General features: G+C 41.8%; 1 protein-coding gene across 3 annotated transcripts; it reads left to right on the forward strand.

Annotated features, from left to right (window-relative positions):
• The first annotated feature begins 97,377 nt into the window (after positions 1 to 97,377).
• On the forward strand, positions 97,378 to 385,313 carry VWA8 (von Willebrand factor A domain containing 8). 3 transcript variants are annotated; one of them, XM_048851261.2, is made up of 45 exons: positions 97,387 to 97,711; positions 109,540 to 109,617; positions 130,235 to 130,365; positions 133,617 to 133,727; positions 153,867 to 154,034; positions 157,926 to 158,090; positions 158,726 to 158,775; positions 159,917 to 160,025; positions 168,237 to 168,341; positions 173,869 to 174,000; positions 176,252 to 176,386; positions 176,482 to 176,559; positions 189,685 to 189,845; positions 193,435 to 193,548; positions 203,111 to 203,279; positions 203,670 to 203,747; positions 212,188 to 212,303; positions 213,350 to 213,456; positions 215,579 to 215,685; positions 220,342 to 220,413; positions 231,670 to 231,746; positions 256,629 to 256,704; positions 260,754 to 260,889; positions 263,323 to 263,442; positions 265,500 to 265,705; positions 271,984 to 272,135; positions 280,896 to 281,004; positions 282,108 to 282,246; positions 284,146 to 284,348; positions 293,113 to 293,229; positions 294,258 to 294,322; positions 294,423 to 294,548; positions 295,296 to 295,405; positions 297,627 to 297,781; positions 305,329 to 305,530; positions 309,612 to 309,693; positions 313,342 to 313,546; positions 345,902 to 346,010; positions 346,983 to 347,139; positions 357,252 to 357,360; positions 361,973 to 362,098; positions 363,690 to 363,848; positions 375,990 to 376,088; positions 377,760 to 377,998; positions 380,356 to 385,313. In XM_048851261.2, the coding sequence occupies exons 1-45, from the start codon at positions 97,564 to 97,566 to the stop codon at positions 380,462 to 380,464; spliced, it is 5,721 nt and encodes a 1,906-aa protein (XP_048707218.2). In that variant the 5' UTR covers positions 97,387 to 97,563; the 3' UTR covers positions 380,465 to 385,313. The 3 variants fall into 3 exon arrangements, 2 of the variants coding, with proteins under 2 accessions (XP_048707218.2, XP_048707226.2); XM_048851269.2 differs by having other exon boundaries at positions 284,149 to 284,348; XR_007356839.2 differs by lacking the exons at positions 346,983 to 347,139; positions 357,252 to 357,360; positions 361,973 to 362,098; ... (2 more) ...; positions 377,760 to 377,998; positions 380,356 to 385,313 and adding an exon at positions 325,183 to 325,428 and having other exon boundaries at positions 97,378 to 97,711; positions 345,902 to 345,971.
• Positions 385,314 to 446,935: the final 61,622 nt, after the last annotated feature.

A 446,935-nucleotide genomic window follows, 5' to 3' on the forward strand; every position in this document is an offset into this window, starting at 1 on the left:
GCCTGGCGCTTGGTTTGTATCGCCCCGCCCTTCTCTTTTGCGCCCAGCAGGTGTCAATTATCCAGCTCATCCCCCAGTAACACGGTCCGGTTAATCTGCTGTCTCCCGCCCCGCACTCCCGCTGGCTGCCACACGCGCAGCAGGGCACTAAATTATCACATGCACCAGGGAGTACACGCAATCGCATTTGACATAAACCGGTTTAAAAAAATCGTATGTGGGCTGTATCCATTCTTCAGTGTGGGTACTGTCCAGCCGCCTGCTCCTGCCCGCTTATTTCTTTCTCGAGGGTGCTGAAAGGATCGCCCACTCCGTGTCGACAGACTAGAGCGCTCCGGAATCATGTTGTAATTTTTAATCCCCGAAGCGTGTTGGTCTCCTTCTCCCCCGCCTCCAGAGCGCTGTCTGATTGACCTAACGATGGAGCATGTTTCCGGAGCGGAGTCAGAACCGCAATAGGATCAGTGTGTACACACCCAGGCGGCCAGGCCTGCTTTAACAGGAGCAAGTCAGATTGGTTGCTACCTGTCGAGAAAGGTAACTGTGGAGGAAAGAGCATGACAAGAACTTCCAAATGCTTACATCACGCAGCTCCTGTCTCAAGTTCTTTACCGCAGGGTCTTTGCTAAATCGGGAACCTCTGGATTTCTCGCTTCACAGTGAAGAACTCCAGGTGATGGATGCAGTCAAGATCCTGAGCGGGGGAGACTTTGTCTTTAGGTCTCTAACCTCCGTCTCCGATGGTCTGGGTGCACTGCCAAAGATCCATCTTTAGTGGCTCTCGGCACACGCTGACTATCTCCACCGGTCTCCTGCAGGACGAAGTGTGCCTGGGTTGATTTCAAAAGAGTCCCATGGAGGGTGAGTGTGCAGGGGCACGCCACTGTGTGCTTTTCATTTCCTAGGGCCAACCTTCCTTGTGGCGACTGGTAGGATTTCTTTGCTCTCCATGCCATCAAGCCTTTTATTAATACACGCTGTGTATACTTTAGACTTCTCAGTTTACTAGTTACCGGAACACCCTTGAACCACAGCCAGTGTATTAAAACTGCTTCAAGTGGATGTTGTGCCTCTTTATGAGCTGCAACACGTGTACTCTTTTGTTTCTGCCAGTTGCTGTAGAATTGGCAAATAGTGTCTACAAGACAGATGGAAAGGCTTGGCACATTCGAAAGGCTGCATGTACAGAAAGACAGATTAAACAAATGAAACTCGAAGAATTGTTGATGACAGCTAAAAACAATACTTACACGATCTTACACTAACCCGGTGGTTCCCAAACTTTAACAACCTGTGAACCTCTTTCAATAAAATGTCAAGTCTCGTGAACCCCCTCCTAAAAATGAATATTTCCAGGGATTTTCTCCTTTACCTGAGTATAAATTATAAAAGCAGTGATCTTGGAAATATAAAATTAGTTTTTATGACATGCTTATTACACACTATTATTATTATTTATCATTACAGTATTTTTATTACATTATGAAAATGGCAATGCTCTTCCAAGATCTCACTTTCGTAGCTTGGATTACTTTGAATAAGCCTGTTACAAAACAAGGCTCCTACGTTTCATCAAGGAGTATCAGATGTGAAACAGCAAGAAGATATTTAAGAAGTCAACTCAAAGAGTTCCTCCTACACAAGCATTCAGGTCTTGAGCAGTCCAGGAAAACAACGCACGTTACAACAAAGCTTAAACTTGTTCTTCCTAATAATTTTAAAAACAATACTAGCTGTCTATTTAATTTTCAAAACAGCAAAAACTATCCCCCCCTTTCCATTTCTTATAAGGAGTCTTGACATTTAAATCTCCTCAGTGGGATAGATATGCTTGCTTTGATCTGCTTAGCTCTTGGAAGTCCAGGGGCTGCTGGCCCCATGCTGCCTGGGGTCCCTAGGGACAGCTCTGTCTGCCATTAGGGAATTTTTCCCCCCAGAACCCCCTGTAACATTTCATGAATCCCCAGGGGTTCACGAACCCTAGTTTGGGAACCACTGACTAACCTATCCCTTCTGTATTCCTTTTCATTCCAGCGTGCCAGAACATGCCCTTTTCAATCTGAAGCAATCAAATCAGACTTTTAAAAGTAATGTCAATATCACCTATTCAAAAAACATTAATAATCAGAAGAGGACTTACTATTTCTAAACTATAGTTGCAGTTCAAAAGAAACAGGAAGGGAATTTGTCTTTACGATGATACTCTGAAAGATAGTTTTTGTAAAAACGACTATCTTAATGTTTAAAAACTTTCCTTTGGTACTAACATTTTGGGAAACTACTATCTGATCTCTAGTTTTCCCATTTTGTAAAATGTATTGAGAGTTTACAGAGACCCTACCCCAAGTAGAGCCTTCTATAACCAGGAAGAAAACTGAGAGGACTAGTCTACATGTGCGTTTTTGGATTTTAGTTAAATTGATGCAGTCTCATAACTTGGACCAGGTCTGTTTGCACAATGGCATTTATAGGAGTATAGCTTGTTTTGGTAACTGGTACAACTGCATCCACTCTAGGAGGTTGCACCAATTTAATGAAATTGGTTTTTCTAATGATTTATTAAATCAACGCAAAAACTGTATGTGGACAAACCCAGAGACCCCATGAAGTCCATCCACCATGAACTCTGCTATTGCCAATCTATTTTAGGTGGAAGGTACTCAGTTACTATACAGATGGGTGGCAGTATAAAATCCTGAGATGGTGATAGATCAGGTCTTGCAGGTGTAGGATTCAACCTTTTTTACCATCTTTTATTATGGTTTCAGTCTGTTTCATGGCAGAGAGATAGATCTGCTCAAAGTAATGGATGGTCTTCTAGAAATGGATGAAGGGAGCTATTCTTCTTGATAGTAGTAGATCTATCAGCAATCTGTTGATAGACAGGTGGTGGTGGTAAGACTGGATCCCTGGTGGAAGTAGACAAATTGCTCTTCAGTGGTTCACTTTGTTATTGGAGGGGAGGTCTCAAAATGTAATGATGGGTGATTGCTCATCATTGCCTAAGAGTTTTGTGTGTGAGGGCCAACGAGCTTCTCTCTTGTCACTCCTATTGCTCATGTAGATAAGGTGCTGTTCGGAGATGTGATCGTATGAAGGGTGTCTTTACTAAGATACTATCTTTACTATCTTTGATGTTACTCAGCTCACTTCTTTTACTGGTGATCTACAGTAGGTTCTGACATGATTGTTGTTTGCACTCTTTGTCATCTGGTCTTCTTTGGCCTTGTCTACACTAGGCTTTTATGACAAAAATGTCACACCACTGACACCAGCTAGTAGTAGCAACAGTAGGCATGCTAGTGCAGAAAAACTGCCAGCTGCCACTGGCATTTTAGGCACCATGTTTGTAGACCTGTTTTGAGCAGAGCTGACTGATGTTGTGGTCCCTCTGGAGACTTGTGTACTCGAGCACTCACTGTTGCTACAACCAGTAGTAGAAAGAGTGGGAAAATTTGGGCAAAAACTCTTTGTTGATGTAACTCATGCTAGCACAGTGTTTGACTTTGTTGCCCTCTAGTGACAGATTGACAGAGTAGCATAAAATTCTACTACAACTAATAGCTAAGGAAATTGTTCTTTTAGCTCAAGTGGTAGAGACTCATACTTTTACCACTGAAGTACCAGGTTCAACCTCTGCTGACTTCATTAATGACTAAGATAGTGGAGTGGAGAGTATACTTGTAAAATTTGCAGATGACACCAAGCTAGTAGGAGTTGCAAGCACTTTGGAGGGCAGAATTAGAATTCAAAATGACCTTGATAAATTGGGGAACTGTTCTGAAATCAACAAAATGAAATTCCATAAAGACATGCAAAATACAGCTCTGTCACTGAGTGGATATGGGCAGTCATGCCTAGTGGTTGGAGCAGAAGTCAGGCCCAGTGGTCTGAGCCGGAGTCAGAGGCCAGATATCACAGAACCAAGAGTCAGAGCTAAAGTCAGAGGTCAGGAATTGGAGCCGAGGGTCAGAACCAGATTACATAGAGCAATGCAAGGCAAGAACAGGGCTGGGCTGGGCTGGAAACAGTAGGCACAAGAGCTATTGCAGCCCTGGGCAGATGCTTTGGGCAGCCACTAAATTGCTGCTGCTGCTGGGCTTAAAAGCTGGTCTGCTGACCTTGCCAACCAATCAGGCAGTGTAGCCAATCAGGCAGCCTACTACAGGCCAGGTCATGTTGCCCGAGACTGGCTCTGCTGCAAGCCCTGCTTCCTGACAGTACTGTCCACTCAAGGGCACCTTATAGGGGGTCTCGGGGCCTGATTTCTTGGGTACTTCTGATGGAACTTTTCCACAATGTCTGGGGCATTCTCTACTGGTTCCCAAGACCACTTGTCTAGACTGTATCCTTCCCTTTCCACCAGGTACTAGAGCCTTACTCTAACTCACAGAGAATAAAGGATTTGGTGGACCAAGTACTCTTCCTGTCCACAGACTGTTATGGGAGGTGGTGGAGGAGTTTGGGCATAGGTTCTCAGTGTAGGGCTTTAAAAGTGAGATGTGAAAGACGGGGTGGATCTTCAAGGAATTGGGCAGCTGTAACCTGAAGGCCAGTAGATTCACCCATTTTATAATCTTGAAGGGGCCCAGGTATTGGCAGTATAGTTTGGTAGATGAGTGGCTTGATTTAAAGTTCTGGGACAGAGAGTCACACCTTGTCCCCCGTGGACAGATTGGGGGCAGCCTGATCATCTTGGTCTGCAGGTGTTTATAGGCCTTTTTGGCACAATGCAAGTGTTTCTTGAGCTTCTAGTGCACCTGGTGTAGATGGGAGGCTGTGTCCATGGTAGCCAGTACCAGAGAACTCACAGGCAAGTCTGTGAGTAAGGTGAATGACCTCTTCAGCTGATCAAAGGATGACTGAGTTGACATTACCCAGGTGAACCAGGCCCCCTTTAGCATCCAGGCTTGGAAAATCCTTTAATAAATTGCCTGTAGAAATTAGTAAACTCCAAGATTTGCTGAACCCCATGTACGTCCTTGGGTGTAGCCCAGTCAGAGATTGCTTCCACCTTCTGTGGGTCCATGGCGAGTCCCTCGGGGAAGATGGTATATCCCAAGAATTCCACTCTGTCCTTATCAAACTCACATTTTTCAGCTTCATAGACTCAGACTCATAGGCTTTAAGGTCAGAAGGGACCATTGTGATTGTATAGTCTGATCTTTTGCACATTGCAGGCCACAGAACCTCACCCACTCCTGAAATAGACCACTAACCCCTGGCCGAGGAAATGAAGTCCTCAAATTATGGTTTAAAGACTTCAAGTTACAGAGAATTCACCATTTACACTAGTTTAAACCTGCCAGTGACCCATACCCTATGCTGCAGAGGAAGGTGAAACCCCCACAAGGTCTCTGCCAATCTGACTGGGGGAAAATTCCTTCCTGACCCCAAATATGGTGATCATGTGGGCAAGACCCACCAGGCAGATACCTGGGAAAGAATTCTCTGTAATAACTCAGAGCACTCCCCATCTAGTGTTCCATCTCTAACAGTTGGGGATTTTTGCTACTGCCAGTTGCCGATGGGCCACACGCCATTGTAGGCAGTCTCATCATACCATCTTCTCAATAGACTTATCAAGCTCAGTCTTGAAGCCAGTTAAGTTTTTTGTCCCCATGCTCTCCTTGGAAGACTGTTTCAGACCCTCACACCTCTGATGGTTAGAAATCTTTGCCTAATTTCAAGCCTGAATTTGTTGATGGCTAGTTTATATCCATTTATTCTTGTGTCCACGCTGGTGCTTAACTTAAATAACGCCCGTGTACAGTGTGCATATGATGATTGTGGAGGTCTTAATTTTGGAGAAAATTAGGGTGTTAGCCAGGTAAATGATGACAAGTTGGACCAGCATGTCCCTAAAGATGTGAAGATTATGAAACGCTGGAAGATTGCCGGGGCATTGAACATCCCAAACAGCATGGCCAAATACTCAAAATGGGCCTACCTGGTATGGAAGGCAGTCTCCATTTGTCTACTTCCTGGATCCTCAGCAGGTGATTATCTCCACAGAAGTCCAATTTTGTGAAGACCTGGTAAAGCAAAGTCTTTCAAACAGCTCATTAATAAGTTGTAAGGGATACTAGTTGTGACAGGTTCGGTCACAGAAACTCCCTCAGACTGTCACTAGATGCGTGGGATACCACTGAGAACAAACCCCCCTGCCAGAGAAGGTTTCCCTCCACTCCTGTCTTGCTGAGCTGGACACACCAGTTGACTACAGCACAGACCAAGAGGTTGGGCCACACACCCCTGCAGTTCACAGAACCTAAGATTCACTTAGCTCAGGGGCTTCTCAGTTAACAGGGACTTTCCCAGCACCTAGTATTCAGTCTTTTTGGGAGCTTAAACCACAAATGAATCCGTTTTACTCTGTATAAAGCTTTATACAGGGTAAACTCACAAATTGTCCGCCTTCTATAACACTGATAGAGAGATATGCACAGCTCCCCCAGGTATTAATTACTTACTCTGGGTTAATTAATAAGCAAAAGTGATTTTATTAAGTATAAAAAGTAGGATTTAAGTGGTTCCATGTAATAACAGACAGAACAAAATAAGTTACCAAGCAAAATAAAACAAAACACGCAAGTCTAAGCCTAATAAAGTAGGAAACTGAATACAGGTAAATCTCACCCTCAATGATGTCCCAATAAGCTTTTTTCCCAGACCAGACTCCTTCCTAGTCTGGGCCCAATCCTTTTCAGACCAATGTTTTGGCTTATGGCCTGGGTCTAGCAACCACTCACACCCCTGTAGTTACAGTCCTTTGTTCCAGTTTCTTTTAGGCATCAGTTTGGGGTGGAGAGGCCATCTCTTGAGCCAGCTGAAGACAAAATAGAGAGGCTTCCAGGGCCTTTTATATTCTCTCTCTTGTGGGTGGAAACCCCTTTGTTCTTCTGTGCAAAATCACAGCAACAAGATGGAGTTTGTAGCCACCTGGGCAAGTCACATGTCCATGAATGATTCAGCTTTTTGCAGGCTGGCGCCCTTGTTTACATGTTAGTTCAAAAATTCCCAGGAAAGCTCAGATATGGATTTGTGGCTTCCAAAGTCCATTGTCAGTTAAGTGTTTCTTGATTGGGCACTTACTCAGAATAGTCCTTTCTTAAGAGGCTGACGAAATGCTTCACTGATGCTACTTAGCATCAAACACATTGAGATTCAAGTACATAGCCAATATTCATAACTTCAAATACAAAAATGATACACACATACAGACAGCATAATCATAACTAGCAAATTACAACCTTTCCATAGACACCTTACTTGACCTCCTTTGTATAAGATTTGCTGCAACTATAGGATCTTGGTTGCAACAATGATATATACAGTCACAGTTCATGTCAATAACATCACACCAGTTTCAGATTGTGATCTTGTTCTGAGCTGGGTAGACGAGACAATGAAAGAAGGAGCCATCTTTCTTTACCACAAAGCAGATTGGGTCCCTCACTACGGATGAGGAGGGGCAAATGAACCCTTCTGCAGGTTTTCCTCAAGATAACTCTGGAGTTCCTGTAGTTTGGGTTTGGAGAGGGAGTAAATGGGAATCTCTGTCCCCGGCTGGAGGTTGATGGGGCAGTCAGCTGCAGTGAGGTGGTAGGGTGTTGGCTTTCTTTTTGTCAAACACATCAACATAGTGTTGATATTTAACAGGAATGGTGAGGTCCTGGGGATTGCCACGGTCACCTCTGAATCCTCTCTTTATGCCTCTGAATTCTTTAGAGTAAGCCACAAAGGGTTGCTGGTCCTGGGTTGGCTCTTGGGAAACAGGATTGTCTGTGAGACGGGGAGTCAAAGCGTACTGTGCCTGACCGCCAGTGGATGTGCGGATCATGGGTGACAAGCCAGGGAATGCCAAGGACAACTGATGAATGCAACTCACAAATTAGCTCAAACTGGGGGACTTCTCAGTACCTCAAAGGGTAATTATCTCTAAGGGAGCTGTCTGGTAGCTGACTAGTCCTGACAAAAGGAATGACCCATCTATGGAATCCACTAAGTCAGGGGAGAGGCACCAACTCAGCCTGGACCACCCCCAATTGGGGGTGGAGCTTGGTGTTTCCTGACCAGAGCACAACTTGGTGGGGCAGCTTGGTGCAAAGTGTCCTGATTCTCTGCAGTACAAGCACAGGTCTGATGCCTGACATCAATTCTTCTCCATGTCAGAGAGCTGGGTTGGACCTGATTGACTTGCATGGCTTTGGGTAATGGAGGAGGGACTGGTAATGGGGGACCCAGGATCGGCAGGGCTGGAGGGAGCAGGGATTACCATCTTTTTATTTGATAGCATTTGTTCAGGCCATCGTTGATCTTGATGCATATGTCAACTAAGGCGACCAGGCTGGAAAGCGATTCCACCTGTGCCAATTCATCTTTAATACAGTCATTGAGGCCAAGCCGGAAATGACACTGCTAGACAGCCTCATTCCACTCGGTGTCTACTACCAAGCGTCAGAATTACACCGCATTTTGAGCAACTGGCCACCATCCCTGTCGTGATATCTGAAGGGCAGCTTCAGCTGTATGTTCATTACTTGTGTCACTGAAGATCACCACTTAGCTTCAATGAAGTCCTCAAATTGTCTCAGAAACAGGTTTGAGTTTTCCAGGAGCAGAGACTCCCAAGCCAGTGTCTCTCCAGTAAGCAGGCTAATAATCAATCCCACTGGTCAGTATGACCATGGGCACAGAAGAAATAGGAATTGACACTGATTTAGAAACCCTCAACATGTGTCATGATCACCAATGAACTTGTCAGGCAGAGGGAACTTGCACTTGTGGACTGTGGGGGTCAGAGCTGAAGGCAGTGCAGCTTGAGCTCGCAGAACGGCGTTCTGTGTCTGCAGTGGGACAACCCACAGCTCTACGGCAACTCTATGTCTCCCACTATCTCTTTCAGAGAGATATTGGCCTTTGTAGGATCAATATGTGCTATATCATCTCTAGTCCCCTTATTGTTTGTGTTGGGGCTGCTCAAACCTTGTTGGAGAAGAAGTCAGGCCTTTTGGTCAGAACAGGAGTTGGTAGCCAGGAATCAGAGCTCAGGGTCAGAACTGCAGTCAGTGGCCAGATGCTAGAGCCAAGAGTCAGAACCAAAGTCAGAGGTCAGGAATTGGAGCCGAGTGTCAGAACTGCGTTACCTGGAGTAAGGCAAGGCAGCAGCAAGGCTGGAGTCCAAGCAAGAGCAGGGCTGGGTCCAAGGTAGAAGCAGGGCTGGAACAAAGCAGGAACAGGACTGGGAACAAGCAGGTGTAGGAGCTATCACAGCTGTAGATGAATGCTTTGAGACGTCACCAAACTACTGCTGCTGTTGGGCTTAATAGCTGGTCTGCTGACCCTTCCAACCAATCAGGCAGTGTAGCCAATCAGGCAACAAACTGTGTTTGTTAGGTTGTCCAGAGACTGCTCTGCTGCAGGCCATGATTCCTGGCACACATTTTATGAAGAAAAAAAAATCCCTTTTCCTAGGGGTTGGGTCACCGGGTCAGTCTTTTCGAGGCTTGCTGGTCCAATGCTCACTCCATATCCTCTCCATCCTCCCATACGCAGTCTAGACACCATTTTCTTGCCCATCCTCTTGTTCTCTGCTCACAAGAAAAATCAAAGGAACAAATACAAAATGGAGAATAAGTGGCTAGGGGGTCTATTGGATCACAAATTTAATGTGAGTCAACAATGTGATGCAATTGCAAAAAAGGATAATATCCTAGGTTTTATGAACTGGAGTGTCCTATGTAAGACACCTGAGGTAACTGTTCCACTCTGCTTGGCACTGGTGAGGCCTCAGCTGGAGTACTGTGTCCAGCTTTGAGCATCCTAGTTTAGGAATGATGTGGACAAACTGGAGAGAATCCAGAGGGAAGCAACAAAAATGATACAAGGTTTAGAAAACCTGACCTAAGAGGAAAGGTTAAACAAACTGGGCATGTTTAGTCTTGAAAAAAGAAGACTGAGGGAAGACCTAAGAGCAGTCTTCAAATGTGTGAAGGGCTACTTCAAATATGTGAAGGCCTCTATAAAGAGGATGGTGATCAATTGTTCTCCATAGCCACTAAAGGTAGAACAAGATGAAATTGTCTTAATCTGTAGTAAGGGACATTTGGGTATGTCTACACTGGCAGAGTTACAGCGCTGGGAGTTACAGCGCTGCTCAGAAAGCACTGAAGGGAAACTGCCATTGTGTGCTCACACTGTCAGCTGCCTGTGCAATAGCGTGTTCACACTTAAGGCACTTGCAGCGGTATTTGGATCAGTGCACTCTGGGCACCTATCGCACAGAGCATCTCTTCCTCTTCTGCCACTAAGAGTTGTGGGAAGGCAGAGGGGGTCATGGGACATCCTGGGTCCTGTCCCAATGCTCCGTGATGCATTGCTTCGCATCCCAGCAATCCCTGTGCTTCCGTCCATATTTGGCGCCATCTTTCAACGGTTAGTACTCTGCGTGCTCTGCTCTTCCTCTTCAGTCTGCAGCAATGGATCCTGCACTGTTGACCAATATGCTGCTCGCTCTCACTAACACGTCACACGTGGCAGTGGAGTTATTCCTAAAACCAAAAGGGCAAGAGCAGTTCGACATTGATCTCACCACGCAAAGTAGCTACAACACGATATTGCTTGTGGCATTCACGGAGGTGCTGACCACAGTGGACCACTTTTGGGCTTGGGAAACAAGCACTGAGTGGTGGGATCACACTGTCATGCACATCTGGGATGACGAGCAGTGGCTGCAGAACTTTCGGATGAGGAAAGCCACATTCATGGGACTGTGTGATAAATTCACCCCAGCCCTGCAGCGCAAGGACATGAGAATGAGACTGTCCTGACGTTGCAGAAGCGTGTGGCAATTCCACTGTGGAAGCTGGCTACTCCAGACTGCTACCGATCAGTCACTAACCAGTTTGGAGTGGGAAAGTCGACTGCTGGACTTGTGTTGATGGATGTGTGCAGGGTCATTAATCGTATCCTGCTCCGAAAGACTGTGACTCTGGCCAACGTGCGTGACATTGTGGATGACTTTGCACAAATGGGCTTCCCTAACTGTGGAGGGGTGATAGATGACACACACATTCCAATTCTGGCACCAGACGACCTAGTCACAGGAATTAATCATTAATCATTAAACATTAATCACAAGGGGTATTTCTCAATGGTTCTCCAGGTGCTTGTGGATCACCATGGGCATTTCATGGACATTAACACAGGCTGGTCCGAAAAGGTGCATGACGCATGCATCTTTCGGAACGCTGGCCTGTTCAGGAAGCTGCAAGCAGGGACTTTCTTCCCGGACCAGAAGATCACGGTAGGGAAAATCGAAATGCCTACTGTGATCCCGGGAGACCCTGCCTACCCCTTAATGCCATGGCTTATGAAGCCATACACAGGGCACCTTGACAGCAGCAAGAAGCAGTTCAACAACAGGCTGAACAAGTGCAGAATGACTACTGAGTGTTCTTTTGGCTGTTTAAAGGCCCACTGGTGCTGCCTATATGGGAAGCTGCACCTGGCCAATGATGATATTCCTATACTTATAGCCGTGTGCCATACGTTCCATATTTGTGAAGGGAAGGGTGAAAGGTTAATTCAAGACTGGGCTGCTGAGGCTTAATGCCTGGACGCTGAATTTGAACAGCCAGAGATCAGGGCTATTAGAGGGGCCATAAGGATCAGGGATGCCTTGAGGCATCAGTTTGAAGCTGAAAGCCACTAATATTTATTGCTGTGTTTGGGAGTGCAGTGCTTGTAATGCTAGGAGGTGATTGTGATTGGTGCAGACGATGCACTATGAAGGTTTAAGAAAATTGCCTGTTGTTTTGCAGGGCTCTGTTTGTTTTCAAGTAATGGAATAAAGAGTGCTTTCAAACCAAAACAATTCTTTTATTAAAAAACAACAACTGGAGGAGATAGACAAACAAAAAAACACATCAGCACTGAGGGGGATGGGGGAAGGGAGGATCCCAAAAGGAGGTGGGGTCCTGGGATGGTTTAAGATTTGTGTATGTCCAGGTATCATATCCAACCTTCTCCTTTGGAGTACAGTACAGCAGGTACTGTACTTCAGCAGGGCTAAACTGCAGAGGGACGGGCATTGAGTGCAGTGGGTACCGGGAGTCTGCAGTGCTGGACTGTGATGGGGGAGGAGTGGAATGCAGCGGGTACAGACTGGAGCCAGAAGGTTGATAAGAGTGTGTTGGCGGTCTCGAGGGTGTATGGGAAAGAGTTTTGCAACAGTGGCTGCAGGGGAAAGAGGATGGGTGCGGAGTTGCTCAGTCTGCCGTGCTAGTAGCGCCTGGAATAACGTGTGAAAGCCACCCCATGGCCTCATTCTGGCGCACCGCGTTCTCCTTTCGGTCCCTCTTCTCACTGTCCCGCCACTCCGTCAATTCTTGTTTTTCAGCCACAGAGTGCGTCATGACATCACACAGAAAGTCCTCTTTAGTTTTTCATGGCTGCTTTCTAATTCTGCGCAGCCGTTCAGCCGGTGATAACAAAGAGGGAGGCTGGGTTCCCAAGGTCATATCTGTGAAGCCAAAATGCAACTTTTTACCTAAGCAACACACAGACCACTGATTCAGTGATTTAAAACACAGCCAATATTCACATACCTATCACTAACTGACTGACCCCAGGCAAGCACAAATGAGCCACAAGACCCCCAAAATGGTGAGTAACTGCAGGGGCAGGGGAAATCAGTGTTCCAGGACCGTACTGCACACTGGACACGTGGCACTTTGGGAAAGCCAGCACCGGGGGACGGGGGGTGACTTATAATCATTACTGTCCCCACATTTTCCACAGGCTGTGTTCATTATGGAAGATATTTCACTGCTGAGGGTGAGCAGGGAATCAAGGGAGGGTCTTCTCCAAGACTGCGGCTTCTGCCCTGGCCCTTATGCGGCTTGCCTGTGTACAGCAATGGTCCCCTCCCCAGTGATGGCAGAGTGGCATGGGAAAGTTTCCCTTAATGGGGAAAGAAACAAAGCAGCTCTGCCAAAGAACCTGTGGCAGCGGATTGCACAGTATCTCCATGGGAGTTTCGGGGAGATCTCTGAGGCAGATCCCATGAAGTGAGGGAGTCAATCAACACCGTGTTCTGCCACTCAGACTAGACACATGGTGGTACGCGTATCATAGAGACACAAGCCTGCTTTCTGCAACCCTCCTGCCCCCAACAACTCGCTTCAGCAATTCCCAAAATCAAAGCCACTTACCAGGGGCCTCCTCTTCTGCTTGTGCTTCACCCAGCTCTGACAGCTGTGACTGGCTAGCCTCCTCCAGGGTAGAGAAGAGCTCCTGGCTGCATGCATCTCTGACCTCCGAGTCATCCTCTGCCTTTGGGTCCCCCTCCCTCTCCACATCCTCGTCCAAGATTTCCTCCTCCTGGCTCAGACCACTCTGAGCTGGCACACGAGCCACCAAAGTATCCACAGTGGCCTTCACAGTGGAGGTGGGGTCACCACCAAGTATTGCGTCCAGCTCTTTGTAGAACCAGCAGCTGATGGGTGCAGCACTGGAGTGGTGGTTAGCTTCCTGCAACTTGTGGTAAGCGTTCCGCAGTTCCTTCACTTTGACCCTGCACGGCAGTGTGTCCCAGTCATGGCCCCTTTCTACCGTGCATCGTGAAATCTGTCTGTAGGTATCATATTTCCTACGGCTGGAGCACAGCTGTGACTGCACAGCCTCCTCTCCCCAAATGCTGCTGAGGTCCAGCAGCTCGGCATTGCTCCAAGCGGGGGATCGCCTGGTGCGTGGAGCAGGCATGGCCACCTGGAAAGATGCGCTGAGACCACTGCACACGTCACGGAGCAAACAGGAAGGGGACTTTCAAATTCCCAAGGAATTTGGGGGGGGGGGAGGGGCTCATGATTGGTCACCTGAGGGCAGGGCAGTAGAATTCAAACCGGTGACCAGAGAGGTGAGGACAGGCATTGTGGGAAAATGTCCTGGAGGCCAAATGCAGCACTGTAATCAACCAGGGTGTCTACACTGGCGCTGGGACGCTGTAGCCCCAGTACAGAAAGCTCTATGCCTCTTGTCAGGGTGGTTTTTTTTTACAGCGCTCCAACTGCGCTGTTTCTGCGCACTAAGTGGCTTGGTAGTGTGTGCACCTCGGGAGTTACAGCACAGAAGGCTGCTTTACTGCGCAAAAACTTGCCAGTGTAGACAAAGCCTCAGATTAGATATGAGCAATAACTTTCTAACCATAAGGCTAGTTATGCACTGGAATAGGCTTCCGAGGGCGGGGGGGGGGGCGTGTTTAAGAACAGGTTAGACAAAATCCTGTCGGGGATAATACTAGGTATACGACACAGAGGGCTTGACTTGATGACCATCTAAGGTCCTTTCAAGTCCTACATTTCTATGATTTTATGATTTTGCCCCTAATGTGCAAATGACCACCCCTGCACTACATATTCAAAGAACATAGGTCAAAGAACATATTCAGTTTTTTATACTGGTTTATGTTTCTTCCTGTTACAAACATCTATGCCACTTCGAGTATATTATAGCATTGGTGTACTAATTTTCCTCAGTCTATGCGAACCTGTTTCTTCCTTCTTCTTGGTATCTGGCACACAGTAACATATGCCCATTTCAAACAAATTCTTTAAAGACAGATATCTCTTCAGGGAGGTGTTACTGTCCATCCCTCATTTTGTATATGTGCCAGTTGGCTTTTCTTTTGTGTTAATAATTCTACATAACATTTTGAAATAGTGCTTAATCAACATGTTAATTGGGTTGTTCCTGCCAGACAGATTTGTAGTTGCAGCTTGCATTAGATCATTAAAATGAGACAGATATTAAAAACAGAGTAAGCTGGTTATATTTGTCAGTCTGGCAAACATTCTGAGAAGACTGAAGTAACACCTGTGGACTAGGGAAAGCATTTTAAAGAACTTGCAATCGTTGTATGCTGTCCCATTATACACTGCACATAATGCTGGCAGCTTCCTCAAACCCCTCAAGTCATTACTTCTGAAGCAGCACTTTGACAAATTATTTGTAGCAAACAGCTTGTGACAAATTCTGCATTTATCTAGTTCACAGACAGAATGGATTTTATGGATTTGTTTGCTATTTGTTATAGTTCAACAAATGGTTCATGTGAACAAATATTAGCCTATAGTTTTTGCTCACAAACTGCCTTCACTTTGTATATTTGCTATTTGTTACTACCCCTGGGTGACTATGATGGCCAGTCCCGTGGTATTATTTCCTGGATGAATGAGTACCTATAAAAGAGAGGAAAGGTTTACTCATTTCACTGGAAGTTTGAGTTCTGCAGTGAGAAGCACTTTATGAAATAAGGAGGAGCTTTAGGTTATTTTAGGACATTTTAAGCCTTTTTCTTAATGTAGCACTTGAGTGAGGCCAGGCCTGAGAAAATCACTGCTGGAAAAAAACATGGGGAGAGTGAGGCCCTAGTTTAGTATGGTAAGCATGTACATTACTTTGTACATTACTTTAAACACGGGTGGTCCCACTGAAGTCAGTGGGATCGCTTGTGTACTTGAACTTGGGATGTTATATTCAAGATCAGTTTTAAATTTTATTTTGACAGAGGTGAAGTTTCTGGGGATTCTCAAGTATTCAAGAGCAAAGTCACTGACAGGGGCCAGTTACCATGAAAGTGTTGTCTCTCCCGTGAACACAAGGCTCATTCCTGAGACTGACAATTCCACTGGAAAGAAGATGTTGCAGGAGGTCATGATCGCTGAGAAAGAAACCGTCCTTCTGGTAGCTCACAACAATCTGGTGAAGGACTCTGAAAAATGAATTTTGAAGCACTGCACTTTGTTGTCAATAGAGATCAAGTGCAGAAAGCTAAAACTGAGTCTCTCTAGAATTATGGCTGTGTTTCACCATCAATATGATTGAGAAGGCTCTTCGGCAAAGGCAAAATGCTATTTTATTTCAGAAACAAAAAATATATGAATGTACATAAACAAAACAAATAAGGAATTAATCTCCAGTTATCATTCACAGCAGCCATGGGGCAGTGCAGAGAACGGACAGCACCAGGAAGCCCAGTGCTGGGGTACCTTATCTCTACTTTTGCAGCATAATGCACACTGATGACACTATATGAATAATGACAGGTTTCAGAGGAACAGCCGTGTTAGTCTGTATTCGCAAAAAGAAAAGGAGTACTTGTGGCACCTTAGAGACTAACCAATTTATTTGAGCATGAGCTTTCGTGAGCTACAGCTCACTTCATCAGATGTATAATGAATAATGATGGAGAGTGTCCATTAAAACAAGATAGTGGCAGGTTGTCAAGTTGTTTTAAAGATGTGCTGGGTCAGTCACTGCTCAATGATGGAATTCCATTCACTTTTAATAAATTCTAGAGCTTCTCTGAAATATATTTCTACTGTCATTGTTCCATTTGGTAAGGATGTTTTTAATGGAAGTGTGTCAAGGTTCCTCCCCCACTCTGAACTCTAGGGTACAGATGTGGGGACCTGCATGAAAAACCTCCTAAGCTTATCTTTACCAGCTTAGGTCAAAACTTCCCCAAGGTACAAAATATTCCACCCGTTGTCCTTGGACTGGCCGCTACCACCAAACTAATACTGGTTACTGGGGAAGAGCTGTTTGGACGCGTCCTTCCCCACAAAATACTTCCCAAAACCTTGCACCCCACTTCCTGGACAAGGTTTGGTAAAAAGCCTCACCAATTTGCCTAGGTGACTACAGACCTAGACCCTTGGATCTTAAAAACAATGAACAATCCTCCCAACACTTGCACCCCCCCTTTCCTGCGAAATGTTGGATAAAAAGCCTCACCAATTTGCATAGGTGACCACAGACCCAAACCCTTGGATCTGAGAACAATGAAAAAGCATTCAGTTTTTTACAAGAAGACTTTTAATAAAAATAGAAGTAAATAGAAATGAAGAAATCCCCCCTGTAAAATCAGGATGGTAGATATCTTACAGGGTAATTAGATTCAAAAACACAGAGAATCCCTCTAGGCAAAACCTTAAGTTACCAAAAAGATACACAGACAGAAATAGTTATTCTATTCAGCACAATTCTTTTCTCAGCCATTTAAAGAAATCATAATCTAACACATACCTAGCTAGATTACTTACTAAAAGTTCTAAGACTCCATTCCTGGTCTATCCCCGACAAAGACAGACTATAGACAGACACACAGACCCTTTGTTTCTCTCCCTCCTCCCAGCTTTTGAAAGTATCTTGTCTCCTCATTGGTCATTTTGGTCAGGTGCCAGCGAGGTTACCTTTAGCTTCTTAACCCTTTACAGGTGAGAGGAGCTTTCCCCTGGCCAGGAAGGACTTCAAAGGGGTTTACCCTTCCCTTTATATTTATGACACGCCCCCCAAATCTCAGCTAGGGTGAAACACTGGCTGGGATTTCTTCCTGGAGCTCTAGGAAAAACAGAGTTAATAAGACACATGCATCTCTAAATATACTACCAAGTACATAAAGACTAACAATATTTTCCACATCTCAAGGACGATTTTAACCAGTTGATCTGGGAAACTTTCACGGGAGAGTGCATCAGCCACTTTGTTAGAAGCTCCTGAGATGTGTTGGATGTCGAAATCAAAACCTTGGAGAGCTAAACTCCACCGAAGAAGTTTTTTGTTAGTTTCCTTGACGGTGTGAAGCCACTTCAGTGCAGCATGGTCGGTTTGCAGGTGGAAACGCCGTCCCCAAACATATGGGCGTAGCTTTTCCAGAGCGTAGACAATGGCATAACATTCTTTTTCAGTGACTGACCAGTTGCTTTCCCTCTCAGACAGTTTTTTGCTGAGAAACACTACAGGGTGGAATTCTTGATCAGGTCCTTTCTGCATTAAAACTGCTCCCACACCACGCTCGGACGCATCTGTGGTTACTAGGAATGGTTTGTCAAAGTCTGGGGCCCTTAGTACAGGGTCAGACATGAGTGTCGATTTAAGCTTGTTAAAGGCCTTCTGACACTTTCCGGTCCACTGAACAGCATTTGGCTGTTTCTTTTTGGTTAGGTCTGTCAGTGGGGCAGCGATTTGGCTGTAGTGCGGTACAAATCGTCTGTAATAACCAGCCAAGCCTAAGAAGGATTGAACCTGTTTCTTTGACTTTGGGACAGGCCACTTTTGGATAGCATCCACTTTGGCCTGTAGGGGGCTGATAGTTCCTTGACCCACCTGGTGTCCAAGGTAAGTCACTCTGTTTAGGCCTATTTGACACTTCTTAGCCTTAACAGTTAGTCCTGCCTCCCTTATGCGCTCAAGGACTTTGTGTAGATGTTCCAGGTGGTCTGCCCAGGAATCCGAAAATATGGCCACATCGTCAAGGTAGGCGACTGCATATTCTCCTAATCCCGCTAGGAGACCATCTACAAGTCTTTGGAAAGTGGCGGGTGCATTTCGCAGCCCGAAAGGGAGTACATTAAATTCATACAGCCCGAGATGTGTGATGAAGGCTGACCTTTCCTTGGCAGATTCATCTAGCGGTACCTGCCAGTACCCCTTGGTTAAGTCCAAGGTATGGATGAACTGGGCCCGTCCCAGTTTCTCTAATAGTTCATCTGTGCGTGGCACTGGATAGTTGTCTGGGCGAGTTACAGCATTTAGCTTACGGTAGTCCACGCAAAAATGTATTTCCCCATCTGGTTTGGGATCTAGAACCACTGGAGATGCCCATGCACTTTCAGAGGGGCAGATTACACCCATCTGTAACATATCCTGGATCTCCCGTTCTATAGCAGTTTTAGCTTGAGGAGACACCCGGTAAGGTTGGGCCCTAATTGGGTGAGCATTACCTGTGTCAATGGAGTGGTATGCCCGTTCAGTCAGGCCTGGGGTGGCTGAGAACGTTGGCGCATAGCTAGTGCACAGCTCCTGGATCTGCTGTCGCTGCATACGCCCAAGGGTCATGGAGAGGCTCACCTCTTCCACACCACCAGCACTTTTCCCTTCGTAGTAGACACCTTCAGGCCACTCAGCGTCATCTCCTCCCTGGGCTGTAAACTGACAAACCTTTAATTCTCTGGAATAAAAGGGCTTTAGAGAATTAATATGGTACACCTTAGGCTTTCCGTTGGAGGTGGGGAATGCTATGAGATAATTAACAGCTCCCAGGCGCTCCTGGACCGTGAATGGCCCTTCCCACGATGCTTCCATTTTATGGGCCTGGAGCGCCCGTAAGACCATGACCTGGTCTCCTACTTTGAAGGAACGCTCTCTGGCATGTTTATCATACCAGGCTTTTTGCTCGTTTTGAGCATCCTGTAAGTTTTCTCTAGCAAGGGCTAAAGAGGTTCGGAGGGTGTTTTGTAGGTTGGTTACAAAGTCCAGAATGTTAGTTCCTGGAGAAGGTGTAAATCCCTCCCATTGCTGCTTCACCAACTGCAATAGCCCCTTAACCTCACGGCCATATACAAGTTCAAATGGGGAAAACCCTAAACTGGGATGTGGTACAGCTCTGTAGGCAAAGAGCAACTGCTGCAACACTAGGTCCCAATCATTGGAGTGCTCATTTACAAATTTACGTATCATGGCCCCCAAAGTTCCATTAAACTTCTCCACCATGCCATTTGTTTGATGGTAGTAAGGAGTGGCAACCAAGTGATTTACCCCATGAGCTTCCCAAAGGTTTTTCATAGTTCCTGCCAGGAAATTAGTCCCTGCATCTGTGAGGATGTCGGAGGGCCAACCTACCCTGGCAAAAATGTCTGCTAGTGCCTGGCATACACTTTTAGCCCTGGTGTTGCTTAGAGCTACTGCTTCCGGCCATCGGGTGGCAAAATCCATGAAAGTCAGTATGTACTGCTTTCCTCTGGCTGTCTTTTTCGGAAAAGGACCCAGAATATCCACAGCTACTCGCTGAAATGGAACTTCAATGATGGGGAGTGGCTGGAGAGGGGCTTTGACCTGGTCTTGGGGTTTTCCCACTCTTTGGCACACCTCACAAGACTGGACATAGGTAGAAACATCCTTGCCCATTCCCTCCCAGTGGAATGACCCCCCCAAACGGTCTTTGGTCCTGTTCACCCCAGTATGGCCACTAGGATGATCATGGGCTAAGCTCAAGAGCTTGGCCCGGTATTTAGTTGGAACTACCAACTGTCTCTGAGGATGCCAGTCTTCCTGGTGTCCCCCAGAAAGAGTTTCCTTGTATAAAGGTCCTCTTTCTACAACAAACCTGGATCGATTAGAAGAGCTGAGAGGCGGTGGGTTGCTCCGTGCCGCCGTCCAAGCTCTCTGGAGGCTTTCATCTGCTTCCTGTTCGGTCTGGAACTGTTCCCTTGATGCTGGAGACATCAGTTCCTCATGGGATTGTGGACCTAGGCTTGGTCCCTCTGGAAGCGATATAGGGGATGGAGCTGTTTCTGTTGACTGTGAACCGCTCTCCGCTGGTGCACTATGTTGGGATTCAGGCTCCGGCTGAGCCTCTTGGGACGGGTTATCGGCTGCTGCCAGTTCAGGGTCGGTGGGGCCCTCTGGTGTTGAGGTTGCAAGTATTGGATTCAGTGCTGATACTGGGTCTGGTGTTGGTTGTTCGGCTGGTTCCGGTTCTGGGACTGGTTCCGTCTGGGTCTCTGGAACTGGATCCACTACTGCTGTTGCAGACATTGGCCTGGGGTCCGGGTCCATCACCTCTGACCGGGTCCTGATAGAAGTTTCCGGAACAGAGCTAGGCCTCACGGCTTGTTTAGCCTGGCTGCGGGTGACCGTTCCCACCCTCTTGGCCTGCTTCACATGATTGGCCAAGTCTTCCCCCAACAGCATGGGGATGGGATAATCATCATAGACTGCAAAAGTCCACATTCCTGACCAGCCCTTGTACTGGACAGGCAACTTGGCTGTAGGCAAATTGAAAGAGTTGGACTTGAAGGGTTGAATCGTCACTTGGATCTCTGGGTTGATTAAATTGGGGTCCACTAAGGAAGCATGGATAGCTGACACTTGTGCTCCGGTGTCCCTCCATGCGGTGACCTTCTTCCCACCCACACTCACAGTTTCCCTCCGCTCCAAGGGTATCTGGGAGGTATCTGGGCCTGTGGACCTCTGGTGTGATTCCGGTGCAATGAACTGTAATCTGTTGGGGTTCTTGGGGCAGTTGGCCTTTACATGCCCCAGCTCGTTACATTTAAAACATCGTCCAGCTGACGGGTCACTGGGGCGAGGAGGGTTGCTGGAGAACGGGGTGGCGGGACGATAAGGGGTCTGGAGGGTTCTTTGGGAGGTAGGTGGGGCTTTGGGCGGCCCCCGGTAATAGGGTGTGGTCTGGGGTGGTCCCTTCTGGTCTCCGCTCCAACTGCGACCAGTTTTCTTCTTCTCTGCCACCTCCACCCATCTGGCTCCAATCTCTCCTGCCTCGATTACAGTTTTGGGTTTCCCATCTAGGATGTATCTTTCTATTTCCTCAGGAACACCCTCTAAGAATTGTTCCATTTGCATTAGGAAGGACAAATTTACTGGAGATTCAACACTTGCTCCTGATATCCAGGCATCCCAATGTTTCACAATGTGGTAGGCATGTCGGGTAAATGACATGTCTGGTTTCCACCTTAGGGCTCTGAACCTCCGACGAGACTGCTCGGGTGTTATCCCCATTCTGACTCTCGCCTTGGATTTAAACAGTTCATACTTGTTCATGTGTTCTTTAGGCATTTCAGCTGCCACCTCAGCTAAGGGTCCACTGAGCTGCGGCCTCAGCTCTACCATGTATTGGTCAGTAGAGATGTTGTACCCAAGGCAGGCCCTTTTGAAGTTTTCTAGGAAGGCCTCAGTATCATCGCCTGCCTTGTAGGTGGGGAACTTTCTGGGATGGGAAGTGGTACTTGGAGAAGGATTACTAGGGTTTGTTGGGATATTCTGCTGAGCCTTTATCTTCTCTATCTCCTCCACATACTTCCTCTCTTTTTCCTTCTCCTCCAGTTCTTTGTCCCTTGCTTCCATAGCTCTCCTGTGAGCAGCCGCTTGGTGTTGTTCTGCTTCTCTCGCTGCCTCCCTTTCTTGTTCCTTCTTCAGCCGCATGAGTTCTATCTGTCTTTCATGTTCCCTTTGTCTTTCCTCAGCCTGAAATTTGGCTAATTCGAGCTGTAGTCGAGCCGCGGATTTTGTCATTCTAACCTCTCTGTTTTTAACTAACTTTACACCCGAGGTTTAGAAATAAACAAACAAAACTTGGCTGTAAAATTTTGCTGTGCTGGAATAGAATACCTATTCTCTGATAGTGATTGTCAGCCTACAGAAAAAGACAATTCCCTTGTCTCTGCTCTGGGCCCAAATTAAAGCAAAAAACCTCCAACTACTTGGAAACCTGCTTACCCAGCCCAAAGAAAAAGCAAATGGGTAGAACACACACCCCCATTTACTTTTAGGAAGAAAAAAAAAAACCTCTGGGTTGGAAAACTGTGAATTTCCCTGCAGGAGTTAAGTACCCTGCCTCCAGGCAAAGAAAACCTGCAATTCACAAAGATAATCCCCTTTTGTCTCTGCTTGGCCACAAAGCAGAGAAAAAACAAGCTGCTTTCAGTTTCAGCTGCTTTCTGGACTTCCTTTCCAAAGGAAAAAAAAATTTCCTTTTAAAAATCTGTATTTCTAGTTCAAAAAATCTCAACTGGATCTCAAAATGATTTCAGGTTAATCCCACCACTATGCCACCATGTCAAGGTTCCTCCCCCACTCTGAACTCTAGGGTACAGATGTGGGGACCTGCATGAAAAACCTCCTAAGCTTATCTTTACCAGCTTAGGTCAAAACTTCCCCAAGGTACAAAATATTCCACCCGTTGTCCTTGGACTGGCCGCTACCACCACCAAACTAATACTGGTTACTGGGGAAGAGCTGTTTGGACGCATCCTTCCCCACAAAATACTTCCCAAAACCTTGCACCCCACTTCCTGGACAAGGTTTGGTAAAAAGCCTCACCAATTTGCCTAGGTGACTACAGACCCAGACCCTTGGATCTTAAGAACAATGAACAATCCTCCCAACACTTGCACCCCCCCTTTCCTGCGAAATGTTGGATAAAAAGCCTCACCAATTTGCATAGGTGACCACAGACCCAAACCCTTGGATCTGAGAACAATGAAAAAGCATTCAGTTTTCTTACAAGAAGACTTTTAATAAAAATAGAAGTAAATAGAAATAAAGAAATCCCCCCTGTAAAATCAGGATGGTAGATATCTTACAGGGTAATTAGATTCAAAAACATAGAGAACCCCTCTAGGCAAAACCTTAAGTTACCAAAAAGATACACAGACAGAAATAGTTATTCTATTCAGCACAATTCTTTTCTCAGCCATTTAAAGAAATCATAATCTAACACATACCTAGCTAGATTACTTACTAAAAGTTCTAAGACTCCATTCCTGGTCTATCCCCGACAAAGACAGACTATAGACAGACACACAGACCCTTTGTTTCTCTCCCTCCTCCCAGCTTTTGAAAGTATCTTGTCTCCTCATTGGTCATTTTGGTCAGGTGCCAGCGAGGTTACCTTTAGCTTCTTAACCCTTTACAGGTGAGAGGAGCTTTCCCCTGGCCAGGAAGGATTTCAAAGGGGTTTACCCTTCCCTTTATATTTATGACAAAGTGGAATGCATGCCAAAGTGAAATAGTTGGATTTTCCATTCAGGGCAGCTGTGGATCTGTCAGGCAAGTGAGAGGCTAAGCAGAATTAGGACCAGAGCAGTGACCCCCAGGAGTAGTCTCACATGGCCTAATCCCCAACTGCAACTCTCAGTACTGCCAAACCCATTCTGGTACCACTGTGTCCTGAAAACTGCAGGAAACCTTCAGGAACATGGCGTATGGTAGGGATGGTTGTTACTGCATTTCTTGTTTGTCAGTCAAGATATGTCTTCAGATTTGGCCATGTCATCCCCACAAGTAATCCCTCCCCCCCATTCAAGTCCTTCAAGTCCTCTAATTTTGGGGAGGGGCTGGTGTGTGACTCTAGGCAAACCAGTGTTAAGGACCAGGAGGTAGGCAGTCTAGTGGTCAGAGCAGGCATCCAGGTCACGGAACAGAGTCAAGGGCCAGCACCAGGTCAACTGCTGATTACCAGAGCCCCGGGGTAAGCCAGAATCTGAGCCAGGAATTGAAGCTAAGAGTCAGAGCCAAGGTCAGATACCACTGCCAGAGCCAAGCATCAAGCCAGAGTCAGAACTGGGGGTTAGAGCCAGGACTGGTAACCGATGGACAGAAGCAAGGCATAAGGGCAGGAACTGGAGGAGAGGAAAGGATCAGACACAGAGCAGGATCACTGTGGGAAGTAGGAGCAAAGGCCAGGGACAAGGCAGGAATCAGAAACTGGCTTGGGTGCAGCATACAGGGTCTAATACAGCAGCAGAGGGATCACCTAGTTGCTCAGACAACTTGCTATGCCTCCTTCTGGCTTATATAGTATGGTTGGACCAATCAGTGGAGCTGGGCGATCCTCCAATCAGAGGCCCATGGGTGGTGCCTTGGCTGAGGCTGTAGTCCTGTTAGTTGCTCAGCCTTCCAGCTTTCACTAGATATTGGGTGGTGGCCAAGGTGTTTGAGCATTCAGCAGCTTGGGTTTGAGACCTGGGATGTCATAACCAGCTCATTGTAAACCACAACAGTAGGCTGTAAAAATGATTGATCTGCAAGAATGAAGAGCATCCTCAGTCAACTAGTTGTATAATTTTAGAAACCATAGGGGTCAACTGGTTGGTGGTTGGATCACACAGATTATATCATTTTCACAGAGTTGAAGGAGGCATTATACCAAACCCTTCTAAATTATAAGGGGAAAGAAAATTCCATCAAAGCACCAATATGTATACTGGCACATCCTTTGACTGTAGCAATAAAGGAAGGGAAAACCAGTCCTGGGTGACTGAGGAGATGCTTTGGAGATACTTTTCAGAGTAGCAGCCGTGTTAGTCTGTATTCGCAAAAAGAAAAGGAGTACTTGTGGCACCTTAGAGACTAACCAATTTATTTGAGCATAAGCTTTCGTGAGCTGCATCCGATGAAGTGAGCTGTAGCTCACGAAAGCTTATGCTCAAATAAATTGGTTAGTCTCTAAGGTGCCACAAGTCCTTCTTTTCTTTTTGGAGATACTGAGACTTAACTCACTCAGAAATTAACAGTGCAAATTAAGATGTAGGTAGTGTAGGGATTTAAAGCCATTAGGCTAGATATTGTTTTCAGTATCAGTGGTGAAACTCTGGATTCACACCACTGACTTTCATGGATTTACTCCAGCCTCACACTAGTGCAAGTGAGATCAGGATCCAACTTGTTGTTTTACATTTTAAAATTGCAGAGTGATTTTGAAAAGAGTCTTCAGGGCATGGAACAGGTAAGCCATTTTTGTATAAAGGAGTGTTACTTTCTGATCTTCCAGATCTTACAAGGCTTAATACAGCATGTCTCACAAAGTCCTAAACCTTTATAAAGGGCCATTGTCTGATATAGGAAGCTCTTAGTGCCAACTGGCAAGGGGCACAGAGAGGGTGCATAGGGGTTACAGGCATAGGCGCCGACTCCATGGGTGCTCCAGGGCTGGAGCACCCACGGAAAAAAAATTCTGGGTGCTTAGCACCCACCAGCAGCCAGCTCCCCTTGCCCCTCACCAGCACCTTCTGCCCACTGTGATCAGCTGGTCCAGATCAGGAGGCGCTGGGGTGGGGGGCAGGGGAGCAATGGGGATAGGGTGTGCTCGGAGGAGGGGGCGGAACATGAAGGGGGGGTGGGGGCGGAGCAGGGGCAGAAAGAGGTGGGGCAGGGGCGGAGCAGGGGTGGGAGGAGGCAGGGCAGGGGTGGGAGCTTGGGGATAAGAGTGGGGTGGGGACAGGGCCTGGAGTGGAGTGGGAGGTTGAGCACCCCTGGGGTTGAGCACCCCCAGGGTCTGGAGGAAGCCGGAACCTGTGGTTACAGGAATCTCCTGACTCTGCTCACCAAAAGAGTGTCACGTGAGGTCTTGAATAAAAGCCTGTGTCACTCTCATCATCAAGATAATTGTGAAATGTATGTACAGATACTATGTAAGAAGTTATATAAATATACTGAAAATATGTTTTTAATGTCTGTGTCCGGGGGGGTTGGTCACCAGCAAAGGTGAAAAACAGGCTCTGTCAGAGAAGAGGTGTTTGTCCTTCCATCTGTTTACAAGTAAATTGGGTATTGAATCATTCACAGTAGGTCTCCTGTCACCAATATGAATGCAAATGAAAGGTTGTAAGAACTTCAGAAAGAAAGTAAGGGCTTATCTACACTGGCAATTAACAGCGCTGCAACTTTCTCGCTCGGGGTGTGAAAAAACACACCCCTGAGCTCAGCAAGTTGCAGCGCTGTAAAGTGCCAGCATAAACAGTGCCCCAGCGCTGGGAGCTAAACCCCTTGTTGAGGTGGTTTTTTTAGAGTGCTGGGAGTATCTTGCCCACATGCTCAGAGTCACTGTTTGGGGTTGGGAAGGAATTTTCCTCTGGGTCAGATTCACAGAGACCCTGGGGGTTTCTTGCCTTCCTCGGGGGCATGGGTCACTTGGAGGTTTAAACTAGTGTAAATGGTGAATTCTCTGTAACTTTAAGTCTTTAAGCCATGATTTGAGGACGTCAGTAATTTAGCCAAAGGTTGGGAGTCTATTTCAGGAGTGGTTGAGGTTCTGTGGCCTGCAATGTGAAGGAGGTCAGACTAGATGATCACAATGGCCCCTTCTGTTCTGACTTTAAAGTCTATGAGTTAAATCGGTAGAAAGAACATTGTAGTGTAGACCAGGGGCAGGCAAACTTTTTGACCTGAGGGTCGCATTGGGTTTCTGAAATTGTATGGAGGGCCGGTTAGGGGAAGCTGTGCCCCTACCCCCTATCAATCCCCCCACTTCTCGCTCCCTGACGGCCCCCCGGGACTCCTGCCCCATCCAAGCCCCCTGCTCTCAGTCCCCTCACTGCCCCCCGGACCCGCCCTGCCCCTAAGTGCCCCCCACTGCCCCATCCAACCCCCCCTCCTTCCTGAGTGCCCCCCCAGGACCCCTGCCCCATCCAACCACCCCTTTTCCCTGACTGCCCCTGGACCCCTCACCCCTAACTGCCCCCCCAACCCCATTCAACCCCCCCTCCTTCCTGACTGCCCCCCCAGGACCCCTGCCCCATTCACCCCCCCGCTCCCTGTCCCCTGACCACCCCCCACCGCCCCATCCAACTCCTCCTCTCCTTCCTGACTGCCCCCCCCCCGGGGCCCCTGCCTCATTCAACCCCTCTGTTCCCTGCCCTCTGACCACCCTGACCCCTATCCACCCCCCGAACTCCCCTCCCCCCCGCTCCCTGCCCCCTTACCACGCTGCCTGGAGCACCGGTGGCTGGCAGCGTGGCTGCACCAGGAGAGGCAGCCGCGCCCCACAGAGCACCGGGTCAGGCCGGGCTCTGCAGCCCCACCGCCCAGACCATTGCGCCACACTGTACAATTCCCTGTGCAGCGCAAGACAATATAATTTTGGGTTTATACTCCAGAGGGGGTGCATGCCTAGAAACTGGGAGGTACCCTAGCTGGAGCCTTCCCATGCAGGGGCTGGTCAGAGCATCTGCATGTAACTGCAGCTGGGTGTGTCTCTACCTGTATATATGCAGGTGAAGGTGCAGGCTTGAGCCTAGAGAGGGCTTGTCACAGCAGTACAGTGTAAAAGGGAGCCCAGGCTGATGGCTCAGGGGGGGCTCAGTAGTACCCCAGTTCCAGGTGGTACCTTGGGGGGAAACAATCACATGGGGGCTATGACCCTCTTGGCCCTCCCAGTTTCTGCACCCCTGACCACAATGCCATCCTTTTGCTTCCTGAAATCTCCTGCCTCGTTCACTACACACCAGGAGCGATGGAAGCTATCTAAAAGTGTGGGGGAGGGCATAGGTGCCCATACCAATCCCTGCCGCCCCACACTGCTCTTTCCCCTTCAGGCCCCGCCTCTATGTCACCCCTTCTCTCCCACTCTCACGCTGTCCCTTCCCACGAGACCCGGGTCCTGCACCGCCTCTTCTCCCCAAGACCCCAGCCCCCGCTTGCTCCTCTCTGCCCCTCCCCCCTGTTGCTCGCCCTGAAAAGTGATGGGGCCACGGCCCCCTGTCCACCCCTGTTCCGGCACCCCGCTACACACCTTCCAACTTCTGTAGTCAACAGGTCTGACAGGCAACAACTTCATTCACTACAGACACCTGATTTATTTCCTATTTGTGCATGTTGATGCAGCCCAAGCTTAACAACCCTTTTTGCACTTGCTCCAGTGGCTCTGGCAGGTTCCAGTTGTTCCTGGTACGTGAACTGGAGACTTTAGAATGCTTCAGAGATTTTGTCAGACACCAAATGTTTCCTGAGGAACACAAGTGAGAGAAAGGAAGTAGTGATTGTTAACACTTTGCAACTCAGCTAAGGGCTTGTCCACATGGAAAGTTATGCCACTATAAAGGTAGAGTATGAATTTAAACTGCTCTAATTACATCAGTATGACTCCCTGTGTAGACACTTATTCCAGAGTGCCTTTTTCTGCTTTACCTTATTTGGAAGTGGTTTAAACTAAGAGGAAAAAAATCCACTCTTATTCTGGAGTAAGAGTATTCTCATGGGGAGTTACATAGATATAACTATAGTGGTGTAATTAAATGTTATAACTGGAAAAAATGTCTGTATAGATGAGCCCTGTATCTGAACAGAATTTCATGGGACAAAGAAGAGTTGCTTCTGTAACTTGAGAAGACTCTCCCTGCTGAGTATCAAAGGCCTGCTGAAAACAATAGATGTGTTCATGCTTCTCAAACAAAAGGTCACAAGAATCCTTAATAATTAAATGTGTTCGAGGACCTAAATCTAGGGGTCACTGTTCTCTTCTGCAGACTAAATAACCCCAGTTCCCTCAGCCTCTCCTTGTAAGTCATGTGCTCCAGACCCCTAATAATCCTTGTTGCCCTCCGCTGGACTCTCCAATTTGTCCACATCCCTTATGTAGTGGGGGGACCAAAACTGGACACAATACTCCAGGTATGCTCACCAGTGCCAAATACAGGAGAATAACCACTTCCCTCAATCTGCTGGCAATGCTCCTACGAATACAGTCCAATATGCCGTTGGCCTTCTTGGCAACAAGGGTACACTGCTGACTCATATCCAGCTTCTCATCCACTGTAATCCCCAGGTTTTTTTCTGCAGAACTGCTGCTTAGCCAGTCGGTCCCCAGCCTGTAGCAGTGCATGGGATTCTTCCTTCCTAAGTGCAGGACTCTGCACTTGTCCTTGTTGAACCTCATCAGATTTATTTTGGCCCAATCCTCCAATTTGTCTAGGTCACTCTGGATCCTATCCCTATCCTCCAGGGTGTCTACCTCTCCCCCCAGTTTAGTGTCATCTGCGAACTTGCTGAGGGTGCAATTAATCCCATCATTCAGATCATTAATAAAGATGTTGAATTCATGGTTGCTGTATGTTGAAAACCTTGATTCTGACTTCAGCAGTATCAACATACATGCCTGTTGGATGTCCAGGCAGCAGTGGATTATTTCCCCAAGGGAAGTATGTGGCTTCACTTCCTTGTGTGCCTAAACTCCTTGATTAAACCCTTGTCCCACTGTCCATGCCCCACTTAATTACTCAATAGTGAACTCCAGTGTATTGACCATAGGGAGAGGCAGTTCTTCCCCCAAATCCCATTTCTGTGATTTTTCCATTATTTAAATTGGCTCCTCTCTGTGCCAAGTTGCAGTGGGATTCATATAATTCCAAATCCTTGCAAAATAGAAAAACCTCTGTTTCATGAATCCACAAAATCAAAAGTTTAAAAAAGTCAGAAGAACTACTGCTAAAATTAAGATACAGAATCATTAATCATTGTGTCTTAAGATACTGAGAAAGTTTTCCATTTTCCCAGCAAGAGAAATACAAAGAACTTCTAACTCACCCATGGGATTCCTCTTATTCCGAAGAGCCACCGATGTGGTCTGTTTTGTATAGATTACAAAATGTTCAGGAATAAACATGTTAAGGACATGCAGTACTTCCTCTTTAAATATATATATTTTTCTTTAGAAAGACAAAAACTGACAGACTCACTTAAGAAACCAAGCTCCATGCCTTACAGCAGCCCTTAGGCGTTCTGTAGCAGTTATAGAAATCCTTCTGACTCACCTGTTTGGACTTTGCAAGAGTTCAGAAACGCTTACTAATATCTTCCAGTGTGGAGAGAAGGAGACAAGTCCAAGCAGGCTTTCCTAAATCCAATGCTTTAGAAGGAGCATAGGTTCCTCAGAGCACACGGGAAGTTTTGCCTACCTTGGCTTGAATCACACAGGGTATTCATTTTACCTAATGTTACAAACTCTCCAAACATGGCTTTACCTAAGTCCATCTCAAGTGCTTGGCAGCCATACTAATTAAAAAAAAGCCATTTTCAGAAGCAAATTGTTTGCCATGGTGTGACACTACGCTCCATATTCTTTATGAAAATATGCTAATAATATGTATATGACATAACCGAGATATGCTTTATGCAAGATGGCTCTTGTGAGGTATCATTGGAAAGGTTATGATTTACTGAATGTGATTTCCAATTTGTATGCATGTATCATTTCTGTATCTAAGTTACGAATATGGACTATGTAACTATTACAACTGGGTGAGTATTGGGAAGATACCCACCAGACAACAGGCCATCAGATTTGATGAGCCATCAGGAAGGGGCAACAAAACCAAGAAGATACTAACTAATCTTTCTCCCTCCTGGGAGGCATCCGGGGATGTAACTCTGACACTACTAGGTTATCATCTGATACTAAACATTACCTGGGACTTCTTGCAACTTTACACTGAGAGGGGAAGGGGGAGTCAAGTTTGGGAAACAAAAGGATTCCCTCCTTATGTAAATCCTATTTAAGGGTGGGGAGGAAGGCAAACGGGACTCCTCCTCTCCATGGTCTGTCTGCCTAAGAAGAAAGACTGCAAAAGACACATGAAGGGAAAGCAAGGGGGGAGTCCAGACTGAGACAGGGGTCCAGTCTGAAAAGAAATATAACTGGAACTCTTAACCACAGAAACTTTGAAACCTGCCTAAAATAACATTTAGGGTAAGAAATCACATTTTGTAACCTGTTTCTTAAGTATATTGAGCTTAGCTTGTGTAGTTTGTTTTACTTGCTCAGTAAACTTCTTTGTTCTGTCTATCTCTTATATTCACCTAAAGTTCACCTTTTGTAGTTGTTAAACTTATTTCTTGTTTATAATATAACCCCAGTTGTACAACTCACCATTGGGGTGGGAAGGTAAGAGGCTGTGCATATCTTCCTCCACATTGAGGGGAGAGGCAGATTTCATAATATATCTTTGGGTCTGCACCCCAAGGGAGGTGGATGCTTGAGTGCTGGAGGCAAATCCCTTAAGCTGAGCCTTCACAGAACTGATCTCAGTGTCTGTTTCGTTCTGCAGTTTGGTGTGGCCCTGCCTGTGTGTGTGCTGGAGGAGACTTAATAAAATAGCTTGGCTCAGCAAGACAGGTAAAAAGGGTATCCAGACTGGCATAATAGACAGGCTCAGTGGTATCTTAAGTACATCAGGTGGCAACCTAAGCAGGGCAACTCGTCACACCTGGGACCCAACATTTCTGCTTACTTGAATCTGATTTAGAAGAATATGTCAGTGAAATTGTCTAAGGTAAGAAGATTATCCAAGTATGTCTGTAGTCTGCACTTTTCTGAGGAGAAACTTCTTCAATATGGGGCCTGAATAATCATGAATGACAGGGATGACATTGGCTACTTGCTTGATCATTTAGCCCTTAGCACGCTCATACAGCTCCGATTCAAATCAACACGACTATTACAGGAGGATTAGAGGTTCAGGAATCTAACTGGAGGAGGGACTGCAACTTTTCTACATTAAAAGGACCCATACCAACTCAGAAAAGTGTTATTCAATAAACTAAGGATGGACCTATAGTGAGTAGTTTATCTGACACTTCATTACACCCCATGCTCCCTTTCTCACAGCAGAATCTTCAGAGGCTTGGATACCTCATCAGCCAAGACACCCTTAGGAGTGCAGCTACCCCCTCTACACCTGGCCAGCTCTTCTAGCTGATGTAGAAGGAAGAAAAGGGCCACCGACTCATCTCCTCCTGTGATACAGTGTAGACCCCATACAAGGCAAAGCAGGTTGCTAGGATAATTAATTTGATAGCCCGCACCTAGGGCCAGCCAGGGACTGAAAGCCTAATTGATGACGAAACCTATAGCTGACCCTGTATAAAGTCAGCAAGCTGAGACCAGAAGAGGGCTGTATGGGAAGTAGTCTGCAATCATGCCCTGGGACAAGGGAGGCATGTTTGGGGCTACTTGTCTGGCAAAAACCCAAAGAAAGGAGTAGTTTACAGTTACTCCCTAGGAAGCAAGAGTTTGGGCTGGTAAACGCAGATGAGGGGGCCAGATAATAGAGAAGGGAAGTAGGAAGAAGTCCAGAGAAACAACAACAGGGTCTGGGAGCAAGCAGACCATAGTTGCTAGACATAGGGCCTCGGGGCTGGAATCAGGAATAGTGGGTGAACCCAGTTTTCCCCTGCCAGTCAGTGGGGAAGTAGCATAGGACCTGGCCTTGGAGCAGAAGACTGTCTGGAACAACAGGTGGACAGCTGACCCAGTGGGACTTCGATAGCACAGAAGAGGAGGAGTATATAGTGACCTGGCTGGAGGGCTGAGTCACAAAAAGGGAGCGCTGCGAATTCTGTAGAGTGAATCAGAAGCGGGGAGTGCCAGATCTGAATGGAGCTAACCTAGACACAGTCACATGAAGGTGCCCAGTGGTGAGTGAATCCTGTGACAACCATTTTATGCCCTGAGAGGTACATGTAGAGGAGGGTCCCAGCACTCAGGGAAATACATGGTTTGTCTATAGTGCAATTAAACACCTACAGCTGGCCCGTGTCAGCAGACTCATGCTGCGAGACTATAAAATGGCAGCGTAGACATTCAGGCTCAAGCTGGAACCTGGGCTTTGGGACCTCCCCCACCCCCCATAAGGACATCTACACTCCCATTTTACAGCCGTGTAGCCCAAGTCTGCTGACATGGGCCAGCCATGGCTGCTTAACTGCAGTGAAGACATACCCACAGGGACTACCCAGCTGCTGTGCATAGCAGGGGAGGAAGGCTTCTTGCACACTTTTCACCCCTCCTGTGCATCTGCCCAATAGTCAGGCACTAGCTGGCCCTTTGTGTGTTTCTTTTTCTTCCATGTAGCCTGTCATTTTAGATTCACAAGAGCAATGGAGTCTGTGTCTGAGTAGCTGAGAGAATGCCTGGTTGGTGCATGAAATTCTTGAACTGGATTTATCTGTTACTTAGTGATTGCGAAGTGGCAGCAATGAGAAGTTATGGAGTGGTGAGACTGAATAACAGAAAAGAGATGACATTTTACAGCAGTAAATCAGGATTTATGAGACTAGTTATAGTGAAGGGAAGATGGGAAGCTGAACTAATGAGAGAATGGAAAGGGTGAGTAACATCCATCATTCTGCCTACTCATATTGTGGTAGGTGCTACTTTTTACATTCCTTTACTTAACTCTTTCAAAGCGAAAGAACAGCAAAGAAAACACTGTTTTTTTCTTCAGTACAGTTCCTCTATATATTTGGCTCAGCTGCAAGATTTATACATTTACACGCCAAATATATAAATCAATACAAAGTAGAAAAAAATAAGTAAGTAAAAATGGAAGACATTAGTGCTCTTACAATCACTAGGTTAAACGTACCACTGGTGTAACTCCATTTAGGTCAACTGAGTTGAAATTATCCCTTTATACACTGATTAATAAACTATGGTATTGTACTATGCTTTTTGGGGAGCTTTAAAAGGAAAGTTAACTAGATCAGGGACAACGATTAGATTTATTTTTCAAATGTTAAAAAAACTAAACAAAAATTTAAGTGAAATTTAAAACTCACTGAAAAGAAGAAAAGAGATGCAGCATGTTGGACATAGAAGCAAAAAGCATAAACATTTGGAGAAAGCTGGGAAGATAGCTGAGAAAAATGCAACAGAAACTGAAGGTGAATGAACCTGCAAGTCACAATGTAAACAAGCCAAGTTACTACGAATGCTTCATTTTTGTAAGCCTGGAGGAGACTAAAGAGTTACAAAGAACAGTATAGGCATCCTTGTCTGATGGGTAAATAATGGGAAAATCCTTCCTTATGAAGTAATCACCAAACCTATCACCTCTTCTGCTCCTTCAGGCTTTGCCTCATGTTCACCCTGACCACACCTGGAATCCACATGGCAGCTTTTGGGGTAGTTCCCACACCTTTGAATGAAAGACTAGAATAGATACAATTCTTATTTTCTCTTCCCTTGAGAACATTTTACTGCTGGGGCACAGTTAACCTGGGTCTGCAGGGCACCCACTAATGCCACCCCGCCCCGCCCCACTCCTAATGCCCCACCTCTAATGCCACCCCACCCCACCCACAAGCCACACTACCCCTGGCCCTAGGCCATCGAGAACTAAGATTTCTTTGTAGGACAAGTTTGACCATGACTGTCAAAAGTTCCATGGGGTTTTTTAAACCAGCATCATCTCCTATTCTTGTTGCACCCATAGAGGTATCCCACAGACTGGTCCAGGGTGGGACTTATCAGTCTGCTAACTGGAGAGGCATTGGCCTGGGCCTCTCCACTTTTGGAGAAATCTAGTTCCCGGACTTTGTCTAAGCCACAGCAGTGATTTTTGATGACCTGAGTCATACATGTATGGCAGAAGCTGCATGCCAAGCACGGAACAGCGATGCCAGCTGGTTGCTAATTATGCCACAGAATTTCAGTGCTTGGTGGCAGACATTGACTGGAATGAGGCCATGAAGTGCTAACACTTCCCACTTGGTTTAAACAATGAGATCAAAGATGAGCTGGCATGGGTGGAACCCCTGACCGGGCTGGACGCCTTAATCAACCCAGGTATCAAGATTGACAATTGCCTTTCAGAACACAGTCAAGAAAGGAGGATGGTTTCCTGACCCATGTCTATGTTGATGGAATCTGCCAGACAACCCCCTTTGTCCAGCCAACAATCTGAACCAATGTAGCTTGGCATGGCCCCACCTCTTCAATGAAGAGAAGAACCGATGTTGGGTGTCTAGTCTATATCTGTATTGCAGGGAACCTGGACATTTTGCCTTGAGCTCTCCTGCCAAGGCTTGATCCACATCTTGGTCAGGAAACACCAGGCCCTAGCCCAGATAGGGGAGTCTGAGCTGGCCCGGAATTTCTTTCCTTCCTCTCACCTGCAGCACCCTCATTTTACCACTGGTAGTCTGGCAGCATCTAACCAGCACCTGACACACATTCAGATTCTGCTTGGCTGTGGTACTCTTCCATGTCAGAGTCAACTGGAGGCACTAGTGAACTCTGGTACTTCCAGTAATTTTATGGACTTGGAATTCACTTGAGTGAATAAGATCGCAACACATTGCAAGGCTTTCTCTGATTTGAAAGAGCCCACTAATGAATCCCTTTTTTCATCAGGCCCAATCATGCAAGAGACTGTGCCCTTGGAGTTCAGTTCAGTTAGGTCTGCATTCCGCATTTCCCAGTTATTCTTGGCATCGCCTGGCTCACCACTCATGATCCACGCATCCTATGAGGTGCATGCATGGTACATTTTAGTTCTCCCTACTATCAGTCTTGTCTCCCTGAACACAGTTCCATGTTGGAGGTTCTTTGTAGTTCAACCTTGCATAAGCCCTGTGTGCCCAGGGATTCAGAGGGGGAGGAGGCCAGTGCAAGCGCACTCTTATTAGCTACCACAGCCCTCCTAGCAGCCTTGGTGATCCCAATGAAGGACCAAGACTGAGCAAATGTTCTCAGTAAGAAGGCTAGGATCTTGCCACCTCATCGTCACTGTGACTGTCCCATTGACCTCCAGTCTGGTGCCAAGTTTCCCTTGAGGAGTATCTACTTCCATCCTCTCAGTGTCCTGACCAGAGCTTGGGTGAGCAGAGCAGTGATGGTTAGAGTGAGGAATTAGGAGTCAGAGCCAAGGGGCAGGAATCCAAGAGCAAGCTGAGAGGCAGGTCCATCATTACAACTGGCGAGGGTGTCCACTTTGTTGCACAGACACTTCCTTGAACTCCTCCTGAGCTTAAACACAGTTCCTGAACCAGGCAGGAGCCACAAGGGAAGCTGTCAGTTCAGCCTCTGAGGTGGTAATTCCTCTGGCATTTACCTCAATGGGATCTAGGGGTAATGCATACAACCCTATGATGGCTGCCAGGTAGTGGCAGTGGAGGTGTTGGCAACCCCACAGACCTTGGTTCCAGGCCCGTCCGCACAGAACCTTGGATTTGGAAAGGGGTTCGTTTGTTCCTCCACAACCTCAGTGCGGGTCCTGATTTTCTTTGTGGCTAAGACAGACAGCTCCCTGCATTGTTGTGTGGATTACAAGGTAACTATCTGGAATAGGTACTCCCATCAATGAGCTCTTCTAGAGACTTTGCTCCACCAGAGTCTTCACTAAGCTCAACCTCCATGGGGCCTATAACTTGGTCTGGATTTAGGAAGCTGAGCCCGGCACTTGTTTGTTTGCACCATGCTATGAACATTGCAATGACTGCTGTGTGAGCCAGACTATAACAATGCGCATGCGCCTATTACTATTGTCTTGAATGTTAGCAGCAGCCACTGTGTGATGGAGAATAATAAAGATAAATTCAGTTTCCATAAGTATATTTTTATTGCACAACCATGCAGACATACCTATGTAATGCTGAAGTAAACTTCATACATGCAGGGGAAAGTATCTTTAAAGGGGAGGTAACAGGGAATTCACAAGCACATACATCAACGAGGTTCTCACAGCTGGGTGTGTATGTGTCTGTCATTGTGTTTCATCTCCCACAGGGTGGAGTGCCTTGGGTACTGCTGCAGTATCTGCTACTACTACTGTGGTGTCTGTTTTTACTTCTCCAGGGAAAGTTTTAATTTTGTTTCTTTTCATTCTTCCTTAAAACCATACTCTCTTTTCCCAGAGCCGGAGGCTAAGTATCCCGACCCTCTCCCTGACTGCTCCCCCGCCATATACCATCATCCTGACCCCAGCCCCTTCCTTGTAGAAGTGGGATGTCTGCAGCCCCACACCATAGCGAGAGTTTTCCTCCCTATCACAGCCCTTCTCCTCCATGCCCCGAGCAAGTTCCTGCGGCTGTAGCGGAGCTGTGCCTGCACACCCTCCTCACCCCACAGACCAAGGAGATCCACCACCTCCCTGTGTAGTCCAGGCAGGAGCACGTTTGCTGCGTGGAGCTGGCATGCTCACCTGGGCAGCTGCTATGAGAGCTCTCCATGCCAAGCAAACAGGAAGAGCAATTTCAAAACTTCCTGGGGCTTTAAAAGGGGAGGGGCACATGCCTGTACACCTGGCTGCAGAGCAGCAGAATTCAAACTGCTGAGCAGAGCAGTCATGATGGGCATTGTGGGACATGTTCTGGAGGGCACTTAGGGTGACATAAGCAATGCAGTGTTTAGACTGACACTGTGTCACTCTAACTATGTCACCCTAAGCTTTATGCTTCTTGTCAAGGTGGTTTTATTACATTGACGTAACAGGAGAATTAAATTGGCAGGAGGTGCATTGTATACCTCCATAGTTAGGTTGATGTAAGCTGCCTTATGTTGACTTAAATTTGTAGTGTAGACATGGCCTAAGTTTCCCAGACCTGAAAAAGAGCTCTGCATAAGCTCAAACTCTTGTCTCTCTCACCAACAGAAATTGCTCTAATAAAAGATATTACCTCACCTCCCTTGTCTCTCTAATATCCAGGGACCAAAATGGCTACAACAACACGGTATTGTCCGTGTTATCATTTGAAACATGTGGGACAGTATGCCATTCCCTCTAAAGTAATTAAATCCTGTGTTACAACGTACCAAAACAGAGTGCCACAAACTATTTTGTATTATCTAGTGCTTTGTCCGAGCAAGTCTTCCTTTTTGAAAAGTTTCAGAGTAGCAGCCATGTTAGTCTGTATCCGTAAAAAGAAAAGGAGTCTCTAAGGTGCCACAAGTACTCCTTTTCTTTTTGAAAAGAACTCCTAAGTCATTAATTAACCTCCTCCCTGAAGAGAGTCTGAGCAAAGTTTCTGCATGGAGCAAATTTTAACATTAAGTACTTTCTCATTCCTTATCTTATTTTTTGAGATTCAAACATTTGTACTATTTATAAAAATTGACCTCTCAGTTATAAAGCAAACACAAAATTCTAATCAGCTAGCAAATCAGACTGTCCCACCTTGGCAATGATGAAAAATAGACAGAATCTGAGGACTTCCACATTGCTCTCTCAAATTCTCTGACTTTTTTTTATATCTATTCACATGGCCTTAGGAAAACCAAATGCTGCTTTCAATTTTTGGTTTGATAAAAATAGCTTCATTGCTAAAGTTCCCATGATGTTCACAAAGCTGCACTCCTAATTTTGCTGACCTTTCGAACTATGTTCAATTTTCTTGGTATATCAAATAGTTCAGTACATCCCTAATAATTACTTTAAAAGAAAATACTTTAAAAGGTGAAAACCCTTTTGAAGAGAACATTTTTCAAGAGATAAGATGCTTTACCCAATTGGAAGAATAAAAGAACAACCTAATGACTGCAGCATTTTCTCTTTGTTCACATCTTTTCTGCTAGATTTGACATATCTATAATAAGACTGTGGGTCTGTTTTTTCTGCAACCTATTATGCATCAATGTAATACAAAAATATCTTTTGAATGTTAAGATTTAATTTAGGTGGTACAATCTATGTCTCATTTTGCATTGCTACTTTTCATTTCATCAAGAATTTCAAAAGCAGCATTGCTACTGGTGAAATACACAAATGTAAAACAATCTGCCTCCATGATGTTTTTCATTTCACTTCAAAGAGAGGTGTTAAAATTAAAGTCAATAACCATATATGTATAACTGTCCCAAATATTAGATCAGGTCTGTGACCCTAAGTGGCCCTGAATGCCTACTAACCAAGGGTTCACTGTCACATTGCAACAACTCCTATCAGGCCTGACCAGACCTGCCAATGGGGGGGCCAAAGGGGGCAATTGCCCGGGCCCCCCAGCCACCGCCGCCGCCAGCAGCGCAGTGGGGCTAAGGCAGGCTTCCTGCCCGCCGTCACTCTATGCGTCTCCCGGAAGTGGCTGGCACATCCCTGGGGCGGGAGTCTTGGCGTGCTGCCCCCGCCCTGAGCACCAACTCTGCAGCTCCCATTGGCTGGGAACTGCGGCCAATGGGAGCTGAGGGGGCAGTGCCTGCGGGTAGCGGTGCCCCTGGGGCCCCCCACCGAGGAGCCGCTGCCAAAGGGTTGTGTCGGTCACGTTTGGGAGCCGCCCAAGGTAACACTGACCACCTGACCCCCTCCTGCACCCCAACCCCTTGCCCTAGCCTAGAGCCCGCATCCCGCACTCAAACTCCCTCCCAGAGCCCACACCCCGCACCCCCTCCTACACCTCAACCCTATGCCCCAGCCTGGTGAAAGTGAGTGAGGGTGGGGGACAGCGAGCGACAGAAGGAGCAGGGATGGGGCCTTGGAGAAAGGGCAGGACAGGGGCATGGTCTCAGGGAAGGGGTGGGGCAAGGGGCAGGGCAAGGGTGTTTGGGCTTGTGCAATTAGACAGTTGGCAACCCTACCAAGAGGGCATGTGGAAGCCCTGGCCATGCCAGAAAAGCATGTCCAGCCGCGTAGCCAGCAGCTCACTGGGCATCAGCAGTGCAGCCAGCAGCTCGCTGGGCACCAGCCAACGCAGGCACAGCAGTGCCCACATGTCAGGCGGATCGTATCCGCATGGGCGCAGCTTGTGCATGCATAGGGGCCCACTGACTGTGTGACGTTGCACCCCATAATACTTTATAGAAATATGCTTATGAATGTAAATATGACATAACTTGAATATGTTTTATGCTAGATACGCCATGTAACATATCTTTGCAAAGGTTATGATCTACTGAATATATTCATCCTATTCGTATGCATGTATCATTGTTATATCTGAAGTTAAGAGTGTTGGATCTATGCTTGTATATAAAGTTTTTGCTGTAGGAAGCACATAAGACAGATTTGGTCAAGATAGTGTGAAGGGGTTATTCAAGTAATTGGGAGTACTTAACTAACAATGGACTTTGGGAGACGCCAGTCCACATCTGAGCTTTCCTGGGAACATTCAAACTAACATGTAAACAATGGCATCGGCCTGCAAAAAGCTGAATCATTCATAGGCATGTGACTTGCCAAAGTGTCTAGAGATCCCATCTTGTGGCTGTGATGTTGCACAAGAAAGAGAATATAAGAGGCCCTGGAAACCCCTCCATTTTGTCGTCAGCTGGCTCAGAGGATAGCCTCTCCACCCCAAAGAGATGCCTGAAAGAAACTAGAACAAAGGATAGTAACTACTGGGGTGTGAGTGATTGCTGGACCCAGACTAGGAGGAAGTCTAGTCTGTAAAAGAAGCTTATTGGAACATCTCTGAGGGTGAGATTTCCCTGCATTTAGTTTCCTACTGCATTAGGCTGAGACTTGCGTGTTTTATTTTATTTTACTTGGTAACTTACTTTGTTCTGTCTGTTATTACTTGGAACCACTTAAATCCTACTTTTGATATTTAATAAAATCACTTTTTACTTATTAACCCAGAGCAAGAAATTAATTCCTGGGGGAGCAAACAGCTGTGCATCTCTCTCTATCAGTGTTATAGAGGGTAAACAATTTATGAGTTTAACCTGTATACCTTTTATACAGAGTAAAACAGATTTATTTGAAGTTTGGACCCCATTGGGAACTTGGTATCTGGTGTTGGAGACAGGAACACTTAAGCTGTTTTCAGTTAAGCCTGCAGCTTTTGGGGGACATGGCTCAGACCTGAGCCTGGGTTTGCAGCAGGCTAGCGTGTCTGGCTCAACAAGGCAGGGTACTGAAGTCCCAAGCTGCCAGGGAAAATGGGCTCAGAGGTAATCCCAGCACATCAGGTGGCAATCCCAAGGGGGTCTCTGACTCAACCCGTCACAGACTGTTCTGCCCTGGGGTCTGTAATTGCTGTCAGTGGGCCTGGGCCTGACAAACTCCCTATACCTAACACATTGTTGTCATGTCATGTAAGTTATCACATAAAAACATCACACTAATATCATTAAAGCATTAATGTCATTGAGAAATGTATGTATTAACACTATGCGGGGAGGGATAGCTCAGTGGTTTGAGCATTGGCTTGCTAAACCCATTTGGGATCTGGGGCAAAAATTGGGGATTGGTCCTGCTTTGAGCAGGGGGTTGGACTAGATGACCTTCTGAGGTCCCTTCCAACCCTGATATTCTATGATTCTATATCAAGAATTATGGTGTAGACAAGTCCTTAGTAATTTTCTGTGAGTGTCCAGTGACAGGGGCTGTAGACTGCAGGGCAAAGCTTTTCAAGAGGGTTCAGAAATGAATATGTAGCAAGTGTTACCCACAAGACCAAGCAAGGGCTGGCAGAGTTCTGAGGCATTTGTTGGGCTAGCTAACAGATACACAATTTAGCAGCTGAGCCAGGGGAGTAAGAAGTTGACTTACAGTTCTGGACACCCAGAGAATAAGTTAACACACTTCAATAAAACTTAATATACATATAATAGAATGTGGTTTAAAATTCTACTTTACAGTACTCTCATTCTTTTGTTACCCAAAAGAATAAATGTGCTTTAAAAACGAAGCAGTGCAGAGAACTGGCAGATAAATGTTTAATATAGAGCTGGATTCTGAAGTAGAAGTCAGGTTATTAAAGGGTAAATGTATCACAGTGATGATTGGTTCACAATCTACTTAGGACAGCGATTTACAGCCAAATAGTTTATATGAAACACTGACCTCAGATGAGCTATGTAGTAACATTGGCTTTGGTTACTTTAGGCAACTGACCAACAACTTCATTCCATCTACTACGATGCGGGAAGGAGGTTCAGAAAGGTAAAATGAGACATAGGAAAAAAAGAGGTTGCTTAAAGTTGGATTCATAAGCTGAGAAATATTGTTCGTATTAAGAGATCATTAAGTAGTATTTATTAATGAAGGTACCGAGGAATAGAGTATCAGTTCTAGAATGCTTATATTGTTAGTTTTGAGCCTTGTCAGCCACATCAGTATAAAACTAAATGGGATTTAGAGAAGTGACAGGAATAGATTAGATGGGATTAAGGAATTTAACAGCCTTTTCTAACTGAACCTTAAAGAAGATGCCAGGTACTTGTTAAACTCTGGGGATAAAGTATTAAGGAAATATTTCAAAAATCACCCCCCCACTCCTGGCAGTGGGTGAAACCTTGAAATTAAAGGCACCTGTATAATTTAGCTGGGCTCTAGTCCTGCAAACAATTGTGTATATGATTAACTTTAATACCATGAGTAGTCCTATTGAAATCCTCTTCTATTTTCAGTTGGACATAATATTCTTCTTCATTTCCTGTTCTAAACCTACTGGACAGTGTTGCACTGTTGAACAGCCTCTCTGTTCCACTCCAGAAAGAGCAACATTTCATTACTGATTGAAATTATTTCAACACGTTGGATGAATATATATTAAACACTAAACTTGAGTACCTGTCAAGATAGATAATTATACCTTCATGTGTACACTACACTATCTCCTTGTCTTCCTTTCAGTCAGTAGGGACTGGATTTTCTTTGTTTGGGTTTTGTATTGCTCTTTAATGACCTGAATCAATCAGGACCTTGATTTTACATCTCATCTGACAGAGTTTACTTCAGCAGCACTGAACACCATGTGGTAGCACTGGGTTAGTATGCACTCTTAAGGAAGAATGCCTCCTACTGAAATACGTATACCAGCTCCCATAGACTCTGGGTTTTTCTTAACTGTCTTCCACCCAAGTGCTGATGAGGTCCAATTCTGCTTAGCCTATGAGAGCAGACAAGGCAGAAGTCGCATGGGATGCAGTTTTTAAAATAAAAAGTATATATATGTCAAAATATTTTGTATAAATAGGGAATGACACCTTAATTGAATATGAAGTTGGGAAGTATGCTAGAATTATTAAAACTTAGATCTCATCCATGCTCTGAATGTCCCTAGTCTCTGTCTGCCAGAAGCTGGGAGTGGATGACAGGCAACCATCAAGTGATCCATCATCCCCTGTTCTGTTCATTCCCTCTGAAGCACCTGTCATTGGCCACTGTTAGAAGACAGGAGGATACTGGGCTAGATGGACCATTGGTCTGACCCAGTACAGCTGTTCTTATGTCCTTCTGCATCTAAAGTATTTATAAGAGATGAGTTGATATGCTTCTTCAAGTGTTCCTGGCAGCTTGTACAAGATGGTGTAACTAGTTACCAATACCACTGAAATTACTGGCAAAAGTATTTATTCTTAAAAATTGCATTGATTTCACCCCTATATATCTGGTATATCAGAATACTTCACTCTGTAACCCCTTTAATTTGAAATCTCCAGTTTTTCTTAATTTACCCACATTCTTCCAATAAAACTATTTTCATTATTTTATAATTAAAAAAAGCAAAAACATACACAAATACCCTTTGAATAGAAAAATTCCTCAGAGCTCTACAAATATCCAGTAAGTTTTTGGAATGTATTGGTAACAACTTTGTTTCAGAAGGAGGAGGAAGTAACCAGGGAGGACTTCATTGTGACTAACAGGGAGGAATTGGTTGTGAATCTGAAGGTTGAAGGCTGTTTGGATGAGAATGGTCCTGAGAGGACAGATTTCATGATTCTAAAGAAAGGAAGAAATGAAAGGAGCAGAGTAAGGACAACTGACTTCAAAAAAGCAGACTAACAAATTCAGAGAACTGGTAGGTGAGGTCCCATGGGAAGAAAAGAAACAAGAAGTTCAGGAGAACTAACAGTTTCTCAAAGAGATAATATAAAATGTAAAACAGCAAGGTATCCCAAGGTGAAGGAAAGATAGGAAGAACAGTGAGAGGCCGATATGGCTCCATCAAGAGATCTTTAGTGACCTGGAAAAAAAAATCAAAGAGTGGGAATATAGATAAACTGTTTAAGATGAGAACAAAAGAACAGAATAAACTTGTAGGGACAAAATCAAAAAGGTTTAGGTGCAAAATGAATTACACCTAACAGGGGACATAAAAGGCAATAAGAAAAGGTTCTATTAGGACTAAGAGAAAGACAAAAGAAAGCATAGGTCCTCTGCTTAGCAAGGAAGGAAAGCTAAGAATAGAGGACATCAAGAAGGCTGAGGTGTTTAATGCCTATTTTGCTTTGGTCTTCACTAAAAAGGTTAATTGTGACCACATACTTAACTCAAACAATATTAACAACAATTGGGAAGGAACACAAGCCAAAATAGGAAAAGAACAAGTTAGAGTATTTAGATAAATTAGATGTATGCATGTCAGCAGGGTCTGATGATATTTACCATAGAGTACCCAAATATTGGAATTGTTAATTATGTTTGAGAACTCATGGAGGACAGGTATGGTCTCAGAGGACTGGAGAAAGGCAAACACGGTACTTATCGTTAAAAGGGGAAAAAGAGGAGCTGGGGAATTATAGGCCAGTTACCCTCACTTTGATACCTGGAAAGATACTGGAACAAATTATTAAGCAATCAATCTGTAAGCAGCTAGAGAACAGAATTATAAGTAATAGCCAACATGGATTTGTCAAGAATAAATCATGCCAAACCAACCTAATTTCATTTTTTGACAGACTTACTCGTGAGGTGGATGGGGAGATATTTTGATTTCAGGAAGGCTTTTGAGAGAGTCCAACAAGACATTATCATAAGCAAACCAGGAAAATGTGAATTTTCTAGAATTTCTAGAGAAAATTACTATACAGTGGGTGCAAAACTGGTTGAAAGACCATACTCAGAATAGTTATAAATAGTTTCCTGTCAAACTAGGGAAACATATCTAGTGGGGTCCTGCAAGGAACTGTCCTGAGCCCAGTACCTGTCAATATTTTTATTAATGACTTGAATAATGGAGTGGATGTCACCAAACTGGGAGCACTTTAGAGGACAGAATTAGAATTCAGAGCAGCCTTGACCAGTTGGAGAATTGGTCTGAAAACATCAGGATGAAATTCAATAAAGATAAGTACTACATTTAGGAAGAAAAAAATCAAATGTAAAACTAAAAATGGGGAATAACTGGCGAGACAGTTATAGTGCTGAAAAGCATCTGTGGGTTGTAGTGAATCACAGGGGGCCATGGATTAGTGTTCGCATTCCATTCTCCGCCAGTACCTGGCCCAAGATGGGGGAGCTAATGATCCAACCACTGGACCAAATTCGGTGATGAATCCTGGTTACATGCCACCTGAGGCACGTTGTGCATATACTAAGAAGAAGTGGATCACAAACTGAATATGAATCAACAACGTGATGCAGTTGCAAAAAAAGCTAATATTCCTGGGCTGTATTAAGAGGAATGTTGTATGTAAGTCACAGAAGGTAACTATCTCACTCTACTTAGTACTGGTGAGGTCTCACCTGGTGTATTGTGTTCAGTTTCAGGCACCACATTTTAAGAAAGATGTGGACAAACTGGAGAGGGTCCAGAGGACACCAACAAAAGTGACAATGGGTTTAGAAAACTTGACCTATGAGGAAAAGTGAAAAAAACAGGACATGTTTAGTCTTGAGAAAAGACTAATGAAGGACCCAATAACAGTCTTCAAATATGTTAAGGGCTGTTATAAAGAGGACAGAGATCTATTATTCTCCATTTCCACTAAGGGTAGGACAAGAAGTAATTGTCTTAACATGCAGCAAGGGAGATTTAGATTAGTTATTAGGAAAAACTAACTATAAGGATAGTTAAGCCTGGAATAGGCTTCCAGGGAAGGTTGAGGAATCCCTATCGTGGAGGTTTTTATGAACCAGTTAGACAAACACCTGTCAAGGATGGTCTTAGTATACTTGGTTCTGCTTCAGCACAGGGGGCTTGACTCAATAACCTCTCCAAGTTCCTTGCAGCCACTGTTCCCTCTAAGCTGTGCGCACGCACACAGATCTTAAACCCCGTGCACACGGCGAAACACCGCACGCACTCCAGCTTCGGCTTTTTTTTTTTTTGCTTTGGCGGCGGCACAAAAGAAATTTTTTGTACACATGGCCTGTTAAAAATTAGAGGGAACATTGCTTGCAGCCCTACATTTCCATGAATTAGTTGATTGGTTAATTAACTGAGTTAATTTGAATATTTAGCTGCCTTTCCTTAACTGCTCATTTCCATATTTATAAGTACATAGGTCTTTATTTAAAAAAACTAACCCTAATATTTCATTATGTATGTATTGTGACAGGGTTGGGCCAGATGGCTATAGGAGAGTAATAGAAGGCAGATATATTAGCCCCAGGCTAAGTAGGTCCCTTTTCAGGAACCTTCTGGAGATAATTAAGACAGGCTGATTAGAACACCTGCAGCCAATCAAGAAGCTACTAGAATCAATTAGGGCAGGCTAGTCAGGGCACCTGGGTTTTAAGAAGGAGCTCACTTCAATTTGTGGTGTACATGTGAGGAGCTGGAAGCAAGAAGCACTAGGAGCTGAGAGTGAGAACGCAGACAGTTGGAGGACTGAGGTGTACAAGCATTATCAGACACCAAAGGAAGGTCCTATGGTGAGGATAAAGATGATGTTGGGAGGAGGCCATGGGGAAGTAGCCCAGGGAGTTGTAGCTATCGCACAGCTGTTCCAGGAGGCACTCTAGACAGCTGCATTCCACAGGGCCCTGGGCTGGAACCTGGAGTAGAGGGCGTGCCCGGGTTCCCCCCAAATCCTCCCAACTCCTCGTCAGACACAGGAGGAGTCGACCTGGACTGTGGGTTCAGAAAAACGGCCAAGCTGAGGGCTGCCATGAAGCTCCAAGGCGAGCAAATCCGCCAATAAGCGCAAGACCCACCAAGGTAGAGCAGGAACTTTGTCACAGTACATAGCAGTAAACTTAAAGTCAATGGAAGTTTTGTCATTGACTACGATCAGGCCAGGATTACACCTCGTATTGTTTTTGAGTGCTACTTTCTTACTTATTATATTGATCGACTTGTCCTGTACCCATAGCTTTCAGCAATATTCTACAGGGTCTTCAAAGGCACTACTCATCAGGGTGGACTGGTTTAAATTAAATGATGATCAAGATGGTCCTTTCTGACCTTAAAGTCTATGAGTCTAATCACCAATTTCAGTCCCGATTTAAATTAGCAAGCAGGAAACTTTGATTTTAGTAACTGATTCTAGTCTCCTTTTGCATTTGTATCTTTTACTTATTTTCCTAAAGAACTCTTTGATTCTTATTGGTTGGTAAACATTAAAACATGTTGATTTGCAACTAGATATAGCCTTTACACTGAATTTGGGCTTCTTTTTGCTAACCAGAAGATACACATTTATATAGCAATTATACAGCTTAACTGACATTTATTCAGATTCTTAATATTTACCCTTTTATTACACTAGTGGTGAATAATTAGTTTCTCCCTTAATAGATGATTATTAATTTTTGCTTGTGATTTGTTTCAAGCTCTACTTGGATGGAAATTAATATTCAATTAATGCACATGTAACATTTTTTTTAGTTAAATAAAAGTACTTCAAGTGTGCTGGCTACATAAGAGAAGAGCTTATTAAAATATGTTTTATATTTAAAACTAACTGATTTATTAAACAAAGTATTAGTTGTAGTTAATGAATGGACTGATTGGTTTTGGTCACCACTGTCCTTCAGGATTTTAGAACTAGCAGCTCTCTTCTCAAACCTAGTTTTTATTAATAGATTCTAAGAGAAAAATAAGCTTCCCTGCTTTTTCAACTCCCAGTTGATTTCTTAACTTTGAATGAATTGTCATTGAACTCAACCAGTCAAATGAACTGAAGTGAAGAAAATTTTCTCTGTGCACCTGCAGAAGAGGCTACTATTGACAAAAACTGGCCTAGCATTTCAACAAACTACTTCAAAGTGCTTAGCCAGTGACTTCCATCAGTTCTGTGGTTTGACTTTTAAAAAAATTTCGTCAGTAAACATGCTAATTAATATTTTAAAAATTTTAATTTAAACAACTTTAAGAGATTACAGTAAGTTTGTTGCAACATATGTTGTCAAATCTATTTAAAATAAACTTTCAAGTTACTTTTTAAAATAAACCTGTATTTAAATAAAAAATTCCTGTTAAAAAAGAATCAATGATTTTTATCCATCCTGTTACTCACAGTAGTAAAGCTAGGCAAGTGAGTACATGCATGCTGGATCAGGGCCTTATTTTTAAATCTTCATTTTTTTTACCTCAAAATTCTCTAATTGCCAGTTATTTTCCATTTTTTCTTAGACCTGAACCACTAGAACCACTGTCAGTGCTTAATACAGTACCATAAACCTACCAATACTGAATGTCTTGTTTTTCATAGCTTAACCAAAATATAAAACACGATAGGGGAAATCTATTCAGTATTGTATAACTCATTTGATTTGTGCTATCTTCTTCAATAAGCTTGTATTCCTATAGGGCCCAGACTTCCATTGACTTCAAAGGCAGCTGAGAGCATTCAACACCTGCCAGAGGCACAGAGACTATCTAGCAGGATAATGCCCTTTAGTTCTGCCAGCAGCAACTTACTCCATGAGCAATACCACTTTAATTGCTTAATTGGTTTAATTGGAACTATTCACAGAGTAAGTATTACTCAAGGTGAGTAATAGTGGAAGAATTGGGCACTTAGAAAACAAAATGAATTGGGTCTAGTAAAAATCTGTACACAAATTACAATTAAACAGTTATAAAAATTCCTGAGCAAATTAAATTACAAAATCAAATATTTTACAAATATCCTCAGCAGTATCCAGAGTTGTGTACCAGCTGCAGAGATTATAACGCTGGTTTGAAAAGTTCACGATATTGTATTTAAAACTGCTCCAAACTTCGCTTCTAAACAAAATGTATTTTTACATTGTTACCATTTGCTTTTTGCACTACTTTTCAAGATACTAAATTCAGTCAGAACGTGTCCCTCTTTTCAACCAAGCATTTGCAACTGTGTTCTGCAGCTTTGAGATGAGACTAACACTTGGTTTTACAGAGTCATAGTTTAAATCAATATCAATAATAAAATAATCATGTCTTTATAACACCTCCACAAATAATCAGAATAATGACATTTTAGCTAAAAAGATTAGGGTACCTGTAGATTCAGAGGAGACATAGCTTACTATGGAACTGCTACAGGTAGCTCAAACCCGCTTCTGCAAAGTATTTCAAACCAAGTATTTAGGCACTTACAGATGCCAATAAGTGACTAGTGGGATTTTCAAAAGCACCTGGACACCTAACTCCCATTGATTTCACTAGGTATTAGGTGCCTAGTGGGATTTACAAAGGCACCTAGGTGCCTATCTGCATCTTTAAGTATCTAAATAGCTATAAAAAAAATCTGGTACTCTGGCTTACCAGAGCTGTTCTGACCTTGGAGCAATCTCTCCTGATTTAAGGAGGCAGAGGGACGGAAATACAGAGCACTGATTTTACCTAGCTTTGTGTACAGCACATACTTTCAAGAAAATCAAAAAAGTCTACAATGAAAAAATATTAGAATCTGCACTTGCTTTGATTGCATCAAAAGCATACATCAACAATTGCTGCTACTCGTACACAAGCCAATTCCATGACTTTTGCAACAAGTGATGAACTTTCCCTGTTAGTGCCCATCCACAGCTGGCTTTTACATTTGTTGGATTCTAATTTGAAGTTGAAACTATCTAAGAAGATAATTTTTCAGAGTGAAGCTTGACTGTGGTTATTACTATCATCAAGGAGTAGCTTGCTCATTTTGACGTTTACATTATTGTCGGCATGTGTGGACTTCCAGATCTAGCTGAACATGGTACAAAGATTCAGACACCAACCCTTCAGAAAGGAGAACAAATTAAGACCTTCTGAGATACATGTTTTCACTTAAGTAATCTCAGTATCCCTGCATTTTTACATAATGGACCAAATTTTGCTCTCAGATGCATGAAAACCCAGAGAAGTCTATATGAGCAGAATTAAGCATATTGTAAAATTGTTTGCTATCTAAGGGACTCACTTTTTTCCCTTTTTTATTTCATGGAGATTAGGGCCACAAAGGACCAAAAGATCATCTATTAGACCCCCGTATATCACAGGCCATTAAATTTCACCCAGATAGTCCTATATCGAGCCCAATTACTTTAGCTGGGCTAAACTGTAGTATACCGCATGCAGAGAACAGAAGATACCAAGGCCAATGCCCAAGGCCCCTGCAATGGCAGGGAATTATTAGGTGAGAATCATCATTCCAGGTGACCTGGCATCCGCCCCTTGCAGGCAGGCATGGTGTTGCAGTTGAGACCTTACTTGACTTTTCCATCACCCAAGGTGTCAACAAGTCCAAACAGACCGATTAGATGCTAAAGAGCATCTCCTTGTAGAGGGTCTCATTCTCATTTATTAACATTTTTTAACAGAACATAAACAAAACTTTCACCCCAGTATCTTAGCTGGGTGACCAGGTCATTCTTAGTCCATCTGTGCCCCACATGATTCCAGGGCTTGCCTCTACTCAAGCTCTTCCCCAGGGGTTCTCTTGCTCCAGCCTCTGGCCCCTATCAGGGTAAGATCCCTCTCTGGAATCAGGAGTCCTTGGAGACCTGTCTACTGCAACTCTTCTTCAGGAACAGTGGATGATCCTTGCCAGGCTGGGCTTCTGGCCAGTGTCTGGAAGGCCCCTGGCTGAGACCAGGCCCTCTTGAATGCCTGGTAATGGCAGTCCTCTACCTAAGACACTCCGCTATCTAGGAGCACCTTTTAGAGGCTCCCCATTCTACTGGGTTCCCTGGAAAGCTAACCCTCTAGGCTCCCAACTCAGGCCTTTCCTGGGAGCTTCTCTCTACCTCCTTTTAGAGTTCCCCTCTAACTGAACTTTATTAGGTCCAGGTACTTGTTTACTATTCAGCCATCTGGAGTAGTCAATTACCCACAGGTGGGGCCTTCATAAGGCTGTCACAGACTAACTCCCCGCAAAGATATGCCCATATGATTCTAGAAGGGAAACCATATCCCATACTTCAGAGGAAGGTGACCCGCCCCAGGTCACTATCGATCTGATTTTGGGGGAAATTCCTTCCTAGACCCAAATCTGGTGATCAGCTAGACCCTGAGCATGTGAGTAAGGCACATTACTCAGGCTTCTAAGAAAGAAGATTCTCAGTAGCACTTCAAAGCAGTGGTCCACCCTCGCCGGTGTCCTGTCTTCAGCTGTGGCCAATCTTTGATGCTTCAGAGGAAGGTGAAAAAACCAATCAGAATAAATCTGCTCAATTGTGCATCAGGAAGAAATATTCCCTCCTGACCCCTGCAGGCACCTTGCTGAAGCCTTGAAGCATGAGTTTAGATTATATTCATTGTCTCAATGCAGAACTACAAGTGTTGTGAGTGTCCTGAGGGCAATCCTGTTCTCCCCCAAACCAGAAAGGAGGGAATGAACAAGAGAATTCATTTTAGAGAACTATTATTTAATCTATGTCTTACACATAAATCCAGGGTTTAACAGGATACAAGACCCAAAGCTCAACTACTGAATATTTCTGTATGCAAAGTCAACATAGCTGAGAATCTTAAGTCTGAATGTTGTGTACCATTAACTCAGTATATGACACAGCAAGACAGATAATTAGAGAATGGAAATCTGTAGCATCATTTAAATATAGCTTTTTTGCCTCAAACACAAGAAAGCCCTGTTGTAATAACTGGATCTACAAATGTACCCTGATTGTGAGCTCAACTGTAAAAAGTGTGTAAAAGCTTATAAAATGTCATAATAACCTATAGTAACAAACGTTGACGGGAAAAGTATGAAAGAGACAAAAATTGGTATTAGTCTAAACAAAAAGGGGCTACTTATATGGTTCAAGGACTATGTTAAAATCATGCTTGGTAACAACAGAATATGTGGAACCCACTAAAATTAACAAAGCATAGTTGCTGTGTTAGATATTAGGCCTAATTGGTGGACTAAGGGATGGGCTATTCCATTCACCATTCTCTTTTCAGGTCCTTAAAGAAACAAACTTGGTGGGAAAATATGAGAAAAACAAAATGAGGCTAGTGGAGCAAGCCTCACCATCATGGCTGCCACCCCCACCATTTTCTGGGATCCTGGACCTACTTTGTCCTAATTCTCTGGGATGTGCTGCCTAGATTGGGTGAGAGAGAGGGATCCAGATGACTCAAATGAATCTTTGCACAAATCAGGGAATTCTGGTTGATCATCTGTGTAGACATTAAACAGCAAGGGTGATACTGCTGAACCATGGGGCAATCCATTACACTGAGTACGCCTTTGACTTTTCTGACCATCCATCTCAACAAAGAAACAAAATAAATTTAAACATCTGTGCAAGTGCTTGCAAGATCAAGGCTAACGCCCAATTCTGCAGACTTGTGCAGGTGTTTAAACTTTATGCCCCATAGGTGCAGTTCAGCTGCTCACAGTGAGTAAAGTTAAGTGCACGTGTAAATCTTTCCTGGATCAAGACCCAAGCCTCTATACTGACTTTCTGTTCTACCCATGGTGCAGTTTCAATACTGACCCTAATTTTTAAAGCCTTGAATGGTATGATACCCAGACTTATCTCTTCATTGAAGATCAGTTGGGAGTATTTTGCTGTCACTTTTTGTGGTTAAACACTTCAGAGCTGATGGCAGAAGTTGCTCACTGGAGGAGGTCTCTCTGTGGAATTTGCTTCCCTGAGTGGTCAGTTAGATTTGAAGTTTAGCAAGCCTTAGAGGATGGATATAAAATATTTTCAATTTTTTAGGTGTAGTTTTTGTCCTCATTTTTATTTTGCTCAATTTTATTCCTTAAGTAAGAATAGCAATATCTATTCTAGGTGATTTTTTCATAATTTATTTACAGCAGTGAGGTTGCATAGGGTGTAAAAAAAGAGTAGAATTTCAACCTCTGTTTAATATTTGTCTCGTAAATAAGTGTCTCACTGCTAAAGCTGATGCCCTTAAAAATCAATAAAAGAAAAAAAAACCTTTTTTCTTCTGTAGGAAATCTTTTTTATACCACTGATTCTCAAACATTCTTAAAAGCAGTAATATGAAAATACAGCTTTCAGACAAATCTGACACCTTTATAGTAACAGTAAGTGTTAGCATAAGGGGGACACTTCTCTCTTTAGTGCCTCCTTGTGTTTGGGTGTAGTACTGCAGTCCTTTTCCTGCTCTGAGTACCCCTGTAGGTTGTAAACCACACTGGGCAGGTCCATAGTGGCTTGGCCTCTGACCACATCACACAGTCAAAATGAGCCTCTTCCAGGGTAGCAAACAGTCAAAAAAATAAGACAGTCTATCTGTCCCCACCTGGGTCTTCAGCCCCAGCTCTGGGCCCTTCGTTTGGGCTTCCAAACAAGCTCTGTCCCCTTCTTGGGGTTTAGGTGAGGCATGCCCCCTCTGCTCTTGGGTATACACCACTTTGCCAGTTGGGGAACCCAGGCCCTCCCACCCACTACTCCAGGCTCCAACCCAGAGACCATATTACAAGCAGCAACATACTGCTCAATTTAATTCAGTGCTAGTACTTCTCTGGGCTTCTTTCCATCTGACCTCTTTATCTTAACCCTTAGCTCAGGGCCAAAGTTCTCAGATCCCTCTCTCCCTGCAAACCCAGCTATGCAAGTGTAGCCAGAGATAAACCCTCACTAATCCTCAGACTCCTGTAAATAGATCTTTCTTTCTCCCTCCCTGCTCTGGTCCCAGCCACTGACTGACCTGCTGGGCTCTAATTGGCTGTCTCTAGCCCTTCTAGTTCTTGGAGGACCAGCTTTCTGTAGTTTCCAAGATAGCTGCTCAAGAGAAGCCTCTCTGGGCATGCCTGGAGGACCTACCTTTGCTACTGCTTTACTCCCACTTTGCTGCTGCATAGTGGGTAGTAGGACCATGGTACCTCCTGTAGGGAGCTGCAAAGGCCAGGTACACCCCATCACAGTTACCCAATACATGAAGCGTTTGTTTAAATTCAAAAGCAAAAAGCTGAACTAACTCCTATGTTAGGCTTCCTTTTAATGTAAATAATATGATGTAGTCATTTGATGAAATATTTCTTATTTTACAAAATGCTGAAAGTATCATTTTCTATATAACAAATGTGTGTCTTCTGTTGTGTATTATTGGAAATCTGTGTCAAAATATCTGTTGTACATATTACTCAAGAAGTTCAACATAATTTAAGAGCAGAAGAAAATATATTACACTAGTAAGGATGCTTAAACTGGTCATTTTGATGAGCTACCCTGTTTCTCTCTCACCAGCAGGCTTGTTACTGTTCAGGGATATCCCTGGACAAACAACCTTGAGTCTTAAGACACCCAATGAAATACATATTAAAAACAAAAGAAAAACACCAAAATGTGTTCACTATCGCTAAGCTAAATCAATTTTGTACTTGTAACTCTCATTATCCCTTCTTCTTTCTTTTATTTTGTCCTGTTGTGTCTCTGCTTAGATTGTAACAGCTTTCAGCACAGGGACTGAAAACTGGATTCTATGTAACAGCCAGGCTCTGGTTGGTACATGAATGGGGGATGATAATGGCATTAAGCCACCTTTATGCTGCTCCTATTTTCCACTCTCCATTCCATTGCCAGTACCCAGCACACCCTCTACACTGGGGACTGTGAGGAGGACCAGTATAGAGCAATTACACTATCTTTCCTCCATCCAGTGAGCCTGTCCATTTTTTGGTCCCCTTACACCACTGTGGTGTTCAGACACCCACCATAAAATGTTTCACATCCTTGCTCCTCATATTTTTTGTTCTTTAATAGTAAATTTCCAAACATTATTTCCTGCTCACATTTTTCTCTCTAGTTTTGCTTCTCTCTCTTCCCATTTATTTCATATATTTTGACACAATCCAAGAAAACAACAGATGGCATCTTCATTCAAGTGGGTGTTATCCACAAGGGACTGAATCGAGCTCTTGTTTTCCAATAACATCCTGTCTTTCATGCTAAATGTTTCAGAGGCACCAATTATGATTCTCTTGTTTGTCTCCCAGTAAAAGGACCCGCTCCAAAGCCCACTGAAGTCAATTAAAAGATAAGTCCGTAACTGAACAAAATTTGGGGAAAAAGAGAAAAATACACCTCAAAATCAAACTCAAGCTTAGAAAATTTGGCTCTAGTGATTCTTATGCACAATGCATTCTAGGGTGTAATTATAAGAGACAATTTCTAGATACATTGAAAATACAATCCATAAAACCAGCAAAACAAACCGAAAACGCTGAGAGAAAAGTGGAGGAGTGGGAAGTTAGGCTCTCTCCTACAAAATGTGGTTGGCAGAATAAAAGAGCTGGCAAAAGTTGTTCTAGAATGCAGGAAAGAGTAGTTAGCTACACCAGCAATCTTGCTGAGTCCTGCCACTTACTTGTACTTGTTCCATTATATAGGAGCATCAGCTGCCAATAAGGCCTAGAAGCTAGGGGATAGGTGCTGTAGAAATGCTTATAAATAGACAGGTTGGTCTCACTCCACCTAGCAGGGCAGGAGGCCACCCACCCATCCTCTGAATATATTATCTGGGCAGGAAAAAGAGGAAAAAACTGCCTGTCCATCACTACAAAAGACCATCTCACCATGATGGAAGAGTGGCTACATATACCTTGGGGTAAATGCGGTAACAGGCCATGGAACTGTTAAGGAGGAGTATGATCATCAAAGTGCAAAAGTTTATCTCAGGAGATGGATGAAGGTTTTAGCTTTTTTTTATTTGCTTGAACTGTTTAGCCTATGTCTGACTCTGCTGCATAAAACACTACATTTAATCTGATTAATACCTGCTGGTTAGCTAAGGAGCACACCCCACTACAAATCATGCAAAACACAGAAGAACATTGATTGGTTGGGTCTGCAAGTTGATGGGCTTATCGCAAAAGCATGGGGGGAAGCACAGTCCTGTGGTGAAGGCACTGGGCTAGAACTCAGATCTGTGCTGAAGCTACCATGTGTCAAAAGATATGTGCAGCTAAGTATCATCAATAAAAAAGTGGTAGTTAAGATGAGAAGTACAGTAAGATGACTAAGAAAGTACCCCCTCACAGAATAAAGCACTTGAAACAAAATCTCTACATTATCTATATTTAGACAACCTAGAAACTGGTCTTTGAAAAACCATGGCCTGGTCAATCTTGTATGAAGTGAAATAAAAGATTGCTAAACAGCTGTTTGGAATTCCATATAGGCATAAAACAATCTGCAGTTCTTCTATAAATAAAATGTTTTGCACTACACTTTTCTAGATAGTAAACTACTTACTACACTGAGAGCTGAAATGATGGCTCTTTCCCATGAACTTCTTAACAATCATAAACTATTCCGGGACTGAGGAACAATTTTTTTGAAATATTTTTTAAAATATAAGCTAAAGTATTTCTGCCTGAACTAATATATTTAGCAAGAAACTTGATATAATGAAATGTATATCTCTTTTCTAATAGCGACAAGCAGGTAAGATGATAAGCAAACTATAGTAGTAAATAAAACAGTATTTTTGATGTTAAGGTTTGCTCTAGCTAGAAACTGATCTCCATGCACCTTTCTGTGACTTTTTTCCTCATTCTTTGTGATCCTGATGTAAGCAGGATCTGCTGAATTCTTCCCTGACAACTAGCTGGGAGAGGGAGAGACTTCAAGAGCAAACTGTATTTACATGAACACACCTACTCTGCTCAGATATCCAGCAGACAGAGTAGTGTGTTGCTCAAAGTGATCAACTTTGTCTGGTGTTGGGTTACAAATCACCTTAGTACTGAATACAGGGGTAGTGAAATGCTGTTACCAATGTTAGCATTATTGCGAATAAAGGGGAGCAGAACTGTGCTTAACCTGTCCCAAATAAGGGGGTCACCCTCAGCTGAAAGGACCTTGTTAAGCCAGGGGCTTGAATGCCAGAGCCCTGTGGAAGTAAGAAGGGTGATGACAAGTATTTCAGGCAGGAGTGTGTAGCTCCTCCCCAAGGGTCCTCTCTGGTTTAACATGTTCCTTCCTCACTGTTCAAAAAGAGTTAAACAGGCTCTATTAGGAGCCTCTTCGTTATTTTAAAATGTTCAATCAGAGCTGAAATCACTTGAGATAGGGCCGTGTTTCTCTCCTGCTTGCTAAGAGCTGAGACTGATGTGCAGAGGTCACAACAGAGAGGCAGGTGGCAGCAGAAGGTGATTGATAGTCGGCTGGTAAACGAGTAGCTGGCAAGGTGGTGAGTAGAGTGAGTGGCTGGTGAGGAACTGCAGAGAGGAACTGCAGCTGGCAGGATGGCCAGTGGAGAGGAACAGCAGTTGGCGGGGCGGCCAGCCAAAGTAAGTGCTCAAATGCCAGAACAAGCAAGGTGTCTTCTTTCCCGGGTGGGAGGTGCCTCTGTACCCTGGGGTCCTCTCTGACCAAGGACAACCACTGTGAGTGGGGTATGGAGAGGGGCAAAGAAAAGGAACTGTTGGTTGTAGGACTCAAGAACACGAGGCGGAAGGCACTGCCCCACGCACTCTGGGATGGGTGTCCTGCTCACAGTTCGATGATTATTAATCCTGCTTGTGACATTTTCCCTAATTTATGTGGGGTGACTTCCATCCTTTCATTAAAAGTTTCTTTTCTACACTCGGACTCTGTGCTTGTGAATGGGGAAGTATTGCCTCTCAGAGGTGCCCAGGGGTGGTGTGTAATTTTTCCAGGTTACTGGGTGGAGGCTTGAGCCAGTTCTGTGTTGTGTCGATGAAAAGGAACCCCTAGATATTGAACCCGGCCCTGGTTGCTGCTGGCTCCACCTGGCAGAAGGGTTACACAAATGCAGCCATTTACACTCTGGCAGTCTCCTTCTTAGATTGTCTGTGACAGAGTGAACCCCCGCTGGAGGCCTTGCCATCCTATTACACCTTGCCCTGGGAGAGGAGCAGTGAATGTGGGTCCACCAGGCCTGCCTAGAAAGGCTGCATAAAAGCAGCCAATCAGAGCCCCCAGTAGGCTTACATAAAATGAGCTGCAGGCCTGTAGCTGCTCATTTCCTGGCTGGAAATAAGAGGGGTGAAGATGGATGTACCTCGCTGTCCAAATGTGCTCTATGCACTGTGTGTACTGGACTTGGGAGAGAGGACCTAAGACTTTGAACCCTAAGTGTAAGGGGACTGTTGGCCCCTTACTAAAACTTAGTGGGGGGACTTTTGGTTTGCTAGCTCCCAGTACCAAAAGAAAGGGGAAGGGGTGGTGGGAAATCAGGACCCTGAGACTGACAGTTCCCAGGGACAATGGGGAGAGGCTAATGCTTCAGGTCAGCCTGATTGACAGGGTGGGCAGGCTAATGCGGGAGTTAGGAGGTCAGGGGGTTCCATCCTCCGTATGAGCTGGAACTTCCTGGGCTAGAGTCAGGGTGAGCTAAAGAGAGAGCAGGAGCCTGAGCTAAGCTGGGGAGCAGAGCTGTGCCAGCCACAGAAAAATCCCAGGGAGCAGGTCAGTGCTGGGAGCAGAGCCACAGAAGCAGCCTAGAGAGCACACCTGTGCTGGGAGGAGAGCTGCAGCAACCAGAGCCAGAGGGGCCAGAAAAGCAGCCCAGGGATCTGGAGGCAGAGCAGCAGCAGTGTTGGGGCTGGGGTGGAGCAGTATGGAGCCACGTGCGTGAGCAGCTGGGGAGAGCTGGGGGGGGGCCCTGGGCAGTGGGCCTACCTCAGGGAGATGCCCCCAGCCAAGAGGCCTGGCAGGCCAGACTTGGAGGGTGATCATAATCCTGACGGGGCAGGGGTACTGATGCTGGGAAGAAGAGTCCTGCCACATAGAGCCTGAAAGCGTGTGGCCGCCGCCAGAGCAAGTATCCGACCCACAGCATCCCTGCAGCACAGCCAGGGCCTGGCAGGAGGCCTGGGAATGTGAGGAACGGACTATGCACTTCCCTTACATCCCAGAGACTGCTGTTTACAATGTCCCTGTGCCACAGAGCGGGGTTATATGTTTTCCTTTAACCTTTCCCATTTTTCCTTATTTATTTTAAATTGATTGCTGCTTAATAAATTGTATTTGCTTGAACTATATGTAATGACCAGTGTGTCAGGGAAGTGTCCAGAGCAGAGAGAACACCCTGGAGTGGGGACACCCTAGTTTCTGTTCTAAGTGACCACAACAAGGTTGGGGATCGAGCCTCCCACGAATCCTGGGCCCAGCCTTGTTGAGGTTATGAGGACTTTGCCACACAGGAGAATGGAAGGGGATCCCTTGAGATCAGGCAGGCCTCTGGGAAAAGGAAGTGGGAGCGAGGACTCAGATCCTTTTGTTAGTCCATTTCACAGGGGTAATTTATAAGCCAGGAACGTTCCCCACAATAGCGGGACCATTCCCCCACTTCCATAAGGTAACAGGTGAGAAGAGGCCCAGCGAACACAGCAGCAACTAACTGAAGGGAGCAGTATGTGACTGCTGTTTATATACTCCCTGGATTAGAACCCAGAGTGAGGTGGGTGGGCCTGGGTTCCCCCATGGGCTGCTAGTAAACTGGCCTAAACCCTAAGAAGAGAACAAGGCTCCTTTAGAAGCCCAAGCAAAGGGCTGGATTAAAAAGGCCTAGAGATGGGGCTGATGACCCTAGTGAGGGCAAACAGTCTGATGAACTCTTTGCTACCCCACAAGGGGTTCAATTTTGACTGTCTGACTTGGCGGGAGGGCTGAGGCACTGAAGACCGACCTAGTGAGATTGGCAACCTTTGGGGGAGGGTGCCAGGAATGGAAAAAATTGTAATACCACACTCAACTGCAGCACCCCTGTGACACTGCTGCTATAGCTATACGGGCATAAAACACTGGCTAAGTGTGTTTTGTCTCCCACTTGGTTGGACAGAAGATAAGAGTGTATTTCTCCTAATAGCTGATACAATTATTCTATTAGCTCAAGTGTTACAGCCTTGTCCTCTGCTACTGAAGGTCCTAGGTTCAATTGTCACTTGATGACTTGTATAAGGAGTCATTAAACACTCATCTCTGATTCACTGCTAAACAAACCTGTGGCTTTGACGGTTTATTTCAGTTACCCAAATGACTATGTTTTAGACATGTAAGAGGAGTATACCCAGGCATGGCTCTGTCCTTATATTTCCCATGTTAATTTACACTTCACATTTGTCTCCACTGTCTGTAATAATTGCAAGATCACTTACCCTGAACTTTCCTACCCATGCTTCAAGTTCACCTCTAATGAAAACTCATTCATGGTTACATTTTATTTTATTGCCTCTGTGACAGTGTCAAGGGCTAGCACTCTGGCCACTATTAATACTGAGTAGGTTTCCCTCGAGAAGCCCTAATTGGACAGGTGAACCTGATTACCTGGACAGACGGAGGCTATAAGCCAATCAGCCCATTAATAAGGAAGCTGTATAAAAATGCACAGGAAGGGGTGTTTGGGAGGGGGGAATCTAATCCCACCACTCTCTCTTGTCTGAGTAGAGACACCTTACCCCCTTCCTTTTAGTGAAGGGGTTGAAATACTAATGTGCATTAGGGGAGGGATTAAAACACTGTAAATAAACTAGATGGCAGTGTTCACAGGCAAAGCCTCAGAGCACTCTGTCTGTGGAAGAAGTTGGGGTGTGGTATGATGCCCCACCACAGCCCCAAGTTTCAACTGTCCAGAATTCAGTGTGTGCAAAATGTTCCTGATGCTCCTTTTCACGCTACCTCATTCCCAAACATCTCTTCTGTCTCCCTGTTCAGTGCAGAAACTGGGTCAAAATGGATGACTCTGTGCCAGTTCCACAAAGCAGACATCAAGATGACCCAGGAAAGAGTTAGAAACTCTGGTGGAACAAAGCAGACTTTAAGTTGTCCCTAGGGTAGTGGTTCGCAAACTTTAACAACCTGTGAACCCCTTTCACTAAAATGTCAAGTCTCACGAACCCCCTCCTAAAAATGAATATTTCCAGGGATTTTCTCCTTTACTTGAGTATAAATTACAAAAGCAGTGATCTTGTAAATATAAAATTTGTTTTTATGACATGCTTATTACACACTATTTATTATTAATTATTTATCAATACAGTATTTTTATTACATTATGAAAACGGCAACACGCTTCCAAGATTTCACTTTCGTAGCTTGTATCCCTTTGAATAAACCTGTTATGAGACAAGGCTCCTACATTTCATCAAGGAGTATCAGATGTGAAACAGCATGAAGGTATTTAAGAAGCCAACTCAAACAGTTCCTCCTACACAAACATTCAGGTCTTGAGCGTCCAGGCAAACAAACAAAGCTTAAACTTGTTCTTCATAATAATTTTAAAAACAATACTAGCTGTCTATTTAATTTTAAAAACAGCAAAAAATATCTACCTCCCTTTCCATTTCTTATAAGGTCTTGAAGTTTAAATCTCCTCAGTGTGATAGATATGCTTGCTTTGGTCTGCTTAGCTCTTGGAAGTCCAGAGGCTCCGGGCTGCCAGCCCTGTGCTGCCCAGGGTCCCTAGGGACAGCTCTGTCCGCCATTAGGGAATTTTTTCCTGAGAACCCCCTGTAACATTTTGCGAACCCCAGTTTGGGAACTGAGTAGCTGAGCTGGCAGAGAGCTTATGCACTCCTGTGAGAGTGGGATTTTGGGGGCCTATGCGTATCTGAGTACCTGAAGGAAAAGAGACAACACAGTTCACTCTTGTTTTCATGTTCCAATCTGTAATTTGGAGGATGATATGAATTTGATGATTAAAGGCTTGGGAATTCTTTCCAGCACACTTACTATTTGTATTATTGTTGTGCTTAAGGGCCACAGTCATGGTTCAGGGCCCCACTGTACTAGGCATTGTACAAACCATAACAAAAATCAGCTCACAATTTAAGGGCACGTCTACACTCGCAAACTTACAGTGCTGGCAGTTACAGCGCCACTCAGAGAGCACAGAAGGAAAACCGCTGTTGTGTGTTCACACTGTCAGCTGCCTGTGCAATTATGTGTTCACACTTGCGGCGCTATTCAGAGCGGGGCACAAAGGCAAGAGGAATACGACATTGATCTTGCCATGTGTAGTAGCTACAAGATGAGATTTCTTGTGGCATTCACAGAGGTGCCCCAAGGAGGAGTGCCCCAAGGAGGTGCCCCAAGGTGGAGTGCCCCAAGGGTCGGTCCTGGGGCCGGTTTTGTTCAATATCTTCATAAATGATCTGGAGGATGGTGTGGATTGCACCCTCAGCAAGATTGCAGATGACACTAAACTGGGAGGAGAGGTAGATACACTGGAGGGTACGGATAGGATACAGAGGGACCTAGACAAATTGGAGGATTGGGCCAAAAGAAATCTGATGAGGTTCAACAGGGACAAGTGCAGAGTCCTGCACTTAGGACGGAAGAATCCAATGCACCGCTACAGACTAGGGACCGAATGGCTAGGCAGCAGTTCTGCAGAAAAGGACCTAGGGGTTACAGTGGACGAGAAGCTGGATACGAGTCAACAGTGTGCCCTTGTTGCCAAGAAGGCCAATGGCATTTTGGGATGTATACGTAGGGACACTGCCAGCAGATCAAGGGACGTGATCTTTCCCCTCTATTCGACACTGGTGAGGCCTCATCTGGAGTACTGTGTCCAGTTTTGGGCCCCACACTACAAGAAGGATGTGGAAAAAATTGGAAAGAGACCAGCGGAGAGCAACAAAAATGATTAGGGGACTGGAACACATGACTTATGAGGAGAGGCTGAGGGAACTGGGGATCTTTAGTCTATGGAAGAGAAGAATGAGGGGGGATTTGATAGCTGCTTTCAAGTATCTGAAAGGGGGTTCCAAAGAAGATGGCTCTAGACTGTTCTCAGTGGTAGCAGATGACAGAACAAGGAGTAATGGTCTCAAGTTGCAGTGGGGGAGATTTAAGTTGGATATTAGGAAAAACTTTTTCACTTGGAGGGTGGTGAAACACTGGAATGCGTTACCTAGTGAGGTGGTGGAATCTCCTTCCTTAGAAGTTTTTAAGGTCAGACTTGACAAAGCCCTGGCTGGGATGATTTAATTGGGGATCGGTCCTCCTTTGAGCACGGGGTTGGACTAGATGACCTCCTAAGGTCCCTTCCAACCCTGATATTCTTTGAACAACAGGCTGAGCAAGTGCAGAATGATTGTTGAGTGTTCTTTTGGCTTTTTAAAGGCCCACTGGTGCTGCCTATATGGGAAGCTGGACCTGGCCAATGACGATATTCCTATGCTTATAGCAGCGTGCCGTACGCTCCATAATATTTGTGAAGGGAAGGGTGTAAGGTTCATTCAGGGCTGGGCCGCTGAGGCTCAGTGCCTGGATGCTGAATTTGAACAGCCAGAGATCAGGGCTATTAGAGGGGCACAGCGTGGGGCCATAATGATCAGGGATGCTTTGAGGCATCCATTTGAAGCTGAAAGCCACTAACATTTGTTGCTATGCTCGGGATTGCAGTGCTTGTAATGCTAGGAGGTGACTGGTACACTTGATGCAAGAAGGGGCCTTAACATAGCTGTATGTATGTTGCTTTCCAGTGCTCTTTTTGCTTTCACTTAATAGAATAAAGATTGCTTTCAAACAAACACAATTCTTTTATTGATAGACAACAACCAGAGGAGAGAGTCAAATGAAAAAATTAATCCGCAGGGAGGGGTGGGGGGGCAGAATGGAAGGAATGGAAGGTCTCAAGAGGAGGAAGGGTCCCGAGACGGCTACAGATTTGTGTATGTCCAGGGATCATACCCAACCTTCTCCTTTGGAGTACGATGCAGCGGGTGCTGTACTTCAGCAGGGCCAAACTGCAGATGGATGGGTGTTGAGTGTAGTGGGTATTGGGAGTAGAATGCTATGGAGGTTGATAAGAGTGTGTTGGCAGTGTGTGGAGGCGCATGGGAAAGAGTTTTGCGACAGCGGCTGCAGGGGAGGGTGGGCGCGGAGCTGCTTGGTTTGAAGAGCTAATATCTCCTGGAGTGTGTCCGCTTGGTGCTCCATAACTGTTAAGAGCTGCTCCATGGCTTCTTTCTGGTGTGCCGCGTTCTCCTTTCGATCCCTCTTCTCGCTGTCCCGCCACTCCTTCAATTTTTTTTTTCTCGGCAGCGGACTGCATCATAACCCCATGCATAAAGTCCTCCTTAGTCCTTCTTGGCAACTTTCAAATTCTTTGCAACCATTCTGCCGCCGATAAGGGAAGCTGGCCTCCCAAGGTCATTTCTGTGAAGTTTAAATGCAACATTTTACAGAAGCAGTATTGTTTGCAACACAGACAACACTGTTTCAGTGCTTTAAAAGACAGCCAGTACTCTCACACCTGACACTAACTGGCTGACCCCAGGCAAGCACACATAAGCCACAAGACCCCCAATATGGTGATTAGCTGCAGGGGCAGGGTAAATCACTGTTGCCGGATACTGCTATACACTGGGAACGTGGCTCTTGGGCATGTGGGGAGAGCCAGCACTGTAGGGTGGGCCTGATAATCATTCCTGTCCCAACACTTTCCGCAGGAGGTGATCATTTTGGAAGATATCTCACTGCTGAGGGTGATCAGGGAATCAAGGGAGGGTCTTCTCCAAGTCTGCAGCTTCCACCCTGGCCCCAATGCAGCTAGCCTGTGTGCCGCTATGGTCCCCCCACCCCCCGATGGCACAGTGGTGCGGGAAAGTTACCGTTAATGGGGCAAGAAACAAAGCAGCTCTGGTGAGGAACCTGCGGGAGCAGATTGCCCAGTACCCCCACAAGAGTTTCCTGGAGATCTCTGAGGGAGATTCCCGTGAAGTGAGGGAGCGTATCAACAGCCTGTTCCGCCGCTCAAACTAGGCATGATGTAGGAGACAAGCCTGCTTCCTGCAACCCTCCTGCCCCCAACAACTCGCTTCAGCAATTCCCAAAATCAGATCCACTTACCAGGGGCCTCCTCTCCTGTTTGCGCTTCGCCAATATCTGCCTGTTATGACTGGCTAGGCTCCTTCAGGGTAGAAAAGAGCTCCTGACTGCATGCATCTCTGGCCTCCGAGTCATCCTCTGCGTCTGGTTCCCCCTACCCCTCTTCATCCAAGATTGCCTCTTCCTGGCTCGGTCCACTCTCGATTGGCATCAAAGCCAATGAAGTATCCACAGGAGACTTCATAGTGGAGGTGGGGTCATCACCAAGTATCGCGTCCAGCTCTTTGTAGAACCAGCAGCTCGTGGGCACAGCGGTTTGCCTCCTGCGCCTTGTGGTAGGCATTCTGCAGATCCTTCACTTTGACCCTGCACTGCAATGTGTCCTGGTCATGGCCCTTTTCTATCATGCTTCTAGAAATCTGTCTATAGGTATCAAAATTCCAACGGCTGGAGCACAGCTGTGACTGCCCAGCCTCCTCTCCCCAAATGCCGATGAGGTCCAGCAGCTCGGCATTGCTCCAAGTGGGGGATCGCCTGGTGTGTGGAGCAGGCATGGCCACCTGGAAAGATGCGCTGAGACCACTGCACACGTCACGGAGCAAACAGGAAGGAGACTTTCAAATTTGCAAAGGAATGTACGGGGTGGGGCTGACGGCTGGTCACCTGAAGGCAGGGCAGTAGAGTTCAAACCGATGGCTAGATAGGTGAGAATAGGCATTGTGGGACACCTCCTGGAGGCCAATTGCAGCACTGTAATCACGACAGTGTCTACACTGGCACCGCAGCGCTGTAGCCCTGGCACAGAAAGCTCTACGCCTCTCGTTGAGGTGGGTTTTTTAGAGCACTGCAACTGCGCAGTTTCTGCGCGCTAAGTGGCTTGGCAGCGTGTACACGTCGGGAGTTACTGCGCTCAAAGCTGCTTTACTGTGAACAAACTTGCCAGTGTAAAGAAGCCCTAAGTTCAGAACACACAACAGGTGAATAGAACAAACAGGGAGGACAAGGAAACAATGAGACAATACTAGGCAGCCTGATAAGTCACAGAATACCAGCTGCCTAACTATGATTACATTTTTTGGTTGTTTTTTTTTTTGGTAGTCATCATGGCAGAGGAGAGTTTAAAGGTATTCAAAGTGGATTTGAAGGAGGACAATGAGATGGCCATTGTTTATCGGTATCTCTTGCCATGTATAAGAGGCACACCTCCTATTTCTGTGAATGCATTCAAATTCCCCCCTATTTCTCTTTCCTTTACTGCTAATGCTGGATGGATACCACTATCCTATTTGGTCACTAAATAGATTTTGTGATGGTTAAATAATTAGGTGTACAACTAAACTGGGAATCAGATCTATGTGGCTGAGCATACATTTGCCAGTGCAGTGACACCAGGGCCACTTGTTCCCTGTTCAGCTAGCCACCACCCTCTCCTCATTTCAAAAGCTTCCTAAAAGCTCTTTTCTTCCACACTGCTGAAAGCGAGTTAACATTAAATAAATAATGTATTTGAACTAAGAGATGCACACATCACTAAGAGAATGAATATATGTATTTGAACTAAGAGATGCACACATCAAAACTAAGTAACTGATCTTATCACTGTAATTCTTGTCCTCCCTGACACTTCCTCTGTGTGTTACACATTCATTGTGTCACATGGCTCAAGCCCACTAATGTACACAAGAGTAACTTCACTCATGTGAGTACTCCTGTGGATATCAAAGGATCAGTGAGTAGTGCGTGAACATGCACAGTCAAGCTCTTAGACTAAACTTTTGAGGGCAAACACCTGTGTTGTTTGCTTTGTAATGCTTAGTACATTTTAAGTGCTATATAAATAACAGTCAGATCTTTAATTCTACCATCACCCAAAGCCAATGTAAGAGATGGAGAAAGGAACTGTAAAGGGAAAGAATAACATCCCAGGTGTAGCTGAAAGCCTAAGTGGGATTATACAGCTATTTTAAGGAACATTAATCCATTTTACGTATTAAGACAGTGAAAGCAATCCCCTTGGTCAGGATAGTGAGAGAAAGTCTAAGACAGTGTGCTGGGTCACTCCCTGTAGGAAGAACAAAAACAAAAATATCTTTTTCAATTTTACAAATATATTCAGATCAATTTGTGGGGGTGTGACGGGGTATACCAGACCCTTTGAGGTGCTCTGGAAGACCCTGCAGTCCTGCCACACTCTGTCCCAAACAGGAGCAGAAGAGAAGTCCTCCAAGCAGCCTAGAATGGTTGTGGGGAAGCAGCCAATGAGGGAGGTCACAGGAAATAGCCAATCTGGAGCCAGCAGGTTCACATACAAGGAGCTGCAGGGCCAGAGTCACTCAGTTCCTTGCTGGAGCTAGAGGGGTGTGCCTGGCTGGCTGAGGGAACTACAGTAGCTTGGACAGAGCAGTGCTGGCAGAGACCAGGGTGGGGGTATTGGCATGAGAAGGATCTCCATGCTGACTGCTGGGACTCAACCAGAACAAGGCCCTGAGATAAGGGTGAAGAATGTGTTGAGGTTGTGGGGAAGTAGCCCAGGGAAGTGTAGAAGCGATGCAGTTTAGTTAAAGGGATGTGGCAGATAGCTACTATTTACAAGGTCCCTGGGCTGGGACCTGGAGTAGTAGATAGGCCTGGGTCTCCCTCCCCTTCTCCCTGTTAGCCACTGGGGAGGGGTGCTCACAAGGTGTGAGTGCCAACCTGTTATAGGATGGAATCTTGATTTGAGAAATCCATAAATTTCATGGATATTCAAAGCCAATTCTGGTTTAAATGTTCTAAAACAGAACAAAACAAGCAATCCAATCCTGAAAGCAAGACATAATCTGTGTTAACCATGCTGTGTGCTGCCTTAATCAAACTTTCTTTGCAATGAAAATTTGCACATTCTTTCCCTTGTCATAAGATTGACTCTTCCTTGATGGATTATCTGATTAAAATTATACAGTGAGCTACAGTACATTGAAGAAAGATGGTGAAAGGAACCTGCACGTTCAAAGATCCTGAAATTCAGACTAAAACAAAAAAGTGGTTTGTCTGATTGTTTTTTGTTTGTTTTTAACATTCCATGCACCTTCTTTTAGAAGCCGCTCTCAATTAGTTATGGTAATATTACTAACTTTCAGTTTATATTGTTTCACCTGAACATTACTAAGAAGCAGAAGAAATAAGTACAGAAATAATCCAAATGAGTGTGGTTGTCTTTGCTTAGTTAGTGAAAGAGAGTGCTGTATTAATCAAAATACTGAGAGAATTTTAATCAACTCAGTTTCCCTTGAGGTTCTGTGTTAAATACTCTTTATTCAGAAAGAGTTCAGATTGTACTTGGGTCCAGAGATGGACTTTACAAGAGTTGAATTTCAAATATGTTCAAGATCTTTCTTTAGAAGCAAATCCTGGCATGTCCTCATAGGTGATTTTTTTTTTCATTTTTCAAAGATAATTAATTTATAGTCCATTTTGTAAATGTAGGTTTAATTAATTTTCAGTTTAAATTCCTGGAAAAAATACACACACATACACACACTTCAAATGGCCCTACTCACGTTAATTTATATTCAGTGCAATAGAATTCATTAATACAACATTGTTTGGAATTTCAAACACGAGGAAATTCAGAGAAAATTTAACTCTACTCTTTTGTGTATGCCCAATATAAGGTTTTACATTCCAAGTTCACATAGATATGTCATATAGGCTGTAATGGCTCTTCCTGCAGGTGACAGAGCAAAAGGCACAAGTTTGTTTCTTTTATTTTATTTGGAGTGACAGGGTTGAGGGGTTAGGCAGCGGAGTATGAACTCTCTGCTGCTTTGTAATACAGCCCAAGAACACATGCCAAAGGGGTTCTCATCAGCTACTCCCTAAAGCAAGGACTTAGGATATTATATTGCCTAAATGGAAGTTGGGTGTTGACCTAACCCTCCATTCTGGGCTAAATTTTTGTACCATGTGTCACCAGCAGCACTACGCTGTGCCTAGCTAGGAGGGCTGACAATTTTTAATTAAATTAATGCCTGTAGAGAGGCAAGTCTTCAAGGGTTCAGGAATAATACAATAAATATGCTCTTCCTCTGGGTTTGAGTAGCCTCCATATTGCTCTGAGGCCCTGCCGGCCAATGTTGCAAATTCTAAGGCTAAACCAAAACTAAGTTTTGTACATTGCTCTTCTATATTAGCTCCTCCACCACCTTTTTAAATGTTAAACTATCTTTGTGACACATGTAGTTAGTATGCACTGCATGTGGGACTTCATCCTGTATCAGTGGGATCAGGATTAAGCCCATATTCAAAAACACCATATTCACTGAATTCATTTTATTGAAGCAGCTTTCCAATCTGCGTCTGTTCTCAGTGACTGACAGAATAAAAGCCACAAGAAAAGCTATCTTAAGCAACTTTCACATTATGAAAGAAGTTAAATCCCTTTCCTCACCTGCCACGAGTACAGTAGTTTAATCTTTTGTTAACTGCTGCACAGCTGTTACACTAACAGCTTTACAGGCACCTTTGTGGCTGCCTTTTCACCAGTTACACTTGTTATCCACTTAACTGGGCAAAGAACCCAACTATTAGCATCACACAAACGTTGCGGCAAGAAGCTTAAAAGAACAAGACTGCAGCTAAACCATATCTGGGGGCTCAGAGCTCAGTAGCAGAATTTAAGATGGTATTCAACGAGCATAATGATGGAATCAAATGTGTGTAGTATATTAAAGTAACTAGACTCATTTCTAAAAATGTCCAAAAAAATGAAGAAAGTAAAGAAGCCAAAGGAATTATATCATTCATCTGTAAAGTAATTCTATTCAAGAAATGTGTATTGAAGAATCACAAAACGCCCACTTAAACAAATGCTTAAACTTTAAAATAAGCAAATAAAAGATTTCCAAGGACTGTGATCCAGCTCCCACTGAAGTTAATGGAAATTTTATCACTTTGCCACTGAAATCAGTGGGAGCAGGACTAGGCCTCAGAGCCACTAAGATTTGGTAGCAAACTTCAAGACATCTCACTTAATCTGCTAAGAAGCATTTCTCTAGCTGTTGTTCTGTACAGCTGCACCCAGACTAAATTTATATACAAAAAACTACATTAAAATAGCATTAAGGTTGCAAAGTCAAGCATTCAAAAGTTAGTAAATGCCACAATTAAGGTTGTCAATTCAACCCCTTGTGCCTAGGCATTATAATGATCTTTCATTACATGATCATATACTCTTCTCTCCCCTCCCACAGTTCCTAACTCTGATTTAAGGGACAGAATGGGTGGCACTCACTTCAATGCATAGCCATATGCCTTATTTACTGCACACTATTCAAACCCTACTGCAAATATAGAATTGTTAGCTGCCTCAGCGACTTTTCTATGGTGCTCAACACGACAGAATCCGAGCGCTTCAGAAACATTAATTTATCTTCACAGCAACCCTGTGAGAGAAAGCAGTAAAATTATTCCCATTTTACAGCTGGAGAACTGACAAAAATTAATGTCAGATATAACCTAATTTTAGATGCCCAATTTTAAATGCTGAGGACTTGATTTTTTTCAGAGTACTTACCATTTTATAGCACTCTGTGGTCAAAGCACAGCTCTCGTTGCCTTCAGTTGCAGAAGTAGTGAGCACGCCCTGCTGCAACTCAAACCCTATGGTGTCAAGTCAGGCACCTAGAAAATGAGGAACACTCAATTAGTGGCCACCTGGAAAAAGGTCTATGTAAATGATTTGCCCAGCATCCCACAGGAACCCTATGGCAGAGGCAGTGATAGATGTCACCCAGTAAAACTGGATTCTGACTGCCTAAAGCACAAGTCCCTCCTTTCTCTCCCTGAAATCAGCAGCCATCCCTTTCAAAAAATGAGGCAGGGGTCCTACAGACTGCAGCCTCATTAATTACAAAGCCCTGATTCATTCATTGAGCATGGTCCATCCTATGCACTGAATGAGGCATGGCTCCTCTGAAAAAGTAGTGTGTAATTGTGTAATTAAACTGTCATAACAGATATGTCCAAGGGTGCCAAATTAAGAATACACAGGCAAACTTAATTCTGGTATTTCCTGGATTTTGCAACCTTAACATTTTAATCTACAATTTTATATGTAGTTTCTGAAATTTAAAACAAACAGAGGAAAAAACCAAATTCCATTATGCTGAATCATGTTGACTCCCACCTGGTTCATCACTGGAGTTAGAATCTTTAGCTCAACATCACAGTCCTCCGCCACTTGAGCTAACAGAGTAAGTGATAGCAGTAGTAGGTTGTCATCCTCTGTGTAGACCAGTCACTAGAGTGAGCTGAGGCACACACTTTGCCAGTACATTTCACAGCTATTTGCTGACAGCAGAGGAATGTTGAGACAGAGGAAACCTTAGCTCTCTTCTAGGTTCTGAGGGGAGTGTATTCTAGTGGTTTCAGACCCTCCTGCTTCTGCCCCCCCACACCTGTCCTTGTCCCAGTTGTTTCCTTAATCCCCCATGCCTCTACATCCCAGGCCCCCACTATCTTGGATCCACATCCTTGTTTCTAACCCCATTCCTCCTTGGACCTTTGTCCCAGTATCTCACCCAAGTCAATTCCTCACCCCTCTGCATTCCACGCAGCCTGCTTGCTTCCTCCTCCTCACTGCCTGAGAGCCAGCAGAGGGAACAGTGAGAGCACACAAGAGACAGTCTTCTTCTCTGTTGCTGTGCCAGCCACCACAGTGGCCCCTGGCGGCTAGGAGGAGCTATTGCATGGAAAATCCTGCTCAGTCCCTGCAGTTCTGGACTGGCATATGCTAAGGCTTGGAAGGATTAGATTTTTAACGGTAATTGTCGGTAAACATCTATTTCACCATATACACAAACAGATAAAATGTATTTCCATAGAAAATTATCTAAATTTACAGGTAGGCAAAACAAGATGAATGCAGCTTAAGACCTTTAGTTTAGGCATATTTACTTTGTATTTTGACATGTGATGTTGACAAATTGTTTGTTAGAAAACTTTAACTCTTTGAATCTCCTGTCATTAAATAACTGTCTGACTGCACAACAATTTCACGCAACTGAAAATTTAAATCAATGAAAATAAAATGCTTAAACCCCATAATTTTGCTGTACAAATTTAAATTGATAAATGTTTATTTTAAGTGATAAAAATAAAAAATTCTGCCAAACCTAAGTATGCGCAACTTTTAATGGAAAAAAATAGCACATTAACACAGAGTTATGGTTGCTTGGTGGTATGTCGTCCCTTTGCAGAACGCTGAGTTGAGCAAAACTCAAGTTTCTGAAAACCATGAAATGAGCAATTAAGGTTGCCCATGTAATCTTAACTCTGCCCTCTTTCAGCAATGCCCCACAAGGTAAGTCCCATCTACCCACATACCTTTTCTCTGCTATACCCACAGTTGCTGAAATGTACAAGCTCTTTACTTCCTACAGACCGTTCCCACTCATCCACAGGATTCCATCTAACACTACAATTGTACATTTCTTAATTAGCAGTCTCAATTTGGGTCTCCCAATTTGGGTCTCCCAATGTTGGGTAAAACTTGCCAGAGTGAGACCATTTTGACCTGTTTCACATCAATCGTTTAAGCTTTAGCTCTGAGCAAAAAACAAAACCCCAGTCAATCAAAGCTAGAAACTTTTTCAAAATGGTTATCTTTTCAGGGCTTTTATCTCTACAACCCCTATACCAAATGTCCCCAAATATGGGTCACTAACCCTATGCTGTTTCTGCCTGAAGCACACCAAATTTCAAAGGAATATAACTAAGCATGTTGACTTTAGAGGTTGACCTTTAAGTCCTCTAAACAGAAGTTGTGATGCAACCTTAATTACAGTGATACTGCTATGCTACTGTGATACAGACAATTGTCAGAGAACTTGACTACCAAACTGTAACAAATCTCTATGGACCACATGAAAACTATGATTTTCAGAGGCTCATAATTTGGTCAAATTTAAGCAGATTTTCCCAAGGATAGCAAAAAACACTCCCACCATCAAGATGAATTCCCTGCCAAATTTCAAATCCTTGCTCAAAAGCATTGAGGCACTAGAACTTATTAATGTTCAGTGATCTCTAATGGTCCCATGTATTGGTGATGTAACTTGGCTACAGGCTGGGGAGGGACCAGAGATTTTTTAATTGACCTCCAGTAGCTAGTTTAGGTGTGGCTTGATGGCCCTTATCTGCATACTTCTTGTAGAGCTTTTTAGCTGCTTATAGGTGTTCTGTGAGCTCTTGTACATAATTCAGATGGGTGACCAGGTCCAGTGCTGGAGTGACCAAGGAGCTCATAGGCTGCCCTGTGTGGAAGGGAGGGTGGAAACATTGGCATAAAACAGGCTCTGCTGAGTGGAGGCCTGGATCATGTTGTTATAAGCAAATTTGGCATATGGGAGCAAGGAGACCCAGTCATCCCGGTGGCATGAAGCACTACAGGTACTGTTGGAGAATCTGGTTCACCTGCTCTGACTGTCTGTTGGTCTGTGGATGATATACAGAGGAAATAAGGCATTCTATACCCAAGAGTTTAAACAGTTTTTGCCAGAAGAAGGAGATAAACTATGAGCCTCGGTCTGACAATGCCCCACAGTAGTCCATGGAGCCAGAACACAGGTTCAAGAAAGAGACCAGTGGCTTCCAGGGTGGCGGGAACCATGACAGAGGGGAATAAAGTGTGCTATCTTGGTCAAGAGACCAACAGTGACCAATACAACTAAACATCCACAGGAGCAGAGTATTTCTATTATGAAATACTGGGACATACAGACCGTTCCCACTCATCCACAGGATTCCATCTAACACTACAATTGTACATTTCTTAATTAGCAGTCTCAATTTGGGTCTCCCAATTTGGGTCTCCCAATGTTGGGTAAAACTTGCCAGAGTGAGACCATTTTGACCTGTTTCACATCAATCGTTTAAGCTTTAGCTCTGAGCAAAAAACAAAACCCCAGTCAATCAAAGCTAGAAACTTTTTCAAAATGGTTATCTTTTCAGGGCTTTTATCTCTACAACCCCTATACCAAATGTCCCCAAATATGGGTCACTAACCCTATGCTGTTTCTGCCTGAAGCACACCAAATTTCAAAGGAATATAACTAAGCATGTTGACTTTAGAGGTTGACCTTTAAGTCCTCTAAACAGAAGTTGTGATGCAACCTTAATTACAGTGATACTGCTATGCTACTGTGATACAGACAATTGTCAGAGAACTTGACTACCAAACTGTAACAAATCTCTATGGACCACATGAAAACTATGATTTTCAGAGGCTCATAATTTGGTCAAATTTAAGCAGATTTTCCCAAGGATAGCAAAAAACACTCCCACCATCAAGATGAATTCCCTGCCAAATTTCAAATCCTTGCTCAAAAGCATTGAGGCACTAGAACTTATTAATGTTCAGTGATCTCTAATGGTCCCATGTATTGGTGATGTAACTTGGCTACAGGCTGGGGAGGGACCAGAGATTTTTTAATTGACCTCCAGTAGCTAGTTTAGGTGTGGCTTGATGGCCCTTATCTGCATACTTCTTGTAGAGCTTTTTAGCTGCTTATAGGTGTTCTGTGAGCTCTTGTACATAATTCAGATGGGTGACCAGGTCCAGTGCTGGAGTGACCAAGGAGCTCATAGGCTGCCCTGTGTGGAAGGGAGGGTGGAAACATTGGCATAAAACAGGCTCTGCTGAGTGGAGGCCTGGATCATGTTGTTATAAGCAAATTTGGCATATGGGAGCAAGGAGACCCAGTCATCCCGGTGGCATGAAGCACTACAGGTACTGTTGGAGAATCTGGTTCACCTGCTCTGACTGTCTGTTGGTCTGTGGATGATATACAGAGGAAATAAGGCATTCTATACTCAAGAGTTTAAACAGTTTTTGCCAGAAGAAGGAGATAAACTATGAGCCTCGGTCTGACAATGCCCCACAGTAGTCCATGGAGCCAGAACACAGGTTCAAGAAAGAGACCAGTGGCTTCCAGGGTGGCGGGAACCATGACAGAGGGGAATAAAGTGTGCTATCTTGGTCAAGAGACCAACAGTGACCAATACAACTAAACATCCACAGGAGCAGAGTATTTCTATTATGAAATACTGGGACATAGTAGATCAGGGCTGAGACAGGATGGGTAGGGGCTGAAGAAGACCAAATGCCCTTTCACAAGAGTTCTTGGTCTTGGAATACAGATCATAGGAGTCAATGTATTTCCTGACATAGGAGTGTAAATCTGGCCACCAGAAGTTTTGCAAAACCAAGTTCCTGGTTTTAGTTTGACCAAAATGGCAGTGACCTGGGAGTCAGGACATAATCCAAGAGCCTTGCACCTCAGAGGGCCAAATGGAACATAAATGCAGTCTCCATGGTAGAGAATTCCATCCTACAACCAAAACTCTGAACTAATCTGAGTGCCTACATCACTTGAGGTCTTGCAGGTCTGATGGTGAAGTGCTCATGAGGCAGTGGGAATTGAATGAGTGACATTAGGTCCCTGTCTATTGTTCCAAGAGTGAAGTTGGATGGCTAAGGATGGCTGAATGAGGTGTGCATGACTCAGCAAGTTCATCCCTGCAAAACAGGCATCTGCCTTCCCGTTACTTGCACCTGGGCAGTATGTAACAATTAAATCAAATTGGGTGAAGAAAACAGACCAACGGATCTGGCACTGATTTTGATTTTGGGCTGTACAAAGGCATGCCAGGTTTTTGTGGTCTGTAAGGATCTGAACTGGGAATTGGGCTCCTTTAAGGAGATGATGCCATTCCTCAAAACCTGCCTTAATTGGGAGCAGCTCCTTGTCTCAGATGTCATAGTTCCACTCACCCAGGCTTAGTGTTCTGCAGTAGAAGGCACAACGGTGGACTTGGTTACAGGGTCCCACTTATAGACAATTCCTGTAGTGAAATTCAATACATCGGCCTCCATGATGAAAACCTTGGTAGGGTCAGGATGGGCAAGGAGGGGAGCAGTAGTAAAAGCCTTCTTCAGCTGGTTAAAGGCAGATTAGGCCTCTGGAACAGATAAATTGGCTCCACTTTCAAAGGAGTGCTGTAATGAAAGCTACCAGGTGGGAAAGCCTCTTGATGAAATGCCAATAGAAGTTGGCAAAACTGAGGTATGATTGTACCCCATGCATGTCACTTGGAGCAGACCACTCAGAAATGGCAGACACTTTGTGGGGTTCCATAGTTAACCCACTTGGGGATAATATACACCCAGGGAACTTGAACATGCTATGATCAAATTTGCATTTCTCTAATTTACAATAGAGGTAGCTCTGGTGAAGCCTCTCCAGAACACAGTGTACATGTTGATTACGAAGGGCCTTGTTCTCAGAAAACATAAGGATGTCATCTAGATAGATCAGTAGAAACTGGTCCAACATGTCCCTAAATGTGTTATTGATAAAGTGCTGAAAGATTGTGGGAGCATTATATAGGCCAAGGGCATCAATAGGTATCTGAAAAGCTTGTCGTGGATGTGGAATGCCATCTTCTATTTATCGTCTGCCAAGATATGGAATAGGTTGTAGGTCCCACAAAGGTCCAGCTTGGTGAAAATCCTTGTGGAATGAAGTCTCTCAAAGCTCATTAATGAGGCAAAGGGTATCTTGCTTGCTAGTCCCTGCAAGAGCACAGGGAGCCATCCTTCTTAGACACTAAGAAAACTGGGGTTCCTGCTGGGAAGCTGGATAGGCAGATTGGATTAATCTCTTTTTCAGGTTCTATCCAACACAGGATCCAAGAGGGAGTAAATACGGCCAAATGAAATCTCAGCACCTGGCTGGAGGTCTATGTGCCAGTCATAGCAATGATGGGGTGGCAGGGAGAGGAGAGGGGGAAGTATGTCTGACTTCCTCTTGCCATAAACATCTGCAAGGTCCTGGTGTTTTACCGATCTTGTGTGGGTAGCCGATATCTGTGGTTTCACAGTCCATCACTGCTGTTCTTGTGGCCCCAGAGGGGCAGTGTGTCCTTGGGGTTGAATTGCGCATTGCTTCTAATTTGAACCCAGGTTTGAGGAAGCAGGACTATTTGTTGCAGAATGATGAGCAGAATGGAACTTTGCCAGAACTTCCAAAGGATCTATAGGTCACGGGTAGAAAGCCAGGTGATCCTGAGGATGACCAGAGAATGTGGGGAATGTACCAGATTGAACTGAAGGGTTTCATGGTGTCCCTGAAGAGCTGGTTTGGAAGCTTGACAGGACTCCAAGAGAGAAGTGATCTGTCAATGGATTCAACCAGGTGAGAGAGAGAGCCTTGAAGTGTATCTGAATTCCGCGACCTCGAGCAAAATCTGAGTCCATAAAACAGCTGGAAGCACCAGAGTCTATTAGTGCTGTCAAGCTGACCTCTGACATGGCAGAATCTCTCAAAGTAGAAGGTTGGTTAACTGCTGCTAGGATACTGGTGGACAAGTGCAGAGGTCATTTGCGGTCTTGAGGGGAAGATGCCCAGCCCTCTCTATTTCCCGCCTGAGATGCAGACCACCTCTTCCTGTTCAGCAGTAGACTAGAAGTGCACCGATCCCACAGTAAAAATGTTGGCCTGGTGTCCGGCATCAGAGAGATAAGGCCATGTCTATGTCAGCTTGCATGGGTTTGGTATGTGTGCATGTGGAGAAGGTTACTGGAGGTCAGCAGACCAGGGTTGGTGGAGCAGGTATGGGTTGAGTGGTTCTTTCTTTCAAGGTGGTCTGATAGCCAGTCATCAATCTTAATACATGGGTTAATAAATGCATCCAGGCTGATTGGGGGTTCTACTTGTGATAGCTTGTCCATGTTGTCATCATTCAAGCTGAGCTGGAAGTGGTAGCACTGAGCAGATTCATCCATTTGATGTCCACCACAAAGGTGGTGAAAACCTGCAGCATAGCTGGCTACCAGCCAGGGTCCAGAGTTTGGTCTCAGTTATGCATGTATGGTACAGGTCATCAAAAGATTACTGATATGGCATGGACAAACTCCTTAAACTGACCCAGGAGAGGATGAGACTAGGAAGGCTAGGAGCAGGACAGGCATAGGAGAGATCACAGCTGCAGGTACGTATGTTGAGCAGCCAGGGACCATTGGTTGCTGTTTGACCACTCTGGCTGATAAGACAAAGAAGCTTATCAGGCAGCCCTAATGTGGCTCAGCTGTGCTCACAGGCAGTCTGAGCCCAGGCAGGTGCAACTGCAAGTCCTCATTCCTGACAGGCAGCTCCCCATCTAGCATACTGGCTTTTTGTGGATTGCATTCTTAGGTGCCTGTCTCTTCCAAAACACCGTATAGCCGGCTGCCTATGTGTCGAACCCAGGCTTTGTTGATAACAATGTTGTTCCTGTGATTTTTCTAGGTGTCTAAAAGTTAGGCATTGCTATACTGAGCCTCATAGCACATAAATCCCTGTGTATCCAGACCATATTGATTAGTGTCCTAATGATCAGCTTACATTGTCAAGACTATATGTGTAATGAAAAGGGCTAGGACCTGATCCTTCAATAGCATGCACATAGAGTCCTGAATCTACATGGAACCCCACAGAAGCTAATGGGAGCCTGCTGGCATGAAAGCTGTTGCAACTAATCCTAGACCCTTATTTAAAAAAAAAAAAATTGGCTTGACATTTCTAGGTCTCCCAAACCGTGACAGACATACCAGAACAATGGGGTTAGTAGTCCCCACAGGCTGGCTGTAGCCATGGCCCTGATCATGTGGAATAAGCATGGCTTCTGTGGGGACCAAGTAGAGAGAAAGCACGCAGTGGAACTCTTTCTATTCCCTACACACTTATACAAGCTTTTGGTGCCATCCATATACTTATGGAAAGTGGAACATTGAAACCAGGGCCGGCCCACAACATTTTGGCACCTGAGGCAGGGAGCTCAAATGACGCCCCATACCCTTTCGCTTGGGCCAAAACTTTGAAAGGTCTCAATTCTGCCTTCTTCCTGTTCTACTCCTCTCATGGTACTGCTCTGCTACCTACCCCAATAAAGGAGAACTAACAACTTAAAATGCCTTGTTCAAAAATTTTAAGTAACACTTAACTTTCGAATGCCTGAACAGCAAATGTCACTTTTCTTGTCTGCATAGTAAACACGGGCATTTTTATCTGTTTGAATAATCAAAGTGGTGCTTTCTGTGCCGCCTTGGCTGCAAAGATCTGAACTGATTCCTGAAGGTCCACAGTCTGGGCCAGCTCATGCTCTATTGAGATGGTTGCAAGGCTGACCGGCCTCTCCTGTGTCATTGTGGAGCGTAGATGTGTTTTTATTAACTTCAGCTTGGAGAAGCTGCATTCTCCACTGGCAACTGTTACAGGAAGTGTTAGAAGTATGCGCAGAGCAACAAAAGCATTTGGAAAGAGGGTGGTCATTGTATTTGTGCACATATATTCCAGAACAGCCTTTGGAGTTGATCCTGCTGAAATGTATGTTGAAAGGGCTTTCAGTTCATCACCTAAATCACTCACATCAATATCATGCATGTCATCATGTGCCAACACTGTCTCTAGTGCCCTGCATTGCTGGTGTAGGTCTTCCTCAGGTATAGTGCGGAGTTTTGGAATATCATACAACACCCCAAATATACTGCTGTGTTCCTCAAGCTGCATGAAACATTCTTCAACTGACTGTATTGAACAATCTAACACCTGGTTAAAGAATTCAACTTTGAATTGTTGTTTGGGGCCTCTTATGGGATTATCCCATGCCTCATAATCAAAATGTCTTCTTCTTCAGCGATTCTTGTATTCTTGAATTGGTGGGAAAATAGCTTCAGTGTGAAGTTCCTCTGCCAACTTCTGTGCACTCTTCAGAACGTTTTGAAATCCCTCGTCTGACCGGTAAGACTGTAGGGATGACTTTGCTTTGTCCAGTTGTTCCATTGCTCCAGATATATCAAGATCAACACCTTGGAGTCTCTTGCTTACAACATTTATTTCAAACAGTATGTCATGCCACAACACTAAGCTACACAGAAATTTGAAGGTATGTATGTTTCTGGTGATTCCATTTCCCTCTGCCACTGTTCTCCCAAGAACAATTCCTGTCATAGCATTATCCTCCATAATGGCAACTATGGCATCATCTATCTTCCGAATTTGGTGTTTGATAGGCTTTATCGCCTCCACTCAACTTTCCCATCGTGTGGCTCAGTGGTTTCAGTGTCAGAGAGGATGTTCCCAGATGTTGCTTCAAAATTTGCCATTGATGAGTTGATGCAGAGAAAAATACATAGATGCTTTGAAGTACATTAAAAAATTCAGCAGCCTCACTAGAAGCTGATGCTGCATCACGGACCACCAAGTTCAATGAATGAGAACTGCATGGGACGAAAAAAGCTCGACGGTTTAACTCTTGGATCCGTGTCTGCACTCCTTTGTTCTTTCCTCTCATGTTGGCATCATTATCGTAGCCCTGACCTCTCATGTCAGCTATCGCAATTCCTGTATCTTCCAGCTTTTTAAGAAGCACATTTGTCATTCCAGCTCCTGTAGTATCATCAATGTCAATACATTCTAGAAAATGCTCTCTGACAGTCACTATTGCAGGGACATTTTCACTAGGTTCTGTTGTTACAAAACGCGGCATTAAAGTAATTTGTTCCATATGGCTGATGTCAGGTCTAGAATAACAGAGTAATATCTTTCTGATTTCAGATCTGCCACAATCTTCTGTTTGACTTTTGTTGCCAGTAACTGTATGATCTCATTTTGAATTGTTTTTCCAAGGTAGTGGTGTGTGTACATTTCTTGGGTGGTGACGAGTCTTAGATGCTCCTGGAGTACAGCATCAAACTCAGATATCAGCACCACAATTTTAAGGAAGTTTCCATTTTTTGGCACATACAACTGATCTGAAGTGCCATGCAGTGCTAGGTTTTGGGTAGCAAGCATTCTCACAATGGCAATGAGCCCTTTCAGAACATTTTGCCAGTAGAGACTCTGACGCAATCTTCTCTTGATGCTGATCATCTATGGTAGCCTTTAACCTTAGTCTCATATCAAGCTCTTTCCACCTATGGAATGATCTCTGGTGATTTGCTGCCTTCTCATGGCATGCCAGATTTCTAGACAGCTTTTCCAGTCCTTTGTTCCTGTAGAACCCAATGTGGCTGGAACATTAGACTGGAAGAGTTTGTAACAAAAACAGTATGCAGCATTCTGGGTTTTCAGTATATAAGCCATGGCCTCTCCACTTTGTCACCACTGGGGATTTCACACCAGTAATGTGTTGAATGGAAACTTCTGTTTTCATTGTCTTTGGGGAACATGAAGTTTTTCACTTGCTGTGGCCCATGCAATACAAGGAGGTCCCTCAGGCAACTGCTCAAGTGGGTCCACAGTCCTGGATCATCTAGACTTAAGGAACTAAACTCAGCAGCAGCTGTTTCTTGTGCCTCTACCACACTCTTCTCTGATCTACACTTTTCTTCAGGAATGTGCATGATTACATACATTTGAGATGGAGATATGGATGCTGCAACAGCTACCAGGTCACCTGCACTCTGACTAACTGGAAGATCAGGCATCTCCTCACCACTCACATCCTCACAGGGGCCAGAAGGCTCACCGTGAACATTTGTGTCTATACATCTCAGGAGAGCGCCTTCCTGCTCAGATAGAAAAGCTTCCTTTGCTTTCTTTCTTTTTCTGAATGCTGCCCAAGAGGGGCGTTTTCTTCTTTCACTCATGACTGCTGTTCTCTGCCAGCTAGATTGGCTCTCAACACTCAATTGAAGGGAACAAATAAGCAGCTGGTAGCAGGGCCTGAGTGAGGGAAGATATCAGCGTCTTAAGGGCCTAACTGGCTCCTACTACTTCAGTTGACTGCCTGTCAGAGGTGAAAGTAAGTCAGTACGCCCTGGTACGGCGTACCAACAAGAGCCGGTGCGCCGTACCGGGGTGGATCGGCTTCCCCAGGCGCAATTTAAAGGACCTGCGGCTCCCAGCAGCGGCTGGAGCCCCCAGTCCTTTAAATTGCTGCCAGAGCCCCGCTGCCGGAGCCCTGGGGTAGTGGCAGCGGGGCTAGGACAGCAATTTAAAGGGCCCTGGGTGGTAGTGGTGGCTGAGCCCTGGGCCCTTTAAATCATCCCTGGAGACCCGCCGCTGCTTCCCCCAGGGCTCCGGCAGGCTCCAGGGACGATTTAAAGGGCCCGGGGTGGTAGTGGCGGCCGGAGCCCCGTCCCCGGAGCCCTGCTGCCGGAGCCCTGGGGAAGCAGCGGTGGGGCTCCGGGGACAATTTAAAGGGTCCAGGGCTCGGCCGCCACTACCACCCAGGGCCCTTTAAACTGCTGCCAGAGCCCCCAGCTGCCACTGTTACCCCGGGAAGGGGGAAGGAGGCACTTGGTACAGGGTGGGCCGGGGCTGGCTAGGACCTCCCCCAGCCCCACCCCTTCCGCCCGAGGCCCTGCCCCTTCTGGGGGCCAGAGCCGGCCCCAGCCCAGCCCCGGCCCCAGCCCAGCCCCATACCAGTAAGTCACTAGACTTACTTTCACCCCTGCCGTCTGTTCTCCTCAAGTGGGTTCAGGGAAGCAGCAGGAAACAGGAAGCTCCCTGAGAAGCTGGTGTTAATCAGTCCAGACTCCTGGAGGTGCTAGAGAGGTACATAAGAGGCTCCTCCTCAGGGGTGAAAGTAAGTTAGAGGACTTACTGGTATGCCGGAGTCCTGAGCAGGGGGCGTGGCCTCAACCAGAAGAGGCGTGGCCTTAACCAGAAGAGGCAGGGCCTTAAATCCCCAGGGCCTTTAAATCTTGATTTAAAGGGTCAGGGCTCCAGCTGCGGTAATGGCAGCTGGAGCCCAGGGCCCTTTAAATCACCCCCAAGCTACTAGCTGCAGAGGTGGCTGAGAACTCCGAGGCTCAGGGGCGATTTAATGGGGCCCAAGGCTCTAGCTGCCACTACCGCAGGGGAGCCCCCGGGCCCTTTAAATCACTGAGGAGCCCTGGGGGCTCCTGGCTACCACCACTACCCTGGGGCTCTGAGCTCTGGCAGAGCTTTAAAGGGCCTGGGGCTCCACTGTGGTAGTGGCTGCCGGTAACCTGAGCCCTTTAAATCCTCGCCTGAGCCCTGCTGCCCGAGCCCTGGAGTAGCGGTGGCCGGGCTTCATCAGGAATTTAAAGGGCCCCGGGGCTCCAGCCGCCGCTACCGCCCCAGCCCTTTAAATCCACTCCGGAGCCCCACTGCCGCTACCCCAGGGCTTCGGCAGCAGGGCTCCGGTGGGGATTTAAAGGCCCTCGGTGGTGGTGGCAGCTGGAGCTCCGGGGTCCTTTAAATCCCTGCCAGAGCCCTGCTGCCGCTACCCCAGGGCTCGAGCAGCAGGGCTCAGGTGGAGATTTAAAGGGCCGGGGCAGTAGCAGTGGCTAGAGCTCCGGGGCCCTTTAAATACCCCGCCGCCGCCGCTGCTACCCCAGGGCTTTAAATTGCCTTCTGGGAAAGCCGGTCCCAGTACGGCGCATCGGCTCTTACCTGTATGCCGTACCGGGGCCTGCTGGCTTACTTTCACCTCTGCTCCTCCTCCTCCTTTCTCTCCCTGCAGCTCCTGCTGCTTTCTATTATTCCCTCTCACCTTTTCTCCTGCCTGCCTGTTATGTCTCTTGTGCCCTCCTTCCTCCAGAACAGCACTCCACCATCTCTGTGCATCTAGAGCAGAGAGAATACACATGCACCAGCAGCAGACACAATTTTCTACACTCTGGGTCCTAGTGGTGCTCCCCACTTTCTCCTCCTCCCCCCCACAATCTGGTACCTGAGGCAGCCGCCTCAGTTCTCCTCATGGTAAAGCCAGCCCTGACTGGAACTAAAATGTTCCGAAAGAAGTTTTGTGTTTACAATGACTTCCATTAACTATCTTTAGCTGCTAGAAAACAACCAGCGTAGTAAATTAAAAGGCATAATTCTGCAATCGCCAGAATGGGCAAAGGAAAAAAACAAAATAGCTTATTATTACCTTGTGTACTTAAAAAAAAATAATCACAGCATTTATGCCTGCAATACAATTATCTTCAAAGCAGGCATTTCCAAGCAATCAGATACTGGCTAGGTAAACCTCAACTCTTCCAGTCAGCCATCAATTGCCAAGAAGCTCCTGACCTAGATGTCATTATTGCTTAAAATTTGATAATGTTCTTTGTTAATTAACTGTTCAATTTAGAAAAAGGGAATAAAAAAAAAACTAAAAAATTCTGAAAAAAACAGGGCTTTGGAGCTTTGCTCTGGCTCTGCTCCAGCTCCAGGCAAAAACCTGCAGCTCCACTATTCTGGAGCTGCTCTGCATTCCAGCTCCAAGGTCTGCTCCAAAGCCCTGGAAAAAACACCAAGAAACAATTTTACGTAGTGAATGTTTGCTTCTTGAGTAAAGTACTAGTACAAAGAGTTAAACAAACCATCAACTAATTAGGAGACAATTACATGCTATTCTGAGGAGAAATAATATGTTAAAATACTTTTTGTGGTAGAATAAATAGCTTGATTTTTAACCCTAGATCAGGGATTGGCAACCTTTGGCATGTGGCCCACCAGGGAAATCTGCTGGCAGGCCGGGACAGTTTGTTTATCTGCAGCGTCCACAGGTTCGGCCAATCGGACCCCCCACTTTCTACGGTTCGCCATGCCAGGCCAATGGTGGCTGCAGGAAGCGGTGCGGGCCAAGGGATGTGCTGGCCGCTGCTTCCTGCAGCCCCCATTGGCCTGGCACGGTGGACCGTGGCCAGTGAGAGCTGCAATCGGCTGAATCTGCGGACGCTGCCGGTAAACAAACCATCCCGGCCTGTCAGCAGATTTCCCTGGCAGGCCATGTGCCAAAAGTTGCCAATCTCTGCCCTAGATTAAAGCATGAAATAAAAAAAAATCTTCAATGTAAGGCCATGTAACACCATATAGGATTTAAGAAAAGAGGAACACTGGAAATGGTTACTTGTATCTAAGGGTTTTTCTAAACAGAGCAGTAAAGACTGGGGGAGGTGTAATTTCTAAAGCACACTAAGGTGTTGCACATTAATTGGTCCATGTAGATCCTTCTGGTATGCACTACAGTAGAACCTCAGAGTTACGAACTGACCAGTGAACCACACACCTCATTTGGAACTGGACGTATGCAACCAGGAAGCAGCAGAGAAGGGGGAAAAAGGTGAACATACAGTATTGTATTAAATGTAAACTACTAAAAAAAAAAAAAGGAAAGCAGCATTTTTCTTCTGCATAATAAAGTTTCAAAGTTGTATTAAGTTAATATTCAGTTGTAAACTTTTGAAAGAACAACCATAATGTTTTGTTTAGAGTTACAAACATTTTAGAGTTACGAGCAACCTGCATTCCTGAGGTGTTCATAACTCTGAGGACATTCAACTGTAAATGTTTCCTAGTGTGCTTTAATGTAGTGCTTTTTGAAACAGCACTAAAGTACACTAGGGAACATTCCAAAAATATTACTCATTGCAGTATATACTGTAAAGAGAGAACCCCTGATTTTTGGACATCTACATAAAACTCGAATTTAAAAAAAATCAGAATGAAATTAATAAACTCAAAAAAAAAAGCACCCTAGTTATTACTAGCACTATCGGATGATGGAATAAAAAATACTGAATTCCCTAAAGAACATAACAAAAGGGGTTTCCTTTTCCATCTTCTGGATATGGCTCTGGATGATCCTCTATACAAAAGATTACGAGTAAGTAAAGGGTTATTTATCTTTGCATATATTGCAGATGGGTCAATCAGAACATGAGGCATTAAATCCTGGCTTCATTGAGTCAATTAAAGTTTTGCCATTGACTTCAGTGCAGCCAGGATTTTTCATCGCAGGTGTCTGCTCTCTTTATTGGGTGCTAGAATTGACTGGGAACAGGTCAAAGATGATATATTGTTCTTTACAGCTTGCACCTGTATCTAATTAATTTAGTCTGGATATACAGCTGTGCAGCAAAGCAGCTGACAGCTACTAGAGAGAACAGTCTGGAAGCTGTCAGAGAGCTGCTGTTTGATCTCTCACTCTTTGAAATATCTTTTCTCTGTTTAAAAAAAGTAAAGCATTTTGTTAAGAATCTTCAAGTTCCAAACAGGAATGTATTAGTCTGTTAAGTCTAGGAAATGAAAGTATGAAATATGTTTGTTCCTGGTGTTAAATCACCTATGGAAAACCACCCTGAGCATTTGCTCAATCTTTCCACTCCATCACAGGAGAGAACTACATAAGGAGTCATTCTTCTAACAGAAGAGGAATGATTGAGTGCAATGTGAAGGAGGACTTGTGGCACCTTAGAGACTAACCAATTTATTTGAGCATGAGCTTTCGTGAGCTACAGCTCACTTCATCAGAAGTGAGCTGTAGCTCACGAAAGCTCATGCTCAAATAAATTGGTTAGTCTCTAAGGTGCCACAAGTCCTCCTTTTCTTTTTGCGAATACAGACTAACACGGCTGTTCCTCTGAAACCTGAGTGCAATGTATAGAAAGTAATACAGGTGTAGAGCTAAGTCAGTTGTGATTAGCCAGGAAACAGAAGGAATACTAAAGCATTAAAAGAAATAAAGATTTATAACTACACACAGAACCACTGTCGGCATGAATGTAAAGAAATCTCCTGCTCAAAGGCCATTGGATAATAGTGTGTTGTCATAGTATTCATAGTAGTTGCATTCAGCTTTCTATTATATACATTTTTCTTTGAAACTTTCCATGTTTCTTCTTAACCCAAAGATGGCTTTTTCAATTTGAGCAGTTTTGAAGATACAAAAATGGAAAAATATATACTTTGGAACGTAAAAAAGACTTTTTTAATATACACAACTCAAATGACTGAACTTTAAACTTTGAACTTTACAGGTGTTAAACTACATACACAATTAACAATGGGTCTTGTACATGCACAGTATGAAACAGTTGCCATTCTTTACTGCACTGGTATAGCACAGTTCTATAGTTGTGCATTTTAATTGTTTCCCGCTCTACAGAGTGGTTTATCATCTGTATTAGTTATGCCCAGAGCCCTCTTATCAAGATGAGGTCCTTGTTGGGGTAGATGTTGTACAATTACAGGTGGCAGAGACCACCTCTTAACAAAGCTGATAATCTCAGGTTTTTACATGTGCTTAACTTTATAAACATGAGTAGTCCCATTGTTACCTCTCTTCCTTGGCCTTTTAGTATACTCTCCCAAGCCTTCCACTCACCTCCATATAATTATTAACACTCATGGCCCTTGTTGTGTGTCCTGGGCTCTGGAGCTGTCCTCTTATAGGTGGTTGTGCCCCTGCCTATCCCACTCCCCAATTGAACTGTGTGTGTATAATGGCACATTCTACTTCAGGAATAATTCTTGTCTTATTAGCTTCCCCAGGATCTGATGATCGTTTCAGAGGTTCATAAATTTCTCTAAAATTAACTCTTAAATCTTCCAAATATATTTAAAATGGGGTGGGGATGGGGATAGGCAACCCAGATGTGCCTATATTTAAGATGCAATACAGGTGCAGTACAGTATTTGCGCTTTTTTTATTTTTTGTCTCTGCTGCTGATTGTTTACTCCTGGTTTCACATGGTAAATGACCATTCAGTCTGTAACTCTGGTATTTGTATCTTTGAGATTCTACTGTATGTGCAAAAGATCTCAGCTGAGTAATCTAAAATTTTGGGTAAATTCTTCTTTGGCTATAGAAAGAGAAGGAATTTCAGCATTAAAACTTCTTTTAAAAAAGTTGGGGTTTGGGGCAAGAGATCACGTCAAATCACACTTACAAGGGCAAACTAGTTAAAACCAGTGGTGAGCTGGAGCCGGTTCGCGTGAACTGGTTGTTAAATTTTGAAGCCGGTTTAGAACCGGTTGCTAAAGGGGTGAGCAAACTCTGGATCGCGGGCCACATGTGGCCTGCGGGACCATCCTGTCCGTCCCGCCTGAGCTCTCGGCTGGGGATGCTCCCCTGTGAATTTTTACTTACCCAGTGGCATTTCGAGCCTTTGGCAGCACTTCAGCGGCAGGTCCTTCACTCGCTCTGGGCCTTCGGTGGCACTTTGGTGGCGGGTCCTTCAGTGCCGCCAAAGACCTGGAGCGACTGAAGGACGTGCCGCCAAAGTGCTGCCGAAGACCCGGAGCGACTGAAGGAACCAGTTCTTCAGCTTCTGGCAGCTCATCACTGGTTAAAACTACCTATGGAGTCATGGCTTCATAATATACAGATACACAACATAAATGACTGCTTCTTGAAATCCACAAGGGGCGAGACAATTCTTGATTTAGTCCTAAGTAGAGCACAGAATCTGGTCCAAGAGGTGAATGTAGCTGAACTGCTCAGTAGTAGCAATCATCATATAATTTAACATTCTTGTTGAGCAAAAAATACCCAAGAAACCCATCACAGTAGCATTTATCTTCAAAAAAGGCGAATTACACAAAAATGAGGACGCTAGTTAAACAGAAATTAAAAGGAAAGGTCATGTAGGTGAAATGCCTGCAAATTGCATGGAGACTATTAAAAAACTCTATAATAGGGGTTCAAACTAAATGTATATCCCAAATAAAAAAAAAGGACTAAAAAAATGCCACCGTAGCTAAACAGCAGAATAAAATAGGTGCTTAGAGGCCAAAAGGCATCCTTGAAAAAATGGAAGTCAAATCCTACTGAGGAAAATAGAAGGGAGCATAAACTGTGGCAAGTCAAGCGAAAAAGTATAAGAAGACAGGCCAAGAAAGAATTTGAAGAGCAATGAGCTAAGGACACACAAATTAAATGGCAACTTTTTTTTTTAAGTACATCAGAAGCAGGAAGCCTGCCAACCAGGCTCTGGGGCCAGTGGATGAGTGAAGTGGAGTATAGCCAATGTAATGCCTATTTTTACAAAAGGCTCCAGAGGGAATCCTGGCAATTACAGGCTAGTAAGCCTAACTTCAATACCAGGCAAATTGGTTGAAAATATAGTGAAAAACAGAATGACCAGACACAGAGATGAACATGATACATTGGGGAAGAGTGAGCATGGCTTTTGTAAAGGGAAATCATGCCTCACCTATTAGAATTAGAATTCTTTGAGGGGGGTCAATAAGCATGTGGACAAGCGTGATCCACTAGATATAATGTAGTTGGACTTGCAAAAAGCCTTTGACAAGGTCTCTACCAAAGGCTCGTAAGTGAAGTAGGCAGTAATTGGATAAGAGGGAAGGTCCTCTCATGGATCAATAACTGGTTCAAAGATAGGAAATAAAGAGTAGGAATAAATGGGTAGTTTTTGCAATGGAATGGGTAAATAGTGGGGTCCCCCAGACCTAGAGTGGGAGCTGTGCTGTTCATCATATTCATAAGTGATCTGGAAAAGAAGTTAAAGAGTGAGGTGGCAAGTTTGCAGACCATACAAAATTACTCATGATAAGGCTAAAGCTGACTATAAAGAGTTACAAAAGGATCTGTACAAAGCTGGGTGACTGGATGACAAAATGGCAGGTGAAATTCAATGTTGATAAATGCAAAGTAATGCACACTGGAAAACAAAATCGCAACTATACTTACAAAATGATGGGGTCTAAATTAGCTGTTGCCACTCAAGAAAGAGACATCCTGGATAGTTCTCTGAAATCAGCCACTCCAGGTGCAGTGGCAGACAAAAAAAGTTAAGAATGGCGACAGCCATTAGGAAAGTGATAAATAACAAAACAAAATATTGTAATGCCACTATATCAATATATCAGTGTTCCCTCACCTTGAATACTGTGTGCAGTTTCAGTCACCCCATCTCAAAAGATATATTAGAATTGGAAAGGGTATAGAGAAGGGCAACAAAAATGATTAAGGGGAAGGAACAGATTCCGTACAAGAGATTAAAAAGACTGGCACTGTTCATCTTAGAAAAGAGATGACGAAGGGCAATACGATAGAGGTCTATGAAATAATGAATGGTATGGAGAAAGTGAATAGAGAAGTGTTATTTACCCCCTCACGTAACTCAAGAACAAGGGGTCAGTCAATGAAATTAATAGGCAGCAGGTTTAAATAAAAAAAGGAAGTATTTCTTCACAGAACCCATAGTCAACCTGGGAAGCTCATTGCCATAGGATGCTGTGAAGGCCAAAAGTATAACGTTTCAAAAAAGAATTAAGATAAGTTCATGAATGATAGATCCATCATGTTAACCAAGATGGTCAGGGATACAACCCCATGCTCTGGGTGACCCTACAACTGCAACTGCCAGCATGGGAGTGGACAACAGGGGAAGGATCACTCAAAATTTCCCTATTCTGCTTATTCCCTCTTAAGTATCTGTCAGAGACAGTATACCGGGCTAGATGGACCACTGATCTGTCCCAGTATAACTTTTCTTATGTCCAGTGAGTTCATGTTGTTTTGAGATCTTGAGCTTTTGCATTTCCTGACTTTTATGTCTTTAAATTTGCAAACTTAACATTATCTGTACATAGTGTTTTGCATGTAATATCTAAAAATTGTCTGTACATGAAGTGCATGAGGAATCGTAACTATATTTATCCACAAACACTGCATTCTAAGTGAATAAATGGCAAAGGCTAGCCAAACAGAATTAGGTTTATTTTTAAATAAAAAAATCATCCAGTACAAAAGGGGAGGTGGTTCCAGGTTTGCCTCTTTGCTCCCAAGACCAGAGGCTTGAACTTCAGATTAGGAACATAACTAGATAGACTATCCTCGCAAACTAAAGAAAGGAATAATACCTAGACACAGGAAGGCAGAAAAGTGAGACATGCATGTTAAATTACAAGAAGCCAGAAAAGAAAAAATAATCCAATGACTAGAAGCTCTTGTTCATAAAAGAAATTAGGTCACTGAGGGCTTTTATCTAGGGGAAGAGAATAGAGTGGAAGGGGGACGGGGGGCCAGGTTACAGACGGATAAAATGAGGCTAACGTCCCTGAGCCTGAAGCAACAGTGGAGCTACAGTTTTTTTAGTCTTTGCAGGAAAGATAATTTAATCTATATAACACTCTTCCTTCAGGTTTCAGAGGAACAGCCGTGTTAGTCTGTATTCGCAAAAAGAAAAGGAGTACTTGTTGATCACTTTAGATAAGCTATTACCAGCAGGACAGTGGGGTGGGAGGAGGTATTGTTTCATATTCTCTGTGTGTATATAAAGTCTGCTGCAGTTTCCACGGTATACATCTGATGAAGTGAGCTGTAGCTCACGAAAGCTCATGCTCAAATAAATTGGTTAGTCTCTAAGGTGCCACAAGTACTCCTTTTCTTTTTACTCTTCCTTCAGAAGAATCTCATGGAATTACAGAAATTAAAAATGGAAAAAATCTCTTTAGGCATCATCTCACTGCACTGAGTGTTCCCTGTAGTTTAATTTCTAGTATGTTTTAAATATCTCCAATGATGGGCTGTCTCAGGTTCACTTGTACTAGAAAACAAGCCCACCTTAATTTTACAACAACATATTGATATTTAACTCAAGATAGCCATTGGGGTTTTAAACACTGAAAAACAATTCTTCACTGACTCAACCAAAAAGGTATTGTCAGAGTGAGGCCCACGATGAGGCCAGGCATCTTGGGTTAAGACACGGGACATGCTTCCTCCTGTATCCCAGCCCCACCCAGAACTGGACCCTAGAAGAAGCAGCCAGCCCTTTTGATCTTACCTGCTGGGCTGTAATTGACTTCTGCCCACTCCTGGCCCTTCTAACAGCTAGGAACCAATTCTTGTTGTTTCTGCCAGCAGCTGATCCCAAATTGCCTCTCTAGGCAGTTCTTGGAGGTATGAACTAGCTGTTTTCCCCTGATATGGGCACCTTTTTAGATGGGGTGCTGCAGGGCCTCCAGGAGAAGATACAAATGTTTGCTACACCCTACCACATGGGGATTCAACCATTTCCTTTTGAAGATTATTCCACTCTCTCAGTTCACACACTCAGGTTTCCGTGCAATTTGTTAAACTATAATCTGCTGTTTTTAAAATGTCAACCCATTACTTCTAGTTAAACCTTCTGCCATACTAACAAATTCCTGTCTTAATTGTAAAAAGAAAAGGAGTACTTGTGGCACCTTAGAGACTAACCAATTTATTTGAGCATGAGCTTTCGTGAGCTACAGCTCACTTCATCGGATGCATACCGTGGATGCATCCGATGAAGTGAGCTGTAGCTCACGAAAGCTCATGCTCAAATAAATTGGTTAGTCTCTAAGGTGCCACAAGTACTCCTTTTCTTTTTGCGAATACAGACTAACACGGCTGTTACTCTGAAACCTGTCTTAATTGTTTATACCCTTCAAATATTTAGCTATCACTTAGTCAAGTTAAGATACTATGGAAACGGGGGCATTATAAGAACCAAGGTAGATATTATTCATATTTAATTATTTTATCTCTTTCCTCATAAATTAGTCATTCCTGGCCTTATTCATTTGGGCTCCAATCCTGCATTTTGCAGAGCCTGTGTGGAGCCTGATTGCCTGGACACAGTAAATTGCAGGATTAAGGCTTTAGATGATCTTCTCCGAATTCCCACCAGAGTTTTTCTTCTCTGGTGATGCGATACATGCAAATGGATGCAACGTCACACAAACTGTATGCCTCTATGCTCTGTCATGCCTCTGCAACCGAAAATTACATTGACCTTTCTTGGTGTCACATATAATTGCAAAAATCACCTCTAATTTGCTATCCACAATCATCCCAAAGCCTGTTTTGGCATCACCGATTTTCAGGATTCTGGTCTCATCAAAAACGTTTCTGATTATTTTTCTCAAGGGATATTAGTTTGTATATGCCCCAGTTGTATCTCATTTTATTGTTTTCTGTCCATATTTTTAACCTCTCTTGGACCCTTTGTCCTTTGATCCTTCTGCTGGTCTCCTGTCACTCTTGAGACCTTTTCTACTCCTGAGGGAATACTGCACCACTGCATGGGCGCAGAATTCACGTCCCCTGCAGATTTCTTTGCTTCCCCTCATAAAAATGACTTTCTGATGGGGAAGCAAAGGGAAGCCACAAGAGTGGTCATACACCCCTCTCCATCAGCATGGGTGCATTGTTTCAGGCTTTTGGAATAGCTGGTGGAGAGGTAAATCACTGTGTGGGGAAGGGGCTGGTGACGCCTTGGCCGGTGGCTTCTACCCTGAGTCAGGCTCAGCTGCTAGTCCCAGCTAGGCTGAAGAGGACAGGACTTGCTCTTCTGCTGCATCTCCCCCCATGCCCCCGCTTCTTGTCCCCATTGCTTCTCAGCTGTGGAGGGAGGACTCATTGTACGGGGAGCTGCCCCTTGGCTGCCCAACCCGTGTGGATGGACCCCCCATACCCAGCCTCCCTCCACTGAGACACCCACAACCAAGCCCCACCCTGCTGAGCCCAACTCCCTGCACCCGGAGCATCACTGCTGAGCCCCACCCCCCCTACATCCACACCCCCACCCCTGTACCCAGACCACCACCCACTGAACCCCCTACACTCAAACTCCCACCCCGATGAGCCCCATGCCCACTGAACCTCGATGACCCCCCACACGTAGACCCATCCCCCCACACCAACACCCCCTGAGTCAAACCACCTTCACCTGAACCCCCCTTGCAGTCACATTGCCCCAGCACCTGGAACCCCCCAATGAGCCCCTTTGTGTCCAGATCCTCCCCACACCCAGACCCCATCCCCACTGAGCCCCATCCAGCTGCACCCTGACACCTACCCCAGCAATCACCACTCCCGCAACACCCGGATCCCTGCCCACGGTGCCCCCCATACCCAGTCCCCCTGTTAACCTCAACCACCTTCACCTGGATCCCCTGCAGAGTCCCATTCCCACTGCACCCAGAACCCCCAACGAACTCCCGTGCATCCAGATTCCCCCCGCACCCAGACCCCCCACCCCACTGAGCTGCCCAGATTGCCCCACACCAAACCCTCTCCCCCCACAACTGCAACCCCCACACTAAGCCCCTCCACATTTGGATCCTGCCAGACTGAGCCTGCCTGCCCACACCTGGTGTACCTGGTGTGGTGGGGCAGGGCCCAACCCCAGGGGTATTTTTGGGGCAAGCCTGGCCCTTGCCCTGTGTCAGGGTCAGGTGCAGCCTCACCGCTGAGTTTGTGCCCCTGCCCCTGGAATCCCCCAATGAGCCTCTGTATGAGGGGGGCTGCAGGATGATCTCCCACCTCCATGCAGCCAGTGCCCTGTGCTCCCCACTGCCATGCTGGAGCCTCCACATTTATTTATTGACAAATAAGATTTGCAGAATTTTAAAATATGCAGAAATTTTATTTTTTGGGCGTAGAATTCCCGCAGGAGTATTTTTCTTCTCAGTTTCCCTTCTTTGACACGTTGTCCCCTCATACATTTTACTCTGGTTCCCATGAATCTTACCTCACTTCCTGATCCCTGTATCTATTAGCTCATTAGAGACATGCATTGCTGTCACTATGCCTTCTCCCGAACTTCCCCTTTCACCCTAGCTGTCATCCGATCCCAATACTGTACTGCATCCCTCTTTCTGCTAATGGAACATCACTCAAAACCTTTTGTAGTGATAATCAAGGTGGGCCATTGCCAGCAGTTAACAGGAACGTCTGAGGAACAGTGGGGGGATTAAGAGGGAGAATAAACATGGGGAAATAGTTTTACTTTGTGTAATGACACATCCACTCCCAGTCTCTATTCAAGCCTAAGTTAATTGTATCCAGTTTGCAAATTAATTCCAATTCAGCAGTCTCTCGTTGGAGTCTGTTTTTGAAGTCTTTTTGTTATAATATTGCGACCTTTATGTCTGTAATCGAGTGACCAGAGAGACTGAAGTGTTCTCCAACTGGTTTATGAATGTTGGCGAGTATTTGCTTCAGGTTGGGGGGCTGTCTATAGGCAAGGACTTATACAACCTATCCTGAAGGACGACCCATCACTCTCACAAATCTTGGGAGACAGGCCAGCCCTTGCATACAGACAGCCCCCCAACCTGAAGCAAATACTCACCAGAAACCACATACCACTTAGCAGAACCACTAACCCAGGAACCTATCCTTGCAACAAAGCCTGTTGCCAACTGTGCCCACATATCTATTCAGGGGACACCATCATAGGGCCTAATCACATCAGCCACACTATCAGAGGCTCGTTCTACCAATGTGATATATGCCATCATGTGCCAGCAATGCCCCTCTGCCATGTACATTGGGCAAACTGGACAGTCTCTACGTAAAAGAATAAATGGACACAGATCAGATGTCAAGAATTATAACATTCATAAACCAGTCAGAGAACACTTCAATCTCTCTGGTCACTTGATTACAGACCAAAAGGTCGCACTATTACAACAAAAATACTTCAAAAACAGATTCCAAGGAGAGACTGCTGAATTGGAATTAATTTGCAAACTGGATACAATTAACTTAGGCTTGAATAGAGATTGGGAGTGGATGTATCATTACACAAAGTAAAACTATTTCCCCTTGTTTTTTCCCCTCCCCCCCACTGTTACTCAGACGTTCCTGACAATGGCCACATAAACACCACCCTATACCGGAAACCTACTGACCGCTATTCCTACCTGCATGCCTCCAGCTTTCACCCTGACCACACCACACGATCCATCGTCTACAGCCAAGCTCTGCGATACAACCGCATTTGCTCCAACCCCTCAGACAGAGACAAACACCTACAAGATCTCTGTCAAGCTTTCTTACAACTACAATACCCACCTGCTGAAGTAAAGAAACAGATTGATAGAGCCAGAAGAGTTCCCAGAAGTTACCTACTACAGGACAGGCCTAACAAAGAAAATAACAGAACGCCACTAGCGGTCACCTTCAGCCCCCAACTAAAACCCCTCCAACGCATTATTAAGGATCTACAACCTATCCTAAAGGATGACCCAACACTCTCACAAGTCTTGGGAGACAGGCCAGTCCTTGCCTACAGACAGCCCCGCAACCTGAAGCAAATACTCACCAACAACCACATACCACACAACAGAACCACTAACCCAGGAACTTATCCTTGCAACAAAGCCCGTTGCCAATTGTGCCCACATATCTATTCAGGGGACACCATCACAGGGCCTAATAACATCAGCCACACTATCAGAGGCTCGTTCACCTGCACATCCACCAATGTGATATATGCCATCATGTGCCAGCAATGCCCCTTTGCCATGTACATTGGTCAAACTAGACAGTCTCTACGTAAAAGAATAAATGGACACAAATCAGATGTCAAGAATTATAACATTCATAAACCAGTCGGAGAACACTTCAATCTCTCTGGTCACGCAATCACAGACATGAAGGTCGCTATCTTAAAACAAAAAAACTTCAAATCCAGACTCCAGCGAGAAACTGCTGAATTGGAATTCATTTGCAAATTGGATACTATTAATTTAGGCTTAAATAGAGACTGGGAGTGGCTAAGTCATTATGCAAGGTAGCCTGTTTCCTCTTGTTTTTTCCTACCCCCCCCCCCCCAGATATTCTGGTTTAACTTGGATTTAAACTTGGAGAGTGGTCAGTTTAGATGAGCTATTACCAGCAGGAGAGTGAGTTTGTGTGTGTATGGGGGTGGGGGGGATGTGAGAAAACCTGGATTTATGCAGGAAATAGCCCGACTTGATTATGTAAAGAGTTGTCACTTTGGATGGGCTAGCACCAGCAGGAGAGTGAATTTGTGTGGGGGGGGTGGAGGGTGAGAAAACCTGGATTTGTGCTGGAAATGGCCCACCTGATGATCACTTTAGATAAGCTATTACCAGCAGGACAGTGGGGTGGGAGGAGGTATTGTTTCATATTCTCTGTGTATATATAAAGTCTGCTGCAGTTTCCACGGCATGCATCCGATGAAGTGAGCTGTAGCTCACGAAAGCTCATGCTCAAATAAATTGGTTAGTCTCTAAGGTGCCACAAGTACTCCTTTTCTTCAGACGTTCCTGTTAACTGCTGGAAATGGCCCACCTTGATTATCACTACAAAAGGTTTTCTCCCCCCTCCTCTCCTGCTGGTAATAGCTCCTTACCTGATCACTCTCATTACAATGTGTATGATAAATACATGATAATACATGATAAACACCCATTTTTTCATGGTCTGTGTGTATATAAATCTCCTCACTTTCCACTTTATGCATCCGATGAAGTGAGCTGTAGCTCACAAAAGCTTATGCTCAAATAAATTGGTTGGTCTCTAAGGTGCCACTAGTCCTCCTTTTCTTTTTTCCTCAAGGCTACAGTGCAACTGAACAGGGCAGGTCACTCACTGATGGATGGTTGAAGGCTGATCCCAGTGCTGACACACCCACAGAGCAACCCCCACCCCCTCTGTCAACAGAAAGAGGCAGAGCCGGTGGCGTCCGCAGAGCAAAATCCCCCTGTGCCCATCCCCACGAAAGGGGGGGGGGGTGAGAGACTATGGCACAGCACCCCAGCAACGTCTCCCCCACCCCTGAGCTGGGGAGAGACGGACCCACTCGGGGCAGGTTCACTCAGTCCCTGCCTCTCGGGGCCCAGGCCTGCTCCCATGAAAGCGGATGGCAAAGCGCTGGGATTGGCCTTCCAACCCTGATATTCTATGATTTGGCTCCCAGGCCCCAGCATCGGCCCCGGGGCAAACGCCGTCACAACCAGCCGCCGGGGCGCCTCCCTCCCCGGGCAGCCCGAGTCCGGCCGGCACCAGTTTCCGGTGGGACTTTGTGCCTCGGCGTTTCCCTTCCCCCCCCCGGCCTGCCGCTTCCCCGGTCCCCGCCCGCCCGGTGCGCGTCTCCGGCCCGGCCTTCCCCATGCAGTCCCGGCTTCTGTGCTTCAGCGGCGGCCCCGCAGCGCGGAGAGTCCGGCTCCTTTTGCAGCAGGTGGTGCGGGGCCGCCTGGCTGGGGAGAGGCAGCTGCAGCCGGAGGTCAGGGCGCTGCACGGCCCGGGAGCCGCCGCAGGTAACTCCCCTCCCTGCTCCCGGGTTAATGGGGTGTGACTGCGCCCCCAAACTCCAGCCACTTTTACACCCCTGTGAGCCTCCACGGCCCCCCATCAGCTCTCTAGCCACCATCAACCCTCATTGCCCCAGATCCAATCACCATCAGCCCCACCGGCCCCAAACTCCAGCCCCTTCCACACCCCGCCATCAGTCCCCACTGCCCCCAAACTCCAGCCCCTTCCATCCCCTATCAGCTCCCACTGATACCAAATCCCGCCACCATCAGCCCCCACTGGCCCTGAACTCCAGCCCCCTCCACCCCCAAACTCCATTACTCCACATCCCACCATCAGCCCCCACTGCCCCCAAATCCAATCACCATCAGCTTTCACTGTCCCCAAACTCCAGTCCCCTCTGTGTCCCATCCACTCCCACTGACCCTAAATCCTCCCACCATCAGCCCCCAGTGCCCCAAAAATCCCAGCTCCCAGATTCAGCCATAAACCCAAATTCTAGTCCCCCCCATTCACCATTAGCCCCTCACTACCCCATATCCAACCACCATCAGCCTCTAATGCCTCCTCCACACCTCACCATCAATCCCCATTACCCCCAAATCCCAGCCCCCAAATCTAATCCACATCAGCCCCTACTGCTCCCAAATCCCAGTCTCACCTGTCCAGATCCAGTTCTAATTCCCTCCTTCCCTTATCCCCAAACTCACTGGCTACATGTTTTTAATCTCCTCTAGTCTTAATCTCCTCTCCTCCTCACACACTAGTGGTATCTTCCATCTCATGCCATCTTCAACACACTGGGTGTGTTGGGGTTTTTTTGGTGGATTTTACTTTAAATTTTTTCTCAGGGTCTTGTATCCCTTTTACTTGTCTGGAAAGTCAAAACAAAAGTAACTGGGGTATAGGAGCAGGACAGTTCCCAGCTCCTCTCTATCTAAACTCCACTGGATGTATAGGTTTTGTAGTGAAATTGGGGGATGTTGCCTCATTTTAGGGCAACAATTCACCAATTTTTCTATTCTGAGAAGCACCTCATGAGAGAGAGAGCCTCCAAAACACTTGCCTTATCTGTCCATTACTTTTGTTTCAAAATGCTTCATTTTGTGGATCATCAGGAAGAGCTCTGCAGCCTATAGTTTGAGAACCACTCCCCTGGGACAGACTAGTGATACTTGTATCATTACATTGCATAGGGTTGCCACCTTATGAAGGCAGAACCCCACTAAATTCAGGGGTCCAATGGTGCTGATCTATTTGCAGGATTGGACTTGCCTGTAGAATATACTCCTCTTACCTTGAGGCAATTTTACAGGTTTAAAACGTGGTCTTAGGACCTGTATATGTTCCCTTAAGAAGGACTGTTAGAACATGTAATTGACCGTTGTCCTGCATATATTGGGATGAGTGGGACCCTGTTCCTTGAACAATCCCAGAGTATCTTATAATGACGTTCAAGAAATGTGACAGCCTCACACAAATTAGTACCGGGTCTTAAAACAATAACATACGCCAACAGTAGGTGACGTTTTTCTGGGTGTGTGACAAAGGCATCACAATTCCTAAATATAGAATGAATAATGACCAATTATGAATTATTGAGCTAGAATCCTTTTGAGGGGTCCTGATGGTCTCTTAAATTTATGTAATTGTTTTAATTCTTACTTACAGCATTATTACTCAGATTTGCTGCCAGATAATGAGACAATCAGTCAAATATTTGAACAGATTTGAGTTAATCAAGGAAGGAGCTAGTTTGAGGAAAGAATATAATGAGCTAGTATAATATTCAGAGGACGTTGGAATAGGAAAAAAATTATAAAAAGTGAGATTGAAAAGATTGGGATTTTTTACCTTAGAAAGGAGATACATTTGAGGGGGGGTGATAAAAGTTATGTAAGTAATAGTATAGCACAGGTAGATCAGGAGCTTTAGTTCTCACATCTCATAACTCAAGAACAAGAAGGCGTTCAATTAAATTAGAAGGTGGAAAATTCAAAACTAATAAAAGGAGGTACTTTTTCACCCATGCATAATTAGACTGTGAAACTTTTTAACACAATGCATAATTAGATTACAAAACTCTGTGCCACAGGATGACATTGAGGCCAAGAACTGAGAGAGATTCAAAAGAAGATGGAGTATGTCTATGGATAACTCTGTTGTTGTTATCAAAATTAATGATGATAATTTTGGAAGGAATAGTAAGCCTTGTGCCTCAGGGTTTGCACGTCCTCTGAAGCCACTGTCAGAGACCAGCTACTGGACTAGATGGATTTTGGATCTCACTCAGTAAGGCAATTCCTATGTTCCTATGAATTGTGAGGTCTTGATATTAGGAATTCTGTTTATTGCCCATTCTCCTCCAGTGGACTCATTCTCCTTAGGTCCTCCCTGCATCCTCTTGCAGGACCCAGGACTCCTATACCTTTGATAACTTTGGGTGTGCAGTCGGGTAACCTGCTCCTCCTCTTTTGCAACAATGGGTACTTTCATTACCTTCTCCATGGGCTTTCAGGGGGCTGCCCCCACTAGCAGGCTTCTTGATATAGTGTCTCCTCTCTTCCCCTATGCAAAATGAGATTTTTGGGAAGGGCTGGAAGCTGCAGCCAGCTAGGTAAGCAACAGTCAGTCTGGTGCCCTGATTGTCTGAAGCTGAGACACATCCCAGATACTGGTGTGGCAGTAGCTCCTCAGTATTGGGACAGAATGGTTGCCTGTCACAGTTTTATAAAATGTGAAGGGGTGGCACCCAGCTCCCCCTAACTTTCTTTGCAATAGAGAGTAGTGGCCTCCTGGCACCCTATGAAGAGCTGTGGAAGAACAGATGCAGGCAGCCAGTGTCAGAGAGTTATGAAGAGGGGGGTGGGGAAGTCATAGAATTATGGGAAGAGAAAAGGGATTACTAAAGCTTCATGGAAATACTTGTGAGAGATTTGCACTTGTGCAGCTCAAATGGGAGATCCTAGTTTGTTCTGATTATTACTTGATTTCTTGAATAAAGGGCAAGAGTTGGTCCATTTGAGAATTTTTATATTCAGGTTGCATGTTCCAAGCCAGTGGAGTATAACCGTCTGTTACTTTTCTTCAGTGAAGTGGTGGTGATGAAAAATTTTTAAAAAATGTATTTACTTTGTTGGCTGAGCTTATGAGCAATGAAGTGTGCAACCTTTTAATTGGCTGAGCGAAGTGAGGCCTACACTCCTGATGGCAATTCTCTGCTTGTGTGTCTGGGCATAATTCTTGAACACCACAGGCGATCAATTCCAAAATTGCAGGATATGTTATACACAAAAATGGGAAGAATCCTATTGATTTTTGGTGGAAATCAGAAACGGGTGGGAGGGAGGCAGCTCTTGGCATTTGGTTAGCACACCCTCAGCTTTAACCACATCTGTTGTTGTCTAGAGAGTCTAAAAAAAAATGGCTGCCATCAACTTTTTCTTTTAACACCTTCCAGCATAACAACATACCCCATCTCAGCTCTGCCTATCGTTCCAAAAGCGTTTAAAATGTTGACAGCCTGAATGACTTATATTCCAGACAGAGAGAAAAGAAATAATTTGCAAATTCCAAATTAGGGGGGAAATGGAGGGCAGCAAGGACCCCCTTGTGTGTGAAAGGAGGTTGGCAACCCTCTAGATGTAAGCAGGCTAAGATGAGCAGTTACAAGGGAAATGGGGAAGACTGAGAGTTCTTGGCATATGGTGAAAGGGAGAATTTTTGAGGGGGCATACAGAGCCTCTGGCATGAAGATGGGAGTAGGGGAATTGCAGGGAGTGATTTTATTTAGTCAGCAAGAGACCTCTCCTGCCGACAAAGAGCAGCTACATTGTATACCTTAAAGGACACAGCTGTGCTACTGTAAGGTGTGCAGTGTAGACATAGCCATGCACAGCTCAACAGGCTATTAACACTTAATAAACATGATTTCTTGGTCATTCTCTTTGAGTAAAATTCAGTATATAGGCTGTGAAATTCAAAATCTGGCAATTGTTTTAACTTCTGATATTTAGTAAATATTTATTTAATTATAGCCACAGTTGTTTGTTGGTTTGTTTTGCAAATATTTTTTGGGTTAATACATAAACCTTGTTGTCCTGAAGTTGAACTTGTTTAGCCGATTCAAGCACTCGACAAGGACTCTTATTAATAGTCACATAGGAATTGCCAGGGTGAATTTTGAAGGGTGTTTCATCTAGTTTTCAATAAAAGGAAGTTCTTTTTAATAAGTCTCTTTGATTTTCAGACATAGTTTCTTTTCTTGTGTCACTGAAAATATTCTAATGATCAATTATGCTTGATGTTTAAGCTAATTTAAGAATAGGTTGACAGCTTGGATACTCCACTTTGAACAAACTGTACTTTGCAAACCTTATTTTAGTATTGAAACACTAAGTTAATTTTCATATTGCAGTACTGACAAGCCTGGACAGCTTAGCACTGATAAAGCACAGTAGTGGGAAGTGCCAACTGCCTAATTGGTGAACAGGACAATTCTCAACTGTTCAGCCCAGGATATCATTCTCTTTGAGCCAGAGAATTTTTGGCCGTTAAATTCATGTTTTTACTGGAAAAATAAAGCAGCTGGCATATACCCCCTCCATGTCACTAAGGTTCAGAGAATGCCGTCTCAACTGCGGGCCTCAGAGAACACAACCAATGTCTTTATTGACATTGTAGACCAGGGATCGGCAGCCTTTGGCACGTGGCCCATCAGGGAAATCCCCTGGCAGGTCGGGATGGTTTGTTTACCTACAGCGTCCGCAGGTCAGCTATCGCAGCTCCCACTGGCCGTGGTTCACTGTTCCAGGCCAGTGGGGGCTGCGGGAAGCGACATGGCCCGAGGGATGTGCTGGCTGCCACTTCCCGCAGCCCCCATTGGCCTGGAACGGCGAATCGCGACCAGTAGAAGCTGCGATCAGCTGAACCAGTGGACGATGCAGGTAAACAAACCGTCCCGGCCCGCCAGTGGATTTCCCTGACGGGCCGCGTGCCAAAGGTTGCCGATCCCTGTTGTAGTGAACTAGTGAAGAAAATCATTAGTTCATAGTAGGGCTATTAGCACAGAAGAAAATCAAGTCTCAGCCAAAAAACATCAGAACTTCTCTGGTTCTAACACAGCTAATGTTGATTAGAAATGACATTATGTATTACGAAAACATTAGATGCTGAAAGTCAGCACTGTGTTTCCTTAGAGGGAAATGTGGCACCACATATTTTGTCCAGAAGAGTATCGGTTCTCGCTTGAAGAAATTTTGCTAACTAAGGCAAAAGACTTTTTTGGAATGTTAGTAGAATTTCAACGTAGGTACCTTTATTTGCTAACAAGTAACCCCCAACTCTGCAATGTCTGCAGACTGTTTAATGCAGTGGATATAGAGCTAACTTCGTCAGTTAACCCAAAAAAAGGAAGCAGTGGAACAAATTTTTGTTTGTGATACTGTTTTCCTGGAACACTTAAATAAAAAAACGAAACAAAACTCCCCTAGTATTCCAAAGACCACAGTTATCCTTCAGGTGTGTATAGAATAGGTCTGCGAGCACGAATAAATTTATGACTAAAGACTACAATGCACAAGCCAAAATGCAGGCACAGAACTATTTAAATAAGTGTAAAATCTTGCATTCAACTCCAAATACATGCTTACTGTACTTTGTAATAATTTATTCAAAAAGGCTGCAGAAAAGGAAAAACCAAATTCTTAATAACAATGCCATTACCCTTTTCAAGCTTAAATTGGATCTCTAAGGATGAGTTGCCATTCTCTTTGCTATATGTCCTTTTGTAAAGGTGTTTTATAAATGATATCAGTTGGAAGCATTTATTTTCCTTTCCTTCACTTTATCATAAAATGAAGATTTAAAAATATATATACAGATGTAATTTAGCTGTTGAACTTTTCTCAAACAGATGTGGTATAATCACACAGAAATTGGTGTTAGCAGTGCATAACACCACAGTTTAAATGTGTTTGTGCTATTAGTTGCAGGGAGAAGATGAATATTTTATATAAAACTGAATTATAGATATTTTGAGATCACTTTTTCAGTATGGTAATCATATAATTTCAGACCTAAAGAGGGCAAAAGAGAGAACCCTCAATCACCCAGTAAGAATGCATTTCAAACCTCCCCGTGTCTCATTAGGGTCCTAATCCTGCAAGGACTGACATATGTGCTTGGAATTATTTATATGCATAATGTTACTGACCTCAGTGGGACTGCTCACAGTGAGTAAAGTTAAATACATGCCTATGTCCTTTCAGATAGGAGTCTAAAATTATAGAGGAGATTCTTTGTTTTAAAATGGCCATTTTAAATTTATTGTATTTCTTTTGCTTTTCATGATGTGTTATTTCACCATAAAAAGTAGCTAAAAGAAAAATGTAGGAAAAACTATTTTCTGCTACTTTTTTTTTAAATTGAGGTGAAGATATAATCTATTTATCTGTCTTTATATATGACTCATACACAGTAGTGGTGTATGTCTACACTATGGAGACCATACTGGCATAGTTATGTTGCTGTAGCTATGCAAGCATAACCCCACAGTGTAGACGTAGCCTATTCCAGTGTAAGGGTTTTTTCTGTCAGTTTAGGAACTCCACCTCCCTGAATGATGATAGTAAAGTCAACGGAAGCATTATCCTGTTGGCATAGCTGCATGTACACCAGGGTTAGGTTGGGATAGCTGTTGGTCAGGGTTGTGGATTTTCCACACCCCTGAGCAAAGTAGCTATGTGAATCTAAATTTTAAGTGTAGATCAGGCCTTTGTATCTCACAGTTTTTAAAAATAGATCTAACAATAGCTCTTTATTCACCACTTGTAGGAAAAATAATTTGATGGGGTGGAAAAAATATCAAAGTAATATATGAGTTTTTAAATGAGATGTAAACCTAGGTCTCCAATCCTGCGATTGTGATCCATGTGTGTGGACAGCTGTCTGCATGAAATTATGTGGGATTAGGCATGGTCTTGATAGTCTGAATGATAGACCTAATTCTTGACCACTACCTGCCATGTAGACACAGTTAGGTCCACAGAAGAATGCTATTTACTATCACTTAGGGAGGTGCAGTTCCTACAGCAATGGAAAACCCCCTTCTGAAACTGTAGTCTGTGTCTACACTATGGGGCTATGCTATAGCTGCTGTGGCAACCATAGTGTAGACATGGATTTTTTTCACTTCTTGTAGGAATAGGGGTATATTAAATGTGTTATCCAGTCTAAATTGCAGTTCTAGAAAAACAGAGGGTGTTAGTTTCCCTGGGTTGTCACATTTTTATTAGCTAAATTAACTCAAGATAAGCAAATATCTTTATTTAGAAGCTCACTTTCCAACATTTTTGCTGTATTTGAGTGAAAGTTAAAAATTGCACAGCTTCAGGAAAGTGCTGTTGAGCTACTGTGTTAAGGTTCACTTTTAAACTGGCACTTTTTCCCCCAAAGCTATCTGTTAAGCTGTGGTTTTCAGGACTTCATCAGTGCTCATTCTAGGGCCTGGTCTACGCTAGGAATTTACATTGGTATAGGTATGTCTCTCAGGCGTGTGAAAAATGTAGGTGAGAGACGTAGCTATAATGACCTAACCCCTGGTGTAGATAGTGCTAGGTCAACAGCACAATTCTCATCAACCTAGCTGCCGCCTCTCGGGGAGGCTGATTACTGATAGCGATGGGAGAATCCCTCCCACTGGCCTAGGTAGTGTCTACACTGAAGTGCTACAGTGACACAACTGTGTCATTGTAGTATTTTAACTCCATTTTGATGGAGGTAGTACAAGAAAAGGGAACATTTGGAATGCTCATAATATATGTTTGTAATTTTTAAAAAAACAGTGTGTCAATAGAGGGAACCCAAATAATATACTTGACTATGCTGATGTTAGAAGGACAGGCGAGGTCCCTTTATATATGAACCATAGAGATAAGCATGAATAAGAACCTAGACTAGAGTTGCACACTGTGGTGTTTCTGTAGGCTGAGTTCATTGCACACACCTGGAGCTCCTTGCATTCCTCCATTTCACCACAATTTGTAATTTGTAAAATTATTTATTTTCTTTCTGTCTGGGAGATAAGTCATTCAGGGCATCATCATTTTAAATTCCATTGCCATCATGAGCAGAGCTGAGTTGGGGAGGAGGATGTAACCTGGACAGTGTTAATGGATGTCATCAACTGGTCTTTTTATAGAGCTGGTTAAATCTGATGTGTTTGCTAACCAGATGTCAGGAGCTCTGTATGTGCCCTATTTCCACCTTCCTGTTTTCCCATTTTCACCAAATGGGCACTATATGGGCCTGATTTTAATGGAATTTCAGGCTTTTCTGGTTTTCTGATTTTCATCAAAATCAATAGGCTCTGCTCTTTGATACCTAGAACAGTGCATGAAACTTTGGAATTGACAGGATGTGGTTTTCAGAATATATCATGTTACAGGAAGACAGACAAACAGAGAAATGCCATCAAGTTGAGTGTAAGGCCTTGCTTTGCTTGGCGAATAAAATAGTCTAAAAACTGCTGTAGTTTCTATTGTATGCAGTGTAGTTGTAGCTGTGTCAGTCCCAGGATATTAGAGAAACAAGGTGGGCGAAGTAATATCTTTTATTGGACCAACTTATGTTGGTGAGAAGTTGGTCAAATAAAAGTAGTTTCTATTATGATCCTAAAGCTTATAGTGTCTTATTTTTGTATACAAGAAACATCAAAAATAGAAGGGAAATTGTTTTGGTTTTTATTTTCTTCTTCTTTTTTATTTTTTACTGGCCCACTCCTTGTCTGGTGTCACACACCTTGTTCTTTCAGCCCCTGTCTCATTCCTGCTGTATTTGAAAGAATCATGTGTATATGGGAGAGAGACAGTATGTTTACAGCTTGAATGTAAATGATTTAAGCTAGAAGCTAATTAGTCATATACACTTGTTTTGTCGCTCGTTGGGTGGGGGAAGGCAAGAAAACAAACTGACACTAAATTCCTGAGGCAGACAATCAGACAGATCTGTTTTAAGAGGAATTTTAGCTTTCAAGAAGATGACCTGAAGAAGGAGGTTGTGGGGCTTCAGGCAAGCAGTGGACCCCTTGGGACAGTTGCCGAAATTTCAGGTGTCTTCCACCTACTTGGATCCAGCTTGCTTCATTATCACCCTAGTGAGCAAGAGAAGTTAGAGCTGCAGACACATAAGGAGAGTGGGAGGGGATGCTTTGGTTGTAGTTTTCAGCCCTGAAGTGCTGGCTTACTACATTCTTTATAACAAATGGAAAGAGTAAGTTTTAAAGGGATCCTGAGCTTAAAGGAACAGTGACCATCAACTAGCCACAGGGAAAGACTGACCTATTATATTGATGTAAGTGGAGTTACTGTAGGAAACACTGCATACGTTGTTTGTCGATACAGTGCTTCTTGTAGACTGTTAAAGGGTATTAAATAATGAATGTTAGATTTGTTCAAGCATTTCTTAGGAACCAGGATTCAGGAAACAGCAAGAGGAATATGGTATTAAAATAGAGTAGCATGAAAGGAGGCTAAAAATATCATAATTTTTTTTTATAATTATCATAACTGTATAAGTAGGGGCATAGCGAGCAGATCGAGGGACGTGATCGTTCCCCTCTATTCGACATTGGTGAGGCCTCATCTGGAGTACTGTGTCCAGTTTTGGGCCCCACACTTCAAGAAGGATGTGGATAAATTGGAGAGAGTCCAGCGAAGGGCAACAAAAATGATTAGGGGTCTGGAACACATGAGTTATGAGGAGAGGCTGAGGGAGCTGGGATTGTTTAGCCTGCAGAAGAGAAGAATGAGGGGGGATTTGATAGCTGCTTTCAACTACCTGAAAGGGGGTTCCAAAGAGGATGGCTCTAGACTGTTCTCAATGGTAGCAGATGACAGAACGAGGAGTAATGGTCTCAAGTTGCAGTGGGGGAGGTTTAGATTGGATATTAGGAAAAACTTTTTCACTAGGAGGATGGTGAAACACTGGAATGCGTTACCTAGGGAGGTGGTAGAATCTCCTTCCTTAGAGGTTTTTAAGGTCAGGCTTGACAAAGCCCTGGCTGGGATGATTTAACTGGGAATTGGTCCTGCTTCGAGCAGGGGGTTGGACTAGATGACCTTCTGGGGTCCCTTCCAACCCTGATATTCTATGATTCTATGATAATTCAGACACATTACATTACTGTTGATTCAAAAATGAAGAGTGTAAGGAAAAGGAGCTAATGTGTTTTTTTTTTTTTTTTTTTTTTGAGGGATTGGCCAAGGACTGGAAGTTGAAAATAAAATACAAATCTGTACTGGAAATGTAAAATTGAAAAGTGCAACTTAACGCAAGAATACAGCCAATTAAGGGATGCTGGGAAAAGATAAAGGTAGCAAAGCTGGAGAATGAGCTAATGCTAGTTGAGAGAGTCAAGGGAATAATTAGGGTTTTAGAATTTATCAGGGAAAACTTGTAAGACCTGAGAGAAAGTCCATCAGTAAGGACTAGCTTATGGGTTTCCACAGACTGTGAATGGCAGTACAACTAGGTGTTGCCCAAGGAGAACCTTAGGGTGTCACAAAACGATCCCTAATTCCTCTCTTGCTCCAAGGAGGAAGTAATCTGTGCCAGCTCTGTGCCTGGCCCAGATACTTTCCCCTCTATGCCAGCTCAGCTGTGTTGGCTGGTGAATTTGTGGGGGTATAAGAGGTGTAGTGAAGGCTTCACCCACTTCCCTTCCCACCCAACTATGCAAGAATGGGAGAAGTGGCTCTGTGGAGTCTGCTCTCATTCCTCCATGCTGTGATATTTTTATGTTCCCTAATTCCGCTGCATACTCTGGTCTCTAATGGTGCTTAAAATGAAGAGGGATGTGTCTGTATCTAGTGAACTTTTAAAAATGTTTTTTTAAAAAAAACCCTCCTAGAAGAACTGTTTGAACTAGAGAAAGGTTGGTGGGAAAAATTAACTACTTAAAAAAGGAGGTGAAAGACCCTCTAAAATAACCATAGATAAGGGATACTTGGAAACTTTGAATATATACAATCAACATCAGACATTTTGCATACATGTTAAAATGATGAGCGAACACATTTATTGTCCCCTGTGGCCTCTTTTGAGCTGCTGCAAACAGGGAGCTGTGGCCAGGATCCTTTTGAAGCACATGGGCTGACCTGGGGGTTCATGAGAGGGTTCTGGGTGCTAGCTCTGACTTATATTTGCCACCCCAATCTCTCAGAAAAATATAACCGTAAACTAAGCTACCAATTCTAAAACTTCACAAGAGCTGAAAGGACTTAGTGTTTTGTGACATCTTAGGAAGATACCAGATTCTGCAGGTTCAACAACCATTGAGTTGATGGGGCACTGATTGAGATGAGTGGGTCAGTTTGCACAGCTCAGAGGTATTGTTTCAGGCTGTCTGCATACTCTGGAAAATCACCACTCCATTAAGTTATGCTCATTTCACATTTTCAAGGTTCTGCAGTCTTGAGGGCTAGAAGATTAATTTTTAAAAGATGTGAAAGCTCAGATTCTGGAGCACAGCTCTGCGGCGAAGAGTGAATTCCATAGCTGTGGAATACAGAGGGCTCTGGCTATAACAACAGCAAAAGTACTGTCTATGGAAGTGTTCAGTTATTATTTAAACCAAAAATATCCTGGTGCTTGAACCATTGGAAAGTGTTAGATGCTAGTACAGTAATAGTTCTGAAACTCAGCAGAGGCTGTTCCCTGAATGTGCAGTCATACCCTTCTTCACTTTTAGGGCTACAGTATCAGCATTATTGAAAGCACATGTATGTTTTTAAAAAAGCGTACAATATATTTTAATATTTCTTCTTTTTTTTAGGTGATACTGTTACTATTGGAGATGTGTCATTTAAACTCAAAGTGCCAAAGAGCCCTGAACTTGTGCCACTGAACTACAGTAAGAAACCTCTTTCCTTTGGCTAGTGAATGTATAATGTGTCTAGAATATTGGAGCCCAGTCCTACAAACCCTTACTCTCATGCAAACAATATGTCTCAACTTATCCCTTGGTATTTTAAAGAAGAAACTGAGAAGAATATATTTTTTAGAGGGAAGCTGATTAAAATTGTAATGGGCATTCACCCTACCCTGCCATCCCCCTTGAGAGAGAAGCTGTGGGAATGAGAATGGAAATGCTTTTTGTGGTGGGCCTGTTGCTGGCGCTAGGCGAGGCAGGCACTGTTGTGGTAGGACTGTGGTTGCATTAAAGTTGTTTGGATTTTTAGATAATATGGTCTTACTTCATTCCTTCAGATACTCTTGATGTTACAGTACTTTTAGTATAAATTACTTATGTTAATTACTGTTAATACCTTAGATTAGTGTTTCTCAATCTTCTCAGGTTGGCAACCCCTTATTTGAAGTAAAACATTTTCACAACACTTGTACTCATTTACTATAAAAGTCAGAGTACAAAATGTATTGGTAACAATAAACCTATATAATCTAACTGTGTATGTGTATGGAGAGGTTGATAGAGCGTATTTGACCTTGAAGAGTAAGGGTGTGCAGGGAGCGGGGAAGTGAGATTTCTTTGCTTTAGCTTGTAATAATTCTCTCAATGCCTTGTGACTCCTCTGGGGGCTGTGACACACCAGCTGAGAAATACTGCTTTACATCATTTAAAATTCCTAAACATCTGTGCTAAAAAAACAACAAGGAGTCTGGTGAAAAGAAAAGGAGTACTTGTGGCACCTTAGAGACTAACCAATTTATTTGAGCATAAGCTTTCGTGAGCTACAGCTCACTTCATCAGATGCATACTGTAGAAAGTGCAGAAGATCTTTTTATATACACACAAAGCATGAAAAAATACCTCCTCCCACCCCACTCTCCTGCTGGTAATAGCTTATCTAAAGTGATCACTCTCCTTACAATGTGTATGATAATCAAGTTGGGCCATTTCCAGCACAAATCCAGGTTTTCTCAACCCCCCCCCCCCGCCCCAAACACACACACAAACCCACTCTCCTGCTGGTAATAGCTTATCTAAAGTGACCATTCTCCTTACATTGACAGGTTTCAGAGTAACAGCCGTGTTAGTCTGTATTCGCAAAAAGAAAAGGAGTACTTGTGGCACCTTAGAGACTAACCAATTTATTTGAGCATGAGCTTTCGTGAGCTACAGCTCACTTCATCGGATGCATACCGTGGAAACTGCAGCAGACTTTATATACACACAGAGAATATGAAACAATACCTCCTCCCACCCCACTGTCCTGCTGGTAATAGCTTATCTAAAGTGATCATCAAGTTGGGCCATTTCCAGCACAAATCCAGGTTTTCTCACCCTCCACCCCCCCACACAAATTCACTCTCCTGCTGGTGATAGCCCATCCAAAGTGACAACTCTCTACACAATGTGCATGATAATCAAGTTGGGCCATTTCCTGCACAAATCCAGGTTCTCTCACCCCCTGACCCCCCTCCCAAAAACCACACACACAAACTCACTATCCTGCTGGTAATAGCTCATCCAAAGTGACCACTCTCCCTACAATGTGCATGATAATCAAGGTGGGCCATTTCCAGCACAAATCCAGGTTTTCTCACCCCCCCACCCCCATACACACACAAACTCACTCTCCTGCTGGTAATAGCTCATCCAAACTGACCACTCTCCAAGTTTAAATCCAAGTTAAACCAGAACATCGGGGGTGGGGGGGTAGGAAAAAACAAGGGGAAATAGGCTACCTTGCATAATGACTTAGCCACTCCCAGTCTCTATTTAAGCCTAAATTAATAGTATCCAATTTGCAAATGAATTCCAATTCAGCAGTTTCTCGCTGAATTCAGCGGTTTCCAGCTTTCACCCTGACCACACCACACGATCCATCGTCTACAGCCAAGCTCTGCGATACAACTGCATTTGCTCCAACCCCTCAGACAGAGACAAACACCTACAAGATCTCTGTCAAGCTTTCTTACAACTACAATACCCACCTGCGGAAGTAAAGAAACAAATTGATAGAGCCAGAAGAGTTCCCAGAAGTTACCTACTACAGGACAGGCCTAACAAAGAAAATAACAGAACGCCACTAGTCGTCACCTTCAGCCCCCAACTAAAACCCCTCCAACGCATTATTAAGGATCTACAACCTATCCTAAAGGATGACCCAACACTCTCACAAATCTTGGGAGACAGGCCAGTCCTTGCCGGGAGACAGCCCCCCAACCTGAAGCAAATAGTCACCAGCAACCACATACCACACAACAGAACCACTAACCCAGGAACCTATCCTTGCAACAAAGCCCGTTGCCAACTGTGCCCACATATCTATTCAGGGGACACCATCACAAGGCCTAATAACATCAGCCACACTATCAGAGGCTCATTCACCTGCACATCCACCAATGTGATATATGCCATCATGTGCCAGCAATGCCCCTTTGCCATGTACATTGGTCAAACTGGACAGTCTCTACGTAAAAGAATAAATGGACACAAATCAGATGTCAAGAATTATAACATTCATAAACCAGTTGGAGAACACTTCAATCTCTCTGGTCACGTGATTACAGACATGAAAGTTGCTATATTACAACAAAAAAAACTTCAAATCCAGACTCCCGCGAGAAACTGTTGAATTGGAATTCATTTGCAAATTGGATACAATTAACTTAGGCTTGAATAGAGACTGGGAGTGGCTAAGTCATTATGCAAGGTAACCTATTTCCCCTTGTTTTTTCCTATCCCCCCCAGACGTTCTTGTTAAACCCTGGATTTGTGCTGGAAATGGCCCACCTTGATTATCATACACATTGTAAGGAGAGTGATCACTTTAGATAAGCTATTACCAGCAGGAGAGTGGGGTGGGAGGAGGTATTTTTTCATGCTTTGTGTGTATATAAAAAGATCTTCTACACTTTCCACAGTATGCATCCGATGAAGTGAGCTGTAGCTCATGAAAGCTTATGCTCAAATAAAATGGGTTAGTCTCTAAGGTGCCACAAGTACTCCTTTTCTTTTTGCGAATACAGACTAACACAGCTGTTACTCTGAAAGGAGTCTGGTGGCACCTTAAAGACTGACAGATTTATTTGAGCATAAGCTTTCATGGGTAAAAAACCCACTTTTTCAGATGCATGGAGTGAAAATCACAGATGCAGGCATACCCCTGATACTTGACACCATTTGTGCTGTACATTTACTTTTGCATTTCACCCAATTTTAACAGTGAATATGCACTAGTCCATTTCACTTCTGTTTAGTCAGTTTCCAGTTCTCTTACACTAATACAAATACTTTAATTTCAATAACAACAAATTACAACATTTTAATTCTGTTAGGTTGGTAAATCTATATGGGTATGTATTTATTTTCTGTGATCTAAATCTGAGGCCTGAATTATTGGATAGTGTCTCTTAGTTTTTTGGCATAGAATCATAGAACTGGAAGGGACCTCGAAAGGTCATCTAGTCCAGTCGCCTGCACTCAAGGCAGGACTAAGTATTATCTCTAGACCATCCCTGACAGGTGTTTGTCCAACCTGCTCTTAAAAATCCCCAATGATGGAGATTCCACAACCCCCCTGGGCAATTTATTCTAGTGCTTAACCACTCTGACAGGAAGTTTTTTCTAATGTCCAACCTAAACCGCCCTTGGTGCAATTTTAGCCCATTGCTTGTCGTCCTATCCTCAGAGGTTAAGAAAAGCAATTTTTCTCTCGCCTCCTTGTAACAATCTTTTATGTACTTGAAAACTGTTATCCTGTCTCCTCTCAGTCTTCTCTTCTCCAGACTAAACAAACCTAATTTTTAAAATCTTCCCTCATAGGTCATGTTTTCTAGACCTTTAATCTTTTTTGTTGCTCTTCTCTGGACTTTCTCCAATTTGTCCCCATCTTTTCTGAAATGTGGCGCCCAGAACTGGACACAATACTCCAGTTGAGGCCCAATCAATGCAGAGTAGAGCAGAAGAATTACTTCTCGTGTCTTGCTTACAGTACTCCTGCTAATACATCCCAGAACAATATTTGCTTTTTTTGCAACAATGTTATATTGTTGCCTCGTATTTACCTTGTGATCCACTATGACCCCCCAGATCCCTTTCCGCAGTAATCCTTCCTAGGCAGTCATTTCCCATTTTGTAAGTGTGCAACTGATTGTTCCTTCCTAAGTGGAGTACTTTGCATTTGTCGTTATTGAATTTCATCCTATTTACTTCAGACCATTTCTCCAGTTTGTCCAGATCATTTTGAATTTTAATCCTATCCTCCAAATCACTTGCAACCCCTCCCAGCTTGGTATTGTCCACAAACTTTGTAAGTGTACTCTCTATGCCATTTTCTAAATCACTGATGAAGGTATTGAACAGAACCGGACCCAGAACCGATCCCTGCGGGACCCCATTCGTTATGCCCTTCCAGCATGACCGTGAACCACTGATAATTACTCTCTGGAAATGACTTTCCAACCAGTTATGCACCCATTTTATAGTAGCTCCATCTAGGTTGTATTTCTCTAGTTTGTTTATGAGAAGGTCATGCCAGACAGTATCAAAAGCCTTGCTAAAGTCAAGATATACCACATCTACCACTTCGCCCACATCTACAAGGCTTGTTTCCCTGTCAGAAAGCGCTCAGGTTGGTTTGACACAATTTGTTCTTGACAAATCCATGCTGACTGTTACTTATCACCTCATTATCTTCTAGATGTTTGCAAATTGATTGCTTAATTATTTGCTCCATTATCTTTCAGGGTACAGAAGTTAAGGTGACTGGTCTATAATTCCCCAGGTTGTCCTTATTTCCCTTTTTATAGATGGGCACTATATTTGCCCTTTTCTAGTGTTCTGGAATGTCTCCCGTCTTCCATGACTTTTCAAAGATAATTGCTAATGGCTCAGATATCTTCTCAGTCATCTCCTTGAGTATTCTAGGATGCATCAGGCCCTGGTGATTTGAAGACATCTAATTTGTCAAAGTAATTTTTGACTTGTTCTTTCCCTATTTTAGCCTGTGATCCTACCTCATTTTCACTGGCATTCACTATGTTAGACGTCAATCGCCACCAACCTTCTTGGTGAAAACCGAAACAAAGAAGTCATTAAGCACCTCTGCCATTTCCACATTTTCTGTTGTCTTCCTCCCTCATTGAGTAATGGGCCAATTCTGTTCTGGGTCTTCCTCTTGCTTTTAATGTATTTGTAAAATGTTTTTTTTGTTACCCTTTATGTCCCTACCTAGCTTGATCTCATTTTGTGCCTTGGCCTTTCTGATTTTGTCTCTACATACTTGTGTTATTTGTTTATATTCATCCTTTGTAATTTGACCAAGTTTCCACGTTTTGTAGGCCTCTTTTTTGAGTTTTAGATCACTGAAGATCTCCTTGTTAAGCCAGGGTTGTTTCTTACCATACTTCCTGTCTTTCCTACGCAGTGAGATAGTTTACTCTTGTGCCCTTAATAATGTCTCTTTGAAAAACTGCCAGCTGTCTTCAATTGTTTTTCCCCTTAGACTTGCTTCCCATGGGATTTTACCTACCAACTCCCTGAGTTTGCTAAAGTCTGCCTTCTTGAAATCCATTGTCTTTATTGTGCTGTTCTCCTTCCTACCATTCCTTAGAGTCATGAACTCTACCATTTCATGATCACTTTCTCCCAAGTTGCCTTCCACTTTCAAATTCTCAGCCAGTTCCTCCTTATTTGTCAAAATCAAATCTAGAACAGCCTTCCCCCTCGTAGCTTTCTCCACATTCTGAAATAAAAAATGGTCTCCAATACATTCCAAGACTTGTTGGATAATCTGTGCCCTGCTGTGTTATTTTCTCAACAGGTGTCTGGGTAGTTGAAGTCTCCCATCATCACCAAGTCTTGTGCTTTGGATGATTTTGTTAGTTGTTTTAAAAAAAAGCCTCATCCATTTGGACATGTGGTTAAGTTACAAGATTTGCTAAACATGTGAGCAAGACATACCAGCCAGATAACTAAGAAAGAGGATTCTCTGTACTACCTCAGAGCACTAGTCCACCCTGTCTGGTATCCCTGATGCTTCAGGGATAACACCACCCTCAAATACTTTTGGCATATGGTCCGTCGGAAAAAAAATTCCTGCGTGATGCTAGGCAAATCAAATAAAACTAAAATTTCACAGAGGTCACTGAGTTCTTCATTTTCTGGGTGCCCAACTTAAGACACTGGGGGATTTGATTTGCAGAAGTGCTGAGCACTCAGTTGCAGCTGAGGTTAATGGGAGCTGTGCATTGAACATATGAAGTGTTATAAAATGTAAGTACTCTGAATATTCGGGCCTTAAGCTTTTGAAGTTAAGCACCCAAAATTAGCTGACACTTTTGAAAATGTGTGTCTTAATTTCTCTGCATTAATTCTCCATGTGTAAAATAAGGACAATAATATCACCTTACCTCAGACAGGGTTTGAAGATAAATTAATTTATGTTTGTAAAGAACTAAAGCCTGAAAATGAAAACACCATAGAAAAGTCCCTAGACAAGAATAATGCTGTATACAGGATGTAAGGGTTGCATGGTGTGAGTAAATAGTGCATGGGGGGACACACTGAAGGGTGAGGACAAAAATAAATATTGAATGGCTACTTATTCAGTGAGTAGCATCCATCCTGATTGCACATGGATAAAATAGTACGTCACCGTGTAATTAATGACTGCTTTATATGCATATGCACTGGCAATCCTCATTTTGGTATTTCCTAATTTGTATGTGGTTGACTTTGCAACCTTAACATTCTTTTAATGTAATTTTCTTGGACGCAGTATATACTGTAAAATCAGATTACCCGAAAAAGACTTTCCACATATTGGATTTTAAATTATTATAATGTAATATTCGTAAATACAACCTTAAGTCTGTCCAGTGGATGAGCATCTTGTGGGTGAATAGCATACAGAGACCATGAGTTGAACTTTCTGTAGAAGTATTCTACTAATAAATTAAAGTATTCTTATATGGTCCCCTCTATTTACTTCACAATATAGTATAATTAAAGCGGTAATTCCTACTGATGTTGACTGTAAAACAGAGCCATCTTGTAGCATTGATCTTTAAACAGAATTCCCTATTGAAGCTAATTAGCAATTCTGCTTAAAAAGTCAGTGACATTACTAGGACCATAAATGATTAATACGTTTGTGTTAATAGCAGGATTTACAGCAATAACTGCACTTAAGGTAAGATAAGCTGTGTTTCTCAGGTAGTCATACATTTCTGAAACTTTCAGCTTGCAGGCTGAAATTGTCAAGGCTTTTTCCTGCTTAGGGTTGGTTGGTTTGTTTGTTTGAGGAAAAAATTGTTCAGCCACTAGTGTTTAGGAGGAGAGTGAGGCAGAGTTATATTTCCTCCTTTAAATAGGCTCTCCAGAATCACAAGGAAGTTGCAAAAAAATGTTGACCAGTTTTAGAAAGAAATGGTTGGATTAGAAATATAAGAAAGCAGATATTGAGGTGTCAGAAGAAGAGGTGGTAGAACAAACTGATAATTTAAAAAAACATGAAATCCATAACAATGATTTACATCTAAGAGTTCTGACGGAGCTTAAGTATGAAATGGCTAATGTGCCTACAAAACTATCCAATCTCTCATTTAAAAACAGCCACTGTTCTTTTTCGAGCAGTTGCTCCACTTGTGGTTGCTCCACTTCAGGAGTGCATGTGCCCTTTGCCTTTGGTCAGAGATTTTTAGTAGCAGTGTATGTTTGGCCCGTGTGTGCACCCTTCACATCCTCTTCATGTCTCATGTCAAGGCTGTATAGGTGTGTGCATGTTAAACACCCATAGTTCCTTCTCAACCGCCTTCGTCCAGTGACAGAATTTAGTGTGTGGCTGTTTTTCTTTTTAGCATTAGAATATAGTACATAGTGTTAGTTCTTCAGTTAGTTTATAGGATACTTAGCTGTATATAGTTGTTAGAATTGTTATTCTCGTGTTCTTTTTTCCTTCTAAAAAATAAAAATACTGTTTTTTCCCCTATTCAGGGGTCAAATTTTTTTTCTTGTATCTGGGATGCTGGGTTCCCTGGGTTTTAAAAGGTGCCTCTTTTGCTGAGTCAGGCGTTGCTTGGGAGACTTGCATATCCCCTGCAAGTGTAAGATTTACACTTCTCTTAAGGGAAGATCCCATAAAAACAGGAAAATTAAGTAGAGGCTATTAGTGATGAAGCAAACCTTAAGACCGGCTTCAGGCCCGGGTACGGAGAACCCTCCTGTACAGGAACCCTCTAGTTCTGTTAGTGCCCTGTGTACTTTAAGATCATGGTCACGAGAGCTTCCAGCGTGAAGGCAGCATCGAGATCCCAGTCTTCAAAACTCTCTGTGACTGAGGTTACCTATAACTGGTCCGTCAGTTCTGAACTTTCCACTCAAAGACGAAGGAAGGGGATAAAAGGAGCAGGACTAAGAGTTCCTCCTCAAAGAAGATCCAGTCCCTGGAGACTTCAGTCTCCGAAAGGAGTGCTGTTGAGGCACCGACTACTTCAGGTATGGTAAAGCACTCTAAGATTTCATCTCAGATCTGTCTCTTGGCAGGAAAAGAATGGGACCAAATATGACTACTACTACCATCAGAGCCCACAATAGCAAGAAAAACAGCCTCCTTAGAGTCTGTGGTGCCATCAGTATTTTCATCAGTGCTTCCGACAGCAACATCGGGAACAACCTCGAAGCCTATGTCAAGTTCTATCGTGTTCCTGGTATCTCAGGAGTTCCGGTGCCCTAAAGATCTCATGGTACCGAACGAGCCTCCTTGCGACTTCCAGACACCTCTTAGTACCAAGATCTGCTGGGTCTCCAAGTGCACATTTTTTATTGAAACTTACTGCTTCCTAAACTTCTACCATTCAGGGAGAAGGTTTGTCACTCCTTTTACAATATATGGAGGAGCATTCGGACTCAGACTCAGCTTTCTGTTCAAGGGTCTCCAGTTTATTCGATAAGATGTTATTCCCCTCTGCAGAGGAAAGAGAGGCAGCATAGAAGACCTCTGCCTGTTAGTTCTTGGGAAGACCAGTGATGGCTACCTTGCTCCATGCCTCATGGTCCTCCTCATTGGCCTTATTGAAGCCCATAGGTAATGTACTGCAAGTAGTTTTGAGGTGCCCAGATTCAGTCTTATAAGGAATATGGACCTTGTTCTCTGATACTTTCCATCTCCGGCTGAGGGTGCGGGCTCTGGGGTTGGGCTAGGAATGAGGAATTTGGAGGAGCAGGAGGGTGCTCTGGGCTGGGATCGAGGGGTTTGGAGGGCAGGAGGGGGAACAGGGCTGGGGCAGGGGTGCAGGGAGAGGTTCAGAAATGCAAGCTCCAGGCGGTGCTTACCTCAAGTGGCTCCCAGAAGCAGCAGCATGTCCCCCTTCCGGCTCCTACGTGGAGTCGCGGCTGGGCAGTTCTGCGCACTGCCCTGTCTGCGGGCACCGCCCCCACAGTTCCCATTGGCTGTGGTTCCCGGCCAATAGGAGCTGCAGTGGTGGCGCTTGGGGCAGGGGCAATGTGCAGAGCGGAGCCCCCTGGCTGTCCCTATGCGTAGGAGCTGGAGGGGAAATATGCCGCTGCTTCTGGGAGCCACATGGACCCTGCTCCCTGGCTGGAGCGCCGGAGCACCGAAGTGGGGCACGCCTCAGACCCTGCTACCCAGTGGGAGCTCGAGGGCCGGATTAAAATGGCTGGCGGGCTGGATCCTGCCCCCAGGCCGTAGTTTGCCCACGCTTGCTCTAGTTCAACTTCAGTACAAAGGAAAAGGTATTCTATTCAAGGTACTTTCTGATACCCAAGAAAAAATGGTTTTGGGGACCAATACTAGATCTCAGCCATTTGAACAAGGATGTCAGACATCTGAAATTCAGGGTGGTGTTCCGAGTAGTTATTATTCCCTCCTTGGAGTTCGTGGACTTGTTTGCGACTTTCAACCTCTACTTCCATGTAACAATTCATCCCTCTTGCAAAAGATTTATTCATTTCATAGTTGATCACGGTCACTACCAGTATCGGGTCCTACCCTGCAGCCTGATTTTTGCCCCAGGGGGTTTCTCAAAAAACATCATGGCTGTAGCTGCCCGCCTCTGTTGTAAGACTGTAACAGACAGCATAGTTTGTATATATCATATCAATCATCATAGAGGAGGACTTTCCCCCTCGCTCTGCACCAAAACAATAAAGCTTTTGAGCAGGCGCAGAGCCAACCAGATAGTCATTTGAGCTTCTTACCTCCCGGGTATACAAAACACCATGGCAGACGGTCTCAGTAGACATTTGCCCCTAAATTATGAATGGGATCTGGCCTCTCAAGTCCTCGACAAAATATTCCTAACCTTTGCGGTTTCCAGAGGATGATCTTTTGGCCCTGCAGCCAACATGAAGTGCATGAAATTCTGTTTAGGAGGTGCTTTTCTCATTTTATGGACAAGTAGTTCGTTTTATGTGTATCCACCAACTCCATTGCTTTTAGAGGTTCTCAACAAAATCAATCAGGACCAAGCCAGAGTCATTCTGATTGCACCAACTTGGCCAGGGCAAGTTGGTGTCTTTATCTCATCAGACTCGCCTCTTGTCCTCCATGGTGGCTCCTGATCAATTCTCAACTATTGTCTCAAAATGCGGATTGAACACTTCATTCCAGTATGAATGTTCTGCAACTCCAGGCATGGTTCCTGTCTGGACTAGAGGCATCCTGTTCATTGGAAGTGCAATGGGTGCTTTTAAATAGCAGGAAGGAATCTACAAGACACATTTACCTCCAGAAATGGAGAAGATATCATCTTTGGTGTAATTGCCATTATCTTTTACCTGTCCCATCATCTCTTTCCACAATCTTGGATTATCTGTTGGAATTGAAGACATCAGGACAGTCTGAATTCCATCAAGGCTCACTTAGCATCAGTAACAGCTTTCCACTCACCTGTAAAAGGTTTCTTAATTTTCACACAGTTGACTACAATGACGTTCCTGAAAGGTCTTATAAATTTTTCCCGCAGAGTTGAGATCCTACTCTGCTTTGGGATCTCAACCTTGTTCCTAATCATCTCATGAAACAGCATTTTGAGCCACTGACTATGTGCTCTATGTTACATTTGTGTATGAAGATGGCCTTTTTGGTGGCCATCAGTTCTGCTCCAAAGGTTGGGCTGATTGAGGTTTTAATGGCAGGCCCTCCATTTACTTCGTTCTTCAGGGAGAAGGTGTCATTACAACCCCTGCAAAAATTTTATCAAAAGTTTCTTCTGAGTTTCACATTAATCAGACTATTCACCTTCCAGTTTTCTTTTGTAAGCTATGTCAGACAGTAAAGGAAGTTATGTTCCATACACTAGATGTCAAGAGAGCACTGGGCTTTTACTTGAACAGAACCAAACCTTTCAGGAAGTCCTCTGGACATTTTGTGTCTTTTGCGGATAGGTCTATGCGATCAACTGTTTCCACACACAGACTCTCTAAATGGATTTCTCTATGTGTTACCTGTTATGGTTTCACTGATGTTCAACCTTCCCTATGAATGACTGCACATTCTATTAGATCACATTCTACATCTGTACCCTACTCAAGGACGTTCCAGTTGCTGAAATCTTTGGAGCCGCAATGTGAACCTTGGTACATATTTTTTTCCCAACCATTATGCTTTCATTCATACTGCTAGATTGGATGCTGCAGTAGACAATGTGGTTCTCTCTTCAGTAGTGGAATCTGTTCCAAATCTCCTGCCTCCTTAAGGGGGTTACTGCTAGGGAGTCTCCTGAAGTGGAGCACTCCCAGGGACACTACTTGAAAAAGGAACACTTACTCACCTTGTGCATTCTTTGAGGCATATCTCCCTGTGGATCCACTACCCACCTTCCTTCCCCTCTGCTTTGGGATTTCTCTGTGGACTTTGTGGGAGAGAAAGAACTGAGGGCAGTTTACCCACACAGCCCTATATAGCCTTAGTACAGGGCACAAAGATGTGTAGAGTGCATTTGTGGGCTGATTGGGCACTGCTACCAGAAATATCTGATCAAAGGCACTGGACACATATGCACCTAAAGTTGAGCACCCACAGGGACATGCATCTCGAAGAACTCTAGTTACTCTTCTTCCAGAGCATTGGAGGGTAATAAATGTTACTGTATTTATAATTGGCTCTATGGATGATCCATGGAATTGCAGACCAGTAAATATCTGTACCTGCAAATTGGTTGAAATGGTAATTAAAAACAGAATGACAGAATACCTAGAAGATCATGATATGACAGCGTCTAACCAGAATGGTTTTGCAAAGGAAAATCATTTCTCCCTAATTCTCAGAATTTTTTCAACGTCTCACTAAATTAGTGGATAAAGGAGAACTGGTTGATGTCTATTTAGACTTCCAAAAGGCCTTTGGAAAAAGTATCATGTGAGAGTCTACTAAAGAAACTAATAATTGGGTGAGATGCAAAGTACCGTCATAGATAAAAAATTTGCTATGAGGGAGAAGGCAAATAATAGGATTAAATGGTCTATGTTAATCATGGCACAAGGTAAACAGCAGGGTTCCTTAGGGTTCTATACTAGATTTCATGCTGTTTAATATATTAATGATCTAGAAAAGGGGCTGGTGCATAGTGAGATGAGGAAATTTGCAGATGACATGATGTTATGTAGATTAGTAAAGGCGAGAGAGGATTGTGAGGAGTTTGAGAGACCTAACCAAACTAAGTGAATGGGCAATGCGATGTTATATAAAGTTAAAAGTTGATAAATGCACACAGTTGGTAATACACTTTGGAGGAAAAAACTGAACTACTTCTACACCTTACAAAGTTTTAAATTAACTGTATCAACTCAGGAAAGAGACTTGAGTGTCATGATAGCTGAATAAAGAGCTCTGCTCAGTGTGTAGGTGTGGACACAAGAGCAATCAGATATATAAGGAATAGGTTGGAGAATAATAATGCCATTATGTAAACCAGTGGTGTGGCCTCATCTAGTACTGTCACTCCATCTGAAAAAGAATATTGCACAATTAGAGGGGGTTCAGAGAAGGTGATAAGAATGATCTAGTGGTCCATAGATGCTCTAATGGCTACTTCTGGCTTTAAATTCTATAACTCTATGAATTATTAGGGCTTAGAAAAATTCTCATATGAAGAGATATTGAAAAGATTGGAATTTGTTTACCTTAGAAAGGAGATGAATAAGAGGGAACATCATAAAGGTATTCTAATAGTGAAAAGTACAGAAAATATAGATTGGAAATTTCTGTTCTCCTTGTCTCGTAACACAAGAACATGAGTTCATTCTATTAAATTTTAAAAATGGCAAATAAAAAGCTGATAAAGGGAAATGCTTTTTAGTGTGGCACATAATTTTGTCATGGAACTTATTGTCACAGGAAGTCATCGAGTCCTAGAATTTAGCAAGATTCAGAAGGGGATTGGACATTTATATTGATATCAAGAATACACATAATTAGAATTTAATGATGACAAAAATGTGGGATGGCTATTAAACCTCACGTTCAAGGACTAAGGTAATCAGGAGGACACCTACTGTGGAGGGCAGATAATCCCACATGTGCCAACTGCTTAAACCTTCCTCTGAAACATCTGGTACTGCCTTTGTCAGAGACAGGATCCAGGTTTAGATCCTCTGGTCTGATCCATTTTGGCAATGCCTATATTCCTAAAAAAAACAGAACCAAATTCCAGAAAATTGCAACTTGCTTCTTTACAGCTTTAACACAGAAGTGGCTAGGGTTAGAAATTTGGCAGAGAAATAGACTTGAATAAGTAAAAAAATTATTTTCTGTGCTCCAGTGAAAATTGGTTTGGACTTGATCAAATTGTGAGCCTTTGAAAACTGTACTCATTACATGCAAAGTAAGACTGGTCTACTTGTGGTCTCCTTAGTTTTACACTTTACCATTGTGCATGACTGCTTGTTTAAGCTCAGCCACCCTTCCTTGCCTCCCAATGCCTGGCTATTCAGCTCAGGCTCCCTGCCTCTCCTTTATCCTTTTCATAGACTCAGAAGGCAGTGGGGTGACGGCCCAGTGGGCTGGATTTGCTGCAGGTTTTCCTATATGATTGTCAAGGGCTCCTTGGCACCCAATCATAGCCTGTCCGTGTGTTGGTGACTTCTCTGGCCCTAAGGATATCTTGACTGGGGCAGAAGAAGCAGCCTCCTTCCCCCATATTTAGTGTCTTCTCGGGAAGGAGCCAAAGGGCAATTCAAGGTCTTCTGATATCGCAAGGTTTTCCCTCTGACCCCATCCACACACTGTAGGCAGGGCTCAGGGTAAGCCATCATCCTTTTCTATTGAATGTTCCATTGGTATGTTATCGCTAAATGTATGTTGTTGTTATCCTGACTAACCATTGCATTTTCTTTTCTGTTTTTGCCAAGGCAGTTTGGGTTTCTACGTGATCTAGTATGTTATGTTGCTCCTTTGGGAGTGGATGTTATCTTGTTGGGGGTAAATGTCTTTGCCTGTCTGCATAAAGATGGTAGCTATGAAGGAAAATGAATCTTCCAGAATGATGGGATTCACTCTAGCTGGAACAGAGAGACTTGCCAGGAGAGACTGCCTAGAGTCTTTCAGTGGTGGCTTTCACCCTTTCTGTGGGGCAGAGTTGGTACAAGCTGCAAATCCAAGCATTAGTGGGCTGGATTGTATCTTTGGCTGGGTAACCATTTTGATTTTGACATCTGCCAGTTAGGAAGAACAAGCAGCGACAGCCATCCTGTGCTGCAAAGACTGTATTTTAGGTGTTTTTGAGGATTCTCGGGCTCAGGCTTGACTACCTATTTTATAAGCAATAAATGCACACTTTGTAAGGTGTCCTCCTGCTTCTCAAATAATATAATATAATATCATGCACTTTCTTTCCCCCAGCCTAGATATACAAGCATAGCAACTTGTAATACTGTGTACTATTCTGTGTGTGCCTGATGGTCTTTTAGTGTATAACTTACACAGAATATACTGCAAACTCTTCTTATACAACATCTTACAGACTCAAAATAAAAATATAGTGCCAGATCCTCAGCTGGTGTTAATCAGCTTACCTCCATTGAAGCCAATAGAGCTACACTGAATAATAGTGAACGTTTTGTGGCATATACATGCAATCTAACTTTCAACTAGTTTGCCTCAACCCCTAAATTTCACCTTTAAAAAAAGCTTTACTATTGGCCATAAAGTAAATGTATAGTACTTCTACGATGATGATAGATAAGAGAATATAACCATATAAAAAGTGTAAGTCAATATAGATATACTGGGTATACAATGTACTGGATATACAATGAAAATAGTGTAAGTACACAAAAAATAATGTAAGTTAGATGCACTTGTTCAGTATAAGTTGCTAAAGAAAGTGTCGAAAAAATGTGATCACCTAATTATGGACTGAATTATAATGCATAGGTACAAGGAGGAGAGGCGAGGTTGTATATACAATCATAACTTCATAATTTTCCTGAATTATTGAGTACTTAACTGTGTAATTTAAACATGGTTAATATATAGAGTATATGTATAGAGAGGATCAATGACGTATAGAAGTTAAATTTTAGTATAAAAATAATTTCTGGAAAAACAAGAGAGGTAGTGTCATGAGAGACTATCTAGGAGCATACTTTCCTTGATGACTTTTCAGCATTTATTTGAAACATATTGCCTCTGATTGATTTTAGAAATACTCAATGTATTGACTTTTGTTATTTTACAAAATGTATTTTAATTGATAGAACTTTAATCTGCGTGCTAACAGAATGATTTGGAACGAGTAAGCAAAGAAACATTTCTCCAGCTCCTGGCTACTAAATATGTCAGTAAGGAATTCTGCGTATGGTGTTATTATCCCTAAAAAGGGATATTATGAAATTTTGTAGGAATTTAATAACCAGTATTTCTGGATGTTAAAACTCTAGGGTAAATACTACAACCAGGAGAACATAAGTGCACTGGAGTACATTAAATCCATGGGGGAATGCCCTAGAGACTTTAGAATTTTCTTGTATGCTGTACAACATTTATGTTCTGTTCTACATGTCAGTTTGTTTTGCAGATGTTGCTGTACATTCTTAAATCTTGTTTCTATTTCTGGCACTGCTTTTAAGTCTGACCCAAGTTTTTTCTTGAGGCCATCCTAAAAATAGAACTGGCTACTCATATTATTGTGAAATACACCAGAGGCATTCATAGTCACGCTGCATGACAGCTGACTTTGCCATGTTTTAATGCATGATTAGCGAAATTGAAGAGTTCAGTTTTACAGCAAGATTTCCTACCTACTTAAAACATTATCATATATGGCTGTTGTAACCCTCTTATTAAAGAGTAGTCATGATAAAAAAGCACAAGGGACAAGTTCATAAAACAGGTTAAAGAACGTAGTTAATGCCTTTCAAGGATGGTCTGCATCTTACAATTTTTAGGATAGGTTTATTTATTAAAACAATTTTACATTTGTGGTTATATTTTTTTAAAAGCAAATACTTTTTCAGCAATTATAAATAGCAATCTCTTGATAGTGCAGTTTTTCTGATTTGCTGCATGAGCCGTCTCTTCTTGAACTATGTGTTATAATGAAGCTTTTTTTAATTTCCCAAAGTCTCTCATAGAAAGTTTCACACTGTTAAGAACATAAGAATGGCCATACTGGGTCAGACCAAAGGTCCACCTAGCCCAATATCCTGTCTTCCAACAGTGGCCAATGCCATGTGCTTCAAAGGTAATCATCAAGTGATTCATCCTCTGTCGCCCATTCTCAGCTTCTGGCAAACAGAGGCTAAAGGTGCCATTCCTGCCCATCCTGGCTAATAGCCATTGGTGGACCTATCCTCCATGAATTTATTGAGTTCTTTTTTGAACCCCGTTGTAGTGTTGGTCTTCATAACATCCTCTGACAAAGAATTCCTCAGGTTGACAGTGCGTTGTGTGAAGAAATACTTACTTTTGTTTGTTTTAAACCTGCTGCCTATTAATTTCATTTGGTGACTCCTAGTTCTTGTGTTATGAGAAGGAGTAAATAACACTTCCTTATTTACTTTCTCCATACCAGTCATGATTTTATAGACCTCAATCATATCCCCGCTTAGTGGTCTCTTTTCAAACTGAAAAGTCCCAGTCTTTTTAACCTGTCCTCATATGGAAGCTGTTCCATCTCCCTAATAATTTTTGTTGCCCTTTCCTCTACCTTTTCCAATTCTAATGTATCTTTTTTGAGATGGGGTGACCACATCTGCACACATTATTCAAGATATGGGCGTACCGTGGATTTATTGAGATGCAATATTATATTTTCTGTCTTCTTATCTATTCCTTTCTTAATGATTCCCAACATTCTGTTATTCTCTGTGGTGAATTTATTTTTCATAATCTGTGTGTATGTGTTATCTATGGAATGCATATTGAATTTGAAAAAAATATTTTTCCAGCATAGATGTGTTTATATGGTGACACCAGATGGAATAAATAATAGTTATCATTCATACGTCCATAAATAATCTGTTGTTTAAAAGCACTTACTTGAATTGTCTGTTCCCTTTGGTTGTGTAATACAAATGTGTACTTTGTTTTAAACAGTTCGTGCTTAGGGCCCAGTATTGTTCCCATTGAAATCAATGACGGAAATCTGATTAACTTCAGTGGAAGCAGGCTCAAGCCTTTAGTGGTTTTCCTGGATAGCATGTCAAAATATTCAGCTTAAAATATTGAAGTTTTTTATTCTGCACTGAAAATCTTACTGAACAACATGGAGTAGTTTTGTATGCTGCATTGTAGTGTACCCTGTCCACCCTGATACTTTAAACAGGTGCTTTTCATACAAGAAATGTGATTAACTTTTAAGTTGAATTAAAATGCTTTTAAAGTGAATAGGTACCAAATGCTATTTTTAGGGCAAGAGATGATTAGCTGAATATCTAGGTAAGATGAAATGATAAATAATTTGTATCTATTTTTAATTGATTGCATTTATTTAGATTTATAAAGCAGATGCTCATCTTATTCTCTGGGTGTGCATATAGAATTAATTTTTCATAACAATATAAAAATGGTTGGATCATCCCACAAGCCAGTAAATGCACATAAAATATAATAAATAAAAAATGAAAGTCAGACATAGAAAATCACTTTGTATATTGCTTATCTTTCAAGATCTGGTTTCTTTGTTTCTTCTGCAAGGCTTGGGTACATCACTAGCATCTGAAATTGTCTGAGGTATCCTCTGATGCTTTATGCCCTGATTCTGCAAAGACTTTCACATAGCAATTATCTCAGAGGACAGCAGATAGCTGTAAGATAGCTTACTGGTCTTGCATAGAAAAAAAGTGGTCCTACATATTAGTTCCTGCTTCTTACTGACTGCACAGCCTAGTTTAGTTAATTAGTACCCATTATGCCTCTGGTGTGTCGGGCAGCGATGGAGCTCCTCCACTCATGTACTTTTCTGGCAAGTCTTTCAATGGTTCCCCTGCTGTGCCCCAGATTTTTCAGCTCAGCTTCACCAAGTTGTTTTTGGGTGGCCTCGTTTTCGCTTGCCTTCAGGTGTCCATCTTATTGCTATTCTGTTGATGGAATCACTTTCCATCTGAAAAACATGGCCAATCCATCTCCAACGCCTCCTGGTAATGATGGTGCTCATATCTTCTTGGCGGCACTGTGGGAATAAGTCTTGGTTTGAGATTGTTCTGGGACAAAAGATAGGGAAGGCAGATTGAATGGAATGAAGATAGTGTGTACAGCCTAATATCTTTCTAAGTCAAGGGAGATGTGGTAACCCTTAAATTTTTCCAGCGCTCTTATGATTTACTGCTTCCCGTCCTGGTTTTTTTGAATGTTTGATTCCTTGTTGTCTTTGAGGGCCCACTCTGAATTCATGGTTCAGCTTAACCAGATGGCTCAGACCACACCCTTCCTTAAAAGCTCTGCAGTCTACAAGAATCGTCTGCCTCCATGGATGGAGACAGTGAAACCTATGTGAAAAAAAGTTATGCCAGTTGGATATGTGACAGTCTTTCCACAATTCTGGGAGCTTGTATAAGGACAACATGAAATCTTTGGTTTGTTCAGTGTCAGACTCCCAAGGGCGTAGGGCCCTGGGAGGAATCCTTGCTTCATTGAAGTTAATGGCTGAATTCTCATTGACTTCCTTGGGGCTCAGATTTCACCCACTGCCTTGGAAGGTCCTCTCTGATGAGAAGGAAAAGGTGAAAGAACTTTTTTCATCACTGCCTAATTTCTGTGTTCCTTCATTGCCTCTTCTAAACAGTCTGCCACAGTGGCAAGTCACAGAGGAAACATGTGCTGTACCTAATGGCTAATTATTTTGTATGACTCAGTGCCAGTAGCTTTCCCAACACTTAGGATCCTAGGGCAGTTCTTCAGTGGCATGTCTGAGATAAAGAATAGGCTAACTTTTATATTGCTTTTGCCTTGGAAGCTAATTGGGAGTATGCTGAGGTGAGAATTGGATGTGTTGTGGAAGGCACAAAATCTTCTGTGACAGTTTCTGTCTACGAGAGAGATCGACTGGTATAGTCGGTGGTGGTATAACCATTCATAGAAACCATTTGCCTTTGAATGTATTTTTGTTTTTTGTTTTAAATTTTATCATATGTTTGGGCACATTTTTTGTTTGCAAGTCCATTACTATCTCTAGTAATGTACTGTAAACAGATTTAGGATTGTTTGATAAAAGGCTGCTGCAAAACGTATAGGAAGTATGAAAATAAGACACAGAAGAATCTTGTTAATTTTTATTTTTGATTGGGAAATCTATTCCAAATTACCAAATTTTGCATATCAGAGAGTAAGCAGAAACACACAAATCAAAAACTGTATCAACTGTATCAAGTTATGCTTTGAGCAGTATACTGGAATGTAAATTAACAGGATAAGTAGTATTTTTCTGGTATACTTCCATCCCTGACTTCAGCAACTCTAATGTAGAGCCAGTGGATCTGCTTTGAGTCTGTTAGCTTTCAGTCTGTCTTTGGAGGCTGCATAATATAGAAGACTGAAGTACTAAGATTTGACTAGAATTTTTAACTCTGCATAGCTACTTATCTGTATTATAGTAGATTAAAATGTATAGAAGAACTTGATTAAAAAAAACCCTAGCAAATTAGACCTTATTTATCACTACAACTTAAGCTACTTGATCTGGTGCAAACATTGCTATTTAATAAATATAATTTTATATGAAAGCAATGAGATATAGGCTAGATAAGTACTGTTTCTCTAATAACAGTAGTAATTCATTTATTATTCATGTTACAGTAGTCAAGACTGGGGCCACATTGTGCAACTGTGACATGAATTTAACAAACAAATAAATGGAGTGAGGCAGGGAGAATGAGGGTAGGTAGGGAACATATGTGATTACAGAGACTATGTGCACAATTAGCTGCTTTTGAGTTATTCAACTTTGGATTTATTTATTTATGTATTCAATTTTAAAATCTAAATAAACAAGGAGTACGATGTCAGTAATCCCTACTGGCCACCAACCTCATTTAATAGTATTTGTTTAAAGCTGCATAATTCAGACTAGAGTTAATTTATATATATATATTTTTCTTACAGTGTCAGACAATTTGGCCCAATCTGTAGTCCAGCATCTAAGATGGATAATGCAAAAAGATCTTTTGGGGCAAGATGTCTTTCTTATAGGCCCCCCTGGACCCCTTCGACGCTCTATTGCCATGCAGTACCTGGTACGTTTTAAAACTTTGTTTATATTAATGAGAATGGAAGTAGTTAAGATTATTTAGTTGTTATTGTGTGTGTGGGTGCACGTGTGCATGTGTGTCTATATGTGTGTAGGTGAGTGTATGTATTCTATTACTTGTTGAATTGTAAAAGGTAATATTAGAAAAGCTTATATGACTTGTTACTTAGTTGCCAAAGAACTTATTCCATGCCATGCTTTTCAAAGTTTGGTTTTTATTTTACAATGAATAAAAAGTACAAACATTTAAGTGAATATTTTTTTTGCTTAATCAATTAAATGTTACTAAGAAAAAACAGTTGAAAAAGTAAAGGAGTACTTGTGGCACCTTAGAGACTAACCAATTTATTTGAGCATAAGCTTTCGTGAGCTACAGCTCTGTAGCTCATGAAAGCTTATGCTCAAATAAATTGGTTAGTCTCTAAGGTGCCACAAGTACTCCTTTTCTTTTTGCGAATACAGACTAACACGGCTGTTACTCTGAAACCAGTTGAAAAAGTGTTACCATATGCAATCACAAATGGAAAAATAGCCTATTCTTTGTATTTCATACTTTTCGGAATCAAGATCTCTGCATACTGTAAAAGACAGTGAGCCACATTGCTTCCTCCATGGAAAAACTGAGGGAAGGGGTTGAGGGAAGGAATACTCTGAGGTTTTCCTTGCAGATTTTCCTCATAATGTTTAGGTAGAGATATGCATTTGTTTTTATCCTCTGTTCCCTGGGGAAAGGGGAGGGAGTGTGGCACCCACACCCTGGATCTAAAGTATCTGCTGGAGGTCTTGTGACTGCACCATGTGTGAGGTTTCCTGCCCACCCCACTATGATCCATGGGTGTGTGGCTTCATCCATTAGCTTTGAAATCTACCACAATGTGCCCTTTTCTGCTTCCTCAAGTTGTATAAAGAAAGCATTTTCCTTGCCATATGTTTTTCTTTTGTTTTGTTTTTTTACATTAGAAATACAAATTGCATCTGTCCTGGGAGATAGTATGGACCATGAGAGAACTGGTATCATTATAACTTACTAGATGTCAAGGAAATGAAATGTAATTAAATGGCAGTTATTCATAAGAACGGCCATACTGGGTCAGACCAAAGGTCCATCTAGCCCAATATCCTGTCTTCTGACTGGATAAGATTGCGTAAAAATTTTTTATGTTTGTGTGATGGTTTGCCCCCATTTGAGATGCCACCTGATGTGCTGAGATACCACTGAACTTGCCTGTTCTGCCAGCCAGTGCACCCTTTTTACCTGTCTTGCTGAGCCAGGCTATTAAGCCTCCTCCAGCACACACACAGTCCGGGCCACACCCAACTGCAGAACGACAGAGACACTGAGATCAGCTCTGGGGACCCAGCTTAAAGGACTTGCCCCAGCACTCAGGTGTCCACTTTCCTTGGGGTGCAGATCTAATGGTTATTATGAAATCTGTCTCCTCCCTCAATGTGGAGGAAGGTATGCACAGCCTCTTCTTCCCCCCCCCCCCTTTCCCCCTCAGTTATGAATTACACAAACTGGGTTGTATTATAAACAAGAAATAAGTTTATTAACTATAAAAGGCAGATTTTAAGTGATTAAAGGGGTAGCAAACAGAACAAAGCGGATTACTAAGCAAATAAAACACAACACACAAACTAAGCTTGTTTCACTAAAGAAATTGGTTACAAATAGTAATTTCTCACCCTAGATATTGTTACAGAAAGTCTTGAAAGGCCGCTGCACTGGCCGGCAGCTTGAGACTTCAGGTATTTCCACTCACAGACTGGTCGCCTTCCCAGCCTGGGTTCAGCCCTTCTCCCCTCAGTTCCGTTCTTGCTTCTAGGTGTTTTTCAGTATCTCCTTTGGTGGAGAGGCAAAGGAGAACCATGATGATGTCACTCCCCTGCCTTTTATAGCTCTTGTGTATACAGAAACCTTTTGTCTCCCAGTGGAAGAACACTGGCATTTCCAGGGGTGGGTCCAGTACCAGGTGACTCAGACCAATGTTTCTGCAGGGCTGTGGCAGCCATTACTCGTAGGCTGTCTGGAGTGTCCACAGGAAGACTAAGCTCTTTCACAGCCCATTGTCTTTGCTAATGGGCCATTAGCCCTGTCTGGCTTTTCCATTATTGTACTTGAAGGGCTAGTTGGGAGTGACACCCAAAGTAACACATTTGAAATACAGATACATAGTCAGTATTCCTAACTTCAGATACAGAAGTGATGTTGGCATACAAATTGGATAATCACATTCAGTAAATCATAACCTTTCCAATGATATCGTACAAAAGCCATCTTGCATAAAGTATATCTCAGTTATGTCATATTCATATCATAAACATATTTTCATAAAGAATATGGAGTGAAACATCACAGTTTGTTTTGCTTACAAATGTTCAAATGAACTGTTTGGGAAGAAAGTTCTGGTAAAGATGCAAAACGCTTTCAGCTAAGAGCTGAGAGCATTCTTGGTGTGTATCTCCGAGTCCCCACTGAGGCCTACAGAAGAACAGGAGACCCACCTGATATTCCTGCTATTTCTAAGGTTAAAAAAAGCAAAGTAGGATACAAACATAAGGGGGGAAATTCAAACCTATTCCATAGAACAGCGAAATGGCACAAACCCATTTTTTTGTCTTATAGAGGTAATCTGTTAATTTCCGGATTTAAAACTTTAGTTATTAATATAAATAATAAATACCATAGTACTCAGGAGCCCAGTCATAGACTTGGACCCATTGTGCTGGGCGCTGTATAAACACAAACACAGTCCTTGCTCCAAAAAGCTTACAAAAAATAACAGCATGATTCAGTAGGCAAAAAATGTAGTTCTTCAGCCTACTCACAAGGATGTTTAAACTCAGTGGTTATTTTTCTGAGACCAATATTAACATCACTGAACAGAAGCAGGGTGGGAACTTATAATACTCCTGAACTTAATAGGAAACTTGTGAATTTTTGCTTATGACTCATTGCTTTTCAGTGGCCACTGCTAGAAAGTCATCTTGGAGATAAAGCATTTTACAGGGCTTAGCTATTCGGTTTAGAGAATTTATAGGTGGTTGTTATGATTTTTAGAACAGGTTTGGGGAGTATAAAAATTTTATTGAGCAAAAATTCAAACTGTTATGTGTGAGGAAGAAAACACTGTAAACATGTTAAAACTAAGAGAGATTAAATTTTTGTTCAGAGCTACTTTAAATGACTGTGCTGCAGCCTAGGGTTGTGTAAAAATTTCTCACTACTGCCCACAGGAGCTGACCAAACGAGAGGTTGAGTATATTGCACTATCAAGGGACACCACAGAAACAGATCTGAAACAACGCAGAGAGATCCGAGCTGGGACTGCTTTTTATATTGATCAGGCAAGTTGCTATCACATCCCAAACTTCTTACTGTTTACAGCTAGTCCAAAGGAAATTGCAGTCTGAAAAATCAAAAAGAAATACATTTAAAGCTGTAAATTGGAATTCCAGAAATATTGATTTAAGGTGCTTTTTTCTGTAGACCGAAAGGCTTATGTAGTCCACTTGATTTTGCTGCTTCTGAAAATGCTTCAGCACTGAGGCCTTGTCTACGCTACCGCAGTAAGTTGACCCAAGATATACTACTCCAGTTTTGTGAATAATATAACTGAAGTTGATGTAGCTTGGGTCGATTTACAGCGGTGTCTACACTGTGCTGGGTCAATGAGAGTTGCTCTCCCACTACCTTATGTTACTCTTCTTGGGGAGATGACCGGAGTTGACCGGAGAGCGCTCCGTGATTGATTTAGCGGGTCTTCACTAACTGCACACTGCTGCATTGATTGCCGCAATGCCGATCTACTGGTAAGTGTAGACATGGCTTGAGACCCTAAATTAGCAAAGTACTTAAGCACTGAAGTTAGTGGCACTGCTAATATGCTTAAAAGTTACACACATGCTTAAGGACCACATTTCAGGCCTTAAAGAGAAATGAAATGAACTTATTGGTACGTGGCTACATGCATTTTAAATAGAACTGTGTTCATTAGGAGCATTAATTTAGATACTGATGTTCTACCTACAATAATGAAACTTTCATAACCTAAGCTTTAATTGATGGTAAGTAAATGTATGTGCCGTGTTACTATGTATAAAACCATAACATATCTAATGACCTTTTAGTAATAAAAGGGAATATTATACTCCTCGCACAGGTGCATTAAATCTTAATTTATATTTATAAAGTGCTTTTGAGTTTCTCAGATGTAAGGTGCTATATAAATGCAAAACATTATAGAAGCCAGACACTAGTTTTCTGTAGTTTGTGTGATCCACAGAGTATGGGTTATTTCAAATGAAGTGAGCTGTAGCTCACGAAAGCTCATGCTCAAATAAATTGGTTAGTCTCTAAGGTGCCACAAGTACTCCTTTTCTTTTTGCGAATACAGACTAACACGGCTGTTCCTCTGAAACCTTTCAAAATAGAGGAGGCTCTATGTAGGCTATCTTGAAATATACCCCAAAAGGATGATATAAAATAATGTATACAATAGACTTTGGATTTGAATTACTTCCATTGGCATAGCTGAGCCGGAGTTGAGATGCACCCCGGGGGGTAAGATTATAATAGACTCCATTGGCAATACCAGGAGGGATGAGCTAGAGTGTCGATGAGAAGCACAATCAGGAAAGTAACAAGTACTTCTCTCTAAATAGACAACCAACCTAATTCTCAATTACTGAGGGACAATCTCCACTCATTGATATATTTCACTTTCCACAATCAAATCTATGTACAACTTTTCATGAGTGAGATACCTGAATATCCAGATTCTAATATCTAAACCGTATTGTTAAATATATTCATCTAAATTTGTGTTATTGCTGATTATGTATTCTGTGTATCATATGACGTTTAAAAACTAACACAATGCTCATCTGTGACTGCTCTGGAGATCACTCTCAACTCTGCTGCACCTCAGCCAGGTACACAGGAAACAGCCCGCCCCTGCTAAAGCCCTGGGAAATTTTGATTTCCCATTTCCTGTTTGATCAGCATTGGGAGCATGCCAGCTTGAGCAGAGCTGATCATGGAGATTACATGCCCCAAATGCGCTCCAGCCTGGTCTGCACAGGATGTGGTGGATTTCATTGCTGGGTGGGGAGAAGAGTCTGTGCAGGCAGAACTCTGATGCAGCAGAAGAAATGCTGACATCACTTGTGGAATGGGAGAGAAGGGCTACACGAAGGACACACAGCAGTGCGGTGTGAAAATAAAAAAAACTTCACCAAGCGTACCAGAAGGCAAGGGAGGCAAACAGTTGTTCTGGTGCTGAACCCCACACATGCCCGTTCTACAATGAGCTGCATGCGATTCTCAGGGGTGACCCTACCCGCACTCCCACAAGCAACGTGGATACCTCACGGGTGTGTGAGTCTAGGGACAACAAGGAGGACAATATGGTGGATGAGGAGGAGGAGGAGGAGAATGGGAGACAGGTGAGCGGTGGATCCATTCTCCCCGAGAACCAGGAAATATTTTTAACCCTGGAGTCCTGTGGGTCGCAGGACATCACGGTGGCTGACTGTGATGCTGGGGAAGACACCTCTGGTGAGTATACAGTTACAGTCAAAGTTCAGTTAAACTTTAGCGGACACACCCATTTGGTGGTATGGCATGTTTACTGTGAAGAAAAAGCGAGGTGCTGTGGCTCTCTGCTTACAAGAGGCCGCTCCAGCTATGCAGATGGTGGCCCCCAGAAAAGACTGTGTATGTGGACTGGGATAGCCCGGGAATCCTCAATGGATATCTCTAGGAAACTTTCATGGAGGTACTCTGCAATCCTTTGCAGAAGGTTTCTGGGCAGGGCAGTCTTATTTCTTCCATCATGGTATGACACTTTTCCACGCAACTCCTGAATTAATTCTGCTGGCATCATTGCGGTACACAGCATAGCAGCATAAGGACTGGGTCTATACCCAGACGCTTGCAGCATCTCCTTCCTTTCTGCCTCTGTTACCCTCAGGAGACTGATATCACATAGGGTTGCCCAGGGGAAATGGGGGAAGTTCTCATTAAAAGTGCTCTTACAAGAAAAAAAAAGGGCATGCAGACCCCCCTCCCCCCACACACGTTCAGGATCGCCAAAACACACAGCTGCTAATGTGCCTTTACTGTGCTCGGCATGGATCAGCAAGTAGTTTAAAGTGGCTGATAGGGGACTGGGGCCCCACATGAGAGATTCTGTAATTTGGGAGTGAAAATGTTTTCCCCCCCCACCCCTCCCCTCCACTGTCAGTAAACAGCTTCCCATGGTGCTATGGGGAAATGCTCTTTTTCTTCTAGCTACCTCTGCTTCCGAGATTAGCCTTCCATAAACTTCATAAAAAGTGCGGTCACCCGTGACCCAGGGGGGCCTACTCACTATGGCTGGAGCAGCAAAATGGCACAGTGAACGGCAACGGATTCTGATTATGTTGTGGCTTGCACCTAGTGTAATAAGGATTTGGTTTTTTTATGAGAACAGCCTTGCTATGGAAACTTTTTATTCATGTACAATGGCTCCTTTATTTTTTCCTATGACTGACAGAGGGAAATGTGTCCTTCAGCGTGTCATCAACACCTGAAAACAGACTTTTGATGATTAGAAGGAGGAGAAAGAGAATGTGGGAGGACATGTTCACTGAGCGAATGAACGCCTTTGGGACAGCTGTGACAGAGCTGAGAACATGGAGGATTTCACTTTCCGAGAAGTTAGACATGGACATGGAGAGCAGGAAAACTTCCAGTGAGCAAGAGCGTGCGGCGCAGGATGTGGTGCTTCGGATTATGAGGAACCAAGCAGACATGTTGAGGCATCTGGTTGAACTGCAGGAACAGTAACAAGAGGGCAGAGTCCCTCTGCAGACTCTGGTGGACAGCCAGCATGGCGCAGAAACACCCTCCCCAAAGTGTTCCCTGGGGCGTGGACGAAAAGTCCATTACCCCTTTCACTTAATGCATGGGGAGGGTACAAGGAACAGAAGGTGCCAATTCACAGACCTTTGATGGTCTGGAATGCACTATTATGTTACACAGCTGAAAATGTTTCTTCCGTTTCATGTTTACAACCTCTTTTCCCCAAGGTTACCTTTATTTTCTCTTCTCCCTCTTTACTTATGTTTGTTAAATAAAGTAAATGGTTTTGAGAAATAAAAGTTCTTTATTGAGTAAAAGCAGTGGTCTTGGGTTGGGGGTTGGCTTTATAGGGACAGTGATACAAGGCAGGTGAAGGTTTGGGAAAGCACAGTGCAGACAAGCAGCTCACATTACTGTGACTCATTATCGAAACGGCTTTTCAAAACTTTGCTGTGCTCCTCTTATTGCCTTGGTGTCTGGCTCAAAAATGGCTGCAATCTGTCTCAGCTGTCCCCTAAAAATTTCTTCCCCCTTTTTTTCACAGATATTATGGAGCACACAGCAGGCAGCTATAACCATGGGGATGTTCTCTTCACTAAGGTCCAGCCTTGTTAGTAGACTTCTCCAGTGCCCTTTCAAATGACCAAAGGCACATTCAACCACCATTCTGCACTTGCTGTGCCTATAGTTGAACCGCTCCTTGCTGCTGTCCAGCCAATGTAGGGCTTCATGAGCCATGGGAACAAGGGGTAGGCTGGGTCCCCCAGGATAACTATAGCCATCTCAATGTCATCAGTGTTCATTTTGTGGTCTGGAATAAAGTCCCGGATTGTAGCTTTTTGAACAGACCCAAGTTCCTAAAGATGCGCACGTCATGAACCTTTCCCGACCATCCTATATTGATGTCGGTGAAATGCCTCCTGTGATCCAACAGAGCTTGCAACACCATTAAAAAGTATCCCTTTCAGTTTATGTACTCTTTGTCAAGGTGCTCTGGTGCCAAGATGGGGATATGCTCGCCATCTATTGCCCCACTGCAGTTAGGAAATCCAATCGCGGCAAAACCATCCACTATGTCCTGCACATTTCCCAGACTCACTACGCTTCATAGCAGAAGTCAATTAATGGCCCTGCACACTTGGAGCACAGCAGCTCCCACAGTTGATTTACCTACTCCAAATTGATTCCCCACTGACCGGTAACTGTTTGGCATTGCAAGCTTCCAAATAGCGATCGCCACTCACTTCTCCACTGTCAGAGCAGATCTCATTTTTGTGTTGCTGAACTGCAGGGCAGGGGAAAGCTCTGCACAAAGTTCCTAGAAGGTGGCCGTCTGCATTTGAACGTTCTGCAGCCACTGCTCGTCATCCCATACCTGCAAAACGATGCGTTCTTACCAGTCAATGCTTGTTCATGGGACCAGAAACAGTATTCAGCAGAGTGCAGCTGCTCTGTGACTGCCAGCAGCAACTGTGAATTGTTTTTTTCAATGGCTTGCAGCAGGGCTGCTTGCAAGACATTGCTGTGTTCCATGTGGCAGACCCTACTTCGGGTCTGGAAATACTGCAGGAGAAGGCGCGAGGTGTTTGAGATGCTCACAGCAAGAGTGCACAACTGAGCAGGCTCCATGCTTCTGGGGTTATGGCGTATGCGCAACGGTTTTAAGGTGCAAAAACCACTGGGTTGTTTGCCATTGAGCACAGTGCATCATGAGATGCCGACGCAATGTTCCCATTCTCCCTTGTGACAATGTTTTGGTCCCATGAGGCATTGCACGAACTTCCCAAAACACACTGCGGCAAGTTGCACTTTGGGATAGCTACCCATGGTGAACTGTTTTGTGCATCAATGCAGGTACTGCTAGTGAGGACACACTCCATCGAGACAATGTGCATGGCCACACCATGCTCAATCAACTTAATTCGGAGGCTCAAGGTCGAATTAGATAAAGTCGACTTAATTTTGTAGTGTAGATAAGCCCAGAGTTCTTAACTTAACTGCATATTTTTTATTATGAAGCAATGGGTTGAATCTTTTTGAAAATTATGGTGTCAGTGGGTGCATTTGGGAATGGATCATTTTGATGGGTGAAAAAGTATTTACTTTTGGACAGGTAAATTACTTCAAAAGCTGAGAAAACTAAGCTGTGGTGAAATAATGGAAAACCTCAAATTATATGTTATACTTAGTTTCTGTTTTAAATTGTGTAAAATAAAAATTTTATAATGGGTTAATGACCAGTTACTTGGCCTCTGTCAGGTAATGAGAGTCAAGTATTGTTTTCTTGTCTTTGCCCATAGCCATTAATTTCTCTATCCAGTCATTAAATGACTGTTACAAGCCTCCAGAGATGCTGTTATTGCTGCTATGAAGACAATTAAGTAACCTCTTGACCTTCTGTAATTTATTACATGTGTTAATTATGTTGCATGTGAAGTAATTAGTCTGAATTTTCTTGTATTACTTAAACATTCAAATGGCCTCTTCTTCATATTTGGTTCTCTTTATAGACAGAGGAGCTGGTCTCCAGAGAATTTTTGTATCGCTTAAACTATATCTGTTTAGAACCTGTCAGGGCATACTGCCTTCTGGGTGTCCCCTCATGGTCGGGGTGGCTTTGCAGCATCCTGCCTCAGTTTTTCCCTTCCAGGGGCTCCTTACCTAAATGCCACACACAGGAGTACCATCCAGTACCATCCCTCCTTGGAGGTATGTTTGATTAATAAAACAGTTCAAAATAAAGTTCTCAAATCCATTCATTTACCCTGTTATTAGGTAATGCTCAGGCCTTTTTTGCCTATCTTCTCCCTTGTCTGTAGTCTCATTCCCAAGTTCAGGTTTTTCTGATGGAGCCTACTTGCTCCCAGCAGCCTTTGTACTCCCGTCTCGTCTCCCTTCGCGTTTCCCCCCCCCTCTGAAACTTTCTGCTGCTCTTTATGGGGCTGGGAATCAGCTGATCCCTGCTCAGGTATGTCTCCTTAGTACTAAGGTTGCTAGCCTCTTGCCCTTACAAAAACAATATAGTTAAATCAGTGTAACACCTTAGGCTATGTGTACACTACCGCGGTAAGTCGACCTACGCTACGCAACTCCAGCTATGTGAATAACGTAGCTGGAGTCGATGTACCTTAGGTCGAGTTACTGCGGGGTCTACAACACAGGGGTTGAAGGGGGGAAACTCTCCCATTGACTTACCTTACTTTTCTTGTTGTGGTTAGAATACAGGGGTTGACTGGAGAGTGATCTGCTGTCGATTTGGCAGGTCTTCACTAGACCCGCTAAATCGACCGCCAGTGGATCGATCTCAGAGCGTCACTCCCAACTGTAGCGTAGAGCTGCCCTAAGTGTGCATGCAGTTAAACTGGTATGAAGTTTCTTATACAAGTATAGCTTATTTTTGTAAATTTACGGGATTTAGGTCACATTTTTTTGTGTATGGTTGCACTGTTCCCATTCTTATTTGTCTTTTTACATGTCACATACCAAAGAGCAATATATACATCAACTTAAATTTGCATCCAATGCAAATCATTAACAGCAACCTCGTATGCTTTGGTATCAATTATTGCATCCCAAAGAAACTGTACAGAAAGAATGTTAAAGTCTCATTCACCTCAGTTGAACCTATGAGTGTCATTACTTTTGCAAATGAGAAACTAGGTACCTTACGGAGGGGGCCCAGAAATAAAAGGACTTCACTGTTTTTTTTTTAAATTTGCTATTTAAATTTTGTCCATAGAGCAGGTAATTGTGTATATCATTGTCCATTTTGTGTGTGCAAATACATAGCCATAAAGTCAGTACATGTGCAACATATGGGAGCACAGTATTTTTAATACATGAGTTTTGTATCCCTATGGTGCATCTTTATGAAGCACCTGAATCATAAGCTGAAAAATAAAATATTTGCAGTCTTCTGATTGCCTAGACAGCAGAAAGATTTTCTACGGTAGGTTGCAAGATTTATTGTAATAATCAGTTAAATGTCAAAAATGACAGAAATGACAGCTAAACAATCCTGTCTAGAAAATGAATGTGACAAGAAGTCCCTGAAGATAGCACCACACAGAACTGAGTTTGGTTTCTTTTAATCAGAAGAGATCAGAAAGCTAATTAAGACAATGAAATGAGACATGGAGTTAATTACATGAAAGCGTTGAGATGATTGCATTTGTTTGAGTGCAAATAGCACAAAAGTACTATGTACTGCAATAAAAAGAGTTGGGCAAGAACAACCCAATTTCTTGAAATTCTTGGTTAAGGATGCAAATTTTCTCTCTTCTCTATCTGGCATTTAATTATGAATTAGTTGCTATGTCAGTGCCTGCCAGTAGCTCCTCGCTAAATCTTCATTACTTTAACTAATTTGGGACTCTGACTACATCTGGATGATATTGTGTGATATCTGCCATCACCTAAAAATTGAGTCATAGCAATATTATTTTAAAAAAAAAAGCCTATAACTTTTCAAGATATTTTCCTAGCCCTTTTTTCTTTTGGGGGTCATAATTCACATGTACATTATTTTGATGTTCAAAAAGGGTAAAATTAACCCAGCTGCAAATAGTTCATGCATAACCTTCCACAGACGAGCCTCATGAAGGAGCTGTACTGGGGGTGGCGTAACATATTTGCCTAGGGAACATAAGAACATAAAAATGTCCCTACTGGGTCAGACCAAATGTTCATCTAGCCCAGTATCCTGTCTTCCGACAGTGGCCAGTGCCAGGCGCCCCGGAGGGAATGAACAGAACAGGTAATCATCAAGTGATCCATCACCTGTCACTCATTCCCAGCTTCTGACAAACAGAGGCTAGGGACACCATTCGTGCTCATCCTGGCTAATAGCCATTGATGGACCTATCCTCCATGAATTTATCTAGTTCTTTTTTGAACCCTGTTATAGTCTTGGCCTTGACAACGAGTTCCATAGGTTGACTGTGCATTGTGTGAATAAATTCTTTCTTTGGTTTGTTTTAAACCTGATGCTTATTAATGTCATTTGGTGACCCCTAGTTCTTGTGTTATGAGAAGTAGTAAACAACACTTCCATATCTACTTTCTCTACACCAGTCATGATTTTATAGACCTCAATCATATCCCCCCTTAGCCATCTCTTTTCCAAGCTGAAAAGTCCCAGTCTTCTTAATCTCTCCTTATATGGAAGCCGTTCCATACCCCTAATAACTTTTGTTACCCTTTTGTGAACCTTTTCCAATTCCAATATATATTTTTTGAGATGGGGCGATCACATCTGCACAAGGTATTCAAGATGTGGGTGTACCATGGATTTATATACAGGCAACATGATATTTTCTGTCCTGTTTTCTGTCCCCTTCTTAATTATTCCCAGCATTCTGTTTGCATTTTTGACTGCCGCTGCATGTTGAGTGGATGTTTTCAGAGAACTATCCACAATGATTCCAAGATCTCTTTCCTGAGTGGTAACAGCTAATTTAGACCCCATCATTTTATCTGTATAGTTGGATTATGCTTTCCAATTTGTATTACTTTGCATTTATCAACATTAAATTTCATCTGTCATTTTCTTGCTCAGTCACCCAGGTTTGAGAGATCCTTTTGTAGCCCTTCATTGTCCGCCTGGGACTTAACTATCTTTAGTAATTTTGTATCATCTTCAAATTTTGCCACCTCACTGTTTATCCCTTTTTCCTGATCATTTGTGAATATGTTGAATAGGACTGGTCCCAGAACAGACCTCTGGAGAACACCACTATTTACCTCTCTCCATTCTGAAAACTGACCATTTATACCTACCCTTTGTTTCCTATCTTTTAACCAGTTACTAATCCATGAGAGCATCTTTCCTCTTGTCCTGTGGCAACTTACTTTGTGTAAGAGCCTTTAATGAGGGACTTTGTCAGAGGCTTTTTGAAAATTGAAGTATACTATATCCACTGGATCCCCTTGGTCCACATGCTTGTTGACCCCCTCAAAGAATTTTAGTAGATTGGTGAGGCATGATTTCCCTTTACTAAAACCATGTTGACTCTTCCTCAACAAATTATGTTCATCTGTATGTCTGACAATATTTTTCTTTTATTATAGTTTCAACCAGTTTGCCCGGTTCTGAAGTCAGGCTTACAGGCCTGTAATTGCCGGGATCACCTCTGGAGCCCTTTTTAAAAATTGGCGTCACATTAGCTATCCTCCAGTCATCTGGTACAGAAACTGATTTAAATGATAGTTTATAGACTACAGTTGGTAGTTCTGCAATTTTACATTTGAGTTCCATCAGAACTCTTGGGTGAATACCATCTGGTCCTGGTGACTTATTGTTGTTTAATTTATCAATTTGTTCCAAAACCGTCTCTAATGATACCTCCATTTGGGACAGTGCTTCAGCTCTGTCACCTAAAAAGAATGGCTAAGGTTTGGGAATCTCCCTCACATCCTCAGCCGTGAAGACCAATGAAAAGAATTCATTTAGTTTCTCTGCAATGGCCTTATTGTCCATTTGTCCACTGAGTGCTCCTTTAGCTTCCTGCTTCTGATATACTTGAAAAAAGAATTGCTATTACTTTTTGAGTCTTTGGCAAACTGTTCCTCAAATTCTTTTTTGGCCTTCCTAATTATATTTTTACTTTTCATTTGCCATTGTTTATGCTCCTTTCTATTTTCCTCACTAGGATTTAACTTTTTAAAGGATGCCTTTTTTCCTCTCACTGCTTCTTACAAGAGGGACTATCTTGTAATCCTTTTGGCCTGCCCCTCAAATGAGGGCATTTTCTACCTAAGAGTCTGATCCTACTCTGCTACTTGCAGATGAAAACCCTAAAATTATTGGCATATTTTGTAACAGGGAGAAAGGACTATACCGATTAACACCCTGTTTTCATTTTTCAGTATTCAAATATCGATTTTTTTCCTCATACATGTCTTGCTTTCTATGTTTGATGCAAATTTTCTGAACTATTAATGTCACTTTAGTAACCATTTGGTTTTTGCTGTGATTAGTTGCTTCCCTCCATGGCTAAGCAGTAGGAGTTATAGAGAGCTAATGCTGCTTTTGAGCAGTGGTGATGCTGAAGATGTTTGATTTTCTTCTGGCGATAAATTCTAGCTTTTGGCTATAAATTTTTTCATACATCCCTAACCTCTTCCAACAAGGATAACATCCATCTGGTTGGGTAGAACCTAGAAGGCTATCTTAGAACCATAGAATATCAGGGTTGGAAGGGACCACAGGAGGTCATCTAGTCCAACCCCCTGCTCAAAGCAGGACCAATCCCCAATTTTTGCCCCTGATCCTGAAATGGCCCCCTCAAGGATCGAACTCACATCCCTGGGTTTAGCAGGCCAATGCGCAAACCCCTGAGCTATCCCTCTCCGGGTCTGGGCCTCCCTCTCTTTCTTTTAACAATCAACTAAATGCATGAAAATAAACTCCAACAGCTGTTACGTTAACCCCATGAGATAGGTTTGTTTTAACTTATATTATTTCAGTTCAACTCTATGTCCGTATTAAGAACATTTTATTATAAATATATAATTATATATTCTGCATCTTTAACATTTAGCAAAGGCAGTGTACATAAAACTGTGCACCTTGAATGGTAATATAGTTTGTTTCAGAGTGAGTTTGTGTGTGGGGGGGGAGGAGGGTGAGAAAACCTGGATTTGTGCTGGAAATGGCCCAACTTGATGATCACTTTAAATAAGCTATTACCAGCAGGAGAGTGGGGTGAGAGGAGGTATTGTTTCATGGTCTCTGTGTATATAATGTCTTCTGCAGTTTCCACAGTATGCATCCGATGAAGTGAGCTGTAGCTCACAAAAACTCATGCTCAAATAAATTGGTTAGTCTCTAAGGTGCCACAAGTACTCCTTTTCTTTTTGCGAATATAGTTTGTGGTATATCATTAAAATAAAATTTTAAGATAAGAAATTACCACTTGAATGAGGCATTAGCGTTCACGAAGAACTTGCTTAAATAACTATGAAAATGTTTTTGGTAAACTTTGCTCAGCCATTCTAGATTTTGGAATGTGGATTTTTCTGCTTTCTTACAAAATTATTAGTGTTACAATAAATATTTGGCTGCTTACATGCTATCTTTATCAACGAAAGTATTACAGCATTGTACATTCTACCCAAGAATGTTTGGATTAGCAACAAAAACAAACCAATTTTAAAACTATATACCAATACATTTTTGCCTTTTTTTATGCCTAGCCTATTAGAAGAAGCAAACCAATCTGAGTATTCTCCAGTAATGCTGTTGGCTGGACAAGACTGCAGGTCTTTTTAGAAATTAATAAAAATCTAGATTCACCTGGCTTGTGTTGCATGATTTTAGGGTAGAAATTGTGAGATTCCAGTTTAACTGCAAAAAGACAAAAAAAGGGAATTCAAGTTTACTTTTCATCAACCACATTTCAGCTTGTTTTTTATTCTGGGCTCAATTTATGACATATATAGTTGTGATCAGTCACGTTGGCTAAGTAATGGACAAGTTCTCTGAATCATTTTTCAGTTTTGTCCTTGTGTGTTTCCGGGTTTTTTGGCTTTTTTTTTTCACTAGATCAAAACCAGGTTACTATTAGGCTAATGTAAAAAGGCTAATGTAGTGCCCATCTTTAAAAAAGGGAAGAAGGAGGATCCTGGGAACTACAGGCCAGTCAGCCTCACCTCAGTCCCTGGAAAAATCATGGAGCAGGTCCTCAAGGAATCAGTTCTGAAGCACTTACATGAGAGGAAAGTGATCAGGAACAGTCAGCATGGATTCACCAAGGGCAAGTCATGCCTGACTAATCTAATTGCCTTCTATGAAGAGATAACTGGTTCTGTGGATGAAGGGAAAGCAGTGGACGTGTTGTTCCTTGACTTTAGCATAGCTTTTGACACTGTCTCCCACAGTATTCTTGTCAGCAAGTTAAAGAAGTATGGGCTGGATGAATGGACTATAAGGTGGATAGAAAGTTGGCTAGATTGTCGGGCTCAACGGGTAGTGATCAATGGCTCCATGTCTAGTTGGCAGCCGGTATCAAGTGGAATGCCCCAAGGGTCGGTCCTGGGGCCGGTTTTGTTCAATGTCTTCATAAATGATCTGGAGGATGGTGTGGATTGCACCCTCAGCAAGTTTGCAGATGACACTAAACTGGGAGGAGAGGTAGATACGCTGGAGGGCAGGGATAGGATACAGAGGGACCTAGACAAATTGGAGGATTGGGCCAAAAGAAATCTGATGAGGTTCAACAAGGACAAGTGCAGAGTCCTGCACTTAGGATGGAAGAATCCAATGCACCGCTACAGACTAGGGACTGAATGGCTAGGCAGCAGTTCTGCAGAAAAGGACCTAGGGGTGACAGTGGATGAGAAGCTGGATATGAGTCAACAGTGTGCCCTTGTTGCCAAGAAGGCCAATGGCATTTTAGGCTGTACAAGTAGGGGTGTTGCCAGCAGATCGAGGGACGTGATCGTTCCCCTCTATTCGACACTGGTGAGGCCTCATCTGGAGTACTGTGTCCAGTTTTGGGCCCCTCACTACAAGAAGGATGTGGAAAAATTGGAAAGAGTCCAGCGGAGGGCAACAAAAATGATTAGGGGGCTGGAACACATGACTTATGAGGAGAGGCTGAGGGAACTGGGGATGTTTAGTCTACGGAAGAGAAGAATGAGGGGGGATTTGATAGGTGCTTTCAAGTACCTGAAAGGGGGTTCCAAAGAGGATGGCTCTAGACTTTTCTCAGTGGTAGCAGATGACAGAACAAGGAGTAATGGTCTCAAGTTGCAGTGGGGGAGATTTAGGTTGGATATTAGGAAAAACTTTTTCATTAGGGAGGTGGTGGAATCTCCTTCCTTAGAAGTTTTTAAGGTCAGGCTTGACAAAACCCTGACTGGGATAATTTAATTGGGGATCTGTCCTGCTTTGAGCAGGGGGTTGGACTAGATGACCTCCTGAGGTCCCTTCCAACCCTGATATTCTATGATTCTGTGATATTGCTGAGACTGACAGTAGTCTGATCCTTTAGTAATCTGTCAAATTATTCCAAACCATCCCTCAGTTGCTTTTGTATGTCTAATGCCCGTGTAGAATTCTTGCTATGTTTTGATCAAAGTCCTCCTTGTGTTCAGTGCAAATGTCAATATATTTATTGTTGTTGGATGCAAATATAGAGATACACAGTCTTCCTGAGAATTCCATTAAGCCTGATTGTGGAAAAATGTTGAAGAGGTGGTGAAGGTGTTGAACAGAGTCTTAAATGATCATTCATGCTATATTTCAATGTTGTTGATGTTCTAAAAAAATGTCACTTGCTCCAAAATTCTGCTATTCCTCTTCAATAGACAAAAGTTTCATTCAATGGACAATCTGAAGAAAACTATTTTGTGTCAATTATGGGAAGAGCCAGTCTCTATCTTGCCACTTAATAACTTTGGATAATGTTTACACATTTGACTTTAGAGGAAATATATATTATTATTACTTCAGTTCATTTACTCATTTTTTCCCCACTAAGAATCATCCATTTGCAGTATTGCTCAGCACCTTTCCCATTGTAACTATCGCAAATGTGAAACAATCACCTGGTAAATTCAGTGCTTTTGAAGACTCAAAAATAAGGTGAGTTAGCCAGTTTTATTTAGAATCATTTTATCAGATGCTTTCCTCATCTTTCAGGTATTCATAATTACTAATATAGTCTCATAAACTAAGCAACCCAATAGGACACAGCTCCATATTTTCAACATCCAATGACAGCTGATTTCACTCACGAGCCTTACCTCTCTCTACAATTGCCAGTACATGCGTTTTGTCACAATATAATTTTGCTCCATGGCCACTGTTTACCTCATAGCAGGATTTACAGATTCTTGTAGTTGTCTTACTTTGTATTGGTATTTGGAGGTGCACAAAATTGTGTGATTATAGGAAAGACTATAAAATGTTTTTTCCTGGAATTTTTGAATGTAGGAATTCATGGCTTTAAAGTTAACTTTTTTTAGGTGTGGAATAGACTGTAATAAGCAATATTCATAACATATTTATTCTATAAGCCATTACCAGCCAAATAACATTTTATTAAAGGTTTTTGCTTTTGGACAACAAATCAGCCTATTTTAACCACTGAATTTTTACAGCGTATATCCCCCAGGGCAGGTATCCAGGTAACCATACTGTCATTGCTTCTGGGCACAGGTGGTCGGTTGGAAGGAAAGAGCTTGTTTCTATCTGATGAGCAAAATAGTCCCTAGCTACAGCTACAATAAACCTAGAGAAAAACATTTCACAAATTCCCCTCACCCTTTTAACAAGGACAAATATTCAAAACCAGGATTATCAAGGTGATTTGTTGCATAATTTCAAAACCCGTTGATTGATATTTTGAACATGTTGAACAAACATTACAATGAGCCTTGGTTGGAGGCTGAGAACCACAACAATCTCTGTATTTTTATTATATAACTAAGAAGACAGTTTCATGGAAACATTTTTAAAAGGATCTTCAAAGAAAGATTTCAAACTTTTTCTGTCCCTCTCTTCTTCCCCCTTTATTTTTGTCAGTTTTTTTTTAAACTAAAATATATATCCTGATGCAGATAAAACTGAAATAATGGATGTTTTGCATTGTGTCTGGTTTATTGAAAATCTAGTCTAGTTGTGAGCCATCAGAATGCATAAATATGTTTTTCCAAAGGAAGATTTATAGCTGTTTTGCTTTCAGGAGCAACCTTCATTGGATATAATGTTAATACTACTTTCCGTGAGTTCTCTAGAGGTAGATAAATGCTGTGTGCATATTTCATAGGATTTTGGAGAGTGATTTCTAATACTTCATAGCTGTACTGTAGAAATCCATAGAGAGCATACTTGGATGAATATCATAGCGATAAAATTCATACCTACATATTATGGTGATGGGTGCATTATAAATAATTTTCATGGAAGGTGAAAGAAATTGGCTATAGACAGAAGCATTTAAAAATAAATAAAATAGTAATAAATTATAAGCAAAAGAAGATATAGCAATAATATTTGGAAAGATAACATATACTGAGAAATGTGTTTTTAAGGCAAAATCTTAAATAATTTGTCATGTCCAGGAGAACGGGTTATAAACAGAGTTTTAATTAATTGTTAAAATTTGGTCCTTCAGACTCATTTTCAACTAAAAAAAAAAGTTAATGTAGAAAAATATGTTCCTTATGGATTAAAATTCTGATCATATTATTAATTGGTAGCCTGCTCATTCCTCCAAATTAGTGATTCTGTCATACACCTGCTCATAACATGCAAGAAAAAGCATAGATTTCCTTCATGTTTGAACCCTCACAGTGAATTTGCACTGATATTGGTAGGATATGAATTCTGCAAATCTACATCCATAGTATGTGTGTCTCAACTAAGGCAAAAAGATACTATGGATACGCAAAATATTTTGAAACTATAATGAGCAGTTTGTGTATTTTCCCCTGGCTAGTAAACTCACTCATAAAGTCTTTATAGCTTTATAGTATGCAAATCCTTGTAAACTGGAAAATTAGTAGTTTGTTGAAGTTTATTCTGGGTTTCTCCACACCCCCTATTTACACAAAGTAGGAGTGTTTGCTCATGCAAGCTCTTGGATTGACGACTTTAGAGACTAAAGTTTTCTATTAAGTCAGTTGGAGCGTATTATTGACTTGATCGATGATCTCCCTAAACAAGAATATCAAAGTAGTTTTCCTTTGATACAAGAATTGTATAGTTGGGGATGGAGGGTAGGAGATAGGACATTTTATGCTATGTGTTTGAAATAGTGGTATGACCGGGGTGTTGTTTTAAAAACATACTTTTTGCTCTGAATCAACAGAATAAAACTAATTTAGAAATCTTTTGCTTTTGGAAGCAATTAATTTATGTCCACCCAGTGATTCATTTTAAGGGAAAATAACACGAGGCCTGCTTGTTATTTGCTCATTGCATTCCAGATTCCTCAGATGTTTATTTTGAAGCTAGATATTCAATCAGAAGTTTCTGTAGAATTTATTTGCAGGTGCAAGAGAAGGGGGCTTGATTTGGAGGCAGGTCCAGGATATTCAGTTTGCCTTTCTCTTCTGAGTCGCTGGCTTGAATCCAGTTTATAGAGGATAGTATTCAGGAGTTCTGAGCTTCTGATGATTCTTTAACCTTTGTGAAATGAGCCGGTGGTCTCCGTCCGTTTGCTAGTGGACACATATCACAAAATTACTGTCACAATTGACTCAACTATTTGCAATCTTACCAGAAAAGCCAAGGATTTAAAAAGAAATGATCTTCCACACTGTCTTTAGAAGTGCCTCTGCCAAAACAGGTTTTAGACATGCTGTCAAGGTTCCTTCCCCACTCTGAACTCTAGGGTACAGATGTGGGGACCTGCATGAAAGACCCCCTAAGCTTATTCTTACAATCTTAGGTTAAAAACTTCCCCAAGGTACAAACTTTGCCTTGGCCTTGAACAGTATGCTGCCACCACCAAGCGTTTTAAACAAAGAACAGGGAGGAGACCACTTGGAGATGTCTTCCCCCAAAATATCCTCACCAATTGGTACAGATGAACACAGACCCAAACCCTTGGATCTTAAGAACAATGAAAAATCAATCAGGTTCTTAAAAGAAGAATTTTAATTGAAGAAAAGGTAAAAGAATCACCTCTGTAAAATCAGGATGGTAAATACCTTACAGGGTAATCAGATTCAAAACATAGAGAATCCCTCTAGGCAAAACCTTAAATTACAAAACGGCACAAAAACAGGAATATACATTCCCTCCAGCACAGCTTATTTTATAAGCCATTAAACAAAAGAAAATCTAACACATTTTCTAGCTAGATTACTTTACAGGAGTTGTAAGGCTTACATTCCTGATCTGTTCCCGGCAAAAGCATCACACAGACAGATGAGCCCTTTGTTCCCCCCCCTCCAGATTTGAAAGTATCTTGTCCCCTCATTGGTCATTTTGGGTCAGGTGCCAGCTTAGCTTCTTAACCTTTTACAGGTGAAAGGGTTTTGCCTCTGGCCAGGAGGGATTTTATAGCACTGTATACAGAAAGGTGATTACCCTTCCCTTTATATTTATGACACATGATATCTTACTAGTGATATGAGAAGCTTGCACTGCTGCTGCTTGTGCTGTATCTCTGCTGTCCATAAACAGAACTAAGGTAAGCGGTTCACAGTCTTCTCAGGTTGGAATTCCGTCTGCCTCTTGTGAGGGACCTGCATTTGATTCTCATCATATCCACAGTGCTACACACCGGTGTGTGGTTGCATCTCACTTGGTTTTGGTCCATTCTCTCTCCCTGCCTTATCTTTTTTTGTTCTTTTTTCCTTTTCATCTCAATTATCTGTTTTTCTGAGTTTTGCTTTCCATTTTTCATTCTTATTTTTGTTCTTTGCGCTTCTTCCTCCGAATGCCTTTTTGCTAGTTCTCTTCGTCTGAGTGACCCAGTTCTTGGTCTCCCTCCCTTTCTTCCAGCTGCAAACTCTTCTGATTTTACATTTTCCCTACTTTTCCTCCTAGTTGTTTCCTTATTTCCTCCCTTTTCCTTTCTCCTTCCCTTCATTCTCTTCCCGTTCCTCCCTCTCCCTTTTCTCCCTGTTCACTTTGCCTGCTATCCTCTTCCTCTCACTCCAGCTCCCAGCCCTTGCTTTGCGCTCCCTTTATTTCCCTCTCTTATTTAACAAAGGGCTCGATGCTAGGAGGACATGAGGTGCTCCTGTAGGTGCTTAGAAGAGACATGCTAGGAAGGGACTTTGGTCATTTTTCCTTTGCAGCTATGTCCTTAAGTAAAGGTGCTTTAAGAAAACTTCTGCTAAGTGCCTTAATATAGGTGTTTGAATGGAGTTACATTGGTGTAAAACTCTTTGATGTAGTGCCTTATGAGGCTGCCTATGCCTAAATCAAGCCCTGTTGCTACTTTCTAAACATGTGTGATATGCCACCCCATTGTGTAAATCAGTTATTTGTAAATAGTCTAGTATTAGGATTCAGGAATCTTCTATAGGATGGTAATTGTGAATATTTGGGTATGAAGTACTGTAAGTTTATAGGGACTAAGATGATGGGCAATGAGGAGGTTGCATATAATTACTGGCACTAAGGGTCAGTTTTGACCATTGGCTCAAATTATGTACTATAAATCAACACCCAAAGATAAAAAATCCCCCAAACTAAAATATGATGAAATCTAGATAAGAGAACATCATTTTGAGGCAGCCTTCTGTTTCAGAATGAGCTCCAAAATATCCCCAAATGTTTTGAATATAATTTTGCTCTACATTTAGTAGCAGCCTATTTCAGTTAACTAACAGTTTTTTTTAAAGTAACTTGTCATCGTTTTAAAATAATATTGGGCTTGATTCATCACGGCATTACTTCAGTTTTACCATGGGATAAACAAAGAACCTTTGGTTTTAATGGAGTCACGTTGGTGTAAAACTGGAGCAGCAGAGTAGTGATGTAGTTACACAGTCATAAAACTGGTGATTCAGTTTGTAAACTTTTGTAGGATTATTGTAAACATAATATTGAAGTTTTCTAAATTTTTTTTACTTTTAAATACCTTTGTTCCAGAATTGTTGTGTGTGCTAAAAGTAAATGAAAAATATAGGGGAAAAAAATCAAAAAGCATAAATCAAAAGAAGTAAATATTCATTGGCACGTCTGAATACCTAATATGTAATATTCACTATGTATATTTAAAAAATACATGCCAGCAAAAGGATTTTACATCTTACTACACTGATACAAAGGCACTCAAAATATCTTTAAGCAACTGATTTGGTTGGTCCCTTGTGTAGTTGCTTAAGATATATTTAATTGATGCAACATTTCGCTGCCCAGCTCAGTAGACAGGCCTGCTAGGTGTGGTGCTCTGTCCCACTCTAGGGGCAACTAACCTAGCTAGAGATTAATGAGTCTGTTATAGCCTTAGCTAAGAGCCATGTGGCTTTTAGTTTATGCAGTAGAGGCTCATACTTCAGAGGTCCCAGGTTTGATCCCGCCCGACAACGACCGGGGTCTGTCAGCATTACAGTAAGAGGTGGTTTGAGTCTTGTTGCAGTGTGCTTGATTGCTGCTTATGTGCTTTAAGGGCCTGAACCTACCACCCTTATGCATACAAAGTAGTCACTTACTACACTGATTTCAATGGGACTACTTGCATTCAGTGAGGTACCACCCAATGTGAGTGTCAGAATTGTGTCTTCTCTTCACTTTGATTCAGTAAAGGAATGCTTTGTGACCATGGAACAAGTTGAACATATTTGGAGTTTTTATTGTTTTAACTTTTAATATTTAGTTTTACATTTTGTGCTTGAAATATTATCAGATTTTTAACAAAAAAAATTGCACAAAAAATTTCCAGTGTTTGTTTTGATGCTGTTTTGATGCCTGGATTAAATAGTTTTTTAGATAAACACCTACGGTAACTAATTGTTTCTACAGAAAAATGTGTTCAATTTAATTGTTATGTAAGGGTAAGATCCTCCAAATGCTACTAATGGAAAGAGTACTTACTACCATGCTCAGTCCCATTGACTCAGATTACTTAGGCATCAATGTGTGCAGGATTAAGCCCTTCATTTTCAGTTGGATTTCATGTGCTATATTATGCTGTATATGTCTCTTAATGTTGTTGTTTTTGTTGAAACAGTGTGCAGTCCGTGCAGCTACAGAAGGCAGAATCCTTGTGTTGGAGGGTTTGGAGAAGGCAGAGCGGAATGTCTTGCCTGTGTTAAACAATTTGTTGGAAAACAGAGAAATGCAGCTTGAAGATGGGCGCTTTCTTATGTCTGCAGAACGTTATGACAAACTGCTACAGGTACAGGAAAGCATTATGTTGTTTTGAATTTTTATCTGTTTTTGACAGGGAAGTGACCCTATTAACTATGTCAGAGATGTCCTGAGATAAACAGGGTACATCCCTTGGATGTGTCTTCACCTGTGTGAGGATGTGACTCAAGATGATAGCTGGCTAAGTGAAGGTCATGGGTGAAATCAGCCATTCGGTCATTTAAAAATAATTTTTTAAAAAATGTCTCCTGAATGTTCTTTGTTCTCATAGAGACTGGCTACTAATTTTGAAGTAAATTCTACTTACTTCTAACAAATACATACTATTCTGATTCACAAAGAAAAACATTTGTGAAAAAAAGTTGAGGTTGGAAGTGTTCCAGTGGAGTTGAGCTAACACTTCAAAATAACATTACTCTCTTTAGAAAGCCCTCTAAAAATTGTAGAATGTCTGAAAACGAACGATTAAAGGATGCAATGCATTCCTTGCTGCCATATAATCCTTCACTCAGAGGTGAAAGTAGTACCAGTAAGAAAGTGGTGGCCAATATGGGCCAGTACGCAGCCGATGTTAAAGCACTGCTGCACCAGGGCTTTAAGCGCTGTACTGGCAGGGCTGCTGATGGGGGGGGGGGTGGCACACAAAAGGAGCATCTGCCCCGGGGTCTGGTGATTTAAAAGGGATTGGGACTCTGGCCAGTGTTCCCCGGGCCCTTTAAATTGCTGCTGGAGCCCCAGGCAGCACTGAAGGGATGGCGGGGGAGTCTGGCCCCAGCCCTGCCCCTTCCACCCAAGGCCCCACCCTGCCCCCACCTTGCCCAGGACCCTGGCTGCCCTGCGTACTGGTACGTCCTTTAAGTTACTTTCACCTCTGCCTTCACTCATCCTATAATTTGCAAAAATATGTGCAAAAGGCCAATATAAATTACAGCGAGATATTGGAAATTGATCCCTTGAATAGGAAATGGGATTTTATAATTTCCAACTGATGACTTTGACCTCTGGTACATTTTTTCAAGTTTTATGAGGCAAAATTAAGTTTGAGCAGGGTGTTTGTCAGTCCTCTGTACTCTACTTACATGCTCCATGGTTTCCTGTCCCATACCCTGTCAGTTTCTTACCATCCACCTGACTCGTACCTATCCATATTTCTTCCTATTATGTCTACCCCAATCTGCCAAATGAGCAGTAGCTTGTCAGTTGATAATCATTTTTAAATAATGTTAGACTTTGTTAGACTCTGCAATATTTCTGAAACATCTCTGTGTGAACGTGGCCAGTCTGTAACTTCAGGGGACAGAAAAGCTGACGAAGGGAATGCAAACAAAACATAGTAGCTTCTCAGTTAAAGGCACACTTACCACTGTACGAAGCGTGTTTCCACCAGGCATTAGGTACAGGGAGTTAGAAACTTCTACCAGGTTCAAAAAACCCAGCAAACGAGAAATAGCTTAAGCTTGCTTTAAGCAAAGTGGGGGAAAAATACCATCCTTCATTTCAAGTCTCTTAAGTAGTGTGTATAGTTCATCAGCTTCTCAGTTCTTCATTGCTTCCTGGCCCTATAGCATGGCTGAACTGGGTAAGTATTCTGTTGTTTCTTTTCCCCTCAGCATTTCAATTGTTCCTTTTTCTAATCCTGTCTTAGTGTGGGATATCAATTATTATGAGCTAATACAAGTTAACTTTTCTAACTTCAGATTAATTTGAAAAAGTGACTTTAAATGTCCTTTTTCTAACCTTCACTAAACTTCCCATAAAACTCAGTGCTGGGCTGAGATGGAGCCCCATGTGGCTCAGCCTACACAAGTCATAGGAAGGAAAATTGCAAATAGAGCACTGTGAATAATTGATTTTTCAGTTCTCTGGACAAACCAAAAAGTTGAAACAAATTGTTTCGGATCAATCTGAAACAAAAAATTTTTAGTCCCTTCAGCAAAACAGGAAAAAAAATTGTTTCAGGTCTAGCAAAATTTTCTGTTGGACCAAAATGTTTAATTTGGATTTGGGGTGTTTTTAACGGCTTTTTTAAATAAAAGTAAAGGCAATTTGGAACACTGTTCACAAAACCACCACAGGATGACGAGATGGTGTCCTTTGCCCCTGATACTATATAGTCCTATGGTTAGAGCTCTCACCTGGGATGTGGGAATTCTAGGTTCAAGTCCCCATTCTGTCTGATTCAGAGTAACAACTTTAACTTGGGTCCTTTCACTTTGCAGATGTGTGTCCTAACCACCAGACTATAGGGTATTCCAGGGTGAGTCTCGCCCAGCTTCTTCTGTTGAAGTTGTTTCACTTTGTATTAAATAATTAAATATTCATTAGGCGAGAGAGAGAGAGAATGGTGATTAGGGGACTCACCTGGGAGGGGGAGTTCTGGGTTCAAGTCCCTGCTCCAATGACTATTTATACAAAGTGGAACAGCTTCAATAGGAGAGACTGAGTGAGGCCGATTCCAGAATACCATATATGGTTAGGGTACTCATCAGGGACAGGGGAGATTCTAAAACATGCTTAGCAGGGACTTGAATCCGGTCTCCAGCATTCCAGGTAACTGCTCTAACACCGAGGCAATAAGGCATAAAGAGGCCACCAGCCCAAGCTCCTTCTCTTTCCACTTCATGAAGCTACCTTGAAAATATTTTGTCAGAAACTATTTGGCAGATTTGTGTTGAATTCATGAATAGTTTCAGTAGACCTAAAACTGCATTTTTCAACAAATAAACTTTGTCCAAAATTTTTGTGCCCTACTCCAACTTAAATACACCCATGATCCTACATATTATTGCACAACATTGCCCACTGAGCCATTAAATACTGTAACTCATTTCTGAGACATTATGATTGGTGGTTATGCCTCTTTTTGCTTTTAGAGTATTTCTGATCCATTCCAGTCTGTTTCGGTTAGGAGAGGTAACTTATGAAAATGTAATTAACATACTGAAGTACAAAATGTGGTTTTTTATCATAGCTACATTTAAGGAGGAGACATGAAAACTGACTTTAAATTCAAATAGGAATTGATTGAGATTGTGCAGTACATTTTTTTGTACCATGCTAATGATAAAATGGCTCTAAATTGGTGCCTTAGGTATACTGCTAATGTTATCTGATTTGAATAAATCTCCTATAGTGATACTAAATCTAATATTGTTGTTTTTTTGTTTGGGAATATTGTATTACATAATTTATGGCTCATTTTCTGTTCTTCTATGTGAATCATTATTCTTGCATTGGGTCTGCACGAAGTAGTCATGTATAATTTCAAGCGAGACTTGATTGTAATGTGGGAAGACTGCAGAACTGTCTTCTTTGTCTGCAATGAGTCTTTTCCTGGCAACGTGATTGAAGTTTTCAATATGAAATAGATGTACTCTTCAGAAAAGAGTACAGTGATAAACCTGTATTGTTATTACTTGTGGTACAGCATATTATATACAAACAAAATGTTCTCTTATTCAGAGGAGCATCCCTTCATTATAGTTAAAAAAACCAAACTTGCTAAAGTTAGACTTTTAATTCTGTGGAAAAAAATACATAACACAGTTTCATTGTTTTTTCTCTTCTTTATAAAGAGAAAGATACTTGTAACTCTAATACATAGTTTCCAAACGTTGAGCATCTGTGGAAATCCATCATTAGCTTGCCTGAAGGCTGAACTCAGTGAAGCATATTTCAGCCGCCCTTACCTTAGAAGGCCTCGATGTATGATCTACAAATTGAATACCTTAAATCAAGATAGAACATTTCATCCTGGCCCCTCTGTGTTAAAGACGAGGGAAGCAGAAGACCAAATTTAACTGGAAGACCACTCTTTTGATCCCTCCCCTATAGGTCTTCAGTCTGTAGCTCAGGCATCAGGGCCCTCACTAAAAGATGTCATTGCATTCCAATTATTACCTTATTTTAATTGATCCAGGAACATACTAAAACTGAGTTAGATGCATGGAAGATTGTTCGAGTAAGTGAAGATTTTCGTGTGATAGCTCTGGGCCTGCCGGTACCTAGATATTCTGGTAATCCATTGGACCCTCCTCTTCGTTCTAGATTTCAAGCAAGAGATGTTTATCATCTACCCTTTAAGGTAAGTGCCATTGTAGATCAGTTAAAGCTTGTTTACAGAGCAGGACTAATTGATACTTTAATCTTGTATTTTACCTATTATACATTCAAAAATTAATCCTTGAACATGAATAAAATATTTTGACCCTTTTTTGGGCGCGGGTCATATTGATACCCAGTTAATTACTGAAAAGAAAGAGATAATCTCCAAGAGATAAATTCATGGAGGATAGGTCCATCAGTGGCTATTAGACAGGACTGAAAACCATACTCTGAAGTGTCCCTAGCCTCTGTTTGCCAACAGGGGATGGATCACCTGTTCTGTTCATTCCCTCTGAAGCACCTGGCACTGGCCACTGTCGGAAGACAGGATACTGGGATAGATGGACCATTGGTCTGACCCACTATGGCTGTTCTGATGTTTTTATTTTGTAGCTAAAATTAATTTCAATAAAACAATATAATCCTAAAACAAAGATATGCTAACTTTTTTTTCTTTTAGAAAATTAATTCTGTGTGCCAAGACCAGGCTCTTTGCTTCAAAAGGCTCGGTGTCTAATCAGATGAGAAATAGAAAATATCTCGCACAATATGCACTGTTATCCATGGTATAACCCAGAAATTAATCTGATATGTGATGCTATGTTCTATTTTCAGGACCATCTTAAGCTATTATACTTGGTTGGATCAAATGTTTCTGCACAGAGGTAAATTTTCATAATTACAAAAAAGTAGTGTTGAGAGGCTGAATGTTCTGTCCTGTCAGGATTGTTTGCAATTTGTGTGCTGTATCCCTTGTGGTGGACTCAGACCAGAAGGCTATAAAAGAGTAGTGGAAGGTAAATATATCAGCTTCAGGATTAGCAGGTCCCTGTTTCCTGGATAGCCAAACAAAGGCTACTTCAGGCCAATCAAGACACCCAATGCCATTTAACCTGTCTAAGGATTAGTTAAGGCCGTTAGGCTAATGCAGGCACCTGATTACAATTAACCAGCAAAGGCTCAATTAAGGCCATTCGGCTAATGGAGACAGCTGGAACCAATCAAGGTCCCATTTACACTGCTTAAAAGTTCTCCTTCCAGTGAGTTCCGGGGGAAGGAAATTGGAGGAGAAGAAGCGATAGCTGAAGCCTGAGGAAGGGTCAAGGTAGAGAAAGAGTTGGAGGAGAGGAAGTATTGGGAAGGACAGAGGTAAAGGAGAAAGTAGAAAAGGAGGTTGCGGGGAAGTGGCCCAGGGAGTCGAAGCAGCTCTGGTGGTGAAGGGAAAGCCACCAACAGCTGCTACCATTAGGGTCTCTGTGCTGGAACCCGGAGTAGAGGGTGGGCCCAGGTTCCCCTTCCCCTTGCATGCTCTACAGAGACCTTCTTGAGAGGGGAAGCAGACCTCGATCCAGGCAGGGGGCTGAACAACATCTAAACCCAAAGGAGCAGCAGAGACTGTGGGGTATCCCCCTTCCCACCTCCCATACTGGCCTGTGATGAAAGTAACTCGGTGTAGGCTGTGGTCCTTGCTGCTAGGCTAAGCCAGCTCAGTGAGCTTCTGACGCCACAGAATCTGCCTGGAAGCGCAGGACCTACCAAAACAGACTTGAAGCTTTTCACACCCTAGAGACTGATGAGAACTAAGTGAATTTTTAGTAAGTATGGGAATATTTTTAAACAGTTTTTCATATATAATTACAGTTTTCATATTGTGAGTCCTTAATTCTGTAGAACTTTATTAGATAAAATTTACTTGTATTCAGAAGTTGCTTCAACATCTTATGCTGTGTTGAGCTTCATAGGGCTTAAAGTTTTAAAGTATGTTTTGCATGTATAAAACATTACAATTTCTTGTTTATTTTCCAGAATCTCTCAGCTCTTGTCTTTTGCTACAACTCTCTGCTCCCAGGAATCTTCTACGCTAGGACTTCCAGATTTTCCTTTAGACAGTTTATCAGCTGCAGTTCAGATTCTGGTATGTGCATGTAACTGTGAAGTGAAATTTTAAAAGTGAGGAATTTCCTCAGATATAATTTGAACGGTTCATATCTTATTAGTGTCTTTGGAACTACTAGATTAATAAGAACACTAAAAAAATCTTTCTCTGAATTGGATCTCATTGGACACATCCTTAATTGGATCTCTGTGGGCACCATAAAGACTGCAGAGATCCAGATGTAAGATCAGGAGATAAATTAGTATGAATCATGAAGCAAGAAAGATTTCAGCAGAACTTCTTGGTGTATTGAACAATGATTAGATTCAATTAATTCATTAGGCGTGTGGATTAGCCAGGTGATTTAAAATTGATGTAGGTGTGTTTATTTGGGGGGGAGGAATTTGAAACTATTTCTCTCAGAGAAACTGACTTATTGATACCACATAAAAAACTATGAAGTGATAAGCACAGTGATTAGACTAATTTATAGTGTGCTTTAGGAAAGGAATATATGTGGGATTTTTAAATACATTATATCATTTTATTCTTCTAGCCCTGTGGTGAAAATGACTTTTAAATTAATGTCAGACTGCTTCCAAAATAGTGGAAATAAAATGTCCACTCAGCTATTTATCTGACCTGAGGGGTGAAGGAAGTATTTTATTTTACATTAAAAAATGTAGTGTGTTATCATTGTGTGCCAGTGTCTGATATATCTATAGCTTCCTAAACCAGGTTCTCAACTTTTTCCATGCTGTGGCCCTGTTCCCTTCTGGGACCTTATGTTCCTCCCCTCATCTGGCTCGGACCAGTGACCATTTAGCAATATGGGAAAGGCAAGGTGGTTGCTTGCTCCCTTTCAACACATTTGCAAGCTCCTACAGGGTCATGACTCCCAGACTGAAAATTCCTGTCTGAAACAGAAGGCTTTTTCGAGTGAGAAGGAGGCTAATCTCATCTGTGCCATTGTAATTATGCTCTCTTTGTGGCCTTACAAAAAATGCTTTTTAAATGCAATAATGCTAAGTGAATGTCTGATCACCTGAGCAGCACATTTTACCTAGAATGTGCTCATGTGGATGATTTTTACTACATCCATTTATAATGCTCCAGATTCAAGGAGCATCATTGAATAACAAAATGAGTTGAGTTCGCATTTCACAAAAATATACTTGTGCCAGGATAGTTCATTGCTGTTTTGCCCATATATGTTGGGGATATGTGCAAACAAAAAAACTAGAGAATTTCGAGTGAAAAATCTATTTTGTTTTATTTAGGGCTTGATTATGCAACCATTACTCACCTTGTTGAGCACTTAAACAAGTAGTTCTTCTTCTAGTGCTTGCTCATGCCGATTCCAAGTAGATGTGTGTGCTTAGTGGTACCCGTCGGGTCGGCTGTGGAGCCCCCTGGAGTCGTGCCTTTATGGCAGTGTATGTAGGTCCTTGCCGACCCGCTGCCTCTTAAGTTCCTTCTTACTGCCCATGATGGTCACTGGAGCTGCTGCTTCTCTCTTGATACGGGAAGCGATCCCCTAGTGGTCTTTCTCTTTGTATCTGTAAATAGTTAACTTAGTATTAGTTAGTGTTTCAAGTAGTGTTTATAGTTGGTTAGATAAGTTTCTGTTAGGGTTTCCCCCACTGTGTTCTTCCCCTTCTGGGGACTGCGGCCTGCCTCGGTCTCAAGGGTTCAAACCATGCAGGTCCTGCCAGAAGCCTTTCCCCAGGGGTGACCCCCACGACCCTTGTTAAAGTGCTTAGGGGAGGCTCTCCAGACCTACAGGTGCAAGATCTGCAAAGGCTTCCACCCAAGATCCAAGAAGGAGAGACTTCAGGTTAAAACTACTCCTTGTGGAGTCAGTTCTCCATCCCCAGCCGGGACAGCCTGCATCAGACCCGAAGTCCAGTGCTTCGATGCGGAGTGCACCAGCCTCAGTGAGAGAGATTGCGGCGCGGAAAAAGGACTCTGGGTCCAGAGACCCTTGGCACCGCCACTTCCTGGCACCGAAGACCTCCACTGTGGCTACCCGGCACTGCTCGCACTCGCTGGTGCCACACAAGAAGCAGAAGAGAGCCAAAAGGAGGGGGCGTTCGCTCACAATTAGAGCCGTGGAATGCGAAAGTGCTAGTGGAGTGCATCCCATGCCAGGACACTCAGCCCCTGCTCCGGCTAAACTGGCACCAGCCTTGCAGAGAGATCCGTTGAGTCCAGTACTGGTGGACTCCCCCACGCGGGAGAGTCTGGTAGAGGATCTGGATCTTCTGTCCGCCCCGGACATGTTCGAGGCAGCCAGGGACCTCGTAGCTATGACAGCTCAGGTGGCACCGGCCCTGCAGAAAAGTGTTATGCCTTCTAAGGACAAACCAGCCATAATGCGGCACCGGCCGCCCTCCCCTTGACACTACTTCCTGGCACCACCCCATTGCGCATCCCTGTGGTCACCGAGATCAGAGTCCTTGTCGGACTCAGAGCCAGAGTGGTATGTCTCGAAATGGATTCGGCACTGTAACCCCCACTCAGAGGATAGGGTTAATTGGAGCTCTTCCAGACTTAGGTCAAGCCAAAGCATTCCTTCCGGAATCGCGTTTTCTGACCAGGGGCACCATCATTGAGGGCTTACAACGACAGCTCGCTGCTACGGTGCAAAATTGCCTGAAGCTGCTCAGTTGTATGGCTGCTTATACATATGCGGTTCAGCACACGAGACTGTGGCTCTGACCTCTTCAGGCCTGGCTGGCCTCAGTATACAGGCCAAACCGAGACCGCCTAGACAAGATAGTTACTCTTCCTTCTCCAGTTATTGAGTGCCTCCCGTGCAGGGGCGACGAGTTATATCTCCATGTGGTGCCTTAGCACCAGCAATATTTGGGGCCCAGCTCCACCAATATTTGGGAATGGATGTCCCCCCGACCCCACCTGCCACCCCCCCGCGCCTCCCCTGAGTGTCCCCCGACCCCCTCTTGCTACCCCCGGTCCTCCGCATGCCTCCCCGGGCCCCGGAGCAGAGCATCCCTGCCTCTGCCTCTTCCCCGCAGCTCCATGCTGCCTCCCTGCAGCAACTGCTGCCGCAGGGTCCTAGTGCCCCTCCATCTCCACTGCTACTGCACACTGGCTCTGAGCCTGCCATTCCACCTCAGAGCCTTCCCTTTTCCGTCGGGACGCTCCACCAGCACAGGGGGCCCCTCCGCCCCCATGCAGGGCAAGGAGGCAGCCCCATCCCGCAGCCCCAGTGAGGCTACAGTCAGGGGCAACAGTAGGGGAGGAGGCGGCACCTACCATGGTGGAGGTGAAGGAGATTCCTGGACCTGAGAAGGGCCCTAGGAGTACATGCAGTGACAGTGGTGGGGGTAAGTGTGCTGCTGGGGGGGGGGCAAGAAAGGGGGGCTCCTCCCCCAGAGCTCGCTGTTGCTGGCAGGGAAAGGGCTGGGGGGAGTCCTTCTCTCTGGCCCCTGTCCTGGAGCAGACTGCCTGCACCCCAAACTCATCCCCAGCCCTGCCCCACCCCAGAGCCCACACCCCCAGCCAGAGCTTTCACCTCCCCACTGCACCCTCAACCCTCTACTCTAGCCCTGAGCCCCTCCAACAGCCCAAACACCTTATCCCCCGTCCCAGCCAGAGCCCTCATCTCCCTGCACTCCAACCCTCTGCCCCAGTCCTGAGCCGCCTCCAACACCACAAACCCCTCCTCTCCAGCTGCAGACACAGCCGCCATCCCCCCGCACCGCAACCCTCAGCCTCTCCAACACCACAAACCCCTCATCTCCAGCCCCAGACACAGCCCTCATCCCCCTGCACTCCAACCCTCTGCCCCAGCCCTGAGCCTCTCTAACCCCCCAAGCCCCCCAGCCCCAGACAGAGCCCTCACCCCCGACACTCCTACTCTCACCCTGAGCCCCTCCCACACCCCAAACCCCTTATCTGCAGCCACACCCCACAGCCCTCACCCCAAACCCCCTCCCATCCCCAAACTCCCTTCCAGAGCCTTGGGCAGGTGGGGGGTGGAGTTTGGGCAGGGGCAGGTTCTGGGCAAAATTTCTACAAGCCTGCCACCCCTGCTCCTGTGGTGGCAAGCGGTGTATGCAGAAGTACCCTTCTCCAGGCTCCAGCCCTCACTGTCTCTAGTCACAGATGCTTCGGTGAAGGGATGGGGGACGCACCTTGGAGGACTCAGGAGTCAAGGTCTCTGGTCCCAGGCAGAACTTTCACTGCACATCAATGTCAGGGAGCTAAGAGTGGTTCGCCTTGCTTGCCAGGCATTCCAAACCCATCTGGAGGGCATTGAGCAATATTCTACATAAACAGATAGGGTGGTGCCCTCTCTTCTCCCCTATGCCAGGAAGCCCTCAAACTGTGGGACTTCTGCATTGCGTAATCAATACATCTAGAGGCATCATACCTTCCAGGCTCTCAGAATGACCTGGCCAATCATCTCAGCAGGTCCTTTCACAATCACAAGTGGTTGCTTCAACCTAATGTCGTGATCAGCATCTTCCAACAGTGGGGATTTCCCCAGATGGACTTGTTCACAATGAGGCACAACAGGAAATGTCAGCAGTTCTGTTCCTTCCTGAATCTCAGCCTGGACTTGCTTACAGATGCTTTTCTCCTCCCTTGGAAGGATGGTTGGTTTTTGTCAACACAATGGTTGGCCGCTTCCTCAAAGGACTAGTTAGACTGAACCCTCAAGTAAGACAGCCAATCCCCCCCACGGGATCTCATCCTGGTGCTCTGAAGACTGATGGGTCCTGCCTTTGAGCTCTCTTCTCTACCTTTCCTGGAAAGTAGCGTTCTTGGTGGCTATAACTTCAGCCAGGAGGGTGTCTGAGCTTAAGGCCTTAACTTCTGAGCCCCCATATACAGTCTTGTATAAGGACAAGGTACAGTTGCAGCCACACCGAGCTTTTCTCCCAAAGGTAGTTTCACAATTCCACATAATCCAGGACATATTTCTTCCAGTGTTCTTTGCTAAGCCACACGCTAGCAACCGGGAGCGAATACTGCACTCCCTGGATGTCAGGTGAGCGTTAGACTTTTACATTGAAAGAACAAAGCCTTTTTGGAAATCAGTGCAACCTTTCATTGCGGAGCGGATAAATGGACTTCCAGTATTGTCCCAAAGAATCTCTTCATGGATCATGGCCTGCATCAGGGCATGCTATGACCTGGCAAAGATACCTGCCCGTGCGCTGACAGCACACTCCATAAGAGCGCTTTCATCTTTGGTGGCATTCCTGGTGCAAGTCCCTATTCAAGACATCTGCAGGGCAGCAACGTGGTCATCGGTCCACACTTTTACATTGCGCTACGCCATTATTCAGGAGGCCAGAGATGATGCCACATTTGGCAGAGCGGTGCTGCAGTCTGCGACCTACTGAGCTCCAACCCTTTCTCCTAGGAAATGCTTGGGAGTCACCTACTTGGAATCGACATGAGCAAGCACTCGAAGAAGAAAAAATGGTTACCTACCTCCTTGTAACTGTTGTTCTTTGAGATGTGTTGCTCATGTCCATTCCAAGACCCACCTGCCTGCCGCTCTGTCAGAGTACTCTGGCAAGAAGGAACGGAAGAGGCAGCAGGTCGGCAGGGACCTATATACACCGCCATGAAGGCCCAACTGCAGGTGGCTCTGCAGCCGACCTGACAAGTACCGCTAGGGGAAAAAATTTCTGACGACTGTTAATGCAGCGCACACACCTGCTTGGAATGGACATATCTCAAAGAACAACAGTTACGAGACGGTAGGTAGACTTTTTTTTCATTCATCTGTGTAAGGGTTGCACAATCTAGCACTTAATTATATGGAATTCCAACTGTAGAGCAGGTAAATTGAGCATTGATTGGGATTTTAGTTTTCTGGAGTTTCTTTTTCTCCCATTGAAGGGTATACGTAGCTAATACCTAGTGATCCCCAATGACATTCATAGCTATGCTCAGCTTTTTATTTCTTTTTTACTTTGCTACCATAACTCAGTTATTTATGGGCTTGCTGAGTACAAAAAAAAAAAAAGAAACAGAGAGACATATTAGTTATTACTTACACTTAGTAATCAAATTGTTTTAGACTGCTAATACAATTTATTTTTTCTGCAAATAATTGGAAGTAAAGTGTAGTAATTTTTAGTAGCCTATTTCTACACTAAACAGTATTAACTGAACTATTCAGTAATTTCCAGTAATTGAATTATGAAGTAAAATCTGTACAGTGTAATGGAATCAATATTTAATTATTATAAATTGCTATGAATGACTCAACCATGCTGCAGATTTCTGTAATACAGATATTTATTTATTACTTCTATGAAACTGCCCATTGCATTTCTTTGCTCAGAGATATTTAGAAAATATATGTAAGCATGATTTATTCTATATTATAGTGTGCCATACACAGAATGGTTCAAGTAAGTGCAGCAATCACAGTAAAATAAGGCTTAATTTATAAATGTCTTGTAGGGAGGGCAAAAGAGCCTTTTTAGTTCCAAGTAACCTAATAGCCAGTATTGCCTAAACTTAAATGTCATAGCTGAATTTCCTCATAAAAAATCTTGCTTTACTACAGTTGTGGCTGCTGTTAGTTTCAGTTCCTTTTTGAAAAGTGGTTATAAAGTATACCCTTAAGGACCCCAAAACATTATAATTTAAGAATGTTAACACTTTGTAACCAGTAACTCTTCTTGAGAAGTCCTACCATCACTGTATACAAAGTTAAGTCTCTACACTCAAGAAAAGCAGATTGCAGGTATCAGAAGTGACAGAAATGGGCCTGATCTCTTGACTTGCATATGAAAATGGATTGAAATAGAAAATTGAAGATAAAGGAAAAGTGTGGAGGGGCAAAGTGTCACATTGGTTTCAGCATTAAAATGTTTCTAAACTGCGTTCACTTTTAATAAATCTTAAAAATAGGAAAATTGTAGTCTCCCCTTGCATGTGAGTCTTCTCGGTCCTTTTTATAGTTTCACACTCCGATCTACTTTTATGGGAAAGTGTCTTTCTGCAGTTTAGTGGCATCAATCTCCAGTAATTTTTATTGATCTCTCTATGGTAGTTCTGTTGTTGGCTTGTATTCTAACTGATTATACTCCTGTCGGCCTTCAACATGCTGCAGCCAAAATGTATCTTTCTTTCTTGATGCTTTAATCGTTTCCCACCTTGTTTGAATCGCCCTACTGGCTTCCTGTGTTTCCACATAAAGTTCATACTCCTCCTCGCTGTCAAGACTGCGTTGCATCGCTCGTCTCCATCTTTGACTTTTTTTCCTGTTACACCTTCTTTTATGTTCTAGTCTTTGGCAATCCTTGCCTGTTTTCTCCCACTCATAACTTCACTCCTTTCATGTTACCTCCGATACTTGAAACAGCCTCACTGTCTAGGGGGCCTCACCACATTGCTCTCTTCCTAAAATACCTTTTATCTTCCCTCCCACCATTTATGACTTAAGTAAAAAAACAAACAATCCCCCATTCCCAACCTGGTAAATATTTATATTATATCAATTCTGTTGAAATCCAGTCAAATTCTGTTAAGATCCAATTACAAGATGCATGCCTAACCTCTACAGTGTATATTGATGTAACTGATGCATCTAGACCCTCCTCCTCATGTTGTCTAACCTCGATTATAAAGTCTTGCAATCTGAGATTTGTCTTTTTAGCACCATTCACACCTATAGTGCAGCAGAAACAACAAGGACAGTCTGTGAGCAGATAAGACTTGTTCAAGTGTACTGAATTTCTTGGCTACAGCACTTTTTAAAAAACATACCAGATTCTGACCACTGGCAGTCTGCAGTGGAGGCCAGTATATGCAATAAGCAACTGTAACACTCTTTACTTCTCCCTGATGTCTTCCAAGACCTCAAGGGAGTTAAGTAGCACAGAGCACCAGAAGGAAAGACAGCAGCTGTCATATCTTGAAACTACCCTGCCTCCTCTGTGTGATGTTAGAAATCAACAGCTGGTGGCTCATTCTTCAGTTCATATCTAGATTCTTTAGAATCTTCAGTTTCAACAATTGACCCCTCTCTCCACCATCAGAAAAGAGTATGAGACCTAGTGGGAGTGGAGGTGGGGAGGTAGGTGAGACAGCTATTGGGGAAGCATGGATGAAGTGTCCCTGGTTTTGTCTCAAAAGCTGAATGGTGCCCTTGTTTGTTGTCTCTCTTGCCTCTTTTGCAGTTGTGTCAGTATAAAGTGTTCCAGGTTAATGGATAATTGAATTAATCTTTCCTGTATTTTTATTTCTAATTAGGATTCCTTCCCTATGATGTCAGTCCAGCATATAATCAAATGGCTTTACCCTTATAATGTCCTACTAGGAAGGGAAGGCAGGACTGCAGTAGAAGATGCATTAAAAGTGAGTACTGTGCATTTTATATACAAATCCCAGAGAGCAGTCAGTTACTACAGTAGCCCCATTAAATCATAATAAGACATCAAAGCAATGCTAATTATTTAAATAATATATGTTAATGCTGATGTTAAAAAAAAGATTTTGAACAATACCTTCATAAACCAACAGATTTCATTAGATGAGTGTTTTATATCTTCTACTGAATTTAGGCCACAATTCAGAGGTTCTTAAACACATGCGTAACTTTAACAATGCGATAGTCCCATTGATTTCAGTGTGACTACTCACATGTTTAAATTTAGGCATGTGCTTAAGTGCCTTACTGAATCAGGGCCTTAGCGAGAAGATATTGACAAGATAGGTCTTTGTCACTAAAATGGAAAATAATAATTTTTCTAAAATTCATAAACTTCTTAGAAAATTAATTGTGATTAAATTACTTCACATGAAAAATATTGAGTGTGTCGTGACAATTCTACTAGTTTGTTTATCTTTATGGACATTTGTATCTGTTAAACATTCAGTTAATCTATAGAGCTTCCTGAAATAATGCTGAACAAAAACTAAAAAACTAAAAGAGAAAGACAGAGAAAATGCGTATTTTATGTCTCTTCATTTCCCTGCCCACTTTCTCCTCCTGCCAGCATTTTCCTAGATTCATAGTCTTTTTCAGAGTCACTATTTCCAGATAGAATTTCCCGACTGGTAAGTATGCCCCCCATTCTTTTTTCTTAGATGTATTACTTTACATTTGGCCCTATTGAAAGGCTTATTGTTTGCTTGTACCCAGTTTACTAAGCAATCCAGGATCCGTCCTCTTCATTATTTATCACTCCCCCAATCTTTGTCAACCAACTTGATCAGTAATGATTTTATGTTTTCTTCTGGGTCATTGATAAAAATATTAAAGAGCACAGGCCTGAGAATCAATCCCTGCAGAACCCAGCAAGAAAAAATACATGCTCAGTGATGTTTGTCATATTTGTCATTGACTGTTACATTTTTGAGACCTGTCATCCAGATTTTTATAAATTTGTATGCCATATTGATTTTGTATTGTCCTAGGTTTTAATCAAAATGTTGTGTGGTACCAACACAAATGCCTTACAGAAGTCTAGGTGTATTACATCAGCACTGTTACCTTTATCACTCAAACTTGTAATTTCATCAAAGAGTATCAAGTTTGTTTGACAAGATCTATTTTCCATAAATACATGTGGTTGGCATTAATTATATTACCCTTCTTTAATTCTTTATTAATTGAGTCCTTTATCGGGTGTTCTATTATTTTGCCCAGGTTCAGTGTCAGGCTGACAGACCTATAATTACCTGGGTCATCCCATTTGCCCTTTTTATATACTGGCACAATGTTTTTCCAATCATCTGGAACTTCCCCAGTTTTCCAAGATTTATTTAAATCAATATTAACTGTTCAGAGAGGTCCTTGGGGAGGTCTTTTAAAACGTTTGGATATAAGTAATGTGTACCTGCTGACTTTAAAATGTCTAAATTTAGTAGTGTGTATTTAATATCCTGCTTAGTTAATGCTGGAATGGAAAGTATTTCATCATAGGATATGCATACATCTGGCTTTTTCCCACATATGGAACAGAAATATTTATTGAACACTTTTGCCTTTTCTGCATATTGACCATTTTACCCTTTCCATCTCATAACGAACCTTTACCATAAGAGTCCTTTTGCCATAATACACTAAAAAACATTTCTTGTTTTCCTTAACTCTGTTAGTTGTAGATATTTCCTTGTGTCCTTTTGCTTCCTTTATCAATTTCTACAATTTCTAGCTTTTAATTTGTATTTATTGCTATCAACATTTCCTTTCTTCCACTTCTAAAATTTATTTATTGCTTCTTTCGCTTCCTTAAGCCAGTCTGGTTTTTAACCTGTGTAGTGTTCTTCCTCAGTTGTGATTTTTTGGGAATTCAGTAAAATGTATTTCAACATCTCTCAATAAACAGTTATTTTTTTTTGTTTAAATTCTCCCAGCTGATTTGGCTCATAATTGTTTTCAGCTTTGTGAAACTAGTACTTTTAAAAGCACCCTGTATAAATATTACTGGTTGGAACTTTATTCTGTTTGCACATAACAAATATAATTAAGTCATGATCACTTGCACCAAAGCAACCACTAACTTTTAGTTCTAAGATCATTTCCTCTTTATCTGTCAAGATGAGGTCTAATATAGAATTCTTTTTATGTTAGATGCAATGCTTTGTGAGTTAGGTAATTGTCATTTATACTACATAGAAATTCCAAAGATGTTTTACTATTAGTAGTAGCATGAGACTTCCAGTTGAGCTGGGCAGGAAATGGTTTTTTTCCTGTTTCTAATTCAGACAAAAAATCAATCTTGGAAATTTTTGTGAACTGAAAAATCCAGGAAAAAAATAATTAATTCAAATCAATCAGAATGTTTCAGTTTTGGCCATTTTTATTTTTTAGTATAATTAGCTTAGATTTTGATACAGAACTTTATTTTGAACTGGAAGACTGGAATTTTTCATGTATAAAATGTCAAAACAAAACATTCTGAAACTATTTTCAACATTTTTTCGATTCAAGAAATTCATTGAAACTGACCATTTCCTGTGAAAAGTTTTGGTTTCTATTAACCTATACTCTGATGAAAAGAAATTTCATTGAAAAATTCCCTACCAGCTCTAACCTCCAGCTTTATGTTACTCAGATTGAAGTCACAAACAATAATGCAGTTTTTTCTCTTACACGTTATATAGGTAGATGCTTAAGGAGTTGGTTACTTTATTCTTGTATGTGATTTGGTGGTGTGTAACCATTCTGAGCTTTATCTGTTACATAGTCAGTATTCTCTTTAATTTCAGTTAATTTTTTGAGTAATGATTGAAGGATTCAGAGTAACAGCTGTGTTAGTCTGTATTCGCAAAAAGAAAAGGAGTACTTGTGGCACCTTAGAGACTAACCAATTTACTTGAGCATGAGCTTTCGTGAGCTACAGCTCACTTCATCAGATGATTGAAACTTCATCAGATGATTGAAACAGAGGATTGAAACTTTACTATATTTGTGGGAAGTACTTTCTTTATGTTGTGATTTTTAATTTATTTTGCTAGCACCCAGAGCATTAGATAGCCATCTATAGTTGTATTGAGAAATGTGAAGAAATAAAATGTTTCCTTCTCTTGTTATAACTGCACCTGGAAATGATGCTGTAATTATAAGAGTCTATCAGCAATGCATGTGGAAATAGCGTTGGACCTGATCCAAAGTATATCGAACTCAATGGGAGTCTTTTTGTTTACTTCAGTTAACTTTGGATCAGGGTCTCTAACTTGCCAATTTAAATCTTAGTTCAAGATGAAACTCAGAGTGCACATTCTCAGCTTTTTTCTATTCTTCTTCCAGTGTTTGGTGGTGATTGAAATTGGTTCAGCTGTTAAAATAAAAATAGAATTTTTGGCAATTTTACGCTAAAGTTCACTTATGCTTTTTTTAAAAAAAGTTCACATTTAAACATGAAATATTTGTAGTCTTTTAGGCCAGAATTTGAATCTGAGAGTGAAGAGCCAAAGTATATGTCTGATTATGTTACAAAAAATAATTGTGTTTCTAACCTTAATTTGCAATGTTATGGTATCTTGTACAAATAAAGATACATAGATTTTTATATTCTTTGCAACACACTTTTAATAAAAGCAATTGAATGTGCCTAAAATAGCGTGAAGCTTACTCTAATGTTTTCAAGAGACAAGGTGGGAGAGGTAGTATCTTTTTACTGGACCATCTTCTATTGGTGAAAGAGTCAAGATTACGCAGAGCTCGAAAGCTTGTCTCTCTCACCATGGAAGTTGGTCTAATAAAAGATATTACACAACATGGCTACAACAACACTGCATCAAATGTTTTCATCACAGCAGCAATCTTCATCATTATCTGAATTGCCAGACAGATATTTATCATGATATTTGAATTCTGAACCTTCATAACCTAATTCCTATGGAATATCCTTTCACCTGCTTGGAACATGAGGCTATGGCCAATATGGCCAGCCAAATTTAAGATGCTCTGGAACCAGTTTTTAAAAATCAGTTAGGGTCCTTTTTGCTTCTTGATTATGTAGAAAAAAGACGAAAAATCATTTCCCAAATAAGTGTAGGTTGGGTTTTTTACTTGTTTTTTACCTCTGAAATAGCAGGTTTTACGGGAGGACTTTTTGGGTATCTTAGGGTTGGTTTACACTAGAAAGTTAGGTCAGTTTAATTACATCTGTCAGGGGTATGAAAAATCCACATCCCATTGTGGCTTAGTTAAGCTGACCTAAGTTCCTGGTGGATTAAGTACAAGGATGGGAGAATCCATCCCATCAGCATAGGTAGCATCTACGTTCAAGCTTTACAGTGGTACAGCTGTGTCACTGTAGTATTTTAAGTGTAGACAAGCCTTCGGATGTGTGTGGTGAGCGCTCACACCCTTACTGAAGTGTGTGTGCATGTGTGTGGGCGTGTTGAATCTTACACATGGACATATCCTCTCTTGTAAGTGTTCATTAGGCAGTAGAGTTAGAGGTGTTAAGAAAAAAACAGTAGTTTAAAAAATCTGACTAAAAATCCCTTGCTCTCTATTACTTAGCTTTCACTCTTTTGCCTCCTTTGATGTCAATAGAGTGACACCATAACTTTTTCAAGCACAAGAAGACCTGAATTTCTAATATAATCCCAGGCTCCACCCAGATAAACAGATAAGATGAAAACAAACCAAAAAACCTCAAACCCCACCGTTTTTAGCAAAAAAATTTCACGCCTCCTGCATACAGCGTAGAGTGATGGAGGGGTGGTGGTGGGCAGAGGTGGTGATAAAAGGGGCAAAAGGCAATTTTTTCCTTGGCCTATTAAAGGCTATATAATAAAAGTTTCTTGTGTGTAGGGAATCCTCAACTGTAATTACACACAAGGCTATCAAACTAAATAAACATCTTAACTTGATGCGTAATTTTTTTTTTTTTTAAAGCTGGATGTTAAGTGGTCATAATAGTCCTCAAAGATAAATGGTGTGGTAACATAAGTGCTGGAGGCTTGGAGCTTTATTTCAGTCTCTCTGGCTTCAACATCAACAAGTCAGCGGTGGGAAATTATATCAATAGGGCTATCTTGCAGTCAGAATAACCTAGATTTTTTTTTAATTTGGAAAAGAAACATTAAAATCTCTATAACAGAAAATTCTATAAAAGATCTGGAATTCATGGATTTCTCAGAATTCACAGATTTCTGTTGTTCCAGCTCATGACTTAGTTTAATTTGTTTGACAAGAGGAGCAGCAAGCTAATAGTTTAATAGAGAACACTTAATAGATACATACCAATGTTAGCATCTTAAAAGGTCCATTTTAACTTTTCCAGTATTAAGGTTCTTTCAGCAAATGGATATTGAACTTCAGAAGAAATTAGTCTTGCATCAATTTCTGCCATGTTTTCAGTGGAAATATTTAAAAACACAGCACTTTGTTAAATAATTACTACTTTCTCAATTTTTACAGCGTTTTGAGCTCCAAGATTCAGAAAGCCCTTTGCTTCCCAGTAGGATTAAAAAAGTGGAAAGAATACATGGAAGCAAGACCTTACAGGCTGATGTAATTCTCCAGATTGCTGAAAAAGAAGTGAAATTCCAGGTAATGATTCACAGATTCAACAAGCGATATCGGGGTGGGCAAACTTTGTGCCCCAAGGGCCACATCTGGGAATAAAAGTTGCATGATACACCATGCATGCTCACAAAATTGGGGTTGGGGTGCGGGAGGGGGTGAGGGCTCTGGTTGCGGGTGTGGGCTTCTGGGTGGGGCCAGAAATGAGGAGTTCAGGGTGCGGGAGGAGGCTCTGGGCTGGGGCAGCAGAGTGGGGTGCAGGAAAAGGTGCAGGCTCCAGCTTGGGGGTGCGGGCTCTGGGGTAGGGCTGTGGATGAGGGGTTTGAAGTGCAGGAGGCTGCTCTGGGTTGGTATCGAGAGATTCAGATAGCAGGATGGGGATCAGGGCTGGGGCAGAGGGTTGGGGTGCAGAGAGAGGCTCAGGGGTGCAGGCTCCGGGCGGTGCTTACCTCAAGTGGCTCCCGGAAGCAGGGGCATGTCCCTTTTCCGGCTCCTATGCGGAGGTGTGGCCAGGCGGCCCGGCAGCTCCCATTGGCTGAGGTTCCCGGCCAATGGGAGCTGCAGGGGTGGCGCTTGGGGTGGGGTCAGCATGCAGAGCTGGCTGCCCCTACATGTAGGAGCTGGAGTGGAGCCATATGGCTGCTTCTGGGAGCTGCATGTAGCGGCCCCTGACCCTGCTCCCCGGCTGGAGCGCCGAAGCAGGGCAAGTCCCAGACCCTGCTCTCCAGTGGGAGCTCAAGGGCTGGATTAAAATGACTTGTGGCCCGGATCTGGCCCGCGGGCCGTAGTTTGCCCACCCCTACGCTATATTCTTGGTTTCATATCACTACCGCAAATTTGTTATGCTACTTTCTGTTGACTCCCACCTACATTTTGATGCTCTATGTTGATAAGGAATTTGACTGAGAGCCTCAGTGAATATCCACTTTTTATGGTAATATTTAGCAAATGTAATTTATGAACTGGAAAAGTAAGGCTTTATTTTTAGGTAACTTGTGCACGTTTCTATGTGGTTATTTTTTCAGAGACATGACCTATTTATTTAATCAATTACTAAAGTGTTGGTGGAAAAGTACTTTCTTGATTTCTTATTTTGCGTTGCGCCATGGAATAGCATAATACAAAGCATTTGTGATGCTCTTGTGGCTATCTTCTATATAGTTTTGTTTTTCTGAAAGAATCATTTTTTTCACTATATCTTTAAATAAAAACAATAGTAGTTTCTTTCCTTTTGTCCACCACATCAAATAAAATGTGCTTGGTAATATTATTCCAACCCAGGATGTTGAAACAGAAAACGGAGAAAAAGTCTTCATATTACTGACATCAAATACAGTTAGTCTGACTTTCTTCCAGTGAAGTTTATGGTCTGTTGGGTAGAGAAATAAGGCACTTTTTATAGACACACATGTTGATCTGAGTTTAAAGTAGAGATTGAATTCAGTGACACTGAGGTATCTATGTAATAGAGGAGAGTTAGTTGGAGGCAGAGAGAGTTCTGAGTCGCACTGGGGAGGGACGGCCTCAGAGAGTTTGTACAATGGAGGTGAAGAAGGAGATTGGAGAGCAGGAACAAACTATGGTAGAATCTATGAGAAGCTGATTGGAGAGCTGCTCTGAAGGAAATAGTTAGCTTCATTAGGTACTGGAGTGGACTCAGAGTTGATTGAGGAGTTTCTCTGAGGAATGAACAGCCTCTTTGGGAACAAGAGTAGAGGAGGAATTTGAAGGGGAAGCAGTGACCAGTGTGTGTGTGGAAGGAGCAACAGAATTTAGTAGCTTAAGCAGGGGTTAAACTAGAGGAAAAACAAGTGTTGCTATTCTGCAAAGCTCTGCCCACTTATAACACCGGAGTGAGATTTCCCTCCAAGTGGATTGTTCATATCTTCACCATAGGATCATTTCTCTTCTTTCTTACCCCCTGATCTGCAATAAATGATTCTAGTGTTCACTTTGTAATTGGGTTTCAGTGTTAATACCCTACTGAGGTGAGTCAGAGTCCTCTCGAGACTATTGATTCATGTTGCCTGCAAACCAAACCAAATACCATTGCATTGATTTCCATTTGATTCCTATTCATGGGTGGTTTTTTTTGCGGGGGGGAGGCAACCACAAGCCATAAAGGCAACTTTTTTTTTTTAAAAAAAGATTTAGATTCTGGAGCACAAGAATGCAATCACCAGTGAAAAGTTACAGGGCTACTGTCCCAGTGTAAACCAATCTGCCCCCGAGCCTAAACCACTTTCATATAACTTGTTTATCTTTTTTCTCCTTGTAGGTCCCAGCTGGGACTCGACCATTAAAACTGTGTTCTGGATCAGACGCTTTCATAAAGACTTCCAGCCATAAGCAGCTGTTGGCAGAAATGATGCAGTCACATATGGTTAAGGATATGTGTTTGATAGGCGGAAAAGTAAGAACTGTAAACTTTTCTTTTTTTTTCCTCCTTGCAAGGTATTTTAAATCTAATGCCTTAATTTTTATTTTATTTTATTTTTTACTTTATAGGGCTGTGGCAAAACAGTTATTGCTAAGGAGTTTGCCAATATGTTAGGATACAACATAGAGCCTGTCATGCTGTATCAGGTAAAGTAAATTATACAGTGGTGCGTATGCCTTACAAATGGTCTGAAACATGACATACATAGGTTACAGATGAAAGAAACTAGATGGAATCTCTATGTAAGGCTACAGTCTCTGAAAAATCATTCATCTAAGGAAAGAAGCGAAAGTAATATAAGAATGAAAGGAAAGTAGTTCTTGAGATACTTTGTTTACTTGATGTCAGAATACTGAGTTGCAGAGTCTCTTCCAATTTGCAAGGCTACGTAGAGAGATTATTATATAGAGTGTGGTATGGAATTCTGAGGTAGGTTACTATGTGTATAGGGTCGGATACTAAGTCAGTAGCAAAGGTAACATTGACTTCAGGCTCTTAGTAGAGATAGAAAAAGAGAACGTCAGTGAGTGGAGTATAAGGAGATTTGTTCAATAAAGTAAATTACGATATTTCTTAGTTGCAAAGAGCTGACAGCTGGTGCTGTGAATTAGCATAACAATGTAAGAAAGAAAAGTTTTTTTTTCTTTCTAGTCTTTGGATGTTGTTCTCCTAAGTGTGTTTCCTGCCTTTGGGTCTGCATGGTGACCAGTTGTTTTGGCATATTTAGAGGCCCTGGAAGACCTTTTCCCCTTCCTTTTTTTGTTTGTCCGTATGCTATAAAATTGTAAAATGGAATTCTCCAGCATCTTCATTTTTCTATTCTGGAAGGCAGTTTCTTTATTGTGTTGAAAATGCATATTTGCTTTTATGTTTTGGGGACCTTCTTTTTGTGTTACTTTTTATGTTCTGTATACTCCTGGGGGAATTCTGCGATTCTACACATGTGCAGAATTCATGTCCTGTGTTGAATTTTTTTTCTCTGCAGAAAATACATTCTGCCGGAGTGCAGTATGCCTTTTGCCCACAAGGGGCTGCTGTGGCATCAGAACAGAGAACAGCTGCCCCAGCTGCAGATAGGGAAGAGAAGCGGCTGGGTTCCTCACAGCACCCTGCTTGTAGGGCCAGGTCAGGAGGCATGGGATATGGGGGATGAACAGCATGGGGCACATGGGGTTGCTGGGGGGTCACAGACTGAGGTTCAAAAGGGCTGATGGAAGGGGGACAGACTGGGACGGGGACTGAGTGGGAATGTGGGGATATGGGGGAGGGGGTGGATGAGTGGGGATTCAGGGACACATGGGGATGGTGGAGGGGCACAGGGACACATGGGAACAGGGGCAGATGTGCCTGACAATGAGAGAGGCTAGGGATCTGCCAGGGTTTGCATGGGGGAGGCTCCCTAACAACTCGTCCCCCTCAAAACCCCAAAACTTCCATACTTCTCCCAGTCACACCCAGCAACCCTCCAAGTTCACATGCCGGCTCCTTCCCAACAATTACTTCCCTCTCCATCAGCTCCTCTGTAATCCTTGACTCCCCCAAGCCTTTGCACTGCTTCTGAGGGGTGTAGGAAATGTGTTTCTGTACTGTAGTTTAAATGAATTATTACTCAGAGATCTGTATTAATAGGCCTAGTAAGGAATTTATTTGTCAAAAAACATTTTCTGAATCTTTTTGTTGTTTGTATTGTTACAGACATACTTGCTGACAGTTTTGAAATAAATTACCAAAATAATTTAAACTGGCATGACTATATTGTGTTATTTTGACAAATAAAATATGCAGAATTTTGCAGAATTTTAAAATATTGTTCACAGGATTTTTAATTTTTTTGGTGTAGAATTCTCCCAGGAGTATGTATAGCTTTAATCTTTCTTTCTTTGTTCAGATTCCATAATCTTCTCATATTGTCTTACATATTTACTTTTCTAATGCATAATGTATAGAATTTAAACCAGTACTATTTGAATTTTGTCATGATTCTTGTTGTTTAATGTTTATATTAAATATAACACAGATCCCAGTCAGGATTGAGGCTCTGTTGTGGTGGGTTCTAGAAAAACACATTCAAGGATATGGTACCTCACTCTCAGAGCTTAGAATCTAAGATGAGAAGTCACTTATGAAGTGTAGGGGGAAGGGAGCAGAGAAAGATTAATCAAATATATACAATTTTTATAAAAATTTACATTTTTTTCATTGTAAATAGACAATGTAAGTGCCACTGTCTCTTTCAGTCCATCAGCCTAGCCATCATTAATTGACTGATTACCTATGTGTTGTGTCAGAGGTGGGTCTTGAGGAGAAATTTGGACAACAAGGTTGACGATTTACAGAGCAGTACAGGGAAGGGATGGAAAAAGGTATAGAGACATTTTTGCAAGAAGCTGACAAATGGATGGCTTTGTTGGTTGACTGTAGGAGGCATGGGACAATGACCTCACTACACGTTAAGCAGTGTTTGGCTTGCAGGAAAAGGTGTTTGGCCAATTTAAGGGGTAGAGAGCCAGACTGACTATCTGCGATAGCGTTAAACCAGGTTATCATGGGAACACTGACCCATTCCCCCTCCCAGGTGGCCAGAAGAGAGGAGGAAACTATGCAGGTCCACACCGGTGCAGGAAAAGTGCACCTTTACCTGGACCAGGCAAAGCAGCACCCAGTGTCCCTCCTGTGGATGTAGTTAAATATCAGGTTTTGTTATGATTTGCTGTGGGCATTATGTTAGTTGCTCTTTTCTTGGGGGGCTGGGAAAGGCTTTTTATCTCACCGCCAGATAGGCCAAGACAAGGTAAGGGGCGGGTTTTGCCTTCCCTATAACAAGTTGGGGACTTACTTAGGGCAAACATGAAACGGGGGTTGCAATTATAACGTTGCAACTCATTAGATCAGTGCAAGGTGGTTGTAGTGCTATCCTCAGAGATTAAAAGAACAATTTTTTCACCCTCCTCCTTGTAACAACCTTTTATGTACTAGAAAAATGTTATGTCCCCCCACAGCCTTCTTGTCTCCAAACTAAACAAACCCAAGTTTTTCAATCTTCCCTTATCAGTCATGTTTTCTAGTCCTTTAATAATTTTTATTGCTCTCGTCTGGACTGTCTCCAATTTGAAATGTGGTTCCCAAAGCTGGAGACAATACTTCAGTTGAGGCCTTATCAGTGTGGAGTAGAGTGGAAGAATTACTTCTCGTGTCTTGCTTACAGCACTCTTGCTGATACATCCCTGAATTATATTCGCTCTTTTTTTGGGGGGGGGGGGAGGGGGGAACAGTATTACATTGTTGACTCATATAGTAGATCACAGGCTAAATAACCCCAGATCTCTTTCTGTAATACTGCTTCCTTGACAGTCCATTCCCATTTTGTATGTATCCCGTTTATCTTCATCCCCTTCATCTCCAACATTCAACAGAGTGTTTTACAGCCAGCAGCAGTCACTCTTCTTTGGCACAGGGACAGTATTGCCAACCTCAAGTATCAGGCCCCAAAACCATGAGATTGGCTTAAAAATCATGATATGTTAACAGAAAAGATGGACTTTTTATTTGTCTTCTGGTTTTTGAGCATTTAAAGTTTTGTTTTCAAGTTTCTTTCTGCAGCCATAAGGGCTAAGCATTTTTTTTTTACGGAAGCTGTGATTCTCATAATCATGTGGCTAAAAGAGTTGGGGCTTTAAGAAGAATGTCAAATATCACACGACTCTTCATAACATAAGAGGTGGTTGGCTGTCGAGCCTGGTTTCAGGCAACCTGGTGACCTCTCTACCTTCCTTCTCTGTGCTTCCCCTGCTGATGGCTGACCATGCTGGAGCCTCCACGTGATAGCAGCTTGTATGTAGGTGAAGGGAGTGAGGGTGAGGAGGGACTTCCAAGCTTACACAGGGCTGTCAAAGTTGGCCAGTTTAAGAGGGCCTACCCACAATATTCCTTCCCAGAAGTGTTCTGCCTCTGCAGTAGCCATGTGTGGCAGCTTCTGAGGTCCTACTTTTTACCTATCACTGTTTCTTCTTGCTGGGGATCCCAGCTGTACTTTTTCCTTTTCTTCTCTCATTTCTCTTTATCTTCCTTCAGTTTTCCTCCTTTCTTTATCCGTGCATCTCTCTCTCTCTCTCTCTCTCTCTCTCTCTCTCTCTCTCTCTCTTCCCCCCCCCCCTCCTTTCAGTACAGAGTGCCTGAGCCTCTGGCTGTGGAGTTGCTGCAGCTGGATTCCAGATGGTAGGTTGTAAGAGACTCCTGCCAGTGTAACAAGCGTGGGGGGAGTTTTTTTTTTCCTCCCAGTGGATGGGCCCCAGTGTGTTTCTTGCTCACAGGCCCTCTACCCCATCATGGCCCTGCTTGAGCTTGGAGAAGAGGAGAACCAATGACCTGCCAAGTGTCCCCCGTGGGAATGGAGGGGAGGAGGTGGGAGAAAAGGTCTCAGTAGTGTCTAATTTAAATTATCTTTTCAAATGACAGTGAAATAAAAAGAGAGCTTTTTTTAAATCTTATTCCAGAAATAATAAATCTCTCTTGAAATTGCTAAGTTATAGCCAGCAAATCTCAAATTACAAACAGTAATTTTAAAAAGAATATTTGCTCCTGTTAGAATGGATATATGTGTTATTACATCCTGAAATCTATGTATTCTCAAATAGCTCACTGTTTGAGCACATTTGGTAAAGTAAAGAATCATTAGACAAGTAAATATTATTATAAAAAAGAAAAAGCAGCTCACGCAAACCCTGTCTGAAACTGAAATCTGGCATAGCTCTGCCTACGGACCATACTTAAATTTTAGATCTGTAACATAGAAAGGTTGACAGGAACATATTTGGAAGAATTTCAAATCCACAGCTGATGTCTGTTCTGAGTCTGACAAGTTATTCCCTGGTTACCATCTTTTGTCATTTTCTGTCATATAATTCTGCAGGATAGAAAATGACTGTGGGGTATTTCTCTCAGTTAAGGTTTGATTCCCCTTTCCCCCACTGTCTTTTTCTTGTCTCTAAAAACAGGCCTTAAATAAAAGAATATGAAAAATATATCTTCCTTCAGAAGGAAGGTATTGAGAATCATCTGAATGGCTCTGCTTTGAATGAGACATAGGTCAAAATCAACCTGTGGCACATCAACATCTTCAGGGCATTCCATATATTCAGGCATGCCAGTCAAAGGAATGTGATGGGAGAAGACTTCCAGCATTGACCAATATCTGAATAAAACTAAAAACACTAAACTATAGAAAAACATTTCCTGAAGAAATATTTTTCTACAAAATACTATTGGTTTAGTTCTATTCACATTTATATGTGAGTGTTTAAGTGATGAATAGATCAACCTGTCTCTTCCAGTATTTACCTCAGGATTATATGATGAGGTTCAAACTCCTCTGAAGATGGTTATTGTGCACATCATTTCCCCTTCCTGTACAATTTTTCACTTTCAATGGGCTTATCTAGTATATACTTCCCAGGGGATTGGTCTTCTTTCTCTGCAGGATGGCTCAGAGTTTGATACGAGAACAGGCTGAGAATTTCAGCTAACTGGTATCAAGGGAATATGTGCTCTTTGCCGCTTGACAAATGAACCCACTCATGACAGATGAACCCTGACCCTTGTTATATACTAAGGGAAATCTTCATTATTTGTGTACACAATGTCAGGGTATTTACTCATCGCCGGTATAGGAAGCCAGTTGGTCTTGGAAACTTAGGAATGTGGCTACAAATACCAGTGATTCAGGCAAAGTTTTTTCCAGGCCCCACCTCTAACTTGTATGGATCTGCAGAAAGGCAGCTAAGGACTTCCCATTTGGGGGCCCATGACAGATAAAGCTGAAAATCATAGAATATCAGGGTTGGAAGGGACCTCAGGAAGTCACTTGAACAAATGAACTCAGTCCCTTTATAAAATAGCTTAAACTTTCACTTTCAAAAGGGTATCTATGATGCCTATGCAAAAGGGCCTGATCCAACTCCCACAGAAGTGAATGGGAGTCTTTCCATTGATTTCAGTGGGAGTTGGATCAGATTCTAAGGAAAGAGAGTTTACAAAGACATTTCTTTGACTTTTAGGAATTATAAAGCTATATTTAGGTGATATTAATAACTTTTATAAACTTGTTATTCAGTGTATATATATGTCTGCCAGAATAGAGAGAGTTTTTTTCTGCATAAAATAATTTTTAAAACATATACTAGTGTTTTTATAGAACATCAACAATTTTATTATAGAAATAACATAAAATCAAGACAAGATTAATGTAAAGGATCAGAACCATTAAAACACAAATTGTATGTAATCTTTCCAAGCCTAACCATAAGTAATCTCCAAAATACGTATCCAGTTTTGACTGGAAATTACTAAGAACTTGAAACACCCTAGGGATAAACTAGAAAAAAAAGTAGGACATATCTGGTTTCTACAAAAAATTAAATTCATGATATTAAGTAATTAGCATTGGATATCAATATCATAATTTAATCTGATACTAGAACAAATATTAACGACATGCATTCATTCAATAACTAGGCAATATAGAATTTAATATCTAGTTTCACCTTTTTGGGTCAGGAAAAAAAGTCTTTGTGACTTCTTTAAGAGGCCAAAATCTCTTACTATAATCCTAATCCTAAAATTCAATAAATTTTTGTGTCTTCATAGTCAATTATAATTTAGCAAGTAATAATATAGGCACAGAAATATGCAATGAAGTAAACTTCAGCTGAAGAAATAACATTTTTCCCCTCTTCAGGCTTAACTCAATAGCCTTCAGGAGAAAGTTCTGGGAAGAAATTAAATTTCCCACAATTTATTTCCTAAAATATCTCCAGAAAGAAAGCAAAAAAAAAAAAAAAAAGAGAGAGAGAGGGAGGGAGCATGTTTTTTCTTAGTGAACTTTGCATGGCTCTCAAGGGTCTAATGAAAATAACAGTATTATGTCCCTTACATCTCACTCCCCTTTAGCAACTATGGCAATAGAAGCATCCTAGTTAACCAGTTTCCATTGCTTCGCCAACAGTTATCATTTTCTTCGCAGTTCAGAGGCTAGAGAGTCTAGGTTTCTTACTTTTGATGCCAGGTTAGATTCACATTCTGCTAAGATTTCTCAAACAGAAAATAGGAATGAAGAAGGTAGTAGAGAAAATTTTGAGATCACGTAACAACAAATGGCTGGGTTAGTGAAAGACACACCTTAGTTTTAAAAAAAAGTATTAAAATGCTTATGAACGATAATTATTTTCTAGAAAAAAAATCAAAGTGCGAATTTGTGTTAAAGCTACTACTATTTGGATATTAGTTTTTTTGGAACATCTGCAAGGGAGGAATGTTTTAAGTTTTTTGTTGTTGTTGTTTGCTTTTTTTTTTATTTTTTTTTAATTTTTTTTTAAGTAATTTAGACTAGTGTTTCCCAAACTGTTGTCCACAGGAAAGAGCTGGCTGGTCATATGGTACTTAGGCTGCTGCTTCTCCTCATTTCCAGTTGCTTAAGTGCATTCAAAGACAACTAAAAATAAATTAAATACTTTCCTAAAATTACTTTTCCATGTAAGCAATTGCTGTAGTTGCTACAGGGATTTTATGCAATCAGAAATGGGAGAAAAGGTGGTATATGAGAACAAAATGGGAGAGGAAGGCGTCCATGAGACAATCTCTGCATTAAGATTTTGGGAACCACTGTGATAGGTTATTTGGATCCTCTTCTTTTGATTTAAAAGGTTTTCAGAATCCTCAGTGAAAGTTCTTTCTATGTGACATTCACACTATAAGAGTAGTTGTCAAATCACTTTTAGACAGAGAAAGAGTAATGAAGCAAGTATGAAGAATAAATTAAAATATCTGGTGTAACATAAAACAAAAAAAATCAAAGAATTAACCTCCTCAAAACACAATGAAAGCTTGAGTCTAAAGGGACTTAAGTCCAAAGGGAAATGAAATAACCTTTCTGTCTTATAACCGAATCAGACTTTACAAGGACTTGGCTCAAAACAGGAAAAAAAATTAAAAATGCAGTTGTTTGTCAACTTCAGAGTGAGAGAATATGAAATATATTACTAGTGTAATATTTAAATAAGTAATCAAGGTTAATTAAATACTAATAAAGAAATCTTTGGTCAAAAAACTAATAACTTTAACCGCAGCACAGAAATTGAATAATTGAGAGAATTGGTAACAAGATAGTTTTTCATCTCTACATAACCAGATAAAATCCAATTCAAGTCATTTAGAATATGATGTGAAGTTTGATTTTATTTCTGAATTACACTTTATTGCATTCTGCTCTTCTGATTTTCTATCTTCAGCAAATTTAGGTTTTCCGTTTGGGCTCTTGGTATCTGTCTTTGTTTGCTTTCAACATCAGTCTTAGCTTAATGAATTCATACTACGCACAGTTAATTTCATTCCCAAAGAGGAGTCAGGTATAAAGCGAAATTTAATTTAATTTTGAATTATAGTACATTCTCCTGTGCAGCATTTATTAACTACAGAATGTATAGAGAATTTCTGAAATAAGTGGCAGTTCAAGGGCACAGAAATATTTTTGGTATATTTTCCTTTGTTTTGATAAAGATATGTTTCTCATTCTGTGTGTAGACTGAGTATTTCAGTAGTAAAGCAAAATGGTGGATAAGTACAACAGTAAAAAGATGTGTTGTTTTTATGGTACTGACGGTGAAACCTTAAGTTACATATCCGTGGATGCCTCAAAGGAACAAGACTTTGTCCTGTTATTTTAAGACTGTTAAGGAAATGCAGAAAGAGGAAATGATCCAGGCTATATGATGTAATTTATTCTATTTTCATTGTTTAAAGTTCAAAGGATTTACCGCTGTAAGAAGAATGTATGCAAAAGTGGCAACTGCAGGAACAAATATTTTTCCCACCTCTGATTTTTAGGCCAAATGCTGTTCACTGCACACAACCAAACAGGGTGGATTTGATTTAAATCATGATTTAAATCACTGGTCAGGAAGACTCATTTTAATTATGGATTTCTACATAAAAGTGCATTCTTGTTGGTTACCACCAACCTGAAGATCCTGCATGTTCAGACATGTTCCTTTCATCATCTTCAGTGCAGCTTCCTCCTGAGAAGGAACACTTCTCGTGATGTTGTTTCATTCGGGAAACCAGGCCTTGCACTTCTTTGTTGCACTGTTTGCATTTTGCAAGCATGCCTGTCTTACCCACAGGTAGAGGAACTTTATTAAAATATTCCCAAACTGGGTCTCTTTTATGGCCTGCTGCGATTATAGGTTTTCCCTTCTAGTGAGAGAATGGTATGGTAGATCTCAAATCAATGAAGGCTACACTCAGAAAGACCTCAAGACTTCTGGAATATGCTGTTCAAACAGTTTCACTTTTGTTTCTGATGCCTGTCCCTTCTGTCTCACATTTATCTCCAGACTTCTTGTCCTTGTCAAGATCTATTCTGTCCCCAACAATCTTCTATTCATTGAACTTTTTGAAACTTTGCACTTTTAGAGAGAGGTAAGGGATTGACTCTGTCTACACAAATTTGCAGAGGGTTGAGGTCTGTTATTTTATTTATTTATTTATTTTAACACATTTTTGCTGTTAACAAGCATGTTATCTCTGGAGACACAAAGCCACAGTTTGAGAATTGCAAAACTAAGCATCTCTGATGGTATCTTCTAGACTGAACACTGAGTCCAGTTGGGTAGATAGAAAAATTAACCTAAATAATCTACACAGAAGGCCCTGGAACCCCATAAGATTGGGTCCCTAATCCATTAACTGTTAGAACTCATTTACAAAACTTTTCTTAAATATTACATGAATATATTGTCTCATACTGTAGAATTAGAATTTATAATCCCTATTCCATGATGAGATATCTTTGAGCTATAATATATCTTCATTAAAACTATCTTTAGATAGGTTTTTTCCTCAGAAAGCATTTTATCAAAAAAACCAGATTTAAATTAAAAAAATCAGATTTTTTTTATTTAAAATAAATAATCATTGATTTTTATCCATCCTGCCACCAAAGTTACGGGGCTATGCCCTGGTTAGATCTTCTGCAGTCTAAACAGGAGGAAGGAATTCATCTTCCAGGCCACATGGTGGCCACTACGATTTCCTCTATAGCAACAGGGAGTACCTCCTATGAGGGAACCCGCGAAGAATATATATGTAGTGGTTGATATGCTGGCCCCCTCCTCTGATTTGCTGTTGCTTTGTCTACAAAAGTACCTTCTATGCTGAGGTGCAGCGCCCATATGGAACTCTACTCCATTTTGTTTGGGGGCTCTTGGTCCCTCTATTGCTTTACCTTCTCTTCCCCCTCTTAAATATCTCAGTTGTATTTTATTTTTCTGGGTCTTAGAAATTAACAGAATTTTTTTACCCGTGTTCCACATCAGTGAAATCAGTACCTGATTTAATTATAATTTCTGCAGAGTCTTACAACTGAGTGTCTTCAGATGATGCCAGGTCACAATTGCTGCTCCATTCTATACTCAAAGCTCTATAGTTTTCAAATACATATATTGCATACAACAAAAATTCCATTTAAATTGCTTTTAAAAGTTTCCCTTTTGTTGGAGTATTGAAAAGGCAATGTTAATGTGTATAGAAACTAAAATTTTATTTAAAACAAAGATTTCTTGCCTAAATACATTTGGGTATTTGCCACTTAAAAAAACAAAATGTAGTACTTGCAAATGAAATCAAGCTCTGATAGATCAGTATAATATAGTTTAAATTAGGCAGTCAATTAATTGCAGTTAACTCATGAGATTAACTCAAAAAATTAATTGTGATTAATTGCAGTTTTAATCGCACTGTTAAACAATAGAATACCAATTGAAATTTATTAAATATTTTTGGATTTTTTTCTACATTTTCCAATATATTGATTTCTATTACAACACAGTATACAAAGTAGGCAGTGCTCACTTTATGTTGTTGTTTTTTATTACAAATATTTGCACTGTAAAAATGGCAAACAAAAGAAATAGTATTATTCAATTCACCAATAAGTACTGTACAAGTACTGTAGTGCAATCTCTTTATGGTGAAAGAGCAACTTACAAATGTAGATATTTTTGTTATATAACTGCACTTAAAAACAAAACAATGCAAAACTTTAGAGCATACAAGTCCACTCAGTCGTATTTCTTGTTCAGCCAATCACTAAGACAAACAATTTTTTTTACTTTTATGGGAGATAATGCTACACACTTCTTATTTACAGTGTCACCTAAAGTGAGAACAGGCATTCACATAGCACTTTTGTAGCTGGCATTGCAAGGTATTTCCGTACCAGATATGCTAAACATTTGTATGCCCCTTCATGCTTCGGCCACCATTCCAGGGGACATGCTTCCATGCTGATGATGCTCATTAAATAAATAATGCTGTCAGGGTTCCTTCCCCACTCTGAACTCTAGGGTACAGATGTGGGGACCCTCATGAAAGACCCCCTAAGCTTATTCTTACCAGTTTAGTTTAAAAACTTCTTCAAGGTACAAACTTTGCCTTGTCCTTGAACAGTATGCTGCCTCCACCAAGCATTTTAAACAAAGAACAGGGAAAGAGACCACTTGGAGACGTCTCCAAAATGTCCCCCCAAGGCCTACACACCCCCTTTCCTGGGGAGGCTTGAGAATAATATCCTAACCAATTTGTTACAAAATCATCAAAGACCCAAACCCTAGATCTTGGAACAATGGAAAAATCAGTCAGGTTCTTAAAAAAAGAATTTTATTAAAAAAAAAAAAAGGTAAAAATAATCTCTGTAAAATCAGGATAGAAAATACTTTACAGGGTATTCAGATTCAAAACACAGAGGATCCCCCTCTGGGCAAAACCTTAAAGTTACAGAAAACAGGAATAAACCTCCCTCTTAACACAGGGAAAATTCACATAAAATAAAAGATAAACTAATCCGCCTTGCCTGGTTTACCTATACTGGTTGCAATATTGGAGACTTGGATTAGGATGGGTTGGAGAAAATGGATTTCTGTCTGGCCTCTCTCAGTCCCAAGAGAGAACAACCACATAAACAAAGAGCACAAAACAAAAGCCTCCGCCCCCCCCACCCCTCCCCGCCGCCCTGAAGATTTGAAAGTATCTTGTTCCCTTATTGGTCCTTTGGGTCAGGTGCCAGCCAGGTTAGCTGAGCTCCTTAACCCTTCACAGGTAACAGGATGTTGCCTCTGGCCAGGAGGGATTTTATAGCACTGTATACAGAAAGGTGGTTACCTTCCCTTTATATTTATGACAAATGCATTAATTAAATTTGTGGCCGAACTCCTTGGGGGAGAATTGTATGTCTCCTACTCTGTTTTACCTGCATTCTGCCATATATATTTCATGTTATAGCAGTCTCGGATAATGACCCAGCACATGTTGTTTCTTTTAACAACACTTCCAGTGCAGATTTGACAAAATGCAAAGAAGGTACCAATGTGAGATTTCTAAAGATAGCTACAGCACTCGATCCAAGGTTTAAGAATCTGAAGTGCCTTTCAAAATCTGAGCAGGACGTGGTGGAGAGCATGTTTCAGAAGTTTTAAAAGAGCAACACTCTGATGTGGAAACTACAGAACCCAAACCACCAAAAAAGAAAAGCAACCTTCTGCTGATGGCATCTGACTCAGATGATGAAAATGAACATGCGTCGGTCCACACTGCTTTGGATGATTATCGAGCAGAACCCATTATCAGCCTGGACACATGTCCTCTGGAGTGGTGGTTGAAGCATGAAGGGACATATGAATCTTTAGCGCATCTGGCACATAAATATCTTGTGATGCCAGCTACAACAGTGCCCATGTGAACCCCTGTTCACACTTCCAGGTGACGTTGTAAACAAGAAGTGAGCAGCATTATCTCCTGAAAATATAAACAAACTTGTTTGGCTGAACAAGAAGTAGGACTGAGTGGACTTGTAGGCTCTAAAATTTTACATTGTTTTGTTTTTGAATGCAGTTTTTTTTGTACATAATTCTACATTTGTAAGTTCAACTTTCATGATAAAGAGATTGCACTACAGTACTTGTATTAGGTGAACTGAAAAATACTGTTACTTTTGTTTTTTACAGTCAAATATTTGTAATAAAAATAAATATAAAGTGAGCCTTGTACACTTTATATTCTGCGTTGTAATTGAAATCAATAGATTTGAAAATGTAGAAAATATCCAAAACTGTTCACATCAATGGTATTCTATTATTGTTTAACGGTGCGATTAATTGTGATTAATTTTTTAATCGTTTGACAACCCTATTTAAATGCATTCTTTTGATAATTGTTACTCATAGGATATGACAGCTCGAGATTTGGTGCAGCAAAGGTATACTCTTCCAAATGGAGACACTGCTTGGAGACCATCTCCACTTGTTACTGCTGCCTTGGATGGGAAGCTTGTTATTCTTGATGGTATTCATCGCGTCAACTCTGGCACCCTAGCTGTACTACAGAGGTCGGTATGGGAACCCTGTTAAGCAGAGTGCTTGAGACTTGTTCATTCAGGACATTCATGCTCAGAAGCTGTGTCCTGTTTGCAAATACACAGCTGTGCAACTCCAGGTATATTTTAAAATTGCAGTCAAGGTATTGGATTTTTACAGAATACATTATGTTGGGACCTCAGATATGGAGAGCAGCAGCAAGCCATGAGTGTGTTATGTAAACCTTTATTAATATTGGCAATTGCAGCTGTTTGTTCATGCTGTACTCTAACTGAATTAGAAAATGTAGTAGTTTCTATCCCAGTGAAAACTATGAGGCCTAAACATTAATAAGTTAATATTTATTAAGTAGTAAAGACATTATAAATAGTATTTGAAAATGCATTCTGCTTCTAATAAATGACTGATTAATTATACTCACTCTGAAAAATGCTTTTTTGGAATTGTTTACTAAATTGATTAAAGGAATCTGAAAAAGGGGGTGAACAGTGAGGTGGCAAAATTTGCAATGATACAAAATTACTCAAGGCAGTTAAGTCCAAATCTGACTGCTAGAGTTACAAAGGGATCTCACTAAACTGGTTAACTGGATGACAAAGTGACAGATGAAATTCAGTGTTGCTAAATGCAAAATTATACAAATTGGAAAATATAATTTCAGCTATACAAACAAAATGATGGAGTCTAACTTGGCTATTACCACTCAAGAAAGAGATGTTGGAGTCATTGTGGATAGTTCTCTGAAAACATCTGCTCAATGTGCACTGGCAGTCAAAAAAGCTAACAATGTTAGGAACCATTAGGAAAGGGATAGATAATAAGTCAGAACATATCATAATGCCACTATATATATCCATCATAAACCTACACCTTGAATACAGTGTTCAGTTCTGGTCACCTCATCTCAAAAAAGATGTATTAGAATTGGAAAAGGTGCAGAGAAGGACAATGAAAATGTTTAGGGGGATAGAACAGCTTCCATACGAGGACATATTAAAAAGATTAGGGGTCACCCAATGGAAATTAATGGGCAACAAGTTTAAAACAAACAAAAGGAAGTATTTTTTCGTCCAACACACAGTCAACCTGTGGAACTCACTGCCAGAGGATGTTGTGAAGACCAAAGGTATAACTCAGTTAAAAAAAGAATTGGATAAATTCGTGGAGGATAGGTCCATCAATGGCTATTAGCCAAGATAGTCAAGGATACAGCGCCATGCTCTGGGTATCCCTAAATCTGTGCCAGAAGCAACTGACACTAGCCACTGTCAGAGACCGGATATTGAGCTATATAGATCATTGGTCTGACCATTCTTATGTTCTTATGAATTAAAAACAAAAATCCTAAAAGTTACACATAATAATGTAAACTATTATTAGTAAATAATTACTACTCATATAGGGCCAGATTTTGACACGTGTTCATGTTGAATAGTAATACCCTTCTCCGTGAGTGATCACATTAATGGGGCCACTTGTGTAGGAAAGTGCTAATCAGGAGTAAGGAGGTACCAGAGTCTGCCCCATAATAAAGAGCCCAAAACTGCCTGTAGAAATGAAAATTTTCTTTTTACTTGGAACAAGTAAAAATATCACTTTTGAGTATACCTATCTTCAGTTCTTTTTGGTTTGCACCTCATAACGTGTTATCACCTTTTAAGTTTTATTCCAAATAAGACTTTCATCATTGACTTACATATTTGTTACAAATATATGACAGCATTTGTAGTGCATAAACTAGAAAATTCAGTTAACATCTGAACTTTCTGAAAACCTAATAATCTCTTCTGATCTTCAGTTTTTTATTAGATACCAAGGTGATCTTTGCATTAGACATAGCTAGCCCATTTTATTTTCAAACTGTATTTGTACCGTAATATGTAATTAGGAAGATGGCAGTTCCAAATTGCTATTGGTCAACCTGTCAGTTTCACTATAGTTTGATAAATATGAAAAGTGCTTCCTTTGCTTTCTGTTCCTCTTTATTTTTTCTTTGACTGAAGTGATCTGAAAAAGAAAAACCGTGCATTTGTGCTCTTTTTTGCCTCTTTATTATGTGTTGGTCAAAGACCTGAATAGTTTTTCTCTCTCTTTTTTCACACCTCCAAAAATATTCTGCTTGTTTTGTTTTTTGTTGAAATAACAGGAATGCCAAGTCTTGTCTTCCCTTTTTTGTTGTTGGTGCACTTCTTGGATGGCTCTGAAATGTGTATAGGGAGTTGTTAGAGACAAGATGGGTGAGGTAGTTTCTTTAATTGAACAGAATTCTGTTAATGAGAGAGACAAGCTTTTGAGTCACACCGAGCTCTTCTTCAGGTCTGTGTGGCTCAAAAGCTTGTCTCTCTCACCAACAGAAGTTGGTCCAATAAAAGATATTACCTCTCCCACCTTGTCTCTCTAATATCCTGGTGCTGACATGGCTAAAACTACACTGCAACACGGTACACATCTGATGAAGTGAGCTGTGGCTCACGAAAGCTCATGCTCAAATAAATTGGTTAGTCTCTAAGGTGCCACAAGTACTCCTTTTCTTCTTACTGCAAATAGGGAGATTTGTCAGCCCATTGCTAATGGGGAAGTGGTGTTGAATCCTTAACAAAAAGAGCTTTTCACCCAAGTTTTGTAGTTACATAGCTGTTAGCAAAACCAACAGTCTAAATAAAAATAATTTCCTCTCTTTCAACTCGGTTTCACTTCCCTGGTACCTGTGCTATCATACTCCCTGTTAGTTCTCCATTCATCCAAAGAGTCTTCGAAGTAGACAAGACCTGAAGTTCTAATATAAAAACTTTAGCAGAACCCCATCTATAAGAATAAACAGACTTGAAAAGACCTTTCATGCCTTCTTCACACATTACAAAAAAAGGAGGACAAGATAGTGCAGGGCTGGGCATAAGTCCATTTTTTTTCTCTTGTGCATTTTGTTCACCTCTGATTCTTTTCATTTTCACTAACAGAATATATATCAGTTAAGATGACTCCTAAAATGTATTGCTTCTAGGAGCAAAATAGGAGTATAGCACTGTGTGCCAGTTGGACAAAAATATTCTGAATTTCGTGCCATACACAGTGAGAGTATAATAGAAAGTCTTCATATATGGTCTTCAGTGGTTTGTTTATCTCTGAAAAAAAATTCTGTCATAAATGGTGTTCTGTACTTACAGAAAATAGTTGAAGTTCTTTCTTGAGCTTCAGAGGAACAGCCGTGTTAGTCTGTATTCGCAAAAAGAAAAGGAGTACTTGTGGCACCTTAGAGACTAACCAATTTATTTGAGCATGAGCTTTCGTGAGCCACAGCTCACTTCATCAGATGTAGTGAGCTGTGGCTCACGAAAGCTCATGCTCAAATAAATTGGTTAGTCTCTAAGGTGCCACAAGTACTCCTTTTCTTTTTTCTTGAGCTTGCCATTTAACTGGTATTTTTCTCATCACCAGGTCCTTCACTGAAAGATATAGGTCTCAACTTTTGTTAATAACTCAGGCATTGAAATTAAGACTTCTTGGGTAGAATTCCTCATTAAAGTAACATTGGTTGAGATAACTGTAAAAACTAAGGCAATTAAATACTAGATTTTTGTTCTCTTTTGAATTCCCGAATAGGCTAATCCATGACAGAGAACTGACCCTTTATGATGGCACCAGATTACTAAGAGAAGATAGGTATCAAAGTTTAAAAGACGAACTGCAGCTCTCCGATAAGGAACTACAACAGAGGTAATTTGTTAGACGCTAACATGGTATTCAAAGTAGTTTGTATGTGATTCAGGTTGTAAAGAGTCTTCTATTTTATTGCTTGATGTTACTAAGGTTTCTTGCAAGATGCTTGATTTTTAAATCAGTAATAGAACCTGTTTTTAATACTGCTATCCTCAGTACTTTTTGTGTTAGCATGAGAAGAAAAATCTTAAAAGAGAAACTTAGAGCACTTAAAATATCCTAGCTGAAAGAAACAATATAAATACATAAAAGTTTAGACACATAAGGTATGTCTACACAGCAAAGAAAAATCTGCAGCTGGCCTATGCCAGCCAACTCCGGCTCACAGAGCTCAGGCTGCAGGGCTGTATTATTGCTGTGTAGACTGCCAGGCTTAGGTTGGAGCCCTAGACTCTAGGACCCTGTGGGGTAGGAAGGTCCCAGAGCTTGGGTTCCAGCCCAAGCCCAAATGTCTACACAGCAGTGAAACACCCCCGCTGTCTGAGCACCATGAGCCCAAGTTGGCTGGACTGGGCCAGCTGAAGGTTCTTCTTTGCTGTGTAGACATATGCATGGATGCACTGCATTGTTTTGAAGCATTTTATTAAGAGACATTGAGAGTTAAACAAAAAAAAGTTGAATGTTATAATTATTTCTTCCAATAGATTAGCTAGAAAACTGGTATGTAATTTAGAATTAACATGAGGCAGGAAATCCTAAGGATGGGTTGGTGCCTGTCATGCTTATTCTTCTTGCTTTTTGACTTCCAGTTGTCTGCTAGAAATATTCTCTGTGTTGAAATATTTCAAGTCCTTTGATCGCCAGACAGATACACAGTCATTGTACTGACTGATTTCAGTTAATTGCCAGGATTCTATTTTGTATTACTCAAAACAAATATAATTTAATATGTAATAATATCTTCCATAAATTCTGAAGAGATGAAACTGTTATTCTTAGATGACACTACAGTTTAAATAATGTGGTTTTTATACTGCTAATATTGTGATAAATAAAAATTCTTGTTTTACAGGGACCAAGAGCAATAGTTGATTTTTACAATATACAAGTCATTATGGTTTGCCTCTAATTAGAACAGAGTCTTGTGCAGGAAAATAAACATGAGGGATTGTATGTCAACTATATAATGGGTACAATTGCATGGGTCTTTTGTATAATATAATATTTGGATTCTGAAGTAAAATACAAAAAATCTTTTATTCTTCTCTATATTTCCTTATAACTTTTACCTCAATAATAAGGTGACTCTCTGTAGTAAATTAGGTGAAATAAAACACGTCTTCTGTACTGGGAAAGTAAGTTGATACTACTTTTCTTGGTTGTCCAGTTAGAGCCTGCACTATATGAATGTTAAAACTGAATTCCTATTTTTAATGAAACCTGTTTGGTCAGTTGATATAAGACATGGGAGAACAGACTCCAACCAGTGATCCAAAACTTTTGCAAAAATTCTCAAGTCCAAATTAATTGAGGAGATTGGATGATATGGGGCAAATTCCTTAGGGTTTTCCCTTTTTAAGAATGAAAAGAATGGAGGCATTTTTAGACCTTTAGACCTTTAAACCTTTAGAGGCACTCAATCGGAATGCCCGAAGGGTCGGTCCTGGGGCTGGTTTTGTTCAAAATCTTCATTAACTATCTGGAGGATGGCGTGGACTGTACCCTCAGCAAGTTTGCAGATGACACTAAATTGGGAGGAGTGGTAGATATGCTGGAGGGTAGGGATAGGATACAAAGGGACCTAGATAAATTAGAGGATTGAGCCAAAAGAAATCTGATGAGGTTCAACAAGGACAAGTGCAGAGTCCTGCACTTAGGAAGGAAGAATCCCATGCACTGCTACAAACTAGGGACCGAATGGCTCGGCAGCAGTTCTGCAGAAAAGGACCTAGGGGTTACACTGGATGAGAAGCTGGATATGAGTCAACAGTGTGCCCTTGTTGCCAAAAAGGCTAACGGCATTTTGGGCTGTATAAGTAGGGGCATTGCCAGCAGATCGATGGACGTGATCATTCCCCTCTATTCGCCATTGGTGAGGCCTCATCTGGAGTACTGTGTCCAGTTTTGGGCCCCACACTACAAGAAGGATGTGGAAAAATTGGAAAGCATCCAGCGGAGGGCAACAAAAATGATTAGGGGACTGAAACACACGACTTTTGTGGAGAGGCTGAGGGAACTGGGATTGTTTAGTCTGCAGAAGAGAAGAATGAGGGGGGATTTGATAGCTGCTTTTAACTACCGGAAAGGGGGTTCCAAAGAGGATGGATCTAGACTGTTCTCAGTGGTAGCAGATGACAGAACAAGGAGTAATGGTGTCAAGTTGCAGTGGGGGAGGTTTAGGTTGGATATTAGGAAAAACTGTTCCACTAGGAGGGTGGTGAAGCACTGGAATGTGTTAGCTAGGGAGGTGGTGGAATCTCCTTCCTTAGAAGTTTTTAAGGTCAGACTTGACAAAGCCCTGGCTGGGATGATTTCGTTTTTAGCAGGGGATTGGTCCTGCTTTGAACAGGGGGTTGGACTAGATGACCTCCTGAGGTCCCTTCCAACCCTGATATTCTATGAATTGTAGAAGGTATCCTCTTCTAAAGAAGCAAGAAACATTTTAACAAATCTTTCAAGTGATCTTTCCATCTGTAAAAGGATTAATAGTAAAGTAAACGTAATGGGAAAGATTATACCTGCATTCTTTTAGTTAGTTTAATTAACCACTTACATATTTTTTAAATCTGGGCACATATTCAATAATAAGAACACAGATGCACACCCAGAGTAAATCTGTGGTATTTTAGATACTGTATAACCCAACGCTTAATGAAAATTTCCAAAGCTGATAAGATGATTCTTCTGACAGAATAACAGCTGCTTTATTTTAACATCACTTTATTTTATTTTTAGAGGGGAGGGTGGAGGAGAAAGGAGAATTACACAGGCTGTATTATGACCCAGAGAAATTACATGTGTTCCTGAGCGTTGAACATTTTTAATTAAGAAGAGGTAGAATTTGAGGGATTGAGTGGGGGTGGTGGCATGTTATTTGTTTAGTTTACAAAAATCAAATGAAATAATATTACAGTGACTTCTGGTTTTTTAAGCTAAAAATCATAGTTTTATTCTTGAATTAAAATTTTTGGAGGATGTATGTTAAAGCTGATAACTTCTCTAAGCGCTAATAAAATATATTTCTGACTCAAAAGATCTTACACGTGCCATCAGTTACATTTTCGCTTGATGTTCCACCACGTTACTACTTCCATAGTCTGCACTAATTTTTTTAAACAAGGTTTACACGCCATGCAGGTGGGTGGCATGACTCTGGCAGACATGACGAGCTCAAGCAGCTGATTTGTGGTTCTGGGGATGGAGGATACTCATTGGCCAGTTGAAGGCCTTTTATCTATGAGCTAGCTAGCCGCCTGCATTGCAAATTGTTTCTACTGGCCTTCTCTTTAGCCAGTTGTGCTGTGTTATTACTAAACAGTCCAGGTACAATGGCATCAGGTCACATGGGGAAATTTTATTTTGTAGATTATGGATAATGGGAGAAGAAATCTATGCTGGCGATGAGGAAGGGACTTAAAAAGACTCTCTACGTATAGAGAAATTGTTGCTGCACAGTATTAGCTATTAATAGAATTGTATGATTCACTATGTTGAATTAGTTCTGCGTGAAGAAATGCAGTCACTTAAAATTGATTCAGAATGTATATCCAGGCTTTTTGTGTAGAATTTTCCTACATAAGGATTTGCTGAGGCAGATATTGTGAAGGTGGCATTCCATAACTATAAATACAGTTGGAAGACATAGGGCAAAGCACTAGCTTCTCTATGAAACAGTATTTTAACCTGTTCAGATGGTTTTTTGTTTTGTTTTGTTTTTAGACTTTTCCACATATTAAGCATTTACTATAGTAAACAGGCAGCTAGTAGAGAAAAATATAGAAATGTTTATATAATCAGATTTGCTTCAAAAGCTGAAAGGAGCCGATTATAATGCATGGGTGGGTATTCTTAACACCCTTAAGGCAGTGAATTACTGTCCATGTGACTAGGCTGAAAGAGAGCACATACAGCATATGAGACAAATATAAGCAATGTGGCAGAAGGTGAATTTTGTAGACAATAGAAGCTCCAATATGTTAAATTTTAACTGAATATATTCACCACCCTTTAGTTCTGAGTTGTTTATTTTCACTTCTTTTTGTTTGGTCATTCAGTTTTAGTGTGTTTGAACATATACTAAAGCAGTCAGTTAATTAAAAAACACAATAATCCAAGCCAGTGTGTTATACTTTGCAAAAAAGGAAACAGATGCTTGATAACTTTTGATTCTGGCAGGGATAAGTGATGGAATATTTGAAAAGATGCAGCATAGTTTTTCCCTTTAATTTAAATATATGTCCTCTATCTTAAACACCTTTAAATTATAGTTATTGTTAAATTTTGTTGTCAATACGTGAATTACATAAATATTTCATATGCAAACACCTGATCTTCTGACACACAATTATACTCTTGTGTGACGATAATAATTTGTAAACGATCGCCACTCCTACATTTGTTCTCATTTTGTTTGCAGTAGTAAATGATGATTTGTGAAACTGGAGAAGAGGAAAAGACAAATAAATGAAAAGTTTATGTGCGGCAGCAAGGGAATGCTCTTTGTGTGCCAAAGACAAGAAATCAGTCTTTAGCATTGTACTGGTGAGGCTGCATTCTCTGTTTGACCTTCAGTGAGGTTATTTTCTGTAAGGGCTTATCTACACTTACGGGGGGATCGATGAGTGGCGATTAATGAATTTTTTTCAGAGGAACAGCCGTGTTAGTCTGTATTCGCAAAAAGAAAAGGAGTACTTGTGGCACCTTAGAGACTAACCAATTTATTTGAGCATGAGCTTTCGTGAGCTACAGCTCACTTCATCAGATGTATACCGTGGAAACTGCAGCAGACTTTATATACACACAGAGAATATGAAACAATACCTCCTCCCACCCCACTGTCCTGCTGGTTATAGCTTATCTAAAGTGATCAACAGGTGGGCCATTTCCAGCACAAATCCAGGTTTTCTCACCCTCCACCCCCCCACACAAATTCACTCTCCTGCTGGTGCTAGCCCATCCAAAGTGACAACTCTTCACATAATCAAGTCGGGCTATTTCCTGCATAGATCCAGGTTTTCTCACATCCCCCCACCCCCATACACACACAAACTCACTCTCCTGCTGGTAATAGCTCATCTAAACTGACCATTCTCCAAGTTTAAATCCAAGTTAAACCAGAACATCTGGGGGGGGGGGGGGGTAGGAAAAAACAAGAGGAAACAGGCTACCTTGCATAATGACTTAGCCACTCCCAGTCTCTATTTAAGCCTAAATTAATAGTATCCAATTTGCAAATGAATTCCAATTCAGCAGTTTCTCGCTGGAGTCTGGATTTGAAGTTTTTTTGTTTTAAAATAGCGACCTTCATGTCTGTGATTGCGTGACCAGAGAGATTGAAGTGTTCTCCGACTGGTTTATGAATGTTATAATTCTTGACATCTGATTTGTGTCCATTTATTCTTTTACGTAGAGACTGTCCAGTTTGACCAATGTACATGGCAGAGGGGCATTGCTGGCACATGATGGCATATATCACATTGGTGGATGTGCAGGTGAACGAGCCTCTGATAGTGTGGCTGATGTTATTAGGCCCTGTGATGGTGTCCCCTGAATAGATATGTGGGCACAATTGGCAACGGGCTTTGTTGCAAGGATAAGTTCCTGGGTTAGTGGTTCTGTTGTGTGGTATGTGGTTGTTGGTGAGTATTTGCTTCAGGTTGCGGGGCTGTCTGTAGGCAAAGACTGGCCTGTCTCCCAAGACTTGTGAGAGTGTTGGGTCATCCTTTAGGATAGGTTGTAGATCCTTAATAATGCGTTGGAGGGGTTTTAGTTGGGGGCTGAAGGTGACCGCTAGTGGCGTTCTGTTATTTTCTTTGTTAGGCCTGTCCTGTAGTAGGTAACTTCTGGGAACTCTTCTGGCTCTATCAATCTGTTTCTTTACTTCTGCAGGTGGGTATTGTAGTTGTAAGAAAGCTTGACAGAGATCTTGTAGGTGTTTGTCTCTGTCTGAGGGGTTGGAGCAAATGCGGTTGTATCGCAGAGCTTGGCTGTAGACGATGGATCGTGTGGTGTGGTCAGGGTGAAAGCTGGAGGCATGCAGGTAGGAATAGCGGTCAGTAGGTTTCCGGTATAGGGTGGTGTTTATGTGGCCATTGTTTATTAGCACTGTAGTGTCCAGGAAGTGGATCTCTTGTGTGGACTGGACCAGGCTGAGGTTGGTGGTGGGATGGAAATTGTTGAAATCATGGTGGAATTCCAGCAGGAGAGTGAGTTTGTGTGTGTATGGGGGTGGGGGGGATGTGAGAAAACCTGGATCTATGCAGGAAATAGCCCGACTTGATTATGTAAAGAGTTGTCACTTTGGATGGGCTAGCACCAGCAGGAGAGTGAATTTGTGTGGGGGGGTGGAGGGTGAGAAAACCTGGATTTGTGCTGGAAATGGCCCACCTATTGATCACTTTAGATAAGCTATTACCAGCAGGACAGTGGGGTGGGAGGAGGTATTGTTTCATATTCTCTGTGTGTATATAAAGTCTGCTGCAGTTTCCACGGTATACATCTGATGAAGTGAGCTGTAGCTCACGAAAGCTCATGCTCAAATAAATTGGTTAGTCTCTAAGGTGCCACAAGTACTCCTTTTCTTTTTGCGATTAATGAATTGGCAGTCTATTTAGTGGGTCTAGTGAAGACCTGCTAAATTGATCGCAGATTGCTTTCCTGTCGACTCCTGTACTCTACTGGATCGAGAAGAGTAGGAGGAGCATCTCCCGTCGACATCGCATAGTGTGGACTCCACAGTAAATAGGTCTAAGTTACGTCAATTTGAGTTACGCTATTCACGTAACTCAAATTGGGTAGCTTGGATCAAATTTCCCCTGTAGTGTAGACAAGTCCTAAGATTCTTCTTACCCCTGGGTGGAGCGAAATAGGGTCTGATGATCTCCCCTACTTGTCTGACCTACAGATTGAACAGGCAAGAGGAAAGGATGAAGATGTCTGGTACTCAGCATTAATAAAGTATTGCCAATCCCTCCAGCCAATTTTATTCTAGGTCTTAGTGTGTTAGGCTTTGCAGTTACTTACATGGCTTCTGTCTGCAGAGTGATCAAATATGGCATAGACTTAATAAACATAGCTCCACAAAGAAACAGTGCCTATGTTTGTTTCGAGCCTGATCCTGCAGGGTACTGAACAACCTCATCTCCAGTTGACGTTGGATGGAGGATTCTCTCCAGCTTGCAGGATTAAGCCCTTTTTAAAATAATAATTAAATATTTGGCTTTACATTTTCAAGAGATTGAACAAACATTAATCCAAACAACACCCTTGTGAAGCAGATGAATGTTGTTCCCATTTACAAACTGGGAAACTGAAACAGATGTTGCACTGGGCCACAGAGCAAATGATGGAGAGGAGAATATACCAGTAAAGTGCTCAGCAGATTAGTTAATGAGAACAAAAAGAGAAATGCATTTGTAGATAGCTTTCCAACGTGCAGTAGCTTTTACTGTTGGAAAGCTTTCCTCAACGAATAGCTGGTTTATTAAAAATTCCTTTGCCAGGGAAATTTTCTATTTGTAAGTTATTAAAATATGCAGTTCAAAAATTCAAAGATTTTTTTGGAATACTGTTGCTGGTAGCTAATTCAGAAATAATGGATTCAATCCTCAGATGTACTCTTTATCCCTGAGAGGAGCGGGGGGCAATGAGGGTGCTGTTTGTGTCTCCCCACTCCTGATCTTTGACTCATCTGGGGGCTTGTTTCTCAGAACGGCTCAAAACTGTGCCCAACTGGCCATACCCATAAGGGGGATTGCCATAGTGCACTTTCTTCTGGCTGTGTTACCCATCTCATTCACTCCCTGCCACATGCCAGAATGGCCCCAGCTGCATTGGGGGAATCCCCAGCTGAGGAAAGCTGACTGCACTTTGGATCCTTTATGACATAGAAGCATTGCAGAAGGACCAGAGCCAGGATCAGGAGTGAGCTTAATGTATGTTGAATATTTTTATTACTAATGAAAAAAAGAGGTTAATCGAAAATTAAACATGCCTTCTCCTATCTTCAAAACAGTTTCTCCTATAATAAGGTTGGTCACTGTTCCCTGACCTTTTCTGTGCGTAGAGATAATGACATACCCATTGGTTCCTATTCACATGATGATTTCAGACGTTTCCTTCTATTTTTATCAACCTGGGTGTAGCTTCTAGGCTTCTGACTTTAGGCTGAGAGTAACCGATGCCATCCACTTTGTTTGCTTTGATTTGGGAGTCTGATACAGCGCAGCATATTCAGGAAACAGTTTTTCAAGGGTGTTCACTGTATATGCTTTTCTGTATCGGATTCGTTGTATATACCAGATCTGCCTGCTAAGCTGTTATACATTGTGTAATTTAAATTGAAGGGTCAAATTCTACCTTCGGTTACACCCATAATTTCCCCCCAAAGAATAACCAAAGATGGAATTGGGGCCAAAATATTCTAATTTCAAACAGAATTATATGCAAAGTAGCATATGACAACAGGCAGGAGAAATATAAATGATTGCATTACAATTTTCTCATTTTTGAATATTAAAGTATTTGTCTGGAATTGTAATTGAGGTGTTGAGTAAATATTGCATGCCATATTGCAACATCCAACTAATTTACATCTGAGTTGCTATTATTTACTTGTATAAACAGTTGCACCTGGAGACCGCAAGTTAAATCAGCGTCACATTATGCTAGGCACTGTATAGAAACATATTAAAAGACAGTCCCTGCCCTGAAGATCTTATAATCTAAATAGAAAAGAGAGACAATGGATGGGAGATAGTATCATCCCCATTTTACAGATGGGGATCTGAGACACAGAGAGTTTTAAATGATTTGCTCTAAGTCACACAGGAAGTCAGTCTGTGAATTAAACCCAGATCCTCCCCGAGTTCCGGTCTAGTGTCTTAACTACAAAATTATCTTTCCTGTCTGTCTAATTGAGTAGAAAAAGTTACCCATTGTTGCTGCTTCAAAAGATATTGCCGCCCCCCAGATCTGTCTTTTAGTAATACTGTTTTAGGTGATACTCTTGGAGAAGGTTTCAAAACCATCACATTTGTAAATTTTGTCTATTTCATACATACAAAAAAGTAAACAAATGGTAGCATGGTTACGGGTATTTGCTCAACTTGAAGCATGCAGGTCATGCTGTAGATGAAGCCAAAACTTGGGTAACCTTGTAGGCATTACAACTTACGAGAGATATATTTTGTTTTTTACATTGCTAGTTACATTATGCAATTTTTGTCAGTTTTGATTTTTTTTATGTTGCATTGTGAATGTCCTGAATATAAATTGTGGCTATGGCTTAATACAGTAATTCACTTGAAGACTGATTGCACCTCAGGTGGAGTTTGTAAGTTCAGATTTTTTATTTGCTGCTTCTACCAGGTAATGCATTTAAAAAAATATTTTCTTGCAGGTCCATCTTTCCTATCCATTCCTCGTTCAGAATAGTTGCCCTGGCCGAGCCTCCTGTCATAGGAAGTAGCACAAAGCAATGGTTAGGCTCGGAGTTTCTAACTCTGTTTCTGTTCCATAATGTTAAATCCTTCACCAGGAATGAAGAAATTCAAGTTATTAAAGAAATGGTAAGCACTTGCAATGGTTTGGCCAGTTATTAATATTGGTTCCTATTTAAAATGCTGACTATGATTATGAACTGGAATATTTTAATATACCATAGATACTCCCTTTTCTTATATGATGTGAAATCCTTTCACACAGCCTAAGTGACTCCTTGATTTTTAAGTCTAGGGTATCTTCTACTGTAATTAGTATAAATTCGTCTTGGTAGTTTTCTATTACAGTATATTTTCATATTTTGTGACGCAGTTATTCCTTTTTGGTTATTTGAAATAAATGTATATGCAGTACATACATGCAGGCTGTGTTTATGTAGGTGCATATGTGTGTGTCTATATAAATTACATATGCACACATGAAATATATATCAAATACTTTTTTTGTCTTTTAAACAGATTCCAAATGTGCCCATGGTTGCTGTGGAACAGTTGTTATCGTTAACACACAAGCTTCGGGAGACAAATGACCCCACAGTGAGTCTAGTTTTTCAGATTTGTGTTCTACTTGTTGTCATTATATGTGTAGCTGTTTTTAGAGTCAGGATTTTATCTCTACTCAACAAAGGAATTATTTTCTCCAGCAATGTGAGGATGCTTCCTTATTTCCTTACGTTCTTGCCTTATGCTGACCTATCTTGACCAGTGGAGGCTGGATTGAGCTCATTCTGGAGTCAATTCCTTCACTTCTTGTATGGCCACAGGAGCAGAGTGTGCTGCCAGCATGGTATTCGTAGACCCTGCCTGCGTGGGATTTGAGAAACCAGCCTTGGAAATCCAACACTGGTTTCTTGTGCTATATACACGTGGCACCTTTTTTATTTTTAATATACTCATTTAGGACCTGATTAAGCAAAGCACTGAAGCATGTACATAATTTTAAGCATGTATGCTCAAATTCTAGTGAAGTCATGCAGTATTATAACATGTACATCGTAGTCAATATGACTTAAGCAAATGCATAAAAGAGGAATGGGATTTAAAAGCACGTGCTGAATAGGGATGGACTAAAGCATATGCTTAAATTGTTTACTGAATTTATTTAAAATCGCCTCCCCTTAACAAATACTGTTGTGTCATACAGTGCTTTAGTAATTGTAAGTTTGATACTTGGATTTGTTTTGGGATTACTTGGGCAGGGAGGACTATCTAACCATTAGAAAATGCAGACAGGGAGGTAGGGAGATGGGGAAAAGAGGAAAGTGCTCAGAACTATTAGTAGTATTACTGTGGTAGGCAGTTCTACTAAAGCAGTAATGTAAAAAAAAAATTACTACTGGCACAAAAACTGCAGAACTCTTTTAAAACTGATACAGTCAAGACTCAGTTTTAAAAATTAATTTCAATGGCAACTAAAATAGTGAATTGATGTTTTACTTTTTGCAGTAAAAAGTTTCAAACATTTTTATTGGAGCCACCCAACATGAGTGTATAGGTGTGCACATGTAACTTGTGTTAGGTTAGGTTATATACAGTAATCTACTTTCCTCAACTCTCAGGAGGTTAGCACCAGTAATAGTTTCCCACCATGTTACTGTTTAGATTTTTGATTGGCTGCATTCCAGGAAGAAATAAAGTGCACTGTCCACATCTTAGCGGACAGCAATTTTGTTTCACATGAGATGAAGTATTTGTAGTCCATTAGTAACCAAGGACGACATTAGAAATAAATCTTTTAAAATCAGCAGGCCTGTATAATTTCCACCCAAGAGTCCTAAAAAAGGTGACCTGAGGAGATTTCTGACCTGCTATTGTTCATGTTTAATAACTCTTGGAATGCTGAGGAAATTCCCCAAGACTGGAAAAATGTTAATGTTGGGCCAGTATTCAAACAGGGCAAGTGGGATGACCTGGGTAAGTATAGGCCAGACATCAATCCTAGGCAAAATAATGGAAAAGCTGATACAGAATTCAGTTAATAAAGAACTGAAGGATGGGATTATAATTAGGGACAGTGAACATGGTTTTATGGAAAAATAGGTCTATCAGAAAAAGCTCATTTCATTCTTTGATGAGATTACAACTTTGATTAAGTAAAGTGCGGCGAGGTAAGATACTTAGATGTTTTTATCAGGTGTTTGAGTTAATACCATATGACATTTTGATTAAAAAATTTCCATTATACAATGTCAATAAAGCAAACACTAAATGGATTAAGAACTGCCTAAATGACAGGTCTCAAAAAAAAGGAGTTGTTCGTGGGGGAATCATCACTGAAGAGGGGCCTATATACTAAGCCCACAGCTACTCAGTTTTTTTACCAGTGGTCTGGAAGCATATATAGCATTGTGGCTGATAAGAAAGGTTGGCAGAATGATAAATAATGGTGAAGACAAGGTGGTCATACAGAATGTTGTGAATTGCTTGGCCAGCTGGGCCCATTCAAACAAAATATATTTAATATAGCTCGAGCCTTACCAAATTCATGGCCTTGAAAAATATTTCACGGAGCATGAAATCTGGTCTCTTGTGTGCTTTTACCTACACTACAAATTTCACAGGGGAGGCCTGCATTTCTCAAATTGGGGGTGCTGACCCAAAAGGGAGCTGCGGGGGTGTGTGTGTCACAAGGTTATTTTAGGGGGGGTTGTGATTTTACCACCCTTACTTCTGCACTGCCTTTAGAGCTGGGCAGCTGAAGAGCGGTGGCTGCTGACTGAGGGCCCAGCTCTGCAGGTAACAGTGCAGAGGTAAGGGTGGCAATAAATTGGTTAGTCTCTAAGGTGCCACAAGTACTCCTTTTCTTTTTGCGGGTACAGACTAACACGGCTGCTACTCTGGAAAAAAAAAATACCATACTATGTGATCCTCACTTCTGTGCTGCTGCCTTCAGAGCTGGGTGGCCAGCCAGCTGCTGACTGATGGCCGAGCTCTGCAGGCAGCAGTGCAGAAGTAAGAGTCGCAATACCATACCTTGCCATCCTTACTTCTGCGTTGTTGCTGGCAGCGGTTCTGCCTTCAGAGCTGGGTTCTCGGCCAGCAGTCACCGCTTTCCAGCTGCCCAGCTCTGAAGGCAGTGCTGCCATGTGCAGCAGCACAGAAGTAAGGGTAGCAGTACCGCACCCCCCCCGCCAACAATAACCTTGCAACCACCCCACAACTCCTTTTTGGGTCAGGACCCCTACAATTACAACACTGTGAAATTTCAGATTTAAATAGTTGAATTCATGAAATTTATGATTTTAAAAATCCTATGACCGTGAATTTGGTAGGGCCAAATCAAGCGAGTAGAAAAGTTCATCTACTTGGGCAGCACCTGTCACAGTTCAGGGCAATTGCACGTGTATTTCCGCCCTGTGGTCCAGCAAGGTTCCCAGCACCTCAGCCATCACCTCTTCGGGCTGGAGACCCACATCTCTCTCACTCCTAACCAAGATTTTTCCAGACTTCACAGTTCCCTGTCTACACTGTGAGTTTCCCAGCAAGACAGACTGCCTAAGCAGGCCTGCTTTGCTTTCTCCTCAAAAGCTATAAACAGCATAATTGCCCACAGTTATAGTTTCAAAACAGCTCTTTCTACACAAGCATATTTATTCTTAAGGTGATAGAATTACAGAGCAAACATATTAAAAACAATAAAAGAACCTACACACATTCTAATAACTTAGGCAGGATCTCCCCTATCCCCCCAACTCCAGCAAGGGCTGTCGCAGGTGATCAGTCCTTCATATCCCACCTAGGGAATTTTCTGTGGTTACAAGTTCAAAACAGGTGTTAGTTTAGAACAAGTACATAGCCTGCACCAATCAGCCTGTTTCTTTGTACATCTTGTGCCTTTGATCTTGTCCTCATGTAATAGGTGATCGGCAGACAGTAGCTCTCTCCTCAGGGCATATCTTCAAAAGGCTGGGATTTTGCATATCTGGGTGGTGGTATATTTACATTTACTAGAGCAGTGGTTCCCAGACTTGTTCCACCGCTTGTGCAGGGAAAGCCCCTGGCGGGCCAGGCTGGTTTGTTTACCTGCTGCGTCCGCAGGTTCTGCCGATCGTGGCTCCCAGTGGCCGCGGTTCGCTGCTCCAGGCCAGTGGGAGGTGCTGGGAGCGGCGCGGGCCGAGGGATGTACTGGCTACTGCTTCCAGCAGCTCCCATTGGCCTGGAGAAGCGAATCGCGGCCTCTGGGAGCCGCGATTGGCTGAACCTGCGGATGCAGCAGGTAAACAAACCGGCCCAGCCCACCAGGGGCTTTCCCTGCACAAGCGGTGGAACAAGTTTGGGAACCACTGTCCTAGAGATTTGTTGAGAAACCCACCTAATTTTGTTTGTCTCTAAAGTTCATTCATGTCTGGCACATGGTTTAAAATAGTTTGTTGAAGCTCATAACACTTCCCAGGGTTTAAGTTGGTCATTGGGTACATCCCTCCACCCTTCCCCCCGACATTACATACAATTTCACAATAATACATAAAGTTTGCATTTTTAATACAATGAAATCCAAAGATATTTAACCTTAACACAATAAGGATTTTCAAGGTTATTGCAGGAAATTGTCGTACCTGTCAGAGTAACTTTCTGGCCAATGGAGAGCTCAAAAAGGAAGTGACGTCAAGGATAGGAAAAGCATTCACAGCATGTACTAAACTTAACAACGTAGGGAAATCAAAAATATATAGCATCAAAACAAAACTGAGAATTTTCAGTTCAAACATAATCTCATTGATAACATACAGCTGTGAGAGTTGGAGATCTACTAAAACTATACACCTTCAAAAAATAAGTGCCTAAGAAAGATTCTGGTCATTGGTTGAAACGATTTCCTTACAAACAGAGAGATCCGAGAAATCATGAACCAGCAGCTTGTTTCCACCAGCATCAGATGGGTGTGCTGGACATGTTTGGGGCATGTACTCCAGATGACAACACACAGACTCCCACATGAAGCTGTCAAGTGGAAACCAAGTGGTGTGAGGAAACGGGTACCCCCAAGAGAAACCATGACGAAGAATTCTTAGGGAGGGCAGAACAGTTGATCTCAACACCATATAGCAGATGGAAGCAGTAGCAAATGACATAGAGGAGTGGAAGAGACTAGTGTCCACCGGGAGGGCCAATATCAGTGCAGGAAGGATGGAGGGGACTCGAATTAATGACTGAGAAGAGCCACAAAAATGATTTGAGGGCTCCCTTACGGCGTGAGACTTAGCTCAATTTATTTAGCTTATTAGAAAGAAGATTGAGAGGTGACTTGATTAGTGTATAAGTACACTCATGGAAGAAAATAGAGGGTACTAAAGTGCCCTTTAGTTTAGCAGAGAAAGGCATGGCAAGAACCAGTGACTGGAAGCTGAAAGCCAGACACATTCAAATTGGAAATGTGACACACATTTTTAACAATGCAGATGATTAAGCACTGGAACAAATTACCAAGGGAAGTGGTGGATTCTCCGTCTGTTGATATCTGCTAATTAAGACTGGATACCTTTCTGGAAATTATGCTTTAACCAAACACAACTAAGGCTTTAGTCAAACACAAGTAATTAGGCTCAATAGTTGGCAACTGGATGCAACTTAATGGCCTGTGATATACAGGAGGTCAGACTGGATGATGTAATAGTACTTTCTGGCCTTAAACTGTATGAATCTATGAATGAATAAAAGGAAGTGAACCCGATACTTATTTATGTATTTATTGCATTATTGGCATGTATGTGGTTCTTTAACAATATATATTACAAAAGGGAATGTATTTGTTTGTAAAGTGTTTGGTGTCTGAACAGAGTGATTAAAAAAAGGGTCTCTCTAACATCCATAGCGTTGTGAAATATCCAGAGAAAGTGTATGCTATAAGACAAATGATTCACTGTTGGAAGATACCTGTAGATCAGTATGATATCCGATGTGCATATATGTATATAAAATAATCATACACATCACAGGTTGGGCGATATATATATCTATCTATCTCATATATATATATATAAAAAATAGCATGCCCGTGCTGTGCGTTGACCTGTGTGTTTCACGTCAGTGGTTCCCTTTATTACTTTCAAATTATCAAAATGAAACATTTTGATTGACCCAAACCAAATTATTTTTGTGACTTTTGGTTCACGAACATTTTTGAGATTTTTGATTTTTTCATTTCAATTTGAGATGGGAAAAATTTCTGAAATCTCAAAAATTTTCACGAGAGGAAAACCTTTTCCTGCCCAGCTCTACTATTTAATAACAGTCCATTTTGTAAATGGACCCAGCAGAGACTCAAGAATGAATGGGCTTGGATCTTGAACTGTTATCTTGATTCTACAGGTGGCCTCACTCAAGCAGAGTTTAGAAACGTTGGCAGGACGGTGTGGAGAAGCTTGTATTTTTGTCACCCATGCTATGTACTCATTTTGTGGATTCATAAATTAGGCCAAAGGATACCATTATGATCATCTAATCTTTACTGTTGCATAACACAGCACGCAGAATTTTATCTGATACCTTGTGGTTGAACGAAAGGATTTATTTTAGAAAGATCTCCAGTTTTGATATAAAGACTTCAATTTGTTCCAATAGTTAATTTAACCTCATTGTAAAATTTGCATCTTATTTCTAATTTAAATTTTTCTGACTTCAACTGTTAGACCTTTGCAAACATTATTGTCTTTGCTGCTAGATTCAAGAACCCATTAGTAGTTTGGTCACCATAGCTACTTCTGTCAGGGTCTGAAAAAACTACACCCCTGACCAGCATAGCTGTGCTGACCTAGCCCAACACAGACACAGCTATGTTGACGGGAGAATGCTTTTGTCAACATAGCTGCTGCTGTTTGCAGAGGTGGTATTTCTACACCAATGGAAAAACCTCTGCCATTGGTGTAGGCTGTGTCTACATTATGGGATTATGCCATTATGGATTATGCCATTATTATACGTTATGGATTATAGCTATACCAGTATATTCTCCGTAGTGTAGACATACCTTCAGGTGAATCGGATACCTTCTTCCTGTGTAATTACAGATTGCAATCAAGTAGTCTCTTAATCCTCTCTCTCTCTTTGATTAAATTAAATAGATTGAGCTCCTTTAGTGCTCATTATAAGGCACATTTTCCAGACTGTGAATCATTTTGATAGCTCTTTTTGAATTGTCTCCAACTTTCAATATCCATTTGAATATGTGGACACCAGAACACAAGAACAGCCCTATTGGGTCAGACCAAAGGTCCATCTAGCCCAGTATCCTGTCTTCCGACAGTGGCCAATACCAGGTGCTTCAGAGGGAATGAACAGAACAGGTAACCATCAAGTGATCCATCGCCTGTTGCCCATTCCCAGTTTCTGGCAAACAGAGGCTAAGGACACCATCACTGCCCATCCTGGCTAATAGCCACTGATGGACCTATCCTCCATAAATTTATCTAGTTCTTTTTTGAACCCTGTTGTAATCTTGACCTTTACAATGTCCTCTGGCAAAGAGTTCCATAGATTGTTCCACAAATACTTCCTTTTTGTTTGTTTTAAACCTCCTGCCTATTAATTTATTTTGGTGACTCCTAGTTCTTGTGTTATGAGAAGGAATAAATAACACTTCCTGAATTACTTTCTCCACACCAGTCATGATTTTATAGATCTTGATTGTATTCCCCTTAATCCATCTTTATTCCAAGATGAAAAGTCCCAGTCTTATAAATCTCTCCTCATATGTAAGCTGGTCCATACCCCTAATAATTTTTGATGCCCTGTTCTGTATCTTTTCCAATTCCAGTCCATCTTTTTTGAGATGGGGTGATCAGATCTACACACAGTATTCAAGATGTGGGCATACCATGGATTTATATAGTGGCAATATGATATTTTCTGTCTTATAATCTATCCCTTCCCAAATGATTCCCAACATTCTGTTGGCTTTTTTGACTGCTGCCGTCCCTTGAGTGGATGTTTTCAGAAAACTATCTACAGTGAATCCAAAGATCTTTCTTGAGTGGAAACAGCTAATTTAGACCCCATCGTTTCATATGTATAGTTGGGATAATGTTTTCCAATGTGCATTACTTTGCATTTATGACAGGTTTCAGAGTAACAGCCGTGTTAGTCTGTATTCGCAAAAAGAAAAAGAGTACTTGTGGCACCTTAGAGACTAACACATTTATTTGAGCATAAGCTACATCCGATGAAGTGAGCTGTAGCTCATGAAAGCTTATGCTCAAATAAATGTGTTAGTCTCTAAGGTGCCTCAAGTCCTTCTTTTCTTTTTGCATTTATGAACATTGAATTTCATCTGCCATTTTGTTGCTCAGTCACCCAGTTTTGTGAGTGTTCAAGTAATGCCCTGGACAGTACTGTAATACAATCTCCCTATTCTTGCCCATTATTCCCTTGTTTATACATCAAGGATTATGCTATCTCTTTTTGCTCTTTCACATGGGGAGCTCATATTCAGCTGGTAATAAATAGAAGACTTCGATTTCCAGGATGTCAATTCTGTTACAAATGCTAAATTCATTGAAAAATAATGGACATGAGGTGATCTGAAATCAGGATACAGTATCTCTAATATATGCAGAGGCATGTCATATATGTTGAGGTAGTGCCATACAGTACTGCAGGAAACTTTCAGATAAATCAGCTTTAACACAAATAATTTAATTTTCACTTATTTGTCTTTTTGCTGTAATTCCTAATAATATTAATAAATAATAATAATTAATAATATAATGTTAACACATCTTATATAGCCCACAAATCAATGAAATCATAATGCTGACATTTTGATGACATAATTATTTCCATGGTAATAGATTCCTGCCACAAACACGGAATTCTGACCTGTGAAGGATTAAGTGGTGCAAACTGGGATATGAGGACGAAAGCACCTGTTTAAGACCAAAATTTTGAAATAATTGCTTTCAATGTAAATAGTTTTTTTCCAGGTTTGTTCCAGTTTAAATCCAAGAGGACTATTAATAAAATTACCTTTTATTTTTGGCAGGCACAGTCACTGGCATCATCTTTGTCCACACGACAGCTATTACGAATTTGTCGTCGGCTATCACAGTATCCAGATGAGAGTCTCTACCATGCTGTCAATAAAGCCTGTCTTTCCAGGTAGCCATACTAATTTTACTGTGAAAGTTTAAGGTTCAAAGAAACAATTGCTAATATGATAAAAAGATGGCTTAAATTTTTTTAAAGGAGTTAGACATTAAAAGTAGAACTGCTACTATTCTGATCCTCCCTAATCAAAGAATGTTAGATTTCACTTCTATGGAATTCCCAGATTTCAAACATCATTTGAAACAAATCATTCAGCACTTCTTTCTAATCTGTGTGTGTGTGTGTGTGGCATATGCTTAATGACTTGATAGAAATAGGTCTTCAGAACTAATGATTGTCAAAAGTGTGATGCTGTCTCAAAGATAAAATATTACTCAGGATTGTATTAATGGAATACAATGTGATTAGGTGTCAGTTGGAGGTTTGTATTTAGTTTTAGGCATTGCATTTTTTTAAAAAGTTGTAGACAACTCAGATATTGCAAAGGAAGGCAACAGCAGTTAGAAAAAGTTCTGAAAATATGAGTGACGAAAATATAAGGGCCAAATTCTCCAAGGTACAGAGAATCTTAAGCTGTCCAATTCTGGGGCCTGTATGATCTGGGATCAGTCACAGCTGAAGGATCTGGCTCCAATTAACTGTGGAAGGAACAACGTCATTGTCCCCTCAGCATCCTAACTCGTTCGTCATTACAGCTTCTTCACAGGAATCCCACATAACAATGTAGTGCTTTAAAATGAGCATTTATGTTAATATAATTTTGGGACTGAAATTTAGATTAAGTCTAAAGGATACTTGGCTGCTACAACTTTCCATATGTTGTGATTGTATTTTTTTTTAAACTCATATAACTTTGGAATTAGGAGTTATTGATGTGGGGAGAGGAAATTGGACAGTTTCCAATAGCATGAGGACCCATTTCCTTTGCTAAGCACAGATAGAGTAGGTGAGGAGTTGGAAACTGTCAGAGTGGGACAGGATTTGGTATTATTTAGGGCATGGAGTCAGGGTGAAGTGTCACATTGATCTTAGAAGACAAAAAGAACCCTGAGAAAAGTAAAAACTGACCTTCCTTTTTTCCCCCCTCCTTGGTTTAGGTTTTTGCCGAATCTCGCAAGATCAGCTTTACATAAAAATCTGCTGGATTCAGGGATTGAGATAAACCCGGATGATATTAGGAAACAACAGGAAAAGGATTATAGTTGTAAGCTTCTGTCACCTTTTGTTTTTAATCTTTCATGAACATTACTCAACTGTTTGAACGCAAAAAGATGTATTAAATGTTCCCTTAATTAAGTGTGCCCTGCTTTAGATACATCCCTTAGCCGTTGTCTTGCTAAAGAATATACCTATATTTCTCTACATACATTCTCTAAATTTTCATAACTGTAGAACTTCCTAAATCTAAGTGATTGATTCTTTATCATAGCCTGGCCCGTGGAATTTTGTGTGTGACCTTTACATTTTTAAGTCTGCCAGATCAATGGCGCCCTTGTTCACTTTGCTTTATTGGGTCACTTTGCTACCTTCCTCTGTTAGCATTCTTGACAATTGTGTGCGTCATCCTTCTTGTTGTCCAGGCTTACAATCTTTGTGTGATTGAGTCTTCTAGATCTTTCTCCATTGCAGCACATCCTCCACCTCCCCAATACTCTGTACATCCTCCTCTTTAATATGACCCAAATAAGCTCTTCTCGTTCATTATCGTGTTTGCAAAAAACCTTGGTCATCTCTCACTCTGACTGTGGCAATCTGTCTCTAGTCTGGCTTTCCCTGTTCTCCCTCTCTGTACTATACAAAATATTATTGTTACAGACAACTTCTTCTCCAATCACTCTGATAACATTTCTTTCCCCTCTTTGGTTCTGTCTCTTACCACGTAAATTTTGTGCTCTCCCCCTCCCCCCCACCATTAACTCTGTACATATCGTTCCCGCTTCCATCTTTTATCTCACTTCCTATCTCCCTCCCCCCCCCCAATTTATTCCTCTCTGTCCTCTGGCCTTCCTGTTTCCATCTTTTTTTCTTACACTCAGCTTCATGTTTTCTGTCATGTACCATAGAGTCTGTCACTTCCTGTCCACTAAATCCTTCTTTTCAACTTATTTTATTTTCTTCTAGCCTCACCAGTACTCTTTGCTGTTCTTCTCCTGCATAGTTGAGAGTTTTGTTTTACATGTGTTTGTCTTGTCTGTTTTCATTGCTAGATCTTTAAAACAGGAGGACATGTCTTAACATATATTTGGAAAATGCTGTACCAGTAAAAATGTCTATAGCTACTGTATCTAGTAATGCAGGCTCTCTTCAGTTTCAAAACGTATGTGGTATAAATTGGGGCCAAGTACTAACTTCATATAGGTAGGATAGTTTGAATTATAGTAATATGACTAGAGAGTCATTCCGTTGCAGTGAAAGTTTAGTTTTTTGCAAAACTGACACTAATATGCAAACTGTATATTACTTTATAAATCTGATTGAACCTGATTCATTAACAATGTGCAACATTAGAACTACCAAAAATACAACAGATTTAGTAAGTTCATGTTCATATTACCAGTAATTTTGTAATTCCACCATTTGCAAAACCATAGCAGAGTTAAACTAAACAAAATAAAAACAAACAATGGAGAGCAGTTTCTCAGTATTACAGTTCAGGTTCATCCAACCCAACAGGATGTCTGAATAGAGGAAAAGGGCAAGCATCTGTGGGAGGCAGAGTTGACTATCTGGAACTGCTGTGTTGTAGCGTAACTCCTTGTAGCAGACTACTGTGGTTAGCCAATACAGTGGTTTTAATTATTTTTCTCTCCAAACTACTTCTGAATGTTTCCCCAACATATGCAAATTTAGCCACTTTTCACCGACGTTTTAAATGTGCCTATTTTGTGTTATTAAACCATTTGTATAAAATGTGCTGAATGGAGAAACCAACAGTGACTTTATCTTGCCTAAAGTTTAAAGGAAATGACTGGCATGCTGTTTCTCCAAGGGGTGAGTACGGTCAAACAGTTTTAATAACACTCAATGATTAGAGGAAGGGAGTACCAAGTTAAGGCTTCAGCCAAAGCAGCTGTCACAATTTGCAATGTTCTTTCTGATACTTGTCCCCCTAACATCACCAATTTGTCACGCATTGTAATGGAACTGATTTTAAGCCTTAGAGCTTTATGCTATTCCTTTTCTGTCCTCTTTCTTCCGAAAGCTGGAAGCTTTGCTGTACCAATACATTGCAACAAATGTATGCATTATCTCATTACCAGTATTGTTGACCACATATCTGCAAATCAGTGTTCTAAGTAATTCTTTGTTTTTCATAAAATGTATAGGTGAAATACATAATGGGTTTCTGAGGATTGGATCTGCCACCATGCCTGTTTATAACCCCAATGAGAAAATGAAAGTGCCTGATGTTCTGTTTTATGAGAACACCCAGGTGAGTGCACTTCTCTGACGCTACAGATGCAATAGAGTTTGTTAAACATTGTAGTAAAGATTTTTTTAAATAGCATGTTGGTGAAGTGGTTGCATCAGGTTGAAACAGTGATCCTTGAAAATTTTTAATCTTGTTGGTAAATTTGGTGCTCGTTTCAGGTGACTAGAGATCAAGCTTCTTAACCATCCCTTTGTGAAGAGATTATAAAAATCTTGTAGAACTTTCATAAGAAGTAAAGAAACAACTATTGAACCTGGATTTTGTTTGTAGTGAATCAATAAAGTACTGTGTTGAGAGGTTTTATTATTGCAGCTTGCCTAAGCCACTATTCTTATAGGTAAACAGTTCCTTTTTAAGATCCTATTTTTAGAAGTTTATAACTTGAAGTTTTGCAGCTTGCAGTACACAATTTGGTTTAGGAATTACTTGTATATGTTTTTAAAATACAAAAACAATTAAATTTTTGAAAAACTATCACTGTTCATAGTAATTTTATTTGTAACACTTTTTTAATACACAAACAATATGCTTATTAACAGCATACTGAGCCAAATCATAGACTGATGCACTCCTGTTTAAATACATTTCAGTTATTATTCTAAAATGGACTCTCTAGAGTGCAGAAATTCAACAAAAGTTGCTGCAGCATAGTTTTCCTCCATTTATGTAGTCTGTGCACTTTCATTGGTTCTGAGTGTCTAACTTGTATAATCACTGTACAGTATTCTTAATAACTATATTATGTGCAAGTCCCAGGATTCTAATTGGCTGACAGACATTTTTAGCTAATCAGAGTGCAAGAATTGCTCGAGAACTATGCTGTATATATGCAAATCTTTAATATGGCTACTAATGGTTAAAATCTCTGCTCTGTACTCACAATTATCATGCTATTTGGTGTTAATAGAAATGTTGTTTCAGCCTCTCACGCTGTTCAGCTGACCCAGAGAAATTCCAAAATGTATATGAAGGGGAAGAGAATAAGAAAAATAACAAAAAGCAAAGACGTGGGTCTGCAAACGTGCTATGAAAGGGGAAGTGTTTTTCTCTAGCAAAGGCAGGTCCACTGCTCTTCACTAGAGAGGGCAGGTGTCTGGTCACCACAGCACTGAAGTGTCAGCTGTCAGTCCAGGGTATGCTTAGCCATAGGGCCTGCCCACTGAGTGAATCTCCTGAATGCTTTGCCATCCAAAGGCAGCACAGGCAGCTCCTGTGAAGTGTTTGCATGTTAGCACTAGCTTTTAGAGCCTTGGCAGGGCCTCTTCCTTAGGGAGTTTCCTTTCCTTCGTTTTTTCATATTCTTTTCTTTCTTTCCGCCTCATTTGCTGGTCCTCCGCAGAGCAGAGCGTGCAGCCTCCACTGCATGGGCCCTGCTGGCAATGTGAATCTGTGAGAATCTTCTTAATTTTCCCTCGTAAAATTCGATGTTTGAGGTTTTGTTCTGTGCTATCATTTCAGTAAAGTACTTTAACTTTGGGACTCTCACAGATGAAATCCTAAACCCTAGAACAATGCTCTTCTGTGTGTGCTACTCTTTCCATCTTCTTGTTCAAGGAGGCAATAATTGCAGTAATTACAAATTGAAAGCACTGCAAAAATCTGAACCTGACCTATGTTAGAATATTATTTATCTGCTTTGTTTACGTGTCACATTTTTGTTAAACATGTTGGCTGAAGGAAATTGCCCCAAATCTATCTTCCTAAAAATCTGTCAGAAAGTAACATATTACCAACTAAAAATTAGTTTTCTTCTTTAGTCCTGCACTGCCAGCTCCCATCCCAGTGTGACACACTAAAGTGCTCTGGTGATGATTTCACAACCATAAAACTCTGCTGGAGAATGAAACTGGCAATATATTCCATTATTGTGTGATGTCGTTAAAAACCCAGCACTGAGTTATGCACACTTGCCCCCAAAACATTTCATGTCCCAGTGGGGTTGCAGCATTGCTGTGAAATCACAGTGTGCTGCAACTGAAGATGTAGTACCAAAGCTGGAGCCTGCTATCTAAACTGGGCTGCGTATTATGAGACTCTTTTCAGAAGAAGAACAGTGATTTTTAGATATGTGCTAAGTGCCCCAATCAGCCTCGCTTTTGGGGAGCACTGAATATGTATTGCCAAAGCGAGTGGAATTTTGACATTTCCATTTGCAAATCTCTTATATGAACATGACGTGATTGTAAATGTTCTCTGTATATCTCACTACAATACTAGCTTGGACCCTGTTGCTAGGAAAATTAGACAATTTCTAATGAGTACTTGCATTTATTGTGCAAAAACAGTTGTTTGAGGGAAACAACTTGAACACAGTTATTTATACAATTTAGGATTTGTTTGTTTAAATGAAGAATTGTGAGGAAGTACTCACATGTTTTTAGCAATTAACTCAGAAAGTGTAATGGACGTGGCTTGCTGGGATACATGATGTTAAATCTAGACTAAAACTAATCGGATCAGCTGTAAATTTACAGTATATGCGTAAATACAATAATTTGTCTTCAAGCCTTCTCCCCTACTCCTCAAAAATTATGGTGCATTTGATAGTCTCTTGACCTGGGTAGTTAGGATTTTGCAATATTAAACTTTGATTATAAGCATCATTAAAATATTGCCTTTTGTTCTGGTCTAAAGCGATTTGGAAAATCAAAACAGCTTTTGCAGTGTTCTAAATTGAATATTTCTGTATACTCAGTAATAATGCAGGAGTTACTGATTTCAAGAAGCAAATACCAATGATGAGATGATGATGCTGAAAGAAAAAAATATTATGTTACATTTATATAAAGACAGTTATTCCTTTTTCTAAGTACCCTGTCTGACCTACTTACAGATGACCTATTTTCACTAAATACAGAGGATACACAAGATTTTGATGCTAGTAAAGCAGCCTGCATTTTTCATGTTATCAGGCTCCTTAGATGATTGCATTATTTTTATTTGCAACAAATCTATTGTTTGGAGCAAGTTTAGGTTGATATTTGTTTTCAAGTACATTACTAATTGTGCATGTTAGAATGTTTTACAACATTTAGTTAGTATTAAGTATATCAAGTATTTTAACAGTGGCTGTGATTCGTCAGTCTAATTCTGAGATTGTGAGAAATGCACACACTTTTTTGATTTGGGATGGATTTTCTTTGTTTTTTCTTGAAAATAAACTGCAATTGGAATAGAAACTTGTATTTGAGATCAATGTCTCACCTTCAGGTGATATAAATGTGCGTAATTATAAACATATTGGATCAAATTCATCTCTTGACTTAGTGGAGTTGTACCAGAGACAAATTTGACCATTGGGACTTTTCTTCATATCATACGAAAAATGTTCCTATTAGTTCTTGATTATTGTCGTTTGCTGTAATCTATTGCATGCTCTTTCCTCTCCAAAAGCTTGGGTAAAAGATGGACCTTGCTGTATGCCTTGAAGTTCAACAAATTCAAACTATTTTGATCCAGTGCAGGATGGGGGAGAGTTCCAAAGTTGTGGGTACTTCTGGAGAATGATTTGCCAGCCACTTTCTTTCTTTTATACCTGTGGCGGGACTTCCAGCTCAAGAGTCTTCTCTAGGTACCATTATGGACATAACTATAGTCATCTAAATTTGAGGTGGCAGGGCTTGGTTTTGCAGTAGTAAAATCTGTGACCCAAAGAAACAGTCATAGTTTCCAGGCTAGACAGATCTCTAGCATCCATCACTGCTGGGGCTCTGGGTCCCCGCTGCTGGCTGGGAGCTACAGGGGCCCCTGCGACTAGGAACTCCAAGGTTCCCTGCCCTCCGCAGCTTGGAGCTGCGGGGGCCCCCCCGCCACCCTCGGCTTATCATTTTCCTTTGTGAGTTCATTCAAGAATATAGTAATTCTCTGGGTTCCCCCCCACAGCTTTATCGGGGCATTTAGTGCACTGGATGAGGCACACCACATGTTATGATAGGCATGTGCAGGATCCATGGATCTTGAAAGGTGTATTGTCGGGAGTGGAGATATGTCTGCAGGTTTTGCATCTGTTCTGGCAGAGTCTGGTGCTTCTTTGAGTTGGTGTGTCCTGGTCTATGGGGAGCTTGCTTCTGATGATGAGTTTGGAGAGGTTTGGGGGGTGGTTTGAAGGTCAGAAGAGGGGGTTAAGGAAAGATTTGTTTCAGGATGCGATCCACATAGAGTGCGGCTTGTACTTGTTTAATGACGCCCTGTATGGATTCCAGTGTGGAGTGGTATGGGACAACTAGGGGTGTGCGGGTGGCAGGGGTTTTAATTCTGTATTGAAGCAGGTTTTCTTGGGGTATTTGGGAGGCCCGTTCCATGATGCAGTTTACATACATACAGTCATTATATCAGTCCTTGCACTGTGGCTGACAAATATTAGCCAACCATGCTAAAAGGAAATTCATTCTGTACAGTTATTGAGAAATACAGAAATCAGACACCTAACGCCAGTCAGAGTGCAGGATAGTATATCAATGGAGTTAAAAACTGTACATCATTGTTTGTTACTGAATAGATTCCCTCTGCTCTGATTGAGACAATTCTATTTCATTAGAATACCAAATAAATAGATATAGATAAGGGTTCTGGTGAAAAATACTTTAAGTAATAATCTTGCATTTATTTTGTGTGTATAAGCACAGTAATTAAAATTCTTGTTTTCTTTGTCTCTAGCATATGATGGTGATGGAGGATATGCTAAAAGACTTTTTGCTGGGAGAACACCTTCTTCTAGTTGGCAACCAGGTAAGTTAAAACATATCTCTCTTTACAGTGTGTGGACCACATTCACCATTGGTATAAGTAAGTGAAACTCTCTTTTGCTTTGTTGAAGTTGCATCTATCGTGCCATTGATAAATCTTCAGTTTCATGTGCCTACATCTGAGAATGTTATTGGAATCTAGTTTTAGAATAAGTAAATAACTACAGAGAAATCTAAACCTAAAAAGACAAATATACCAGTATCCTGTATATATATAGCCTTATTTGATAGGTACCTTAAATTACTTCTGTGCAGCAACATAGAAAACTGATTGTATATCAGATTCAGTCACTTTAGGTGCTCTTAAGAGTTGATAAGGACTCTTTCTTTTTGTCTGGTTAATCCTGCTCAGAATTCAGGGTGTGGGGTTTTTTTTTTTGTGTCCATAAAACACAGCTTGTTGATCACTGCCAGCACAGAAGTTTAAGTAACAAGAGGCTAGATATTAGGAATTAATCCAGTTGACATATTTTAAATATTTTTAAAAGCAGCCACATTAAGATAAGCCTGCTTTTGTGCCATGCACACTATTACTTTCCCATTCAAGGTGCCAAGGTTTTCATCTTCTGCTTGCTTGCAAACGTTGTAATTAAAAAAAAAAATCTATCCTTTTCTGTTCATTGAACTTAAGTTAAAAGTTTAATCTATGATTAGAAACTAAGTCTGATGTCACTGTTTTGTGTGATCTGTTTGATAGGGACTGAAAGCTTAACTCTACCAGCATTTCTTTAGTACTGTAGCACATATTTGTCGTTCACTTTCTATAACATAGGATCAGTGGTGATTTGTGTGTTTGGGGTAGGGGAGGACACAAAATGCTGTGTGTTCAATTAGTTGAAGGTTTTTGTGTCTGTATGTGAGTGAGAGAGCGAGAGAGAGACAAACTATACAACGAATAACTGCGACATTTAGGGGTTCATTCCAGACCAGTAAGGGGTTGTGTCACCACCTAACCTGTAGCCCTGGGTGCCTCTGTGCTCTGCAGTTTTGGCTCACATCCCTGATACCAGCAGCGTTCTCCCAAGCACAAAGCCCCAGCATGGTTTTCCCCAGCCTGGTTACTCTATGCAGGGTGACACCAACAGCCCTTCCAGCCCTGAGCTTCCCCAAAATCATCTCCCCTGTTGAGTCCAGTCCCGCTCAGTGGAACACACACTAAACCTTATCAAGCTTGCTGCTCCTTTAAAGAAATGGTACACAGTACCAGCCTGCTAGCTTGGCTGAGGGTTTCACTCTTCAGTTTAAAACACTACACTAGGATGACTGGTTGTGTAACAGAACAAGAGTGAGTTTATTAACAAAGAACAGATATTTAAGTGACACCAAGTAGAAGTGATTGGGATAGAAACGGTTACAAACAAATGTAAAATATGCTTCTAAGACTAAAACCTTACTTAACAAACTAGAGTCTTTTGTTCAAAGTAGTTTTCTCACCACAGTGACAAACCAGTGGCCATCTCCCCACTGATTTGCCTGATGGCTTTGTCTACCTTGCATGTAAATTTAATTTCACGGTCTCTCCTTGGTTAATTTACATTGGAGATACCTTCAAGGGGGTGGAATCACATTCCTTTGTCTAGGACTGGGTGACTTAAGCCCTGATTCCCCAACACATTTTGCAAACATATTTCCATCACATATTTATAATTTTTCATATATCACCCATACATACACCATGCAATAATATGAATGACCGGCATGTTGCCATTTCTTATATGATACCTTACATGACACCTTTTAGATACAGATTATAACAATAATGAGTTGTAGTACACTGAGCTGGTCAGGCCAGCTAAGACTCACTGCTAGATACCAGGGAGACCCTTACCTTCTGGCTGTCACAGTACCTAACAGTTTTGATCAGTTTGTCTTTGCACGTGCACAGTGGTTTCCCTTTAGATACCCGTGCACATCTCCCAAAGACTTCAGTGGGTTGGTATGCATCTTAGAACAGAATCTGATCAATAATTTTAGTGTATATGCATGAGCTGTATCCTCATTTTATCTGCAAAGGAAGGTGTACAACTTGATCAGAGAAGTCTTTTTTTTATGTTCTTGGACCTTTAGGTTTCCTCTCTCCTCCCCTATTTTCATCACCAAAAGCCACCACCACAGTGAGGAATTGCTTGAAGCTCCTCGGTCACCTGGCAGCATGTATGTATGTGGTACAGCATGCAAGGCTGAGGCTCAGACCTTTCCAGGCCTGGCTGGCATCAGACTGTTGGCCAGGGCATGACAGTCTGGACAAGATGGTCACCCTCCCGGTGTCAGTTCTTGAATCGTTCCACTGGTGGCTCAATCCACAGAAGGTATGCGTGGGAGTCCCCTTCACCAAGCCCCAGCCCTCTCTGTCCCTGGTGACAGATGCATCAGCATTGGAGTGGGGTGCTCACTTGAGAGACCTTCAGACCTAAGGTCTCTGGTTGCAAGCTGAGCTCTCACTCCACATCAACTTCAAGAAGCTCAGAGTGGTCCACCTGGCACGCCAGACCTTCCAGGCGCACTTGCAAGGGAAACGAGCAGAGGTGATGATGGACAACACAACTGCAGTGTTTTATATGAACAAGCAGGGTGGAGCTCGTTCCTCTCCCCTGTGTCGGGAAGCCCTCAAGCTGTGGGACTTCCCTATAGCCCACTCAGTTCATAGCATCCAGGTTCTCAGAATGAGTTGGCGGACTATCTTAGCAGATCCTTTCATAACCACAAGTGGTCTATTCACCCGGACCTGGTGAACAGCATTTTCCAAAGGAATGGAGATCCCCGAATTGACCTGTTTGCCACAAAGAGCAACAGAAAATGCCTCCAGTTCTGTTCCTTCCAGAATCACAGTCCGGGCTCCCTCACAGATGGGTTCCTCCGCCCTTGGACAGACCACCTGTTGTACACATTCCCACCATTTCCACTTGTCAACAGGGTTCTGCTCAAGATCCACAGGGAAAGGGCTGCGGTCATTCTGGTAGCGTCAGCCTGGCCCTGCCAGCACTGGTAAATCACGCTCCTGGAGCTATCAGTGGACACCCCAATCTTGTTGCCCCTGCTTCTGGACCTGATCACCCAAGACCACTTCCATCATCCCAGCCTCAAGTCTCTTCAGCTCACCACTTGGAAGCTTCATGGTTAAACCCGACTGAGCTAATGTGCTCTGAGGCCGTTACGGAGGTCCTACTTGGCAGTAGGAAACCCTCCACCAGGGCCACCTACCTAGCCAAGTGGAAAAGATTCTCAATCTGGTGTTCTCAAGTTCACGCTCTCCCGATGCAGGCACCTATACCTCTTATCTTAGACTACCTACTACATTTGAAACACAGGGCCTCTCAGTATCATCTCTCATGGTCCATTTGGTGGCCATTTTGGCGTTCCATCCAGGAGCGGCTGGCTGTTCAGTCTTCGCCAACCCGATGGTCCCTCATTTTCTGAAGGGTCTTGACAGACTCTACCTGCAGGATAGACAACTGATCCCAACTTGGGACCTTAATCTGGTCCTGTCCAGACCTTTAGTGTCTTTACTAATTTCCAATTTTTGGCAGAAGGGAGAGAAATTATGTCCATGAAAAATGTTTGTGTATGGTGTGTGTGCATGCATGCATGTGTGTGCACGTGTAAATACATACACACACGCACACACCCCTAACGGTTTTGCCAAATGTCTGAGTTTGCTTGTATGTATAAAATTTACTGAACAGTTTTTCAGGGAAGGAAATTGTCAGAAGTGTTGGATTTTAGAAGCCATATTAATGGAGGTGCCAATTTCTTTCATTTCATTGCCCTTAATGTGGAGTCTAAGCAAATATGAACAGTCCTGAAGCGACCAAACAAAACTTGCAGCGTTTCAAGTGTTTTCTTTCCTTTTGGAGGGAGAAAGCGCACACCTAGGTAAGAAGTCACAAGGCTTCAGCTCGCCATTATTTCATAATCCTAAAGTACTAACATATTCAGTCTAGTGTTGGAGGACTGAACTACTCCATTTTATAGTCACTTTTTGACACACGCACAATACAAGCTATTCAGACAATTGAAGACATTGCTTAGGCTGTGTCTACACTGTGTATCTTACAGCAACACAGCTGTGCTGCTACAGCGGTGCCACTGTAAGGTCTCCCATGTAGCTGCTCTTTACTGGTAGGAGAGAGCTCTCCTGCCAGCGAAATGAACCTCCCCTTCCACACAAGGAGTAGCAGTATCTTTGTCGGCAGGAGAGCATCTCCACTGACAAAGCGTTGTCCACACCGGTGCTTTTCGTCAGTAAAACCTTTGCTGGTCGGGGGTGTGTTTTTTTTTTTCACACCCCTGATGGACAAAATTGCAGTGTAGACATAACCTTAGTGTCTGTTGATCCCTAAGAGGCCTTCTTTGAAGGCTTAATAAATATACAGAAATGCTTCATAACAAACTATATCTGTTTTGGTCCACAAGGACACTTTATTTTCCTCATTTAAATGCCTCCTTAAAGGTCACCTCTGTCAGGACATCTACTAGTGACTAAAACAGAATGGTTGTATGATAATCTTCTTGTGTCAGGTTAGGTGCAACTGGCATCAACAGCAGTGGTTCTGCCCTGGCTTGAGGGCAGTGTTACCCTTGCAATCTACAAAACATTCTTTACCACTTCATAGCAAAGGCAGAGTAGTCATGTTTTAAATCTTATATGTCCTATAGTGTCTTGTTAAGATTATTCACTGGTTCATGTAACTGAAGTTTCAAGGTAGATGGCCAGACTCATGTATTCTAAAGTCAGTTTATACCACTTTGCCTAACTAAGCACGGTGCCCGTGATGTACAGTGCACTTATGCAGTTCTCTGCCTGCATAGACTGTCTGTAATGCAGTCCATACCACTGTGCAGCACAGTGGGTAGCATGATGGAGAAAAGGGACATGGCTAGAAGGAAATGGGGTGGTTAGGTGGGTATTCCCAAAATTATGGGTATCCTCTTCATTAATCTGCTCATAAAGAGGACAGAAAACCACAGCATGAGTTAGAGCAGTTCAGCTGCTGTATGTGACTGAGGAGTGGGACTCCGAGATGCATTGGAGAACATTCCACACCAGCCCTGCTCACCAGTGCTATTCCCTGTTAGTGACCACCAGACGCACATGCTTTTACTAGAAATAAATTTTAGTGTGAGGAAATTAATAAAACAAATGCTTGACTCTTTAAGGTATTTCTAAGGACGTGTTCTATAGAAAACTTGACCATGTTTCCTTCAAAGATAATATTCTTCTTCCAATCTAATTACATACTCACTTGTGGAGAAACCAGGAGTACCATAATGGCATGTAACACTGAACAAAACTCAGAATAGCAAATGTATATTGTTTACCTGTTTTGTGGAGTGTGACAGGGTGCTGAGCAGAGAGACTGCAGAATCAGCCCCCTGCCACGCCGTTTAAGTGAATAAAGTGAAGCTGGCTGGAAAGAGCCTGTCCTAACTAGGGACTGAGAGCCCAATTAGCCCAGGGCTATATAAGAGGCTGGGAAGAAGGAAGCCCAGGGCTATATAAGAGGCTGGGAAGTGGGATGGAGGAGAGCGAGGGAATGCAGACAGGGAGAAAGCCCTTCCCTCTTGGGTTCAGACACAAGGAACCCAGAGCTGTGTACACTGTATGGTGAGAAGGAGGTGGGAACACAGACTTGTAAATAAAAGCACCAGTGGTTTCAGAACCAGAGGGTCACTGAGTGACTTTATCAGAGGCAGGAGCCAGGAGGGCCAGCTGTGCTCTGCTACATGGAGCAATTTAAAGGACTTTTTTTTTCTTCAATCTATTGCCTGTGAAGGTGTGCAGCTTCCTAAACAAAGAAAGAATGTACCACCTCAAAGAAGGCCTTGCTATTAACATAAAGGCGTGCTATATTTGCTGTATAGCTCAAGTATGCTATATTTCTGTCAGAATAAAAAAATGTACTAACACTTGCTTTTCTCGGATATTTTTATTTGGCTTAGCCAAAACTTCAATACAACTGTTATTTATTCATCCTGATTTGCATATTTCTGTATTTTTTGATTAATGCATATCTTTAAGCTTATATAGCTGAAATATTTCATACAGAAGTGCTATGCAGATATCTCAGAAAAGAAGAACTAATTTATTGTTCTTGTGCCTCTGATAAACTGAGTAGTCATGTTCCTTGTGGGTGGTGATGTTAAATCTGGCTGATCCATGGGGGCGAGTTACATGAGATTGAAGGAATTATTTGTTACCTCAGTCTGCCTATAGAAAACCCAATATTTTCAGCCTTTTTATATGAAGTGTGTAGTTAAATTGCTCATTACTCTAGATATCAGTGTGTATATAAGAGAGAGAGCTTAATTCTTGACGCTTTAGTACAAGACTCAAGGAGGGTGGCTTTATGCCATCCTTATGCTCCTCGATCTCCACAGCTACCATAGGCTTGTTTCAGGGTTATTCTAACTTGGGTCCACTGGTAACTTTTCCTAAGAGGCTGTTCCAACGTGCTGCAGTATTTCTTTTCCCTACCCATGTCCCAACACATTCTTTATACCATGGAGGCCAGGTTGGAGTTGTGTAGAGCCAGCTGGCTCTTTGTCAGTTAGGATTTCCTCAGGAAGTCAGTTAAGCTGGCGGTAGTGGTCTCTTGATGGCACAATGGAGCCTTATAATAGGCCTGGATCTGTCCCAAGTGTTTTATTAAATCATTCCCTCTTGCTGGAAGATTGTATTTAATAATAACAATAGTTTACACTTACATGAAGCTTTTGCATCCAGAGAGCTGATTTACAAAGTTTTAATCACTGAAGGACTCTGGTGAGGTATTCCCATTTTATAGATATGAAAATCTGAGGCAAACAGAGGTGGTGACTTGTCACAGTGTGAGTCTGTGGGAGAGTCAGGAATAGAATGAAATAGCTTTGACTCTGATTCCCTAACCATTTTTGCCAGTCAAGGATTTTGTGAGGTACACCACAATATCTGTGTAGGCACATACTGTACTCCTTCAAGCAGCTAAGTTTAAAAGTTGACCAACCTTAACATTTGTATAATCATTACGATCTAGTGGGGAATGCCTGTTTCTAAATATTATATGCATATTTTAAAAATACATCATTCTCACTGATTGAAAATAAAGCTACAACAAAAGAAGGGGCTGCATTTGATGAAACACACAAAAAATGTCTAAGGTGAAATCTTGGCTCTACTGGAGTCAATGGCAAAACTCCCATTGACTTCAAGGGGGCAGGATTTCACCTGTAGTGGTGTTAGTACTGCTCACTCCATTCCTTGGTGCTTTACAGTACCCATTTAGCATCTGAACATTCTTTTGGAAGCTAGGCATATTCTTACTCTCATCATTGGCAATGATAACTTAGAAAGAAGTAAACAAAAGGCAGCCGTGTTGTCCTCTCTTACATTAGAGAGATGAGGGGAAAAAAACACAAAATTGTTTAATAGTTGGGAAATATCTAAATTGAGTATGTGTGAGTTCCTAAGTAGGGTGACCAGATGCTAAATACAAAATATCGGGACGGCCGCAGGGGGAGCGCCTTTTCAATTGTTACACTTACCTGGCACCTTAGGCGGTGGGAAATAAATCTTGCCAGCGAAGAAAGAAGTACCTGCCGCCGAAGTGCCGCCAAAGACCTGGACGTGCTGGGTGAGTGTAACAATTGAAAAAGTGCTCCCCCTGCCTGTCAGCGCTGCCTAAGTTTAAAAAAAAAAAAAGACGTGCTCGAAACAAAATATCGGGACAAATGACGTCCCGACCGTACTTCGGTCGGGATGCAGGACAAACTGCTCAATATCGGGACAGTCCTGATTTTATCGGGATGTCTGGTCACCTTAGTTCCTAAGGCAGTATTACAAACAAACAGATAAATCATGCTTTCTCTCTCAATACAGATGAAAGCCAAAGAATCTTTCTTCTTCTAGTAGAGTATCCAATTTGTTTGATATTTGATGTGTTCTGTACTGATTCTGTATGTTGATCTGTCTCACTGCAGCTTGCTTTTTGTTATAGTTGGCTCGAGTCCCATTCTGCAGAGAATTAGGCATGGACTGTACTAGGATTTGGCACACGATACTGACTGTAACCATCTGCCATAGTTTTTGACGGTCTTTTAAAAAAGTGCATTATGCAGTTCTCCTTCTGTGTAGCTGTGCTGAAACTAGGTGGAACATTTCAGTGCATCAGCCCATTTATGGTTTTAAAAATCTCATAGCTTAAGTAACAGTAGTGTATGGCTGTGTAACCATCTCCATATGTGATATTACAGTTTTCCAGCTATGTTTTATTTCTACCTGATAAAATGTGTGTTCTTTGACTTTGTAGAAGAACTTATGATTTCGCTATATTGATGAACTTATGATTTCGCTATATGTCTTGTTCCAAATACTAGAGAATTTTAAAAGTCCAATAATTCCTCAAGCATGTGATTACAGGATACTGGCAATTATTGAAAATAGAAATGTCAGTAATATGAAGCATATCTTATGTCCCCATCACATTTGTATATAAAGCTATGACTCCATTGGGAGATTCTGATGTCAAGAAATCATGAAAAGGTGGACTTATTTATGTAGTATAACCTAACATGTGAAATATAGAGGTATCATAGAATCATAGAAATGTAGAGGTGGAAGGGACTGTGAAAAGTCATCAAGTCCAGTCTCCTGCTCTGAGGAAAGACCAAGTAAACCTAGACCATCCCTAACAGATGATTGTCTAACCAGTTTTTAACATTGTGGAGAATCCCCCAATGATGGGGATTCCTCAACCTCCCTTGGAAACCTATTCCAGAGCTTAACTACCCTTATAGTTAGAAAGTTTTTCCTAGTATCTACCCTAAATCTCCCTGGCTGCAGATTAAGACTATTACTACTTGTCCTGTTTTCAGTGGACATGGAGAACAATTGGTTACAGTCCTCTTTATAACAGCCCTTAACACATCAGTTGTCTTTTCTCAAGACTAAACATGCCCAGTTTTTTTAACCTTTAGGTCAAAGACAGGTCAAGATTTTTTAAACCAGTCATCTTTTTTGTTGCTTTGTTCTGGACTCTTTGAGGTTTGTCCACATCTTTCCTGAAGCGTGGTACCCAAAAATGGACACAGTACTCTATCGGAGGCCTCACCAGTGCCAAATAGAGCAGGACCTTTTACCTCCCATGTCTTACATAGCACACTCCTATTAATGCACCCCAGAAAGATATTAACCTTTTTCACAACAGCATCACATTGTTGACTCATATTCAATTTGTAATCTACTATAATCCTTGCATCCTTTTCAGCCACCTCGCCCTTTATTCCTCATTTTGTAGCTGCGCATTTAATTTTTCCTTCCTAAGTGAAGTACTTTGCATTTGTCTTTATTGAATTTCAACTTATTGATTTCAGAACAATTCTCCAATATGTCAAGATCCTTTTGAATTCTAATCCTGTTCTTCAAAGTTCTTGCAACCTCTCCCAGCTTAGTGTTATCGGCAAATTTTATAAGCATATTCTCTACTCCATTATCCAAGTCATTCAGAAAATATTGAATAGTGCCAGACCCAGGACTGATCCCTGCAGGACCCTACCAGATATATCCTCCCAGTTGGACAGCAAACCATTGATAACTACTCTTTGAGTATGGTCTTTCAACCAGTTTCATACTCAGCTCACTGTAAGAATACATTGTGGTTCTGTTTGGTCACCAGCTTTTTTTTTCTTCTCTGTTCTCTCTTGGCAACCTTATATGCTTCCATGATTTCAACTGCTACATTTATGTGAATGATTCTCAAATCTACTTCTCTATTTCTTTGTTCAGTCTTATATTTTCAAATGTCTCTTTAAGTATCTTAGATGTCTCATCACAATCTCCATATTTTCCAAAATAGTGAACTTATCGTTCCTCCTGATCTCTTTCCTTTGTTTCTTTTCTCTGACTGACAACTCTACTATCTTTCCCATCTATCAATCTTGCAACCACTATGCTATGGTCTGTGTAAGAGAGGAATTGTTTTACCCTCTGATTGATAGATGGAGAAAGTTATCACTGCCCTCCACTGTTATCTGATGGTCCAAGAGAAACAATGGATCAGCATGAGCCATAACTTCAGTTTGTGGACTTGGGGTTTTTGCCACTGATTTCAGTAGAACAGGGTTAGAAAATATTGTACATGATATTGAACAAAAGGCAATACTCTAACCCAGGGGTGGCCAACCTGAGACTGAGAAGGAGCCAGAATTTACCAATATACATTGCCAAAGAACCTCAGTAATTCAGCATCCCCCTGCTCCCAGTGCCTCCCGCCCACCGGCAGCCTTGCCAATGAGTGCCTCTCCCTGCACCTCCCAATCAGCTGTTTCATGTCTTGCAGGAGACTTGGGGGGCAGAGGGGAGGGAGCAAGGGCATGGCAGGCTCAGGGGTGTAGCGGGGCAGGCCTGTGGCAGAGCCAGGGATTGAGCAGTGAGCACCCCCCGGCACATTGGAAAGTTGGCGCCTGTAACTCTAGCCCCAAAGTCAGTGCCTATACAGGGAGCCGCATATTAACTTCTGAAGAGCAACATGTGGCTCCGGAGCCACAGGTTGGCCACCCCTGCTCTAACCACAGCCAATTGCTCCTAGATCTTTCCCCTGACTACCAAGTTTACTACTTTGCATTTGTATTTAGTGTAAGCCCACCATCCGCACCCCTATTGTACTTCTGTCAAATGCTGGGAATTAAAGGTACTAGAGTACTAGAAATTAGTTAAAAGGAGATGTAGATTTCAGTCATCCAAATACTGGTAACACTATTAGACAAAGTATGGTTGTAGATTATATTTGTATTCTGTATTTGCTGCTCACTTTCTCCTTTGCTTTGGGTACTTCATGTTAGTGTGCTCTGTTATTAAACCAGTTGCACTGAATATGAAATAAAACATGTAGAAATAAGACCTACAAAACTTATCATCGTATTTCTAAGAGGGAGTGTACAACTGGTAATATGAAAATTTCTGCACACCTATTTCTATGCAGCTATTACTTGTGCAATGTGTATATTCCATGTTATACCACTTTATATATATTAAAATCTAGTAGGACAGGCAAAATATGCAGTTACAAAGAATATGACTTTTCTTTTTCAAACTAAACATTGGTGTAAACCTAATAATATAGTATTGTAATTGTGATCAAAACTTTTGTATCTTGTGTGAGATTCTACTAGATTGTAAAGGAATTCTGACCTTATTCTCTAGACAATTCTTGGATATTAAAGTACTCTTCTTTGTCTGTAATTTTTTTAATATACATTATTTCAGGGCGTGGGAAAAAACAAGATTGTTGACCGATTCCTTCACCTGTTAAATAGACCCAGAGAATATTTACAGCTGCATAGGTAAGAATGTCACTTTACATGATTTCTTTTTTTCAATGTCATCTTCATTTTCACTGCTGAGCTTTTAAATGTTTGCATCTCATGTTCCTGAAGTTTTATTTATTATTGTTTATTATTTGTATTACTGTAATGCATAAGAGCCCTAGTCAGACACCAGGATCCAAGTGTGCTCGGTGCTGTACAAACAGAACAAAAGACATTCTCTGCCCCAGAGAACTTACCGTCTACAGACAGACGAAAGAGTAAAAGGAAACAATGAGACAGTACTGGTCAACATGATAGGCAGTAGTCTCAGCACAAAAGGACCTGACTGTTGTCTAGTTTATTGTAGGCATCAGAGCAAAGAAGAGTTTTAAGAAAGGATTTGAAGGAAGATGATGAGGTAGCTTTGCAGATGTTTACAGGGAGCTCCTCCCAAACATGGGAGTAAACAGAAAGGTGTTTGTCTGAAAATTTACCAAGTGGGTTGTGGAGACTGGAAGTTGTAGCTACTATTCTCTTTTTCCTTTTGCACCCCTACTTTCCACCTCCATCACAGACATACAGAAAAAGGATGGGGGGGAATGTGATATATTATTTATACTTTTTTCATATGCAAACAATAAAAAAGCAAAAAACTTTAAACTCACAAATCAAAATAATTCAAAATCTACAACAAAGGGTTGATATATAATGACTGGTTACATATCAACCATATATAACAGCAAATGATTGATCTGTAATGACTTATCAACAATTTACATGCTTAGTCTTCAAAAGTGAAGCTGTGGAGGTCCTCTCTGTTTCCTTTGGAGACACTGGAATGGTGGATGAGACATCAATAGTCCAATACATTGGACCATCTAAATGAAGAATCAGTTTGGATCAAATTGCTTCCCCATCAACCTAGTTTCAAACAGTGTTTAAATTCAGCCTGCCTGTTTTTGCCCCAGTGTATCTAAAACAATGCTACTAAAAAGGTTGCACTGCTGCCATTTGTCTGCATAATCTCTTTGTCGTTTCCTCTCTCATTTCCCTTCACTGGCTTGTTCTACTTCTACATGAACTTTAAGTTTCTTGTGTTCATGCTCAAGACTTGGTATAGCTCCATCCCTCTATCTCTCTGCTCTCAGCTTCCCTTCTAAATGCAGCCTTTGTTACCTCCTACTGTCAGCTTTGTGCCTGCTTTCATACCATCTCCTCTGCATGGGACAGCCTCCCACTTCCTGTGTGTGGAACACCTTTTCTCTTCTCCAGAACTTGTTTATTTCACAAAACTTTTCTGTGTTGCTGTCACTCAGAGCATATACATTTTTGCATCTGAATTGCGTAGCTATATTGTGTTGTTACATTTTTCTGCTAGGCTGGAAGCTCCTTAAGATAGGAACCATGAGCCAGATTTTTAAAGGTATTTAGTTGCCTACTCCCATTGACCTTTAAAAATCTAGCCTCATGTCTCCTTGGGTTTTTCTTGAATAGGGTCAAAGATTTTTTTAAACAAATACTTTAGCTAGCGCATTCTAACTAATGTGTTAAAGCGCTAGTCTAGACAATGCAAGTTGTACTTCAGTTTGGCTTCACATCAACCAACTAGCTAAAGTACAACTTGCATTGTTTAAACTAGACCTTTAGAATTCTTTAGTTAAAATGTGCTAGCTGACATGTTCTAACTAAAAACCCAAACTTCTTCTTTGAGAGATGTCCCTGTGGGTGCTCCACTCCAAGTGTTGGTGTCCCCGGCGCCTCCGCTTGGAGATTTTTACAGCAGTAATCGCACGGTCCACGCATGTGTGGTGCCTGCCAAACATGCTTCAATGACGCACGCACAGCCCGGGCTCCTCAGTTCCTTCTCTACCATCCCCGGCCTGAAACGGAGCTCAGCCGTCTTGCTCAGTTATTTCTCACTTTAGATAGTTAGTCTTTTTTTATGGCTTATCTAGTTTTTTTAAGTCAGATAAGTTTAATTTCCCCCTTCTTCTCTTAAAAAAAAAAAATAAATAACATTTTTTTTTACTTCAGTTTTTTTCTGTCAGTTAGACAGTTCATACTATGTCTGGCTCGCCAAGTTTTAAGAGATGCGGTACATACAGAGAGGCCATCCCTATCTCTGATGGCTATTCTCAGTGTGTTCGCTGTTTGGGGGAGTCCCCCAAAAATGTGCCCACTGCAGTAAACTAAAGGCTAGAGCATGAAAGGACAGAGAACTGAGACCAGTTTGGCTTAATGGTGAAATCCTAGCGGATCTTAAACATAAAAAAGAAGCTTACAAGAAGTGTAAGGTTGGACATATGACCAGGGAAGAGTATAAAAATATTGCTCGGGCATGTAGGAATGATATCAGGAGGGCCAAATCGCACCTGGAGCTGCAGCTAGCGAGAGATGTCAAGAATAACAAGAAGGGTTTCTTCAGGTATGTTGGCAACAAGAAGAAAGCCAAGGAAAGTGTGGGCCCCTTACTGAATGAGGGAGGCAACCTAGTGACAGAGGATGTGGAAAAAGCTAATGTACTCAATGCTTTTTTTGCCTCTGTCTTCACTAACAAGGTCAGCTCCCAGACTGCTGCGCTGGGCATCACAAAATGGGGAAGAGATGGCCAGCCCTCTGTGGAGATAGAGGTGGTTAGGGACTATTTAGAAAAGCTGGACGTGCACAAGTCCATGGGGCCGGACGAGTTGCATCCGAGAGTGCTGCAGGAATTGGCGGCTGTGATTGCAGAGCCATTGGCCATTATCTTTGAAAACTCGTGGCGAACGGGGGAAGTCCCGGATGACTGGAAAAAGGCTAATGTAGTGCCAATCTTTAAAAAAGGGAAGAAGGAGGATCCTGGGAACTACAGGCCAGTCAGCCTCACCTCAGTCCCTGGAAAAATCATGGAGCAGGTCCTCAAAGAATCAATCCTGAAGCACTTGCACGAGAGGAAAGTGATCAGGAACAGCCAGCATGGATTCACCAAGGGAAGGTCATGCCTGACTAATCTAATCGCCTTTTATGATGAGATTACTGGTTCTGTGGATGAAGGGAAAGCAGTGGATGTATTGTTTCTTGACTTTAGCAAAGCTTTTGACACGGTCTCCCACAGTATTCTTGTCAGCAAGTTAAGGAAGTATGGGCTGGATGAATGCACTACAAGGTGGGTAGAAAGCTGGCTAGATTGTCGGGCTCAACGGGTAGTGATCAATGGCTCCATGTCTAGTTGGCAGCTGGTGTCAAGTGGAGTGCCCCAAGGGTCGGTCCTGGGGCCGGTTTTGTTCAATATCTTCATAAATGATCTGGAGGATGGTGTGGATTGCACTCTCAGCAAATTTGCAGATGATACTAAACTGGGAGGAGTGGTAGATACGCTGGAGGGGAGGGATAGGATACAGAAGGACCTAGACAAATTGGGCCAAAAGAAGGAGGATTGGGCCAAAAGAAATCTGATGAGGTTCAATAAGGATAAGTGCAGGGTCCTGCACTTAGAATGGAAGAATCCAATGCACCGCTACAGACTAGGGTCCGAATGGCTAGGCAGCAGTTCTGCGGAAAAGGACCTAGGGGTGACAGTGGACGAGAAGCTGGATATGAGTCAGCAGTGTGCCCTTGTTGCCAAGAAGGCCAATGGCATTTTGGGATGTATAAGTAGGGGCATAGCGAGCAGATCGAGGGACGTGATCGTTCCCCTCTATTCGACATTGGTGAGGCCTCATCTGGAGTACTGTGTCCAGTTTTGGGCCCCACACTTCAAGAAGGATGTGGATAAATTGGAGAGAGTCCAGCGAAGGTCAACCAAAATGATTAGGGGACTGGAACACATGAGTTATGAGGAGAGGCTGAGGGAGCTGGGATTGTTTAGCCTGCAGAAGAGAAGAATGAGGGGGGATTTGATAGCTGCTTTCAACTACCTGAAAGGGGGTTCCAAAGAGGATGGCTCTAGACTGTTCTCAATGGTATCAGATGACAGAACGAGGAGTAATGGTCTCAAGTTGCAGTGGGGGAGGTTTAGATTGGATATTAGGAAAAACTTTTTCACTAAGAGGGTGGTGAAACACTGGAATGCGTTACCTAGGGAGGTGGTAGAATCTCCTTCCTTAGAGGTTTTTAAGGTCAGGCTTGACAAAGCCCTGGCTGGGATGATTTAACTGGGAATTGGTCCTGCTTTGAGCAGGGGGTTGGACTAGATGACCTTCTGGGGTCCCTTCCAACCCTGATATTCTATGATTCTATGACCCCTCTCACGACCACTTGCTCCACCAAGAAGTGCAACATCTTCTGCAAATAGGAGCAGTCGAGACGGTTCCCGATCAGCAGATGGGAAAGGGTTTTTATTCCCATTGCTTTTTGACAGAAAAGAAAAGTGGGGGATGGCGACCCATCCTCGACCTCAGGCGACTCAACAAGTTCATCAGAAACCAAAAATTCAAAATGGTTACCCTCACAACCATAATTCCAGCACTGGAGCAGCGAGATTGGTTCTCAGCCCTCGACCTGCAGGATGCTTATTTTCATGTAACTATACACCCTGCCCACAGGTGTTTTCTCAGATTTTTTATGGGCTCAAATCACTACCAATACAGGGTTCTGCCCGACGGCCTCTCAATAGCACCCGGCGTCTTTTACAAGATTCTCGTGGAAAAAAGGAGTCATAATTTTTCCTTACCTGGACAATTGCCTGCTCAAGGCACAGACTCTTGGGGAGGCCATTCAAGCCACGCAGATGACCATCGACTGCTTCCAGGGTCTGGGCCTACAAATAAACAAAAACAAATCCACATTAACGCCTACTCAACGACTAGAGTTCATAGGTGCTCACCTCGATTCCACAACCAGACTTTCATCTCTCCCATCCTCCAGATTCAACACCATAAAGTTGCCAAGTTGCAAAACAGCCCGCAGGTCACCATCTGCAACTTCTCGGCCATATGACCTCTTGCACATTTGTGGTCAAGAATGCATGCCTCTCCATGCTGTGCCTGCAGGGTTGGATGACCACTGGCTACAGACCGAATGTGCACGGCCTAAACAGACTTCTGTCCATACCTACCAAAATTAAGGACTCAATCACATGGTGGACTCTTCCACACAACCTCTGCACAGGAGTCTCCCTCCATTATAATTACAACGGATGCTTCCCTCACAGGCTGGGGAACACACATGGAACACCACACCACTCAGAGACTCTGGTCCCCTACAGAAGCCTTACTGCACATAAATCTTTTAGAGCTTCGAGCATTCCGCAACGCCTGTTTCCAGTTTCTCCCGCACATCCAGAATCAACACATCAAGATCATGACCAACAACATCACCTGAATGTTTTATATAAACAGACACGGGGGAGCTCAATCCCACTCGCTCTGCATGGAGGCTATGAAACTTTGGAATTGGTGCCTCCCACAAAATATCCAAATTTCAGCCTCCCACCTACCTTGTTCACTAAACACCATCGCGGACGAGCTCAGCAGATCTTTCCCCCTAGATCACGAATGGGAGATAAACGATACCATCCTACACAACATGTTCAAAATATGGGGCTATCCGCAGCTGGATCTTTTTGCAACTGCAACCAACAAAAAATGCCAGGAATTCTGTTCCAGAGCAGGCCTAGGAAAGCACTCAATGGGAGACGCATTCACCATCAAATGGAGTGACAATTTCCTATATGCATTCCCTCTGATACCACTTCTTCACAGGGTATTACAAAAAATGTGAGCGGAGAGAGCTAGGGTCATACTAAAAGCCCGGATATGGCCCAGACAGGCGTGATACTCATTTTTAATGAGGATGTTAGTTTGCCCGCCGATTCCACTTCACTATCCCTTTCAAACCTGTTATCACAATGCAGGGGTCAATTACACCACCCCAACGTAACGGTGCGGCACCTCGAAGCATGGCTCCTCAGTGGTTATCTAATGAGGACCTAGGCTGCTCTGAACAGGTGCAAAGAGTACTATTACATAGCAGAACACAATCCTTACGTACTGCCTATCTCCATAAATGGACTAGGTTCGCTCACTGGTGTTCCGCCAAGCAAAACCACTCCTGCTTCCGCCCTCTTTCACTAATACTAGACTGTCTTTTAGAACTTAAACTATCTGGGCTCTCCTTTAGCTCCATAAAGGTACATCTAGCAGCAATTACGGCATTTCACAATAAGACCGGAGACACTACTATCTTCGCCCACCCCATCACAAAGCGGTTCCTCAAGGGCCTCCAGACCCTATACCCAGACATTAGACCACCCACTCCACCCTGGGACCTGCACTTGGTATGCATATGCTTGATGTGCCATCCATTTGAGCCACTTGCAATATGCTCCCTCCAACATCTATCCATGAAAACTGTGTTTTTATTTGCCATTACATCTGCCAGATGTGTAGGAGAACTTGGCGCACTTACGGCTGACCCACCGTACACTATATTTTTTAAGGACAAAGTCACACTCCGAACGCATCCTAAATTTCTCCCGAAGCTGCATTCCTCCTTCCACCTCAATGAACCTATCCATCTACCAACCTTCTTTCCTAAACCGCATGCGAACACTTTTGAATCAGTAATGCACACACTTGATATGCACAGAGCATTGTCCTTTTATTTCGATAGGACTAAGCCCTTTAGAGCTTCTCCTAAACTTTTCATTGCAATCGCAGAACGATCCAGAGGCAAATCCATCTCTTCCAGAGAATATCCAATTGGATAGTAGACTCCATCCGCCTATGCTACCAATTAAAGAAGATGAATCCTCCAACTTCTGTTAGAGCACACTCCGCCAGATCTGTGTCAACATCTGTGGCATTCTTACGTAACATTCACGTCACAGATATTTGCAAAGCTGCCATCTGGGCTTCAGAGCATACCTTTGTTAAACATTATGCTTTTACTCAGGGACCCCTGACTGACATTCGAATGGGCTGAGCTGTGCTGTCTACAGCTTTCTTACCAGATCTGAAGTCCCTACCTCCTTAGGAGATACTGCTTTTCAGTCACCTGGAGTGGAGCACCCACAGGGACATCTCTCGGAGAAGAGGAGAAGGTTACTCACGTGTGCAGTACCTGATGTTCTTTGAGATGAGTGTCGCTGTGGGTACTCCACTACCCACCCTCCTTCCCTCTACTTTGGAGTTTGGAGCAGTCTCCGTTGTATACAAGGAAGTGAGGAACCCCGGCCGTGCACACGCATTATTGAGGCACATTCCGTGTGTGAGGTAGGCACCGCGCGTGCACGTACTGTAAAAATCTCCACACCAACACCTGGAGTGGAGCACCCACAGGGACACTCCTCTTGAAGGTCAGTTACTGCACAGGTGAGTAACCTCCTCTTTCTATCTCAGTTAAGAAAAACCTGAGTTTTTGAGGGTTTTTTTGTGTTTTCTAAAAACTCTGTGTGCACTTACAAGGATCTGTAAACACCCTATAGAAAAAATTCTATAGAATTTAATAGAAAATGATACAATCCTATGAAATTCTACAAAGTAATTTAAAAAAGTATATAGAAAGGTCAGCATTTCCTATTTCATTTGATGGTCTTTTCTGAAGAAATTCTATAGGACTTTTCAATCAGGATAATAATAAATAATGAGGCATACTTTTAGAATCCAGTGTCAAGTAAGTTGTAGACTGTGTGTAGGTTTACAAAAGATATGTGCTTTATTATGCTTCTTCGTTCTATATCTATCTTTCTCTCCAGCAAGTAACCAGTTGATTGATAATATAGAGAATATCTTTATTCAGAAATGTGTGAGCATTGCCTTGGGGCAATATTTCTGCGGATCAGTAACTGGCTAGCATCAGCACATCTGAACATGCTAACACATGCTATTTACTGCAGAAAAATAATTGCAAACTTTTCTAACTGTCATAGTTGTTTATATTTTATACATGGGTTACATTAGCCTATTGTGAGCAGAGTTATACTTCCTGTAAATGTCCATCAATTTGACTTGGTTCTGCAAGTGTCACATGGTGGAGACTGAAGGCAAGTATACTCTAACTGATGGATTGTGACCTTCTCTTTGTTGGCCCTTTCATTATTTGTCTGACTGCTCATGACCTCCGCATTCCTTAAAGTTTAGAGGTGAACACTCTAATTCCACCTCACTTTATCTCATCTGAATACAATGTTCACTTGCTAGTTCCTTACCTTGGGACTCTGAGTCCCGATGAGATATCTGTTCTATAGAATGGTTGGTAATATCTAGCACCTGTACTTGGACAGGCACAGGTTTACTGAATTCAGGGGGACTACTCATGTGCGTGAGTTTTTTATCAAAATTGGAACAGCTGTGTGTGTGTAATAATTATTATTTAAAACAAGTAATATACACACACAACAGTGAAGGACAAAGGTTAACAATAATAATTGGTACTACAATATAACAAAACGTACTTTTTGGAACAAAAGACATGTATTCTTAAGTATCATATATTCTTAATACTGGTTATAATTAATGAATTGCTGCGGAAAAAACTGGTGGAATGGGGGAAAAAAGTAGCCAAGGCCTTAAAGATTAATGTAACACATATATCTACCAGTAGTTGAACCACTGTAAATATAGTAATTTATTTTGAAAAAATTGTAGAGAAATGGAAAAGGAAATAAAAGAAAATGATCATTGAAATTCAATCAGTGTAAAAGTTTTCAAAAGTGCCTGAAGTGACTTAGGAGTCTCAGATCTGGTCTATTCTTAAAAATTAGTTTGACCTAGCTATGTTGTTCAGAGCTGTGAAAAATTTTGCACTCTGGCGATAGTTAATTGATCTAACTCCTGGAGTAGATGCAGCTAGGTTGACAGAAGAATTTTTCCCTTGACCTAGTTGCCGCCTCCTGGAAAAACCCTTCCCATCAATGTAGGAAGCATTTACACTATGCTGCTACAGTGGCGCAGCTGCAGTGCTTCAGCAGTAGTTGTAATGTAAGCCTGCTGTAAGCTCCATTTTCAAAAGCATCTAATCCTGTTGACTTTCCATGGGACTGAGGGCTTGTCTACACAAACATTTAGTTCTCAACAAGCAGGCGTGTGAATCTACCCCATACTAGCCTGCCGCATACTAAGGGTATGTCTACACCACAGCGGTATAGCTATGGCGCTGCAGCTGTGTCACTGTATTGTAGACACTTCCTGCATTGATGGAAGGGTTTTCCATCAGTGTAGGTAATCCAGCTCTCTGGGATGCTGTAGCTAGGTTATTGGAAGAACTATTCAGTCAGCATAGCTGCATCTACAGTGTGGGATAGGTTGACCTAAATAAATTGCACAGGGTTAAAAAATTTTCACAGTGCTGAACGATGTAGCTAGGTATAATTATTACAGTCTAATACTTATTTGTATTACGTGTCTGTGTAGACCCTGCTGACGCGCGTTAACTATTCGTTAATGCTCTTTGATCTAGTCCTGTTTGAAATGGGATTTATGTAGTTTAATCAATCTCAAATTCACACCTTGTATTAATTTAGATTAACTTTCCTGGATGTCCCCATGTAGACAAACTGTAAGATATTTTTTGAAAATTTTACTTTCAGTAAATAATATGGGGGAAATAGAAAAAAAATAAAGTGTAACTGTAGTATGTCCTATTATAAGATGTAAATATACATTATGAAAGATTCCCCAACTCTCTTCTCAGCAAATGGGTACCTATCCAACTAAAAATGCTGTTGAAATATTTTTGTTTCATTGGTACAATATCATAAGGAGTTCTAACGATCTACCCAATTTTCATATCCAGAAGTTAATTTACATGGTGTAAATTTAATTTTGAGGGATTATTTAAATTATAGAATATGTATTATTCGAGCATCAGAGGACACTTTTCTAATCAGAGTCGGTGAGCTGATACCATGAGTAATTTTGAAGTCACATTTCATCAATATACTTGTACATGATAATGATGAAGGGAACTGAAAGGCGGAATAAGTAGGATTACTTCTGATTCACATACAAGGGGTAATACAAATAAATCATAAATCATTCTTCCTAGCCTTTCTTACAGTTCTTAGCTGAGTTTTCTTACTTTCCTGAGTGTCATCTTTACATTTTAGGTATTTTTTGTTCTCAGACACTAAAATTGGTACTCGCAACATTAATTTAAGGGGACACATTGATACAGTTAATAGGGAAGAACCTCCAAAACATGTTTGATTAACAAAATATCACTTAAACTGTGGGCCATTTCTTTCAGGGTAAGTTATTTCCTGTACTTCAAATGTATTTTAATGCCTCATAACAAGTATACACATAAATAATCACATTTATTTATAATCAGAAATGAAATCCTAATTAAAGACAGCTTCTAGGGGCTGTTGTATAACACATCAATAAAACCATACATTTAAGGTACATAAATCACATAACCTCAGTATGGCAGTGTAACAGGGTGGCTGGGAGGCTGAGGCTATTCTGATTACAGAATGAGTCATACCCCAGAGAAATCAAGGTGACTGCCCTATAAAAAACAGGACAAGGCTGCAATGAAGGGGAGGAGCTCAAGACATTTTAGAGAACCAGCAAAGAGTATGAAGGCCTCTTGTGTGGAAGTCCCCAAGACCAAAGGAGTTGTGAAAGAGATGAGCCCAGGAGGCTCCTGTGGGGAAACTCAAATGGAGTTTGGGCCCAGAAAAACTGGCAAGACGAACTGTGAGAACAAACTGGGACAGAAAAAGAGCTGCAGCTGTGAGAGAAGACAGCAGAGTGAAGTATGGACTGTTGTGTGGTGATGGACTGTATTTTGGGACCCTGAGAATTGTTAAGAACTTCAGTTATTAAACTAGCCTCAGGCAGGGGGTGTTGTTATCCACAGTAAAGCTTGTGTGCAGTTATTAAATGGGACAGGGTGCCTGCAAAGCTACCCCGGCCACAAAGGTGCTCTCAGTCAATGGCTACTCTGTTACAAGCAGACATACAACCTCTGGCTTTGAATTCATAAAATAAGCAGGGTTAGGCTAAGTATGGGAGACCTTCAAGGAAAAAATCGTTTGCAGTTAGTGGTGAATATAGTAAGTGGCACTCTTCCTTCTAAGGCAGTATTGAGACATTAAAGACTCCATGGCATTTTTATTTACAAGAGTGGGAAGTGTGTAGAATCCTGGCTAAATTGTTATTTGGATAATTACATTCTGCCTATAGTTTCAGTTGCGTATTTTATTTTTTTACTTGCTGTCCTAAACTGTTTTTTAGTGTTGTTTGGTGCTGGTTAATGGTTGTCACATTTCTCTCTAGAAGAGATTATATTTAAATTATGGGTGAACTGATTCTTATATAGAGATTAAAAATCCATTGGTAAAGTTAATATGGAACTTTGAGATCCCTGTAGATGAAAGGAACTATATAAATGTAAATTCATAGTCAAGTATTTTAACATTTTTTTAAAATTATAAACTGTTGGTAGTAGTATTGTTCTTTTAATAGTCTTCGTCCGTCTTATCACTTTTGACATTGCTAACTTTTGTTTTCTGTTATATTAGTCATTTAAAAAATTGCCATCACATGAAGAGAAATGAAAAATTGTGTATTAAAAACAATTGAAGCCAAAGTTAGTAGAATGAATGACTCTAAAAGTGAAGTTTTATTTAAACGGGGGATCGGGTGTGTGTGTGTGTGTGGAAAAGCCTTCATCGGTTTGAAGAAAAATGGATGTGACAGCACTTATTTCAAAATTACAAAGCCTCTCAGGGCAAAGAGATTCTGCAATGGAAAAACAATTTAAGCTTTTCAAAAGACTCAAGGAAAAACATGTGCATTGTTAGACTATAAAACCCTTCTTAGCACTGATGAGAGTAACGTATAAATGTAAAAATGTAAGCTCCCAGCGACTACACAAAAACAACGTAAGAAGGTACCATCAAGTTTAGTTGGCTGGCTCCCTTGATGTAATAAAATGGAAAAGCGTCATTTTTGCTTCTCTTCTTCTATTACATTAGAAGCTAATTATATATGGAGAAAGGCTTTTGCTGGAGTGCAAATATCTTCTATTATTTTAACATTTAGTTCTGCATCTCTCAGTTTTAAATGTATTTCCATCTGTGACACAGATTCTTTCTGAAGAAGAGCTCTGTGTAAGCTCAAAAGCTTGTCTCTCACCAGCAGAAGTGGTCCAGGAAAAGAAAAAGAAAAAAAAAACCTACCTCAGCCACCTTGTCATCTCACTGGTTCTTCCTTTCTGTTAAGATGCCACCTTTTTTTTTTTTTGTCTAGAAATATAATCGTTATCCTTACATTTCCATTATAAATTCTTTCCTTTGTGTGTAGAATTCTGACTCAAGCTCTTTCTTGGATGGAAGAAAGTTCAGTTTCTTGTCAAGGGTGTACAACTTGAGCTGTAGTTAATCAAATTTAAGAGGAGGTAAAAAGTTTCAGCAGCTAGGGACTGTGGAATTCACCTCAGTTTATACCAGTTTCAGAGTGCACAATCCAAGAATGGGGTCCTAGGTAGTAACTAGGACCTTGCAGAAGACATCCAGGACCAGTTGATAGAACAAGTTAAGAGGGATCAATATTTTGCACTGGAGCTTGATGAATCCTCAGACATAGCTAACATGGTTCAGCTTCTGTGTTATGTGCGATTTGGCAAAGCAGGTACAGAAATTGCAGTACTTTTATTTTGCAGAGAAAGCAACACAGACAACTAGTGAGGAACTATTCAAGATCCTTCATAAATTCATAATGGCTGAAGGTCTTAATTAGGCAGGGGCCTGAGCACTGTTGGGGCAGCAACCCTGTTTGGAAAGAATGGTGGAACTGCAACTCGAACAAAGAAAGCAGCACCAGCAGCAATTTGGATACATGGTATGCTTCATCGTCCAAGCTTTAGCACAGAATATGTTGCAATCTGAAATACACAAAGCCCTCTACATTGCTATTAAAATAGTTTGTTATAAAATTCTGGGCAGCAAACACACATTGTTTTAGTATGCTGTGCAGAGATTGGCTCTGACCACACTCAGCTTCTGTTTCACAGTGAACTCAGTGAAGGTGATTGTCATGTGGGAAAGTGTTACAACGTGTCTTTGAATTGCATGACAAACTCAGAATTTTCTCCTTGAGAAAACAGACCTTGCAGATTACATGTGTAATGTAGACTTCTTGACTGTGTAAGCTTACCAGGTGGACATATTTGGCAAACTGAATGCACTGTACCTAACACTTCAAGGTAGGAATACAAAGATACTAGATAACGAAAGAGAAAATTTGGGGATTAATGATGATAAAGGCTGTGTGTTTGTCACGGAGGTCTCAGAAGTCATGGATTCCTGAGCCAATCGCACCAGCTGCTGCTGGGGCAGTCTCTGGCCCCTCTGACACCCCAGCAGCAGGCTTTGGGGGGAGGGCCTCAGGGCTGGGGATTGGGTTGTGGGCAGTGCTTACCGGGGTGGGGAGGGCCTCCCCGGAAGGGCAATAGGAACTCCTCTCCCCTAGCTCCTAGCCAATGGGAGCTGCAGAACGGGGGCTTTGGGCAGAGCAGAGGCAGCATGGAGGAGCTAGGAGGTCGCACAGCTAGGAACTGGAGGTCACTGCTTCCCAGGACACAGGTAGAGAAACTGTCCCAGCCCTGCCAACCTGCCCCCTCCTCCCCGAGCACCCATGGCGCCCCCCGGGGCCATGCTTCCCCCAAGCACCAATGGCACACACACACACCCTCCCCCCTCAAGTTTTAGTCATGGGTATATAGTAAAAGTCATGGACAGGTCACAGGCTGTGAATTTTTGTTTACTGTATCCTGTCCATGACTTCTAAAAATACCCATGACTAAAATGTAGCCTTCCTGATGTTGATTTGTCTTTAGAAAGCGCTATTGATGTTTCCAGTGTTATCAGACTTTTAAAAAGAATAGAGTGAAAGTGATCAAAACGCTATTAAAAACCAAATATTAGCTCATTTGTCTGCTTTGTATTCCCATTTTGATGCTTATTTTCCTGGCGTTGAACATGAATCTATAGATACTGGTCAGATTCAAAACCTGTTTGTGGTAACAGTTTACTCCATTGCAATTTTAAGTAGCTCAGCTCAAGAAGATCTCTTAGAATTGTCAAGTGATCACATGCAGAAGGTTAAGTTTTCAAATCTAACAAACCAGGAATTCTGGATTTCTGTTAAAGAAGGGTACGAAGAATTCGGTGATGTAGCTATGAAAGTGTGCTTCCATATGCTTTCAGTTACAGATGCAACCAAATTGAGCAACTCTGCAATTTGAAACAGGTCCTTTCTTCTCACTAAAATCTTTGGCTGTGTCTGACCATGACAAAATAACCATATTTCCAAAGTATAGTTTTAAAAACCCAGATTAGATCAGATGATATAAGTAAACTCTATGTAGTTGAATATAGTTGCAAACCATAGAAACCCTGGTGTTCCTCTTTTATCTACTGTCTTGAACTCTTGAATATAGTATCCTGAGTCAGCAAAAAAAGGAATGAGAGGTATATGGTTTGGGGAGACACCACGTTTTAAAAGATCTGTAGGCTTGGAAGGATTAGATTTGTCAGTAAGTGTCTGTAAACATTGATTTCACCACACATACCCTACTTCTTGAAAAAATGTCTTTTGATAATAATCAAAATTTACAGGTAGGAACAGTAAGAAAAATGCTGCTTGAGAACCTGAGTGTGTGTCTGGCTCTGTCTTGAGAGAACTCTCCCCAAAAATATCTCCCTGGAAAATTGAAATGAGTCAGTGCCCAGAAACAGAGAGAGAGGGCCTGAAAAGCCAAGCTACTCCATGCTGTTGTCTTTAGTTTGGGACATAGTTGTTCTCTGAACTCTCCTCTGAAAGGCTGTCTTTGAGAATATAGACTACTGTACATTTTCTTGTAACTAGAAGTTGCAGAATCTCTCTCTCCTTTTAATTGAATATAAATATAAAGCAGGTTTAGTCAGGGTGCTCCTTTAATTAACCATATTAAGACTTCAATTCATTCTTTGCTGTCTTCGAACTGAAATTTCAAAAAACTTCTTTTCCCTTTCCCCGCACTGTTTGTGTGCGCTAAGGTGCATAGTGGCTTTGCTGGTAGATGATTTGACATAGTATATTTGTATATTTATCACTGGTAACAAAATACCAATATTAGTTGGATATAGCAATGTTAGGTATTTGGAAGACTTTCTTACTATTATTTAAAATGACTTTAACTGATTTGTTGCTGGACTTCCCTATTTTTGTAGGGGAGTTTTTTTGGCTGAGAATCTGCACTACTACTTCTGCACCTCCTTGTCATAGCTAATATGTTTGTTTTAGTGATTGATGATTAAAGGGATATTAATTCCTGTTTTGAAAAGCTATACAATGTGTCTTGTGCCTTTTCCACTTCGCTGATAAACTGCTGAAGTATGCCAATTTTAAAAAGAAGAGACAAACTTGACACACGTGCTGTCCTTTTCAAAATAAACATGATTATTTTGAGATCTTTAACAATCAAATGAATGGGGGGGAAATGAGCTTTTGGTGTCCCTACAAGCAACACTTAGTATAAATTGTGTGTTAATCTTTTGATGTTAATTTTCTTTCCCCTCTTTACAGATCACCTAATCATTATAAATCCAATTATCTCTGTTCCCAGTTGGGATCATTTAAAATTACCCTTTAAGCTTTGACTTCAGATTTTTAAAAATTTTAAATTAAAAAGTTGATTTAAGGAAGAAGAGCTTGCGTGGTCCAAGACAGCTTATATAGTATAATTAAGATATAGCTGTTCTTGCAAGCTGATGTTTGATGGACATCTTTCTCTCAGGGTAGTTAGAATCAAAGACAGCAGGGAACAATTTAAATGGCAAAATATATCTGCATGTTTACTTGAGTTTGGCAGGTCTGTCCATTTTACAAGTACTGTTGGTGAGAGAAATAAGCTTCCATGCCACAAAGAGCAACTCTGTGTGGCTTGAAAGCTTGTCTCTCTCACCAATAGAAGTTGGCCCAATAAAATATACTACCTCACCTATCTTCTCTCTTCTTCTCCTGGGACCCACATGGCTACAACTACATTGAATTTTACAGGTAATCAATCACAGAAAAATCATTTTTGTACTAATGTCCCTGAGAATTTCTTAAATTGTTCTTTTATAGAACTTAGGTTTTAAGTTCAGTTATATACATTCATAGACAATTATGCCAAAGCGAGGAAGAAATATTAAGTGACAATATTATACCTGATGTACCAGTTGAAAGTGTCATAGTTGCTGTAATCTATGCAGACATATAAAGAATAAATATCTGTTCTTTTTGACAGGTTTCAGAGGAACAGCCGTGTTAGTCTGTATTCGCAAAAAGAAAAGGAGTACTTGTGGCACCTTAGAGACTAACCAATTTATTTGAGCATGAGCTTTCGTGAGCTTTCGTGAGCTACAGCTCACTTCATCAGATGTTTGGCAGTTTCCACGGTAAACATCTGATGAAGTGAGCTGTAGCTCACGAAAGCTCATGCTCAAATAAATTGGTTAGTCTCTAAGGTGCCACAAGTACTCCTTATCTGTTCTTTGTCATGAATTTGAGTAGTAGAAATGCATGTCTAAACTATTATTATATTCATGCATCACTGAACAAAATAGCCTAAAACTGTGCTTTATTCTTTGAACAACTTATGAGATGGGAAATAAATATTAACAATAGTACCTTTGTGATATAAATTTCTCTTCATTAAAGAGCATTGAAGCAGTGACTATCAGGTGACTGTTGTTACCATTTTTGTGTATGTTTTCAGTCATTGTAATGTTACAGTGTAAGACTTGCAAGCATTCATCCAAGCTTGTGTTTTCTATTCCCATCACTAGCCTTTCATAAACTGTCAGTCTGACTGGTACTGAAATTGGCAGATTCCAGCTGCTAGAGAGCTTATTTACCTTGTTAGAAACTGAATTCGGCTTGAATTTGCTGATGTTTGGTAGTCATGGAGAAATACAATTAGAATAGAAAGGCAGAGATTTTCACTTTCCTCTCAAGTTGATCTAAATGTTTCCAGCTGTTCACTGAGTGAAACATGTTCTTAAACACAATGTGGGAGTTGTAGAAGGACATCTCCCTCACTGAGGAGCTAGCAATTAGGGTGAGATGATTTCATTATAGTTTAATAAAAAATTGGGGGGAAGGATATATAATTTCCCCATTTGAAGATGGCACATTGATTGGAAATGTTAATTTGACATATAGTTTCTATGGGCTTGGTTCTGCCACCTTCCTCATGCTGAGTTGTACCTTTTATAGCACAAGTAATAGTTCTGCTGATGTCAAACAAGTAAAATGTGTTGCTGAAATAGTGATAATAGCCTGGCTGAGGAATCTTAGGGATATAATTATAAGTGCACACAGAGAATGTGTTTAAGGTTACAGGCTCCAGAGCATCAACTTCCCAGAGAGGACAGCAATCGGGACACTAAACACAAGAATGGAGTAGCTTAGCCCTCAGCAATTAGACAACTCAAAACAGTCCCTGAACTGTCTCAGTCACCCCAGAATGACTTATTTGTGTTCAGCTGAAATAAAACGGTGAGACTATTATTAATCATGAAAGCAGACCAAAGTTCACTGGAAGGAACATACATTCTGCCTCAATAAATAGTTGAATCAGGTCCTCTGCTTTCTCCCCTTTCACTACTAGGAAATGTGATTTGAAAGCTAAAAAAGGAAGAAGCAGTGGTCAGTCTCATCACCTCCAGCTGGGGAGGAGGCAGCTGTCCATCTTCCTGGCAGGCTGGATCTTGAATCACATGGCCTGTTCCTGTATCTAAATTCAGTCTACCTGAGCCTAATAATTTGGCAGTTGAGCAGTAGATGCGAAACAATATGGGATAATTTTCCAAAGGGATTCTCCTAACATTCCACCCTCTCAGCCTACACAAGGATTTGGACAAAATTCTCCTGCTGTTTTCAAGATAGAAAGATTAACCTTAGTGAAACTGAATGTTTGTTCTGGATTCCTTGCAACATGCCCTAGACATCTCACTCTCCCATCTCAGTTAAACAGTGTCATATGCTTATTTTTCTGTTAGCTGAATGTAAGCCAATTATAAAAAGGAACAGAGCTTGTTCAAACACTTCCTTGGTAATGTCCTAGGTGGAAAATACATCAGCCAATACAGAAGAAATCTGTAAAGCTGTCACCTGGACACCATCAATGCTTCTATAAAGCATTACTAGCTCGACGTTCATTCCTCTGGGGAAACATCATTCAGCAAGAAGGTGCTTAGAATACTCTAATAATACCAATTCTAGGGAAGAGAGAATGTTATTCTTTTGTCCTACTTCCCTCTCTCTTTCCCTCCTCCTCCTCAACTAATTTTTCCTTACTGTTAGTTACATCCCATATGTCTCAGAATGGGGAAGAGGTCAGGATCCAGAATGAAATATTTGTTACTCAGTGATATGCCGTCTAGGATTGATCTCTCCGCATAGTCTTGCCCACTCAATTCTTTTACGTGGCTCCTCCAGGTTCCATTCCTATAGTTGAATAAGCAATTACTGTTAAATATTAATCTATTAATAAGGAGTTAGGATTTCCAAACAGCTTTAGAAATATTCATCTGGAGCGAGAGTGGAAGGAATGTGGCCAAGCCACAGACCTAATGAACAAATCTGTACTACCTCCAGTATTTGCAGTAAGAAAGGATCAACCCAGTAGTCTTGCACTGGGGGAAGAAGTTAGTCCCAGAAAGTAAAATGTCAGGTAACAAATTTTCCACTTATTTTCAAATAAGTTGCATAGAGGACTTAATTTCTTGGGGAAATTGGCAATGGGATATGGAGACTTTCATTCTCTAGTTGACTGATTTGAATTATGATCCAGGTTGGTAATGATGACCAGTATGGTTGGTGGCCTGTGTGAAATAGGTAGTAATTTTGTTCCAGTCCCTTGGTGGCCTGTTTGAGATAAGTAGTGATTTTGATCCAGTCCCTTAGTGAAGAAGTGACTGCATTTAAAAAAGGCAACATTGCATTTAGCGCTAATTGGCGCCCTGGTTAGTCTCAGTGCTTAAATTGCCAGCAGGATTGAATGGGCATGGTAATTGCATTAATTAAGGTAATTAAATATACCCTATCAAGAATGTCTTTTCTCCAAAATAGATTATTTTTGTAAGACTTACATAGTTTTAAAGAAAATGGTCAGAGTCAGCAGAGGGATTACCTCTTCTCTTCTACCACCAGTACTTGATCAAACAATCTGTTCAATAAGTACTTCTGCTAATGGGATTTTCCGAGGTCTCACAGCTACTCCATTGCACACTAGGAATCAAAATCAGATGGTATCTAATTGAGACAAGTTAGTGTTGAACAAATGTGTAAACCCCAGAAAAAAATAAATCTGGGCTAAACAAAGCACCAGCAGCAATGCACAGCTACCAGAAGGAAAACCTGCCTAGGCAAAACAAATATAATCATGGGATGGAGTAAGAAAAAAAATGCCAACAAGAGTTTTGGAAACACCGTCGTGAACCCAGCAGCATCATGATCGAGAAGAGCTGATTAGTTTTTTCTTTTTGTAGAGACAAAAATAAGCCAGTAGGAAATGACACTACATCATTTCGGTGTCTGCTTTTAATAGGACAGAACTAATTGTCTCAGTTAAACAGGATGACAATTTATTGGACCATTTTTCTCACCTGCTCCAACATTCCCACTTCTTGCTTCTTGCGGAGCGTGATGAGACTGCAAGGCTCTGTTGCTCAGGTCTCTTATAGAGCCTGGCTAATGCTGAGAGATTCTAATTAGTAAATATCAACTAGGAAAACTGAGAGTTTAGGTCATTTGATGTGGGGAGTGAAATTCTGCAACCTGGTGACAGGAATGCCAGTTATTCATGGTTTTAGCTTTAAAAAAACTACAGACAGCAATGTTGAGAAGTCTCAAATATAGCACACAGTAGAACCTCAGAGTTACGAACACCTTGGGAATGGAGGTTATTCATAACTCTGAACTAAACATTATAGTTCTTTCAAAAGTTTACAACTGAACATTGACTTAATACAGCTTTGAAACTTTACTATGCAGAAGAAAAATGCTCTTTTTTTTTTAGTAGTTTATATTTACCACAGTACTGTACCTTTTGTTGTTGTTGTTGTTTTGGTTTTTTGTTTGGTTTTGTTTTTTGGTCTCTGCTGCTGCCTGATTGTGTATTTCTGGTTCCAAATGAGGTGTATGGTAGACTGGTGAGTTTGTAACTCTGGTGTTTGTAACTAAGGTTCAACTGTAGTCACTTAATGTGTACGTCTCTACCTTAATGTAGTTCAGTACAAGATGGCGATTTTCTGAAAGACTTGAGTCAGTTTTGTATATGTTTTCTGTCATGTAATCCACATTAAATTTATTGAAGAAAAGTGGAAATTATTGAAGCCTAACAGCATATTTTATGTTTATGAAAGACTGACAGGTTGTTAATATCTACTGCACCTGGTATGCCAAGAAAATATTGGATTTTGGCATACTGGATTTGGTTATAGTGATCTGCAGGACAGGAGGGAAATCACTGGAATTAATTCTGGGCTATGCCAGACATTTAGCTTTCCTGATTAACTGCAAGTCCCCCCAATACTTTTTTAAAATATTGTGAAAAGGGAAGGAATGGAGAATAGCCAGGGAATTGAGAAGAGATTTGGAAATTGCTTTGTGGCTATCCTGGAAACTTTGTAATACTATGCAAACTATCTTTCTTTGGATTTACTTGTTTTATCAAGAGATATTGTGATATTGTACACATGCTATAACTCCTGCATGCCAGTAGGAACAATTCAACAATTATTTTAGAATAATAGAATCATAGAAGGAAGGAAGATCAAGAGGTCATCTAGTCCAGTCCCCTACACTCATGGCAGGATTAAGTATTATCCTGGACAGGTGTTGTCCAACCTGCTCTTAAAAATCCCCAATGATTGAGATTCCACAACCTCCATAGGCAATTTATTCCAGTGCTTAACCACCCTGACAGTTTGGAATTTTTTCCTAATGTACAACCTAAACTGCTCTTGCTGCAGTTTAAGCCCATTGCTTCTTGTCATAACCTCAGAGGTTAAGAAGAACGATTTTTCTCCCTCCTCCTTTATGTACTTGAAAACTGTTATTGTGTCCCCTCTCAGTCTTCTCTTCTCCAGACTAAACAAACCCAGTTTTTTCAGTCTTCCCTCAAAGGTCATGTTTTCTAGACCTTTAATCATTTTTGTTGCTCTTCTCTGGACTTTCTCCAATTTGTCCACATCTTTCCTGAAATGTGATGCCCAGAACTGGACACAATACTCCAGTTGAGACCTAATCAGCGCAGAGTAGAGCGGAAGAATTACTTCTTGTGTCTTGCTTACAATACTCCTGCTAATACATCCCAGAATGATGTTTGCTTTTTTTGCAACAGTGTTACATTGATGACTCATATTTAGCTTGTGATCCACTATGACCCCAAGTTCCCTTTCCATAGTACTCCTTCCTAGGCAGTCATTTCCCATTTTGTATGTGTGCATCTGATTATTCCTTCCTAAGTGGAGTATTTTGCATTTGTCCTTATTAAATTTCATCCTGTTTACTTCAGGCCATTTCTCCAGTTTGTCCAGATCATTTTGAATTTTAATCCTATCCTCCAAAGCACTTGCAATCCCTCCTAGCTTGGTATCGTCCGCAAACTTTATAAGTGTACTCTCTATGCCATTATCTAAATCATTGATGAAGCTATTGAATGGAACCGGACCCAGAACCGATCCCTGCAGGACCCCACTTGTTATGCCCTTCCAGCATGACTGTGTTTACTCTCTGGGAATGATTTTCCAACCAGTTATGCACCCACCTTATAGTAGCTCCATCTAAGTTGTATTTCTCTAGTTTGTTTATGAGAAGGTCATGCCAGACAGTATCAAAAGCCTTGCTAAAGTCAAGATATACCACATCTACCACTTCGCCCACATCTACAAGGCTTGTTTCCCTGTCAGAAAGCGCTCAGGTTGGTTTGACATGATTTGTTCTTGACAAATCCATGCTGACTGTTATTTATCACCTTATTATCTTCTAGGTGTTTGCAAATTGATTGCTTAATTATTTGCTCCATTATCTTTCTGGGTACAGAAGTTAAGCTGACTGGTCTGTAATTCCCCGAAGGGAATTCCTTATTTCCCTTTTTATAGATGGGCACTATATTTGCCCTTTTCCAGTGTTCTGGAGTGTCTCCCGTCTTCCATGACTTTTCAAAGATAATTGCTAATGGCTCAGATATCTCCTCAGTCAGCTCCTTGAGTATTCTAGGATGCATATCATCAGGCCCTGGTGATTTGAAGACATCTAACTTGTCTTAAGTTATTTTTGACTTGTTCTTTCCCTATTTTAGACTCTGATCCTACCTCATTTTCGCTGGCATTCACTATGTTAGATGTCAAATCGCCACCAACCTTCTTGGTGAAAATTGAAACAAAGAAGTCATTAAGCACCTCTGCCATTTCCACATTTTCTGTTATTGTCTTTCCCCTCTTGTTGAGTAACGGGCCTACTCTGTTCTTGGTCTTGCTCTTGCTTCTAATGTATTTGTAGAATGTTTTCTACATTTTGCAGGCTCCCTGATGATTGAAACATTTCTGCCTTCTGTCACCTGATTCTGTTTCCTCCCACTGCTTTCAGTGTTGATTTCCCCCAAAGATATCCTTGTCAGTTAGAGCTCGTCTTCACTAGAAAATTAAGTTGTTATGAGGAGTTGTGTTAATTAGCATGCATAAAGCATGATTTTAGCACTCTGTGTAGATGGGGACCATTTTTTAACATCATGTCAGATGATGTTGGAGCCATATGATTAACTACAACCAGCTGACACACTGTTCTTACTTACACTGATTGCACTTATTGGTCTCTTGTTTTTCCTCTCTTCCAGTTCTGCCCATGCCCTCTTATGCCCATTCATAATACCACTGTATATCTCCCCACCTCTTTTGTCTCTGCAGTGGTTCCCTCTCCTTTTTCATGAAGGTCACACTTGTAGTCTTCAAAGCCTTCTGTAACCGCCTCCCCTGTGCCTTGTGTTTTCTCCAGGCTTTCGTCCTGATTTCTCCATTTGTCTCCTGTTCCTGTGGTGCTTCCATATTTGTGCCTTTGTTGTGTCCCCTTTTATGCTTTGAACAGTCCTGTTAGTATATGATAAGTATCTTCCCTTTTATCCTTCAACCAATTCATGAAAACTCATTTATTCCAGATTTGATTGACCACTGGATGTGTGTGTTCTAGTCTTTGATTGGTATGGTTTACATGTCATAAAATTCTTGTACCCTTAAAGCTCTCTGGGTTTGGACTAAAGATTATAACTTCAATGGATTTATGCCAAAATACAGCATCTGAGAATTTGGCCTATATCATAAGTAATCGGTGATCAAAGAATAAAAGGTTTCCATAACATTTCCTTGATTGAAGTTGTTGCTGCATCTAGTATTGATTTCTCTGTGCAAGACAGAAATGGGTTAAGGTAGTAGGAAAGTGGTGTTTCATGTTACGTTTGTCTGTAAAAAATATCCCGCTGCAAAGATTTAATTAGGAGTTTGTGTTTTTATTATGATCTTGCTTGGGGTTTTTTGTTTGTTTTGTTATTAGCAGAGACCTTAGGGCAGATCAATCATGACCTTTGTTAAACAAGGCAGTAGTTGTTGGGGATAGAAATGCTACTGACAGCAAATAAAGGAGATTTCGATGTTAACTACTTCCAGTTTTCAGCTAAAATTGGATTCTTTCCATTTTACAGTTTACTACAAACAATGCTATATTTGATTTCCTGTGTCTGTGAAGCCTATCTGAGTTCTTGCTGGTTTTTACAAATGTGTTACAAAATCTGAAGATATATCTAAGGTCGAAATTTTGAGTGATCAATAACCTTAGGTTAAGCAAACAATTCTGGTTCAGTAGATGGCTATGAAGGTGAGTGTGATTTTTGTTAAATCAGATCTCATAATAAGGTTTGTGGTTTAAACAGATAAAGAGATATTGTTTGACCTTTCTGAACTGCAACCTGTTCTTCATTTGCTGCACTCTTAGTTTTCATTGAAGTCGATTGTACTAACTGAAATTAAGGGTATACTCTCCCCCACATTTTCATCAGACTGTTTTTAAAAAAAACCTCCCTAAATGTATGTTATTTTGGAAAGAAAGGAACACCATGCCATTAAAAACCAAAAAACAACAACTAACTTTAGCACTTTATGATACAATGATGTATCAAGTCCTAGTAAATAGTTATTCCATCTGGTGCAGTTCAGGTAGTAAAAATTTTAAAATGAACTATTTTCTGGTCAGAACTATTTTTTTCTAATCTCACTTTCTCTTGGAGATAGTAGTATGGAGCAGGGCAATTAAAATATTAACTGGACTTCACTTTGACACTGCTAAGCAGTTTGCTTTATCTGAGGGGATTTCTTTGACATTTGGAAATGTTTTTCATGAAAAGTATAGTTTAAAGCACGCATGCTTTACCCAGAACTAGTGGTAGCACGTTGCACTTCCATATGGGAGAGGTGGGGTTCAGTGTTTAGATTTCTCACTTCCCAGGTTCAAAAGGGGCAAGGAATTGCTATGAAAACCTTGAGTGAGGAAGAGAAATTGCTGAACAGTAACTTCTCTGACAAATTAGGGATCATGGTGATGGGCTCTCTAATCATTCTCAGTCCACTTCTTCTTATGGGTCTTAGAAAGTGGAGTGGAAAAGTCAGGCTCTCTGGGCGCCCAGGCACCTATCACTTTGGTACCTCATAAAGTTAAAAAAAATAAAATTACACTTCGTACATGACATCACTATCTTACTCAACCCTGTACATTGGTTCCATGAGTTTCTGCACTCTGGTGCGTAATGGTTTGTGGGCTTTTTATTAATATTTGCTTTCCCTGTTACAGGAGAGAAAATTCCGCAGTATTGCTTCCAAATAGGGCTTTTAATATTTTTTTTTCCTTTTAGTTTGACTAAAAATCAGTTTTATTTTGTTTCCAATTACATTTTTTTTTTCAATCTCAGGGATACCACTGTACAGAGCCTTACTCTGCAGCCTTCCGTTACAGATGGCCATATTACATATGAAGACTCACCACTGGTCAGTACTTAAATTATATTTGTAGATTTGAAAATCTATTTTCATTTATAAAACAATGCTAAAAAATATATTGGAAGCTCCACAAAGACCAAGGAATTCTGGGCTAAGTTATAAAATTCTTATCCCTGTGGTCTGGGTACTGTAACTTTAATGAGAATATTATAATTCAGCAACAGAATCAAATATGGCAAGACATTATTGGCAGTATAGGACAATTATTGTTCATTTCACATACATTTTCTGTGCCACAAGCTAATCAGTGTAGTATTCTGGGGTCTTGGTGTATCTGACATGCAAAAGGAGCATATTATTTATTTCACTTTGGAATTACTTGATGCCCCTCAAATGCTGATGCACTGAAATTTTCCCATGTCTCCCTTCCAGCTTCTAAACACACAGCCTACATACCCAGTGACTCAACCTCTTGACACCGGTGCCCCACTCCCTAAACTCTTTACTGCCTTCTGCTCCATCCTCCCACACAATCAGGACCCAGACTCCAATCAGCAGAATCTATTCCTGACCAACCTCCTCCTCTCCCTCCCAGCTGCAGCACCCCGTTCCGCCTGGTTCTGCTTTAACAGAACCACTCTTGTTTGTCACGTCAGCTTCACCTCATTCTCACCCCAGATCAGTGGCATCTCTTCATCCTCTTCTAGCATTCCCTCCTCATTTCAGTATCACCTGCTGCCCTTCCTCCATACACACCAATACGCTGCATGTTGGCAAGGCCTTTTCCATGTGTGCACAGGCAATCACCATTCGTGCACAGGCACATGGTGTGCACGTATGCAAGAGAATCTGTTTCTGCATGTCATGCCATTCACGGAGTTCAGGTTCTGCTATGATAGATGAGGCCTTCTCTCCCAGCAGCATTTGCCGATGCATCCACTCCATTAGCTAGACAGAATCCAGAGGTAGTCTTCAATACTACATATGTTAAGATTTTTTTTTTACATGGGAGCCTGTAGTTAGACTTCCAAATCCATATTCAGACAGCAAGATCAGTAGTTTGATTTTTCAAAATGCTGAACGCTGAACAGTTTCCATTGACTTTCTGTTGGAAGAACACTGGGAGTTAGTGAGAGTTGCTGAGAGTTCAGCTCTTGAAAATCATGCCACTGATTTAGGTGCCTGAACATGGATTTAGGAGTCTACCTTTAGGCATCCAATTTTTAAAATCTTGGCTGTAATTAAGGCTATGTTTTAGTCAAGGTATTTTTAGTAAAAGTCTTGCACAGGTCACGGGCAGTAAACAAAAATTCACAGCCCGTGACCTGTCCACGACTTGCACTATATACCCCTGACTAAATCAGGTGCTCTGGGGCAGGGGGCAGCCCTGGGGCGCTACGGGTGCTTGGGGAGAGGGGGTGGCCCAGGACCCCCACTGGTGCTGGGGGGTGGCAGTGCTGGCAGGCTCTCTACCTGGCTCCGCACAGCTCCCCAGAAGCAGTGACATGTCTCTTGGCTCCTAGGCAGAGGCGTGGCCAGGGGGGCTCTGCACACTGCCCCAAGCATGGGCTCTGCAGCCACCATTGGCTAGGAATTGTGGTCAATGGGAGCTGCGGGGGTGGTGCTTATGGGTGGAGACAGCGCGCGGAGCTGCCTGGCCATGCCCCTGCCTAAGAGTCACGGGAGGGACATGTTGATGCTTCCAGGGAGGTCCATGAGGTAAGTGCCGCCCGGAGCCTGCACCCCGACCCCCCTCCCATGCTCCAGCCCCCTGCCCCAGTCCTGAGCCCCGTCCCACACCCAAACTTCTGCTGCTGGGGGGTGGGGGAGTTGCGGTGGCCCGAGACTGTCCCAGCAGTGGCCAATGCGGCTTCCCTAAGAGTTGCCCAAGCTGCTCAGGCGGCCCCTGGGCTAGCCGCACTGGCCACTGCAGAAGTCACGGAGGTTCCAGAAAGTCACTGCCGTGACCTCCATTACAGATTTGCAGCCTTAGCTGTAATATATAATTTACCTGTTTTCAATTAGAAATACAAAGGAAAACAGAGCTAGGGTTCATACATTAAAATGTGTTTTATTTCAATTCATTGTGTTTGTGTATACATATATATATATATAGCTACATATGTGTGATTGCGGCAGAGAGTCCTGTGGTACCTTATAGACTAACAGACGTACTGGACCATAAGCTTTCATGGGTGAATACCCACTTCTTCAGATGCATGTAGTGTAAATTTCCAGAGGCAGGTATAAATATGTAAGCAAGAATCAGGCTAGGAATAACGAGGTTAGCAAGAATCAGGCTAGGAATAACGAGGTTAGTTCAATCAGCTAGGGTGAGGCCCTCCTCTAGCAATTGAGATGTGAGCTCCTCCCTTGGTGTTCACACCTCAACTGCTAGAAGAGGGTCTCACCCTACCTGATTGAGCTAACCTCGTTATCACTAGCCTGATTCTTGCTTCCATATTTATACCTGCCTCTGGAAATTTCCACTACATGCATGTGAAGAAGTGGGTATTCACACAGAAAAGCTTATGCTCCAGTACGTCTGTTAGTCTATAAGGTGCCACAGGACTCTTTGCCGCTTTCACAGGTCTGGGCTAACACAGCTACCCCTCTGATATGCATGATTGCTTATGCATATTTAAACAGAAGTAAATCTGCTATTATCAATTCTCTGTAAACTATACAGGATTGGGGCTTATTAAAGGAGTATTGTAATACTTTTCTCAGAGGTTTGCTTCCATGCTGATGACTGGTTCGGCTCGATAATGATCTAAAGCAGTGCAGACTGACGCACATTCATTTTCATCGTCTGAGTCAGATGCCACCAACAGAAGGCTCAGTTTCTTTTTTGGTGGTTCAGGGTCTGTAGTTTCTGCATCGCCGTGTTGCTCTTTTAAGACTTCTGTCAGCATGTTCCACATCTCATCCCTCTCAGATTTTGGATGGCACTTCAGGTTCTTAAACCTTGGGTTGAATGCTGTATCTATCCTTAGAAATCTCACATTGGTACCTTCTTTGCGTTTTGTCAAATCTGTAGCAAAAGTGTTCTTAAATCGAACAACATATGCTGGGTCGTCATCTGAGACTGCTGTAACGCAAAATATATGGCAGAATGTGGGTAAAACAGCAGGAGACCTACAGTTCTCCCCCAAAGAGTTTAGTCACAAATTTAATTAATGTATTATTTTTTTAACGCGCGTCATCAGCATGGAAACATGTCCTCTGGAATAGTGGCCAAAGCATGAAGGGGCATACGAATGTTTAGCATATCTGGCATGTAAATATCCTGCAGTGCTGGCTACAAAAGTACCATGCAAATGCCTGTTCTCACTTTCAGGTGACACTGTAAATAAGAAAGTGGGCAGCATTATCACCTGTAAATGTAAACAAACTTGTTTCTCTGAGTGATTGGCTGAACAAGAAGTAGGACTGAATAGACTTATAGGCTCTAAAGTTTTACATTGTTTTGTTTTGAATGCAGTTATGTAGCAAAAAAAATCTACATTTGTAAGTTGCACTTTCATGATAAAGAGATTGTACTACTGTACTTGTATGAGGTGAATTGAAAAATACTGTTTCTTTTATTTACCTTTTTTACAGTGCAAATGTTTGTAATAAAAATAATACTATGAAGTGAGCACTGTACACTTTGTATTTTGTGTTGTAACTGAAATCAATATATTTGAAAATGTAGAAAAACATCCACAAATATTTATAATACATTTCAATTGGTATTCTATTATTGTTTAACAGTGCGATTAAAACTGCAATTAATCATGGTTAATTTTTTTTAATAGTGATTAATTTTTTTGAATTAATCGCATGAGTTAACTGGGATTAATTAACTGCCCTACGGAAAACACACATTTTTGGTATTAACAGGACCCATTTCTTTCATCAGTTTTTCAAGCAACAATTTATTAATGCTTTAACGTTATATTAGTAATCACTTACTGTCTCTTTGTTTTTCTATATTAACTTATAGAGGGAAAATACAAAATGTTACTACAAGAAACTGAGAAATCAATATTGCAATATTTGTGTGTGTGTGTGTGTATATATATATATGACAGTTCATTTCTTCTGTCTTCTAGGTGAAATCAGTCAAGTTGGGGCATATTCTGGTTATCGATGAGGCAGACAAAGCACCTACAAATGTTACCTGTATTTTAAAAACTCTTGTGGAAAGTGGAGAAATGGTTCTGTCGGATGGAAGGCGCCTTGTTGCCAGTAAGTTGCTTTTATAATCTACGGTAAAACATAGTATGTTGCCATATTACAGCAATTGCATTTATTAAGCCATAGCTACAAAAGAGTCGAGTGGTCGAAAAAATGTTTGCTGTGCAAATGTTAGCAATTAGAGTTTTAAGTGTGGAACTTCTTTGTAGAGAGACTCCGTAAACATGCCCGTGAGACACCATGTTAGTGTTTCAGTAGTTCTTGTCATGGAAAAGTTTTCCGAATTGGCAACCCTCTCGGGTGCGGATTCAAAAATCAAGTTGAGCTCTGTCTTCATCACTTCCAGTAATAAGGATGCATTTGACCAAATTGTGCTCTTGGTTACATCTATGCAGTCTTATTGCTCAGAACATATTCTGGTCTGCCAAATCCATATCTTAGGTTTTGGGTCCCAGGTTGAATTTTTTCAGGGCTGGCAGTTAGCAAAAATCTTTGTGTGTTTTTTTTGTTGCTGTTTTACTTGTACGATGAGAAAATTTCATCATTAGAATTTCATCAAGTGGAAATCATTGGGGGAAAAAACTGAAACACACTGGAATTTTTACAGTTACTTTTCAGAGTAGAGCTGTATTTGAAGTGCATCTTCACTGTTTGTCAATACAATGCTATATGAAAAGGAGTACTTGTGGCACCTTAGAGACTAACCAATTTATTAGAGCGTAAGCTTTCGTGAGCTACGGCTCACTTCATCGGATGCATACTGTGGAAACTGCAGAAGACATTATATACACAGAGACCATGAAACAATACCTCCTCCCACCCCACTCTCCTGCTGGTAATAGCTTATCCAAAGTGATCACTCTCCTTACAATGTGTATGAAAATCAAGGTGGGCCATTTCCAGCACAAATCCAGGTTTTCTCACCCCCCCACCCCCCCCAAAAACACACACACACACACACAAACTCACTCTCCTGCTGGTAATAGCTTATCCAAAGTGACCACTGTCCCTACAATGTGCATGATAATCAAGGTGGGCCATTTCCAGCACAAATCCAGGTTTTCTCACCCCTCCCCCACCCCCATACACACACAAACTCACTCTCCTGCTGGTAATAGCTCATCCAAAGTGACCACTCTCCCTACAATGTGCATGACAATCAAGGTGATTGCCAGCAGGAGAGTGAGTTTGTGTGTGTGGTTTTTGGAAGGGGCGGGGGGGTGAGAAAACCTGGATTTGTGCTGGAAATGGCCCACCTTGATTATCATGCACATTGTAGGGACAGTGGTCACTTTGGATAAGCTATTACCAGCAGGAGAGTGAGTTTGTGTGTGTGGTTTTTGGAAGGGGCGGGGGGGTGAGAGAACCTGGATTTGTGCTGGAAATGGCCCACCTTGATTATCATGCACATTGTAGGGACAGTGGTCACTTTGGATAAGCTATTACCAGCAGGAGAGTGAGTTTGTGTGTGTGGTTTTTGGAAGGGGTGGGGTGGTGAGAAAACCTGGATTTGTGCTGGAAATGGCCCACCTTGATTATCATGCACATTGTAGGGACAGTGGTCACTTTAGATAAGCTATTACCAGCAGGAGAGTGGGGTGGGAGGAGGTATTGTTTCATGGTCTCTGTGTATATAATGTCTTCTGCAGTTTCCACAGTATGCATCCGATGAAGTGAGCTGTAGCTCACGAAAGCTTATGCTCAAATAAATTGGTTAGTCTCTAACGTGTCACAAGTCCTCCTTTTCTTTTTGCGAATACAGACTAACACGGCTGTTACTCTGAAACAATGCTATATGTGTGATGAAAATAGAGGTGGTGTTTTTCTTTTAAACAGATTAGGAGCACGGATTTAAGTGTGAATGAAGTAATTATTCAGTATTCATGTGATACAATACTAGAATTATACTGGGTGACCACAAATCTCTAGGGTGTCATTTAAAAGAAATAGTTCTGGTTGTTTAAATTAATATCCCGGTTGTGTAATTGTGAGAGGATTCCCTGTGGTACCAATGAAGATATGCTTGCAGGGAGCAGGTGGAGAAGCCTAGCCTGAGCCAGTTTGCACGTTCTCTGCACACGTGGCTCTGGCTTCTCACAGCTTCCCGGGGGTCTTCAAGTTTGTGCACAGGGTTTTCTGTAGGAGGGCAAGCCCCAGATCTCTTCTCCCTGCCTCACACAGGGCAATATGTAGAAATCTCCACAAGGGGGTTCTCATGGATATATCTCATGGTACCAGCCTTCTCCCACAAGTTTTACTGAAGGCACAAGTTGTTCTGGTCCTGAGATATTCAATGCATCACTGAGCTTGGAACAAATTATTCCTCTAGGTTTATGAAACAAAATAATTATAGCAAGTGCCTAGAGCTCTCATAGTGGAGCAACATGCTAATAAAGCCTTTGGGTTTTTTGGAAGATGTACAGATTTCTATTGTTTGTTTCATAAATGGCAAAACTAAAACATTTTTAACAATCTGTTTTCCAGATCCTGCTAATGTAGATGGGAGAGAAAATGTAATAGTAATTCATCCTGATTTTAGAATGGTAGTTCTAGCAAATAGACCCGGATTTCCTTTTTTGGGTAATGATTTTTTTGGCACACTAGGTAAGCGATTTGTATTAAATGGGAGCACTGTAAATGAGGTATATTTAATGGTCTTGGGTGTGGGAGAACGTTAGCTTTCTTTCTTTTACTTGATCTCATGGTGAAAGGAAGAGTGGGGTGGTTGGGGTGGGGAGAGGACCCCTAAATCTATTACTTCCGGGTCCAAGGCAGGACACTCATTGCCTTAGACATGACCCTGTTTGGGATGTACATCTGTTCAGCAAGAAAGTTAGTTCCACATATTTTCCTGTGGGCAAGGGCAATCCAAGACCCTTCCAGGAAAGCGGTACTCAAGAGCAAATGTTTTACAGCCCTGTGTCCGTGTTGTAGACCTGTTCCCAGTGAAATTTACCCAGCAACACTGGACCAGGATGTCTTTACTATTCCATAGAACTTTCCCATGGTTAAATATGTCCTCTTCTTCTGCTCACACGGAAACTCCTAAAGAAAACTGCTTTTAGTCATAATTGTCCCGGGCTTAGTTGTACCTTTTGATGCTATTTCCAGGGTTCGAAACCCCTCTGCTTTCATGTCAAGATCATCTTCAGCAGGGCCCAGTAGTGACCCTACATCCCTATGCCCTAAGCTTTAGTTTTGCGTCAGAGTACTCCTGAAAGAGCTGATCTTTCTCCACTATTCATTTAGCTCCGTGATGCCTTGAGTGTGTTATAAAAGTGATCCTCCTCAGCTTTTGTGAACTTCTGTTCAAGCATCCTGGAAGACTGTATCCTTTCCCCAGCCCATAAAGGATCGACAGTTTTATTTTCCAAATATAAGCAAAAAGAACAAAACAATTCCTGAGCACACCATGGGCTACAACTTCCTGGGGACATTCCCCTTTGTCTTTCAGTCTCTCCTGCTTGAAGGCCTATGGCAGGATTCTCCTGTACTCCTTTAACAGAGCACCTTCCAAAGCTGCTTTCTTGGAGGCTCTTTTTCCCTCCAATAGGTTCCCACTGCCTGTGCCTGCTCCTGATCCATGAGCAATCCCCCTTCCATACTGAGAGCCTGGCTCATTATAGCCCTGGGGTGCCCCACTCTCATCATTGGTCCAACTGGGCACATCTGTTCTAGCACAAGGGAGCTGAGCTTCCTTCATTTCCAGGGGCCAGCCACCCTGTGGCACTTCTTCATTCAGTCAATTTCTTCTGCTTCTTCTTGAAGTTGGTTTCTGGCTGTTGATCTCCTTAGCCAGGATAGGGGTAAAGCTCTCCATACTTTCCCACAACTGTCCATATTGGTTCTTCATAGTAACAAGTTGGTCCTTTACACGTGTCCTAGTTTTTGCCAAACATTTTGCGCCCTTTTCACCTAGGCAAGTTACACTTCCCTTCTGATTTTCCTAATTCTGAACCAGGAATGGAAAACACCTTGTCTCTTTGACTTCAGAAGCACATTCAAAGTGAAGTTAGAATGATTAGAAGCAGGAAAATAAATCCCTTTTTCTTTGTTCTCTTCAAGAGTTGAGGGAAAGGCTTCCAGATGTCCTGTTATGCAATGGCCAAATGGACCGGGTTTGTTTTCCATAGGCCTTGAGAAATTATCTGTGTACTGAAATTTACTGTCCGCTCCACCTCCTTGACTGAGGAGAAGTGGTAGTGGACAAATTTTGAAAAGCAACCTCCTGTGGTCTAAACAGGCATTTGTGGAGAGAGCACTTATCTGCAGAGTGCTTAAAGCAGGACTTCATGAAGAAGTTCTCATTTCCGGGGAATTATAGTGACAGTTCAGAGGTTCCTGTTGCATCTCTTTTTTTTTTTTTTTTTTTGCCAACTTTGCCTTCAGGCATTTCTAATTCAGCTTTCAGTCTCTTTATTCAGGAAGAGTGAGTTAAGAATTTTGTATTTTCAAAGGTAACTAGTGATTTTTGGATGCCTCGTTTTTGTGTGACCAGCATGGGAGGACTTCAGGTGGCCTGATTTTTCAGTGGGTGGGTGCTCAGTACTTTCTGAAGGCTTTCAGGGTTTTTCAACTATACAAGGTGGATATTATCTATTATTATTACACTCCCTTTGTATTAAAGCTTAAATGAACCCTATATATATTTTTTATTTTAGGGGATATTTTTAGCTGCCATGCAGTTGATAATCCCAAACCACAGTCGGAACTGGCTATGCTTAGACAGTATGGACCGGATGTTCCTGAGTCAATCCTTCAGAAACTGGTGGCTGCTTTTGGAGAACTGAGGAGCTTGGCTGACCAAGGAATTATTAACTATCCTTATTCAACCAGAGAAGTTGTAAATATAGTAAAACATTTACAGGTACAATATGCATTATCTTGAATTCAAAAGAATGCAATAAATTAAATGAACAGTAATGCAATATACTCTTTGAAAAACCTTCAAGTATTGTAGATAAAGATTTTTTTTTAAATAAGTAATAAATCAAATTTGTGGATGGAAGGATTTGTCCAACAACTGCATTTAGAAAGGGTAACAATATCTAGATGCTCATTTAGCACAATGATAGGGTTCTATATGTATGTTGGTAGTTAGATCTTTGTGAACATTTATTTGTAAGTGTGTACAATGCATACAATACATTTTTATCTTTCATTATGTTCTTTGTGTGTGTGAGAGAAAGTGAACCTGTTATGCATTGTTCATATTGGTTTTTCTGATAGAATTCCCTGAGCTTTTATAAGAATAACATAACTTAATAATTTACACTTTTGCCTGCTGTTTCATTTTTGATTTACATTACCTTTATGGGAAATTGGACACTGTTGCTTAAGAAGAATAGATCAAAAATCATATTATGTTGTCAAAATTGTACATGCATATGGACTTGGCAAACAGTTGCTCATGTACCTTGATTGCCTCACACAGTCAAAATGCAATATCCTGAATTCTGATTCAATAATAAAGTTAAAAGGTTTAAGTTAGGTTCTGCTAATAGAAGAATAGCTATATAACTTGAAACGTATTTGCTGCTTATTTGAATATGGAATGTTTGTATTTTCTACTATTTATAATCCGTGATGTAGGTATTTTAATTATTATAGTGCTGTTTCTTAGATTTAAGATCTTACTGTGTTAAATTTATATTTCCTAGAAATATTGTTGTAATAATTATTTTAATATAATGTCTCTTATTATAAGTTCTTTGGCAAAAGTACCATTTCTACCTGTATGTTCATACAGAACAATGGGGCTGCATGGTGAGGGGGGGAGGATGTCAAATTTGTGTGTGTGACACTAAGATATTATGACACAGAAATAGTATAGTTTTTTTTACAATGATACTTATACCTAGTAATTCTAGATTTCTGGAGCAGGGACTTTGTCATTCTGCAGTTTTAGTTGTTCTTTAGACAATATTTCTTGAATGCTGATGAGGCCTTTGGGTGCTACCATAATATAAATACAGCATAACAACACTGATAATTTGAATGTTTATGAAGTAATACCTCTCCTGGGCTGAATGAGCTACAGGTCTGAAAGCTGAGGTGTTATTGACCAGGTCATAGTGATTTATCAGATTAATAGAAACAAGTATCATGTGTTATTAGTAATATTAATATATTAAAACAAATAATCAAATTTTAAATGAAAGAGAAAAAATGGGCTGCCAAACTGCTGAAAGGCAGATTTGTTTCGAAGAAAAACAACCCTTTTGGTTCTTCCGTCTTAATGCCACACCCCCAAATAATCTGTAATTAGAATATATGTTTTAATGGCAAGCCTCACCAAATGACAGCGTTACACTGCTTTATGAGTTATTTTTCATAGTGCGCAAGAAGTGTACAATATTTGAAGAAACATGGCTTTGTTAGTTTTCCTGATGCAGATTGTTTGGGGAAAGCTGTGGCAAACAGTTGGTTGGTTCTCTTCCTCAATTTCCCTCACTGGAGTCAATTATTAGTGCAGAGTTACTTTCTGGGAACAGAGTATTGGTGTGTGGTGCTGAGATTTCCGAAAGAGGGGTTTCCCTGTGTGCCTTTTGTGCCCACTTCTGTTGAATAACTAATGTATGTAGTGTAAATAAACAAGTTGCACTAAGTAAATATGCAGATTGCATCACTGAGTTCTCCTTCAATGCAAAACCTATCTCCAAGGCCCTGACATCGGCTACTGCTTAGCAGAGGGGCGACAGTTTACAGTAAATTGTATTTCAAAACTGGCAAGTAAAGGAGGTGGGATTGACCTAATGTAAACAATTAGTGTAACTAAAAATATAATAGTTATTCTGGAGTAAGGACCTTGCCAGACTTCAGGGAGGGAAGGGAGAGGAGGAAAGGAAGGAGGGAAATGAGTCAATGAACAGTGCTGGCCTGTAGGAAGGAAAGAGGTAATTTAGTCATATGGTTAAACAATTTCCTTTACAGCAGTTCCACAGCCTCACTTTCTTTGTACTCATGTGGTTGTTTTCTTTCATGTAATTTTGGAACTTTTCTGCTTCTACAGAAAGGGGTTAGAAACTAAGGCAATATCTTTGTTTTTGGCAGAAAACCTGAAAATTTTAAGTGTATGAATCAGAAGTAATAGTACAGTGATTATGTAAATCTCTGCATTCTGACTGTCAGCCAATCAAAGTACAGTGATATGCATACTCTATGATACGGAGACATAACCTTATGGAGATTATGAAGATAAATCACTCACAACCAGTCACAATGCAGGGATTGCAGAACTGAGGACAACTGTTAAGCTGTGTTCCAATAACAGTTCAGCATCTCTGTGCTCATGCTGAGAAAACTATGTCAGTAAAATGTTTTAGATTGAATAATAGAATACAGTGTTAACAGGTTGCTACTGTGCTTGCTATTTCTTCAAAAAAGTAGTTTTAGCAAAGTATTTGGTAAGATGTCAAGCTACATAGAATGTAAATGCTGACGTAACGGAATGACCGTGGGAGTACCGGTAGTTTAAAGTAGATTACAATAGTACCCGTATTCGCAATTCACGTAAGCTTAGATTCATGTAAAGTACTTTTTTTTTTCAAGCCATACTATGTCATGACTTTAAGCATAAAATATATCCAGTATGAAGCTGCTAAAAGCAAAAACTGTTTTTGTTTTCAAAAATAACCAGAAATCTAGGAGTAAAATATTAAAGTACTCCAAGACACTCATAGAAGTGTTACTTGTAATGGAAAGACTCATTGAATGAGAACTGGATGTACTGATGGGGAATCAATATTTTGTCTGCTAATCTGGTTTTAAAAATCAATATCAAGTAAATGATTTGTAAAGACAGACAAATTTTGTGCTTCAAGTAAACGGTCAGTGACATTTTTTGGTAAACAGTTTTCCAGCCAGATATTAAAAATTTGCTAAATTTGTACCATTTGAAGCAGTAGAGCTCATTTTTAAAAATGGAGTTAAGTGAAGAACCTATTGACAGGTTCTCTAGTTCAGAATAATTTTTGTGAAAGTGATGATTTGCCTCTAAAGAAATAGAGTTCATATCATATAATATTGGTACAGGAAGCATGGAGATATCAGTTTCAGTGATGTGAGGGATGTATGTCAGAAGAAACAAAATAGTTCAAAAGAGGATAAAGAGACTATTGGGTGGGCTGGATAACATTTGAGTCAATTTATTAAAGCTTTTGCCGTTTCCTCTGTAAGCTACATGAAACAATAAATGTAGAGCAAACGAGGCTAATCATTATCCTCTTAAAAAAAAACCAGGAGTACTTGTAGCACCTTAGAGATTAACAAATTTATTGGAGCACAAGATTTCGTAGGCTACAGCTCACGTCATCAGATGCACAGAATGGAACATATAGGAAGAAGATGTATATACATACAGAGAACGTGAAAAGGTGGAAGTTGCCATACCAATCCAAGAGGCTAATTAATTAAGATGAGCTATTATCATCAGGAGAAAAAAACTTTTGTAGTGATAATCAAGATGGCCCAATTCAGACAATTGACAAGAAGGTGTGAGGATAATTAACATGGGGAAATAGATTCAATTTGCTGATAATAGCTCAGTATCAATAGATAGACTAACACGGCTGCTACTCTGAAACCTGTCATTATCCTCTAGCGTATTCAGATACTGTACTGAAAGTTACTAATTAAATCGGTGCAAGCTTGTTCGTTACACTTTGTAATGAGAGGAAGAATGTGAGTTATTACTAAGAAATGCTACCTAACCATAACTATTCATCATTATTACTGTTTTATTATTCAAAATATACTGTGTACTGTTAATTACATGATCATTTGCTTTACTTTTGCAGAAATTCTAAAATTCAAGATATATCACACCATGTTTTTCAGTTACATTTACAGTATATACAAGTCCTGATAAGTTCTGTTTCCTACAATGTCTATTAAATATATTTTGCAGAATATAGAAGTTGTCCAAGTATAATTTTGTTTCAGGCAGGATGGTTTTATGTGCTAAGCAGTAACAATATAAGTAGATATTTGTGCTTTTAATTTTGGATAGTGTATGCAATGGATCTGTCTGATATACATCATGATAAATGCGTAGATTATTTTCTGTGCAATATATTAATTTTGATTGCAGGATAGTGAAATTATTCAGTGCTGTAAGTCTTATTAGTAGAAAGGAGTTTAGTAGTTCAGAAATATCAATTAACTTTTTCCACCGGGATTCTATCTAAAATGTTTCAACCAACTTAACTTAGAACATTTATCACAGGACTTTTTTATATTTTATTCAGTAAGGAATAGCCACATTAAATGTGTTGGGGGCAGCTAGAGAATGACTTGTAGAATCCCACAATTACATATTTTGCAAAGCAAATAATTAGCTAAGTAATAATGCAGCCTTTTCTGTATACTCCAGATATGCATAATTTCTAGGGCATATTCTTGTGTATGTATTGTTCTTGTGTATGAGTGCTGTAGTATTTTGTGATACACACATTAAAAGGGCTTGTCTATACGGTGATTTAGTGTGCAGCAAGCAAGCCAGGGCGTGAATGTAGAGTGCATCAGCTTTTCATGCACTAACTAATCGTGTGGACCCTGCTACCATGCAGTAATAATTCCATAGTATGCTTTGATGTACCACTATTTCAGACAGGAGTATGTCAAAGTGCGCAATGGAACTTTTAGGCTGTGAACCCCTTATTCCACTGGTGTGTAGTTACTTACACAGTTGGGACTCTTATGTGAGTAATTGCTACCAAATAAGAGTGATGGGTTCACAATATGCCCCTTGGGAATTTTTTGTCCCTGAAAACACTTACGCATATGCTTAATTATGAGTAGTCTCACAATGGTAGAAAAGTTAAGCATGTGCATATGTGTTTGTAGGAATGGGGCAATGGTCACTTAAGGAGGGGTGTAATGGGGTTTACAAACCCCATACTGAGCATAGGCAAAAGGGAGAGGAGAGTCTTCCCTGCTGACAGACTATCAGGCTGCTTGCACCCCTTCCCAGCTGCCAGCATTACCAGTTGTGAAGGTATGGACCTGTCTCTGTGACTGATACAGAAACAAGCCCAGCTATAAAGGAGGGAGAACAGAGAGGGAAAAAGAAAAGGAGTACTTGTGGCACCTTAGAGACTAACCAATTTATTTGAGCATAAGCTTTCGTGAGCTACAGCTCACTTCATCGGATGCATCCAGTGTAGTGAGCTGTAGCTCACGAAAGCTTATGCTCAAATAAATTGGTTAGTCTCCAAGGTGCCACAAGTACTTCTTTTCTTTTTGCGAATACAGACTAACATGGCTGTTACTCTGAAACCTGTCATTATGCAAGAGAGGGAAAAGGGAAGCAGAAAGGCCTGGGATAGCAGAGGGGACAACAGCCCTATGCCAGGCTGCTTCTCAGGAACTGATAAGAAGAGAAAAGAAAACTGCAAGCCCTGGTGTTTAAGGGCTGATAGACTCAGTTTAAGTTAAGAATTCATGGACTGATAGGACTGAAAGGGCCCAATTAGGAGAAAGCTGGGACCCCTGGAGAGACAGCACCCAAAGCAGCCAACAATGGGATTTTCAAAAAGTGTTCAGTGCTGGCCTGCCTCAGCTCCCATTAACTTCAATGGGAGCTGTGGTAGGCCAGCACTGAGAACCTTTGCAACTCCCACCCTAAATTAACTTCATTATTCATTCTTTATTTTTAGAAGTATGTACTTTCTAAATTGCTAATAGTTTGCTAAGCATTCTTACTTGTAAGAAGATAAGGTCCCTGCCTCAAAGATCATGCAATCTAAATAGATAACATATCAAGAAAGCATGAGAGATGCAACAAAAAGCAAAGCAATAGGGCAGTGAAGTTTAGCATGCATGTTGTTAGTTCTGCAATTTTTGTGTTAGTTGTTTCTATTGTATTCTATCTAGCAACACTAAGAACATGACTACTAGAGCTCATTATTTAGATGTATGAATCTAATGTTTTGTTTTGTTTAATTTAAACAGAAGTTGTCTTTCCAGGAAATAAATATACCATTTGTTTTATTGCTTCATGACAAATAAACATAGCATTTCTCTCTCAACTGACTTTAGCAGTTTAACTATACAGACTAACTACAATATAAAATATTTTAGTATGTGCAATAACTTAATAGATATGTGTAATAAGATGAATGTTGGGGTTTTGTTTCTGTGCAGAAATTTCCAACGGAAGGACTTGCAAATGTGGTTCGAAATGTGTTTGACTTTGACTCCTACAACAATGAAATGCGTGATACTTTAATCAGCACTTTGCACAAACATGGGATACCTATTGGAGCAAAACCCACCAGTGTACAGCTGGCCAAGGAGTAAGGCTAACCTAATATATATTAACACTTGTCTCTATCAGCCATTTTTCGCTTTCTTTTATTTTGCTGCTAATTGATTAACAACAACCTGGGATACTTGAAGCTAAATACTCTTATGGTTGAAGTTTTGTTTTCTGCAAATAATGGACAATTATATTTTAACAGTAAATTTAGTAGTAATAAATTACTAATATTTCATCTCTATTTAATGTCCATGTAAATGTTAATAGTATGTCTGAAAAACAGATACAAACAAATAAAGGGAAATATTTGTTTTTTTCTCCGTCTGTGTTTTTTATTGAATTACTACAGATCTTTTCCTATTTGCCATTAAACTCAGAAGCAAAACAAATCCCGTTGTCTTCAATGGGAGCAAGAATTGGTCCTTAATCCTCAGCTCTATAAAAATACATCATTATAGCATGTCAGAGCACTTAGTTATCCCTGCAGGCAACATTTTAACATTTGCTTATATCCAGATCCCCATTATTGTTTAATAATCATGGCCATTGACTGAACTTGTTATACTATGTACTATTTGAGAGATCAGAAATAAAATAGCCATTTAAAAAAAAAAAACTAAATTGTAAAGTCACAGCTGATTTAGCTCATACCTTTGCACTTCACATGGATGTTTGTCTTTTTCTGCCTTCCGATAATATATTATTTGATAAATAAACATAATTAACAGCAATGTTTTTATTTTTATTTTTTTAAACTTCCTCTGAGATGTTTTGAAAAATCTAATACATCTTTTAAGGAATCTCAGAAAAAACAAACCATTAAATCAATCAAGGAACTGTTTATGGAGAAACAAATATTTCCCTTCTATAATAAAGCAAAGGATGGATTATGGAAAATTCAGTTTTACATAGGATTATATTACTTTTATGTTTGCTTAGTGGCAGCTTAGTTGACTCCACTGACAAAATGTCTTTATCAGTTGTCAGTGTGTAGATTTCTCCTGCAGGAGCACCACTATAATCACTCCTAGCAACCTACATAGATGTTTTGAAGAAGACAGTCAGTCTAATTACTATGGCATAATTTTTCCTCTGTATGTCTAGAGGAATCGCGTGTCTGAGGAACTCAATGCCTGAGTAACTACCATATGCATCAAGATGACAATTTACCCCTAAAACTGGTGCCACAATCTCCATAATTTACTTGCTAAAAATCATTTGCTGAATTCTGTTTTGAAGGACTATAAAGTGGGTCTGAGTTAGAATGATCATTTATATTTGATAAGTTGGCATTTTATTTAATTTAATTAAGGATTTTAGAAAAATAAATGTACAGTTTGTTTTTATTGGTTATGGTCTTAGCCTTGAAGTTCATGTACAGATTCGGAGGTGATTAGATACAGGGTTTAGCCCTTTATAGAGAAGATTATCCTATCTGAACTTCCCCAGTGCTCACAAGTGTTCGTTTCTAGGGATTTTGGTCTAGGCCTATTTGTATTTTAGAAAACATTTTACAGGAATTTAAGAGTGGAATATTGAGGCTGGTTCGAGCCAGGAATAATGTGTTTGAGTGCTATGGAAATATTTCCACGTAGTTTTGCCACTGTACTTTAGTCCTAATTTTCAAGTCTCCTGTTTAACGTGATGGTTTTGTGAAATAAACAAATAGAGATTAGGATGAGATTGCCTGACTCGTTTTCACTTGTGACTTGAATCCAGGTTTCCAGAAATATTCTTGTTATTCAGCAGATTGCCAATGTTGCCAAATGAAGTAACAGGTTTTAGTGATTATAGACGCATTTCCATTAGACATTAGTTGGTAGAGACTGCTAAACTAAAGGATATGGAAGTAATTCTATTGATGCATTAACAACGAGGAGTCCTTGTGGCACCTTAGAGACTAACAAATTTATTTGGACATAAGCTTTCATGGGCTAAACCCACTTCATCAGATGCATGGAGTGAAAAATACAGTAAGTAGTGTATATATATATATACAGCACATGAAAATATGGGAGTTGCTTTACCACAGGGGTGGCCAACCTTTGGCTTTGGAGCCACATGCCACTCTTCAGAAGTTAATATGCGGCTCCTTGTATAGGCACCGACTCTGGGGCTGGAACTACAGGTGCCAACTTTCCAATGTGCTGGAGGGTGCTCACTGCTCAATGCCTGGCTCTGCCACAGGCCCTGCCCCCCACTCCACCTCTTCCTGCCCCCTCCCCGAACCTGCTATGCCCTCGCTCCTCCCACTCCCACTCCGAGTTCCTGCATGCCACGAAACAGCTGATCGGGAGGTGTGGTGAGGGAGGGAGAGGCGCTGTTTGGCGGGGCTGCCCGTGGGTGGGAGGCATTGGGAGCAGAAGCTCCTGGGGGGGCTGCTGATGTATTACTGTGGCTCTTTGGCAATGTACATTGGTAAATTCTGGCTCCTTGTCAGGCTCAGGGTGGCCACCCCGCCTTACCAAGTGTGGGGTCCATGCTAACGAGGCTAATTCAATTAAGCACTTGTTAAGGCAACTCCCATCTTTTCATATCTCCTGCTTTCTGTATTTTTCACTCCATGCATCTGATGAAGTGGGTTTTAGCCCATGAAAGCTTATGCTCAAATAAATTTGTTAGTCTCTAAGGTGCCACAAGGACTCCTTAGTCTTCACTCAGCGAGTTGGAGGCAAGAGAAACTTCAAGCTGCTTGAATTTTTTAATGTCTCTTTTTTCCCCTTCCTGTCTCACGGATAAGAAATAGGAAGGTCATTAAACTGAAATCTTAAATAATACAAATAAGACTTTAATCAAAAGTTGTTTGTTTGAAGTGCCATGATCTGGTTGGCAAAGAACATAAGAATGGCTATACTGGGTCAGACCAAAGGTCCATCTACCCAGTATCCTGTCTTCCGACAGTGGCCAATGCCAGGTGCCTGAGAGGGAATGACCAGAACAGGTAATCGTCCAGTGATCTATTCCTTGTCGCCCATTCCCAGCTTCTGGCAAACAGAGGCTAATAGCACCATCCCTCCCCATCCTGGCTAATAGCCATTAATGGACCTATCCTTCATGAATTTATCTAGTTCTTTTTTTAACCCTGTTGTACTCTTGGCCTTCACAACATCCTCTGGCAAAGAGTTCCACAGGTTGACTGTGCACTGTGTGAAGAAATACTTCCTTTTGTTTGTTTTAAGCCTGCTGCCTAGTAATTGCATTTGGTGACCCCTAGTTCTTGTGTTATGAAACATTCCATCCCACCTTTAATTCACAAGACTGTGAGTTCCCCAATTTGCTAGTCGTCTTTTATAACTCCTGCCTGCGGCTATATCAGTTCTGATAGCTACCTTCAGAAAACACAAATTACAAGTAACTTGATTCCTATAGACTTAGTCTCTTCATTTTTAGTGGACTCAAGAACTCCATTTATATTTTGCCTCTAGATAATTATTTTCTGACAAATTCTCCCATTAGACTATTGTACATGAAGAAAATCAAACTAAACAATTTTGTGTAGAATCACCATGTTGACTAAAGATTTTGGGCCAATCTCCTCCTCCTTCAGAAAAACATTATTTACATAACCACCTCAAACTTAGTAGTGAATCCTGGATCTAGAGCCCTCAGGGTAAAATAGTCGCAAAGTAATAATTGAAACAAAATGGATCTAAAGGATCTGACAGGTTGATTCACAATCAAATAACTGACTAGGAAATAATTCAGTGGAATTGAGTGTTAGATGTTGGTCCTTATTCCATATGATGTCACATTAGGGGTCTCTAGAGACATAAAAACAAACAAGCTTTAGCTTTTGATGAAGCTTGTGAATAAGAGCTCTTGTTTGATACTGTAGATCATCATTCCAGAGATTGAAGGACTCTTCACAGCCTGCTTTGGACTTAACTATCTTGAGTAGTTTTGTATCATCTGCAAATTTTGCCACTTCACTGTTTCCCCTTGTCATAAAAATAAAGGGAAGGGTAACCACCTTTCTGTATACAGTGCTATAAAATCCCACCTGGCCAGAGGCAAAATCCTTTCACCTGTAAAGGGTTAAGAAGCTAAGATAACCTCGCTGGCACCTGACCCAAAATGACCAATGAGGGGACAAGATACTTTCAAATCTAGAGGGGTGGGGAACAAAGGGTTCGTCTGTCTGTGTGATGCTTTTGCTGGGAACAGATCAGGAATGCAGCCTTCCAACTCCTTTTAAGTTCGTAAGTAATCTAGCTGGAAATGCGTTAGATTTCCTTTTGTTTAATGGCTGGTAAAATAAGCTGTGCTGGATGGAATATATATTCCTATTTTTGTGTCTTTGTGTAACTTAAGGTTTTGCCTCGAGGGATTCTCTGTTTTGAATCTGATTACCTGTAACGTATTTACCATCCTGATTTTACAGAGGTGATTCTTTTACCTTTTCTTCAATTAAAATTCTTCTTTTAAGAACCTGATTGATTTTTCATTGTTCTTAAGATCCAAGGGTTTGGGTCTGTGTTCACCTGTACAATTGGTGAGGATTCTTATCAAGCTGTCCCCAGGAAAGGGGGTGTAGGGCTTTGGGAGATATTTTGGGGGAAGACGTCTCCAAGTGGGCTCTTTCCCTGTTCTTTGTTTGAAACGCTTGGTGGTGGCAGCATACTGTTCAAGGACAAGGCAAAGTTTGTACCTTGGGGAAGTTTTTAACCTAAGCTGGTAAGAATAAACTTAGGGGATCTTTCATGCAGGTCCTCACATCTGTACCCTAGAGTTCAGAGTGGGGAAGGAACCTTGACACCACTTCTTCCAGATCATTTCTGAATATGTTGAATAGGACTGAACCCAGTACAGACCCCTGTGGGACACCACTATTTACCTCTCTCCATTCTGAAAACTGACCATTTATTCCTACCTTTTGTTTCCTATCTTTTAACCAGTCACCGATCCATGAGAGGACCTTCCCTCTTATCCCATGACAGCTTACTTTGTTTAAGAGCCTTTGGTGAAGGATCTTGTCAAAGGCTTTCTGAAAATCTAAGTATACTATGTCCACTGGATTCCCCTTGTCCACATGCTCGTTGACCCCCTCAAAGAATTCTAGTAGATTGATGAGGAATGATTTCCCTTTACAAAAACCATGTTGACTCTTCTACAACAAATCCAAGGGACTAAACCATTCAGAACTGGGTAAGAGACTAAAACCTTAAGAATTTAGGAGAAAGGTGAACTTAGTCCCATTAGTGGAAAAGAAAAGAAAAAAATGCAGTATTAACAAAGCAAAGCTCCAGCAAGACATCATAAAGATAATGTAATAGAGGCTCAACTTGAATGTGTACCCCAAATTAAAAAACATAGAGAACCAAAAAAGTGCCACCATGGCTAAACAACGAAGTAAAATAAGCAGTGAGAGGCAAAAAGGCATCCTTTAAAATGTGGAAGCTAAATTCTAGTGAGGGAAAATAGAAAGGAGTGTAAGGTGTGGCAAGTGAAGTGTAAAAATATAATTAGGAAGGCCAAAAAAGAATTTGAAGAACACCTAGCCAAACACTACCTCATATCTCACCAGCCTACTAGAATTCATTTTTAGGAAGTGTGGAAATAGAGGATTTATAAACTCATGATATTTTCATATGTTGTCTACATCTCAGATTTAAAACAAAGGCTCTAATCTTTGACATTTTCTTCAGGACATGATCCAGTTTCAAACGGGTCTGGTATATCTCTCAATTGATCAGCTCTAATTGCCTCTCAAAAGGAGCATGTAGCTTTTCCAAAGACTGGAGAAAATTGTAAAATTTCATAAATAGTCATAATTATTAGTAGGTTCATTGATCTATAATGCATGACACATGAGAGTTATGTGTAAGAGTTCAAAACTAAAATCTAAGTCTTTGTGAAGTTGATGCTATTGTTACCAAGTTCATAGTACCCACAGATAAATTTAAATTCATGTACTTCCTTCATAACCCCCATCACAGGGTCTGCACAGGCTTCCACCTCCTCGTGCCTGTGCCCTGTGTTGTCCAGCCAAATAAAGAGTCCCAACGCCTTCTTTGGTGCTTCACCCTTGTGTCTTTGTTTGTCACCGTGTAGTCCCTTTTATTCCCCCAACAGCTATCCCTATTCAGACCCTTCCCAGGGTCTCCTGGCCCGTGAGGCTCCTTGCCTTTGGTGAGGAGACAGAGCTGTAAGCCTCCTACCCCCTCCCAGGCTAGCCTCCTGACTGAGCTTTCTCCAGGGCTTTTATAGCCCTTCCCTTCTCAGCCCAACTGCTGTTACTTAACTGAAGTATTGCCGTGAGCCGACCCTCGTTAGGTCCTGCAGCTGGGCTCTCTGCTGGCTGCCTGGGCCCCTACACCTGGCTTCCCTACCAGAAAGCAGGACTTAGCCAGCATTTTGGCAGGGCATTCAAGGAGTTTTACCCCTGCCCTGCCACACCCCCCAAAAATGGATCAAACCCAGGCTTTGCCAGAAAATCATTTTCAAATCCAAAACTCTTAGTTTGAAATTTACTTTCATTAATAAACCACCATGTCATTCTAGTAACTGACTCTATACATAAATGCATCTGTCTTGGGTTATATGTGCATTAAAGAGTATACCCAGAATAAATGTTAATGATTGGATTGGATGTCATAACCTGAGCTGTGTTATACTTGCATTTCTTTTGGCTTTGGCTTAATTATGACTCCTGATGTGGGAGAAAACTGACCAGACTGGTTTGGAAACAGATTAAAAAGGTTGAGACACTGTGAACAGATTCATTCAAAAGTATTAATCTTTTTCCAATCTATGTTAAAAACAGGCTTCACACTGCAAATAATTAAACAAGGGGAAATTGAAAATAGGAAGCAATTACAAGAAATATAGTTCTCAAACGTTGGTATTGACCGATGTTGTAAATAGGTGTAGGGGGTCATAAAAACTGTCTTCTCAGAGCTGGTTAACTAGCGAATTAAACGTAATGGAAAACACCGCCTGTCAAGCTAATTTAAATTCAGCCCAGATTGCATCACCAAAAACCATTACCATTTTATGGCTGAACACTGACCTATGTGAAATGCTTTGATGGTTTCAATCCATTTCCTAATTCAATATCACAAAACCTATTGTTGGCAACTTTATTGAGAGTCTCAGCAAATGGGCCAAGGACTGAATGGGTATGGAGACTGAACTACTCTCTCACCCCAAGAGGTGGCCCCTCCGGGTTGATTGAGGTACATGGGCAGAACAATTATTAGAATATTCTAATTTATTTTTCTTTTGCTATTCAGAAAGATTAGAAAATATAATTGTTCATTCCTAAAGTTGGAATAGAGAAAGATTTTAACTTCTCCAAAGTTCAGGTGGGCCTCAGACTCAGGGTTCTGGTTTGGGCCACTCTCTGACCAAAATATCTATAAGAAACAAATCTCCTTTAATTGCAGAGCCTATTATTTTTAAAGAATTCTGACTGTAGGAACAGACAGAGACAAATAGAACAAGAGAGATCAAGCACAGACAACAAACAGTCTTGGAGAACTTACTTAAAATAGCCTTCAGAGATGTATTTTTAGAAGGATGTCTTCTATTCTCATGCCAAGTTTTGTAGTTGTGCAATAACGTAAGAGGTTTAAATAGTGTTTAGAAATATCTTTCACATGCTCTCAGTTTACTTACGCTAGAAGCAAATTAAATACATGCTATGTGCCAACTAGTTCCAAATAAGAGAGACCAAAAGGAAATTTTCTGATACTGTATCTTAGCATATCAGTTCATTGGTTTTAATTTAATTATTCTGCATTAGCAAAACTTTAAATCATTTTATTAGTAGTTGCAAATCACTTGAGAGAGAGTAGAGGAAGAACAAAAATGTGTGTATTATATTCTGTGAAACTGCTTTATCAATACCAATATTTTCAGTTATTACAGAAATTATTTTTGACAGTGGCCCACATGTTCTCTTCCTGAATGAAAAACAAATGGAAAAAAATGAGGTCAAGAACATCGTTCAAGTTTAGGCAAATTAACCCCGTCTTTTCAGCAGGATTGGCAAAGATTGTGTTGTGAGCAGGTAACCGTGGAAAGTAGTAGAGGCTAAGCATCAATGAGAAACCCTACACCTGCCATATAGATACCCTTAACAGGTCATACAGAAGGACCATCCGTCTGCACTTTCTTGTGATACATCAGAACATAAGAAAGGCCATACTGGGTCAGACCAAAGGTCCATCTAGCCCAGTATCCTGGCTTCCGACAGTGGCCAATGCCAGGTGCCCAGAGGGAATGAACAGAACAGGTAATCATCAAGTGATCCATCCTCTGTCGCCCATTCCCAGCTTCTGGCAAACAGAGGCTAGTTTTGGCCCCATAGGCAGTTAGCATATGGTCATTGTCTGTACTGTGTGACCCACTGGGGGTAGGAGAACATACAACAGCAATTAATGCTCCTTCTTGCAGCAATAACCTGGTACAACATTTACTGTACTCATTGTGCATTTTTCCTAGAGGAAAATATCACTTAGAAGAGCTCCTCCCACTCATTCTGGCATCCTCTTTGAATTGAATTAAGCTGATCAAGAGAGCACTGAATATGCTTTGCTATACAGCTCAGACAATTCAGACTTTTTAAAGCTTTTCTTTTCAGAGCATGGTCTTTTAAATCCTGAGATTATTTGTGTTTCAAAAAATTGAAATTTTTGCCATTTGAAAGAAATTGAATGTTTCAGCAAGGGAGCATTTTCAACAAGAGAATCTTCAAAATAGCCTCTTGGAAAAACTCTGTGGTTAAATGACGTATCCCTTGTTCATTGCCAATTAACAGGGATAAATGTTTCTTTGTTCATATGTTGTTTGACAGGCTACCATTGCCAGACCATACATTTATGGGCTACTGGAGAATCAATCAATCAGGGAACGCACAGCAGAAACTACTGTGTCCAACAGAAACCCATCAGTTAAATATAAAGGTCTGTGTCTTCTTTTTAATGCTTAAAAATATTGATTAGTCATTTTTTCTTTACAGCAATATAATATCACCCAGATTATGATTTAATAAATATAAGATGTCTCATTTCCTGCGGAAAGAAGAATCTGAGTTGATTTTTGTAACAAAATAAAAGCTGTTAATTGTACAGTTTAAAAAAGTAGACTATTTTGTGCATTCACACTGCAAGCTGAGTTGCTGTGGGGTCCTATCTTGTGAGCCCTCCATATGCAGGATATATACTGAAAGGAGTACTGGGGTGGAGGGACTTTGCAGGGTTGAGTTCAAAAGCTCTTGCAGAGTTCTTGCTATGAAGGTGACAATGTCATTTTTAGAGAAGCCTGGAAACAGGCATGGATATGTGGGGAGGTCCGGTTTCAATCCCCAGATCACAACTCATCTGGATGAGATCTAAAATGGGAAGGAGCCTGTTTTCCAGTTTCATTTCACGTGCAGCTGAATTCTTCTGAAATTTTCTCTCTCTCAAATCTGAATCTGAACCTTTGGTCTGATTTGGCCTCCAACCTGAACCTAATCCACATCCTCTACAAACCCAATCTCTTGGCCTGTCTTTATTAATTATTACTTCAGTGGGGCAGGGGGGAACTGTTATTGTAATGTTGTTTGATATTTTAAACCTTCCATAATCAAGAAATTCAGAATTGTTTCCTTGCACATATGCACTGTGATCCAGTCTTTCATTATTGATCAGAAACACTCCAGGCAATGTGACCTCTCCTCCATGGGATTAAGGATCATGGTTCCATACTAAGTTCCATGCAGTCCGCCATGACTAGATGGATGTAGTAGTTGAAATACGTAGCCTAAAGAGAGGACAACAGTGTGGCTTTTATATTATGGGGGAAATGGTGTCAGGATCTTCAGGGCTCCAGGTGGGATACAGAGGGCTTACAGAAAAAGCAATCTGGTTTCTTCCCAAATATAAGCCTTTCTCTTTTGTTTATAATGCTTGGTCTGGCATTTAGTGCTAAAAGCAATAGAAATCTTTAGGAAAACTCCTAGCATTTATAAAGGTTGGTGAGTGAAATAAAATACCTACTCCTCATGGTTATAATTTTCTCTTAGGGTCCAGTATATTTAAATGTTCAGGGATTTCCACTGGAACGGCATGAAGCAAGGTCCCTCAGTTTCACAGAAGAACTTGCTTTTTGGACACTGCCATTAAATGAGGTTAATTTCGTCTGTGATGTTGCTGTAGCAGAAGGTACAGTAAAATATTTGTAACTTTTGTAATGATCCCTCCCTGTTGTTGTATGATATAAGTTACACTGGAGACCATGCGGAATTGGACAGATGAGATCATACCTGTTCATTAATAGTCAGTACTATGTAGTTTGTATTCCCTTTTTTTGACATATGCAAGAGGAATATCACATTTTTGTAATGGCAATAAAAAAAAGAAACTCTACAAATTCTGCACTGAGTGTATGCACAGTAACACAGAGAGTGCATCTCTGGGAACCTGTACTGTGAGGCCTGCATGAGATATAGAAAAAAGTATATTGCTTGCTTTTCTCTTCTTTGTGTTTAACTTTTTTTTTTTTTAAGTAAAAGAAGACAAAATGCTAAAACCATCAATCACGAAAGAGGAGTATAATTCCATTAAAACATATTGGTGATAATGTAAACTATGAAGGAGATTTGGCTCTAAAAGGAATATAGATGCGTAATTCAAAGTGTGCCTAATTTTTATATTGTATAATACAGTGGTTCCCAGACTTGTTCTGCCACTTGTGCAGGGAAAGCCCCTGGCGGGCCAGGCCAGTTTGTTTATCTGCCGCGTCCGCAGATTCGGCCAATCGTGGCTCCCAATGGCCGCGGTTCGCTGCTCCAGGCCAGTGGGAGCTGCTGGAAGTGGTGGACGGTATGTCCCTCGGCCCGCGCCACTTCTAGCAGCTCCCATTGGCCTGGAGCAGCGAACTGCGGCCACTGGGAGCCGCGATCCACCGAACCCGCGGACCCTGCAGGTAAATAAACCGGCCCAGCCCGCCAGGGGCTTTCCCTGCACAAGTGGCGGAACAAGTTTGGGAACCACTGATATAATAATTGTTTCAAAATTAATTTTAAAAAGTCTTTCTAACTTTGCCCCTCCTTAATTAAAAGCAGTTAAAATGCAAGACTTGTAGCATGCAAAGTTCTGTGCTTTCTTTCTGGTGCTTATGCTGATCAATACCCTTTCTTATTGAATCAATCCTTCCTTATTTAACTACATTATAAATAGAAAGATATAGATATAGATATGCCCCAAGGCACATCACATCATTATTGATATTTGTGACCATTATTTATGGTATATTATAAAATGTAATAAATTTTATGACTGTAATTTATTTTACATTGTAAATACATTAAAATTATGAAAACTGACAACGCTGCCTTTTTCTGATTGTGGCTTCACTTTCTAAGCATGTTCACAATTTTTTGATGACACTAATAGAAATTACAGTTTTAATTTGATACTCAGAAATGTCTAAAGTGAGTCAAAAACTGTTGTGTTTCCCTTGCCACATGAAACTTCCTTCCTTTTGTCTATAATTATTAAATGACCTGGTGTTTTAGTTCCAGTAAGTGGACACATTTTAAAGTCTGCATCTGAAAACTTTTACTACAGTTTTCTCTTTCCTATAAACTTTTCTTTTTTATAAGTAAACTTGCGTATGCTGTATAGGTTTCTGGTTATGAGGATTCATAGAACTAGAGTCTTTAGCAATTGATTTGGATGGCAAACAAGGTTTGTGTCTGCTACTCAAATATCTTTTGGGATATTTGTGGAAGGAGTAACTAGTCAGTGTGAAGCAGGTAGCAACTTGACGGTTAAAAGTTTAGTTTACATATAGGCCACATTGCATCCTTGATTTATGTACAAAATTCCCTTTGTCATCATAGGAATGCTGCTGTAGGTTAAGAGTAGCACATAGTCCTACATGGATTGATTGATTTGATTGATATATGTGACATAATAGTATAAACTTATTTTAAATATGTTGCTGTATTCCCACAATAGTTTATCATTCAGTTTCCAGTTAATCTGCTGGTTAACATGATTTTGAATCATGACAGCGTCTTTTACTTTCATTAATTTTGCCTTACTTTCTTATTTCAGAAGATGAGACTGAAAATATTCTCTATGTGGCTACATGCAATCCAGTTTCCTTATATTTCATGAATGTATCTAGTAAAAATGGATACTTTGTGGATTGTTATGACATCTTCCCAAGAACGGTTGGAAGTATATGGCAACCCTTTGTGACTGTGGCACCTCTGGGAAATCCACTCAAAGGGCAAGTGATTTTGCATGAAGAGCAGGTAAAATAAATAAATAGAAATCCTCCTGTTTCATGTTTCATTGTGAGGAAAGTAGTACAGCAAAAGTAGGATCCCTGGGGTTCCTCAGCCTCTGTAGGTTGTGAGATAAATATGCACGCTTCTGGATACTTAGTCTAATTGCACTTAGTCTAATAAACCTTTGGAGGGGGTCCCTCTGCTCTACTTTTTCTTGCGGTGTTTAGGCTGGTTTACTGTATGTTTTTATGTACTTTTGCATTATTAATGCTGAGATTTGCCTGTTTATCCTGTTAGTGGTAAAAGTAGACTGAGAACTATTGGAGGGGGAGAAAGGAGATTATGATTTGAGTTTGGGAGTCTCAAATTAGCAAAGGAAATTTATTAAGTCTAAACTACCTTATTTTAGGCTGTGTATTCAAATCCAAGCCCTGCTCATCCCTGTTCTAGTTTTTGAACTTTTAATAAAAAATAAATGACTTCTGAATCACAATTGTTCATGCTACCATTGTTTTTTATTAAGTATCGTGATGTTTTCCTTTCCATAGCGTGAGTTTTGTGCGAACACAAAACGGAGAGTAGGATGGATGGGTAAAACAAGATGGTGGTGTAAACCACATTGTAGAGATGGATTCTAACTTTCTCAGTGTCAGATCTATTTGGTTTGGGCCCATCACCTCAGTAGTCTTATTTGGAACTGCTATTAGAAATTGATTAGAATATTTTCAATTTAACACCTTTTTACAGGGGATGGGAGAGCAGCCACCAAGATGCTGACATGAGTAAAAAAAGAATAAGTATTAATATGAGTTATAATAATAGCCTAATAAATATGATCGTGTCCCATTAATGCCTGAGGGGGGTAGACTCCAGGAAGGAAGAAAAGTTATTTAAGCCAAATAGCAATATTGAAACAAACACAAATGGCCATGAAAACATTTAGACTGGAAATTAGAAGGTTTGAGGAGTTAGATTCTGGAACAGCCTTCCAATAGCAGAAGTCAATTAATTTAAAGATGGCCCTTGATAAATTTATGAATGTGGTTATGTGATAGTATTACCTGCGATAGCAAGGGATTAGAATGAATGGCTCAGGAGGTCCCTTCCAGTCTTACGTCCTGTTTACATTCCTAAGTGATATGAGACGTAGCATTAACAATTATCATTATTGTTGGTCACCAGCCTCCCTCTTCCTTTTCTTGTTTGTTTGTTTTTTTCCTACTGGTTCTTGGTTTCTTTCCTCATTTCCCAGTGGCTATTAGCAAGCTCAGAGGAACCTTTCCTGCATTTAGTAGAGAGAATGAGAAATTTCCATTAACAACACAGCTGATGAGGTGTCAAATATTTCATACACATTTAATATCCCAGGAAGCCATGCATATTGTCGTAGCCTAAATATAAGCATGCTTTACTGGTCTCAGACTTATGACTAAATTCAGTGCATATGTAAGCAGGGGCAACCTGTTACTGATCTCAGAAGAATTGCATTTGCCTATATCCGTGTTAAATTGGCCTCCTAGAAATGCATTTTCCCAATTCTCATCCAAAAGCTAACTTCCTTCACTGTTGCCAATGAAATTATCTTGATTAGTTGTAAAAGTACTATTTGAGCTATTTTGGGAAGCTCATAACAAGTTTGTTCAGTTCAAAACAAGGCTTTGCCCTCCATGACTAAAGTCAGTACAGGAAATTATAAAACAGATGGCACTTGATCCTGTGCTTTGAGTACCTGAGAACATTTAGAATACTAGACATTTTCTGAAGGCAGAACCTAGCAATACTCTCCCATTGTATTTCTAAACTTCTGAAATTCCTAAAATGAAAATAATTGTCTTAGTATTATTTTTAACCAAATTTCAGTAGCATTGAATCTCTTTGGGGGAGGGAGGAAATATTTTATCAAAGGCTTCTGTGAAACCTTAGGCAGTTAACTCAATGATTGGTTTTACACCGTGATAATGTCTGTCCTTTTGGGATACATTTTTCAATAAAAGCCTGAATTAAAATCTGATATAAAGACTGTACTGTAGGTTGGCTACTGTGGGTCAACGAACCATTGTTGTTGACTTTTGTTCAGCTGTAACCTTCTTTTCTTTCTCTGACCATTTCTTTCTTTGAATATTAGCAATTTCAGCCATGTCTTTCTCAGCAATTGCACAATTGGGCAAAGGCATTCTAAAAATAAACCTAATTATCATGCTGAAAAATAATATACTAACAATAATATTACTGTGTGTTTTGCATTATCTTAGGATTTCATATACAAACTTAATATTAAAATAGATCTTCACTGATTCTTAAAATATACTTCATTAAACTGACAGTTTGGATTTACAGAGCCTGTGTATGTTTAGGATCCCTTCAAAAATGACTTAACCTTTATATAACAATCAGTTTCTTGCACTTTATGCATAAAAACTAAGGAGTATGATCCACTCATGTAGCATATTATTAATCACCATGGATTGTTGCCTATCGTTCTATTTAATTTTTTACAAGTCGAAAGCCAGGTTAATAATTTTCTCGGTGCAAGGCCCAAAATGGGATACCAAGGAACCGGGCATTTATCTGGTGGGCTGGACCCTGGTTTTGCCTTGATGGCCACTGCTGTGTGAACTGAAGCTTTGATCTGGGCTCTCCCTTAGTTCACAGCTCATTTAGTCTGTTTAGTTTCATATCAGGCAGAATGAGCAGGGCCCAGATTACTGCTAACATTCGTTCAGCCTATTGCTTCCAGGAGGATGAGGAAGTCCCTGTGCTGGCATTTCCACACCTAACTTTTGACATGGGAAGGGGAAGGAAAGACAGTATTGTCCACGTCAAAAAAATCAGGAGATTTTAGAAAATGCTACATTTGGAGTTCTTTTTATTTTTTCCTGGTTTTTGAAGGCTAGAGGTGGGCAAATTGGACAAGTCAGGTAACACAGCTTGTACTTTTATCCAGAATTTTTAACTTGAAGTGAAATAATCCTTCCTTAAGGCTTCAAAAAATAAAGAGAGAGAGAGAGGTTTTTTTTTCTTTTTCTTCATGTTTTGAATCTCTGCACTCCTGGTCCCCGCTGAGAAGTGTAAAAATATAGCACTTTGAGAATCCATCTGATCTTGAAATATTTCTAGTTGTAACCATAGGCCAGAAGGCTTGATAGTATTGCTGGCAAGCCAGTTCAGCCTTAATTTGTAGAATCAAGAATTTGGTATAGTTCAAGTAAAGTTCAGTTAAACTTTCAGAGGGTAGGTGTAATCTAGTGGACAAGGATGACTGTGAGGTTAAAAAACAGGAGACCTAGGTTTTATACCTAGCTTTGCAACAGACTTACTAGGTGGTCCTGGGCAAGTCATTTAATGTTTCTGTGCATCTGTAAAATGGGAATGATGCTATTACTTACCTAAATGAGGCCAAATGTATTGATATTTGTGAGTTGATAAGCATCATAGAAGCGAAAACAAATAGTGAACCAAGCACAGGACTTCTGAGTGCTAATCTGAGCTCTGCCACTGACTGTCGGTGGCCTATGGCAAGTCACTTAACTTTTCTGTTTTGCATCTTCCTTGTGTCTGCAAAGGGAGACTAATAACATACAGAACCAATGTTACAGGGACATTGTGAGGATTAGCTACCACTGGTAAAGTGGTTTGGAGATAGAAAGTGCTATAATAAATACCAGGTATTTTTATGTAAACCAGATCTCCAGTTATGAGTATTTGCAAAAGAAGGGCCCAAAAATGCTAAAATCTTAAAGGAAACAAAAACCACTTTAAAAATAAAATAAAATCTCTGCTTCCCCTTTTGTTATTTTTGTTTTTAAAATACCCCAGTACTTAGTATCACAAAGTAGTGACTTTCCAAATAGCTGTTTTAATAAAACATTTTTAGATGAACATTTATGATTCAATTATAAAACGCTTAAATAGATAATTATAGTGGAAAGGATGAGACAACCATATCTATGGCTGTGCAGACAAACTGCTGCTATTTATTTTTTCTCATATAATGTCCATCTGGATTGAGCATTGCACTAAAATAAAAGTTCTTAATTTCTTCCTCCTTTCTTAAATAAAATGTTACTAAAGTGTACTTTTTGGGGGCTTTAACTTAATTGCATATTTGTAGGGATTACCAACTTTTAAACTACCCCCACATTTCCTTGGGAGAGGGATGGGAGACTCTCATTCTACTGAATGGCTTGAGGACCAGGACCTCAGTGGTGAGCGTGGCCCTTTTTTAATCTCTCCTATGTCAAATGCTTCAGTTGGTAATTTAGGAGGGCTTCCCCTTTATCAGCTGACTCTTGGTGGTAGATCCATAATGGCTCTCGTGGGGGAAGGAGTTCAGAGTGCTCAGCAGAGGCCTTCAGCTCTTCAGGGAAATAGCGTGGTGGTGGTGTTCCTTGCCACCACACTAAACTGCAGGGTACCCTCCCACTCACAGACCAAGTGTTTCCCCTCTGAATGCACCCAATGCCGCTGACCAGTCTGAATGGTAACAGGTAGATAGTGGGTAAGTTTTGTGGAGTTGAGTGTGTGAAGCAAACCACATGCAAATTATTTAATTAGATTATTTGCATATTTAGAACCAATGTATCTGTAACAATAAACTTCTGTTTTAGAAAAAATTGTGTGGATTTAGTACTGGTAAAAAGCATTGATTCAGCATCCTAGTAAATGAAGTTCCTGTTATCAGCAGGACAGGCTGTCCACACACAGTGCCCTGCCAGCATACTTTGATCTTTGTCTGGAGGATGCGGTGGAAGAAACTTGCTCTATGAGTAGCAGGGGTAGTTCAATCTCTGTGGCCCATGAGGTTTTTGACCCCTCTGCTGAATCTGCCAACTAGTGCAGAGTATAGTGTGAGTTTGTGACATTGGAACTGAAACTGAAACTCACCAAACTCATCACATAATGGGGGGCCACCAAACATCCATTAGGTGGGAACAGTTTTTAATCCATAGTAATCTGGTCTGGATTAAAATTGGTGATCTACAGGTTGGAGGGTTTGCAGCCCATAAGCAATGCTCTGAGGCATCCAGTCCCCCGGTAAGATCTGATGCTACACCTTCATGAATGAGATTTGTTTTCTTGAAAGATACACAGATTAAATCAAGTTCTGACCTTTTTGGATCTTGCACAAGGTGAGGACTTCGACTCTGTTGACACAGAGACCAAATCTCCCACACATTGTTCTGTACTTCCATCCCATATTGTTCTTAAAGGGACAGCTCCCATTAACTGAAATGTAAACTGTAGAAATACAACAATAAAATTGATATTAACCCATCATAATAATTTACTCTTAAATATAACATTTTGCCATATAAAAGCATTTTAACAGCTAGAAATATTCCAAGGTTCTCACACTATATTTTACAAACAATAAGTGTTATATAAAAGCTCATTAAGGACTTGTCTACATAGTGGAGTAATGCACTCTACAGGGGTGTGATTCCTAAAGCACACAAAAGGATTGTACATTAATTGGTCCGTGCAGACCCTGCTGGTAGGAACTAAAAGTTCCTGTAGAGTGCATTACCGCACAGTGTAGACAAACCCTAAGTGTGTATAAATATCCACAGTTTGGGAAAAAACAGTTTTCTGTTTGCTACAGTGAACCTTGCCTCCGCCTCCTTTTGTGTATGCATTGTGGTTGTTACATGGTCATATACTGTTTTTTTCCCAGCTCGGAGTTCAGCAGGGTTGGAACCCAGGACCTTCAAATCCACTACACAGACTTCTTGCACTTACTTTCTCTACCTCTGTTTTACGGATATACAGTGACAGGGCTGCTAAATGTGTCAGTGTCACCTGAGATGTGCAGGTCTGCAGGTCGCAGTGCTAGGAGAAGCTGCCTGTGGAAGGGAGGCATTGGGAGCACACACTGTAGGGAGCAGTTTACTTTGCAAGGCCCAAAAGCCAGGAGGAAAGTCTCATCTATAACTGAAAGGGGAGGAATATTTCAATATGTTGCATATATGTGTTTCCAGGGGGTGGGGCATATAAGACAAGAGAGGAAGAAACTGTGTGTGTGAGCATGGCCGTGTTTGAGAGGAGGCATATAAGAGGGAGAAACTGGGAATGGAGTTAAGGACCAAGGGACAGGAAATTTTGTTGCGGGCAAGAAAGATGGTTAAAAAGGAGGAAGTAAGTTAAAGTTAAATATTTAAATTATTACTTTTATCTGTGGCCGCTCCCCCCTACTCCCCACTATGCCGACAAGAATTGAGCACAGCTTCTCCACTTGGCAGTGAAATCACAGCCCACTTTGGTTTAAGGACTTTTAAGAGGAAAATCCTAACTAAAATAAAAGCAGCAGTAAGGAAAGGAAAACTGCAGTCACTAAAAATAAAAGAACGCCACTCACAAGGCTGGATATTACATCTGTCCAAAGTTTGGAATTCCAGACATCAGGGTCATGAGGTCACTCAAAGGTTACTTTTCTCCCAGTCGAGAACAAACATAATGGAACTGCACATCACCATCTTTTCCCATCCCACTTGAAGGATTGCCAGAACTGCAGTTGGATGTGTTCACAAGTGACGCAAAATTCTATTATTAAACACAGACAGAATATGCCATCGGTCACTTAGCACAGAAGGAAACCATTAACATCAAAAGGGGTGGAGTAGAGAAGCTTTTTATATTACGAACTACACCTATAAACTTAATGCTAAGTAGCAGAACATAACTGATTCATATGGGGATTTTTGTTTCTTGGAAGGCTAATGCATTTCTTCAGGTCAGCTATGCTGATGCAGAAGTATATAAATACAATATGGCAGAAAACCAAAATCCAAAACAAACCCTCTCCAGGGCCACATTTCTATAATTTGGGTTGGAATACGTGAGCATTTAACAAATTCTTCTTTTATTAGAAGAGTTGAGCTGCAGCTGAATTTTCCAAATGCTACAAATGTCATGATAATATTTTAAATGTTTTACCATATTTAGCTACAGTAAGCTCTCATTAAAAATGAAAAGTTCATTGCTCTAAAATAACCTGCAAAAATAACCTACAGATTGAGTTAGTACGTATTTTATTTAGGAGAATCTTACGGACTTCACCTTTTTAATTCTTTGTCATTCACTGTGTATTACTTCAGATGTTAGACACACATACAGTTGACTTTTAATATGTCCTTAAAAAAAACCTTGAAGGAACGTAGCGTTTCACTGAATGACAAAGATTTAGATCCAAGACATTAATGAAGTAATGAAATACAAGACTTAATTAGCTTATTCTTTTGTAGCTTTTAAAATTTAATTTAGAGCAGTTAAGGTTGGCTGTGTGTGATCATTTTCTCGAGTCCTTAAAAGTTTAATGCCTTAGGAACAACTTTAGAATGTTTTAAAAAGAAATATTTAAAGCGATGCTACAGGGGTCACGCAATAAGATCAAATTTTAGCTTAACCTTTTTCCATATAGTAGTTTTTCAACTTCCATATACTTTAAATATTTGGGGGGCTGTCAAGGTTCCTCCCCCACTCTGAACTCTAGGGTACAGATGTGGGGACCTGCATGAAAAACCTCCTAAGCTTATCTTTACCAGCTTAGGTCAAAATGTCCCCAAGGTACAAAATATTCCACCCATTGTCCTTGGATTGGCCGCTACCACCACCAAACTAATACTGGTTACTGGGGAAGAGCTGTTTGGACGCGTCTTTCCCCCCAAAATACTTCCCAAAACCTTGCACCCCACTTCCTGGACAAGGTTTGGTAAAAAGCCTCACCAATTTATATAGGTGACCACAGACCCAAACCCTTGGATCTGAGAACAATGAAAAAGCATTCAGTTTTCTTACAAAAAGACTTTTAATAAAAATAGAAGTAAATAGAAATAAAGAAATTCCCCCTGTAAAATCAGGATGGTAGATATCTTACAGGGTAATTAGATTCAAAAACATAGAGAACCCCTCTAGGCAAAACCTTAAGTTACAAAAAAGATACACAGACAGAAGTAGTTATTCTATTCAGCACAATTCTTTTCTCAGCCATTTAAAGAAATCATAATCTAACACATACCTAGCTAGATTACTTACTAAAAGTTCTAAGACTCCATTCCTGGTCTATCCCCGGCAGAAAACAGCATATAGACAGACACACAGACCCTTTGTTTTTTCTCCCTCCCCCCAGCTTTTGAAAGTATCTTGTCTCCTCATTGGTCATTTTGGTCAGGTGCCAGCGAGGTTACCTTTAGCTTCTTAACCCTTTACAGGTGAGAGGAGCTTTCCCCTGGCCAGGAGGGATTTCAAAGGGGTTTACCCTTCCCTTTATATTTATGACAGGGGCCCAGGGGTTCTGTTTTTCTAGCATAATGTTAAGGAAACACACAAGAGTTGCAGCAAATCTTTTAGTAAGATAGAAGAAGCAAAGCTGGTAAGACTTTTCTGTGTAGTTGACTGCAAATGGCTGCTGCAGATGATTTAAGCCTTAACTGCATAAATCATGGTAGGCCACTGTAAATTGACATTAGACTTACATAATTCCCTGTAAACAAACAAATTTGATTTTTTCAGCATGAATAAAACATTATAGAACTTTAAATAGGACCATTCATCTGGACCAACCATTGTCAGTTAAGTTGTACCTTTGCCTTACTTCATCAGTTCTGCACTGAGATCAGATTTACTAGACCAGAGGATCCAGTCTGCAATTTTCCAGCAAATTTTAATTTTGAAATTAAATTTCCTTGTGATATTAGTTGGCTTCAATTGCAAAGAACAAATACACTTCATGTAGACCTGTTGCTGTGAGCTTTAAGAAGACTGGGCGTAATGCTCTCTTTTCTGTTTACAGAGTAATGTTGTCTTGTTGCTGGATACGAAAACTGGTGCCATGCATAGACTTTTACTCTCACCAGATACCCAAGAAGTTCCAAAGAGAGCATCCTGGTGGGGCAACAAGGAGGAGCCGGTGAGGAACAGCAACTTCCTGGCTAGACTATAGCAAACATATCAGAGCTCAGTATTACCGACATGATAGCAGGATAGCTTCCTTTCTATCTTTTATGGAACAAACAGATTGTGTACTGTTTTATATATATATATATATATATATATATATATTTTCTGCTGGTACAAAACTGAGAATTATATATATATATATATTGAATTCTCAGTTTTGTACCAGCAGAATATATCATCGTTACAGAATAGAAGGGCAATAAATAAAGGATAAGAATATGAGAACATAAGAATGGCCATACTGGGTCAGACCAAACGTCCATCCAGCCCAGTATCCTGTCTACCGACCGTGGCCAATGCCAGGTGCCCCAGAGGGAGTGAACCTAACAGGTAATGATCAAGGGATCTCTCTCCTGCCATCCATCTCCACTCTCTGACAAGCAGAGGCTAGGGACACCATTCCTTGCCCATCCTGGCTAATAGCCATTAATGGACCTAACCTCCATGAATTTATCTAGTTCTCTTTTAAACCCTGTTACAGTGCTCGCCTTCACAGACTCCTCAGGATGCTGTCTAGGGATATGTAATTTTTACAATAAAACCCTTTCAGATATTTTGCTAAGAGTTACAAAACATTTTGTTACAAGCTGTTGTGGTTCTGTTGAGCCCAGAGCAGAGTGAGCTGTAATTCATTTTACTCTGATGCAATTTTATGAATTTGGAGTTGGTGGAAAGGTGCTTTGAGATGCAGTTATCAGAGTGAATTACTTAGTTAAAGAAAAACTAGCAAATTTGGTATGATTTCCGTGATTGCTGCTTGATTCTCAGCACTCTTAAAAATCAGGCCACCTATTTATGTGCCTAAATGTGGGTTTAGAAACCTAACTTTAGGCACATTTTTTTGATCATCTTGGCCAAATATTTTCGTTTCTGACCTTTCTAAACAGTAAAAAGCATAACTATAAATGTAAGGAGTCAGGGTAAACTACTGGGGACTGACCTGGCAAATTGTAATTGATGTGTAATGCATTTTTTTAGATCAGTCACAAAATGTGCAGAGAGTTTTCGCATAAAAACTGGCTGGTGTTCTACAAAGAAGAAGGGTGAGAGTTAACTATAAATTACATTGCTTTTATTTAAAAAAATAGATTTGTCGCGTACATTCTCTGCTTCATAATTGTTTTCTTGGTTTACATTTCACAGAAACCACCTTATTGTGCTGGATGTACTGGAGGGTCAAACTCATACCATCTCACTACCTATCAATCTCAAATCCATTTTCCTAGTGGCTGAAGACCGTTGGCTCTTGGTGGAAAGCAAAACAAATCAGTAAGTTAACCAATTCATTATTTGTTTGATAGTGTCTAGGAGCCCAAGTCATGGATCAGGATCCCCTGTTCTAAGAGCTATACAAATATAGAACAAATAGAGATATTTGGCAATATTTGCAGCTGCACACCAATATTTGTGTGCATCTAACCTACCTGCACAAATGCCTGATGTGTACACACAAATCTACTGATTTCATTTGTGTCTGTGGTTAGGTGCCTACAGTCAGATTTCTTAGAGGTGCAGATTTCCCCGTGCCCAAATTGCACTTGTGAATCCAGAGTGGTGAGTGTGCAAGATGAGCCTATGTAAAATTGCAACACTGAAAATCTAGACCAAATTTGGCTATGTCCACATTCATACCACATTTTACACAGCCTGTATAAATTAGGTCCTTGCAAATATTAGTGTGCCTAACTGAAAATCTAGCTCATTAGTCTACTTTCCCAGTTAATTTGATTCATAGTGTAATGGAACAAACAGTACTCCATTTTCCTGTTTCTGTTTAACCTCACAGTAAATAAAAGTGTAAAAATAGTTACCGAAAGCAAATCTGCCTCTTTGTGGTTTACTTTCTCGACCTGTAAACTAGAGAATAAATGCTTACCTACCTCATAAATGTGTTGTGAGGCTTAATTTAAGTAAAACATGTTGAGATCCTTGTTATATAAGTATAAAGTATTTTTACTATTTAATACATAAATACTCTTGTTACACCATTTTTTAATAAGTCAGCATTGTTTACAGGAAATTTCTTTTAACCAAGCCAGCGCATACGGTATCTGAAGAAAGTGGAGTTTGCCAGCTGCATGCATTGAATGAAGACCCAGTTGACAAGGGTTTTGGTTTAACAACAGGTACTCAGTGTAAAACCTGTGTCATTCTGTTTTTTTATCAGCTCTGTGTTTGTACAAACAACATTCTGGTACTTTAGATGTTTGAGTAATTTTGTGTCTGATTCTTTTCCTGTAGTGTGGTGTTCATACCATTGTTTCAAAAAAGATGGCAAAGTTCTGTACGTGGGCTTGGAATTGTTTGAATAAAATGCCTTAGAAATTTTGAGAACTATACACACGCACACACACAAACGTCTATTATAGGGGGCGCTGGTAACAGCCCCTTTATTTAGACTGTCTATCACTTTCCATTATAAGTGATTCTTGCAACCTTTCATTTGAGGAGATCTCACACCTCCATTGTTTGTAGCAGACTTTGATATTCAGGAGGAAGAACCCTTTAGGTTTCTGAAGTTCCTTTTCTATATCCCATGAAATTCCATTTAGATTTGACTGAGATATTGAGTTAAAACATGCCGTTTTCCTTCTCTCACTAGTATTCCTCAGAAAAATGTTGCCAGCATACCACAATTATTGAACACTGTCTGTAGAGGCAGGTTTGTAACAAATTGATAAATTAAACAGTAATAAGGCATAAGGACCAGATGTTATTCACCCAAGAGTTCTGAAGGAACTCAAATATGAAATTGCAGAACTACTAACTCTGGTATGTAACCTATTGCTTAAATCAACCTCTGTACCAGATGATTGGTGGATAGCTAATGTAATGCCAATTATTAAAAAAGGCTCCAGAGGAGATTCTGGCAATTACAGATTGGTAAGCCTAACTTCACTATCAGGCAAATTGGTTGAAACTATATTAAAGGACAGAATTATCAGACACAGAGATGAACACAATATGTTGGGGAAGGGTCAGTACGGCTGTTGCAAAAAGAAATTGTGCCTCACTAATCCATTAGAATTTTTTAATAGGGAGGAGAGTCAACAATTATGTGAACAAGGATGATCCAGTAGTGTACTTGGATGTTCAAAAAGCCTTTCACAAGGTCCTTCACCAAAGGCTGTTAAACAAAGTAAGGAGTCATGGGATAAAAGGGAAGGTCCTCTAATGGTTTAGTAACTGGTTAAAAAATAAGAAACAAAGGAAATGAGGTCAGTGGAGAGAGAGGTAAATAGCGAGGTCCCCCATGGATCTGAACTGTGTCCCGTGCTGTTCAGTATATTCATAAATGATCTGGAAAGGGGGGTGAATAGTGAGGTGGCAAAGTTTGCAGAGGATACAGAATTACTCAAGATAGCTAAGTCCAGAGCTGACTGGGAAGAATTACAAAGGGTTCTCACAAAACTGGGTGACTGGGCAACAAAATGGCAGATGAAACTCAATGTGGATAAATGCAAAGTAATTGGAAAACATAATCCCAACTGTGCATATAAAATGATGGGGTCTAAGTTGTCTGTGACTACTCAAGAAAGAGATCTTGGAGTCATTATGGATAGTTCTCTGAAAACATCTGCTCAATCTGCAGCAGCAGTCAAAAACCTAACGGAATGTTAGGAACCATTAGGAAAGGGATAGATAATAAGACAGAAAATAACATAATGCCACTGTATAAATCCATTGTATGCCCACATCTTGAATACTTGTGTGCCGTTCTGGTTGCCACATCTCAAAAAAGTTAAAATAGAATTGGAAGAAGTACCGAGAAGAGCAGCAGATGGGTAAATACTGGGTGCCAGAGTTTTCCCAGGGGCAAGAGAGATCTTCATGAGGCTGGGCATCCCCCTGACCAGTCCCCAGACCCACCACCTGCAACCGGCAACCCATCCCCCACATCAAAAAAAGCCTGCTGTTGCTGCCAGCTAACACGGTGATTCCTGTAGTCCTAGTAGCATCCATCTCTGCTGCAGTGCGAAATGTTCCCGGTTGAAACCATGCTGATGATTCACGATTGGGTGGGGGGATTGTTCCTGTTGTACATCGTAGAATTTGATTATGCTTTTTCCTTAAAAGAAAAAAAATCCGTAAAAATCTAGGAAATTGGCAGAATTAAGGCTTTCCTAACTTTTGAGTGCTCAACTTTGCAACCTAAATAATGTTAATTTAACGTCATTTTTTGTATTTAGTACAATATAGCATAAACAGATCTTTACTCCTTTTCTTCATTTTATTTCTGTTGAATTATGATAAGAATAGTAGTAATTAGCGCTCAGTGCTTATAAAGATAATTGGTTCCTCTTGCTTATCTGGATTTAATGCTTATCATTTGATTCCCCACTTTAGCATCTGATTTGTGTGTGCCGCACACAGTTTCAAGTGACCAACTATCTTCAGAGAACCTAAGCATAGCTGTGGGACAGAAGATCAGCTCTCCCAACAGGATTCTCTTGGATGTGCATAATTATGCCACTATTGTTGTTGGCTTCCCAGAACTTATGGTAAAACTAGTATTATTAAATTGTAAAATAATGATCATTACATTTATTTCATAACCAGTTCATCTAAATAGTTAATAACCTAATTATTTGCAAGAGGTAGTGAATAATGAGGTAATAAAATTTGCAGAATATGCAATGTTTGTTAACATAGTCAAGTGTAGAGAGATTTCTGGAGCACTTGACAGTGATAGGAAATTGGGTGACACAAGGCAGATGAATTCAATGGAGATAAGTTTCATGCACTACTCATGGAAGAACAGTCTTACTCCTCATACACATGGAAAAGTTTTAAATTAAATGTAACTACTCAAGAAAATGACATAATTATGGACAATTCTCTGTGAACATCTACTCAGTACACAACAGCAAACAAGACAGTATATGAGATGCCAAGCTGTATTTAAAAAAAAAAAAGAAGTCTAGAGAATACTACAGAAAAATACTATCATGCCATTGGCTGAATTGATGGTGTGCCTGATCATGAATACCATATTTGGTGTTGGTCACCCTGTTTCAGAAATCTTATAGCAGAAATAGAAAAGATCCAGAAAGGGAAATGAAAATGATTAGAGGAATAATGAGAGGTTTCAGAGTAGCAGCTGTGTTATTCTGTATCCGCAAAAAGAACAGGAGTACTTGTGGCACCTTGGAGACTAACAAATTTATTAGAGCATAAGCTTTCGTGAGCTACAGCTCACTTCATCGGATGCATAGGATGGAACATATAGTAAGATATATACACATACAGATAAGTTGGAAGTTCCCATACAAACTGTGAGAGGCTAATTAGTTAAGATAAGCTATTATCGGCAGGAGAAAAAAAACTTTTGTTGTGATAATCAAAATGGCCCATTTAGACAGTTGACAAGAAGGTAACTTAACTTAAGGCAATAGATTCAATATGTTGTGACAGGGTCGGGCCAGATGGCTACAGGAGAGTAATAGAAGGCAGATCTATTAGCCCCAGGTTAAGTAGGTCCCTTTCCCCTGGGTAAGGGAACAGGGAAGGTTCCAGAACAATCAGGAACCTTCTGGAGACAATTAAGACAGACAGGCTAATTAGAACACCTGCAGCCAATCAAGAAGCTGCTAGAATCAATTAAGGCAGGCTAATCAGGGCATCTGGATTTAAAAAGGAGCTCACTTCAGTTTGTGGTGGGCATGTAAGGAGCTGGGAGCAAGAGGCGCTAGGAGCTGAGAGTGAGAACGCAGGCTGTTGGAGGACTGAGGTGTACAAGCATTATCAGACACCAGGAGGAAGGTCCTATGGTGAGGATAAAGAAGGTGTTGGGAGGAGGCCACGGGGAAGTAGCCCAGGGAGTTGTAGCTGTCGCACAGCTGTTCCAGGAGGCACTCTAGACAGCTGCATTCCACAGGGCCCTGGGCTGGAACCCGGAGTATAGGGCGGGCCAGGGTTTCCCCCAACCTCCCAACTCCTGGTCAGACACACGAGGAGTTGACCTGGACTGTGGGTTCATGAAAACGGCCAAACTGAGGGCTGCTGTGAAGCTCCAAGGCGAGCAAATCCGCCAATAAGCGCAAGACCCACCAAGGTAGAGGAGGAACTTCGTCACAATGTGTAATGACCCAGCCACTCCCAGTGTCTATTCAAACCCAACTTAATGGTATCTAGTTTGCATATTAATTCAAGCTCAGCAGTTTCTCATTGGAGTCTGTTTTTGAAGCTTTTCTGTTGCAAAATTGCCACCCTTAAATCTTTTACTGAGTGGCCACAGAGGTTGAAGTGTTCTCCTACCGGTTTTTCAGTGTTATGATTCCTGATTTCAGATTTGTGTCCATTTATTCTTTTGCGTAGAGACTGTCCGGTTTGGCCAATGTACATGGCAGAGGGGCATTGCTGGCACATGATGGCAGATATCACATCGGTAGACATGCAGGTGAACGAGCACCTAATGGCAGGGCTAATGTGATTAGGTCCTATGATGGTATCACTTGAATAAATATGTGGGCAGAGCTGGCATCGGGTTTTGTTGCAAGGATAGGTTCCTGGGTTAGTGTTTTTGTTGTGTGGTGTGTGGTTGCTGGTGCGTATTTGCTTCAGGTTTGGGGGCTGTCTGTAAGCGAGGACTGGTCTGTCTCCCAAGATCTATGAGAGTGAGGGATCATTTTTCAGGATAGGTTGTAAATCTTTGATAATGCGCTGGAGAGGTTTTAGTTGGGTGACAGCTAGTGGCGTTCTGTTATTTCCTTTTGGGCCTGTTTCTGTTGGGCCTGTCCTGTAGTAGATGACTTCTGGGTACTCTTCTGGCTCTGTCAATCTGTTTTTTCCCTTTAGCAGGTGGGTATTGTAGTTTTAAGAATGCTTGATAGAGATCGTGTAGGTGTTTGTCTCTGTCTGAGGGATTGGAGCAAATGTGATTGTATCTTAGAGCTTGGCTGTAGATAATGGATCGTGTGGTGTGTCGTGGATGGAAGCTGGAGGCATGTAGGTCAGTACAGCGGTCAGTAGGTTTCCGGTATAGGGTGGTGGTTATGTGACCATCGCTTATTAGCACAGTAGTGTCCAGGAAATGGACCACTTGTGTGGATTGGTCTAGGCTGTGGTTGATGGTGGGATGGAAATTGTTGAAATCATGGTGGAATTCCTCAAGGGCTTCTTTTCCATGGGTCCAGATGATGAAGATGTCATCTATGTAGCGCAACTAGAGTAGCGGTGTTAGGGGACTAGAGCTAAGGAAGCATTGTTCTAAGTCAGCCATAAAAATGTTGTTATACTGTGGGGCCATGCGGGTACCCATAGCAGTGCTGCTGACTTGAAGGTATATATTGTCCCCAAATGTGAAATAGTTGTGGGTGAGGCATATGTGGGGGGAGTATATCAATTAGGGATGTAGCACAGAATGAAGATGAACAAGAGGGACATGACAGGGGTATATTTGTATTAAGAAGGTTTTTAGGATAATTCTATTTGCTATCTAATAATAAAAGGACAAGGGGACACCTGTTGGAATTAAAAGTCATCAGATTTACAATTGATAAAAGGAAATACTTTTTGACATAGCACATAACAACGTTAACCCATTGAACTCACTGCCGTAGCACTTGAAGGTACAGAGCTTACTAAAATTGAAACAAGACGTTTCTAAGAATAATTACAATATCAGCCACAGTTACACTGGCTAGGCCTGATGTTTCATTGCATAAGACAACCACTACTTCCCTTGGATTAGAAAGAAATGTTAGTCAGTATTACTGAATAGCTTTCCAACATGGGGTTTTAGTACATTTTATGAAGCCACTCATACTTGCCAAGGTCAGAGACAGGATACATGACTATAAGGACTATTAGTCTAATGTTTTTCTGGTCATATAATATGTCAGGGTAAATAAGAGAATGAAACCATTAGCTGGCATTAGAAAAAAGCTAGCTAGTATTCTGAAATCTAAAATAGATTAGGAAAAAAGCAGGTAAACCTCCCTCTATACTTTTACCGGATAGTATTTCAGTTTGATCTGATTTATATTTCAAATACTATATAATTAGACTAGGTTTGTTTTCCATGTGTATATTATACATTTGTTTTAACTATGTTCTTGAATGTTGGGAAATAGACATTAAATAGTTTTATACGTAATACAGACCTAATGGCTTTTGCCAGTATCACATGGTTGGGGAAACAGTTTGTAAATAAACCCCTTTATATAGATTGGTTACAGATCAAATTGTTGAAACCTTTTCTCTTCCTAGTTGAATGGCCCGAGGGCGTAAAAATCTTTTGTGGCATCATCTTTAATAATGGAAGTGCTTTTATTGAAAAGGCTTTAGAGAGTCAACTCTGATGTCCACAGCAGCCTGACCTCTCCTAAACAAGACTTGTGTGCTTTTGGCCTCTTGCTTGTCGTGGGCAGGTAGCATATGTAGGCGTGCAGTGCAAGCAACTCACAGCCGTCAGAGACAGGGATCAGGCTCTTGAGGCCACAGTGGCTGAACTGGAGGAGCATAGAGAGACAGGGAGGTACATAGAAGAGACTGTTCGGGACATAGTAGAGTTAGAGTGGTCCCACTTCCTGTCCAACAGCCCCTGTGCTGTTGAGGAGGGTGAAAGTCTCAGGGCATCAAGCTGGAGCAGAAGGAAACGATCTCATAGTTGGGACCCACCTTCCAGATGATGTCATGATATCCTCTTATACTGAGGATATCCCTCTGGGGACAGGGACCCCAGTTGTTAGGATAATAATGGTGGGTGATTGGATTATTAGAAACATAGATAGTTAGGTTTGTGATGACCTAGAGAACTGCATGGTGAATTGCCTGCCAGGTGTGAAGGTAGCAGATCTCACGAGACATCAAGATAGCCTTATAGGTAGTGACATAGGAAAAGGCAGTAGAGAGGTCCTGGAGGCCAAACTTAGGCTGCTAGGTAAGAGAATAAAGTCCAGGACGTCCACGGTAGTATTCTCTGAAATGCTCCCAGTTCCCTGCATAGGGCCATAGACAGGCAGGACTGCAAAATCTAAATGTGTGGATGAGACGATGGTGTAGGGAGGAGGAATTTAGGTTATTAGAACCTGGGGGTACCTTTTGGTGAAAGAGTAGCCTATACAGAAGGGATGGGCTCCACCTAAACCAAAATGGAAGCAGACTGCTGGCACGTACAATTAAAAAGGTTGCAGAGGAGATTTTAAACTAAGGGTTGGGGGAATGCTGACATGGTTCGGACGGAGATATCTGTGAGGGATGAATTTATTATAGGGGGAACTCAATATCCTAGTATAGAGGATAGAACAAAAGTTGGTAAAGTACAGGTAGTATTTAGTGAGGAACAGCCAAATGTAAAAGAGATCCTTTTAAACATAACACATGAAAGCAAGCAGCTAAATATTGACAAAATGTGTAAGTGTTTATATACAAATGCTAGAAGTCTGAATACTAAGATGGGTGGACTAGAGTGCCTGACATTAAATGAGGATATTGCTATAACAGCCCTACAGAAACTTGGTGGAATGAAGAAAATCAATGGGACACAGTAATTTCAGGGAACAAAATACATAGGCGTGACAGAGTAGATTGCACTGGTGGGAGAATGGCACTATATATTTAAAGAAAAAACAAGCAGAGTCAGATAGGGTGAAAATCTTCAGTGACTCAAACAGTACCATAGAATCTCTCTGGATAGAAATTCCATTCTTGGGTCATAAGAGTATAGCAATAGGAGTATACTACTGACCACATGACCAGCATGGTGACGGTGATTCTGAAATGATAGGGGATGTTAGAGAGACTACAAAACCAGAAAGCACAATAATAATGGGGGATTTCAACTATCCTTATATTGACTGGGTAAATGTCACCGACAGGGTGTGATGCAGAGATAACATTTCTAGACATCATTAATGACTGCTTCTTGGAGCAGCTAGTCCTGGAATCCACAAGGAAAGAGGAAGTTCTTGATTTAATTATTAGTGGAGCACAGGATTGGGCCCAAGAGCAACTTTCCATAGCTGAACTGCTTGGCAATAGTGACCTAATGTAATTAAATTTAACATCCTTTGGGGGGGAGGGGGTTAAAAAAGAAAACCCACCACTTAACATTTAACTTTAATAAGGGGAACTACACAAGAATGTGAATGTTAGTTATACGGAAATTAAAAAGAGCAGTCACAAGGGTAAAATGCTTGCAAGCCACATGTAGATTATTTAAAAAAACATAATAGAGGCTCAGACTAAATGTATACCTCAAATATTTTTTTTAAAGTAGGAGGACCAACTGCAGAGTTATGGAGGCCGTTAGAGGCAATACGGCATCCTTTAAAATTTGGAAGTCAAATCCTATCACTGAAATCAGCCTCTGTACCAGATGACTGCAAGGTAGCTAACATAATGCTGATTTTTTTAAAAAGGGCTCCACAGGAGATCCTGGCAACTACAAGCTGTTGAGGCTAACTTCAACACCAGCAGAATTGAAAGAAACCTATTATAAAGAACATACATAGATAAACACAGTTCGTTGGGGAAAAGTCAACATGGTTTTTCTAAAGAGAATTCAGGCCTCACCAATCTATTAGAATTCTCTGAAGGAGTCAACAAGTATGTGGATAAGGGTGATCCAGTTTATATAGTGTACTTGGATTTTCGGGAAGCCATTGACAAGGTCCCTCACCAAAGGAAACTAAGTAGTGATGGGATAAGAAAGAAGGTTCTCTCATGGATCAGTAACTGGTTCAAAGAGGGTAACAAAGGGTAGGAATAAATGGTCAGTTTTCACAATGGAGAAAGGTGAACAAGTGGAGTCCCCCAAGGATCTGTACTGGGAATTGTGCTGCTTAATATATTCATTAATGATTTGTAAAAGGGGGTTAACAATGAAATGGCAAAGTGTGCAGATGCTACAAAATTATTCAAGATAGTTGAGTCCGAAACAGACTGAGGAGTTACAAAGGGATCTCATAAAACTGGCTGAGTGGGGAAGAAAATGGCAGGTGAAATTCAAAGTTAAGTGCAAAGAAATGCACATTGGAAAACCTAATCCCAACTACACATATACAATGATGGGTTCTAAATTAGCTGTTGCCATCCAAGAAAGAGACCTTGGAATCACCTTGGATAGTTCTCTGAAAGCTTCTGCTCAATGCCTACCAGCAGTCAAAAAGGCTGACAGTATGTTAGGAACTATTAGAAAAGGTGTAGAAAATACCATAATGCCATTATATAAATCTATGATATGCCCACACCTTTAATACTTTGTCCAGTTCTGGTCACCCCATCTCAAAAAGGATATAGTGGAACTGGAAGAGATTTAGAGAAGGGCAGAAAAGATGATTAAGGGTATGGAACAGTTTCCATACGAGGGGAGACTAAAAGGATTAGGGCTGTTCATCTTAGAAAAGAGACAATGAAGGGGGGATATGATATAGGTTTATAAAATCATGAATGATGTGGCAAACGTGAATAGAAAAGTGTTATTTACCCCTTCACAAAATACAAAAACCAGTGATCACCTGATTAAATTAATAGGCACCAGGTTTAATAAAAACAAGGGGAAGTACTTTTTCACACAATGCACAACTAACCTGTGGAACTCATTGCCTTGGGATGTTATGGTGGCCAAAAGTATAAATGTGTTCATAAAACAACCAGATAAGTTCATAGAGGATAAGTCCATCAATGGCTATTAGCCAAGATGGTCAGGGACGCAGCCCCATGCTCGGAATGACCCTAAACCTCTGACTGCCAGAAGCTGGGAGTGGAAGACGGGTGGATTACTCCATAATTTCCCTGTTCTGTTCACTCTTCCTGAAGGTCTGGTACAGGCCACTGCCAAAGACAGGGTACTGGGCAAGAAGAGCCTTGGTCTGAACCAATATGGCTGTTTTTAGGTTAGTAGACGCTCACACATCTTGCCAGTAGAAGTTCCCTCAAAGACAGAGACAGCCAACTCTTCTACCTGTCGTGGCATGAACTGAGAATTGTTCAGAATGGTTACGTTTGATTTGAAATGTGAGCTTATCAAAACCATTTGTTTAAAGGGTGCTTTATACAAGTCTTTGCTCACTGAAATCCTCAAGTTACCTTCTCTCTCTCTCAGTCTCCCAATGAGGTGTACAGCTGGAAAAGAGACTCGTCGTTGGACAGCAGACATGCTTCTCCTTCTGATCCATTTTACTATGGGAGGCGCAGTAAAACTGGAGTTGCAAAACAAATCAATTGTGTGACTTTACTAGCTACTAATCAGATAGTCAGAATTTTAGCACCTGGAGATGTCCCTTTGAAAGAACTTTATCCAAAAGGTAAGAGATATATTGTATTTCAACTATATCAACTGTAGATGAAGGCTTTGTTTTAATTGGAGAGTACTCATGTTGTATGTTTATAAAGTACTTTAAAGAATCAGAAAGCAAACATTTCAAATCCTAACTGGATTTGGGGAGAAAGATGGTAGTTGCACACATTTTACCAATTCTAGAATGAATTTAGTGCACATTAAAGATCCTAAATTGTAAGATTAGGGAATTAAGTCATCTGAATACCCACAGAATAGGTATCCTAGTGGAGTTAATCCTAATGGAGTTAATTGTGTCTTCAATAACTTGACTCTGTGGCCATCTGTGCACGTACATGCTCTAAGGTAGAAGGGGTAGAAGTTCATGAGGTTCAGGCACAGGTAAATCTGCTACAGATTCCTTGTGTAGCCTTTGGCAAATCACTTCATTTCTCTGTGCCAGTACGTCATCGGGGTGTTGTAAGCTTAATCCACAAATGTTTGTAAAGTGCCTTCGCATCTGTGGATGGAAAGTGGCATAGTAGAACAAAATATTTTTATTATATTGAGCATATGCAATTCCTGAGTCTAACTACTTTTCTTCCATTGATTTGCCATGTTGCCTTGGGAAATCATTTAATGTATCTGCCTCAGTTTCCTCATCTGCCAAATGGGATATTATTGTATTTCCTTATCTGCTTCCCAGGAAAATCACATTTGACTATTTATTATATTTTGTGGATGAATGTTTATATACAATTTATATATAATTTCCCTAACTTTATAATTTCCCTGTTTATATAAAATTTCCCTAATAAAAACAGATTGCTTTAATGTAATGTACTTCTTTTTAAATTGATTAGTGTTTTATTTTGTTATTATTTAAGTGTATTTTATTTTTAAACCACTCAAATGATTAATATTCTTTTATTGAGGCTGACTCACTCATTCTGATGTGTGAAATCTACTTTGATTTCAGAGATAAAATACATGCCTCTTACATTCCTGAGCTTGTATGTGTAGCAGAAGGTTGCTTATTCACACCATTTATTCTGCAAAACTGAGTTGTCATGTGAAACAGAAGAAAGCTGCATATAAAACAATCATTAAAAATCACTGTAAGCTTGGCTTTATGCATGAGCAAATGCTATAGAATGCTGATTCAGCAACTGTTGCAATTTGTTATAATAAAAAAACAAAAAAATATTTGTTCTAAGTATCCAGCCAAATTGAAATAACTGGAATTTGGTGTGTAGCCCTACTTTTCCTATCCTCCCCAGTAACTGGTCAGTTTTGGCACACAGCCTTCCATTTCTATTAAGAATTTAAAATACTTCAGCCAGATTCTAACACAGTGCAATACATTTTGTCAAGATTGTTCCAGCAGCAGTAAACAAAGAAGTTGTTCTTTATTTTATTGGTACTGGTAACTTAGATAGTAGCTATATTTAAAAAAAAAAAAAAAAGCAAATAATTAACTCTCCAAAGAATACCAAATAGATCTGTGCCCTCAAAATATAAACATAGGTAAGGGATCGTGTCATATTTCAGTAATATACTTATTAAGTCTGAAAGCAAGGATGTGTAAATTAGGGCTACTTAAGGGCAAACATGGACTTGTGCATTCATCATTTACTGGGTATGGATTTAAAATAACTGCTTACTTCTACCACATCACATGAAGGCAGACAACTAAATATTGACAAATATTATAAAAGCTTGTATACAAATACAAGTCTAAATATAAATATGTGTGCAGATGAGGACCTGGTATTAAATTAGGATATTGATATAAGAGGCATCAGAGAAAGTTTTTGGAATTACAATGATCGATAGGATGTGGAAACACCAGGGTACAAAATATATAGCAATGACAAAGTAGGTCAGAGTGGTGGGGGCATGGCACTATATGTGAAAGAAAGCATAGAGTCAAATATAGTAAAAATCTTATTTACGTAGGCTCTCTATGGATAGAAATTTCATGTTTCAATAATAAGCGTATAGCAGTAGGCATATGCTACTGACCACCTTACCAGGATGGTGACATGATTGTTTAATGTCCAGGGAGATTAGAGAGGATACAAAAACCGAAAACCCAGTAATAATGGGGGATTTCAACTATTCCCATATTGACTGGGAACATGTCACCTCAGGATGGAATGCAGAGATAAAATTTCTGCTTCTTGGAGTCGCTAGTCCTGGAACCCACAAGGAGACAGGTAGTTCTTGGTATAGTCCTAAGTGTAAGCACGATCTGGTCTATAACGTGACGACAGGTGAACCGCTCAGTAATAGCAACCATAAATAATTAAATGTAACATCACCGGGGGTGGGGAGGAGGAGAATACTAAAGAAACACACCGCAGTAGCTTTTCACTTCAAACAGGAGAACTGCAGGAAAATGAGGATGCTAGGAACAGTCACAAGAGTGAAATGCCTGCAAGCTGCATGTAAACTTTTTAAAAACACCGTAACAGAGGCTCAAACTATATGTATACTTCAAATAAAACAAAAACAGGACCAAAAACTACCAGCGTGGCTAAACAGAGTAAAGGAGGTGGTTAGAAACAAAAAGACATCTTTTAAAAATTGAAAGTCAAATGTACTGAGGAAAATAGAAAGAAACAGAACTCTGGCAAGTCAAGTGTACAAGTATAATTAGGCAGGCCAAAAAAGAATTTGAAGAGCAACTAGCAAAAGACACAAAATCTAACAAGCAAAAAACTAAGTACATCAGAAACAGGAAGCCTGCCAAACAATCCGTAGGGCAACTGAACGATTTGAGATGCTAACGGAGCATCAGTCTTTAATACAGAGGATGTGAGAGAGCCATCTTTTCAGTTGACATATCTGAAGAACTGTCCCAAATTGAGGTGTCAGTAGAGGAAGTTTTGGAACAAGCTAAACATTAATAAGTTATAAGGACCAGATGGTATTCCCCAAGCGTTCTGAAGGAACTCAAATGTGAAATTACAGAACTACTAACTGTGGTATGTAACTTACTGCATACCAGGTGATTGGTAGATAGCTAATGTGACGCTGATTTTTAAAAACCTCTAGAGGCAATCCTGGTAATTATGAGCTGGTAAACCTAACTTCAGACCCGGGCAGATTGGTTGAAACTATAGTAAAGAATAGAATTATCAGACACAGAGATGAACACAATATGCTGGGAAGGAGTCAGTCTGGCTTTTCGAAAGGGAAATCATGCCTCATCAGTCTATTAGAATTCCTTGCTGGGATCAACCAATATGTGGACAAGGGTGATCCAGGATATATATATACTTGGATTTTCAGGAATCCTTTGACAAGGTCACCCACCAAAGGCTCTTAAGCAAAGTAAGGAGTCATGGGATAGGAGGGAAGGTCCTCTCATGGATCCATAACTGGTTAAAAGAAAGAAACAAGGGGTAGGAATAAATGGTCAGTTTTTACAGTGGGGAGAGGATCTGTACTGTTCAACATATTCATAAATGATCTGAATAGGAGGAGAGACTAAAAGAATTAGGGCTGTTCAGCTTAGAAAAGAGACAACTAAGGGGCAATATGATAGAGGCCTATAACATCATCAATGGTGTGGACAAAATGAGTAGAGATGTTTTATTTACCCTTTCACGCAATACAAAAACCAGGGGTCACCTGATTAAATTAATAGGCAGCAGATTTAATTTAAAAAATTACCTCACAGTTAATATGTACCTTGCGATTTTCAAGATTTTTAAAAGCACTGTGTTTTGAAATGCTCCACAAATATACTGTCAGTCAGATGAACAATATGAATTATCTTCAATGACAGGTAAAAGAAATGAGGTAGAGGTTGCAATAATGCCTGATGGGCATTTTTGTGACCAGGACTTTATTTGTTTTGACATCCACTGCACTGTACAATGTTGCTCTTTTATTATTGTAGCCTCCTAATTGCTGACTATTATATCAGTAATAAAATTCAATAATTGCAATGTATAGACCTACATTTAATTTGAAAGTTTATCATTTTCTGTTATGTCCTATATAATGTATGTTTAAATTTAATCTGATAGATACAAGTGTAATATTTTATTAATGATGTAGCTAAAGTAATTTTCTTTAACAAATGTATTTATCTGCAGATATCGCTCCTCCACAAGCAGCTGGATATCTGGAAGTAACAGACCTTAACTCAAAGAAACTTAAATACATCCCTATTCCCAGGTATCTGATTTCCATCAGTAAAACAGCCTCATCTTGTAGGAATAACAAATACAATTCATTAAGCTCTATTATTTAGAATAGATATTTGCTTTTCTTATATTTTCTATGTGACGTATGGGTGGGTTTTCAGTACACTGTTTCCTTATTACCTATTGGATTATTTAATGTTGTGAAAGTAATTTTTACTCCAATGTGCAGAACTCTTCAGCCACTGTGTATGGTGTACTCCTCTATTAAAAAGTTGTATTTATCCATTAGCTGGTACCCAGGAAAAAATTTGTGTTAGCAATTGATATTAGGGGCACCTTCCTCTTCTCCTTTTTCTCCCCTCCCCATTTCCTCTCTTCCCCCGTCTCACCCTTTGTCTCCTCATCTTCCTTGCTTCCTTCCTTCTCTCTTTTCATCTGTCCCTTCTCGTCTTCATATTTCTATCTCTCTAGGATCTAATATAGAGAGGAAAGACAGTCCGATGGTAGGGGGACCTGAGCTCCAAGTTCCTGCTCCACTAGACTTCCTGTGTGATCTTGGGCAAATCACTTAAGTCTGTCTTTGCCTCAGTTCCCTGTCTGTAAAATGCAGTTTCTTGCCTCACAGGGGTGTTGGATGATAAACACCTTAAAAATTGTGAGGCCATATGAGTACCTTAGATAGATTGTATGGCCTCCATGTTATAGTACCTGACAGCCTACGTTAATAAATTCATCTTCAACAAGTGCAAAGTATAATTTTAAAAGCATACTTTGCTTATGAATTGTCATTTTTCACAATGATAAAGGTTTCCTTGAATAACAGTCTCCCAACTTTTCATTGGTCTCCCAACTTTTCATTGGTACTGCACGTGTGTATAACCAAAATGTATGAAATATTATATTGATTTTAAAAAAACCTGTCTCATTCCATATGATCGTTAAGAGCATGTATGGAATGAGACCAGATTTTAAATGTATTCTGCTTCCTTCCAATTGAACTTTGAGGGTACATATGGAATTATTTCCTGAATTTTGAATGCTTCATTTTGCATCACTAACATTCTTTAGTGTAGGTTTTTTTAATGGAATCCACTATGTAAATGAGAAATCTACATTTCTATTTATAGTACAGTGTAGTTTTATCTAAAAATGATTGTTCATCCATGTTTCTCATGGTTTGCATAACCTAAAAGTTCTGAATATATACAGCCAAAGAGCAAATCTGCAGCTAGATCTTTTGTCCTATCAATTTGTAGAGAGCATTTGGCAGGGAAATGCATTGTTTGCAGGGCCTCAGCACATAGGTTAAAAGGCATGAATTCATAGTAATAAAGATGAAAGTCCTGTTTGGGTCTTTTCTCCAAATCTGGGTGGGTAGCTTATATTCAGAACCTTTTTGGTTCCGGAGTTGCTTCTTATTATGGAGCAGTGATAGTTGCTTCATAAGTGAGATTGAAGCTAGTTTTCCATTATAAGCTCTATTTTCAAACTCCCAAAACATCCCCCAAAAGGTAACTTTCTGTCTGAAATTACATATGCCACATGTTGTGTCAGCATATTCTGCCTGTTAAAGTTTTCAAAAATATGTTCAAAGGTCCAAGTAGATTATAAAATTCCATTTCCTTTTTAAGGGTTAATTTCTAAGCCCTATAACACAAATGTATACATATATTAAAACATTCCTAACTACAGAAAACTAGGTATGTTAGTTGCTACACCATATATTTAAAATAGTTAAAATAACAAACTTTCAGGACCTACATATCACTACATAACATTATTGCATCACTATTATTAGCGCATTTCATAACACCAAACAAATCAATCATTCCAATTCTGTCCTTGAAAATATTTGTTTACTCCAACACATTACATTACACAATAAAAAAATTATAGAACTCTGACAACTTAACATGGGACTGTATTCCTCTTGAAATATTTACTACACATTTAATAAACAATACATAAAATCAATAGCATACATCCAACAGCACATTTATGTTACAGAATAAACTAAAAGAGCAAAGTTTAGGTCAGATTGGCACGATCAATCAGGTGGGATGATGGTGAACAATGCAGGAGAATACAGTAGTAAAAAACAGACTGGATCCCCAAATTATTCATTTCCACTCTTCATAATTTTGTATGTTTTAAGAAATTTAGAATGTCTTTAAAGAAAAGTAATATTTTTCTGGGTATTAACAGGGCTCCACTGATATCTCTTTCAGCCTTAACATTCATTTCATTGTGTCATAAGCCCATGCTTGCATTCTTACCCACCTAAGGATGCTTTTTTGAATCAAGGTTTCAGAGTTTTCCTTCTGGGTTAAGATTGTGATAGATGGTGCTAACTACTGCGTGTGGTAATGCAGACAGTTTTGTGGCATGAAACTAGTCCCACCATCATGTTGTTTAGCTGTACTAATTTAATTTCACATTATTTAGATGATAAACCTTGTCTGCATACAGTTTACATGCAAATTAAATTGGATAGAAACCTATTTAGTTAAACTGATACAACCTCTCCTAGTGTGGGATTTAAGAGTCTTTAAATCAGTTCAGTTTAAGATGATTACAAACTGATTTAAGATGAACTGATTTAAGGGATTCTTAAACCTATATAACCTTAAGTTGCACCAGATCAATTTAGGCCTTATCTACATGGCAAGTTACTGCATGGCAAGCCACAGTGTGAATCTACAGCATACCAGCTTGCTGCACAGTAACTTCCCATGCAGACACAGGTACAGTGCACTGAAAGTCCTGGAGTTTGGCTTGGTGTACTACGATTTCAAGTAGTAGTAAGCCAAGCCGTACTCTAAGACTTCAGTGCACCGTAGCTGTGTCTACATCGTAAGTTACTGTGCGGCAAGCGGGTATGCTGTAGATTGACACCCTGGTTTCCCTCGCAGTAACTTGCCATGTAGACAAGGCTTAAATCATTTTAACTTCACACCTTTAATTAAATCGGTGCCACTTAGTGTGTAAACCAGGTCTTAGAGAAATTTTCCGTATTATTTCAAGTTATTTTCCAAAGTTACTATTGTGTTCTTTCCCATTTATTTTGTACTTTTCTGTTTTCCCTTGCCAAATATTTTTATAATCATAATTTTATCATATCTTTTATTTCTCTTCTCTGAGCCTTCCTGTAATTCCCAGCATGATAAGTTTGGGATCACTAATAAATTTGCTGCTGGCACTTGAATGAAGGTCATTCTTAGAGGTTATAACAGTCAGGATACAAATGCTCTTTTGGATTTCTGCTCAACTTCCCTATTTTCCAGATTTTCTGTGTTGCTTGCTTCCTGTTTGACCTGGTTATTTCATCCCCACTTGTTCTCTCTAACAAGAGGACTGATCTTCTTAAAATAGATTGTAGAGAGAGGGTACTTATACAGCTACATTTGTCTTAGCTATCTTTTATTCAGTTATCAGTATTATGCAAACATCTTTCCACCCTATCTAGTTCGAGTATGTGGTGTGCTTTGGGTAATATAGTGGGACTGCCAGGTCCAGTCTTGATCTCACTTGGATTGCCGATGGATCATATTCACTACTATACAGCTTTCTGTGATCTTGCTCAAGGGTATTTTTTAAAATTGGCACCATGGCTACAGAAATATTTTCTCTAGTGTCAATTGTGACTGTTAGATAAACCATATTTGGCTTTATTTTTCAGATCAGTGTCTCTCTCACCATATACATCATGGCTGTCAAAGATCTCGGACACAGACGTTCTGTTGGCGCCACTGGGCAAAGTAGGTTTGGTTACAGTGGATATGGGAGGCAGTGTCAGGCTTTGGGAGACGGGACTTGACAGCCTACAGCGCTCTCTGCAGGACTGGAGAAACATGATTGGACAAGAGGATGGTAGACCTGTACAGGTAGGACTTTAAAAATCTCAAGTTAAAAACATTAACAAAACATTGCCAGTGAGTTGAAGTTTCTAGGTTGTTTAAAAAATAAATTGTGATGAAAAGTATCATGAAGTAGAATTAGACCTAGACCAGCAACAAAAATCAAATAGATCTTTTTGCAGAAAAATCATGTGGTCTTTTAAGAGCTTATTATAGGTGGAACTGTTAGTAGGCAGCAGGATTAAAACAAACAAAAGGAAGTACTTCTTCACACAGTGCAGTCAACCTGTGGAACACATTGCCAGGAGATGTTCTGAAGGTCAAAGGTATAACTGGATTAAAAAAAGAATTAGATAAGTTCACGTAGGATAGGTCCATCAGTGACTATTAGCTGGAATGGACAGGGACACAACGCCATGGTCCAGGTATCCTAAACCTCTAACTACCAAAAGCTGGGATTGGACGACGGGATAGTGCACTCGAAGTTGCCCTTTTCTGTTCGTTCCCTCTGAAGCATCTGGCTCTAGCCACTGTCAGAAGACAGGATGCTGGGCCAGATGGACGACTAGTCTGACTCAATATGGCTGTTCTTACGTTCTGGTAGTAATGCCTGTTGTCTAACGTTTCCAGGAAATCCTCCTGTTTTCAGTTTGCATTTTTACTAGACTTTAACCATTTGGGCTGAAATTTTCCAAGCTTGCCTTCTGCCTCATGATAGATTTTTTTTTTTGAAAGTTTCAGTGAAAATATTTCAGCTATTTCCAAAATAGGTATTTTTCCAGTAATCAAAGAAATTATTGGGAATTGTTTTAAGCACTGTACCACCTCCATACTTTCGAAAAGGAACTTGAAACGTTGCAGGAGAACGGTCCAGTTTCGAGAGTGGTGTCTTTTGCTGTCCCTATGGGAATCTAGGCAGATTGGGCCAAATTGTAAGTGTCTCAAAAATTCCATTGCTGAATAGATTTGTAGATAATGACAATATACAACATGTAAGTAAAAAAATATAAATATCTGTGAGTACTGTGTGTGTATAGGCATGCATGCGCACACACAAAATACATATACATGTATCAGCTAGTGTGTATGTGCACTGCAGCAATATAATGGACAGAATCGGCACTATTCAACTGTCTCATAATCTGTATACTGTAAACAGTTAAAAGAGGTTTTCCTATACTTGAATCAGTAGGACATGAGGTTCAGAAGGATTTGAGTTCTTTTCCAGCTTTTGCCATAAATTTCCAAGTAGCCATGCTGTGCAGTATATCAATCTCTATATAGCCCCATGTGGCCATAAATATGTTACTCCCTTTTTGTCTCTTTGCACAAAAAGGAATTGTAATCTTTATATGTAATTATAATTATTTCAGTTTTCATCAATCTGTATAACCCCTTTTCCAGCACTTTCAAATGTGACAGTAGATTTAATCTTTTCTAAATTAAATCTTTCCACATTATTTTCAAGAGATCCAGTAGCCCAAAGTATAAACTGGATTTAGTAGGCAGAAAGTATAATTCTCCTTTCACTCTCTCTTCCTACCCCCAACTCCCATTCCACAAGATGTTCTGTATTTATAGAATTTTGTGCAACCACTAACATATTCTTGTTACTGGAGCAAATGCCTTTCATAAAAGTCATGAGAAAAAAAAAAACACTCTTTCAGTACCAACATTTGTGGTGGTATTTATTGCTTTACCAATGCCAGACATTTCCATTGTCAGTAAAGTAGTGTTAGCGCCCTCTAATGGCCAAATGTAGTCAGTTTTAACCAGAGTATTTTGGTTGATGTGTACCAAGTATCAGAGGGGTAGCCGTGTTAGTCTGTGCCCATAAAAGCAACGAGGAGTCCGGCGGAACCTTAAAGACTAACAGATTTATTTATAACAAATAAATCTGTTAGTCTTTAAGGTGCCGCCGGACTCCTCGTTGTTTTTCGTTGATGTGGTTAATAACAAAATATCACTGTTCTTATCTTGGAAGAACAGTGTCAGGATTACTGGCTTTAATTAGTTTGTTCTGTAGCTCTCTTTTGATTCAGTCTCATCGAATTTCTATAATTTCAGTCAACTCAGCTGAATATTTTTAAAAAATCTACTTTGTGCTTGCGAAGTATACTTCATCTGAAAATGTCAAAGCATATTACAACATTGAGTAATAATTATTACAGAAAGGCTACAGGATTTTCCCAAGCTCACAGAGTAATTTAATGGCAAATTAGTCATAGAATTTAGTTCTCTTGACACCAAATCTTCCTAACTACAAGACACGTTGCCACTTTTTTGTTGGCTATAAGATTCTAAAAGTTAGAAAAATCCTGTTAGCGGATCTACTTCTTCCTTCTGACGATGCAGGAGATACATCTCCTATCAGGGCACTGTCAGATTTTAAAATTATATAACATTGGTTTGAACTGAAAGGCTGAGAAGAAACCCTACATTTTGGTCTGCAAATTCAGACCATATTCATTTCTGCACGTTTTTCAACTTTATATTACTTTTTTTTAAAAGGTCAGGATTTTGATTACAAATCAACCTTGCTGCAAAATGCATTATTATCAGCACACAGCATTTTATAGAGCAGCAAGAAATAATTTATCATTTAGCATTTAACGTATCTTTTTTTTAAAATGTTGGCACGCAATATGTGCACATTGTGAAATATAAGTTTACCTGGTGTGGGGAAGTGAGAAGGCCCTTTTTCTATATGTGGTTAGCCTTTTAATGGACATAGACATAATAGCTTTGTTTTATACATGGCATTTATTTTCATAAGCTAAGGGATGATATTGCAATGCATAAATATGTTCTCAAGTTATCCCCTATCAAAAGTAAAAATTATTACCCTATCTGAAAGTAAGCAAGAAATAAGAAATGTGAATTTAACCTTGGCCTCAGGAGATACTGACAAGCTGCTCTGCTAAAAAAGCTGCATCAAAATACTGCTTAATATGCACATTTGAAGAATCAAAAGTGTCTTGCAGATCACATTTGTTCAAGTTGTTGGACTTTTCCCGGGGATTTAATGAGACATTTCTGACCCTTCCACCGAACAGCACAACATGTCTGCTAAGCTTCTGTCCTTTGAAGCAAAATGGTTTGAAGTCTCTGATAGGAAGTATGTTCTGATAGCTGAGAACAGGCCTCCAAACCAGTTTTAGTTTTAGTTTTAGCTTCTGGACTTGTGCTTTGGTTTCCGCAAGCAGGCATTAAACCTCACAAACAGGCAGTATGCACATAAGCGGCCAAACAAATGGAAAGCAAACAGTATTTAAATAAAATGTCAACAAGGACTTCCTCCGAACTTTCTTTAGCTACAGCAGTCCACAAGGCTAAACAAATATGGATAGGTTTTAGGCAAAAACACAACTGTTCCATTTCGCCTTTGTATTCATCAATTGGGATCCAGTGGTGTAATCTTTTGTTAGCCTTCAAATCAGTCAATATTTGTTTTGTATTGTATACACACTCAACGGTGTTCAAACTGCTGAAACCGTGAGGCTACAAAAAATAGTTTCTAGAAGTAAAATTACATGTTAAAATCTAATCATAAATTTTCCCTATTTCATAAAATGTTTGGACTCTGTGTGTGTCGGGGATTTTATATAATATGCCAAAATGTTTACATCTGGGTGTCTGAAGTTAGGCTTCTAAGATCATACTTAGGCAACCAGTAAAGTGTTCAGATTTTCAAAAGCGCTGGACACCCATTTATGTCGATGGAGTTACTAGATGTTCTGGGAGTCCAGCACTTTTGAAAATCTGGCCACTTTATGAGGTGCCTAAGTATGGGCTTAGAAGCTTTCCTTTAGGCACTCATTTTTAAAAGAAAAAAAACTTACCCTAAATGTTTTAGGGCAATGTACACAGAACCCTCAGTAAATTTAGTTGGTGGCTATTAGAGGGGAGACCTAGAAATTAGAGATAGAAAAGACTCTGGCTCTGTGGATGAGGGGAAAGCAGTGGACGTGTTACTCCTTGACTTTAGCAAAGCTTTTGATACGGTCTCCCACAGTATTCTTGCCAGCAAGTTAAAGAAGTATGGGCTGGATGAATGGACTATAAGGTGGATAGAAAGCTGGCTAGATCGTCGGGCTCAACGGGTAGTGATCAATGGCTCCATGTCTAGTTGGCAGCCTGTATCAAGTGGAGTGCCCCAGGGGTCGGTCCTGGGGCTGATTTTGTTCAATATCTTCATTAGCGATCTGGAGGATAGCGTGGAGTGCACCCTCAGCAAGTTTGCATATGAGACTAAACTGGGAGAAGTGGTAGAAACACTGGAGGGTAGGGATAGGATACAGAGGGACCTAGACGAATTAGAGGATTGGGCCAAAAGAAATCTGATGAGGTTCAAAAAGGACAAGTGCAGAGTCCTGCACTTAGGACGGAAGAATCCCATGCACAGCTACAGACTAGGGACCGAGTGGCTAGGCAGCAGTTCTGCAGAAAAGGACCTAGGGGTTACAGTGGACGAGAAGCTGGATATGAGTCAACAGTGTGCCCTTGTTGCCAAGAAGGCTAACGGCATTTTGGGCTGTATAAGCAGGAGCATTGCCAGCAGATCAAGGGACGTGATCATTCCCCTCTATTCAGCATTGGTGAGGCCTCATCTGGAGTACTGTGTCCAGTTTTGGGCCCCACACTAAAAGAAGGATGTGGAAAAATTGGAAAGAGTCCAGCGGAGGGCAACAAAAATTATTATGGGGCTGGAGCACATGACTTATGAGGTGAGGCTGAGGGAACTGGGATTATTTATTCTGCAGAAGAGACAAATGATGGGGGATTTGATAGTTGCTTTCAACTACCTGAAAGGAGGTTCCAAAGAGGATGGATCTAGACTGTTCTCAGTGGCATCAGATGACAGAATGAGGAATAATGGTCTCAAGTTGCAGTGGGGGAGGTTTAGGTTGGATATTAGGAAAAACTTTTTCACTAGGAGCATAGTGAATCACTGGAATGGGTTACCTAGGGAGGTGGTGGAATCTCCTTCCTTAGAAGTTTTTAAGGTCAGGCTTGACAAAGCCCTGGCTGGGATGATTTAATTTGAGCAGGGGGTTGGACTAGATGACCTCCTGAGGTCCCCTCCAACCCTGATATTCTATGATTCTAAGTCCTATTAAATTCTCCCAGTGCTTGGTTGTCTCCTACAGCACATCGTTGAATCTTATGTCCCATCTAGTTTCCAATACATTCAGAATTGAGGGTTCTTCCACTCACACCACAATATTTATATAAAAACAAGCTTTGAGATACATTTTAGAAGGTGTGCAAAGTTTAATAATGTGATTATACATCAGCTACTTTATATACCTGAAACATTCAGAGCTAGCTTTCCATCTCCAAATACAGAATTAAAATAAATTACTCATTTCTGATAAGTTGCCATCTAGCAACATTCCCTATGGTCAGTACTCTTCACCTTTTACTATTGCAAATTGGTGCCAAAACTAGAACACGAAACTTGCCTTACTTAGACTCAGGGTCAGAATTCCATGTGTAGAAAATTATAGTCAAAATGTTAATGCTTTTAGAAGCCTAAATAAAACATCTGAAACATCAGTCCCTGGTGAATACAAGTGCAAATAAAGTGCTTGGGTTAAAAAATTACAAAAGATGTGTACAAAATTTCCCACACGTTGCACACCCCCAAAATCCAAAACCACGCTGCCACTGGTGGCTTCCTGAAGACCTCCGGCCAATGCACTCTAATGTTTCCATGGTATTTTCCTCTTTGTAGCTGTGGTGCTAAGTGATCCATTGTGAAATGTCACCAAATTCTCACAGTCTCAATCTAGACAATACCACCATGAAAACTTGTCCATTAGATTCAAGGCAGTTTCTGTGCTCTGGGCACCACGAGTGGTTGCAGAAGTGAGCTGCTCTGTTCCATACCAGAGCTCTTTCCTTTAAAAACAGTAGTAGTTGGAGAGTAGAGTAGTTTTTCTTGAAGTATGTGTCAGTGTGCATCCCATTGTAGGTGCACATGCATATCATGTACACAAGATCATAGTCTTTTGAAAAGCGGTTTCTGTTGGAGGGCATAAAGCGCAGAGCAGCCACAACCCTCCCTCAGGTCTCTCTTACCGCCCATGGCAGAGAGGCCAAATCAGGTGAATGTCCGACCCCCACACTACTCTACTCTGTAGAGACATTGAAACTTTTGTCAGCCAACTTTATGAAGAAATTTTGATCTTCACACTCCCATCAAATTGGACATCACAGAAGACTATTGATCATCCAGCTGTACACCAAGACAAGGTGCTTTGTGCCAACCACCACACCTCTCGGTGGACTCATGCCTCTCAAGAACAGTTGTTGATTGTTCTACTTATTTGTTTTCAGTGAAGAGAAACATTGCGGAGGGTTATTGTCTTTTTGGCCTCAGCTCTGGCCAGCTGGCACTTTATTAATGTGACACTCAACCAGTGTTCCTGCAAAACATGAATCTGGCTGTGCCCTTACCCCAGGAACTGGAAAAGTTAGTACTTTATCCTTATATGATACTCTTCACATCTCAGAGAACTGTAGCAATGCCATGAAATAACCAGACAGTTGTGATTAGGATATAATAGTGTTTGTAGGCCCACCTTAGTTTGGACTGATGTTTTTAAAGGAACATTAAAATTTGTAGGAGATAGAGATAGTTACATGAAAAATAAATATATATCTGTTTTTCCTTGCAAGAGTTAACTCCTAGTTTATTAAAGGTCAATGTGCTGCACACTGTAGGGTTTGATAGCATGCCCTCCAGTCACCACAAAGAGGAGCCTCACAGCTGCAGTAGCCCCTAAACCTCCTGTTCTCCTCTCCCACCATTCCCCTATACAGGATTGTTTGATTCTGAGATGCAGTAGTGGTCCACCAGCTCCTTCCCCAAGTCCTCTACCCATTAGGTGCATGGAACACTTGAAGGCTCCCTTCATCCTCCCCATCTTGCCCTCAGCCCACCAAAACTAAAGCACTTTTTTCCCTGCCTTTAGGACCTTTTGCATGCATGGTGCAAGATTTAGCTGCAAGTGAATAATAAGCCATCAATTGTATAACATTTAAAATACATTAGAAATTGTGATTGCTAATAGAGACTCTCCTTTTCATTCTTTAATCTTCACATTTTGCACTAAAATATGCAGCACAGTGCATGCAGACCACTGAAATATGCACCCCAAGTACTGGTTGAATTAATCTATGTTAGCGGTAACATGTCCGAAGATATAAATTTACTGCAACCTCCCAGAAAAAAATGAAATTCTTGTAGCTTTTACTCAGCACAGCTCAGCCATGCCTCCACTGCTGCTACCACTACTGCAGCGGCTACGCTGCTATTTATACTCATGCTAGTTCGGTGAGAGCTAGTGTGGTTATGTGTACATGAGCAGGGGAAATCAAACCCTTAGCCCCTACTGTACACACAGCCTTAAAGAGGCCTAGTCTTCAGAGTCATGAAAACAAAAGTTTTAGAATTCAGAAACAATATCTAAGCCTCGTAATTGTAAATAGCAATCGTTCAAACCATGCGGGGGAAATGGGAGAAAAAAGTGAGGGGGGGGGAACTAAAATGAGAATTTTCATAGACTAATGGTTGATCAGCTGAGAGAAGCAGCAAAGCCTTAACCTCATCGCACATTGAGGAGGGAAGATTAATTTTAGGGGTCTTGAGTCTTGTGTTCCCAGTAGAGCTCGTTGGGAATTTTCAGGTGAAACAGTTTAATTGAAAAATGCCAATTCCTTGTAGTAAAATGTTTCACTAAATCTATTACAGATTTGACAAAACTTTCCCTGCAACACAGGCTGGTTTCCATTGGAAACCTGCTAGTGTTTCAGGCTTCTCAGCTCCGCAAGAAGCCTGCGAGTGGCTGGAGCCCAAGCTAGAGCCAAGACCCAGGGGTCTGGCAAGATCTCCACTCCGTGGCAGCATCCCTGGCAACCTCATTTGGAGCCAGGGGTCAGTCATTTAAGTAGTCCATGCCTCGGTATCCTCATCTGTAAAATGGGCTTGGTAGCTAATTCACCAGGGTGCTGTGATGGTATATTTATTAATGTTGTAAAGCACTTTGAGATCCTCAGACGGGCAACACTTTTGCACATAGTTTCATAGATTCATAGATATTAAGGTCAGAAGGGACCATTATAATCATCTAGTCTGACCTCCTGCACAATGCAGGCCACAGAATCTCACCCCCCCCCCCCATTCCTGCGATAAATCTCTCACCTATGTCTGAGCTATTGAAGTCCTCAAATCATGGTTTAAAGACTTCAAGGAGCAGAGAATCCTCCAGCAAGTGACCCGTGCCCCATGCTACAGAGGAAGGTGAAAAACCTCCAGGGCCTGTTCCAATCTGCCCTGGAGGAAAATTCCTTCCCGACCCCAAATATGGCAATCAGCTGAACCCTGAGCATATGGGCAAGATTCACCAGCTAGATACCAAGGAAAGAATTCTCTGTAGTAACTCAGATCCCATCCCATCTAACATCCCATCACAGGCCATTGGGCCTATTTACCATGAATATTTAAAGATCATTTAATTGCCAAAATCATATTATCTCATCATACCATCTCCTCCATAAACTTATCGAGTTTAATCTTAAAGCCAGATACATCTTTTGCCCCCACTACTTCCCTTGGAAGGCTATTCCAAAACTTCACTCCTCTGATGGTTAGAAACCTTTGTCTAATTTCAAGTCTAAACTTCCCAGTGAGCTTAAATAATTCCTCTCCCTCTCCGGTATTTATCTCTCTGATATATTTATAGAGAGCAATCATATCTCCCCTTACAATGCAATTCAAGGGAGTTACACTTAATTACTTTGGAGTAAATCCAAAGCAACATTAAGTTCAAAGTATTATTTATATGTCTGAAGGAAAAGGATCCTGGAAAGTTTTTTTTGTTTTGGTTTGGTTTTTTAATGGCAGTGTCTTTTCCTTCATCCCCTGAGATGTCCCCCTTTCCTCTTCTGTAGTTTGAAGGCAGATAAGTTGTAGTTGCTTACTCAGTTCTCCATAATTTTCAGGCAGTCTTGGAGCATTCTTTTTTCCTTCCTCTCATCAATTGTGCATAAGCGATTCTATAGTAAGTTATTCACCCTTTAAGTGGGTTAATACTTTTATTTTTATTCAGCTCATTTATTATTTCCATTAATTTGCTGCAGCTGTAAAATACTATACTGCTCAAGAAAGTTTAGCACAAAAAAAGCTTAGTTGCTCAAATTTACTTCTAGAGTTAGGTGTTTTTGAGACCTAATGACTGTTATATGATTGCAACTTGCACGTGCTTTACATCCAGAAAAGACGACCAGTTCAATCTTGTGTTCACATGAATCAACTCAGTTTGGAAACCAGATTGTTGAATTGGGGTAAAATTATAAAAAGCTCCCAAGTCCTTTCAAAAGTGAGTTAAGCTTTTAGAAGCTGAAGTCCCATTTTCAGTGAGACTTAGGGTCCTAAGAGCCTATAATACTTTTGAAAAGGAAAGTTAGGGTCTGGAGTCACTGAAGTGCTTTGGAAAATTTTATCCTTTGTCTGAAATATTTTTCAGTTAGTGTTGACAAGGGTAAAGGGGAGTTTTATTCTAAAACATTGCCTTGAAAAATGAGCCTTTCAATGACATTAAATGCCATATTTGTCATGAAGGTTGTGCAGAACATGGCTGCAATCTTTCGTATCTGATGAAAGGGAAGGTATTTAAATGACATCATTACTACATGTAGCTACTATACTTTCTTGTTCACTGATTGAAAGGGTAACATTTTCTATATTTTTCTTTTATGAGGATAATTGCTTATTCTGACCACATGAGGGTATCAGTGAGCTAAAAACACTAACGATTCTCATCTATTAAATATCCTTACATACAAATAGCATAAATTACATGGAGAAAATATTCAATGATGAATTACAGAATTTTCATGCATTTGGAATCACCATATTTCTGGGAGTCAGACCAGGTGGGGAGAACCCCAGATTCCTACAAATTTCACTCTGTGGGCTAAAACAAGGGACTCTGAAAGAGATGAAGACTGGGGATTTTAGAATTAGTCAGACTCTCTGAGTGGAGGCTGCACAGTCAATGTCTGGAATTCTCAGTTTTATGAGCTCCAGGTATTCCAGCTCTGACCCATCCGGATCCTCCCTGATTCTCAGTGATGGGAAGTCTCTGCCAAACATAGTGACTGTCACCACTCTGGCTCTATGGCCTCTCCCTCGCCTGGGTGATTGGCTCTAAAGGAGATGCGGGAATAGCAGATAGGTGCTGACCTCTGAAACAGGTCACTGACATATGTGGAGAATGAGACTAGAAAGCCAACAACCTAGAGACCCCGACACGTTCATGACTTCAAAACTCACTACTGGGTGAAAACAGCTCAGCTCCTCCCTCAATTCATTATCATTATCACTGAGACAGATATTGCAACCCCATGCAATGTCTTTGGGGACCATTGTATTAAATGTATGAGTGGTTTAGGTATGATTGTGTTCTGTTTCATTGACAAGGGATAACACAGCTCCTCCAGGATTAAGGCAAGTCACAAAGGCTAAACAATTCCAGAGAAGTTCCACCCTCAGGGTGGTTTGCATATCCTGGTTCATCCTGGGTTTTCCAGAGACTAGGAAACAAAGAAAGGCCTTATGATATAAAAAGATGAGCTTGAACTGACTTGTGGCCTTTTGATTCAACAAATGGTAGGGTTACCAATTTTCTGTTGCAGAAAACTGAACACCCTTGCCCCACCTCTGCACTGCCCCTTCCCAAGGCTCCACCCCTGCCCAACCCCTTCTCCAAGGCCCCGCCCCTGCTCACTCCATCCCTCCTCCCTTCATCACTCGCTCTTCCCCACCCTCGTTCACTCACTCATTTTCACCGGGTTGGGGTGCGGGAGGGGGTGAGGCCTCTGGGCTGCAAGAGGGGTCTCTGGGCTGGGGCTGAGGGGTTTTGACTGCAGGAGGGAGCTCAGGGCTGGGGGTTTAGGTGTGGGAGGGGGTGCGAGCTCTGGGAGGGAGATTGGGTGCGGGAGTGGGCTCAGGGCTGGGGTAGGGAGTTGGGGTGCGGGCTTTGGGTGGCGCTAACCTCAGGCAGCTCCCGGAAGTGGCTGCCATGTCCCTCCAGCTCCTAGGCGGAGGGTAGGCCAGGTTGCTCCATCCACAGGCACCACCCCCACAGCACCCATTGGCCACGGTTTCCGGACAATGGGAGCTGCTGAGCCGGTGGTCAGGGTGGTGCCAGTGCCTCAGGCAGGGGCAGCACACGGAGCCCCCTGGCCGCCCCTGCGCTTAGGAATCAGAGGGACATGCCGGCTGCTTCCAGGAACTACTTGGAGCTGGCAGCTGCAGTCAACCAGACTTTTAGCAGCCAGGGTCCCTTTTTGACTGGGCGTTCTGGTCGAAAACCGGATGCCTAGCAACCCTAGCAAATGGACATGCCTTTCTGTCCAAGGGGAGGCCCCAACCCTTGCTGAAGGGTTGGAAGGGACGTTGGTCTGTCAGACTGTCCATGTGGAAGATGGGTGATTTCTGGTATGTTTAGAGGGTGAATTTAAATCTGTTTGTTGTTTTTTATGTTTTGTCTGTAAAGCTTTTTGTCCTATGAATTAATGTGCTTGCTTGGAAGAGCTGTGTGGCCTCTTGTAAAAACATTGTCATAGTCCTCTGAGAGAGTGCCTCTTTTCAGAAAGGAGTCGGTCAAAGGGTCCCAATCCAGACACAGGTGATGGCTGGAAACCTGAGACCTGACTGGCACTCCTGGAGTGGATCACAGAACTGGGGAATACAGATGTGGTTACTCTGAAACAGTGACATCATCATCAAGGCTGCCAGCTGAAATCAGAGTCTCGTTGTAGGCACTGTAGAAACGCGTAATGAAAGACAGTCCCTGCCCTGAAGATTTTACAAACTAATTAGAGAAGACAGACAAAGGGTAAGTGGGAACAATAATCTCAGCTTTCTCCTAGAGCAGGTAGATACAGTACACAGTGCCTCTTTCTTTCCCCTAGAAATGTGGGAGACCGTAGCTCGCAAAAATAATCTGTTGCCCAAACAAATCATCCTTCAGTGCTATTGCTCAAAGTGTCTGCACCAGTGAGTGCTGTGGCCTTAGAGGTTAGAGCTCACAACACGAGTGATGACACTGTTATCGAACAAATAATAGTTCTGCCATTATTAAACTTACTCTGTAATCACTGTAAAGACACAAGGTATCAAAATGTTAGATCACTTAATATGTTATAGTAATACTAGACGTAGGTGGCTCACCTGTAAAACAAAGCCAGCAGTTCAGTCTCTTCCACAAAGCTGATATTTCAGATCTGTACTTTCTAAGGGAAAATTTGACATTTGGTCTAGCTTGCAGGCCCCAAGGCTGTGGAAAATTATCATCTTTCTGCTTTCATATGCAGTTCCTTTCAAGTTTTCTTCTGCAAGTAAAATCTCCCCCTTGTTTGCAAATCAGAAACTTTGGCTTCCCTTCAGCTCTGTTCACATTATTGATTCTCTGGGCTAATTTAAAAGAAACTGGTTTCAGAGGAACAGCCGTGTTAGTCTGTATTCGCAAAAAGAAAAGGAGTACTTGTGGCACCTTAGAGACTAACCAATTTATTTGAGCATGAGCTTTCGTGAGCCACAGCTCACTTCATCAGATGTGTACCGTGGAAACTGCAGCAGACTTTATATACACACAGAGAATATGAAACAAATATTCTCTGTGTGTATATAAAGTCTGCTGCAGTTTCCATGGTACACATCTGATGAAGTGAGCTGTGGCTCACGAAAGCTCATGCTCAAATAAATTGGTTAGTCTCTAAGGTGCCACAAGTACTCCTTTTCTTTTTTAAAAGAAACTGTATTCTTTGGTCTCCAAGTTAGTACATGAGATGCTAATTTTTCAAACAAATCAGTCCTCATTTCAACTTGGTGTATAAAAATGGTCAATCATCGTTCTTGAATCTGGTTAAATATTTCACTCTGAAAGCCTGAATTCAAAGCAATGAAGGAATTTTTTTTAGAGTGCTGGGAGAGCTCTCTCCCAGCACTGCACCAAGACTACACAAACCATGTTGCCAGTGTAGATTAGCCCTCAGGTACATCTGCTGTCTACAGGTTATATCTCTGCTACAAAACATATGATGTCAAAATAATACAAGAGGAGGATGGAATTTTGTACCTAGGAGAACAAGATGCAGAACACTAATATGATTGTCCTTCCTGCAGGAAACCAAAGTGCCTAAATTAGAATAGCAAAATGTCCAGGACATTGTTGTATTACCGACGATTTGGACATGGAGCATTAATAATGAAATCGTGTATATGTAAATCTGAGTGGCAAACAGACAGTGATTTGGGTTAAAGACTAATAAAAGGTTATCTAGTGAAGCAATAGTTCATATGCAAGATTTAAAGAAATAAATAAGAAATGTAATACTAATAAACTTTTTTATACTAATCTGTATTCACTGGATTCCTGCTGGCTAGAAGTGGTATTTCTTAAATAGGAAAAAATCCATATTGTTGCCCAGGGTAGATTGGTAATGTTAGTGTTGTGGAGCTACAGAACCTGTCTTTGGCTTTCTGAACAGCCTCTTTGTTCAGAGGTGTCTGAAGAATGTCAGTTCAGTTCAACTTTTCTCTTGCCCAGATTTCTTTTCTTTTCTTTTCTTTTCTTTTCTGTGAAAACACCGGCATTCAAAAAACATGTTCTTGCCTTTCCTGCTCCTGTAAATTGTTTACTCAACTTCTAAGGTTTTGTAGGAGCAATTCAAGGTGCTAAGGTTGAGCAAAGTTGATGAAAAACGGTTAGCAAAAATTGTTCAGAAGTTTCTGTCCGTTGGTTTTGCATGATTTCATGCCCCCTGAAATGTTTAATTTTTGTGATATATTGGTGGACTGAGAATTGTTAGAAGGGAATCATCCAGGAACTTGACATGCCACATTCATATGAAAATTCACCTTTGTGAATTTGGAAAAAGAAGAGAAGGTGAGAAGGTGGTGCCAATCACATCCACATGGTCTAGTGGTTTAAACACATTCCTGGAAGCCATTGATTCTATTCCCATCCATGTCACACTTATATAGTACTTTCCAAACATTTAGCAGCTAGATATTATTCCTCATATTTTACAGATTGAAATACAGAGGTTCAGAGAAGATACATGATATGGTCGAAGTCATACAACTACAAATGATCAGAAAACTGGTCACTTGACTTCCATTCCTATACCTAAATCTCTAAACCAGAATGCTTCACAGGCAAGTCAATTAACCCTCACTCTGTCTTGGTTTCAGAATTGGTAAAGTAGGGGCAGTGGTATTTACCAAAGCATAAAATATACAGAGTTTTGAGTGTCTATAGGCAGAAAAAGAGAGAGGTCAGAAATACTATTCCTCATTTTACAGATTCAGAAACGCATGGTAAATTAGGCATTAGAGTCATGGAATAAAATCCTGGTGGGATAGAAGTGAATGGCAAAATTCCTATTCACTTTAATAGGGCTGGGCTTTTACCCAGGAAATGTAGTTTCTACATCTACTTGACCTGGGGCATGTTACTTAACAGAATCTCCGTGTATACAGGTAATAATGTGTTTACTAAATTAATGTTTGTTGTAAGGGTAAGATAGTATTAAGACCAGAGTTGGGATAGCACTTGAGGACTTTTTGATTCCATCTGTAGCTTCTATGAACTTTGTCTCCATTTTACCTCCTTATCCTTAAAGTAGCTTTTTTCAAACTGGTAAGGGTAAATGTTTTAAGCAAAAGTGTCTTTTAGATATTTTCACAATCTTCAGATAGTGAAAAACATTTTGCATGAAGTATTATCAAATCATTTTGAAATTTTGCAAAAATGCCTCAATTTTACAGGCATTACACAACATCCAAACCAGGCAAATTTCAACAACCACCACCACCAAAACCATTCTGACTATTTCACCCATCGCTAATGCTAATACTATAATGATGGTTAGTAGCTTTAGGGGCAGCATTGAAAGCACACAAAATAACACATACATTATTGTTTTCTTGATAACTATGGACATTGTTACTCCTTTCTATGTGAAAATGACCCTTTCCTGTGGGCTCAAGTCAGCACTATTGACATCAGTAGAAGTTTTCCCATTAACTTTAATGAAAGCAGGATAAAATCCCATAGCTATAGCAATAAGAGCAGCGAGGGGTTTTTTTTGCCTGAGTCCCTCTCCTGTCCAACAGTTTTCTACTCACATGCTGATTATAAAACATTTTCTTCATATCTTCACCAGAAACTGTTTTACATTAAAGAGAGAGAGCAGCACAGAACACTGTTTCGTACTTAAATAGCAACATGCAGATTTGCCTTTTGATATCAATTTAGTCTGAGTAAGAATTTCAGTGCATTCTTGAATATGTATTCACTATAGTGTTGATATAGAGAGTGTTCTGGGAAAAGATGTTCTTATGAACTATTAAATGTAGCCTAGGGCAACATTTTTATAAATCCTTTTTGCAGTTTAAACAGTTTAGGTCCCGGAAAATCCATAGTCTTGTACACAAACACTGAAGGAGACACTTCATCCTATGGGAAACGTAATCCTTCATCCTTTGAGTCATCTTGGTTTTGATCATTTATTATTTCTTTCATCTCAAGAATATTCACCTCCCAAATTGATGTATGGGGAAAAGTCCCTTAATAAATTACTGATATTCAGGTACAATATGGATTTTATTAATTTTTCAATACTGAAACATTACATTTTATAGAAAAGGAAACCTTCTTTGACTATGATTATAAATTGTCCCATTTACTTGTACTGTATGTTAATAAAAGGGCAAAACATTGGGCTAGTTCAGGGATTGGCAACCTTTGGCTCATGGCATGCCAGAGTAAGCCCCCTGGCAGGTCGGGCCAGTTTGTTTACTAAAAGTGGTGGATCAGTTGCAAGGTAGTTCTTACTGCTGCTTGAAAAGAAATAAAGTGCATTCTCCTTCCTAACACTTAGTTTCCTAGAACTGTCTTGACCACAAAGTAGGAATCCTGCTAAGGTGCAAAGAGAAGGTTCATTTTACCCTTCTCTCTCTCCTAGCACAGTTGTACACCACAGAGAAAGAACTAGCCCAGGGATCGTCAACCTTTGGCCCACAGCCCGCCAGGGTAAGCCCCCTAGCAGGTTGGGCCAGTTTGTTTACCTGCTGCGTCCGCAGGTTCAGCCAATCGCAGCTCCCACTGGCCGCGGTTCGCTGCTCCAGGCCAATGGGGGCTGCAGGAAGTGGCACGGGCCGAGGGATGTGGGGCTTACCATGGCGGGCTGCGGGCCAAAGGTTGACAATCTCTGGGCTAGTTATTTCCCTGCGGTTTACAACTGTGCTAGGAGAGAGAGAAGGGTAAAATGAGCCTTCTCTTTGCACCTTAGCAGGATTCCTACTTTGTGGTCAAGACAGTTCTAAGAAACTAAGGGTATGTCTGCACTACGAAATTAGGTCGAATTTATAGAAGTCGGTTTTGTAGAAAGCGTTTTTATACAGTTGATTGTGTCCTGCAGCCCCCATTGGCCTGGAGCAGCTAGATATTATTCCTCATATTTTACAGATTGAAATACAGAGGTTCAGAGAAGATACATGATATGGTCGAAGTCATACAACTACAAATGATCAGAAAACTGGTCACTTGACTTCCATTCCTATACTTAAATCTCTAAACCAGAATGCTTCACAGGCAAGTCAATTAACCCTCACTCTGTCTTGGTTTCAGAATTGGTAAAGTAGGGGCAGTGGTATTTACCAAAGCATAAAATATACAGAGTTTCGGCCCGTGCCACTTCCTGCAGCCCCCATTGGCCTGGAGCAGCGAACCGCGGCCAGTGGGAGCTGCGATTGGCTGAACCTGCGGACGCAGCAGGTAAACAAACTGGCCCAACCTGCTAGGTGGCTTACCCTGGCGGGCTGTGGGCCAAAGGTTGACGATCCCTGGGCTAGTTCTTTCTCTGTGGTGTACAACTGTGCTAGGAGAGAGAGAAGGGTAAAATGAGCCTTCTCTTTGCACCTTAGCAGGATTCCTACTTTGTGGTCAAGACAGTTCTAGGAAACTAAGTGTTAGGAAGGAGAATGCACTTTATTTCTTTTCAAGCAGCAGTAAGAACTACCTTGCAATTGATCCACCACTTTTAGTAAACAAACTGGCCCGACCTGCCAGGGGGCTTACTCTGGCATGCCATGAGCCAAAGGTTGCCAATCCCTTTTAAGTTTCGTCTCATGGCGATTCAGTCCTACCGGCAGTGCACTCTCTTTTAATCTCCAGCCAGCAGAAGATGATGGCTAGTCGTCATACTGCACTATTTTCTGCCAAGCACCCAGGAGATGATGACGGCTAGCGGTCGTACTGCACAGTCTGCTGCCAGCAAGATGTATAAAGATAGATGAAGTGGCTCAAAACAAGAAATAGACCAGATTTGTTTTGTATTCATTTTCTCCTCCTTCCCTCTGTGAAATCAACGGCCTGCCAAACCCAGTTTTGAGTTCTATCCTTGACGTTTTGAGTTCTATCCTTGAGGGGCCATTCAGTTTCTCTCAAAGCCACCCCCTTTGTTGATTTTAATTCCCTGTAAGCCATGTCGTCAGTTGCCCCTCCCTCCGTCAGGACAACGGCAGACAATCGTTCCGTGCCTTTTTTCTGTGCAGACGCCAGACCACGGCAAGCATGGAGCCCGCTCAGATCACTTTGGCAGTTAGGAGCACATTAAACACCACGCGCATTATCCAGCAGTATATGCAGCACCGGAACCTGGCAAAGCGATACCGGGCGAGTAGGCGACGTCAGCGCGGTAATGTGAGTGATGAGGACATGGACACAGACTTCTCTCAAAGCAGGGGCCCTGGCGATGTGGGCATCATGGTGCTAATGGACCAGGTTCATGCAGTGGAACACCGATTCTGGGCTCGGGAAACAAGCACAGACTGGTGGGACCGCATAGTGTTGCAGGTCTGGGATGATTCCCAGTGGTTGCGAAACTTTCGCATGCGTAAGGGCACTTTTATGGAACTTTGTGACTTGCTTTCCCCTGCCCTGAGGCGCAAGAATACCAAGATGAGAGCAGCCCTCACAGTTGAGAAGCGAGTGGCAATAGCCCTGTGGAAGCTTGCAACACCAGACAGCTACCGGTCAGTCGGCAATCAATTTGGAGTGGGCAAATCTACTGTGGGGGCTGCTGTGATGCAAGTAGCCAACGCAATCAAAGATCTGCTGATATCAAGGGTATTGACCCTGGGAAATGTGCAGGTCATAGTGGATGGCTTTGCTGCAATGGGATTCCCTAACTGTGGTGGGGCCATAGACGGAACCCATATCCCTATCTTGGCACCGGAGCACCAAGCCGGCGAGTACGTAAACAGCAAGGGGTACTTTTCAATAGTGCTGCAAGCACTGGTGGATCACAAGGGACGTTTCACCAACATCAACGTGAGATGGCCGGGAAAGATACATGACGCTCGCATCTTCAGGAACTCTGATCTGTTTCAAAAGCTGCAAGAAGGGACTTTATTCCCAGACCAGAAAATAACCGTTGGGGATGTTGAAATGCCTATATGTATCCTTGGGGACCCAGCCTACCCCTGAATGCCCTGGCTCATGAAGCCGTACACAGGCAGCCTGGACAGTAGTCAGGAGCTGTTCAACTACAGGCTGAGCAAGTGCAGAATGGTGGTAAAATGTGCATTTGGACGTTTAAAAGCGCGCTGGTACAGTTTACTGACTCGGTTAGACCTCAGCGAAACCAATATTACTGCTTGCTGTGTGCTCCATAATATCTGTGAGAGTAAGGGGGAGACGTTTATGGCGGGGTGGGAGGTTGAGGCAAATCGCCTGGCTGCTGGTTTCACACAGCCAGACACCAGGGCGGTTAGAAGAGCACAGGAGGGTGCGGTGCGCATCAGAGAAGCTTTGAAAACCAGTTTCATGACTGGACAGGCTATGGTGTGAAAGTTCTGTTTGCTTCTCCATGATGAAACCCACCGCCCCTTGGTTCACTCTACTTCCCTGTAAACTAACCACCCTCCCCTCTTCCCTTCGATCACCACTGTCAGAGGCAATAAAGTCATTATTGCTTCACATTCATGCATTCTTTATTCATTCATCACACAAATAGGGGGATAACTACCAAGGTAGCCCAGGAGGGGTGGTGGAGGAGAGAAGCACCAGGAGGGGTGGTGGAGGAGGGAAGGACAAGGCCACACAGCACTTTAAAAGTTTAAAACTTTAAAACTTATTGAATGCCAGCCTTCTATTGCTTGGGCAAGCCTCTAGGGTGGAGTGGCCGGGTGGCCAGAGCGCCCCCCCGCACCGTGTTCTTGGGCATCTGGGTGAGGCGGCTATGGAACTTGGGGAGGAGGGCGGTTGGTTACACAGGGGTTGTAGCAGCGGTCTGTGCTCCTGCTGCCTTTCCTGCAGCTCAACCATACGCTGGAGCATATTGGTTTGATCATCCAGCAGCCTCAGCATTGAATCCTGCCTCCTCTCATCACGCTGCTGCCACATTTGAGCTTCAGCCCTCTCTTCAGCCCGCCACTTACTCTCTTCAGCCCACCACCTCTCCTCCCGGTCATATTGTGCTTTCCGGCACTCTGACATTGTCTGCCTCCACGCAGTCGTCTGTGCTATGTCAATGTGGGAGGACACCATGAGCTCAGAGAACATTTTATCACGAGTGCGTTTTGTTCGCCTTCTAATCTTCACTAGCCTCTGGGAAGGAGAAGATCCTGTGATCATTGAAACACATGCAGCTGGTGGAGAAAAAAAAAGAGGCAGTGGTATTTAAAAAGACACATTTTCTAGAACAATGGCTACACTCTTTCACGGTAAACCTTGCTATTAACATTACATACACAGCACATGTGTTTTCGTTCCAAGGTCGCATTTTGCCTCCCCCCACCATGTGGCTAGCCCCTCACCCCCCCGCCCCCCGGCTAACACCGGGGAACATTTCTCTTCAGCCACAGGCAAACAGCCCAGCACCTCTGTATGTCCCCTTAAGAAAAGCACCCTATTTCAACCAGGTGACCATGAATGATACCACTCTCCTGAGGATAACACAGAGAGATAAAGAAAGGATGTTGTTTGAATGCCAGCAAACATACACTGCAATGCTTTGTTCTACAATGATTCCCGAGTACGTGCTATTGGCCTGGTGCGGTAAAGTGTCCTACCATGGTGGGTGGAATAAGGCTGCCCTCCCCAGAAACCTTTTGCATCGCTTTCAGAGTACATCCAGGAGAGCTGCAAATGCCAGGGCAAATTAATCATTAAACATGCTTGCTTTTAAACCATGTATAGTATTTTAAAAGGTACATTCACCAGAGGTCCCTTCTCCGCCTGGCGGGTCCGGGAGGAAGCCTTGGGTGGGTCCAGGGGGTACTGGCTCCAGGTCCAGGGTGAGAAACAGTTCCTGGCTGTCGGGAAAACCAGTTTCTCCGCTTGCTTGCTGTGAGCTATCTACAACTTCATCATCATCATCTTTCTCGTCCCCAAAACCTGCTTCTGTGTTGCCTCCATCTCCATTGAAGGAGTCAAACAACATGGCTGGGGTAGTGATGGCTGAACCCCCTAAAATGGCATGCAGCTCATCACAGAAGCGGCATGTTTGGGGCTCTGACCCGGAGCAGCCGTTTGCTTCTCTGGTTTTCTGGTAGGCTTGCCTCAGCTCCTTAAGTTTCACGCGGCATTGCTTCAGGTCCCTGTTATGGCCTCTGTCCTTCATGCCCTGGGAGATTTTGACAAATGTTTTGGCATTTTGAAAACTGGAACGGAGTTCTGATAGCACGGATTCCTCTCCCCATACAGCGATCAGATCCCGTACCTCCCGTTCGGTGCATGCTGGAGCTCTTTTGCAATTCTGGGACTCCATCATGGTCACCTCTGCTGATGAGCTCTGCATGGTCGCCTCTGCTGATGAGCTCTGGCAAGCTGCAGGTGACCATGCAAATAGGAAATTGAAATTCAAAAGTTCGCGGGCCTTTTCCTGTCTACCTTGCCAGTGCATCTAAGTTGAGAGTGCTGTCCAGAGTGGTCACAATAGAGCACTCTGGGATAGCTCCCGGAAGCCAATACCATCTAATTGCGTTTACAGTACCCCAAATTCGACCCGGCAAGGCCGATGTAAGCGCTAATCCACTTGTCAGAGGTGGATTAAGGAAATCGATTTTAAGAGCCCTTTAAGTCGAAATAAAGGGCTTCATCGTGTGGACGGGTGCAGGTTTACATCAATTTAACACTGCTAAATTCAACGTAAACTTCTAGTGTAGACCAGGGCTTAGTGTTAGGAAGGAGAATGCACTTTATTTCTTTTCAAGCAGGAGTAAGAACTGCCTTGCAATTGATCCACCACTTTTAGTCAGAACTTCAGCCCTGTGTTGGTTGAATGACTCTAATTAAACATGCAATTGCCAGAGCTCTACGCTTCCCCATCTTTCCCACTCCTGTCAGTGGCAGCATTAAGGGTAGGTATTTACCCATTAACTGTTTGAATGAGTGCTAGTGAATGAAACAAAACTCTGGTACCTCAGCTTTTCATGTCTAATATACTAGGTGTAAATCATTCCAACAACTGTATATACAGCAGCCTTGGCACTGTTCTTTCAAGATACTGTTTAACACAGTAATGTGTGTATTTCAAGTTAAGAGAAGCATATAATCATATTATTTCCAATGGTTTAGCAAATGTGCTGCACCTGGCATGTCTTGGAAGTTCCATAGGGTGCTGAATAAAGGCTTAAGGAAAAATTTAGTTAATCATTTGTCGCTGCATACAATAAAAAGAGGTTCATGCACTTACATTTTGGAGATGTATTCCAATGAAATCCTGTTTGGAATATGCCTCTGCTTTAATTCCCCAGAATGAAGAGGGGAAATGTAATTCTGGGAAATTTTGAAATGAAATTCTGGGAAATTTATTTAAAAAAAAAAAAGGTATCTAGCTAAGACTCCTTCATACTGCTGGAGGCTAGGCTTGGGAGTAAAAAGCTGAACAGACTAATATTTCCCTTCAGTGTTCTCTTGTTTTTTCCCTTAAGAATAATTCATTTAGAATAATTTAGTTTCTTAAAATTATGTAGAATATACTTTAGAAGGACAGAGACAAGATATGAGTGTGTACATTTGTAGGGGTACATTCACTAAAGCTAACGCAGTGAAGTTATATCTCTCTGTGCCTGTGAGGATTCACTTCTATTGGAACCAGCATTTCCTCCACCATTCTCCTTAGGGAACTGGCTTTTCAGTCATATGAGGGTTCCAAAGGAGGAACTCTGGCACCAGTTGCTGAGGAAAGGCTGTGAATCCTCTCATTCCCTCTGGAGTTGTAATAAAGCTAACTGAACAAGACTACAAACACAAGCCACTGTGTAAAAGTCTGTAAACTCTCTAGATATCTTACTATGCTGAACAAAAATGTGTCATCTCTAGATAGTATGGTGACAGGAGTACTAGAAATGCCTATGATAGACAAGGTGGGTGAGGTAATATCTCTTATTGGATCAACTTCTGTTGGTGAGAGAGACGAATTTTCGAGCTTATGCAGAAGTTGGTCCAGTAAAAAATGCTATATTACCAATCTTGTCTCTAATATCCTGGGACTGACATGGCTACAACGATACTATATATGATAGATAAATCCATCGACATCAAGAGTGCACCCAGATCTATGTCAAGGGACAACCGAAAAAAATCTCCACACTTAATTAGTGGCAAAACTTGTTGATCACAGAAAGGGAGTCGCTCATCTATTACTTTCCATCCAAGTTAGATGTATCTTCATCCTGGAGTGACCTTCACATATGTGGTCTGACCTTTTACCCCCTTTCTGAACGAAGATCTCCCAACTAATTACAAAGAGTTCTTGTCGCCTATTATAAAATCTAACTAGATGTTCTGCTGTTGTTGGAAAGTCAGTTTATTTTAGGTAGAAAAGACTGAGAAAAGGATATGTGATAGGAATATCTCAGGCTGAGAGAAGTGTTGGCTATATCACAGGTATAGATGAAGTTTAGATCTCATATGCAAAACTCCCATGGATAATGGTGAACCTGGTTTTGGGTGGAAAGGTAGAGCAATGGATGAGAGATTTTTCTCTGGGAACAAAGACGCTCTCTTCATTTTTTGGTCCTTGATTTAATAAAACAATAGGCCTGTGAAACAGAGAAATGATGTGTGGACTAGTTGAAATGTGTGTGGGGAATGGAGAAAAAGGTGTACATAGGAATTTTGATTGTGTTAAAATGACAAATGATTTACCTGATTTCATAAATGCTCACTTGGTCATAATTACCAATGTTGTCTCTTTGTGCTTAAACTGTGCACATTAATAAATATTCTAACAATTAGAGGGGTTCAAACAATATATTTATTCAGTCTAAAAGTATCCTAAAGAGTTCATTTTATCCATCTGTATAAAAAGGTAGCCAATTGGATGCCTTTATTGCTCTCATGTGGATAATTATGACCTATTCAAAGTTTAGGCTACCTGTTGGACCTTTTGCTTTATGACCCATTTAACCATGGAGCACAAAATCTAGTCGGTTATTGAGTAAAGAGTCCCTACCCTCCATCACAAATTCCCTCTGCAACAGAAAATAACTTTTCCTGGTGTGGAGAAAGTGAATAAGGAAAACTTATTTACCTGTTCCCATAATATAAGAACTAGGGGCCACCAAATTAAATTAATAGACAGCAGGTTTAAAACAAAAGGAAGTTCTTCACACAGCGCACAGTCAACCTGTGGAACTCCTTGCCTGAGGAGGTTGTGAAGGCTAGGACTATAACAGGATTTAAAAGAGAACTGGATAAATTCATGGGGGTTAACTCTATTAATGGCTATTAGCCAGGATGGGTAAGGAATGGTGTCCCTAGCCTGTGTTTGTCAGAGGGTGGAGATGGATGGCAGGAGACAGATCACTTGATCATTACCTGTTAGGTTCACTCCCTAACAGTGGGCTGGATGGACCTTTGGTCTGACCCAGTATGGCCATTCTTATGTTCTGTTTTCTTAGAAATGGCAGTGAACATGGTGCTTACATAGAGTGCTTCTGAGTCTATCAGGTAAACAGCCATTTATTTATTTAACAGAATAGAATCATAGAATCATAGATCATAGAATATAAGGGTTGGAAGGGACCCCAGAAGGTCATCTAGTCCAACCCCCTGCTCAAAGCAGGACCAATTCCCAGTTAAATCATCCCAGCCAGGGCTTTGTCAAGCCTGACCTTAAAAACCTCTAAGGAAGGAGATTCTACCACCTCCCTAGGTAACGCATTCCAGTGTTTCACTACCCTCATAGTGAAAAAGTTTTTCCTAATATCCAATCTAAACCTCCCCCACTGTAACTTGAGACCATTACTCCTCGTTCTGTCATCTGATACCATTGAGAACAGTCTAGAGCCATCCTCTTTGGAACCCCCTTTCAGGTAGTTGAAAACAGCTATCAAATCCCCCCTCATTCTTCTCTTCTGCAGGCTAAACAATCCCAGTTCCCTCAGCCTCTCCTCATAACTCATGTGTTCCAGTCCCCTAATCATTTTTGTTGCCCTTCGCTGGACTCTCTCCAATTTATCCACATCCTTCTTGAAGTGTGGGGCCCAAAACTGGACACAGTACTCCAGATGAGGCCTCACCAATGTCGAATAGAGGGGAACGATCACGTCCCTCAATCTGCTCGCTATGCCCCTACTTATACATCCCAAAATGCCATTGGCCTTCTTGGCAACAAGGGCACACTGCTGACTCATATCCAGCTTCTCGTCCACTGTCACCCCTAGGTCCTTTTCCGCAGAACTGCTGCCTAGCCATTCGGTCCCTAGTCTGTAGCTGTGCATTGGGTTCTTCCGTCCTAAGTGCAGGACCCTGCACTTATCCTTATTGAACCTCATCAGATTTCTTTTGGCCCAATCCTCCAATTTGTCTAGGTCCCTCTGTATCCTATCCCTCCCCTCCAGCGTATCTACCACTCCTCCCAGTTTAGTATCATCCGCAAATTTGCTGAGAGTGCAATCCACACCATCCTCCAGATCATTTATGAAGATATTGAACAAAACCGGCCCCAGGACCGACCCTTGGGGCACACCACTTGATACCGGCTGCCAACTAGACATGGAGCCATTGATCACTACCCGTTGAGCCCGACAATCTAGCCAGCTTTCTACCCACCTTGTAGTGCATTCATCCAGCCCATACTTCCTTAACTTGCTGACAAGAATACTGTGGGAGACTGTGTCAAAAGCTTTGCTAAAGTCAAGAAACAATACATCCACTGCTTTCCCTTCATCCACAGAACCAGTAATCTCATCATAGAAGGCGATTAGATTAGTCAGGCATGACCTTCCCTTGGTGAATCCATGCTGGCTGTTCCTGATCACTTTCCTCTCATGCAAGTGCTTCAGGATTGATTCTTTGAGGACCTGCTCCATGATTTTTCCAGGGACTGAAGTGAGGCTGACTGGCCTGTAGTTCCCAGGATCCTCCTCCTTCCCTTTTTTAAAGATTGGCACTACATTAGCCTTTTTCCAGTCATCCGGGACTTCCCTGGTTCGCCACGAGTTTTCAAAGATAATGGCCAATGGCTCTGCAATCACAGCCGCCAGTTCCTTCAGCACTCTCGGATGCAACTCGTCCGGCCCCATGGACTTGTGCACGTCCAGCTTTTCTAAAAAGTCCCTAACCACCTCTATCTCCACAGAGGGCTGGCCATCTCTTCCCCATTTTGTGATGCCCAGCGTAGCAGTCTGGGAGCTGACCTTGTTAGTGAAAACAGAGGCAAAAAAAGCATTGAGTACATTAGCTTTTTCCACATCCTCTGTCACTAGTTTGCCTCCCTCATTCAGTAAGGGGCCCACACATTCCTTGGCTTTCTTCTTGTTGCCAACATACCTGAAGAAACCCTTCTTGTTACTCTTGACACCTCTGGCTAGCTGCAGCTCCAGGTGCGATTTGGCCCTCCTGATAACATTCCTACATGCCCTAGCAATATTTTTATACTCTTCCCTGGTCATATGTCCAACCTTCCACTTCTTGTAAGCTTCTTTTTTATGTTTAAGATCCGCTAAGATTTCACCATTAAGCCAAGCTGGTCGCCTGCCATATTTACTATTCTTTCGACTCATCGGGATGGTTTGTCCCTGTAACCTCAACAGGGATTCCTTGAAATACAGCCAGCTCTCCTGGACTCCTTTCCCCTTCAAGTTAGTCCCCCAGGGGATCCTGGCCATCCGTTCCCTGAGGGAGTCGAAGTCTGCTTTCCTGAAGTCCAGGGTCCGTATCCTGCTGCTTACCTTTCTTCCCTGTGTCAGGATCCTGAACTCAACCAACTCATGGTCACTGCCCCCCAGATTCCCATCCACTTTTGCTTCCCCCACTAATTCTACCCGGTTTGTGAGCAGCAGGTCAAGAAAAGCGCCCCCCCTAGTTGGCTCCTCGAGCACTTGCGCCAGGAAATTGTCCCCTACGCTTTCCAAAAACTTCCTGGATTGTCTATGCACCGCTGTGTTGCTCTCCCAGCAGATATCAGGAAAATTAAAGTCACCCATGAGAATCAGGGCATGCGATCCAGTAGCTTCCGTGAGCTGCCGGAAGAAAGCCTCATCTACCTCATCCCCCTGGTCTGGTGGTCTATAGCAGACTCCCACCACTACATCACTCTTGTTGCACACACTTCTAAACTTAATCCAGAGACACTCAGGTTTTTCTGCAGTTTCGTACCGGAGCTCTGAGCAGTCATACTGCTCCCTTACATACAGTGCTACTCCCCCACCTTTTCTGCCCTGCCTGTCCTTCCTGAACAGTTTATAACCATCCATGACAGTACTCCACTCATGTGAGTTATCCCACCAAGTCTCTGTTATTCCAATCACGTCATAGTTCCTTGACATCACCAGGACCTCCAGTTCTCCCTGCTTGTTTCCAAGGCTTTGTGCATTTGTATGTAAGCACTTGAGATAACCTGTTGATCGCCCCTCATTCACAGTATGAGGCAGTTTCGTACCGGAGCTGCCTAATACATATTAGGTATCATCCCAATGAATCAATCACTGTACGCATGAGTTTTTAAATATCCTTATTGTTTGCCTGAAAATTGGGAAGTGAAGAAACAATTCTTGCCCATCAGTTGTGTGTGTGTATGTATTCCTAAACAAAAATCTGATAAAATTAACTTAGGGTTGAGAGTACATATCAGTAATTTAGGACAAACTACCTTATATTTAGGGATGTTGTTATCCAAAACAAGCACTATAAATTCAGAGTTAAGATTAAACCTAACCTGTTCGGATTCCTTTTAAGGCATGGAAATACACAGTTAAAGTACCCAAACAACCTTAACTCTGCCTGCTAGTGACACCTTTTAATAACCATATGATTATAATAAGACATTTAGTGTTTATGGTTCCAAATTAAACAAAACTTATTTTTAAAGACTTTTTTCCTTCTTCCCATCATGGTGTCACTATAGAGCAGAGTTAAGATTGTTTGGTTGTCTAGCGGTCATTAAGATTATTAGGAACAAAAAGAAAGATCTGAAATGACCTATTTTTAAAATTAATTTAACATAAACTAATTAACAAATTTACTTGTAAAATTCATTCTTACTCAAAGGCTAAGTGCTGTAATTTTGGGGGACACACTGTTATTTTTCATACGTGGTAAAGTAGTAGAATCCCTGAATAAAGTGCAAAACTCAGATTACCTTAGCTTCAGAGCTACAACTGGTGCCTCCATAATTTATACGTGTTTTTTAAAAAAAACACATTTCACAGTCTCTAAGGTGCCACAAGTACTCCTTTTCTTATTTCACAGTGGGTTACTGCAGACACATCCTTCATCTTCAATTGCTATAATTGCTCATAGAGATAATCCACTGTTTAATGCGGTCAGCTCTGTAGGTCATAATAAACCTTTTTTCAGCTCCTTTCTAACACCATGAGGCTATAAAAATCCCAAAATTGGACCTTATATTTGATTGATGCCACTGATTTCCAATTTATTGCTGTAGTTACTGTTCATTAATTTCTTTCATTAGATTTTATAATTTTATAATTTTTATAATTCACGGCAGTAAGTAAAACAATCACATTTAATAATATGTAAGCAGTGACACATTTACACACGTAGTGTTGTGAATGTAATTCTGGACCTAATTCCAAACATATTTAACTAGCTGAGACTCAATTAACACATGACAGAGTACCCCTTTCATATATTGCCTGGCCAGCATAGGTCTCCATATTGTACATATTACAGTATGGCATAAATTAAATAGCTGATTGGCACCAATGTAATATGGAAGACCTAATTTCATTGTGGCATTCAATTCAGTAAGTCATATATCTGAGCTCTCTGAGGTTGTATGTCTACTTCACATTTGTATATATGAAGAGTGATACGTTTTTTCTTCTTTGTTAGTTTATATCACTCCTAGTATTGGGAGTATCTACTGTAATCAGTAAGAGGAAACACAAATATATATCAGTCCTGTAATACAGTGAGATGTTTAAAAAGCCAGAACTGTGTGATCGAGTCAGTTGGGGTGATTTGTGACAGGCCTTTAACTCCCTTAGAATTTGAGGGCCCTAGACAGCTTGTCCAGATCAACCTATTAACTTCATTGGAAATTGTGTCTTCATAGGGACTCAGGATCAGGCTCATATGCAGCATAGTAGAGGATGACAATTCTGCTGTTTGTAGGTAGGAAGCCCTGAAGAAGTACCTGGCCAAAGAAAGGCAGATAAAATGGAAAAATAAATACATTTCTAGAGCATGAATCACTAACATGTAAACAAACCTAGACACACACAAAAGAAAGACATGCCATGGTCACTGCAGAGCTTGTGGTTGTGGTGGAAACCAGTCCTCAGAGAAGGAAATCTTAAAAGAAAAATTTCAAAATATTTTCCAGCTATTCTGCTGTCACCCTTACCTCATAGCTACAGCTCAAAAGACTTTTGACTGAATTCATCTGTTGTTTTACTTAGCTGTGATATGCACAGCATACTATGCAAAATCTTAACAGTAATGAATAAAGTTTGTCATTTGCCTACAGTTATAAGCACATAATGAAATGGCACAAGTTTCACTTCAAGAAAAATTGAAATTTCACTATAGTTAAAACCTGACTAAAACAATCAAATTATTTAACTAGTTTGATAAAGGCATGCAATGAATTCAAAAGAAATCTCATCAGAAGGGATAGTTAGCACTTCTACTGGCAAATTATCTATGTATGTGTAACATGCCTGACTAGATCCTTCCCCTACTTGCATCTTTCAATTTTCCTGACTCCAAATACATCTCCTGAGCCCTCAATTGACTGCTTAACTTTTAACCGTCAATTACCTCAAGACGACTCCCAACCTTTGGTTATATTTTTGTTGAGGGGTGATCTTAGCTCCAGCACACAATCTGCTGCATTTCACCTAGCTCTCCTTAGAACTCTCACACAGTGAGGATCCAGTTAATCAAAGGATGCACAAATTTGATCTCTCCCATTATAAAAAATCCAGCTTTGATCCCATCTCCCTTCTCTGCTTCATCTTCAAACTCACTGATCATGCAGTCTACCACCTTTGTCTTACATACACCTTTAATTTCATTCAAGATCCCATCCAATCTAGCTTCCACTCCTACAGTCAATTGAAATGGCTCTCACCAGTCTTTGAGGACCTCTACCTGCCATATTTCAGGACCTCTTCCTCCTCCTGCTTGAAATATCAGCTGCCGTTGGTGTCATTGACTAATTCTTCTCAAAATTGTGACTTTCCTGACTCTGTTCTCTCCTGGTTCTCCTCCTACCTTCGTCAGAGTTTCATTGGCGAGGGGATACTCTTCCACTCTCCCACTTTCTGTGGAAGTCTCAAAGCTTTGTCATTGCTCACTTCCCCTTTCTTCCTCTCTGGATGGTGTCATTCACTATCATGGCTTTGACTATTATCTTTATGCTGATGACTCACAAATATACTCTGGACCTATCTTCTTCCAGCCAAACAAAATTCTCAGCCTATCTTTCTGACTTACCCTTATGAATGTCTAGCTGTTAGTTGACCCTTATCGTGATCAAAACTGAGCTCTTCATCTTCCCCCATAACCTTCTCCTTCCTCCCTGTGTCTTAATATTCCAAGTCGTTCAAGTCCATAGTCATGTTTTCATCTTTGATTCAGCCCTCCCTTTTGATCCACATGTCCAGGTCACTGTAACAGTTAATACACATCACTGTTGTTATATACCATACTAGCACTTTGAGTATTCCAAATATTCAAACAAAAACATCTGCTAATTAAATACAGAGAACTTAGTAAGGGCAAGTTGCTAAACTAAGACTAATTCTAGACTGCTCGCTTGTTCTTTCTCGCACTTATTTTGTTTTGTTTTGTCTGTTTTAATTTTTTAATAAAAAGTAAGATTATATTGAATATTTTGCTGTGGCTAAGAGCAGTAAGACAGATTGTTAATCAAAGTAAGAGCAATAGTGGTGCCAAATTCTTAGAAAAAGCTAATGTATCAATTAAATTGCTACCGAGTATAAGGGTACGTCTGCACTTGAAAAGTGGGTAGATGGAGCTTATGCTGGCAAAAAAGGGCTTTATAATTTTATGTTAATTTTAAAATTGCAAACACTAGCTAGTATACAATTCTGTCTCAAACTATAACTTTCCAATAGTAATATGTCAAAAATGGCTGTCTTTCAAAATAATCAGCACTTTGTGAACTTTGCTCAATGGAAAAATAAAGTACCAGCTGAATGTCACTAAGTACACCAAAATAAGCTGCATAAAGCTTCCCTTTGTAGGATTTTTGTTTATTTTTCAATAGAGAAAGGGTCCATAAGGGCCAAAGTGCAGCGAGTTTCCCATGTTTTTAGTTTCTTTTTGAAGAATAAATATTTTCATTACATCTTGTAAGGCCTTCATTCTTTTTTTTTAAAATAAACTCAGCTATTTTGGTGTACCCATTGACTTTGGTATGTTTAAAATGCTAGTCAAGCAGTTACACTAAAAGGTACTGTTTACTTTATCCTTAAAGGCACCCACTTAAAAAAAAATTATACAGCCCACTGAAATAAGGACAAAACACTGTGGTGTGCTTTTGAAAGTCTGTTTTTAGTATGCAAATTTTAAATTAATGATATTTATCAGATTAGATCTTTATTTACCTTTATTTTACATTGATGACATGTTTCACAGAGGGTGTATTATACATTTATGAATTAATAAAAATAATATGAGGATGAAAAAAGTTATTCTTTGAACTGTTGCCAATACACTGTTTTTAGAATGTGTTTTCAGATCATAGGAACATTTGGAATTCCTGTCAGTGTTGTGTTGAGTCTGCAGCACACAGTGAATTCAGGGATTAAATTATTCTGCAGCTCTGATGGAAACCCTGCTAATGCCAGAGAACTTGTTCCTTAATGGGCCGTAAAATTGTGTACTCTCAGAATGCATCAATTTTACATTAAAATAAATGTAAAGTAAGTATATGGGTGGGAAGAGTTCATTCATAGAAGCTAGATCAATTTTATTACCTACAGTTCTGTGTCATTATATTTCAAGTAACAGTAAATAGCTTTAATTTATACAAAATTATTACTATAAAGAAAATGTATACATTAGGAATTGAGTCACTAGATGACTCAGAGGAGTGGTAATGGAGAGTCATTCTTTTACCTAAATGTCTCCAATTTGATGCTGTCATTACCATCCGACAGCTGTTTGGTGTTTTTTGTGTCCATTGAGCTGGTGGGCAAAGTCCAGCCCCACAGTGGATAGGTGTGCATATCAGAAAACCACCATTACAAACATCACCTTTGTTGGCAGACAGGCCAAGGATTAAATGAGCGTGTAACTTGAACTAACCTTTTATTTAAGAACAGGGTTCAGGTATGTTAGTAGACAGATGCAGAAAATTTGCCTATTTGTGAGTGAAGAGAGGTCAGCCTTCAGGTCTTTGAAGCTGGCATCTTGAAACCGGTCACTGAGTTGTAGTTTTAACATATTAGCTGGTTGAGGTGACCCCTCAGCTTCACATCAGCCAACCAACACATGTTAAAACTATTTCTTATCCTGTCTGTGTTCGGATTTTAAAAGTGTTAGTTATCACATTTTAAATAAACACCTTTTTTCCTAGTGTGGACAAGTCCCAAGACTGCTCTTTGGTTTGGTTGGTTTGCAGTATTCTAAGAGCCTGTGCAGCTCTGACCTTTCTCCTCCTGGCTATTTTTTTTTACATGTTTTGTATTTACTGGCCTATGAAATAATACATCTCTTGAGTTCACTCTGGGCCTATGGCTCCTAAGTAGGACACAATGTATTATCATCATGCCATCACGATGGTCATAGAATTCATGCTGGGTATAATAAGAAGAGATATTTTCAACTTACTTTCTTTTTAATTTCACAGATAACCATTGAGAGAGACAGTGGTTTGGATGTGAGCTCCCCTAAGCATGGAAAGATAGATCTAGACAACATGCCCCATGTTGGCGGAAACACCTGGGCTGGTGGAACAGGTTAGCATTCGTTGTGTTCTCGTGATTTGCGTGAGTCTTTGAAGGATGTCTCAGATAACTTTGGTGACAGTTCTAAATTTCAAAAGTATTTTATCATTAAATTCTTTTCCTGCTGTCAGTTTTTAATCCATACTGTGGAAGGTAAAAAGTTCTTCAGAATCATATAAACATAGATACCCAGGACCAGGCAAGTAGATATTAGAAATCTTTATTTCTTACACTTTGGTTAAGTTTCAGAGTAACAGCCGTGTTAGTCTGTATTCGCAAAAAGAAAAGGAGTACTTGTGGCACCTTAGAGACTAACCAATTTATTTGAGCATGAGCTTTCGTGAGCTGTAGCTCACGAAAGCTCATGCTCAAATAAATTGGTTAGTCTCTAAGGTGCCACAAGTACTCCTTCACTTTGGTTAAGGTTGTTAATATCTGATTCCATCCATTCAAAGAGTTCAGTGTCTCCTAATTCTGAATGATATGACAGCAGTCACACTGTACACAGTAGTGAAAACCATAGGCACACAAACAACAAATTCTGGAGTTACATTGGCACCTTAGAGACTAACCAAGGTGCCATTAGTACTCCTTTTCTTTTTGCGAATACAGACTAACACGGCTGCTACTCTGAAACCTGGAGTTACATTGTTAATTTACAGGAAGCAAAGTTAATAGTTTTAAGGGCTAATAGCTTTGAGGATTTAAAGTAGGAGTTAAGTGGAGTGTAAGCTCTCTGCACAGGGGTGAATTTCATCTTTGAAGAATAAAGGGCCTTATTTTGATTGCAAAATAGTATAAAACTGGAGTCAGAACTCCACTTGACCATGGTATTACTTCACTTTTGAAAGTACACAGTTATTTGCAAATGCAAATAACGTATTTTCTGTGGGACTTGGGGTGGGGTGATAGTGGAGGTTTTAAAAGAGGAAGATTTATGTGATAGTTATGACACATACTTGATTTTCATATCATCTGTTCTAGGTGGGAGAGACACAGCAGGGCTGGGCGGCAAAGGTGGGCCCTATAGACTGGATGCTGGCCACAAAGTTTACCAGATATCTCAAGCTGAGAAAGATGCTGTTCCTGAGGAGGTGAAGAGAGCTGCAAGGGAGATGGGTGAAAAGGCCTTTAAACAGAGGTTAGTATTCAAATTTTATTTCGGCCTCCATTCTGCCCACCACCCATCCACACCAAGAAGAATAGCTGTATGGAAGCATTATAACAAAGATGGCTGAAATTGTTCAGATGAAATTACAGCAATCACAGAAGAGCTCTTTGTAAGCTTGAAAGCTTGTCTCTCTCACCAATAGAAGTTGGTCCAATGACAGATATTACCTCACCCACCTTGACTCTCTAACATCCTGGGATCAACATGGCTACAACAACACTGCATACAGTAATCACAGCTGTTTACCAGTACACCTTCATACTGTTTCACAGTTTAAGACAGGAAGTGAAGAAAACTATATCTTATTGAAACCACACTATTAAAATGCTAGGGTGATTTGTGTGGGCAGTTTGTAATTACCTGAGTGAGAATTTGGCCAGGTCCTTGTTGTAAATGCTCCTACTCTTATGAAAAATGTCATAACCATATACAAATTCCCATTTAAATTATGAAGAATTCAGATTATATACAGATGGTAAAAATCCACCATTGTAAAGCTTCAGTATCCAACAAACAGTCCCTTTAAACTGCTTTGAAAATTATCCTTGAAAAGCAAAATAGCTTATTTTTAAAGGATCTAGGGCCAAGTCTTTTGCTCATATAAATTGTCATAACTCAGATGACTTTCTTAAGAGGACCAGAGTTCTTACCAGCATTAGCATGATGTGTAATGGCTTTTAGATGCATAGTGTGTCAGGTTCTAAGACCATGCATAGAAATTTAGCACGTTTCTGCTGACTCACCCCTAGTGTCAAACTGTGGTACGTTGCATAAAGATGCAGAGTTCTTCTGCTGACTCATATTGGCAGCCAGACCAAGTGGGTTCTATTATTTCCCACCCAGGCTATAAGACAGTTTGAGAGTGTCACTAGGACAGAAGGAACTACTAGATGGAGAGTAAAATCCATCCTAGGAACCACTAAGTTCTGGAGAAGCTCCATCAGGAACTGACATCTGCTGTTATTTAAGCAGTGTGGGAATGCCACTTGCTTACACAGATATATAAACAATTTTTATTATTGTTTTCTTGGGGGTATTAAATATAGAATGTGCACTGCACTGTTGATTCATTAGATTTTTGTTTAATTAACAATTTAGCTCTTCAGCACTCAGCTCAAAACTTTATGTTCAGCAGTATTTTATTACCAAATTGCCTATAGTGTTCTATGATCATCAAAGGGGTTAACATTGAATTCAAAGCAGATAAGACAAAGAAAACAAACACTATATGAGAGCTGCACAGAAAATGATAATGGAAAACAAAAGGAATTGGAGAGAGTCCAGCGGAGGGCAACATAAATTATTAGGGGGCTGGGGCACATGACTTACAAGGAGAGGCTGAGGGAACTGGGCTTCTTTAGTCTGCAGAAGAGAAGAGTGAGGGGGGATTTGATAGCAGCCTTCAACTACCTGAAGGTGGGGGTTCCAAAGAGGATGGAGCTACACTGTTCTCAGTGGTGGCACATTACAGAACAAGGAGCAATGGTCTCAAGTTGCAATGGGGGAGGTCTAGGTTGGTATTACGAAAAACTATTTCACTAGGAGGGCGTGAAGCACGGGAATGGGTTACCTAGGGAGGTGGTGGAATCTCCATACTTAGAGGTTTTTAAAGGCTGGCTTGACAAAGGTCTGGCTGGGATGATTTAGTTGGGATTGGTCTTGCTTTGAGCAGGGGGTTGGACTAGATGACCTCCTGAGGTCTTTTCCAACCCTAATCTTCTATGATTCTATGAAACAAAATGGCTTTTTAGAAAAACTTACTTCAACTGGCAATATGTACACCCACCCCAGTTTTATTTCCTTTTTGTACAATATTTTATTCATTTATTTATAGAACCTGATGTTGGTAAATTACCTCACTGTTTATATATCTCTGTTCTTCAAAATGACTCAACTATTGCGGTTAGCTATGAAATATTTTGACATTTTTGTAGCTTTTTGTATTATACATACAGATGCATACACACACCCCTCTCTACCTCCCTCCAACATGCTTTTATGTTTTTTCCCTTCCCCCAGTTACTCCTTTTCAGAATATTATCCTTCTTACCGGGGAAAGCTAGCGCCTACAAATAGATGACATGGGAATGTTGCAGCTGCGTGCTATAGAACCTGAATATCTGCACCATCAACAACTCATGGATTATTAAAGTCCCAGGACTTATACCAGTGGTGGGCAACCTACGGCCCATGGGCCGCACACAATGTAAACAGTGTTTACATTGACCGTCCGCAGGCACGGCTGCCCGCAGCTTCAAGTGGCTGCGGTTTGCAGTTCCCGGCCAATGGAAGCTGTGGGAAGCAGCAGCCAGCACATTTCTGTGGCCCTCACCGCTTCACACAGCTCCCATTGGCTGGGAACGGCAAACTGCAGCCACTGGGAGCTGCAGGTGGCCGTGCCTGAGGACGGTCAATGTAAACAAACTGTTTTGTGTCCCGCCAGTGGATTATCCTGACGGGCCGCAGGTTGCCCACCACTGACTTATACACACAGTACTGTATTTGGCCCACTCTGGGAGCTTGAAACCACATTGATTCTGTATAACACTGCAGCAGTCCTCCTTGGACTCTCCTCTGCCCTCCGAGATAGCTGGGCCTCTGTCCCTTCTGACTGACGCTGACGAGTTGGGCTGCTTACTTGAAATTTTGTCTGGAACTGGACCATGGTTCTTGGCCTAATTATCCTTCTCAAGCAGTTCAATCAGCTGTGACTTGGTTAGCTTTTCCAACACAACCTTTTCTTACTAAACGGCTGTATAATCTTCCTTATGGAGCTGATTAAACACCATTTTCCTTACTGTTTCCTTTGACTTACCGCGTTTTAGCTGTTACAGTAATTTGTTGCAAAATACTACTGTTGTATCCAGTACCTGACAGTCTGTCACCAGCTATCATGGATCTACATGGGGTTTGACGTCCCAGCCTTCAGACAGTCCCTTTGGGTGTACTCCTGTTATTGCCAGGCTTTCAGTTTGGCTTTTACAAGGATGATGCAGTCTCATGACTCCAAGACTGGGCCCTTTGGGTCACAACACCCTTGTTTATCATAGTGCACTCTCCAGTTAGTCCAAATGAATTCAGACTCCTGTTAGAGATTTTACCCCTGCAGGGAGCAATGCAGGGTAGCCTTTTCAGAATAAGCCAGCATTTATTAGTCAACTGAAATCAACCCTTTGAAAGTCCTTAGGTTTGCATGGAAATGCCAAGTTTAAGTCAGAGTCTGCATTGACTGAAGCAATTGCTCCAACTTTCCATGGTTTGCTGGAGTCCATTGTCTCTATCTGTGTGCAGCTTAAGCCCCGGTTTGTTCATACCTGATCCCTTTGGGTAGTCTACACTGGAATGTAAGCCTGGGCTCAGACTCCAGCCCAAGCAGGATAGATGGTGGTGACTCCTTGTTGCTGGCTCCAGTTGCCAGAGGCATGCAGACCCAAAACATGGCTCTGCATGATGTATTAGAGGCTGCAACAACTTCCTGTAAACTACCATGGGATGGGCAGTCAAGTTTTCTTACACTGCACCACAAACAAGGGCTAGAGTGGCTACAGCTCGGGAGGGTGCTAGGAAGCCTGGGATAGACTGGTTTGACTCGGGCCTGCGAAGTACAGTGTAAATGCATGAGTGCAGGTAAGAGACCAGAATCCAGAAATTCTAAATCAGCATAGACTCTCAGGCCTTGACTTACAAACACCAAGTCTGCATGCTTGAGCCCCACACACCCTGGGCTTACGTTGCAGTGTAGACATATGCTTTGTCTCCAGATGCAGCTATGCTGTGTTCACAAGTTAATGTCCAGTCCTTGGGTCTTCCACTGTCTCTCCATTTATCTGTACTGATTCCATTCAGTTCTTGATGGTGCATTTTGGTCCCACCCAGACAGGCTGACACCTATATGATTCCAACATCTCTCTTGTTCCTCTTGTCCCAGAGAAGAAATTAATCCCTTCACACTCAGTGGCTAGACATACAAAGTCAGTGGGTAAACTGAATAATGCTTCATAAAAATATTACAAAAATTCCTCCAAGATCCACATCTCTTCCCCCTTTAAGAACAAACTGAGCGGGATTACTCCCAGTGATTTAGAGACAGTCAAGCACGGTGGGACAACACACAAGCAATAATATTTGCATTCCCCTTAATATGAATTACTTCCATAATCATAATTATGGAGGGTTATAGTCCATAACAACCTGGCATTAGAAGCTTTCATATGATTGAGCCAGGCAAGCGATCCATATACAATAAAGTGCCACCCTTACAGATCTTCTTCCATGCATCCTCTTACGAGCCCACACAGTTGCAAGACATTACTTTTCAATAGTTGCATAATTCTTTTCCCTGGGGAACAGTTTTGTGCTTAGCTGTGCAAATTGATGTCTCTTCCTAAGCATTAGTCTGCATCAACACAGTGTCTGAGGTATCCGTGAAGACCATAAAGGGTTTGTGAAAATCTGGGTTTACCAGAACTGGATCTTTGCTTAGGGTTTCCTTCAGTTCACAGAAAGCTGTTTGACACTGTTCCATCCAAACTACTTTGTCTGACTTACCCTTTTATAATTCAATGATAGGAGCAGCTAGGGAGTTAATGTAGGGGTACAAATCTCCTGTAAAACCCCACCATCAAATAAAGGAGTGGGCCTGTTTTTGTTTTTTTTATTTTGAGAGCGGGTCAGTCCTTAATGGCCTCCATCTTTGCAGGGTCTGGCTTCATGAGACCACTCCCCAGACTGTGTCCCAGATAAGTCACTTCTACTACTCCGCTTTATACTTTTCTACCTTTACAGCCAGTCCTGCCTCCCTAAGGCAGTGGAGAAGCCTCCTAACCTGGGACATACATTCTTCCCAGATTCGGCTAAAAATACAAATGTTGTCAACATATGCCAAGCAAACTCCTCCATTTCCCTCAGTAATCTACAAGACATTGAAAGAAGGCTGGTACCCTCTCCAGGCCAATGTAAGACCACAAACCTCAAAAAGCCTTATCAGAATGGTCATGACTAAAGCTCCTAGGCACTACAATAATGCAAATAATAAATAATAATATTACTGTCAAGTTTACTGAGTGGTAATAGGAACTAGTAAGGAACCTGCTGCATAGTCCAAGAAAGGTTGGGGTCTAGACTAAGGAAAGAGTGAAGTGAATTGCAAGATTCACTGTTTATATGTAATTATCTGAAAGGACTACTTAAATATAGTGCAGCCTGTTTAGCAGTTCTGAGTGGGAGGCTAGGATTTAAAATTATCACTCCTGAAATTTCCTGGCTGAAATCTACTGGCTATGGAAAACACATCAAATCACTGACATTATCAGTTGAATAAAAGTGGTCTCTGTTTATTCTGCTACTCTCCACCCCAGTTTCAACTTCTAGAATCCCCTGAGAGTTCCACACACCTTACAAGAGATTTTTCAGAAAGCTGTTACAACCGGTCATATTATTTCCAGTTTTCATCGTAACTAAAATAACACATGGTGCATTTTTATGTGTAATGTGATCATACTATTCATCCATACCTGTAAGCACAATGTGTTTTTTGAGCTCTCAAAGATCAGACAACTTATGCAAAACCTCAGATATTGCATAGCTCTTTTGCTGAACTGTTTTTAATTCTAGACTAAGCACTGGTTTTCTTATTAATCTTGCAGTATAATTCCCCTCTGTAGGGAGAGGATAACTGGTACAGCCACTGTAATTGTAGACATCAAACTAATAGACTGCAGTCTGCTGATTGTATCATTTTTCATGCAGCATCCACCTTGACATTTGAGACAATCCTTTGTAAATATTTGGAGAGACATGTGAATGTTAATAGAGTAGTGTAATCAAGCTACTTCTGGCAGGTGGACTTTCATAGTGGATGGTCACTGTTGTGATAATTGGGCCTATAAATTTACTCTCATGAACTCAACTGTAAAAAGTATGTGAAAGTTCACAAGTTGTCACAATAACCTATAATAACTAGTGTTGATGGGGAAAAAATACAAAAAGGAGATAGAAAAGCTAAATTAGTTTAAACGAAAAGGCCTACTCATATTGTTCAAGGACTGTTAAATTCATTTTTGGTAAAAACAGAATATGTGGAACTGGAAATTAATGAACCAGAATTGGTGTGTCTGATATTAGACTTAATTGATGGACAAAATAATGAGGGGATGGGCTATTCCACCCACCATTCCCTTTGTGGGTTCTTAAAGAAAGACTTTGGAGGGGTGGAATAGAGAAGAATCCAGATGGAGGCTACTAGAGTGAGCTTCTCCATGATGGCTGCCTCCCGCACCATGTCCTGAGACCCTAGACCAGCTTTGTCCTAATTCTGAGGTGTCTTGACCAAATTGAGGCAGAGAGAGGGATCCAGATGACATCACCACTCCTACCAGCTCCACCTGAATCCCAAACCCACCTGAGATGAAACGGGATCTGTCGGACTTTAGCAGCAGCTGCAGCAACAAACAGCTCCAGCTCATCTCAACTAACTTCTTCTCTTTTCCTCAAAAGGACAGATTTACCGTCTTCGGTACCATCTTAGAGACTGTCAAATGGGGGTTTTTTTTCTTCTAAAACTCTCTCCAGCTAAAGGGAGACGGAACAGAATTTAACACTATTTAATGTTGGACAGTTATGTTCACACCTTGGCCCATTTATTCCATCTAAATTAATGCAATATTTTTGGCAGCCCAATGTGTGACTCTCTCAGAAGATGGCACTTCAGCAAACAAGCGATTATTTTCAAAGTTCATTTCAAACAAAACTTTGTTTTAAAATTTTTAATGTTTAATGTAAGATTTGTATCCAGCTGAATCCCAGCTGTGTCCGAAACACCACCTGAGATAAAACGGTATTGGACTTTAAAACAGCAGTAACAACAGCTCTAGCTCATCTCAACTAACTTCTTCTCTTTCCCTCAGAAGAATAGTTTTTACCTTCCAAGAGACTCTGAAACAATGGGGATTTTCCTTCTAAAAACTCTCTTCAGCTAAAGGGAAAGGGAACAAGAATTGTGGTTAAAATGAAAGCCTTACTTAATTCTTTACATTTCAAAGGTTAAAAGGATTTTTAATGGTATGTTTGCCATTATACAAAGCAGGCTGAGGTCTCTGTATACCAAACTTCAGACCTTTAACACTGTTTAATGTTGGGCAGTGAATGATTATGTTAATACCTTTGGTCCATTTGTTGCATTTAAATAATACAACATCGCATAGACTACTATAGTAAAACATGATCTTTAGTTTAATATTTGGAGATACATTTTCTCTGGGTTGCGAAGGTATTAAACTCAGATTCCAGGAGTCACCAAGGTAAATGCCAGTGCACAATGTTGTTTGCAGTAGCCGTGGTGTTCCCAGGATATGAGACACAAGATAACTCTGCTACACACTAAAAACCATGAACTCAGCAGAGACTGGTTTTATGGATCATCACAACACCACACATGCCCTTGACCCACTTTCTAACCAATAACTGCCAACTTCATTTTAAGTGGTGTCTTTCAGCATGTGTGAACACCTTATGCTTTACAATCTGTCCCAACTTGTATTTAGCTTAGATGCAGAGCCGTCCTTACCCATGCGCAAAGTATGCAGATGCGTAGGGCACCAGGAAATTTGGGGCACCAAATTTCCTGGTGCCCTGCGCAGCTGCTTGCTGCTCCAGCCCCTGCCCCGCTTCTTCCCCATGGCCTCCACCCCAGCCCCGCCTCTTCCTACCCCCACTCCACCCCTTCCCCAAAGCTCTGCTCCGCCCCGCCCCTGAGGAGTGCAGCAGGGCTGGGCCTGCACTCACTGGCTTGGGGCTTGTGGGCCGGCTATGTAGGGCCCCACAATAGCTAGGGACGGCCTGCTTAGACACTCTGGTTACCTTCCCCACACCTAAACAAGAGCTCTGTGAAGTTGGTCCAATAAAAGATTTTACCTCACCTATTTTGTCTCAGTGCACAATATTGAGAATTTTCCTCTTCCTAGCTATGGTGCTGTAATAATCTTCTGTAACGACTGTCTCACAAAGTGTATAATTCAGTGTAGAAAAACATTAGATCATAGTAAAAAACAAAGTTGTAATCTTTGTTTCAACATTATTCATTAAAGAACTGATCCAACTCCCACTGAAGGCAATGGGAGTCTTTCTATTGCTTTCACTGCAAGTTGGATTAGGCCCTAATGCAGTAGTTCTCAAACTAGGGCCGCTGCTTGTTCAGGTAAAGCCGGTTTGTTTACCTGCTGCTTCCGCAGGTTTGGCCGATTGCAGCTCCCACTGGCCACAGTTTGCCGCCCCAAGCCAATGCGGGCTGCGGGAAGCAGCAGCCCTAGTTTGAGAACCACTGCCCTCATGCATCTGTAGAATTCATGTTACAATATAATATGCTTGAGGCAAGTATCTTGTAATAGCAAATTAAGTTGTACCTCACCTAGTCTACCTGCAGTTTTTGTACCACTTTAACTATATCTGATTAAAAACCAATATTGTTAAAGCAGTGCAGCCCCCTGGCGTGGATGCAATTGTACTGGTATAAAGGTGCTTCTACTGGAAATAAGCCATACAGATATAAACACCTTTGTACCAGTGTAACTGCATCCACAGTCGGGTGTTGCACTGCTTTCACTGTATGCTTAGAAACAGATAAAGCAGGAGAACATGTGTGTGTAGACCAGCCCTACAGGAAATGGTATAATATATATATACCAGTATCAGCAGCTCAGAAATAATTCTCTATTTTAGACCTTCTAACAACACTAAGCATTGTGTTCTGCCTTCTTTGTTTAGGAGCAATTCTTTTAAACATTTGTTCAAAACTTTCCATTTGTTCTGAGGTTTCTTTATTTTGTAAAGGGTGTTTGAAAGGTACTAACTAGTTTTAGGTCTACCAGGACAGACTTGCAGAGCACTACTTAACCTTATCTTTGTGTTAAATGTTGGTTACCCAGAATGTTTAAAATGCATTACAAATGAGGTAAAAAATACACACCTTGACAACTCCCTTTATGTACATATAGCAACACCTGAGCAAGCAACTGTTGTGTAATTTTATCACAGTTGTTAAAGTATATGACTTGCAGCCTAATCACTAAAACAAAAGGATCTGAGACTGCTAAAGGATTAGTACCCTCCATACATATTAAATGTGATGTAGGCTTTGTGAACATCAGTTATTAACTGTCTCTTCAGAACTCAACAAAAGCAGCTGCTACTCCTCAAAGTCTGTCCATTGTTGTTTGAGTTTAGCTATTGTGACAAAGTTCCTCCTCTGCTTTGGTGGGTCCTGTGCTTTTTGGTGGATTTACTCACCTCAGAGGTTCACGGCAGCCTTCAGTTTGGCCACTTTTGCTAGAGGCTCAAACCTGCTGTTCACTCAGCTAACCTAATGACTGGCCAGCATGGGGGAAATGGAGAACAGTCTCCTCAGTCTCTGTTGTCCCACCTAGTGGGACAATCCTTTCCAAATTAGACCTTCCCTTCTGGTGTTGCTCACAGACCAGATCAACTCCTCCTGTGTCTAATGAGGAGTTGGGTGGGGATGGGGGGGAACACCGGGTTCCAGCCCAGGGCCCTGTGGATAGCATCTGTCTATATCTCCTATATCAGCTGCATGACAGCTACAACTCCTTGGGCTACTTCCCCATGGCCTCCCCCAGCACCTTCTTTATTCTCACGGCAGGATCTTCCTTCTGAAGCCTAATCATGCTTGTATTCCTCAGTCCTCCAGCAGCACACCTTCTCACTCCTTGCACACCCTCCACTAACTAATGGGAGGTCCTTTTTAAACCAGGTGTCCTGATTAGTCTTCCTGCCATAATTGATTCTAGTATGTTCTTAATTGGCTCCAGGTGTCTTAATTGGCTTGCCTGTCTTAATTGGTTCTAACAGGTTCCTGATTGCTCTAGTGCAGCCCCTGCTCTGGTCACTCAGGGAACAGAAAACTGTTCATCCAGTGGCCAGTATATTTGCCTTCTACCAGACTCCCGCACCCCACTGGTCTGGGTCTGTCACACTATTATCAACAAATAAATTTACCCCTCCCTGTAGAAATGGATTAGATGCTTTTTCACGATTCCATTCTTAATTTTTTAGCCTCTTTCTTGCTTCAGATTAAAGGAGATCCAGATGAGTGAATATGATGCGTCTACTTATGAAAGGTTCTCTGGAGCTGTCCGAAGACAAGTTCAGTCTCTCCGAATCATCCTAGACAATCTGCAGGTAACACTTGATTCATTGGTAAAGGGAACTGTCAACTCACTAGATTAGGACCAAAATGTTACCAACTATGCTTTAACATTATATCACTATTTGATTAATATTATCATTGGGAGTCGAGAGCAAATTCAGGTCCTACATACAATTAGGGCAAACACAGGAATATGTGACTATTTCAAAAACAGCATTAAAGTGGACCTGTGTTCTGGCCACCCAAGAATCAGGATTCCCACACAACTCACCACAGGGATGACTTTTTAGAAGCACAATTAAACCGAGTGAGAGAGGAGATATTGGGAGATGAGAAGGATGTGTGTGACAATGCATGGATCCCATTCCGTGTCCCTGATTCTGTCCTGGAGCCCCCCTGTGGCTCAGAAGTGTGAATAAGGCAGATTTTCATAGGGGGCCCATGGCTCCTGCCTGGTCATAGCTTTTCAGGCATCCAACTATGTGTAGCAGAAAGCTTAAATTTATAAAGCTTAAATTTGACTCAGTTTAAAAGAAACATCGCATTGGCACATTTAAAAATAAAAATAGCTGCTCTCTTTATGTAGGACATAACCAACAAGAAAGTTTGTCCTTTATTGCCTTTGTTTGCTGTATTATCAGTTAATTAACCATAGAACTGTGCTAGCTTCCAGCAATGCTGGTACACAAACACTGTAAACAAAAACAAGAATATTCATTTCAAGATAAAAGTGAAGAAAGTTGGAAAAAGGAAAGAATTTTTACATTTTTAATGGGAGCAGGTGGCGATAGCACTAGAGATGAGAAAACATAGAACTAGTTAACTTATCAAGCAGACATTCCTTATTTCAGGAATATAAAGTCAGTGGTGCAATTAAAAGTGGTGTCACTTTTAGGTCAAATTTTACTATGTAATTATGGTTTTGAAAAATAAGCTCCTTAAAAATCCTCAATCACTTTCTAACTTTGGGAGGTATTATAAACTGCAATAACTAGACATACAAATTCATAACTTTTCAAATTAAGTTTGAAATAAAGACAAATTTAAACTTATTATGATTGTATAATGTGTGCACATTGTTTATATTATTCAGACCCTAATATTTGTTTACTTGTCTCTTGCTTTATCATGAATCCTTTAAAGATGGGCCATCATTTTATTGACATAGAAACAGCTGAAAATCATTATGGAAAAATAGTTTTTTCCTTGAGAGTTTTCAGGCACAGTTTGCTCTTTCTATTTTAGCAGCATCACATGCATTTACAAAATATATTGAAAACATATTGGTGTGTTTTTGTTTTGCTTTTACTTTGTAGATAGAATAGGAACTGTATGCAACTCTACATAGAAGGGATAGTCATTGAATATTTTAAATAATTTAGCAGTGTTTTGGAGAAGAAACTAGTTCAAATTTTAGCAGGAAAAGAACAATGTCAACTCGTTTTTCCCTTAAGATGTTTACAACTCAAATACTTTTACTTAATGCATAATCAGAATAGCAAACATCTTCAAGAAGAAGCTATCATCACCTGAAACACATCTCTGAAAATGACTAACAGAATAGGATTAGTGTGAACCATGCCGCTAGTCAAAACATTTTCTTTCCACACATCTTTTCCTTCAGTAGTGAATATCCTCAAAGCTATAACTTTGTCAGTGTAAACAATAACTAAACTAATTAAGAATATGCTCAGTGAAGCTGAAACTTTATTGCCTTCTGCTGTTTTTCTCTTGCTGTCGACCAAGAGGAAGTAGATCACAAATACTTGAAAGAACAGCAGCCCTCAGAACTTGGTGTGTTAAAGACTCATCCATGCTCAAATGCTTGTAGTCAATGCTGTGAACAAAATGTTATCTCAGCCCATTTTATTGTTCCTGTCACGTGTGTGTCTCTCTGTGTGAGACAGGGCAAACTGGCCATCACTTGTGAAATTTTGATAGGGTGTGTATATATCATCTGGAAGTTAAAACAGTCAGAAAAGGAACCAAGGCAGGATGACAGACTGCAAACTTATTGACCTAAGGCAACATCAGAGGAAGATGAGACTTCCACTTTGTAATGCTTTATGAATCAGAAAAGATGCCAAAATCATTTGCTTTGCAGATTTCCTCATATTCCTCTCTGCTCCTGAAGTGGAAGTAGATCTTGTAGAATGAGCTCTTGAATAAGAAGGATGAGTTCTGCCCAGTCTCATACAAGATTTACAACTGCTTCCCCAACCAGTATGAAGATGGTGGCTTTCACAGTTTTAAAACCTTTGTCCTTGCCCATCTGGGAAATAAGACACCTGTTTCATCAGTTGTTCCACTATGAAATTCAGTATCCAGTTGGCTATGTGGGCTTGAAGTGGAAGGTGAGGTTTTCTCACTGCCTGGAGAACCTAGAAGTATGGGTGTTAAGCTAAATCCCTTTTCCAGAGTGTAAACAGAAGACTTCTAACAAAGACATCTGGACACGTAAGGCTTTAAAGGTCAGACCTTTAATGAATCCATCAATTAAGACCCAAAAGTAGGTTTTTCTAGAACTGATTTCAAACTGAGGACATGTTCGGAACACCTACATTTGAACACATGCCAGAGGCAGTGAGCTGGGATGTAGAATTTTTTGTGGACTGTAGTGGGTCATCAAATAGCTGTCCACAGTGTACAAAGTTCCAGAGATCTGTCCTCTCAAATTCCAGGCGTGCATCTTGAACTTCTCTGGGATTGGCAAAGCATGGTCCCTGCTTCAGAAGATTTCTGATGAGAGGTAATTTCAAAAGAAGACAAACTGACATTTCTAACAGTTGAAAGAACCAGGGTCTGTGAGGACAATGAGAGACCATTAAGAGGACACTTAAGCCCTGTTATCCTCATAATCATGTGACTCCAGGAGCACTAGCAAAGATCTATAATACCTACACCTTAATCCAGTCCCACTGATGTTTAATTTACAGGAAAGGAGTATAATGTCCAACTTCTCATAGGTTGGGAGACAGACACACACAAACCATCCCATTTCACTCCCAAATAATTCTCTCTTTCCATGAAAATCTCAGCTGTACTGCCAGGACCAGTGGGTTAAAGTGGAGATCCTGTGAATCCGATCATACATTAAGTGAAACATGAAACCCACACTCAGCAAATAAACTGTGCTATCTTCAAATGGACCCTCTGACATGCAAGTCATTGTGAAACTATCCTTTGAAAATGTTCTTAAATACATTATTTTTGTCTAAGCACCCAATTCTTCAGTCCTCAGAGCTTACTTCAGTGGGAGTATTACTAGCGTATGGACTGCAGGACTGAGCTGTAGAGAATGGTACATCAGTATTAACAGTCAATGCACAAACAACCATGGTGGCAAAAAGTGCATTGTCTGAGACTCATAGAATATCAGGGTTGGAAGGGATCTCAGGAGGTCATCTAGTCCAACCCCCTGCTCAAAGCAGGACCAATCCCCAACTAAATCATCCCAGCCAGGACTTTGTCAAGCCTGACCTTAAAAACCTCGAAGGAAGGAGATTCCACCGCCTCCCTAGATAACCCATTCCAGTGTTTCACCACCCTCCTAGTGAAAAAGTTTTTCCTAATATCCAACCCCACTGCAACTTGAGACCATTACTCCTTGTTCTGTCATCTGCTACCGCTGAGAACAGTTGAGATCCATCCTCTTTGGAACCCCCTTTCAGGTAGTTGAAAGCAGCTATCAAATCCCTCCTCATTCTTCTCTTCTGCAGACTAAATAATTCCAGTTCCCTCAGCCTCTCCTCATAAGTCATGTGTTCCAGCCCCCTAATCATTTTTGTTGCCCTCCGCTGGACTCTTTCCAATTTTTCAACATCCTTCTTGTAGTGTGGGGCCCAAAACTGGACACAGTACTCCAGATGAGGCCTCACGAATGCCGAATAGAGGGGAATGATCAAGTCCCTGGATCTGCTGGCAATGCTCCTAGTTATACAGCCCAAAATGCTGTTAGCATTTCTTGATTGCATTGTTAGCATTTCTTGATTATTACTATTTGCAATGTTTTGATTGTAAATTGCATACCAGATTATTATGAATGCTGTTAGAAAAGGAACCACTCATACTCCATTACATAAAAACAACGAGGAGTCCGGTGGCACCTTAAAGACTAACAGATTTATTAGGACATAAGCTTTCATGGGTAAAAAACCCATTTCAAACGCACTTCTTCAGATGCATGTCTCCTTCAATGTAGGTATTTTTACGTAATAACGTTGAGTTTTGCCTCTGTTTTAGTCATCCAATACATTTTGTCACAATACCTGGATGGAAAACACTTCTGTTGTGCCTGTCCCTCTAGCTCTATGGATTTCTGCATAGATTCATTTGCGTACTATTTTCCAACATATCTGCAATTAAAATGCAAAGATTACATGGTCCATATTTCAAATTCTGTATGTGAAAAGGCTTAGAAGTGACAAAAATTGTGGAGAAAAATATATTCTTTGTCAGCAATAATTAGTCCCTCAGCAAGAGAGACCAGGCATTGATGAAAATGTGTTCGGATTTCACCAACTTGTGCCAGAGCTGTCACATAATTACAAAGAAAACCCATATTTGTGTCATGTTCTGTATCTCTTAAACAGTGTAAAATGTTCCAGCAGCACTGAATGAATTAAGGATGCTTTTCTCTTGTAGGCCAAGGGTAAGGAAAGACAATGGCTGAGACACCAAGCTATTGGAGAGTTAGATGATGCCAAAATAATTGATGGACTAACAGGAGAAAAAGCCATTTATAAACGACGGGGAGAGCTTGAGCCAGAAGTAAGTATTCCATAACTAATGGGTGCAGCTAACGAGTTTACTAGTTCCTTGAGCTCCATTATGCTAGCCTAGTAAAGATGGTTAACAAGTTTAAATAAAATGAAATGACCATCACATCTTTCCTCACTAACACACTTTATCATGATATAAGAAAACTTTCCGCACTCAGGTTTTCGGATTTGCAAATTAACAATTCTAATATAAAATTAATGAGAAAATGAGTGAATAATTAAAACCTAAATAAAAGCTTTTAAAAATCTACTATTTTATGACTACTCATCATTTTGGATGTTCGTCAGAAAATTTTTTGTTAGAATTGAAAGAGTCATTGAAAGAGAAACCAGTTGACACACACCAACAAAGCAACTTTAAGACTAGTTGTCTTGATCATCATTATATTGTAATAGCCAGATTTAATATAGCAGATTATTTTTAATTTTAATGTTTAAGGTTTACACATGAAGGCATTTTATTTTGCAAACAATCATTTAGAACAGCTTTCTTCTCAGTAGCTAAATACATATTTGATACAACTCTCTCTAAATTATTTTTCATGCTACATGGTCTCACTATTTGTTGTTTTGAACAGCTTATGCAGCCTAGCCATCCTACATCAGAGCTCAGTAAGGGAAAAGCTATAATATCCTAATTTCTAGTACTCTTCAAAGTGCTGGTTTTGTATTTTTCAATACATTATAAAAAGAGCAGGGAAAATGCTAAGAAGGAAATTTTACATTTTGAATTAAAATATATAAACATGGGCTTCAGTGGGATGGGGGGGGGAGTTGATATTGCAGTCCTTTGCATTAATAATAAAAAGAAGAAACTAAACTAAAAATTATCAAATGCTAGCTGAATGAAAGAGAAATATTTGGAAATCAGTTACAGATAAAGAAACGTTTTAAATATTTGTTTTTTTGCCAGACCATCTTTTAATAGCCTTTCATTTGAATCCAGACTTGTCTCATTCCATATGGGATAAAATACCTTTCCAGAATCTAGTATGACAGAAATTGTTAAAACAGACATTTAAGGGAGAGGGGGAAGTGGGAGTGGGGAAAGCTTTACAGTCAGAATGTACAAAATTGAGGAGTTAATCAGAAAAAGACTTCACACATTTTTAAAAAGGTATTAACTTCAGCAGACAAACTTTACAATCTTATAGGAGTCCCCTTTAGTACCATAATTCAAGGAGGCGTTACCCTTACGACGCTTGGCAGAAACTGGATTTTTGAGATTCCTTCTATTGTAATAAAATGTTGTTAATTAGAAATATAGCAGCAAAGGTATTTTCCCTATAAATGTGTGGAATCGTCGTATTTTGTTTCCAGCCATTGAGTATATAGAACAGAGAAAGAGAGAGACTAGATTCAGGTATCTAAAATAAATTTTTCTCAACTATTAATCAGAAAAATTCAAATAATTTCACCTTTTTTAAACATAATCTGAACTTGCTAGAGAGAGATGGCCTGAGTTTTTGTTGTCTAGTGTTTTTGAAAAGTGTGTGATAACTCCTTTTAAAGTGTTTTGTTCTTATCAAAACTGTGGCTTTCCCAATCATAAAGTTCTTTCTGGTACTTTTCTCTCATAGCTTGGGAGCCCTCAGCAGAAGCCTAAGCGTCTGCGCCTGGTAGTGGATGTTTCTGGCAGCATGTATCGCTTTAATGGGGTAGATGGTCGACTAGAGCGTTCCATGGAGGCTGTCTGCATGGTCATGGAAGCTTTTGAGAATTACGAGCACAAGTTTAAGGTAATTATAGCTGGGCCAGGAGTTTAGTGGTAATGCGTACTTGCACAGGCTGCATACGGGCAGTGGAAAAAAGTATTTCATTACTCTGTCTCGCCAAAGAGTATTATTCATTCATGTAAGGAAATACAGACTTAATTAAATCTGTTGCTAGCAGCCTGAAAATAATACCAGCCCCTGGATAGGAAGCACTGAACACTATGAGTGCAGATTATGATTCAGTTTATGAAACTTTTTTTTTTAAACAGAAATATTTAAGCCTATAAAACACAGGGACATGAGCTCAATGCACACACAAGCATGACTAGCCTTTGTTGGTGACCAGAGCTCAAACACCCATGCATACATGCTGGAAGAAGAACCAGGTCCTTCCCCTCCGCTACACTCACCATTGTTTCCAATCCTGCTATGATGATCTGAACATAAGAAAAGTGTCTATTTCTCACACTGACTGGTATAAGACCCAAACCTCATTTCAGATAATTCATAAGGGAAATAAAAATTGGGTTTATGCCCTCCTCCCTTTTTCTTCTCTATGATATATAAATATGGCTTGAAAAGTTTTCTTAAATTTAGAAATAAGGATGCCAGGTCTGGAGTTCCCCGTTTTGCTGGAGGTCATTCTTGGAGAACCAAAGCATGAGAGCTCAGCCCTTAGTTGAAAGGGTACAGGTGTCAGATATTTAGTAAAGACCTTTCTTCCAGCTATTCAGGCATATAACTTAAAATAGATGTTAATCAAAACAAAATATGAAAAGTTTTAAATAGAATGAATAAAAATCCTGTCCTTATCTCAGTCAATCCATTTTTATTTACATATTGACTTGGCAGAATTCAGTTTTTTTTAATTTTGACAGATTCGGTGTTTATTTTTATGCATTTTTTTCTATTTTTATCTATTTAAATTTTCACAGTTCTGTGAAGTTGTGGGTGTCAGAAAACAGGGGAATCAGACAATAATTATTTATGACAGACACTGAGATTTGAGAAGGTAAAGCCTTATAACCATTAAAACATAAATTGTCAACATCACATGTCAAAATATACAATGTAAATATCCTTAAATCAAACTCTAATAAGTTCTCAAACAGCATTTTTCTTTAAATGACTGCTTCTTGGAGCAGCTGGTACGGGAACCCACAAGGGGAGAGGCAACTCTCGATCTAGTCCTGAGTGGAGTGCAGTGTCTGGTCCAAGAGGTAACGATAACAGGACCGCTTGGAAATAGTGACCATAATATAATAACATTTAGCATTCCTGTAGAGGGAAGAACACCTCAACAGCCCAACACTGTGGCATTTAATTTCAGAAAGGGGAACTATGCAAAAAGGAGGAGGTTAGTTAAACAGAAATTAAAAGGTACAGTGACTAGTGTGAAATCCCTGCAAGCTGCATGGACACTTTTCAAAGACACCATAATAGAGGCTCAACTTAATGTATACCCCAAATTAAAAAACACAGTAAAAGAACTAAAAAAGAGCCACTGTGGCTTTACAACCGTGTAAAAGAAGCACTGAGAGATAAAAAGGCATCTTTTAAAAAGTGGAAGTCAAATCCTAATGAGGTAAATAGAAAGGCACATAAACACTGCCAAATTAAATGTAAAAATGTAATAAGAAAAGCCGAAACGGAGTTTGAAGAACAGCTAGCCAAAAACTCAAAAGGTAATAACAAAATGTTTTTAAGTACATCAGAAGCAGGAAGCCTGCTAAACAACCAGTGGGACCTTTGGACGATCGAGATACAAAAGGAGCACTTAAAGATGACAAAGTCATTGTAGAGAAACTAAATGAATTCTTTGCTTCAGTCTTCACGGCTGAGGATGTTAGGGAGATTCCTAAACCTGAGCCATCTTTTGTAGGTGACAAATCTGAGGCATTGTCACAGATTGAAGTGTCACTAGAGGAGGTTTTGGAATTAATTGAGAAACTTAACAGTAACAAGTCACTGGGACCAGATGGCATTCACCCAAGAGTTCTGAAAGAACTCAAATGTGAAATTGCGGAACTATTAACCCTAAGATTTTTAACCTGTCCTTTAAATCAGCTACTGTACCCAATGACTGGAAGATAGGTAATGTAACGCCAATATTTAAGAAGGGCTCTAGAGGTGATCCTGGCAATTACAGACCTGTAAGTCTAACGTCAGTACCGAGCAAATTAGTTGAAACAATAGTAAAGAATAAAATTGTCAGACACATAGAAGAACATAAATTGTTATGCAAAACTCAACATGGTTTCTGTAAAGGGAGATCATGTCTTACTAATCTATTAGAGTTCTTTGAGGGGGTCAACAAATATGTGGACAAGGGGGATCCAGTGGACATAGTGTACTTAGATTTCCAGAAAGCCTTTGACAAGGTCTCTCACCAAATTCTCTTAAGTAAATTAAGTTGTCATGGGACAAGAGGAAAGATCCTTTCATGGAGTGAGAACTGGTTAAAAGACAGGGAACAAAGGGTAGGAATAAATGGTAAATTTTTAGAATGGAGAAGGGTAACTAGTGGTGTTCCCCAAGGGTCAGTCCTAGGACCAATCCTATTCAACTTATTCATAAGTGATCTGGAAAAGGGGGTAAACAGTGAGGTGGCAAAGTTTTCAGATTATACTAAACTGCTCAAGATAGTTAAAACCAAAGCAGACTGTGAAGAACTTCAAAAAGATCTCACAAAACTAAGTGATTGGGCAACAAAATGGCAAATGAAATGTAATGTGGATAAATGTAAAGTAATGCACATTGGAAAAAATAACCCCAACTATACATACAATATGATGGGGGCTAATTTAGCTACAACAAATCAGGAGAAAGATCTTGGAGTCATCGTGGATAGTTCTCTGAAGACGGCCACGCAGTGTGCAGCGGCAGTCAAAAAACTAAATGGAATGTTAGGAAACATTAAAAAAGGGATAGAGAATAAGACAAAGAATATCGTATTGCCCTTATATAAATCCATGGTATGCCCACATCTTGAATACTGCGTACAGATGTGGTCCCCTCATGTCAAAAAAGATATACTAACATTAGAAAAGGTTCAGAGAAGGGCAACTAAAATGATTAGGGGTTTGGAAAGGGTCCCATATGAGCAGAGATTAAAGAGACTAGGACTTTTCAGCTTGGAAAAGAGGAGACTAAGGGGAGATATGATAGAGGTATATGATATCATGAGTGGTGTGGAGAAAGTGAATAAGGAAAAGTTATTTACTTGTTCCCATAATATAAGAACTAGGGGCCACCAAATTAAATTAATGGGCAGCAGGTTTAAAACAAATAAAAGGAAGTTCTTCTTCACTCAGCGCACAGTCAACCTGTGGAACTCCTTGCCTGAGGAGGTTGTGAAGGCTAGGACTATAACAGTTAAAAGAGAACTGGATAAATTCAAGGAGGTTAAGTCCATTAATGGCTGTTAGCCAGGATGGGTAAGGAATGGTGTCCCTAGCCTGTGTTTGTCAGAGGATGGAGATGGATGTCAGGACAGAGATTACTTGATTATTACCTGTTAGGTTCACTCCCTCTGATACCTGGCATTGGCCACTGTCACTAGATAGGATACTGGGCTGGATGGACCTTTGGTCTGACCCAGTATGGCTGTTCTTACGTTCTTATTTTGCCCATCCATAAATTTCAGTTACAATCAAAGGAAATAATGTGCAGTGGGTTTGTGTGTGTATGGTGAAATTGACATTTACGACATTTATCCATAAAAATCTACTCCTTCTAAGCCTATTTACATAGCTTCTCTGGTGGCATAATCTTACCAATCTTCCATAGTATCTTCTGGGAAATGACAAAACAAGATTTGAATTTCTGATGTAAGAAACAAGGAAAAACAAACTTTCAGGCCTTCATTAATCAAAGTAAAGAAATTTTTAAAAGACAAAGCCTATTTTTTCCTTTGCTGGTTACCCTTAAACCCTGAGTTGCAAATGTCTTCAATTTAAGGATCCAGAATTTTTTTCTTTGTTCCAGGTTTTGTTGCCATCTCCTCTAAATTTTGGTACTTGGTCAGTTCCCTTATATGAGAAGAAAAATATAAAATCATTGTTGGCAAAATAGATGACACAAGAATTGGTAGAGTGGTAAACAATGATAGGGGTAGGTCAGGTATGGAGAGCAATCATCTGGATCGCTTGGTAAGGTGGGCTCATTTAATACAGCCAAATGCAAGGCCATACATCTAGGAACAACAAATGTAGGTCGCACTTACATGATAGGAGTCAGTATCCTGGAAAGCAGGGACATGGAAAAGGATTTAGGGTAATGGTAGTTAACCAACTAAATATGAGTTCTCAATGCAGTGCTCTAGCTAAAAGGACAAACACCATCACTGAATGCATAAACAGAGGAATAACATATAGGAGTAGAGAGGTGGGATGACCTCTGTGTACAGCATTAGTGAGACCATTACTGGAATATTTTGTCGGTTCTGATGTCCACACTTCCAAAAATAGGAAAGGGTTCATAAAAGAGCTACAAGAATGAGTACCGGGTCTGGAGAATGTTCCTGATAGAGATTTTAGAAGCTCAGTCATTTTGTCCAAGAGAAGGTTAAGAGATCTACAAGTGCCTATATGGAGAAGTGATTTCCGATAGTAGATGGCTTGTTATCATCAGCTTGCAACCATTGGATTTTGTTACACCTTTTTCTACTAGATGAGACAAAGAAAGTGCACATTTTTAAGAGTGAGAGCAATAAATCATTGAAACAACTTCCCAAGGCATATGTTGGATTCTCTGTCACCTGAAGTCTAGATTTAAAGGCTGGATGTCTTTCTAAAACATAGGCTGTAGCTCAAACAGAAATAATGGTGCCTTGGTGCAGAAATTACTAGACAAGGTTTTATAACCTCTGCTATGCAAGAAGTCCAACTAGATGATTGCAATGCTGTCTTCTGGCCTTAAAAATCTCAGATCCCGCTCTGTGGGTTACAGATCATCAGCTCGTATTCAGAAATAATTTCAATTGGCTGGGCATGTCCCCTAATGCATAGGGCCAAGCCACATATTTGGCCATATAAATAGTTAAAAGTGTAGTTAATTGTAGTATTGGTCACCCATTTAACAACCAACTTAATGGTTATAAAAATAGTCACACAAAAACGGAACACAGTTATTAGTTGTGACAATTGCCACTCTCGTAAAGAACTGCAAGGCTCATTTTATACTTAACATAATAGTGGTGGATAGGATATTGGAAATTTGTGGCACACCAAGGAGGCATTCTCCTCTTGCATTATGTCTGCTGCACTTGAGTTGGACCTTAGCTCAGTTCTCCCGTGCATCAGATCTCTGTTCAGTATAGGAGAATGGAGGTGGTGTCAGGGAGCTAGATATAGCTCCCTGATTCTGCCCCAGCTGGACCCATCTTGAATTAGAGCAGCTCTTATCTGGGACAAGTGAGATATTATTCTTTCTCCATTTCTCTCTCTGCTACTTCATAAGAACTAGACACAATTGGAGCATAAGGTCTGCAGAAGACCAGTGTCATCACTAGTGCTGTTCTCTCCAAAGTTGGCAATGAGGGAAAATGGCCTCACATTGCACTGACCAGCAGAGTTGATCCAAATGGGCAATGGGGGAGCCCTGGACCCATGAAATTGTACGGCAGTGGGTGCACCAGCCACAGCTGAGCTAACTCTTGTTGAGCTAACTGTGCTTCCCCCATACATACTATCCTTTTATCTCTCTTCCATGAGACAAAGGTTTCCTTGTTATCAGACTAGTCTTTAGAGTGTTTGGGAATTGTAGCCTGACTTACTGATTACATGATAAATGAAGTAGACTCACAGTTTTTTCCCTCTGCTACTTTACTTCTCTAGAGGCAAGAGTTAAATGGCCTTCACTCTCTTCTTTTCTCTCTTATCCCTCCACCTTTCCCCACGCCCTTCCCATAACTTGGTTTGACAGAATTTGTTGACCTTCAGAGATACTTGCTGATACCTCTTCCTGTTGTAGACTAATGCAGTGGTTTTCAAACCTGTGGTCCCTGGGGGTTTACAGACTATGTCTAAGATTTCCAAAGGGATCCCCACCTCCAACTGAAATTTTTTAGGGGTCTGCAAATGAAAAAAGGTTGAAAACCACTGGATTAATCTCTCAGAGGAGCAGCCATTTAAGAGCAGATTTTAGGAGTTTCTGGTGCAAGGTCTGGTGGATCTGTGAAGCAGCAGTATAAGCAAAATGTTCAGAACTGATTACATATTGAAATTCTCTGCTCCTGTTATTAAAGTTCTATTTTTGACTGCTTAAAACCACTCGCCAGCTTGTGCCCACTTTTTGTTCTTGTGCTTTAATTAGTTCTCTGCTGAAAAGGGGACTGAATCAGAGAACTTTTTTCCCTTCTTCACTGTGCTTTCTCAATACATATATATTACCCTGTTGGTCACCATCCCATGAGACAAGGATTTCCTTGTTGTCAGATTAGTCTTTAGGCCTGACATATTGATTACATGATACATGAAGTAGACTCCCTTTTTTTTTTCCTCTGCTACTTCACTTTATTAAGGGGCAAGAACTAAAAATGCACAATGTAGTTGCTCCAAGACAGACAATATGGTAGTGATCCATTTAACGTTCAAAGAGTGACAATGGACATTTCTTGTCTATCTGTTCGCCTTTATGCCCAAGGTGGCTATTTGTTTCCAGTTCTCATAGGGACAGCCTTGTTCAGAGAGGAAGAGAAGGGAGACTCTTTCTACGATCAGGAAATCAGTTGGTCTAAATTAACTGCCATCTTTTAAATTCCTCCTCCAAAATCACCTCTTCTATGCATCTCACAAGGGCTTAGCCTCTAACTCAACATATTAAAGGTGTGGGAGAGAGGAGAATGAAGCTCTAGAACTGAACCTTCTTCCAAGTCTCTCAGTGCATTCTGTGCTGTCTATTTAGATTCTAAGCTTCTTGGGGAAGGTAACATGCATCGTTCTGTGTCCAATTGTCCTGTAAGTGGCTAAGCTCCTTGTTGGCATTTAATAAATGTTACTACCACTGCTAACTGTGTAGTACTCCAGGAGGTCACATTTTTAAAGGCCACTCCTAAATTGTGCATGCAAAAGGTGCACCTGCATATCCATCTACCCCTCTTCACATGTGCAAATGCCAGGATACACATTATAATAACAGTCATTTTGCAGATTTGAAATTATTATAGCATCTTTTCTAGTGTTGTCCATCTTACATGGTGAACCTATTTGAAAATGCAGTACCTCCTAAGATGGACGTTAGTTCTGTGCTTTACATAAAGTACAAAGTCCTATGGTTTTAGATCAAGAGCCATAACTCTGTTATTAGACTATGCAGCAAAGGTTTTATGAGGGTTTCAAAAATCTTCAGAAATGGTTCCATGAACTGCAAGCTATATAATTGTTGGGGAAACGTCTTAAGTTTTTGATTTATAGTGATATTAAAAGGGAGCATTACACATTTTGTATACACAATTCGGGAGGCCACAGCTGAGAAGCTGACGTTAGAGGCAGTGCCATTTAAGTGGAAGAGGAAAAAGCAGAAATGTTCTGTAATGCTTGGCAACATAATTTCTTTTTTAAAGTCAAGTGGGTGGCAGGCTAAATAAAAGTATTAAAGGGTATATTTAGTGTTGTCCAGAACAGGATGGGATTTGGAAGCTGGTATTCCTTCCAGCAAAAGCCTGTCTGATTTGTAATACATTTTCCATTCAACACACATGGCCTTTCATTTTTCCTTACTCCTTTGAAAAAAGCAACATCTCGGTGCAGAGTGCGGTAGCAGCAGTGGAAGATGATATTTTTCTCATTTCACGCACACTTTCTGAATTGCACAGTAGCAACAACACAGTATGTGCTGTATTTAACAGCAGAGTGGAATGAACTTTTACTAACTTCTGAAGAAAAGTAATGAACTAAAAGATGATATTTAGGGAGACTTGTGTTTTGCAGTTTGTATACCCAGAGTAAAATCTTTCACAGGGATGGTATTAGAAAATTCAGCACCAAGTAGTGCAATAATCAATTAAGTCAATGAAGCTTGCACCAATTTAAGCATTACTGGGCTATTTGATTTGTGCTGTAACACACATGGGCTGTAAATCAACTCTAAAGAGAACATAAGAACGGCCATACTGGGTCAGACTAATAGTCCATCTAGCACAGTATACTGTATTCCCACAGTGGGCAATGCCAGGTGCTTAAGAGGGGATGAACAGAACAAGTAACCGTCAAGTGATCCATCCTCTGTCACCCATTCCCAGCTTCTTGCAAACAGAGGCTAGGGACACTTCAGAGCATAGTTTTGCATCCCTGCCCATCCTGGCTAATAGCCATTGATGGACTTATTCTCCAGGAATTTATCTAGTTCTTTTTTTAACCCTGTTATAGTCTTGGCCTTCACAACATCCTCTGGCAAAGAGTTCCACAGGTTGACTGTGTGTTGTGTGAAGAAATACTTCCTTTTGTTTGTTTTAAACCGCTGCCTATTAATTTAATTTAGTGGCTCCTAGTTCTGGTGTTATGAGAAGGAGTGAACAACACTTCTCTGTTCTTCTTGTCCACACCTGTCATGATTTTATAAACCTCTATCATATCCCCCCTTACTCGTCTTTTTTCCAAGCCAAAAATTCCCAGCCTCTTATTAATCTCTCCTTACGTAGAAGCTGTTCCATACCCCTAATCATTTAAATGCCTCTGCATATTGAGTGGATGTTTTCAGAGAACTATCTACAATGACTCCAAGATCTCTTTCTTGAGTGACAAAAGCTAATTTAGACCCTATCATTTTATATGTATTGGGATTATGTTTTCCAATGTGCATTACTTTGCATTTATCAACACTTAATTTTGTCTGCCATTTTGTTGCCTAGACATCCAGTTTTGTGATGCCTTTGTAGCTCTTCACAGGAACTTAACTATCTTGAGTAGTTTTGTATCCTCTGCAAAGTTTGCCACCTCCCTGTTTACCCCTTTTTCCAGATCTTTTATGAATATGTTGAATAGTACTGGTATCCTTGGGGGACACTACTATTTACCTCTCTCCATTGTGAAAACTGACCGTTTATTCCTACCCTTTGTTTCCTATCTTTTAACTTATTATTGATCCATAAGAGGACTTTCCTTCTTATCCCATAACAGCTTCCTTTGCTTAAGAGCTATTGGTGAGAGACTTTGTCAAAGGCTTTCTGAAAATCTAAGTACACTTTATCCACTAGATCCCCCTTGTCCACATGCTTGTTGACCCTCTCAGAAAAATCTAGTAGATTGGTGAGGGATGATTTCCCTTTACAAAAACCATGTTGACTCTTCCCCAACAAATCGTGTTCATCTATGTGTCTGATAATTCTGTTCTTTACTATAGTTTCAACCAATTTGCATGGTACTTCAGTTAGGCTTACTGGCCTGGAATTACCGGAATCACCTCTGGAGTCTTTTTTTAAAATTGGTGTCACATTAGCTATCCTCCAGCCATCTGGTACAGAAGCTGATTTAAATGATAGGTTACATACCACAGTTAGTAGTTCTGCAGTTTCACATTTGAGTTCCTTCAGAACTCTTGGGTGACTACCATCTGGTCCTGATGACTTATTACTGTTTAGTTAATCAATTTGTTCCAAAACCTCCTCTAATGACACCTCAAGCTGGGACAAGTTTGGAAATCTCCCTCACATCCTCAGCCACGAAGACTGATGCAAAAAATTCATGTAGTTTCTCCACAATTGCCTTATCTCTCTTGAGCGCTCCTTTAGCATCTTGATCGTCCAGTGGCCCCATTGGTTGTTCAGCAGGCTTCCTGCTTCTGATGTACTTAAACATTTTTTGCTGATACTTTTTGAGTCTTTGGCTAGCTGTTCTTCAAATTCTTTTTTGGCCTTCCTAATTATATTTTTACACTTCATTTGCCAGAGTTTATGCTCCTTTCTATTTTCCTTGTTAGGATTTAACTTCCACTTTTTAAAAGATGCCTTTTTGCCTCTAACTGCTTCTTTTACTTTTACTTTTACTTTTACTTTTGTTGTTTAGCCAGAGTGGCACTTTTTTGGTCCTCTTACTGTGTTTTTAAATTTGGGATATACGTTTAAATTGAGCCTCTATTATGGTGTCTTCAGAAAGTTTCCATGCAGCTTGCAGAGATTTCACTTTTGGCACTGTACCTTTAAATTTCTGTTTAACTAATGTCCTCATTTTTGTGTAGGTTCCCTTTCTGAAATTAATTGCTACCATGGTGGGCTGCTTTGGTGTTCTCCCTCCCCCCAGAGATGCTACATTTTATTATGTAGGGTCACTATTACCAAGTGGGTCAGCTATATTCACCTCTTGGACCAGATCCTGTGCTCCACTTAAGACTAAATCAAGAATTGCCTCTCCTCTTGTGGGTTCCAAGACTATCTGCTCCAAGAAGCAGTCATTTAAGGTGTCATGAAACTTTATCTCTGCATCCCATCCTGAGGTGACATGTACCCAGTCAATATGGGAATAGTTGATATCCCCCATTATTACTGAATTTTTTATGTTTATAGCCTCTTTAATCTCCCTTGTGTGTGCAGCCATGCTTGTGAGGCTAATGTGTGAGGCTAACTTGCATTATGTTTAAAAAAAAAAAAAAAAAAAACCTCCACCAGGGTCACACCCAAAGTTCTTAATTCTTACTTAATCTTTTCTCCCAATGGCATTCATGAGAAAAAGCATTGTCTGCTGCTAGACACTGAAAGATAAACAGAAGGCCAAGATGTTCTGCATTTGACTTCTCTTTATAATAGTTGTTATTTGGGAAGCTGCTTTCGTAAGCCTTTTTGTGCTAATGATTCTTAAAGTGTGAGACTAATAGCATTGATTAAGTCAGTCCTACTGCAGCCAGGTGCTCAAGCTTCCAAGTAGTTTTTCAGATAACTTTTTGCCTTGGCCTGCAGTTGCCCATAGACACTAGTCATGGATCTCTCTCATACAGGAATGAGAAGCATATCAAACTGTGACTTGGTTTTGTGATGTGTGGACTAGGAGCTACTCAAACCCTATTTTCACAAATCATCTAAATTCAAGTTGAACCTAGTAGCTTCAGAGTGAAAGACTCATTCAGTATTGTCTTGTGCTAAGCAGCAGGTTGGTATTCCCAGGCAGCAAAATATGGAATACCCCCTTAAAGTTATTTGAGCATAAGCTTTCATGAGCTACAGCTCGATGAAGTGAGCTGTAGCTCACAAATGCTTATGCTCAAATAAATTTGTTAGTCTCGAAGGTGCCACAAGTCCTCCTTTTCTTTTTGCGGATACAGACTAACACGGCTGCTGCTCTGAAACCCTTAAAGTTGGTACGCTAACATCAGTGTCAGAACAGCCATCTGGGGAAGAAATTAGAAGGTCCAGACCAAAGAGATAGTACATTACGAAAGAGTCATACAACCTTAAACGCAAGAGAACCTCATCTCTGCACTTTATGTAATTTAGAAAGTAACCCATATTGTTTTGGACAAAATATATATAATTTTTGGAAGCGATACGGTATTGAATACTGAGCACTGTGCTTTCACCGTGTGACCATTATTGTACTGGATTTGTTTCTCTACTAAGCCCAAAGTATGCTGAATGCAATCCTATTATTATCGTTATTAAAAATCAGAAAACATAATGGGGCTCTTGGAACTCACCCCTCTGGGTATTTCCAGCCATAGGTTTTGATCTATTGTGCAGACCTAAAAAGTGAAGGATGGATTTTAAAAAATAGCACGTAACACTTTTTTTTTTTTCCAGATCAGAACGGAGGTCACATAAACAGCTTTTCAAACATCAGAGCTACTCTTTAACAATCCACTTCTTGTGTGCCAGATTGCAGGGAGAAGAGAGTAAATTGTAACTCTACAGATAAAATGGGCAGTGTGAAAAGCTAAGATTCTAATCTCACTTAACACCACTGTAAAGCTGGTGGAATGAGTCAGAATCAGACCCAAGAAATATAATGAGTTACTGATGCTTATTTTCATTAGTTCGGGCAATTTTATCTTGCAAAAGTGTTTTAGTGGTAGTGAGAAATTGTGGTCAGTTCCTTTAAACTGATCATAAATGTAAACTGCAGTCAGTATTTATCTTTTAGTTAAAAGCAAATTGCCTTTGATCAGACCTCATGTCATTCTGAGTCAGCAGTCACTCCTTATTCTTAACAGATTACTCTTTAATTCTCTTTCCTGCAGTACGATATCGTTGGACATTCAGGAGATGGCTTCAACATTGCATTGGTTGGGAGTGACAAAGTTCCCAAGAACAATAAACAAAGATTAGAGATTATTAAGGTAAATCCTCTTAATAAATAGCTCTGGATAATCAAGGATTCTAAAATGCTGAGGATAAGTTCCTACAGGTCACAGAATACAAAAAGTAAAGAGAGGGAAGTTGCTGGAAGGTAGGCGAAGGAGGGATACGAGGAGTCATGTATGTAAACACGAAGCTGGGGAAAAAACTTTTCGACTTTTAAAAAACCTGTGCCATAGTAATAGAATAAGGATGCATCTCTTTGGGATCTATGTCCTAAACAGTCCATTAATGATTATAGGAAGTTCCATACACACTGATCAGTTGGTACAGCTACATGGAAAGCTCTCTGTTAATAAAAAATATTATTGTTAACATGTAGCCACTGGTGAGTGAAACTCTGGGGGTGATCCTTAATATTTGTTTGTACAGTGCTTGGAAGCCATAAAGTGCTGTAATAGCAGTAAGAGTATGTAAACTCCTAGACTGAAAAGGTGTTAAACCATCATTGCGAAGCGAACATGTACTGTCATGTTCATGTCCTAGCTTTTGCACAGGAAATGGCTTTGTCCTCCATATTCTCCATTGCAGAATAACACATTTCTTTCTTGTTTTGTCAACCATACGTTTCAATAATTTTAAAGTCTGTTTTGTCACCATGAGCGGGCCCAGATTAACCAATGTTCACTTGTGGCACTTTCACGGAGCCCCACTGAAAGAGGGCCCCCACCACCAAACAAAAACAAAATTGGGTGTTGCAGCCACTTTGTGCACCGGGTCACAACGTCACTCACTCAGATTTGGGGCAAACACCCCTCTGTCGTGATGGAGGAGTAGCTGGGCCAGACCTGAGCAGTTCAGGGCCGTGTGCATGTGGGCTGGGAAAGGGGAGGGAGTGGAGCTGGGCGACTGGGATTGAGAGGAGCTGCCCTAGCCTGGGATGGGAGCATTGAGTCGGAGGGCAGTGGTGAGGAGCTGGGGAGAGTTGTTGGTGGGCTATGGGGTAAGTGCAGAATACTGGGGCCTGTGGAATGGGATGCATGTTAGGGCTGCTGGGATGTGTGTGGGGGGGGCTGTCAGGATAAGTGGGGTGGTGAAGGATTGTAGGTATATGTGGGATAGGAGGGGCATTCAGGGGTCTGTGTGTGGGGTGGGGAGAGAGGGGCATTCTGCGATTTGTGGCGGGGGGTGGCATGTATGGGACGAAAGCACTTTAAGAAAGGTGGGGGGCCCCATTTCCACAGTGCATAGGGCCACAAAATTCTTTAATCTGATCATGAGTCTTATATTTGGCAATAACACTTCATTCTGAACTCCATTAGTCTAATATACATTATGAACAGATGGGATTTGGTCAGGGTATTCTCCCTCAGATCTATAGCAATGGGGAAACCCAATCTCCAGCCTACCATAGTGTTTTACTTCTTCACTCTCTAGTTCTGAAAGCCAAATTCCCTCCATGTGATTCTTCCAGTTCTGACATTGCAAATTGGATTTTAAGAATTTATGGTTGTACTGAGTGAAATGAACCTTTGACTGAATCCTAAAATGCTGCATATTCTCTAAAATCTGGAGCAGGATGCACATTAATAAATGTGTTTCACTTAATATGGCTTAGAAGAATGTTTGCTCCCTTTATACCAGCTAGAATGTATGTTTTATTTGGAATAGTTCTCTCTATACATTTCCTTTTGATTTTGTTGTGTACCCAGATAATGCACGCCCATGCTCAATTCTGTATGAGCGGAGACCATACCCTGGAAGGGACGGAGCATGCTGTTCGTGAAATTGCTAAAGAAGAGGCTGACGAATATTTTGTCATAGTTTTAAGCGATGCAAACCTTGAACGATATGGTATCCCACCAGCAAGATTTGCCCAAACCTTGACCATCAACCCTCAAGTTAATGCTTTTGCCGTATTCATAGGATCCTTAGGAGACCAGGCAGACAGGTAAATATATTGCTGCTAGTCCCTGAAAAATACAATGATTTGCCGTTTTCATGACTCTAAAGAGTGCTTTCAGAAAAATGTATGTCGGTGCAATGACCAAGCAACAAGCAGAGTTCTGCTCTAAGTGACAGGTAAGATTTGATTCTTGTCCCATGTTGTTTGATGAGCAATGGTGACAGCACAGGCCTTATGCTACTTATCAGCAACTTTTTCCAGCCAGTTCAAGACATTGGTGGCATCAAGAGAGAGTCCATTCAGTTCTCTGGCTCCAAGATAGCGGCTTTCAAAGGCATAAATGCACTACGGAATTAAGGTTTTGGCCACAAATCGGCACCCGTGGACTCTTCCCTAACGAGGGAGTTAAAAATACACGTATATAGTCTAACTACTAACTATATTTCTGAGATATATATATATATATATATAGACAAACACACACACATATATATACACATAGCCTATATCATAACTAGGGCCCTAACAAATTCACGGTCCATTTTGGTCAATTTCATGGTCATAGGATTTTAAAAATTGTAAATTTCATGAATTCAGCTATTTAAAGTCTGAAATTTCACGTTGTTGTAATTGTAGGCGTCCTGACCCAAAAGGGAGTTGTGCGGGGGTCGCAAGGTTATTGTAGAGGGGGTCGCGGTACTGCTACCCTTGCTTCTGTGCTGATACTGGCGGTGGCGCTGCCTTCAGAGCTGGGCACCTGGCCAACAGCTGCCACTCTCCAGCTGCCCAGCTCTGAAGGCAGCGCAGAAGTTAAGGGTGGCAATACCCCTATCCCCCTAAAATAACCTTGCGACCCCCCAGCAACTCCCTTTTGGGTCAGGATCCCCAATTTGAGAAACGCTGGTCTGGGCTGTGCAATCTGTATAGTATAGGGTAAAAGCACACAAAAGACCAGATTTCATGGTGGGAAATCAGCTATCACAGTCGGTGACATGTTTTTCATGCCTGGGAATTTGGTGGGGCCCTAGTCATAGCTTGAGATGGTACAGGGGAGACAGAGAACTTTTATACAAGCCAACCTTCTGCATCTGCTACCCAGTCACCGGTACATACGATTCAAAGCTATTATCTCTATCATAAACATGTGCCAGTTACCACTAATGTTAAAGGGCCAATTCTACTTTAAAAAAAAAAGTCATTGACTGAAAGGGTGGTAGGATCAAGCCCAGAAGGAGTTAGGCCACAACATGTGGTATAATTTTAAAAGGTTTGGAACATGCAGCTGCACAGTGGTTGCTGTTCATTGAATTTCTGCAGGTTCCATCAATCTATTGTTTGTGTTTCCCATAAAGAGCTCCTATTTTGAAATATTATTGGAGATTGAGTTTTATTTTTCTGACTGGAAAAATGGGTTCATCATTCACATTCATCCTTGAGGAAAAGAGGTTATCAATTTGACCAATTTACTAGATTTGGAATATATATATGACACAGTGTCACTGAAATACAACTGCATGCATGTGCATAATTAAGCAAAGCTTTCCTTTAAAATATAATTTTGGGTGGGAAGGCGGGAAGGGAGTTGTTTTTATTCATTTTTCTTTCCACATGGCTTATATTTTCATTTCAAATGGGCGATCTCTGGGATTGAGTTTATAGTCTATAGGGAAATGACAGTGGGACACAAATATAAATTAAAACTTGTTTTAAAAAATCAGTGAAACAGTATACACCAAAACTGCTGATTAAATATTAGTGATGTGAATTTTGTTATGTACATCTTGTGTACTATTAAAAGCTTTGAATAAAAATGTACAAGGCTGACTACCTTAGGCCTCGGGCTAGCAGCTGTAGAAAAACATGAATTCAATTTAACCTAGGCTAGAAGCTGAAGTATCAACCGCACATTTATAGCCAATATATAAAACTTCAGATAAAATCAGTAGTTTCTGTGGGGTGGAGTTAAAGTTTCCCAAACACTTTGTCAGGTTAGTACAGTAACATTTTTAAATGAACTAAATGATCCCCCTCAGAGAGTGAGTTTTTAGTTGTTTCTAGAAGATCAGCTGTGCTAATACCTTGTTTGGTCACTGGTACCTTAATCTCAGCAGAGATTTTCACACACCAGAAACAGTGACCATAACAAAGGAATGGAAATCTGTAGAAACAGGTCAGTTGTCTTGCTGAAAAGACCTCTGTGACATAACCGCTTTCAGTGTTTCCTTGCACTGCTGCTTTCCCAAGCTTTTAATTGCATAGTGCCGCAGTGTGAATGGCATGTATCAGCAAGGTATTCAAAAGTAAAAACATCCTTTCTTAAGGAACTCTCAGGACTCTTTGGTTTGCTGTCAGAAACATAATTTGTAATGGTAATTCTTTTTTTCCCCCATTCTGATCCCTAGGCTGCAGAAGATGCTACCAGCAGGCCGGTCTTTTATTGCCCTGGATACCAAGCAGATCCCCCAAATCTTGCAGCAGATCTTTACATCCACCATGTTGTCCAGTGCCTAAGACGTTCCTGTTACTATTAAATAATTAGACATTGTAACAAACACAATTCAGAAACAAGCTGCCTGGTGAAAGACAAAATTAGCTCCTGTTGAAGATAAGAACTATAAAACTGATAAATATAATTTTCGTATTGAAATATTACAGTCGCTTAATCAAAATACCAAAAATAACACTGTGTAGCTTAGATTTTTGGTGAAATCGTACAGCATAGCCATCAGGTGACTTAAAGTTCTGCATTCAGAGGGGTAAGAGAGTACAAGGGGGTTGATATAGTGCACAGAATATCTGTGACAAATGAACAGAGAGACAGATAACAGATTGTTTGTGACCATTCTGGCTGATATATTGCCAGCAGCTCTTTGGGACAGCATCATTTTACTCGATTTTATTATCAGTGTTTCTTGGGGTTGAATACCAAGTTATACAGCAATGTGCAAGTCGGACACAGCTAATCTACCCCACTGTTGTGTGTGCTGTGTTCAGAATTAGAAATGCAAGTAACTGCACATTCGAACAAGACTGCTCATCCTGATCTGCATCTGACCTTTGCTGTTGGATGTCAGGAACAATAGAATGGTCTGGAAGCTCAGAACATTGCAGTATAAACATACATTATTGGATCTGGCGCACAACTCAGAGAAGTGAAAATCCCTAGAAAAAAGTTAAATTATTTTTTCCTGGAAAGACAGAGTTGAAAGGGGTCTAAGACCTATCTATGAACATTTCAAAAGGGTGCACCACCATGACTTTGCCACTGCATGGTAGCAGTTGATGACGTCTAGTTTCTCTGTTGCCAGGAATCCTAGGAAAGGGCCTCTTCCCCCAGAGGCTGGATGCGCTCATGGTTTTTTTACATTTTGCTTCCACTTCAAGAGCTCTTTGCATGTTCTGTTTTGGTTTCTAAAATGTGGAGCTGGAGGGCAGATCTGTTTGTCAGAAAAACACTTTTAATAAAGAAGAAAATAAGTAACAAGGAAAAATAGATCAAGAGAGTAAAAGTATGTGGTTTTCATTTTGGTAGGAAATCTGTGTTTGGGGGTCTTCTTTTAATACAGAACATTCTCACTCTGCATCTTTTCTATTGTAAGTATTTTCCTCCCATTTCCACATTCTCAAACAGGAACTCTTGCTTTAGAATTAAATTGGTTGAAGTTTGTACAGCACTTTGAAGATGAAAATCCCTATAGATGGGCTAACTAATAGTACTTTTGCAATCACTGTGCTTCAGGAACACTGGAATACATAATAAATTGAATTCACTATCCTACCGTGAGTAACTGTTAGCTCTCATCACCACCAATAAAAAGACTCTTGCCCCATGGTTGATTATTATAAAGAGATGAAAGATGCAGGAAAGAGCACTGTCTCCAATCATGCTTAGAAGTTGTGGTACTTCACTGCAAAAATGAGATTCCTAACTCCTACAACATTTCTAGCTACATTAAAGATGCTGTTTGGGAGGGATGAGGGGTGATGAGAGAGAATTTGTTTGTTCCTTCATTTCTACAAAACCATCACAGTTTTTAAATGTACCATAATGCATTTTTGCTAGTCTTGCCATTTTCCACCATGTCAATCCCGCAGCAGCATTATGGACCCAATCCTGTAAGATGATGAGAACCCTCAACCTCCATTCAAGTACAAAGGCAGTCAAGAGTGCTCAGCAACTCAAAGACTGAGGCATTCTGGGAGCTAGGTGTCTAAGTGCCAGGTGTGGCTCTACTGCAATACAGAAAACTCCTGCCTAACTCTGTAGGTGCCTAAACTCGCTCAGCACCTAACATTTCAGGGTAAAAGTGCCCTAGGCCCCTCTGTTTCTGCCTCTGGGCATGCGGTCGAACGCTGATTTCCTGCCCAAGTCCCAAAGCAAGTCACAAACCAGGGAAGACTGGGATTCAGCCATCTAAATCATGTGCAGAGTCCGCTACTGTAGGAGTGCTCAAATGTCCCACTCAAAACCCAGCCGGAGGAGGCAGTGGGCCTGGTTCCCACTTTATAACTTTTAGCCCACTGGTTAGAGCACTCACCTGGGATGTGGAAAAGCCAAATTAAATTGCCCCATCTGCCAGATACCTAATACCATGGCAGTAAGTCTTTCACCAATATTGTGAAGTAGTTGTTCAAACTAAACTCCACAGATAAACCTAATTCAAAATGAGTTTAAAAACTGGCCAGGCAATCAAAGCAACACCCAGCTGGACTGTCTTATGCTTCCTGAGGAGAAGAGATCACTGGGATACTACTCTGTGATTGGATTAAAAAACAAATCACACAGTTACTGCCTGCACATGTCAAAATATGATTATATAAGCTTCTCAGACTTATAAATACATTCATTGTATGTATAATAGCCCCCTAAGTATAACAGTGCTAAATGGAATTATTACTCCTTAGCACTCAACTTTTTGCAATTTCTCAAAACTCTACTTTTATCCTTAAAGATTCTTACAGTTAGGAAAATACTTTTCCCTTTTAAATTAACTAAAGATTTTATCGTACTTACTGTACTGTAGACCAGTGCTACTCAAAGTGGTGGTCCGTGGACTGGTGTCGGTCTGCGAGCCATCGGCTGCCAGTCTGCACGCACATTGGAAAAAAAAATTGCCGATCCCCCACATCAGCTAGCTTGAGAAGCACTGCTGTAGACCACTTGATTGTACAGATCCATCTCTGGTGTAACTCCATTTACTTCAGTGACCTCATTATCTTTGCAATAGAGATTAATGGTATTTCTTTTGGGGACACAGTAGAGTAGTTTAGATTAAATTTGAACTAACATTTTAAAAAGGAGACTGACAAGGGTAAATATCATGTTTACAAAAAGTATAGCTCACATCACCTCAGATTATTAAAAATGTTCAAAATCTCGTGTACTAGTTATTTATGCTGTTTATTGAATTATGTGCAGTTCTTTCACCTGGCACAATGAAAATATTTGTTTTATTTTGTTTCCAGCCAGTATCTATTCAATTTTATTTTCAGATTCCATGTACTAACAACATGCTGCATCAGTTTCAACCCACAACACTTCAAGGGAATTTTTTAAAAAGCATCTTCCGGTGGAATTTAAGACAGCCCCCCACCGCCTCCCCTGCCCCAAACCATTAAATGATTTCAGTTGGTTCTGGAAGGGTTTTTACTTATGTCTCTCACTTCTGGGACATAGTTGACCTGACAGTGTCCCTTTACATTGTTATAATATGAGAAATTCCATCTGGACTCTCTATATCTCACCTGCTTTAATATCCATCACTCTGGCATTGAGAAATCAAAATAGCAACTGTTCTTCCCCTCCCTCTAGAATCTACAAAAAAAATTTCTGCTGCTCAGACAGTTAATAGAAGAATTTAGCAAACTCACACTGGTCATCTGTGTCCTTAAGTCATGACAGAGCTTTCAAATGTGCATTTAATTAAAACAATTATGAAAAACATCTTGATTAGCTGTTCACTTCAGCACTGCCTGTTTAGCATTCCAGAGTCCACCAAATATTCCAGAATCCACCAAAGCACATGTACCAACAATCCCCTTAAATTGCCATTTGATTTAATAAGACTTATTGTATCTTAAAATGACATATGACTTCTCCTTTTCCCACTGTTAATTATACCATCTTAGGAGTTTGAAACAAATCTATTATTTACTGAACTGCCATTGCTTCATTGCATGGATATTATTGTTTGTTATTGTAGGGTTCTGATTTACTGCAACTGATGTGTCATTAGCATCCTTGCTTAAGTAATCTTAAGGTTACCTCTAATAATGCAATTTTTAATTGGTTTTCTTTAAAATCATTAAATGATTGTGTGTATAAAGTGTAATCGTACTGACTATTTGTTGTTTTTCATTTCAAGCAGCATGAGGCAGTTTGATGTATTTATTACCATCAGGATTATGTTGCATACTGCAGCAAATGGTATAAAAAGAGGACAGAATGTATTCTGTTGGAATGTGAAAAGTGCATTAGACAAGCACATTTAAAAACTTAAAGTAGCCTTGTATTGTTACTTGTAAAATGCCCTGTGTTAGTATAAAGCGCCTAAATAGAAGCTTGAAAAGATTAAGAGCAGGTTGCTAATCCTTGACACTGACTCCAGCCGTGGTGGTGTAGCTGTGCTGGTCCCTGGATACCAGAGAGACAAGGTGGGTGAGGTCATATCTTTTACTGGACCAACTTCTGTGGGTGAGAGAGACCAGCTTTTCTTCAGCTCTGTGTAAGCTCGAAAGCTTGTCTCTCTCACCCACAGAAGTTGGTCCAATAAAAGATATGACCTCACCCACCTTGTCTCATTGACCCAATCAGTCATTCAGTTACATATTTTGAAGTTTATGTCGTTACAATCTATCATCTGTAGCTTAGTTTCCTTTGCAGACATGCCTGGAAATCATTATGTATGTAATGCTATAGCTCAGAGTCTTCCTTTGTAAAATTTTAATTTCTTAATTTAATACACTGATGTAACAATCCATGGAAAGACAAACATACAACAGGAGCAGTGCTATTGAATTGCAGTATGGCCCCTGTCTTCAAAATTGGGTTCTTATCCAGGAGTTTATTGGGCTATTGTGTATCTGTAAAATAAACTTCACAGCTGCTGTCAGGTTGGAGACAAATGTGAGCGCTCTAGAGGTTGTGCTTTTTTTGCAGGGGCTACGCGTTTTAAAGCCATAGATCAAAACTGCTTGAATACTTGTGTTACAGATGTGTTTAAGAAATTACTTTTTGTTATGTTGTTCATTGCAAGTATATCTTTGATTGTTAAAGTTTCTATAAAACAACTGAGAACATACAAGCTAATTTACCTGATACCAATAAAATTCACTAACTTGTACTGAAGGCAGAAAGATATACCACCATCAGTAGTCTAATTTATTTGTATGTTTGTATTAGAGGGGCTTGATATTTTTTGTTGTTTTATTTGTAGTTTGAATATAGAGTTTTTCATCACTGTTATAAGTGTAATAATGGCTAGCACGGTGCTATATGGCTGTGAGATAACCCCATTCCTAGAAGCACGAGAAGTGATTGGATTTCGCGTCAGCCTTACTTTCTCTGCCTCACTCCCCATTGCCTATTTTTCTTTTCTTCTGTAATTTCGAGAGGATAAACTGTCTTGATGACATTGATAGAGAACGGTTCAAGAAAGGATAGGCAACATTTCTCACTTTCAGTCTCTGCCCAAATTATTATAAGAAGGGCACTCATGGCATTCAAGTGTTTTTACAGCTGAACAGACATTTTCCATTAAGAGTTTAAGATGAAATTCACTCAGTGTGGCCTTTCCAAGTCCCTAGTCACCACACAAACTCTGCTGAAGGCTTTAAGCTTCCAGGGACACTATGCACTGTAGTGTATCTCCCCATTAATAAGGAAGGAGGTATATAGACACAGTTGCCAAGTCCCTCCTATGAAATGCAGAGTGCCCTCAAGTGCCAGAAAAGTCAGTGGGACTTTAACACCTTGTAGGTCCATGCTGTTAAGGAATGATAGTTTTAAAAAAAAAATCTATAAGCAAATCTCTCAAGTGACTAAACACTATTCACTGAGAATGTTGCCTGCCCTTTCTATTCCTACAGAACAATGTGTGCTTGTTTATTTAAAATGGTTTAAACCCTATTAAAGATTCCCCTAGAAAAACCACTTGCAAAGCAAACTCAACTGGAGAAGGACTGAAGAGCTTTTGGGAGCCAAGGAGTAGTCTGAGTCTTAACTTTTAAACAGAGAGAGTGTTCTCCTTGCCACTCATACAATGATTCATAAACAGATTATTTTTGAATGCCAATGTTGCATAACTGCTAAGTAAGAAAACCAAATTTTACATGTGGTATTTTTCTGGCCAATGTGCACATTGCTATGAAATGAAGCAGTGTTATCTTCTGATAGTAGAAGTGTTATTACTTGGATTAACAATACATATAGCCTTTAAAGTGAAAAGAACCATAGTCCACATTATTATCCAAATGAACAAGCAACAATCTACCTAATTTAAAAGATATGCTTTTAAAATGACCCCATTCTCATCTTTTATTTCTCACTGGTTAACTTTTCTGAGTTGAGTTCACATTCTCTTTCATAAACAGGTTAGATCAGTTTTCTTTCTGAGGCCCCCCAGTGTCCTATTAAAAACTCCACAGCCCCCTTGTGCCACAACAACTGTTTTTCTGCATATAAAAGCAAGGCGCAGCGTTAGGGGGTAGCAAGCAGGGGACCTGCCCAGAGCCCCATGCCACAGGGGGCCCCATGAAGCTAAGTTGCTCAGGCTTCAGCTTCAGCCTTGGGTGGAGGGGCTCAAGCCTCTGGGCTTCAACCCCATGCAGTGGGACTTTGGCTTTCTGCCCTGGGTCCCAGCAAGTCTAATACTGGTCCTGCTTGGTGGACCCCCTGAAACCTGCTCGCAGCCCCACAGAGGGCCCCGGACCCCTGGTTGAGATCCACTGGTTTCGATCAGATGATCACATAAGTGGGCTTGAAAAGGAGACCAGCTGTGACACTGAATATTCAGAGTGAACTTTTCAAAAGCAGCTAAAGGAGTTACGCTCTTTCACCGACTTTCAAAGAGCCTTTGGAAATTCCAGACAAAACCAAAAGATGTTATAATGTCAGAACTATTTTACAATCAGATTCTACAACCAAGCTAAGAAAGATGGATTTAAAATATATGAACTTTGGCTTTCTGAACTTTGTATACAATTTTTCATTTTGACACAACATGCAAGCCTGTGAAGAGCTTTCTAGTTATCAATCACATTTTGTTTCAATATTGTGCACAACATTCTCGTGGTGTAACTCTGCTCCAGGTATTTTCTGCAGCCCAGCATCTCCCACAATTCTGATACGGCTCGGCTGCTCCCCTCTACTCTGCAACTCCCAGAGGCCGTTCTAAGCTGCAGCATAGTGTATGCTGACCCTTTCTCCTTTTCCTGCTTGCCAACAGGTCTCCTGCCTCTGCGACAGCAATCAAGTGTTGTTTCATTTACGTCCATCCCTTCCTGTTATCTTTATTTTTTATCGCCATTTTTGTGCAGTAACAAGCCTTTTTTCTTTTATCTTACTCCTCCTCCAGGAGCTGTGCAGCAGTGTTGTACTGCCCCCCAAAACCTCTAATGCACCTGCTTCCTCCTGAGCTCCTCTGCCCCATTACAGACATGACAGAGCCGCTGTGCAAGCACTGGGCTGAGTACAAATGGGGCTCTAGATGTGAGGGATCTTTCCCAGGAGCAGCTTGCTGCCACCCAGCTAACCCTCTTGCTGCTAGGGCACGAGGCTCTAGGTCAGATAGTCATGTTGGGGCCCCTATCCCCTCCAAGTAACCATGATTGCCACAGAAAAAGACCAAGGGCAGAACAGAGACTCTGAGGACAACCACTACATCCAGACAAGCCAGGAGTAAATCCTGGGGTGACACAGGACCATAGACATAAGTCTCCCGCATGGTTACCAGTCCTCTTACTCTTCCTCGCCCCACCCCCAAATCTGGAAATAGGTCTCGGGTAGCCTTGGGAGAGAAGCCGGGCTTATATCCAGCCCCCCTTCCTCCCAAAACAAGCCAGAGAACTCTGATTATGAGACCACACACACACTCTGGAGATATTAGATCCTGAAGTGGAGGACTTCCAGGGCGAAATTTCTAGAGTGCTCTGCACAAAAGGAAGCTGTAAACAACTGTGTGCCAAAAAAGTCCAAAAAGAATAAAGAGGGGAAGAAAAAGTACATAAAAAATCCAGAAGGTACTCCGCTTCTGATGCAGACTCCTCCTCTGCCAAGGAAGGCAAGCTTTCGGGATCTGAATCTGAGCAGAGGAGAAAAAAATTGTTGCAGTTTTTCCAAAACCTGAGTGCAAAAAGGTGATGGCCACAATACAGATTCAATCTGAGCAGGCCCCTGAAGATAAGCCTCAAAGAAAATACTCTCACTCCAGATCCGTCCCTGAGATAGCGATCCCCTTGTACTCCTCCTTCGAGGACGTAATCAGGGAAGAATGGGAAAAGCCTGGCACAGGTAAATTTAGCAGCAAGCATGAGGTTAGGTTCTACAAGTTGCAAGACCCAAAGAATGTTCTTACTGAAGTCCCAAAGGTTGATGCCGCAGCAGAGTCCTGAGCTACATGGTTGTTCCTTCAGAAGAGGAATTCTTCCCTAAAGGACCTAACAGGCGACTGGAAGCCACCCTTAAAAGGGATGTTGAAGCTTCCTTGATCGCCCTCAGAGTGTCCTTGTCAGCCACATGCTTTCTGAGAACAACACAATGCTGGCTGGTGGGCTTCAGGGCCCGACGGACAGAAACCACCCTGACACTGGCGCTGCACTTAGGAAAGATTCCCTGGCAGCTGCATTTGTGGCAAAGGCCTTGCTGAACACAATGAGATTCTCAGCCAGGGTCATGGCATCCAGGGCACCAGCCTGGAGCTTCTGCTCAGGAAAGTAGATGCTCACTCCAAGCATGTCCTATGCTCCTCCAAGTTCACAGGATCTCTCCCCTTTGGAGAAAAGCTGGACAAGATAGTGTCAGAAAATGCTGCAAAAATCAAAGCAGGCCTTCCCCTTTCTGCCACGTGTTCTACGAAGGGCATACAAGCCCACTTTCAGGCAGAGACACTCCTTTCGCCCCTCCTCCTCACAGATGTATCAGAGGAAGGATACCCGAAATGACAATAGTAAGTCCTGGGACCGAGGCTGTAGTGGAAAGTTCAAGGGTGGTCCTTCAGCCCCCAATAACCCAGCATGACAACGACCAAATCTGGCTGTGCCTGGATCTGGCTCTAGGAGGCAGGATTTCCCACTTTTCAGAAGAATGGTCTGTGTCAACCACAGACCAGTGAGAGAGTGAATCAGGGATGCGCCCTTGAGCTACGGGCTCCATGCCATCCCTTCTTCATCCCTCCCCCATATCCATTGACTCAGCAAAGTATGAACTTATCTGGAACAAGGTCTCCCAGCTCCAGGATGCAGGCGCAATAGAAGGAGCTCCCTTAGAAGAAAAGTTCTCAGGGTTCTGCTCCATCTTTATTGTTCAGAATAGCAGTGGGGCAGGCAAACCCACCCCAGCCTCAAGAGGCTCAACAAGTGAATAAAGACTATGAGATTTAGGATAGAGTCCCTGGCCTCCCCGGTGTCATCTCTATCCCAAGGGGACCTCCTAGCGTCAGTAGATCTAGCAGATGTGTAGCTTCATATTCCCCTACTCCCATGTCACCGCAAGCTTCTGAGGTTTGTGTATGGCACAGATCACTACCAGTTCTGAATGCTCCCATTTCCCCTCCCCTCCTCCTCCCAAGTCTTTACAAAGACTCTTATGGTGATTGTTGCCAGATTCAGGTCTCGGGGGGGACCACCTTTACAGCTTTCTGGGCAATATCCCAGTCAGAGCTCTGACCCAGACTGCCGCACACAATGCCACGATTCAGACTCTGGACCTCCTGCAGGTGCATGATTTTGTAATAAATTGTAAAGAAAAGTTCACTGATTCCCTCAACAAGGATATCACACCTGAGAGTGGACATGGACACCTCGATGATGAAAGTCTGTCCATCACTGAGAGTGCACAAGGCCAGCACGGCTCAGTGTCTTCAGCTATTGGGCCTTCTTGTGTTGTGCATAAGGATCACTCCATGGACAAGATCACACATCAGATGTCTCCAGGCCTTCTGCTCAAAATATGGAACTGCTCCCCTGAGTGCATGAAAGATCAAATGCTGGTCCCAAATCAAGTGCATGATTCCCTAAAATCGACAGTCCCAGGCAACATCTGCAAGGACCTCTCCATATGCCTTCCAGACCCTCTGGTTCTCACAACCAGCACTTGCTTGATGGGTTGGGAAGTTCATTTAGGAACCCAAACTGCACAAACTCAAACTCATCTTTTGGAGCAATGGACAGAGGAACCACAGCATCAGTCTCCAGAAGATGAGACCTGTCAAAGTAGCCTTTTGAAGGTTCCAGAGCCACCTCAGGGCAATAATGTCCTGGTTCAGTTGGACAACACGACCATGGTCACATACATAAACAACCAAGGAGGGACAAGGAGCCCAGTGCTACATGCAGAAGCAATGGAGAATGGAGTCTCTTCCTTCCCTAAAAGAGGAGCTGAACCAGAAGGCGAACTGGCTCAGCAGATGCAGACTCAACGACTTGGAGTGGTTTCTAAACCAGGAATTTTTCAGCCTGATCTTGCAGCGCTCCAACTTTCCACCAGCTGACTCGTTTGAAAACCACAAGAACACAGAGTCCCAAATACTTCACCAGGGAAAGAGATCTTTCATCCACGGGAACAGATGCCCTGTCGCACAGATGGCCCCAAGGCCTGCTATATGCATTTTCACCCTTTTCACTCTTAGGGAAAGTGAGCCAGAAGATAAAGCAGAAACAAGCAAGTTAACCTTATACTGCCTGAGGAGACCCTAGTTTTCTGAGTTGATATTGCTGAAGCTGGAACCACTGTTGCAGCTACCGTTGGGACTGGACATCCTGTTCCAGGGTCCCTTTCTCCATCCCTTTCTCCATCGTCTCCAGCTAACATCCTGGTTATTTAACGGGAAGCACTAGCAACATCTGGCCTCTCTTCCAAAGTCATCAAAACTTTGCTGTCATCCAGGGGAGTCTCTGTGCTAAAAGCCTACTCCTCCAGCTGGGCCAAGTTCAGTGTATGGGGCCAGGAGCACGGTGTAGACCCTAGAGATCCAGGAATTCCAACTATTCTGGACTTCCTACAAGAAGGCGTGGATAAAGGTCTCCAGCCCAGCACCATAGCATTCCAGGTATGTTAGCAGGATCCTTGGCAGAGAACCCTAAGTATCCAGGTTCCTCAAAAGAGTCAGACTGGCCACGCCAGCAGCCCAGCCATATGGGCACTGGCTACATTCTTTATAAGATACTCTAAGGTGAATTTTCTGTCTTCTGCAGAGGCAGCCTCCAGCAGAAAGGTGCTGCAGGCAGTGGCCCAGTAATAGTATTGCCTTTGAGCAAGCTTTAGAGGGAATTTCCTGTCTATCTCATTCTGGTTTTTTGTGGTTTCTGGATCCCTCCCTGCTTCCGTTTCACTGCTCTCCACTTCCCAGACATATCAGAATTGTGGGAGACACTGGGCTGCAGAAGGGAATCATTCCTTTCAGCTAGCAGCATCTCCCCCAATTCTCCTCTTCCTGGGTGCCTTGTTAGCCTAACGGTCCTCATTTGAGTTGGACTATTACTATGCAGATAACTGCCTGCTGTGCATAGTTCATAAGTTGGCTTGGATGTTGTTGTTAATAGTATCTGTCTGTGAGTATTTATACAGCTCGGGAAAGACTCACCTGGAAGCAAGCAGGAAAAGGAGGCGTGGCCAGCACATGCTACACATTGGCTTTGAACCACTTCTGAGTACTATAGAGTAGAAGGAGGCAGCCCATTCATATCAAAATTGTGGGGGATGTTGCTATGTTCTGTGTCCATTGCTTTGCTACCTAATGACCTGAAAAGGTGACCTTCTCAGAAAGTAAATACACAAGGAAAGAGAAGAATTGTTTTAGTCCCTAACTAGAAATGATAGGTTGAAAATATACAGAATAGCTGAGGATCAGAACGCAAGTTCTTTTAGACAGTCTTGCACAGGAAGTGGTGAGAGCCCCAGCACGAAGGTTGGAGCATTTTTGAATGTTGCAGTAAACTGGATAAAACTCCCACTGATTTCGATGGGAGCAGACTTAGACCAATGCTGAGTGTTTTTGAAGTCTAAATGGACAGGATGAGCTAATAAGGGTTTTCAGTTTTTTTTTTTAAACGATGATGAAATTCTGTGAACCCTGACTCCAGCGCTTAAAGCTTCTACTCTTGCTCTCATGTAGCTGTAACTGAAGCATGAAATTTACAAAGATGTTAAAAAGTTGGTAGAAGTTACCTCCTGTCAGTGTCTCTCACTTCTTCCTAGTTCATTGCAAGCTTCCCAGGAAAAGCAGTACCCTGAACTAGCAGTCAGCCTCTCATTCCTCACAAGGATGCCTTCTGTAAAGAAGTTCATCTCTTTGTATTTTCTCCCGGCTCCCAAACATGTTGGACTATTGTTGCTAAATCTCTGATTTGTGGACACTTGTCTGAACATGATCCTCAATCCTCACAATACAAGTGTCTTCCTGTAGAGAGAATCTGTAATGTCTCAGTGAGCATTAAAGCACATTTTACAAGAACACAGATATTCAGAAAGTTGTAACTATGATAAGGTACATCATCCAATACAGCTTCATGGAAGAAGTGAGTTTTAAAGGAAGGATTTGATTTAACAGGGCAGTGGGATTACTTGATATACAACAGGAAGAGTTTGCCAAGCAAAGGGAGCAGCATGGAGGAAAGAGAAAAGGTATCTTAGAAACAGCAGTGCTAAGACTAAATGAGTGCAGAAATATAGGTAATAAGCTATAACCAGGTGGAAGCCACTGGAACAGCTTGAGAGGGGAAGATAGCATAGGCACGGGAACTAGGGGTGCAGGGGGTGCTGCAGCACCCCCAGGTTTTACACAGGGCTCTGCTCCAGGCCCTGCATGTGGGGTCCCAGCTTCCGCCCTACACCCAAGGGTCCTGGCTCCCAGCCCCACGCCTGAGAGTCCCGTCTGCCAGCCCCAGCCTCGGCCCCCTTACCTCTGTCCCGGTCCCCTCCTCCCAGAGACACTTCCCTGCTCCTGGTCCCAGCTCTGGGGGGGGGAGGAGGGGCGCAAACAGGGACAAGGGGGCTGGCTTTCAGCACTCCCACTATTAAAAGTGTTCCAGCCCCACTGGAAGACAGGACAAATTTTGAACATGATTCATTTAGCATTACTGTAGCCACAAGGTTGAATTTTGTTAGGAGACAACAAATATTCCCAGGTTTTGGTACACCATATCTTGTGGACTATTACTTAGGTGGAAAATAAGCTTTTGCTATACCATGTTCCTTGCTTTATATTGTGTTTTAGATTGTAAGCTCTTCAGAACAGTGTGTGTCTTATGTTCTGCAAAATGCGGTGTACATCTATGACACTATAGAGATGCTTAATAATAAAACAAAGCTAGAAATCATGAAAAGTAATGTGTTTTCTATATAGTTCTGCATGCAGGCTATTCTAGCCATCTTTGAATGGTGCTAGACTATGTTTGGTACAAAACAAATTCATGAGGCTATCAGGCTACACTTAAAAAGAAATCCAGAGAATTGAAGGGCCAGTTTCCTTTGAATAGAGAACCCAGCAATTTACACCTTACAGACAGTAAGTTAAACATGGGGAAATCTCACTGTTTCTTTAACTTGGGCTCTGTCTGTTTGGTATTTTTCCTTGTCATTTATAAACTTTGCACCATAATAGTTTGAAGGGGGGGGAGTGTTTTCAGGGCTTATTCTTTCTTTTGCACACTAAAATATTTAGTTTAATGAAAATGGAGTCATTTCTATGTCACTTTTTAAATGGACTAACACAGCCTATACAGGATTGTTTTTTAAACTGTCAATTTAGATAGACAGTAGAGGGGCACCAGGGATAAATTTGGCCCTAAGTGTTTATCGAGATAGAAGGAAGGATGAAGACATAAGAATTTGAAGAGTTGGGTTCTATTCTTAGCTACAAATTTTAAGGATGTGACCTTGGGCAAGTTATTTAATCTCTGTGCTTCAGTTTCCTCACCTGTAGCATGCAGATAATAAACTACTTCCCTACTCAGAAGGTTGTTGCGGCGAAATTAACTAAAGTTAGTTAATATCCTCAAATAAAGACAAGCATTTTGGATTAAGACAAACGTATCGTCTTAATAATAATGTATTGTTCCCCTAAAACAAGCACATACAATTCAGTGCTTCCTAGAACAACTCAAAATTTAGCAATCACTGTCATATTTTACTTACAGTGGAAACTTTCATTCCGCCCCTCTCAATATGATGAACAATCCTTTTCTGCTTTGGACAGATATTAATCCCATTTTTGCCAGTGGTCTTTTCAGTTCAACGCATTTTATGGGAATTATCTTGACCATCTTATTAAGTAACATGATAGAGTATTACAAGCAGACAGTGGTTTGGATAAAGTCCAAGGATAATATTTACTTGATTGGGCAAATGTATTACACTATATAGTACAGGCCTGCAAACCTGCTATAACTATATAGCACAGGCCTGCAAACAGGAATACCATCTTTTTTTTTTCCTGTTCTGAATTAATCATGTTGGATGTGGTCTGAATATAGTATATAAACAGCTGTAATTCAAGCCTGGATTGGTTTCAGGCCATTAGGGCCATCTACAGAAGTTTCCTAATTGAAAATAATAATAGAATGAGGCTGGATTGTCCCTATATGGGGTACGGTATCATATAATATATGAACTGTATTTTTCCATATTTGAGTTATATTGGAGACTTCTCGTAGCAGAGAAAGTGTGTTCGTGTTTGAACAGTGCCAAGCACAGTCAGCATTTAATAAATAAACTATAATAATAATGATGCTAAGGCATAGGCCACTGACCCACACCCTTTTCCAACAATTTACATCCAACAGAAAAGGAAGAACATACTTTCAGAGCTGAGAATTAGTCTAGCCTGTCAGGTCTCATTTTGATTACTTTTCTCTTGGACTTTCCAGTATATTCAGATACTCCCTGCTCTACTTCTCCAGGTGTCTAGCCTGACTATATTTATACTCTCTGCAACAAAAAGCACAATGGAAGTTTGGTAAAACAAAATAGACACACTATGTAATAGGTATCTCTTTCTGGACCACACACCACCAATCCACCTTATTCAGTGCTTCTTAATGCTGTTCAGGCTTTCAGTGTCATGATGCCAGGTGCTGAAGTCCGAATGGGAAACACAGAAAATCAAAGTACTCTTTATCTGCTAACTAACCCCCACAATGAGAACTTTCCTCCTCTGCCCTGTGAGTAACTTCAGGCCTAACCTAAAGGGACCATTCTGAATAGGAAGGGAATCAGTAGTTCAGGGCTTCACTTTAACCAGAACCAATTACACTTGCCAAATTGTGCATAATTACATGTGGAGAGTCTAGTTTAGGTATTTTTTGCTCCCTGACATGGCCTGAGTTGACTTGGCTCAGTACTAATATTTACTTTCACTAAATGTAAGTGGAAAGACCAGGGCCTTGTGCACTGACTCTGTCAATAAGTTTGCATTTTTAAGTCCTCTTGACTATATTTATGTGTAAGCACATTATTAACTCTTCAGACTTGATCTGGTTAATAGACATGCATTGTGTTTAATGGAAGTCTTGAAGCTCTTGTGATGGGCATATTAAAATGCCTAAGTGTGGCATATGGGGTGGGAGAGAGAGAAAGGACAAAGCAGCCAGCCTTGCTGTAAGATTGTATGTAGACATCTTGGTGTTCAGAAGATACTATGAAGAGCAATGGCAAAATAGGCCCTAATCCCGTATTCTGATCCGGGGGGGACTCTTGCATTCATAAAGGCTCATTGACTTCAGTAGGACTCTGCTCAGGCAGTAGGCAGAATGTATTAGATTGCTGCATCAGGGCCACAGTTTGTAGGAACAGCAAAACCTCAAGATCTTTAGTGGGCCCTTGTCTCACAGGTTTTCTAATTTCACTGATAAGAGTGAGGGCCAGCTGCTGTTTCCACAGAAGTCTCATTTCCCCCATGTTGGTGTCCCCTTGGGAGAAAATTGCCTTTGTTCCCACTACTGGAAAAAAACAGTTTTGAGCTGTCTCTGGGCTACACACTGCTTTTGATTGATACTCAATGCAGTTACACCATAGATGGTCATGGTCATGCTGAAAAAGGGGAAGACACTTTCTTCTGAAGTAGAGTGACCAGCTCTGGGGCTGTCCTTATGGCAACAAAAAAATTCTGGCTAGCAGAGCCATCAAGTGTCAGTGTTTGGCAAGACAGCCACTGCTGCTCTGTCCAGAGGCCAGAAATAGATTGCTGAATCAGCAACCTCCATGGTAGAATCATAGACTATCAAGGTTGGAAGGGACCTCAGGAGGTCACCTAGTCCAACCCCCTGCTCAAAGCAGGACCAATCTGTTGGACAGGTACTGTTGGAATAGCTGTTGTCATTTATTCATGACTAGTTCAGTGGTAACAAACTCTCTCTGTAACAACTTAGTTCCAAAAAGGGCTATTGTAAGGCACCAGCTTCATCCATTGCCTTAGGTTTGCAGCTCAACACTGCAGAGTGGGAACCCCTACAGCTCAACTTTATAGGATGGTTTCTAAGGCAGCTCAAAGACGTCTATGCATTTTAAAAGTATATTCTCTTATAAATAAGTATAACAGGTCAGAAGAGTAGGATTAAACATGAGATTAATTTACTTATATTCAGAAATGGTAAAATGTTACACGTACCCATGAAGCAAGAGTAGTCTGTATAAGATATTTAATGTTAGTACAGGAAAGCTATATGAAAATCAAACTTTTTTTGCCCACTAGTAAGTGTACCTCAGATCAAGTAAATCCTGCCCTCTCCCAGAACACCTTCCCTGGTCTGGTATTGGGGGAAGTATAACTTCAGTGATGCCTGCATGGCTACTTCTGATTCACATGAGTGTTGTCTCCTCTCACTTAATCTCTGGTGAATCAGAAGCAGCCATGCAGACCTCACTGAAGTTATACTTGTATAAGAGGAAAGGAGAGTCGATGTACAGTGAATACGTCTGTGTGTGGATCCATGGGGGGTTAAGTTCTGTTGGCAATTACCATAGTGTAAATTTAGAGTAAATCCACCACAGGCAATGGATTTATTCTGAAGTTGCACCAGTGTTAGAGCAGATCTGGGTCCATAGACCAAGATTTGGGGAGGGGGGGGCCCAGATCCACAAAGGCGCTCAGGTGCCTAACCACAAACTCAGGCGTTTAAGTCCCAGTTTTAGGAGCCACTGCAATCCATAAAACTCCCGTTCAGCCGCTGCCTAACCGTGGAGGTGCCTACATTTTTACAGTAAAAGTTCTCAAGTCACCTATGTTTCTGCCTCTGGGCATGTGTACTGCTACTTTACTCTAGCCATCCAGATTCCCTGCTCCAGCAGAAGCCCCAGAGTGATCCAAGAACCAGGAGAAGATAGGCAGAAGAGCATCTCACTCACCTGTGGGGGGGCTGATCTAATAGGCCTGCTCAGAGGCCACCCACAGGATTGGGTCCCTTCAAAAAGTGGCTGGAGGAGGTGGTGATGCTGCTGCTACCCACCTTATCATGTTGAGTGCAGTGATTACAGCATTCACCTGGGATGTGGGAGACCCAGTTCCCTTGCCAAAGGGGGAGAGAAAATTTAAACTGGGACACCCACTGTCAGGAGAGTGCTCTAACCACTAAGCTATGGTGTATTCTGCTGTGGGGCTCCCTCAGTCTTTCATTATTTAGTCACAGTGGAATAGCTTCAACAGGAGAGAGTCATTAGGCCAAGGAGCGAAGGATTTTGTAGCCTGGCAGCTAATGCACCCACCTGGGAGGTGGGAGACCCAGGCTTTAGTCCCTCTTGCGCCAATGACTGTTTAATTATTTATTCAAAAGGAACCGGTTCAACAGGAGGGATTGAGGGAGCCCCGTATCAAAGTATCTGAGTGCTCTGGGCAGTGGGAGACGACTGTTCAAATTATTTCTGCCTATCAAGACCACCGGGGAATGGAACCTGGGCCCTCACATCCTGGGTGAGGCTCTAATCACTGGGCTAAAAGTTATAAGGTGACTGGCCCGTCACTGCTACCACGCTCGCTTTGTGAGGAGTGAGGCAGGCACCTAGCTCATTCTCACAAGAAGTGACTTAGGCACCTAAGCTCCACCTGACTCAGGAGAGTGGTTCCTGAGTGTGGATCCCTAGCAGCGATTGACACCCAGTTCCATGAAAGGGCGGGGTTTAAGACACATACCTCTCACCAGCATCTCCCATGGGATAACTTAGTCTCCCCATCCAGGACATTCTTAGGTACCTCTCTCTCTCCCCGTTCAGTGTTTAGGGAGCTGTGGTGCCTATCTCAGGCTTTGTGGATACCATTGTTGTGCCACTGATTTTCTAGGTAGCTGAACATTAGGTGTGGTGCTAGTGAGCATCTCAGCACCTCTGGCCGTTTGTGGATCCAGGCCCCCTTTGGCTTCAGTGAGTTACCGAGCGCTCAGCACTTTTGAGAATCTGATCACTTCTGTCAGAGCCTAACTGCGAAAATAGATTCCTGCTCTTAGGCTCCTGTCTTGTAATATCTTGGTCTAGTGCACAAGATGAGTGCTGGTTCCTCGCACTCAACAGCAAGGATAAAAGAAAGTTATAGAGCACAGCTACTTCATTCACAGTACGGCACCACCAGGCCTGTGCAGGCCGGAGTCTCCTCCCCAACACAGAACGGTTTTACGCTAGTCTAATGTCATTTTAGTCAGTGGAGTTGCACCTGTGCTGTAAATTAGAGAATCAGGCCATTCAACAGTTTCAGGCAAAACGAAGTACTCCGTTGGCTGCTGACAAAGTAAATACTTACCTGCTCTGGTTTGTGCAACTGCACAGATTTGTATACGCAACTTAGATCGGCTCTAGTTAACACACAGAAAGCGTGTTCATTTATTAGCGTATCCAAAATTTGAAGGGGAAGAAAGACTGAAAAGAAACATTAGATCAAAGTTGTTCTTAAATTACAAAGTGACAGTTCAGTAGTCATCCAGAAAATCAACTCAGAACAAAGGGAGAACGAGCACCTAAGAATTCAAATCACATGCACTACAGAAAACCAAGAATAAAAAGTGACAATGTGGTTTATACCTTTTGAGAGGTTTAATTTGCAAAGCCAATTTGGATCTTGATTATTTTGCATTCCCAGGGAGCTCAGTGAAGCAAGAGCTTTTGCCAAAAGCTGAGGTCGCAATCCTGTGGAAGTGTGTGAACACACGATTAAAGGCAGTGAGCCAGAGCCTGATTTGCACCTGATCTGTAGAGTGCATGTTGGAAGGGATGATCCAGAGGTGGCTTAAAGCTCATCTTTGCACTCCCCTGATCTTAGTGCCAGCTCAGTACAGGGCTACTCCTTCCCACATGTACAGTTAGAGAAGCCTGAGGCCTGCTACCAGCCCAAAACTGCAGCTGGGGAGTTTGTGTGGGACAGGGACACACCAACTGTGGCCCTGTTCTCAAGCAGCAGGGACAGGGCATGTTATAAAAGCCCTTGCAACAACTCTACAGCAGAGTGATCTTCCATTGGCTGATTATGCCAAATGTAGAGCCTCGTTACTATGGCAGTGTGCCACAAAGCAGCTGCACCACACCAGAGAACTGGGCCCTGCATTGTTATGAACACACAAAAGGGAGCAGAATTAACGATTGCTTGTGCCACCTAAACTTTGGCATTTGCTGACTTGAGTCTTTCACTCTGCAGACTTAATGTTTTTTAAATTTAGTTTTTAGTATGGAATATTCTCGCTGCAAAATCCTTAGCGTCAGGTTTAGATTTCATTGTGAAACTTAAGTAGTTCTCCTTTCTCCTTTGAATTTTCATGAAAGCAAAAGTTGCCGATTTTCATCCCGTTTTGAAAGGCTCTATCTCAAAATGTGTGCTTTCAGAACAACTTGTCACTGCCGTAAGAGCGAGATGCAGGAGCATTAACGAATTTTTAACTCAGTTAAATGACTAAAAGATAGCTGCAAAATGAATGTAAAGGAAAATTATGTCAGTGTGGTAAAACAGCACAGCAATTTATGAAACATATTGCACCATTCCAACACTTTAATGTGTTGGCAACAGGTAAAGAACCAATTCCAGACTTCTTAGCCTGATTCATAGTAATCCTTTACCTCATTAATGCACCATCCGTTAGCTGAATCAAGACTGACAGGCAGATGGACTATTACTTTAAATTCAAGTTAAATCCCTGTCATTAGTGTTCTTAAGTTCTTAGATGCACCACCTTTTCCTAGTCAGGCATTGTAAAAGTGATTTGGAAACCAAGATTTCAGACGTGAGTTTTTTTAAAGAAAGTTTAAAATATACCCCAAAATATTTTATCTGTCAATGGCATTTTAAAACCACACCTCATCTTTTCATGTAAGCATTGGTCTTCTACAATTAACCATCACATCAGATTGCTGTGAAATACTCTGTAAACTGCATCCCTACATTATGGATATTAGGAAAAACTTTTTCACTAGGAGGGTGGTGAAGCACTGGAATGCATTACCTAGGGAGGTGGTGGAATCTCTTTCCTTATTGGTTTTTAAGGTCAGGCTTGACAAAGCCCTGGCTGGGATGATTTAATTGGGGATTGGTCCTGCTTTGAGCAGGGGGTTGGACTAGATGACCTCTTGAGGTCCCTTCCAACCCTGATATTCTATGATTCTTTGATTATATAAACACCCAACCCCCATCTATGACGGTAATATCCTTGTGATACATTGCAGTTATCCTATACATTTGACAGCTTCCCTTGGACTTGTTTGGCTCCTAGCATAATTTAGGCCTTGTCTACACTGCTCTTTCGTAGTTAACATTTTTGTGGCTCAGGAGGGTGAAAAAAACCACCCCCCTGAATGACAAGTTTTAACGACGAAAAGCGCCAGTGTGGACAACGCTTTGTCAGCGGGAGGCGCTCTCCCACCAACGAAGCTGCCGCCCCTCGTTGGGCGTGGTTTTGTTTTGTCATCAGGAGAGCTCACTCCTCGCAACAAAGAACGGCTACGCTGCATGTCTTACAACGGCATGGCTGTAGCAGCATAACCACGCCGTTGTAAGGTGTCCAGTGTATGCATAGGCCTTGGCTACACTTGCAGGTTAGAGCGCTTTAAACCAGCCCCAGGTGCCCTAACTCCTGAGGTGTCCATACCGGCAAGGCACTTAGAGCTCCCGGACCCCGCGGCTGGAGCTGCACAATCCACCTCTACAAGAAGCATAGAGCTTTCTGCACCCCGGCTGGAGCGCCGGGATGTCAGTGCGGACGACATGTTGCATTACTGCGCTGTGATTGGCCTCCAGAAATGTCCCATAATCCCCTGAAGTCAAGTGGCCACTCTGGTCATTGTTTTGAACTCGGCTGCAGGCATGCAGCTATCCCCTTTCGAAGCTCCGTTTCTGACAGCCAGCTGCTCATCTGCTCCGGGACAAAGCGACCATTACTGTGGAATGCTGCTGCCGCCGAGGCAGGCCTTTGTGCGTGTGTGTGAGACAGAGAGAGAGAGGCGGGGGCTGGGGACTGATGTCAGGTTTCCCCCTCCCCCCTGCCGCTGTCTGAACTTACAAGATAGTATGCTGGCACGCTCTGCCCCCCCATGCTTTGCAAACCCTTTCCAAAGCACACTGCAGCCACTTGCACCCTGGGATAGCTACCACACTGCACTGCTCTCTGTGGCGTTGCAAGAGCAGCTAACATGGACCTGCTCCACAGTCACAAGGAGCAGAGTGTGAACACACAGCGGCGCTTTGCCGGCTGCTGTCTCCGAGGGCTGGTTTAACTCCCGGTGCTCTACATCTGCAAGTGTAGCCATGCCCATAGCCTTAGAGCAGCCTTAAGGTTGTTAGGTAATGAAGAAAGATGTGAGAGCAGAGTTGCTAGGAGAAATTAGAGAAAGTGATTGGAAAACAAAGTGGCACTAAAGTGAGTGGCAGTGAGGAGAGTACCAGAGCGTAAGACAACAAAGAGAGATGCCAACATGAGTCAGCACGAATTCATTGTTTTGCATCTTTATTCACGGCCATAGCACCTGAGCTAAGGGTGACTCACAGGAATTCTGCATTCTTCCTCTGCAAGGGTGTTCGACTCTGCCAGTCTAGTACAGACTGTTCAAACCCAACACTTCCTTGTATTTTTCCAGACATTATATAATAAAGGGAAATCTAAAAACACCTCACTGCATCCAGCTCTCAAAGTCCCGGTATTGTGACGAGTGTATGAAATCATGGCATATGGCTGCCATTGACTATTCTGCAAATTCCAACCATAATCGGGTGGAGCTTAGAAGAAACAGACAGCTAAGCTGAGGTTATGAAACCTTTTCCAATACTGTCGCGGAGACTTAGGATATTTAAGGACAGCCAATTAGGTTAACAAAAGACACTTTGTTTCTCTGGACGATTTTTTCTTAGCAAAAGCATGCGTGCAAATGTGGGAAACTCTGAGTCTACAAAGCAAGTGAATGTCAGAGTTCAGTCAACTTCTCTCAAAATAAAAGTCTAGGGGGTTGATGGATTTTTAAGTTAAAATATGTTTAAATTGCTTGATTTTTTTTCGTGCCACTTAAAACTAGATGTTCCAAAATTGCAGCCATTTATTTGGACCCTTCTGAACTTCTAGTGTAGATGCAGCTTATCCCAGAGTTCTTTGGCTGGTGTTGTTAAAATACCAGATTTTGTCACACTCCCAACCAACATAATGTGCCAGCAAAACTTCTTAAGTATAGACCAGGCCCCATTCAGCCCAATATGGCATTTTCTTCTGTTCCATTTAAGATTCTTTTCTCTGGAATTCTGCAGAATATTATGCAGTCTCTTATTGGGTTGTTGATCATTTTTATCCCAAATAATCAGTAACTTCTTCCACCTCAGTGTCTTCATAAATCCAGGACTTGATGCTGCAGTTTACCTCTGAAGAGACATAGCTATCCCTAGCACTAGAAGAACTTTTACATCAGCTACTTTTGACAAGGTTTTTCTGAGGGCACTGAACTGAGGCTGTGAAGTATTAGATTGTCAAAGGACAATTATTAAGAGGTTAGTAATAGACTAGTAATTAAAATAGTTTTGACTTTAACAAGGGTTTGGGGGCTAGAAATAGTGCAATGTAATGTTCCTAGATAGTTGTTGTGATGTTACATCCCATATTCTTCATAGAAATATGGTTATGATCAGATATGCCAAGCCCGTGAAAAAAACGCAGAAATTGGGCTTGTTCTTGGCTTAATTGGCTTCTGAGTTGCTTGTTGGCTAGTTTTTGGCTTGTTTCTTGTTTGCCTTGTAGCTTGTTGCTTCTTTTTTTTTTTTTTTTTGGTTGGCTCCTGGGAAGCAGGGACAAGTGGGGTCAAGCAGGGGTGAGGGGGGAGAGAGTCGGGGTGCAAAATGGGCCCACCACAGTCCCAAACTGCATGCTGGGGGGATCTAGTCACATAGAGTGTTGGGGTTCTTATGGATTGGCTTGTTTTGGCCTTGTTTTGAAATAGGATTAGCTTGATTTTTGGCTTATTTTGAAAGTCGGGGTGCTTATTTACCATGTGAAAGTTGGCAACTGTGGTTATGATACGAATATGGCATACCTAAGCTATACTTTATGCAAGAGGGCTCATGTAAGATATCATTGGGAAGGTTACGATTTGGGGCTTGTCTACACTGGCACTTTACAGCGCTGCAACTTTCACACTCATGGGTGTGAAAAAACACCCCCCTGAGTGCTGCAAATTTCAGCGCCGTAATGTGCCGGTGTAGACAGTGCACCAGCGCTGGGAGATGCACCCCCTCATGGAGGTGGTTATTTTAGCGCGCTAGGAGAGCTCTCTTCCAGTGCTGTGCCGCGGCTACACAAGCCACGTTAAAATGCTGCCAGGGCACATTTGCATGACAAATATATACCACCCCCGCTGGGCACCTCCAAGAGGCAATACTTCCCCTCTCGCAAGCACAGAGTCTGAGTGTAGCAAAAAGCCTTTTAATAACAGAGAGAAACAACGTGGCATTATGTTGGGGAAACACCACCAACAGGATTCATAACACAACCCATGAGCAAAAACCCACCCCAAGTAAATTGGGGCATGCCCTTTTCCCTTTGGTTCTTGAGTCCAGCAACCCCAAATCACCCAAAGTCCCAAAAGTCCAATGACTCAAAAGTCTCTGTCTCTGGTCAGGGCAGCCCCAGAGTTTGAAAGTTTATCTGCAGAGCTTTACCTCCCAACCTGGGTGGAGATGGGGGTGGGGGGAGAGGTAAGGGGCACCTTACATGATCTGAAGCTGACCGCCCCGCAGCTCCATAGGCCTTCGCTCTGCTCCGCTCCACCAGCCGGTCCACGAACTACTCTGCTCCGTGTCCCACAAGCAGCTCCCGCTGTCCCATGAACTGCTCCACCAGCCTGTCCGCAAGGCACTCCAGCTGTCCCACAAACTGCTCCACAATATATCTTCAGGCTCCCCCACTACTTAACACAACACTCAGTGATTTCAGCTCTTAGGTGAATTCAGCTTGTAGTAGGGGAGCCTCAGTGCTGGTGCACCATTAGCCCAAGCTGAGCTCAGCAGCCTGTAACTAAACTCCTAATAGAATCAAAATTATCTCTGATATTCCACAGTGAAGAGAGGAGGAAGTGCAATTAGCATGTAAGGCCCTCACCAAGGGGCCCATGCCACCAACTATTAATACTTGTCCCCAGCCTCTCTCAATTCACAGACTTTTGGAACCCATGACCCTTGCCTAGTGAGTGCTACTTAGTTGATGGTGAGTCCCTCCATCATAACAAAAGGCCAAGCACGGTTCCCATAATCAGGGTAATAACAATTTATTCTTCCTGCCCCAATAACAGAGACACTGGGGATCCCACAGCAGCCAAAGTGACCATTTGGTCAGCTATGGCCTCATTCTAGGCAGGGTGGGTGTGCCTATGCAAATGAGATCGGCCCCTGAAGTTCTTTTCCACAACTTGCCATACCTCACCACCAGATGTCAGGGTGGAGCTCATCCTGACTCTGCTTACATCTGTATCATTTCCTTATCTGAAGTTAGGAATATTGACTATGTAACAATTACAACTGCGTGTGTGCTTGGAAAAACGCCCACCAGACAGTAAACAATCATCCTGAACAAGCCATTAAGAAGGACAGTAGAACTCTGAAGATACTAATCTCCCACCTTCCTGAGGCATTTCCTGGGATGCTGCATTGACTCTACAAGATCAGGTGATAATGCCACCTGATGCAAAATACCACCTTGGACACTGTTGGTACTTTTCCTCTGTAGGGGGATGGAGATCAGACAAAGGTTTCCCGCCTTAGGTAAATCCTTTTTAAGGCTGGGGAGGGGGTTAATCCTTTTTAAGGCTGGACTTTCCTCCATTGCCTACCCAAGAAGAAAGACTGCTGAAAGTACCTGAAGAGGAAAAGGAACTAACCTGAGGGGAAAGGCAGGGTGAGTCCAGACTGAGACAGGGGTCCAGGCTGTGAGAAGAAATAACTGGAACTCTAAGCTACAGAAACTCATCAACTTGCCTAAAACAACATATAGCGTGAGAAATTATTTCTTGAAACCAGTTTCTTTAAGATCGTAAGCTTAGTATGCATGTTTTGTTTTATTTGCGTGGTAATCTTTTTTGTTCTGTTTGCTATCCCTTATAATCACTTAAAATCGGTCTTTTGTAGTTAATAAACTTATTTCTTGGTGATAACCCAGTTTGTGCAATCCATAACTGGGGGAGCAAGAAGCTGTGCATATCTCTCTTCACAATGACGGAGAAGGCGAATTTTTATGAGCTCGCCCTGTGCAGATCTTTCTATACAGCGGAAGACAGTATTATTTTGGGTTTATTCCCCAAAGGGGGTGTGCACGTGAGTGCAGGGTGAATCCTCTCACACAGAGCTGACTTCAGTCTGTATCTGCAGCTGGGTGTGGCCCTACCTGTGTGCGTGTGCTGCAAGAGGCCGGAGAGCCTAATTCAGCAAAACAGGGAGAGGGAATCCAGGCTGGTGGAGCAGGAGGAGCTCAATGAAACCCCAGTACATCAGGTGGCATCTCAGAAGGGGGTCTAAACTGTCACAGTTGTAAAATAATAACTATGCCATACTCTTTAACTTGTAATTAGGATTACAGTTGACCTGAGCATCTAGTTTGAGATTTTCCAGTGTTTGCTTTCTCTGGTGGACACAATAGCTACATGGCAGAGCAATGCATACACCTAAGAAACAACCAGCAGCATTATTTTAGGTTAGCTATATTTAGACTATGACTAACTCCTGGGCCATTTTCCCCAAATTATCAACTGATCCTATGAGCTTGTGCTAACACTAACAAGCAACATGATTAAACAAGTGCTCCAGGCAGGCAAAGACTCAGCGAGCTATTTTCAATAAGCAATAAAACAGCTAAACTATTCCCTGGTCAGCCTTAAACAAAATAAAATCAATTCTGAAAGCAGAGCTGCTATTCTGGTGCAATTGTATTATTTCTCTGGGATGTGAGACATTTCGGTTCTAACATTCCTCCTCTATCTATGTCATTGCTACATGACTGGTATACAGAGAGATGTGTGATAGGCATTTGCTTGTGCAGATGTCTTACCTTGCAGACTTGTCATCAAGTTCACACATCTGCATTGCAGCTGGAATAGGATACTACTTATATGTCATTGTTGGAGCAAGCTAATACTAATGCACTGTCTGTACTAGAAATAGGTATTGACGAGATATGTCAACAAAATGGAGTTCCATAGCCCTTTGGGGCTGCGATGTGTGTGTGTGTGGGGGGGTTGTTTTATGTAAACCATGCAAATAAAAAGAGGAGAGCGTAGTCTAAGGCATTTGATGGGACAAGTGCCCTCTTTCATTAAGTCTCCCTGCTATAGTGCAAGAACATTGGCCAATATCGGGCAAAGGCCTCTCCTACCAATATGACAGGTTTCAGAGTAACAGCCGTGCTAGTCTGTATTCGCAAAAAGAAAAGGAGTACTTGTGGCACCTTAGAGACTAACACATTTATTTGAGCATAAGCTTTTGTGAGCTACAGCTCACTTCATCGGATGCATACTGTGGAAAATACAGATGATGTTTTTATACACACAGACCATGAAAAAATGGGAGTTTATCACTACAAAAGGTTTTCTCTCCCCCCACCCCACTCTCCTGCTGGTAATAGCTTATCTAAAGTGATCACTCTCCTTACAATGTGTATGATAATCAAGGTGGGCCATTTCCAGCACAAATCCAGGGTTTAACAAGAATGTCTGAGGAACAGTGGGGGGGGGGGGAAGGAATAAACAAAGGGAAATTGGTTACTTTTTATCTATTATTTATCTAAAGTCTCTATTCAAGCCTAAATTAATTGTATCCAATTTGCAAATTAATTCCAATTCAGCAATCTCTCTTTGGACTCTGTTTCTGAAGTTTTTCTGTTGTAATATCACAACTTTCATGTCTGTAATCACGTGACCAGGGAGATTGAAGTGTTCTCCGACTGGTTTATGAATGTTATAATTCTTGACATCTGATTTGTGTCCATTTATTCTTTTACGTAGAGATTGATTATCATACACATTGTAAGGAGAGTGATCACTTTAGATAAGCTATTACCAACAGGAGAGTGGGTTTTGGGGGAGGGGAGGAGAAAAGCTGGATTTGTGCTGGAAATGGCCCACCTTGATTATCATACACATTGTAAGGAGAGTGATCACTTTAGATAAGCTATTAGCAGCAGGAGAGTGGGGTGGGGGGAGGGAAAACCCTTTGTAGTGATAAACACCCATTTTTTCATGGTCTGTGTATATAAAAACATCTTTTGTATTTTCCACAGTATGCATCTGATGAAGTGAGCTGTAGCTCACGAAAGCTCATGCTCAAATAAATGGGTTAGTCTCTAAGGTGCCACAAGTACTCCTTTTCTTTTTGCGAATACAGACTAACACGGCTGCTACTGTGAAACCTGACTTGAGATACCATATGAAAAGCTTAGAGACAGAGATAAGGAGCTCAGTACTCAAGGGGAGGCAAAAGTGGCTCTTGGTCACCCTTCTGCTTCATCCAAATCCTAGGGCTAGATGGCAGTTCAACCAGACCTCAGAACAAATCTGAGCAGCCCCAGGGACATTGTAATGTACTTCTGCTAGAACAGTACCTAGAAAAACTTTGGCAATAGCCCAAGATGACTGGAACATACTGTCACTCATCCTTGGTCTGCCTCTGTGTGTGTGCACATGGGGGCTGGGGGTGAGGGGGGGAGAAGATTCAAGTAGTGTAGAAGAAGGCCAGCTTTACATTTTCCTTGCTGCAAAGGAACAGCACAATTGGGTTTAGCCTGGGTTGCGATTCTAGCCCAAGATATGGAATCTTTCACTTTTTTGTAACATTCACAGTTCTTCGACCTGTGTGTGTGGGTGGGGGGTGGGGAGGAGTACTTATCAAGATGCCAGATACCATTGCAATAATGCAGTATCTGAGAAACTCAATTTTCATGTCTACTTGTAATAGGCAATAACTGTTGATGGTGTGGTAATTATATGGTGTAGGCTGGCAAACCATGGCTTTTTTAAGGTGGCAAACCCTATATTAATATTCGGGAAAAGAGAAACTTGCAAATTCTCAGAGGTCTGACATCAGGTCAGACTACAGAGATAGCATGACACAACATAAATCCAAACCAGTTATCTGCCATGAAACCTGAAGAGAAGAGGAGCATTGTTTAAACTATGACATTGGTGATGTTTAAATGCTCCAAGCTCAATAAATACTTGAAGTAATTATCAGGTAGCCTCTGAAAAAGCACCGAATGTTACCTTGTTACAGTGCATTCAAAAATAACAGCTTCATAGTAGAGTATTATTCCATATGAGAGACAGGCTACAGCAGTAGGGTTCCATTCTGCGGCTCTAACCCTTCAAAGTAAATACAAATAAGCTTGTCTATTTTTAGCCCAACTGTAGTTTCCCCAAAGAGCATCCAAATACACAATCACCTCAGCTGAAAGGGTATTGAAGTGAGGTTTAGAAGGATTCTCTTTTTGTAATCAGGACCAGTAAAGCCTCATGTTAGAATTATTTACATTATTTGTACTGCAGTAACACCAAGAACCGCTAATGAAGAATCAGGGCCCCCTTGTTCTAGCATTGTAGGGGACACAGAGAAATGTTCAAGGGTGGGGGGCACAGCATGCCCAGGCCAGCCCCCAAGGAGAGGTGGGCAGGGAGGGAGTACCACCCAGCCCCCACCTCTGCTCTGGCCCCACCTTGCAGCAGCCTCAACTCCCAGCCCTTCACCAGGCTTCTTCCCTTGCCGTGGGCCCAGCTGAAGGCTCCCACCGTGGCCCGGCTGCAGTTCCACTCCCGTCCTCACCCCCTCAGCCTCGGCCCCTGGCCATGGCTCTGTTCCTGGCCCAGGCCTGGCCCCAGACCCACCCCCAACCTCAGCACCCTTATCCCTATCCACATCACCTCCTTTTCCCCACCCAGGAGCCATGACTCCGCTCCCAGCCCCAGCTCCCGGAATGGCAGTCATGGACGGGGTAAAGGGGGCGTGAACCTGAAAAGTTTGGAGGCCACTGTGTTGAAGGATAGCATTACTGGCCTTGGGTTGTCTTTCCTCAATTTTATACTGCGCACTTTTTCTGCCTAATATTGTCCATTGCAGAACTGTTTGTGAACTGCCCATCCAAGTGACTTTATGCCTCCTGTAATTCTCCCAAAGTCAGTACGGCTGAATGGTAAGCTGCGGAAGAAGGTGCTGGTAACACACTTGAAGCTGTCTGGAGGCAACTCACCAAAACGCTCCACTGTACTATACTCTAATTGCCCCATATAGATCCTGAGGGAACTGGGATTATTTAGTCTGCAGAAGAGAAGAATGAGGGGGGATTTGATAGCTGCTTTCAGCTACCTGAAAGGGGGTTCCAAAGAGGATGGCTCTAGACTGTTCTCAGTGGTAGCAGATGAGAGAACAAGGAGTAATGGTCTCAAGTTGCAGTGGGGGAGATTTAGGTTGGATATTAGGAAAAACTTTTTCACTAGGAGGGTGGTGAAGCACTGGAATGCGTTACTTAGGGAGGTGGTGGAATCTTCTTCCTTAAAGGTTTTTAAGGTCAGGCTTGACAAAGCCCTGGCTGGGATGATTTCGTTTTTAGCTGGGGATTGGTCCTGCTTTGAGCAGGGGGTTGGACTAGATGACCTCCTGAGGTCCCTTCCAACCCTGATAATCTATGATTCTATGATCTATGATCCTGCTGGCACCAACTAAAAGCTACCTCGTTTGTGTTTAATGTAGACTGAGAAATGACTACATTAATGCAAACTGGGTGCCTTTCAGTTCACACCAGTAAGGCTTACACAGGGCAGTTACAGTGCAGCACATTGGAGAACTTTACAAATCACAGCCCCTCTAATGCGTTGTGCAGACAAACTAAAAAAAATGGATTCCTGTAACTCGCATTCAGGCTAGAAATCCCCCTCCAGTTTTCTAAAATTTCCTCAACCCCAGGAAACATCAGTCAGCAACCTCTCATTCTCTTAACACCAAAACCACCTCACGCTCTCCAGTCTTGGAAATATACCCATCTCCTTCTTGAGTTACTTATTTAACGGGTGATTTTGGCAGTTTGCTCCATGTTTTTCAGGTACCCGACTGTGAAAAATTCATAGCTGAGTTGTTTATACTGTGGCAAGATTTGTCTTCAATATTGACTCCGTGACCTATTTATTCCTGCATTAGTAATAGACTAAAGACTCGGGCAGAGCGAATAATTAACAAATAATGTACTTGACAGATGCTAGTGGGCATCCTGGAGCAGATTGTAAATTTATCTCACATATGCTCATTATTTCACAAATCTATTTTTCATCTATTTTCATTTTTTCAGGATGGATTACATAGAAATTTAATATTTGAGCTCTGGTGTTGAGCTTAAATTTAAAACTTGGTTTCACCAAATCCACTCTCATGCAGTGTTAAAATTTCCTTTCCCTCTCTCTCTTACACACACAGACACACAGACACCCCCCCCCCACACTCCCTCCCATGATTCAGGACAGAAACTGAAAAATGTCTTTTGGACTGAAATAGCAGGTCAGGACTGTAGCAACATGCGTAGAAATTGTAGTGAGGAGCACAGGTTGCAGGAGAAGAGCGTTTGACGATGCACCAGAGGGTTAATTTGTGTGCACACGGATAGAATGCTAGCTACAGTATGTCTGTAAAAAGAAAAGGAGGACTTGTGGTATCTTAGAGACTAACAAATTTATTTGAGCATAAGCTTTCGTGAGCTACAGCTCACTTCATCGGACGCAGCCTGTAAATAGTTCTCTTAATAATGAGCCAGATTAGTTTTACAAGTGTGAAGCCTTCTCTTGTTATTACCCAGCACATGGTTCATGAAACAAGATCAGATTAAACACCTTTATCCTTTGTTAAAAGTATCACATACTCTTTGATAAGCAAAAGTGATCATTTGAGCAGCCTCGAGACACCAGCTGATACAATAGGCCATATTTTTAAGGTATTTAGATGCCTCAAGATGCAGCTAGGTGTCTAGTGGGATTTTTAAAGGTATCTAGGTGCCTAACTCCCAGTGATATCAGGCCAGTGTCATGTCATTCTTTATACTGTTAGTAGGGTGGCCAGGTATCCGTTTTTTGGGACCTGACAGTGTCCGGTCAGATGTACTGTCCAGACACCCCAAGTCCAGTTACTGCAGGTGAGGAAGCATCAGGTCATCACCTGCGCCAACACCTACTCAGCCAGGGCCACCTCCTACCTGCATCGGGCGGCTGCAGCTGACATCTCTAGCTCTGCAGGTGAGTACCTCCTGATCCAGGCAGAGGGGAGGGGGAAAGAGGAGTGAATGGGGGCACGGCCTTGGGAGAAGAGGCGGGGCATGGGCAGGGCCTTAGGGATAGGACAGGGGTAGGGCAGTTCTGGCACTCCTGCTGGAGTGTCCGGTTTTTAAATATTACAAAGTTGGCAACCCTAACTGTAAGGTGCCTATTTTTATAGCCACAAAGATTCATTGCTAGAAAGAGCTGTTGTTTTAGCTAATCTTGCAGTTGAGAAACATATTCCCTAATCTTTCTTTGTCTCTGATCTAGTTTGTGGTCCCAGTATCAGCATCAGTAGGTGACATGTTTGGGTTTTTATGTTCTTTGCATTTGGACACTTCACTTACTGAGCCTCTTTGTAATAATATTGCCATAACATGGAGACTTCAGTTAGTCCAAACAATAATCACCTAGTATGCTGTTGGTCCTTTTCCAATACAGCTGCACATTGCACTGTGGAAGGTTTTAAAAAAGTAATCACTCTCAAATCCGTTTCCTGGTCTATGTCCTGCAGCCACCCCATCTGCAGCTGGTAGATGGAACGCACATACTGTACAGATATCTACACTGATGTACCTACTTCTGCATTTCACTAATGCAAAACTGGGAGGCAATATAGGAGTCTGTGGGTGGTTGTTAGAGAAAGAGGCTTATTTCCTTGGAAGAGAAAATGGAATCTCTCTTTCCTCCCAAGAAGATATAATATTTTCAGGGTGTCTTAAATAACAACCCCCCTCAAATTTGACTTCAAGTTCCTTCTCATCACATCTCTTCAGAGCTGTAGTTTCCTGTTAGTCCAGATACATTAACTGGTAATGCAAATGATCCAAATCTCATCTCTTTCTCACTCACAGTTCATCACTATTCCCTGTTCTTCCCAAATTAGCATCACTGGGAAACTTGGAAATCTTGTTTTAAATACCCTATCTGCTGTATAATCATATATAAACAATGAAAACCTGTGTTCCCAAGTCTGATATTTGAAAGCAGTACAGTAATCTCTTTGAAGCTCAAAAAACGACAGCTCTGTTTATAGCTCTACTTGGGCAATTTTACATTCAATGAGAAACATCCTGCTTCTAATTTCAAAACGCTGCACAAACCACAGATAAGAGATTTGTGAAATGCTCTTTGGAAACCTTTAAAAGATAAACTCAAGTGACTTATAATCAGATCTTACATAGATAAATATTTTTAATCCCCAAATAGAGTTTTTTTTAAAGAAATATCTGCTGCAGACGTAGTATTTCTGTAGTAGAATATGGATGTGCCTTTCATCAATGACAACTATCATTTTGGGAGGAAATGCACAGCGTAGGACTAGCAGAAACTCATTCTGTATTTCACTGAACGGGAACAACAGGACACTCTGAAGGCTCTTTGACAGTTACTGAAGAGGATTTCAAGTTTGCATGGAAAGCTGTTTAAATGTTCCTGTTGTCCCCATTCATGGAGTAACTGAGGGCATTTATTAGTTCTGCTATATGTCACTTCCCCTCAAAAATGTTGGACTCCAAGTTCCTCTGATCCAGTCAGTGCCCTTGACCTGGGCCTGGAGTGGAACCAGCACCCCCTGGAAGACAAAGGGCCTGCATTCCATTCCCAACCCCCTGAGCCAGTGGTTTTAAAACAAAAACTCCTGTGATTTTGAAGGACTGACAACACCAAAGTACAAGAATGTTTTGTTGTAGGACCGTTATTGTTTCAAAACAATGGGACTTTAATTTACATACACCAATACCAGAGATGTGCATTCAAATGGCCAGATAGACTTCAAACTGGCCATCCGTGCCTATTAAAAAAAAACAAAAAACAACCAAAAAAAACCCCACTGAATGTCTTCTATCCTCACAGGATCTGCATATACACATTAGACATGCCTTGTCACATGGAGCCAAAAACAGGCCCCGAATGTGTACTTTTGCTGTAATAAAAGAGTGAAATGATATAGGTTCATGCCAGTTTGGTTTGGGCTAAACCATTACACTGGTTTAGCCCAAAGTCTTAATTCCTATTTCTTTAGGGAAAATACTGTGAATTTATGCAATTTATTTTCAGGCTATGAAGCTTTTAACTTCAACAATGCCCTGATGTACTATGATTTACATGCACTGCCTACTTTCACTCATGAACTGAGTGGACAGTTTACTTCTCTGCTTTAGTTGCTGAATGTATTCAGTGGCTAAGAAATAAGCAACTAGTGGTCCGTGTCAGATGAAGCTGATGTGGGATTTTTGTATCCAGAGATTTACTAAGGCCTTGTCTACCCTGCACAGTTTTGTCGGCAAAAGTTTTGTCGCCGACCAAAAAAGGAAAATCACTATTGCATGGTCACACTAGGCTCCCTCTGTCACAGAGGGCATCCACGCTCGGGGCACTAGCATCACCAGTGAGAGCAATGCACTGTGGGTAGCTAGCCCACAGTTCAGCTCGCCACCTTCTGCCACTAGGTCTTGTGGGACGGTGGAGTGGATCGTAACCCTTGTTTCCTGTTCACCCCGCCATCTGTGTGTGAAAGGATGGATCCTGCACTGCTCTTCTAGCTGTCAGTAACACATTGCGGATCACAGCGCAGTTAATCGTGACATTCCTAACGCAGTAGGATTCACAGTTGCCTGACGTACTGTCCAACATGGATAGGAGCAACATTAGATTACTTTTGGCATTCACGGAACAGCTGCATATGTTGGACTGTCGCTTTTAGGCTCAAGAAACTAGCCCTGAGTGGTGAGAGTGCATCGTTATGCTGGTCTGGGATGACAAGCAGTGGCTGCAATGGATGCAGAAAGCCACATTCCTGGAACTGTGTGAAGAGCTCGCCCCAGCCCTACGATGCAAGGACCCAAATGAGAGCTGCCCTCTTGATGAAGAAATGCATGGCACTAGCCGTGTAGAAGCTGGCAACTCCAGACTGCTACCAGTCGGTCGTGCATCAATTTGGTGTTAGGAAGTCGACCGTTGTGCTCAAGTGCACAATTAATCACATCCTGTTACGAAGGATCATGACTCTTGGCAATGTGCGTGAAACAGTGGATGTCTTTGCAGAGATGGGTTTCCCTAACTGCAGAGGGGCGGACAGATGGCATGCATATTCCAGTTTTTGCACCGGACCACCTTGCGACGGAGTACATCAATAGGAAGGGGTACTTCTCCACGGTGTTGCAGGCGCTTGTGCGTCACTGCGGGTGTTTCACTGACATCAATGCAAGATGGTCCAGAAAGAGTCGTGACACATGTATCTTCAGGAATAGCAGCCTGTACAGAAACCTGCAAGGGGGGACTTCCTTTCCAGACCAAAAGATTACTGTGGAGAATGTTGAAATGCCCATAGTGATTCTGGGAGACCCAGCATATCTCTTACTCCCATGGCTAATGAAGCCTTACATGGGAAACATGGATAACAGTAAGGAGTGGTTCAACAACAGGCTGAGCAGATGCAGGATGACCGTGGAATATGCATTTGGCAGATTAAAAGCACGCTGGCAATGCCTTTATGTCGGTTTAGACCTCAATGAGGAAAATAGCCCCATGGTCATAGCCGCGTGTTGTGCATTGCCCAATATTTGTGAAGCTAAGGGTGATAAGTTTGCTCAGGGGTAGACTGCTAAGGCAGACCTCCTGGCTGCTCAGCCAGATACCAGGGCTATTAGAGGGACAAAACGGGGAGGGGCGGAAATTAGAATCAGGGAGGCTTTGAGGCAACACTTTGAAAATGAGAACCAATAATGTATCTCATTATACTCGGGACTGCAATGTTCAGTGAAATTGAGTTTTGCTAGGAAGCACTTGTGATTTTTGTGGCCTAGGACTCCATGTAAGCAACTGATTTTTTTTTCTTCTTGACCTGCTGCTCACAAACCGGGAAGAATTGGTAGGGGAAGCAAAAGTAGATGGGAACCTGGGAGGCAGAAAGGAGAGCAGCAGAATACGGACCCTGGACTTCAGAAAAGCAGACTTTGACTTCCTCAGGGAACTGATGAGCAGGATCCCCTGGGAGGATGACATAAGGGGGAAAGGAGACCAGGGGAGCTGGCTGTATTTTAAAGAATCCTTATTGAGGTTGCAGGAACAAACCATACCGATTTGTAGAAAGAATAGTAAATATGGCAGGCGACCAGCTTGGCCTAACAGTGAAATCCATGCTGATCTTCAACACAAAAAAGATGCTTACAAGAAGTGGAAGATTGGACAAATGACGAGGGAAGAGTATAAAAATATTGCTCTGGCATGCAGGAGTGAAATCAGGAGGGCCAAATCACACTTGGAGTTGCAGCTAGCAAGAGATGTTAAGAGTAACAAGAAGGGTTTCTTCAGGTATGTTAGCAACAAGAAGCAAGTCAAGGAAAGTGTGGGCCCCTTACTTAATGGGGGAGGCAACCTAGTGACAGAGGATGTGGAAAACACTAATGTACTCAATGTTTTTTTGCCTCTGTCTTCACGAACAAGGTCAGCTCCCATACCACTGCACTGGGCAGCACCGCATGGGGAGGAGGTGACCAGCCCTCTGTGGAGAAAGAAGTGTTCAGGACTATTTAGAAAATCTGGATGAGCACAAGTCCACGGGACCAGATGCACTGCATCCAAGAGTGCTAAAGGAGTTGACGGATGTGATTGCACAGCCATTATCTTTGAAAACTCATGGCAATCGGGGGAGGTCCCGGACAACTGGAAAAAGGCTAATGTAGTGCCCATCTTTTAAAAAGGGAAGAAGGAGGATCCTGGGAACTACAGGCCAGTCAGCCTCACCTCAGTCCCTGGAAAAATCATGGAGCAAGTCCTCAAGGAATCAATTCTGAAGCACTTAGAGGAGAGGAAAGTGACCAGGAACAGTCAGCATGGATTCATCAAGGGCAAGTCATGCCTGACTAACCTAATTGCCTTCTATGATGAGATAACTGGATCTGTGGATGAGGGGAAAGCAGTGGATGTGTTATTCCTTGACTTTAGCACAGCTTTTGATACGGTCTCCCACAATATCCTTGCCAGCAAGTTAAAGAAATATGGGCTGGATGAATGGCCTATAAGGTGAATAGAAAGCTGGCTAGATGGTCGGGCTCATGGTAGTGACCAATGGCTCCACATCTAGTTGGCAGCCAGTATCAAGCGGAGTGCCCCAAGGGTCGGTCCTGGGGCCGGTTTTGTTCAATATCTTCATTAATGATCTGGAGGATGGTGTGGATTGCACCCTCAGCAACTTTGCAAATGACACTAAACTGGGAGGAGTGGTAGATACGCTGGAGGGTAGGGATAGGATACAGAGGGACCCAGACAAATTGGAGGATTGGGCCAAAAGAAATCTGATGAGGTTCAACAAGAACCAGTGCAGAGTCCTGCACTTAGGATGGAAGAATCCTGCTACAGACTAGGCAGCAGTTCTGCAGAAAAGGACGTAGGGGTTACAGTGGATGAGAAGCTGGATATGAGTCAACAGTGTGCCCTTGTTGTCAAGAAGTCTAATGGCATTTTGGGCTGTATAAGTAGGGGCATTGCTAGCAGATCAAGGGACGTGATCATTCCCCTCTATTCGACATTGGTAAGGCCTCATCTGGAGTACTGTGTCCAGTTTTGGACCCCACACTACAAGAAGGATGTGGAAAAATTGGAAAGAGTCCAGCGAAGGGCAACAAAAATGACTAGGGGACTGGAACACATGACTTATGAAGAGAGGCTGAGGGAACTGGGATTGTTTAGTCTGCGGAAGAGAAGAATGAGGGGGGATTTGATAGCTGCTTTCAGCTTCCTGAAAGGGGGTTCCAAAGAGGATAACTCTAGACTGTTCTCAGTGGTAGCAGATGACAGAACAAGGAGTAATGGTCTCAAGTTGCAGTGGGGGAAGTTTAGGTTGGATGTTAGGAAAAACTTTTTCACTAGGAGGGTGGTGAAGCACTGGAATGCATTACCTAGGGAAGTGGTGGAATCTCCTTCCTTCGAGGTTTTCAAGGTCAGGCTTGCCAAAGCCCTGGCTGGGATGATTTAGTTGGAGATTGGACTAGATGACCTCCTGAGGTCCCTTCCAACTCTGATATTCTATGATTAAACTGCTTGTGTATGTGTTGCTGCCACCAGCTATCGCAATTTGCATGAAACAAATAAAGATTACTTATCATTCAAAAAATGTTGCTTTTATTGCACAGAAAACACTACTACCACCACCACCTCAACCCCCGCAACGCACACATATAAAAACAAAAATATGCTTGGTGAGAGAGGAGGTACAAGGGGAGGGCTGACTTTCAGAGCTGTGCATACGTCCAGCTATCATTTGAAAAGGTGTCCATGGGGGTGGAGTGACCGGGAAAGTGAGAAGTCCCAGACAGTGGAAAGGAATGCACGGGTGGAGCTTGAGGAGGGCATGGGAAATAGTTCTGAATGTGCTGAAGGGGAGGGTGGGCACGCATCTGCTCAATCTGGCACGTTATGAGGGACTTGAGCATCTCAATTTGTTCCTCCATAACTTTAATCATCCACTCAGTAGCTTCCTTAACAAAGGCCTCATTTTCTTTTCTGTCCTGCCTTTCAATTTCCCTCCACTCCATGTGGTCCCTCTTTTCTGCATCTGAGTATTGCAGCAGCTCCCGGAACATGTCTTCCTTGCTCCATCTCAGGCACTTTCTTATCTGGCGAAGGTGCTCCGCCAATGTGTAGGCGGTGCCTCTAAAGGCCACATCTGCAGAAGCACAAGGAACAATACACAGAAGTGTGATTGTTAAGTACATGTATAGCAATGAAACAGTGCAATAAAATACACCTCTAGTAACATACCAACATAGGCGGAGAACTAGAGATACTGGGGGTGATGGAGCACCCCCAGGTTTTACATGAGGCTCTGCTCCCGGCCCCGCATGTGGGGTCCCAGCTGCTGGCCCCGTGCCTAGGCTGCATTCCTGGCTCCACAAGTGGGATCCGGACCCACCCACCATGCTACTCTTCTGGCTCCCTATGCAGGGTCCCGGCTGCCGGCCCCACGTCCGAGGGTCCCGGCTTCCAGCTCCACGTCCAAGGGTCCCGGCTTCTGGCCCCACGTCCGAGGGTCCTGGCTGCCGGCCCCATCCTCAGCCCTCTTAGCCCTGTCCAGGCACCGCCCCTCCCATGGACATGGCCCTGCTCCCGGCCTCAGCTCTGGGGTGGGGGCCATGGACAGGGTAAGGAGGGTGGCTTTCAGCACCCCCACTATTAAAAATGTTCCAGAGCCACTGCATACCAATCACTTTCTCACTGACCCTAGACAAGCACACATGTTGGGGAACACCCCAAGCATAGTGAGTTTATCCCAGGGCGGCAGGCATTCTACATGGGGAGAAAAGCAATATGCAGTCGACTAGGGACAACATTCTAAATTTTCTCACCCTTTTCCACAAGCAGAGGTCATTGCAGCAGATATCTCACTCTGCTAAGCAAGGAAGCAAAGGTGCATCTATTGCATGCTTGCAGCTTCCAACCCAGTCCCTATGCTGCTTGGCTGTGTGCCGCTTTGGTCCCTGCATAAGTGATTGCAGAATAGCATGGGAAAGTTTCCTTCAATGGGGAAGGCAAAAAGCAGCTCTGTCAAGGAATCTTTGGTAGAGGATTGCCGAATACCTCCAGGAAAGTTTCCTAGAGATCGCTCTGGAGGTTTCCCGTGAAATCTTGGTGTGCATCCACACTCTGTTCTGCTGTACTGCTTAGCTGCACAGGGAAATGTCCAGCACACAGAAACACAGCCATCCCTGAACATTTCTCTGCCCACAACTCACCTCTACACTTCACAAAGCAAAACCACTTACTGCGGTCTTCTCTCCTGCTTCTTGCTCGACGGAGTGTGACTGCTGAGACTGGTTAGACATCTAAGGGTGGAGAACAGCTCCTGACTGGCCACAGCACCAGGCGATCCCACCGTGGGCTCCACATTGTCATCTAACTCCCACCTCTTCATCAATGACTTCGTCCTCTAGGTTAGGTCCACTTTCCGCCAGCTCCAGCCCCGCTGAAGTATCCACAGGGCTCTTGGAGGTAGAGATGGGCTTGCCACAGAGGATAATGTCTTATGGAAATAGCAGGTCTCAGGTCTTCATCGCAGCACCGGACTGAGGGTTTGGCTCCCTTGCCTCCTGATACGTCTGCCTCAGCTACTTGATCTTTGCGCCGCACTGCACCGTGTCCCGACCATATCCCTTTTTGCACAAGCTTTGAGAGAGATGCCTGTAGGTATCAAAATTCCTATGGCTGGAGCGCAGCTGGGACTGCACTGCCTCCTCTCCCCAAATACTGAGCAGATCTAGCAGCTCCACAGTGATCCATGCGGGAGAGCATCTGCTGCGTGGAGCCGAGCAAAAAGGAAGTGGAATTTCAAAAATTCCCAGGGCTTTAAATGGGGAGGGTTGGTTACCTGGCTGCAGGCAGTGGCGTTGGAACTGCTGACCAAAGTGGTCTGGATGGGCATTGTGGGATACCTTCCAGAGGCCAATTAAAGCAATATAATCAATGCAGTGTCTACACTGGCACTTTGTCGAACAACCTTTTACGCAAAAAGCCCTCTCTCTCTCATCAAGATGGTTTTATCCTGTCTCCAGAACTGAAGAGTTTTGTTGTCAAAAGTGGCGCTGTAGCATGTACACCTCCATTATTTTGCCACCCAAAGCTGCCGTTTGCTAACAAAACTCTGCAGTGTAGACAAGGCCTTACAGTAAATGGCAGATAAAACTTTTGCAATGAGAGCAAAGCAAGAGTTTGACATAGTCATGGAAACCAACCTGCTGCAAAGAAGTGGTTTAGAAGACATGAATTGCTGCAGCATATAGTCCACAATGGCTCTATTTAAATGGGACTAGATCTAATTTAAGGGAACAGTATAAACCAAACCGGGGGGAATCAGGGATGTAGATCAGGTAGAACCCTTATGGCCCAGAATGACACGGTGCGTTTTGGTGCCCCTCTTTTAAACATAGAGCTGAGCTATTCAGGAAATCTCTTCCTGGAAATAGCTTTGCCTAAAGCAGAAGGCAAATTAGATATTGAATGTCTGAAGGTTACAGTACGGGCACAGGCCTAGTCTACACTAGAAGGGCTACAGTAGCGCAGCTGCACCGATGCAGCTGAGCTGCTATAGCGTGTCTGGTGAAGAAGGTCTCTGCCAATGGGAGAGACCTCTCCCATTGGCATAATAAATCCACCTCCGCAAGAGGTGGTCGCTATGTCGTCAGGAGAAGCTCTCCCGCCGACATAGCACTGTTCACACCGATGCTGAGGGTGATGTAACTTACGTCACTCCAGGGGTGGCTTATTCACACCATCCCTTGCAACAGTGCAGCCTGCTTCTCCAGCACACTTGCCAGATCTGCAGGCCAGTGCAGAGGAGGGCCAGCGCCAGGGACCCACCTCCTCTAGGATGGATTGTTCCCTGTGGAGCTAGCTCTATGCTCCCTTGAGGGCAAGGACTGTGACTGACCCCAGCCCAGTGCTAGGATTAGAGAGAACCTCTTGCCTTCTCCTCCCTCACATGAGGGCCAGAGCCCTCTGACCTGTTCTGAAGATTCTGGGGTTCAGCTTATTTCTAACTCACATTAATGAGTATGGATACACATCACAGTCCCCTTTCCACTAATCCATCAGTTGCTAGCAAGCAAGGATCCATATCACACTGGCAATCAGCAGCACGTCTATCTTTCCTGTACTGTGTCTAAGCCAGATGGCTTTCATTCAGGATCCCCTCATCTGCGGGGTGGAGGGGGAATCCTGAATGAAAGCCATCTGTCTCACTTGAGTGAGATAGCTGTATGGCAGACTCATTAACTAGGTGAACTTGAAGGGCTTAACATTCATAGTAAGGCACCTTGTATGTACGAAGTCAGACACAAACATTCCCTTCTACTGCTTATGGATGGCCAAGATTCAGTCCTGCACCGCTAACAGCTAATCAGAGCATAGAGTCAGGAGAAGTCCATTATCTTGTGGCCCTGTAGAAACAGCAGTTTTATCCCGCTGGGTAAGGGAGATACTCAGCTTCCCCATGGAAATGGCAGTATTGCTTTTGGCAACAAGTTAACCAACTTTAAAGACATTTTAAGTCACCTCTGGAGAGGTTTCCCCTCCCCACCCCCTACCTGCCCCAGCCCTGTAGAATTGAACTCATGGAAACTAAGGAACAGACTTTAACGCAGAGGGAAATAAGAACTAGTTCTGGTAATTTTTTTCAAGACACCTTTTGACACATTCCAAAGGCCTTTGCTTCTATAACCAATATGGCCTGTACAAAACACCTGACTGTGTGCTACAAAGGTGTTATCAGCATTTGTGTGGGATGACTTGCATAATGCACCCATGGCTACATCACTAGTGATTGACAACCATCCCTAACGCATGCCCATATAACCTGAACTTCACCACCCCATCATATAGTCTAAGTATTAGTCCAGCACACCCATCCAGCTACAAGGCTGAAAGATGTCTGCATTCTAAGGTCCAGTGAAGATACTCGGGTTACTCCTTTGCTAAAAGTAACCAAAAATTTGTAAACGTGTCCAAAGAATTGGGAACGGTGCAGAAAGTGTTAATTAAGTCAGTGATGCTCATTCCTCCAAGTCAGTAAGGTAAGGTATTATACAAGGCTCTGGGTAGGTATTAAGAGGACACAATTACTGGAGGGTCAGTCTTTGAGATGAGCCACTTTTTCATTAAGGATCCCATGGCTTTTTCTGTAAAAGCAGAGAACTTTTAACCCTAATGCCCCAGCCAAACTCCTATTCTGGTGATAGCATTCTGTCTAACCAAGTTCCCCTTCTAGCTTAATTGGACACATTTTTTTTATTTCCTTTCCTAAACTGATGTGTAGTGTTACTGATGTGTTAAAACATTGCCTCTACCTCAGGGATCAAATATGGCATTTTCAGTGGCAGATAAAGTGATACCTGTGGACAGATTGTGTATCAGGCCTTGTCAACACTCAGGGAGAAGTCGATCTAAGCTACGCAATTTGAGTTATGTGAATAGCATAGTTTAGATCTACTTACCTCGGGATCCACACTATGCGATGTTGACGGGAGACGCTCTCCTGTCGACTCCCCTTACTCTTCTTGATCCGGTGAAGTACAGGAGTCGACAGGAAAGCTATCTGCAGCCAATTTAGCGGGTCTCACCGTGCATCGATCCCCTGGTAAGTGTAGGCAAGCCTTCAGATTAAGGGCCCAATTTTTGCAGGATTGAGCCCTATATGTGTAAAGTGCTTTGGGATCCTTTGGGATACAAGATATTGCTATTCTGTGCATGAAGCTACAGCTGCTACTTCAGTTAAAGACAATCTAAACCTAAGACTTACATTTTCAGCACAGCACTTAGAGACTTAGCCTTGCAACTGTCATTAACATTAATAATAATTGGCTGGAAGGAATCCTAGCTCACTACTCTGAAAATATATCCAATTTGTAGGGTATGTCTGCTTTCCAGCTGTAATTTACTGCTAAAGTTCTCGTAGTCTGGGAGAGAGAGAACAAAAGCCAAGATTATTCTGGCTTCTCTATACTATAATCAGTGAAGCGTCACTTTTAAGCATTTTGTGTGCTTAGGGGGACAATCAATCCTGCAGTAACAGAGACTTTCTTGACTAAAAACGTAACTGTGCTTAATAGTTTACATATTAGAAGCTTCTTCACATACTGGGGAATTTGTGTGATCAACTACTACTTTAAAGTAATACAATTGTAGATATGGGCCCAAGACTCAGAGTTTAGCTATAGATAATACAAATTATCATAATCACAAGTTATGGGCTTGATGTAGGAAATATTAGATGAAATCCTATGGCTTGTGGTACAAGAATCAGCTTATCATAATGGTCCCTTCTGGCTTAAAAAGTCTGTTATATGACCTTTATCCAAGTTTGAGGGGGTTGGATCCAGGGATCTTTTTTTCAGTCCACTCTAGAGAGGCCAGGCTCAAAGATCCGATCCTTGTCTGGATCGGAACTTTCCCAAAGTTCAAGTGTTTTGATCCTGGGCTTGGTTCAGGCCCATCTCTATTTAAATCACATCTATTATACCAGAAACACCATCCACATAGATGTTGAGGTCTCCCAAGACCATTAATCTTGTGCACTTCGTTGCCATATCAGACAGAGCCACTATTAGCTCCTCTAGAAAGATTTTGGTATTGAGAGGTTTATAGACCAGCAAGATGCCAGAATTGCCTCTAGGCTTACAGAATAAATGAACAGCCTCAATCCTGCATTTGGAACTCATAGCACGGAGTTCCACTGACTAAAAGATCAAGGCGTATTCCTTTAATTCTGTCTGCTCTTACCTTTCTACCAATTATTTGATAACTGTCCGTTTAGAAGACTGTACTCTGAAGTTTTAGTTGCAGGGTTAAATTCTGCTCGGTTACAACAATGTAAATTTAGAGTTACTCCCATTGAAACCAGTGGAGATACTCTAGATTTGCGCTAGTGTAACTGAGCAGAGTTTGGCCCGTGATGTCTAAAAAGCTCCCCAAAAGTCACAGCTATCATGATCTGTTGACTGTCTGTTTCAGGGTAAAATGAATAAAGTTAAGATCAGGTAGCACCCAACTCTCAAAATATCTTGCCAACTTGAACACGTTATACAACAGCTGAATGACAGCAGCAGTTACGCAACGGATGTCTCAGCCCCAGCCTACGAAAGCCCAATTATTGCCAGAAACCAGCCCTTTCATATACAGGAGTAAATAGGCAGTCTCTGATGAGAGATGCAGTGATTTACATGGTGCTGATCTATGGCTGCAAGACATTTTGGTTTAAGAGAAGTCATTCACAAGCAATACTGGACTGCCAAAAGGGAGGATGAAAACGTATGTGAGGATTTCCCACACAGGGTCTGTGGCAACCCTTCTGTGCTCCCAAGGTTCACATCTATGCCTCTGTGCATGCAATTTATCTGCTTCATTTAGAAGCCAGACACTGCTGAACCATGCCAAATAGGCTTGACATGTCCCTAGATCATGAATATACTTATGAAGAATCACTGCACCATTTTTTTGTCTTGGGAGTGCCTCCAATAGCGGTTTTGTTCTGCTTTTAATTCCCAGAGGAGGACACAACTGGATCTCCCCCTTGTGAATGAGTCAATCACCCAGACCACTTTGCAGCTGCCAAAGACAATCCCCGAAAAGCCCAACCACATTAGAACCCGTAAGACTGGAGGAGTGCAAAAGGGACAAGTCTAGTTATGGTTAATACAAGCATTTGTTTGGGGGAAGGGCAGTGGGGTGAAAGCAGAAGGCTTCCAAGAGCACAGAGCAAGTGCAGCGCCATTCCTTAGAGGAGGGGTCTCAAACACGCGGCCCATGGGGTTATTTTCTGCGGCCCGCCAGCTCCCTGTGGCTCCCCCGTCCCTCCAGCGTTTAGCTAGAGTGGCTCCAGCCCGGCACGCACCGGGGGCACGGCAGGCTCCCTCCCTCCCTCCCTGCCTGCCCTGCCCTCTGGCAAGTGGCCAGGACCTGGGGGAGGTGCACAGGGGTCTGTGTGTTGCCCTGGCTGCTCCTCCAGGTACCTCCCCCGAAGCTCCCATTGGCCGCAGTTCCCCGTTCCCTGCCAATGGGAGCTGCGGGAGAGGTACTTGGAGGAGCGGCCAGGACAACACACAGACCCCCTGTGCCTCCCCTGTGAGCGCCAGGCCGGACCCGCCCCCCGATCGCCTCCTGTAGCCAAACCTCCTGCCTTGAGCCCCCTGCTGCACCCCACACCCCTCCTGCACCCGGACCCCCTGCCCTAAATGTACTGCCGCACCCTGCTCCCTGAGCCTCCTGCTGCACCCCGCACTCCAACCCCCTGCCTGAGCCCCCTGCTGCACCCTGACCCCCTGCCCTAAGCCCCCTGTTGCACCCCTCCTGCACCCCAACCCCCTGCCCTGAGCCCTCTGCCGCACCCCACACCCCTCCTGCACCCCGACCCCCTGCACCGCTCCTGCACCGCCTGGGGGGAACGAAGGGGTCGGAGTTGGGGAGGGAATTTCAGGGAAGGGGTTGGAATGGGGGCAGGGAAGGAGTGGGAAGAAGCAGGGCATCATGCAAGGGGTGGAGTGGGGGGGGTGGGGCGTGGGCAGTGGGGCAGCCCTCGGGCCAATGTACTAGTCCTTATGTGACTCTCGTGGTCATTTGAGTTTGAGACCCCTGCCTTAGAGGCTGTCTCGGCCCCAGGACTGAGCACCCCTACTGTGGCTACACTACAGATGAGGACCAAGACCAAATAATCAGTGCAATGGCAGATCTTCTGATCCAGTGCCTGTCTCTCTCCTCCACCCACTCTTTGCATGCCATGGGGAAAGGAAAAAATATCCATGGAGCAGAGCAGATCACAGACCCACAGAAAGCAGCCCCCACACCATCCCCTAGAATCCCTTGTGCAGCAGAGAAGTCCTAATTCCTGGGGGAAGCTTCATGGCCAGAGAGGTAGGGGGTGGAAGAGGCTGAAATCCATTCCCTTTCCATTGTGAAACTTATCTAACTTGCAGGATGCAAACTCACTGAAAGATCTCTGCAAAGAAAAATACCCCCCCATAGAGACATTTTGAACTTGCTTTAGTATTGCAGAAGAAGCAGAAATATTCCACTTGGCTTCGTTTCCACAGTAGGATGAACCCTTAAATGATGGGCTTCCAAATTGATGTGCTATAATACATTAAGGCCATTTAATCTTAAAAAGAACCGTACACATTTGTTATTTCAGTGCTGTGTAAATAACCCTAATAGCTTAAAACGACTATGCAGCAACAGCAGTAGATCGGGATTTTTAAGTCACTACAGCTACACTACAAAAGTACTCCGATTTTACAGAAGTCAATTTTTGGGAACAGATTGTATAAAGTCAAGTGCATGCGTCCACACTAAGCACATTAATTCGGCGGTGTGCGTCCACAGTACCGTGGCAAGCGTCAACATTCTGAGCGGTGCACTGGGGTAGCTATCCCACAGTTTCCGCAGTCCCTGCTGCCCATTGAAATTCTGGGCTGAGCTCCCAATGCCTGTTGGGGCCAAAAATTTGTTGCAGGTGGTTATGGGTAAATGTCATCAGTCAACCCTCCCTCCCTCCATGAAAGCAACAGCAGATAACCATTTTGCGCCCTTTTCCCTGGATTGCCTGAGCAGATGCCATAGCATGCAAGCATGGAGCCCGTTTAGCTCACCGCAGCAGTTGTGACCATTGTAAACACCTCGCGCATTATCATGCAGTTTATGCAGAACCAGCACCTGAAAAAACCAGGAGAGGAGGTGATGGCAGCGTGGTGATGAGGACATGAACGCAGATTTCTCTAAAACCGCGGTCCCCGGCAATTTGGAGATCATGGTGCTACTGGGGCAGGCTCATGCCATGGAATGCCGATTCTGGGCCCAGGCAACAAGTATAGAGTGGTGGGACCGCATAGTGTTGCGGGTTTGGGACGATTCCCAGTGGCTCTGAAACTTTCGCATGCGTAAGGGCACTTTCATGGAATTTTGTGACTTGCTTTCCCCTGGCCTGAAGCGCAAGAATTCCAAGATGAGAGCAGCCCTCACAGTTCACAAGCAAGTGGCAATAGCCCTGTGGAAGCTTGCAACGCCAGACAGCTACCGGTCAGTCGGGAATCAATTTGGAGAGGGCAAATCTACTGTGGGGGCTGCTGTGATGCAAGTAGCCTATGCAATCATTGAGCTGCTGCTATCAAGGGAAGTAACTCTGGGAAATGTGCAGGTCATAGTGGATGGCTTTGTTGCAATGGGATTCCCTAACTGTGGTGGGGCTATAGACGGAACCCATATCCCTATCTTGGGACCGGACCACCAGGGCGGCCAGTACATAAACCACAAGGGGTACTTTTCAATAGTGCTGCAAGCACTGGTGGATCACAAGGGACGTTTCACCAACATCAATGTGGGATGGCTAGGAAAGGTTCATGACGCTCGCGTCTTCATGAACTCTGGTCTGTATAAACGGCTGCAGGAAGGGATTTACTTCCCAGACCAGAAAATAACCATTGGGGATGTTGAAATGCCTATAGTTATCCTTGGGGACCCAGCCTACCCCTCATGAAGCCATACACATGCACCCTGGACAGTAGTAAGGAGCTGTTCAACTATAGGCTGAGCAAGTGCAGAACGGAGGTAGAGTGTGCATTTGGATGTTTAAAGGGCTGCTGGGGCAGGTTACTGACTCGCTCAGACCTCAGCGAAACCAAAATTCCCATTGTTATTGCTGCTTGCTGTGTGCTCCACAATCTCTGTGAGAGTAAGGGGGAGACGTTTATGGCGGGGTGGGAGGTTGAGGCAAATCGCCTGGCTGCTGAATACGCGCAGCCAGACACCAGGGCAGTTAGAAGAGCACAGCAGGAAGCACTGTGCATCAGAGAAGCTTTGAAAACCAGTTTCATGACTGGCCAGGCTACGGTGTGACACTTCTGTTTGTTTCTCCTTGATGAAAACCCGCCCTCTTGGTTGCCTTGAAATTCCCTGTAAGCCACCCGCCCTCCCCCCTTCGATCACAGCTTGCTTTGCAAAGGAAATAAAGTCACTATCATTTAAAAAAAAACATGTATTCTTTATTCATTGATTATAAAAATAGGGAGATAACTCACAAGATAGCCCGGATGGGGTGTGGGAGGAGGGAAGGAAAAGGCCACTTTAAAACTTATTGAATGACAGCCTTCTGTTGCTTGGGCTGTCCACTGGGATGGAGTGGTTGGGCACCCGGAGCCTTCCCCTTGGGTGTCTGGGTTAGGAGGGTATGGAACTTGGGGAGGAGGGAGGGTGGTTAAACAGGGGCTGCAGCGGCAGTCTGTGATCCTGCTGCCATTCATGAACCTCCACCAGACGCCGGAGGATGTCTGTTCGATCCCGCAGTAGCCCCAGCGTGGCCTCATGCCTCCTCTGATCTTCCTGCCGCCACCTCTCCTCACATTCATTGGCCGCTTTCCTGTACTGTGCTACTGTGTCCCTCCACACATTCTGCTGAGCTCTGTCAGTGCCGCACGACTGCATGAGCTCAGAGAACATTTCATCGCACGTGCGTTTTTTTCGCCACCTTATCTGAGATAGCCTTTGGGACGGAGGAGGGAGGCTTGAAACATTTGCAGCTGCTGGAGGAAAAAAAGGGAGTGAAGTATTTAAAAAGATACATTTTACAGAACAATGGCTATACTCTTTCACAGTGAACAACACTATTCACATTACATAGCATATGTGATTTTGGTACAAGGTCGCATTTTGCATCTTATATTGAGTGCCTCCTGCTTTGGTGTTAGAGATCACACATGCAGTGCCGGGCAACAGAATTTGGCTTGCAGGCAGTCATGGTAAGCCATAGTCTTTCGGCTTCTGCAACCTTCCTAACAGCAGTGCCCTCCTCTCCCATACCAAGCAAAGCATGTTGAGTTGGCCATTTAGTGCTGCAATTTTCCTGTTAACGTGCAACAGCAGAAACCAAACTAACCGCCCCCCTCCAATTCTCTGGGATGATTGCTTTACTCCTCACCCCACCGCATGGCTGGTATCAGGGAAGATCCCTGCTAGCCAAACGTGAACAACTCAGTGCCAATGCCCCCCCGCCCCCACAACCGCATGGCTAACTGCGGGGAGGATTTCTTTTCAGCCACAGGCAAACAGCCCAGTAGGAACGGGCACCTCTGAATGTCCCTGTAATTAAATTCCCCTATTTCAACCAGGTTACCATGAACGATATCACTCTCCTGAGGATAACACAGAGAGATAAAGAACCGATGTTACTTGAATGCCAGCAAACACCGGGACCATACGCTGCCAGGCTTTGTCATGCAATGATACCAGATTACTTGCTGCTAGCATGGCATGGTAAAGTGTCCTACCATGGAGGACGGAATAAGGCTGCTCTCCCCAGAAACCTTCTGCAAAGGCTTTTAGAGTACCTCCAGGAGAGCTTCATGGAGATGTCCCTGGAAGATTTCCACTCCATCCCCAGACATGTTAACAGACTTTTCCAGTTGCAGTACTGGCTCAGAATGTATCCCAAGTCCTCAGGGCTACTTAATCATTAAAAAACGCTTGCTTTTATAACATGTATTATATTTAAAAAGATACACTCACCAGAGGTCCCTTCTCCAGCTTCATTGGGTTGGGAAGGTATTTCAGTCAGGGTGATAAAAAGATCCTGACTGTCGGGGAGAACAATGTGCTGTGTGCTCTCCTCAAGCTTGTCCTCCTCCTCATCTTCCCCGTCTGCAAAATCTTCAGGCATGGTGGAGAGTACCCCATCATCGGAGTCCACGGACAGGGGTGGGATAATGGTGGCGGCCCCCCCTAGAATTGCATGCAGCTCAGCACAGAACCAGCATGTCTGGGGCTCTGTCCCGGCACATCCGTTCGATTCTTTGGTTTTCTGGTACGCTTGTCTGAACTCCTTAAGTTTCACGTGGCACTGTGTTGTGTCCCTGCTGTAGCCTCTGTCCCTCATGGCGTCGGAGATTTTTTGAAATGTTTTGGCATTTCATCTTTTGGAACGTAGTTCTGATAGCATGGATTCCTCTCCGCATACAGTGATCAGATCCAGTACCGCCCGTTCAGTCCATGCTGGAGCTCTTTTTCGATTCTGGGACTGCATGGTCACCTGTGCTGATGAGCTTGCCTGGCCAAACAGGAAATGAGATTCCAAAGTTCCCGGGGCTTTTCCTGTACACCTGGCCAGTGCATCCGAGTTCAGAGTGCTGTCCAGAGAGGTCACAATGATGCACTGTAGGATAGCTCCCAGAGGCCAATACCTTCAAATTGCATCCATACTAACCCTAATTCGAAAAGGCGATGTCGATTTCAGCACTAATCCCCTCGTTGGGGAGGAGTACAGAAATCAGTTTTAAGAGCCCTTTATGTTAAAAAATGGCTTCGTTGTGTGGACGGGTACAGGGTTAATTCGATTTAACGCTGCTAAATCGGACAAACTTGTAGTGTGTCAGATCCCTAAGGTTTCACAGTTCAGGGAATAAGCAGCTTGCTCAGCTCTGAATATTGAACAACCCCAGCTCACTACAATTTTACCAATAAAAATCTCAAATATTACAGTTTAAATTATATAGCTTATCAGGTGTCATAAAAGCTGAAAAGAAATTTCCCCTGTATTTCCTTTACCATCTATCAATCTGTTGTTTAATATATTATTGTGCTTTACTATATATTTAAAGGGAAGTGTCACAACATCACCAGCCCTAACTGTGTGTTTTCAATGCTATTTAGGCCCTATCCTGCAATCTGATCCGCACAGGTGAAGCTTTATGCTTGTGCAGAGTCCTACTGAAGTCAATGAGCCTCTGTATAGATACACAGGGCCCCTTGTGTAGAATATATTGAAGGATTAGAACCTGGATTGTTGTTGAACACTTTTTTTTAAAGTGTTTATATTACAGGTTTAAATATGGACAATGGTAGTGATGATCTTAGGGGAGGGGTCTAGTTCCACTTTTCCTACCATTGAAAATATGTCTGTGTAGGTTGTAACTGAATTTCATTTATCAGGGGTTCTTAACCTAGGGTGGCGGGAGAGGGTCAAAACCAGGTTTCAGTGCAATTGCAACCACCTGCCCCGTCCTCTCTTACCAGTTCATTTTAAAAGAATCAGTTACGTTTCTAGCCCTTTGTTGCTGCAGAGACAACTTCAAAAACATGAGCTAGGTATAAATGGATGCAGTGATGTCTACTTGGATCTGCAGAGAGCCTGAAACAAAAACTCTAAGACCAACTCTCAAACAGGCAGTAGGTGGTCATGATTACCCTGCCCTTCCCACATTGTTAAATGAGAGGTGGGATCCCAGAGAGATGGAAGGAGGGCCTCAGGGGGATCTGGAATGGAAAAGGTTGAGAACCATTGATCAAAGTAGTTGAGCATGAAACAAAGGTTTATAATATATCTCCCCTCTCCTCAAAGTACATAAAAATATTAACATGATCTTAGATAATGAACTTTAAACTAGGTTCTGTGTTACTGTGGCTTAAACAAAAAGCCCAGCCAAGAAAAAAACTCCCACAACATACGCTTGCGACGTTTGTGGATTTTCCATTTTTACTCCGTAAGGTACAGTAGGAGGCTGTAATTTTGGCATTCAAATTAGTTTTTGCATTAGTGCATCTTTATAAATCTAAATCATATTAGCATGATTATGTGAAAATAAAATTTGGATAACACTGAAACTAAAGAATATCCAAACATGACTGGGTACAATGAAAGATTAATGGTAAGCTCTGGTTATTGCAGAGCACTGTGGGGGGAGAGCTTGGTTTCATATTTTTTTGTTTCCACCCACACATGTACTAATGTAAGCACTTTTAAAAAAAACAGAAGAGCAAAGACCGTGAGGCCTGTCGGGTTGCTAATTTGGATTTAACAAAAACAAATGAATAACATTTATCTTGGAAAAGTAGAAGCTATTCCTAAAGCCAAAGCTATGACAGCACTGACCCTTGCTGTTGGGAAATGATCCATATACCATAGAGAAAGCCACCTGAAAAAATACCATTGGCTTAACAATTACATATTGATAATGTATGTATAAGGCATGCATCATATGGTGCTCATTAAAACAATTAACCGGAGACAGAGCAAAATTTCCCCGCCCAGTGTACCTTGAAGTCTAGCTGCTGCTTCTCTGCAGTTCCAACTCTGGGTTTCTTCTCAGCTAGTCAAGCCAAATCACCAAAGAACTAAATCAACAACACTCATTGCACTTGTGAACACAGGTCTTCAGAGGTGCAGGGCTCTTTATGGAGGAAGGACGAGCTCAAAGACATTTTCCTTGTTTCAGATGTTTCTGTTGCCATCCTGCCTCCCCTCACCAACCCTGACATTACCTCTAGGGGGAAAGAAGAAGAGGCACAGAGCCAATGAATAGTTTTAGTATAGACCTCTATTTATGTCATCTTGTGAGGAAGGAGGAAGCACAAAGCCAGATCTGTCTAGTATTAGTTGCTCTTACACGTTGCAGATTCCAGACAGGATCCTCCTGATGACATCTTCTTGCAGAGCATGGGGTGATGAGGGTGTTAAGGAAGGGTTGTAAGTAGCTTCATTGCTTGGTTTTCTTACTGTTTTTTGAAAGTCGCTTTGTTGACATAGGCAGTGTCCAATATTTCCCTTCCCCCCTACAGAGTGATGGTTTCTCTCTCATTTATTCTTCCATTTGAGCATTAGGCCACAAAAAGAAGAAGAGAATACCACAAAGTATTAAGGCATCCCAAGGTATGGCCCATTTTCTCAGGTCAAGTTTCCCCATTAGCAAAAGGGGAGCTGCCAGTTAGATTTTTCCTTGAGGCAATTCCATGTACCCCACAATGGTTAGCTCATTAATTGGACAATATTGGGATTACTGGGTGTGAGATTACTTTGAATAGATTTTGAGGGGGGGGGGGTCCATGCTGTGAAAGAAACAAAATTAGTCACCTATATCCCCAAACATCATCTGGGTAATAATACAGTTGCTCATGGGGAGAGGTTGCAAATAATGAGGACAAACAAGACATTCAGAATGGACTGGAAGCAAGTAGGCTTTGTCTCTTGCATAGGTGCCGACAACAAGGGGGCTCCGGGGCTGGCACATCCATGGGAAAAAATTAGTGGGTGTTCAGCACCCACTGGCAGCCCCACTGATCAGCTTCTCCCCCTCTCACCCCAGCGCCTCCCACCCACCGGCAGCCCCACCGATCACTGTCTCCCCCTCCCTCCCAGTGTGTCCTGCCCACCACGATCAGCTGTTCAGTGGCGTACAGGAGGCGCTGCGGGGGAGGGAGCAGAGCGAGGGCAGGGCACGGGTTGAGCAAAGGGGTGGCTGGGGGGAGCCTGGGGCAGAGCACGGGTTGAGCACCCCCAGGAAAAGTGGAAAGTCGATGCCTCTCGTCTCTTGTGCTTGCTAAAGAAAAATTTAGTTTTTGGCAAAAGAGTGGACTCTTCGGAGAGTTCCCAGCGGAAGTGTAATTTATGTAGCCTGAGTTCAGCTGAACAACTCCTTGTCATTGAGACTCCTGAGCATATGGAGTGAGGAAAAGGAGGGAATTGTAGTCATTGAAGGGAAAATTGGTTCCAGTCTTAGAAATATATAAACCTGTAGAATCCCTAGATCAGACAAGGAGTCTAGAGATTTCAGCTCCATTGGAAAGTTACTATTCTAATTGGGCATTTTAAAATTTTTCTGATAAGATTTCTTTTTTTTTTTTTTTTTTTTAAACAAAAACCAACCAACCAACCGAAAGGGTCTATTATGCACTGGAAACGGAACTAATGTACTTCTGGATTTGCCCTGGGCAATTTAGCAGCGTATCACAGAAAGAAATTATTTTAAATTTTTTAAATGAATTCCAACAGCTTGCAGTGGAAGCAGATATCATTGGTTATAATTCCAGATGGGAGAAAGTACTTTTTTTTTTTTAAATGTAGATCATGATGAAGCTAACTGTTTATTAGATAATAAATTATTTGTTGAATGGTCTGAAGATGTACAGAAGCCAAATCAGGGTGATAATGATGTTGTTATTCAATTTGCTTGGGCTGTTAACAGGGGTGATCATGCCTGCCTATAAAACAATTATAGAAGAAGCCTATAGGGGAGGACTTTCCACAAGGTTCTCTTAGAGATTTCTCCCCAGTTGTTTTGTTAAAGGAAGGAAGGAGCAAAAGTCACAGATTTGTAAGGCCAAAAGGGACCATTATGGTGATCTAATGTGACCAGTTGTTCTCAAAAAGGGGTACGCAGAGGTCTTCCAGGGGGTACAGCCGCTCATCTAGATATTTGCCTAGTTTTACAACAGGCTACATAAAAAGCACTAGCGAAGTCAGTACAAACTAAAATTTCATACAAACAGTGACTTGTTTATACTGACTGCTCTCTATACTATATACTGAAATGTAAGTACAATATTTATATTCTAATTAATTTATTTTATAACTATATGGTAAAAATAGAGAAAGTAAGCAATTTTTTCAGCACTAGTGTGCTGTGACACTTCTGTATTTTCTGTACGATTTTGTAAGCAACTAGTTTTTAAGTGAGGTGAAACTTGGGGGTAAGCAAGACAAATTAGACTCCTGAAAGGGATACAGTAATCTGGAAAGGTTGAGAGCCACTGACATAGACCATGGAATTTCACCAGAGCGATTCCTGCATCAAGCCCATAATTTATGGTTGAGTTAGAACATGGGTGAAATCCCAGCTTCCATGAAGCCAATGACAAAACTCACACTGACTACAGTGGCGCCAGGATTTTCTCTCATATCTTTTCCGAATACTTCCAGTCTTGATTTAAAAAGACTTTAAGTGATGGAGAATCCATCACATCCCTAGGTAAATTGTTCCAGGGTTTAGTCATCATCATTGTTAAAAATGTGTGCTTATTTCTATTCTAAATTTGTGTAGCTTCCATTTCAGCCACTGGATCTTGTTATGTCTTTGGCTGGTAGATTACAGAGTTCTCTATCAGAGATTTCCTTCCCATGTTGACACATAAACAGTGGTCTCTTGGCTCCAAGCTTCTCTTGGATAAACTAAAGATCTGCCCAGTTCCCTGAAGAACTGACAATGATATTGGTCCCCCAAGCCTGGTATCCTGGGAGGTGGGCAGGGCCGTATTTACACCTTGCATGCCCCTAGTACCTCTGGTGGCTGGGCAGCTGCAGGGGCCCTGGCTCTGAGCTCCTCCCCACTGTCTGTAGGAGCTCAGAGCTGCGAGGGGGCTACCACCCAGTGCCACAGCGGCTGGGAGCTGTGGGGGTCCCCTGCCACCTGTACCAGCCAGGAGCTGCAGGAGCTCCGAACTGCTGCGGGTGGCATGAGTACCCTGACACTTCTAACTTTTAGGCGCCTTACCACACAGCCCCACCGCTACAACTGCCCAGCGCCCGAACACACACAGACCTCCTCCACCCCCCCTCCGCGACCAGCACCCCCCACAAGCCTCCCACTGCCCAGCGTCCCCCACCCCCCCTCACTGCCCAGAGCTCCCCCCAAATTCCCCCAGAGACCCACTCTCCCATGCCCTGCCCGCTCCGGCCACACTCACCAGCCCCGCTGAGAGGTGACTGTGTCTGCGGGGCTCAGCAAGCTGGAAGCACGGCCGGGGATCACTCTGGCCCCTCAGGAACGGTACGATCAGCCAGGTTGAAGCAGGACCAGGGCCTGCCCAGGCCAGACTCCCTCAGGACCCACTTGCCCAGAAGGGGCCCCTGCATTGGACTGCTGAGCTCTTCCCCTGCCACGGGGGGCTGCTTCACTTTCCCTGTATCCCTTTCTAGCCTTTTTCTTTCTTGCCAATTTAGATTGTATTTTCTTCAGGACGGTCTCTTACATATACATACAGCACCTAGCACACTGGAGCCCTGATCTTGATTATTATAAATAAATAATAATAAATTATACAACAGCAAGAGAGCCTTACACAGAGCCTAGAGACCAGGAATAAAGGTACATCTTCCCTTGGTGCTGGAGGTCTGATTCCAAGCTTGGGGAGACATTCCCATGCTACCTCTGATCAAGCTAGTGTGCTAAAACAAGAGTGTATCTGGGGGAGAGGGAGCAGCTAGCCGAATGTCTCAGACAGGTGTATTTTGGGGGCAGCTAGCCCTTTCCACTGCTTGCACAGCCACAGCTACACTAGCTCAACCAGAGGGAGAACGAGTATGTCCCTCAAACTTGGAATCACACCCCTAGCTCAAAGCATGGATGTACCCCAAAAAAAGGAGAGAACATTTGTGACATCATCTTAAGAACTAGATACAATGCTAGAATGCACAATATTTGAAGTTATTATATTGTGTGTTTTATTTATTATCTATTTAGTTATAGATATTGCTCCCATCACAGATGACCATTTTTATTTTTAAGAAGTTGGTTTAGTTTAAAAAGTCCTTAATGAATTTCAAATGGAGACAGTAGAGACATTACAGTTACAAACTGCAACACATGCGTTGTGCACCACTGAAAGATTATTTCACAGATCACTCATCCTTGTGTAAGTAAGAACTCTAGATGTCAAGTTCAGTTACCTGTAATCCTAGAGATTGTACTTTGGTGGGGCAGTGAGGGCTCCAGCCACCAAGAAGAAAAACGTGAACAGCAGAATCTAATTGCACTTACACATGCTTTTAGCATTTCAGGAGGAACAAGTGCTTCCCTCAAATTCTTATTTTTATGTACACGCACACACACACATTTACATAAAGACAAAAAGGTGAAATCCTGACATTTTTACCAGGTACACTGAATTAAGCATGTGTGACTGGAGATGGAAACTTCCTTTCTCCTATACAAGAGAAGTTGTAAAACTTAATCTTTCCTCACCAGCATGAAAGACAAGTGTTAATTAAAACTGTGGTTAAAACACCAAACGAGAGGGGAAAAAATGAGAGTGTAGGCTAGAGGAGACTATATGAAAGCCAATCTCAGAAAGCCCCTGCAAATAAAGCCCCTTTCTTATTTTATTGCTTTTCAGTGCTTACTGCTGGACTAGTGCACCCAAAGAATAGACAAGGATAAGCCTGTAATTCACCAGGACACACTGGCAGTCAAGAAAGGAAACAGTGAGAGCAGTGTGACTCCACAGCCTTATTCATTCACTGAGGCACTATGAAAATAGGAAACTGGGTCATCCTCCATTATACAGCAAGGGGCCAACATTGTTGGGGAAGACTGGAGTCTGGAAACCAAGAGTTTAAAAGCTTGTTAAATATGCACTGTATTTACTTGTGTACCTTCCCATTGTACCTTTTCTGAGAGCAATGTGTTCAGTGTCAAATGCTAGCCAGGATGGGGGGGGGGGGAATTTGGTGGGATGGGATGGGGCTGCAGGCTCTGGGGTGGGGCTGGGTATGAGGGGTTTGGATGGGGGCTCAGGTCTGGGGCAGAGGGTTGAGGTGTAGGAGGAGGTCAGGGCTCTGGGCTGCAGGTGCAGGCTGTGGGGTGGGGCCAGGGATGAGGGGTTTGGAGTGCAGAAAGGGTTGGGGGGGGCTCAGGGCTGGGGCTGGGGCACGGGCACAGGCTTACCTCAAGTGGCTCCCAGTCAGCAGTGCAGCAGGGGTGCGAAGGCAGGCTTCCTGCCTCTCCTGACCGTGCTGCACACTGGAAGCAGCCAGCAGCAGGTCCGGCTCCTAGGCGGAGGTACACGAGCGGCTCCCCACAACTCTCACACACAGGCACCACCACCCCCAGCTCCCATTGGCCGGTTCCTGACCAATGGGAGTACAGAGCTGGTGCTCAGGACAGGCACAGCATGCAGAGCCCTGTGGTCCCCCCGCCTAGGAGCCAGACCTGCTGCTGGCCACTTCTGGGGCACAGCGTGGTGTCAGAACAGGTAGCGACTAGCCTGCCTTAGCCGGGCAGCTGACGGGACTTTTAACTGCCTGGTCAGCAGTGTTGACCAGAGCCGCCACGACCCAGTGCCTTACATTCTGCGACCCAGTACTGGGTCACAACTGGCAGTTTGAAAACCACTTGGCTAAAGTCACATAGAGTCAGTGGCTAAACAGGGAACTGAACCTGGGTCTCCCTAACCACTGGACATCTTTACTCTCTACCAGAATTCAAGTCTGATACCCCCGCTCCCACACACAATTCAGATTCTAGTGAAATAGTTTTAGGCAGCTTTTCACATTGTTTTCTCTCCAAAGTAATTTTCTATAGTCAAGAAACAGTGTTGTCTCTTTACTACTGTGCTCACCTAATTTTAGCCACATGCTAAGAACTGAGATAGGGGAAAAGGGATTTTTAAAAATCAAATGCTCTCCAGTTGAGCATTCAACTCTCATAACTGTTCCTTGTCTTCAACTGCAGAATGTCCCTTTGGAACTGGCTTTGTATTGACTGGAACTGTTTGGGGCATGCAGTAATAACAATTGCTATGTTTCATTAAATTGCTGATCCTCCTCCAGCTATGAACGCTGGACTCATCCAACATGGAAAATAAAAATCTGTTTTACAAACTGTAAAACCAATATAAAAGCTAGTATTTCACAGCAAGACAGTAAAAGGGAGGGCCATTACATTTCTGATATAGAAACCAAGTCCAACTAAACCACATCTTATTTTCCTAAGGGACTTAAGATTTAAAAGTCAAAGACATGTTAGAAAAACAGTACAGTATGCTAAAGAGTTTAGAGGCTATTGTGATGTACCTGCCATTATATATTATATTAAGTACATATTGTTCTCCATTGTACAGAAGATAATTATTTGGCCTACTTGAGAGATTTTGAAAAATGAAGGAAGTATACTTTTAACAAGATTGTATACTTTATTTCACCTAATCAAATGCCTCTGCATGTCTCATTTTTCCAAGAGGGAAAAGCTATGAACAAAAAATAGCATCTGAGGGTCTGATCCTACAAATGCTGTGACTACTAAGCCTGGCACCTACTACTGTGAGTAACCCCACCAAAGTCACTACTCCAGGTGGTAAGTGTTTACAGAATCAGCTCCTAAGAGCCTAGTACTGCTCCCATTGACTTCTGTGGGAGCATGAATAAACCACATAATTTCAATAATCATTTCACCCCTCATGAAAGTGCGGGTACCAGTCTAACAATTTAGGAATGGACATGAAGACTATATTTAATTATGACTGGATGAGAGAGGGTTTTAGTTTGGCAGAATATAATTACTCAAGAATATAAGAACGGCCATACTGGGTCAGCCCAATGGTCCATCTAGCCCAGTGTCCTGTCTTCTGACAGTAGGCAATGCCAGGTGCTTCAGAGGGAATGAACAGAACAGGTAATCATCAAGTGATCCATCCCCTGTCGCCTATTTCCACCTCCTGACAAACAGAGGCTAGGGACACCATCCCCGTCCATCCTGGCTAATAGCCATGGATGGACCTATCCTCCATTAACTTATCTAGTTCTTTTTTGAACCCTGTTATAGTCTTGGCAGTCACAACAGCCTCTGGCAAGGAGTTCCACAGGTTGACTGTGCATTGTGTGAAAAAAATACTTCCTTTTGTTTGTTTTAAACCTGATGCCTATTAATTTCATTTGGTGACCCATAGTTCTTGTGTTATGAGGAGGAGTAAATAACACTTCCTTATTTACTTTCTCCACATCAGTCATGATTTTATAGACCTCTATCATATCTCCCCTTAGTCATCTCTTTTCCAAGCTGAAAAGTCCCAGTCTTATTAATCTCTCCTCATACGGCAGCTGTTCCATACCCCTAATAATTTTGGTTGCTCTTTTCTGAACATTTTCCAGGTCAGATATATCTTTTTTAAGATGGGGCGACCAAATCTGCAAGCAGTATTCAAGATATGGGTATACCCTGGATTTATATAGATGCAATATGATATTTTCTGTCTTATTATCTATCCCTTTTTAAATGATTCCCACCATTCTGTTTGCTTTTTTGACTGCTGCTGCACATTGAGTGGATGTTTTCAGAGAACTATCCACAATCACTCCAAGATCTCTTTCTTGAGTGGTAACAGCTAATTTAGACCCCATCATTTTATATGTATAGTTGGGATGATGTTTACTCAAACTGGAATTTAGCCTGGAAAATGGGGTTACTCTTGCAAAAAGTGTTATAGGATCTTCAATACGTACAAGTGGCCAGGACATCAGATTTATGTCTCGTGTGAAAGATGATCACCTCAAATTCTGGGAGGTTCTGAAACATTGAACAAGCTGTCAGTCTTGAAGTTAATGAAAATTTCACCATTAACTTCAGTGACACCAGAATTGGTCCTCAGTAAATAAGCCATTAATTATAGATAATAAAATTATCTATAATTAAACTACTAATTAACTATGTGGAGATTTACAAAGCTCTTTATTTTTAAGTTCCAAACAATCTGGTATGTTTGAAGATTGGTGAACATGTCCGGCCAGATTTGGGACAGATGCAAATTTGGTGGGTTCAAAAGTTGAATTAAAACTCAAACATTTTAAGGTTCATATTCCATGATGTGTAAGAAAAAGCAGACAGGAATAAATTAATTGACTATCCCTATCTCTACTAGAGATTTCTTGTGTGATGCTGGGCAAGTCACCTAAACCAGACTTTTCACAGATGGTCACTACTTGTGCTTTCCTCATTTTCCATGTACCTTACTTAATACCCTGGTGTCTAATTTAGAGAAGTGCTGATTACTCACAGCCACAACTGAAGTCAATAGGAGCTGAGCTTTGAAGATAAAGCACTATATAATGCCAAGTGCTCTGAAAAAAATCAGGTCCCACCCTAATTTGCAGCACACAAAATTAGCAGACTCTTTTGACCTTAATCTCCCTGGCCCAGATCCATGGAAGGTCATAGGCGCTGCAATCCTGACCACTACAACTCCTAACTTTTAGGCATCTAGAAAAGTCACTCTGATCCCCAAAACCTGACTGAGGCACCTAGGCTCCCTGTACAATTGATGGGAAGAGGCAGGCACTTTAGACGCCTCACAGCCAGCGTGCTACCTAAACTAGCCAATGGGAGACACTGAGGAAAGGCCACCCCTCTCACAGGGATAGGCACGTAAATCCAGGCTTCAGTGAGGCACCTCTCTCTGCTTGTGATCCAGGAGCCTGGGGAAGAAATGTGGCAAAATGGCCAAGTCACAAAATGGCCAGCAAAGGATCTCCCTGGTAACCTTTACCTTAGTGGATAAAACCAAGGATGTGGGACACCCCCAGCTTAAGTCCCTCCTTCTCAAGGGGAAAAGGAGACTTGGACACTCACCTGAGAGATGGCAGATCCCTGTTCTAGTCACTAGCTATTCAACTAATTAAGTGGAACAACTTCAATAGGAGAGTTTGGACTACTCTGATGCAGGTGTCTCAATCTCTCCTATTGAAGCTGTTCCACTTTTAATTAAATAATTCATCATCAAGGGGCATTCACACAACCTTCTTTGGTGTCTAGAGAGGGACCTCAGGCCCCCCTGTTACTCTGGGATGCAGTGCAGGGACCCTGTAGCAAGCAGATAAGGTCTGCTTCCTCAGACTCCTTGGTACTTCCTACCTTAGCCTGCCTCTGAGCCCTTTTTGCTAGCCCCTCTCCCAGACTCTGCAGAGTTCTTTCCAGCTCCTGTATTGAGCAACATCTTCCAGCACTTTCTCCCTGGAGGTCTGGCTCCTGTCAGCTGCTTTGCATATCCATAGCTCTTTCCTCCAGAGACCCAGCCCCCAGAGCGCCTCCCCCTGGGGTCTTGCCCCTTTTGTCAAGGCTCACCACAGGAGCTCGCTCCACTCTTGTGGATTCCCAGTATCCATTCTGGCCTTTTACCAGAACTCCTTTCTTGGGAGAATAGTTGAAGGCCTACTCTCCCCCTGGGCCTCCCTTCTGCTGCCCTGAAGTTCTTCCTTTATTAATCACCCAGCTCCTCCCCATCTGGGCCTAATCCTGAATAGGGCCTGGCCCACCTTCCAGGTGCAACCCATTGCACTAATTGCTCTCTTGCTCCAGTCAACTCTTTCTGTGACAGGTGTGAGGTACACACCCCATCACATGGGAATTTCCTAACTTTTGGAGGGTTGACTTTCCAACCTTAATAATGATCTTTTAATGTAGTTTTTTGTGTTCAATTCGTGCATACTATGGTAACACCCAAAATATGCTAGGCACTGTACAGACAATGCTTGCCCAGAACAACACATTATAGGACTGATACTTGTATACCAATGCCTCTTATAAGTATGTACATTAGAAATGTTGTATATTTTGGATCAAGTTCTGCTTGCCACCATGCTTAAGCAAAACCAGAAAAACTGCAGCTGGAAGTAGAACTGTCCCCATTCTGGCCTCTCCAAAGTGGCAGAGGGCCTGCAGAGCAGACTATTTATCTAATAAAGGTGTGACACATGAATGCTCAAAGAGATTGGTCTTTATTTTCAGTCAAATGACATGGGTCAGGGTTACAGAAAGTGATATCCCTGTTACATGGCAGGGGTTAAGTATTCATTGACTTCACTTAAGCTTAGTGACCCAGCAATAGAGACCGACCCCCTCCCACACACACTCTCTCTCTCTCTATCTCTCATTCCTACAGCTGTGTCTGGTAGCATTGTGTGATGTGCTGTATAACTTCAGTTAAAGATTCTGCAGCTAAGCCTCTATGTTCTTTGCAAGCTTAGCCCTTTTAGGGTATATACTGCCTGCAATCCACATGCTGAAGTCCTAGAACTATCCTCAGAGTTTTCTTAGGTCCCATCAAACTGTAATTTCTCCATTTTTTATATCTACTATGTAACCTGGACAAGTACAGAACCCAGCCCAATGAAGTTGTTATTCACTACTCTATCGTTAGGACAATTACAAAATTCTACCCTTTATGCTTTTAGACTAGCAAGAACTTTCCGAACCATCAAGATGTGGTCACGCCTTAACAGATATTTTCTCATATTAAAAAGTAAAGACCATAGCCAAATATTTAAACACTTAGTACTACAGCAACGTGAGCTATAGAAAAACAAAGATTTTGACAGAGACGTATTCACTCCTAATTTAGGGCCTGATCCCATATTCCAGGTACTCCCAAGTCTCCCACTGATACCAATGAGATGTGTGTATCTCCGTGAAATTGAGGCCCATGTTCTTAGTTTGTGATTTTTTAGGGGGAAGTGATCTATAATTTTTCTTCTAGAGAACAGAACAGATCTCCTGTAAGAATGCTCTGTGCTTACTGGTATGGTCAGCCCCAGTCTGACGCTGACAAACCGGCTTTAAATGCTTACCTGATGACTGAGGCTTTCAGCCTTAATATTGCCTCACGACCACCAGTATGTATAGAAGATCATGTTCTCACCAGTGTAGAAACATTCACATACTTGGGCAGCACCATCAGCCAGAACAATGGAACAAGCCAGGACAGAATCAATCAATCCAGGAAAACCTTCAGGAGCTTAAATATAGTCTGGAAATCATCAAAATACAACATCAAAACCAAACTTAAGACTTATGAGGGCGGCTTACTTTCAACACTACTTTATAGTGGAGAATGCTGGGGAATCAGGAAGTATGACATGCCCAAACTGTCTTCATTCCATGCAACCTGCCTCAGAAAAATCCTCCATATCTTTTGGCCCAGAAAATCTCAAACCAAGACCTATTGACACAGTGCAGCCAAGAGGATATGAGCACTATCATTACCAAGAGGCATTGGAGATGGATTGGCCATGTATTTCGAACGGAAACTGATTCCATCACCAGAGTAACAATAAGATGGACACCTGAAGGCAAGTGAAAATGAGGCCACCCGAAAACAACATGACAAAGAGCTGTGGAAGCTGAGCTGAAAAACTTGTGGCACGCCTGGGGAACCATTGAATACTTGCCAGAAACAGACAGGAATGGAGGAGCTTTGTCGCTGCCCTAAACGCCAGAGACATAATAGGTAGTAACTAACTAACTGGTGACTGAAGAGCCGTAAGAAGAAGTGAGCCCAAAATGTTCTATTTTACAAAATAACAGAAATGCTAAACTAATGAGAAATAGCAAACAATATTAGGTTACATCTTTTTTATCTTGTCATTTAGACTGGCAGAATTGCTAGCCAAGCTGAAATGAAATCAGTAATGTGGGGAGCCTACTAAAGTCATACAGAAAACTGGAGTTTTCCCATGGAACATATGCAGTTTGTGATGCTAATATTTAATATTGGATTTAAGTCAAGAGCTGCTGCAGCCATGTTGGTTTTATAATATTCCCTCTGTTTCCAAGCACAACAACCAGCTGTGTTACTGAAAGTTTCACTCCGACAGTCTAGCAGATGTCCTAACATTCCCAAGCCCTTTTGATTAAATGAACCTTACAAAGACAGCCATTTTTCTGAGACTCCACAGAGATGGGAATAACTTTCTGTTTGCATCTAGCGAATACTCTACACTTCCTCAGAGTTCCGCATAAGGTGGAACATTCTCCATTTTACTATTAAATTCCTTGTGCTTCACACTGAAAGCCAGTAGTGGAGGATAAGACTTTAAAGTGACACATTAATATTTGTAGTGTTGGTCTCAGGATATTAGAGAGACAAGGTGGGTGAGGTAGTATCTTTTACTGAACCAACTTCTGTCAGTGAAAGGGACACACTTTCAAACCACACAGAGCTTGGCAGTTAAAAACATTATTTGCAGACATGATTGCTTCTGCCTTCTAGAGGACTTTCTGTGTGTATTTTACTTCTGCAAACATCCGCTTCTGAGAACAAGGCTTAACTATGTACCAGTCCTTCCATTTGAAGAGACCCCGTCCTGAAATGATGGTATGAAAACACCCTCATGTAGCTGCTCAACTGAAGACACTTATTTTCCTAGCCCTAACTTTTCCTACACCCTTCCATCAAGTGATGGCCAGATGGGAGGGAGAACATAAGCAAGGTTCACTTCCACAACTTCTGCTCTCTAATCACATTTTTCAGTTTGAGCACTGAGTTTAGTAAATAATAGTCTGTTTTTCTTTTATGCACAACTCATCTGTCAATGCAGTATTCTTTTTCCTGAGAAAGTTGTTCAATATTCAGCAAATAGATACTACAGAGATAAAGCATTTCTAATGCTCCCAAAGCCTAGGCAGGGGAGAATGTGATGACACACGTAGGCATAGCCAGCAAGTCATTGCCTGATTTTAGCCCCAGATTTGCAGATTAACATCATATCATATGAGGTAAGCAATGGACTATTCTTTAAACCCCTCTTGAGGTGTTATTGCAGTTATGAATTTGAATCCAGCCTTACAGATCTAGGTGCCTAACAAAGTGTCTCTCTAACAAGTATAACTAAAATATTTCAATTACTACATACATAAACAAGGCAACAGCACACAGGAAATGGGGCGAGACAGTTTCGGATCTCAATTCCAGGCCCAAAGTCTGTAAGAGATTGGGTAATGCAAAAAATGTGATCTGAGGGTCCAGCGGTAAGGAACAACTCTCATCCCCAACATCTCAAACTATCCGAGTTCAGTAACAGTGCAACAAGTACCTTATATACACATCCTTCTAGCATAATAGCTCAAGTGCTAATTGTTTTAATATTTAGTTTGCGCATCATGTACTTTTGGATCACCACTTTTCTCACATCAGATTGTTCTACCTCTCACTATAACCAGGGAATCAGTGACAAATGGAGATGGTGAAACTGATGTCACTTTTTCAAGTTGTCTAAATATAATTTTTCCAAAATAAATCTAATGCTGTTACTTAAAATAAGAAAAAAATCATCTTCCCTTTTTATTTATCTGTTATCTGCTAAAGGCACAGAACTTCTCCCCAAAGACAGCACTTTCAGATTCAGCCAAATCAAGGAATCTCCTTCACTGAGCATATTAGAAACTTTCCCTTAGAGTTGGAACACAGAGCCTCACTAGGATTCAAGAATTTAAACTGGAAGGACCATATTCTCCTCTCAGTTACACTAGGGTCGCCAAAAGGAAAATTTGCTCCTGAAGGTTTGAATTTTCATATTGTTCCTCCTTTGCCAGAGCAAGCCTACCTAATGCCTCAGCTTGATTTTTTCCCACTGTACAGTAGCCATCTGAGCAGATATTAGATCTCAGGCATGATTACAAGTGTGTTACTTTCCTGGACTGGAGTCTTTTCTCCTTCACTAAGTACAGATTTTGAAATTCCTTAAGCGCAACAGCTAAAACAATTCTTTGTGGATTTTGTTGCTTCATTATCTGCCTGGAGTTACATGCTAATGTTCCATTTTAAGTTTCTACCTTAACTGTTTCATCTGTCTGAGTTTAAATTCTGCTTCAATGCAGCTGAAACCAATCTACACTCCAATGGGAAGATTACCTCTCTAGTCTGCAGCAGAAAATTTAAAGGGACGGGCTTTTAAACAAACATCTTACATTTACTTTTAAAGGGCATTTCCAGATTTTAGGCAGGGCTTTTACCTGAACTGGTAGTGAGATAGTGAATCAAAACTCTTATAAGGGAAATGGAACTGGCAAATGAGAAGAACAACCCCTAACTCTCCTAACTCACGGCATGACAGGAGTGTCTGTCTTTGGAGAATGAGTGGGTAAAGAACCCATAGTAGAAAATCAGGGGCATGGGACTTTATAAAGACAATGGGCCTGGGACAATAGATCTCACACCAGCTTTACTACACTGACTTCAGTTTAATTACATCAGTGTGAGATCAGGATCAGGCGCTA

Source organism: Caretta caretta, chromosome 1, assembly GCF_965140235.1.
Source record: "Caretta caretta isolate rCarCar2 chromosome 1, rCarCar1.hap1, whole genome shotgun sequence".
In the NCBI taxonomy this organism is placed as follows: Eukaryota; Metazoa; Chordata; order Testudines; family Cheloniidae; genus Caretta; species Caretta caretta.

Bases quoted from the DNA above. Each gene is read 5' to 3' on its own strand.
- VWA8 (XM_048851261.2), top strand. From the start codon at position 97,564: ATGCAGTCCCGGCTTCTGTGCTTCAGCGGCGGCCCCGCAGCGCGGAGA. The intron at 158,776-159,916 runs GTAAATTTTCAT...TTTATTTTCCAG, and splicing joins TCAAATGTTTCTGCACAGAG to AATCTCTCAGCTCTTGTCTT. The intron at 293,230-294,257 runs GTGAGGAACAGC...GCATTTTTTTAG, and splicing joins GGGGCAACAAGGAGGAGCCG to ATCAGTCACAAAATGTGCAG.